The 485,109-nt window shown below is 33.2% G+C and overlaps 12 protein-coding genes, 1 long non-coding RNA gene and 1 pseudogene across 14 annotated transcripts; 6 read left to right on the forward strand and 8 right to left on the reverse strand.

Annotated features, from left to right (window-relative positions):
- Positions 1 to 8,631: 8,631 nt before the first annotated feature.
- Positions 8,632 to 72,345, forward strand: LOC124539333 (protein Wnt-5b-like). The gene is made up of 8 exons (XM_047116695.1): positions 8,632 to 8,816; positions 15,516 to 15,702; positions 55,496 to 55,752; positions 59,459 to 59,639; positions 67,009 to 67,120; positions 67,973 to 68,075; positions 71,097 to 71,254; positions 71,737 to 72,345. Exons 2-8 carry the CDS (start codon positions 15,587 to 15,589, stop codon positions 71,932 to 71,934), a joined length of 1,125 nt encoding a protein of 374 aa, XP_046972651.1. The 5' UTR covers positions 8,632 to 8,816; positions 15,516 to 15,586; the 3' UTR covers positions 71,935 to 72,345.
- LOC124539330 lies at positions 23,419 to 29,394 on the reverse strand. The gene is made up of 4 exons (XM_047116693.1): positions 29,041 to 29,394; positions 28,559 to 28,644; positions 25,673 to 25,786; positions 23,419 to 23,566 (listed from the first exon to the last, which is right to left on the reverse strand). The coding sequence occupies exons 1-4, from the start codon at positions 29,237 to 29,239 to the stop codon at positions 23,438 to 23,440; spliced, it is 528 nt and encodes a 175-aa protein (XP_046972649.1). The 5' UTR covers positions 29,240 to 29,394; the 3' UTR covers positions 23,419 to 23,437.
- LOC124539332 (probable salivary secreted peptide) lies at positions 50,937 to 51,465 on the forward strand. Its single transcript, XM_047116694.1, has one exon. The coding sequence runs from the start codon at positions 50,989 to 50,991 to the stop codon at positions 51,343 to 51,345; it is 357 nt and encodes a 118-aa protein (XP_046972650.1). The 5' UTR covers positions 50,937 to 50,988; the 3' UTR covers positions 51,346 to 51,465.
- A 6,290-nt stretch (positions 72,346 to 78,635) lies between the features above and the next one.
- Positions 78,636 to 86,903, forward strand: LOC124539396. Its single transcript, XM_047116784.1, has 6 exons — positions 78,636 to 78,817; positions 79,127 to 79,879; positions 80,066 to 80,241; positions 82,830 to 82,931; positions 84,538 to 84,657; positions 86,572 to 86,903. Exons 1-6 carry the CDS (start codon positions 78,785 to 78,787, stop codon positions 86,792 to 86,794), a joined length of 1,407 nt encoding a protein of 468 aa, XP_046972740.1. The 5' UTR covers positions 78,636 to 78,784; the 3' UTR covers positions 86,795 to 86,903.
- Positions 86,904 to 90,338: 3,435 nt separating this feature from the next.
- Positions 90,339 to 123,834, reverse strand: LOC124539447 (uncharacterized abhydrolase domain-containing protein DDB_G0269086-like). The gene is made up of 10 exons (XM_047116843.1): positions 123,548 to 123,834; positions 121,023 to 121,193; positions 97,968 to 98,141; positions 96,898 to 97,085; positions 96,122 to 96,206; positions 95,319 to 95,400; positions 94,457 to 94,578; positions 93,463 to 93,557; positions 92,537 to 92,639; positions 90,339 to 91,443 (listed from the first exon to the last, which is right to left on the reverse strand). Exons 1-10 carry the CDS (start codon positions 123,647 to 123,649, stop codon positions 90,790 to 90,792), a joined length of 1,776 nt encoding a protein of 591 aa, XP_046972799.1. The 5' UTR covers positions 123,650 to 123,834; the 3' UTR covers positions 90,339 to 90,789.
- A 405-nt stretch (positions 123,835 to 124,239) lies between these two features.
- On the forward strand, positions 124,240 to 125,515 carry LOC124539279 (adenine phosphoribosyltransferase). Its single transcript, XM_047116613.1, has 3 exons — positions 124,240 to 124,481; positions 124,587 to 124,824; positions 125,052 to 125,515. Exons 1-3 carry the CDS (start codon positions 124,393 to 124,395, stop codon positions 125,274 to 125,276), a joined length of 552 nt encoding a protein of 183 aa, XP_046972569.1. The 5' UTR covers positions 124,240 to 124,392; the 3' UTR covers positions 125,277 to 125,515.
- Positions 125,516 to 126,773: 1,258 nt separating this feature from the next.
- LOC124539390 (agglutinin-like protein 7) lies at positions 126,774 to 128,575 on the reverse strand. The gene has a single exon (XM_047116779.1). It carries the CDS (start codon positions 128,541 to 128,543, stop codon positions 126,870 to 126,872), a length of 1,674 nt encoding a protein of 557 aa, XP_046972735.1. The 5' UTR covers positions 128,544 to 128,575; the 3' UTR covers positions 126,774 to 126,869.
- Positions 128,576 to 130,789: 2,214 nt separating this feature from the next.
- LOC124539476 (trichohyalin-like) lies at positions 130,790 to 146,935 on the reverse strand. Its single transcript, XM_047116875.1, has 11 exons — positions 146,858 to 146,935; positions 145,495 to 145,646; positions 141,195 to 141,275; positions 140,581 to 140,745; positions 139,608 to 139,770; positions 138,689 to 138,869; positions 137,667 to 137,854; positions 137,059 to 137,223; positions 133,387 to 133,599; positions 132,943 to 133,034; positions 130,790 to 130,926 (listed from the first exon to the last, which is right to left on the reverse strand). The coding sequence occupies exons 1-11, from the start codon at positions 146,933 to 146,935 to the stop codon at positions 130,824 to 130,826; spliced, it is 1,581 nt and encodes a 526-aa protein (XP_046972831.1). The 3' UTR covers positions 130,790 to 130,823.
- Positions 146,936 to 149,044: 2,109 nt separating this feature from the next.
- On the reverse strand, positions 149,045 to 160,750 carry LOC124539350 (annotated as a pseudogene).
- A 2,085-nt stretch (positions 160,751 to 162,835) lies between these two features.
- Positions 162,836 to 190,476, reverse strand: LOC124539210 (calponin homology domain-containing protein DDB_G0272472-like). Its single transcript, XM_047116507.1, has 12 exons — positions 190,353 to 190,476; positions 173,644 to 173,753; positions 169,483 to 169,577; positions 168,952 to 168,979; positions 168,722 to 168,909; positions 166,956 to 167,106; positions 166,253 to 166,436; positions 165,447 to 165,625; positions 164,165 to 164,338; positions 163,347 to 163,559; positions 162,986 to 163,089; positions 162,836 to 162,839 (listed from the first exon to the last, which is right to left on the reverse strand). Exons 1-12 carry the CDS (start codon positions 190,474 to 190,476, stop codon positions 162,836 to 162,838), a joined length of 1,554 nt encoding a protein of 517 aa, XP_046972463.1.
- Positions 190,477 to 202,810: 12,334 nt separating this feature from the next.
- On the forward strand, positions 202,811 to 432,140 carry LOC124539347 (pikachurin-like). Its single transcript, XM_047116718.1, has 18 exons — positions 202,811 to 203,002; positions 307,890 to 308,034; positions 352,588 to 352,704; positions 361,906 to 362,273; positions 363,997 to 364,108; positions 379,887 to 380,088; positions 384,139 to 384,283; positions 390,725 to 390,902; positions 415,386 to 415,813; positions 419,088 to 419,165; positions 423,778 to 423,923; positions 424,755 to 424,992; positions 425,609 to 425,703; positions 426,224 to 426,604; positions 427,792 to 427,929; positions 428,913 to 428,999; positions 429,480 to 429,583; positions 430,221 to 432,140. Exons 2-18 carry the CDS (start codon positions 307,923 to 307,925, stop codon positions 430,379 to 430,381), a joined length of 3,090 nt encoding a protein of 1,029 aa, XP_046972674.1. The 5' UTR covers positions 202,811 to 203,002; positions 307,890 to 307,922; the 3' UTR covers positions 430,382 to 432,140.
- LOC124539348 lies at positions 225,360 to 240,637 on the reverse strand. Its single transcript, XR_006967022.1, has 3 exons — positions 240,627 to 240,637; positions 238,899 to 238,900; positions 225,360 to 225,450 (listed from the first exon to the last, which is right to left on the reverse strand). It is a non-coding gene; the product is annotated as an uncharacterized LOC124539348 (long non-coding RNA).
- On the reverse strand, positions 297,180 to 306,937 carry LOC124539345 (alpha-N-acetylgalactosaminidase-like). Its single transcript, XM_047116717.1, has 8 exons — positions 306,641 to 306,937; positions 306,248 to 306,422; positions 304,935 to 305,109; positions 304,281 to 304,378; positions 302,142 to 302,303; positions 300,364 to 300,558; positions 299,545 to 299,706; positions 297,180 to 297,281 (listed from the first exon to the last, which is right to left on the reverse strand). The coding sequence occupies exons 1-8, from the start codon at positions 306,796 to 306,798 to the stop codon at positions 297,195 to 297,197; spliced, it is 1,212 nt and encodes a 403-aa protein (XP_046972673.1). The 5' UTR covers positions 306,799 to 306,937; the 3' UTR covers positions 297,180 to 297,194.
- A 4,209-nt stretch (positions 432,141 to 436,349) lies between the features above and the next one.
- LOC124539328 (putative ferric-chelate reductase 1 homolog) lies at positions 436,350 to 484,788 on the forward strand. Of its 2 annotated transcripts, XM_047116689.1 has the most exons (13): positions 436,350 to 436,652; positions 467,326 to 467,430; positions 471,221 to 471,403; positions 471,908 to 472,080; positions 474,985 to 475,138; positions 475,361 to 475,835; positions 476,209 to 476,380; positions 477,107 to 477,164; positions 479,246 to 479,399; positions 479,834 to 479,926; positions 481,188 to 481,300; positions 483,297 to 483,416; positions 484,304 to 484,788. In XM_047116689.1, the coding sequence occupies exons 2-13, from the start codon at positions 467,335 to 467,337 to the stop codon at positions 484,430 to 484,432; spliced, it is 1,920 nt and encodes a 639-aa protein (XP_046972645.1). In that variant the 5' UTR covers positions 436,350 to 436,652; positions 467,326 to 467,334; the 3' UTR covers positions 484,433 to 484,788. The 2 variants fall into 2 exon arrangements, with proteins under 2 accessions (XP_046972645.1, XP_046972646.1); XM_047116690.1 differs by lacking the exon at positions 483,297 to 483,416.
- The last annotated feature ends 321 nt before the right edge of the window (positions 484,789 to 485,109 follow it).

Below are 485,109 nucleotides of genomic sequence, written 5' to 3' on the forward strand. Positions count from 1 at the left end.
CTGTACATACATCACATTAACCTGCTCACTGCTGGGCTAAGGCGTCCTCTTCCTTTGAGGAGGAGGTTTGGAACATACTTCACCACGATGTTCAAAAGCGAGTTGGAGTAATACACAACAACAAACAACAATTGACGACCTCCGTGGTCGAGTGGTGTGTACACCGGTTTTCATGGGTACGCCGCTTCGAGGTCCCGGGTTCAATTCCCGGCCGAGTCAATGTAGATTATCATTAGTTTTCTATGTTGACTTGGGTCTGGGTGTTTGTGGTGCCGGCGTTACTTCTGATTTTCCATAACACAAGTGCTTTAGCTACTTACATTGGGATCAGAGTAATGTATGTGATGTTGTCCCATATTTATTTATTTATTATAAAAAAAAAATGAAGCACATGAATATTCAGTTGTGCTTGCCTGGGTTTGAACCTGCAAGAATCAGTAAAGATGCATACGTTTTAACGTCTGGGCTATCTCGGCTCATAACAATGTATATTTACATTTATTGTTCCTTTTTTTTGTTTAGTGTTTTTATATCATAAATGATAAAATTGCGTAGCATATGCTTGATATGTGATCGTTATAATATATGTAAATGTATTATGGTAGATTAATTAGAAAGTTTTTAATAGATTATATCCAACGCCTTTAATATGTTCATATGATATAATATGTTAATAGTTTTGTTTATAAAAATGTTTTGTATATGAAAAATAAGCGACATCCTTTATTAAATATGTAAATATATAAAGGCTGTATATTATTTTTTGTATAATTGTCCCTCTAAAGAGGCTCTCCTTTCTCCTTTTGGGCTTTGAGTTTTAGTTGAATTGTTGAAAACACTTGTAGCATGTATGTATTATGTATGTATGTATGTATTTATTATGTTTTCCTTCACCACGTAATTTAAGTATATAGTACGACACAACGTAGATGTAGCATCGGCAAAATTCGTAAAACCGATTACTGCCGACTTATACAACCAATAGAAATAGCCCCCTATCGTCGTTATAGATTCTCGCGTCAGTTTAACCCAAGAAAGCAAATGCATGTAAATCGACGTGTCAAATTGACGAATATATTAGGTCATATGATATTACAAGTTATTACATTTGTGTAAAGATCATATTCACATATGTAATAAATATTGATAATTTGGGAGAGCGTACTTTATTCGGATGTGATTGGTTTTACGAAAATTGCTGATGTTACATCTAAGTTGTGTCGTATTATACTTGGAAATAAAATGAAGTGATCTTTGCTTGGAATAAATTAAACAAAAAAACTCAAAACCCTTTGTTTCCGAATCCACAATAGGCAATGCGAAAAATAAATAGTGAATTATTGTAATCAGTGTATATTATGAGTTTAAAAATGGTTATTTACTAACGAAAGTTAAAAATAATACTTAATTTATTCAAAAATCCATAAATAAAAATGCATTTTTCAAACGTTTGTCACGTGACACAAAACGCTCCTGATTGGCCGGGCTTATGATGATGTCACTTTCTTGTTAACCTTGGCTTTCTACTATATGTACCACATTAAAATACAAGAAAGTGACGTCACACACCCCATTGCAGCGACATATTGTCCAAGTAGCGTTTTTGCGCGCTATTCAAATATGAAATTTTCACTATCATATTTTTCGGTAAATATGTACTAGAAATAAGAAAAAACAACTTTTACTGGGTTACTTAACTTCTACTAAATAATATAAAATGGATTTTAAAAACCAGTTAAATAGCCTATCATCTGCATTAAAATAGAAAAATATTAAATATTAATAATCGAATTAAGAACAAGAGAAACTTTGTCTCGTCTTTTCTAGAATAATATCTATGGCTCAGTGAGGCTGTCGACATAATTCATTACGCGAGAGACAGATTTATAGTCGCAGGTTAGTAAGGAGGTTGTATTAAAAGTAGCTTGATTCCATTGGTCACGGGTGCTAAACGTAATTTTTAAGCGCGATTAATGTTCGCAATATTAATTTACTTACTTTTACTTTATGCTCTATAATCTATGTCCGAAGACGTTTATTAAAGTTCATTGAACCTTAAGCTTAAATCTTGAAAAATCATAGTAAGTATACTTTATTCAAGTGGGCTTTTACAAGCACTTTTGAATCGTCATTTAACAATTAAGTGAAGTTACCACCGGTTCGGAAAGTAGATTCTACCGAGAAGAACCGGCATGAAACTCAGTAGTTACTCTTTTTCAACATTTAAAAAAATACAGTCATGTTAGTTAATACAATTATTAAATTAATATATCCTGCCTGGAAGTCAACAGGTATTAATTCATCACCTATGTATTACATATAATCTGAGGTTTTCATTCAATTAAAAATATCGGAATTTATCTTGCATCTTCTTAAAGGACGTCTTTACATAGAGCTCTACGTTCCAAAGAGTATTAAAAGATTTTCTCAAAGATATAAAAAAAAAATTCTTTGCGTGTGTTTATGTTGCGATGTGTGTGTGCTTTTAAGTATTTGAATGAATGTTTCTTACTTACGTTCGAAAGACACAACAGGTATAAATGAAATCTGTCACACAGAACGGATTATAATCTGTAATATCAAATAAATAAATATATCTACCACCAACCAGGTATTTAAAGCTTATTTTTACTATTAAATTCCTTAAATATATTTTTTATGATAAAATATGGAAAAATGAATACCAAAAAGTCCTTAGAAATTATTTTTTCGTACAAAACAACAACTCTTAATCTAACTTACATTTTGTACGTTTAATTGCTCGGATCATTTGTTAAAACGTTAAAAGTGTTGTTATTTGAATAAATAATAATTACATATTTACAAAAAACACATTTATTGGGCACACAAAGAAATGCTTCTGTTCCACGCGCAATATCTTTTGATTTATAATATAAGTAACTAAATAGTTTTCTTTAGTACAGCATATGTGTACAACACACCAATTAAACGCGAGCGCAGCCTGGGCCGACAACTAGTGTACTATATCTTAAGATATATTCAGGAACTATGTGTATAATATATCAGAGCTATTAGGAAATCGCGTGGAACGTGGTAAATATGACTTTGTTTATATTGCTCTGTTTTCAATCGGAATTTATAAATTAAATGACTAATAATAACTTTGTTATATTAAATAAAGTTGTTATAAAAATTATAAGAACTTTATTGTAATTTTTATTATAACTTTATTATAAATTGATTTAGCTCACGAGACTGTCGACATGTGGGAGGTGGATACAGCAGTTGTTTTGTCGATAGTCGTTTCAGCGAATGGCCTATTGGCCAAGAGCCTCGACCAACACCTTAAGAGGCTCCCGTTAGACAGCTGGGTCAAGGGCCTGATGCAGAAGGCAGTACTCCTCGGCACGGCGCGTATTTTGAGGAAGTTCCTCTCTCTAGGGCCCTGACCAACGGTGGCTTGGACTCTGTTCCCGACACTGGTTGCCCTCTATATATTTTTAAATATATTTTGTATTTTATATTTAAAAATGTCTTATATATGAGTAAAAAAAATTAAAAACTTTATTAAAAATAATAAAACTCTCATAGTTGCTCTTTTCAAATAAACATATTTACAGTACTGTTCTTTACAATAAGTAGTGTCCTGTGATGGGACCCGAGCCTGATTCCAGGCGCTTTTTTAAGTACTTATTTAATGAATAAAAAGATCTACTTATCAATTTAGTCTTACTAAACTTTTTAAATTTTGTAATTTGATATTTATTATAGTTGCTTAAATCATTTTTTAAATTCTACTAAAAGTAAAAAACTGATACCTGACACTAATACTGATACTGATACTTATTTCTATTTGAAAAATTACATAGTTTGGTCTCTAAATCATCTCGCTCTCCGCGGTGAAGGAAAACGTTGAACGCGAGGAAACCTATATGTGTCAGATGTAAATGTGTCATATGTGTATACAGCACTTAACCTGCGCAGGAGTGCGTGTTGGAATGAGTATGGAATCTATCTTAAATCGAAGGAGATCGTAGTAAGGTTGTGGGTTCATTATTGTAGTTTTCTATCAGATTAAGATACAATACAATATATACATATAATATATACATACATAGAGGCGGGTTGATGGAATACACATGTGGCAGAATTCCAATGAAATTTGACACATACAGGTTTCCTCACGATGTTTTCCTTCACCGCCGAGAACGAGATGAACTATAAACACAAATTAAGCACATTTATATTCAGTGATAGTTGCCTGGGTTTGAACCCGCAATCATCGGTTAAGATGCACGCGTTCTAACCACTGGGCCATCTCAGATCAAGGCCCTTCTGTAGTCAATTTTAATATGTACAATTACCTTCTTATGGTTTTAAAGTTCTATGAACCACTTGGTGGTAGGGCTTCGTGCAAGATCGCCTGTTTCTTTACCATCCACATAATATAATCAACCGTCAAAAAGCAATACCAAGTATTGCTGTGTATTGTTTAAAGGGTGGGTAATCCATTGTAACTATAGGAAAACCCCTTTTCCTATAGGCCATCCTATAGGCCATCATAGTTCCCAAGGTCGGTGGGCCATTAATGATGTAATATATGCAGGGCCGTAGCCAGGATTTCATTTCGGGGGGGGTTCGTGCTCCAGGAAAAAAAGCAATAGGTTTTTTTTTTAAATAAGCATAAGTAGGTATATTAAAATTAGATATAATTTATACACATCTATTTAAAAGACAACCGATGGCTTATTTTATGTTATAGGGGGCAAACGAGCATGAGGCTCACCTGATGGAAAGTGATTACCATCGCCCATGCATCTGTGGGGCTTGCAGGTGCGTTACCGGCCTTTAAGGAAGGAGTACGCCCTTTTTTTAAGTTTCCGAAGTCCTATCGGTTCGGAAAAAACGTCGGCGAATGCTGGTGCAACAGAGTGGTTGTGCAACGTAGAAAATGTCTTAAAAATCGCGATGTTGTGGTTTTTTGAACATTAAGGTGGTGCAGGTGAAACTTAGAATTTTGACGAGTTGTCCGAAGGTGAAATTCCGCAGCCGGGATTAATCCATGCGTTCGAATATGCGTTCGAATATTTTCCGTGGAATATTCGAAAGTAGAAGATGCAGAGTGATCTAATATCTCTACGCAAAGCTAAAGGATGAAGCAGGTCGTAAAGGGCTTGATCATCGATAATTCGAGCCGCTCTGCGTTGGAAACGGACAAATGGAAGAAGCTGGTATTGGGGAGCACCCGCCCAGAGTTGTGAGGAATATTACTACCAATACTAGCTGTGGCGGCTATTAGAATCTTCTGAAATCGTGGAGATACGAGAAATGGTAATTTTTTAGCAGCAGCAGGGGGTCCGAAACTACTAAGTGAGCCTAAGGGACTACTAAGGGAAAGTACTTCCCCGTCATCAGATATTTTAATAGCAAAATAGCAATCATATATGGCCTAAGTTTAGCCAGCCCCAGTTAGAGATTTTGTTTAATGAAGACTCAATTGCAGACGCTTTACAGAGAAATATTAGCCCGGCCTGTGTATGAGGTGTCTACAGTACTGTCATCTGCATAACAGTGAATGTTACAGATTTGCAAAGTCACTGATATGCAGAAGAAACAGAAAGAGTGATAGAACGCAGCCTTGTGGAACACCAGCATTGACGAATTTTAAATCAGAGAATGCACCATATAACGACTTTAATGTTCCGATCTGCCAAAAAGCTGGTGATCCAATTGCATAATTCCCCGGTAAGCCCGTAGGAAGGGAGCTTCGAAAGAAGCGCTTTGTCCCATACACTATCGAAGGCCTTCGCTATGTCCAGACTGGCCGCCAATGCCTCCCACTTGCTCTCAACTGCTTCCGCCTATCTATGACTAAGGTAATCTAGAAGATCACTGGCTGAACGACCCCGATGGAAACGAAACAAGGAGGTGATGGTTATTGGCTTATAATTGGACGGGCCTGGGCGGTTGCTCTTTTTAGGGATAGGATGCACCAAAGTAGTCTTCTAGGAGTACTGCTGCTTTCATAGTCGGCAACTATTCGGTAAAGAGCGCCGACTATCTGTTTTTAATAATATATGTAGTATGAATATTCTCAATAAAATATACAAGGTTATTACTAATTTCACGTATATCCGTTAGGAGGTGATAGGGTTGACTCTTTAGACTATTGAGGAGGATTTCATATGAGGATATTTTTGTACACTTTTTCACTCTAATGAACATGTCATTATGATAGTTAGTAATCCCATCTTGATCAAGTGTAATATCTAATGGTTCAGAGTTATTTTCCAAATATGGTAAGACGCGACTCCTGAATACGCGTTAAGCTCAAATTTATAAAAAATAAATTTCCTTTCAGGGACTTCTTCGTGAGAATAGTAAGGATACAATTCTGCATTACACAGTAAAACATGCTGTGTGTGCTGTGCTCTTTTATAGAGAGTTTCTCGGATTCGATTATTAATACTTTATTTAAGCTATATTACAAAATGTCTTATTTATAACTTAGCTATTGAACTGTTTCTGTTCCTAAATTTTATTTTAAATTTGTATTATGTAAGTAAGATTTTTGTCATTGGTTGTTATTTTTAGATAGTTTTGAGGAAATTTTAAAGAGCGACCTAGTAGTAGAGTACGAATTCGTTCATGTTCGACTACGAATTTCCACCAGCGTCCTTTCTGATCATTTTATTTTGATTGATTTGAAATAATTTCCTTCTTTTTATAAATTTTTGGCAAGCTAAGAAAACGGTTATGTTTTTAAAATAATCTGCAGGCCAAGATTTATTACAATGATTTTTTTAGTTATTAAGGCATTTTTGAGGAAAAAAATCAAAAAAATATTGAAATAATTTCGTTTTCCGTTTCCGTTTTTTTTAAATTTGGACCAATACAACAACAACAGCCTGTAAATTCCCACTGCTGGGCTTAATGCCTCCTCTCCCTTTGAGGACAAGGTTTGGAACATATTCCACCACGCTGTTCCAATGCGGGTTGGTGGAATACACATGTGGCAGAATTTCTATGAAATTTGTCGCATGCAGGTTTCCTCACGATGTTTATCTTCACCACTGAGCACGAGATGAATTGTAAAGACAAAATAAGCACATGAATCAGCGGTGCTTGCCTGGGCTTGAACCCGCAATCATCGGTTAAGATGCACGCGTTCTAACCGCTGGACCAACTCGACTCTCGACCAATAATTATTGTTTAAATATTGACAAATATCCATTGTTTAATCGTTTTTGTAATACAGAAGAAAAAAATAGATTTTAATTGATACTTTTTTAAATAAATTAAAAAAAGCTAAAAACACGATAACTCACAAATACACATTATGCATATTTATAATTATTTAATTTTTAATTTTTAAATTAATTATTATAGGGGTTAAAATTATTTCAAATAGTCATTCCTATCATCTCCTAACGGATATACGTCGAATTACCAATAACCCTGTACATAGAATGTATCAGAAATTTTACAATCTGTCTTTCACATTTCAAAAGGTAATTGCACTCTGTAAAAGGTCTTCTTTATTATCTAAAATTACTAACGTGACATTATGACATCAAAAATTAGTAAGTATCTTAATAAAATGTGAATACTGGTATGATTATTATTGCCTCTAGTCTTTGCGTAAAATTATTCATTTTGTTTAGATTTATTGTTGTTTAGACAAAACGGCTTAATTTTCTGATAAATCAATAATAAATACTTACGTTTTCTTTGTTTAATTAGCCCAAAATATTTTTTTTATAATACGATAGCGGTTAGCGAAAAAATTTCGGGGGGGGTTTGAACCCCCAAAACCCCCGCCTGCCTACGGCCATGAATATATGGATAATATTTCTTACAGCGTTAATAATGATGAAATTCATAGAATGATTTTCAATTGAAGATGCTTCATAGGTCTAGTCCATCACATTTTTTTTTAAATTTTAGTCTGTCTTTTTGTTCCGGCTAATCTGTGAAACAGCTGGGCCGATTTCGACGGGACTTTGACTGATAATAAGCTGATGTAATGAGTAACTTAGGTCTCAGAAAAACTTTTTTGTTAAATTCAATCGCGCAAGTCGCGGGCAAAGCTTTTTATAAATAATATAGGCATCATTGACTTTATTATTTAAATTATTTCGCATAATCAACAAGGATTATTACCGTGAAGTGATATATTATTTGCAATCATATAAAGCGAGCACTGCTCTGTGATATAAAAGTATTTGAGAATAAATATTATTGTTTGAGCTTTACAATCATCATGTGTTTACGAATTTTACTTTTTTTATGTAATGTTTTCTTAGAAATGGCAAAGGTATTGCACTATACAGCCTTAATTTTTGATTTTGATTTTTAAGATCGGTGAAAATATTTTAAAAGCTTTTTTATAAATTAAACAAACTTCATAATTATTGTATATAACATTTAAAAGAGAAATAGAATATTTCAAACAATCTACTCTTATAAAAATCTATTTGCAAAACCATAAAAGTCACTAATAAATATATTCCGACAAGTAAATTACTCACCATAAGCTGAACGTAATCACTTCATATAAACTTCAATACAAACACAGGTACAGCTGTATGCTGGAACTAGTTTCTGGACCTATAGGATTCCAACTACCAAGTTCATTCCTTGATTGGAATCAGTTTCTTGCCGGACTCGAGAGGGGACGCACGTTCGTTGCTGTCCTAACTAAGACGAGACATAAATCGCAGTTGTTTTTTATTCATAAATAAATATCGTGTTGTTATATTTTTTATCTGTGCGTGATATTGACGTTCGAAAAGTGATACTTTCATTGTTTTAGTTTTGTATTTCGAATTCTTTCGACTTTCTCTGCTAAATGTGTACGTTTGAAACTTCATTTTGAATGCTTTATTTTTTTTTTAAACAATACAACGCCTAAGAAGTATTTATATGTTTAAATATTACGTATCGTTTCAAATAATTTATTATTAATCAATTAAACTAACGGAAACTAATCTTCAAACGCGATAGTTCTACATTAAAATCATTAAAAAATAATTAGTTTAAAGGATAAAACTAGAGTTCATTAATTAAATTATTTCACAACATTTTAATAAAAAGGGTTACTCGTATAGAAATACATTTTTATAAAGTATAATCTGTGGCTTGATGCTGTAAGGCCTAAGTACATTTTTGAATAAATGACATTAAAAAAAATTGGTGTGCCAATATAACGCAAAGCTGTCTTTAAATAAAACAAACAACATTCTTTTTCTTTTTCTTGTTTGATTACCAATAGTAAGGGTTATATTAGAAGTATTGGCACCAAGTCACAGATATATAAACATAATATAAAATATGCGTCGTAAGACATTTAATACTACAAATATAATATATGCATACCTCTATGTCATTGTGAATGAAACCAGCTTAAATGCAATCAAGACAAAAGTGCTTTAATTGATGAAACAATAGTTGTTATTTTACGACCACCGAATAGTTTTACATAAAAAAGTTTTTACTCCTAGTGAAAATATTGTGCATAAATTTGTTTAATTTTTTTTTTATTATTGGTAATTTTAAAAAAAGCTAGTGATGACAAACAGCTGGCATGATAGGTATAATATGTATATTAATTTTAATTTTAATATCAGAATAATTACACCATTGCAGTGTATATTGATTTTATTTAATTTATTTACCATGAAGTTATAAATAAGTCACGGCAAGCGATAGGCTTTTAATAAAGTCGTGTAATTACGAAACAATCTGAATATACTTACTTATTTTAAAATAATTACCATAATCATTTGAATGAGTATGTACAAATGTATTTTAAGTGGGCCCTTTCGAATTCGATTACAATAAATTAGAATTTATAGCAACGATTTATTTTATTAACTTAAAACTAAGTTTTACTGACAACTTTGTTTGCTGATGTTATTATTTACTTTTTAAAACACTAGTTTCTGGCCTCTTCTTTTTCTTCCCATCGTGTGAGGACGAAGTTTAAAAGTAGGTTGTAAGACATCCTATATGATATTGTCAGAAAGTTTTTTTTTTAATGATGATTGATTTCAGTTTTAAAGAAACAAAAAAAATTAACAAGATTAATTTCGCATTTATATTTAAAATCAGGCATAATGCAGTTTTTAATTTGACTGTAAAGTTTTAAAAATCGTTTGTGACGAAATCTAAATCAATATGGCTGAAATTATGTCTAGTGTAACCTCATTTCGCAATTGAATAGTTTGATGGGTTAAATCTAAACCTAAAGATTTATTGTCTTCGTAATAACTTAACTTTAACAAGTCAGGCTTCATGTCTTTTTTTTGTATATAATAAAACTCGTTCTGTTTTCAAAACGCAGCTTAAAATCTACTAAGTTACATATAATTGTAAATCAAACAATTTCATAAATATACTTATAATATTCCCTTGACAATTTAGTTTCATCCATAATAGTATGTACACGCCTTAATTCGAATTTCAAATTCGCTAATTTGATTTACTATTTTCATAATTATAATAGAAACTCATCACAGTACTCACACACACAAATACTATCCACAAGTGTAAATATGATTATACACTGGCACATCAAAAATAACTTACCAATCTGCCTCAAAATAATGGAGTAACTGTGTCTATTAATTAAATATTATTATATAAAATAAAGGAAGAATATATTTTATATGCAATACAAATGTTTTAAATATTTTAAAATATCCGTAACGGAAACTACATGACACGTATTTATAATTTACTTATATGACTTTTTTTGTTCTGTATTCTTGTAATGGCGTCGGTATTGCAACATACATCCAAGTCAATATTGTTAATTGCCTTTTAAAATTTTGTAATGAAAATAGTTCTTGTTTAATACCAGATTTTAGTATTTGTATTATGAAAAATTTTAAAAAATCTTATTGAATAAAATCAAACTATAATAAAATTCGTGTAGTTAAAAGTATGACGTAATATAGCTTTGAATCTCATTATAATAATAAAAGGAAATAAAACTACTATTATTCCACGAGAACGATTTGTTATTTACACTTTCCGATATATTGTGGATGCGAGGCCGAAGATCGGTCTTAGTGGCGCGCCTTGGGAGGCCTATGTCCAGCTGTAGGTTGATTCAGATGATTAAGATGATGATATATTTCGAAACAATAAAAAGTATGTGTATTTTTGTTTTTTTTGGACGAGTATATGGGCCACCTGATGGTAAATGGTCACCATTACCCATAGACAATGACACTGTAAGAAATATTAACTATTCCTTACATCGTCAATGCGCCACCAACCTTGGGAACTAAGTTGTTATGTCCCTTGTGCCTGTAGTTACACTGGCTCACTCACCCTTCAAACCGGAACACAACACTACTGAGCACTGTTGTATGGCGGTAGACGGACTTCACTATGCCCTACCACCAAGTAAATGTCGATTTAAAACAAAAAAATGTTAATTTCTTGAATATCTACTAAAGTAAAAGTTAGGTCTTCAATTTTCTTAGTTTGGTACAAGAACAAAATCAAAATAATTATATATACTTGCATTTACTTATAACATTAAATTTAAAAAAATTTTGGAACAATAACATTGCGCCCATAATATGAATATTTAATTTAAAAAAAAAAATAACGTCATCTCGTTCAAAATATTTTCACAACTCCATAATAAGTTTTTTAAAAACACATATTAAAAATATATCGTGTCAAAATCGTATCGTGAGATTAAAAAGTTTTTATTCCGCATCAGATCCACAGAGAAATTAGTAACGCTTTTGACGTTACTATTGTGTTGAAATTGAAATTATGGGGGATGACGACTTGAAATCTTTGGTCGATACAATGCAGTCGTCATCAATAGCGAGGGAACATGTAGGCTATCTTACGAATGCATAAAAACGATAACATTCAAGATTACTTTACCGGTAATTGTTGATTTATTTAAGCATAGACAACTCAAGTAATGTCAAAATTATGCTTTGTTTTGACTTTAATTGAAAGTATGTCGCGATATATGATTCTAAAGTAATTTACTATTTAGTGATGTCTAAGGGCGTTTCAATTCACCACGCCATGCAGCTGATGCACTAGCCTTTAATATACTCGTTACACGTACGAATGATGAAGTTAAGAAACATTTCAGTAAACAGACAATAATACATATTATATACGTATAACATGAGTGTTTGCTTAAATAATATTTAACAATGTACATATATTATGTTTTCTATGTACGAGACTACTTGAGAGACATTATGTTTGTAATGTAGAAAATCTCTAAGAAACATATTACGAAGGGCAGCACTATTTTTTATAAATGTCCAATTCTCCGGTCCAATAACATTTTTTTTAAAACAAATGCTGGCGTTGCTTTTTTTTTCAAAAAGTTTTTATTGCACTAATAATAAGATGTATTGATTATAATGTCGAGGAATTGTAAATTTATTACATTATTCATCAAGCGGTTTATAACACATCAGAACGCTGTTTCGAAATCTCAACATACACAACATTCCAAAAGGATAGAGTGTACGGTACATGATAGTGAAGCAACGAAAGCGAATACAGAAACAAAAGCATTTACGCATTAAAATGGGTAAAATCGTCTTTACGTTAATACGTCAAAAGTATTGTCACTTGTAATTATTATTAATTCCTGACGTATTAACAATTTATTAATTACATCTGCTCTTCGCCGAGCATAATCTTTAAAATGTCATAATCAAGGCCGGATTTAGTGAAGGGCAACCGGGGCAACTGCCCTGGGGCCTCCACATAAGTGGGGGCTACAAAAGTTTTCAGTGAGTTAACAAATACCGAGATATAGTCAAATTATAATAATCTTACTACTTAATATTTTAAAAGTTACCGATACCAGTCAAGAAATACTTACTGATTCAGATTAATAAAAGCTTAAGCTAATCCATTAATCCATGATATAATTATTAGGATCTCCACGCTCCTGTTGGTCTAGGGCCTCCACTGCTTCGTGGCCCCAGGGCCTCCAAACCTTTAAATCCGACTCTGGTCATAATATATTTTTTGTCCAATTACTTTTGAAAATAAATCCAAAAGAATATTAAGTGTATTCAGGTAAAAAGATACAAAAAGCCTAATTCCCAAGCTATCCGGCCCGTCTAAAATAATTAACGTAATAATTAAAGCACGAGCACTAATTATAGACCACCTCGAACAAAGTCTTACCTATAATTTATCTCAAAACGAAATTAATAAAAAGTTTTCATAATTAAATATCACTAGAGAAATGAAATACTTAATTATATCTTTGCTTGTAATTAGTGGGTGTTATTGTAATTTATCAATTAGGCTCATTTATATTAATTAAACATCAAAATTAAATTTTTACATAGTATAAAACAAAGTCGCTTACCACTTTCCCTATGTATGCTTAGATCTTTAAAGTTACACAACGGATTTTGATGCGACTTTTTTAATAGGTAGAGTGATTCGAGAGGAAGGTTTTGTATGTATTACGTGGATAATATAGTAAAGAAACAATGATAATTTAGATTATTCTTGATTTAGTATCGTCATTGCATCCGTGCGAATGGACGGGTCGCTAGATTATAAAAGTGATTATAAAAGTTTTAACGGAATATTCTTGCGTACAAGGATGAACTATTTTGTTTTACAACATTAAATGCTTAAATATATATATACAAATATGAACTAAAACTAGTTACTGTATAAATCTTGACCGCGTGGAATGGTGGCAAGAATGCTAGCAGCATTTCCCCGTTGAATCGCAATTCCGATCCTCTGGGCAAAAAACGAACCAGCCCTCTTGTCACCAGTGGAGGCAATGAGGCGAGGTGTTATACTTTTGATGAAGCTTTTTGCACCACTACTTTAATTTTGTTTTACGAAATCTTAGGAATTATACTTACTGTATGTCTAAATTGAACACAAACTTAACATGTCACTTATAAGTTAAGTTTACAATTAAATAAATAAAAATAAAAATTTTAACAAAAAGAAAAACCGACATCAAACAAAACACAATTTTAAAACAAATAAATATGCACTAAAAAGTAATAAAAATAATTGCGTATTTAATATATTTTTTAGATTCCTCCTAAGTAAAATGAAATGAAAAATATTAGACAACTTAAAAGTCGATTAACGATTATATAACGTATTTATAGTTATTGTTATATATGGAGCCGGTATCTCCTAACTACGCAAAAAAAATACAGACGAAATGATAACCTCCTCCTTTTTGAATTCGGTTGAAAAAATAAATACAATATATAAATTTGATCAATAATTTACTTATAACTAACCCAACAAGTAAATGAATTTGAAAATCCTTGTTTACCTAATTTATTTGTTTGTAAATAAATAACGTGCGTTTAAAAAGTTTTGTCAATTTTATCACAAGCCGATAAAGCTTAATAACTTTGATGTAACCAAAATTTAAACCTATACTACCTTCTTATACTTAAACTTATACTACTTGTAGTACTAGTATTTTCATTTCACGGTACTCAATTATGTGCCTCTCATTAACTATTAACGTCAATTATTAAATAGTGCATCGCTATTTCATAACACATTACAAGCAGACGTTCCAATCACCATAAATTATAACGAAACACCACGGTGTTACTCGGTGTTACTCACTTGTATATTAACACGAATTCTTGCCTTAAAAGAGTATCAATAAAAAAAGTATTTGCTGTTTTTAATCGAATTAAATACATCTTTACTTTTTTTTACCTGATTTTGACAAAAATAGTATTACGTTCAGTCGAGCTTACTTTATATAATCTGTCTATATATTTTTTGGATTTTTCGGTTTGCAGATAGATATTCTATATTTTTATAAGTATTTTGTGACACATATAAATAAGTATTTATTTATATGATTAATTTGCACGTACATTAATTTTTCTATTCCCTTAAAGCATAAAACTCCAGTTAAATTAAGTATTAGTCAAATGTCACTTACATAGGGCGTTATTTGAATAAGCGAAGAATATTTAAATTAAAAAAAAAAAATTTATGTATCTGGTTATGTTTTAAAAAATGTCACCAATAACTGACACTGACAGAACTTTTGGCGCGAAAACTTACGTAACGTTTTTTATTCAAATAAAAACAACAACAAATCGCTGTTTTTTTTAATGTTTTGGTTTCCGAACCGATAATCGTTGTAACCCATTAAAAGTAATTAATAACATCTGATAAATAAACTATAATTAAAAAATATATTCAATGAGATAACACTTTAGAAATTTAATTTAATAATTACATAGTTCTTTAAAGTCGTCAAAGACCTGTCGTGACGTTATTTATATATAAATTGCATGTTACTATTAAATATATATAATGATCAACAAATTATGATTCATTGACCCCATTCGTATAAAAATAAACAATATTATCCAGGTCAATGAATCTTTAAGCCTTAACGCAATTAAGATCGCTTATGGCTATCACCTTTCGACTTTTAAGGTTTGAATTTAGTTAAAATCCTTATTATTGATTTCTATGATTTAATAAAATTATTTATTTTATTTTTTTTAAAGTTATATTATCAGTTATTAATTATGTAAAGATTAAATTTGAAATAAGAATGTGAAGTTGATTTGAGTGATAAAGAGAAAACAATATGGCGTCGAATACAGTGTTTCGATTTTTGATATTGCTCACCGCTCTGGTTTGGATACTCTCTGCTGATAACCCAAAGAGGAGGAGACGGGAGCCTTGGACCAATGGGAGTTGGTTGTGAGTATACTACTATAAGTATATACTATAAGTAGTTATTAACAATTACCTTATTATATAGAAATCAGATGAAGAGCCGAGTTGGCCCAGTGGTTAGAACGCATGATTGCGGTTTCATACCTAGGTAAGCACCGTTGAATATTCTTGTGCTTAATTTGTGTTTATAATTAATCTCGTGCTCAGCAGTGAAGCAAAACATCGCGTGGAAGTCTATGTGTCTAATTTCTGTGAAACACATGAGTATTTCACCAACCCGCATTGGAACAGCTTGGTGGAATATGTTCTAAACCTTCTCCTCAGAAGGAGAAGAGGCTTTAGCCCAACAGTGGGAAATTTACATGTTGTTATATAGCAATATTGGTGGTATAATTAGTATGGTTTTATAATTGCATTGATTTGGTGGTATGGCTTTGTGTAAGGCCGTCTGGTTACATCCACTCATCATATTATACCGGCAAGTAGTGATATATGTCCCAGTTTGAAGATTGGGTGAGTCAGTGTCAAAACATCTACAAAGGTGTTAGCTCATTAGTGATGTAAGGAATGTTTAAAATTTGATACAAACATAAGTACACTTTCCATTCCGTTACTTGTACAATCCAATGGGATGGCAATCCGACTTACGTCAAACATTCTTAACAAGCTTTAAGACTGTTAATTTGATTTTGTAATATAATATAACGTGATAAATATCAGTTTTAATCTATAATATATATATATATATATATATATATATATATATATATATATATATATATATATATATATTATAAATGGGAAAGTAACTCTTGACTGTCTGTCTGTAACTCTTAACGACCGCAGATTCCAATTTGATGAAATTTAGTTTGATGCAAACTTGAACTCCAAGAAAAGCTATTTTTTTGCCTAACACATACACTAACACCAACTAACACCCTGAAACGTTAGCGAATCCGCGAGCGAAAATTAGTATAAAATATGCAACGCTAATTGTTTCTAAGTTTCAGTGTAAATGGTGTCGGAGTTTTATTCACAGCGTATAATTGGGAAGTATATTGGAAAAGTAAAATTATCCTGATAGTATCGTTGTATCCGTATTAATGAAAAATTTCAATTTAAATATTAAATGCATATTTATTACCTACACTAGCTGTGCCCGCGACCTTGTTCGTAACGCAATGAGTAAAAGGGGCTATTTTAATATTACAAACAGACACTCCAATTTTATTATAGTATAAATTATTTAATAGGTTTGTTTAATTTAGGAGTACATTTTTTTATAATAATAATAATTATAACGTTATTCGAAGCGGTCATGATTTGTGCAGCTGTTTTTATATTTTCTTATTATAGTGTTGTAAATATTTTTAGTGGCGGATCACACTGCATTAGTCCGTTGTTAGTATTTGCATTTTTGAATATGGCAACTTTGTTTAAAAAAATGTCATATACTTATATGACATTTTTATCTTTTTTACTAACATAAGCGTTAATAACATTCATTGCTTAAATATATACAAATATGAACTAAAACTATACTATACTTACTACTATACTTACTTACTATACTTTTAAAGAAGTTTTTTGCACCACTACTCCAAGGGCCAAGCGAATCGACAGCAAATGGAACAAAAAAAGTAATTTCATATAAAACACGATTATTAGTTCCTTTTTTTTGCCTCAGCTGTTTTTCAGTTTTTTTTTTTACAATTTAACATTAATTTAGGTATCTAATATATTAATAAATATGTGTAGCGTAAGAGGTAATTTGCTATGTGCTTAAAATAAGGCGCCATTATCATTAAGATACGAATTAATTGCGATCATTAAATATTATGAGGTATAGGCCACCTGGTGACAAGTCTGGTAAAGTTGGTACGAGATCTCTCCTGCCGGTTTAGTAGGTAAGTTATTTCAGCTGTTGGTTACACGTGCCATATAAAGATAACAGCCTGAAAATGTCCAACTGCTGAGCTAAGGCTCCTCTTTCTTTGAGCGAAAGTTTGAAGTTCATTCATGTTTCAATGCGCGTTAGTAGATACCCATGTGGCAGAATATTATTAAAATTAGATATCACATATCAGTGGATATGTTCGTCATGGGAACGAGATGAATTATAAACACAAATTAAACATATGAAAATTCAGTGGCTGCGTTTGAACCTGTGTTCCATCACAGCGTCGTTACCACTGGACCATCTCTTCGTTTATAAAACTATTTAAATGTCTAAGATTTTAAATTAACATGGTTATTTTTTTTTATTAATTTCGGGATATTTACCACGTTTTAATGAACAGTCTTCAGTCTCGTGAACAAGGCAGTCGTAGATAATGTCAAAATATCGAGCTCCACCAAACAAAAATAAAAAAAAAACATGGTAAATATCCAGAAATTAATAATTTTAATATTTAAATGTCATGATAACATTTAAAATTTTACTATAAAATGCCCGGATTTCGATGTTAATTCTGAACATCTGTCCGAGTCTTTTGAAAGCTTGTATCTCTTTTTACTACAATATACCGCGATTCTGGTTTATAAATTTTGATATTGCCAATAAAATTTGAATAGGCATTATAAAAAATTTTTATTTGCCGATGACAGTGTAACTCAGCTTTGCCTTAAGCTAACAATTCAAACTTAAGTTACTGAGCAGCTTAATAGCAAAATAAATATCTCTCGGCTTTCAAATATTTGCAAAAAGACTATATTATACATTCTTATATTGTCAAAGTTTAGACAAAAGAAATGTTTAAGTTTTCTTAAAGTACTTTAACCAAACAAATTATTGATTTATAAAGTCAATTGAAAATATTTAAGATCAATAAATAAAATTTGAATATGTTATCTGCTATTTATATAAAGTGTACTTAAGTAGTCAATAAAATACGTCGTTCCTAAGCATTCATTACCCATTCACTCAATATTTTCTCCTCACTAGTGTACCTCAAATGTCATATAAATTGAAGGTCAAAGTTGTTTATTTATCTTTTTTCCTGTTTCCATTGGAATAGAGTACATTTGACATACGATACGTCTTCAGTTTTAAATGTTTTTTTTTGTTTAATTTTTCTACATCTAGTAGCCCGTGCCTTTTCTTACATTTCAATTTAATACATTTTGCCGTTTTGTATTTTATATTTTTACTGAAAATCTGAGCTGAGATGGCCCAGTTGTTAGAACGCGTGCATCTTAACCAATGATTGCGGGTTCAAACCCAGACAAGCACCACTATATATATACGTATCTGCTTAATTTGTGTTAATAATCTATCTCGTGCTCGACGGTGAAGGAAAACATCACGAGAAAACCTGCATGTGTCTAATTCAGCGAAATTCTGCCACATGTGCATTCCACCAACCCGCATTGGAACAGCGTGGTTTAATATGTTCCAAACCCTCTCCTTAACGGAAGAGGAGGCCTTATCTCAGCAGTGGGTAATTTAGAGGCAGTTACTTTACTTTACTTTTACTTTACTGAAAATCAGCAGTTCTTCGCCGGACTTCAAGTTTTTCTTTGAACACGTGGCCTACACTGACTAATTTTTTATTTCAGTTCAATATGTAAAGTTCAAATTTATTAATTAACTAGTTGGAACGCTTGTCAGGGATTGGTCGTATGGTGTACACTCATGACGTATTCCATACCATATTCATTTCCATCAAAAGCGTATCACACAGAGTTACTGTCTCATTTATAATATGAGTTCGGATTAGTAAAGTTGTCTAAATATTATTAGTTGTATATTTGTTTGATTGTCACACCTTAACTACTCACCTTAATTAAACGGCTTACACGTTCAGAGCCACAGGAAAGGACATTGTATACAGAGGCGGGTGAAGCCGCGGAAACTACTAATACAATTCCATATTTTAGTTTTTTTTTTTAATTGGCATTATTTATTTGATTTAATGTATTGTATATACTCTGTGCCTTAATAAAATGAAACTAAACAATGCCAAATGAACCGTTGAGTCATATTGTTGACGTTTCGCGTTTTGTCTGTGGTATTGACATCGATCTGTATTTATCCATTTCGATGACTAAGCCGGGCCGAAGCGGCTATACTACATTACGATATCCAAGATACGAATATCCTAGGAACAGATAAGCTAGCACTATAGAACACGTGGATTATAATCTAAAAAACGCCGTTTCCAATTTAGGCACATAATTTTTTAATTAACTTTATTAAGAGGCGAGATGGCCCAGTGGGTTCAAACCCAGGCAAGCACCACTATATATATGTGCTTAATTTGTGTTTATAATTCATTTCGTGTTCGGCGGTGAGGGAAAACATCGTTAGGAAACCTGCATGTGTCTAATTTCATTTAAATTCTGCCACATGTGCATTCCACCAACCCGCATTGGAACAGCGCGGTGGAATTATGTTCCACACCCTCTGCTTAATGGAAGAGGAGGCCTTCTCCCAGCAGTGGGAAATTTACAGGCTGTTACTTTATTATAAAATACTAGTTGTCGCCTGCGGCTTCCCTCGCGTTTAAGGAGGTCATTTGTTACGTGTTACCCAAAAAGCTAACGACCTACCCCACTTATTATGTATCGTTATATTATGACCAAATTACATTACATTATACATTGTAGCCTATGTGTTACTCTTATGTATAACCTATATTACTGTAAAATTTTATCCAAATCCGTCCAGTAGTTTGTTCATGAAAGATTAACAAACATACATACATCTATACTCACAAACTTTCGCATTTATAATATTATAGTAGGATTAGTAGGACTAGTAGGATTATACCATCAGTAGTAAGTAGAAAAGTAGTATGGCATTTGGTGAGTGCCACGCTACTAAAGTAATTCAGTCGCCTCGTTATTTCAGTCAGTGCAACACTGTTTACTACATAAATAATATAAGCTTGAAACATCTCCAAGAAGTTTCTATTTAAAAAAAAAAAAACTAAAATCGAAAAACCCTTGAAACATGACCGCGAAAAGAAGTTTCTATTAAAAAAAAAAAAAAAACTAAAATCGAAATAAATATTAAAAAGCCGAACCACCGAATCTCTCAACGCTCTGCCGCTAATTAATTATAAGGCAGGTGCAAACGTTTTCGAGTAATCTCCCGAAAGTAGTATCGACCAGTAATGTCGTACTTAGGTTTTATTACACGTCTAGACTCTAGACTAGCGCTCAGGTGGCGCTATGTAATAATAAACACGAATGTATGAACTATACTAGCCAACATAACAAATTTATTAAAAAAAAAAAACAATTATACTCATTTAAAATCATTTATCACAGATTATGATCTAATTTCATATTTAAGATAACGTTGATTACCATAAGTACATATATACGATGTATATTGTTTGATTACGCAAACAGATTAAAAATATATTTTTGATAAAAACATAAGGAGGAAATGAGCATTGATTTTAATCAAATAAATTGTACAAAAGTGATGAGAATACTATTAGTTTTAGAATCATTTAAAACTTTGGGTCGAACTCACTCTGAACTCACAATTATTTCGAACAAGCATACAAACAAGACTGTATATTTATTTATTTATTTATTTATTCTTTATTGCACCCAATCTTACAACTAAAAAATAACATTTTAGTTACATAAAAGTTGCATGAGGTGCAACAGGCGGCCTTATCGCTAAGCAGCGATCTCTTCCAGGCAACCTTTGGGTAAAGGATCATGATATTAATATTAATGGGAAGGGTACAATAACTGTATAATAGACCGGGAGATGATAATGACAAAATATTTGGTCATTTGTACCAGTATGGCGGTTCTTCAGGGGTCTAGTCGTAGTTGTCGCGATCGCGTGGGCGTTAATCGAACGCGTCGGAAAAATAACGAGTGTCGAACGATTTGTTCCACAAAAATGCTTGTATTTTCAGACAGTCGAAAATAGATAGCCTGCCACAGGTATGGCATTATCAGACTTCAGACATCAGGTGCAAGCGCTACGGCCATCATTTTCCTTTTTGCCTTTACGTGACCCCTGAAGAACCGCCATACTGGTACAAATGACCAAATATTTTGTCATTATCGTCTCCCGGTCTATAAGTGTTATATTTATCAAACCTTTCGCCAATCTACTGGATATCTCATAAAACAGCAAGATCATTAGAAACTTAGGACAGGTTGAATTTTCTTTCCGAGTTAATAAAAGTTGCATTATCAGAAATATCCTGGACTTTAGAATAAATCAGTGCACTCAAGGAACATAATTTTAGTTCCTAAGGTTAGTGAGGGTTTTGGTAATGAAAGAAATGGTTAATATTTCTTAGAGCTGTTGATGAATATTGGTGACTATCTATATCTACCTTACATATTTTATTAAGAAAGATGAACTTACTACACAATATTTGGTATTGTTTTATCTGAAGTACAGATTTCTTCGCGTTGTTTTCAACGCCAAGCAATAAAACTTAGTTCAGGTGTGTTCCGATTTAAATTCTGAGTGGGCCAGTGTAAATACAGACACAAAAGACTTGATATCTTATTTGCCAAGTTCGGTAGAGCATTGGCATTACAATAATGGTAAAAATTACAAAGTTTATAATCTTAAAAATCGAATTTATTACAAGACTACTAGCAATAACAGACATTTCTTGTATGAAAGGTACTAGGTAAGTATTTTTTATCTTTCTAATTCTATGTTATCGTAAGATTAATGTCAATATTCAATTAATTATTCTTTTTAAATATAAGTCAATGTAACATTTAATTCAAAATGAATTACTGATATTTTATTGTTTATGTATAAAATAATATTTGTTTTGCTTAATTCATCGAAAAATGTCTGTTATTATATTATTAAAGCCTATAAAATACTTACTTTTGTATTATAAATATTATTAAAATTAACTTGTTTTGTTTAATATTTGATGGATTATTTATAAATATTAATTTAAATAACGATTCACTCATTCATTCATAGCGCTCATAAAACCTACTGGAGTAAAGAATGTTTTGTTCACGATTTACATTATACATTCAATTTACATTAAGCTATAGAATAGGTACAACATAAAATTAAAGAATAATGGTTAGATTTCAAATACAATGTTAAGGTATGTTGAACAATAAACAAAACCAAATGTAGACGTCGAGTCAGTCAGTCAGAGTCAGTCAGGATTTACCAATAGACTAAGTAGGCCTAGGGCGGCAGATTTAGAGTCCAAATTTGTTATTAATTTACAGAAATAAAAAAAAAACTTATAATTATATGTATACACATTACGTCCATAATCCGTATACTTGTCACTACATAACGGGAAAACCCGATGTAATGAGGACAATAGAACACAAATCATAAATGTTGCAAAAAAAGTAGGGGCGGCAAAAATTGAATAGCCTACTTGCCTACTAGCGGGAGATTTGTAAATCCGCCACTGCGTGGAGTATACCTATACCTTAAAAGTAACTCAGTAGTACTTTAACGACTTTTGAAGCTTCTGTAACGTGTGTCCTGTCAATTCAGTTTTTCAAATATTTCAGTCATAACTCATAGCAGTATGTCAAACACATAGAAACAAAGCATGTTGTTCTAGGTCTTAACCTAGGTTTAACAAGAAAATTACTACTATACTTATCTTCAAAATTTAATTGAGTTTATAATATCAACCTTACCGATAAATCTCATTCATTCGTGTCTCCATCCCACGTGATTTTGGCGAAATAACTGTGTCCTGTCGACACATCTAACAGCCATAAAACTAAGAATTTAATTGAATAGAAACAAATTAAGACGGTTTGAATATTTTTATTAACATAAATGAAACAATGAGGTGAAGTTATCCGTGTAGTTTGCTAAGTTCTTCTGCATTCCGTGCAATGAGAACTGGTACGATACACTTGTAATGTTGTTGAACACGAACTTCATGCTTATGTGACTCTGAAAAAAAAATTAAAATTCAAGTCTGGTAACACAGAAATCAAAGTCAATTGCGTCCGCCATGATGAGAAGCTAAAGGCGGCACTTCACTTGGTCCAACAATAACAGCCTGTAAATTTCCCACTGCTAGGTTAATGCCTCCTCTCCCTTTTGGAAAATATTCCCCTACGCTGTTCCATTGCGAGTTGGTAGAATGCACATGTGGCAGAAATTCTATGATATATCACATGCAGGTTTCCTCACGATATTTTCCTTCACCGCCGAGCACGAGATAAATTATGAACACAAATTATGCACATGAATCAACGGTGCTTGTTTAGGTTTGAATCCGCAATCATAGGTTAAGATGCATGCGTTCAAACCACATAACAGGGCCATCTCGGCTCACTTGGTCCATTTTGATCGAACTAAACATTTGTAATCTTATAAACGTCAAACGTGCGTTTATTTAAACATGATTTCTCTCCTTTGAGATTATTGCTTTGACATTACAAGAATATACATACTCGTAAGTTTAGATAGTCGCTCCTTCACGGATTAACCTATAAATTTTGTTGACAGTTATAGGTTAAGTTGATTTAATTAACGTAAGTGTTATCCACACTGAATACGCAAATAAATATACCAAAATATATTCTTATTTTAAATGGAATCTTCAACAATAACCGTTTCTATTATTTGACTAAAACCCGATGGAAAAATGTATTTGGCATTTGCGTTGTTTACATATTTGTGCAAACAAAGCAAATAACCCTTTAACGCTGAGCTCGATTAATTGATTATGAAACAAGTATTACAAGTGCAGTGTTTACAGATCTATAATAACATATTAATGTTAATTAAATATATATTTTATATAAATTTGTTATCTGTGTAATTATGCATCTGTCATCTCGAGTGACACATATCGCAAAAGCGCGGGAAATTAAAATATATAAAAATATACGTGTTGAAAACGGTGTGTGTGTTCGCAGTGATTTAAAAATAATATTTTTAGATCCAGAAGTAGGAAGTACTTTAAGCTCTAAAATAATTAACTTTAATTTAAAATAGCAATCAATCGAATACAACAGAAAAACATTTAGTCTACAACACAAATAACCATCAATAATCACATTACACCGTAATAATTATATTCGCCATCTCAATGTGTCAGCCACGAATCTCCCGCCTTTTTTTAAGGGAAGCTGTGTGACTTGACGCAGACGTTGCTTGTTTATTCCAACAATATATATTTAATCTGTTACCCTCGTTTTCAGTGATTATATGATGTCTAAAGACAATTAAATCAAACCAAAGGGTCATCTCGAAAATGTGCAGGTACTAGGACATCTTAAAAATATTACTAATGTTTTATTTACATTAAGCGTAGTTAGTAGAGTACTATTTATATTAATAGAAGATCAGAGATGGCCCAGTGGTTAGAACGCGTGCATCTCATATTAGACAAACCCCACTTAATATTCATGTGCTTAATTTGAGGAAACCTGCATGTTTCTAATTTAATAGAAATGTTGCCACATGTGTATTGCATCAACCCGCACTGGAAGAGTGTGGTGGATATATGTTCCAAACCCAGGGAGAAGAGGCCTTAGCCCAGCAGTGGGAAATTAACAGGCTGTTGTTGTAATACTAATCGATGTAAATTGAATAGGCTACTTGACAATGCGAAAAATAAATTATGAATTATTGTAGTCAGTGTATATTATGAGTTTAAAAATGGTTATTCACTAACAAAAGTTGAAAATAATACTTAATTTATTCAAAAATCCATAAATAAAAATGCAAATTTTCAAACGTTTGTCACGTGACACAAAACACTCCTGATTGGCCGGGCTTATGATGAAGTCACTTTCTTGTAAACTTTGCTTTTCTACGATATGTACCACAGATTAAAAAACAGCAAAGTGACGTCACCGACCCCATTGCAGCGCCATATTTTCCAAGTAGCGTTTTTGCGCTCTATTTAAATATGGAATTTTTAATATGATATTTTTCGACAAATTTGTACTAGAAGATAAAAACACAACTTTTACTGGATTCCTTAAATAATATAAAATGGATTTTAAAAACCAGTCAAATAGTCTATTATTATGAATACGTTACCTGTAACATTCCACCTTCAGTTATATAGCCTTTGCTAGACACTCCGTCGTGTCTTACAATGACTTTAAGTTTTGTCAGAATGTACCCAAAGTCCTCGGTCGCGTCGTATCTGTGCTAAAATATGACATCGAATTGTTAAGAACAATATCTTGGTGGTAGGGCTTTGTGCAAGCCCGTCTGATTAGGTACCACCCACTCATCAGTTATTTTACCGCCAAATAACAGTACTCAGTATCGTGTAACTACAGACACAAGGGACATAACATCTTAGTTCCCAAGGTTGGTGGCACATTGACGATGTAAGGAATAGTTAATAATCTTACAGCGTCATTGTCTATGGGTGATGATGACCACTTACCATCAGGTGGCCCATATGCTCATTCGCCAACCTATACCATAAAAAAAAAAGAATATATATGTCAATGTCAATAAAATATCGTAATAATAAACAAATAACATTTTATATTATTCTAGTCGTCGCCCATGGATCCGCTCGCATTTTAGCTGTGTTGATATGTGTTAGGCAAAAGAGGTAGGACTATGTCCTTCCTTGGAGATCATGTTTACTTGACACCTAATTCAATCAAATTCGGTTCATTGGTTCGTGAAAAAGCGACAGACAGACAGACAGAGAGTCGAGATGGCCCAGTGGTTAGAACGCGAGCATCTTAACCGATGATTGCGGGTTCAAACCCAGGCAAGCACCACTGATTCATGTGCTTAATTTGTCTTTATAATTCATCTCGTGCTCAGCGGTGAAGGGAAACATCGTGAGGAAACCTGCATGTGACAAATTTTATAGAAATTCTGCCACATGTGTATTCCATTGGAACAGCGTGGTGGAATATGTTCCAAAAACCTTCTCCTCAAAGGGAGAGGAGGCCTTTTGCCCAGCAGTGGGAATTTACAGGCTGTTGTTGTTGTAGACGTGGAAAGTGTAAAAGTAGTAAGTGTGGAAGTTTTGAAGACCTATGTCATTTGTCGATGGAATGTGACAAGACTCAGAAAGAGAGAAAGTTACTTTTATGTAGTTTAAATGTATATTAATTCAATCTTAGATTTTTTCAAAATATTCTGGCAGATCCTTCGTCAGAATCTGCTAGAATGCTCCTGGAGTTCTACTTAATATAAATTAATATTAAATAATGTCAAAACCAAAGGAAAAGGGTACAATCGGACTGACGTACCTATGCTGGACAAAAGTCCCAAAATAAATAAGATTAAAAAAAACATGAATATAGATTATATTACATCATAAGTAACAACTCTCACGAGATGACTTAGTGTGCGTGATTTGACTAATGTAAGAATAAAGACGACAAAAAGTACAAATTCGATTATGTTTGTTAATGCACGATAATTTAATATGGAGGCGGATTCGTGACCCCACAGATATATAAATTATTTCTTCTTTGAAAAGGCAAAGGTATTCCACTATGCAGCCTTGACATTTAATTGTAAGAATATAACTGTGTTCAGCCTTAGGCAAATCATAGATAAGTAATAATTACAGTTTCAAAAATAATTTATCTGGCATTACATCTTATATCAAAATAATCATCATCACTTGTCAGATACCTTACGTTATTTAATTCCATGTTCCAAGATTTATTTTCTGTACTTAATATATGCTGTAATCGTATAGAATTAAGACATTGTCACATCGTGGTAAAGATAGTTTTTAATAGTATCTCTGATTATCCATTGGTGACTTTGGGTACAAGTAAGGCTTTGTGCAAGTCCGTCTCTATAAGTCAGTGAACAGATATTTTACCTCTAAAAAGTTTGTATTTGTTTTTAGAAACAATTTTTAGTTTGGAGGGTGAGTGAGTAACACTTTAACATCGAGTGGTCCAAACGCCTGTCCTATTATTAATGTGTTTCCGTTAGTCTGTTTATTTTGGAAGTTTATAATCAATAATGGAAATGTGGAAAAAAATCAAAATCAAAATAAACTTTATTCAAGTGGGCTTTTACAAGCACTTTTGAATCGTCATTTAACGATTAAGTGAAGCTACCACCGGTTTGGAAAGATTCCACCGAGAAGAAACGGCAAGAAACTCAGTAGTTACTCTTTTTCAACATTAAAAAAATCATAAAACAGGCATATACAGTCTTGTATTTTACAAATTTAAATCAACTAAGGCGTGGGGCAAAGCACACAATAGTAACGGGATTTCCTGAACAATGGTTTTGATACCTGTTTAACCCACTAAAATACTCTAGAAAAATCATCAAAATTTTCATGTCAAAGAGTACTTAGCAAGTACTCAAGTTTTTGTAAAAACTTTTTATAATAAATAAAAAAAAACTGTTTTTCTGTTGCGAAATTCTCCTTTGCTCCGGATAACATGTAATTCTGTTGGTATAGCAGTTAAAATATTTTCGATCATGTCAGATTTAGTGTGTTATCGGGCTATGAGAGTGAAGAGATCTCTCTTCAGAAGAGACAGCATCTGTGTTTGCGCACACAGTGCATCATAATATTATGTTCGTGAAAGAGCGTCAAACAGACAAACAGACAGTTACTTTCACATTTATCTATAGATTCAATAAATATTTTTTACTCAATGCATATGTATTTATACACGCCACATATAGCAAAATAACATTTTTTTCAATTTTTGTCTGTCCGTCTGTTTGTTCCGGCTAATGTCTGGAACAGCTGGACCGATTTTGACGGTATTTTCACTGGTAGATAACTGATATAATAAGGAGTAACTAAGTTATACTCACAATAATATTTTTTTTGTTAAATTCAATCGCGTACAAGGCAGCGGGCACAGCTAGTAATATTAATATAGAATATAGATGTCCAACTAGGTTTGTCCTAATATTATAATTAACTAAGATTATTCAAACTCAAATTTAATTAACAATACTTACATTTTCCGAAGGATAACTCAGATTGAGAGTTACGTCTTGCGCGGGAAAAGTCCAAGCTCTCGTTCCAAATAGTAGAAAGTCGGATTCTGTAAGTTATCGAAAAGAAAATATAAAAACAAACGGCATTAAATATTTACATTTTACTTTTTTACAAATGTTTTAATGTAATTGATAATTTCCCTTTAGGCTGAAGAAAAAGCACGAATATATACGGTATGTAAATTGTCGTTATTACAATAAATTTATAACGCAATATTGTAAAGTGAATTTATTTTGCTAATATATTTAAAAGGAGACAGAGCATATTTTTATAAACAAAATTAGCAAAAGACATAATATATACATATATATTTCTATTATTTAAAAAAAAAACAACATGTAGAGTCTGGCAGGCAAATTTAGTTCTTTACCAGAGAAATAATAATAAAAAAAGTGATATCAACTCTTCCAGTCATTCGATATTAAAATAAAATTTAACTTACCTCCTTCGATTTCTGCTCGACAGTAATATTTTTGTACAGTCTTAAATAGCGAGCCACTCAATATTTCACCACCACCAATAAAATTGATTTCGTCATCTTTTATCTCCGATAAATACGAAACGTCCTCTTTCAAATCCGTCACTGGCTGACTGGACAAGCACACGCGAAAAAAATAAAAAAGAATTATTATCTTTTTCATAATAACCTCTTTTCATAATAAACCTTTTTTGATGCGTTCGTTTTGTTTTACTGTAGCAAAATAATTTAAACAGACTAAATTATTAACATTTCAGACATAACGAAATTAATGAATGCTAATAATCATATAATTAATTACAGAAACAGACCAATATCGAGTAACGATAATATTTATGCTCTTATCAGATAATAATTAAAAAGAAGTGTCACGTAATAGTGAAGATACGATTAAATTGAGCTATCGTTTGTAATTGAACACATATTGAGTAAGGAAGTCTTACGATTGACTATCATTTGTATTTTGTATCATTATCTTCTAAATAAATCTAATTTAATATCCTGTATTCGTCCTAAAACTATTCAACTGATTGTGGAACTTTGGCAATGTGTTCTGCGAATGCCAGTGGAAACATCGAACTGGATGGTTATTTAAAATCAAAATCATAATATACTTTAATCAAGCAGAGTTTAACAATTTTTGAATCATTAAAAGTCTGACAAAGTGGTAGCTTCACTCAATATAGCTAATTCAGTGAAGCTACCACCGATTCGGAATGTAGATTAGAACTATCAAGAATATCAGTAGTTACTAGTTTTTCGACGTAGAATATTTATTAAGTGGGTGGTCCTACCCAAATGTCTAAGACAATTTCTAGTCCATCAGTCGGACAAACGATGGCTAGTATACCTATCTTGATGTGGCGTGGTGAACCTATTACAGATGCATAAAAATAAATAGATGTACAGTCGGGGTAAGAAAAGGTTCGTCACCTTAAGATCTATTTTCGTATACTCAGTATGAGCGATATTCTGCTTTACCGATTGAGAATTGCGTTGTAATGATTTGATGTTTAGATTCAAAAGGTACTATGAGATTAAGACTTGATAAAGGAATTCATTGAAAACTGACGTAGGTATTCTTACTCTGACTGTTCTTCTTAAAGAGCTAAGTTTTATATAATATTTCGTTTTGTAACAATTATGTTTATTAGTAATTTAAATCAAAACACTGAACTGATAAAACAATTGATAAAAACAGACGGTAAGTGTGGTGTTTGTGGCAATTTATTATTATTATCTAGACACAAAATAATATATAGGTATTTTATATAGATAATACATATACGTTTTACAATATGGCGTTTACATATTCAAATAAAATGTATAAAGCTACATATATACTACTCAATAATAAACAGCCTTGGAAACTAAGATAGTGGTCCTTGTGTATAACCATACACCGACCGACCGACACTGATGAGTCGGCGTGTCGTTACACTGGCTCACTCATCCTTCAAACCGGGACGCAACAGCACTATTTATTGATCACGGTCTACCGTCAAGTATGCTTGCCGTTTATTATTTAACTAACTGAAACGGCTGCTTTTCCCTCGCGAAATTTATAAAACAAAAACAACCAATCCCCGTTTTACTTCTTAGGGGTATAGTGTTTGGTGTTTTGAGAAAATGTCTACCGCCCTTTAAGGAGAACCTCCTACTACTACACCTACAATTTTAATTTGTAGGTGTTATAGTTTCTAAGATTTCTTAATCTTTCTGAGAGACTAATTAATTAATGTATTTAGCGGTATTTCGCTGATGACTACCCGTGAAGTAAGTGTGATGACATTTGATATTAGTTCATTGTGGGACCTTAATAAGGCGTTTATACATTAAAGGCCATAAGCTAGCTTATATGATATATATAGCGTTCTTGGTTCAAACCGCGGTTTGGTCCAATAAATAGTTATGTTTACTATCATGGATGTATCAGTGCCGACTAATTAATTTTACATTCTACCCATTCTATACTTAATTAGACATGAGAATATATATGAATGATTTTTTTATGGTATAGATTGGCGGACGAGCATATGGGCCACCTGATGGTAAGTGGTCACCACCACCCATAGACAATGACGCTGTAAGAAATGTTAACTATTCCTTACATCGTCAATGTGCCACCAACCTTGGGAACTAAGATGTTATGTCCCTTGTGCTTATAGTTGAACTGGCTCACTCACCCTTCAAACCGGAACACAACAATACTGAGTACTGTTATTTGTCGGTAGAATAACTGATGAGTGGGTGCTGCCTACCCAGACGGGCTTGCACAAAGCCCTACCACAAAGTATGAATGTTACCTTATTACTGTAAAAAAATGATGAAGCGTGAGGAATGGAAATATCAATGTTGTTAAGCAGGTATACATTTGAACTGTGATTTCTCTCTTTCAGACATACTTGATTAGCCATTTGAGAGAAGAAGATAGAGAGTTGTTTATAATCCTTCTCTATAGATAAAGCCATAAATCTTAATTTGGATACACGCTGCTAGAAAAAAAACAATCAATAACCATTAAAAACCAAAAATAATTAAAGACTAAATAGCATGTATGTATATGTTATGTAGTATTCTTAATTATGTATATAGGAATGTGACGTCATAGAGTATTCAGCGACACTATCAGTAACTGGCATTCTAACTCTGATTTCTGATGATTGAATGCCTTGTAAATAAAATACAAATCGACACCAACAATGCATACTATGCTAATTCGAATTTTAGTGAAAATCTTTTTCTTGTGACAATTTGCTTAGAATACGTATTAAAAAAATCGTGAATAAATATACAATATTAATAAAATTACAAATTTTATATAACTGTATAAATTAGCGTAATTAGAATCGATTGTTTTCACAATTATCAGCGGAGTGTGCGCATACTCTCGAGTTCGCTTAGTATACATTTTTGGTGTCGAAATATAATTGGCGGTGCCTACCCAGAAGGGCTTGTAAGAAGAAGAAAAAGAGGAAAAAGCTTAAATATTATTCAGAAGTCATCACCTCATCATATGAACTTACTCTCATATGTTTTTCATAACACGCTAAAGAAGTATAACTTTAAAAACATTAAGCTATTCTTTCATTGGTATTTAATTTTTACCGCGTCTTATCTAAATACAAAAGAAACACAACAATTCAATTCGAATTCGGTTTTATTTATATCCTTTTCTTAACAAATTAAAGCTTTTGAACTAATCAAAAAGCCAAACCGGCTCCCACCCTTTGAAAGGGCCTCATTAGAAAAACTCTACTATTGTAATGGGCTGTTCTACGCCGCTTGAAATTAAATTATATAGAGCTGTTAATAAGACAGTTATAAATCAGAATTAATATACTGTTGGAATAGTATATAGTATGTTGGAATAGTGTATAATGTACAAGCAACATCTGCATCATGAAATATACTTTATTGTACACCAAGGAAAGTACATAAAATTTTAAAACAGAAAAAAAAAACAATGTTATAGAGTATACAATCGGCGGCCTTATCGCTAGGAGAGCGATCTCTTCCAGGCAACCGGTTGGCATAGGACATTATAACAAATAACATGTCATACAAATTATCTTTAAAAAAAAATGTTAATGATTTTTGTGGTAGATTGATTGTTATTGTAAATTAAAGATATTTGTTTTAGAGGTTAGCCTACTTTCTAGTTCTGGCTCTAAAAATACATATAATGTATTGTCTTCTTTAATTTCGTCACATTTGCACACTTTTGTCTTATTTATATTTTGTAAGTTTATTAAAAATATTACCTGTATGCTGTAGTAGTTTGATGCCCGACTTAAACCGTGATGGTGAGGGAAAAACTCGGGCTCGACTATTTCCGACAGAGTATAATTTCTGACCCTTCAAATTAGGAATAACACGACTACAATCTTAAACAAATATCATGATGTTATTATAAATATATACATATAACGTTCCTTTCTCTTGACTTTAAAATATTTAAAATAATTGCACATTAGGCAGCATGTTATCTTTAATAAAAAGAAATATAGAAACATCATTTAAGAAGTGGTGTTACCCGTTAACAAAATAGTATGTCAACAGAGCCTGTGAAGAAACGTAATACATTATAAAGGAAGACAAGAATCAGGCGGCTTGTAGATTTTAATTATTAGGCTCAGTTATTAAAATATAATTCAACTTCCATATTCTAATAATGAAGTTCTTGTTGTTTTTTGAATGAATAAAATTTTGATTAATCCGTTCATTCATTCAATATAAGGTGTAAGCTACTCTTAAGAGATCTTCACAATAAAAAAAGTAACACACCATTCAAGTGTTCTCAGCTTCTTGGGGCGATAAATAAAATACTTTAGATGCCCAATTCCGTTCCGATCCAGTAATATTTATTTTTATTATTTTATTATACTTTTTATTGTACTTATGACATTAGCTATAACGCGTCAGAATACGATTCAATATACGTCGCACGTCGTATGTAAGGATTACTTTTATCCTTATGTATTTCGATATTTTTTGGTAAATACAAGTTTTGCGAGAAACTGGACGGAACGGGAGTAAGGTAGTACTAGTAGCAGTAAATAAAGTCAAAATATTTATACAACAGTATAACATACACATACAACTCACACACACACACACTCACACACACGCGCATTAACACACACACACAAACACACACGCGCGCGCGCGCATAAACACACACACACACACACACACACATAAATGCCCACGTACACGCATACACATACATATTAATCCCACATTTGGTTCCTTTTTGGTAATTACTTCTCTTATTATTACCTTTTTATATTGTTTCTTTATTATTGTTGTACCTTAAATATCTTGTATACTTGTACCTAATTCGTGATATGGAAGAGCGCATTTTCCTGGCACCGGCTTTTCATATGCTTAAAAGGAGACTCCAACAACTTTATATTTAAGTACAAACTTCTTAAAGAAAATAAATATTTTTTTATTTTTATTTTTTTTTATGCGTGTTCGTTGCAATAAATAATTGCTAAGCAAAAATAGAGAGGGCGCTGCCCGCAGAGACTACAGTAGTCGATCCGCAAAGAATAAATTTTTAAAATTACATAAATGCGAAATAGTGATTGTTACTGTATGTAAAAGACATATCTATAAATAAATCGTGTGCTGAAACGTTATCTAAACTGAATATTCAAAGGAAGTGAAGAAAAGAAGTGATCATATATGTGACGACAAACATTATAAAAATTGAAATTAAAAGAACAAATTAAAATCGTTATAATTAGTGACCTTTCAAAACAAAAAAAAAATACGGACAAATAATAAACACTAGTGAGAGTGAACTTAACAATAAACTACATCAAACAAATAAATATTTGTTACTTAAAATTAGGAGTTGATAAAAAAATGTTAAAAAATTGAAGGTGGTCAAAAATATCCTGATTGAACTACCTTCAAAGTCACTAATACCGGTTAGATTGGTTTGAAAAATTTCATTGCTTGATGTAATGCTTATTTGGTTTAATGGTCAGGAAGATCGTAAATAGCCGGTTGAACCGAGGTCGATTCCGACCGGCTCTAATATACTGATATATTTTCTAATTTTTATTTATGATATTCAAAACAAAAATTTATTAAAAAGTATCGTTATCCTATTAAGAAAAATGCTTCAGTATAACTAAGATTAAAAATAAAACTAAAAGTTCAGTATAACTAACATAAATATAATTTGAGATCACCGGCCATTAGTAAATTGCCACTACGGACAGAGTGAAGATCTAAGATACATACATATATATTGCCGACTAACTTATCCATTTGCACGTTCCGTTCCGCACACTAATACCACCATGGAGAATGCACAACTCATACAAGACTTGTTTGAAAGAATGAAAATAGAAATGACCAACCAAACTAAAGAAATTGTATCGAAGATGGATGATAAACTTCTACCGTTAATAAGTGAAATAAAAGAACTTAGAGCTGAAAACAATAACTTAAGAGAAAAATTAGCAAATATGGAAAAAATAAAACGAAAAAATAATATTATTATTCATGGTTTAAAAGAAAACGAGGAATCGTCAGTGGAGCTTATGACATCAACCATTGAAAAAATAAAAAAGGATCTGAACATTTCACTGGAGAATAGAGACATCGACGTCATACACAGAATAGGAAAAAAGCAAGAAAAAGCAAGACCCATTCGCATATCTTTTATTAATGGCTGGAAAAAAAATGAATTAATGTTAAATAAAAGGAAATTTAAAGATGGATACATTTCCGAAGATTACCCTAAGGACGTTTTAATGAAAAGGAGGAAACTACAAGCGAAACTGGTTCAAGAAAGGAATAGAGGCAACTTTGCAGTCATAAAGTATGATAAGCTTATTGTGAAAGAAAGTGAAGGTACATCAAGCATTGAAAAGCGTAAAAGACAAGAATCGACCTCACCAAACCTACAACAGCCCAGAAAACAATTCGCAACCTCAAGAATAAAAAAAGCTAATGCGTTTGATGTAATGCGTGGAAGAAGAAACGCTCGATCATCAGTAACCCCATCATCTGAAGACACAATATAGGAACAACAAACAGGCCCTTCTCCTTCTTATCTCCCAGTACGGCTGGTCACCGCGGGAGAGTTAGACCACTACCCTCCAAAGAAGCAAAGGCCGACTATGCACCAGGTGGCAGGTGTCAGCTGTCCGAAACTTTTTTTGAGACAGCAAAAGTCAGAGGCGTTTAGCATTCTTTGGCGGAGGCTTTTACCCGAAAGGGGTCCATACATAAATCATTTACAAGCAACTGATTTATTTTAATATTTAATAACTGATTTATTAATATTGATTTAACTGGAAGAAATATAATTCATTCATTTATTTTAATTTTTGTGTTCAAAAGTTGATTGTGATAAATAATTTTATTATTATTAATTGATTTTAGTATTCAATCGTTAAATTAAATAGTTTATATATATTATTAATTTTACTATTTGATAATGATTTTATGTTCATTAATTAATTTTAATGTTCAACAGTTATTTTTTTTAATAGATGATAGATAGATACTAATCAATTGTATGAGAAATTGTGATAATGAAATATATAATTATTATTCACTCAACTATTGTCATAATGTATTTAAACTTAATTTTTACCACTAATTGAATATTTGTTAAACACTCTTTATATTTATGTATGTATGTGTATGGAATTAATAAAGCTTTATAAAAAAAAAAAAAAAAAAAATAAAAAAAAAAAATAAAAAAAAAATAAAGGATTTTTAGCCATTAGAGATAAACATGAATAAGCATTATTTTAAAAAGAAAGCGACGAAGACTGGTCAGATAAGAATGAAATAATTAACTTATTTTAAATATTTTTAATCTTAAAGCATCTTGAGTAAACGTTGAAAGACATTCTGCCACATGTGTATCTACCACGTGAGATGGATGAATCTAAACACCTAAATAGGCGTGTAGGTTTGTACGAGATCTAGAAAATGCACAGGCTATAAAGTTCATAAATACGGCGTATATAAACTTAAAGTTACTTTCATTATTTATTAAATTTTCATTGAGCTTTTCGTACACCTCACATTATCGCCAGTTACCTCTTTAAGTTTTACGTTAGTCAAGTTTCAAAAAGTCATATACTAGTTGCATTTGCAACATACAGTACACAATATATACTATTTTTTTTACATATCGTCGCTTCGTAGTCATTATGACGCTTTTACCTTTCTTCCTTTGCCTTGACGATAAATATATTAAGTACCTATTATTATTTTAATTGCAATTAATATAGTATGAATTTATTTGCTATAAAAACAAAATAGGCGTTTTTTAAATATTATATATGAAATAGTATAGAATACACATAACCTTATTAGGATTTAAAAATACTAGGTTTTTATTAGATTTATAAATTTAAAATAATAATAATCATCATATTTAACAATCAGCTTCATAAATGGAGTTAAAATATTAAATTAACATACTATTTTTAAGTTACATCTTTCAAATGTACAGTGGGGGAAAGAAAAGGTTCGTCACCCTAAGATCTATTTTCGTGTGCTCAGTACGAGCAATAATCTGACATATTGCGTCGCAATGATTTGATGTTTAGATTCAAAAGGTACTAAGAGTTTAAGACTTGATAAAGGAATTAATTTGAGAACTGACGATGGCTTTCTTACCGAAGGCTTTCTTACTCTGACTGTACTTTAAAATTATGACGACAATGAAATAAAACAAAACACAGATTTTTGATTGTCTTTAAATTTGTTTAACCTGTATAAGTACAAATAATATTATGTGTCTTAAAATACGTTGATTATATAGGTATAAAATAATAACATTATATACAGAAAAGTTATCACTTCAAATCGTAAGCAGTCCCATATCAAATATAGTCTTATCAAATAGAGCACTCTTAGTTGCGATACATATACGTATAAACAATTATTTTCTGTTATTATACATTTATTTTTATGGCATATAATTTAAACTTATTTTAAAGTTAATTTATTTAAATTTCACACCATATATTTCTATAGTAAAATTAAAACCACCAAATAACGCACTTCGTAAATGCACATTAGCGTATGTCAGTCCAACACCACCCAAATCAACTTCAGCTGACCCCCCCTCGTTAGAATTATCTATAATATTTATCGCTGTAATGATATTATCCCTGTCTTCATAATATTTCGGAAAAGCTACATCTTCCGTCCGAACAGACAAAAAAGGGAATTTAACATGTTCACTTTTGTGGATTAACTTGTCATCGATCGATCTCTCACCTTCGAAAACACTTTCAGAATTCACTTTAAAAATAAAGAGAATAAAAAATATAAAAACGTCACTTTTTCCCGCCATTATACTGTCAGATTTATTATTAGTCGTGTTTAATCTGTGCAACTTGTATTTGGCCTCTTTTTTAGTATTTGTTGTTAATTTTTATATTTTGGAAACATGACATTGTCACGTTTATATCAATAGTGTGAAAATTCGTGACTGATAAGTTTCGATAAGATGGATAGATGTTTGCCATAGATGATAATCGCACGATAGAAATATCTTTTTATCTGATAATATTAAATAATAACCTTATTACAGATAAAAATAATTGATAGCTTTCATTATAGAACATGCAAAGGTGAATGAATTAAAATCAAATGTCAGTCTAAATGTAATATTAACTAAAATGTCAAAATGCAGCTTAGAAGTAAGTAGAAGTATTTAACTTGAGTCTTTACAGGAAAACTACCGAAATTTCAAAACATTGCTAGAATGCCGCTAATATGTTTGATTATTTATTGTAAGATAAACTGTCAAAGTAAGAATGCAGAAAAAAAAATTATAGTGATCCTGGCTGATAATTAAAATATGCAGTAAAATAATACAAATCTATAAATTATAGAAAGGGCACGGACAACACGCTTAGACAGATAAGATAATCGGAAATATGTTCTCATTTTTTCTATAATATAATCTGTATGTATTTAGGCTTTAGTAACAAATATTATTGTCTTGAAGTAAAAATACTGTCTATAACTATGAGATAAAAAATGTAATAGAATCAATTTTATTTATTTAAACTTAATTAAATGTTAATATTTTCTGTAGATAAAGTTAGATATTTCTCAGAAGTAATGAAAATTTAAACAGGTTACTCTCCATTGTGATAAGAGAACATAATAGATAACAATATTACCATACTAAATGGGTTAACGCGTTAGAATCTTTTTTACAGCTGGCAACATTAATGTAATCTTAAGTACAAAGTTATCTTGAAAACAATATAGGTGTTATATTATTGGTAATGATTTTATAATAGTATTAACAGAAACATACTCATAGTTCATTTAAAATTGTTCTTTTTTAAAATTTTGTTTCTGATTGTATACATATATATGTGTAGGTAATGCGTTTTGTTATTGTTTTGATTCAAATCGTACGTCCTCATTAATAGTTCTGAGAGAATGTGTGTCAATACGGCATATTTATAAACTTAGTAGGAAGTGTAGGAACACACTTAAAACACGCACACTTACTCACAATAATTATATCTGCATTTATAAAAAAATGTAGTATGTAATTGTGTAACTGGTTACTTAATAAAAAATAACAATAAGCATATTCATAAAATAACCTATCGTCTTAAGTTTGGACGAGAATAATCGAAAATATTCGAATAAAATTTGTGGAAGGATTTAAGTCTTACATTATTTACAAATCATATATGCTCATAGGATTTAAGCCTTGATAAAATTCTAATTACGAAATTGACATTTTTATATTAAATTACAATATTTTTACTACGTATTGAGATTAATCAAGTAATTTAAATACAAGCAACGAGGAAAAGCCAGCGTATACAAAGTCAAACATTGGTTTGAGAGTGCATTACACAAATTAATTGTCCAATGATGCTTATCTCGAGGGAGTAGAGGCGATATTCGGTTAATTTGGCAAATGGCTCAGATACTGACCTCTGTCCAGGCTCCGACCTCGTTGATAAGGTAATGTGTATTAACATATTGAGCTTGGTGTACATGGCGCTAAATATATGTAGTGTTTACTATTAATATTATGTAATTGTAGACTCAGACTTCATTTTAAAAACAAACTTTTGTATCGATAGGTATTCCTACAAATTGTTTTATTTTTTTTGCTAGTTGGTTGTAGGGCTTAGTGCAAACCTTTCGGGTTAGTTAAGTAAAGTACAGCCGGGTAAATTTCCCACTGCTGGGCTAAAGGCCTCCTCTCCCTTTGAGGAGAAGGCTTGGAACATATTCCACCACGCTGTTCCAATGCGTGTTGGTGGAATACACATGTGGCAGAACTTCTATAAAATTTGTCACATGCAGGTTTCCTCATGATGTTCTCCTTCATCGCCGAGCACGAGATGAATTATAAAGACAAATTAAGCACATGAATCGGCGGTGCTTGCCTGGATTTGAACCCGCAATTATCGGCTAAGATGCACGCGTGGGCCATCTCTACTATCGTATCGCCTATTTATCAGATATTCTACTGTCAAACATATACTCAGTATTGTAGTATTCCGGTTTGAATGGTCAGTGAGCCAGTAATTAGAAACATTTTGTTCGTGTGTTTGGGATATCCTTTTCTATGTATGTTTGGTGACTTGGTTTTATTCAATATTGGCAATATGAGTGAGTGTCTTAGACATCTTTAAGTGCTTGTTATGAAATCAGGATGCGACAGATATAGAGTATATCTCTCTCATACGCAATACCGATGCTTATATCATTATTAATATAATTTTATCATAACATTGCAATTTACAAATAGTTAGGAAATTTTTTTTATGATATTTATTTTAATCGATGTCAAGTGTCTTCAGTCTATTCTTATCATTCTGTAGAAATAAAACTTGATTTCATATTGTCAGAAAGATTACAAGATTAGTTTAATTAAAATAAGTTTATGTAATACCTGAAAATATAAAATGAAAAAAATAAATAAAAATTTTAACAAAAAGAAATACCTACTTCAAACAAAAGACTATTTTAAAACTAATAAATATGCACTAAAAGTAATAAAAATAATTACGTATTCAACAAATTTTTTAGAGTCCTCTTAAGTAAAATGAAATGAAAAATATTAGACTAAGTACTTAAAAATCGATTTACGATTATATAATCTAGTTATAGTTATTGTTATATTTGGAGCCGTGCGTGTATTAATTTCTAGCTATGTCAGTTGTTAAATTTAACTACGCATGTAATACAATTATGATGTTGCGATTTGAAATTTGTATGAGTAGTTAAAATCATTAAATTTCAAGACAAAAATAGCCCCAGTAAATAATAACAAAAAATCACAAATTATTTACATAATAATTATATTGAGTATTATAATTTATAATAATAACTATTTATAATTTACTCATTTGTCGACCAGTGCTTATAATTAAAAAAAAAAAGAATTAAAACCTTTTTTGTCGCCATGTAGCCATATCACATTTCGTAAAACTACACCTTACTCATAATATGGCTTCCTCTACTCGCACACTATCTCTCTCTCTCACACGCCGATCTTGTAACACATAAACACGCTATATCATCAAATCAAGTCGTCGCGTCAAGATGTTTCTAAGAATATTCGTAATTTGTGCGTTCGTTACGATTGTGACTTCAAAAAGTGTCATAGTCGGTCAAATAAATGATTACAATGGGGTTGTGAGGAAAGTCCACGAGCAAGCAGTGACGGCTCACTCAATACCACTGATTAAACGGGAACAAGAAGTATATTTCGAATATCCAGTTGGCGATCAGAAGATAAAAGGTATAGCTATAAGGGATCTGGATAGCGGTCTGGCTGAACCTTCAATTACGAGAGGAGGCATAGGATTCTCCTTTGCGAATATCAAATTGAAGAGTGAAAGAGGATCCGGTCTGAACTACCAGATCGACATTTATGCTTAATATGTGTCGTGTTAAAAACTCTTGTGATGTGCCAATAAATTGTTGAATACTCTTTGTTTGAACTCGGTAAGGTCTGGATATGATTAATTGATATATTGTAATTATTAATAAAAAATATTTTAACATCTGATTATTTTTTATTTCTGAATGAATCATAATCATTATTAATATAAATGTGAAAGTTAGATTGTGCTTCAAAAACACTCAATCGTATACAATAATTTCTATAATTATTCAATATTTTTTCGTCGTATATATTTAACATTGAACAATTAAATAAAAATAAAAATTAATTTCTTCTATTTTTATGATATGAAAATACAGATGATTTATAATGATTATAATGATTTATATTTTTTTTCCGTGGAAAGAATGTTACCAGCCTTTGCCTGTTTTTATAATTCATATATAGAACGAAAAAATTTTTAAACATAATCTTTTTAATTTTGTTTTTTGTCTACACAAGTCAAGTATGATTTGATTTGCCGCCTACATTCGTTTATACAAGGACGTATAAATGGAGCGTTAATAACGTTGTTGGTATTGCTACGTCACGTTGAAATCATTTTCCTCATAATTACTCATTGTAAAGAGTCAAATGTTTTATATAAAACATGATATATGTATATGTTAAGTCTTTATTGTTGACATCGCGTCAATCAAGCTGCGCAGTTTGTAGCGTAAATAGGGAAGTAGTAAGTCAAATTTATATCGTTTCAAAGTTGTTTTTTAGAATAGGAGTGACTCAGATGATATATAAAATGATTATGTGGAGATCTTGACTCAAGATTTGCAATTAGGATTTGTTGATTATTTCTTAAAGCGAAATTAGGCACAAGTTCTAATTTCTACGAAGACCAGCCTTCTGCGCGGTGTTACAGTCATGACATGAGTGTATGTAAACACAGATGCACTAAATTCCCTCCCTCTGAGAATTCGGTGGACGCAAAATGCGATATGACAGGAAAGAATTCAGCTACAGGATCACGTGGTTCATATTTTAATTTACCGAGGTGGCGAAGTACAAATTTTCGGAAACATTCAAAATCCGAATTGCTAGTGAGAATTTTTGTACAGAAAAAAAGCGAATAATTATCGACCCAATCTGTGGCGCTATATCTTGTCTGTGACCAAACTTTATCTTAAACTATAAGGATTATAAAAAAATAAAAATAGAACAATGTTTATGAAAACAGCATTATTTTTTAAATATCTACCAATAAATTCCAAATGTAGGTAAGTTCCTAAGTTAACAAATAACAAGGAACTTCAAACACATATTTCGCTGAACAATTCCACGAATTCTATATGAATTTTAGTAAACAAGTAGATTCCGATGAAATGATAATTGCCGCCAGAATACAAATCAACTTTACTCCTTATCGGATATATATGACCTCAGTTCGGGATAATATCTTAAAAATCGATAACAGACAAGGCATATTATATCTTTAATGTTCTGTTTGATCAACTATTAACTAATACTTTTATAATAATAATGACATCGGAGGCATTTGCTTTATATATTGGATTTTGTGGTTGTTCCTTTATTTTATTTGCTTGATTTCATCATAATGGTCCCTAAGGAGAGAAGCTATTAGACTAACGAGGCATTCGTTTCGTTATTATACTTTCAATTTAGTGTAAATAAATGTATTACTTTTTTTAATGATATCGTTAGAAAAACACCAACTGTTTTAAATTTTACTTCCAAGTTATAAAACATAGTCTAAATTAGTTTAATCTCCAATGCGTCATTAATCTTGGAAACTATGTTGGTATGTTTCTTGCACACTGGCTCACTTACCCTTTAAACCGGAACACAATAATACTAATTATTTTTGTTTGGTCAACTAGACGGACATGCACAAAGCCTTAAAACCTTTAAAAAGAAATTGTATATGATAATAAATAAAATATTAGCGGGTTTTCAAAAACTTTAGTAAATTATAAATAAGTATATAATCTTATAGCGTTATAATATTTTACAAGGGCGCATACTAGCAGCCATTATTTATCATATGTTCTCTAAATAAAAAAAAAAATCTTCATAAATAAAACTACAGACACCCTTTTATTATCTAATTTAATTCAAAAACAAAACACTATAACAAACGTTACTATTCGAATTTATTCGTAATTACTTCAAAACATATCCTGACGTCACTTTCCATGGTTATATATAAAGTTATTAGTTTGTATCGCGTAAACTTGAACGAAGAAATTGTAGCCCCGGAAAATACTCGGACTGTCCAATTCGATTTTCACAAACCTCTGTCCAATACCCCCTCCTTTTATATACGCTTCCCCCCATTTGTCCTCCCTCAAATCCAAGACTTTGATGGCATTAATTACTTCGTTTTTCGTGCAGTTCACCGATATAGTTTCCGATCTCACCCATATCGCTGGATTTTCTTGATGCACCTTACTGTAGATTATTTTCGAAGCTGTATCCGGATATCCGAGCAGTAAATCATGGCAACTGCTTTGCACTATTAAAGATATTAAAGTAACAATCAAAATGGTAGACATATTTGATACGTGTTTCAATGCGAATGCTGGCGAAACTAATGTCGAAGATCAAAGTAACGAAGCAGAGGATTTGTTACACAAGGAATTAACAGATACTCGTGAAATTGTTATATTCTATGAATGATTTGTTGTGCTAATAGATATTCATAATTCCACGTATTTGTCAACGTAGGCCTAGATTTATATATATCTCATTTGTGAACATAGTACAGTGTGTGGGTTGTGATTATCTGGTAATAGAAAATAATTTATATTTCCAGTTAAGCTACAATAAACAAACAGACAATAATACCACATCAACTGATATAGATGTAACTCGAAGCATAAATATTATACACATCTGTAGCACCTATTAATTAAATCCTTAGTGTTATAAGGTTTGGTTTATTTTTCTGAAGAAACTGATAGTGCGTTGTGCCCCTTAGATTTTGAACACATTTTATAAATTTTAAACAGTATGACGCTGTTGCATTTTATAAAATTTAGTCGGCACTCCTGCAAATAAAACTGTAAATATTCCAATACTATTCTCAATTTTTCAAATAATCTACAATATTATAAATACCCAAGCAATGTCACGGTATACAATTAACACATTTCAATGTTTACGTTATTTGTAAGTAACATATATTATTTTTACCTGTCGTAATAATAACATCAAAAACATACACATTAGCGTACCGTCAATAACAGTATGATCTCATACTGACAAATCTTCCATGGCTATAAAAGAGATCGATTCTTCTGGAATCATCATTTGAGCATCGCTTTCGTGGCAATCATTATCGTCCATCAAAATGTTAAAAGTATCAATAATACTTCTTATAAATATAGCATCAGTGATTTCAAATGACATTCGCCTGGGAATTATAACGCCACATTCAACGAAGGTGTTAAGTGAAATAAAGGAAGCTGATCCAGCCTTATGGAAGAGAACTGACGATATTGTCGTCAAAGCACCTGAGGGTGAAGTTATAAACGCTGTATTTGTGACTGATTTAAGAGAAAATAAAGATGGAGAAGCTTATATTGAGAGTGGTGCACTTGGTGACAAAACTGTTACGATTGGTCTCAAGAGTCCATCAATATTGAGAGGATACAAGTTCGAAGTGGAAGTGTACTCTATCAATCCAAACTCAAGATACAATATTAAGGGTGGTCTAGCTCAAATTAATTCGGATACTCAATTCGCAAGAAAATTTTAAAATAAATGAATTATGTTTTATGTTCCCTCATTAATGTATTTGAAGTTTTACTTGTTCTAGTATATAATATGCGCTAAGCACTGTCCTAAAGTGGGCACATAATTGACGATTTGACTAATTTTCGTTTGGTTGATATTATTTCCCCTGTTACGAAACTAATGTCTTGAATTGAAAGTGAAAAGAAAACAACTTATTATTTTACACTAGCCGTGTGTGTGTGTAGTACAAAGTTATTGTTTAGTTCGCAATTTTTTTATTCTGTATTAGACAGATTTTGTAATATTAGGTCGTCGGTGGGTGACTCGAAGTGAAGGCGGACTAGTGGCATGCACGAGGATAGCGTGCGGTATTGGACAATATTTGGACATTGTAGCGTGTCCTTATTATTATTCTATAAATATAAAATTGAAGTAGCTTAAGGTACTCCTTATTACATAAGCTATGCAGTGAAAGTTCCGTCATCGATCTAGCTTCAGATATTAGCCGGAACAGACAAAATCTGAAAAAAAAAATTTTAGTTTATGTACCACATAAAAATTGATGAATTTTAGTAAAATGCAGTTATTTTAATATGCAGACGCTCCAATTTTATTATATACATAGAAGATATAGAAAACATTTGTTCTTAAACGCCCATGTAACAATAATAATTAAATAATGCTAAAACTTAAAATTACCTAAAAATATCTGTCATTATTAACATTAAACCTTCTGGAATTTCTATAAAGTTATTCGTTTTCGTTGTCGCTTAATTTCCACTTGTTCTATCAGTTACTCCATCTAATTTCCGAAATTACATCTTTAAAAGACGCGCTAAAGTTTATTTTGACTATGAACATTTCAATGTTAAAACATATTCGGTAAGGTCACGTGAGGTCAAAGAGATGAATCGATGAATTTAACAATTGGTATACGTAGAGGAAATGTTTGTAAGAAAAACATGTGAAGAATTATGATAAGGTATTTGTGGTAATTTACTCTTTAAATAAGGATGTATTGAAATACCTAACATCCTTCTCCATATATACTATCAATATACATATGAATCTTTGAATGATTCAATACAATAGTCTATAAATGCCTTTAAACGAGCGGAGCGAGGTCTTATACGCCTCGTATGAGTCGCCCTTGCGGTGCGGCTAAGAAAACCATAGATTTCTTCGTCGTGCGGAGGCCGTAACATCTATTTCATGTATTGTAAAAAAGTGATAACTATTAAAACCAAAAGGGAAAAACTCAGTGCTTACCCCACAAAAATAAACAATAGAATATAATTTCCGCGCGAGATCCAACAATTTCTGATTCCATGCATTGTTGGCAGATAAACTTTCAGATAAAGAATAAAAGGTTATTCTTACAAGCATTCGACGACTATTTAAAGTTTAATCAAGTAGAAAACATTTTTATTTTATGAACAAAATGTAATGCAATTATCTACGTCAAAATAGAATCCTTCATGAAGGCTTGATTAATTAATCTATCAATAAAATCAGGCATGTTATTTTTGGAACATTTACGTACTGAAGAGAGCGCTAACACTGACTGACTCACAGAAAACAATCACCTACGAGTTATATGACATTGCGTAATAGTTAAGGACATTTTTTTTTATTAAACATACTTTATATAAGTTATATTAACTTTAAGACAATTTCGATAATTTGTCTTCGTCCTTTGTCAATGTGGAAAAAGAAGATAAAGCCACTTGAAACAAAAATAAGAGCAACATAGGATGATAAATATTATCGAAGAGAAATCTGACTCTGTCGAATAGACCAATGATACGATTGCGATTCTATTTCGAACAACATTCGATTCGACACTATTCCTCACAAAAATAAAACGTTGCTTAATTGTACCTGAGGATCAACTCTACTTATTTATGTGGGTTGCGATATAAGTATTCCTCATTATATTTCGATCCAACTTTGAAAGAACCGAAACAGGATCGTTGCGTTTATAGAATAAAAAAAAAATGGCTGAATGGCAATGATTACTTTATTCGACTTCGAAAAACCATTTGTAAGCAAAATTTCATAAATTCAACAGTTTGAAACTGGCTTACTACTGAACTAAGTCCTATTTCTTATTAATGAAGGTTAAAAACTTATTAGAGGGTACTCGTGTAACAGATTTTAATCCAACAAAACCTCAAAGTCTTCAGTATCAAGCACGAGGTAAATAATAAACACAATTCACACTAATTAAATAACAATGGTTCTCTGTGAAATCTCTCTTAGGTTAAAATTCAAGTATTCCAAACTCATAGGTATATAACATTACATTTTATCTTAACAAAATGAGTTTCGTAGTCATATAATTCTATATTATTTTGATATTACCTTACAGCTTTATTCTAAGAAAACAAATGAAGTTCTAAGAATCATGTGCGGTGACGAAACCCGATGAAAGAGTCACCTTCAATAGAGATCTGTCTTTAGCGTTGACATCATTGAGGAAAAGTAGTTTATTTCGCCTTTATCACTACAATTCCATTGTTTTATATTGTTACACATATATTACACATATAATGAACAAGTACGCTCATGGTATATATACTAATATTATAAATGGGAAAGAAACTCTATCCGTTTGTTGACATTTCACAACTTAACCGCAGAATTGTTAGCTGATTTTTTGAAAATCTTTTTGAACGCTTGAACTTCAAAGTAAGACATGCTTTTCATGCTTAGCAGCTGACGATGTACCCCTACAACGTGAGAGAGGTGACAATAATAGAACCAAAACATCAGGAGATGGGCCACATGAACTTATTTTAAGTTTTTTTTTTAACCGATTGACGTGAATTTTTGTACACATATTTCATATTGTTGACAAATTATATTTTATATACTAATTCTAAATAGTTAATTATTTATAGAAATACGAAAATGACATTCAAAATACTCTAATATTTCATTTTTTCAAGGTCAAATGTAGGAAAATAAGAGTTTATGTTTTTCTTCGTTTATTGTAAAATATACTGATCGTAGAGGAAAATATTTCGAACAAAAGCTATATGCCTTGAGAGGATAGACATTTTTTGTTTAAAACCATTTCCGAATATTCCAACTAGTTTCTTAGCAAAATGCAATCATATTTAATTAATTTGATAACCAGACGCTGGATATTTTTTATATTTAAATACATACGCATTAATGATTCGAAAATTATCTCAATATAATTATTATAAATAGCTTATAAGTCATTTTTGTTTTATTCTTCACGTAAGTTTTACTTAGTATATACTAAGCCCCAATCTATACATAACACCTCGCGTCATTGCCTCCACTGGTGACAGGAGGGCTGGTTCGTTTTATGCCCAGAGGATCGGAATTGCGATTCAACGGGGAAATGATGCTAGCATTCTTACCACAATTTCACGTGGTCAAGATTTATATAGTAACTAGTTTTAGTACATATTTGTATATATTTAAGCATTTAATGTTATTAATTCTCTAGTCCAATAAATATGAGAAAATGTGAAATTAAAAAAAAAAACAAGAAACCTTCAATCCTATTCTATTTCACTGTATGTAATATAAAGTAAGACGTATATTTTAAGGGAGAAAATTAACAATTATTATAATACATTCAGCGTCATAAAGCGATAATAGTAGGTATAGTACACATACATACATAAAATATATTGTTGGACGTACAAATTACTTTTGAATCGTCACACGACACCAGCGGTTCGTAATGTAGAATCTACCAAGAGGAACTGGTACGAAACTCAGAAGCTACTTAATCTATTCTTTTTTAATTAAAATTAGAACACTTTAATAAGTATTAACATCACTCTCGACGTGCGCAATTTAAGACCCTTATGTTTGACCCTTATGTAATTACAGTACAGGCACTCTACAAACATACAGATAAACAATGTATTTTAATGACTACAGCTTAAACATTAATGTAGCTTTGCTTAATCTCATATAGTTTTTACCTAGCTAAGCTATAAAAAAATTGCGTTGGATTAATCGATAATTTTTCGGAACACGGGAATCGATCTAGCGACACCCGACTTCAAACAATCTATTATATGATACGCCTCATCTATATTAATATTGTAAAAAAATGATTACCCAGTGCTGTAGGTCTTTTTTTTTATAAGTTCACCTGATGGAAAGTGACTACTACCGCCCGTGGACATCTGCAACACCAGAGACTTGCAAGTGCATTGTTGGCCTCCCAAGTCGTAATGATGCACCCTTGCGACGTTGGGCATGTCGCTATTACGAGATACGAGGTATAAGAGGAAAGTTTTTCAAAATAATGCATTACTAAACTTTAAAAATACAGATTTATCACTGTCACGGAATTTTCTCTCAGTCAAAATCTACTCTTATTTTTCTCACCTTTCTTGTTATAACCTTCCCCTTCACTTCGCAACTGATTGAAGTTTTACTTCACTTTATTGGGTACAAAATTATTTTTTATTTATTTATATAATTACAGAGTCAGGACATCCCCGAGAGTTACTGAGTGTGATGTTATCGATATATTAAGATTCTTTGAGGAAAACCCTATTCCTTTATCAAAAGGTCAACATAATATGCATGTATAAAATAACTTTGAAGCATCAGATACTTTTGTTTCTCCCCTAGTCTTGTAACTTCCTAATTAAATTATCATATCATACACAGATAGGTTACCAATAAATAAATGTCATTGAAATGCAATTAAAAATTATGAATACTGTAAGTTCACGCTTGTCACATCATATTCTAAAAATGAAGTTATTTTTTTTAAATTATATACATTAAAACCTTTTTCGAAACGCGCTGTCCTCGATATAAGCTGTATGTATATTGTCTTAGTATTTTTTTCAGGTAGGCATTGTAAAAAAAACACTGCGCATATTTTGGTATAGACTAATTATCACTTCAAAAACACGTAACCTTGTAACAGTTTAATTGTTAATCTATATATGTTATTTACATATATGTGTATGTATGATTTTTTATTGTTATTATATGTATATTATATACTCGACTACAATTTCAAAGTACAATGTCATGGGATCTTCGACATTCTATATAGAAAATATATGACATGTTTGTATGTTTAATATGACACTGTAAGCTGTGTCATATGACATGTCTTCAGTGTGATGGATTCGAGAACTCTTTTCACGATGTTTACATTGATGAACGGTGCTATGCAAGATGTAACCAAGACATTTTACATAATTATAAAATAGCACAATTCTTCATCAAGGAAATCATTTATTTTTACTATGTTTTCTCATTTTATAATTAATTATCTTCATCGTCAGATATATATTAATTCATCTTTATCGTCAGATGAATTAGAATAAAATGATTAAAATGAATATTTAATTGAACTATTTGCACTATTACAATAGTTAAATAATAATTTCTTGTCACCTTTTTTTAAGAACAAAACATGTAATCTGTACATGTAATAAAATTGGAGTGTCAGTTTGTAATATTAAAAGAGCCCTTTTTACTCAATGCATATGTATACACGATACATATACTAAAATAACATTTCAATTTTTGTCTGTCTGTTTGTTCCGACTAATCTCTGGAACGGCTTTACCGATTTTGACGGAACCTACACGAGGCTACAATAATTTTTTTTCTTAAATTCAAACGCGTACACACTCGGCACAGCCAGTACGTCATAAAAATCTTGTTTCACTCTTGCATAACACCAACATTTTCTATATAAAACGGCATTCCTTCATTATCGCGTTAGTGCTGAACGATCGAACGAATGCAACATGCGCGCCTTAATAACATTTTTCCTTCTGTGCTTCATCGCCGCTTCATCTTGCCAGAGCCACGATCTGGCCCTTGGGCAAGCTTCATACGGTGACGTCGTCATTTACAAAGTCAATGAATACAAATACGGATTCCCCCTCGTCGTGAGGACCAGTATCATCGAGTACCCGGAAGCAGGGCAGCAGAACTTCGCCTATATTAAAGCTATATTCATCAAAGATAACTACGTCGACGGAACTGGAGGATATCCCACCATCTCTGCTGGAGGCGTGGGACAACGCTTCGTGAAAATCAAGCTGAAGAGCCAAAGAAGCCACGGATTCAACTTCACTATAACAATCTACGGAAGATACTAACAACTTATGAGGCCCTAGTACTTATCATTTTTTTTGTATTATCGCTTGCCATATCAAAGTCATGTAAATAATTATTTTTGTTGCGTTAAGTTAATTTATTCATTAAAATTATATTAATTTTAATATGTCTTTATTATTTTTTGTACGGCACATTTTTGTTTTCAAGGTCAAGGAATCGATGAGATAATTTGTGTTTAGTGTGTTACATTACTTTCTTAAATACAATTTTAATTAAAGTGCGCATCATTAAATGTGCCCTTGATACTATGAATAATATTATTTATGAATATAATTTCTAAACGTTTATCGTTATAAAGTCATACATAGTTCTTGGATTTAAAGTAAAAATAATAATCGCATACATAAAAATCACTGTCGTATATGAAATAAAGGGCAAAGGTCTTTTGAAAAAGTATAAAAACTTTCAAGGATTCTTTTTTTGTTTTTTTTTTTTTAAATCCTTTTAAATTACTCCTATAAAGACGCTTACTTTTAAAAATGTCATTACTTTTTAATTGAACTCTGATTAAACTAATTGCAATTTATTTTCTTATTAACCTAGAATCCTTATCACGCTATTTCATGCTATTATTTCCAAATGATTCATTTACTTAGAAGTCAAGATAAAGTGCTGTTTACAAGATAAACTTCAAATGTTTACGAGCACTCTCATTACTTAAACAAGTGTTATTCTTAATTGATTACATTATATTTATTTAATAGTTACTCGGCTTACTATGGACGGAATGAGGGCTTACGTAAGTTTATATTAAAGGACGAAAAAGTGTCTTGAATATGCGTATTTGAGATTTGGCGTACGCCTGCGGAAAAAAGGTAAAAAAATAAAAAAGGCCAAAAATACTGATTGTTTTTCAACCGACTTCCAAAAGGAGGAGGTTATCAATTCGTCTGTATTTTTTTTTTTTTTTTTATGTTTGTTACCTCATAACTTTTCACTGGGTGGACCGATTTTGATAATTTTTTTTTTGTTTGAAAGGTAGTGCTTCCCGTGGGGTCCCATTTTTTTTATTTTTTTTTCCGATGATGGTATCCATGTGAAAACGACATAATTCTTAAATTTGCATTATGTATATGCGCGACAAATAGGTGAATAACTGAAAATCACGTTAACCAATTTTGATAATTCTTTTTTTATTATAAAATATATACTTCAAGGGTAACTTGATGAAAGTTTGGTAAGGTTCTGAGCACAGGATCCATGACAAAGTAACGGAACGGAAGGGAACGGAACAATTCTGAGGAGCACGTTAGCGATACTCGGTCGAATCTTTTATTTATAGGTTATTTGGATATTTGAGTCACCTTCCGTAATGTGGTTATGTTTATGTAATTATCATAGTCGAATATTATAATCAACTAGCTACCCACCCCGGCTTCGCAAGGGTGCAATTCTGATACTAAATATACTACAGAATTTGTTTATATACGACATCACATCGCAAACTTCTAAAATTATCAGTGTTTCTTTACTATATTGTTCATGTATTATATACACAAACCTTCCCCTTGAATCACACTATCTTTTAAAAAAAACGGCATCAAAATCCGTTGCGTAGATTTAAAGATATAGGGACAGAGAAAGCGACTTTGTTTTATACTATGTAGTGATGGAACTCCTATACGGCTCGCAGTTAGGGGGCGATATGGGGCAGAATTTCTTACTATCTTTAATCAAATTTTGTGTACCTATGTGATGTTATGTCATATGATGTACGAAATATAGTTGGTCTTTTTCAAAGTTTTTTTTGCTGAGTTCGATTACAGCTCTTTCGAGGGATCCTTGTAGTTTACGCTGCGTGACGTATTAAATCCGCATTTTCGAAAGTCTATTTTTGCTTTATTCGCAAGTTTCCTTTGAAATTGTCCTCGAAGTAGTTTCTGACTCATATAAACGGAACGCTTAATCTATCCATATTAAAAAAAATTAGTTAGTCAACATCAGCTTCACTTAAAATCAAAAAATAAATAAAATTTTAACAAAAAGAAAAACCGACTTCAAACAAAACACTATTTTAAAACAAATGAATATGCACGAAAAAGTAATAAAAATAATTGCGTATTCAACATATTTTTTAGAGTCTTCCTAAGTTAAATGAAATGAAAAATATTAGACTACTTAAAAGTCGATTAACGATTATATCATGTAGTTATAATTATTGTTATATTTGGAGTCGGTGTCGCCCATAAAACCCTACAGTATATCTATCAAAAAACAATACGAGAATACTTTAACAAATATGTTTTTTACAAATTACCTTTTACACAATAATATACTGGATCAATCAAGGGGCTCGTATCGCTTCTTTCTTTTGATTGTTGGGACAAGGGCACCGTGGCTGACAGCGGCTCCAAATATACCTACTAAATGTACCTAATGAGCCTCGAGTTACCTTTTACAATTTGTTCCGTATAACATAATTTATAAACCATTAGCAGAGGAGACGATATCAAATTACACAGAGGGTCTGTAATTACGTTTATTTGATAAACGGACACCAAGGACTTAGTATGGACTGAGTATACTTATATAGGTTTGTAAAATTTTAGATGTTTAATGTCATAAAAAAAATTAAGTTCGAAATTAATTAATTGTAACACAGAAGCCCTTTATATATGTTCGTTATGTCTGTCGAATCTTATTTATATGTTTGGATTTGGAACCCCTCGTGAAGAGAATTTGGTAAAAATCCAGGTTCATTTTGGCACATTTCTCTCTTCAAGAGCACCTAGCCTAAATAACATTTACAATAATTTTAATCGCTGGTTTGGTTTGTTGAGGATAGAGGTACAACATTGTTAGTAATGCCTCAGTAAGAACCTGTTTCTCTTCCATCGTTGATCTAATGCTTCCTCTTAATTTGATAAGAGTTGAAACTGGTGCACACACAAGTATCATATTAATAACACACGCGTAAGATTTACAATCAACAGATTTTTACTTATGATATTTTCCTCTACCGCCGAGAATGAGATAAATTGACACAAGAAAATTCCATAATGCCAAAGTCTTTGATTACGAATCAGGTGTTTCAAAGCAAACCTACAGACGTCATAACAATTACTAAGCTATTGTTTAGTGTCCCCCAAAGTGTTAATTGGTGAGTATTCTTCATGAAACAATAATCAGTACCATAAATATTAAATTCACAAAGTTGACCTTGATAATACCTATTTTTTAATCAACTCCGAAGTTAGTTTTACGTGATAATGAGTAGCTGACCGTTATATGACCTCATATATTTTGGTGTACGACGTCTAAACTATTCAAGATAAAACGTAAGATAAGAAATTGCTAAACAACAAATATTTAAATATTAGATATTACACAGATATTTATTATGTATTATTGTGTATGGATTTAAGTACTTTGGTGGTATGACAGCCAGGTAGAGCTATCTGGGTACCAACATATATATAACCGCCAAGGAGCAATTCTATTAATAGGACATGGAGTAATTCTCTTACCATTAAACGATTATGATACGTTCCTGATTTTAGTTACAGAGTTACCTGCTTACCATCAGGTGACCCATATGTTTTAGAAGATATTCCTGACACATCTAATCGGATCGTAATAGTGTTGAAGGTCGATAATTTATATTTAAATATATGAGTCTTGAGAACGCTCAAACAATTATTCCTGACAACTTGCGATGATTAACTACAATAAAAATTGTCACCAACTTTCGTTGAATAATGTCTATTTTCCATAAACACAACAACAACAACAAACAACAACAACAGCCTGTAAATTCCCACTGCTGGGCTAAAGGCCTCCTCTCCCTTTGAGGAGAAAGTTTGGAACATATTCCACCACGCTGTTCCAATGCGGGTTGGTGGAATACACATGTGGCAGAATTTCTATGAAATTTGTCACATGCAGGTTTCCTCACGATTTTTTTTACTTCAGCGCTGAGCACGAGATGAATTATAAAGACAAATTAAGCACATGAATCAGCGGTGCTTGCCTGGGTTTGAATCCGCAATCATCGGTTAAGATGCGTACGTTCTAACCACTGGGCCATCTCGACTCACCATACCATAAAAAAAAACCTATTCCAGCCAAACTTCAGTACCTAGTTTTTTTTAATGACTTCAATTAAAACTTGTATTTTCAATTTTGTTTCAGCAACATGGGTCTTCTCGAGTTTGAAGAATGGACGAACCAAACGGATCTCTTTTCTGATAAGTCCAGGATGTGTGCGAGGTTGCGAGGCCTGACTCCTGGGCAAAGAAGGGTCTGCAGACGTCATAAAGACCATATGCCCGCTGTCGGTGACGGTGTGAAAAAAGGCATTAAGGAATGCCAGCATCAGTTCCAAAATCGAAGATGGAATTGTACAGTGACGGAAGATGATACAGTATTTGGACCTTTGACATTAATTGGTAAGACCTTTTTTATTATCAATTTTTTTTCAATCAATATTTATTCTAAGCCATTTTCAAAAATAATCTTACTAATATTATTATAAAAGTGTAAGTTTGCATGTATGGGTGATACGTACTCGAATAATTCCAGAACGTTTGAACGGCTCTGAACTAAATTTGGCACAGAAAATTCGTTTATTGACCTTTTCCTGTGTGTGTGTGTTCTTTGGATAAATCTTATAAGGATCTCTTTTTTTATGATTTATTTAGGATTTATTTATTTACAAAAAAAAAAAAAACAAAATTATTTCACCCGCACAAAGCCGGGACGGGAAGTTATACTATATATATAATTCTCATATTTCCAATTACATGCGCGTGTATGCTGTATTTATAAATTAATTTACTACTTTTATCTAATGTCTTAACAAGATATAGTGTCAATAAACATTCGCTAACGGAGGCCGAGGCAATCGTTTGTAATAAAATATAATAAAAATCTCGTAAAAACTCTTTATTATATCATAAACGAGACATTTGTTTCTCTTTCGTCTTATTCCCTTTCTGTATTAATTTCCTTTGACCTATATTATACACTATTTATGAACTTTATCGAGTAATCGAAAGAAAATGCGGAGTGCTTAGTAAGAAAATATTTAATATTTATTTTATAACATATTTACATATTATTTTATGAGTGTATGTAATTGAGAAATATTAATAATAATTTAATATAATTATTTTAGTTGTATCGACTGGACACAGTAAAGTAAAAGTTTCGTAAATACAATAAATATATTTGTATTTTTTAATTGCCTTGTTGGACTAGCCGTTTATATTGCTAACGTTTGGACGCAGACCCCAAAGTCAGGTCTATACAAAGACTTTTTCTCACAAAAAATTCTGAGTCTGCTACCCAGAGTTTGGAAGTATGAAACAGGCACACCCTCGTCACTCAAAGAACCCGTAAATAAAATACACAAGAGAGTAACGACCGAGAACAAGATCCTTTTATCATAATTTTACCCCCAAATCGTTAACAAATTAATATTCACTCTATATGTTAATAATAGGAAATATTATTATATCTACACAGACCAATTTCTTAATCTTTACGTAATTTTGCATACAAAGAGCTATTGTCACACAACCAACTTATCTTTACTAGTAATTATACCACAAAATCCGTACTAATTACACATAAATACCTACTCAAATTAGCTTATTAAATATAGCTTAAATTAATATATTTTCGTCTAAAATAGATAATAGATATTACAAATCAATTATAATATTATAAATCTTTATATATTAATTCAATTTTAAAACTTCTATACGTGTTTTATCTGAACAAAGTTTTCATCTAGAGATTTCAACTTGTAGTTGAGGGCTCTAAATCTTCACAGAGCAACGTCACGGACACCAGTCGACGCAAACTGATTTATGGTACCGTTTCCCGCTTTTATTTTAAACGTAATCTTTTATTTATCAAGAACTATTCTGGCAAAGATATTTTGTTGATTTTTTAACGGCACAGGCAAATCTTTATACATCCAAATAAATATCTCAGATTAAATTAAAAAAAGAATTGTTTTATTTACGTTGTTATACCGATGATTACGTCACGCTTAGGATTCACTACGGTTTCTGTTATCAATACAAATGATTCATATTGTGATTATATGCTTGTGATTCATATCAATACAAATTTTATATATATTATTCGAAAAAAAAAACTAAAATGGATCTTTCGTAGGTATATTATGTACTCACATGTAGCTTAAAAACAATAATCATAGATCTACCGAGAAGAAACACAAAATTATGTCAGTTAAATACTTAAATATTGTTGGAATAAACGTGCAACAACTGCGTCAAGTCACACAACTTACCTTAAAAAAAAGGGCGGGAATTTTGCGGCTGACAAAGATCGCGATTATGATTATTACTGTGTAATGTGATTATTGATGATTATTTGAGTTGTGGACTAAATGTTTTTCTTTTGTGGTAGATTGATTATTATTATTAATTAAAGATAATTGTTTTAGAGGTTAACTTACTTCCTACTTCTAGTTCTAAAAATATATATTACATTCTGCTGAAAGTCAATTGAATCCGAGAGCTATTAGCGATAAAGTTTGTGTGCTCTTTGTGAAATTAAATAGTAACAAACATCAAAAGAGTTCTTAACATTTAAACGTCTTTTTAATTCTTCCGACTCTTCATTCGTCTTTACACTTCGTAAGTAGGTCAAGATTTTTATAATTTCACATCTCTCATAAGCCTTTTAATTTCTTTCACTTTCCCTTGAACTTTATGATATTGTTTAACTACTGGAGAGTTTCAACCGCTTGAACTAGTAGAATTATACTGATTTGCATATTACTTTATTATCAACTAGTTAGCGCCCGCGGCTCGCGTTTTAGGGGTTTGGTTTACATGTGTAAGGCAAAAAGTAATCTATGTCTTTCCTTAGAGTTCAAATTTAAAGTAAAAGTAAAGTAACAGCCTGTAAATTTCCCACTGCTGAGATAAGGCCTCCTCTTCCATTAAGGAGAGGGCTTGGAACATATTCCACCACGCTGTTCCAATGCGGGTTGGTGGAATGCACATGTAGCAGAGTTTCGATGAAATTAGACACATGCAGGTTTCCTCATGATGTTTTGCTTCACCGCCGAGCACGAGATGAATTATAACAAAAATTAAGCACATATATAAAGTGGTGCTTGCCTGGGTTTGAACCCGCAATCATCGGTTAAGATGCACGCGTTCTAACCACTGGGCCATCTCAGCTCAGTTCAAATTTGCTTCATACAAAATTTGCAGTGCAGTGGTTTGGTAGTTAAAGACCGACAGACAGACAGAGTAACTTTCACATATATAATATTAGTATATGAGGTTCTTAACGTCGACATAAGTTAATTACCTTTGTAAGTAAAACATGCTCACATCTAGATATTACGACATTAGGATATTGTTCGATTACGATAATCTTGCGACAATTGATCGTCATTTTTTTCTTTTCATATCCTCGTATGGTAAGTGATAGTATGGTAAGATATTATGTTCCTTGCCAGCCTATAGTCGCACCCTTCAAACCGGAATTCAACAACAAGCATTATTTGCTTGGAGGTATAATATAATATATAATGAGTAGATAGTGTTCAGATAGTAATGAGAAGTTTTGGAGCCGTGCAACCATACATAAGCTTTTCCAGTGCAGTTTAATCACTGGAAAACCATGGTGGAATTAACTCCAAAACAAAATGCTCAAGGATATGATTTGATGACTCGCGAATTTTGCTCCCCTGTCTAGCACAATGCAATTGTATATGGTAGTCAAGTCCTATTCAAATTATTATGTAGTTAGAAATCAACATTTAGTAATTGTATCAATAGTTTTCTTTTGTTATGTGTGAATCATGATCTACCGACTACATGCTCCAATACAATAATTAGGAATACCTTACGGGGTATGCTTTATGAAAGTAAATGAACCGAGAGTAACAGTAGTGTTTGCGTACACACTCGTGCACTATAATTTATGTGGTGCGCAGTTTACTCGTCTTGGATGAGACTGACCGCCGTTGTCGAAATTCGGTTAGGACGACACGGATAAACCAAATGATTTGATGACTCGCGAATTTCGGTAGGCTTTTCCGAGGGCCGTTTCAGCTCAATATTTGTTCACCCAAATGTTAATTTTTTATTTTCATTGTTACAGCTTCTAGAGAAACTGCGTTCACACACGCTATAACCGCAGCGGGAGTATCGCTTGCTATTTCAAGGGCGTGTCGCGACGGTCGCCTGTCGTCGTGTGGCTGCAGCCGCGCCGCTCGTCCGAGGCATCTGCACAGCGACTGGGTATGGGGAGGCTGTGGTGACAACCTCGAGTACGGTTACAAGTGAGCATCATTCTATTACCAACTTTTGGCAGTAGACTGACATGGCGGCAGAAGGGACAGTTCGCCCCGGGTCTCTAATCTTCGGTGTCACAAATGCATCCGATCTAATCCTAAACAATACTTTAAAATGAGCACCTACATCGTTTCATAAATATCAAAAGACTACACTCTACAGAATACACTAGACTTTTTACACATAAACATAAATATGTATATGAAACATTACATAATAAATAAACATAAACAATTATGTGTCGACATAAATGTAAACAGAATTAAAAGCTTGTAAAACTATTTTTTAAGGCTGTGGTCTCCCCGGGCCTCCGACTTGTCTAGTCCGCCACTGACTATCGGATTAACTTTTATTATTTATTACAACAACAACAACAACAGCCTGTAAATTCCCACTGCTGAGCTAAAGGCCTCCTCTCCCTTTGAGGAGAAAGTTTGGAACATATTCCAAAACGCTGTTCCAATGCGGGTTGGTGGAATGCACATGTGGCAGAATTTCTATGAAATTTGTCACATGCAGGTTTCCTCAAGGTGTTTTCCTTCACCGCTTAGCACGAGATGAATTATAAAGACAAATTAAGTCCATGAAACAGCGGTGCTTGCCTGGGTTTGAACCCGCAATCATCGGTTAAGAAGCAGGCGTTCTAACCACTGGGCCATCTCGACTCATTTTTATTATTATTTATTATTTCTTATTTACTACTTAATTAGATTGCACCTCGATCGGTATATGTAATATAAAGCTATATATACTTTGAGTTTATTATTTTGACAAATTAATTTATACTTGTAGGTGATATTTATTTTCCAGCAATAATAGAGCACAACTTACTTTTCGTTTAAAATTAGAAAAAAAACGCAATCCCCTAGATACACTATTCTTATTTCAAATTCCTTTTAACGGCATTTATCAAAACAAAACTAAGATTTTTTGATTCCCGTCCCGCTTAACGTTATATTTTGTAAAAAAATGATTTCTCGTTTTTTTAATTTGCCATCTTTTTGAGTTAGACAATGTCATTAACGTAAAAAATATTGAAAGGATTTATCAGTCTTTATTTACTATGTAAGTTTTAAAGTTAGTAGTTATTAAACTAAGAACTAGCGCCATATCCTTCGGTTCATGTTATCCGTGTAGCTCAAACTATGTTTCAACTAGACTTCAACTAAACATTTCTAGAAAATAGTAGTAGTAGTTTTTTGTTTCTTTTTCCAGCAAACTGGTCTATTGAATGAAACTACTTTTAATTCATGTTACCCTGTTAGCAAATTATTATTTTATAGAGACTTTGTAATGTTTCGTTCGATTATGATTATTTTTTATAATCTCCTGGTCGGTAAAGAAAAGAGAGATAGATAGAGATATATATTAGACTATTTATTCATTGCATTTTTATTATTTAATTTTTTTGCCGAAAATAAATTAAAGAAAAAACGTTACCGACCTTTAATTTGTATTATTTTCTATAACAGTTCGTTGAAAATTAACTTTTGTATACACAGAAAAAAGTTAAAAAATTAAAAAAAGTACATATTTATTTACTTTTTTTATCGCTTATCACTCACTCACTCACACCTGTTGGTCACTTTTACGATTCAAACAGGTAGAGCCACTGTCTTACCTCGTACCTGTTTACTAGGAAATCAGCAATGTAGAGAAGGAAATTTACCTGTCGCCTTTACGCACACAAGCGAAACGACGACACCTATAACACACGACGAGAAAATCACAGTGCGTGAATACTGTGAAATAGGGCCCGTATAGCGGTTTTCCCGTTACAGTTTGGTGAAACAGAAAGAGAAGTGATATCACCTTCTCTTTTTAATGGAATCTATGTGTGTGTATGTATGGAGTTCTACGTAATAAAGGGTCTGTAAGCAAAACGTATATTTGTTTGTGTGTGTACCTGCACAATTTATAGCGAAAAGGTAAAAGCGTATCCTGCAAATATCTTATATCCTAGTACTCAGGTGAGACGTAAGACAGGTGAAAAATGCACCTGTTCTCTTCAGAGGTGTTATAACTAATTGGAAAGTAAAAAATAACTGATCTCCTTTTAGTACAGTCCTTATTAATTGTGTAGTAAATTCATCAGATTTTATTTATTTTTTTCTATACAACTATAAATAATACAATACAATACTACAATAAATACTAAAAATATTTAAAAAAATACGTTTATAAAAATAATAATAACTTTCAATAACTTTCATTTAATTAAATCTGAGCTGTCAGAATTACGTCACGGTTGTCAAGTCATGATTTAAGACAGGTACGATACCAGGCTGCCAGAACTCTATAGTAGCTGAAATAATGGAATACGGGGTTCAACGGAAGGTACATAGGAAGGATAAAGATAAAATTCCACAGATATATTAAAGACATAAAGATACCATATATTAATCTTAACTTTTTAAATCTATAAATATAATTAGCTACAACTGTAAACAAAATTTATACATCCATTTAAATGTAACATATTTTTATATAATAGTCGTGTTTTTACTATTTCTTTAAAAAACTAGAATATACGTATATATTGAATTGTAATCGAATATATCCCTCTACTTCCTTTAAATATACATTCTTAAATATTTAATTATTAAAAAGTTTTATTTTCTTTATTTTTAGTGCGCAGTCACGCCTAATGCGTCTATCATGATTTGTGTCCTAAGCATAAAGAATACAGCCCAAAATTATTTTCTCATTTAGTTTTGAAAAGATTTTACTGTATTAATTTATTTTTGAACTTTGTAACATTTAATTTATAAAAAAAATTAAAGAAACTTATAACTATTAATCATATCTGTCAATATTTTAAGTGTCACTAAAATATTGACAGAAAATACATTTGGCAGACTTTTCGTCAGACCAGTCAACGTGTACTTAAACTTTTCTTAAAATACTGGTCGGTATATTTACCGCTACTATATGCTTCGTTAAGTTAAATATATAATAGATGAGCATATTTAATAATTTTTATATATTTGATATAATATTTAAATATTTGATAATTTGAGCTGAGATGGCCCAGTGGTTAGAACGCGTGCATCTTAACCGATGATTGCGGGTTCAAACCCAGGCAAGCACCACTATAAATATGTGCTTAATTGTGTTTATAATTCATCTCGTGCTCGGCGGTGAAGGAAAACATCGTGAGGAAACCTGCATGTGTCTAATTTCATCGAAATTCTGCCACATTTGCATTCCACCAACCCGCATTGGAACAGCGTGGTGGAATACGTTCCAAACCCTCTCCTTAATGGAAGAGGAGGCCTTATCTCAGCAGTGGGAAATTTACAGGCTGTTACTTTACTTTACTTTACTTTACTTTATTTAATAATTTACCTAATTGGAGTCTCAAAACACCCAAGCCTCGAAACAGAGTGGATCTATATACTGTCACAGAAAATACACTAACTTAATTTATTTATTTATAACATACTAGTGACTCGTCCCGGCTTCGCCTGGGTGCTGTACGCTGATACTACAAAATGTCTGTATACACAACAATATAGCTTTTTGTCATTAGACAATACAAACATATCCTGCATTTTAAATCTGTAATGTCTTCGTGAATATTTTTTTTAAATTACATGCTGAAATTTAAATAAATATACGGGCTACATTGATCTATATTAAATGCATAAAATAGAAAAACAGGTGTTCATAATTGTTTCCACCCAATTGATATGGATATACATGATATTGTTGTAAAGATATTGTGAAAGTGAACTAATTTTGTTAAAAAAATTCCGAGCTTCATCATCAATCATTTTTCATTGATTAATAATAAATAATTTCCTCTAAGTTGTAAACATGAACAAAATAATTGATAATAATATATGCATAATAATAACAATTAATAGATATTATCCGTGTATGTACGTATATCATTTGTTTTTAGTTTATTTTAAAATGAACGGCTCGTTTTAAAAATATTCAATTCAATTCGGTCATAATGTAAATAATTAAATAATTTTTGTAATGATTATTTTAAAATTTCGAAAAACAAATGTAATCAAAGTTCGAAGTTTCGAACATCATTCAGTACGGTTTTAATCGTCGAGGAGAGAGCACGTTCGATCGTATTAAAATACTCACGAACACGCGACATTGGGAAAATTCAAGCCTCCAAATACTAGGAGTCCATAAAGTTCAAGGAGTACTAGTCAATAACTTGTTAAAGCACGTGTTAGGCGGCGTTACTAGGTAAGGTCCTCCTCCTCCCTCAGATTTGTGTGCTTTTTAAGATTTTTATCGTGGATACTTTAAAAAGCTTTTCCGATATTTCGGTTGTTTGAATTTTCCCGATGAGGATCACATGATCGTAAGGAGGTAAAGAATGATTGGAATGGGATAGAGGAATGTTTGTTCCGAGCGGAAAATGCCCTTTTTACTTCATAAAGCAGATTTTCCCGCATTCGAATATTTTTCTCACCAGGCAAGCATCGTATTGTGAGAGGTTGAAAGGAATTCGTGAAGCTATTGAAGAAATGCCGCGTAGACTTCGGAAGGTCTTTTTCATGACTATTTTGCAATATAAGTTAAAGTTTAGATTCGTTATATAATTTTATTCATTTGGTTTATTACTATTATAGACGTTAAAATTTAATTAATACACAAACAAATGTAATTAATTACGTTATTTATAAATAAAAAATAAAAATGAATTATTCAATTAATAAAACAATTATTTATTAACATACAATATATTATTATATTAGTTGATTAATTTATAAGCTTTTTTATCTAGCATTGAAAATGTTTCTATTTTACTTACTGATAGGTAATAATTTTTCTGTTTTTTATGATAATAATTGCTTGTAAATAAAATAATTAATTATATCTGTCTGACAAATGGAAATTCCGGATACAGGTTTTATAAACCCGGATAAACCGGGTTAGATCCGCGTTAAACACGCTTAAATCCGTTATCATCTACTAGGGATACATGAAGCATTGAGGGTACTTAATCCAGATCACCCCTTGTTGTGACCACCAAGTGCAATATGCTGTGTATGGGACTGTATATTTTAAGTCTAATGAAATAAAGTATGTTTTCGCTTGCATTTATTTTTTTAAACAAATTAATAATTCTAGAAACTAGCTAGAAAATTGCTTAATTTTTGAACAAAGATTTTATTCAAATTTTACATTTTACAAAAATTAAATATTTATGAAAAAAAATAAACAAAGAAAATTAAATTCTATACGAAAGGTTACAAAGTCGCAATTCGCAATTCAGTTACAAGCACCATAAATCGATACCACGTAGAGCTTCGTAGCGATGGGCGTAACGAAATGAAAATGTGAAAACCATATCCATCTCTACTTTCACGCCCTTATTTTCATATAGCTATCTCTTTTTAATTTTCCTCCCAAATACGCGCTGTACCTGAAACTACCAGGAGCAGCGTAAAGTTGGGAAAATTGTTAAAGTTGTATGAAACTTCATATACTTTTATTTGAATGATTAAAGTAATATCATAATCCCTCTTAGCATTGAAAACGTAATGTAATCATAATAGCAATAACTTATTTACATAGTATATTAAAAAAAAACAGCTTTTTATGCCATTGGAGACTGGAGGTTATTTGTCCAGTTGTGGACATCTTCAGGCTAAAATTATAGTGATGGTAATTTCTGGAAATTTTAATAATTAACTACATGGAGTCTTTTTGTGTATATAAACACAAAACATTAGCATAATATACAATACACTAGCGGAGAGTACACGCAGACAAATTTATCCCAAAATTGTTAAAATTGTTAGTATCTAAAGAAAGTTACAGTTAAACTCTTTTAAAATCAAAATGGACTCTTAAACTTTTTGGACGCTCATCATGAACAATCTTAATATTGGCCATAAAATGTCTATATATATGTGTTCTAAGACAAAATAGGGAGTATAAACTATATACTGTTATCCTACTACTATTATAAAGGCGAAAGTTTGTATGTATGGATGTATGGATGTTTGTTACTCTTTCACGTAAAAACTACTGAATGGATTTGAATGAAACTTTACCACAATATAGCTTATACATCAGAATAACATCCTACTACTATTATAAAGGCGAAAGTTTGTATGTATGGATGTATGGATGTTTGTTACTCTTTCACGTAAAAACTACTGAATGGATTTGAATGAAACTTTACCACAATATAGCTTATACATCAGAATAACATCCTACTACTATTATAAAGGCGAAAGTTTGTATGTATGGATGTATGGATGTTTGTTACTCTTTCACGTAAAAACTACTGAATGGATTTGAATGAAACTTTACCACAATATAGGTTATACATCAGAATAACACATAGGCTAAAATTTTTGAGGTTTCTAATGTGAGGTCGTAAAAAAACACATTTTTGCGCTTATATTGCAAACGCTGACTGAATCCTACAAGATAGATCAAAACAATGTACTACAGTATTGTACAACTGAAAAAGGTCTACAAAAAAGTCCGTGATGGTATATGTTTATCTCTTAGGAATAACCCACAATAACTATTTTTTATCCTTTACTTTGTACGAGAAATAATGGCTTATTTACGAAGCGATTTTAAGCGATTACTAGACTAGACGGGACGAACCTGAAGTCCACGCGAACGAAGTCGCGGGCAAAAGCTAGTACTAACATATAACCGTTATAAAACGTATCTTCTATTCCGATTGAAGTCCGGAATCAAAGGTGAGGTTATCGAGTGTCAAATATAATGCTATATATCGGTTATGTTACGAATTAAAATACCGATTATTTTACGATCCAACTTCGACTAAACCCCAAGTGGATCGTTGTGTTAGTAGAATAAGAAAACGGCTGTTCGGTAATGGGTTTTGATTCGATTGCGATGAATTGGAAACTTGTTACTATGATTACCGCTCAGTTTAAAATGTTATACTCCTGTTTGTAATTTTTTTTTTGTTACATAGTCTCTATAGAAGAGTTTAAGCATTCAAAAAAGATCCTATAATGAACACAATTTATATAGGTAGGTTTCCTTTATGTTTTCGATATTTTAAATTTGAATCGATATTTATAATGATTAAATATATAATTAATTAAAAAATAACTAAAGGTACTGGTGGCCTTCACCAAATAGACAAAACACATTTATTCTTTATTATATGCTATAACATATTGAGAATGCAATAATTTATTTTTAAGACAAAATATTTGACGACTAGGTATTTTGTGCAAATTATATGACAGTTTAAGGGTGTTATCAGTAGATGCGTTATTGTTTTACCAAATATTTCCTTTATGGTACAAAGCCAGTTTTGTATAAGATCCCGAATTAAATTACTACGCTTTTAAGTTAAATTAATATTACTTTTTTATATCTTAGATTCACCGAAGGCTTCGTTGATATACGTGAGAGGGAACGAAAAGTGAAGCGTGGCAGTCGAGAGCAGGGCCGGCAGCTCATGAATAGACACAATAACGAGGCTGGTCGGAGGGTATGTACAATATAACATCTATATTAATAAAGTAAATTATGTAATTTCAGTAGTTCGGGATGGCCAAAATAATATTATCGTTTTACAATGATGCTTCAATGCCTCTATCTTTTGCTAGAATGCCCCACGCTATAGTCCAATTATTTTATAATGACAGCTCAATAATATTTAAAATAAGAAATAGTGTTACATGCCAGTATTAAATGCTATGCCATATAAAATAATATTAATTACTGTTTTACAAATTATTGATCAATTAATTACAATAATAATTGTATATAATAAAGTAAACTCAATAGCACCTGCAATATTAATAATATGCAATAATACTGTGATATAAATTATGATATAGAATCAAATGTCATAACCGTATTGAAGGATAAGGTTACTCTCGTAACAATTAGCTTTTTTTGTAATGCTTAACTGAGAAAAACTTCTAAACTAATACATATAACTTACACTAAAAAATGCAACGCGTTTAGGAGATGATTTTAGATAACATCTCAGTTTTTTAGGGTTCCGTAGTCTACTAGGAACCCTTATAGTATCGTCATGTCTGTCCGTCTGTCTGTCCTGGATCGTTCTCCGCCGTTTCTTCACCGATTGCCACGAAAATTGGTGGAGAGATGTATACTGATGATCCAAAAATTGGTTTTTAAAATTATCGAAAAATAATTATTTTTTATGGCTACGGAACCCTTTCATGTGCGTGTCCGACACGATTGGCCGGTTTTTAACACTATTAATTTCAATTATATTAATTAATCCTCCCCAGTTTTTTTTACCAAAATTTTTAAGATTTTTACCCCAATTCGCCTGATTCCATCAATAATTTCGAATAATTGATACCAGGCTGTCATAAAGAAGTCGCAGGTTACGTGCAAATGTCACGGCGTGTCTGGCTCCTGCAGCCTCATCACTTGCTGGCAGCAACTTGCTACTTTCAGAGAGATTGGTAAGTTTATTTACAGATCGATATGTACTTAAATAATATTCGATTGAAATACTCAATTATAACTTGCACCAAACATTAAGGCTTGTTAATCGTTTTTTTTTTTTAGAATAGTTTAGTTAGTAATCATTATCTTAATACTTTTACATAAACTTTATAAAAACACACATTTTAAAACTCGTGTTTTACAACACACCGCTACACTTCGAAGTATGTCAGAAAATTGTGTATTAAATATATATAATCCTTTGAAATAAAACAATAATTCATTCGCCTATTGATACAACTACATATATATAACCTTCTTGAAATATAAATATTCTATATCTCAGTAATAACTGCCGTTAGACTGCCAATAGGTCTGGAATAAATCGTCTCCAATACATTTCACATACAAATCACTCCATTAAGAAGCCATTCACAGCAGAGACCAAGAGTAACATTCCGTAACCAAGTAAATGGTCTTCCATTGTATCCTTTATCTGATATTAGGAAGTTAATGAGAACAATTAATCCTCCTGTCGCTTCATGCTGTCTTGGTACATGGTAAATTAATTTCTTTATTGAACGCTTGAGATCCCATGGGGTATTTGGTAAAATGTACCCATTAGTTTTAAGTTTACCTTGACTTAGAAAAATATTATAATGTTTTATTTACGTTTGAATAACTTAAAAGTAAATTGAGTAAAGAACCATAACGCTATAATTTGATGGAAGTGATTTTCTGCATAGAAATAATTTGATTACATTCGTCACTGATTTACCATAGTTTTCTTATTATTTTTATTTTTTTATTATAATCCCGGAAAAATACACGAGTAAATCTAATCTCTTGTACATTGAATATATTATATACTTAATATCTGTCACGGTCTTATTTATAAATTATAAATATGTTTATCATATAAAAATATAGCTTTAATTTATAAATAACTAAGGCTAATTAGTATTCATTCAAATTTAGGTAATTATCTATTATCATATCTATGCATTTTAAGAAAAGAGAGAGAAAATGTTATATCATTGGGATGTGGATTACGTATTTAAATCTTTAAATTTTAACGACATTTTTAATAATATACTTGACAAGAACTTGACAATGTACAAATATTATTTGCAATGTTATGAATAAAAATATATTGGTTCTAGCTGTAGGTATGTTTGTATTGAGTTAATCTCGTATTTTACAAATCATATATTTTATAAATTGAGATATTGCACACGATAACGACACGGTAGCCCTCCTGCACCAACGCTAAGCTAAAGATATGAACTAAATACAACATAAATTAACATATTTACGTTCCTTACTGTATCTTTTGAAAACATAATCTTAGTAGGTATTAGTATTTTACGATACGCAGTCCTTGTGAATGGCAGCTTAACAGTATTATTTTAATAAAATTTAAAACCGAGTTATTGGTGTAACAAATCGCATATAAAAATACATGTTAGTTTTTTTTCAGAAAATCAGTTTTATAGTCACAATTTTTTTTATCGCACTTTATTAATTTTTTAATTCGAAAACTTAAAAATCTAACAATAGATTCAAGAGATACCCTTTTCTACCAAAGTTTTTTTACGCGAATTGACTATCATGATTGATTTTAAACACTTTTTAAAAGCAGTTGATGTTACGGTGAAATCTACATAAGACTGAATAAAGTACATTCGTACGTATTCTTTATTTAGGTTTGATTATTATTAATTACTTTTGTTAGACTATTAATATAAATTATTAATAATATTAACTATCATTTTAATTGTCGCCAGTAAATAAAGACATAATTATTATTATAGTAACTAAAACAAACGTAATTTAACTTAAATTGAAACACATTAAAAAGTTATAAACATCTACGCATCTTATGGGTGGGCTCATAAATAACCTCGGACGCCATCGGCAAAGTAGTAGAAACATAAAATTCTAGCCGTCATTTTATTTATTATCCCTATAAACTAATGATATTTCTAAGACTATAATCAAGGAGTATTTATTAATATATAAATGGCTTCATCGCGGTTAAATTGTACTTTGGAAACATGAAATTAATAGTTATAAATTGTAAAATAGCTTTTATAGTTTAAGCGATTTGTTATCTGTTCCGCCCATTCGCGCGCCAAATGTTTAAAATGTCACACAACTCGAGTCGTACCTACACAATTACACATCACTGTAATCATAAGTTATTACAAAATATAAAACTAATTACGAAGATTTTTTTATATAAGACTGAGGAATACTTACCGAAAAGTTTAAATACCCAAAAAAATATAAATACATTGCCCTTATAAATAATAAAACTCGATCCGAGTTTAATGTCAAATATGCGGTATGATACAGATACATAATAGTTGTATTACTGTTACTTAACGACGCGTTCATTTTGCTTGTAAGCAAAGATAATAATTTTACCAATTACTTATTGAGAATAAATGGCTGACTATCTACATTTGTCAATATATATTTCTATAATTGTGGTAATAATATTAGCAAAACCGATAATTCTCAATTTTTAATGTTTGATTACTATAAAATCATCATCTCTATTCATTAACAAAAAAAGGATTTATTTGTACAGCCCAGTTGTAATTAGTGTACTGTTAATTTTTTATTTTATTTTATTTTTATTTTATTTTATTGTAAAAAGTTACACCATCGACTTATCACTAAACACTTAAAACAAAATCTATATTTAATATGGGTAACATTCGAGGTGATACATCTTTATAGGTGTAATGTTAATCTTAAAATAAATTAATTCAATGAAATGTTTTAATCTAGAGAAATATAAATATTAATGTTAATTTTTGTTTAGTCGAATTGTTAGATGTATTTGTTTTCACTTAAAAATATTTTATAAAATATGTGTATCCTAATGTTATAAGTGCATGCCGAGACTACCTGTAATTAGTAGAACATTTTCCTTGATTTAAGTTGTTATATTGTATGTATTCAATGTGTTATTGTATCTACTGTTGGTTGTCCTAAGTAAATAAATAAGTATTTTATGTTAATCACAGGAGACTACTTAAGAGACAAATACGAAGGTGCAACCGAAGTAAAGGTGTCGAGACGTGGCAAGTTACGATTGAGCAACCCAAACTATAGCCTACCTACAGCTCAAGATCTTGTATATTTGGAGGAATCACCTAATTATTGTATACGAAACGAATCACTGGTAAATATATATATTTTTTAATTCCATTTAAATTATTAAATCTGAATTTAATTAATCAAATACATTTTTTTATAAAACTAAAATTATAGAAAAATATATATAAATTAAAGAGGCGAAATGACCCAGTGGTTAGAGCGTGTGCATTTTAACCGATAACTGCGGGTTCAAACCCAGGCAAGTGCCGCTGAATATTCATGTGGTTAATTTGGGTTTATTATTCATCTCGTGCTCGGCGGTGAAGGAAAACATCGTCAGGTTGCATGTGTCTAATTTCATAGAAATTCTGCCACGTGTGTATTCCACCAACCCGCATTGAAACAGCGTAGTGGAATATGTTCCATACCTTTTCCTCAAAGGGAAAAAAGAGGAGGCCTTAGTCGAGCAGTGGGATATTTATAGGCTGTTGTTGTTATTGTTGTTGTTTGTATATAAATTAGAAATATAGATTACGCTGTATCATTTTCTAAGTTTTTCTTCTCCAGGGTTCCCTTGGCACAACGGGTAGGGAATGCAATAGAACGTCAGCGGGTATAGACGGCTGCGGGCTCATGTGTTGCGGAAGGGGATACAACACCAAGAAGATCGTTGTTAAAGAACGTTGTCAATGTAAATTTCATTGGTGCTGCAGGGTTGACTGTAACACATGCGTTAAAACTATGGAAGTGTATACATGTAAATAAATTTAGTTGTAAAATATTTATTGCATTAATTACGTGTCTTTTAAAGTTTATATACTTGTTCGCAGATATGTTCTGAGTCAAAATAGAACAATCATAATTTTTTTTTTTCGAACAAATTTTAATAACCGTAATAATAATTGTGTACATTAATTTATTTCGTCGGATTAAAAGTAATTCTATATTAAATATTGCTTTAAGCAACCAAGTATTTATATTATGTGTGGTGTACAGGAGATTATTTGCTTTAGTTGTTTATAAGACAATACTGTTTTTTGCAAGGGATATTTACTTATTTTAATAATATAACGTATAGTAGGACACAAATTAGATGTAGCATCGGAAAATGCAATGGAATGAAAAAAAACCGATAACTGCCGATTTATTCAACCAAAAGAAATAGCTCCCTATCGCGCCATTCGTCAGAGAAAGCAAGTGCATGTAAATCCACGTTTCAAACGGACGAATAAATAAAATTAGGTCATATGATATTACAAGTTATTACTTGTGCAAAAATCATAATCGCATGAGAAATAAATATTGATAATTTGGTATAGCGTCCTCAATTCGGATGTGATCGGTTTTACGAATTTTGCCGATGCGACATCTAAAGTTGTGTCATACTATACGCGCCAAGACGAACAAAATTAATACTAATAAAAGATTATTGATAAAAGGCATAAAGTACTTATCTCATTTTAAAGTGTCAGAAACAACATTTAAATTGAATTGTATTTCTGATTTTACACGGATATTTTATTTCACAAAATGCATAAACCGCATGACAATGACAGATCGGCCGCCATTTTTAATTATTTTTTATGGACCCGGTTAACTATGTCAACAATTTTTTTTTAATTTTCTTCTGTAGTTATGTATTTAATTAATTTATCACATAATACCAACTAAATCATTATTAATTAATAAATAATTTTAGACACATTATATTTTCATAGTGTCTTTATATTATAATGATATAATATTAGAATGTTTTGTTAGTATGTATAATAGGAAATAGGTAGGTACGAAAATCATTTATTGAGAAATGTTTAACATTATTTAGACATAGTAAATATCATTATCATTAATTTTGTAGATATCATGTTAAAAATAATTTACTTCTAATTAAAAAAAATATTCTTACGATCTCCTAATGTTAATTTATTATTTTATATATTGTAACTCTCCACATTCATAATATTAGGCAGTTAGTTAGCTGATACTTACAAACAGGAATGAAACTTCTATTTGCGTCAGAAACGTTTTATTTTGTAACGTTAAAATAGAATCATGACGCAAATTGAAAAACCTTAAAAAACTTCTAAAAAGGTAGGTGTAAAAATATTTTACATTAGTCATTGATTACTTATAAAGGTACCTACAAAAAGATAAATCTTTAAAAAATATACTTTAGAAAAATAATGACGTGAAACTTATGAGGCTATAAAATTCTCAGATTAACCAAAAGGCTTGTCGAGTCCTCAGAGCATTATAGTGAAGCAATATACCTATGCGAATACAGAATCAAATATAAAAACTGATCCTGTTCGATTAAAATGTGACGACTTGATATAAAAACGTCTAATGTGCTGTCACTTTAGTTATTCATTATTGACGTACTAAGTACTAACAAATTTTTAATAACTACCCACACTACCGTAAATTTGCATCGTTTTATATTATAAGCTATGTTAAAAGAGTCTTCTATTATGCCTTTAAACATAAATTAAGTCTGCATTCTCGACCGCACCGTTCAATCTCCATCGTGTGTTCTGAGTTCTCCATCGCACGTGACATTGACAAAATAATCTGTGCTTTTTTGACACAAATAAAAGCCATAATTAAAAAAATATATAAGTACTTGTATTCGCTTCTGTTGCTTCATTATAATGATCAGAGAGCTCCAACTGCGTTTCGCTTTTAAATTTGAGATAAAATATATGTTTACGTTGTATTATAAGTTTTATTGTACCTAATAGCTACTTTTAATTCTGTTTAGTATTGCCGACTGATAAAACTATGTTATTTTACGATGAATTAAGTTACATTCATAAACACTCATTAGTGGTAAAAAATGTCATAAAAATAATGCTCAATAGCTCAACTTATGCAACTGGTAATAAAATATAAATTTATGATTTAGGTAAGTTGTTTAATTTTTTTTTACATTAATAATATAAATTAAGCCCTCAATCATACAAAAAAACCTTAAAATCTACTTTAAAGGGACCTGTTTTCGCAGATGTTGTCAACTTTATACATAGATATTAACAAAATAGAACAGAATGTATTAAAGATTGTGGTGCAAACTGGGTTGATTGTAATATAATTATTATGTTTGTACTGATTATAGTGGAATATTTCACAATGATAAAATATATCCTTAAAATAATTTTATTAATTAAGATATTGGTTCGTAAGTATAGCGCCCGCCTAATTTAATCTTAGTGCTAGTAAGAAATCTGTCGCAACAACCAACAAGGACGCAGGTGACCAATATCTTTGATGAAAATAATTTTTTTTTAAATATTTAAATAAAAACAATTTTACAATGCTTTATTATTTTAATTCAATATGCTATGACTAGTGTAATCGGGCTATTAAATACAGTGGCGCCCACGTTATCACATAAAATGAAACGACGATTATTACTCGTTTACATAAAGCTAATTAAGTTATCGAAAAAACAAATAGATAAATAAGTCACTCTTTCAACTCGGAACATTACAACAAAGTAAAATTATCTTCAAAATAACCTGTAAGAACAGTAACAGCCGCACGGCAGCACAAGCTCTGAAGGTACCCTCTCACCCTGCTCAGTCGTCTTTGACATCAGCCGGCTATAGTTTATAATGAATAAGTTCGAAATAACTCCGAAAATGTTTGATATGATGTTGTAAAATTAATAAAATGAAAATAAACCTGTGATTCAGTTATTTATTGTATTTGATTGGTTTTTGTGTTTCGTCTCAAAAGCCATATATTTTTAGAGGTCATTTCACGTGTTGACATAACGTTAACATGCACAATACTTTATTTAAAATAAAACAATACCACAGACCATCATTTATATATGTATGTATGTAATGTACGTATGTAATTTTGTAAAACGGTGACATATATACAATATAGAGTATAATTATTTTCAATTACATCACATTACATATTTTATGTCATCATCATCATCTCAGCCGTAGGACGTCGACTGCTGAACATAGGCCTCTCCCAATGATTTCCACCTAGACCGGTGAGTAGCGGCCTGCATCCAGCGATACCCAGCGAACATGACCAGATCGTCGGTCCATCTCGCGGGGGTGCGCTTGCCGGTACGTGGTCTCCACTCGAGAACGTTTTTGCCCCATCGCCCATCAGTCCTTCGAGCAATGTGCCCTGCCCTTCGCTACGTCGGTTACCTTTGTTCGTCTACGGATCTCCTCGTTTCTGATTCGATCGCGTAGAGAAATGCCGAGTATAGCCCGCTCCATAGCTCGCTGAGTGACTCTGAGCCTTCTTAAAAGGCCCACAGTCAGAGACCACGTCTCGGCACCGTAGGTTATCACCGGTAACACGCATTGTTCATAGACTTTTGTCTTAAGACGCTGAGGTATTTTGGACGTAAAGACGCTGCGTAACTTCCCGAACGCTGCTCAGCCGAGTTGGATTCACCGAGTAACCTCTTTCTCGAAGTTGGATTTTCCTAGTTGGACCGTTTGTCCTAGATACACGTATTCGTTTACCACTTCGAGAATCCAATTTCCCAAAAAGTTTCCCAATGATATTGAGGTGGGCGCTACATGGGAATTGGCCATGACTTTGGTTTTGTCCATGTTTATTTTGTGGCACACCTTTTGGGAAACACGATCGAGGTCTTGGGGCATTTTGCTGAGGTCTTCCAACGATTCTGCCATGACTACGATATCGTCGGCAAAGAGGTGAGTGATGTATTCGCCATTGATATTGATGCCAAGCTCTTCCCATTCCAGGAGTTCCAAGGCATCTTCCATCGCATTGGTGAAGAGTTTTGGAGATATTACATCTCCTTGTCTCACTCCCCTCCGCAATGGAATTGCCTCCGTGGTCTGATCCTGTACTCGAACTGACATGGTGGCGTTTCTATACAAACACTTCAGCACTTCGATATACCGATAGTCAATGTGACATCGTTGTAGAGCCTGCAGCACTGCCCACGTCTCGATTGATTCAAAGGCCTTCTCATAGTCCACAAACGCTAAGCATAGTGACAAATTGTACTCTTCGGTCTTCTGTACAATCTGCCGCAGCGTGAAAATGTGTTCTATGGTACTGTACCCTTTTCGGAAACCGGCTTGTTCGGGAGACTGGAAGTCATCGAACCTGTGCGCGAGACGATTCGTAATAACTCTCGAAAACAGCTTGTAAACATGGCTCAGGAGCGAGATATGCCTATAGTTCTTAAGAAGAGCCTTATCGCCTTTCTTAAAGAACAGGATCACCACGCTTCTTTTCCATTCCTCTGGCGTGATACCCTCAAACAGGACGGTATTAAAGAGCTTCTGAAGGACTTCGAGTACCGGTGATCCACCCGCTTTCAGAAGCTCCGATGTAATTCCGTCCTCGCCCAGCGCCTTGTTGTTTTTAAGCTGTTCAAGGGCCATCCTAATCTCGCACAGGCTGATGTCCAGGATATATTCGGTATAGTGTCGGGTGAGTTTCGCTCTAGTGTCTTCGGCTGAGCTTTTAACAGGTTTGGCGACCGAGGTGTACAGCTGTTCATAGAACATTTCGATCTCCCTCAGTAACTCTGGCTTCGTGGACGCTACACTGCCATCCTCTCTCTTAAGCTTAGTCATCTGGCTTTGCCCAATAAACAGAAGAATTTCCCTGGCGAAAACTTTGGAGCCTTTGTTCCGCTCAATCGTACCTTTAATGTAATTAGTATTAAAGATTCGAAGATCTCGCCGTAAGGACCGGCAAATCCGTCTATTGAGCTGCCTATATGACTTCGCGTCATCCGAGGACTGCAACGTCATCAAGCGCCGTTCAGTCATGAGGTTCTGAGTTTGATCGCTTAGTTTTTGAGGTCTATCTTTACGGCGTGGCCTAAAAAACTTAGACCCTACCGAGTGGACAGTTTCCACCAACCTGTTATTTATATCGTCCACTGTGTCGCATTCCTGGCCAGTAAAACGATTTGTGAGCTCGAGTTGTAAGCTTTCGGGGTTTTGGATATGGGCCGCTGTTAGTCGGACCGTAGACTTCATTAGGCGCGCCCTTTCGAGTTTGATGTTTATGTTCAATGTGCCTCTAACCATTCGGTGATCACTTCCGGTTTTCACCCTGTGAATCACGGAGACATCATTGAAAATTTGTCTTTTTGTGGCCATAATGAAGTCTATCTCATTTTTGGTACGGCCGTCGGGGCTCATCCAGGTCCATTTCCTTTGATGCGGCTTCCGGAAAAAGGAGTTCATCATATAGAGTTGCTCCTTCTCCAGGAAGTCGGCTAGCCTCTGGCCCCTCGTGTTCCGATCCCCATATCCAAAATGCCCCAAACCCAGCTCATTTCCGTTTTTCTCGCCTACTTTGACGTTAAAGTCCCCCATAACGATGGTGAAGTGCGATTTGGAAGTATGTATGGCTTTTGAGGTATCCTCATACATAACTTCTACTTCATCATCTACGTGTGTCGATGTCGGTGCGTAAACCTGTATGACCTTCAGCAAATATCTTTTAGATATTCTGAGTATCAGGAACGCAACCCTGTTTGACACACTCTCGATGGAAACGATATTATTAGTGAGGCACTTGTGGACGATGAACCCGACACCACCTTGGGACTGTCGGTCGCCCTCTCGGTAGTAGAACAAGTTTCCAGACTTGAGGGTTATCGTGTCCTCCCCCTCTCTTCGAACGTCAGATAACCCTATGATGTCCCAGTGCAACTTGTTTATTTCTTCTTCCAGCTCAGCAAGCTGCACGACGGTCCTCAGTGTGCGTGCGTTGTATGTCACCAGTGACAACCTACGTCGGTTGTCCGTGTTACCATCTGCCAGGGTCGTCTGACGGAGGAACGCCTCCCGGGGATTCTTAGCACCCTCGTCTCCAGTGCTCGGTCGGCGCCCATCAGCAACACCAGATTTGCAACTGGATACGCCGGGATCTTGGGGCCTTGGTGTTTTATGTGGATTCATTAGGAGGATAGGATCTTAACTCGCCGCGCTGATCCAATAGGTGTTGGCGGGTCGCCAGAGCCTCGTCTGTTGATCAGCAGGGTGTTCCACGAGCAGGTGAGGTTGGCTTGGGCCCAGAAGGTGTTGGTTGGGCCCCTTACACCCCTGTTGGTTGGGCCCCTTACACCCCATATTTTATGTATAAGTTTACAATTTTTGTTTTTTTTTTTATATGGTAGGCTGGTTTTTAGATGGAGGATTGTTTCCTCGCATTCGGAATTACAGACACAAGAAGGAACACACAAGGCCGTCTTTGATTTTAAAGCGGCCGAGGTAAGCGGCTAATATAACTTTACTATATACTGGTTGTACCAACAGTGTATACGAGCCTTTATTTTGAGAGTACTTTTCTATTTTATATAGCTGAATACTTTTTTATTTATCTAACAATAAAATACTTGGTATAATATTAAATATATTTTTTTATATTAGTGAAAAAATAGTAATTCTTATTATTAATTTTATATTAATCTAAAATATGGCAATTCCATAAATGAAAGATCTTGGCTCTTGCCATCTTTTTTAGGAATTATCTATTGTTGATAGTTTTTTATTTTTCGAATTGTAAAATTCTTGAAAGATTGTGTTATTAAATATACTTTGCTTTATTACTTATTTTTTCAAAACGAAAGGTTTTAACAACAATGGGTAGAAAATCTAAATTTCAACAACGTTCTGTAAGTTTTTTGCCGTTGTTTTTTGTTTGTTATTGTATTTGCTTGAAATTTTCAATAACAGTTAATTATTTATTTGAATTTTGTGAATTAAAATGCCTAACTTTCAATTAATTTGAAGTCAAATTTATATAAGATATACTTCATTAATTTAAAAAAATACATTATTTCATTCTTAAGGTTATTTAACTACGTCACTATTATTGTTCGAACTACTGTTTTGCTCAATTGTGAAAAAATACCTCAAAAATGTTATTGTCAATCAATTCATTATTATAGTTGTATAATATCACTAAAACCATTATATTACAGAAGAGCTTGGGTTCACATTCAATAATAAGCATTCAGAAAAGGGAAAATTCTAAAAAGAAAAGTAGGAAATCAAGGAGAAAAATTAAGAAACTTTTCGATGAACTTCGTAACGAGTCATCTACTTCTGTTAGCTCGTCAAACTGTACTGTGATAGAAGTTGATAATAATAATCCTGATGTTTTGAGTGAAAATACTGATACTCAGAACAGGCTAGTAAATAACAAAGGTAACCTTATCGTCATAGGTGATGCTGATGATGATCTTGTTATTAGTAATGAACCGTGTCCCTTACAATGTTCTACGCCTCTTTCACATAGTAAACACATAGTAAAAAACAATGAATCTGGATTAAATAATAATTCAATACAAAGTTTCAAAGAAGATGTAGAAAATTTAACCAAAGAAATTAATAGAGATTCCTATTTAACGATAGACCTCACTACTGACAGTGCTCAGAATACTAGTAATCAGTCGCACTTCAATACGGTAATAGATTTAGTTAATGTATCTGATATACAAGATTGTACCGTTATTAACGATAGCCTCTCCATGAGTGGTGATTCTGATGTAACAGTGCTAAATACAAAGAGAAAGAAAACAAGACTTAATAATAAACAAATGCAAAAATTTACAAATGGAATTGCAAATTTAGATTCCTCGGAAAGAGGGAAACTTTTGGAATATATTGCAAAGAAAATATTTAACAAATCTAGAGGATCCGACAGTTCGACAAACAGCCTGCATAGTATAAAGGTAAGTAATTAATTGTTATAAAACAAACCCAATATAAATGTTCTTTAGAATCCTTAGCAACATATTATTGTTATGTTATTACAAATATATGTATATAGAATGAAAATGCGTTATAAAATTACGAATTATTATTTATTAAAAACATATTAATAAACTTAATAAATATTTACTTAAATGTTTTACTAGAATGGTGTAAATCGTGCCACAGAAACAGTGGAAGATACATATATAAAAGAGGTGATCCTCGGCCAAGCCAGTTCTAGAAATAGCATAGGCAGTAATATTTATAATCCAGAGAGAGATATAAAGAATAAAACAGGCCTAAGAATGATTGTTATAGATGGAAGTAATGTGGCAATGCAGTAAGTATTTATTATCACAAGTTATTTTATCTAGGGGTAAAGTTAAATTTAAGCTGTAAATGCAACTAAATGTTTCTGCAGAATCCAGCTTCACACATGTGCAATGCTGATACTAAATATACTACAGAATTTTTCTTGTTTCATAATAAATTATTAATAAACTAGTGACCTGCTCTGGCATTGCACATTTGCAATGCTGATACAAAATATACTACAGATTTTTTCTTATTTCTTTATTATATTATATTGTTCATGTATCATATACAAAAACCTTCCAAAAGGACTTAATAGATGTGCAAGTACAAAACTAGTGTAAGATTTACAGCTTTCATTCTGTAAATAACTTTAAAAACAAATTTTGTACATGATATTTAATCAGCAACTGAGATTTAGACTCATAATCATTATAAATCAAAATAAACTTTATTTAAGTGGACTTATAAGCACTTTTAAATAATTATTTAACAATTAAGTGAAGCTACCACCGGTTCGGAAAGTGGATTCTAACGAAAAGAACCGGAAATAAACTCTGTAGTTACTATTTTACAACATTTAAAAAATACAATCATATTAGTTAAATACAATATATGTATGTAATGAATCCAGCCTGGAAGTCAACAGGTATTAATTCCAAGCTTTTTTATCATCTACGAAATCTTGTATCAAATAATATGCCTTTTTACCAAAGTATATTTTATAAACAATTTGAATTTATGAAACGGCAAAGTTAAAAATGTCTGCGGAATTTTATTCATTCATTGCTTAACACGTTCAGTGCCAGCGACAAGCCTAGCGTGTTCATGCGAATTTCTATAGCCACGCCGCGAACACGCTAGGCTTGTTCTAAGAATTTCAGTGATATCTTAAAAACTAGGCTAAATTATTCATTCAAACTAATTGTGTGCAATCTTCAAGCGATAAGCTACTGAGTTTTTAAGTGGCCCGTTAAAAATAATATTTTTTTTTTATTTTACAAAAAAATGTCTTTCGTAATGCCGGCGACACGCTAGGCTTGTTCACTTATTAAGGATAATCATAGATTGTCAAACTGTTTTTTCAACAAACCACATCTTATTTATGGCTTATTACCAATTTGTTGAAAATTGAACTAATTTTGTTATTGTTTTCAAATTTGCGGAACTTTGTTACATTTTTTTTTTGTACAAATATCTATTATTATAAAAATTTATACACCTTTGTAGTATAAATAAAAATTTTAACAAAAAGAAAAACCGACTTCAAACAAAACACTATTTTAAAACAAATTAATATGCACGAAAAAGTAATAAAAATAATTGCGTATTCAACATATTTTTTAGAGTCTTCCTAAGTTAAATGAAATGAAAAATATTAGACTACTTAAAAGTCGATTTACGATTATATAATGTAGTTATAGTTATTGAATCGAATTGATAACCTCCTCCTTTTGGAAGTCGGTTGAAAACTATATAAGCCGTAATTCTGCCATTCCTATTTAATGACAAAGTTTATACTAAATTGTCTTACTTTGTGTTATGTTGATACTGATTATGTATTACAAAGTACCTATATGTTAGTTCGATTAATCATTAACTACCACATACATACACCAAATATATAAAATTAAACACTAAATAAGGCTGATTTACCTTAAAAATGTAAACTCATGTCAACTTCAAATTCGTGTTACAAGAATTGAAGTAATGAAACAATAAAACGAGTTTAGCTTACAAGAAGCTTGATTATTTTTTAATTATTTGTTTATTAATTATTACTTATTTAATTGTTCTTTATTATTATATCAAGACATGTGCACCGAATCGATATCCTTTGAACATTTCTAGCAACTAATAAGAAAGTGAACGAAACAAGTGAGATAAAAATTGATTTTAGAAATTAATAAGTATGTATTTGAGAAAACAAAAAAAGAAGGTGGATTTTTATGGACACTTTATGAAGCGAAATTTAAACTCTGTTTTAATTTGTATTGAAAGTTCTATTTTATTTTATTTGATTATACCTTGCTACTTTCAAACTGACCCGCGTCCTTTGCAGGGATAAAACAGTAGATAACAGGTAACAGTATATATCATGAACAATTTTTTTATTGAAATACGAACTAAATCATAACGCGATAAAAAGTATATATCAAATTCGACACCAATATAAATATGATATGTGGGAATTTATTAAAAAGTTTTACAACCACTGATTACATTATGATGTTTACTTACCATAAAAGCGGTTTTTTGTCATAATTCCAGGATAAAACACTGACAACATTATTCTAAACACCTTAATTATTGCATAACACAAGAAATATTAACTAACAAAGACCGTTTTAACAAAAAAATTATCATTTTTATGTTCCTGTGCCAGTGGACACGCTACGCTTGTCCATACAATTTATCTAGCGATGCCGGGGACACGCTTAGCGTGTTCGCGGCATTATGTATGGCGGCATCGCTATGAGCATAGGAAAAATTTAGGTGGCAGTGAACGTGTTAAGATACTTATGTAAACATGACATGGTTTGAGATATCCTCAGTATATGTATTAAAATAATTATAATGAGATTATATTATTGATTTTTTTTTAAACATTTCTAGGCATACAAAGGGGAGAATCTTCTCAGTCAAAGGTCTAAAAATTTGTATAGACTACTTCCTTCGACGTGGTCATATGGTCAAAGCATTTGTGCCCCACTTTAGGTAAAATATATTATATCTTAACATAATAATAAGTTTTTAGACAAAAAAATGGTTGTTCTTATTTTCAGCGTTTGTTTATAACTGGATGGTTTAGCAGTGTATGGGTGTCTACCCACAGTGGGTATTTGTCACCTGTGCCAATAGACCTTTTCACACTTGCCCATTGTAAACCTGAATTGCATTCAATAATTTATTAGTAACAAAGTATATTTGATGCCATAACTAATCATTAGTTGACAAGCCGATCAAAATTACTACCAATTTTATGTTTTTACTAGCAGCCCACAGCTGCGCTTGCCTTTAAGATTTTTGATTGTCACATGTCAGGCAAAAAATGTAGCCTATGTCCTTTTTTGGAGTTAAGTTTGCTTCATACCAAATTTCATGAAATTCAGTCAGACAGACAGTCTTGTGATGGAACTCTTTACCAGCACACGTGTTCCCCTGCTCTTATAACCTTGGTGCCTTCAAACGAGGAGTGAAGAGGCATCTTGCGGGCAGCATGGTGAGGGTGACTGACTAGTATAGGTCATTCTTGCTGTGTGTACTAGTCTTCTTCGCGTTTGGATTCAATTTCCACTTAGGGGTTGTCCATTAATCACGTGAGGCTTGAAAGGGGGGGGGGGAGGGGTTTGATAAAAATCACGAAAATAACACAAGGATGTAGTAAGATATCTCGTGTATTTATTTTTTCGTCTAATGCGCGATTTTGAAACAAATATGGTCCTTAATTTCAGAATAAAATAAGATTATAGTTTATACCTGTATTTAAATTAAGATAATATTCAAAAAATTTTAATATTCGTTGTAGGTACTAAAAATACACGTGATGTTGAGAAGGGGGGGGGGGGGGTCATAAACCTCACTAATGGGGGAGGGGGGGTTAAAAATGCTAAAAAAAGATCACGTGATTAATGGACAACCCCTTACCAACAGGTGGAGTGGAGTCATATGCCTAACCGGAGATTATAAAAAAAAAACATTATAATATCAATATAGATATGTAGTTGGACCAGCTAAATTGTCATTTAACCAACACCAGCCATAAAAATTTACTCTAATAAATATTTACCATCCGTCTGACATTGTCAATGTACAAATTTGGGAACTATGCTGTGCTTTTTGCCTGTAGTTACACTGGCACTACAACAACAACAGCCTGTAAATACCCACTGCTGGGCTAAAGGCCTCCTCTCCCTTTGAGGCGAAGGTTTGGAACATATTCTACCACGCTGTTCCAATGTGGTTTGGTGGAATGCACATGTGGCAGAATTTCTATAAAATTTGTCACATGCAGGTTTCCTCACGATGTTTTCCTTCAGCGCTGAGCACGAGATGAATTATAAAGACAAATTAAGCACATGAAATAGCGGTGCTTGCTTTGAACCCGCAATCATCGGTTAAGATGCACGCGTTCTAACCACTGGGCCATCTCGACTCTGGCACTAATCTGAACACAATACTAAGAATGGATGTTTGGCAGTAGAATATATGATGATAAGTAGATAGTACCCACCTAGCTGGTCAGCCATAAAGCCTTACCACCAGTTAAAGATATATCATGTCATAGACAATTTTAAAATTTATACTAAAACACATTTTTCAGGTGTAAATATGGCAAGAGTACAGATGGCAAACTACTCGATCAACTGGAAAGACAAGGTTTAGTGGTGTACACACCGTCGAGGGAAATACAAGGAAGGATGGTCACTTCATATGATGACAGGTAATATTTTATATATATTTTTAGCAATCAGAACGAAAAATAATTAAAAAAAAAAAAAAACAATTGAAACAACCTATAGCTAATTTATTTAAAAATAATCTTTATTTTTAACAGTAATTCAAAATATTGAGCAATCACAAACAACCGTTGATTTCTGATGTGACAAACACATAAATAAACACAAAACCACAATAATAAATAAACGATCTTACTGCTAAGTAGTGAAAGTACCGACACCCTTACCGACCGACGACTGATGAGAAAGTGACCTGCAGTCTATCGAACGGTCGTTTTTATAAGAGTCGGATTTACGCCAACTACCCGCAATAAGTTCGGCTTATAATATATACAATGGCAAGAAAAGTTGTAAAGAAAGTAAAGTAAAGTAACAGCCTGGTAAATTTCCCACTGCTGGGCTAAATCCTCCTCTCCTATTAAAGAGAGGGTTTGGAACATACTCCACCACGCTGTTCCAATGCGGGTTGGTGGAATACACATGTGGCAGAATTTCTATGAAATTTGTCACATGCAGGTTTCCTCACGATGTTTTCCTTCACCGCTAATTACGAGATGAATTATAAAGACAAATTAAGCACATGAATCAGCGGTGCTTGCCTGGGTTTGAACCCGCAATCATCGGTTAAGATGCACGCGTTCTAACCACTGGGCCATCTCGACTCTAGAAAAGTTGAAATAATCATTACCATTCAATCAATCAATCAATCAATCAATCCATCAGCCCATTTCCGTCCACTGCTGGACATAGGCCTCTCCAATTGCACTCCACTGAGATCGTTCTTGGGCTACTCGCATCCAACTCCTGCCAGCCGTCTTGCACTCTCTCTCTCTCTCTCTCTCTCTCTCTCTCTCTCTCTCTCTCTCTCTCTCTCTCTCTCTCACTCTCACTCCACCGTGCCTGAAGACGTCCTACACTACGTTTGCCGAGACGCGGTCTCCACTCTAGAACACGTTTTCCCCAACGGTTATCGATTCTGCGACAAATATGGCCAGCCCACTGCCACTTCAGCTTACTAATCCGGTGGGCTATGTCGATGACTTTGGTTCTCTGGCGGATCGCCTCATTTCTGATGCGATCCCGAAGAGAAACACCAGGCATAGCCCTTTCCATAGCACGCTGAGCGACTTTAAACTGGTGGACTAGCCTTGCCGAATATATTATAATACTAGTCGCCCGCCGCTTCGCTCTCGTTTTAGGGTCTTGGTTGTCATGGGTCAGTAAAAAAAATGTCCTTTCTTGGAGTAAAACTTTGCCTCATACCAAATTTCATCAAATTCGGTTCAGCGGTTTGGTCGTGAAAGAATGACAGATGGACAGAGTTACTTTTACATTTATAATATTACTATAGATGTAATATATATGCTGTAAAGCTCATATTTATAATGTCCAGTCTGAAATAATTGTTCATAAACAATTCAATATACTTCAAATTTAGCCCAAGGTTGCCTCAATAGACTTTTTGGAAATATTGTTTTTAGTAATAGTCAGTAAATAAATAAATAAATAATAAATATGAGACAACATCACATACATTACTCTGATCCCAAAGTAAGTAGCTGAAGCACTTGTGTTATGGAAATCAGAAGCAACGACGGTACCACAAACACCCAGACCCAAGACAATATAGAAAACTAATGGTCATCTACATCGAATCGGCCGGGAATCGAACCCGGGACCTCAGAGTGGAGTACCCATGAAAACCGGTGTACACACCACTCGACCATGGTGGTCGTCAAATTCATTGCTTAAGATACTTATGTAAACATGAGGTTGTCTAAATAGACTTTTTGAAAATATTGTTTTTAGTAATAGTCAGTAAGTTTAGAATTTAGAGTCACACTCTCGGTAACATGCCCCAATAGATGTTTCCCATCAATGTATGTTGTCTATTTCAGGTACATTGTACAGTGCGCAGCGGAATTCGACGGAGTCATCGTTTCCGGTGATAACTACAGGGACCTTTTGACGGAGAATCCAAGATGGCGGCACGTTATTGAAAACAGACTATTACAATTCACATGGGTCGGTGACATGATTATGTTCCCTAGGGACCCTCTAGGAAGAAACGGACCCACGCTGGAAGAATTCCTAAAACACCCGTCCCAATCAGTGCTGTGAAACTTTAATATTGTGACAACAACCGAAAATTATAGTATATATTTTCAACATTGTTGTAAATTATGAATATACAAATGTGTAAATATTGTATTAATATTATGTATAACTTGTCTTTTTTTTTCAATGTTCGTAATAATAAAAAAAAATTATGAGAAAATTTGAATTTCAAAAACAAATGAATACTAAATAAAGATGTTTGTTTTTTTAATTAGAAGCTTACAAAGTGAAACAGCATGTGTAATGTTACTCATTTATATAGTTGATAAATGAAGTTATTTTTTAACTTTTTTTTATTGAACTTGAATGAATCTCTTATAATGTTTTGAAATTGTTTTGGTTACCATTTTTCTTTCCTTTTTAGATTAATATAGAATGCTTTATTATATAAAGCATTATTAATTTTAATGTTTCTTTTTTTTTTCAATTTTAAACTTCAATTATTATTTTATTTTCAAGTGTCAAATTTAAATTATTCATTGGATAACAATTATTTCATTTCTTATCGTGTAGTTCAGTTGTGATATTTTTAAAAATACATTTTATTACTAAGAATATTTTTTAACTGAACTATCACACTTAAATTATAATTTTGTTGATTTATTTGTAAAATTTATATAAATAAAAGATGATTATTTATATATTCTTTTATTTTACAATACCTATGCACAAACAAAACAATATTCATTCGAACGGCACTTTATTATTGACAATAATTTTGTATAATATCACTTAATATCAACTGACATAACATTTAAACGAAGCCAACAATGTGAATGGACAATTTGGCGTTATAAAAAGCGGTGTAAAAATACAATTACATATAAAAATAATAGTACCTATCTTAATCTCACTTCCACTTAGCAAGCTCTCGAGGACTTAGCCTACGTACAGTCTTTCAAACGCTTATAAATACTTGTGCGTAAAGTAAAATGCAACTTACATTTAAAATACGATACGAACAAAATAAATGCACTCTCATTGACATCATTAATGGAAATTTTACATAAATTCCGATCTAAGGATGTACTGAACCACTAATTCTATTCAACTATTTAGAAAAACCCTATAAAAATTACTAGGAAAGTTTATTTAAAAAATATTTGGAGAAAAATCAACTACGTGAGATGTTATAACTATTTTACTATTCGGTTAAAATTATATGTAGGCAAGACTTTACTATAATATTATGATTTATTCGGTGTAAGTTTAGCTAAATTTTGTAATAGTTGGCGTTATAAGGTTATATTGTATTTTAATATAGTTTTAAATGTGTGAGTTGAATGTTGAAGGATGTTTGAGAATCCATTAAAAATTTAAGAACATAATGTTATGTAAAAGTTATATTCAAAATTATGTAGGAAGTTCGTGTAGTTTTGGCACTACGCTGTTAAAAGGAATTATTTACGTTTGGCAATTATTATTTCGATTCAAAATAATAAAAATATGTAATTCATAATGAAATCAGTTACGAAATTGTACGCTTCAGAATTTCAAGTATTATAAAATTTTATAATTAAAATTTCTTTGTATGCATCATATATACTAAATATGCGATACATAATATCAATATAGATTAAAAATTGCAATTAAAATGTTATATAATTATAAAATAAATTATACAAGAAAGGGATCATCAAAAGACCGATTTATCTTACAAAATGGTTTGTATCACCTTCCTTGCTGTTTAATATACCAAATTGTACAAAATATAATATTCTACAGAATTAAAATAATTACTTCAGATTTAAACTGAAATAAAAATCTGCTTCCAAACATGACAATACATATTATAGCTTTGAATTATTGACATAAAAAAACTTGAATATTTTTTTACATTATTATTATAATTTAAGCTGTATTTTGTACAATTTGGTTAAATATAGACAAAATTATTTAAGAAAAAAATAATTAAACATGCCTTAACTTAATAAAGCTATAGTTCATTCCACAAGTCGAATTGCTAGTAACAAAAATATTTGCACCTCATTGGTCGAGCGGGGTCTAACACAATTATATGAGAAATAATTTGGTCAATATTATTGGTGCATACATATCCCATTAGGAACTCGTTTCGTGGAACGGACTACAGAAAAAGTGTTAACAATACAACTAATGACATCAATTATATATAACAACAACAGCCTGTAAATTCCCACAGCTGGGCTAAAGGCCTCCTCTCCCTTTGAGGAGAAGGTTTTGGAACATATTCCACCACGCTGTTCCAATGCGGGTTGGCGGAATACACATGTGGCAGAATTTCTATGAAATTTGTCACATGCAGGTTTCCTCACGATGTTTTCCTTCACCGCTGAGCACGAGATGAATTATAAAGACAAATTAAGCACATGAATCAGCGGTGCTTGCCTGGGTTTGAACCCGCAATCATCGGATAAGATGCACGCGTTCTAACCACTGGGCCAAACCGACTCCTAATTATATATAACATTATACACAAAATATATAAAACTCAATAAATTACGGAGCAACATGTGTGCAATTAATAAAATAGTAAAAAACAACGTGCATATACTTTCAAATAATTAAACAACAATAACAAATACAAAAACAATACTTAACACGTATATTGTATGCATCGTTCAGATTATAAAAATCTTAATAGTATGGATGGTTTGATTAGCTATACAATATACATAGCACTTATCTTTGGTATTGATAGATAAAAGATAAAATATAAAGTTTTAATTAAGCTTCTGGACGGACGCTTAACTCGTTAATAATTTAAATTTGGAAGATGATAAAAACTGTTTTATTATATTCGCTAAAAATTATAGTTATAATTTATAAGATTATAATTGTCATATTATATCTCAAAGAGAGGAAAAAAATTGAACAAACCTTAAATTAACATATTTCATGCGATTTTTTAATTAATGCTTCACAACAAATATCTATTAACCAGTTAATTATATCAACTTTAATTTTATTACCAAATTTCCGATAGTAAATTCAAAACGCCATTTTTTCACGTATATAACAAATTGAGTATATAGAATGATTTTCATGGATAATTTTAGACTCGACCAATTATATACTGTAATGATATGGATTTAAAGTCCAATTTAGCGTATCAATTTGTTTATGTTATTGCTATTTCGAAACTAGATATTAGACTTCAATTATTAAAGTTTGTTAGTATTTGGGTATTATTATAGATTGTCTTAGATTATTTATATATCTAGGGGCCAGGTTTATTTAAATGCTGCTTGTAGTTATTGGCCAATATTTAAATTCCATTTTACTTGGTGGTGGGGCTTTGTTCAAGCCCGTCTGGGTAGGTACCACCCACTCATCAGTTATTCTACCGCCAAATAACAGTACTCAGTACTGTTGTGTTCCGGTTTGAAGGGTGAGTGAGCCAGTGTAACTACAGGCACAAGGGACGTAACATCTTAGTTCCCAAGGTTGGTGGCGCATTGACGATGTAAGGAATAGTTAATATTTCTTACAGCGTCATTGTCTATGGGCGATGGTGACCACTTACCATCAGGTGGCCCATAAACTCGTCGACCAACATATTCCGTAAAAAAAATTAGTTTGAAACATGCTCAGTTTTAACTATATAGACGTATAAATAATCTAAGCATATATAGCATTGCAAATTACAGATTATTAATGCATAAGATAATCTACAATATCGAATATTTTAATCTTAATATCAATATTTAACAAATACACGGAAATAGGCCTAAGCTTTTTAATATAAAAATTAGGTTTTAGGCAAATGTTATTTTTCACCAAATAGTAATTTAAATTGAATTATTTAACTATATGAACACTTTCGAATCGTATTTTGAATCTACAATTCAAACAATCACAAATTAATATTAACTAAATATTATTTAAAAAAAAAAAAAAATAACAATTACACCATGCTAATAACATAAGCTAAATATATTTAACATTACGGCACCATATTACCTACATAACTAGATATTTTATCTATACAGATAATAAAACCACAGCTAATAAGCAGCTCAATTATTTTTCGACATCATTTTATCCAGTTTAAGTTGTTCTAGCTGCAGTTGACGCCTTATCGAGCCCAGCTGTGTTAAAATGCTTACATTCTTACCCTTCTCGTTCGGTAGAGATTTCAATATATTCTTCTGTACAGCGGGAACCCGCCATTTATCATCAACCATTTGCATTTTCTCACTTAAATTCGAAGAAATATCTTCGCTCACCCTTCGTTTGGGAGAGTGTCGTAGAACGGGTATCGGTAACGAATCCTTGTCGACATTTTCTATAACATTCTTTCTAATTTCCTTCGGTTGTTCATGTACAACGGCCTTTTCTACCACCACATTATTTTTTTCAATTTCAGATTTATCTAGTTTATTCGAAAGTAAACTCTCTTTCGTTGGATTAAGGTTCCTTCTCAAATAGCTCTCGACGTCGTAGTTTTGCGAAAATATCGAATTGTCTGGTATGTTGAATGAATATGGCGTTCTTTCAATTTTTTCCGGTTTATAGAAGAATGGTAGTTTCGAATGCTTTGGAGATTCGCTTTTGGAGGTGTGTGTCCGTTTGGGATGTATCGCCGCCTTCACTAAAGCTTCGTGCTCTAAATCAATCTCCTTTTGCAGACTTTCTCGTTTTCTGTCGTAATCAAGTGCTCTTTCTTTCATCTGTAATGAATAACCAATATTTATAGGCCAGTTGCGCCAAGACTTTAAGTGTAGCAGATCATACACTATCTTTACTTGGTGGTAGGGCTTTGTGCAAGCCCGTCTGGGTAGGTACCACCCCCTCATCTGTTATTCTACCGCCAAATAACAGTACTCAGTATTGTTGTGTTCCGGTTTGAAGGGTGAGCGAGCCAGTGTAACTACAGGTACAAGGAATATAACATCTTAGTTCCCAAGGTTGGTGGCACATTGACGATGTATGGAATAGTTAATATTTCTTACAGCGTCATTGTCTATGGGTGTTGGTGACCACTTACCATCAGGTGGCCCATTCGCTCGTCCGCCCACCTATACCATAAAAAAATATAATGAAATTAAATAAAAAAACCTCTTTACTGTTAAAATAACAGTAGCCATCGGCAGTGGTCACCATTTACCATCTAGTGTAATCTAATCTTAATAAAAAAGTTCAAGAGAAATGAAACACGACCGGAATCAGATACAGAGGATATACGTATTTGTATTTCAAATTAGGAAATATCTCTCAGGCAATTTCATAATATGACTTGAGATCTTTTGACGGAAAAGTTTTTTGTGTAACCCACGACCTAAAAATATCAGGGTTGGGCTAGCCGTTAGAGCGGTAAACGATCCCGTGGCGTCCATCGAAAGACGGAGAGGATACCGCTGGTTTTTTAGTGGGTAAACCCGGCGTACTTGGGCACACTCGGCGTCCAGGGCTCCCGGGAGTCCCACACCCCCCCCCACTTTCCATCACGTGGGGGAAGAGCGTAATGCGTTTTTCCAGCGAGAAAAAAAAACTGTTAGAGCAGTGCGGCCAGAGGTGAATTTAAAGGTCTGGAGGCCATGGGGCCACAAAACAGTTGAGGCGCTAGAGTATAGGGCCGCCACTTTAGGCCCTAGACCAACAGAAGCGTGAAGACCCTAATCAGTAAGCTATGATTTATATATATAATTTACCATATCTCGGTATTTGTTAACAAGCTGAAAACTGATATGGCCCCCACTCGTGTGGAGGCCCCAGGGGAGGTACGGTTACCCTAAATAGGGCCCTGAGTGCAGGTGTACTTACAGCTGCATTGATGTCGTATTGCCGCTCGATTTCCCTCTCTTGCGCGGTCTTCAACGAGCGCAGTTGTTCCTCTAATTTCCTCATCTCCGCTTGTTCTAACAATCTGAAATCATACATACATAGTATAAAACAAAGTCGCTTAATGCTGTCTGTATGGATGCTTAGAACAACAGCCTGTAAATTTTCCACTGCTGGGCTAAAGGCCTCGTCTCCCATTGAGGAGAAGGTTTGGAACATATTCCATCACGCTGTTCCAATGCGGGTTGGTGGAATACACATGTGGCAGAATTTCTATGAAATTTATATTATAAAGACAAATTAAGCACATGAATCAGCGGTGCTTGCCTGAGTTTGAACCCGCAATCATCGGTTAATCCTTAGATCTTTCAAATTGCACAACAGATTTCGATGCGGTTTTTTTTTAATAGATAGAGTGATTTGAGAGGAAGGTGTTTGTATATAATACATGGACAATATAGTAATTAAACTCTGATCATTTTAAAGGTTTCTAATGTGATGTCGTAAATAAACAAATTCTATTGTATATTTAGTATCAGTATTGCACCCGTGTAAAGCCGGGGCAGATAGTTATGAATAATTCTTATTATTACATTTTTTTTATTGTTATGGGTGGCGGACGAGCATATGGGCCACCTGATGGTAAGTGGTCACCATCACCCATAGACAATGACGCTGTAAGAAATATTAACTATTCCATACATCGTCAATGCGCCACCAACCTTGGGAACTAAGATGTTATGTCCCTTGAGCCTGTAGTTACACTGGCTCACTCACCCTTCAAACCGGAACACAACAATACCGAGTACTGTTGTTTGGCGGTAGAATAACTGATGAGTGGGTGGTACCTACCCAGACGGGCCAGCACAAAGCCCTACCACCAAGTAAATATATGAGGAATTACTAACTGTTCCCTCGTTTTCCTTTCCTCCTTTATCCGCTGTTGCTCGACGATTTGATTCCTCAGCTCCTGTTGGTAGAACTGGCGACGTTCTGCCGCCTCCTTGAAAGTGACCATATAATAAATACCATACAATCAATACAACCAGCTATGAAACAACAACAACATTGACATTGACATTTTTGTATTGTATAAATATCTTATTCAAGACATGATGGTTGCCTTAATTATTCCAATTGTGTAGTTTGATTGCATGATTCAATGTAATATGGTATTATATTTGCATACCAAATCGGTTGAATATGATAAGGACATAATTACTGTAAGATCTTATGTAACCATATTCCTGCAAATAAATTTCATTTCATTTCAAAAAAACAAAAAAACAACAACAGCCTGTAAATTCCCACTGCTGGGCTAAAGGCCTCCTCTCCCTTTGAGGAGAAGGTTTGTAGCTATAAAATTTACATTTTAACCGAGTATCGAAATATTGAACCCAAACACACATGCATACAAAATTTCGTATACGATATAGTACGACACAACTTAGATGCAGCATCGACAAATTTCGTAAAATCGATCACATCCGAGTTAAGTACGCTCTCGCAATTTATCAATATTTATTTCTCATATAATATCATATGACTTAATATATTCGTCAATTTGACATAACGATTTACTGCACTTTCTCAGGTTGAACTGACGCCTGAATCTATAGCGACGACTAGCGTCGAATGGCGCGATAGGGAGCTATTTCTATTGGTCGTGTAAATCGACAGAAATCGAATCGGTTTCATTGAATTTGCCGATGCTACATCTAAGTTATGTCGTACTATACCCAATTTACTATTACCAAGAATTAACTATATTCCTCTTAGTGTGGAAAAACCATATCGCGCCATAAGCAACGATGGTAGAAACATAGAGTTTGTTGAGTGAGATCAAGGGTATGAGTCTCGTGTTATCCGGGGCATGGTGAGTACCATGAGGGTGTGGGTTACCTGTTCCGCTCGCTCGTTCCTCATCCGTATGGCATCCGCGTCGAATATTGACGGCCGGTACGAGTGGCGCGGCTCTGAAGTTAAGCGCTCACGTGCTGTGGTTCTGATCGCCGGTAGAGAGTCTGGAACATTACAATTGCCTTATATGAAGGTATCACTAATATATATAATCATTAAAATATAGGTAACATATCTCATTATCTTTCAATGATATGGTCTATTATTAATAATTTTATATAGAGAAGAAATAAAAAAAATTATTTAATTGTATGCTAGCGTCACAGGCTTTAATAATTTCTGTATTTTCTGTGTTTATATGATAAATCCGATGATTTGGATTTTTTTTTGTTTGATATAATATACTTTCCGTTTGGTTTTTTTTTCATGACTATACATATAGTGTGGGTTGGCACAATATGAATACATATATAGTGTGGGTTGGAAGATTTCTGCACACTATGACACATCTCTATTGTAGAATATTGCATTTATGGTACTGTACATAAAAATATAAAAGAGTTTTTGTTAATTTCCATTACGAACTTTCTTATTAATTAATAGTTTTTATTATGACTTGTGCCAATACATAGTTAAATTATAATTACAAGGATTTATTACAATTGTAAGCCTTAAATAATTAAACGAATAGACACTTGACAATAGAAGTGCGATGTGTGTGTGTGTGTGTACGAGTTTGCGCGCGTGCGTTTGTGTGTGTACGAGTTCGCGAGCGCGCGCGCGCGCGTTTGTGTGTGTGTGTGTACGCGCGTGTGTGCGTGCGAGTGTACATGCGAGTGTTCGTGCGAGTGTGTGCGCGCGCGTGTGTGTACTAGTGTGTGTGTGTGTGTGTGCGTGCGCTCACCGAGCGTGTGCGGCGCGGGCCAGGGCGAGCGAGCGCTGCGCGGGGACAGCTCGCGTTCCGCCGCTGTCAGCGCGCCCGGCAGCTGCGGGGGGGGGGGGCTCTTAGTTACTCGGACAACGAGCTGCCACGTCACGCTCCCCGGACTAGGAAAAGCCTTATAGTCCGGGAGGCGTGACCCTCGTAAGACTCGACTCCATTTATTTATGTATTCAATCGAGTTTAAAAATAATTGACGTAACAATAAAAGAATAGCTGTAATTCGCAGCTTTGCTTACATAATCCGGTTCGATCGACGAGAATTAAATGTAATAAGTTAGAATTAATTATAATAAAATATTTCAAACACATTTTTAATTAAAAGTATGTCATTGCATCATTTGAATAATCGACTACTACAACAATCAAATGAAAAAAAGGAACTAAATACTCTTGGATATTAATGTTAGGAAAAAATGTAAACAAAACATCTTGTTGGATTTCAGGCAGGTTAAATTACATATATATTTAATTATATGTAACTGAAATGACTGTATTTTAATATTGAAAAAGAGTAACTACTGACTTTCTTGCCGGCCGGGAATCGAACCCGGGACCTCGGAGTGGCGTACCCATGAAAATCGGTGTACACAACACTCGACCACAGAGGTCGTCAATCTGGAGGTAGCTTCGCTTAAAATAGTTCTTAAATAACTATTCAAAAATGCTCGTAAAAAAAAGCCTTTGAATAAAGTATATTTAGATTTTGAATATAATAAGAAATTAATTTACAGTTATTTATATTAAAGTAATTAATTAAAACTCACCGCAAATATCTTTTCATCGTCGGTCTGCACCGCGACAGATAATGGCGCGCTTCTGTGATCCACTTGGACACCGGTATCGACTTTTCTGAAAATCAAACAAACTTTTCACAAACAAAATATGGAGTTCTGTTATTGTATATGGCAACATATTAAAGCAAAGTAAGAGGTTATTAATATCCTCCTTTATCTATCTTTTATTATATAGATGTATAGATGGGCCACGTAATGTTAGGTGCACACCAACGTATTTAGACATTGCCAAGACCTTCGGAAAGAAGATGTGACTTGTGCCTGTAATTTGATTAACTCATATACACTTTAGAGCCGATATGGCCCAGTGGTTAGAAGGGAATTCAGGCAAGCACCAATGAATATTCATGTGCTTAATTTGTGTTTATAATTCATCTCGTGTGTGCAAAAGAAAACATCGCGAGGAAACTTGCATGGGTCTAATTACATATAAATTCAGTCACATTTGTATTCCACCAACACGCGTTGGAACATCGTGGTTGAATATGTTCCAAACCCTTTTCTCAAAAAATTTAAAAACTGTTATTGTAGTTGTTGTTTATTCACCCTTTAAACCGAAAGGGTGAGTTTAGGTCTGATCTCCTATTGAGAGGGGTGGGGTGGCAAGGCGGTTGGTACATTCTGTAATAAAAATCCTTAACTGAAACCTTGACATTATAATGAAGCTACTCGCGATACATTAGCTTGATAGTAATCAAGTGAAGAAATGTACTATATTAATAAAGATTATATAAAGCATATCTTACGTGACATATGTATTATTAGCTCCGGATATATAAGTGTGACTGACACTCGCTCTCCGTCTCTCCGGAATGACATCTCGTTCTAACTCTAGCCGCTCTCTCTCCTTCTCTTCCCTAAGTCTCTCTTTCTCTTCTCTCTCCTTGCTCTCACGCTCAGCTTTCTCCTTTGCTTCTTGTTTTATTTTCGCTTGCTGAAAATTAAACGAGTTTTATTGTAACATTTTTTATTAAAATTAAGGAATATTTAAGTCTTAAAATAATGATACTGTAACAATTAAAATATTACAAAATTGAACTAATTTATTGTTATTATATCGTTATTATACTATACTGTACACCAAAAACAAAAAATACAGAAAAAAAAAAGATTTTTGCAAATTTACATCTAACGTAAAAAAGAGAACTGAAATAACGCATGTTACTCAATATAAGATTGTATTAACGATAAAATAAGAAAGTCCAACCAATAGAAATAGTTACCCATCGCGCCATTCGACACTGTTCGTCGCTATAGATTCTCGCGTCAGTTCAACCCGAGAAGGCAGGTACATGTAAATCGACGTATTAAATTGACGAATATATTAGGTCATATCACATATGATATTACAAGTTATTACGTTTATGTAAAGATCATATTCACATAATGAAATAGATATTGATAGTTAGGGATAGCGTACTCAATTCGGATATGATCGGTTTTACGAATTTTGCCGATGCGACATCTAAGTTGTGTCGTACTATACAGTAGTACTATACAGTACGATCACATCCGAATTGAGTACGCTATCCCAAATTATCAATATTTATTTCTCATGCGAATATGATCTTTGCACAAAAGTTATAACTTGTAATATCACATGACCTAATATATTCGTCAATTTGACGCGTCGATTTACATGCACTTGCTTTCTCTGACGCGTGAATCTATAGCGACGAATGGGGTCGAATGGCGCGATAGGGAGCTATTTCTATTGGTCGTGTAAATCGGCAGTAATCGGTTTTATTTTCATTCCATTGCATTTTCCGATGCTACATCTAAGTTGTGTCGTACTATACGTTGTTTTTATTATTACCTGATCCAGATACTCCTTGTACTGTCGCTGTCTCATCTTCCTCAGAGTGTTCCTACGCCGCTCATACTCGCCGAGGCCGAGAAGGGCGTCGCCTGACGTCCTCTCGGCGCGTATGAGCGGATTGTTCGGTGAGAACTCGCCAGCTTTTAACATCACTGGTAACCCCAAATATCGCTGAAATTATATACATTTATAAAACTTTTGCAGTACCGCATTTAACCTTACAACAACAACAGCCTGTAAATTCCCACTGCTGGGCTAAAGGCCTCCTCTCCTTTTTGAGGAGAAGGTTTTGGAACTTTTTCCACCACGCTGTTCCAATGCGGGTTGGTGGAATACACATGTGGCAGAATTTCTAGGAAATTAGGCACATGCAGGTTTCCTTCACCGCTGAGCACGAGATGAATTATAAAGACAAATTACACATGAATCAGCGGTGCTTACCTGGGTTTGAAACCGTAGTCATCGGTTAAGATGCACGCGTTCTAACCACTGGGCCATCTCGGCTCTTTAACCTTATTAGTTATATAATTTTATAATTTGCAAAGGCGAAATGGTCGTGATGCATCTTAACCGATGTTGGTTCAAACCATGATACCAATATTCACGAGTTTAAGTTTATAATAATTAATCTCGTGCCCGACTGTAATGGAAAATATCTCGAGCCTGCGAGAGCCTGCATGCAGTGGATGAGACTCTATCACGTGTGTTAACCAACACATATTAGAGCATCATTATGGAAAACTCTAAACTCCTCAAAAGAAGAGAAAACCTGAGCCCCACAGTGAGACATTTTCAAAAAACTAAAAAGATCATTTTTGCGTAACAAACACTGCACCAAAATCTTTTCTGTTTCACATCAAAGTGCATTAGATTTATCATCTAAATTAAAAATATTTAGACACTTTTCATATACGTAAAGTTTAACCCAGACCGTCCAGGTTGAAAAATTTGAACTGACAAAAACTGGAACAAATAATTTCCTGAAAATTACTACATATAATTAATATCGGGTTCAATAACCCCCCGTTCATGTAAATACGATGTTTTTTTCACATAGTAAATGTATACGATTATTCTCAGCCGTGTGATTGCGTGTTTAGGGGCCGTTACAAAACGTCACACGATCACAATGCTTAAGACGCATTCACATGAAATGCATTACAATTTCTTCTGGCACGATGGCAGGAACCACGGAAGGACGAATTAACGAGTAACTTTTCCCTCATTGCTCATCGGTTAAAACACTCCTCCTTGGCGGAGTAGGAGGGTACTTTATGTGCCTTATTTCAGAAGACAATTAGGAGTAATGCAACTGGGATAGATAGGATCGCATCTTCGATTGCCGTTGGAACCGGGCATATCCCAAGGGGTCGGGTATGTTTCGGAAAATAACTATTGCTTCAAAATAATGATGAGAACATGTGAATCTTGGCCAATATTGGTGGAATCATTCCACTCCATTTTCACATGATCAATTTATATTTATAATTAAACTCATAATGTAGAAAAAATCTGGAGGAAACTTGCACATTATGTTTGATGATGACTATATAGGGTACTTTTAAATCAACCAAACCCAACACGCGTATGAAAACTAGTTACAGATAAAAACATTATCTATTTTCAAACCCGTATAACAATTACGTTCAAGGCGAGAATGCTTCCAAAATTTTCGCTACATTATATCACCAAAAACAACTCTTACATAATTATATCCAAAAGTTGGGACATATTAATTTTTTTTCTCGCTGAAAATGCTTTCATGCCTCCCACTGTAATCGGTGGGGTTGGCAGGAATTCTGGCCGAGTGCCAGCCTACCCAGTGACAGAGAACCTCACAGCGATCCATATTACGAATGTCGAGTTATGGAATTACATGAGCCTACAATTTCTGAACGAAGGTATCAGATATTTTTAATTCAATTGAGATTCGATTTTTAAAATATTGAAACTAAAGAGTTCATACTTTTTGAAAAAAAAGGTTTTATTTGTTTTTTTATTATTATTGTTGTTATGTGATACAAATTATTTAGAATTCTTTTATATTAATGTAATGTTAAAAAGTATAATCGCACAATGTGGACAAGTCTTAATGAGAACCTCTCAATCAACTTCGCGAATAATGCAAGTAATTATCCACGTATGAAGAAAACCATTTGTTTTTTTTTAAATATAAAAAAATTGCAACAATTATGTCATTAGTTTTAGGAAATCGTTTTGACACCAATGATTGCGCACTGAGTAATTACATATAGTGCTAGTTGTTGCCTGCGGATTCGCTCGCGTTTTAGGGAATGGACGTCAGGACAAAAGTATAATTGTAATTTACTTTTGCATTTATAAAATTGGTATCGATTGATCAAATCATTTTACATGTCTATTGGTAAAGAACCAGCTTGTAAACTTCCCACAGCTGGGCTAAGACCTCCCCTCCCATTAAGGAGAGGGTTTGGAACATTCCCCAGGACCTCGGAGTGGCGTACCCGGCGTACCTGGCGTACCTGGCGTACGTACGTAAAACCGGTGTACACACTATTCGACCAAGGAGGTCGTCAAGGTCGAAAGTTACATCTTTGTCATTTTATGTGAAGCGATGCTATATTCTGTAGATTATTCTAATTATTTTTTCGGCCAATCGCTATCCAGCACTGTAACGGGTATCACCCAATGTCGATTCCGCTACCATCTTTAATACATATTTGAATAAATATTGAGCCAAGATGGCCCAGTGGTAAGAACTCGTGCATCTTAACCGATGACTTCGAGTTCAAACCCAGGCAAGCACAACTATATACAGCCTTGGCCAAAAGTATGGAGCACCCTATAAATGTTGCACGTGCATCATAAATACCGCATAAAACAAAGCCTTTTGTTTATACATTACCTGGGCGACATCTTCAAACGTCTTATGACCAATAGTTTTACTTGGTAGCTTGTAATAAAACCCCTATTTGCGATTTTACGTTTTTTGGAATAATCACTTTGGAATGATCACTTCGCTAATCACTTTCGTTGTGTACACACGCTGTGACTTAGTGCTCTCTTGCTGTTATTTTGTGTTTACATTATTTAATATTATTCCAAAATGCCTAAAAAGAATGAACTTACTCTGGAACAACGAGTGCAAATTCAAGTTTTGCATGAGCAAGGCAAATCACAAGTTCAAATATCTAAAACCGTGAAATGCTCGCGTCGAGCTGTGCAATTAGCTATTGAACGATTCGTCGCTACCGGCTCACACCTTAGCAGGCCCAAACTAGGCCGGAAACGCATCACCACTAACCGAGAAGACCGAAAGTTAGTAAGGGAATCTTTAAAAAATAGAAAAACAACTTCTTCTGAGATTGCTGCTGAACTATCAACGGAAGTTAATAAAACAATATCAGCCAGAACAACTCGCAGAAGGCTTCAGGAAGCTGGCCTTAAAGGCTGCAAAGCCAGGAAGAAGCCATGGCTCTCGGACAATAACAAAAGAGCCCGCTACGCCTAGGCCCTAAAATATCATATTTTACGAAAGAAGACTGGTCAAATATCATATGGTCCGACGAATCAAACTTTGAGGTAAGTCAGATAATATTGTATACAATATAGATAAAACAAAATAAATTAAAATATTAATTAACCGATTCTATGTTTCCTAATTTCTTAACTATCTTGTTTACGATTAATTTCAGGTATTTGGTACCCCTGGTATCACCTACGTGCGTCGTCGCGTGGTCGAAGAATTCAACCCCCAATGCGTGGTACCGACTGTAAAACACGGTGGAGGAAGCGTAATGGTCTGGGGCTGCATGATTGATTCTGAAATTGGTGAAATGTTCGTGTACGAGGGTCGGATGGACTCTACAAAGTACATCAATGTACTGGAATCAGCATTGGTACCCTCGTTTTCTACACTTTTTGGAGACACCAATATGGATGGAGTTAGATTCCAACAAGACAACGCGCCTTGTCACAAGTCAGCCCGCACAATGACTTGTTTTCGGGAAAATAATATAGAGCTTCTGGAGTGGCCTGCACAGTCACCGGATCTGAACCCCATTGAGCATTTATGGGGTATATTAAAGCGTAAGGTCCAGCGCCATACAATAACTACCAAAGAAGACTTGAAAAGGCGCTTACGTGAAGAGTGGAACAATATAAGCACCGAAGACTGTAAAAAACTAGTTACGTCGCTACCTGCAAGAATTACTGCTGTGATTAAGGCCAGGGGTGGGCCAACTAAATACTAATTTTTTGTAATAATAAACACCATATTAAACTTATAAAATTGTTTCATTTACTTCCGAATGAGCCTTCATAATAAAATTGAAATATATTGGGGGTGCTCCATACTTTTGGCCAAGGCTGTATATACGTATATGCTTAATTGTGTTTATAATTCATCTCGTGCTCGGCGGTGAAGGAAAACATCGTGATGAAACCTGCATGTGTCTAATTTCATAGAAACTACCAAATGTGCTTTCCACCAAGCCACATTGGAACAGCGTGGTGGAATATGTTCCAAGCTCTCTCCTTAATGGGAAAGGAGGCCTTAACCCAGCAGTTGGAAATTTACAGGCTGTTACTGCTAATTTACTTTTTTTTTAACAATTGTCATTCTATTTCAAATTATTGACACAGAACTTTATTAAATTACATACTTACATACATACATACATTCCTCATCAATCAATCTGTCTGTTGATGAAAGAAGCATGAAAATTAATAGATATAGTAAAGTTTAACGCGAATATATAGACGAGCAGTAGCGGCCGGAGGACTTTGTTCCATTAAATGTAGTGATCGTTAATATTAAAAGAAATATTTTCGTAAGCCGTAACGAAAGTCCATATTTACTTTGAACGGAACGTCGCAAGTTATGATAGTTCACGACAGAGGTGACCGAGTGAAATTAAACAAACAAAGTCACAGGCGACGTCTAGTCTAGACGACATACAAATAATACAAGCTATACATATAATAAAGTGCATATTGCGTTGGTCAAGGTCATTCCGCCTGATAAGAATCGGAATTTATCCACGCTCATAAAGGCTGTTGGCGTACACATCGATAAATATATTTTATCACATGTTGGCTCTTGAGGTTTTTCTTTAAACTTGAGCTCGAATTGAATAATTATAAACTTAGCATGTATTAAACACCATGTACAAACATTTAATACTTGGTGTATTTAATTTACTTGGTGGTAGAGCTTTGTGCAAGCCCGCCTGGGTAAGTACCACCCACCCATCAGATATTCTACCGGTAAACATCAGTACGCAGTATTGTTGTGTTCCGGTTTGAAGGGTGAGTGAGCCAGTGTAACTACAGGCACAAGGGACATAGCATCTAAGTTCCCAAGGCTGGTGGCGCATTAACTATGTAAGGAATAGTTAATATTTCTTACAGCGTCATTGTCTATGGGTGATGGTGACCACTTACCATCAGGTGTTCGTCCGCCAAGCTATTCCATAAAAAATCCGGTTTTAATTTCGTCTTTTAAGATACATCTGTATAGTATTCTACAAACATCGTAAACATCTCACAAGGCCTTAACAGTTCCAATAAGAATTCGAATATTACTTTATATTTAAAATAGTTAACGAGACTTGCAAAAAAGTCACCTGATACACAACTACTAGCGACCCGCCGCGGCTTTGCACGGGTGCCATGTTGATACAATATACTGCAGAATGTCTGACTTTTTTGAAGACCTTCATAATGTGAATAATACTGTTGATCTATCTCTTAAGAGTTTGAAACAACCGCAAAAAGTGTTCATTTACAACATCACTTTAAAAACCTCTAAAATTACCTGTGTTTCTCTACTATATTGTAAATCTATTATACAAATAAACCTACCTCATTTTATCTATTAAAAGCCGCATCAAAATCCGTTGCGTTATTTTAGAGATCTAAGCATACACAGGGATAGACAGCGGTAAGCGACTTTTATTACTGTGTAATGATAATGATAATGTGATAATTATGATGACTTTTTAAATATGAACAGGAATCGGCCTAGTTAGCAAAATATATATATGTTACATTTAAAACTAGAACCATTAATTCTACATCGCCCTTATTAACACACGGGGTTAAAAAACCGAAAACAACGCCCTGCCCCGTAGAACAAAGGACAGATTTCCATACAATCACCAGACGTGATCGGGGCACTGTGACCCAGATAAGAAATTCATTCTGACAATTCAGGCTCCGTATAGCGAAGTTATGGAAGAAAACTTAGCCTTATATATAATAGGTCCATTTCCATAGTTCTTAGAATGAACAAATCATATATCTAAGGCCATTTTTACACTGGGCGGTTAGATTCACGTCGTTCCTTAAACTTTCTTTAAAGGAATGAGCTCATAGATACACCAATATTATAGCTATCACATATTGATACATTGATCATGAATTAAAAAAAAACCCATACTATGGAAATTAGTATAGTACGACACAAATTAGATGTTGCATCGGAAAATGCAATGGAATGAAAATAAAACCGATTACTGCCGATTTACACGACCAATAGAAATAGCTCCCTATCGCACCATTCGACGCTATTCGTCGCTATAGATTCACGCGTCCGAGAAAGCAAGTGAATGTTAATCGACGCGTTAAATTGACGAATATATTAGGTTAATATAACAAGTTATTACGTTTGTGCAAATATCATATTCGCATGAGAAATAAATATCGTACTCAATTCGGATGTGATCGGTTTTACGAATTTTGCCGATGCGACATCTAAGTTGTGTCGTACTATACAGAGATACAAGTACGATCTTATAAGTTGTAATTCCTTTCAGACAACCCAATAAAAAAGCTTGGAATTGGGCAGGCGGTTCAGTACGTGTATACCTACAAATGTGTACAAAGCAGTATTATTTTATAAGTATTTATACGCAGATAATTGACATAAAATGTACTTTATAACTCATTGTTAGGGGCGATTTAGACCGGGTAAAATATGAGTATTATTTACTTCCCGGTTGTAAGGCCGGGTCTTATATAAAGCGTACAGGGACTCATTTAAATACACTCAAATCATCACAATCGGTATAAGAGTTTAGAACGACTTCATATAAACGTACATTACAAATATATAAATTTGTTTCTTCATTCCGAAAACTTTATTTCACTTGTAGAAAGCTACATTATTTCCGAATGATATATATATCATTTTCTTTAATAATATTTCACCAGTGTAACTACAGCCACAAGGGAAATAGCATCTTAGTTCCCAAGTTTGGTGGCGCATTGACAATTTAAGTAATAGTTAATATTTCTTACAGCGTCAATGTCTTTGGGTAATGGTGACCACTTACCCTCCAGGTGGCCCATATGCTCGTCCGTCAACCTATACAATAAAAAAAAAAACCAGCGCGAAGCCGGGGCGGGTCGCTAGTTTTCCATGAAATTATCAAGTAAAATTTCAAATGTCGTTACCTTGAGCCAATACGTTTTTATTATTTCTGATGACTCAAATGTAGGTGACATTTATGTAAGGCGGGTTGGAGGATCTAGATTGTACCGAACAATAAGCATTTATAGTAAAAACTCTTTCTGAACAACCAAGCAAACGAAAAATATAAATTGAAATGGAAAAGTTACTATAATCTGTTTGATTATCTCGCAATAACGATTTATATTTGAACACGATTGTGTTTTCATTAGCCGTTACAACATATTATGAAAACATTACAATAATATATTTGACAAAACTTACCACACTAAAAAAATATCCTTTCAATTCAATACCAACTTTAATATGACAACATATTTTTTTAACAGGCAATCATTTTCGAACTCCGAACACTGAATATAAATAACCAATTTTAAAAATAGAACACTGAAATGGGTATATAAACCGCAACCATCAGCAAGAACATCATACCACAAACTGACTCCAGCACGCTATAACGCGATACCGCGATCACGATAGGAATTGTTGCTTAATTATTTTGACATACAATATTTAGTATATCTTGTAATATTTAACGAAGACAATACTTTTATGAAAATTAAATGCGTTGGCAAAGAAAACCTGCCGAGCCTGTAATTATATTGGCAACGAGCCACGTTAGAATCTGTATGGAAAACGATTCAATCAAATAGTCTTCGAGTTTGGTCGGACATTTTTACCTGAAGCCCAGACATATCAATTTTTCAACCAACTAACTTAATTTTTGCATTTGCATGAGCTAAAATAGTTTGAGTTCGCTTTGTATAATTTTTTTTATTCTTTTTTTTTGAATTTTTTATTTTTAATTATTGAAGTCGAATGATTGTTAATATTTTGTATTTACTTGATTTTGTATTAGAACTGTCACCTATCACCCCGGACAAATCCCGGTGATTTATGGAGTGTGTGTTGTTTGTAAACTACCCCTGATCCTAATATAAGTAGCTAAAACACTTGTGTTATGGAATATCAGAAGTTACGACGGTACCACAAACACCCAGACCAAAGACAACATAAAACTTTAATGGTAATCTACATCGACTCGACCGGGGATCGAACCCGGTACATAGGAGTGGTCACGAACTATTAAAATATTAAGATTTTAAAGAGTAATAAACGAAATAATCTTGGCGTCATAAAAACAGTATCTATGCTATAATGATAAAGAGGTCAAATTTGTTTGCAAGGGTTAATCCCCGGAACTAATGATCTAATTCTAAATTTTAATTTCCTTGATAGAAAGCTGATTTATTCCTGACTGCTATAGGATATAAATTGCCGAGCCGAGATGGCCCAGTGGTTAGAACACGTGCATCTTAACCGATGATTTCGGGTTCAAACCCAGACAAGCACCACTATATGTATGTGCTTAATTTGTGTTTATTATTCATCTCGTACTCGGCGGTGAAGGAAACCATCGTGAGGAAACCTGCGTGTGTCTAATTTCATTGAAATTCTGCCACATGTGCATTCCACCAACTCGCATTGGAACAGCGTGGTGGAATATTTTCCAAGCCCTCTCCTTAATGGGAGGGAACACCACTAGCCCAGCAATGGGAAATTTACAGGCTGTTATATAATTTTACTTTTATAAGATATAAATTATACACATAATTTATGTCATGTATGTATCTATAAAATGCATGCACAGTAATCCTAACTATCACAACTTTTAACATACAAATTACAAAAAAATAACTCTTAATCGAGAATTACTAAGAGGGATATTATTTATCAGAGTAAATAAATATTGGACAAAATCACATACATTACCTTGATCCAAATATAAGTAGCTAACGCTAGCTTGTGTTGTGGAGGTTCCGACGGGACTACAAACACTTGGGTCTGGCCCAAGACAATATAGAAAATTAAGTAACTTTTCCACGGAGGTCGTCAAATGTTTCCAAATTATGGTTAATCAACCAAACTTTTTTGCAAAATATAAACTCGGATAACTGACTATAACAGGACAATTTTGACCCCTCTTTACAAATAATTGCACCCGTCTGAAGGAAGGGAAGGGCAACTACAGTAAAATATACAAAACCGGCAAAGTGCCAGTAGGACGGACGTCTCCGTACCACTATCTATTAAACAGCAAAAAAATCTTATCTGTTGTATGAGTCCCTCAAATATTTATTATTGATTTTTAGTATTAGTTTTTATAACGGCAACAGAATTACCCTTTCAGTATCCGAACTCTAACAAAGAAATTAAAAAAAAGACAAAGTTGCGAAGAAAAAAAAATAAACATCGAACAGCAGAGTTCCAAATTTGAATTGTTCCAAAGATAAGGTATAAAAAGATGAGGAAATGTTCATTGATGATTTACTATTGACTCAAAATATTCATGCGGGTTCGTAACCAACAATGTACTACAATAATTTAATTAATGACTTAGTTTAAAATAACAAAAGTGAAATGACCGAATCTTTCAATTGTCTATTGTTGAACATTTCGTTATTCAGCAACGCGTTACGTTACAAAATGCATTCATAATTAAAAATTACTTAAAGGGGTCATAATTATTGCTATTACACTGGCGAGTGTTACGTCAACTGGTATAACTGCTTCCTCATCTTGAACGCATTGCATTATGATTTATTGTTAGGAAGTTATTTATTGGATAATAAACTTACCATAGATATATTATCATTACATAGTATAAAACAAAGTCGCTTTCTCTGTCCCTTTGTCCTCTTTGTACGATTAAATCTTTAAAACTACGCGACGGATTTTGATGCGGTTTTTTAATAGATAGAGTGATTCGAGAGGAAGGTTTTTGAATATAATACATAGACAATATAGTAAAGAAACACTGATTATTTTAGAAGTTTATAATGTGACGTCGTAAATAAACAAATTCTGTAGTATATTTAGTATCAGTATTGTACCCGTGCGAAGCCGGGGCGGGTCGCTAGTAAGATAAAAAGTAAAGATCAATGGACGTATATTGAACAGAGGTTTTACTAAAACTTGAAATACAAGACTAATTTCTAATTGACATCAACGGTTAGGGGGCGTTCATTCATTACGAAGACAATTTATGTCATATTGAAGTCTTATGTTATCTTACATGGGGATGGGGGGAGTTTCGATACTTCTTACGTGAGATCAAAAAATGGGCAAAGTTAAAATTATTTGAAAAAGCATGTAAAACCGCGCGATTGCCGAGGTTCGCTCGAATGCGTGGGTTTAGAACCTTTGAAATTACAAATAACCTTTCAACAAATTGTTGATTCGGAAAATAAACCAAATTGTGCATTCATTTATTTCTTATTTTTTATTACAATAGGGGAAGTGGGGGGTAAAAGCTAGCGGAAATAGTCTTAAGTAATAAATGAATGGCTCTTATTCATCAGGGAGAACCATCAAACAGCAGTTAGACGTCTACCAAAAGTCAAAGTCAAAAACCTTTATTCAAAATGGAAGTGTTTACACTTTCTTAATGATAGTCGAAATCACACAGTTACACTTTCTTATTGATAAATCTACCACCGGTTCGGGAGCTTCTCAGACCTGAGAAGAACCGGCGAAAGAAACTCAGCGGGTCTTATTTGGCAAATTAATTTGATAAATAATTGTATATGAATAGAAACGTCAGGGACCTTCAATAAGTAAGTGTGTATGTTGAATAAAGTATTTTGAGTTTGATTTTGAGTATATTCAAAGGAAACCCCTGACGTTTATTAATATTCAGGTGGACATCACTAATTAACAAACAAAAGAAACATTACGTATAACTATTTCAGATGTAACACTTTGATAAGATCTGCCTTCTATAACATTCAGAAAAAAAACAAACGTCTAAAACTTAACGACGTGTTTTGTAATATAATTATACATTATATATTAACTTAGGGGTGGACCTAATTTAGTTAATGTAGACATTACGGGTATTGGTGTAGCCTCGCCCGCGCCGCACCTCACAGGCACACCCCTTTACGCCTAGATATTATTGATCATTTCCTATTTATTTATATAAGTGCTCTAGAAAGTTTCATAAAGAAAATAATTTCTTTATTCTGAACCCAATGATAAGCAAATATTTTTATATTTAAAATTTCATTAAACTGGTTTGTGAAGCACATTTTAAATTTTAATAAAAACTATTCCATCTATATGCTTTCGTTCTGTATGTTATTTTATTCACATTTGAGATTTTATATATTTCTATGTTAATTTATTCAAATTTACTTTTTTTATATTTAAAGTAAATTGGAGAATATTCGAAAGAAATCAAAAGCAAAATTGTAATACCTACTATCATCCAACTTTGTATGTTTAATAAAAAAAATACGATTTTTATTAATGTACCTGATAGGTTGGCAAATGTGCCACCTGATGTTAAGTGGTCACCGCTCACCACCGCCCGTAGGCATTACTACTGATAGAAATATTAACAACCCCTTACTTCACCAATGCGCTACCAACCTTGAGAACTTAGATGTTATGTCCCTTGTGCCTGTAGTTACACTAACTCACCCTTCAAACCAGACAACACAACATTACCATGTATTGCTGCTTGGCACTAGAATATCTGATAAGTAACTACTGTTATTATATAAACATTCAAAAAATCATACATCAAATTCACGTATATTCTCCATAATCACATAAAATCACGCAAGATCACACACACACACAAGTTTGTAAACACAGAAGGACGATAGCAAATCCAGACGTTAACGCGCGTGCATCGCGTCTGATACTTAAATTCTATCAATTGTACGACTCCTACGCAGATTTGCGAATCTGGTAATATCATAAACAAATGTATTTGTTTTTTTTTAATTTTCAAAGAATTTAGACTATTGATTTTATTTTTTCTAAAGTCTATCTATTGATCTAAATGGATAGAGATATATTTTTACCCAGTTAATTACAATTTTACGAAGATTCGCCATAAACATTTGAGATACCATATACTACTAGTTGTCAGTCGTGGCTTCGCTCGTGTTTTAGGAGTTGGTTGTCATGTGTTAGGCAAAAAAGTAGCCAATGTCTTTTCTAGTAGTTTATGTTTGCCTCATCCCAAATTTCACCAAATTCGGTTCAGCGTTTTGGCCGTGAAAGAGCGACAGACAAACCTTCACATTTATGATATTAATATAGATTGTTTTATTATAACTTTTTCGCTCCGACAGTATTCCAAGACATTGCGTCATTCATTCAAGATTTAATTCGCGTTTTTTGCAACGCGACCAAAATAATTATATTATTTATCACACGAGTGTACGTAGGCGCAGAACTAAATCACTACAGTGATTTTAAACATCCAATAATTTGTGTTTTATTTGTGACGTCACTACTAAGAATAAGTACTCACAATTTGTATACTAGTAGTAAGCTACGTTATGCTACTAGATTTTGGTTTAATTATGCCCAAAAAAGGTTGAATATTGTCGTACTGCTTTTAATAACATAATTCACACTAGTGAGCTCAGATTGTGAGCCGATAGGCCCAGTGGTTAGAACGCTTGCATGTTAACTTATGATTGCGGATTCAAATCTAGGCATTTGTGTTTATAATTCATCACGTGCTCGGCGATGAAGGAATTTCATAGAAATTCTGCCACATATATATTTCTCCAACCCACACTGGAACAGTTTGGTGGAATATTTTCAAACCTTCTCCTCAAACCGAGAGAAGGCAGTGGGAAATTTACAGTTTGTTGTTTTTGTTTGTTTGAGATCAGATTAATATACTGAAGCTGATGATTTTAACGTACTGTTATTAACTAATCTAATGAATGAAATAATCTGAACTGTTGTTAATAAATGAAACATATTCTTTGGTAGATTAATCTCCAGTTATTGAAACGATGATCAAAGTCAGTTAAACCAAGTTTATCTGAATCATCATTGGCTACCGATGATTTTATCAGCGACCAATAAGCGTTCAGTATTCAGGCCGACTCATTGCAAACACTGTTAGAAAGTAAAACTTATTATATAACATTATAATCTATAATTATATCAAACTTTCGTCTGTTGCAGTGTCACCAAATAATTGGTGTATTTCTATATACAATTTACGTCAAAAACTACAATTAAGACTTTCATTGAAACCACACTTCTTTATATTTAGCGCAATTTCGAATGTCATTTTATTAAATTGGTTATATGTAGAATGGCTTTTGTTAAATCGGCTATTGTTTGATTCAAAGGCGTACGACTTTAATAAACCAAATCTATTTATAACAAGACAAAGGTGCTATACAGAATATATTAGAATTTTATAAGACAATTAAATTTACAACAATTCTTTTTATATTAGAAAATGAATTTCATTAATAATTGTTGATTTTTTCACGATTATTGTATTATGAACTTAGCTTTCATTTGTTATTATTGTTTTTTACTTAATAAAACATTAAAGACTGCTCATAGATATTGGTACTGTAAGATATATTAAAAATATATTACGCTGAATTTAAGCGGACAATCAAATGGACATGATGGTAACTGATTACCAATTCATAAAAATTTTGGAGTCGAAAAAATATCTATTCTTTACAATGCTAATGTTCCACCAAATTTGAGAACTGAGCTGTTATGAGTGTCTGTAGTTACATTGACTCATTCATCCTTGAACTAGAACACTGGTTTTAGGCGTGATCTCCCATTGAAGGTGACGGGTATTATGTCTATAGTTACACTGATTCATTCAGTGTTTCCTGGCTAAAAAAAATTAGCTACTAGAATAATGTATACCCAATAAAGCTCAAAGTATTCATATCAGATCGATGATTAAAAGCAATACTTATTCAATGAGTTTTCGTATTAATTGAATAACTCCAACCTAGTCAAAGGGTATTTCACCCAATTTTGTGTGGATGTTTTTAAACTGAGTCCGTTGATTAAATTTATGTTTGTGGGATGTTTTTTTGGATGGGCGTGTACCACCTTCGTCTTTATCTACATTACAGGCGTTTGACTTCCATCTCCAACAGGTGAGATGGAAGACAAACGTCTCTTCCATATAAATATGTAAAAAAAAAACGTGTTCTATAAATTATTTCAAAAATGTTCGAGTTGTTTATTTCGACATAAGATTCAGGCAACCTTTTGTTAAAATAAAATGTTTCGTTCTTGCAACTGAGCTTAAAGTACATGTTATTGTCAATATGTTTTTTATGGCATTTTTGACAAACATGCAGGATGCTGGAAAGTGACTATTATCGCCCTTGGTTTTCCCGGAACGCTGGTAGGTTGTCTGCCTTTAAGATGTTCGGAAAAACCGCTGGCGAAAGTAATAAGACAAAGTTTGCTCGTCATTGTTTTAAAACAGGGAACGAATTTTTACGGTAGGCAGGGCCGTATTTATTTAAGCTAACAAATACTATTTAATATTTTAAAAGTTACCGATGCAAGTAAATAAATCATAGCTTACTGATTGAAATAAAAAGTAATTAATTCATGATAATATAATTATTAGGTTGTTCACGCTTCTGTTTGTCTAGAGCCCCCACCGCTTTGTGGCCCGGGGGCCTCCAGACCTTTAAATCCGGCTCTTACGGTAGGCAATTTGAGTATGGCTCTATCAAGGGCATTTCTATATTAGAATGTCTAACTAATAACTACCAGTTGACCTATTTACTAGTGGTATTATTCTATAAATAACATGAAAATGTAATTAAATATTGTAATAATAAATCATTTATGAACTTGCCCACAACCTTGGTTAGAACAATGAATGATTATAATAAAACGGAAGTAGGTATCTGTGCATCAATGCGTTGCAGCTTGACGGCTAACCTAAACGTTGTATAATCAAACTATTAAGGATATGTGAGATTCAAGAATAATTAAACTATATATTGATTCTTCTAATTATTATAATTTGACGACCTCCGTGGTCGAGTGGTGTGTACACCGGTTTTCATGGGTCCGCCACTCCGAGGTCCTGGGTTCGATTCGCGGCCGAGTCGATGTAGATTATCATTAGTTTCCTATGTTGTCTTGGGTCTGGGTGTTTGTGGTACCGTCGTTACTTCTGATTTTCCATAACATAAGTGCTTTAGCTACTTACATTGGCATCAAAGTAATGTATGTGATGTTGTCTCATATTTATTTATTTAATAACTACTCGGTAAGTAACGGTAAAGAAATCTTCTAAATTATTTGAAGATCAGTGATTTTTCTCGGCTATGACCCATCTTGAAATCGTGGTTTTATATATACATATTTTTCAATTTCATACGTAAGATAGTTTAATATCGGGTCAATAGAAAAAAGCGGTTTAGGATTTTCTGTCAAGTATTGAATTTACGATGACATAATGATACCAACACCAGTTAAGAGTATAATAGGCTATTTGACAATGCGAAAAATAAATTGTGAATTATTGTAATCAGTGTAGATTATGAGTTTAAAATGGTTATTTATTAACGAAAGTTGAAATAGTACTTAATTTATTCAAAAATCAAAAAATAAAAATGCATTTTTTCAAACGTTTGTCACGTGACACAAAACGCTCCTGATTGGCCGGGCTTATGATGAAGTCACTTTCTTGTAAACTTTGCTTTTCTACTATATGTACCACAGATTAAAATACAGCAAAGTGACGTCACCGACCCCATTGCGGCGCCATATTGTCCAAGTAGCGTTTTCGCGCGTTATTTAAATATGGAATTTTTAATATATTTTTCGGCAAATGTGCACTAGAAATAAAAAAATCAACTTTTACTGGGTTCCTTAACCTCTACTAAATAATATAAAATGGATTTTAAAAACCAGTCAAATAGCTTATTTGTATTTTCTGCTTAATAGTTTACTGGTACATTTCTTCGAAGACAACAATTTCTTCATTGTTCGGTGATAGATATTTTGGGTTGGCAAGAAACAATTCAAACACTATCATGAATTCGTATAATACGTCATTGGTTATATGGATTCTTTTTTATGGTATAGGTTGGCGGACGAGCATATGGGCCACTTGATAGTAAGTAGTCACCATCACCCGTAGACAATGACGCTGTAAGAAATATTAAGTATTCCTTACATCGTCAATGTGCCACAAACCTTGGGAACTAAGATGTTATGCCTGTAGTTACACTGGCTCACTCATCCTTCAAACCGGAACACAACAATATTGAGTACTGTTGTTTGGCGGTAGAATAACTGATGAGTGGATGGTACCTACCCAGACGGGCTTGCACAAAGCCCTACCACCAAGTGTTATTAGTGTTTATCATTAAAGGTTACAAGTATTAAAATAAAACATAACCGCATTGTTGGTACGGCTTCAAATATCGTATCACCAAGCAGCAATAAGTAGTATTGTGTTCATGTTTGAAGGGTAAGTAAGCCAGTGTAACTAAAGTCACAAGGGAGAGGCAGACCAATAGGCCGTCCTCATATGCCATGAAAAAAATAGGTTCAATGACAATGTAGAAAAAAGTCCATTGTTTTAATTGTGTTTTATTAACAGAGACGACTCCAATAATGATATCTGTATAGACACATAAATCAACAACAAACAACAACAGCCTGTAAATTCCCACTGCTGGGCTAAAGGCCTCCTCTCCCTTTGAGGAGAAGGTTTGGAACATATTCCACCACGCTGTTCCAATGCGGGTTGGTGGAATACACATGTGGCAGAATTTCTAAGAAATATGTCACATGCAGGTTTCCTCACGATGTTTTCCTTCATGAAATGTTAAAAAAATCAGCCATGGTTACCTTATAATAATTTTTTACGTGTACGGTTTAACACGGACATAACAAGGCTCTATATAAAACTTTTACCTTAAAGAACAAACACTCATCGCTTTTATTTACTCCACGTGTGTATTCTATACTATAAACCTTGCCTTTGAAACCGCTTTAAAATCTGCTTCATAGTTTAAAAGATCCAAGCGTGAAGACAGCGGGAAGCTAATTTATTATGTACTATGTAGATATATGGCATATCGGTGTGCCTGACATTGCACGGTAGCGTTCTTCAACGTGTTTCAAGTTTGTCCTTTTAGAGTTCTTCAATGTATTTCGAGTATGTCCTTTCAGAACAGCTCTGCTCTGCTCTGAGTCATTTTTATTTGTTACTGAGGGTACGTGAAGTTATCTTTATGAAATAGAGATTTATATAATTTATTCCTTAATACACGCGATTAACTAATAACCTTTAAATGTAACCAAACACCATTCTTGATGAATTATATTTATTTACAATACAACAATATTTCACTTTAAATACTTATGTATATACATTAATTATACTTCCAAAGTTCCGTTAGCAATTAAGCATTCATTTAAACGCAATTTTTTCACGAACATAGGTACCGTAATTATTTTACAACTCTAAAAATGATTTTATTTCAATTCAAGGTCTATTATGTTTATTTATTTTTTTAATATATTTATATGGAATAAGCCTTTGTCTTCCATCACACCTGATGAAAAGTGTACCATCCATCCAAAAGAACCCGTTCACTCTACTCTTAAAGGCTTATCAGGAAATAACAGGTCGTTCCAAATCTTGGCGACTCTCACCAAGAACGAGCTGTCAAACCGTTTAGTTCGACTTTTGGGTATGTCAACTATGTATGGGTGAAACTTTTGCCTGCGCCTAGTTGTCCGATAAAGGAATGGATATGGCTCAATCAGTTCGAAAAGAGCCTTCGAACACTTTCCAAAGTGTATCCTATAAAACACCGATAAGCTGGCAACTTTCTCCAACTCCTCCTGCCGTTGAAATTTAAACGTACACAGGTGTATATGTAGGACTAGCTGTGCCCGCAACCTTGTGCGCGCTTGAATTTAACAAAAAAAATATTATTGTATCCTTAGTTACTCCTTATTACATCGGTTATCTGCCAATGAAAGGCCCGTCAAAATCGGTCCAGCGATTCGCAGGAACAAACAGGCGACAAAAGTTGTAAAAAATGTTATTTTGGTATACGAGTATGTACCGTGTTTACATACATATGCATTGAGTAAAAAGGGGCTATTTTAATATTACAAACAGACACTCCAATTTTATTATATATATATATATATATATATATATATATATATATATATAGATGAATGTAAGCGTGGTATAGGGGTTGTGCAATAAATTACTGCAGTGGAACTTGTGACATGCGCCTTACTGCAATGGATACTTGAATTATACATACGTTTTCACAGATCTGTGTAAAAAACAAAAGGAACCATTTAAACTTGACCTTCTTTAAATACTAGTCGTCATAAATTACTTAGGTCGAGGTTGTTTAGTTTATTTCAGCTATGAAATGTGTAGTTTTTTTATACAATGATTTAATCTTTTACTATAGTTTCGTGTTTGCTAAATATTTTAGAATTTATGGTATTGCCACGATTTATGCGAACTCCTCAGGAACTCATGGGGTGTTTAGTTCGCGTTTGTTATGTTATTTGGTTATATTTAAACTAGGAATTTGTTTTCATGGCTTTATAAAAAAATGTACATAAATTAAAAAATATTGTGTAATTTCTCTTTCATATACACAGAGACATAATTAACAAAGCCATTTCATCGCGTAGCTATCAACCAATAATACCACAAATTTCTAAGAAATGCACGGCTAAAAATAATGCATAAACAAAACAACAACATATACTTAATTATTATAATTACAGTCTCAAGAAAATTCCATCGTTGGGCAGGGAAGAACTTTAACGTGTACATTTTACGCGTCATTTGAAAATTCTGCGGTGTTTATGCATCTAAGCCCACAAACTTACCAATATTACAATTTTATTTTTATTATACTTTAAGCATATCTAATTCTCTTCTTTACTGAAAAAAGGATTATACAACTATGCACGGGCCAAGTACATAGCTAAGTTGAGTTAGCCTAAAAAATTTCTAACTAGGCGGCATGTATTTAAAATTACAGCTGTCTGTATAAGTATGAGAGTGGAATTATTAATATTTAGTAATTTCAGACCGGCATGGAGAGTATGAAGAGAGGATAAATAACTCCAGTAGAGGATAGAATTATAGGTACCATTTTGATGTTCTTAACTTTGCATTGTTTTTTACCATCATATTATTATTTATTCATCAATCTACGTAAGGAAACATAGTTGAATGAACTCAAAAATTAGCTCACTCAATAAAAGAACGCGTTGCGAAATTGATAGACTGATATCACTGCCAATGTCAAATGAATATAACAATAACTGCGACGCCTACGGGATATTCAATTGATTCCCCGTTTAGATACAAACTGCACGAGTTTTATTATCACAATTGCTTTATCCATACTGTATGTATTATACTAGCGACCCGCCACCGCTTCGCTCGAGTGCAAAGATGATACTAAATGTACAACAGAATTAGTTTATTTACGAACTTCTAAAATTATCTGTGTTTCTTTACTATATTGTCCATTTATTATACACAAAAACCTTCCTCTCGAATCACTCTACCTATTAAAAAAACCGTATCAAAATCAATTGAGTGGTTTTAAAGATTTAAGCATACATAGTGATATAGGGACAGAGAAAGCGACTTTGTTTTATAAAAGAAAAGTAACAGCCTGTAAATTTTCCCACTGCTGGGATAAGGCCTCCTCTTCCATTAAGGAGAGGGTTTGGAACATATTCCACCACGCTGTTCTAATGCGGGTTGGTGGAATGCACATGTGGCAGAATTTCGCTGAAATTAGACACATGCAGGTTTCCTCACGATGTTTTCCTTCACCGCCGAGCACGAGATGAATTTATAAACACAAATTAAGCACATATATATAGTGGTGCCTGCCTGGGTTTGAACCCGCAATCATCGGTTAAGATGCGCGCGTTCTAACCACTGGGCCATCTCAGCTTTGTTTTATACTATGTAGTAATTTACGTACGTATATTGAACTAGTGTATGTTTTGAAGCGAAATCACTAAGTACATTCGATCAAAAAATAAATCACATTTGGAGAAAAAACTAAAATCATTCCACGAGTCGAATTCCTTTGAAACATAATACTTGTACCTCATTGGCTGATGCGCTCGGCTCGATCGATTAAATACATGTTTGACAATCTTGAGTAATAATTTGGCCAATGAACGTCACCGGAATTAACCAAAAAGCCATTGTCATTGGAAGATATTTGAGTAAGGCACAAATTTTTCTGGTAAAAAAACTGATATAAAAAGCCTTAACAGCTAACGTAATTGATTTTATATATTTTTATCAATTTCCTGAAAATTTGCAGAAGAGAAAATACAGCACGTTATGATATCTCAGATGTAACGGCTTTAGTGCCTGCTATTCTGTACTCACCTTTAAAACCGTAACGCGACCCAACGTATTTGTGTTCGCTAGTAAAGTAACCAATAAATACATACATTTACATGTAGGTCAACTCAACAATCAATCATTAAATCCATACGATTGACTATTTCAATTGATGAACAGATACTTCCAATTTCTTCACTATATACTATTAAACAAAGCCGACCGCGTTTGTATGTAATTTCGCGATATACTCCAAAACTACTGAACACCTTGGGAACTTTATTGGTGGTAGGGCTTTGAGCAAGCCCGCCTGGGTAGGTACCACCCATTTATCAGTTATTCTACCGCCAAATAACAGTACTCAGTATTGTTGTGTTCCGGTTTGAAGGTTGAGTGAGCCAGTGTAACAGGCACAAGGGACCACCAACCTTAGGAACTAAGATGTTATCATCTTAGTTCCCAAGGTTGGTGGCACATCGACGATGTAAGGAATACTTAATATTTCTTACAGCGTCATTGTCTATGGGTAATGGTGACCACTTACCATTAGGTGGCCCATATGCTCGTCCTCCAACATATACCATAAAACAAAAAAAAAACGCATTTTCAGGCGGTATTCGCTAATAGACAGAGAGTTTGATAAGAAAGGTTTAGGTTAATTTATTCAGGTTTTTGTGTCGATAAGTTAAATTGAACGACAATTGTTAAACACATCGAAAAAAAATAGAGACGACAGGGAGTTTCCATTGAAAACGCTGTTTAATTAATCCCTTCGAGATATAAAAAATAAAAGGTAAAAATATAAAATCCGTGCGAGAAACCGGGATGGACCGCTAGTTATTTCTTTCTACCTACCTATATATGAAAATAGGTAGGCAGACTAACAAATAGTAGCTGGTAGTCAAAACCACCTATAGACTATTAAACATACTCCACTGTTTTTGGAAACTAAGTTGTAAATTATGCCTGCGATTCAACTGGCTTACTCATCCTTCAAACTAGAACAATTATAAAAAGTATTGCTGCTTCGCGGTAGAATATACGGTGTGGGACGTACTACCCAGAAGATAGAATATGACGTAAGCTTGTAACTTTTACTACATTAAATTACTGCGTTCCCTTTACAGTTGTGATACAACCATTTATGGTAGTTAAGTTAACTACCCACGATTATATGCACGCAACTGAAGCTGGTGTAATTTCACTTTATTTTCTAACAATATTAGTTTTATAATAATGTGGCGTTTCGTACAGAGCAGTCATTCACCTTTGCACATTCTCCATTCTACGTGATATTGGTGATATATACTGCACTAGCGACCCGGCCCGGATGCTCACGGGTTCAATGACATGACATCACAGTTGAAACTTCTAATATTATCAGTGTTTCTTTACTAAATTGTCCACATACAAAAACCTTTCACACGAATCACTCTATCTATTAAAAAAACCGCATCAAAATCCGTTGCGTAATTTTAAAGATCTAAGCATACATAGAGACAAACAGCGATAGGAGACTTCGTTTTATACTGTGTAATGATGCCCTAGACGTGATACATTGTCATATAAATATTTATTGGCATATATTTTTTGTTGTTTTTTTGCTATATTTACATAATTTATGCATTATTATGACTACATCATGCGATTCCGATCAATGAATTGTGATTCTGCGAGTATTCACTTCGTATCTCACTATTGAAATGTTATGTGACAATCATCTTTAAGTGATACGCATGTATCCTATAAATTTTAGAATTACGAATGTCATAATATATAATATTCTGACATGTCACTCTCGTATTCTGCGGTGGTATTCGAGTTTCATGTTACAGAATAGAGGCGGCGCCAAACCAACATTACGCGTAGGCAACAACTTTGTAAGTAAATTTTGAATCAATATTTGTTATTCTTATAATTTGTAGGGTTGGAAGTCGCTTGTCACTAATTTGTCAGTAGAATCTTGTAAATTTCACTGCACACTTTTTCTTTTTTTTAACTCAAAGAGAAAATGTTCATCTGTTATCTTGAATCGCAGTTTCAAAGGTTATTTCTAGAGTTATACTTTTTCAAATATGTTATTATTAACACTGAACGGAGACCACGAGAACATAGGCCATTTTACACGTACGTGTCTTCCTTATACATATTATAACACGGGCAGAATCACGATATAAAAACTTTTTACGGACAAAGCAGAATATTTTGCACCTAACATCAGCAGACTCTAGCCATAAAAGAAAACTTATTAAAAAAAAATCGAATTTTTAATAACCGTTTGCAGAAAGGACCTTTGTTGTAACTTTACTTTTCTTAACCCTAAAGACTAAATTCTGCCAGTAAATTGAACAAGCTATTATAAAAAAAGAAAAAGAAAACATATATTTCCACTTACCCGTATATATCTTTCCAAATCGGGCGGTATGTCTCCCTCTAAGTCTTCCGATTTTTCATCCCCGAAGGCTTCACTGGCGTCTGTAGGCACATTGTTTTCAGAGAAGGCTCGTGTCCGGCTAAATCTCACATTTCTATCAGTCTTCCGTACTTTCTCTTTATTTGATACATCCTAAAAAATTATAATCAAAGGTCAACAACAACAACAACAAAAACATTAATCTAAGGTCACAATTGTACTAACAAATTGACAGGTTATCGCAATCGAATCGAATACTTAGTAATGTTGTGTTCCGGTTTGAAGGGTGAGTGAGCCAGTGTAACTACAGGCACAAGGGACGTAACATCTTAGTTCCCAAGGTTGGTGGCGCATTGGCGATGTAAGGAATGGTTATTTCTTATAGCGCCATTGTCTATGATATTCACAGTCGGAGTAGAACAATAATGATATATTATCGTTATAAGTTAGAAGAATTTCCCCCAGGTTCTGTCGTACTCTACATGTGATGTGATGATGATGATGCTGCCTTCCTAACCGATTTCGTACACGGTCGCCACCATCAAGAGTGATTAGCCAACTAGGATGCATTATAGAACATGAGAGTGTAGCGTGTGCACAATGCCTGTCACACAATCCATTTCTACACTCCCATAATCCCCTGTCACGGGAAATCCGTCACATCCGGCAGAGTTAAGGCACGGCATTAAAGGCTTTACGTACTTTCCAGGATTATAAACATTGGTGAGATTTAAACTAGTAGTAGCAGCAGCCCGGGCTACTTAGAACTTATTGACCCGTGAGAAAAACCCAATTAATTTACGAAATAATTGATATTGGATTGGTACCTGTACTGAGTTCTATGACCAAAAAGCTGGACACTAAAACTAACAAGTTAGAATCCATTATCACTAAGACTACTCCAAATTAAATCACTGAGATATATAACTATGTATTTATACATGTTGAATATAATATAATGTAATCAATAGATATATTGAAACATATACTTATTACTTATTTGTAAGTATATGAAAAGTTGTATGACAAATTAATAAGTCAAGGAGAATAATGTTTGCTATGATTATAATATCAATTAAAACAAACACATAATCCTGTGTTCATGTAAGAATTACGTAATTTGAATGTTTGATCATATAATCTACAAACAATTACTCACCACTTGGACTAAACTACAACAGTGTATAAAAAAAAATGTCTGAAATGACTATACCGTAAATAGGCAAAAGCTTTGGAATCAAGATAATTTAAAACTTCTTTTTAAATAAAAATAGCTTGAATTTAAATGAATTGACTTCTTTAAAAATATTGTAGTTGCATGTGTGAGAATTAAAAAAATATATAAAACATGTTTTCATTTAATCTGTTTTAATTCCCATTCTTCTATAAGGTGTTTGATAAAATAAAAAAATTAAAATTAAAATTAAAATATTTAAAAAGGACAGCATACTCAAAGTTAATAATTTGTTAATTGAAATTGTAATTAATAAAAAATTCACAATAAAATTAATTAAGATATGCAAATGAGTTAAATTAATGATCTAATTATATCGTTACTACCACAAAAATAATCTATACCAAATATTAAAAATAATTAAAGTAAGAAAGTTTGATGCATGAAATTATTATTCTCATTTATTAAATATACAAAAGTAAATTATATTTATATAATATCATAAACAAATATATTTATTTATGAAGTATGTTAAATTTTATGTATAAGAAAATAGTCAGATAAATATTTGTTATGATCAGAAATATATGAAGTAGGCTTTCAAAGTTGTGGAACTAATTTGTGATCAATACATGTTGACATTTCATGTGTACAGCCTTACATAAATATTTTAGAAGCGATTATTGATAGCTTGAGTGACATAAGATGTTTTTAATGTCAATTTAGTAGAAATATTATGACATTGTTTTGATATTAATACAGTGAAACATGTTTTAGAATTAATTAATATTTAAATTTTCTTTAGGATAAATGTTTTATTTTAAGTATTATCATTTAATTGATTACATTATTAATCAAGTAATATATTTTAAGTAACTAGAAATAATTAACAAAACATTCGAAATCTATCAATTAAACTATTTTCAAAACATCAAAAATAATTACACTATGTCTTACCTGGAATTACTTTAAAGTTAATTTTTTATAGTAACTTCTTATAATTATATATAAAATTTGCAATAAACAAATAACTTTTACTAAGAAAATAATAACATATTATAAGATACTTTACCTAATATTTAGTTCGTAAAAAAAATCACAATCAGTAATAACAAAAATAATAAACAAGGTACCCAATGAATTATTTACATTTTTAATTAAGAAACATTAACACGTTATCGCGTAATATGAAAACTGTTATGTCTAACGAAACAGTCTACACAGCCAAATCAATAGACGGCCACCGGCGACTGGCAGAAAATCAATAGAGTCGAGTTTTCCATTGAGAGCAAAGCAACAGGTGGTTAGCGTTCACACTATTTAAAATACTCACATTATCGTTAAGAGGCGGCGAAAGACCTAGAACGGTTTTCTCCTGCTCTATCTCACGTCGTTTAACCGTAATTAGCCTTTCTAAATCTGCCGTCGATAACATTGTTAAGCACTGTTTGAAATTTTACTTTCGCTCAACGGCGGGAAAAAGTTTTAACACCTGCCAGGATTATAACTTTTAAAAATTCCGTCACATTGACATGAAAATTCGATTTACAGCCTTGCACATTATTATCATATTCAATAATTACATTTATAATTTAAATCATTCCATTTAAACAATTAACCGCTTTTACTTAAATTCAAAGTTTCTGACATTTCATTTGACATCTTTAGGTTTGTTGACATTTATAAAGTTGCCATATGTACTATTGCGATTGCATGTTAAAAAATACAAATAAATTATCTAACAAAACTTTATTAAATATTTTATTAAAACTTATCACCATTTTTACACTAATAGCAATTAGTTTAATCCCATGTATATTTTGTTAAAATAAATGAAAGATAAATTTCGATGATGTAGCATCAACTAAAAAAAGCAAATAGCAGTACTACTATAAAAAGTTTGAAAATATTAGTGAATAATTATTATTTGCTCCAGAATTTGTAATAATTATTATTAACTTCAGAATATAGAATTTCACCATCAGCAACATTTTGCAAATGACTAAATAATGTCAATATGACAATGACAATTGTAAGCTGATAATTTTGATAAAAATTACGAATAACTTGAAAACCACGACAAGAAAACCTTATCTATGATAACTTTATATTTAAAATAATTTTAAACGTAGTCGCTGCGCTGTCTTGTTACAAATATTACATATTTTAGTTATAATTATGGATTCTGATTATGAACAAAAAGTCGCGAAACTGAAATCAAAAATTAAAAGTTATCCAGATTTCCCGAAAGAAGGTATTTTATTTTGGTAAGTATTTAATTTAAAAAACGTGTTACAATAGGAAAGCCTAATAAACGATATATAATCACAAATTAAAACTGTAAATATTAAATAATACGTTATTTATTTTAGGGACATTTTTTCTGCGATATCAGATGGTCCCACATGCAGACTTCTACAAAATTTGTTAGTAACGGTTATTCGTGCTAAATATCCAAATGTGGAAGCAGTTGTTGGATTGGAGTCAAGGGGATTTCTCTTTTCCTTTTCCGTGGCCACAGAATTGGGTATTGGATGTTTGCCAATAAGAAAAAAAGGGAAATTACCCGGGGAAGTGATTTCCTATAAATATGACTTAGAATATGGTTCAGTAAGTATATCATAATCTTAAAATGACTGTATTAAATATGATTAAAACCTTTTTTAAAAACTTAAGATACAGTGCAAAAATTAATTCTTTATATAAGAGCTTATTATATAAATCTATTATGCACTTGTAAATTGATATTATCTTTATTTCCATTCACCTTTTGCATTAAACAATTCCCATGTAAAAGAACATATTCAATTCATAAAAGCATTATTTTTTTGTTTCAGGATGTTTTACAAATTCAAAAAGATTCTATCCGTCCAGGTATCAAGTGCCTGATTATTGATGACTTAATTGCAACCGGTGGCTCTATTACAGCGGCTGCAAATCTTCTACTAAACTGTAAAGCAGATGTCGTGGGTTGTCTTGTTATTATGGAATTGGAATCTTTGAATGGTCGAAGAAACATTCCTAATGGTATACCAGTTCATTCGTTAATTAAATATGACTAGGAAATCATTTATAAGTGATTCTATAAAAAATGCAAACAATAATTAAATCTAAATGCATGTATAGTCCATTCCTACTAGTACAAAGGTAATAAAATATAGACTATGTTGACATATTACATTATAAAATTGTTGCCTATTTATAGAATTGAAAGAAAAGACAAATACAATACAATGTTTGGTGATCGATAAATACTTAGAGAGTAATATGATATTCTGAAATAAACTGAAAACTTAAAACAGAAAAAATGCCAATGTTGATTTTTTGTTACTTGCTTTTTTTATTTAGGCAGTGTTTATTGTGTCATTGGTGCCATTTCTGTTGTGTACAATTTGTTAAACTAAAACATTCTATAAGTTTGACAGTTGAATACTCTTGATATATTTTTTAATCTCATTGTTTACAAATAATATTTTTTTATATCTATAAATTAACTGGCAACATTTAATTACTAAATAGTATGAATTAGTTGTTTTATTGAGGTTCTTTTGATGTTCTTTACACTTTGTAACAGATGTAATTAAAATGCTTTTGTTATGTTAATTTTTCAGGTGTAGTATTTTTATATTATTGTATCAATATTGACATATTTTTATGCATTCTTGTTATATCTATTGACTTTTTTTTAAATAATATTTAAAATAAAATAACATACATTTAGACAGACTGTTAAAAGTATAAATGACGATGTGTAATACAATTTTGTTCTTGAAAAAGTTGACAATTTATTGAATTTGCACAAATTAGAAAAGTATAAATTTAAAAATAGAATTGACCATTATATGGAATATATGTGGCTGTGTTTTTAATATAAGTATTTTTCTAATGGAAAATGCATTTTCAATATGCATTTAATTTATCATATTAAATATAGTTATCAATATTTAGTATCTAAACATGAATCAATGTATAACACTAAGAACTTACAAAATAATAATATAAGATTCATTTTCTTAGATAATCTTTTGGATTATCGTTCAGATTTTATTTGTAGCTGATGATAGTCTTATTTATGTACACTACAATTGTGTAGATTTAAGATTATTCCGGAATCATTTTGTGTCAAATGAGTAATTTTCTCAGATGTCAATATTGGAGATTTGGAGATATAACATCTTCATAGTAGTAATTAAAGCATATATCAGGTTTTAAGTTTTTAAAAACAAAAAGTTTAATTGAAATTGCTCTAGTAGGGTTTGAATAAAAATGACAATTTACATTTTTATGTTAGTACAGTTAAGCAAAAATTCTAAATGATAACTAGAGATTGACTATGGTTTGTTTTCATTTGATGCTTATATACTTGCTTTATTAAGAATACATGATATTGACCAATTATTGCAAAATATTCGAATTACGTTCTGTGTTGCATATTACATGTTAATTGTATATTTATTTGATGCTCAATTTCAAGACATAGTTTTAATAATCTTTAAATATTTTGAATTACGTGTATATTTTTATATGATTTTTATTTATCAAAATAAAATAAAATGGTATAACATGGATTGATTTATTTCGTTACATTATAAATATAAATAAGGTATCACAAAATACTCAATACAAACATAATAAATAATATGTCTACAATATTCTTATTTAAAACTCATTACTGGTTTTGGAATAAATTCATCTTCTGAATATTCTCTCTCCTGGGAGTCATTTAATTTATCTTCAGGTACTGGTTCGTTATCATCCATAGAATTATCTGCAGATGGAAACACACTTGTGTCTTTATTATCGTCATGAGCACCTTCCGCGATGATTCTGATTGTAGGAATATTTGTGTCACTGCCTATGATGAGAACGATCGGTATTCCGAACTGCAGTCTGTGATTGCTGTCTGGTGTCAAAGTTAATTGTTCTCCGTTCAATATAATTACATTAGGAGTGAGGTTGGATGTTTTATCACTTTCATTAGGTGCTCTACATAAAGGTATTTGTTTGTTTTGGTTCGAATCTATCGTAGCGTCCAGTCCGTTTACATTGTTCTCTAAAACGTCCGTTTCGCGAGCGTTTCTTAATTGTTCGTCAATCGTCGCTTCTGTTGTACTACTTTCACTATCATTATTTATTGCTGAAGTGCTGGATTCAATATCACTCATTGTGGTTGAGGTAATAAGTTCTTGTGATTCCTCGAAATCTAAGCCACGGCCTCCTCTTGGTCTGTTATTAGAAATGTCCGTGGAATCATCGTTGACAGGTTTTTCAGTGCTTTCGTTATTTAAAGAAAATCCAGTATTATAATTAGTTTCCTCCGGAGGCACCAAGTCAGCAGTATCGTCGTTATTATTTTGTGACGATGAACTAGCTTCTGATGTAGGTAACATGTAAGATGTATCCACGTTGTCCGTATTTTCAACTAATTTCTCAGTTGTGGTTGCATCGTCATTTGATTCATTTGACTCATCATCCGTACGACGAATCGGTCTGGCCCCCTCTCGACTTTTTATATAATCTAAGATGCTTAACGATGGATAGTCAGGAATATTTTTACTATTGTCGAAAGATTCAGGTGCTACTGTAATAACTTCACTTTCGTCTAACTTCGTTGTCATCTCTGCCTCTGTGGTTACTTCTGTGCTTACATTTTCAGTAGTTGTTTGATCAGCTTCACTGCCAATGATAGATGGGTGTACATTTAAATTATCTTCAGATTGAGTTGTTTCAGGATTATTTTCATTACTGGCTTCACGTGCTGGTCTTAAAATATCACCATCCACCACCTTTCCTTCCATTAATTCAGGAATATCTTGGTTCGTCGTACTTTCAGGTAACTCAGTCGTCTTATCTACTTCGTCTGGTATTTCGGGCTCATCTTCACCACTGCCATCTTTCTCATGTGATGTCGCTTCACTTGTTTCAGTTAAATCAATTTTATCAGTCGTCAATGTTGACTCTGTGTATAGATGTTCTTCAGCGTCACTTAATTTGGTCTCTGGGACAGTATATACTTCGAGGTGAAATTCATAACCGCGCAAAACCGTTGGACTTTTAAGTTCTATGGTAACACTTTTCATTCCATCACCGCCATCCACAATTTGCACATCACCATCCTTTTCTGGCCTCATGTCCGTAACGACGACTCCGCTGATAACTTCATTGTCCGGTGCTATTATGGTAACATTTTCAATTTGCCTCCAAATCGCCGGATTTGCTTGTCTTATTTCGTCGAATATTTTTCTTCCTTCCGTACCAGACCCGATCAGTATATCGTGACTGGATACGACACTCGCGAAAGCGAATACTAGTAAGAGCTTTGTATGCATCTTCGAATGCTGTGATAGACTGACTTAAGACTTAGACCGTAAGCCTTATATAGTTCAAGATGCTTAAGGAAAACTTTGAAGAATGAAATCACAGCGTAACAAGTCGCCTTCGTAATAAGTATATTTTTATTTGCATAAATTAAGTTCTTCCTAGAGGAAAATCGTTCAAATGTACAGTCATTGAGAAACTAAAAAGTAAGGAAGCAAGTTTGAGGTTTATTGCATATAATTTATTACTATTATTCCACAGTAGTAAGGAACAATGTACTGCCGCAAGAAGTACCTAACGCTATTACAATATGTATAAATTACGAATAGTGGGTGAAAAATTAAAGAATTTTATTAACTAATGGTACGCGTTGATTTAGACCTTGATTAACAAAAAAAACTATTTGTATTTATGCATATTTTCATTTGACGTATATACCATATTTAATTTTTATTTGCTAAATATTTATTAAAAAAAAAACAATTGAAATTAGCTTAAATAGTCATTAATTCCAATTACACGGAGAATGAAATAGATTATAGTCATTGTTATTAATTTGTAGATGAAAAAGTCATCCCATTCAAACCGAATATTTTCAAAAATCTATCAACACAAATTCCAAACGCCAATTTTGGCAAATTAAGAAGTACCACTCCTTTTCAGACACTAGGTAAGTACTTATATAATTGTATAATAAATATTTGGTATAAGGTAATTTACTATATGAGTAACATTCTTTTAAATTTAAACGTAACTAACTGAACCTGCGCCTTTACCCTCGAAAAATTTTTAAAACTTTCTATACCAAATTTCGCCTAAGTATCATAGACTAGTAGTAAGCTTTTCTGCTTAAAGACTTACTGAAGTTTTTTATTTTAATACTATTCATGGGAGTAATTTGAAAAAAGATATTTTATATTTATCGAACCTAAGTTTTAGTATAAACGTTCACTGTATATTATTAATAATAACTTGCAACAGATAAAATATATTTTTATTAAAAACAGGTAGAAGTCAGTTTATAGTACCGGTGTTTTTGAATGTACCATAACTATAGCTATCTTGTATCAACTTATCGACATGTATGCCTCAAAGAAGACGTGTCACGCATAAACTTATAAAAAACGAGAGGACACAGCACGTAGTAATGTTTCCGAGAATCGTGAGCAGCGCCGAAAGATAGATAACAATGTCAAGGGCGATGATACGAGATTTCATCTTGTTTTTCTATGATACGCTGTAAGATTAGACTTAAGGTCGTAGTGTAATAAGTATGTAAATATTAGATAATAATGCCAATAATTTGTAGATAGAAAAATAGTTTCATTCAAACCGAATATTTTCAAAAATCTAACAACAAAAATTCCAAACGCCAATTTTGGCAAATTAAGAAGTATCATTCCTTTTCAGACACTAAGTACTTATATAATTTGTGTGACAAATTTTTACTTTGTAGTCCAATTGAGTAGGTATAGCCGTGCAAAATATAATGTGTGCCTAAAATTAATTACGTAATGAGCATATTTTTCATGGTATATACGTAGAAACTGAGGCACCACAGAGTCGATCGAAAATTTTGTCTTGGTTTTAGTGAATAAGGTGAACCTGTAGCTTTACTTCCAACTCCCGTTTTATCCCTTTTGGAGTGGAGTTATGTAAAAACCTCTAAGAAAATGTCTACACCCTATATAACCTACCAGCCACATTTCACGTTTATGGGTGTTTTCGTTTCTAAGATTTTGTGAATAATCAGTGAGTTTTGCGTTTACATATATATTTATGAAAGTTCCTATTAATCTTAACAAATTAATTAGTACAGTAGGACACAACTTAGCTGTAGCATCGGCAAAATTTCATATTATTCGAATTAGGTACCTCCACAATCATCAATCTTATTTGTTTGTTATGCGGAAATGATCATAACGCGAGAGTAAAATTTTACATACATAACCAAAATCATTCGCCAAATTGACGATTGAATGTTTTTTTTTTAATTACTACTACTGTAACTAGTTGCATAGAAAAGTAGCCTTCCTCGGAGTTACCCATTGCTGCATACAAAATTTCATCAAATTTTGTTCAATGGTTGACCTTGATAGAGCACAGATAAATAAGCAGACAGCATAATGTTTGCATTTATTATATTAGTCTAGATCATTTTAGTAGTAAATAACCTAAATTTACAAATAATACTAATATCAAATGAAAACTAATATAATTTAAAAGGAACTTTAATCAACAAAAATTCACTACCAAACAATTATTAATTTTTTTTACGTGAAAAAAGCATTTTATTTACAATAATCGGGCCGTGAACAGGGACATTTCTCTTTCATTTTAAGTCCTTTCGCCATTTGTTTCATGAATGGATGTACATCATCGCTGAAGAAAGGTCTGAAATGTGAAAAAAAATGTAGTAATAACTAACTGCTTAACAAATTTTCCATACTTTTTTATCTGTGAAAAATAAGCGGGAAAATATCTATTGTATAAATTAAAATAACAGACTTATTTATTAATCATAAATTCGTAACCTTAAATTAGTAACACTATAATTATGTAGTATTATTACATGGTTAATTAAATGAGAATATAATTTAATTTTTTTTTGTCTAACTGAATTCCACGTTTCTATTAGGAATTATGGTATTAGTCGCTGAAGCTTCAACCACATACTTATATTATGGTTCAGTAGACATACCAATGTGTGTTCATAAAGCAGATTTTCATTCGGCACGTAAAGGTTTTCCCTTAAGATGTAATTTTCTCACTAAAGAGAACGTGATATTTATATAATATATGGTAAATGTACAGAAGGAACTGTATGTAACACAAAAGGTACTGATGAGAAGCGATATCGATGCAATATTGCAACACCGGCTTTTGGGTTATAAGTAGTCATGTGATTTAGAGAGATTGTGCGAAGAAAACGCCTTATACAATTTTCGTACATTGAAGACCACCTTCTACCACCCATCAGAACACCAGTGTATCTAGAATTAAATTCTGATGCGATGTCAGATGGTGAAATACAAGAGCCGGGATTAATCTAAACAATAGGCTATTTGACAATGCGAAAAATAAATTGTGAGTCAGTGTATATTATGAGTTGAAAAATGGTTATTTACTAACGAAAGTTGAAAATAATACCTAATTTATTCAAAAATCCATAAAGAAAAAGACATTTTTTCAAACGTTTGTCACGTGACACAAAACGCTCCTGATTGGCTGGGCTTACGATGAAGTCACTTTCTTGTAAACTTTGCTTTTCTACTATATGTACCACAGATTAAAATACTGAAAGTGACGTCTCCGACCCCATTGCAGCGCCATATTATCCAAGTAGCGTTTTTGCGCGCTATTTAAATATGGAATTTTTAATACGATATTTTTCGGCAAATATGTACAAGAAATAAAAAAAACACAACTATAACTGGGTTCCTTAACTTCTACTAAATAATATAAAATGGATTTTAAAAACCAGTCAAATAGCCTGTTCCTCTGAATATTCTTATTAAAAAATCATCATAGAATACTCGGTTTGAACGCTTAGAGCACGGTTCCTTTTGTGTTACTATTAAGTCATATCAATATCAATCAGGCTTATTAATAATGTATTATAAACGAGAAAAACCCAGGTCTGATAAAACCAAAGTATAAAGGCCTGACTAGAAATAGCTTATAAAACCTCTTTGCCATTTCTCTTCTTTAATTTAATATATTTTTTTATAAACAAGTCTGCAATTTTCGAGGCCCGACCGTATTTTATGAAGATTTAGTAGCAAAGAGGAAAAGAAAATCTCGACTTTTTCCAAATACCTATTATGTTGCATTATTAACACATTTTTAATCTATGATTTAAATAATAATTAAATATAATCTATGGCTTATATTTGTATATGTGTTGCATTTTTTATTACGAAACGAACAAAGAGAACATTGAATAATATTAATATAAATTCTATATTGTAACGTGTAACGTGTGGAATGAGCTTAATCGTTGTGTCACGTATCACGTGTACAAAACGCGATTAGAATTAAAATTTGTTGTTTGTTTATTGTGAATGAATTAATTATACATGGCTAATACTATTTATAGTAAATATAGAATTACGTAATACCGAAGTTCAATTATTTAGCTATATATCTTAATTTTGTTTCATTTTATGTTTTTTTTTTTAATTTATTATAATAATATGGCAGCTGCAGATTCATTTCACTTTTGATTAACAAAATGTATATATTGTATAATATGTAAATTATATCACATATAATTCTTTTAAAGTTACTTATGAAAACGTTGGAAAAAAACGGTTTTACTGGATTTTAAGGCTTTTTTATGTTGGTAGCTACAATAAATAAATCTTATATTTATTCAATACTAATTCGATATAAATACCAATCTGTTACCTGCATAACATTTTATTTATTTCTTGTTGGTATTCCTCAGTCGCGATTTGGCATTTCTTTATTTGGTCCAATTCTTCTTGACGAGCCCGTTCCTGAAATAGTTATACCAATTATAGATAAAATTAGCAATTTTATGACAAGAAACAATTTTTAGACGACAAATTGAGTGAGTCTGATAATATTGTATAGCAAGCTTGCTATACAATATTTCTTTCTTTACTTATCCTGACTTTTCAACCGACTTCAAAAAGCAGGTTATCAATTGGTCTATATTTTTTTTTGTATATGTTTCTTACCTCATAACTTTTCACTGGGTGGACCAATTTTGATATTTTTTTTTTTACTTTTATTATTCGTACAAATCTACTATTGGGACTGTCATTGTGGGACTTAAAGTTAAAATATCCGATAATACGATTCTAAATGATTAAAAAGAGGACGAACCTTCAACAATTTATTATATTCAATCTGTGACAGAACTTCTTGTTGATGTTGTTTTCTGCTCTGTGCGTCAGTGAGTTGTTTATGGTCGACCAACTGTTTCAGCTGTTCAAACAGTTGTCTTTGGTACTCATTTTCTTCAGCCATCTTCTTTTTTAACACCTCTTTAGCCTCTTGTCGCTCTTTGATTTGATCCACCATTGCTTGCCGAACTTCCTGGAATTTTATATACTTATAAATTAAAGAATATTTCAAATACACACAGTATAATATCGAGTTAAAAATCTTAAATGCTATAATGATTTATTTCTGCTATTTAGCAAATGAACATAGTGTAATTTTGAAATTACAAATTATTGTTAATTTTAGACTATTAACAAATCAGTAGTCATAAACAATATTTGTTTTTTTTTTTAATGATTTTATACTGTCTTGCTCAATACTAAAAAAAGTTTCCTAACTTCATTCATCATAATTAAATTACAAAGAGGGAAATACTTATAAAGAAATTACAACAATTATCGTCTAATAACAAAGGACGGTGACTCAAAACGTAAACAACGAAAAGGAAAAATGATGCTCCATATTGTCTAATTGGTAGCCTTCCCACGTAACATTACTATCTTTGATTCATTGTCTTCGATTTTCCGGCTTCAATTCCGGGTTCATGTTCTGTTTATGATAAACCAAACACTTCAATGAAACAATAACAATAAGTATTCACTTCAAATTGTATTTATTTAATTCGACTTCGAATCTTGAAAAGGGAAAACAGTAAATCCTCCTTGCTTGTTGTACGTATTTGTAACTCGTAGAAGGCTATTATTATTCTTTTTTTATATTTCTGTATGTGCCTAGTGCGTATTTTAAAAATGATTTCGTTTGTAAATAATAGTTCCGCGACGGTTTAGTCATTTTTGATTTTGTGAGCGATATTGAATATAGTTCTACGAAGCGAAATACAAGAAGGATACTTGCCAAAACGTCTTATATATTGTAAATTGATTTATTGTATTTTATGTAGTGTTAATATAAAAATTTAAAGCAACGGCAATATCGCAATTGTACTGGTACTACTTCGTAGGAGCGGACAACACCGTCCTTACTCACGGTATCATATAAACATTTGGGATAAACAACATATGGAGTCAGGAGTTCTGTGATTCAGACTTTTAAACACCCATATTTAATTTGAACGAAGCCAAAAGAAAACATAAAAAAACAATGACAAAACATATGCTTTACGACTTATTAAGAAAGAAAGACATCGATATATTGGTTAAGCGTTTTTATATTAGAATTTCCTACATTGTTGTTGTACTTGGTGGTAGGACTTTGTGCAAGCCCTCCAGGGTAGGTACCACCCAGTGTTGGGCAAATTTTAATTGCAATTAAAATTAAAGATTAACAATTAATTAATTGTTAATTGTTACTACTACAGTTAACAATTAATCAATTGTAATTGTGGAAAATCACAACTAACAATTATTTAATTGATAACTGTATTAGTAACAATTAACAATTAATTAATTTTTAATTGTTTTGTTAATTTTAATTAAAAATAACAATTAAAAATACTGCTGTAAAATATAAAGACTTGAGCGAAAACGACGACTTGAAATGTTTTTGTTTTATACCTACGCTGAAGAAATATTTATCAATGCAACTTTATATTATATAATATAAAAATAAACACTTTTTTTCTGTGGAAAGAGACATTTAGAAAAAATAAGCTTAAAACTTAGAGTCTTTGACCACATTTTTATTCGTCTGAAGTCTAATACTTATAGCTTAATTTTTCTAAAAATTTACTAATTACATTTTGATGTATAAAGTTAATTGTTAGTTTTAATTGTTTTATAAAACAACTAAAAAAGTTAATTGCAATTATTTTAATTGTAAGTTGCAATTGACATACGTTAATCAAATTAATTTAATTGCAAGGTGCAATTAAAAGTGTAATTGCGATTAATTTAATTGTAATTAATTTAATTGCAATTACTTTTTTAGTCAATTAATAAAATAATTAACAATTGCTTGATTAATGCCCAACACTGGTACCACCCGCTCATCAGTTATTCTACCGCTAAACAACGGTTTGAAGGGTAAGTGAGCCAGTGTAACTACAGGCACAAAGGACATAACATCTTAGTTCCCAAGGTTGGTGGCACATTGACGATGTAAGGAATAGTTAATATTTCTTACAGCGTCATTGTCTATGGGTTATGATTACCATTTACCATCAGGTGGCTCATATGCTCGTCCGCCAACCTATTCCATAAAATAAAATAAATAAAAATTGTTGTATCTTGCATCACTGTCGCACTGAAGATGATTATTTATTTATATTTGACGAAATCATAAGCTATCGTTTTAATGTATTTAATGAGGATCGATTTGAATCAAGTAATTATTATGATAATGCGGGATTGTTGAACAAATATGAGGTAGGTATGCAATACACGACGCAACTGATCATAAAATAACTATTTTTAATATTTAAGATGTGGTTAAGATTCAGAGCTGGGCTACAATGGCTTAGTAGATATCCTTTCATAAAAATCCACCATTTTATGAAGTGATCGTGCACGAGGTTGATATAATTAATCTGTGAATAGTAATCAAGGTTGATTTGCCAATAGGCCAAGTAGGGCTTAGGTTTTTCAACACAAAAATATCTCCACGCATTCAAATTTAATCCTTATACATTTTCCGAAATTGCAGTGGGATTCTTTGAAAAGCGAGCAAAAGTACCAAATCCGTACTTGTTGGTAAAGTCTTCACGAAGTTAGCCTTCACCGCCGAGTGCGAGATGAATTATAATAACTGCATGTATATGTACAAGTCAATGGCACATATAGTACGACACAACTTAGATGTAGCATCGGAAAATGCAATGGAATGAAAATGAAACCGATTACTGTCGATTTACACAACCAATAGAAATAGCTCCCTATCGCGCCATTCGACGTTATTCGTCGCTATAGATTCTCGCGTCAGAGAAAGCAAGTGGATGTAAATCGAGGTGTCAAATTGACGAATATATTAGGTCATATGATATTACAAGTTATTACGTTTGTGCAAAGATCATATTCGCATGAGAAATAAATATTGATAATTTGGGATAGCGTACTCAATTCGGATGTGATCGGTTTTACGAATTTTGCCGATGCGACACCTAAGTTGTGCCGTACTATAATTCTCCGGGTTTGAACTCGCGACCTTGAACCGCGTTACTGTTCAAAACCACGTGTTCTATCCACTATACATTTCTGCTTTTATACATTTTATCGTTATAATTGTATTATTATTATTACAGAAATGAGCCATGGATTCAGATCATTCGTTAAAGGTTAGAGCTGAGATGGCCCAGTGGTTAGAACACGTGCATCTTAACCGATGATTTCGGGTTCAAACTCAGGCAAGCACCACTATATTTATGTGCTTAATTTGTGTTTATAATTCATCTCGTGCTCGGCGGTGAAGGAAAACAGCGTGAAGAAACCTGCATGTCTAATTACATCGAAATTCTGCCACATGTGCCATCCACCAACCCGCATTGGAACAGCGTAGTGGAATATGTTCCAAATCCTCTCCTTAATGGAAGCAGTGGGAAATTTACAGGCTGTTACTTTACTTTATTAAAGGTTATTGGAAATTCTCGAATTCACTTACTTTGTTAGTTTTTTGAGCCCAGGCAAGGTATTCGCAGCGTTTCTTGTCCATATACTCTTGTCTCCTCTTGACTTCTTCAGCTAGGGGGCCTTCAATTGCCTTATCTAGATCTTCATATTGTTTTTTCAGCTCTATCATCTTTTTGTTGCATTCATCCAATTCTCTCTGAAAAAATAAATAATGTTAGGATTGAAGGACCATTAAACAATTACTTATTTATGACAATGTTAAAATATAATTTACACTTTTTAATGTTTTCCTCATATATTCTGTCATTGGAATTGTCATTGTCACTAATGATTTATATAACTGTTTTATTAGAAATTCTTAATATGTATTCGGCATTAAAAGGCGACAGTTTTATAATTCTATACCTCGGATTGAGACCTTGAATGTGGTCCTGATCTCACTCACTCAGACGGAACTTACTAGGGTCTCCTCATTACCATATATCGTGTGAGCAAGTAACGGGAGTGCTTGTCTTAGCGCACCGAATAATGTCTCCGTTGGAATCGATTAACTTAGCCAAAAATCAATTAGGAGCATATTTCAATAACATTTTCCCATAGATTTATTTTCATCATCTATAATATTTTATATAACTTTACCTCTTTCGTTCTCCTGAGTTCAATCGCAGCAAATTCGTCAGCCAAGCCTTGCCCGGCGAGCGAGTCCCACGTGTCAGATATCAACTTGGCCTCAGCCCTCTGTTGGGCCAGTTTTTCATGCCTCTCTTCTATCATTTGTTTTCGTTCTAACGCTGTTTCCTTTCGTTTCTCAGCACGCTGTCTTTCAGCTGTAAATAAATATTGCTTAGTCTAATATATGTGTTTGCTATAAATATTGTATTGATGATGAATTATATTCTTTAACATAATAAGGCTTGCCTGTTAGCATGACCCACCACACACACCATTTATTCTACAGCCGATGCTTCCAATTGCTTTTTTCTGTTGTGAGTAGCGACTTAGCAAGTGAAATCGTGTATAAGTGATACCTTGTAAGTGCCACTTACAAGTTATCAGTTTGATCGTCTATCCTAATGAATAAAAATCTTTTTTGTTTTTTAATGTAATCTATAAGCCCACGATCAAATGGACCACCTAATGGTAACATAGCAAATTCGCCCATAAAGATTGAAACTCAAAGAAACAATCATTTCTTAAAATACCAATGCCCACCAACCTTGAGAACTACGATGTAACATCCCCATTAGAATATGACAGTAAGGTGTGGGTTGTATCTACCCAGACTGGTTAGAAAAATGCACTTCCACAAATCCGATTGATATAAATAAATTCAACCTAAATCTCGTAAAATTCAGGTAGTTATATTATAAAATATATAGATTGTTAAAACTAAGTGATTATACTTAAGGAAATTAAATCTAGGTCACCACAACTGTCGAGTGTATTTTTATACATATGATAGATACCTAAATAATTTAACTGATCTTGAGTTAATCTGGAGTCATCAAGAGGAAACATTTTTGCGGAAGACATTTAAACACAACCTTAAATCGACTATGACGAAGTATGATAGATAAGTTTTATTTCTTTTTCCTTAAGCAAGCCAGTCCAGGAGAAGACTTCCTGGCTGTTACTTTATTTTTTATTTAACAAAAAGCAACCTTCTTCCTCCTTCCTAATATCTTCATCCCATAAAGCCTTGAATCTTCTTGCTTCTTCTTTCAGCATCTCTTTCTCTTTCTCCCTCTGTATTCGTCTCTGTTCCAGCTGCAAATCGGTGTAATGCTTGCATTCTAGGTCTCGACGTAATCTCTCTATCGTATCTTGTTCCATACGAGCCGCCTAGCATGTAAACAGAAATTGAAATCCAATTATTTATTATTATAATAATATTGCATGTCTTATGAACGCATTCCAAATCCACCAGATACAACAGTACTCTATATTGTTGTGTTCCGGTTTAAAAGGTGAGTGAGCCAATGTAACTACAGGAACAAAGGACATAACATCTAAGTTCCCAAGGTTGGTGGCACATTGACGATATAAGGAATAGTTAATATTTTTCACAGCTTCATTGTCTATGGGTGATGGTGATCACTTACCATCAGATGGCCTATATGTTCGTCCACCAACCTATACCATAAAAAAGAAAAAAAAAAACAAAAAAAAAGTACTAGTGATACTGCAAGTCAACGCTCTATAGTGACTTCTGATGACCAACCATTTAGTGTTTTAAAAAGGGAACTAGTTCTCTTAACAAAATGTGATTTTATCGTTATGAAATAGAAACCTAATCATTATCGATTAGCGGTTCATATTCATAACTAACAAAAAAATCCAGCGAAGATTTGATCAAGTCAACTTAAAAAAGTTGAATTTTCCAAGAAATGATGACGTCACAACCTTAAAGATGCGAGAGACTACGTCGAAAAATCCTGCTTTCAATTCGCTGTTATGTACTTCAAAACTTCTAGGTACATTATTCAAGCTGTTAAGTTTACTTTATTTGAGCCCTTTTGTGAATTATTTGACAGACTGTAATTTATATATGTAATATTTCTAAATCTATAAACAATTTACCAAGGCTTCCGACTCCTTCATGGCGACTTCATGCCACATCTTGTCAAACTCCAACTCTGCCATCTTCCTCGCTTGCTTCTCTCTTATCTGGTACAGTTGGATTTCCTGCGCTTCTTTCGCACGTAATTTGTATATACACGGTAAAACGTGTACGCATTTCGACCTAATCAAAAATCAAAATCAAAATAAACTTTATTCAAGTAGGCTTTTACAAGCACTTTTGAATCGTCATTTTAAAATTAAGTGAAGCTACCACTGGTTCGGAAAGTAGATTCTACCGAGAAGAACCGGCAAGAAACTCAGTAGTTACCTACTCTTTTTTAACATTTAAAAAATACAAAGTAATGTTAATTAAATACAATTATTTTATATTAATATATCCTGCTTGGAAGTCAACATTTATTAACTCCACGCTTTTTTACCATCTATGAATGATTTATTTACTTTAAAACTTTACTTTTTTCAAAAGCATGTAATTATATTATATTTATTCTAATTCTTACATTTATTTTAACGTAAGCTATATTACAGTATATAAGCCAGACAAAAGATATTTATATAATACGATATTTTTTGAAATGTTTATTTTTGTTTTTTTTTTTGATAACCAAAGTACATATGCCAAAAGAAGGAGATCAGCAGTTGTAAGACTGCATTGTCGTGTTATCCAAACCTCGGGAGGGTAAAATTGTCAAAGTCCTGTGCTGCTGCTGAGAGTTTTATTTCTGAATATTACATTAACTTGCATTAGTTTAAAATGACTAACTAAGTAGACTAACATTAATTTTATCATATTGTAGTTTCTGACAGATTTAGACTGGAGTGGCCTTTTAGAGACTGGGCAATTCATCATCAACGCTCAGGCATCTATTAGTGTGAAAGAAGACTAACTCACCAGCAAACTCAAGTATTTTCAGTTTTATCTGAATCTCAGTGGAATTTTGTAATTTATACATATAGATACAAAACTCACAGCGGCGTATCTTTATACTTTTCTTCTTGTTCCTTTTTCCGTTTCTCCAGAAGGTATTTCAAACGGTCCATCTTTTCATTCCATATCTGTTCAGCGCCCGCTTGAGCTTGCGTCACGAACTTACGTATGTTCTCTTCCTCTTCGCGTGCGTAGAGATCTATTAATCTATATCAAATCAAATTATTCAGACTAGATTTCCTTGAATATATTTCACAACCAGGCTGCTAAGACCTCAAACTATAATCGTATTGATACTTGAAATAGTTTTACTGTGTTTAGTAGGTGTGTATGTTAGCTCAAAGCATGGAGACAATAGAAGTGAATGCTTAATCAGCAGAATGTAAGTCATTGTGTCATTCTATGCTTTGGGATCATATGTCTTGGGAAACGATTTTGTAAAAACAACATTCGACTAGAGCATAAACCTCTGTTCGGTCATGTCAATTTTAATTATAATTAAATATTTTAAAACTCAAATATTATATATTTTTAAAAAAGTCTGTCTTGCTCCCGTAAACTTGTCTAGATATTAATGGAAAGTTTATTTTTATTTGTATTTTTAATGTCAAGCTGAGAGGTGTTAAATAAAACTCGGATTGAGTTCGGACATTTACCTTTTTCGTTTTTGTTTCAGATCTTCTTGATAAGAAGCCATGCACAGATCAACTCGACGAGCAACATTGTTTATGAGCGATCTGTAAATAAAGAGGATTTGTTTCGATGTTCTGTACATTTTGATAACCCAAGCCGATGGATGGTCCGGTCGATGGTGAGATTTTACTGGTATAACGTCTAATTATAATTCAGCTGTGACACGGCAATGAAGCAAATATTAAGAGGAATCCTAAATGTGTTAGATTATGGAAAAGTTCATTGGAATGTTGCGTTGCAAAAAACTTAAACCTTAAGGAGGTTTAGGAAAGTGCCCATTCAATTGATAAGCGTAGTGATTGTTTATTTGATTATCTTAGAATTTATGATAAGATTCGACACATATTATGTAGGTTGTATCTACGCGGATGGTCATATCATTACAAGACCAACAGCACAGATTAAAGATAACAATACTTCTTGTTTTAGTGTATTTTAGTTACTATGCGGACAATTTCAGAACTGCTTTGTAAGTAATACCAATCAATAAAATGTAGTATAATTGATCATATTTAAGTCTTATTGTCTTGATGGTATTGGAAATGTTTCAACAGTGCTTCTGCTGCTGTTGCTACTGCTGTTCTAACAGTGCTAATATATGTGATGGCAGCCGCTTACTTTTAGGTGGTCCGTTTGTCCGTCCACCTACCTATACTATAGAAAAAACTAGTGCTGTTTGTTAGAGAGAGAGGAAGAATCTGTCTATCGCTGCTGTATGTATAAGAAGAAGGAAAGCCAGACATTCTGGCGAGCATGGCCGTAGGCAGGCGGGGGTTTTGGGGGTTCAAACCCCCCCCGAAATGTTTTCACTAACCGCTATCGTTTTATCAAAACAATATTTTGCGCTAATGAAACAAACAAAACGTAAGTATTAATTGGTTTCTTTAGAAAATTAAGCCATTTGGTCTTGATACGACAATAAATCTAAACAAAATGAATCATTTTACGCAAAGACTAGAGGCAATAATAATCAGTCCGTTATTCACATTTCATTATGATACTAATTTTTTATATCATAATATCATGTTAGTAATTTTAGATACTAAAGAAGATAAACCTTTTACAGAGTACCATTACACTTTGAAATGAGTAACACATATTGTAAAATTTCTGATACATTCTATATATATTTTATTGAGAATATCAATACTATTTATTATTAAAAAACTGATAGTCGCTGCTTTTTACCGAATAGTCGCCGACTACGAAAGCAGCCGAACTCCTAGAAGACTACTTTGGTGCGTCCTATCCCTAAAAAGAGTAACCGCCCAGACCTGTCCAATTATAGGCCTATAGCCATCACCTCCTTGTTTAGTATCCGTGAGGGTCGTTCAGCTGGTGATCTTCTAGATTACCTTAGTCATAGTTGGGCGGAAGCAGTTGAGAGCAAGGAGGAGGCATTGGCGGCCAGCCTGGACATAGCGAAGGCCTTCAATAGCGTATGGCACAAAGCGCTTCTTTCGAAGCTCGCTTCCTACGGCCTTCCCAGGAAATTATGCAATTGGATCACCAGCTTTTTGGCAGATCGGAACATTAAAGTCGTTATATATGGTGCATGCTCTGATTTAAAATTCGTTAATGTTGCACAAGGCTGCGTTCTATCACCCACTCCGTTTCTTCTGCTTATCAATGACTTGTTGCAAATCTGTAACATTCACTGCTATGCAGACTGTAAACACCTCATATATCAGCCGGGCTAATATTTCTCGGGAAAACGTCGGAGAAAACCGGAACAAATTTGTGTCTGTAATCGATTCTTCATTAAACAAAGTCTCGAACTGGGGCCGGCTAAACTTAGTCCATATAATGATTGCTATTTTGCTATTAAAATATTTGATGGCGGGGAAGTACTCTCCTTTAGGAGTCCTTTAGGCTCACTTAGTAGCTTCGGACACCCCGGCTAAAATTAGTCTACTTTAACCCCAAAAAGAGGTAAGTTTGCGCGTTAGCCGCTAATAAACTTACCATTTCTCGTATCTCCACGATTTCCGAAGATCCAGTAGCTGCCACAGCTAGTATCGGAATACTTGGAACGCAAAGCCAAATTGGCATCAAAAAAGCTCGGTGTGCTCAGCAAGCCAAGACAGTATTTCACGCCAGTCCATCACCTAAAACTATACAAGGCGCAAATTGAACCACACATGGAATATTGCTCACACCTCTGGGCGAGTGACTCCAGTACTAGCTCCTTCCATTTGTCCGTATCCAACGCAGAGCGGCTCGAATTATCGACGATCAAGCCCTTTTCGACCTGCTTGATCCTTTAGCGTAGAGATGTTAGATCACTCAGCATCTTCTACCGAATATTTCACGGAAAATGTTCGGAGGCATTGTTCTGTTTAATCCCAGCTGCTGAATTTCACTTTCGGTGATCTCGTCAAAATTCATAGTTTCACCCGCACCACCTTATTGTTCAAAAATCCATAACAGCACGATTTTTAAGTCATTTTCTACCTTTTTTTTCTCGCCGGAAAAACGCTTTACGCGCTTCCCTCGCGTGATGGAAATTGGGGGTTGTGGGACTCCCCAGTTTCCTGGACGCCGAGTGCGCCCATGTCCACCGGGTTTACCCACTAAAAACCAGAGTACCCTCTCCGTCTTTCGGTGGGCGCCACTGGATCGCTTACGCATGCTACCGTGACGCCCTGACTCCAACACATAGGGGGGATTCAAGGTGTACTGAGACCCCCCCTGGTCCTTGCGGCGCCTATTGAGGCGGGGGGAGAAGGTGCGCGTAGCGCTTTTACCTCCTCCCCGATCGTCTACGGCGGAGCGGGTCTGTAGCAGCATCCTCTTCCCGCTCGCGCTCCGCGGCCTCAGCGCATCTCCGACCAACACGTCTCGCTGCCGAGCATTTCGTTGACGATGCTCGTCAGCGAGAGGTCTCCGTCCATAGACGCCGCCAAGGAGTGTCTCTGGGGCCTTCACGCGGCACACTCACTCAGGGTGTGGTGCACCAGTCGACACGGCGCAGGAGGGTGACACCTCCCGCCGCGCTATTCCGTCCAGGTACTTACCGAAGCATCCGTGCCCGGTAAGTACCTGCGTCGTCCTGAAGTTGAGCGTGCCCTTCTTCCTCGCGACCCAGCGACTCAAGTGGGGACGGATCGCCTCCACTGTCGCCAGGCCCGCCGTGGGTGACCCCAGGTACTCCTACCATCGGGCGGTCAGGGCTTGCTGGGCTAGAGCCCTGATTCGCCCGACCTCCGCCGACCCTCGACGGTCGCCGCGGTTCCTCGTCTCCACACGGAACCGGTAGACCTCCGCGAAAACCTCCGCCTGGAGCTTCCAAGGCGGATCGCCCGCGAGAAGTGTCGCGGCAGTTCACGACACCGTACGGTACCCTCTGACGCCTCTCACCGCTATGACCCTCTGCGGCTTCCGCAGTACAGACGCCGGCATAGCGATCCCGGCCCCCCACATTCGGAAGAAGGCGGCCGAGAGCGGCGGCGTCGTTGATGAGCCTCGGGCCGAGATGCACAAATTGCTGCCCGAAGCTCGATCGACCGTCCAGGATGAGGTGATGATGATACTTCATTACACAACCACTCTGTTGAAACAGCTTTCGCCGACGCTTTTTCCGAACCGACACGACTTCGGAACCTTAAAAAAAAGAGTCCATGGGCGGTGGTAACCACTTTCCATCAGGTGAGCCTCGTGCTCGTTTGCCCCCTATAACATAAAATAAGTCGTCGGTTGTCTTTTAAATAAATTTTAAAATAAAATTTTAATTTTAATATGTTTATGCTTATTTTACTATTGCCGAAAAAAAGCAGCATTTTTTTTCTGGAGCACGAACCCCCCCCCGAAATAAAATCCTGGCTACGGCCCTGCTGGCGAGGTAACGCGATAAATAACACTGAAAATAAATAAATATGATAATATACACCACTTGACTACGGAGGTCGTCTGACTTATAAGGATATAGAATAATTAAACGACCAATTGGAAGAAGGGAATAAATCCAAAAAATAGGAACGGAGATAATAAAAAAAAACTTCATAACTTTTTGCTTTCAACTTATAAACTTATAGGACATCAATGATTATTAAGAAAATATCAATCCTGATTTATTCACAGACAGACCTGCTTTAAATGTATAATATTTAGCCCCACGTCTAAAGAATGTAAGAGTGTTTATTCCCTTCTTCCAATTGGTGGTTCAATTAATACATGGTGATAACGTTATATTATCAGGTGTACTTCTTGACAGATGAGGTTGTTATCTCGTATAAATACTAAATATAACTGAATATGTAATACCGTCTATCGCATCGTATGAAAAAGTCGCTGTTCTGTTTATCTTTCAACTCCTTGAGCTTATTCTCGGCACCTTTCCTTTGATCCTCCTCCTCAGCTCTTAATTTGCGAATAAATTTCACGTAGCGGAATGTCGAGTTCAATACTCGAGACGTCTGTAATTATTGAAAAAACGCTAACCACCATTGATAACCTAATTTGAAACTAAATATACATTTAGTGTGACAAAAAAGCCGAGATGGCCAAGTGGTTAGAACGCGTGCATCTTAACCGATGATTTCGGGTTCAAACCCAGGCAAGCACCACAATATATGTAATATATGTTCTTAATTTGTGTTTATAATTCATCTCGTGCTCGGCGGTGAAGGAAAACATCGTGAGGAAACCTGCATGTGACTAATCTCATTGAAATTCTGCAACATGTGCATTCCACCAACCCGCATTGGAACAGCGTGGTGGAATACGTTCCAAACCTTCTCCTAAATGGGAGAGGAGGCCATTAGCCCAGCAGTGGGAAATTTACAGGCTGTTACTACTTTTTACTTCTTATGACAAAAAATCAGATGTCACAATATTAACATCCCAATGTTATTGTGAATATTTAAAAACGAGTACTATAGACCATGCTATCTTCTTACAATGCTTAAGAATAAAAATTGCCAAATGGGCCACCTGACGGTAAGTGGTCACCACTACTTATAGACATTAGTATGATAAGAAGTATAAATAGTTTCTTATATTACCAACGCGCTAACCAATCTTGGGTACTAAGCTGTTATGTCTTTTTGCGTGTAGCTGCACTGGCTTAGTCACCCTTCATGCTATAATACAACAATACTTAGTGGTAAAAGGCCCCGGCAGGCTCAAAACTTTAAAAAATTAAAGCCATCAGTAGGTGGCCATGCGTAGTGGGTCACCTGATGGTAAGTGGTCACCACCGCACATAGACAATGGTATGGTAAGATATACAAATATTTATCATGATACGTTTCTGTGTTAAATGCATTTCAAATTACGTATACATGTTATTGTCAGTACAATAGGCAATGATGTTCTAGTAAAAAGATATGTTATTAACGCGCAAAAAGTGAAGACTAGAAAACATCCTAATTAGGACGTTTGCCTTTAATTGTTTTACGTAGTAATACGTTATAATACATCATAATTACGTAGTAATACGTTTTGCGTAATTAAAACATCTAGTTATCCCTTTTACTAATTTTTTTTATCAAGCTATCCTTTTTACTTGTAACGAAATGTAAAATAAACGGTCCCCGGCGCGGCACACTTTTTTCTGTTGTTTAGTATGAATATAACATATCTGTTTATTAGAATATCATGACAATAGGGAATAAAATGAACTCACATAGTAACAGTCTGGAACACCCCTCGGACCGGGTCCATCTTTGGGTATCTTTTGACGCTGCGGAGTTATTTCATTCATCTTTTTATGTTTTATAACTAAAATAATTTGTAATAAATTGATATCTTTAAGCAAAATTAAACTACTTAAAAGTTTGATAGAAAAACAAAATATTAAAAGTAATAATGAACTGTCAGAACTGTCAGAACATTATTACAGCTATTTGACATTTACCTTTTGTAGCGTCATTTAAAAAAAAGGAAAGTAAGTTATATTAACTTCTTGGAAGTAAATTTAAGATTTATTGTAGGGCAATAAGCTCATACGTTGTCACTTGTCGCATTATACGAGTATGCGTATCATTATACAAAAACATAACAATAATAACAAGGAATTACAAATAATTAATTAATGACGAAATTTTTTATCTACAACTTATTTCAAGCAAAAGACGAATAATCTCCATTCCTTTTTCCAAGATGGCGGGCGGGGCCCGCCATCTTGGAAAAAGGCCGCCAACCCCACAAACTTGGCTTTCAGCTTACATTGACCCCGCCCCTACAGGTTTATGAAATAAAATTGCGTCCTCAAAAAAATGTTCAGGCGATGTAACATTTCAATGAACTACTTGGCAGTTAAATGAAAGTAGAGTATAGGAAATAGTGTTTATTATAAATAAGGATACATTAATCAAGAACAGTTTTTAGTACAAAATATAGCAGAGATATTAGCTGAACGCATGGAATACGTGTATCTTAATTTTTTATTTCTTTTCCTTCGATAATTTGAATAGGTTATGGATTTATTTTAGACATGGTATTAGGTATTGAAATATGATATACGACATTCTAATAATTAGGATTATGTAATAAATAATACTATATATCTTTTAGTATGTAAGGAATACTAGGTTACAAAATGTACTTTTCAAACTAGACTCTCAGTGGCTTTTTTTACGTTTTTGTTTAAAATTTTTGGAAGTGTTTGTGCCCTATATTTGATAAACGGTGATAGCTTTTATTCTTAAACAATTCAGCAGATTCAAAATAAAAAAAACTTTCCTTGAATTTTAATCAACTTTATTACAAAACAAAAGAAATATGTGGTCGTAAAATACTTTTCAAATTACAATTTTTTTAACAGACAGCTTAAAAAATAAAAAAGTACATAACGATTTTTTTACGATGAATTTATTTCAATTGTAAGTATAAAATACTGTTAAGGTTTCATTGACGTCAAATTTTTAATACTTAAAGCCGCAAAAGTATGGACTTTAAAATTTGTTAAAAACATACAAATTAAATGTTAATAACAATAATAAACTACAATAAACGTTTAAGGCATTTATGCATTTGCTTTTTCTCATAATTTATTATTTATATCATAAACTATATTGTGTTAATGTTATAAAAAATATTCTTCAAATACTTGGAAAAAAGGTTAACAAAAACAAAAATAATACAAGTTAGTATGGCACATAATAATTAAAGATTTTTCTTCTCTTAAAATAAAAAGTAATCAACATGATGATAAAATAAAAAAAAGTATCAAAATCAACAACTTAAAACTAGAACAAATCTCACGTGTGTTGCCATAGGCATAAAATAACAAAGTTAGAAATTAAATATATTAATTAAAAATAAAGTTATTATAAAAACCAACACTTTGTAAAGATTCTGTTTTAAAAATATTATAGGGACATCCATATTTGATGTTTTTTCCACATTGTCAGTTACAAGTACATATAAATAAAAGTTGTGAGTTTAAAAATGTTAAGTCACTATTTATTGTTTAAATTATTAATTTTTTTTGATAAATATTGATGTCTCATTTTGTGATCATAGATTTGATATTAGTAAGAAAGAGACAACAATGTTTAACGAGTAACTGCTTTAATAACTTTTAAAAAATGTTCTCATGGAGTCGGTTTCTGTCGGAGTTCTGTCGGTTTTCTTTGATGACAATAGTCATATAAATTAAAATAAAAAAGTATGCGCTTTATATAATCTAATGTAATAATTAATGTTGCAAATAAGGTATTACGCTTTTAATTTATAATAAGGCCTTATTCAATGGCTATGGCTCGTACCATTTGGTAGTTAAATAGTTTCATAGCACCTTTACATTTTAGACGTTTGAACATTTGCACATGTGTGGCATTAGCATTACAAATATTTGTATACAAATGTTTTAATTAAAAATCCTTACAAATATTATCAATTGTATATCATTATATATGGGCTGCCCTATAATGACTTTACTCGGTGAGTCTGTAACTAACTCCCTGTTGAATAGTTTTAAGTTAGCGCTATTGGGTAGTAAGTCTAGCTTAGATAATTCTATTTTGAGACAGCTGGCCTCGTTTTCGTATGGCTGGTTGGGTGGCAGAGGTTGTATGTGACCACTCCACGAAAATGGTTCACCGGAGACTTTGTTGTAAATTGTTATTGAGCCGAATTTTTGTGTTCCCTCCGTTGATAATGACTGTGAAAATAAATACTTTTTTGCTATAGAATATATATAAAATATATTTTGTTTTTTTCGAAAACATATCGAAAGTTTGTGAAGTTTGTTTGTAATTTTTTTTTTATGGTATAGGTTGGCGGACGAGTATATGGGCCTCGTGATGGTAAGTGGTCATCATCACCTATACACAATGACGCTGTAAGAAATATTAACTATTCCTTACATCGTCAATGTGCCACCAGCTATGGGAAATAACATGTTATGTCCCTTGTGCCTGTAGTTACACTGCCTCACTCACCCTTCAGACCGGAACACAACAATACTGAGTACTGTTATTTGGCGCTAGAATAACTGATGAGTGGGTGGTACCTATCCAGACGGGCTTGCACAAAGCCCTACCACCAAGTTTGTTGGAAACCTGTATTTACGTAAGTACCATATGGTGCGTCCAATGAAATAATAGTGGAGATAGTGATAACATTCGTAGGGAAATTTAAATCTTGCATTATATTAATGTAGTCAAATATATTACGCCAAAACACACCACGCCAACCTCAAATAAGTAGGATTAGTTGAGAGAGAAGATATGGTCAAATGTTTAGAAGACAAAAATCTTTGTTGAAGATCATCACTGAGTCTTCACTGATTAATTTGATTTTATAACTTAACAACACGGTAATGGGATATCATGAAGAAACATGTATGTATGGAATTAAAATTTGCAAGACGTGTATCCACCACGCGAGTAGTGGTAGTAGTAGATCAATCTCCCAATGTTTTTCTCATAAATGTTGAGGTGCCTTGATGTCCACAAAAGCGCGACTTTTAAGACATTTTCTCCCTTGCATAACCAACTTTCGTCGGTGTTTTTTCGAACCGATACGACTTGGGAACCTTCAAGAAAAGAGCGTACACTTTCCTCACCGGCAATGCACTTGCAAACTCCCTGGTATTGCAGAAGCCCATAGGCAATCACTTTCCATCAGGTGAGTCTCGTCTTGTCCCCGTACTTTTTTTTATGGTATAAGTTGGACGAGCATATGGGCCACCTGATGGTCACCATCGCCCATAGACAATGACGCTGTAAGAAATATCAACTATTCCTTACATGATCAATGCGCCACCAACCTTGGGTACTAAGATGTTATGTCCCTTGTGCCTGTAGTTACAATCGTATTACATGTGTAGGGCACTCACGGCGAGGCCGGCGCTGAAGCAGTCGGGGTCGCGGTAGCGCGCGCTGAGCACGTACAGCGCGTCGCCCAGCTGTAGCACGTGCCGCGCCCCCCAGGCCCCCCCGGGCCCCCCCAGCGCCCACGGCACCGCCCACTCGCCGCCGCGCTGCCGGTGTATGGCCAGCGCGTGCTCCTGCAGCACAAACGAGACCCGCCCATTGGCCAACTGCAGCTTGCTCTAGTCGAATAGGCTATTTGACTGGTCTTTTCAAATGTCAAACGTCAAATAGCCTATTCCCCCTTTTTTAGCGAGTTACAAATTATACCTTTTTTACAGCTCCTATTATGCTTACAAATTTACTTTTTATATCGCGGGGCGCTTTTGGTGACTCATCAATAAAATAGGCTATTTGACTGGTTTTTAAAAAGTTTATGTAAGTTTAAATTACAATAATTCACAATTTATTATTCGCATTGTCAAATAGTCTATTGCTTATCTCGGATAGTGTGTTATGACAACCATCCATGATCGAGTGGCGTGTACACTGGTTTCCATGGGTACACTCTGAGGTCCCAGGTTCGATTACCGGCCGAGTCGATGCAAATCACCATTAGTTTTCTATATTGAGAGTCGAGATGGCCCAGTGGTTAGAACGCGTGCATCTTAACCGATGATTGCGGGTTCAAACCTAGGTAAGCACCGCTGATTAATGTGCTTAATTTGTCTTTATAATTCATCTCGTGCTCAGCGGTGAAGGAAAACATCGTGAGGAAACCTGCATGTGACAAATTTCATAGAAATTCTGTCACATGTGTATTCCACCAATCCGCATTGGAACAGCGTGGTGGAATGTTTTCCAAACCTTCTCCTCAAAGTTAGAGGAGATCTTTAGCCCAGCAGTGGGAATTTACAGGCTGTTGTTGTAGTTAAGTTTAAAAGTAAACGTCTAGATTTGTCATAATGATGAACCCTATTTATCATTTTTGCTACTCAGATCGGGGATAATAAAAACATGGTGAACAACGAATTTAACAGTCTCACTGCCAAATACTAAACTTAAGCCCGCTACTGAGAAAGTTTTGCCGGAAAAACTCAAGATATTTTATATTGAACCAGCTCAGGATCTGTACAAGGGATCTCAATGTATGAATGCTTAATTGATTAGGCAGGTTTTGTTTAGTGATAAATTATAAATAAGGGATGCAATAAGAACCTTTTTGATGTGATATTCGAGTAGTATCTTGGGTCCCGCCCAAGTACAGAGCACGCATTGCGCCCTTACGTCCATTTCGATTTGTTCCATATAATCCTAAAATGTAACAAACATACAAGTTAACAAGATATACTTAAATAAACGAAAGGTACTAATGATGGGAAGGCAAATTTTTCATCAGAAACACCCAAAAACTTTTTAACGAAACCTGGGAATTGAACCCAAAACCACAGGATTTGTAGTCCCATTTCTAGACACTAAACAAGCAAGGCAATCTAATTTTAAGTATTGATACTTTCAATGTTTTAATTCACAAAGCCGAGAAACCGCTTTAACGCCAAGTTAAATTAATAATAATAAAACATATAAAATACATGGAACTAAAAGAAGAAATAGCACGTATGTGGCATTTGCAGAAAGTTACAATAGTCCCAATAGTTCTGTCTACTACTGGCGTCATACCTAGACAAATGCACATATCTGTAAAAACTTTAAATCTTCCAAATTTTCTATATGTTTATATTTGCAGAAGACCTACTAAACACTTGCAGAATTGTACGCAATTTTTTTGCATCTGATGGGAAACGGGAATTGCTTTAGAGCTTTCAATTTTTAAGACGTGTCTGACCACTTGGCTTCGGTCCATGAGAATGACGTAAATACTCTAAGCCGAGTTGATAAGAATAACAAGTAAAAATAATAATAATAATATATTAATAAATTACAGAAATATGTTCAAGACTAAACATACTCACCCCATCCTGGCTTATAATTTCAAGTGCATCTTCCACCATCTCCGGGATAGAGACGGTCGTGCTTATGTCTTGAGACGTGGCCAGGGATGACGTTGACGTGCTGAAATCTATTAACATTATGTCATTTCAATAAATAAACAGACGTACAAACGCACACAAACTTGCACACGCACGCACACATACATGCGCACGCTCGAAAGAGCACGTGACGTCACGGCAATGTATTTGAAGATTTCCAATCTAAATAAACAGACGTACAAACTTGCATACGCACGCACACATACATGCGCACGTTCGTGTGCACGCAATGCACGTGACGTCATAGCAATGTATTCGAAGATTTCCAATCTAAATAAACATACGTACAAACTTGCACACGCACACACGTACATGCGGACGTTCGAAAGAGCACGCAACGTACGTGACGTCACGGCAATGTATTTGAAGATTTCCAATCTAAATAAACAGACGTACAAACTTGCACACGCACACATACATGCGCACGTTCGAAAGAGCACGCAACGTACGTGACGTCATAGCAATGTATTCGAAGATTACCAATCTAAATAAACAGACGTACAAATTTGCACACGCACGTACGCATAGATGCGCACGTTCGAAAAAGCACGCAACGTACGTGACGTCAGGGCAATGTATTTGAAGATTTCCAATCTAAATAAACAGACGTACAAACTTGCACACGCACGTACGCATAGATGCGCACGTTCGAAAAAGCACGCAACGTACGTGACGTCAGGGCAATGTATTTGAAGATTTCCAATCTAAATAAACAGACGTACAAACTTGCACACGCACGTACGCATAGATGCGCACGTTCGAAAAAGCACGCAACGTACGTGACGTCAGGGCAATGTATTTGAAGATTTCCAATCTAAATAAACAGACGTACAAACTTGCACACGCACACATACATGCGCACGTTCGAAAGAGCACGCAACGTCCATGACGTCATAGCAATGTATTTGAATTTCATTATATAAGGGACACATCACACTGCACATTGACAACAACAACAGCAGCCTGTAAATTCCCACTGCTGGGCTAAAGGCCTCCTCTCCCTTTGAGGAGGTTTGGAACATATTCCACCACGCTGTTCCAATGTGAGTTGGTGGAATACACATGTGGCAGAATTTCTTTGAAACTTGTCACATGCAGGTTTTCTCATGATGTTTTCCTTCACCGCTGAGCACGAGATGAATTATAAAGACAAATTAAGCACATGAATCAGCGGTGTTTGCCTGGGTTTGAACCCGCAATCACCGGTTAAGATGCACGCGTTCTAACCACTGGGCCATCTCGACTCTTATCTAGATTTTAGATTGGAAATCTAATAAACATACGTACAAATTTGCACACGCACGCACACATACATGCGTAATGTATTTGAATTTAATTATATAAGGGACTCTTCACACTGCACATTGACAAAATGTCCGTAAATTCGAACAGTATTGGGTTACTTCAGTGGAACACTATCATTGTAATTCCATCCTGATGATCAAGCACACTCTAGCTTTCACTTGAAAGGACCCATTAATAAAAAAGTACATAAATAATAAATATGAGACAACATCACATACATTACTCTGATCCCAATGTAAGTAGCTAAAGCACTTGTGTTATGGAAAACCAGAAGTAACGACGGTACCACAAACACAAAGACCCGAGACAACATAGAAAACTAATTATAATCTACATTGACTCGGCCGGGAATCGAACCCGGGCCCTCGAAGTGGCGTACCCATGAAAACCGGTGTACACACCACTCGACCACGGAGGTCGTCAAAATTAAGCATATAGCCAGGATTGAGTTACCTGGTATTGCCAGGATATAGTTATTGTCTCCGCAAGAAACATTACATTGATTTCATAGACTTTGGTATCACTTACCGTCGCAATGTGAATAATTCCTTCGCGTCTGTTCTGAGAAGTGCAGGAATTCGTACAACCTCGGATCTATGTCGTGTTGGTTACGATGACTATCCACCTCGAACGCTGGAAATTATTATACGAGTATTTTTTTATGGTCGACGAGACGAGCATATGGGCCACCAGATGGTAAGTGGTCACTATCACCCATAGACAATGAAGCTGTAAGAAATATTAACTATTCCTCACATCGTCAATGCGCCACCAACTTTGGGAACTAGGATGTTATGTCCCTTGTGCCTGTAGTTACACTGGCTCACTCACCCTTCAAACCGGAACACAATCATACTGAGTACTGTTATTTGGCGGTGGAATAACTGATGAGTGGGTGGTACCACCCAGACGGGTTTAGACAAAGCTCTAGCCGCAATAAATTATAAAAACAATGTTGTTTAGCAGGCTTTTCATTAAGCACTTGTGTCTTTTTCTTTTATCAAAGTATCACCTCTAACCAATGCTTATAGAACACCCTATATTATAGTTTACTTGGTGTTACGTCTTTTTACAAGTCTGTCTAAATTGGTACCACCCACTTCATCACATATTTTATCAAACAACAGCCTACCTAACCTACCATACCTAGTCTGTTGTTATAACAGTTGATAATTAGACCAGCAGAATTATTCTGTGTATTATAACGCAACTTGTATTTATAAAATTAATAATTGCTGTTGTAATGCATTGGTTCTTAAAACGTAATAATTATTATAGTCAAATATGCATTTAGGCACAAGTGTAACCAATTATTAAGAGTGGGTATAGTATATAACAAAAATAAACTAACGAAACACATTGCAAAATCTATATATGTGTGTGTATACTATTAGTTATTAATATATTAGACATAAAATTCATGAAAATATACAGTAAATAGAGGGAGTTCTTGTACAAAATATAAAACAAAAGTAGCAAGCGTTTTATTTATGGAACTATGTATAATAAACTAAAATTCTGGAATGTAAAATTTGGTGGTATGCAAGGAAAGAAAATTTAAGCACAAATACATACATTGAACTTGCCCCAATTTGAAATTTTGAAACCAAGAAAATCAAAACGAAATATTTTTATAAGCAAACATAAATTCAATGTTGTTTACACCTATAAAGATGTATCACCTCTAATGTTACCCATATTAAATATTTTATTTTTTTAAGTGTTTAGTGATAATTCGATGGTGTAACTTTTTACAGTAAATAAATAAATAAATAAGTATGAAGATATAAAATAAAATGTGTTAAAACTTACAAGAAACATAAGCTTCGTTCGACACAATCGTCGAGGGTTGCGCCACACTAAGCGTGTCAAACATGCAAGCAAAGCAAAGTGCAAATTAAGTGCATGGGAGGGTAAAGGAGGGACCAGACATGATAAATTTACACATGATCATATAATAATTTGTATTATAAATAATCTTCGGTTTGAAATAAGTGTAATGCTGTTTCAACATTGATTATTGTTCTGAGATACATGCTATTCCACACACAGGAGGATTAAAGGCAAAGCAAAAAGGTAAGTTGTGGGACACATTGTTGGAACAAAGTATAGAAACTTGTTTCCCCTTTTCACATCCCAAGGATTTTGATGTTCATGTCGTTATTCGGAACACAAACTATTTCCAAATTTCATCAAAATCGGTTCAGCTGTTCAAGCGTATAAGTGCAGTCTCTATCGCAATCGTAATGAGGATTGATTGATATATTAATGTTTTGTTTTAAAACATTTTGTTTGTTAGAAAGAGATAGCGAGCAAGAGGGGAAAGGTTACCTGGAGTGCATGATTCCTGCCAATTTATTCTACTACTACTATTCTACTAAGTTTGAGTAACTTTGTTCCAACAACTATGATATTGAAACGACGTGACATCATTGGTCCAGAATTAGAATAGTCTATTTATCTAGGATGTACATTTAGGTTTGTTTACATATTTTTACTTATCTGATTGGGACAGCCCGTAGACGGCAATATATACGGCTAACCAACCAATAAACGAACATTGTTTGATGTTCGAAAGGCTTATTGTGATCACAAAGGAATTATTCAAAACGCATTATTTTTGCGAATCCATAGTTTATATCATAGACTATTACAGAATTCAACCAATGAAATCGCGTCTATTCGCGTTTATTGAAATAAATATAAATGTATATTTATTGCTTTCACAGTTAAAACAGCTTATAAGTGTATATAAGTTAACACGAATTGTTCAAAAAACATACAAATACGTTGCGCATGCGCATAGAACGAATATGTTGCGTACGCATTGCCGGATCGTCCATATAAGTTCAGAAATCAATGTTATAATAATTAATTCTTTAATAGAAGAAATGATCTGCATTTATTAATTAAATAATAATAAAAATTAAATCTGTAATTAATACTCACGCAGTTGCAACAATAGGTGTGCTGTAGACACATTTAGTGTTGGACGTTGTTGCTATTTGCAGCAAAGGCGCGTTTGTTAATAATTGACTTTTAAAATTGTATATATGTTCCAGCATAATTGTATTTGCCGGTCCTCTATTAACGTATAATGGATGGTTTTGACCTGAAATTTGATAAGGGATAAATTGTCAGTATCTTAAATGTGTCTTTTTATATAATTTTGTAGTGGAATTTGTGTTGTAATTGCATCACGGCAAAGAATCTAAAAATATAAACTTATGGTCTAACGCATATGCTATCTCTAATATTTCTATCATTCCAATTTCAAATTGGTAATCCGATTTGGTTTCTTCTGTTGAAAATTCATAATTGCAGTTCGGAGTCTGGAAGTTCAAATTGTTTACACCATCTTACAAAGAATGTAAAGCATGTACAGTCTGGGTAAGAAAAGGTTCGTCACCTTAAGATCTATTTTCGTGTGCTCAGTATGAGCGATAATCTGCTTTACCTATTGAATGACATATTGCGTCGCAATGATTTGATGTTTAGATTCAAAAGGCATTAAGAGTTTAAGACTTGATAAAGGAATGAATTTGAAAACTGACGAAGGTTTTCTTACTCGAACTGTACATAATTTTTTGGTCATATCCAATTTGCGGTCCCATCGGATTTAGAGAGTGAGGGGATAAAGAGTGCACTCATGTTTCGCACACATTATGACAAGTGTTGCAGTAAGTATAGTACGACACAAATTAGACGTAGCATCGGAAAATGCAATGGAATGAAAATAAAACCGATTACTGCCGATTTACACGACTAATAGAAATAGCTCCCTATCGCGCCATTCGACGCTATTCGTCGCTATAGATTCACGCGTCAGAGAAAGCAAGTGCATGTAAATCGACGCGTCAAATTGACGAATATATTAGGTCATATGATATTACAAGTTATTACGTTTGTGTAAAGATCATATTCGCATGAGAAATAAATATTGATAATTAAGGATAGCATACTCAATTCGGATGTGATCGGTTTTACGAATTTTGCCGATGCGACATCTAAGTTGTGTCGTACTATAGTCCCTTAAAAATGCCACTTGTAGCCGAAATTCTTCACTAGAATATATAAAAATGAACAACAAGTATGAACATACTTCTCTCAGCTTCAGTGCTGACATGCACATACAGTGGCTGTGTCAAATCTCTCCTATAAACATCACTGAATTTACTAAAAACATCACCGATCTTTGGTAATCTTTCATTATCTTGCATTTCTCTCAGTCTTTGACATCTTATTTGCTCAGCTCTGATTTTTTTGTGATAATAAACCGAATAAATATCCATATCGTTTTCTTTTATATTATTTTCAATACAAGGCACTTGGGTGTTATACATATTTGTGTATGCTGTGTCTATACTTGATAAATTTGGATATTGTGTTTGCAAATATTCATTACTTCTATTACCATGTGTGATATGGTCTGTGTTGGCATCAATACTATTCAATATATCTTGAATATTTACTTCAGTATTTTTGTAGTTATTTTTTTGTCGTGGTATTATATCAATATTACGTTTCTGTACTAGCGCATTGATCTTTGTCAAACTACCGTCTATTTTACGTAAACATACACTCTCGGTAGTGTGAAGATTCCTTGGTATTGTTTCAGATGGTATTAGTGGATATATGCCGCTTAAAGTTCGTTGACGCTTTGCTGGTATTGGATTTTGTAATAAATCCTGAAATTTCAAAAGATAAATATAATTATTAAGCCCAAATGGCCAGCAGAAAACCCAGAAAACTGTAAAACTGTTAAAACTATAGATTAAGACCGTAACTAGCAGGTTAAAATATGAGTATAACCAGTGTTCATAATATGCTAAAGTTTATAAATCATTACATATCATTTTTATATTGCAGCTTTAACCTTTTAATAAGTAGAGAAGAAGTTGTTCAGTTGTTTTTTAAAAAGAGGTAAGTTTTAAAAAAGTCTAATTGACTCAAAGGATGGTTCATATACTATAAATATGATTGAAATATCTAATTAGTAAAATTTATAATGCATATCTATATTAATATTATAAATGTGAAGGTAACTCTGTCTATCTGTCGCTCTTTCACAACCAAATAGAACCAAATTTCATGAAATTTGGTATGAAGGAAACATGAACCTACAAGGAAGGACATAGGCTACTTTTTTGCCTAACACATGACAACCAACACCCAAAAATGAGAACATACCCGTGAGATACTACTAGTATATTATAAATATACCTACCATGCTTTGTGTTAGCATTAAATGTGTCTTTAAGGCAGTCTTCCCATTGGTCAGTACACTGGGCCTGTGTTTTTTCACGACACACTTAGCCGTGACGTTGAACTGAGGAAATCCACCATTGTTTGTTATTATTTTGATTTTTGTTTCTTTTGGATTTGTATGCGACTTAAATACATCCTGACCATTCATTAATGCATAATTAGGTTTTAATGTTTTCATATTAAAACTTCTCAATATTCTACCACATGAATTTGCTGGATTTGGTGTGGGATTTTGATTAAGATTTTGTATTAAATTCCGTTTTGGATTATAAGTGATTAGAGGTCTGCGTTGTTCTGGGCTGCATCTCACATACATTTGACTTGAACGCTTTGGTGTCATTGTTATGGGTGGAGAAAAGCAGGATCTACTTGTCGACGCTACTTCTGTCATCTACAAATTAAAATATTTTTTTAATAAAAAAAAAAATTCAGACCATGTTTGGATTACTCATGAAAATCATGATTGATTTAAAAAAAAATTACTAGCATTGATATTTTTACTATATGAAATAAATTATTTATAATATAAAATGTATTTATAAGGAAAGGTAAAAGCTGATACTATAGTTTGTTGGAAATTAAAAAAGAAGATATATCTCTAATCTTAAGTAACATCCTTATATAAAAATATTCAATATTATAATATTATTATGAATGAGAAAATTATGCCAAAGCCTAAAAAGTATTGTAAAAAAAAGATTAATTTTTAAGGAAAGAGAAGATTCATTTAATTGTATAAAATAAAAAGAGATTATTGTTTTTAATTTTAATAAAAAATGAAACTTCCTTTAAAGTTAGATTTTATTTTTTATTAATAACAATAACATTTAATTTTAAATTATATCTTTTTACTTAAGGCTGTAAATTTAATTGTCTTTGTTTTAGTGTGATATGAGTTTAAAATTAAAAAATATAAAAAATGAACCTGCATTTTTCTTCTTTTACTTTCTCTTCTGGCTTTTGATAATTGCAATCGCTCAAGTTTAACTCTATGTATAATAGTATTAACTTCTCTTTCAGTTTTGAACTTCTTAGCTTGTATCAATTCTATTAAATAGACTTTCTGTAATGAAATAGGCTTACAGACTGTTTGTACCAGAAAAAAATATCTGTAAGTTCTATTTTTGAAATTAAATTTATATTGAGAAGGTATTATAACAATACATTTTTATAAAACCGATATCTACCTTTAGTTGTTACCACATGAAGTTAAAGTTTGTTGTATAAAATATTCGTTAAAAATAATTGTATATTAGTAATACATAAATGCATAGTGTTTTAAATATATTTAAAGCTCAAGGGTTAGTAAGCTTTTAATTATAAATAAAAATATCATTTATAATTTTATACCTTAAAATTTGATGGTAATCCAATAGATTTAGCCATTTGTTGCAAGTATCGGTAAGGTTTGTCTTCTAGAACACTGAGAGAAAGTTTTTCTTCATTATCCATGCTGTTCGAATATTCCCTAAGCTTAAGCACGTGCACTCAAAAACAATGTAAAAAAAATTAAATAATGTCAATCAAAACTGTTTTTATTATTATTCTAAGTACCCTCGGACCTCGAATGATGGGAAAAAAATCAATGGATACACTTTTTAAGCTTTTCATTTTGTTCCTAATATGCATTATACTATTTTGTAACTCACAAATTTAAAAAAAAATATGTATAATAAATACAAAGCAGATTTAGTTGTTTGAGAAATGAGAATAATTCAAAATCAAATCACACAGCACTAAGCGCTGAAAGCATTAAGCGTTATGATTTTGCTTCAGTTTTAACGAATATTAAATAACTGTTAATATAAGTAATACTATTTAATTTAAAAATATTCACAATTCTATGTTAATAATTAAGTATTGATTACTTTGTAAGTCTGCTAATTAAAATTCTTAGAGAAAAACAAACACAGCAATCTGTACTCTTGTCAAGAGATGTCGTTACTAGTAACAAATCCTATTTTGCAAGAATAATACAATAGCGTTAAATATGTTAAATATACAATTTATTATTATATATTATTATATATATTAATTATTATTTATTATATATATTTAGTATTATATATATTATTATAACATGGATAGATGTATTAAATTTGTTTTTTAAAGTGCTGTAATATCGAATTGGGGCACAATCCTGTATTGATATTATGTATACAGTGTGGCAATAAATAAATAAATAAAATAAATAAATTTTGCACTAATTCGATTCTTACATTAAAATAAGGAAAAGTTAAAAACATAAATTAATAATAATGCTGAGACAGCAATATTTTCTTTTAATATGATTATAAGTAATTTTATTTTACAACCACATCACAATTAATAGTTTATTTCACAATTGATTAATTATATTTATAATCAGTATTTATTAATGAATGGTAGTACAGTAGAATTTTCTTCATGTGCCTGTATTGTTCTTGTAAATGGATGAACAGGATTTCTACTGAAACAATATATTTATTCTGTTATTTTTATAAAAGTATAAATAATAAAAATGGAAACTTTTTACATTAATTGGTTTATGTATGTATGTCTAGTAAATTTACGCTATAGAATTGGTTGCTCTCAGAACTGACCGTGTAACATGTAAAAAAATTTCAATTAGCGTCAATGGTAAGTCATCACCACCCATAGATATTGGCCATATCAATGGGTGTGATATAACCATTTCTTGTGTCACCAACCAGTTGGGAATTACAGTGGACCCTCGGTTATCCAACAAATGTTTTGCAGGGCAGTTTCGAACTATCGAAATTGTCTGATTATAGAATATCCTACTGTCTAAGACTAAGACCCCAATAGTCCGTTTTTTTTTTTACAAAAGCGTACATTGTATTCCAACAAATTCCATACAACAACAACAACAGCCGGTAGATTCCCACTGCTGGGCTAAAGGCCTCCTCTCCCTTTGAGGAGATGGTTTGGAACATATTTCACCACGCTGTTCCAATGGTTGGTGGAATAAACATGTGGCAGAATTTCTATGAAATTTGTCACATGCAGGTTTCCTCGCGATGTTTCCCTTCACCGCTGAGCACGAGATGACAATAAAATAAAGACAAATTAAACACATGAATCAGCGGTGCTTGCCTGGGTTTGAACCCGCAATCATCGGTTAAGATGCACTCGTTCTAACCACTGGGCCATCTCGACTCTTTACAAATTCCATATCCAATGATAACATTTTATATGTATTATCTCTGTATAAAGGATAGATCATGTAGTCAGATTCAAACTAAGCAATCAGAATCATAATAAAAAAAGCGTCGATCACAATAGTGGTGACGCACAGGCTGTAACCTGTTCAATCATGCATTATCTTCATAAGCGAAGATTATCAAAAAATATTCAATAATAGTAGACATGTCGGAATACAGAGGATGCCGCATTAGCCAGGGGCCGGATTACTGGGAGTCCACTGTATATGTCCCTTGCCTTGCGCATGTAGCTGCACTAGCTAAGTAAGTAATCTAAGTATTCTTGCTTGGCGGTGGATAACCTGAGTGGGTCTTACCCAGACGGGCTTGCACAAATGCTACTAACAAGGAAATTAAAAAAAAAATCGACTTGAAATGCGTGAACACAAAAAAAAAAATCGTTCAAATTGGTTTATAGTCGGCGGAGATATTGCGTATAAAAAAGTTCATGCCCAATTTTCCACCCTTAGGGGTTGTTTTTTTATTATTAAATTTAAATGGGACCACCCTTGAGGTATTACCTATACGCCGAATAAAGATTAGTTCAAATCGGTTCATAATTGGCGGAGTTATCGCGTAACAAACATAAAAAAAACATACGGGTCGAATTGAGAACCTCCTCCTTTTTTTGAAGTCGGTGGATAATTTAAAATCGTACGTAACTAACCTTACAGATGAGTGTTCGATCTTATTTTTCATTGCTTCCTTAAACATAATCGCTTTTTTTGTAAACGGACGCTGTTTTCTTTCAATTCCGTTCAATTCAAGTTCCTGTAATTTAATTTTATTTAAATACTTGATTAGCGCCCTACTTTACATTTATACACACACTTACAGGCATAAATTTTCCAGGAATAAAAAAAATACTGTACTGTAAAATATTGGCCCTTTGCCCAATATTTGTTTGCTTAAAAAAATAATCTGTCATAATTCGATCGTAAATGAAGTGATAATTACAGAATTCAAACTATACATCGAACCGCAAGGTAGAACATAAATGTAATCAAATTTGAATTTCGAATGCTTACCAATATTTTTCCGTTATCTCGTATTTGATTGGTTAAAGCATTCCGATATTCGATTTGCCGTCTCATTTCCTCATTGGCACTGTTCAAATTATTTCGTAGTTCATTGTACGCTGTCCTTTTCACTCGTTCCATGTTCTCTCTTCTCTCTTGTCTTTTTTTTTCTAATTCCCGATTCCTTTCTTCTATGTGCCTTTTGTATTCTTGAGCTGCAGTCTTTAATTAAAATATTATCTTCCTTTTAGATTGGAAGTAAATGTATATATTTCCTTTATTTGGGGTTATAATTAATATGCTTTAGAAAGGGGTTGCCGATCAACACACAACAAAAAATAGTCGATTTCCATGGAAGGAGGAGTTAATACTAATAAACAAATTTGATCTTAAATTGACATTTATTTAATTATTAATTAGGGCCTACAACAGTTGTAAATAACATAACATGTATACAATACATGCCCCATATCTGATTAAAATAAATATATACTACCAATTACAAAAGAACACATTCCGACTATGGCAACAATATCTAATTATCTTAAAAATAATTTAACAATTAGTTTACATGTTAATTTATTTTTTTTCGTATGATAGAAAGCTATTATTCCTGAGTGATAAAGGGTAGGTATACATTATATATCTCTAGAAGATCAGATAACTGACTGTAAAATTAAAATTTTGATTTTATCATTTTAATAAATTATACCCGTGCACAGCCAGTGCAGATTACTAGTATATAATATATTTAACATTGTATATAAGATCATTTTCTGCTCGTCATATTCATATAAACGTATATGGAAATCCAAGATACTCACCACTTTATTCTCCCATTTATTCTTTTCAATTTGTCTGTTAATTTCGTCTGACTCTTTCTCCCTTTGTTCTTTCCACTGTGTTGTTATTGTTTCTGCATCCCTTTCTAATTGATCTGCCATCTTTCTTTCACGGTTGTAATTTTCCACAAATACTTGCTTCTCTATTTTTAAAGCTTGCTGGAAATAAATAATCAAACCATTGCATCTGTTGCTGTTATCATTAAAATTTTATTGATTTTTTATGGTATAGGTTGGCGGAAGGGCACATGGGCCACCTGATGGTAAGTGTTCACCATCACCGATAGACAATGACGATATAAGAAATATTAACTATTCCTTACATCGTCAATGTGCCACCAACCTTGGGAACTAAGATGTTATGTCCCTTATGCCTCTACTGGCTCATTCACCCTTCAAATCGGAACACAACAATACTACTGTTATTTGGCGGTAGAATAACTGATGAGTGGGTAGTACCTACCCAGAGGGGCTTGCACAAAGCCCTACCACCAAGTAAAATTCTAAACAACAATCAACAGAAGGCATTGCATTCAGATCGGGATTTGAAATGATTACCAATAAAACAAGTATAATTTTTCTGTGAAGTAATTCAGAGTTTGAAAATTGTTAGTGTTTAAACTCTCGTGTAAGAAAAACTGAATATATGAGCTTTTTCATCGGATGTAAGGTATAAGTTAGTGCTGTTCTATCAGATTACTAGATTGAGAGATTACTTAGTACACTTATGTTAATGCATGCAGTTGAACACTACAATAATTAGTGTACATACCTAGTAGGTGTGTATTGGCAATGACGGCTGTGGCCGAAATTGGTTAGGACATGATTATTACCCAGTTTGGCACCCAATCATGATAAAGTTCCTCAATTCTTTATCGATACTTCTATACTACTTTAATATTATAAATGTAAAAGTAACTCTGTCGATCTTTCACTACCAAACCACTGAACCGAATTTGATGAAATTTGATATGAAGCAAACCTGAAGTCCAAAAACGGACATAGGCTTTTTTTCCTAACACATGACAACTAGCTCTCTAAAATGCGAGCGAAGACACGAGCGACAACTGGTTTGAAATACGGGTATCAGTATTTTCTTGTGCCATTATTTACTTCTGAAATATTAATCTTTGTATGATTTTATAAAACAAGTATTTTCGTGCGACAGGTGAAAGTTGAACCTTAATAAGGGATAAGGGAATTGAATATTTTCCTGCAAAACGTTGAAATATTGCAAGTTCTTATAATTTTGGAAAACAATTCTTACAATTTGGTCCAACTCTCTCTGTCTCTCTTTTCTCAATTCTTCCATTGCTATTAAAATCGTGTTAACATCCATCTCCCTCTCTTGTCTCTTTTTATTTCTAATTTCCATTTGCTTTAAATCATATCCTTCTATGAAGTTCTTTTTATTGAGCATCTGCTGATCCTTTTTTCTTTTGATTGCTGTCAAATAAGTATATATGTGTAGGTATGTACATTTAATCATATAAGTTGGAAGTAAAGGCATATTCGAAAAACAGTAACTACTGTTTTATACAAGTATATTTGTAAATTTGTACGAAAACACACTCATAATGTCTTAAACCTTTGTTTTCATACAAATATTAAATACTTTAGTATAACTTTGTTACGTTTACTGGCGTTAACTTTTTATAAGTTGTTTTAAAGTTGAAATATGAAAGGAAAAAAATAGATGTATTTCCGCGACATTAATTCGAATTCGAAGTACGAATAAAGTTTTGGTCCAGACTCACTTCTCGTTCACCCAAAATTACTGATTCCTTTTTAATTTTGAGTTATATAATTTAAAATCATTTTGCTATCATATGGGGCCTTTATTTTTATAAATATGTAATTGTATATGTATAAACTATGTGTATGTTTTTTATATTCTCAAATAACTTTACTAAATAACATTAAGGCCTTTACTGTCTATAGATAAAAATTAAATATATTTACTGTAGAAAATCATGACCGCGTGGATTGGGGGTAAGAATACATAGCAGCATTTCTACGTTGAATCGCAATTAATATCCCTTGGGCAGAAAATGAACAAAAATTTATATTTACCATCATAATAATCTTGTTCCATTTTCTTCTTCAGGTTTTCCAATCTTCTGTTCTCTACTTCTCTCTCAGTCTGCAACGCTTCTTGTCTCTGTCGATTAGCGCTGGTTATTTGTTTGTCGTATGCCATTCGACGTTCAAACATTTCTCGTTTACGTTTTTCCGATTTGATTCTCTCGATTTCTTCCTATAACGCCCAAAAATATAACTTGAATATTATCCATTAATGTAAAAAAATAAATAAAGCAAAGTAGTGAGTGTAGTGCTTTATTGACCAAGGATAACAATCAATTTGCTTGTTAGGCCTTGAAGGCCTAGATGGATAGCAATTCATTACTATTGCTGTAATTTCATTTAATAAATGGGAGCCAGCGTACACACGGTAAAAGGTATGTAACATTTTAGTTGCTAATTGGTATTTAAGGAACAGTTATTGTCTTACATTTTCTAAAGACGACGTAAAAACATGGTATTTTCATATTTTTTGGCCAAGATCTTTCAAATTAATTAGCAACAACCAACGATATATATAATACATATTAGTGTGAATGTCCCAAGTTTAGTTCTGATATATACGTAGAGAATACATGGTCTAACCACTTTTAGCAAACTCTATACGCTTAATTTAATAACAAAATGGGTTTAAAATGGGTTTATGGGTACGGTTTTACTCACTGAACACTCTTATTACGTGAATTTGACAAACCTTTCTTCTAAGATCGTTCATCAGAACCTCATGCCATAATTCATCAACTTCTGCTTTGTTCTTTTCTATATTTGCCTTTTCTTGCATTTGCATCTTCTGCATTTCACGTAGTTTGATCTCGTCTGATTTTGTACAGCGCATGCCGTTAGCTCTGAATAAAATTTCATTAATTAAATCAATGTTGTTACAGTCAGATCGAAAAAGATTTGTGTCAGGTTGAGCCGAATCTTCTATACTAAATTATCTCCACAAAAAAATAGCCAAAGAAAATAACAGTGGCCATATTATGGCGCAAACACGGGTGCACTCTCTATTTTCACGACTCATCAACCGATAGGGCAGCAAGACCTACACAACAGAAAAAAATTCAGGCCCAGGACCTTTATCACGGAAGTGTACACAGTCCAAATTACAAAATTCGTGTAGTTACCTAAATATTTCGGTAGAAAAATCCAAAAATTTAGCGTCGTAGAAGCTTGTATTTTTTTAGTGAAATGAGTTCCTTGAACGAATGCTTTATAATAATATGTCGAAAAGTGTTCAACGAATTTTTTAGTTTGGTACTTTAGGAGCTTTCATAAGGAGCTGTAAGAGTATTTCCCCCGTTGGCAAATATTTGCAGCAAACATTCGTTGAATGCGGTTTTTGTGAATTTCCACCCTCTATGTCCTTTAACATATCAGCTGCGGTTATTATTAATACCGCATGGGGATAAATGTCCCTCCCCATGCGGGAATGAAATAACGCACCTCGATACAAATATCCCGAATATTGTTAAATAGCTTGATAGATCATGTGTAGTTGCCTTGAAACTGCAACTATAGTCATCCTATTGTCTACACAACAACAACAGCCTGTAATTGTAATTTCCCAATACTGGGTTAAGGCCTCTTCTCCATTTGAGGAGAATGTATGGAACATATTCCAATGCGGGTTGATGGAATACACGTGGGGCAGAATTTCTATGACTAAGACACATACAGGTTAACTCACTTTCTTTACTCTCTACACCGCCGAAGACGAGATGAATTATTAACACAAATTAATCACATGAAATTTCAGCAATGCTTACCTGGATTTGAACCCGCAATCATCGGTCAAGATGCACGCGTTCAATCTGGGCCATCACGGCTCTTATCCTATTGTCTGATGTAGGAAATATATACACTGGTATATTTTTTGGAAGTCTATTATTATATTGGAATGAAAAGCTGGACCGAATGATTGAACAAATTGTTCAGCGTACATATCGTACGTTATCGACCTTCAATGTAATACAACAATTTCCATCATTGTTGTGCGACTGTGCGTTAAACACATGAATAATTTCTTGAAAAATTCGTTCCGAGGAGAATTAATATTACGTTTTATGATCATATTTGTTAATTGTTACAAAAGTGTAATATTTTTGGTTTGCACTGAAATTTAAATCGTGATTTTTTTTAATAAGTATTGAAACAACATTTTTTTCGAGGTAAAGAGATCGCACATCACATACATTACTCTGATCCCACTGCTATCCCACAGCTAAAGCAATTGTGTTATAGAAAATCATAAACTACATCACGACTACATCCGGTCGCCTCGGCTAGGAATCGAACCAGGGACATCGGAGTTGCGAACCCATGAAAACCGGTGTACACACTACTCAACTACGGAGGTCGTTTAATTTTTCAAAAGGGAAGGGCCAAAGGAATTTAAAATGACCATCATTACTTATTATGAACTACATACTCCTATCAATCTCACTCTAGAATTATACATACATTTTTTCCCTTTCTAAAGCTTTTAGACAATTTCTCTCTTTTTCCCTCTCTATTTCTTCTTCATATTTCTTTATCTTGCTGTCTCTTTCAGTACAATATTTACATTCTTGCATAGCCCGTTTAGTATATAGTTCATGATCCAATTCGTATTCTTCTTTTTGTAGGATGTTCTTTAATTTTTCTCTCCTCTGTCAAAGGTTAATTTCTTCTTGATTTAGTAACTTTCTGACCTTCTCTTCGGCCCTGTTTACTATAGCTCTGCAAATTGACAAATGACTATTAATATCTTTTATTCTTGTACTGTCGCCTGAAATACAGGTTTATACCTAGCTCAGGGACAGTAGATTCTATTTGCATATACCTTTTATCCTTATGCATTGTAATCAGATGTCAATGTCTATGCAATTGTGATGTGTTTTGAATAAATAAATTATTAAATATTTAAAAAAATATATATATTAATATGCATTTAAAATCAATCTAATCATGAAATAACAGCTTTTTACTAAACGCATATGTATATGCATAAATGGCACAAAACCAAAATAACGTTTTTTTTTATTTTTGTCTGTCTACCTGTCTGTTTGTTCCAGCTAATCTCTGGAATAGTTGAACCGATTTTGACGGGACTTTCCCTGGCAGATAGTTGATGTCATAAGGCTAATTAATAATTCGTAACTTAGGCTATAACAATTACTTTTTTGTTAGATTCAAACGCGCAAGATGTATCGGTCACAGCTTGTTATTTATTATAAACTTACTTTTGCATATGAACTTTATCGTAGTCCACAATATCGATAGTTTTCTTCATTTCGTTTACGTCAATAACCGTTTCAGTCTCGCAATGTTGCCTTACCTGAAAATATATTAAAAGATAACAATGCTTAAATAATAAAAATATTTGCAAAGGAACCAACAAAATCAATAAGAGAGTTTAAATTCAAAGTAAACAAATATTATACGGTAGTATTTATTTTATTATTACTAGTAAAATTTATTAAACTTCCTGGGAAATCTATGCAAAATAAAATAAATATTTCTTTATGTAAGTGATTGATTGGTATGGTCCGGATTTCCAGCCAGAGTTTTTATTTATTACTGGCACCTAAAAAGTTCTCTATGACAATAAAACAATTCAATAGAATCGATCTTTCTATTTTCAAATTCAAATTGATTTCCAAAACATCTTACTCGATAGTCTTAAGTATAATTGTAATGACATTTTAGAATACCCAGAATTTGATTACGAATAATTCATTGTTGGAATAGTTTTTTAAAAAACACGGTTATAGTACATATAAAACTATATATAATTACCTTCCAGAAAGGAATTGGATGTCCGAAATAAACAGCCTTCGGTTTTGAGAACATTTTGTTTACTTTGACCATTTTATAATGAAAAATGAACGATGTATTTGAACTTGTCTCTGTCGGTGACACTTGAAATATTATACTTCGGAGAAATCGATCCAACAGTCAACAGTAACTGGGGTAGTTTGATACACGCAATATTAAATCTATAAGAGCGTGTTTATCGACTTTTACCACAGGGTTCCTTCGCTTTTACTAAATATACGTTTATATATAATCATAAATGTGTTTTTGAATTTGAATTTCGATCTATTTATAATCTTGGAGCTATAGGCTCTCTTCGGGATGTTTTTAACAAAGTAGGAATACTCACTATTGCGTCACAATATATTTACAACAACATTATGTATATATAGTAACACTGAACACTTTAATAAAATCTGTGATAATTATTGTATGCGCACAAGAAGTAAGGATAAACTTTACGATATCGCAAAGTCAATAAATCCTTCTTGTGGCAAGGTATCCATTTCTATAATAAATTCCATAATTCCATAATAAAAAGCGTGGAATTAATGCTTGTTGACTTTCAGACAGAATATATTACATGCATATATAATTGTAATTAACTAACATGACTATTTTTTAGATGGTGAAAAAGAGTAATTACTGAGTTTCTTGCCGGTTCTTGAATCTACTTTTTGAACCGATGGTAGCTTGACTTAGTAATTAAATGACGATTCAACGAGCTTGTAAAAGCCTACTTGAATAAATTGCTTCATTATTTTTATCATTGCTATTTTCATTAATATTTATTTATTTATTTTCACTCATATAATATTATATTTTTAAATATAAAATACAAACATATAAAATATATTTAAAAATATAAAATACAGAGGCCAACCAGTAGCGGGAACAGGGTCCAAGCCACCGGTGGTCAGGGCCCCAGAGAGAGGAACTTCCTCACAATACGAGCCGTGCCGAGGAGTACTGCCTTCTGCATCAGGCCCTTGACCCAGCTACCCAACGAGAGCCTCTTAAGGTGTTGGTCGAGGCTCTTGGCCATTAGGCCATTCGCTGAAACAACTATCGGCACAATAACTGCTGTATCCACATCCCACATGTCGACAACCTCGTGAGCTAAGTCAAGATATTTTATTTGTTTATCTTTCTCAGCCTTCACGAGATTCTCGTCATGAGGGATGGTGATGTCAACAATTATCGTGCGGCGCTCTGACCGATCTATCACCACTATATCAGGCTTGTTGGCGACAACAGTCCTGTCAGTGATTATAGATCGGTCCCAGTACAGTGTGATATGACCATTCTCGAGAACTGGGTCGGGCACATACCTGTAGTATGGTACCTCTGATACCACAAGACCGTATCGAAGTGCAAGTTGTTGATGGATAATCTTGGCCACTTGATTATGTCTGTACAAATACTCTCCGTTAGCAAGACGAGAACAACCGGAAATAATATGTCTAAGGGATTCGCCCGGAGTGTGACACGCCCGACATATGTCCACCGTGCCATCCCTCACAATATACTTCCGGTAATTGTTCGTCATGATAACTTCGTCCATAATCGCACAGACAAAACCTTCGGTTTCACCAAATAGGTTACCGAACCGTAGCCAAGATACGGACGCCATAAAGTCCACATCGGGTCCATAAAGGGCCCGATAGAAGCGTCCGTGTAACTCCTTGCTCTTCCATACCTCCTTGCGGTTCTCAGTACTTAGTACTACAGGCTTGCGCCAGTTCTCTTTGCCTAAGGAGAGCGGAGTTAGCCCCTTGTCCATTATAACTACATCTCGGTGCATATCCAAGTCAGTGTGGAGGAAATACTCCCTGAGTTTGTATACCTCACGGTAAACGGCACGCTTTTTAAATGCCAAGACCCTACGTCTTGGCATTTAAAAAGCCACGGCCACCATATCTCCGTGGGATATACAATCTCATCACCGAAGACCGAGGATGATGCATTCGATATGCAGTCAGCAGGACGCGGACTCTCCTATCCAAGGCTAGTTCTTTTTGAGTCCACTTGAGTATGCCGAAAGAGTACATCAAGACCGGCATGACCCAACCATTGAAGGCGCGAACCTTATTGCCACCTGATAAAAGACTTTTGAGTACTTTTTTCAGGCGACCAAAGAAACGCTCCTGCAATGATTGTTTCATGTCGGTCACATTGATGCCTAACGCTTCCGACATACCCAAGTATTTGTATGACAGTGATTTAAAGTTTATGGAATCTGAAAGTTGTAATCCGTCAGATTCCATAATCTCTCCTCGTTTTACATGCATAACCGCGCATTTGTCAACTCCAAATTCCATTCTAATAGAATTACTAAAAGTTTCTGTTACCTTTAGTAACTCCACTAGTTGTGAACCTGAAGGTGCAAAGAGCTTTAAGTCATCCATGTAAAGTAGGTGGGATATTACTTTACCTCCTCTCCGCAAACGATAGCCTAGCCTTGAACCCTCCAACAGAGTACTTAGAGGGTTCAAGGCTAAACAAAACCACAATGGACTCAAACTATCGCCCTGGAATATTCCCCGCTCAATCCTTATTGGTTCGTCATCACCATGAATCGTTCGGCATCCTGGATAGCGAAGAACTGTCCGCCATTGCCTCATACATGATCTCAAGAAACTGCATAGAGTTGTATCTAATTTATACAACTCCAGCACCCTCAAGAGACATGTATGCGGCACGGAATCATAGGCCTTCTTGTAATCTATCCAGCATGTCGACAGACTCTTTCGAAAACGACGAACCTGTTGGCTAATGGTCATATCAATGAGGAGTAGCTCCTTAGTGCCTCGTGATCCACCCCTACATCCATTCTGAGAGACAGACAAAATACTATTATTCTGTATGTGACTATTAATCTTATCTCTCAGAATGGAGGTAAGGAGCTTATAGACCGTCGGTAAACAAGTAATCGGTCTATAATTTTTAGGATCCGTTGCACTACCTGACTTATGGAGCAGGTGGGTGACTCCGGTGGTAAGGAACTGTGGAAGCGACCCAGACTCTAGAGCTGACTGGAACTGAAATGCCAAGCATTCATGCGAGCTGCGCAGCCATTTTAGCCAGAAGCTATGCAGTCCGTCCGGTCCCGGAGACTTCCAGTTGGGAACAGAGCGAACTGCGGCGACTACATCTTCAGAAGCGATGGAAATTTTTCCCATCACTTCCAAAGGCTCGCACGCTTGCCTGACCTCCAGCATCCAATCACCTTCAATGTGGTCGACGGGTACCGACCAGATGTTGCGCCAAAATGTATTCGTGGCATCATCATCTGGGCGACACCCATCGCTCACATCCTGGTCGAGTCGCTCCCATGTTCTGTACACCCACCTTTGATCGCTCTGGAATTTGCGATTCAAGTAATAACGGTCCACTCGCCGCCTGTACCGACGAATGCGGCTTGCCCATGCATAAACTTTTTGTTTAAGGAAGTCAATACGCTCCACCACATGGGATGGATACTCTTGCGGACCGATACCAGTCCCCAAGAATGCCCGCCCCACGAAACGCATTACACGTGGACGCGTATTCCCTTCCTTAAAACAATATAGTTTTCCAATGAGCACTCTGGTCTCACTAATTCGCTTCTCAATCCTGCTCTGCCAGGTCGGTGCAGCAGCCTTTGGTCGTGTAGCTCGTTCGGTGTCTTCAAATGTTACACCGGCTACACGACATGCTGCAACAGCCGCACAAAACAGAATTGAGTGCGTATCCTCGAGATTTTCACTGCTCTCAAAATAATCTGCGAGCAGTGAATCCAAAGTGCACACTAGGTCCCTATTCCGTTTAGACATGGGCAAACGTGGCAATCGTGGCCTAAGCTCAGCGGGAGTGTTACGATACTCCCGAATCGCATCCCCCAGTGCGTTCCTCAATTGATCACTGTACTTACTTGTTGTAATAGCCATGTCACCACCGTCCTCATCATCATGTTCTGGGCCCTGTGGTATTGCAGGAAGTGGTTCCTCAACCACGGGCGTTGACAGGCCGGAAGTTACACCGCTATTACACGTTTCTGAGCGAATCCGATCAAGTACGGTGTCACTCAGCCTGTTGTTACGCAGAATGACTCGCACCTGATCCGACAGTCGTTGAGCCGAGACGTTGATAGCTGGTTCAAGCGCCTGAAACAGAGAGAGCATCCTAACACGGTACGCCGTGAGGTTAGTTCCCCCCTCTGTAGCCCCATAGTATGCGCGCATGACATTTTCATTAATGGATTGTGTCCATCGCATGCGCTGCACACCACCACCGGAAGCGGGGACCCTGTTCGAGACCGGTTGGCCTCTGGCTCCCAAGCCCGTCGGTGGCCGGCGTCTCCCCGCTCGACGTACAGGTGTTGGCGACGTCGGCGGGGAGAAGTACTCGTCGCTCGAGCTCGACGCAGCTGCAGACACCAGACTACTTCCTTGTGCGGATTCCTGTGCCTGCGAGGCGGAGCTGAGCGGCGGGTCCGGGGATGGATAATTGTGCGCTCGTTTTCTGGTTCTTGTCAACATTTTTCTTGGGTTTTATACATTATTTATTTTAGTTTGACAGTGTCACTTTCATTTTCGGTGGAATTATTATTATATGTATATTTGTTCATTTTTGTAGGATTTTGTTGTTGTATTTTATTATTAATGGTCTAAAAATATATGTTTACACTCTTTTAGATTATTATAGATATTTTTAAATTAATTTATTGATATAATTTTATGACAGCCCATTTTTTCTCATGTTGACGTATTAATATTATTTTTATAATAAAATATTATTAATTACATATATCTGTCTACCTTCTAATTAAAAAAAAAATACTCATTTCTAAGTAAACTTCAGGATAGTTAGATAATAAAACAAGATATTTGAATGTTATTTTAACTATTTTCTGGAAATTTAATTATACAAGCCCACTGGCGATAGAATGGTTATATTTTATTCAATGAGAAGCAAATTGGATGCTCAATAGTGAATTCTATCGTGAAATGTCAAAAGGATTTGTATCGATGCGACATATTGATACTTGTTACATTCAATGTCGTATTATAAGCTACTTATTGACAATTTATAATTCAAATCATCGTGGAGTTGAATTCATTTTTGTTCAAAGTAAAACTCAAACAACTTTATTCAACATAGAAGCATTACACTTTCTTATTGATGGTCAATTGAAACACTACCACCGGTTCGGAAAAGAAGAGAAGAACCGGCGAAAGAAACTTAGCGGGTTTTTTTTTTATTTGTTTTTTTTTTTATGGTATAGCTTGGCGGACGAGCATATGGGCCACCTGATGGTAAGTGGTCACCATCGCCCATAGACATTGACGCTGTAAGAATTATTAACTATTTCTTACATCGTCAATGTGCCACCAACCTTGGGAACTAAGATGTTATGTCCCTTGTGCCTGTAGTTACACTGGCTCACTCACCCTTCAGACCGGAACACAACAATACTGAGTACTGTTGTTTGGCGGTAGAATAACTGATGAGTGGGAGGTACCTACCCAGACGGGCTTGCACATATATTATATAAACAATTTAATATGAGATGAAATAGCCAGGAGGTGCTATCGATCGTACATGTTCTACGAAAATAGTGTTATGTATTATAATATTCTACTTATATGTATTGACGACCTCCGTGGTCGAGTGGTGTGTACATCGGTTTCCATGGGTATGTGGTTACATAGAGTTGAAGATTATCATTAGTCTTCTATGTTGTCTTGGATCTGGGTATTTGTGGTACCGTCGTTACTTTTGATTTTCCATAACACAAGTGCCTTAGCTACTTACATTGGGATCAGAGTAATGTATGTGATGTTGTCTCATATTTATTTATTTAAAAAAAAACATAGAATGAAATTGAAAAATAGTAATTCTTCGTTTAGTTCTTGTAGTATTAGCAACTGCATCATTATAGTGGCTTCGTAAGCCAAATTCTGAAATCCTGGTTGCAAAATTTAGGTCAGATCAAATATCTGTCAGAAAATTTTTAGTAGCAGCCCGGAGTTTGGTATTTAAGTATTGTTTACACGGCGGTGCCTAACAAAGTTAAAAGTAAAACCTGATCTATTTCCGTTCGTATAGGATTTGCAGTTATTTTGGAGTATGAGAGTGAAGGAATAGTATGATTGATATATGTGCACTGTACATGTTACATTTGTGTGTGTATGTGTATACATGTATGCATTGATGTGTTCATATTAAGAGTTTTGTTATTTTATGGGGATGGTGTCTAAAATAGTTTGTTTCATTTGTGTCAATTAGATTTATTTCTCGTCTTTTTTCGTCTTTTAAATATGTTTTGTATATTCAGGGTAAGAAAACCTTCGCCAGTTTTCAAATAATCCCTTAATCGAGTCTTAAACTCTTCGTACCTTTTGAATTTAATCAAATCAAACATCTAATCATTGCGACGCAATATGTCATTGTCGATCGGTAAAACAGATTATCACTCATACTGAGCACACGAAAACAGATCTTAAGGTGACGAACCTTTTCTTACAAATGATTTACATATTAATATTGTATGCGAATCAATAAAGTGAGTTTTCAGGAGCATGGAGTTTTAATTCATATTGTGTGATCAGCAGAATAGTGCAGTGTTCACAGATAAGCAGGTAAATTTCTAGATGTATCGAGTATTTCTGAAAATATTTGAATTATTAAATTAATCTATTTTTAAATAAATAAAATTATTGTAATTAATATGGCATACAGAGCAGTTTTTTTACACTCGAGTTTACCTAACTCGTTTTTATATGGAACGAAGTTGATAAGAATTACAAGAAAATAATACGTTTTATTATTTTTTATGGTAGGTAACCGGCAACAATATTATTAAAATGCCTAATTGGTTTAATAAAAAAATTGCTAAAGATTTCTTTGATAAATTTTCTCTGTACACGATGATTTCGGATTTCCCTACAATGTTATATTTTGTGTTTATTAATGTATTACTTGATATATGGAGGCTGACTGGCAAATAGGCCACCTAAGATAAAGTGTAAGGTAAATTATAGTGACTTCCCATTGTCATTGATACTGAGAAATAGAAACCATCCCTTACATCACCAATACATCATCAACTTTGGGAACATGTACTTATACATTCATTCACTCATAAAGCACACTACGTCAAATTAACAGCGGAAGTTTGTGTGTGTGAGATGAATGATATGAGAATAATGAAAAGAAAAAGTACAATCTAGATTATATTTGTTAATTAGCGACCGGCCCCGACTTCGCACGGGTACAATACTGACACAAAATATACTACAGAACTTGTTTATTTAAGACATCCAATAGAAACGTCTAAAGTTATCAGTGTTTCTTTACTATATTGTCAATGTCGGCGGCCTCCGTGGTGGAGTGGTGAGTACACCGGTTTTCATGGGTACGCCACTTCGAGGTCCCGGGTTCGATTCCCGGCCGAGTCAATGTAGATTAAGATTAAGATAACACAAGTGCTTAAGCTACTTTCATTGGGATCAGAGTAATGTATGTGATGTTGTCTCATATTTATAAATGTGTTACATACACGAAACAACCCCTTGAATTTCTTAGTCTAGTAATAAAAACCGCATCAAAATCCGTCGAGTAATTTTAAATACCTAAGTATACAGGCACAGATAGCTGGAAGCGACTTTGTTTTATACTTTTTAATTATGTACATATGATATATCTATAGTATCTACATAGTATATCCGTCTGATACAGAGCAGTATAAAGACCTGTCAGACTCATGGGACATGGGACGTTGTTGACACACTTAAAAGCGTTTTAATAAAAAGCGTTATAGTAAATGTACATGGATTTCCATAACAAAATCGCATGACGCCTCTTTTGTATTACGCGCGGCTGTACCGAGTTTAATTATGATTATAGATATATAAAAATCAGTAAAGTAACAGCCTGTCAATTTCCCACTGCTGGGATAAAGCCTCCTCTTCCATTAAGGAGAGGGTTTGGAACTTATTCCACCACGCTGTTCCAATGCGGCTTGGTGGAATGCACATGTGGCAGAATTTCGATGAAATTAGACACATGCAGGTTTCCTCACGATGTTTTCCTTGATCGCCGAGCACGAGATGAATTATAAACACAAATTAAGCACATATATATAGTGGTGCTTGCCTGGGTTTGAACCCGCAATCATCGGTTAAAATGTACGCTTTCTAACCACTGGGCCATCTCAGCTATAGATGTATATTGCTCCTGTTTCATACAGCTTGCGGTATTGTTTGAGGTTATTGCCAATGCTAGGTTGTAGCGTTACAATATGTAGCTGTCAGTAGTATTTGGTCATTAAACGGATTATCTATTGAAATGAAAAAAAAAACGATTGTATATTACCGCTTTTAACCAGACAGTCTTGTAACATAACTAGTGACCCGCCCCGGCTAAATATTCTACAGAATTTGTGTATATACGACGTCACAATAGAAACATATAAAATTATCATTGTTTCGTTATTATATTGACCGTGTATTATATACAAAAACCTTCCAAATCACTCTATCTATTAAAAAAAAACCCCATCAAAATCCGTTGCGTAATTTTAAAGATCTAAGCTTATATAGACATATAGGACAGAATAAGTAAGCGACTTTGTTTTATACGATGTCATGAAGAGTCACCCGTACTGACGACGCAGAAGCATAATATAGATTCTTTTCATGTTTTTAACTTCGAAGAACGAAAACTTTCATACAACATTTTCCTTCCCATTTCCCTTCTCTTAATGTTTAAATTTACTTATTTATGTTATGAATGCTTTGTAATGTGAATCTATGTTCCGAATTTTTGTCTAGACTCAGTGTTTTGACTCAGGTTATACGTGATACTCAGGAGCTCAGCACATAAAAAAATATTTTCGACTTGAGTATTACTACAATTGGCTGGTTATAGATTCAATACCTGCTCATAACATGGGATGGGATGATATAAAAATATTTTTATGAAATCGTAAAGTTCATCATTAATATGTATGAATAGTAAATTTCTTCAAATTATCTAAATATTTTAATAAAAGAATACCTTTTGTTTGATTGAACGTGATAAACTTAAAACTACACCAAATAAATTTCATATTATTTTAACAGATAGCCTGATTAATGAGGTAACTTGACGTGCATAAGTAAAATGTTTTAAGGTTTTGTACGAATTGTGTGAAAAATTAATGCCAAGCTGAAATTTTAATATAATTTATAATACGACATATACAATAGGGCTGGTTCGTTTTTTGCCCAGAGTATCGGAATTGCGATTCAACGGGGAAATGCTGCTAGCATTCTTGCCACCTTTCCACGCGGTCAAGATTCATACAGTAACTAGTTTTAGTTCATATGTGCATATATTTAATCATTTAATGTTATTAATTCTTATGTTAATAAATGTATCCATTAAAAAAAAATAATACGACATAATTTTTTTATGTAGATCCTACACGTGCGAACAAGGGTCGAGTAGGCTAGCTAGTGGAATATAAATGACTTTCATACCAAAATAAATGTAAATTGAATGAATGATTAATGAAAGATGACAACTTAAATAGTATAATCTGTAATTGAATAAAATTTTTCTTATTTATTCTAATATTAAAAAAATAATGAACGAATAAAAAATGGCGGGTGGCCTACTCCATTTTGATTTACCGCAAACACTTAAAGGAAATAGGTATGCTAAAAATAGCGACGTAGAATACCTAATTCTTGATACACAGAACGAAATATATTAGAAATGGCATGTACTGTATAAAAATATTTTATAAGTTACTAGATATCCTTTCACACTTCATCATCACCATCAGTCCGTACCCGTCCACTGCTGGACATAGACCTCTCCAAGTGCACGCCACTGTGGTCTTTCTCCGGCTACTCGCATCCAGCTCCTGCCTGCCGTCTTGCGTAAGTCGTCACTCCACCGTGCCCTAGGACGTCCTACACTACGTTTGCCGAGACGCGGTCTCCACTCTAGAACGTGTTTTCCCCAACGGTTGTCGGTTCTGCGACAAATATGGCCAGCCCACTGCCACTTCAGCTTACTAATCCGGTGGGCTATGTCGATGACTTTGGTTCTTTGACGGATCACCTTATTTCTGATGCGATCCCTTAGAGAAACGCCAAGCACAGCCCTTTCCATAGCACGCTGAGCACGCTTTCACACTGTACGTATAAATAGAATTTAAAACTATTAAACGCAAAAACAACAACAACAGCTTGTAAATTGCCTATTGCTGGGTTAAGGCCTTCTCTCCATTTGAGGAGAAGGTTTTCAACATATTCCATCACGTTGTTCCAATGCGGGTTGGTAGAATACATATGTGTCAGAATTTCTATGAAATTAGACACATGTAGGTTTCCTCAAGATGTTTTCCTTTACCACCGAGCACGAGATGAATTATAAAAACAAACTAAGCACATGAATATTTAGTGGTTCTTGCCTGGGTTTGAATCCGCAATCATCCGTTGAGATGCGCGCGTTCTAACCGCTGGGCCATCTCGCCTCCGTAACTTTCGTAAACAAATCAATCAATAGAAATTAATATTGAATTACTTAATTTTTTTTTGTTCTTTTTTGGGTTCTTCCCTTATTTTAAATATACGAATGAATGGTGAGGGCGATGAATTGTTTACGAACGAATAGAATACATTATTTTTTGTTTAGTAAAAATAATACGTAAAAGTATATTTTTTTTTGAAATATCGATAAACAAATACCAAAAAGTTTTTATATGAGTACTATAATTTATATTTACTTTCTAAAATTAAATTTATATTCATAAATGTCAATATAAGCCCAATCAATATTACCTAATTTAACATTATGTTGGAATGTTTACATTTTAATTGTTATTAAATTAATTTTCATTTAATATGAATCTAATCACAGAACTATTTCAACTATGTATTTACCACAGAATACATATTTGGATCTCGTGTCGCTCAATCTGTATTAGATAATTTATAAGCTGTTATATATTTCGATTATTTTATTTTACAAGCAGTCTGCATGTTATTGTTTTAAATGAGTAATTAATGATGTCAATATCTGGCCACTTTGAAACTAAATTAAAAAAAAATGTGTGTTGTACTTTTTTATGTATAACTATTTTAATTTATAATATTTAAGAAAAGGGGCAATAAAACGTATAAAATTTCGTCAGTTTACAATTTGTCAACTAAGTTAGTATTTTCGAAATCAATAGTTAATATTCCGACTAGATTTGTGTTAATTTCTAGAATCTTATTTATGCAGTTACGTTTTTATTACAAGTAAATATATAATATATTCATATTTTGTTAGTGTGTCCGATTTCATAAAAGATCGATTTCAGAACGTCATTCGTTTGGCTTTAAAAAATAATACAAGATGTTTCCCGTCTAAAACAAAAAAAAAAAAAAATTAAATTGACGGTCACTGATTTAATGTAATTATATACTTTTGACTTTTAATTTAATTTTAACCTTATTAGTATGATTATAGAGCTTATAAAATTTAACAGATAATAAAACATATTCTGTATATCGGTGTAGTTTATAGTAATATTAAATAAAGCCTGTTATTCATTAATGACATTTCTGCTTCGCTGTTCTCGGTATGCATACACAATGCCAGAATCTTGTCTTTACGTGTTTGTATTTGCGTTTACTTCAGCACATTTGCTTGCTGTGCCAAATATCAAAGCTTAGCCTACTTTTCAAATTTTCTAGGTCTGGGTATGGTATACTTTTTAAATAGTACCCGCAAATATCAAAAATGTTAAGTTTCTTAATAAGACTTTGTTTTTAAATAAAGCTCACCATTCATTACAATCCATGACAAAATCGTAATTTAAAAAAATCTTACGTTTTCGAACGACGAAAATTCTTAATTTAAAAATGCTATCATTGTTTATCACCGTCATAAATATTCGTAATACGCAATTAAATTAATAACGAGTGACAACCCTAAAAGTGGTGTGAGACAGTACCACACCCTATGTTCAACCACTATTCTCGTATTAAGTAAATTAACTAACACGAATAATAGCATACTATAAATCGGTCCATGCACTTTCTGTAATGGCCACGGGTTCGATGACCTCGCGTGCCATCAGCCATATTGTTATGGGCTATACACTATTAGATAAGATTGCGATCTGCCCTTAGCATTTCTGATGCTATTATACCGCTAATACTGTGTTTGGATTTCTTACTAAGAATTTATTTTATTTAACATTAGAAAAAGTTAAAATTTCGTTTAAATTTTTGCAATATTAATTTAGTGTAAGTGTAAAAATGATCGTTTCAGTAAGTTTCAGTTTCGTAACAGTTTTTAATTAAATAAATTTACCTAAAAATAGTATGAAACAAAGTTTCTTTCTAGAACAAAAAACGAGGAAGGTTTCTTTTGCTATTTTTATGCTTAATATTAGTCATCTCACACAACTGAGACATCTTATAAGCAAGTCACGTATAATGCAAGCTGATAATTTTGCGTGGAGGGGCGCGTCTTCGTAAGTAAATAGACCCATAGTTATCTTGGGCGTTCAGGACAGGTTTAAATTATCTCTTATATCAGAATATTCTAATGTTCTTAGAAGATCGGATTATCGGTTTTCATAATACATGGAACACCTGTACTATACTAGGTAAACGATGTTATTTTTCCTTTATTTGTGTTTTGTTTATTTTAAGTTTAGATGTACCTAGACAAGTTTACGGGAGCAAGACAGACTTTTTTAAAAATATATAATATTTGAGTTTTAAAATATTTAATTATAATTAAAATTGACACGACCGAACAGAGGTTTGTGCTCTAGTCGAATGTTGTTCACTTTTTACATTTTGTAAAAAGTGAACAACATTCGTTTCCCAAGACGTATGATCCCAAAGCATAGAATCACACAATGACTTACATTCTGCTGATTAAGCATTCGCTTCTATTGTCTTAATGCTTTGAGATAACATAACTTCCTGCGTTTTGTTTATTTTATATTTATGTTATTATTATTGTATAAGTGTTGACAACGAATACCGATGTATGGATAAATCCAGTGGGGTTTTTGTTACATCGTTGTCTGTAATAACAAAGCATGTATAATGATATTCAATAAATCGATATTAAATAAAGTGCTACGAAAAATCATTCGATGCAAAGAGCTCGGGTAAGTGTAACGATTATAGTTGAATTTGAAAGACATATTCACGATAAACAACATCATATGTCTCATATATATGGCATATATGTTATAATAAATAAAAGTATTGAAATAACAGTATCTTTTAAATACAGTTTTTGATGAGAAATAGAATTAGTACTTGACATTATCTTTATTCAAGAGTGGAGATGGCCCAGTGGTCAGAACGCATGCATCTTAACCGATGATTGCGGGTTCAAACCCAGGCAGGCACCGCTGATTCATGTGTTAAATTTGTCTTTATAATTCATCTCGTGCTCGGCGGTGAAGGAAAACATCGTGAGGAAACCTGCATGTGACAAATTTCTATGAAATTCTGCCACACGTGTTTTCCACCAACCCGCATTGGAACAGCGTGGTGGAATATGTTCCAAACCTTTTCCTCAAAGGGAGAGGGGACCTTTAGCCCAGCAGTGGGAATTTACAGGCTGTCGTTGTGTATTATCTTTATTAATATTTTTTTACTGTCCGAAGTCGCTTGTTTAAATTAATTATAAAAAATCAGTTTATTTATAATTCAAATGTTTTGATTGTTAATCTTTCTTTTTATTATAAATAGATAACTTACCCGACTTCAAAACTTCAGAACATTGCTCTTAAATGAGTTTAAGTTTCCATACTATTATCAATTAATCCATAATTTAAGTTATTTATCGAGGAATCCTTGGCATGTTTGCGGGGAGGTTGTGGAAAACGCAATAACTAAGCCTCACGAAGCAGACGGGACGAAATCACGTCAACGACCGATCGGCTTAATAAATAACGGATAACACGCTATCATTCGAAACTCACATATTCAGGATTTAAAAGTGAAATTTGGTAAGAGTGATATAATATTGTCGAACATATATTTTCTTTATAAGTACATCATCATTATATTTAATCAAAGTCGCTTACCGCTGTCTGTCCCTATGTATGCTAAGATCTGTAAAATTACGCAACGGATTTTGATGAGGTTTTTTTTTAAATTGATTCGAGACCAAGGTTTTGGTGTATAATACATGTGCAATATAGTAAAGAAACACTGATAATTTTAGAAGTGAAGTGAAGTGAAGTTAAAATTTAGTATCAGTATTGCACCCATTCGAAGCCGGGTCGCTAGTATATAATATTTTAATTAAAATTTTATTGTATCACACAATTAGGAAGATCGTATTACACCTTACATTTCGTTTACTTATCAATTTGAACCCTAATATGTAACGACACTGTACATTTATGCTGAAAAGTGTTAACAATAATACAGACGTGTTAAAACAAATATTGTTAATTAAAAAAAAAAAAACTTGTGAGTCTTCAAAAGAGAGCGTGCTCTTTTCTTAAAGGCCGGCAATGTACCCGCAAGCCCCCTGGTGTTGCAGATGTCCATGGGCGGTGGTAGTCACTTTCCATCAGGTGAGCTTCCTGCTCGTTTACTATTTATCTCATTAAAAAAAACCATAACGTAACTTGTACAATAATAGAAACTTGAATTACTGAATTGATCGGATAACTAGCTTGTAATGTTTCATATCCCGAGATCTTAGTTTCTCATCTCAGGCAGAGGCATTCCATAATAAGAAATCGAAACTCACAGCAGACTACGAGCGTGAAATATCAGAATATAAGGGACATTAAGCGAATGATTATAAACTTTATAGAATACACGTGTCAAAATGACGTAGCACTGAGTGAGATACGAAGTGAAATCTTATAGAATTGCACTTGAACTAAAAACATAAAAAATATGGATTTTTTAGTCCGAAAATTCCCAGCTGTAGTTTGGTGTTCGAAAGTCGGCAATAGTATAAGCCTGGTTTTCGGCCGGCGATATCAGAATTCGGTTTGCCGTCCGATGCGATTATTCGCATACATCTGTGCTCTGTAATATCTCGCCCATTAGTAACCCTTCGGAAATTCAAACAGGAGAATACTATTACTAACAAACATTCCCAAGATAAAATTATTCAATAGGCTGTCCGACACAGAAATAAAGAGATACTCTGTATCAACCCTCCTTTAATTAGTAATTATTCCAATTTAAAAAGAACATTTTATAATAAATGACGACTTTTTCAGTTGTTAGAGCACTAATCCTACTAATAAATCGTCTTTTTTATCGTATAGGTTGGTGGACGAGCATATGGGCCACCTGATGGAAAGTGGTCACCATCACCCCTAGCGAATGACGCCGTAAGAAATATTAACCATTCCTTAAAACGTCAATGTGCCACCAACCTTGGGAATTAAGATGTTATGTCCCTTGCCTGCCTAGTTACACTGGCTCACTCACCCTTCAAACCGGAACACAACAATACTGAGTACTGTTGTTTGGCGGTAGAATAACTGATGAGTGGGTGGTACCTACAAATACGGGCTTGCACAAAGCCCTACCACCAAGTAAATCACTTTATTATTATCGTTATTTTCAAAATCTTCTAACAAAACAATCCAGTAGGGGTAGAGTCGAAGTTGTATATATAATCGGGGATAACCGATATGATATCATTACGCGAAAAATTTAAAGAAATAGGTGTATTAACGGCTGTTTCACAATATATTTATGATAATATAATCTTTATACAAAAGAATATTAAAAATTATTCTATCAATGCTGATGTACATACTATTAATACAAGAAATAAGAATAAACTTGTAACCCCCAGTTTCCGTTTGCATACGGTAAATAGAACGTTTTTGGGCAATGGTATACGCATATATAATAAGATACCGGAAAATATAATCAATTTACCATTTTCAAAATTTAAAAATATTATTAAGACTAAATTAATAAATAAATCATACTATTCATTAAAAGAGTACTTTTTAGAAAGAAACGCCTGGAGTTAGGCTCGGATTCCATCATAGGACGCTAATTACTGTCAATAACAGCATTGTAAATGTGTTTATTTGAAAAGAGCAACTATGCGAGTTTCTTGCCGTTTCTTCTCGCTAGAAGCTGCTTTCCGAAACGGTGGTAGTATTTGATTATTGACGATTCAAAAACGCTTCATTGTGAAGTTTACTTGAATAAAATTGATTTGATTTGATTTGATTTGATTTGATAAGTGGTCTTCAATTGCGATGATGCCGAGGAGGAGGAGACGAAATTATTTGTGAGGAAAAGTCAAAGATGGATCGGAACAAAATCGGAAATATTATAAACGTTATATGTTACTAGAATTAGTAAGTAGTGTTATAAGAGCCCAGTATCTCCCAGTGGTAAGAACAACGTAAATCCCAACTATCCGGGGGCAAATACAAGTCATTTGGAGTATTTAAGATTTCTTGAATTTTGTCTTTCGTGTGCATTTAAGCAGCGTGGTTCATCAAAAATCAAAAATAAAAAAAAATCAAAATAAACTTTATTCAAGTAGGCTTTTATAAGCACTTTTGAATCGTCATTTTACAATTAAGTCAAGCTACCACCGGTTCGGAAAGTAGATTATAGAGTAGTCATGTTAATTAAATACAATTATTTCAATTAATGTATCCTGCTTGGAAGTCAACAGGTATTAACTCCACGCTTTTTTATCATCTACAAAATCTTTTATTGAATTATATGCTTTTTTTACCAATGTATTTTTTACAAACGATTTGAATTTACTAAACGGCAAAGTTAAAAATTTCTGCGGAATTTTATTATAGAAACGGATACCTTGCCCCAAGGAGGATTTATTGACTTTGCGGAGTCGGAAACTTGGCGTTATAAGCTTATCCTTACTCCTAGTGCACATACCATGATTATCACTGATTTTATCAAAGTGATCAATGTTACTGTGAATATACATAATATTGTTGTAAATATATTGCGACATCTAATCAGTTAGTTGTCTAACTTTTCTAACCGCGTATGTTGCGGAGCTGAGTCTTCCTGTTAGGGATGATAAATGAGAAGTCCACTGAAGTCTGGAATCCAATTCTATTCCTAAAAACACCGTAGTATCAGCTACTTCAAGACGGTCACGTCATCAGAGTTCAATCCACCTCGTCAAGAAAAGAGGCCTTAGCCCAACAGTGGATTACTTAATCCTGGAGGAACGAATTTTGTCTAACTGATTTTATAAATGTTTGACAGCTATCACGGCTGTAGGACGGATTATGATATTAAATTACCTACTAAATTATGACGTAATCTTTAAAATTTTTGTTTACAAAAGCATCCAATCATTCATGTTTATTTACGCACAGCGTACTCCTGTATGAAAGTATAATTAAGGACCCAATTGAGAGTCAAGGCTCTTTTGAAGATCAGTTTTGCATGTGTTTTTCTCCTTTAACACTTTTGTATGTAAATGTACCCCATAATTACTTTCTAGGGCGTTATTAACCTTGACGTCACATTATGCGTGTATCCTATTACACCCTAACTCTTCCCCTCGCTTCATTTAATTCAAACGGAAGATTTTTCTTTTTAAATTATAAAATTCGAAATTTGAATTTTTGTTTTTGTTGGAGATTGTTTTCCTTTGCCATATTATAAATATATATATATATATATATATATATATATATATAGATATTTTAAGAATGATAAGTAAATAAATTTGACTATGCCTTGTACCAATGGGAACAGCCTTGTAATCTAAGATGTTATGTCCATTGTGCTTAGTAACAGCCTGTAAATTTCCCAATGCTTTGATAAGGTCTTCTCTTCCATTAAGGAGAGGGTTTGGAACATATTCCACCACGCTGTTCCAATGCGGGTTGGTGGAATGCACATGTGGCAGAATTTCGATGAAATTAGACACATGTAGGTTTCTTCACGATGTTTTACTTCACCGCCGAGCTCGAATTGAATTATAAACACAAATTAAGCACATATACATAGTGGTGCTCGCCTGGGTTTATTAATAATATGCAATAATAATGTATAAATTATGATATAGCATCAAATGTCATAACACCGTATTGAAGGCTAGGGTTAGTCTCGTAAATAAGTTGATTTTTCGTTTCAGTACAAAATAAAGTTCGACCGTGCTTCAGGTTTAATTAAATCTGTAAATTGTCGACACAAAAGTCCTTCTACTTCCTAAGTAGGCACTTAAATAAGTTTATGTAATTCTATTCATTACATTTCTGTCACAAACGTTGCACGGAGATTTCTGTTAGCGATAAGACCGCTGCACGCTTTTAACGTTAAATTTATACTTTCCTATGACGATTTATGTATGTGTGCAATATAGTTTACAAACACACACGTCTCCGCGATATCACTACGTAATTACACTCCTTAGGCGCGAGCGAATACATTAAACATGCCTCTGATATGCGCCATTTCCTTTCCTCAGCTTGCTACTTTATGTAGTCGTATCATTACGACTTGTATGGCGTTGATTTGTTATTCTTATCATAACATTAGTGCTTTATTTATTTCACGACTACGACTTCCTCGTTAGGTTGGTGGTTAGATATAGTCACAGACCCCGAAATTCTAATTAACAGCTTAGAGTCTAGAAAATGGCAACGTTCACTACCATTCTTCGAAAAGCACGTAAATCCGTCCAACTCTATTAACTTTCCTCTCTTAAACCGCTGAACCGGGAGGCCTGGGGAATGGCATAGGCTGCCTTTTTAATTCACCCCTCGAGGGTGTAAAAGTTCACGGTTTGAGTCCTATAATATTTTTAGCGCATGGAGAAGATCGTGTATTATAAATTCGAATTTAACTCTGTATGTTTTTGAATGTTTTGCATTTTCACGGACAAACATTTGAACCGAAGCAGGCTATTATTTAGCAACTGACCAATAACTCCTAAAAAGCGAATGAAGCTAACGACAACAACTAGTATCAAATAAATATGACGGCAAGTGACTGATGCTGACAAGTTTTCAAAAACGTTTTTTTTTTGCTGTTCCATTTTGTCAGCTCAATTCATAATTTATAAAGTTTCGTTGTTTTTTTTTTTAATTCTCGCTGAGTACTTCGTGGAAGGAATGCTAAATGCTATTGTATTTTAAACTTCGAAAGAATTGTAACTTAGGTGGTGATTTGTTTCATTTTTAAATTAAACAATATATTTTCTAATTCTATGAAGTATCTGATTTTAGACAAAGAGGATTATTTACTTATCGATGATGTGACTTTGAAAATGTTGCTCCATCACATTGAGAACTGCCTTTCCCGAATACATAAATTAATAATCGATAAAAATGGAGGTTTTGTTGGACAAAGATTCAATAAAATAAATTAATAATATTTGAAAACAATTAAATAACAATAATAACAATGTAACAATTGGTGTTACTAAAACTATAATGTGAACTAAAACAATAACAAAAATAACGTAACGTTATTAGTTGTAAATTACATTTTATACATCCGTATAAAATAGAAAGAGACAGAGGAAAAGAAAAGAGGTCATCTGGAAGGTATAACGCATTATAGCCGACTTCAAAAAGGAGGAGGTTGTCAATTCGTCTGTATTTTTTTTCCTATACGTGAAGACTTCTGGTAGTTTACACTTCTATAAAATGCGTGGAATAAGTTTGTTCCAATATCTTGAATAAACATGAAACAGTATTAGATAATAATATTAAAGTGGAAAGTAACATTTAATTAGATAAGCGGTTAATTTAAATTATGCGCTATCGTCCGTGGCAATGCTGGTAACATTCTTGCTATCATTCCACGCGGTTATGATTTGTACTGAGCCTATTTTCACTTAACGATGCTGAGATTCGTTACATAGTGAGTCTGAAATTTCTGGTGTCTATATTTATCAATGTAATTCGTATGTATGGATAGATATACGGCAATAAAATTTCTATTTTTCTATTTATGATTTTCATCCGATACATATTGATTTTCGTATTATGTTACCTTAAATTATAAACACTAGTGCGTGATAATTCATTAGGTAGATTACCGGCGTGAATCCTTTTTTTTTGTATTTCGCAGGCAGGAGGGTGATACCTCCCGCCGCGCTATTCCGTGCAGGTACTTATCGAAGCATCCGTGCCCGGTAAGTACCTGTGTCATCTTGAGGATGGTGTTCTTTCCTTCGACCCAGGGACTTAAGTGAGGACGGATCGCCTCCATTGTCGCCAGACCAGCCGTGGGTGCTCCTCAAAATCCTCCTGCCATCGGGCGATCAGTGCTTGTTAGGCTTGAGCCTTGATCCGCCTGACCTCCACCGACCCCGGCGCGGTTCCTCGCCTCGACCCGGAACCGGTACACCTCCGCGAGCACATCCGCCTGGGGCTCCCAGGGCGGATCGCCCGCAAGAAGTGTCACCGCAGTCCACGACACCATATGGTACCCTCTGATGCCCTGGCGTGAATCCTAGACTGAACTATCTAGAACATAAATGGATACTCGATGTAATCAAATGTATAAGAAGACATGCGTTTTCATCAACAATCATTTAGATCCTATTTATATGAAAGTTTGATCACAATGTGGAGGGGTCACATTTAGCCCGTACCGCCCGTACTTTGTTCATTATCGCACTTATAAGATATTCTACCGCCAAAAAGCAATACATAGTATTGTTGTATTCCACTTTGAAGGGTGAGTGAGCCAGGGTAACAGGCACAAGGGACATAACATCTTAGTTTCCAAGTTTAGTTGCAGAGCCAATGTCGTTGGCGATCACTTACCAGAGAAGGCAAATTTGCCTGGTCACCTAGTTTACCTAGCCTATATCCTGAAAAATATTACACTGTCAGAAGAATTGAAAGAGACAATATAACCTAAGCTAACACCGTCCCCCAACAAACGCTTGAGTGGAGCCATGGGCCGAAACTATAATAACTAATTGTGATTTATGTTAATTGCTTTCCAAATGTGCTTTGAAATATGAACTAATTTATTTAATGCGATAATTAATTTTCGATAATTTAAGCTTATTACAATTATTGAATAGAGGTAATCGTGTCAATAGTTTTCATTTATAATAAAAAATTTCACGTGAGATTTCACGGCTCGGCGTCACGGCTGGGGTAAGACCTTTGCTCTTAAGATTATTTTACAAAACCGGTCGATGAAGCTTGATAGAACACATGTGGCAAAATCATTTATGAATATTCTCAAGGTATTTTTTTTGTCACGGAGCACGAGATGAATTATAAACACGAATTAGGAATAATGTACGGTACGGTGCTCATCTAGATTTGAAACTAAAACCTTCGATAAAAATCCACGTGTTTTTCCCACGGGTTCATCGCCTTCCAATATAAATTCAATGGATTTTCAAGTATGTAGAACACTTATTAAGCTTGTTTGCCTATTAGTCAACTATATAGACATTTGTTTGTGTTGTTAATTCGTTATTTGACTTGATCTATTCTAGCGGTTTCGCGATCTATCATACATCAACAACAACAGCCTGTAAATTCCCACTGCTGGGCTAAAGGCCTCCTCGCCCTTTGAGGAGAAGGTTTGGAACATATTCCACCACGCTGTTCCAATGCGGGTTGGTGGAATACAAATGTGGTAGAATTTCTATGAAATTTGTCACATGCAGGTTTCCTCACGATGTTTTCCGTCACCACTGAGCACGAGATGAATTATAAAGACAAATTAAGCACATGAATCAGCGGTGCTTGCCTGGATTTGAACCCGCAAACATCGATTAAGATGCACGCGTTCTTACCACTGAGCCATCTCGACTCTCTTGTATCATACGCCATTCCCTTATGTGACGCATATCTGTGGAGTATCTACCAACACTTGAACTGATCAAGCTTTAACAGTTGGAAACATCATCCATGTCCATCTATTTCTATTCAAGCTTTTAGAGGGCTAGAGGTTCTCTCCTAGAGATTACTTGCTTCATACTTTTGTTGGAGTTTGGTCATTGGAAGTGTGTGTACTTTGGAATACGTAAAGCCGTCGGTACTGCGCCTGAACTTTTTCCAATAGTGTTAGATTTGCAGGCTCATTGGATTATAAGAGTAAGGGATTAGAGAGTACATTTTTGTTTATTTAAACGCTTAAGAAGTATATTAAGTCCTGCGTTGTTGGTTGGATTCTCTAGAGATTGGCATTCGTAATCAAAATTGGTTTTGAAGACATAATGGCAATTCTGAGGCTCCAAAGTTCATGAGTTCTATGTTCTATCTGACATTTGTCACTAGAGCTCCGTCATCCGTTCAGCTGCCGATGACTTCTGTTCTCCTATGGATATCCTATTTTCTCATTAGTAAGTAACAGCCTGTAAATTTCCCACAGCTGGGCTAAGGCCTCCTCTTCGACTAAGGAGAGAGTTTGGAACATGTTCCAGCGCTGTTCCAATGCGGGTTGGTTGAATGCACATGTGGCAGAATTTCGATGAAATTAGTCACATGCAGGTTTCCTCACGATGTTTTCCTTCACCGCCGAGCATGAGATGAATTCTAAACACAAATGAAGCACATATATATAGCGGTGCTTACCTAGATTTATTAATCATCAGTTAAGATGCATGCGTTCTAACCACTGAGCCATCTCAGCTCTTTTTCTCATTAGATGATGTTACGTATGATAGCTTTTTCCGTTTTATCTGAGACAAATTGAGGTAAAAAGATACAAAAAGTATATATATTAGAAAAACGGACAAGAATAATAGATAAGTCGTGGTATTCACATGTGATTTGGTTTTAATTTGTTATTCCATTGGACACCACAAATAAATTTCACGATTAAAATAATGTTCGGTGCACCTAATTGCAAACAGTTCAGCGTGTTCTGTTAAAACACGTTGGCGAACACAAACAACAAGTAACAATGCAAATATTTAAAACGAGCTTTCGAAAATGCAGCCTTTGACAATCACTCACAAGTTAGCTTGTGACTACTCGAACGTGAAATAAAACTCATTTATAATCGACTTCAAAAAAGGAGGTTATCGATACGGTTGTATTTTTTCTAATGTTTTGCCTCGTTTTTTTAACCAAATTTTTAGTATTGAAATATAGAATCACTTCGAGATATAAGTTATTTTTTTTATTCATATTTTATTTTTACTGCCTTATCAATTGATACCTTCTAGCGTAATTAAAAATAAGAGCACGTGATGCATTGTCTCCACGGCTTGTGTTTACTTTTTGGCGCGTAGTTTGGGTACGTCGCACGGTCCTAGGTCATATGTTTTATAGATGATAAAAATCGTGGCGTTTATACCTGTGAACTTCCAAGCAGGATATATTAATTTAAATAATTGTATTCAACTAACTTGACTTTACAGCGTTGAAATGCAGTCTGCATTATGGGTAGCTTTGTGCCGGGTACGAACCAGGAGAGACTATTTTAAATTTGGCTATGTATAACGATTGTATATTATATTCAATTATTATTGTACTTGACTTTGTATTTTTTAAATGTTGAAAAATAATAACTACTAAATTTAACTTGCCGGTTCTTCTCAGTAGAATCTACTTTCCGAACCGGTGGTAGTTTCACTTAATTATAAAATGACGATTCAAAAGTGCTTGTAAAAGCCTACTTGAATAAAGTTTATTTTGATTTTGATTTTTGTACCCCACACTAAAATGGTTATACATTTTGTATGATTAAATAATGCTTTGTCTTCTCCATTTAAATTTAATATTACTGATGAAAGCAAGAGATCCGATTTCTATGTTATAATGAGCTTTATTTACACGAAATCCTGTGCTAATATAATTCAAATTCGCCCAATAAAACGTCAATTCTTGATTACAGCCAGATTCAGATTCTAGTTAGCAACGACAGGTATATGTAATGAGACTTCAAAGCCGGTTTTAACATACGCTTTGTGCTGAAGTAATCCTCTTACATGTAATATATTACTTTCCAAAAGTTTTATGATAGACCATATATTTTTTAAAACGATTAAATGTTGCCAGATTTTAAGTAGCTATATTAGCATTGTTATTTTTTTTTCCTAACTTAATAATAAAATATACATTATTATATTGGTATTATTGGAATGTAGTTGTATGTTGTTTATTGTTATACTTAAATATAAATATTATAACGTTGTAGGTTTTATCTCCTCTCTTATCTGCAATTACCTGTTTTCTTTCTAAGCTTCTATCACGAAAGGTTGTCGGTGAGAGATTGCTGCTAAAATCGCTTTTGTGCAACAATTTGTAAAATATTCATATTTTTGGTCTTTCTATAAATAGTGTTTATTAGACAGATTAGATTTATAGACACTGGAGTCCGAATTCAAATAAACAAAAACTTGCTTTACTATACATTGTTTCGTTGCCATTAGTGGTTAGTAAGTGAATAAAAAACAAAAGAAGATCACAGAACATTCGAATTTATACATTACGTTTTCTTTTTAAATATTGTAAAAAAGGTTTTATATATTGTAAAATAATGTTCATTAAAATTAAATTAATTTAGATGTTTATATAATACAGATATTATTAATAAAAATCGTAGGCGCGAACAAATAGTTATAATTTTTTTACAAGCATATCGTATTCATTATTTCTCATATTCAATTGTATGTCTATGTAATATATTTTTATCGATACTGGCGCGAAATAGATATTAACAATTCCTTACATAACCGATGTTTATCAATCTTGGCGAACAAAAGTTCTTGTGCTTTGTAATTTTACTCACCCTTCAAATAATACCAAGTATACCGTTTGCTGTAGAATAAATGATGAGTGGGTGGTACTAGTCGTGCTTGTAGAAAGCCCTACCACCACATAATGTATAAAGCAGCCGTACTTAATTTGAAACAAAAAGAAAACTCTGCTATTTGTTATAGTAAAGTTTATTTAGAAATCTACTGAATAAAAGAACAAGCACACGTTGATTATCACACACCGAGCTGATAGACAATTCGAGTAACAAATTGTCACTTTATCGCAATCAAATCGAAAAGTAGGGGAGGGTGGGGGAATTGCGGACCCAGGGTAAATACGGACTTACAAGTATCTACTCATTCTCTCATCTATGATGTATCTACTCAGTCTCTTTGATTTAAAAATACTCTGTAACAAGTGAGCTCATGGGAACTGCACTGCAGGAAGTTCTTCTAAAGGCTTGTGTTTTTTGTCTATGATTTGGACCTAGTCCGTAAATACCCTATGCTGTCCGTAATTAACCCAGGGTCAGTCCGAATTTACCCCAAGCGCTACGGCTTATTACGGACAGGAAAGGTTTCGTTTTTGCTAAAAATATTCTATTTGTTGATTGATCTCGTTAATTAAGTATAATTGTTTTTGTAGATGTATTACAAAAGATTAATAATTAATAAAGACAGACTGATTATTACTAATAGTACGAATGTTGTGCGTTATTTCCCTTCAGCATCCATCCTTCCATAATCGTCGCCGTTTAGGGTCGCTGCGGCCGCACGAGCCACTGCCCACAACCACAGAAAGTTGCCACTGGCATATTTCCTTTAGTACTCAAACATTTTATAAGGTTTCGCCACAGGGTTGTCAGTTGTCAGACGGTGAAGGCGTCAATCGGTGAGTAGACGGCGAATGCTTGTGTGGTGACCCTTACCCGTTTTTCTATTCTTGTAACACAGCGATCAAGTTGCGGCTTCGTTGGATTTGGATCGGGAACGTATCGTACCGTTATAAATAGAATAGATGTTTCCATCAATACATGATTAAATGTTTTAAAGGTCGACTGACTTTGATGTTAGGTTTTCTATAAAATCTACATTTAAAGCTGACTTTATTTAACTTTCTTTTTTTAATGCATCACATACATTATTCTGACCGCAATGTAAGTAGCTAAAGCACTTGTGTTTTGGAAAATCAGAAATAACGACAGTACCACAAACACATCCCAAGACAAGAGACTAACGAACTTTTTCTACATCGAATCGGCCGGGAAATGAACCTGGGACCTCGGAGTGGCGTAGCCATGAAAACTAGTACACACACTACTTGACAACAGAGGTCATTTATGGTGAAAAACCAAACGGTACTTGTAAAACTTTGATTTCGAATTTTAAATGTCTTCAAGAAAGTTGAAGTCGCAAGTAATTTAATGATAATTTTAGTAAATTTCAGTACGTCTGATTGACTTTTATATTGAATTTCTGAAATCGAAAACAAAGTTCAGTTACAAGAAACTCCTAAACATCTAACTAAGCAAAGGGTTCCTCTTGCAAATAGATTTTGAAGTACCGGTTTTTTAACGATGTATGTTAGAGATTTTTTGTTTTCTGTTGCGGTAACATAAAACCGATTAAAAGGGGTGACTCGCCAGATGTCGCGGTGTTTCCTTCCGCTAGGGATGTCGATATTGTCAGCAATTTGGTACTATTTGCCCGCTGTTCGATTTTTATATGTTAGAATGTACTCGTACATTGCGAACCCTCGTTGACTTAATATTTAGTTTAATATTGTAAATCTTACTATCTTGTAAATAATGATTAAATTTTTTACAAGATAGTAAGATCTTTTTTATTATATAGGTTTGCGGACGAGCATATGGCCACCTGAAAGCCCTACCACCAAGTAAAAAAACTAGTATAATCGAATAAAATATAATTTCATTTGTAAAGTCATTCATAATAAAGTACACAAACCAAGCACGGCTGGTTAGGTATGATATACACACACGGGCACTCATCATAATTATTATATTCTACCGTCAAATATCAAAATACAATTGTTGTGTTTCAGTGTGAAGGGTGAGTGAGCTAGTGTAACTAAAAGCAAAGTCACAAAAGATTCTAGTTTCCATGGTCGGTGGTGACCACTTACTATAAGGTGGGCCATTTGTCCGTCCGCCTGCGTATGTAATAAAAATATCTTGATATTTGCTAGTTTAAGATGTTATTAATAAGTCGAAATTTTCTAAAAGTATTAGTAAGATTAGATATCTTACTATTTTTGTTTATACACTTTTCATGTTGTTTTTTCTCTAATTTCGTACAATTATTACCACTTAGCTTAATATCAAATGCATCTCTGGGTATTTATTAATTTGAGGCTTTAGCCCAATTATGGGCTAAATTACATGTTGTTACTTTATTATTTTAGTTTTCATCATAACATATAAGCATTTTATATTTAATCTTTAGTTTTTTTTTATTTTTACATGGCTTTATACGGCTTATTAGTTTAATTAGTTATTTATTGAAAACTTTTGAAAATATATTTATACCGACGGTATGACAATGTGCAATACTAACTTAGAAGTTATCATCAGTAAATCGTCTCTTAGCCAGAACGCATAGAATATCTAAATCAACGCAATCGAAATATATTATGCCGTTAAAGCCATTTATGTCGCAATTCTCATACATTTGCAGAGCGAATCAAAACCTATATGATACTGTCAGATGACCTAGTATCCTCAAATTTGTCGAGATATAATATATTGTAACACAAGCATAGGAAAAAAAATCGAGTCGTAAGTTTGTTGTAACATCATTGTCTATATGTATGTTGGTTTGGAACCCTCCGCGCGAGTTCGAATCGTCATTTCATGGGTACGCCACTCCGAGGTCCCGGTTTCGATCCCCGGACGAGTCGATGTAGAAAAATTTCTTTAGTTCTCTATATTGTCTTGGGTTGTTTTTGTGGTATCGTCGTCCCGTCATGACATACGGAGCCGAAACGTGGACACTCACGACAAGGCTGGTCCACCAGTTTAAAGTCGCTCAGCGTGCTATGGAAAGGGCTATGCTTGGCGTTTCTCTGACCGATATCATCAGAAATGAGGTGACCCGTCTGGATGCGAGTAGCCGGAGAAAGACCAGAGTGGCGTGCACTTGGACAGGCCTATGTCCTATGTATGGACAAAAACGGGCTGATGGTGTGTATGTGACGTGATGTCGTTACTTAACCATAACACAAGTGCTTTAGCTACTTACGTTGCCCTATATTTTTTTATTTAGTGTCTAAACTATAGGCACGAATAAGTAGCAAGCATTTTTCAACGATTTATTGTTGTTTGAGAAATCACGCGGTTTATATATCGAGCAATAAATTCGAACAAAGAACTCTAGACTTAGGGTAATAAAGGCAACATGTTGCGGCGTGTGGGTGAGATACTAGCTTATATATCATTCCTTACTCTGGACATATAATTCATCTCACTTCATCGCTGAAGTTTGATAAGGATGCGTGATTTCATTCTTGTTATTGAGCATCGGTTTCATTATAGAATAAGCCCGTACACAGGGGCTACTTCTACTACGTCTCAAAAAAAAAATACAAAAAAAAATACTTTATTCAAGTATTTACAAGCACATTTCAATCGTCTATATAGATGTCAATCAAAAACTATCGAAACAATAATTCTGACAATATTACACTAGAAAGTACATATGTACGAAATGAGATCGTTTTGGAATGGAAAAGTCATTTTAGAGATTTTTGCAATTGTGACGATGTCGTTCTGGATGAGCGAAGTATTAATTCCACGCTTTTTTATCGTTTCAATATTGTATTGAATAAGTAATATGACACCTTAACCAAAATGAGAATAAAAAAATTAAATCATTAATTTTTAAAATTAGGACTTATTACCTGCAAGGTAAGTAACAATTTAATTGTGTTAATATAACTTCTTATGTTTATTGATGAAATAGAGTGACAACAAAGTCTATTATCTTATTGGTAGAATCAACATTTCAAATCGTACTACCACACTTTGTGTGTGGTGGTTTTTTTATGCTATAGGTTAGCGGACGAGCATATATCACCTGATGGTAAGTGGCCACAACCATAGATATCATCGCCAATGCTCCACTAACCTTGGGAACTGATATGTTATGTCCGTTGTGTCTGTTACACTGGCTTACTCAGCCTTCAAATCGGAACACAATATTAAGTAATGTTGTTAGGCTGTAGAATGTCTGATGAGTGGCTGGTACCTTCCCAGGTGGGCTTGCACAAAGCCCTACAACCAAGAATTATTTTGATGTACGTTATTATCAACATTATCTATCGAATAATTTCTTTTTATTTTTCACTGTTTGTATCTACGAAATTGTACTACATCAGAAACAATGTTTTGAAACGTTCCCTTTTAGTACACAGTAGATGTTCTATAATTATTCATTCTATGACAACGTTGTATAAAGTCGATTCTGTATTCAAAGTTGGTTTTTGTTCGAATACAAAAAGTTATAATAATATTTTTGCCTTATTTAATAGTACTTTCTCATTACTGTTATTCACTTTGACCTTGAACACACCAATGAATATTGTGCCAAACGACGGAAAAGTTTGAGAAGCAATGTCGTCTTTGTCCCCTCTGTCAAGCATGCGATTGTTTTTAAATAGGTATATACTATTAATACTCATAATTGTATAAATATAAATAAATATGAGACAACATCACATACATTACTCTGATCGCAATGTAAGTAGCTGAAGCACTTGTGTTATGGAAATCAGATGTAACGACGGTACCACAAACACCCAGACCCAAGACAACATAGAAAACTAATGGTAATCTACATCGACTCGGCCGGGAATCTGACCCGGGACCTCAGAGTGGCGTACCCATGAAAACCGGTGTACACACCACTCGACCACGGAGGTCGTCAAATAGATATAGATAGTCGGTGTATAGATATAGAGATACTGATAGAGACGTATGGAAGGAGAAGACATGCTGCGCCGACCTCAAATAAATTGGATTAAGGGTATGATCATGCTGATTAATTTTATCTCTGATTTACTGATGGCAAGGAGAGAACTAAACGACAGTTCTTTAATGTGTAGTCACTGGCTCTACACCGCTACGAGCTAGAGGCGAGATGGCCAAGTGGTTACATGACATTATAGTATGTGGCGTTGTGTGTATTAATATATATACATACATTTATGTTCAGAACTACAATATGAATCCAAAGGAATCGAATCCCAAGGTTCGCGGCTTCGCATTTAAGCGGTTGGTCATCAGGTTTTATACATAAAAAAATAGCCTATGTGTTTTACGTATAATTTCACAGAGAGCTTGCAATCTCTCAATATTCATAATAATATCACAATAATAAAATTTCTCGGTAATATATACGTATAAATCAAAAAAGGCTTAAATTTAACATATATAGTTACAAAATTTTGGTATTGTATACTTGCGACTTCACACGAGTGCAGTTTATTCATTATATAAATAATTAAAAATAAAATAAAATGACTTCAATTAGAAACAGCTAGAGAATCTACTTGACCGACGTTAATGAACTTACACTGTTCCGTTAGTTGAAGTGTACCTAACTTAAATAAAAATGATCAATACGACTTTAAGTTTTTGAAAAATTCGCGGCCTTACCGCCTGGCCACGGGAAATTCGCGGACGCGAATATTCGCGCGATGCGAACGGCGAAGCGACTTGCGAATGAAATAAACGTATAGTAATGTACATGCTTCGCCGGTCGCACCTCGCGAAATTTCGCGTCGGCGAATTTCCCGTGGCCAGACGGTAACATTCAAAAACATACACTTATGAAATTAATGACACGTGCTTGGAAGGCCTAAAATGGATCATTTTACTCAAATATAATTAAATTGTAACAATGTTACATACACGCATGTCCAACTGAGAATCTCCTTTTTTTAGAAGTCGTTTAAAAAATAATATATATAATGATAATGATATATAAATAATTTATACCCTCTAGCACTCACGCGTAATGTAGCTTTTTAACAATGAAAACACTTTTAGTATTGTATAATTAGTTCTGGAAATTAATTTTGTAATATAAGAACTAGCGCGCACTCGTAACTTTTGTCACGGTGACTGTTTCGTCACTCTTGTCGAGTCCATGAATATGTATGGAGGTGCGCGCACGATGTGATATTTTTTGATGGTAAGTGGTCACCATCACCCATATACAATAACGCTGTAAAAAATATTAACTATTCCTTACATCGTCAATGTGCAACCAACCTTGGGAACTAAGACGCTATGTCCTTTGTGCCCGTAGTTACACTGGCTCACTCCATCTTTTGTCTGCATCTGTACATATTCACGGACTTGACAAGAGTGACAAAACAGTCACCGTGACAAAAGTTAGTAGTGCGCGCTAGTTCTTTGTCTATACCAATATTATCAATTATGCATCGTTTCGTCGCATATACTCGTAAGTCTAAACCATTAATATGAATAAGCTAAATTTTAATTGTTGTTGACATTTCTGAAGGTGTGAATTATAATACTATTAAGCTAGAGATGATGATGATGAGCTGAGATGGCTCAGTGGTAGAACTCGTGCATCTTAACCGATGATTTCGGGTTCAAATCCAGGCAAGCACCACAATATATATGTGCTTAATCTGTGTTTATAATTCTCGTGCTCCGCGGTGAAGGAAAACATCGTGAGGAAACCTGCGTGCGTCTAATTTCATCGAAATTCTGTCACATGTGCATTCCACCAACCCGCATTGGAACAGCGTGGTGGAATATGTTCCAAAAACCCTCTCCTTAATGGGAGAGGAGGTCTTAATTCATCATCAAAATTTAGCAGACAGGTTCCTACGAGGTTGTAGACATCTGTTAAGAACGGATTAATCCCTAAAATATCCTAAATCCTATGATTTTTAGGTAAGGGATTTGAAATTACTTGGTGGTATGACTTTGTGCAAACCCGCCTGGGTAGGTACCACCCATTCATCAGATATTCTACCGCTAAACAATAGTACGCAGTTCCTGTTTGAAGAGTGAATGAGCCAGTGTAACTACAGGCACAAGGGACATAGCATCTTAGTTCCCAAGGTTGATGGCGCATTGACGATGTAAGGAATAGTTAATATTTCTTACAGCGTCATTGTCTATGGGTGATGGTGACCACTTACCATCAGGTGGCCCATATGCTCGTCCGCCAACGTATTCGATAAAATAAATTAGAAAATATTTAAAATGTATCGCTCTCTGGATATGGTTGATGTGTATTAAAATTGTATCTTCAGAAATCAACAACTTTTTGGGGTTGAAACTAGAAATGATGTATGTATGAAAGTTTAATTTTATCTTGTCTCTTAATTAATAGTTATACAAAGGGGTTACTACTTCATTTGTCTGTATAAGCTATAACTATGCAAGTTAAGGATATGAACCTAAAACAAACAACTCAATTAGGGAATACTAACTATTGCTATCCGGATTCTATTGAGGGCACAATTTGATCTGTCCAGCATATTGCGTCGGCCCCGCACGTCGGGACCTAAAGCCTTGGACACATGATTAAAAGAATTATAACAACATATTAACGAATATTAATAACGATTATTGATAAATAGCTCTTAGTATTTTAAGTCCAATATTCAAAGAGAGAAAATCGAATGTAAGAACAGTTTTAAAAGTCATTTGTTTGCAATGATATTTCGACTTTTAATTGAGTTCATTATATTAAACATTCTGCGTTAAATTTTCAAACATTTTGTCATCGTAATTAAATGATCATTTCCATTGTTATTGATATTATCCTATCACAGCTATTGTTTGTCCAAGAAAACAATCTTATAAACGAGTTGCAGTACAAAAGACCGCTAATGAGTCTGCCATTTTGAAATTGAATTTTTGCGACTTAAAAAGGTTTCTTCACTCCCAATTTCAGTGATCAATTTTCTACCCTAATCGTGGATGAACAATGGGGAATGACCTTAAGTTCGCTCGGGCGCATGCGCACGGCACCCCTGGCTAAGCTGTCATGGCCGCTCAGTTCTCGTATCGACGCCAAGCGGTCGCGCGCATTTTCCCACCGCTTATACCTACCGCTTCCAGTCATTAACAGTTTTACGCATTAAAAAACAAAACAGTTTGTGTATCTGTGTTATTGTGACGGTTTTTCGGAAGTGATTAGTTCTTTCAGGACATCGAACGCCTGTGTTAACCGGTTTCAGCCGGATATAACCACTTAGAACAAGCCGTAAGTAGTCCAAAGCAGTTGTTCAATCAAGACACACGTATTTTTAGGTTCGTCCTTTTTTTCAGGGGATTCTTTGAACGTTGAATTGGTTAATTTTACGTGGATTGGAAAACTATTTATTATAAATTAATTATGAATGAAATGAAAATAGCATAAAATTGTGAAAAAATAAACATCAAAATTACCTATTTTGTTTTTTAAGGAAGGTTTTTTATGAATTAAGATTAAGATTTATTAGTATTCGAATTCATTTGAAAAACATAACTTTTCATTAGTTATTAAACGAATAATCTATTTTTGTTAAAAATTTTATTATATAAAATTAAACTTGTATTAAGATTTTGAAAATAGTTGTGTTAGACATTTTATATAATTTTTGTGTAACCTTTATGACAATGACATATTATACTAACATTCTCAGCTTCATACATGTATAGCTAATTTAGATTATATATTTTTTTTTAATTTAAAATTAAAAGAATTAAAGTTGAAATTTATGATATAATTATTTTATATTTCTAGAAAGTACTATTAGGTAATTTTCTTTCACCAATAGTCACAGTAAAACAATGCTTTAACTACAAACGATTTCAAGCGCGGCAAAATATTGATTTTAGAAGGCTTATGAGCTTTTAGACTTTACTTGATACATAAATAATTATAAGTTAGCGACTTGCTTCGATCCAGACATTTTCCATTAGGATTTTTTCATGAAAATGATTATTACTACGGAATTCTTCCAAGCTACTTTTTTTTTAATATTAATATGTAATAATATAAAATAAAAGTAGTCATTCATTGTATTATTAAGGGTTTTTTAATTATGAAAAAAATATTAAACGATTTATTGTAAGTATACTAATATGATTTATACAAAATATAATTCTAAAAAAATGTTAATATAGTTGTAAAGTACATTATATAGTTGTACACTACAACCCGAATCTGTAGCCTAGTTGTAGGTAGCCTTACAATTTAAAAGACCTGGTCAATTATCTCGTAAATTAACCTCCAGTAAAGAAATTTTGACATGATCTGAACCGTACGCTGGAATGTAGAAAAGTTAGATCATTAGTATGACGTTTACAGATTCCAATCTTAACTCTTAACTTATTTACATTTTAATTAATTACAACTAGTTGAGTAAATGGTCTTGTAAAATAATATATAAAACAATAGTAGTAAGGAGGCTTTTAGTTTTTTTTTTATGATATTTCTATGAACAGACTTTTTAAGGCGTTTGATGGTATTCCTTCGGGTGTGATGTTTGGTCCAAATTAAAAAAAAAACTCTTATGTCATTCCGTAAACATAACACTAAATCATGAGGCTATGTACAAGTCATAATGACATAAGTGTCTTATTTACCCAGATTTTTGACAGACGTTCTTGACCAACTTAAAAAATATTCAATAAACATAAAAATCCCTCTAAATCCCAATTTTTCATACAAAATTTGTAAGAAAAATATCCTCTACGATTCGCGCGCCATTTATATTGATAATACGTTAGAATCCTTTACGTTTATATCAATAAAAATTTAATGACGTTTCGAATTAATTGGATGGATACGATATTATTTAAACGTATATATAACATGTATAGATAATATCTTTCTAGATGATTGGTTAATGGAGATAGAGGTCAAGACACTCTGAAAAGCACTCTAAGCTATCTTTGAACATTTGGATTAAAATTAAGATCACTGAATCTCGAGACACTTTGATGTCACAATAATGCGTAAAGTACATATTCACGGTAAAATGGAAAACGCTAATCACTATTTATTAAATTAATACTTTAGAATTCGATTGACAATCTCTGTGGTCGAATAGTTTGGTTAATGTTAATGGATACGCCATTCCGAGGTCCCGGGTTCAATTCCCAGCCGATTCGATGTAGAATAAGCGCATTGGTTTTTCTATGTTGTCTTGGGTCTGGGTGTTTGTGGTGCCGTCGTTACTTCTGATTTTCCATAACACAAGTGCTTTAGCTACTTATATTGAGATCAGAGTAAAGTATGCGCTGTTGTCTAATATTTATTATTGTGATTTACTTGTTTTAAATGGATCTAATGCTAAGTGATCAGTACTACCTATATATGTTGACATAGTCAGATTTTTTTATTATTCCTTAGATTGCCAATGCCAAACCTTGAAAACTAAAGGATTAACGCAAGGGATTTTGTCTGTAGCACAAACTGACTACCTGTTAAGTTAATAAAAACAAGTTTTCAAGGTATTGCTGCTTGTCGGTTGAATGTAGGGGGGGTACCCACCCAAAAGCCTAGCATTTAGCCTTATCGTCAAGTAATTGTTTTGAGAACTTGGACATATTTTTATTATTCGTTTTTTAAAACACATTTCCAAACTCACTAGCTCTGCCAAACAGTCTTATACCATTACTGTATCGCTAAACAATAGCTCTCTTATACTGCCTTTGCTTATAATTTTGAATAGGTTCAATGACCTTTTGAGTATTATAAATTAACCTATTTCAACAAAAGAACACTACAACACAAAGGAACCGCGGCTTAACACGAGTTGATAATTTTAATAATAACTACCTGTAAATTTCCCACAACTGGGCTAAGGTCTCTTCTCCATTTGGGGTGAAGCTTAGAAGCATATTTCAATACAGTGGATAAACAAGGTGCTGAATTTCTTTGAAATTATACAGAAGCACATGAAAATTCAGTAGTCTGGATTTGCACTCATAATCATCGGTTATGATGCACGCGTTCTAAGTACTGGGCTATCTCGGCACTTACATTAAACGAGCTGACACATAGCAAAAAATATATTCAATAAATTTCAGTCAAAAACTAAACTCGTTCAATCATTATTACAGAAAATCGTCTACATTTTGAGAGTAACAGAATACCCTTGTTTACCCTTTAACCGAGAATGGATAACCTCATTTGTCTAGTAACTTATTTCGGGCATAGACGTATGTCTTGATTGTGAAATTAAATCTGCTCATTGTAGTTACAAAAATTTTACTACTAATCTATGTTATTAATAGTATAAATGGGGAAGTAACTCTGTATGTCTGTCGCTCGTTCATGGTTAAACCGCTGAAGCAAATTTGATTAAATTTGGTACGAAACAAAATTGAGCTCCAAGAAAGTATATAGCCTCCTTTTTTCACCTAACACGTGACAACCAACACCCAAAAACACAAGCCAAGTTTTTGGCGGCTACTACTCATATATAGGAATACTTTTGAATATGTTTAAAAGACACCCATTACTTATTGTTTCTAATGGACTTTAAATAATAATAATAATTTATTTATTTAAGCATCCTTTTGAACAAAAACAAGATGTGAACGATAATAACTGCGATAGTATAAAACTGTGGTGCAGTTATGTACGCCCGCCAACAAAGCGACATTGCTCTATTAATTAAGACACTTAAATTGCACATATTTGTAACAATATATGAATACAAAAAAGTAAAGAAAAATAAAACACCAAAACACTAAAGAATTTTGAATTAAACGATTACAAGATGTAAAAAAAAATACTAAAATCACCAAATAAAGAATAAAATGAAAGTCATCAATAAATAGTAACATCGATTTAGCCAAAACAATTTTAAGAAATAAGTTATATTAATCAATCAGATAATATATTTATTTTTTCCTAATCTTGTCTGGCAAAAAACCGGCTTCCAACTTAGCGTTTATTACTTACGTGAAATAAACAAAAATCTGGCACATGTACCTCGTATCCAATCCGCACAGCTAGCGTGCAGCATTGTGGAAATCGTTCAAAGCATTCTCTTTTTAATAGGAGCGGTCTTTGGTCAGAGTATGACAGTCACAAGCTGTTATTGTTAGCCGACTTCAAAGTTCGACGATATTTTGTTTGAGTGAATTTTCAGTAACATCTTGTTGTTATTTGTCTTTTTTGAAAATTATAGTTACAACAATGTTGTCTGGCATGACTTTTTGTTTAAAATATATAAGTAATGTACCTGAGATCGAATTAAATAAAAATAATAAATTCAATGAATCATTGAACGCAATATTTACTGGTGATGTATTCCGATTTAAAGGATGAGTGAGCCAGTGTAACAACTGGTACAAGGGACATACCATCTTAGTTCCCAAGGTAAGCGTTTCATTGGGGATGTAAGGAATAATTAATATTACTTACAGCACCATGGTCTATGGGTGATAGTGATGTTATCATCAGGTACATCAAAGTATACTTTTCAGATTGCATGTAGACATTCAGTCAGTAATATTGAACACGTAGATTTTTTGGTATGGAAATGAAATAACCTTTATATGAAACTTCAGAATATTCTTCTTAAGTCAATACCTTTAAAATAGCTATACCCTTTAGCAGAATACAGGTCCTAGTTTATCTCGCTATTATCCTAGTGTCGTTGAAACTAAATTCCTCTCTGAGGCTATATTCAGTGAAGGCTACCGCAAATTTATTCATTGGAACGGACAACATCCTGCATTTTCTGCAAGCCCAGTTTTTACCACACGAACGAAAATTCTATATCGAACTTACACATTGTATATTTAACATTCGTTTTATTTACCAATTTTTATTCGAATGCCCAGTTCATTTATGTAAATTTACGATTGTATTTTGTATATGAGATATATAAAGCACAAAAACAACAACAGCCTGTAAATTCCCACTGCTGGGCTAAGGCCTCCTCTCCCTTTGAGGAGAAGGTTTGGAACATATTCCATCACGCTGTTCCAAAGCGGGTTGGTGGAATACACATGTGGCAGAATTTCTATGAAATTTGTCACATGCAGATTTCCTTACGATGTTTTCCTTCACCGCTGAGCACGAGATGAATTATAAAGACAAATTAAGCACATGAATCAGCGGTAATTGCCTGGGTTTGAAAACCAATTATCGGTTAAGATGCACGCGTTCTAACCACTGGGCCATCTCGACTCATATATAAAACATTATTAGCAAATTAATGTTGATGTTAAATGATTTGTAGTTAATGTTCATTTGTTTTATGTACGATATTGAATTCAATATAAATTATAATACGTGTATTTTCATTCGTACATATTCGTACGATGCTATATTTCATTTAATATTTAATCTGTTGATTTGCGTTTGAAAGAATTACATATAATTGTGCTAATATATAATAGGTGTATTTTTACTGATAAAAATAAAAAGGAGTAATGGAATACCTACTACGTTTTACTGAATACTTACTATCGCATTTGATGATAATAAAATAATTCAATAAAATTTTAAGTGAAATAAATACACATACATATTGTTAAGTTGCAATTTTATGCTTAGCGATTAAGTGTTTAGTAAACGCGCCACGTACACACCAGGGAGAAGAGTGGCGAAGAGGGGGTGTAACGGCGTAGGAGAGCGCCATGTCGCTTTCCGTTGCGGTATGCGAGTCGAACTTACCCCCAAGTTGCGCCATAGATGTTTCACATTGAATATTTCAAACCATTGAAGCATGATTTATTACTCATTTAAAAGGCAATGTTGGAATTATTTAGACGTGTATAAAATGGCTTTTAATAAAGTTTGATTATAATTAATATTATAAAGTCACTTGGTGATAGGGGTACGTGCAAACCCGTCTGGGTCGGTACCACCCACTCATCAGATATTCTAGCACCAAACAAGAGAACTGTGTAACTACAGGCACATGGCAATAACATCTTAGTTCCCAATATTGGTAGTGCATTGGCGATGTAAGGAATGATTAAAATTTCTTACAGCGCCATTGTCTATGGGAGGTAGTGACTACTTACCATCAGTTGGCCCATATGCCCGTACCTACACTATAAAAAAATCATCGTTTCTGATGCGCACCGCTAATATCTGGAATACTGGCCTCAATATTCTAAAACATCTACAATAAGAGATTAAGTTAGGAGAAAAACAACAGCTATAATTTCTTAAGACATGTGACTCCAAACTGCCAATGGAATATTTATATAAAACTCAATAATAAATTTGGTTAGATCGCGTGCATTTTAACCGATGATTTCGGGTTCAAATCCAGTCAAGCACTACTATATAAATGTGCTTAATTTGAGTTTATAATTCATGTCGTGCTCGGCGGTGAAGGAAAACCTTGTGAGGAATCCTGCGTGTCTCTAATTTAATTGAAATTCTGTGTCCACATGTGCATTCTACCAACCCGCATTGGAACAGCATGGTGGAATATGTTCCAAACCCTCTCCTCAATAGGAGAGGAGGCTTTAGTCCTTAGCAGTGGGAAATTTATAAGCTGTTACTTTACTTTATTTTACTCAATAATAAATGAAAATGGACACTGTACTCAATGTACTATAACGCTAGTGACATTTATCTTAAGATTAAACCTGTACATAACTTCACCGTGTGTCACACTCAGGACTTGACATTATTAAGATATGGCTGAACTTCGCTGATCGATAACGAATAGACTTAAATACTTCCTAAATTCCGTTAACTTCTCCGATTTCGCTTTACTTACCCTTTCATTTCGTGAATTGAACGTTTAATAACTTAAGGCTTTACTTAAATAAGTTATTAGTTAAATAACTCGTCTTCTTCCTCCGAGTATAAAATCAATAATGATAGAAAGAGAGGAAGTGTGTAACTAAACACCCACTTGAAGGAGCATGTTTTTAAACGACTAAAAATAAACGACGATTACTTTTTAAAAGGTTGGAGAAGTTTGCCATCTGATCGGCAATGAACAATAAATGTTAATAATCCTGGACATCACCAATGTGCCTCAAAACTTAGGGCTAAGATGTTTATTCCTTATGCCTGTAGTTACACTGGCTCACTCACCCTTCAAATTGGAATAAAACAATTCTTAATATTGTTGTTTGATGGTAGAATATAGAATGCGTGGTACTTACCCAGACGGGCTTACATGAAGCCCACCAGGTATTTTCGAGGATGGTTATACGTTTCCTCAATTTAGAGATGTATGATTATATCTATTTTTTGGACGAAACTTATTTGTAATATTCTATTACAAATTCAAGGTAACATGACACTACTCAGAATTCTAACTAATATTATATACGTGAAAGTTATTTTTTTATAAATTTAAGTTGTGTTGTCTTCATTACGTTACCTGTCAAAAATTAAGTACAGTAGTACCCGTGTGTCCCAAACACGAGGGCGTAGTCGGGAAAAAACTATAAAGACACAATTTGGTTACATAAATTCACTACCGATCACAAAATGCACAGACAGCACATCCCGATCATTGGGCTTATTTCGTATCCTCAATCAAATCAATCAGATCGATGGCGCCACTTGCCGAGTACAGACGTTAAAGCAGAGCTCCGTAAAATAAAATTCTTTATTTGTAGTTAAAGTATATAAAAGTTACAGTGCCAGTCATTAGAAACTTCCTCGAACTAGTAGTGATTGAAATTAATAGTGTTCATGGTGAAAATACCCAGTGATCAGTATAGCAGACCATTTTATGGATGATATAAAGATAATATTAATATTGCATATATTACAATTGAATAAGAAAACTACACTATCGTGCAAAAAATAGTGCTAACAATTTGCCACATGTGTTAAAATTAATTGATCAACGGTTTGGACTCAAACTACCCCAAACTGATAGACCTGAGTTCAATCCTCATCGGAAACGAAACAATATTTTTCACTATAAATATTTATTTTTAAAACGATAATTATAAATAATTTTTATGAATAAATTATCGTTTTAAAAATAAATAATTTATTTTTAAAACGATAATTTATTCATAAAAATGTCTAATTCAACGACATACGCAATATGTGCAGGTTGTAGAAACAAATTACCACAGAATCAATTTCTTACTTGCACTAATTGCAAAGCGAAGTATGATATCGAATGTGGCAATATACCTCTAAGTCAGTTTAAACTAATGGATTTACATCAAAAAAATAGCTGGAAGTGCCCTGAATGTTTAAATAAACAGCCAAAGACGGGAAATATGCATACACCAATCAGATCAATCGCACTATTCGACGATGTTAGTAAACCTTCCACCGAAACGCAGGATGTTACTTATGTTACTAAACGTAAAAAGTTTAGTAAGTCGCCTCAATACTCCACGCCTCAATACAATATCGAAAGTGTAGACCTGACAGAATGTAAGTTACGTAATATTATTCAACAAGAGTTGGCTTCCACAATTCAAAACTTAGTAACAACTCATCTTAACACTATTAATGATCAAATAAGAGGATTTTGCGCATCAATAAACTTTATAAACACTCAGTATGAAGAAATGAAAGCAAAATTTGAAGAAAAATCTAAAATAGTGGACGAATTAAAAAGGGAAAACGAAAATCTTAAATCTTCGGTTAAGGACATTACATCCAGATTAAATGTAGTTGTACAATTAGGTAAAACTATTAACAATCCTCTGAAAGTGGATGAAATACAGCATGTTACCAGAGTCGCGCAGTTTAATAAGAACAGAGAGAAACCACGATCAGTTATTGTAAAACTGCAAAGCTCAAGACATCGTGATGCCTTTCTGGCGGCTGTTACACAGTTCAACAAAAAGAATCCTAAAGAAAAATTAAACTCACATCACCTAGGAATAGGGGGAACTTCCAAACCGATATATGTTTCTGAACATTTAACCCCAGCGAATAAATCGCTTCACGCAGCAGCACGTATTAAAGCTAAAGAAATGAATTATCGCTTCACTTGGACAAGAAATGGGAAAATTTTCGTCCGTAAGGATGAATTTAGTCAAGCTAAGCTTATTAAAAATGAAGACAGTCTTAAACTAATTAATTAAACTCATTAAGTATATTAATGTTATGGTGGTTGGTTGACACAATGTTAGACATATACTATCAAAATGTAAGAGATTTGAGAACAAAAACGAACGATGTGTTTAAAAACATTCTCAATACGCATTATAAAGTTATTGTTTTTACCGAAACATGGTTGAACCCATCAATTTCGAGTAACGAATTATTTGACTCACGCTATGTAGTATACAGAAAGGATCGTTTATGTTCTCAAACCTCAAAAAAGGACGGAGGAGGTTTATTGGTCGCTGTTTCGCGGGATGTTTCGTCATGTAGGGTCACTAATTGGGAGACTGAAGATGAAAACATGTGGATTGTATTAGATATTAATAGTAATCAAATTGTTAAAAAAATCGCTTTTTGTATTGTATACTTACCACCACCTGTAAAAGTAGAAAGTGCCAAGAAGTTATTTGATCATATTGACATTGTAACAAATCAGGTTGAAGATGTAATTATAATAGGGGATTTTAATATGGGTTTTATTGAATGGAACACTGGGGCTGATTTTTCTTACATGGTTCCTTCCAATTATAATAACCCACTCGGATATTCATTAATTGATTTCTTATCTACTAACGATCTACACCAATACAATAATATTAAAAATAGTGATAACAGACTCTTGGACCTGATAATTAGTAATATGTCTAATATAACTGTCTCTAGGCCTCTTGAGTTACTAAGTAAACTGGATACATATCATCCTAATCTACTAATAAATGTTTCGTACCCTCTAATAACATACCTTCGCCCCAAACAATGTATAAAATACAATTTTGTAAATGCTGACTATGTAAAAATTGTAAATGAATTAAGAAATATAGAATGGGCCAAAAAATTTTCCAACTGTGAAAGTGTCAATGCCAAGGTTGAGATTTTTTACAGCATATTGTATGAAATTATAGAGCGACTAGTACCTAATGGGAAATTACGAAACCTAAAATATCCTACTTGGTTTAAGAATAATCTCACTAAGCTGATCAAAGAAAAGGAGAGGTTACGTCTCAGATATCGTAAATATAGCAATCCTAGAGATAAACTTGAATTTGAAATTTTGCGTAATCGCTGTCATAGGTTATTTGATAATTGTTATAATAAACACAAAAGAAATGTTGAACAAAATATTTCTAGGAATCCAACTTTGTTTTGGAATTTTAATAAAAGCAAACGAAATTTAAATCCATTATTGCCTTCATCTATGTCTTTGGAAAATAAAAGTACTAACTCGGGAATAGAAATCGCTAATCTTTTTGCTTGTCATTTTTCATCCGTTTACCCTGAAGAAACAGTAGCTATGAACAAGAGAAATCAGAATAATTTGGATAACACTAATATAACAACCATTACTAAAATAATATTTAGTGAAGCTGAGGTTGCAAAAAAAATTAAATCTCTAGATCTATCTAAAGGCGCCGGTCCTGACGGTATTCCTCCACTCTTAATTAAAAGATGCAGCTCCGCGTTAGTACTGCCGTTGACAATAATTTTTAACTCTTCCATGAAAAGTGGTATTTTCCCTGACGAGTGGAAGAAAGCTCGAATAATACCAATATACAAAAAAGGTGATCGTTCAGATATTAAGAATTACCGTCCAATCTCAATACTGTCGTGCTTCTCCAAATTGTTTGAGAGCCTTGTCTATCCCATACTTAATAATCATTTTAAAAATATTTTTACACGTTCACAGCACGGGTTTAGAAATGGGTCATCTATTGCAACAAATTTAACTATTTTTACATCAGATCTGGCTTTGGCAATAGATAAGGGTGATGAAATTGATTGTATATACACCGATTTTAGCAACGCGTTTGATAAAGTGAATCACCAAATACTCATTAACAAGCTGTATCAGTATGGCCTTGGCAGTTCCTTGATTAACTGGTTTCAATCATATTTAACGCAGAGACCACTTACAGTTTCGGTCACTGGTTTTGACTCCGAGATTTACTTTGCCAAAAGCGGGGTGCCGCAGGGCTCACATTTGGGTCCTCTTTTATTTCTCGTTTTCATCAACGACATAACCAAATATATTAAACATTGTAAATATTCTCTTTATGCAGATGATCTTAAAATTTACAAAACAGTAAAATCGAATAAGGACATAAACTTAATACAGAATGATATTAACAGTATTAACGAATGGTGTTGTTCTAATAATATGACTCTTAACGTCAGCAAATGTTTTCATATGAAATTTACCAGGAAGAAAAAACCGCTTGTCTCTAGGTACTCCATCGGCAATGTATTAATCGAGAAAATATTACAAATAAAAGACTTAGGAGTCACTATTGACAGCCGTTTAACATTCATGACGCATATTGATAATATAGTTGTTAAAGCTGCACAAAATCTTGGTTTTATCAAGCGAAACACCCATGGATTTTCTAAAGACACTAAAATACTTCTATACAATGCCTTGGTACGCAGCAATCTTGAGTACGCCAGTATCATCTGGAAACCTTTTTACACTGTTCATTCTCAGCGCATTGAGAGTATACAGCGAGCATTTACCAAACATCTTGCTTACCTTGAAAAAGATTTTTCGCATAGAAAATTATATAAGGACCGTTTGGCAAAATTTAATATGGTTTCACTACGGAGTAGGCGCGAAATTATTGATCTAAAATTTTTACATAATATTATAAACAATAAAGTAACAAATTCAGAAATTATTGAAAGACTATTTATATCTGTTCCTTCTAGAACACCCAGAAATACTCACAAAATATTCTACACTCCTTGTTTAAGAACGCATGTTGGCAATCAAGCCCCCTTGATACGAATATGCAACGAGTATAATAATATCCTTAAATCAATCCCTGGCATTGACATTTTTAACGACTCCCCCTCTATCTTCAGAAATAAGTTATTTAATTACTATAAAACGCATGATTAGTTTTAGTTTTAATTTAATTTTGATTTTATTTTTTTGTAATTTTAATTTATTTTGATTTAATTTTTAATTCAATTTTGATTTATTTAATTTTATTTTGATTTAATTTTTATTTTACTTTAATTTAATTTAATTTGTATATTTATTCTGAATTAATTAAATAATATAAATAATTTTTAAATCTACACTGTAACTGTAACTATCATTACTTATAAAATAAATATACATACTCAATGAATGTTATGTACACTTGTAATTGACGTACATATCAAACTTTAATATAACTTTTAAATTTCAATAAAAATGTTTGTAATATGTATGTTGTAAGTGTGCTTAAATAAATAAATAAATAAAAAAAAAAAATCAAAACATACCTTATTCAATTACCATATATTAAGTGAAGCTACTAACGGTTCCAAATGTAGATTCTACCGAGAAGAACCGAAAAGAAACTCAGTAATCACTCATTTTTATATCTTTACATAGTATAAAACAAAGTCGCTTTTTCTGTCCCTATGTCCCTTTGTACGCATAAATCCTTAAAACTACGCAACGTTTTTTTTAATAGATAGTGTTATTCGAGGGGAAGGTTTGTAACACGTAAACAATATAATAAAAAAACGCTGATAATTTTAGAAGTTTGCAATGTGATGTCGTAAACAAATTCTGTAGTATATTTATATCAGGACTATAAGACAAATAATAATACCTACAAAGTACCTACTTTCCATCAAATGACTATCAGTGTATACACGTGTTCTATTTCGCCATCATAACTCATGCGGATAAGCCCTAAAGCTTTGGGGAGTTTTGTTTTAACCTGAAAATACAGTTAATAATAAATGTATTACTTAAATCGCTCTATCGTTGTTGCCAGTTAAAATACAAAATGGCTGAAGCGTTAACAAACGAAATAAATGAAATGATAGCTTTGGGTGTATGTGGATTATTTTGATTTAGAACGCTGTGTTGCGTCTGTTATTGTGAATTTATATATTTATGAATAAAATATTTATACAGGTTAAACATTAAACGAAAAATATATAAATTAATACAAGACTATATCTTCCATTCGCTATTAGTATAAAGGCATATATTTTATTTACTACGAAGAATCAAAGATCGCAAACTAATTAAAATCAAATCTAAATAAATTATACTTTATTCGAGTAGGCTCTCGCCTTAGATGAAAAGTAAACTTACCAAGTTGAATTATCTGTGAATTCCACCAAGAAATTTCCAAGAAAATCATTACCAAATGACGTCATAAGTATTTCCAATCTTAAATGAACGAGTATGAAATTGAAAGTTATTTTTATCTGTAGCAGTAACTCTTGTCCATCTGTAGCAATAACCACTTCTGATAAGGCTTGCAGCGTATTCTATCAGACTATAAGAGTATGTGTTGGTCGTTTCATTAGATTTCTTGGTAGTAGGGCTCTGTGCAAGCCCTTCTGGGTAGGTAGCACCCACTCATCAGTTATTCTACCGCCAAATAACAGTACACAGTATTGTTTTATTCCGGTTTGTAGGGTGAGTGAGCCAGTGTATACAGGCACAAGGGAAAAACATATTAGTTCCCAAGTTTGGTGGCACATTGACGATGTACGCCAACCTATACCATAAAAAAAATAAAAAAAAATTCACGTGATCTTCTCTCATCTACGAGCAAGACGTGATATAGTCTAATACTAATATAATAGATATAAAGAGTTTGTTTGTATGAAAGCTTATCTCAGGATAGAGTGGTCCAATGAAAAATATTTCAGTGTTAGATAGAGAGAGCTTTCCACGATAAATGGAAAGCTTTATACTGTCGCCACGAATTTAGAGGAGTAGGTATTAACGAATGTTGCAAAACTGTTTCAAAATTAGCCTTTTGGGAGGTTGCATTTCGTGCGTTGCGTAAACGGTGATTTTCCACATAAATCGTATTTGATAGATTCTGTAATATAAGCGAGCGAATCGGATGGGCAGTTCTAACATATGAACTTTTAACTACCCTACTTGGACCTAGTAATCTTTAAAAACACCTCGTTTTATCCACTTCATCGTGGCTTTAACGTATTATTTACTTGGTGGTAGGGCTTTGTGCAACCCGCCTGGGTAGGTACCACCCACTCATCAGATATTTTACCGCTAAACAACAGTACGCAGTATTGTTGTGTTCCGGTTTGAAGGGTGAGTGAGCCAGTGTAACTACAGGTCCAAGGGACATAGTCTCTTAGTTTCCAAGGTTGGTGGCGCATTGACGATTTAAAGAACAGTTAATATTTCTTACAGCGTCATTGTCTATGGGTGATGGTGACCACTTAACATCAGGTGGCTCGTATGCTCGTCTGCCAACCTATTCCATAAAAAAAATAACTTTATGTAATGAGACTACTGCCTATTTTTTAATAAAATATAAAAATATATATATTAAATACTGATTTAATATATATGAATTCGAATAAATCTCTTTATAATAATAGATACTTTTTAATGGTAAGCAGAATCATATGGGCTAAAGTCATCATTACACAAAATACGCACGCATAATGCATATTTATCAAAAATATTCAATATTCAAAAAAATTAAATAAAATAGAGTCTTAGGATAACAATATCGCGGTCATCGTTTATATAACAAAACGCAGTAAGATAAAAAATATCGCCTACAATTGTAGAAGAATTCTTGTAGAGATACAATGACTGCAGAAGCTCTTAAAGATCTCGAAACAAAAGAATAATGTAAATAATTCCTTTCTTTTCAACGAGCTATCATTACTACTGAATAATACTGTTTAAGTATTACAATATAATATATATTTGCTTGCTTTTAAAAGGGTTGATTGTGAACTATATTCTTTTGTATTATTTCAGTCCCTCGTTCATGAGGCTATTTAATAATAATTATCCTTTTCTTAATTCAAATAGTATCAAAGCAAAAAAAAAGGTTCGGAATTTGGAAATATAGAACCTTCTTTTAAAAATGATGTATTATTATGCTTTTCTTGTGATGTAATGTAATAATAATATAGTCGATCAATAACGACTAAAAAGGGTCCATCTTGTCACGTAAAGCCTATATTAAAATTCGGGATCTACTTCTTGAAAACGTTTTCTTGAAAAGATACTTTTCGAGTATCTCTTTTATAGGGAGAAATATTTCGGGCCCTGCATTTCAGCAATGAATAGACTTCTTTTATACCAGCCTGCCCTAGATCTCATCACTTTCAATCAAATGAGCCTGAGGCTCAACTTGGGTTCATTCTTCTTGTGACACGATATTTTAAGTTAGAGATTTATTTTTACTTACATCAGACAGACAAATGGCTGAATCTCTTAGCTAGTCTCCTTAGCTTTTATAAGTTGTCAACATGGGTTTTTTGTTATAAAAAAAGGTAAATCGTTTTCTAATATTGTCAAAGTGTAGACATATGTTACCAACATTAGGATATAAATTATATATAATTTGTTATTGAGCAGTATTTATAGATACTTGTTGAAGTAATTTTTAACCAGAAACACAAATTTACAAGCATTGTGGAAAAGTACAGATGAATTAAATCATATACTAACTAGAATCTATATTTATAATAAAATTGAAGTCTCTGTTTGTAATACTAAAATAACTTAAGTAAATTCGTATGTATCTATGTCTGCATAGCACATGTACCAAAATAATATTTTTTACAATTTTTGACTGTCTGTCTGTCTTTGTTTTGTTCCGGCTAATCTATATAACAGCTGGAATGGTTTTGATGGAGATTCCACTGGCAGACAGCTGATGTAATAAGGAAAATGCACAAAAATATCTTTTTTGTTAAATTCAAATGCATGAAGTTGCGATAACTGCTAGTATTCTCTACAAACGTTATTTTAAGAAAACACACTGCAGTCGTTAAACTAAACGTTTATAAAACTTTATCATCTTATGTTAGACTTTATAGTTGGTTCATCATTATCTCTCTCGAGTTTCACGTTTCTTATCGTGTTGACTGATGTAAGTATTCTTAAACGATAACAACTTTATATACCATAACTACATAATAAGTAGATTAGAGAATCATGCAGTTAGGGTGGAGAGAGTTTAATGGTAATTAAAAAAATAAAAGTTCGTGAATGTGGACACCGCTTGCTAAAGGCTTTCCTCTACAAATATGCATAAAATTATACTAGAATTTCGAAGAAAAGAATATTCGAGCACATACTTTTTCTAAACTATATACATTTATACGCGTTGTATTGTATTGTATGTCTTATATTGTATTACACACGAAAATTTATGACAGTTAACTAACATACGCAGAACACACACACATAATCGGATGCGATGACAAATTAAAAAAAAAAAAAAACTTTAGTGCCATTACACTAACAAAAAGTTCCTAAACTATTAATCTGATTATCACGAAAACTCGATAAGATATTCTGCGTTCACCAACTAATCCTCTAGCCCAAATAAACAATATTTTTTCTTGAAATGAATGAAATAAGGGTTAAAATTACATATAAGACGTGTATAGGTAGGCTAGACCCTTATTTCACCCGAGCGAAACCACGTAATATAACTATTCGTATATCAATGTACCATGTATCAGTTAGATGTTCCAACACTGATTTATAACATATAAAGTTTATATAATTATATATATAATATGAACCCCACAGACATAAATAATGATGGATAGACATCTGGGAGACTAAATTGACTTCGTGCAGGATTTTGAGAGCACGTAGGCGTTGAATATATGATTGATTTCCGCGGTAAATTTCGCTGTCGAGAATTTTTTTTCTTTATTTATATTTAACAGTATTATATTTGATTTCAACATCGTACAACGTGTCGAATTGATATTAAGATTTAAATAAAAATACTATTCATGGAATAGTTAGTACCTTCACAAGAACTTTTGAATCTTCATGTTTTGGTATTCAATCAATCATTTATTGACATAAGTGTTAATAACATTAAATGCTTATATTAACAAATATGAACTAAAACTAGTTACTGTATAAATCTTGACCACGTGGAATGGTGGCAAGAATGCTAGCAGCATTTCCCCGTTGAATCGCAATTCCGATCCTCTGGGCAAAAAACGAACCAGCCCTCCTGTCACCAGTGGAGGCAATTAGGCGAGGTGTTATACATTTTTTTCAGAATTATTGTAATAGTATTTCAAAAGTTAAGGGGGGGGGGACGCTCTAATTTTAACTTTGTATTAGTATATCTCGAGACTGGGGAAAAATTGCCTTGAAACCATGTATGATCTACATGGTTTCAAGGCAATTTTTCTTGTATTTAAAGATACCTTTTTAACGATACCCCACACGATGGGGTAAGTCGATTATTTTTTTTCGAATTAACTTATCGTTTAATGGGAGGGGGGCTAAAAAACAATTATTTGTAGATAATTTTAAAAATCAATTTTTGGATTATTAGTATACATCTCTCTACCAATTTTCGTGGCAATCCGTGCAGAAACGGCGGAGAACGAGCCAGGACAGACAGACGGACAGACAGACGGACAGAGATGACGAAACTATAAGGGTTCCTAGTAGACAGAATGATCGTTTGTCTTAGCGTATTAAAACCAGCTATATATTCTTAATAAAAATATTATTCTGTATTTAATATTTATTGTTATAACAGACAGTTGAAGAAACACATTTGTGAAAATTTCAACTGCCTAACTATAACGGTTCCTGGTGACAGACAGGCTAATGGCGAAGTTTTAGTTATAGGGTTTCGTTTAGCCTTTTAAGTACGGAACCCTAAAAAGACTAAAATTTTCAAAAGAGGTTGATTAAAAGAAATAATTGTTAAAAACTTAAGTTCTCTTTGTGTTCTTTTTCAAAATAAAGGTCGTTTGTTTTTACTCAGTTTAATAACATTTTACAAACAAATCCAATTTGAAATACTCCACAAGCCTTAAAATTTACTTAAAAAAACCTTTTTGTCTAAATATAAAAGGTACGTTACAGAATATATACAAAGAACTAAAAGCTTCATCGAAGCCTTTGAATAATCGTTATTAAGAACTAAAGCAAGTTTAGTTTTTTTTTTTTAAAGAAAATATAAGGCGAAGACAAAACATTAGGTATACCAAAAAAAATGTAGACTAAGTTTTTATTATTAAAAAATAGATTTATTGAATGGTGTAAAAAATCAAGCAGCGAATAAAACAACTATTTTGTTATTCGCACCGAAATGAAAACTGTTAAAAGCAACTAAAGTTTTTTTATAACGTTTTAAACATCGTTGACTTTTTTAAAATTAAAATGTGACGTCACAGCCCGCTGCCGTTGCCTTTGTTCCTTCACGACACACCTTTACAAATATCAGCATACGTTTTAATTTATAAATAAAAAACTGAAAAATGCCTTGTCTCTGTACATGAAATGTATTTTATCGTAGGGTATTGTATAGAGGTAGGTTTTACCACTTTTTAATACCGCATCGTCGTAACTAGTGGCGGTATAGCTAGGAAATGTGTCTTTAGCTATTACGGCGTGTGTTCGTGTGAGTGCCACTTGTGTGTACAAGTTGTAATAGTGTGCGTGAGATGATTTGTTTAATATGATATTGATGATAAATCATTATCATCACAAATGCAAGTTTCCTTACGATATTTTTCTTCATCACAGAACACGAGATGAATTATAAAACAAATTAAGCACATAAATATTCAATGGTGCTTGCATGGATTTGAACCAGTAATCATTAGTTAAGATGCACGCCATCTTTTATTCAATAGTTTGTATTTTGGTTGACCCATTTGGTCTTAGCGTCACCTGCTTGGAGACTCGTAAGTCAATAAGACGGACGTCCTAAAGTCTCCTGGGTGAACGTTGCTCGGCTTAATATATTGTCCAAATGGTAAAGTTGCTTTACGGAACACCTGCCCTCATTATGTCGCAGTCTGAGTATCTTATGTCTGCCGGAGGAGTCCTGAAAAGGACTTATATCGGTCCCAATACAAGTGCGATTTAAACGACAATTAATGCCATCTGTTATTATATAAAAATAAATAAATAAACATTGGACAACATCACATACATTACTCTGATCACAATGGAAGTACAAAGCACTTGTGTTATGGCAAATCAGAAGTAGCGACGGTACCACTATCACCCAGACCCAACGTATGTACATATATATGGAATCAAACCCGAGACCTCGGAGTGGCTTACCCATGAAAATAAAATATGTTAGAAAATGTTAAACTTTTTATACAACTTCATTTAACATTAGATAAGGCGATTTAATCTTAAAGTAATAATTTTGTCCTTTAAATTTTTTTATACCATATAAGAATTTTACAGGCATATATAGGCATTGTTCAAATATATATAACATTAAAATTACAAGTTAATATGTACTGTTTAAGTGCAGTCAAAAAAATAGCTTAGCGAGGGCAAGACTGTCATTCTCAGGAATACATCCCAAGTATGAATATTGCATCAAAAATTTTACGTAATAAGATTTATTTAAAAATCATCAATCACCCAAAGTCGCAAAGTATTACATTAAAGTCCATTAATATCTACAAAAGCTTACCTTACCTTCAACTTAGCATTTGTCGTATATCACAAATATATGCATACGATTTGATATCTTATCGCGTGTTAATAAGGGTGATAGCGCCATGAAATGATTACCTAACATCGTCCTCGTTGCTCAGTACAATTATTAAGTTACGGAAGCCTTAAAAGGGTCGACAAATAATATGACATGACACGCTTAACTCAAAGGTTCTGTCAAATTTCCATGAAAATCGATATGGACTTACCGTTGATGTCAACTTACTCGGAAACGTTGATTCCACTCGTATCTTGTTAACGATACCTTATTTACCTTACATACATGTCTTAACGTACACAAATGTCGTGTCTGTTGAATAACAAAAGCATTTTCTGTTGTTGTATTACGAATACGCAATCTTGTAGCAATTAAGATAGTCGTAAAAGCTTTAAAATTAAACATGTTTAAATATTATATATATCTAATTTCATTACTAATAATTGAACGCCGTCGTAAAATAAATGTTAAATTACATAGAGATCTTGAATTTTAAATTAATCTGTTAAGTTATTTATAACCAATATCGCGAGCAAATCCGTGGACAACAGCGAGTTAGTAATAAAAATAAACACCGACTAAAAAAGTCTTTGTGTAAACTACGAACGATTCACGATTTTTTTGTACAATACTGATGTTTAATATGTGAACGACATATACTTAACACTCTGTAATATAATGCTGGCTAACGGTTTCAAGAAGATGTATACTTTATTACATGCTACTCTAAATGTAGGTTGCTGAATATAAACAGCAGTAGTCTATACGACAAATACATTCAATAAAATACCGCTAAGATGATTATAAATACAGCACAAAAGCACTAAACTCAACAATAAAGCACAGACAGACTATAACTGCTGTTTGCTTGGTGCAATTATGATTCAGCTTTATTAGCCAATGCATCATCCTAGCTCTAAAATCAAAAAATGAAACAAAACACTACACTCCTACTTATGAACTTATACATATTATATATCTTTAAAATATAAATTAATATAAATTAAAAAAAAAAAAAACAAAAAATAAGTTGACTCTAATTGAGTAAAGAGTCTTTATTTTTTTGAAACTATTGCTGTTATATAAGATTTTAAATTAACATGGTTATTTTTATTATTAAAGTTATTAATTTCGGGATATTTACCATGTTTTTTATTTTTGTTCTCGTGAACAAGACATTCGTAGACAATGTCGAAATATCGAGCTTCACCGAACAAAAATAAAAAACATGGTAAATATTGCTGTTATAGCTATTTATTATTATAATTAAATAGAACATTACAAATAATATTTAATTAAGTGCAAGTCATGTGTAATATTATTCAAATTAAGTAGCTTTATACTCGTAAAAGTTAAATAAACCTATTCCGAACTCCGATAAAGAAGCTCTATTTTTTATCCTGACATTTCTTTATTCCCCCTATAAAGCGATGTTTCATCAAGAGTTTGAAATGAAATATCCGTTTTTCTTGCAGATATGAAAAAAGACCCTAATAAGATTGTCATCCAGTAGATCCAAATCGCTATATAGCACAGATTATTCATCTTATTTCAGAATGTCATGTAGTGAATCTGTAAAAAATTATTTGAATAATCTATTCAAATAAAGTTTGTATTACTTCTATAACACTTAAAGGTAAACAATTTTTTTCTGTCTGTTTATTAAAAATAAGAAAAAGAGTGTCGAATGTTTAATTTAATTTTTTTTTATTCTAGTATTTATAACGCAACTAGCGATCCGCCCTGACTTCGCACGGGTGCAATACTTTTCAGAGTTTCTTTACAATATTGTCCGTGTATCATATAAAAAAACCTTTCCCTCGAATCACTCTATCAAGTAAGTAAACTGCATCAAAATCCGTTGCGTAATATTAAAGATCTGAGAATGTTTATAGATAGACAGCGGTAAGCGACTTTGTTTTATACTATGTAATGATTATTTTGCTAAATTCTATCTATCACTATTGTACTGGGTTTTTATAGAAATAGGAACATAACTCAACTTACTTGGTAGAATTACTAATTTTAATTAAAAATTTAAAATTAAAAAAAAACTTAAAATTTAAAATTAAAATTTAAAATTAAAAACTTGGTAGGTTGGTAGGTCTGAAACGCGGTAGGGCTTAATACAATTATGTATGGTTTATATTAATTAAAACATTCATTGACATTCAATTTTCATTTCATCAGATCAAAAATAAATTAAGAAAAAGCTATATGCTGCTATATGATTGAATATTGCATTCAACTTCTTTCAGCGCTTAATTTATTACGTTAATTTACATGACAGAAAGGGCTCCACTTCCAGGACTTTCAATTAAGTATTTTATATAAACAGGGTAATAAACCTAAAACTATGAAACTACGTTTACGAGATATTCTATGGGCTATGCGTATATTCGCACGGACATGGGTTTGAATGTATGGGCTTTTTAATGATCCCCAGAGTATTCTTCATTTCTCGGGATGAAATGAAATGCAACAAATAGTGTTTATTGTAAAATTTCATTTCTCAAGAGCTTATAAAATTTCATTTCTGTAATGTTGACAACCGTTTTTCGGTGATACGCGATTTTGGTACGTATATCCTTTAGTAATTATAGTCAATGTCGCTTATCATATTTAGAATATAAAGTTACTGATTTTAATTCCTATAATTTATTACTTGTAAGTAGTTGTTGTTAAGGATTTTATAAGATTATTTTTAATAGAGGCGTTTAAAGTGCCGATTTTAAATAGAGTACGACGTTTTTATAATTTTGTGAAATCTAAGACGACGCTCTTAAAAAGTTTAATAATTTCCACAGAGACCGGATGTGGCAATTTTTAGACGGATGGAGCCCTAAAATGAAAAACCTGCCGAATAGTACAAAAGCTACTAAAAGTATAGCTAACTTTATAAATAAACAAAATATTGTTTCTATATTTAAAACACGAATTTAATTGTGCTAATTTTTACGTTCTTTTGTCATTTTTTTTATTTATCTTTTTTTATTTACATTTATCTATTAAAGTTTCAAAAAACAAAAATTAAAATATGTTAATCATTTAACACCTATATTAAGTGAAGTAGTAGCTTCGGTAAGTATGCTTGCCCTTTCCGAGCAATTTGTAGTAACCAGCCTTTACAATGTTAATAACGGGCACTTTTCCATCAGTGGCGTTGGCGTATTTAAGCCGCGACTGTTCCTTCTTAAATGGTAATTTCTCATACCAAGTTTGCCAAAGTAGCCTGGATGGTATTTGTCCATGTTTATTATATGGTGTTCACCACCAGCGTTACCGCGACCTCCAGGATGCTTGCGGTGTTTACCGATACGTCCATGACCATGGCTCACATGTCCTCTCAGCTTCCTAGTCTTCTTCTTGGAGGTTGCCATATTTCCACTCTTCAACAAAAACTTTAAAAAAAAAAAAACAAAAAAGTGGAGTCGAGATGGCCCAATGGTTAGAACGCGTGCATCTTAACCGATGATTGCGGGTTCAAACCCAGGCAGGCACCGCTGATTCATGTTCTTAATTTGTCTTTATAATTCATCTCGTGCTCAGCGGTGAAGGAAAACATCGTGAGGAAACCTGCATGTGACAAATTTCATAGAAATTCTGCCACATGTGTATTCCACCAACACGCATTGGAACAGCGCGGTGGAATATGTTCCACACCTTCTCCTCAAAGGAAGGCCTTTAGCCCAGCAGTGGGAATTTACAGGCTGTTGTTGTTGTCGTTGTATGTAAGTATGTATATGTATAACCTTAAAACGTATCGTGTTTATATAACTCAATACTGTTTCTAACAGAATAATTGATATAATTATAAATATATATAATATAAGCTAATAAATTTACTGAAACAAAACGATAGCGTGATTTAAAACATTCACGACACTTTTCCAAAAGTTCATAAGAAATTTATACTTAGTTCGTACAAATATAGCTTTTATTTGTTGGTTAATACAATATATTTTTCATTGACGAATTGAAATATAAAATGGCCCCAATCACAAATCCCTTGAGAAGTTTGGAACGTCCTGTGTCACTAATAACGTAAGCCCCTGTAAAGTCTGAGCCCTTAAGTCGACTTCCTTTTTCAGGTAGTTTCAGTACTCGCGTCTCGTCCAGTGACGTTGTCAAAGGTTTTAGTTAACTGCAAAATAAAATCCAGAAACCGCTTATGTGATTTCTGTCAAATCCGAAAAAATGTGACTTTGACTTTGACAACAATCCGTAAGCTTTTTGAGTAGATAGACAAAAATTCTGTACGTGGTATACAACAACAACCGTAAATTCCCACTGCTGGGCTAAAGGCCTCCTCTCCCTTTGAGGAGAAGGTTTGCAACATATTCCACCACGCTGTTCCAATGCGGGTTGGTAGAATGCACATGTGGCAGAAATTATTATATTAATTCGATATTTTGTTAGCATTCCTAGTTTTCAATCTTCAAAAAATCGCTACGTAATATTCACGATTTTCAAGTCACGCAAAAATGCTAGCTGACGTATAAAATTGAAAAATGCAAAATGTCTATCTATCTCGTGCAAATTACCCATTTTTTAAAGAATTACGTATAGTACGACACAACTTAGATGTAGCATCGGCAAAATTCGTAAAACTGATCACATCTGAATTGAGTACGCTATCCCAAATTATCAATACTAATTTCTCATGCGAATATGATCTTTGCACAAACGTAATAACTTGTAATATCATAATTATGACCTAATATATTCATCAATTTGACACGTCGATTTACATGCACTTGCTTTCTCTGACGCGAGAAGCTATAGTGACGAATAGCGTCGAATGGCGCGATAGGGAGCTATTTCTATTAGTTGTGTAAATCGGCTGTAATCGGTTTTATTTTTATTTTATTGCATTTTCCGATGCAATCCATATGCATATTCGGATACATCTAATTTGTGTCGTACTATACAAGCTTTTCTGCCACATGCGGTCGATGGTATATTCCAATAAAAAAGAATACGTAATTTATTAGTATTAACCTCTGATTAATTACTTACTTTACTTTCTTAGATTTCAAAGTTAACTGGCGCGCAACCCATGTAGCAGTCCTCGCCGAGAAAGACCTCAGAAATAAAAAGGCATAACTGTGAATGAGGCACTTGTTTCCTTTTTTATATTTTACTATTATAGTTTTACCTTCCCACTTCATACAGTCATGAGGGATTTAGGGGAATTTAAGGGTCCACCCAATGTTTGCTCACAGTCCACGAGTGATCGTTATGCTGTTCTACATAATTGCTGAAATGACTTAATTTTCAGCTTAACGTCTACGCTGAGATCAAAATCATAAATCACCAAACAATGTATCGTCTCTATAAATATAGATTCAGGAAAACCTACGATCAAAAGGCGTGGTCTTCCAATTACCTCGAGAATGGTTCGTGAGATACAATAAATCGCAGTTAACCGATTGGTTGCAAGATATAATTATTTTATATATATGTCTAGCTATAGTACGGTTGTAGAGTATTTATATATTATACATATTATTTATACATTTTTAATATAGCTCAGGCGGGTGGGTAGTTGATAGTATTTATATAAAATATACTTGAAGATTTCCTATCAAAGTTAGAAGGAATTGTAATATCTCTTCTAAGTATAATAAGAGGCGAGATGGCCTAGCGGTTAGAACGCTTGCATCTTAACCGATGATTACGAGTTCAAATCCAGGCAAGCACCACTGAATATTCATGTGCCTAATTCGTGTTTATAATTCATCTCTTTCTCGGCTATAAAGGAAAACATTGTGAGGGGGAACCTGCATGTGTTAAATTTCATGAAAATTCTTCTACATGTGTATTCCACCAACCCGCATTGGAACTGCGTGGTGGAATATGTTCCAAACCCTCTCGCTAATGGAAGAGGAGGCCTTAGCCCAGCAGTGGGAAATTTACAGGCTGTTACTTTTTCTAAGTATTCCTTTCAGATGAACTATGATGATAATGATGAAGATAGTACTTGGTGGCTCTTGCGGTAGCTACCATTCACCCAGCAGATATCCTACCGCCAGAGAGCATTATTCAATTAAAATTCTTAATCAAATCAAATCAAAATATACTCTATTCAAGTAGGCTGTTACAAGCACTTTCGAATCGTCATTTAACAACTACATTAAGTGTAGCTACCACTCGCTCGGAATGCTGATTCTACCGAGCAGAACCGGCAAGAAATTCAGTAGTTACCCTTTTCCAAAATTTAATTACAATCATGTAATCATCCAATTCGTCAGGTATACGATGACCAAACGATAAGGGTTCAACTAAAATGGTTACATAGATAACAATCAAACAAGGTAAGTTCATTTTGTGGGCGTGGCTGGAGCAAATGTCGAGAAACGAGTCCAATATTTTATTATGCGCCGAAATAAGAACGAAGGTTAGACAAATTGTCGGCCTAACTTCTAAATAGACACATTACTCCAGTTCTCCGGTTTCCATAGTTCCACCTTTATTGCCTAAGTTTGGGTCGTTTTATCTCTGTTCGAATAATAAGGAATGAAGTAATACCGCTTTAATCTATAGCTCAATTCGTGATATTTATAAAACGAGTCTTATCTTGGTAACGAGCTTCGTTCGATTTCTATCAAAGACAAATTATACGTCTTAATTTATTCTGATGTAGCATAAATGTGCGGTAGCTCCACGAATTATTTTTACTTTGCCTTTGTTAAATTACTTGAACGATATGACTGGTTTTTAAAATACTTTTATATTATTTAGTTGAGGTTAAGGAACTCAGTAAAAGTTGTTTCTTTTTATTTCTAGTACATGTTTGCCGATATCGAATATCATATTATATAGCGCCCGAAAACGCTACTAGGTATGTAAGCAACGTTAACAGGGTAAGTGACTTCATAATAAGCCCGGCCAATCAGGAAAGTTTTGTGTCACGTGACAAACGTTTGAAAAAATGCTTTTTTATTTATGATTTTTTGAATAAATGAAGTATTATTTTCAACTTTCGTTAATATATAACCATTTTTAAACTCATATACTGATTACAATAATTGTCACTTTATTTTTCGCATTGTCAAATAGAATGACACCTCCATGGTCGAGTGGTGTGTACACCGGTTTTCATGGGTACGCCACTCCGAGGTCCCGGGTTCGATTCCGGACCGAGTCAATGTGGATTATCATTAGTTTTCTATGTTGTCTTGGGTTAATGTTTGTGGTACCGTCGTTACTTCTGATTTTCCATAGCACAAGTGCTTTGGCTGCTTACATTGGGATCAGAGTAATGTATGTGATGTCTCATTTATTATGCTATTTGCATATAAATCATATAAAATCTGTCACACTGTGAGTTCGTTTAATGGCCCTTTGTTGTTTATACACAGTATAGATTATTTAGCCAATCGCATACGATGGATATGACACGAAGATTGATTCGTATGGTCGAAAATACAGACTTGATTGAATTTAGTAGAGCTTCATAAACCCTTCAAAGATTAATAAGAAAATACGAATAAAATACATATAGTAATCACATAGTATAACCATTCTTTGGTCTATATTTGTATATTGTAACTATCAGTGTCTACAGACTTTACATCCTTGAGTGGTATGTCTGATTTTATGTATACAGAAATATCTACAATTATCCACTGTTTTATATTTTGTTTTGGATTTTTCGAAATTGGAATATATTTTTAAATACTTTTTATTTTATCGATTGATTTTATTTCTTCATTAAAGTAAATTGCTATTATTGGTTAATACTTTACAAGTTATTTATACACATTCACACCTCAATCATTTTTGAAAATCCAAAATTCATTTAATTTAGACCAAGAAATGGACACGACACTTGCGTCAGAAATGTTTCACAGTAACGTTACTTATATATACATATATAAGGTTGCGGTCAATTTTTGTCTCGTAGTAGAGTTCTCATCGATATTTTTATTTAAAACGCAAAGAATTCAAAAAGTGAGACGGCGAATATTCGAAAAGTGAGAGAAATGCCACTCGAATCGAGTGAGTCAGCTCTATTTCATGCAAATGTAATCAAAGCTTACACATTTTGTGTGAACGTATTTTCGGTTGTTAAATTCTTATATAAATGAATTTCGTGCCAAATGAAATCAAATCAACTCAAATCTTTACTCAAGTAGATACTTATAAACGTTATTGATATCTGAGTCTACCATCGTTTCTGATTTGAGTTTATATCGCAGGATCGATACGAAAGTCATTACTCTTTTATCAATTACATATATAATTCATAAGCCTTGGATAAATATTAAAGTATTTTTTCGTTGTGTTTCCTTCTAAAATCTATATTAATATTATAATGTGAAAGTAACTCTGTCTGTCTGTCTTCCACGACCAAAACGCTGAACCGAATTTAATAAAATTTGGTATGAAAAAAACTTGTACTTCAAGAATGGACATTAGCTGCTTTTTGCCTAACACATGATAACCAACAAGCGGAGCCGCAGGTGATTACTAGTACGATATATATACTAAGTATTGCTATTGACGCTAGATTATTTAATGAGTGGGTGCTACCTACCCAGATGGGGTTGAAAGATCTACCAATTTGTTCTCGGAATTACAATGATTTCATTTTTATTTATAAAACATTAAGAATGTTATTTTATTGCCTTGAGGTAGCCACAAAGCCAAAAGTTTTGTATCATATCATATCATTAATAAAGGTCATATGTGTGAATGCGTCGTCAAAAACATTTTACGATAATTTTTAGAGTTTCCTGACAAATATATTAAATATTCAAAAATATTTTGCTCAAATCGTTTAGTAATAATCACGTTTTTTGTCGTGTAAGATATATGATATTAATCAAATTGTCGGAATTACTAACTATTATCAAGGATAGAACTGTGAATAGCAAACCATGTGGAGGAAACAGTGCTGCATGTAGTATGTTAAAGTCAAAAACCTTTATTCAATTTAATACCTTATGGCTTTATATTTGGTTACTTATTTTCAAAGTTTTATGATGCATACAATTTACAATTATCGTTACCTGTGAGTCGAGATGGCCCAGTAGTTAGAACGCTTGCATCTTAACCGATGATTGCGGGTTAAAATCCAGGCAAGCACCGCTGATTCATGTGCTTAATTTGTCTTTATAATTCATCTCGTGCTCAGCGGTGAAGGAAAACATCGTGAGGAAACCTACATGTGACAAATTTCATAGAAATTCTGCCACATGTGCATTCCACCAACCCGCATTGGAACAGCGTGGTGGAATATGTTCCAAACCTTCTCCTGTAAGTGAGAGGAGGCCTTAAAATTAAATTAGGAATTTTCCCACGAACACGAATGAAGTAAATATTTATAGCCACGTTCTAATAAGACAATTATTTTTATTGCGTCCGTCGTTACGTGAAAGTCGTAACATGAATTGTCAGATCGTTGTCGAACTTTTTCAGAAACGTATTAAAACTTTTCGTAATGTCACAAGAATAAAGAAACGATTCACACAAATGATGTTTTAGTAAACAGATATGTTATTAACGCGCAAAAAGTGAAGACTAGAAAACGTCCTAATTGGGACGTTTGCCTTTAGTTGTTTTACGTAGTAATACGTTATAATACATCATAATTACGTAGTAATACGTTTTGTGTAATTAAAACATCTAGTTATCTCTTTTACTTATTGTTTTTATCAAGCTATCCTTTTTACGTTAGAGAAATGTAAAAATAAACTAAATTAAACGGTCCCCGGCGCGGCACACTTTTTTCTGTTGTTTAGTATGGATATAACATATCTGTTTATTAGAATATCATTGATTAACACAAATGTTTTTGAATATTTACTCCTTTAACAATAACAACAAACAACATACTAAAAAAGTTTAATGAACAGAAAGTGAAGGCAATTATTGAAAAAAATATTGATGACAACGTAGATCGCATATAAACTACCATAGATGTTGGTGCGAAACCAGAAATTTAAGAAAAACACGTGTCCAGAAATGATTGTTTTAATAATTTAAAACGTTTTGATTATTCAATTAATAATTTTTAGTGAATTGTGAAATGTTAAATTAGTCTGAAATATTTAAGTGTTTGTAAACAGATGTTATGTTGAGTGAATAAGTCTTCCCACCTATTTGTTTTATAAAAGACCAAGCGCCCGCCGGTAACGACAGGCTTCGATCGATCCGTTGAATCGATCGGACCGCCTCATATTATAATAAATCAGAGAGGATTATTTCCTGAGTTTAATTTCAGACCACCGAAGATGGTTACAGATCGAAACCCCGATTCTTGTGACGTCAGGTATGCTAACGTCATGTTTTTTTTAAAAAAAAACGAGCTCGGACATGCTTCTCCGTTATATATATTATCGTATATATACTATTTAAGTTAATTTGGGAGTCGAGATGGCCCAGTGGTTTAGAACGTGTTCATCTTAACCGATGATTGCGGGTTCAAACCCAGGCAAGCATCGCTGATTCATGTGCTTAATTTGTATTTATAATTCATCTCGTGCTCAGCGGTGAAGGAAAACATCGTAAGGAAACCTGCATGTGACAAATTTCATAGAAATTTTGCCACATGTAACCCGCATTGGAACAGCGTGGTGGAATATGTTCCAAACCCTCTCCTTGATGGGAGAGGAGGCCTTAGCCCAGCAGTGGGTAATTTATAGGCTGTTACTTTACTTTACTTTATACTATTTAATTTAAGAGACTTTATTTTAAATAGAGTAAAGTAACTATAAAATATCACTGCTATCTCATACTCGGCTAGAAAAGTGGGACATTTGATTAAAGGCCCTCTGAGGAGAATAATTGGAACCTTATTGTACTGTCTAAATGAAAAAGTATTAAACAAATACCTATAAATAATAATATAAATAAATAAATATGAAACAACATCACATACATTACTCTGATCCCAATGTAAGTAAGAAAGCACTTGTGTTGTGGACAATCAGAAGTAACGACGGTACCACAAACATCCAGACTCAAGACAACATAGAAAACTAATGATAATCTATATCGACTCAGCTGGGAATCGAAACCAGGACCTCAGAGCGGCGTACCCATGAAAACAGGTGTACACACCACTCGACCACGGAGGTCGTCAAATAAATAAAGTTAATAAAAACATTTTAAAAAAGCAGCTTCTTGGCAGCTGCTTTTGCATTCATTATGACATGATAAGTATGCATTTCGTGTTATTTCCAATAAATAGTATAACACATGTTAAAACACACACACACACACACACATATGTAGGAAACAGGTTTTATAGAGTTGCGGATGGGATAGGAAATCCTTATAACCTAGGGTTCTTACTAGTTTACCTAGCTTATACTGGATGGACCATTAAATATTATTCCATAGGGATCTTATCCAAGTAACTTGCACCTCAACAAATGTCGTTTAAATTTCATATCAAAGAGTGTTGAGTGTTTTTTCATTCGCCAGAACGACGTTTCTAACAAATTGACGCGATACGGTTTTGTAGTCTCATCAAGTCTTTTATTGTTTGTCTACCTTTGCTGTAGAAGTTTTAAAGCATTTTGTTTCTTTTATTGAACGAAAAATAGACTCTATTTCATTGTTAGCTATAAGTACATGATCTGAGATGGCGTAGTAGGAAGATAATGAGTTAAAGATGTGGTTTTGACCACTGAATTTGAGTTAGTAATTTGGCTTAAGGTTAAAGGAAATTATGGCGATGAAAATTGCATACTTTGGATGAAAATCTGCCACGAGTATAACTGAGACTTGAAACATACCAAACATCAGCAGAAACAGTTAAAATACAATTATTTAAACCATCCCCTTAACCTGTAATAAAGTGCGATTTTATTTAAAACGTTTTCAACCGACTTCCAAACGGAGGAGGTTATCAATTCGTCTGTATTTTTTTTTTTTTTTTTTTTTTTTTTTTTATGTTTGTTACCTCATAACTTTTTACTGGGTGGACCGATTTTGATAATTTTTTTTTTGTTTGAAAGGTAGTGCTTCCCGTGGGGTCCCATTTTTTTTTTATTTTTTTCCGATGATGGTATCCGTCTGAAAACGACGTAAGTCTTAAATTTGCATTATGTATATGCGCGACAAATAGGTGAATAACTCAAAATCACGTCAACCAATTTTGATGATTCTTTTTTTATTTTAAAGGATATACTTTAAGGGTAGTTTGGTGAAAGTTTGGTAAGGTTCTGAGCACAGGATCCATGACAAATTAAGGGAACGGGAGGGAACGGAACAATTCTGAGGAGCACGTTAGCAATACTCGGTCGAATCTTTTATTTATGGGTTACTTGGATATTTGAATCACCTTCCGGAACGTGGTTATGTTCATGTAATTGTCATAATCAAATATTATAATCAACTAGCGACTCGCCCCGACTTCTCACGGGTGCAATACTGATACTAAATATACTAAAATATTAGTTTATTTACGACATCACATTGCAAACTTCTAAAATTGTCAGTGTTTCTTTACTATATTGTTCATTTATTATATACACAAACCTTCCCCTTGAATTACACTATCTATTAAAAAAAACCGCATCAAAATCCGTTGCGTAGTTTTAAAGATATAGGGACAGAGAATGCGACTTTGTTTTATACTATGTATTGACGGAACTCCTAAACGGCTTACAGTTAGGGTGCGATTTGGGGCAGAATTTCTTTCTGTCTTTAATCAAATTTTGTGTATATGATGTACGACATAGCATACGAATAGCTCTTTTGCAAAGTTTTTTTACTGAGGTCGATTACAGCTCTTTCGAGAGTGGTACCTTGTAGTTTATGCCGCATGACGTATTAAAGCCGCATTTTCGAAATTTCTATTTTTGCTTTATTCGAAAGTTTCTTTTGAAATTGTCCCTGAAGTAGTTTCTGATTCATATAATCGGCACGCTTAATCTATCCATATTAAGAAAAAAATGTTAGTCTACATCAGCTTCACTTAAAAGCAAAAAATAAATAAAATTTTAACAAAAAGAAAAACCGACTTCAAACAAAACAGTATTTTAAAACAAATTAAAATGCACTCAAAAGTAATAAAAATAATTGCATATTTAACACATTTTTGAGAGTCCTCCTAGGTAAAATGAAATGAAAAATATTAGACTACTTAAAAGTCGATTTACGATTATATAATGTAGTTATAATTATTGCTATATTTGGAGTCGGTGTCAGCCAACCCTATACTATACCTACCAAAAAACAATACGAGAATACTTTAAGAAATGTTTCCTACAAATTACCTTTTATACGATATTATACTGGGTCAATCAAGAGGCTCGTATCGCTTCTTTCTTTTGATTGTTGAAGCGTGTGCCTGTGGCTGACACCGGCTCCAAATATAACAATAACTATAACTACGTTATATAATCGTAAATCGACTTTTAAGTAGTCTAATATTTTTCATTTCATTTTACCTAGGAGGACTCTCAAAAATGTGTTAAATATGCAATTATTTTTATTACTTTTGAGTGCATTTTAATTTGTTTTAAAATACTGTTTTGTTTGAAGTCGGTTTTTCTTTTTGTTAAAATTTTATTTATTACGATATAAAATAACCCATCCCTAGAAGTGACAATATCCAGATACTTCCTAAACCAGCCATACTGCTGGTATTTGGTGCCACTTCCATTTGTAATAGTTACACAGTTAGAATTGATCTTCTGTCTGGTTTGACAGCGACCCTACTTCAAAACATAATGTCCAAGCAATCCAATATCGCTAACTTGTCCTATTGACAGCTCACTTATTCTCAGAAGCAGCCCTTACTTAACTGTTAACGGTAGTAATTACAGAAAGGTAACAGTTAACAGATGGATTGATCAAGTGTTACCTCTTCCCTGTCATGGAATGTCTTAACTTTGAATACGTAAGTTTAATGTGTTAATCCTTAAAGAGAAAGAGAGATGACCCAGTGGCTAGAACGCGTGCATCTTAACCGATGATTGCGGGTTCAAACCCAGGCAAGCACCGCTGATTCATGAGCTTAATTTGTGTTTATAATTCATCTCGTGCTCAGCGGTGAAGGAAAACATCGTGACGAAACCTGCATGTGACAAATTTCATAGAAATTCTGCCACATGTGTATTCCACCAACCCGCACTGGAACAGCGTGGTGGAATATGTTCCTAGCCTTCTCGTCAAAAAGGAGAGGAGGCCTTTAGCCCAGCAGTGGGAATTTACAGGCTGTTGTTGTTATTGTTGTTTGTTAATCCTTACAGATAAATGTGTTTGAAATGTACGTATGTAAAGTGTAAAACCTTATATTCAATTAGTTGTAACTTAAAAAAATCTATAGCTCTCGTTGGACTTCAAGTTTCATCACACCAAATTTCATCAAAATCGCTTCATTGGTTTTGGTCGTGAAAGAGCGACAGACAGTCAGACAGACAGAGTTATAGTTACATTTATGATATTAGTATGGACTTTTTATGGTATATGTTGATGAACGGGCATACGGGTGAGTGAGCCAGTGTAACTACAGGCACAAGGGACATAAAATCTTAGTTTCCAAGGTTGGTGGCATCATTGTCTGTGGGTGTTGGTGACCATTTACCATCAGGTGGCACATATACTCGTTCGTCAACCTATACAATAAATAAAACCCTAAGAACCAGGGTTATGTCCCTTGTGTATATAGTTACACTGACTAACTCACCCTTCAAAACGGAACGCAACAAACCTGAGCACTTTTGCTTGTCAGTAGAATATCTGATGAGTCGAACTATCACGCTTCTTTATTGAATAAGAGAATTTGGTTTGATTTGATTTTATATGTTTTAGAAATGCAGTAACGTAGCACATTTTCTGATTGCAAATTAATTCCTTGAAGTCAATTTCTATATATAGTGACGTCTATTTAATCTTCATATTACGGCAATAATGGCTTTGATATTCTAATCTGGTCCACTATCCAATATAGTTGTTATTAAACTCGGCTAGGATATCTACGCAGTTATGGTATGGTGGGCAATAAAACGTAGAATGAAATATTTATACTATTGGCCCTATCACCGAGGATCGTGCTTCCTTGTTTAACACTTTTATGCATTTTATATATAACTTTTTGTCGCTCGCGGCTTCACTCGCGTTTTGAGATTTGTTATCAAATGTTAGACAAAAAAGGAGCCTATGTCCCGCTTCTTAGAGTTCAAGTTTGCTTAACACAATTTTATCAAATTTGGTTCATTGGTTTGGTCGTGAAAGAGCGATAGACATAAGCTAAATACAACAACGAAAATATTATACGATACTCTACTATGCTATATTTGAATTTAGAACTGAATTTGTAATATTTACTTGTAAAATCATGTAAGTTATGTCAGTGTAAAACTAGGACGTTCCAAGATATAATACAGACGTGCACGAGTGCCAAAACATTGTGAAAAATCTAAAAATACAACAATTTTAAAACGGAATTTATAATCTAGTTTGTATGTGTCGCGTTCCTCAGTAACGAAAAACTTATGAAACATTGCTTTAATATTAAAATCGGATAAGGTAACGCTTGTTTCACATTCATTCCAAAGCCAGAAAACATTATGTAAATTCTACGCTGTAATAATACGAATGTTATTATGAGTATCCGTGATTTGCATTTAAGACTACTAAATTTAGACAGGTATTATTTTTAGTTACTCCTTGTTTTATATTTAAAAAGATTTACTCTTTCCCGTAACTTTGTTCGTAGACTTCAAATATCCTTCTGCCCTTATTCTAATTTTACTTAGCGTCAGCGCAGCATATCTTCTTTTCCATACTACTTTGTCTAACGTCATCTTACAAGTGTCATTATTTCCAGCCCTATCGTCTCTCACACTGTCTACCCTTTGTTTATTTTGTCGTCCTCTTCCTTGCCCTTATCCCAATTTTATTTGGGGTTCCGCGCAGCATGTCTTTTTCCAAAACTCTCTTTCTGAATTCATCTCACAAGTAACATTATTTCCAGCCATATTGTCTTTCACACAACTCATCCATCATTTCTTTGGTCATCCCCATCCTCTATATCCACCCACATCCATGCTCAAGACCTTCCCCACAAAATGGTCCACACAACATGCCACGCCATGACATCATACCTTCCACATAACTTCTCAGCTATCAGTGCCACGTTCAAACTTCCTCTTATGTTCTCAATCTTTAGCTCTATCCATTCGCGTAACACCTCACGTTCCTCTCAAAATTTTCATCTCCGCTACATGCAGCTGTCTTTCATTCAACCCTTTTTCTTTTATTATTTTAAAACATCAATTTCGACTTTTATAGCATATAGTATTGCTATTATTTAGCAATAAATATATAACCACGTATTAATATATTGCACGATGTTTTAATAATGGGTTTATAAATATATGTAATAAAATTTTAATTTCCCCAAAAAATATATATTCGTCAAAAAATATTTGAATAAAAACTACTTTTTTCATAGATTTGATTTGATATATTTTCTCGATAAATTTATATTTAATATTCAGATGAATAGTATACGAAATATCCAATATAAATTCCCTTGGGAAATAAAACGAAGCTGGTTGAGCGCGACCGTCCACATGCGTCCCGAAATTTAAATACTGGCTTACAGGAAATATCAGTTTTATAACTAAGCTCTACACTTACTTCTTTTGCTGAATCCTTCCACTTGGAACAGCTATGACTGTGACGGACTATGACTGTCAGACGGTAACTTTAACAAAACATTGGCGAAATAATCTGTGCCCTCTTGGCACAAATGAAAGCCATAAAAAAAACTTTAACAATAATTTCTTATAATAATTTCTTATAATAGTATAACACCTCGCCTCATTGCCTCCACTGGTGTCAGGAGGGCTGGTTCGTTTTTTGCCCAGAGGATCGGAATTGCGATTCAACGGGGAAATGCTGCTAGCATTCTTGCCACCATTCCACGCGGTCAAGATTTATACAGTAACTAGTTTTAGTTCATATTTGTATAATAATTTCTTAAACCGATGTTCTCTAGCCGATTTCGATCACTATCGGACGCCATTTGTAATCAGTCGGTCAGACAATATTCAACTGTGTATAACATAATAGCACATTAATGCGTGTGCAAGGACAAATCTTCTCTTTATTTCCTAAGGCTCATAATTCACAATCGAAAAGAGTTCGCTGTTCAACTTAACAGGATTTCGAAGCGCGTGACTTTTGATTTCAAAAACTCCAAACTGAAAAATTTCGACGGAAAAACCCAACACATTTTGGCATGATTTCGGAATTTGTGGCTTTATGATTATGATGATGATAAAATGTAGTAAATAAACAAACGAGATAAGTTCGTCACTTCTAAACTCAACACAATTAGTTTGCATGTTTTCGCATTGTACTAATTATGAGACTTGTTACGTTTTTACTACGAATTTATGCAAAATTTTACATTATTTTCAAGATATATCGCAAGTTACGTCCTCTAATTTGTATTCCGTGTGTGGATGTAAGAGTTATTACTTGAATATGAATTTCTCGTGTATCTTAAATAGGTAATGAGGGACGGAGGGTCGAAAGTGACTTCAACCATCGAGGTAAATATTGTACTTTGGGTGCGGCCAGTTTTATTTAACTTGGCCTACGTGCATAACAGCACGCCTTCTTTTATAGCAGGTTCGTATTTAATGCTTATATACAGCATGATTATAAAACACGTGTGATCCTTATAGTTCTACTTAAAGTTGTCAATTAAAATTTTTCATTGGTAAACTACTTAGTAATTTTTTTAGATTTTTTTTTATGTTTTTCAAAAAAAGTATTTTGATTTACGGAATACTTTACTGTTATATATATATATATATATATATATATATATATATATATATATATATATATATATATATATATATATATATATATATATATATATATATATATATATATAAGGCAACGAGTAATTGGGTCAATGATGATTCATCCGCACCACCTTCATGTCCGAAAATCCACAACAGACATTTTCTACCTCGCACAACCACTTTGTGGACCTAGCTTTCACCGGCGGTTTTTCCGAACCGATACGACATGGGAACCTTCAAGAAAAGAGGGTACTCTTTCCTTAAACACCGGCAAGGCACCTGCAATTCCTCTGTTGTTGCAGATGTCCATGGGCGGTGGTAGTCACTTTCCATCAGGGGAGCCTCTTACACGTTTGCCACCATATCTTACTTCGTCAATGTGCCACCAAATTAATATGTTATGTTCCTCCCTTGTGCCTGTAGTTAGACTGGTTTATTTAAACCCTTAAACCGGAACACAACAATACTGGTACTGATGATATATACTGTTCACGGTCTTGAGGTTCTTATTTGAATAATTGTAGACTGATCAAGAAATTTTGAATTCTATAAAGTTATCTACCTTCGATTTTTAACAAACAAGAGTTTTATTAAAAAAGTCCAAGCAATGTCTTTTTGGGATAGTTATTTCTTTTAATTTCGTTTATTATTCATCGAATAATATATGTAAATTTTTTGAAAATACGCTAGTATGAACATCTCCAAAATAATGCTAGCTCGAGTCCTGTACTTAAATGGAGGTAGTATATGAAAATAAAAGGTACGCGTAACACTATGTGCACTTAACTACGAATGTATGTTTGAAATAATAATTGAATTTATTTCGTATTGTTTTCAATGTATTTGCGCAACATAAGATTTATTATAAACGCGCTAATCTTTTTTTATTTGGAAGAACGTATTACTAGGCCTCTGCGATGGGCGTTACGAAATCGAAAAACAAAGCGCTAAGCTTACTATACAAAAAAGTTTAAAGTAATAAATTATCTAAATTCGATCCTTATTATTATAAATTGAACAATCCCTTGATAAAATTACGACGGCTTACAATTTGTTTAGATTCATTACGAACAAACAGTCTTTAAAATTTAACAGTATCATACGCATAGCCGTTTATTTGTATGTGTGCTTCGTTTGTATGTGTTACATTAAAAGTTGTAATCGATGCATTGCCAACAAATCTACGGTTGATTTATTGAGTTTTCACTACTGAGTTATGTGTGCACAATTATTATTAAATAAATCTCCTTAATCTCGCTACGAGCCTTTCATACTGTACTCACAAGTTCGTACCAACCGAGGCTTGATTAAAGTAGCTTATTATACTCTATATATGTATTATATTTGTATTTATATATTGTTTCCTGCAATATGTAAGGCGTCTTCAATGTAATTCTATAAAGATGTAAAATTTGTTTGTCTACAAATGTCTAAACTACATAATGAGTTCTCTATATTTAATAATATAGAGAACTCATTATGTAGTGTTATTGAATAAGGGATATTTACAATATTTTTTGTTAGTGGAGCTCGATATTTCGACTTTAATACTACGAATATGTGTTCACGAGATCTTGTGAATAAAACATTTAATAATTTTAATAATAAAATCAACCATGTTGATTTAGAATGCTCTAGAGTGTGTATGTATGTATATACCTAATACCTATGTATATTATTATAATTATGAAATTTAATTCTATATTTAAAAATTTCGCCAAGTGAAGCCAACGCCGGTCGCTAGTATTAGGTAATTAAGTAAACCTCTTTAAAGGTTTTCTTATATGTTCGTTGATTTAAAAAAAAATGTTTTTGAAATTATTTTGTCTAAGCTGTTGTGAGTTCTTTTGATTAATTTAAATGTTATGCAATTTTCTCTCCAAGAAAGTCTCGCTCTGAGTATTTATACCAAAAAATACATCAGTAGTTTGTAAAAATAAATAATTATAAAGAAAATGAGCGGAGAACAAACAAAATACAAGCTTTCACGGCGGACGATGTTTGCTTATGAATTGTACGAACGTATAACAATGAGAGCTCCCGCGAGGTAATCTTTTCATTCCCGCTGCGGAATTAATTCCAGCCTCAAGGAGGTTGGTAATTTTTTAGCTTTGTATAAACTAACAGAACATTATAGAAATGGTATCTGGCGGGAATTATCATGGTAAATTAAAACTCTTGTTCTGTATATCACATTTTATTACCATCAAATATCAGTAATGGTGCACTTGTTCTACAAAGAAATTAATAGCTTTATTAGGTTTGTTTCGCTTAGTTTTTAAATGACGATTTAAAATTACTTGTAAAAGCCTATTTGAATAAAGTATATTTTGATGCGGTTAAGGGTATAACATAAACCCAAGAATCGGTGATTTTTGTGCTTTTTGTGATTGGTAGTAAATTTATACATCTGGTTTGTGTCTTTATATTCTTCGATTTGGGTTGAGTGTGTCCAGTCTAGCTTAATAACTTTAACACTTATTGGTTGTCACATTAAACGCTACCACCGGTTCGAAAAAGAAAGTACCCTGACCTGAGAACCGGCAAAAGAAACTCAGCTACAAGAAATGAAATCCCAAGATTGGTAATGTAATTATATCTTTATAAATATATACACATATCACAATATAATGTAAAGCTTTCATTTAAACTCAGAAACTACCGGAACGGAACGAAATGGATTCTTATACGGTTTTCACTAATGGACGAAGTGATTCATGAGAAAGGTTCAGCTGTATTATTCAATGGGGTTTTGTATAAATTTCATGAAATATTATGATAATTGTTGGAGTTGTCAGAAAAAAATATGCAAACCATTAAGGAATTCTACTAATATTATAAATGCGAAAGTTTGTGTATTTGGATGTATGCATGTTTGTTACTCGTTTACAAAAAAACTACTGTAGGTAATGTCAGTAGTTCGGGATGGCCAAAATAATAGTATCGTTTTACAATGATGCTTCAATCTTTTTATCTTTTGTTAGAATGTTAGAAGGTCACGCTATCGTCCAATTGTTTTCTAATGACAGTTCAATCATATTTAAAATACGAAATAGTGTTACATGCCAATATTAAATGCTATGCCATATAAAATAATATTAATTACAGTTTTACAATATATTTACCAATTAATTACACTAAAAATTGTATATAATAAAGTTAATTCAATAGTACCTACATTTACAATAACGATACATATCAAGTACCCGTACATATATTCTTCTAGCAAACTAGAATACTTAGAATTATTGTGTTCCGGTTTGTATGGAGAAACTGCCAGTGCTACTATAGACACAAGGGACATACCATTTTATATCCGTTGATTGATGGCGCATTGACAATAGTTCATATTTCTAACGGTATGTCAACGTCTTCGCATATAGGTGATCATTTGTCATCAAGAAGCATATTTTTTCCTGCCTATTACAAAAACATTTTTAACCATTGGATTTACGATGAAGAATTAGGAAAGGAAAATATTCTTTCATAGTTAGAGGGAAATCATAATAATTATTGTTTTATCAATATAATCTTATTTCGTTTAAATAATTCTCTGAAATTTATAGAACTTTACCTATAGCACACAAACTGCTTAATATTTTACCCCCTCAAGGAGTGAATTAAAAAAAGTAGCATATTTTCTTTCTCGAGTATAAAGTTATCATCGTGCCAAATTTCATCTAAATCGGTTTATCATTTGGTAACAAACAGTGTTATTGTCCCATTTATATTAGTATACACAGATTGCCGTTTCTTCTCGCTAGAAGCTGCTTTCCAAAATGGTGGTAGTATTTAATTATTGACTATTCAAAAACGCTTCATTGTGAAGTTTACTTGAATAAAATTGATTTGATCTGATTTTATTTTCATGTCTTTTATGATATAAGGCGGACAAAGTAAATGTCAGTCGTTTAGTTAGCGGTCAGGCGTCTTCCGTAGACGTCTGTAAGTTTGCAGAGTTGCAAAGCATTGTCAGCTTTGCAGCGAATGCCGAATGTACGAATAATATTCGACAATAGTTTTTCAAAATCTTCCTTTAAAATTTAAACTTATTGAATATAAATAATAATATTTACTTGGTGGTAGGGCTTTGTGCAAGCCCGTCTGGGTAGGTACCACCCTTTTATCAATTATTCTACCGCCAAATAACAGTACTCAGTATTGTTGTGTCCCGTTTTGAAGGGTGAATGAGCCAGTGTAACTACAGGCACAAGGGACATAACATCTTAGTTCCCAAGGTTGGTGGCACATTGACGATATAAGGAATAGTTAATATTTCTTACAGCGTCATTGTCTATGGGTGATAGTGACCACTTACCATCAGATGGCCCATGTGCTCGTCCGGCAACCTATACCATAAAAAAAATACTTTGCGTTTTTATTAAAACTATTTTCTTCTCTCTTGCTCTACGAATAAACGGTTGTATATGTCCTTATTTAAATTTCAACTTTCGACCTTATGCCTTTGTTAATTTAAAATTCTTCTACGAAAATAATATATAATAATTTTAAGTCGTTTTTGAATTAAATAGGTAGGCGATAAAACAAATACGCCGATTAATAGTAAATTCGACCACCGCCCATAGATATAAACAACCTTTGGAACTAAGATGTTAGCAATGTGTCTATAGCTGCACTTACCCTATAATCTTCAAATCCATAACCGTACAAAGTATTTATTTTCGGAGTTGGAATATGAACGGACAGAATTGCACGAAGCCCTACAACTACCGCCATATGGATACTTCTTGGTAAGTCTCTGTGTATATTACACTGATATATGAATTAAAACCCTAATTATCTCTTACTTGATCCTTAAAAACAGGATAAGTTTGGTTTTTAAAAAATAACATTTGAATTTCAAATACGGAACATCGTTGAAATATCAGTCTGAAAAGTTTCTAATGGCAGAGAAAACTTAGGACTTCAGATATAAAAGTTGGTTTTACTTCTTTCACGTAGTGTTCAGAAGACTTCATTGATTCTTTTTTTAAATACTTCTGTCTATATTCACTATGTAAAGGTTCTATTCTATATCAATAGTAAAGAATGTTAGGATTGAAGTAGATTATGTCGTTTTCAGAATTTTTCATCATGACAAACCTCTTTAATTAAAAGGTAATTGTTTTTTTTTTGTTTCACTTGTTAAACATTACATTTATGATTTAGGTATATGTATTAGATTTCAAAGTTTGTACATAAAGTGAATGAAAGGGTTTAATTTCAGCAAAAACCATGTTTTGTTTTTAATTAATTAAGAAAGATTACGATTTACAAACTATGTTTTGTCAATTGCTATTTCAAAATCGTTCGATACATTTAACTTATTAATAAGAGTTGAAGAACAATATATGATTAATAAATTGTTTTACACAACTATATAAAATATATCATTTATCAATTATAAATACATTCTATATTTAAATGGAGATGAAATATTTTTAATTTATTTTGCATTGGTTCCAAACGCAACCGGCCATTTTTTTAAAAACGGAATATTAACTATTTCGTAACAAACAGCGTTTTATTGTTGCACGTAAGTGCCTAATGAGCCTCGAAGTTTGGACAAAGTGAGCATTTGTCTATGACAGCATTGTTAAAAGTTATTAAACTAATTATTATGCACGTAGTTTTGTAAAGCAACTGAGCAAATAATTGAATTCAGTTCATTTGTAATATCATTTTTAATCTGTGGCTTTTTTGTTTGTATGTAGAATATTGAATTGTATTGAATTTTGACAGATTTGAATAACATTTTTTTTTATCAATCAGCAGTCAATATTTGACAGCTGAAATTTATTTCCAATAATTTTCACAATAAATCATATCTATTCATATGAAATCTTGGCAATTCAGGTCAAGATATTTAATACTAAATAAAGAAAGTATTGCATATTATAAATAAGCTGAAGACAAAAGCAAAATATTCTTTATTCAAAATCATAAAAGCACTTTTAAATCGTCATGTTCACTATTGAAATAAATTTAAATCTAACGATAAGAACCGGCAAGAAACGCAATAGTTACTGTTTTCCACCACATTTTAATAATAAAACATGTCAGTAAACAACTTTTATTATTTATATATCCTTCTGTGTAAGTCTATAAATACTAAGTACTTTTTATCTTTAATATAATGCCTTGTCCATTAATGTCTTTTTTTATATGATCTTTAAATTTTTAATAGGCCAAGTCAAAAATAGCCATGAAATTTTCCTTATTCTTTCAATAATATAATAATTATACTCCCGTTTTTCAGAGCCCAATTAACAGACTGTTGAATTTTAGTACCGGTCGTAGATAACTATTATTTAAAAAAACTATTATTTAAGAAAATAAATGCTGTAGTCAGTTAATTTATTTTATTACGATGAAAAAGATTTTATATCTCGTTGCACAGATAATATAAAAAACTACCATATAACACGAGGAATAAAACGCTGTGTAATAGCTTCAGTGAATAATTCTTTTGTGGAACGATCAAAGCTCGTAAAACCGCTATATCGACTTTCCATTCGAAAATATAGCATATGGAAAAATATTCGATAAACATTTTCCCAATTCGAAATGGCACATGAAGTATTTCCACGATATATTGTTTTGTACAAACATGAAGTCGGTGTGGGAATACCGCCAAATTGAGACCGAAATGAGACCTCTGTTTGTGCACGTGCGGTGCTTGTAATGTGAGATCTGGTTTAGAAATATTGTGTTGCCATTCTCAAATGTATGCATGCCCTGGATTCTGTTGCATCTCGTGATATATTGTTCTGCAATGCAATAACTATTTATGTAATTGTTTAACGCTTTGATTTGTAAGATATTTAATTAATAATGATCTTGATATGTCAGTACATGGTCCCACAGTCCTTAGACATAAGTGTAAGAAATACTATACAATTCTAATACAAATTCATTTTTCATTTATTTTCATAGTTGAAAAATAGCTAAACATATACACCAACCGTCATGAAAATTTGTACTTAAATTTCATGAAGAAGTTTTATACTATTCACTTTTATATAACTTACCGATAGACAGAGTCGAGATGGCCCAGTGGTTAGAACACGTGCATCTTAACCGATGATTGCGGGTTTAAACACAGGCAAGGACCGCTGATTCTTGTGCTTTATTTATCTTTATAATTCATCTCGTGCTCAGCGGTGAAGGATAATATCGTGAGGAAACCTGCATGTGACAAATTTCATAGAAATTCTGCCACATGTGTATTCCACCAATCCGCATTGGAACAGCGTGGTTAAATATGTTCCAAGCCCTCTCCTTAATGGAAGAGGAGGCCTTATCCCAGCAGTGGGAAATTTACAGGCTGTTACTTTACTTTACCGATATATAGCCCTGTAATACATGGAATTCTATGCCAGTTAACGTATTGTATATAAACACAAATAAAGCAACAAATGTCGTGATTAAATAGTGTATACTAATGTTACAAATGTGAATATAATTTCTTGAAATTTGTCATAAAATAAGCTTGTGCCAATGTAGTCCCTTCCTTCGTACAGCTTACCAGCTTACTCAAGGTATAGGTTACTTTCTATATTAAAAATCTGCGATACCTTTTCACTCTCGAAGCGCGGTTGAAGAAAATTTTATTTAAAAACATTGAAAAAAAAATAACTGTCAAAATTATTAAATATATTATTAGCATGGGCGTGACCTATGAAATACATTTTTTTTATTTTTTATGAGACAACATCACATACATTACTCTGATCCCAATGTAAGTAGCAAAAGCACTTGTTTTATGGAAAATCAGAAGTAACGACGGTACCACAAACACCCAGACCCAAGACAACATAGAAAACTAATGATAATCTACATCGATTCAGCCGGGAATCGAACCCAGGACCTCGGAGTGGCATACCCATGAAAAGCGGTCTATACACCACTCGACCACGGAGGTCGTCAAATCGATCGTCGTCCATACATTGGATGGATTTTTTTGTTTTCAATATCGTCTATTTAGTTTCTCCTGCGGAGTTTGTTTACAGTTTCAAACCGAGTAGTCGTTATCAACTTCCAATGCAGCCATTATAATTTAGATTCGAACTCTGATAAAAACTGGTACACCAATAGTTCAAAAAACTAATAAATATTCGTCTGAAGAGTCGTCAAAAGTACCAGGAAATTAATTTAAATGGGGACTGTTTTTATTCATCACGTTTCTATATTTTTATTTATAAGTGACGTCCTCCGGTAGTCGAGCTTTATAAGTACGAGGTCCACTCTGAGGTCCAGGGTTCAATTCCCGGCGAAAGTCGATGTAGAAAAAGTTCATTAGTTTTCTATGATGTCTTGGATCTGGTTGTTTGTGGTGCTATCGTTACATCTGATTTTCCGTAACACAAGTGCTTTAGTTACTTACATTGGAATCAGAGTAATGTATGTGATGTTGTTCTTTATTTATTTATTATTTATTTATAAGTATAATCGAATTTCAGTTTACAGTTACATTTTTCGTTTTCTCATCCATACTAATATTTGAAAAGCGAAAGTAACTCTCTCTGTCTGTCTTTCACGCCAAAACTACTGGACCGATTTGAATAAAATTTGTTACACAAATAGTATAAAGCCTGAGAAAGGACATAGGCTTCACTTGGTGGTAGGGCTTTGTGCAAACCCGCCTGGATAGGTACCACCCACTCATCAGATATTTTACCGCTAAACAACAGTACGCATTATTGTTGTGTTCCGGTTTGAAGGGTGAGTGAGCCAGTGTAACTACAGACACAAGGGACATAGCATAGTTAGTTCCCGAGGTAGGTGGCGCATTGACGATGTAAGGAATAGTTCATATTTCTTACAGCGGCATTGTCTATGGGTGATGGTGACCACTTACCATCAGTTGGCCCATATGTTCGTCCGCCAACCTATTACATAAAATAAATAAAAATATATTAAAAAATGTATCGCTCTCTGGATATGGTTGATGTGTATTAAAATTGTATTTTCAGAAATCAACAACTTTTTGGGGTTAAAACTAGAAATAATGTATCTATGAAAGTTTAATTTTATCTTGTCTCTTTATTAATAGTAATACAATGGGGTTACTACTTCATTTGTCAGTATAAGCTATAACTATGTAAGTTAAGATTGCAAGTTTGCAAGTTAGATATGAACCTAAAACAAACAACTCGTCCGCCAACCTATTCCATAAAAAAAAAGATAAAAAAAATTGAATAGAAGTGTTGTAAACAAGGTCTTACACCGGGTAACAGCTAGTACGACTTTACTTATATGTGAGATTTTTTTTGTACTTAATATCTAACTGAAACAGATACTAATCCAATTACTAAACAGTAATAAACCAGAACAAATAAATGACGCTCCACCAATCACACACACATCAATAATGTTAAGCTGCTTATATAAGAATAATATATACCTCCTAAAAACATTTCCGCAACGCACTACATCTTCTGATATAACCTTTATGTAACACAATACTCTTAGTATGGTCACGAGTTAAACAACGATATTCTTCCAGATTCATTTATTAGCACTATTTTCACATTTAATTTATCCACTATTCCGTATTTTACAACACATCCCGTATTTTATATCTAAATTTAGTCTTTAATTCTCATTATTTCCAAATTATTCACCAAACCTTGCCGCCGCATTCAATTTCTTGACATTCTCTTTCTTACCGGCCAGTATCAGACAATCGGCCAGTATTAGTCGTGAAAGATTAAAATATTACATTACAACATATTCTAAAAATATTCAATCGACATATTATTAATTAAATTGTAGTTATAGAATGTGTGAAAAAAATAACTCTAACAATACTAATAGGCATCATGAGGCAGGTTCTTTACGTTACGAATAAAAAAGGTAAATGACATTTACTTTTATAATGCTCATGGTAGTTATAAAGTTTTACAATTCAAACGTCCAAAATTATAATGCAACGTCTCCCAGCCTTTTTCAGTAACACCTGTATAATAATAGCTGCGTATTGTTTTTCAAAAAGGCACAGGGAACTGACTGATGTTCAATTTGAGCCTCGAAGACAACGAGTAATATAGTTCTTAAAACAATAGACATAGGGTTTCGAATGTAAACACTTTTTAGAATATGGCTTTGTATGAGATTTAAAGCAGGGGAGAATGAGAGGGCTTAAGCCTTGAGGAAAACTTGAAGGTGTATTATGTGTGTCTACTCGTATATGGTTGTATCCCCTATGAAGGGTGAAAGGTTGAATAATAACTTACTCGTCCTCGACTTAACATCTCGTCTCAGACTTTGAATTTCAAATAACTATTCTTATGGTCATGCATAGAATGGTTTATTTTAAAGGTATAACTTGATATATATTTCTATTGAAAACGTCATTGATTTTGACGACCTCCGTGGTCGAGTGATGTGCACACCGATTTTCATGGGTACGCCAATCCGAGGTCCCGGGTTCGATTCCCGCCCGAGTCGATGTAAATTATCATTACTTTATGTTGTCTTGGGTTTGGGGGTTGTGGTGCCGTTGTTACTTCTGATTTTTCATAGCACAAGTGCTTTAGCTACTTACATTGGGATCAGAGTAATGTATGTGATGTTGTCCAAAACTTATTTATTTGTTTATTTTTATTGAAATTTTATATCAATAATTCCGTCGAACAAAACAGTGTGGACATTATTCAAACTTTTAAAATTTGTGTTACTAAATAAAATTTAAACACTATTAGGTTGGAGGAAACTTCTGTCGTATTTTAAATAAGAAGGTAATTTTTCTAGTAAACATAAATAAAAAAACTGGCTGCTGGGTTATTATGATTTTTACCTGAAATACGGTTACAAGTTGTAACAAATAACGGGGCATACATAATTGATTAAAATTAAATATATATTGTTATAAATGAATTCGAATAGTTTTTTCAAAAAACAACAGAACCTTCTCTTCAACCTATTACAAAGAAATGAAAAGATAAAATCATAAATTTACTACTAAATAAACTTAAATAATTATTAAAGTTTCGTTGTGCTTACGTTATATATTAACTTAATGGCTTGATTAAGTGTGTAAAGAGCTTGAAAATTTCACCAACAAAATACCAATTAGAGCTGAAAACAGCGCTAAAGTAATTCGCACTTAATTTCAGCGGCTCGAAATGCAAATGGAAAAATATTAGACGAAGTTGGATTTTTCTACGGCGTTTATTAGCGAATTTATTTCGATGTATAAAATATTTGTTTAAGCCCGGAATTGAAACCGACTGAACTGTTTGTGTATAAAGAATAAGTCAGCGAAAATTAAAGCGGCTATTTCGGTCTGTTTTATACTTTTCGTTCTTTTGCAGTCTGCAAAATACGAGCTAAGGACGTTATAGTACAACACAATTTAGATGTAGCATCGGCCATTTTGTTTTAATAGAAAGAGTGATTCGAGTGAAAGGTTTTTCGTATAAAATACATGGATAATTTAGTGTATATTAGTGTGTGTACTAGCAACCCTCCCCGGCTTCGCACATGTGCAATGCTGATACTATATATACTACAGAATTTGTTTATTTAAGACATCACATAAGAAACTTCCAAAATTATCAGTGTTTCTTTACCGTATTCATCTATCTCGTCAGAAGTATCGATTTTCGCTATATGTTTGTAATCTTACGATGACATATATATGTTGGGTGGTAGACTATTTAATATAAATAACAAAACCTCACAAAGTCCGATTACCGATAAACAACCTACCAACTATAGGGTTAAGTTAAAAATTATTGTTTCAACTTAGAACGTTATGAAATTCGACCAATTACAAAGCAATTGAACAGTTATGCTCGTACGTAATTAATTGCGATTGGTTAAGATTGTTCTACAACTTCATCGAAGTTAATTTATAATTGGTGTACAATTATGTTAGGAATCTCACTCGTCTGTCAACAGATGTTTAGCATTGTTCAAGCAAGTTTTGAGCGTTTTAAAGCAGCTTTCACGTTGGGGTATAATTAAGTGATTTGAAGAAATACACGAGTTTGTATGGGTACATGTATTTCAACTTTATTTTTAAATTAGTTATTGACCGTGGCTTCGCTATTATTTTGTGGATTGGTTGTGATATGTTAGACAAAAAAGTAGCCTATGTCCTTTCTCGGATTTCAAGTTTTGCTTCATACTAAATTTCATCAAATTATATTCAGTGGTTTTACTTTCACATTTATAATATTACTTTAAATTAAAAAATTAACAAATATCGAATAAATGCTTTTCATAGTTTAACCTATTTTTTAAAATAATCGAAATACGTTAAAAAAATCAAAATCAAAAAAAGTAAAACTATTAATAAAGTATATATTTCACGTTATGTATTTCCCATGTACATGTATGTCGATATATGAGTAAATTTGACACGCGTCATGCAGCCAGTTAACACAGAGACGCCGTCGACAGAATTCATCAATGAATGTCGACGTGATGGATAAGCTGTTACCGAGATAAAGAGAATGCATTTTCATCAATATGATATTATAATTTGCATAGCATACAATCAAATTAAACGCTTTTATATAGTTTATAAAACTAGTGAAACCTCTTTGCGTTAAACCTATTTAAAAGTTATAAGCATTGGCCGCTTTTGAAATTTTGTTCTTTAATCTTAAAAAGGTTTTACTACAATACACATAACATTCTTTATTCTATATTTAAAAAATACCCTAGTTAATCTTAAGTTTAATTGTAAGATGTAAACATATGTATAAATAAACAACTATATCTATGTTAAAATATATAGTAAAATTCATTTAAATCCTTAAATTTAGTTTTGCAAATATATTGCAACCCATTGAATTTCACTAATAGTATATTTATGTTAGTTTTGAAGTTGATATACGACTTCATTTCCATCAACCTTTAAGTTGTAGGGCCTCTGACCGACCCTATTTACCAAGCTGTCATCTACCCATCTAGTAGTATTTCCTACTTGTGGGGCAGTGTTACATATAACACATTTATATTTGACTGCGTATTTTATAAAATATCAACATACTATGAAAAAAAGTAAATTGTTGTGTTTGTAATTTTCATAATCATTGAATATGCATAAAAATGTGTATCTATGCATATGTTCCATAACTGAACCTGCGATTATACCCGCGAGATTTTTATTCAAACATTCTATACAAAGCACCAACCCTTATTTTACTCCTTTGAAGGTTGTAATAAAATAAAACAAGCCTACATAATTTCCCGGAACTCAAATTATATCTATACCAAATTTCATCTGAAACGAATTAGCGGTTTAAGCATTAACAGGAAACAGAGTTGCTTTCACTATACTATACACTATACTTGTTTTAACAATAGGTACTACTCATAGATTTTTATAATATATTCTCAATGGATTTCAAAAACAGATATTCTCAATTCGACTGTATTTTGTTTTCTTTTGTTTTTTTCTACCTTGAGCTAGCAACAAAATTACCCGTTATACATCTTTCTTGTCAGTTTTTTGTTTTTAAATATAATTGTGTACAATAAAGAGGATTTATATCTACACTTCTATACCTACTAATATTATAAATATGAAAGTAATTCTATTTATTTGTCTGTTGATCTCACCGCCAACCGAATTTAATGAAATTTGGCACGAAGCAAATTTGAAAACTAAGGAAGGACGTAGGCTACTTTGTTTTGCCTAAGATATGACTTTTAAATTTATATATTTGTAAACATGGAGTGACAGTGTAAGAAAAGTTTTTTTATGTTTTTATTACAGTGCTTGCTGATTTAGCCTATAATTGTAAAGTACTTTGTAGCTACATATTCTATATTGTAAAACTTTTACTGTTAAAATTTTTTTAATATCATTGTACATTATGTTGGCTTCCTATGAAATAAATAAAAAAATAAATGACTACCAAACTCCTATAACGCGTGCCAAGGCGCGGCGAACAACTAGCCTTGTATAAAAGATTACGTTATTATCACAAATATACTTGCATAGAAATTCTCGTTAAATTCACATGACAAGATATAACAGAGCTTTGATTGGCTCGTCCAGCGACGCTATTAAACTGATGGCCAACACGCGATGATTACTTCAGCACACAGGATATCGAGGCATACGTCAAAGTCAAACAGAGACAGGCTTTGGTTCCGTATGAACGAAAATGCCATGAAGCCATTGAGTCAACGTCTATGGTTTTCATTTGATAATAAGTAACCCTAGATTGGACAGACATAGTCAAATATTTACTTGGTGGTAGGGCTTTGTGCAAGCCCGTCTGTGTAGCACCACCCACTCATCAGTTATTCTATCGTCAAACAACAGTACTCAGTATTGTTGTGTTCTGATTTGAAGGGTGAATGAGCCAGTGTAACTACAGGCACAAGGGACATAACATCTTAGTTCCCAAGGTTAGTGGCGCATTGACGATTTAAGGAATAGTTAATATTTCTTACAGCGTCATTGTCTATGGGTGATGGTAACCACTTACCATCAGGGGGCCCATATGCACGTCCGAAAAACTATACCATAAATATGTATAAGGTCAAAAAAGCTTGGAATTAATACTAACAGGTATTACTTCCAGGCAGGATATAATTACATATAGAATTGTATCTAACTAACGTGGCTGTATTTTTAAATGATAACAAAGAGTAACTACTGAGTTTCTTGCCGGTTCTTATCTAATCTACTTTCCGAACCGGTGGTAGCTTAAATTAATGTAGTTGTTAAATGACGATTTACAAGTGCTTGTAAAAAGAAAACCTACTTGAATAAAGTATATTTTGATTTGATTCAGTGTCACGTACAAAAAGACTAAGCGGAAATTACTTTGTGTAGATTATAGAATACTAGCTGTTACCCACGGCGTTGCACGCGTAGAATAGGAATATATTTACAAATTAACTTAAAACATTATGTTGCTGATTGGTATACGAAGGTCTAACCTATTTTGTTTCCAAAGTAGCCTATGTCTTAGATTATTTGTATTTGTATTTAAATGTCGTATAAATCAGTAGTTTTGGCGTGAAAGCAATATAGACAGATAAACAGAGTTACTTACACATATATAATAATAGTATGGATTTGATTAAATTCCGCACAGACGACTATAAGTTTTCAACAGCTATAGTGTAGTATAATTCATTCATTCATTCCACCTTTTCAAAAATAAACATCGTATGAAAATCTACATGAAAAGAAATACTTATAACAAAACTAGGATTTATATAGAGCTGAGATGGCCCAGTGGTTAGAACGCGTGCATCTTAACCGATGATTGCGGGTTCAAACCCAGGCGAGCACCACTATATATATGTGCTTAATTTGTGTTTATAATTCATCTCGTGCTCGGTTGTGAAGGAAAACATCGTAAGGAAACCTGCATGTGTTTAATTTCAACGATATTCTGCCACATGTGTATTCCACTAACCCGCATTGGAACAGCGTGGTGGAATATGTTCCTAACCCTCTCCTTAATGGGAGAGGAGGCCTTACTTTCAAATTCGCCGATATTCATAATAAATTCAATGAACCCAGCTAAATTATAAAAAAAATAATAATTCCACGGACGACTTCTGTATATATTAATTATAATAACACACAATTATTACATTACTATATTTCTCATCAGTATAATAATATAATAAGTAAAATACTTTGCACTATTACTTTCCTTTTACAATAAACATTTATTACATGTGAAAATCCAATTTAATATATTACGAACAGCCATTAATCAAGTTTGTTCTCGCTAGCTACAGCAGCTCTGGGCTAATCAATCGCTATTTTAATTAAATACAAAAGTTTGTTTGCCGTTTAATTGTTAATACATATCGGATGAGAGAAAACTGGTAATAGAAAACCAGAAAAGTTTTTGTTTCGTTTTAAGCAAATAAACGAAAACGTACCTAAGAGATGGCCTAGTGGTTATAACGCGTATATCTTAACCGATGATTGCGGGTTCAAAACCAGTCAAGCACCACTGAATGCAATGAATATTCATGTGCTTAATTTGCTTTTATAATTCATCTCGTGCAACGGTGAAGGAAAACATCGTGAGGAAACCTGCATGTGTCAATTTACATAATAATTCTGCCACATGTGTATTCCACAAATCCGTATTGGAAAGGTGAGGTGAAATATGTTCCAAACCTTCTCCTCAAAGGGAGAGGAGGACTTAGCCCAGCAGTGGGAAATTTACAGGCTGTTGTTGTTTGTTGTTATTATTTGATTATTTATTTTATTGATAATGTTGAACAAAGATCACCGACAAACATTTTAAGTTAATATTTCTAATAAATAGAAGACTCGATGATGGTATCAATTAATTTTATCTGTGCATAATTTTTATATAACGTAAGTTCTAATTATCATATTAAAAATAAATAAAAACAATAAATAAAACTACATTGTTAATATGAAATAAGATGATGTAACGAAGAACGATGTAAGCGGATACAGAACGGTAGTTTATTATTTAATAAAAAAAAGCATTGATTCTAGTTGATACTTGGTTTTTGTTTTATCTGTGGTAAGCTAAGCGCGGTAAAACCGAAACGTACGAACAAGATTTATTCGCGATTGCAACTAGGGATGGTATCATTTTAAACTAGTTTCTGTGTTTAGATTTAAGTTGTTTTTTTTAAATTACTTGAAATTAATAATTCGTAATAATTGAATTCTGATATATTTTATTCATAAATGTCGCTAAAATTCGTTCGTTAACATGAAATAATCAACATTTCAGAAATTTATTTCAGATATGTATTTTCCATTTTGGGCTACTTACCAGCTTCAATTCACACCAATCTATAACCTAAGGATTTTTAAAATAAGGTTTAATTACCTTCGGGCGTTAGTCTATTACATTACATTAGTATTATAAAAAACGCAAAAAAATCTATAGAATTATTTTCATTGATTCTAAAATATCTTAAGTAACTTTATTAAAATAAAACATTTAAACACATTACGGACTCTTTAAACCACTTCTAACAAAATAAAGTTTTAATACTATTTAAATATATAAAACCTTCGTACAGTTTAAATATATTTTATTCAGTGGTAACCCTAATCCCCGCACACGTCCCAACGCCCGAACTTGTGGGAATGCAACTAATGTGTATTTATAGCGCCAACTTTAACGGTACTGTGGAATATGTTCTCTTTTCGAATTTAACTTTAAATTAAAAAGAAAAATCTTTTTAAAGAACTGTATTTCATAGTGTCTTGTGTACACTTTGACGCTTACGTAATTGGAATGATTTACAGAGTAAACCAGTTTTATAAATATTAACTCGATGGTAACATTTAACATTTTAATCTTAAATGTAAATATTTCGTCAATTGATTTAAATGTGATTTTGTGGAGCATTTATATGCTCCACAAAATAGCTAACACAAATAACTGCCTTATTTGTGTAAGCTGTTATAAAATGCTATCAATAATATCATTATTTATATGGTAAATAAATCAACAAATTTGTTTTATTTACTAATAAAAATTACGAAAAAAAGTCAAAAGACGCGTTATTGATTTTTCAGTTTGAAATTATGTATCTATGTTGTCACCGGTAGTTTTAACGTAAACTAATAGTGTTTTATTTTATGTAATATAATGTATTTTAACACTTTATATAGCATTTTATATTACTTATTGGTAGGGCTTTGTGCAAGCCCGCCTGGGTAGGTACTACTCATCAGATATTCTACCTAACACAACAATATGCAGTATTGTTGTGTTCCGGTTTGAAGGGTGAGTGAGCCAGTGTAACTACAGGCACAAGGGACATAGCATCTTAGTTCCCAAGGTTGGTGGCGCATTGACGATGTAAGGAATAGTTAATATTTCTTACAGCGTCATTGTCTATGGGTGATGGTGACCACTTACTATAAGGTGTCCCATATGCTTGTCCGCCAACCTATTCCATAAAAAAAGCATGTCTATATAAACTTTAACTGAAGCAAACGTTGAACTCTTGAGCGATCCTAATTTACTTAAAAATTATACAATGTATTCTCATCTCAGTGTTATATATAGATTAATATTTAAATCATATAACTATCATGCAAATTTGAACCCCTCACATTAAAATCTATTTTTACTTAAAAACATAACAGTAATATAAAAACGATGGTAAAACGGCTATTGAAAAATACAGGGTATAAAAAAATTGAATAATATTTCATTTACCCGAGCCACCATTTATCGTTCAGAAATGGACGCTGAAAACATTTTTTGCTATGTTGTTATGAAACACAAAACCATTGAAATACCAAATAAATCAATCTAGTCGCTTCGTTTTCCAGTTCAGATAAAATATGTGCACATCACTATTGACGTTTTACTTTTTTTTTATTATTTGGATATAAATTTTTGAATAATTCTGTTGGAATAATACAAAAACTCTCCTCACAATCAAAACTTTATCTCTCCTGAAGTGGTTCACGATCCTTCCAATTCGACGATTAAAGTAAGAATGTCCATTTCTAGGCTTACTCCTAGTATTTAATGTTTACGCGCCCCTCCTCCGACTGTAGCAACATCCGGTTCCGATCTTTTTAAAAACAATTTAGTTTAGTCAAAACCGGATGTTGACAATCAACGCAAATTGGAACAACTATTTAAATCAAATTATTTATGCTGATAATACATCAAAACAATAAAATATGATCATATTGAAATAAATATGCTAACAATTCTTTAATAAAACTTTTATTTAAATATTTCTAAAATAATTCCGTTAACGTTTAGGTTCTTATTGTATCGCGCTGCTTTAATGCGGGTAGGTGAATACACAAATGGCAGAATTTCATTGAAATTTGACTTTCTTACGATGTCTACAATAGGCTATTTGACAAGGCGAAAAATAAATTGTGAGTTATTGTAATCAGTGTATATTATGACTTTAAAAATAGTTATTTACTAACGAAACTTGAATTTAATACTTAATTTATTCAAAAATCAATAAATAAAAATGCATTTTTTCAAACGTTTGCCACGTGACACAAAACGCTCCTGATTGGCCGGGCTTATGATGAAGTCACTTTGTTGTAAACCTTGCTTTTCTACTACATGTACCACAGATTAAAATACAGCAAAGTGACCCCATTGCAGCGCCATATTGTCCAAGTAGCGTTTTCGCGCGTTATTTAAATATGGAATTTTTAATATATTTTTCGGTAAATATGTACTAGAAAAAAAATCTACTTTTACTGGGATTCTTAACCTCTACTAAATAATATAAAATTGATTTAAAAACCAGTCAAATAGCCTATTATAAGCACATATTAAGCACGTGAAAATTCAGTAGTGCTTATCTGTGATGAACCTGAATTATCGGTTAAGATGAACGCGTTCTAACTACTGGGCTACCATACCTCATTTGATATGTGCGAAGTGAAAAGACTCTACTGTAAATAACAGCATTGTAAATTTGTTTATATGAAAAGAGCGACTATGCGAGTTTTTTATCGTTTCTTCTCGCTAGAAGCTGCTTTCCGAAACGGTAGTATTTAATTATTGAAGAATCAAAAACGCTTCATTGTGAAGTTTACTTGAATAAAATATATTTGATTTGTTTTGAAATATTTTTTAAGAGAATACTATTGAATATTGTAAAAATAAAATAATTTATATACGTATTTATTTGAACATTATGGATTAAATATATTTTAAATAAAATAAATACAGTCGTTCTCGTTACTTTAAAGAGAACTGATTGAAAAAACCTTTACAAAAAAATATATTTAATGTTTAAACGTTTAAATTTTAATCGTAACCTTCCAGACACAAAAATACACCAAAGTTATAAATAAACAGATACTAAATATGCTCGTTAAAAATAGAACTATGTACACATACATTACGAAATATCCGAACATCGAAAGTGCGGTTTCGGAAACACGAGACCCATTAGGGCAAGAATCTGATTTCAATAATTAAAGTCCGTTTTCCTCACATAAATATCCCTTTCAAGCGGGTATATCTAGACCAATATATCTGCATATCGTTGTCGATAAAATCACAACACTCCGTTCCTTTTCTTGCCCATGCAAAAACAACAACAACAGCCCTCCTCGCCCTTTGAGGAGATGGTTAGAAATGTATTCCACCACGTTGTTCCAATGCGGGTTGTTGGAATACACAAGTGGCAGAGTTTCGATGAAATTTCATGCAGGCTTCCTCAAGATGTTTTCTTTCGCCGCCGAGCACGAGATAAATTATAAATATAAATTAAGCACATGAATATTCAGAGGTATAAATCATCAATCATCGGTTAAGATGCACACGTTATAACCACTGGGCCATATTGGCTCTTGCACGTGCGTTTCATATAATTAAAAATTCAATTACTAAATTATGTATTTCATTTACATATAATTATAATACGATGGTATTAACAAATAAGGATTAAAAATAGTTACCGTGTAAAACATAACCGCGTGAAATGACGAAAATGCTAGCAGCATTTCTACGTTGAATCGCAATACCGATACAGTGGACAAGGATTAAACCAACACCATCACTAAGGCGAGGTGTTACAGTTTTAATGAAAGTTTTAGCGTTACTATATCAAGGGTTCAACAGAGGTACTACACCAAAGTTTCAACTGAGTTGCACTACTGAGTTTCTTGTTGGTTCTTGGTAGAATCTACTTTCCGCACTGGAGGTAGCTTCAGGTAATACAGTTGATAAATCACGATTCAAAAGGGCTTAAAAGCCTACTTGAGTAATGTAGGTTTAGTTTTATATATGATTCAATGACATGTACAAAAGGTTTCTAGGATATTACCTTGTTTTTAGAATACTAGCTGTTATCCATGGCGTTGCTCGCGTAGAATAGGAATATTTAGGATTGGTATACAAAGAGGTCTTACCTCTTTGTTTCCAAAAAAAGTAGCCAAGTAGCAAAGTTAAATCACGAATCAAAAGTTCTTGTAAAAGCCTACTTGAATAATGTATACTTTGATTTAATAAAAGTGGCATATAGAAAAAAAAATCAATCACCTAATTAACGCATATAATTATAATTAACGTTACCACTTTAAATCAGACGTTATATTCCATAGTGTTCTGATATAATAAATTTAACAGATTATCTCTCTCGTATTTAAAATAAATAACTATTAATGGAAATTTATCGTCTCCGTAATTTACTGACCCGTGATATTAAATAAATTAAAACTAAATGTATAAATTATCGATATTATTCTATAATTTTCTATCTGTAATCGGATTACCTCTTTGTGAATCGTACGGTACATTAACTAATGTTATCTATAATAACATTTAAACTATTTCAACGTAATCTTGTATTTCGTTAGTTTTAAATTTGGATGGTAACTGTTTGATATAAAAACGAAGATTTTTTTTTTACGACATAGTTGGCAAACGAGTAGGAGGCTCACCTGATGGAAAGTGACTACCACCGCCCATGGACATCTGCAACACCAGGAGGATTGTAGATGCGTTGCTGACCATTAAGGAAGAAGTACGCTCTTTTCTTGAAGGTTTCCATGACGTATTGGTTCGGAAAAACCGCCGGCGAAAACTGGCTCCACAAAGTGGTTGTGCGAGGCAGAAAATGCCTAAGAAATCGCGCTGTTGTGGATTTTTGGACATCAAGGTGGTCCGGGTCAAACTTCGAATTGACGAGATGTCCGAAGGTGAAATTCAGCAGCCGGGATTGATTCGAACAATTACTCGGAACATTCCACGTGAAAAATTCGGTAGAAGATGCAGAGTGATCCAACATCTCTACGCAAAGCCAAAGGATCAAGGAGATCGGAAAGGGCTTGATCGTCGATAACTCGAGCCGCGTTGCTCAGCAAGACGAGACAGTACATACTTCGTTTAACGAAGTTAATTTAGTCTTTCTTTATAAGTAACATAATAAACTTTCGTTCTTTCTATGTTATAGACACAAGAAAATGGACATATCGGTGGTAAATGGTCACCATCAACTATAGATATTGGTAGGCGGTACTAAGTCCAACTTTAATCACTTTTTTTTTACTTGTAAATCGCATTACGCGTTTTCCCCACTTGAAATGAACAGGCACAAGGGACATAACATCTTAAAACTAAGATTGGAAACCCAAGGTTGGTGGCACATTGACGATGTAAAGAATAGTTAATATTTCTTACAGCGTCATTGTCTATGGGTGATGGTGACCACTTACCATCAGGTGGCCCATATGCTCGTCCGCCAAACTATACCATAAAAAAAATTGGATACGTGGTACTCGCCAGTACTAAGGACTAAACTAGTAGTCGCCCGCGGCTTCGTTCGCGTTTTCGAGTGTTGATTGTCATGTGTTAGGTAAAAAAGTACCCAATGTCTTTACGTCTTGGAGTTAAAATTTGCTTGATACCATATTTCATCAAATTCTGTTCAGCGGTTAGGTCTTGAAAGAGCGACAGATAGACAAACAGATTTACCTTCACATTTATAATATGTATATAGATTGATATTAAATAAAAAGTAAATATTTAGTATATACACGTCAAACTTAAAATAGTCTCTCCTGGTTCCCACCAGACGCAAAGCTGCCCATAATGCAGGCTGCATTTCCACGCTGTACGGCAATGGACAACCTCTGCGCCAGGTAGGACCCGGAGTGACTGTCAAATCCCCTCTCTCTAAGGCGATAGCCAATCTCCCTGATTAAAGCAAGGGCATCTGACCCCCAACATCCTGACGTCTCGAACGCTAGTGGCACAAATAAAAATCTTTTACACAAGGAGGCATACTTCTCCCGCTTTTTCGCTGCCGCACTCTCAGCAGCTGCCCCAGCCGTCCGTGTTGTATGAGCCAGGTGAGACACTGCAAAGGTATTGACACAGGTAGCATCCCACAACAAACTCCTCCCCCTTTGCCATGGGACCAGTGTCAAACCATCTGGTCTCTTGCCATCGGAGCGACAGAGACCTGGTGGTTTCAGGACGCATGGAACATTCGCCGAAAGCAAGGCCCTCCGAACAATATCATTAAGAGCGTGGTGTCGGGGAAATCTCCCCGAGCATCGTCCGCAACTCAATGCGTGATGCCCATTGGCACCCACCATGGACCCGCAGATGCATCGGTGTGGTTGACAAACATCGCAGCCCAGGCGGAGAGCCACCGCCATACGCAAAGAGTCACTGTCAAGAAGAGTCCCAAAGTAGGGGGAAGGCAAAGCCTGCAACCAAGCTCCAGACTCCGCCCTCGACACCGCTCTGAGTCTGGCCAGATCCACTCCACCAGCTGCACTGACAAGTCGGTCGAGCTCAGACTTGGACCCCACATCGTCCCAAGCACGCTGCCTTTCTGCAAATCCAGGAAGGGGTACATTTGGGAAGAGCGTCTCCCACTCCGCTACTCCCTCAGCAGCAAAAGGTATGATAATCCTGCCTCCATCGGAAGATAAAATTTTAGAGACAAGACTAACAACCCCATGCGCCGATGCGAGAAAGGCAGGCAGACACACATCCCTCACTCGTCGCACACCTAGACCCCCAAACCGTACAGGCAAAGAGGCTTGACTCCACTGGGTGTCATTCAACGACACATTCAAGATGTTTTCCACTGTACACTTTAAGGAGCCGTCAAAGGAAGATATATCTTGAGGGAACAACCAGACAGGAGACGTCCTTAGAAGATAGGTAATCTGTGGTACCGCAAAACACATTCTCAACAGAGCCAAGGCTACATGCTCAGAGATCTTTGTGAGACGGTTCTGAGCAAGTAAAAGAAGACGTCTCCCGGCTTCAATAGCCTCGGGAACTGCTTCCGGAAAAATAGGTAAACCCAGAAGATAAAAGGTATCACGAGACAGCTCCTTGAGGCCAGGTAGAATGGAAGAGAAAAGAGAAAATTTATTAAAGAGGCCGGCTCCACATTGAAAAAACTCGCACTTATCTGAGTTAATCTCTAACCCTAAGTCTTTAAAGAGAGGAATCAAAGTTAGGATATCTTGCAATTAAATAAAATGGAAATAATGTATACTGGATATAATACAAATGGAATATTGTGAGTATGTTTTGTGATAGAATAATGTTTTATTTTATTTTATAACATTAAATAGAAGTTCTTTTAAACTCGCAAAACCTATCTCGTTCAACTAACAGTTGAATCAATAAGTTCTGTTTTCCATATACTCGTCACATTATCCAGAGCCCGTACCCTACGAATGACAGAGCTAATTGCGACCATTCAGAATTTACTGCAATGGACCGCGGCAGGCTTTGATTGGATATAAATTTAAACCCGACGCACTGATTGGTTTACTCGTAGCGCCCCATGTCACGTTTTGTGGTTACTGTTTTGTAAAATATATTCTTTAAAGATGAGTTCGAAATAATTAGTGCTGCTTTACGCCACTTTATTTCAATTAATTTTTGATAATAAATAATTTCGTCCTTTGAGGAATTATCATGAAAGGCTCCATTTGAAATATTAAAAATAAATAAATAATAAATATGATATGTAAGCAGCTAAAGCACTTGTGCTATGGAAAATCAGAAGTAACGACGGTACCACAAACACCCGGACCCAAAAAAACATAGAAAACGAATGGTAATCTACATCGACTCGGCGGGAATTGAACCCGGGACCTCGGAGTGGCGTACCCATTAAAACCTCAACACACCACTCGACCACGGAGGTCGTTAAACTCCATAGTTTGTAGAAAAATCTGTACATATATTTGGTGCTACATATTCAATATCCCATGATCGAAAAAGTTAGTTTCAGATATTGAATAGAATAGGAAAGCTTAGCTTTAAATTGGAGACCAAGATTTTGATCATACATCTTTTTTCGGACCAATATTGTGAATATATACTTTTGTTTTTAATTTTCATTTCATTTTCAATTTTAGTGAAGTGCCGTTTTCAACAAAATACTAAATCTTCAACAATTAAGGCTTTAGTGGGATAGAGTTACGATTGAATCTCATTTTTTATGCTGAGGCACATATTTAAAATATACAGGGTTATTGGTATTGAAATAATATCGTTTTTAATCTCGCATTTTTTAAAGAGGGCAGATAATTATTATTTAAACATTGACAAATATCCAGTATTTAATTGTTTTTAAAAAACAGAAGAAAAAAATTGATTTTAATTGATACTTTTTTTTAAATAAACATTCGAAGTGGTATTTTCGTCAAATTTTGAAAATAGCTAAAAAACGTGATAAATCAAAAATAGTTACTTTTTGCACTATACATATGGGGGTTAAAATTATTGCAAATGGTCACCCCATCACCTCCTGACGGATATACGTCGATTTACCAAAAACCCTGTATGATAACGGAAGTTAATAAATCATTATTATATAATAAATCTGTACTAATATAATAAAAGATTGACAAATTGTTTGGGTGGGTGTAGGGTCTACGAAAAAAACTAAATAATGGCCAAATTTAAAAGAAAGCTTTGTAGAAAGCTGTATTACTCCTAAGTGCTATAGGGTATAAATAATATCATTTCTTTATTAATAAATTGCACCTGTACTCAGTTGAAGCGGGTCGCTGGTATGCTATAAAGCTATGCAAGACTCCGAGTCATAAATATGATTTATAGAGTATACTTTAATCAGAAATTCCGAATATAAACAAGAAAATTCTATGCATATTATATAACTATTTCAAGGTAAACTGAACTTGCGGAATATGTTTATACATAACTAGTAACCCGCCCCGGCTTCGCACGGGTGCAATATGATATTTTAATTACGACAGCACATGAGAAACTTGTGAAATTGTCAGCGTTTCTTTAGTATATTGTCCATGTATTATATACACAAACCTTCCTCTCGAATCAATCTCTCTCTAATTTTAAACAACGCACGTTACTTTACTGCGATTGACGTAATACATTTTGTATGTAGAAATATTTGAAGATATTTTTAACGTCATTTATTAATCAAAATATACTTACATTTCAAAATGAGGATTCACTTGAAACTGAATGGTTTTAGTCTGCATTTAAATAAATACATATGTTATTGATATATTTTCTACAACTGTTATCAATTATACTTTGTCTGTCTGGAATAGTTTTATACTTTGTAAGAGGCCAGCACGGTTGTGTTCAAAATATTCATACTTTGTGTATGCCCCGACCTGACCGGGGACAGGATTTGATCGGGACTTTAATTGGCAGAAAGCTGAATTAAAATGGAGTAACTTCACACATTAATAACCTTTTTGTTAATGGGCACAGCTAGTTCCTGATAAAATGAAACTGGCACAGTAGTCTCAAATCACATTTTACAAAAGTAATGATCTGTATAAAGTCGGACGTATTTGTATGGATTCTTGACCGCGTTTCATCAAATCTATTCAGAAGCGTATCACGTTATATAAACTATTGATATCCAGTATCCACTAACGTATGAAATACATAAAAAAACGTTGAATTATTAATCAATGTTTTCTCTTTGTCTTTCTAATGTCAAATTACTGATGTCTGAAAGGGAGAAATCGGTGCGTCTTCCTTTAACATTGTATTAGTCAAATTATTCCACTTACTTCGGCTGTATGTATCCTTTTCTATACCGGTCATTTTTCAAATGGTTTGCTTAGTAATTCTGATATGACAGCATAACATTTTATTTGGTTGTCTAACAGTGTATAGAAGGTATCACCTACTCATCAGATATTCAACCAAATAACATTACTTGGTAATGTTGTGTTCTGATGAAGGGTGAGTGTGGGATTATTTAGTTCCCAATTTTGACGGCGCATTACCGATATAAGGAATGGAATATGTTTTTTCATCTCTATTGGCTATTGATGGTGACCAATTACCAAAAGGTGACGCATTGACCCTTTCACCCACTATAAACACAAACAAACTTCCATCAATATTAGTAAGAATCAATCAATCAAATCAAAATATACTTTATTCAAGTAGGGTTTTACTAGCAATTATGAATCGTCATTAAACAGAAATTGTATATTAAGTGAAGCCACCATCGGAAAGTAGATTCTACCGTGAAGAACCGACGAGCAATTCATTATACTATATTAATAAGGAAATAATAAAATAATGCAAAAAGCTTCATCAAAAGTATAACACCTCGCCTCATTGCCTCCACTGGTGACAGGAGGGCTGGTTCGTTTTTTGCCCAGAGGATCGGAATTGCGATTCAACGGGGAAATGCTGCTAGCATTCTTGCCACCATTCCACGCGGTCAAGATTTATATAGTAACTAGTTTTAGTTCATATTTGTATATATTTAAGCGTTTAATGTTATTAATTCTTATGGTAATAAAGGCTATTTTTATAAGTAATAATAAAGAAATTAGGATGATATTCAGAATGAATAAAATATGGTATTGGTATTATATCTTCTCTAACAGTCGATATCACTCGGGTAAATAAGGGTAATAATAAAAGTAAAGTATACAAGTAGGTATCTATTTACCAGAGACATCATTTTTTTCGTTATGTACACAATTAATCTATCAAAGGAACTTCGTACAATTTTTTTTTTTGATAGGTACGGTGAGAGTAAGAGTACCTTCGTAATTTTTCAAATTGATTCCTTTATCAAGTCGTAAACTCTTAGCACCTTTTGAAACTAAAGCGCTACTCTGACAACTGCTTATAAAATTAAACTTATGTACATAGTATCATAACTGGGTTCAAAATAGTGTAACATTTTGGACTACGTCTAATTTTATATCAACATGAAATCTTTTTAAAAGCGTAATTAGTCATTCCAAATTTAAATTAAATATGATATCTTCTAAAGAATTGTCAAAATATGTCTGTCAGTGTCATATATTCTCGATCGGTAAAGCAGATTATAGCTCATACTGAGCACACGAAAATAGATCTTAAGTTGACGAACCTTTTCTTACCCCGACTTTACATAGATTTTTTTTGGTATTTGATTTTCCTTAATTTTACTTCTATATAAAAACTAATATTATAATAAAAGAATAAAAGAAAGAAATTTAACACATTTGCTTATTTCACATAAAAACTCAAAAATGTTTTTTCTTTAACCATTAATCGGGCTATAGTTTAGACAGTATGCTAATATAAGTATAAATATTTTACTTAATAAGCTTACGTAATCGGATGGAAAATATTAGGTCACTAAACGTTGCCAACACTATAACCAATAAAAAACTCATTTATGAGGCCTTTGTAGGTTTCAAAATGTCAATACATAAACAACCACAGCATATATCTAATTTTTTAGATCACTCGCGGTAAACTTTTTTATCAGAATTAACTAAATAAAAGCAACTGTCGTTAATCATAATGCCAAAGAAATATTGATCCTTTTTATAAAATTATATATTAATTTAAAACATTGCAAATATTATCAGAAATTTTAATTATAATAAAATATTACGAGATTTTTAAATAAATACTAAACCCTCTTTTTTAATCTGTATTAGTTTGTTTTCTTTTAATCAGGTTTATAGATTATTTATTATGAAATAAATACAATTTACTTTTTCATGTAAGTAATAAGTACATTTATGATAAATGCAAAATAATTAATCTTGTTGAGTAGTTGTGAGATTTTTATCCTATATTATAGAACAGCTTACAAGATAGGGTTGTGTTTTAACAAAGTGAAGTTAAATATATTATAAATAAAATAAAAACCACATATTAAAAATTCAATAATAAACTTTAATCTATATTAATTAGAATGATGATAAAGTACGTGGAATTATTCGTTTATTTTCATGATAAACAATTATGGCATTATTTAGTAATTTGAATACATCATACATACATCAATATGAATATTTATTGAAACGAGACTATCGATTTTTTTTTTGTTTGTTTGACTGTTTATTATAATGTTTGTCCGAATTAGTTGAAATGGGTAAATATTGTAAAGAAATATAAAGTTTGATTAAGTATGTATAATACTATTTTAAGGTACTCTTTAGAATTTATTTGATTGAAATCGGTTGTGTCTTTCAATAGTTATAAAAGTTTTAGGTTCACCACCTCCAACTTTTGATTTTTCATATTTCCCGCTATTAAGTATTTTCTAAGCTATGTTTTAAAAAAATACGAATTCCCTTCAGAATAGTATTAATAGCATTGTTTTGTTTCTGTTATTGAGGTTTTTTTATAAAATACAAATATAACGCGAAAGAAAACCGCGAGTCACAGCTAGTTGTAAATAATTCAATGTATACAACTATTGAACATCTTGATTCTTCACCAGTACCTACATTCAGGAAGCTTAGGGTTCAATTAAAGATTCAACAAGGTTTATATACTTTGATTTATTAATAATGTTGAAAGTGGGTATTAGAAAAACCAATGGAAGATATCTGTATCAATTAAATACAAAGTAAAATATATTATCAAAGAGAATTCTATATAGACACCTACTTCTGTCATTCTACAAAAGAGCGATTTTTAAGCCAATATACAACGTGGAGCTAGTTGTCGCTGGCGGTCTTCCGAATCGGTATTATTCGGTATGTACCTTGAAAGATTCTATAGTATTTGACAGACTGCAAAAGCCGGCAACGCACCTGCGATCTCTCAAATGTCGAATAATATAATACGTTCAAGATAGTCACTTGGCCCCAAGTAAGACGTATGTCCTTTTAAATATATACTACTTAAAAATAAAATTTGAATATGATGCGTTTTGAAGGGATTGTAGAGTTATACCACTTTAATGGAGTCTGTTCGTAGCGAACCCTTTCTATCACAACTAATAGATAGATCAATGGAAATATGTAATATTTGTCTTGCTAATCCTAATTCAGAACTAGTCTGACTTATGTATAATATAAAAACAAAATATAAATAAGTGAAACTAGATAACAAACAATAATTAATGTAAAGATAAGAATATTTCTGTAATCTACCATAATAACCTAAGTGACTCTGCTCTTTACATGAGTATTTAAAAAAAAATTAAGAATTAATTTTAAAAAAAAGATACTAAATCTGTCAATTGTAATACGTATTAACAATTGATTATAAACTTTGCAAATTAACAAATGGTAAACCTGTAAAAGTGTACAAAATAAATTGTGTATTTCAATTTAAGTGGCAACCCTACACGTGGGTAACATCAGGAATTACCATGCATATTTCCGTTAATCTGTTCATACTGCGTCGTAACAACTAGGTTATCGGGTTGATCTGTTGTACTTAATCGTAAAATCGTTGAACATTAAAACTATAAATACAGCTGCAAAATTAATCATCAATAATACGAGCTGGTTTTAGTTTTATTTATTTTTTAAATTTAATCTTATCAATAAGTCTTATTAGAGTTTGAAAATTTGCCTACAATTAGTTCACCAACATTATCATGGATGAAACAACATTATATATTTAATTATTTGCCGTCGAAACGCTTGGCCCTTGGAGTAGTGGTGCAAAAAGCTTCATCAAAAGTATAACACCTCGCCTCATTGCCTCCACTGGTGACAGGAGAGCTGGTTCGTTTTTTGACCAGAGGATCGGATCAACGGGGAAATGCTGCTAGCATTCTTGCCACCATTCCACGAGGTCAAGATTTATACATTAACTAGTTTTAGTTCATATTTGTATATATATATTTAAGCATTTAATGTTGTTAATTCTTATGTTAATAAAGATGATTATTTTTCATTTATAATATATTTATTGTATTTAATTTTAATTGAAATATCTAAACGCTGACAACCCTATTTATTACAATCCTACAGAATTAAACGTTGATGTCGTGGATACAATACTCGTTAGTCCAGGAAATTGCGATACTTCACTACCTTTGTATACAAAATGCCTTCGCATTGTTAAATTTATTTACGGTTTTATAAAATATTAAGACGCAAATATGATCTAATTTATATATTTCAAGTAACATAGATCTTTTATTAAATTAATTAAAAATTGTTAGCAATTTGTTTAAGCGTTTGGGTGGGTAACACGTAGTCATCGTATGTTCTACTGCAAAGCAGTTGTTGTGATCTGGATTGAAGGCATTGGTAACATAACGTCTTAGTTCCATAGGTTGTTCCATTGTAAGGAATATTTTAAAGGCTGCCACATGGAGGGGTGATTGAGCTCGAGTGAGTAATATATTTATGTTTCAACCTCGTACAAATAAATATGAGACAACATCACATACATTACTCAGATCCCAATGTAAGTAGCTAAAGAACTTGTTTTATGGAAAATCAGAAGTAACGACGGTACCACAAACACCCAGACCCAAGACAACATAGAAAACTAATGATAATCTACATTGACTCGGCTGGGAATCTAACCCGGGGCCTCGGAGTGGTGTACCCATGGAAACCGGTGTACACACCACTCGACCACGGAGGTCGTCAATTATCATTAAGGCGTATGTAAAAACACCACAGCAATCAATGAAACTATTCTACACTTATACGATTGTATCTAAGGCTAAGGCCTCTACCTTTGAGGAGATGGTTCGGAACATATTCCACCACGTTGTTGCATTTATTATTGCACCACGAGTCGAAAGGTGAGATTTTTATATTCATAAATAAATTATTAAATACTATATAATCGTTTTTAATCGTTTTTTTTTCGGTAAATGGTCACCATCACCCTAGACAATGAAGCTGTAACAAATATTAACTATTCCTTACATCGTCCATGTGCCACCAACCTTGGGAACTAAGATGTTATATCCCTTGTACCTGTAGTAACACTGGCTCACTCGCCCTTCAAACCGGAACACAACAATACTGAGTACTATTATTTGGCGGTAGAATAACTGATGAGTGGGTGGTACCTACCCGGACGGGCTTGCACAAGGCCCTACCACCAAGTGACGTTACGTAAGGTTTGAATACTAATAGTATATAATTTTGTACAAAAAACGGGTCATAGTAACGCCTATCTAGTCTAACCTAAACTATCCGGCCACCCACGAAAATACAAACAAAAGAGTTATCATAAATTGTCCAGCCGTTTACGGAGAGTTCATCCATCAGTGTCATAGTGTCGTACTGGAGAGTGATATATGTATATGTAGTTTTTGACAGCCCTATTGCACGTGACCTTGAGGTATTCGAAGGAGTATTTTCATTAGTGCCACACAAAGAGTTCTAAAGAGGATTAATTCGTAGTACGATATTTGTGCGATTATTATTTTTCATAATAATTGCTAAATATTTAAAGAAATCTTATATGATGATAAAGTCATGTTTTAAAACTTAAATTTCTATTTTTAATGAAGTAAAATGAAAATCATTTGTCACAATAAAATATGTACTGAACCGTTTTGTCTTTCCTTATTTAATATCGATTATCTATTATTTCGGTTTCTGGAGCAAAGCAAAACACTTCTAACTATAGTTCCCGTCATTATGATGTGAATGAAGAAGAAATGGCAAGATCAACGTATATAAAAATACAATGATAAGATTACTGACAAATGTCAGTAAATTATTACTACATTTATTTATTACTATTAGCCATTAATGATGGACCTTTGTTTTTATTAATATCTCAATGTTGACAACCCTATAGATTATTTTCGTATTTACCTAGATAGGGTTTAGTTCTTTAGAAATGGAATATTGTTGTTAACGCATCTTCATATCGATGTTTAGAAACGTGCTTGGTACTCAGTAGAGATCTCTGTTTCAGCATTTTGCTTATTACAATAAACTCGTTAAAATCTTTAATATATTCATGAAATTTTTTTTAAACAAATACAATGTTGAACCTTCTTTTCCTACCTCTTGAAATGTTATAGAACACTTTAATTGAACACACGGAGAAAATTAAATAAATACAATATAGATTTGACAAATCTATATTCTAGCAACCTCTTTCAGGCAATCAACGGTGAATATGAGGTAGGTAGTGCTGTAATGATAAATAAAATAACATAAATATAATAACTAAAATTATTAAATAAATTTAAATATAGAATACACAAATTATATATCAATAAATAAATTATTATTTTGTTAGATCATCACGTGGATTACAAGCAATACACAAAGAATGTTAAACCTTTCTTGGTGGTAGGGCTTTGTGCGAGCCCGTCTGGGTAGGTACCACCCACTCATCAGTTATTCTACCGCCAAATAACAGTAGCCAGTATTGTTGTGTTCCGGTTTGAAGGGTGAGTGAGCCAGTGTAACTACAGGCACAAGGGACATAACATCTTAGTTCCCAAGGTTAGTGGCGCAGTGACGATGTAAGGAATAGTTAATATTTCTCACAGCGTCATTGTCTATGGGTGATGGTGACCACTTACCATCAGGTGGCCCATATGCTCGTCCGCCAATCTATACCATAAAAAAAAAAGAAATCTTAGTTATTAGATACTAAAATCGGCTTACGTTATTAATAGGTATATAAGATTCTGTGCGATTTGATAATAGCCGTACCACAGTAAAAACTATTTGTAATTCTGGATTAAAAGTAAAAAAGTAAAGTAATAGCCTGTAAATTTCTCACTGGTGAGATAAGGCCTCTTCTTCCATTAAGGAGAGGGTTTGGAAAATATTCCACCACGCTGTTCCAATGCGGGTTGGTGGAATGCACAATGTGGCAGAATTTCGATGAAATTAGACACATGCAGGTTACCTCACGATGTTTTCCTTCACTTCCGAGCACGAGATGAATTATAAACACAAATTAAGCACATACCTATATTATAATGGTGCTTGCCTGGGTTTGAACTCGTAATCATCGGTTAATCGCGTTGTAACCACTGGGCCATCTCAGCTCTAATACTTGATTAATAAATCTTTTTTTTCTTTTGTCCTGGTTCTGGTAACATCGTCAACATTCAGAACTCCGGGTTAAAATTTACAAGTTCGAAGTTTTGTCAGTAATAAGGCGTTTTTATTCATCTCGTGCTCAGCGAATTAAAATGTATCGAAGGCCTGCCTGTTAACACCGACAGGAAGCATCGCGGTGCCATTCGATCCAAAACCTCCCTAAGAGTTACAAATTTATCTCATTCAATTCAATTTTCTAAAGAATAATTTCCATTCGAATTTGTTCTTTGGGAAATATTATAGATCATTTCTGAAGTAACCTCATTAAAGAAGATTCTAATTCATATATAATGGCATCAACAAACATTTTTCATTATATATTTTTTTATTTTTATTGTCTCACTACATATTATAAGACAAAGTCCACCGACCGCGGCTGTCTGTATGTTTGCGATAAACTCCAAAACTGCTGAACAGATTTTCATGCGGTTTTCACGAATAGATAGAGGGGTTCTTTGAGAAGGTTTGGGTAAATAATTTATTAAGGTTTTTGTGTAAATAAGTGAAAGTAGAAAGATATATATAAATAAATGGTAAAATTATTTAAAAAAAAAACTTATGTCTCCCCATGTGAAGCCGGCACGGGTGGCTAGGTAGATACAAAACTGACAAGGTTTCTCATATTTTTATTGTTTACTTAAGAATTATAGTATATTATAGAAGCATCTTAAGTGTTTCAATGGAGCAAAAAATTTAAATTTCACCTAAATTACAAAATGCCATTTTGTTATCATCGATCACCTGAAAAACAATCTAAAAACTGTTGACTGTCATTCGTTTTTGTACTTTGTCACAATCGTAATACAGTCGATAATGGCCTGTCGTAAATACAACGGATATTAACTGTCAGGTCCCTGGCATCATATCCGGAGCCGGGACTACTTCCGGTTCCTGTTGGATGTTCAAATGATTTATGCGATTTTTGAGAGATCGCTTTGTGATCGTGATTCAAATCACTAATAATGTTTTAATGTAACTTAGCAACACTTACTATAAACATACATATTTCAACTAGATATTTTTCAAAAAATATTTTTTTCCAAATTATATTTTGAGTATTTTGAACTATTTTTTCTATCAATGTTTTTTTCATGGAATAGGTTGACGCTGTAAGAAATATTAACTATTCCTTACATCGTCAATGCGCCACCAACCTTAGGAACTTAGATGCTATGTCCCTTGTGCCTGTAGTTACACTGGCTCACTCACCCTTCAAACTGGAACACAGCAATACTGAGTACTGTTGTTTAGCGGTAGAATATCTGATGAGTGGGTGGTACCTACAGAATCAGGCTTGCACAAAGCCCTACTACCAAGTAAACTACTAACTATTCATTAAAAAATAATCTATAGATTTTGATAATATATGCGTTATATATGGCTTATGCGTTATATATGGCTATATATTTATATTCTTCAGATAGATATAGGATATTGTCAAACGGCAATACTAAGTATTGTTTAGTTGAGTTTTATTGCATTCCGACTTGAATGGTAAGTGTAACTATAGGCACAAGGGTCATAAATTTTAACTCCTAGAATTGGTGTCGCAATGGTAATAAGTAAGAAATTATTGGACTACCATTTTCCATCCGCCTTAGATTATTATAAAAATACTTATGAATGGTATGTATAAATGGTAATTTTAAATAAAATGAATTCTATAAACAAGAATCGTCCCTGATGACATCTATTAATACATAAATGTGATATTGAAACTTTTGCATTTCTAACAAACTCATTGTAAATTTTTGTAGTTGAGTTATATTATTATATTAATTTCATTGCAGTCAGAATCAGAATAATTTTGTACCTATAACTGTAATTTTCTTCGAAAACATTGTATCAAATATAATTGTGATTTCAACATTTTTCTTTTAACATTTAGGACCCTTCTGACACGACAAATCCCAGGCGATTACAAAAATATCCTTGACATATGTATGTCTCGCCCGTAACAAACTTAAGACCTTTTAGCTTTGTAAGGATCGTTATTAACACATACAAAATTCCACTTCGCTCTCGGCCCTCAAGTTATGAGAGAATAAGAATTCCATTTAAAATTCGACGTTGAAAAATGTTTATTATTCAAAAATATACATTGTTTCGTTCTAAACAATCTGAAAAGTAAAGCACTTAACGTTCCTACTCTTTCATTCCTGTATTTTTATTCGTAATTAGCATATTTATTAAGAAAGCCTTTTTAGCGGACGTTCTGAATGTTATAATGAAGTGCTGTTTCGTAATGTTTATTCGTTACTGCGTTGTTTTGAATTCGGTTCGAAATTTTACACGAAATAATAAAAACATATCGTATACTATTTGTTTGTGTACGCGTGATAAAAAAAAGCGCGAGCTTTAGTACTTGTTGATTTTCAGGAAGAATATACATATATAAATTCATTTGTTTTATTATTACCTCGTCCCGGCTTTCCACGTGTGCGATGCTGATACCAAATATACAATAGAATTTTTCTTGTTTCTTTACTATATTGTTCATGTATTGTATACAAAAACCTTCCCATCGAATCGCTCTATCTATTAAAACTCATCAAAATCCGTTGCGTAATTTTAGTGATCTAAGCATACATAGGGACAGACAACGATAAGCGTCTTTGTTTTATACTATATAATGATGATAATTGTACTATATAGAAACTGTAATCCAAAATGGTGGAAAACCTCTGTTTACCTTTTTTTCGATTTCAACCCTGGGTGCTAAGATATTATGTGGCTTGCAAGAAGCCGTACCAATTAAACAAAATAATGTATTTTGATGTTAATTATATTTCAATATAAGCTCAATATAGACCAGAATATATGATTTAAGAGGCTACAAAATTAAAAAATTAACACCAAACGCATAAATGAAATGAATTGATAATTCGAGATAATATAACTCAACAAGTTAATAAATCACTGACGAATTAAATGATAACGATGACGTCAGCATATCAAGCGTTTTTATCAATACGTCATTATGTCGATTGCTAACGAGCCAAAGTTCCATTTCACGATTTCCAAACCACAGTTTTCGAACACTGAATATTAATTAAGGCATGTAATTTTAAAAGAAACCACACGAAATACAAAACAAAGGATAAATAAAGCTTATTAAGGCATCTGCATAATACGGAGGGCAAAGGCTTCCTCTCGTGACGAGAGGGCTCGGATTAACCCTTCACACTGGCCCTCTTTAGTCTTATGGAAGTATGATTTTTTTCGACCCACACGTACAACTGAGGCAGCTGGTATTGACGAGTGATATGGCATTCAATTAAGGCTTGCGAATGTGATTTAACCTTGATTAAAAATTTTCGATTTACTATAGTGTTTGAGGTTTGGAATTATTGGATATTGGTAATTGATCGTTTTAACTATATTAGTATTAGATAGATTATATACTTTTACATTTTTTTACATTAAAAGCTTGTAAATTTCTCACTGCTGGGCTCTCCTCTCCCTTTGAGAAGAAGGTTTGGAACATATTCCACCATGCTGTTCCAATGCGGGTTGGTGGAATACACATGTGGCAGAATTTCAATGAAATTAGACACATGCAGGTTTCACCGCTGAGCACAAGATGAATTATAAACACAAATTCAGCACATGGATATTCATTGGTGCTTGCTTGGGTTTGAACCCGTAATCGTCGGTTAAGATGCATGCGTTCTAACCACTGGACCATCTCAGCTCCATATCAGATTGAGAATTTGTCTTTTTAAAATAGTTTTAAAAGGTTTGCTTTGTCTCTTATCTAAGGGGATAATGTTAATGATAAAATTGAATAATGATCTTGAACTGAACAAAATGATGATTTTACCATCGATATCAAAGATTTCGCACTATTTTTTTTGCAATAAGTAAAAGTAAATAATGGTTATCCATCCGTTAATTTACTTTCTTTCATGTAGATAAATGACGTTCATTTAAAGATAAGACTGTTTCTCCCGAAATTCCCGAGGCGTATTTTTCGTTATTTTTCACGAAAACAAGCGTACAATTTCATGAAAAGTTAAACAGAGATAAAGTGAATTAGCAGGTATTCCACGCGCTTGTAGTAATGACACTAGTTGGATCAAAAGTGCTTAATGATGCGTCGCCAGAGAGACGTTTTCTTTTCAATGATTTTATTCACTTTTCCATTTCATATTTCTACTTTTAAATTATTTTTAAAGGACGATTTAAATAATGGAATAGATTTTTTAAATTCAGCCACTAGTACTCGATTGTTATATGTTATATGTTACGTAAATGATATTTACATTATACAAGAAGAGCTTATGTGACCAAGACGCAACTTGTGATTTAATCAAGCATCATCATCAATCTTTTACGTGCTTAATATGTATGTTTATTTTATTTCGTGCTGGCCTCCTCTCCCTTTGAGGAGAAGGTTTGGAACATATTCCACCACGCTGTTCCAATGCGGGTTGATGGAATACACATGTGGCAGAATTTCTATGAAATATGTCACATGCAGGTTTCCTCACGATGTTTTCCTTCACCGCTGAGCATGAGATGAATTATAAAGACAAATTAAGCACATGAATCAGAGGTGCTTGCCTGGGTTTGAACCCGCAACCATCAGTTAAGATGCACGCGTTCTAACCACTGGGCCATCTCGACTCTTTGAATCACGCACCCTAAAAGCCGCAACTCAACAATACTAAGTACTGTTGGGCGTTACAATATCCAATGAGTTTGTGGTACCACAGATGGTCTTGCACAAAGGCTTACCACCAACTTTCTTCCTTACCTTAAAACAGTAAACGACATTTACAAGTAATTCTTACTTAAATAATATCAGTAACTCGAAAGATCTACGATTCAATTCGCATATAAGATAAATAGTTCAATTCAAGTCCACTTTATCAGACCGAATAAAATCCCAAAGTGGTGTGGAATAGTTTAGGTAGCAGATGTTGCCAGAGCGTTTAGGAACTATTTCTTAGATATCCCGACGAGTGCGCTGCATCGATTTGCAATCCAACTATTGTACAGAAAATACTGGCGAACTTTGAATGTTGAAATATATTGGAACGGGATTCTGTACCGGCATGTTTTACTTATATTTGATGGGTTTAAAGTGGCTTGTTTTATTTTAGCTATATAGAAAATTGAGCACATGTTTGAAGTTCTATTTTCAAATATTATCATATTTTATGATGATTATTATTAATTTATATTTTACTAGCTGTTGCCCGCGACTTTGCCAGCATGGAAATCGGTTATAAATAATTTAATAATAGCTAATTTCAAATATTACGTTGATTTCAGACCTCTCTGTAAATAATATTTGTAGTTCGATTTTCGTCGGCTCTTGAAAACATTGATCAAAGTCCTTTCTTAATGGATGCCTACGTCATAAGATGTTATGACGTAAGCATCTATATATATATACCTGCATGCCAAATTTCAGCCCGATCCGTCCAGTGGTTTGGCTGTGCGTTCTGAATCTAAATCTTAAAACTCTTGACATTATTAAGGCGCTAAAGTAAACTTACAAGTTAAATGCAGCCAAAGATTGCAGATAAATAATAATAATTATTATTATTTATTCCATACAAAAATAATCTTTATAAACAGTTACATGGTTGAAATAAGACAAAACTCTCAATATATTATAACACAGTCATCAAAAGAAACACAGATCAAGTACTGACTATCCTAGCCAGGCTATTTAAATAACCTGTGTTAAGGATAAAAGTTGAGATATTTAAATAAATAGTTCAAGTTTGAGCAATAGACGTTTTGTAATAAAACTGAAAAGCCACATATTGATCTAATTTCAGCGACATTGCCTCGGTTCAACTTCGAGCATTCACCTCTACTTGTAAGGGCTCGGCTGCGCTATTGTTTATGGCTTACAAACGAGAGTACTGTGTAACGTCGAAAACGGAATTAAGGCGAAAGAATTGTCTACCATAGACGAATCCTTTTTTTTGTGAACAGACATATTCGTTTTTTAAACTTCAAGGCGGGTCTTAAGCACTTGACGTATGAATGTAAAACGTATATACGACCTCATGACCGTTTTTGTCAACGTCGACTGTTCGCAAACGAGACTAGATAACGGGACAGGATATATTACTATGGAACGTGATATAAGCGTTTTTAACCGCTGATAATCACAATACAAACGATATCGTTTTCGTTTAGTCTTCAGTGTTATGTACTAACTCTTCTGACGGCCGTTAATAGTATTTTAGCAATCAGAAGTAAAAATAATTTAAAAAAAAATACAATTGAAACAACCTATAGCTAATTCATTTGAAAATAATCTTAATTTTTAACAATAATTGAAATTGTAATCAGATTTTGAGCAATCACAAGCAACCGTTAACTTCAAGATATGACAAACACATAAATAAACATAGAACCACTATTATAAATAAACGATCTTACTGCTAACTAGTGAAAGTACCGACACTCTTACCGACCGACGACTGATGACAAAGTGACCTGCAGTCTATCGAGCGGTCGTTTTTATACGAGTCGGAAGGTACGCCAACTACCCGCAATAAGTTCGGCTTATAGTATATTCTACATTACGAGCTTGTTAAGAACTGTGGCAGGGTGGCAGGAGCTGGTTGCGAGTAGCCCAAGAACGATCTCAGTAGCGTGCAATTGGAGAGGCTTATGTCCAGCAGTGGACGAAAATGGGCTGATGAATTAAGAACTGTGACAGTCCGAAGAGGATATATGGACGTTGCAATCACAGTGATAATATTTGTATGAATACTGAAAGTGATGCTTCAGCTTCTGAACATTTATACTATCTAATTTATTTTTTCAATATTGCAAACAAAACTTATGGCATACTAAAAAGCAAGGCAATAGCCGGTTAAATACTTGGAGGTGGATGAAAAATGTGGCTGACAGTAAGTGGTTACCACTCATAGACATCGGGGCCGTAGGTAACTTTAACCAATCCGTACATCATTAATACGCCACCAATATTTGTAACTAATAATCCCATGTCTACTGAGCCTTCTAACCGGAAAATAATAATACTAATGAAAGCGTTCGATTTTATGTTGAGTGCTTGCGTGATACCCAGCTAACTGGCTTACATTGGTCCTAATATAAATAAGATATAAGTATACAACTTAAAGTACTAAAGTGATTATTGTACTTCAATTAAGTTTTACATATAATTAAAATTTGTAATTGTTCTTAAATATACAGGATACTTATTAAATAATTCAGTTGATAAATAATATTTATGCAAACGACTTCGCGAAATATATATGGATTCTGCTTGACGAATTTCTCGAGGCAGGAATTCCATAATTTGACGGCTTTAACGGCAAAGGAATTGCTCCATAATTGAGTACAACTCAGAGGTAACTGCAGTTTATTATGAATCTGAGAGAGCAAATTTTGAGCACTATCAGAGACGAGAAAGCCAAACCGCTTTTATGAATGGTGCTTAAGGATAAATTTAATATATTTTTAGCATAACCAGAAGCGAGGTAACACACAAAAGAATATCATAAACAAATACTGAAAACTTTAATTATAAAACAACATCAAGTCAAATTAAAATGGCCTACGTGACCTTTATCAGGACCAACACTGATTATCACCGTCGTCCATACCATAGCACCGACGACCACCGACTTTTCGACGAGTGGTTTAAGGCGATGCATGAAAACTCCTTGCATGTGCATGAAAACTCCTTACAATATCATGATTTCGTCCTGACAGATTTCGCCAAAGATGTCTACTCTAGACAGAGACCAGCCCAGCCAACTTACACGGCCAGCTGACAAAACTATACAGTACGAATGAATGGGAATATATGGGTTTACCGGCGTTTCAATTTGTTAAGCATGTCCCTGAATATACCTAAATATATACTGTCGGTGTATTCCAATCGGAGTGGAAGCAAAGAGTAGGTTTTAACGTCTGTGAATGCCAATGATGGCAAAAACATCAGCTTAAAATTGCAACTGCAGGCGCCTAAAAGAAGGAATTCTTGCTTATTTTAATTGTAAAACAGCTACTCTTTTCGGAACGAAGTTTTACACGACAATGCAGACTTGGCAGAAATCGTCACTCAAGTAGAAAGCATTCTGCCCTTCCAGACGACCTTTCACTACCTTTTCTATTTATAATCTTTCTATAATAGAAAGAAACAGTCCATATATTATTTATGGTTTTATGATAATTTTATTTCTCGTCATATCATGACAATTTATTCAATCGTGTATGTCATTTAATACCTATCTTTTTAATTTTTTTTATCTTATCATTGTTTGCTTGCTGTTTTAATATCTGTGCATTTAGTTTTTTCTTCTGATCAAATACTTTACTGTTATTGGCACCACATAGACACTCAACTGTCTATGCTTTTACCTTTTGCCTTATTTTGTAGACGCATACCCGTAGATAGTTTTATTTATAGTATTTTAGTTATAAATGGGAGTCTAAACAAGATTACCATGTTTTCAACTTCAGCTAATATTTTTTTATAATAAGGCTGCTATAGCTCTATATTTACAATAAACAGAAACTTCAAAATCGACTTAAATATTTCAAACTCAATGTTTAACGCGATTAAGATCTTCGTCAATTGAAAAAATCGAATCGTCGAAAATTCAAAAATTCTTGAACACCAGTTTTACACTTACGCTTTACAATCCTGAATATATTTCCATATTTTAATATTTCTAAAAATAAAATTACCCCCTTCAAACCTCTTAGGGATTTTGAAAAATCTTATTATGTTTTATTTTGTATTATTTGTGAATCAATCATTATAAAATTTTATTTAGTACTTAATCACCCTCAAAAGATGTTCGTTATTATCGAAGACAAGGATACAGCTTATAAACGCTGAATATGTAACTTTAGGCGTCAACTGTACAGTCATTTGGAATATGCATTCGTCGCAGACAGGCTTTCATATCTCGTATTTGTGACCGTTATTTTCGCTGCCTTTGTCTGAGGTTTGCCTTTTGACGAACTCTAGACTGTTTTATTGAAGACTTACTCAGTAGCATGTTTTAATGATATGGACACGATTTCAGTATATTTGACATTGTACTTTGTAACAATTAAATTTTTCATCAATTGATGAAATAAGTTACATAAAGAAATGTAACAAAGTATGTACAAGAGGAGGTTTTATTGTTTAAAAAGGAATTTCTCCCAGACGGCCTTTGGGGGACTTGTGATTTGGTTTTTTTTAAATATTTTCTTAGGTCTCACAGAACTAATCTTGAATTTATATTAAAAGATTAATTAAGAGATGTCACGGGCTTAGAAAAAATGTACTGATACAATTATCGACACTCTTATTATCGACCTATAATAAAATTGAAGTGCCTGTTTGTAATATTAAAATAGCCCTTTTTTACTCAATGCCACATGCATTGAGTAAAAAAGGGCTATTTTATTTATGTATACACGGTACGTATACCAAAATACCACTTTTTTACATTTTTTGTCAGTCTGTCCGTCTGTTTGTTCCGACTAATCTCTGGAACAGCTGTACCGATTTTGACGGGACTTTCATTGATAATTGATATAATAAGGAATACGGCTTCAATAATATTTTTTTTATTAAAATCAAACGCGTACAAGGTCGTGGGCACAGCTTGTCTAATAAAATACCTAACATTGAGTAAGTGCCAAGTGTAGCTGTCAAATCGCAATATGCTGTCAAGCGGCCGGGTCCGAATTCAGCGCTCAAATTCAGGATGCGGCGTCAGCGTTCCAACGCCAAGTTTTCTTAATTATCTAATATGAACACTCTATTTAACGGATAAATATAAAAAAAAAAAAAATTAATTATTTTCTCAACTTTTATAGACACACATCTATAAAAAAAATTGGTTTTGGGTACGGATACAAAAAATTGTGTTCAATAGAACCGATTTTGGTAGGGGCTACACTCTAGGGTCTTAGATAGACAGACATTTCAAACCCGTTGGTCATTAATGTCACGTGTCTCCGTTATTTTCTTATTATCTAATAACTATAGTGAACATGACTATGATTTACCAAACAATGTATCTTCTAGAACAGCTTAGTAAAAATCTTCTATGTTACTTTTTAAAAATCCTCCTTTTTGTAATGAGCCAAACAATGGTGTTACGATATTTTCGTCATTTATTGACTCGCCCAAAATTGGTATTCAGCAGACAGTTAAACCTACCTAATAAACATAAATGTAAAATTGGTCATATTTTTAGTAAAAAAATTACAGGTGCCATCAGTTTTCATATAAAAAATAAAGTAACAGCCTGGTAAATTTCCCGCTACTGGGCTAAGGCCTCCTCTTCAATTAAGGAAATGGTTTGGAACATATTCCACGACGATGTTCCAATGCGGGTTGGTGGAATGCACATGTGGCTGAATTTTGATGAAATTAGACATACGCAGGTTTCCTCACGATGTTTTACGAGATGAATTATTAACACAAATTAAGCACACATATATATAAACGGGTTTGAACTCGAAATCATCAGTTAAGATGCACGCGTTCTAACCACTGGGCCATCTCATCTTTTCGTATATTATCAATTGAAAAAAAAACAGCCTACCTACGTTCCAAAGAAATCGCATCAAACATAATTGTCACAAATTCGACTTCTAAATGAAGAGTCAGTTTACTTAACAAGTTATTTAGACGGTAACTCTTTCACACCCTGCAATCATCATTTGGAAGTTGGGTAACGAGGTGACGTCATAACTTAATTACTACGAAATTAATAGCCTATCCATGTAATTTGCGTTTGAAATGGAACTGTTGCTGAAATTCGTAATTGGAGTGATTTATTTAAAATCTCTCTGTTATTCTTGTAAAGGTGGGTTCTCACGAACGTAAGATTGATAAATCTTTTATTAATATTTGTTAAACTTATTTCGGCAATTTGTTCAAGGTAATGTAGATCTATGTGTTACCTATATTCGATGTACCTATACCTTGTTTAGCTCGAAATGCCTCGTAAAGTATTATGAACTCAAAGTTATATCTTTGAGTTCTACGAACTCTACTATACGTAAACTAATCCTATTGCTTATAGCAAAAAGTACTTGAAGTTACCATAAAAATAGTTTCAGTATTTACCTACCAATCGGTCTAAAATCAATTTACATGAGATTTTTATACAAATATCTTCGAATTCTCAATTTCTAATCTAGTTAATGAAGGATTATTGGTAAGTCTGATATTTAAGATACAGCGTTATTTTTTGACGATCTCCGTGGTCGAGTGGTGTGTACACCGGTTTTCATGGGTACGCCGTTCTGAGGTACCGGATTCGAATCCCGGCCGAGTCAATGTAGATTATCATTAGTTTTCTATGCTGTCCGGGTGTTTGTGGTACCATCGTTACTTCTGATTTTCCATAACACAAGTGCTTTAGCTACTTACATTGGAATCAGAGTAATATATGTGATGTTGTCTCATATATATATTTCGCAAAACTTCCAAGCCAAATTATGGCTACGGAAACTAATCTCAAGAGCTAACTGCGCGGTATATCACTGTAAACACAGGTGAACCTCTACTCCCTCGCTCGTATAATCCCGTGGGACGGCAATTTGACACGAAGATTGATAGATCAGCCGCCAATACAAAAAAAACGACGACCATTTCGTATATAGTCGTTCAACATAAGACACCTCATAATTTTTTCTGTAATGCTAACAAATAAAAATAAATAAATTAATGCGAAAAGAATCAGCTACTAAGTGTGATTAGGACTTTTTGCTTTTTTTTTAATTCTTAAACTGACACATTTTTTTACTGTTCTTATGCTTCCTAATTAAGAATCTTTATTATTATTATAATACAGGGGAAGATTTAAAATAGTTATAGTTGATTTTAACACCTATACGAACAGTGCATGTTTCGACACTTGATTCAAAATATTCTATTTTTTCTTTTGTATATCCATGCCTATTTAAACAGTATAATAATAATACTAAGGAAAATACCCTACTAAGGAATATTATTTTAAACCAAAAATATGTTATATAAAATTGGAAAGTTAAGTATATATGCATCGGAATATATATATATTTCGTAATGCCTAAAAGCCCCTAAACCACAGATTAAACTTATACCAAGACATGCAGCACATTTCGACGGTTTATTTGTATATTAATTTTTTATAAGTCATTGAGCTCCGAAACTTCATAAATTTTGAATTAAATTGAAGTTATAAGCGTCAATTTCGTGTACGCTTAGACAATAAATACAGAATAGCTATAATATACACTATCGGAACAAAATGACACCGAAGCCGTACAAACTTGAGAAACAACTGTGGAAATGTCAGGGCATTGAAATCAAAGGGTCTTTGCTCTCCATTGTCAAACACAGACGCTAAACTCACATACGTTATAGTACGATACAACTCAGATGTAGTATCGGCAAAATTCGTAAAACCGATCACATCCGAATTAAGTACGCTATCCCAAATTATCTTTTCACAAACGTAATATCTATTAATATTTGACGACCTCCGTGGTCGAGTGGTGTGTACACCGGTGTTAATGGGTACGCCACTACGAGGTAACTGGTTCGATTCCTGGCCGAGTCGATATAGATAATTCATTAGTTTTCTATGTTGTCTTGGGTCTGGGTGTTTGTGGTGCCGTCGTTACTTCTGATTTCCCATAACACAAGTGCTGTAGCTACTTACATTGGGATCAGAGTAATGTATCTGATGTTGTCCAACATTTATTATTTATTTTATTTCTATCATATGACCTGATATATTCGTCGATTTACATGCATTTGCTTTCTCGTGTTGAATTGACGCGAGAATCGATGCCGACGAATAGCGTCGAATGGCGCGATAGTGTGCTATTTCTATTGGTTGTGTAACTGGGTAGTAATCGGTTTTATTAAATTTGCCGATGCTACATCTAAGTTGTGTCGTACTATAACGAGTTCTATTCGTGTTCGTAAAAAGGTTTTATATGTTATAAATTAAATATATATGACTAATGATATTTGTTTTCAATTTTCGTTCAAATATTTTTTCAAAACTACATCTTTATATAAATATATATAAATTATTTGTATAGATATAATTGTGATGAATGAGACCGTATTGAAACAATATTATTGCGTTTGATTTCCTTTATTGAGAAAGGTTAGAGGCCATATAACTTTACGCTACGACACTTAAGAGGGGTGCAATAACCATAAACGTCAATAAATAGAGGAAACTATACGAAACATACATAGGTATATTAATAAGGGATGATTCATTTAGACCTTTTTCCTACTCGATGGAGACTTTTTATAGGACTTAGGGGCGAGATGGCCCAGTAGTTAAAACGCGTTCATCTTGAACGATGATTGCGGGTTCAAAACCAAGCAAGCACTACTGAATTTTAAGTGCTTGATGGTTGTTTATAATTCATCTTGTGCTCGACAATGAAGAAAGATATCGTGAGGAAACCTGTATGCGTCTAATTTCAAAGAAATTCTGAATATGTAAATCCACCAACCCGCAGTGGAATATGCTTCAAAACCAAAACAAACAAAGAAATCGTGAGGAGGCCTTAGCCCAGCAGTGGGAAATTTACATGCTATACATGTTGCTTTTTTACGACCTGTAAGATTAATCTTTTTTTTTTATTGTTTGGGAATAATTTAATTTAAAAGATAGCTACACTATTTTGGTATATTAGGATGGTGTCAACTTTGGAAGACTCTCAGCGTCGTATCTAACAGGAAAAACGTTCTAACTGATTCAGCCGTTAAAATGAAAATTAAACCCGAGTAACACTGCAGGACACAGATTATACTATAATAACGAACTCATCATAAAATGGTTTTACATAAATACCAAAGCGTATCCAACTTCTACGTAACCTACAAAGTTATTACTATAGAATTGATATAGTATTGGAACTTATAATCTTGTTGAAACGTCGAATATCGACTTACTGTGATAATCTCTTTTAATGAATCACACAGTGTTATAAGTATTATGAAAGCCAATTTCATTTAGCACCTTGTGACATTAATTCGTCTTCTGCGGTCACATTATATGCTTAGTCATTTGATACACAGAAAAAGGTGCGTTCAAAATACACGCGTGATTTCTAATTAGTCGTTTGTAAGTTTGAAACTGTTATAAATGTACTTATTTAAATTTTATATGCTTGAAAAATAAACGAAACAAAAGCATAATATATATAATTTAATTATGATCGTTTACATGTTTTATATGTATGTATTAATTAGCGTAAGTCGATTTTTGTCCCAGTGATTATGGATCAATAGCTCCACATTAAAAATCGGTTATGATCTCATTTTGAAAAAAAAGTGCGGAAAATGTTACTGGCCAGTTAGAGTATAAGAAAAGATAATGAAAAACGTAAAAAAATGAAAGTAAATTGATATGAAATAACTCCAATTCCAACATACTTACCTGAAATAAATTTCCAACATTTTGGCCCCAAATGTAGAGAGTTACTTGCAGTTTACAATTGAAATCAAAACAAAATCTGTCATAGGTTTCGAAATTTCTAGCAAATAATTTAAAAAAAACGTTTCATTACAAATTTAAAAATGGAATAATTTATTACTAAGCGACGTACAAAAGATACGCCAGCGCATTTGTAATCATAGAACCATTTCAACTTCAAACGCAGGCGTATAAAGCCTTCATATGACGTAAAGGATGTTTTATGTTTATGCAACTATATAAAAATGATAATAAAATGTTGGATCGTCTAGACTTTTAGAACTAAAGTTGAGATAATATGATCTCGCTGACAATACGTACTGGGGAGTAAAGTATGTCTGTATGTATGTGCGTATAAATATTTTATAGATTAAATTCCTTCGGTGCATCTCTTTGTATGTAGTTTCGTTACTGTCAGAATTTTTATTATCTTTTTTACAATACACAGATTGCTGAAATGATTTGATGTATTGATGTAAAATATTTATAAGGGATTCTACATAATGAGGTTATAAGCTCTACTAGTAGTAGCTTATAACAAGGAATCAATAAATTGAAATATAGCCGTTGGTAAAAATTCCTGTCTAAATTTATAGTTTTATTGGTAAAAATAAATATAAGAGTCGAGATGGCCCAGTGGTAAGAACGTGTGCATCTTAATCGATGATTGCGGGTTTAAACCCAGGCAAGCACCGCTGATTCATGTGCTTAATTTGTCTTTATAATTCATCTCGTGCTCAGCGGTGAAGGAAAACATCGTGAGGAAACCTGCATATGACAAATTTCATAGAAATTCTGCCACATTTGTATTCCACCAACAAGCATGGGAACAGCGTGGTGGAATATGTTCCAAATCTTCTCCTCAAAGGGAGAGGAGGCCTTTAGCCTAGCAGTGGGAATTTACAGGCTGTTGTTGTTGGTAAAAATAAAAATATTAAAATACAATAACTCAGCAAGATTTGGTTATTAAATTAGGTAATATTGGATTTGTTACGAGATCCAATTACATGTTTAACAATACAAATATTATGTTAATAATAAATAATATTAGTTTAAGCGGATTAAACCTAATGAAATAATTTTCTGTCCGAGTTTGGTTACGGCGGCAAATATCTACTGAGAGTAGATAGTAGAAAACTGGGAATATTTAGTAGACTAACAGTAGTGTAGTGCAAGGCATAGGACATGAGGTATTCCAACCTTATAGGACTACCAGAGCTGTCTATAATCAGAGTGACATATAAAAGTTTTGAGGGACGGCAATCTCTCAATTTGCCAAGGACTTACGAAAACCAATAATTTTACTCGTAGATGTGCCTACGACTTTTTTACAAGTTTTATTATTGCCTTATTTACTCTTAACTATATCAGCCATTTTCCAGTGGAAGACCCGTCAAAATCGGTCTAGCCGTGCTAAAGATTATTTGGAACAAACAGACAGTCCGGCAAAAATTGTATTATAATATAATCGTGATATGCATTTAATAAAAAGCAGTTACTTTAATATTACAAACAGACACTATAATTTTATTGTATGTAGAATAAGTTAGACGCTGGATGTACATAAGATAGTATGAAATAGAGCGTGTTAATTTTTGTATGATGACGTCACGCCAGCCAGACTTAAACATCATATTTAAAAATAAGTACAGCTATTTGAACAACATTCCTTACCGATGGTAATACATGCATTGATTCGGCTTACCCCATAAGAGTTTTTACAGTTTGTAACGACAAAAATACAAACAAAAGTAGTCAATCAAGTTTGGGCACATGGCACTTGGTCAGAGGAGATATTGTATCCATATTCCAAAACTGTGATTATAATACTACAAACAAAACTATTGGATTGCTCCTCAGGAAACAATGCTGCTTTTTCGATGGCAGCAAAAGCACTTATTGGATAGTAGAACTACACAGAGATTTCGATGAACCAATGCCATTAAATCTCAACTAGTTCATTCAGCGTTATAGAAGCAGAAATATTTTTAAATACAAACATATTTATTCCTAAAGAATGATGGATAATTACAATTAATTTATGATATTTAGTATATTAGACAGGTTACCTATCTTCGCCAAAAGTGCGTGCAAAATTTTAGCACTATCAGTTGTGTAGAACTGGTTCAAAATATAGTTGCCAGATTGGACCATTGTTTCACAGGACATATATTTTCAGTGTTAAATTTCCCACTGATAGGCTCCGCTCCTTTGAAGAGTAGGTTAGGGGCATTTTCCACGCTGCTCCAATGCGGGTTGGTATTCATATGTGGCAGATGTAGATTTCATCACGATGTTTTTCTTCACCACCAGACACAAGATGAATCATAAAAACAAATTAGGCAAATAAAAATTCAATAAAGCTTGCCTGGGTTTGAATCAGCATTCATCGGTAAAGATATAGGCATTCTATCCATAGAACCATCTAGTCGTACTTTTTAAGAAAATATATAAAATATTCATTTAAATAGTTTCTAATTACTTGAAACCTAGAATGAACATTTTATACTGACAGTACTAAGACTAAACGTAAAAGGCGGTCCATTTCACCACACTTTCCTATTTAATGCCAAGAGCAGACAACGACTAGGAGTGTGGGCGGGGGGAGGCAGGGGGTTTTACGCTCACTTTACATCGATGACATCCAGATGCTTAGACTTGTATTGTTTCGTATAAAAAGTCAAGAACCTCTGCCAAGTTATTTAAAAAAAAAGAGCCATCATAACCAGCCAGGACTTATCAATAAAAGACCTCAATGGTGGAAATAAAAAAAAAGAATCCTATTCGAAATTTGAATTAAATAATAAACATTATTAGTAAGAGAATAATGAGCTTTAAGGATCGCTATTGTTATTGATAACATTGTCTATTTTCGATATTACTTAGAATATCCACTATTCTAAGAAAAGAAATATATTTTATGTTGTCTTCGTACAGTCGATATGAAATATCTTCTCGATCCTAATTGTTAATTATACTTATCCACATTCATTCTAAAACTATCCTAAGGATAAAATATCACGTACCCATATGGGCATAATAAGATTAATGTATATAAAAACCAATAACGGTCGTAACGATCTTTTTGTCCTATTTATCGACGTTATCCCCTCAAAGCCGTCGCTTGAAGCATCATTGATTTTTAGGGCAATACTTGACCCCTGCTCTCGTCTAGAGTTCTTAATAGACTTGTAAGTTAGGCACAAATGAGAACGTTCCAATAGTTCCCTGGATTCTGGCCAAAAGCAATTATATTAAATGTCCTGTCTGATCTATGTTCCGGATTTAATGACATTTTGTGTATGGAATTAAAACTACTACTTACGGTATTTGATTTAAATGTCTAGATAGACGGTCAAAGCTGAAAACGAGGTAAAAAGTGCTTGACACTTACTACACGCACACTAGTATAGTACTACACAGCTTGGAGCATCGGCAAATTTAACTACATATATCTATATATAAAAGTAAGTTTTATGCAATGTAAGCTGATAGTATTATTCTTTTATTCATTTGTGATAACTGAGTCGCCCTGTGTAGGGTTACTCTTTTAGAAGCTAATTAGTAAGTTTTGTATTTGTAAGTAGCTACATCAATTACAGCTTATCTCGTTGGTCTCGAGGCTAAGGTTACACTGCTGCATATCTTGAAGTTCAGTATTCTATTTCTGGCCTTATAACATATGTCATTGGTGTTTTCTAGGTAGTAAAATACTAAAATATAAGAACAAAATAATAGAACTGGTATTTAACATCAAAGCATATAAAAAATATTTATAAAGAAAAATATTTTATTAGATTTCTTAGTATAATATTTAATTCTTAGTATAAATATTTTGAGATCATAGGTCTTATAAACCAGTCAATTAACCAATGAGAGCATTTTAATTACATTAATACATTAAAATTTTAAAACATTAACAGAATACTGATGTCATGAATTTTGGGATTTTATGTAGGTACTGTTGGATCAAAGCTTTATCAACAATTAAATTATACACGAACATTAAATTTCGTCTGTATGAAATATTTGTAAATGAACCTTACCTTTGATATTACCTTTTTAGATAATAACAAAACATTTTTTTTATTTTGACAAGGCAGATTGGTATACTGCCTAATCAAAATGGCTACGCCTACGCAGTAACTCTTTAACGGTTAACAAAATAGAAACGACATTTTGTATAGGTATACAGACTTGTTTATTTACTATTAATTTATCTTTTAGCTATAAATAACTTTGTACATAAATCCAATTAACCTGAACGCAACCTTTATTATAATAGAAACTTAAATACAAGTAAATATCTTGAATTTATCTATTAAGGAATACATTGAACATAAGTTTAATCCTCCACAACAAGTCTACGGTCCTTGCTTCGAAATTCTATGTAACTAAGCCGGGTCTTAAGTGATCCTACGTCTAATTACGTAATCACAGGCAACGTATGCCAACACGAAACATTAATGGGGTGGCGGTAATCGCACAAAACAGTACGGAACCAACTAGAATGTTGTCTGCAAACTAGTTAGGAACAAAACACCTTCTCTCTGCATGACTTATTGCTAAACATCCTTTATTATTCATTGGTTGAAGTATTTCCACTTCAGAATTGTACAAAAGGTTTTCAGTTCTAATTGTTTACTCACTACATCATTGGAAAGATTTCAGAATCGACAGACATTTCGTTTCTTCTTGCATTAAAAATCATCATTTTTTTGTTTTACCTGGTATCTTCATTTTGTTATCATTTTTTTGATAACCGTTGGGGGAAACGTGTTCTAGAGTGGAGACCGCGTCACGACAAACGTAGTGTAGGACGTCCTCGGGCACGGTGGAGTGACGATTTACCCAAGGCGGCAGGCAGGAGCTGGATGCGAGTTGCCCAAGAACGATATCAGTGGCGTGCAATTGGAGAGGCCTATGTCCACCAGTGGACGGAAATGGGCTGATGGATTGGATTGGAATGGTATCTTCTTCTTCTACCCAGTCGTTACCTCTATACTGAGGGTCGTGACCACCATGCGTGTGGCTCTCCTGTTCACTTCGTACCACCTTCCTCCAGTCATTCCTATTCTGTGCCGTTCGTACGCAAGTCTGGGCACTGGATCCTGTAGACGCCCTTTACTGTATCTATCCACCGGGACGACGCTCTTTCTCTACCTCTCTTCCCCTCCACGGGGCCAACAATTATAAGTTTGTCCAGGCTATCCTCCTGCGTAGACCATGGCTAAAGAAACGAAGTACACGTTGAGTAGTAATGTGTCTTAATCTTTAGCTAGTTCCGAATGAATTCGTTTGTGCGGCGAGCTGTCCACTTGATAATCAGCATTTTTCGTCAGCACCACATTTTGAACGCGTTAATTCTTTCCCTTGTTCTTGTTCTGTCTCTCTTCACATTTTGGAGGCATATAAAGATATGGAAAAGATTAGAGTCCGCATCAACTTAACTTTGGTTTATTATAGGAAACTTTTGGCAAAGACTTTTGAATCGTCTTTTAAAAGACTATATTAAGTGAAGCTACCACCAGTTCGGAATGCAGATTCTACCGAGAAGATCCAGCAAGTAACTCAGTAGTTACTCTTTTTATTTTTTCTCAGAATTAGTCATTTTGCTATTTTTCAGAAGCAACGAAGACATGACGTCTTAGATCTTGTGCTAGACAGTGCGTTATTTAAAGATTTATTTAGGTGACAAATGTGGCTTAAAATCCAAATTTGATCATCTGTTTAAATGAAATACATTTAAAACTAGTTTAGAAACTGTGGGAAATGGAATTAAAACCAATTAAACAATTATCTCTAAAGGGTTACGTGTTCTCTAAATCCCCGATCCCATTTTAATACGATCGAAAATAATTATTTCGAAGCGATTTGTTATTTATTTAATAATAAAATAATTGTATAATTTATATAGAACAAAACATGAACTATGTATTGTGTCTAGCAAAGTTATTAATAACTTGAGAACTATAAAGTTCCGTTCTGAAGTTCGTTCACGACCACCCACGTGTTCTGAGCGTTTCTATCGGGAAAATCTTAAGTTTAACTCTTCTATGTAGGACTAGTCGCTACCCGCCCACTTTAATAAGGGATTATATAAACATTAAAGAAAATAAAGGTGACCAAAAAAAATTCAAACAATTAATCGCTAATATAGTAAGAAATATTAATAATATAGTAATTGAGTCGAGATGGCCCAGTGGTTAGAACACGTGCATCTTAACCGATGATTGGTTCAAACCCAGGCAAGCACCGCTAATTCATGTGCTTAATTTGTCTTTATAATTCATCTCGTGCTCAGTGGTGAAGGAAAACATCGTGAGGAAACCTACATGTGACAAATTTCATAGAAATTCTGCCACATGTGTATTCCACCAACCCGCATTGGAACAGCGTGGTGGAATATGTTCCAAACCTTCTCCTCAAAGGGAGAGGAGGCCTTTAGCCCAACAGTGGGAATTTACAGGCTGTTGTTGTTGGTGTTTTGTTATTGTAAGAAAGTTTCTGACATTAGTTTTGTTCTTAAGAAACAGTATCTTCACACATTCAGAAATGTCATCGTCTTATTACGATTACAAATATGTTTTCTTTTCACGTCTCGTTTAATCTAAGCACGTTCGAATCATAAGCTTAGTTCAGGCGTATTTATTTTGTCGCCCTTAAGTCACAGTGAGTATAAATTATGACGTTCTAAGCGTTTTGTTTGTGCTCGTATAAAACGTTAATTGTAAGGCTAAAATAAATACGCATGTGTGAGTGTATTCCTTGTACGCGTTAATACATAAACGTGACAATTACTGACGTTAGCGTTTGGTTTCTGCTTGTATTTTAATTCGCTGTTATTCGTACGTTTTGCTAGTCGTAATTAACAATGTAAATAGTATGGTTTTTAGCCGAGATAGTCGGCGATATAGAGAATATGATTAATATGAAAGTTATGGGAAACGTGTCGAGGTCTATGGGCAGTGGTGACCGCATACCATCAGCTAGCCATATGTTCGTCCGCCAACCAATAGCATAAAAAATGTGTCCTGGCTCTAATGTATTCTGATTTCGATTATAAAGTTGATATAACTAATAATGATCTAAGTATATCTAAATATAAGGGAAGACTATAAAAATGAAAGGCTAACAGAATTTTCAACCAAAGTGCATTTCGTAACACTTTTAGTTTAATAACGATAGCAGTTTGGCGTCTAACATTCGAGCCAGTGTTGGCATAATACAGATAATGTTGAAAATTTACTGAAATTTTTATGTACATTTTGTAGGCAAATATCGTTATGTGATAATCCTTCTAATTTTGTTTAAATACTACGTAGAGATGTGTTATAGTTATATCTTTGTTAAGCTATTAGTTTTTTTTTAAGTTGTCTTAACTCGTGTAGACATAATTACATAGTATAAAACAAAGTCTCTTACCGCTGTCCGTACTTGTGTGTGCTTAGATCTTTAAAATGACGACAAGATGCGTTTCTTGGTGGTAGGGCTTTGTGCAAGCCCGTCTGGATAGGTACCACCCACTCATCAGATATTCTACCGCTAAACAACAGTACGCAGTATTGTTGTGTTCCGGTTTGAAGGGTGAGTGAGCCAGTGTTACTACAGGCACAAAGGACATAGCATCTTAGTTCCCAAGGTTGGTGGTACATTGACTATGTAAGGAATAGTTAATATTTCTTACAGCGTCATTGTCTATGGGTGATAGTGACCACTTACTATCAGGTAACCCAAATGCTATACCATAAAAAAGAAAAAAAGATATTTGATGCGGCTTTTTTTTAACACATAGTGATTCGAGAAGTTTTTGTGTATAATAGATGGACACATAGTAAAAAAACAGTGATAATTTTCGATGTTTCTAATGTGGTGTCGTAAATAAACAAACGCTGTAGAATATTTAGTATTACACCCGTACGAAGCCGGGGCGCGTCGCTAGTTTCTAATATTTAAACGCGAATGTAACTCTGATTGTAACCTTTTTAAGCTAAAACCGCGTTATACGTCCTTAGGGAGTAATAATCGTGTCTTAGTACTGAAGCGATACAGACAGTGTTTTGGCAATATTCCTTGCTCCAGTAAAAATATTTTCAGTGGCCTTTTGGGATGCTTTGGTGTTCCAAGACTTACATCATCAGACTAACATCAAGCATCAACATTCCACGTGATGGAGGAAGCAGAAAAAGGGGAAAGTGAAACAAACGATTTAAACAATAAATACGTTTTATTTGATAAACAATGGTCATCACAATAACATTTTCAAGTTACGACGATTGTTTTTTGAGTCAATATAAAAATCACAGTCAACCTTTTCATTCCCATAGTTAGTAAGTACATTTCTTCGAGGTATTTTCCAATCATAACGGGAACAGTGTATACATTATTACATCTAAAAAATATACATAATTCTAAATTTAAAAATTATAAAGGCACATACGAATAGAACTGCGCTAAAATATAACTTTCATACAAACACGCTTCAATACAAACACACGCCCACATACGCTCGTTATACACACAATACATACACTAATGTAATTACGGGAGCCGAGATGACCTAGTGGTTCGAACGCATACATTTAAACCGATGATTGCGGGTTCAAACCCAGATAAGCACCACTGAATTTTAAACACATCACGAAACCATCGTGAGGAAACCTGCGTGTCTAATTTTATCGAAATTCTGCCACATGAGAAATACCGCATTGGAGTAGCGTGGTGAAATATGCTCTAATCTTCTAAAGCCTTAGCCCATCAGTGTGAAATTTACGTGCTGTACATACGAAGACAGAAAAAACAAGTACATACATTAACAATGACAGATCGAGTATCAGTAAAACTATAAACTATGTCTCTGTCTTTCATGGTTGATTTCATATACGAAAGAAAGAGATAAAGCTCATTTTAACATATCACCCATCAAATAACATTAACAGGCAAAAAAGTTGACGTTTAAATAAAAATAAACAGTTAGAAATACATACCTTCGGGCGGTACTATCACTGACAGAGTATCCTTTAATGTAATATTTCTTGCAAATACTTTCGTGAATACGTCCTAAAAAATACTATAAATGCTATAATATAAAGATATATGGATTAAAGGATCACAGATAAAAAACATTAGTATGAATTTCTTCTGTAAACCATTTTAACATGGTCCAGAGCTTAAGTAATGGCAATACTTATAAGACTATATACAATATAATAATCATGGCCAACTCAATAATCTACCCCCAACAGCAATAATTAGTATTGTAGTAACTACGTGTACAATGAATATAACACGCTGGCTTCCAACGTTGGTAGTGGTGACCACTTGTCGTGATGGCCATTTGCATATTTTAAAATATAATCTATTTTCCCACTAAATAACTCATCTACAACAGTGGGAGTTCTAAGACAGTTTCTGCCTCGCACACATTCTGCGAAAACCGCTTTCGCCGGCGGTTTTTCTGAACAGATACGACTTAAGAACCTTTAGAAAGGGCCTACACCTTTCCCTAAAGGGCGGCAACACAGCAAGCTCCCCGGTATTGCAGATGTCCATGGTCTGAAGTAATCACTTTCCATCAGGTAAGCCGCTTGCCATCTATATCATGAAATTCACTTGGTGGTAGGGCTTTGTGCAAGTCCGTCTGGGTAGGTACCACCCACTCATCAGTTATTCTACCGCCAAACAACAGTACACAGTATTGTTGTGTTCCGGTTTGAAGGGTGAGTGAGCCAGTGTAACTACAGGCACAAGGGACATAACATCTTAGTTCCCAAGGATAGTGGCGCATTGACGATGTAAGGAATAGTTAATATTTCTTATAGCGTCATTTTCTATGGGTGATGGTAACCACTTGCCATCAGGTGGCCCATATGCTCGTCCGCCAACCTATAACATAAAAAAAAGAAAACCCTCAATTGGTTTAATTCAACGATTTCATTTCGATTCGATTGCGATAAAGCGTCGATTTGTTAGTAGGATTTCCCTCCATTTGTATTGTATGTTGTAGTATAAGAAAGCAACATTATTATAATTTTGATTCAACATCATGTAACATGTTAACAGCGCATATATGTTATGCAATAAAAAACCCCAACTATCATAAGGAGTCTGAACTTGTTCTTTGCTGTTCCACGAAGGCGGAAATAAATGTCTACGAAATTCTTCCGACGCAGGCAGCTTTCCTCTCTATGTTTCCCTTCGCCTACATTTATACTGGCAATATTTCACGTTCTGTGACATTATTCATCGTGTTAAAACATGCTGATGAAAAAGAAAAGTGCTCAATCTTTTTATTTAAAACATTTACATCAATTACCGACAACGTGGTAAAAATATTATCAATGGCAACACTGTTTTGAAACTGATTTCTTGGTAGTATGGTGTGCAAATCCATTTGGGTAGGTATCGCCTATTCATCATATATTCAGTTTTCATCAAGTGAAAGTCTCGTCACATTCGGTCCAGCCGTTCAAGAGATTAGCCGGAACAAACAGACGGAATGAGAGTATCGTGTATACATATGCATTTAGTAAAAAGCGGTTATATTAATAGTACAAACACACTCCAATTTTATTACATGTTCAGATGTGTTCCAGTATGAAGGGTGAGTGAGCCAGTGTAGCTACAAGCACGACGGACTTGATCATGGAACATAACACCTTGGCGGTTGGCGGACGAGCATATAGACCACCTGATGTTAAATGGTCACCATCACCCATAGACAATGACGCTGTAAGAAATATTAACTATTCCTTACATCGTGAATGTGCCACAAACCTTGGGAACTAAGATGTTATGTCCCTTGTGCCTGTAGTTACACTGGCTCACTCACCCTTCAAACAGAAACACAACAATACTGAGTACTGTTATTTGGCGGTAGAATAACTGATAAGTGGGTAGTATCTACCCAGACGGGCTTGCACAAAGCCCTACCACCGAGTAAGTAGATTATGTAACAAGATTATTGATCATGTAAGAGATATCTCTATCACAGCCAATATAAGGCGGTGGCTACTTACCATCAGGTGGCTCATTAGATCTTTCTATAATATAAAATGAACAAACATAATATAACTATAAATTTAATAGCTAATATTACGAATTACTTACCTATATCATATATATAAATATCTTCGAATTAAAATACATAAAAAAGTAGGTTAACCTTCTTGGTTGAGATTAATTAAATATATTTTATACGGCAAAGATCTAAATTAATATCCCGAGACGGCACGGATCTGTGACGTCACTATAAATTCAACATGGCGTATTTAACCCTGACAAATCACGTCTTAAATGTAAGGAATGAATATTGTTTTATTACCATAACAGTGTAATCCGTTGAATTCAACCCGTATTGTCCCGGTGCGAACGAGACGGAATGCTCTCTTTCGTCCAAATTGACGAGAGCGAATGAGATAGAATGATATCTATCTCCTTTTCTAGGAAGGTGTGGTTTCACCCAGAGCGTTATTAAAGGTTCTAACTGAAAATATGTATATTTTTTTAGGATATTAATTACGATAAATCAAAATGAAGCATCTCGAAATTAATCAAACAAATGTTTATGAGGAGTCTTAAACAGTCAGTTAGGCCCGCGAACATCTTCCTTGGGGCCCGTGAATGTTTTGTAAAAAAGTTGACAAATATATTAAACATACAAAAAATAGCATTTCAATGCAACCTCAGACATCACACTAAAATTTGTGTTAAGTCAGTTTCCTATTTAGATCGTTTGTAGTTTTCATTTCTTTATTTTTCTATGCTCAAACATATAAACATAATGTAAGTATTATGTGTAAGAATTAAATTCTGTATCTTTTAACAATTTTCAATAGCATTTTTCTTTATCTATGGAATATGACTAATTAACACTAATTGTGCGTAGGTATATTGGGCTTCTAAGGTTTATATCATGACTGCGGCCCGCCTATACTTTATATTGCCACCTTGTGGCCCTTGCCTACCAAAAGGTTGCCGACCGCTGAGTTAGAGAATAAAAACCTGATTAGACCGCTGAGTTAGAGAAAAAGACAGATTTGTTTCATTTTGAACCATTACATATACGAATTATTGACACTACAGAGAAACAACACAACAATTAAAAAAATGTGTACACACAAAACTACACTCTATTACTTACTGCATAAGGTCTAGCCATAATTCCTAAAGGATCCTGAGCGATAGCTAGCAGGTCTAAATTAAGTAAGAGTTCCTTTTCATATGGAGTTATCTTATTCATGTCACAGGAGAGCAGTAAGGGGGAAGCCAGCATCGAATATACGGCCATATGTACACGTCTTTGGCTATCGGTTAAAGAACCCGTGCCAAAAATTAGCTGAAAGTAGATAATTGTACTATAATGTTGTCTTAGATTTTCACGATTATTACACATTGAAATGAAACTAGTTTTATCGGGTAGAGTCTACCCGTGACCACGAACGCTGTAAAGTGCTCGAAACGTCGGGATGATAAAAATAATTAATATACGCCATTTAAATCCGTTAAAACTAGTTTTATTTCAATGATTATACTATATCTAGAAGCTCTGATTAACTATATATGTCACCGTATGATTACAAAATTCGTTAGATTACAGTCTGACGTGACAGATTGTAATCTGTCGAAATATTGTGAACTGTGAAATATGATTGCAATGTATTACTTTTCGCTGTATTGTAATCTACAACAACAACAGCCTGTAAATTCCCACTGCTGGGCTAAAGGTCTCCTCTCCCTTTGAAGAGAAGGTTTGGAACATATTCCACCACGCTGTTCCAATGCGGGTTGGTGGAATACAAATGTGGCAGAATTTGTATGAAATTTGTAACATGCAGGTTTCTTCACGATGTTTTCCTTCACCGCTGAGCACGAGATGAATTATAAAGACAAATTAAGCACATGAATCAGCGGTGCTTGCCTGGGTTTGAACCCGCAATCATTGGTTAAGATGCACGCGTTCTAACCACTGGGCCATCTCGACTCTTTGTCCTTAACATTTCAAAATCTGTCTTCCATAAATAATTATACAAGTAAAAGATAAAAATAACGGCGAGCACACATAGACCAGAAAAACAAACGGTATGTGTGACCGCATATTACACGTATTACTGACTGCTGACCACAGGACTGCGTGCCACGGTAACTGTCAAACCGCGGAAACAGTGGATATCATGGTTAGGTCATTTAAGATGCACGCGTTCTAACCTCTGGGCCATCTCGACTCATGGTATTGTAATCTATCGAAGTTAAATCGTTAAATTACAATCTGACTCGCGTCAAATTGTCAACTGTCGAAAGCTCTCCTTTCTCCTGATTGGCCGGAAATAAGGGCAGGAGGATGATGATCAAGAAATTCTTATTAAATAAACTTAAGTCTTTTTAAATAATTTAAGAGCGAATAGGCATCAAGTAACTTACGAGCTTTTATCTAAATCGGCTAATATGTATGCGTCAAATCTATGAAGTATATTTGAAATCTATTTCGCACAAGCGATTGAATTGAATGTTTGCACCTTTCTGGAGCCAGTGATAAAGACCGTCTTAACCCAATGTTCAGGAACCGTGAGAAACCACGTGTTAGGGGTCCGCTCGACGATAATGGTCAAGTCTAAGAACATAGACGCCCCAAAAGGTCTCGTTTCGGGCGTCTAACAAATGTTTAAATCTTTTTTGGGAGAAGAAAATATCCAAAGAACCCTTCAATGCAGCCGGGCGCTTATCGTGTTAAGACAGAACTGCCAACGTTTACTAGATAATAATTATTTATAATAGCACATTTGAGGTGAATGCTTTGTGTTTTTTGAATTAGAAGATTCCCTTCGGATTTATCTTCCAAACATAACAATAAAACTGTAAGTATATAGTTACTAAGAATATCTAGTACGAACCGGTTATATCTAATTTACCATTACGACTCACCATATCAGGATCATTCCACTGTCCTGGACCGTGGTATTTATATAACTCATCATATTTCACTTGGTAATGTGTCATGATTGATTTGATGGCATGCCAAGACGTCACAACGTCGTGGTAATTGCGCCACATGTTGCAATGTTTCGCAACATTTTTGTAATCCGGCTGAATGAAAGAGGATAATAAGCATTTGTTATTGTAGGTACTGTAACCAATGACAAGAAAACAGAATCCTAATAAAATATATTTGACATTGATTTGCGCGATATTATTGGTCGGGAGATGGGATAATCTATGATATTCTTTATGGATTTTCGAAAATAAGGAGTTTTGAATATCGAATTAACTGTTATAGGTTCTTTGAAACGGAACATAAAGTGGAGAAAGCTGTACCACCGAATTCAGTAATTTGGTTGTACAGTGTTCTCCAACGAAGATAAGTTCTTAGCGCACCTATGGGATCTTTTGCAGACTATTATTATTATTCTAGCATTTCCTTTACCTTAGCTGTTAAATAAAAAGGTAGCAAACTTCAAACAAAAACCTTTTTAGTTTTCTTCTCGACTTATTTCTCGATATATTTAGGTACGACATAAAATAAAGCAATTTGAAGTTCGTGAAAAACACCGATACTCGTCCTTATCGGGAAGAGCGCATAATCTTTACAACCGATCTGTCGGTCTATCGTCACAGATACAAGTTTAAAATCAATTACTTAAAAATCCGTAGGATAAAGCTTCTGATGGTAAGAGATTGATTTGTTTTATATGTCAGTGGTCAGTTTTCAATTCAATTCAATTCTTGGTTTAATGGCTTTTAATTGTGCCGACAAGGCACAGATTATTTCGCCAGTATCACGTAGGATGGAGAAGATACGAAAGAGATTGATCGGAACAGTTGAGGAAACAAACTCAATTAAATTTTGAAGACTAGCATAGTCTACTACAACTATGCTAGTCTTCTTGCTTAATAAGGAAATTACTACTAATTTCCTTATTAAAACTGGTCAGTTTTCATTCCTTTTGCTAATGTGCTGTCAGTAATTATGCATATATATGGATATAGGCATAATTACTGACAGCACATTTGCAAAAGGAATGAAAACCTACCTACCTAATGAGTATATAATAAGCGAATGAATAAAAGTGAAAATTTTAGTTTAGTGATGTAAGGTTGTATTATGTTCGTATGGTGCAGATACGACCTATCGAATCTGCACCAATATGTTACAATTAGACGTATATTACGTTTTGCCAAAGTTGTAGGTATCGTAGTCACAGAACAACTGCGTTACCCACTGGTCAAGTATCTAGCTTAAGGCTATCCCGATGTCCTAATGAAAAGTTAGGGGTTACTCTTGTAATTGTTAGGAACAATCCGGAGTTTGAAATTGGCAATGTTAACAGTACCGTGTCTCGGAAAGTGAACACTGGTGGTACGAATTCTATCAGGTAATAAGATTGAGGGAGAAAGTGCTTCTGTGTTAACGCCCAAACTTTTGCACTAAATCTTGTTTTCAGTTAACGATCCTTTGTTTAGAACAGAATAATAAATCAATATTTATTGGACAACTCAGTCAGCTTACTAAAACCATTTTTGTTTTGTTTTCACGCTTTGGAAACCTTCAGAAAAGCCCCTCAGGACTGGGAAACCGAGTAATGTGGGATTCTTCTCGTCCCCAACAATCCTCGCAAGTTTGTACCACAGCGCGAAGTAATCCCGGTTTTCGTCCTGCCCAGGGCAAAATTAAAATAGGAAACGCAAGGCCTCTACCTCAATCGTCCACGGCCCCTAGGCCACGCCATATCTTTTAAGAACAGGGCGTCGATCATTTCTAATTTTTGTAAAGCATTACTAAAAAAAATACTTAACTAATATACAAAAAATAATTATAACAGAATATGCAACGCGTTTCTCATTATGAACCCTCTATTGTTACATACGCTGTTTCGTAGTTTCACTCGCATTAAATTAAGACTATTAACGCAACATCTGCGAATATCGTGTATTAGTAATATATAAATGGGTCTGCATGCCCAGTGCATTTTTTTACAAAATTCTATGATCAATTCCATTAAGGTTCCAACTTAGTAAAATGTAAATTTTATATAACCCATAAAACATTATGACTAAGGCACTTACCTTTTTATTGTGTATAAACTCTATGTAATAAGGCCAGCTACAGGAATACACCATTGGTCTACCCGTAGCGTTTAAGTGCATACCCAGCTTTATATACGCTGTAAATATTATGAGCGTTTTTATAATTCTAAGGGCCAAAGATTAGTAGTGGTTTAATGAAATCGTAAATTTTGTTAAAAGCTTGATAGTTAGGATTACGCGAAAACTTTTATTTGTTTGCTAGGTTAACTGCCTCAAGTAGTAGGTGCCGAGGTAGCGGTCTCATAAATTTATGCACTTTTGTGCCAAGAAAATCTTCCATTACATACTATATCTCTCGCGTTTTGTCAAGTTTGCAAAATTGACCGTTCGAAATTCGAACACGATAAAAAAGTAAGTTAATCTTTATAGAAAAAGGCAAAGACAATTTTTTTTTTTCTATTACACATTTTCTTTATCTCTTCACATTCGTTTGTGTTATCAATTTAAAAAAAGAATGGAAACAAAACACTAATGACTATCGTCCATGTTAGAATTTAGAAAAGTAGGTAGAAGTCATTATCGACTATTTCCACCAGTGGTCAACAGTTTAACTTTTTTTTAAACTGTATTCAATTGTTTACAAATTCATATTAGTTTGAATGGCATTTCCAAGATATCATAGATGTGATATACCAGTATTGAGGTAGTCTTCGGTAACAAAACATCCATCCACTTTCAAATAATCAACTTCCCACTCCGCAAACATCTTGGCATCAGTTTGGAAGTGCTCTCTAGAGCCTGGATAACCCATGCAGGTGACATCGGCTATGTTTGTATACATACCGAATTTAAGGCCACGCTTATGAATCTGTAAAAAAGAACAAAATAAAAGTAGCCAGCATTATTTCGTGTCAGATTTCTTCTTGTTAGAACTCTTTTACAATTCATTATTATATTTTTTTCTTTTGTATAACGGAATGTTTATAATGGAGGCAGACAGGTATTAAGCTCAGTACTGTATTTGATATCTCTGTAAAGAACAGTAGAAACAGAACTATGTATAGTATTCATTTTTCAAATTTAAATTTTTATTATATTTAAATTTTTAAAGAAACCTTTTCTGTTTTTTTTTAAATGAATTTTAAAATTTCATAGACAATATTACTATATTTAATTAAATATCCTACCCACTTGAACTATTTAAATTAAAAAAGTATTATAAAAAACCTTTGCAGCATGTCACATTTAATAATGCAGATGATAGTATGATAAAGATAATAAATTTGTTATTGTAAAAACATACAATATTCAGAATCTATCTAATTATGCTTAATGCAAGACATAAATAATTTCTTCAATTATCATAATAACCCTTATTATGTTATAAAAACACACACTCACACCAATAAAATCTTCATTTATTCATACATAAATTGTTATAGAAGAGCAGAGTCTGTTGCCCATTATTACTGGCAGTAATACTGATATAATTATAAAATATGAAAACTTAAATAAGAGAGATCAGAATTCTAGATAGGCAATATAAGTCTAATGTCAAATGTTAGTAAAAATGCTAGCAACATTTAGGAAGACATGTTCTTGTAAACCACCAAATATTTAATTATTTAAGCTGTAGGCTTATCTAGTATATTCTGGTATAATGAGCAATTGGGTAAAGGGTAAAGGTAAGTATTATGCCACTAGATGACCTGAATGATGAAGCTTCAAAATACATAATTCCACAAAGACCAATGGCAACTACGAGAAAGACAACATGCAAACATCATCCACTACAGATCATGTGTCAATACAAAATTAAAAAAAAGACTATACAATACTGCCTGGAAATAAACATATGCAGGTAGTGACAGATTTATGAAGAAAAAAAAAAGGTTTAATAATATATAAAACACTTTTGAAAAGCCACCATATACATGCATAAAGTTATATTTGTCAGGAGTATTAAATAGATACAAGGACTTTAAAGTAATTGAAACTATACAAACATAATCTGCGATATACTTCATTCCATGTGGAAACCTTTCTCTATCAGGCACGAGACGACCATGACTGTCCCGTACCTTTTGTGACCAACAGTCATCTATTATGATATATTCATAACCTGCTTCTTGATAACCATCTTCATAGAATCTATCAGCTACTGATAGAATTAACTTTTCACTGTAATAGATAGATACATATACAAATTGGTACTATTGATTTAATTTAAGTTTACATATTGTTGTATTGTAATAGTAATCTATATTAATTGTTCTATATTACTTACTAGGACCTCAATAGAACGTATTGTAAAACTAAGTCTTAGCCAAATCATTACGATGAACTGATATACCAGACTTCCTTTTGTATTCTTTTTACTAGTAAATTATTAAACTTACTCAAGACATTTCTCTTTATCTTTTTTGCAATTCACCCCGCACATATAGTAGCCCCAAGACATCCATCCCATAGGAGGCTTACGAGCTAATCCATTGTCCAAGTTTCGAACGATGTTAAAACATAGAACGCATAGAAGGAAAAATAATCGCACGACCATATTTTATTTTTTAAATATTTAATTTTATTAAGTTGAAATATTGATATAATAAACATATATTTAAATATGTTGCAAAGGTTTGTTTTGATTTTGGTATTTAAACTATTTGATTGTTTATTTAACGTCAGTTGTCAATGTCAAAAATTGTTAACTTGGCAAAATTGTGCGACTTCGATTTAGTGAAACCTTAGCAAGTTAAAAGTTGATATTGAGATTTTTATAATTTAAAATTCATACAAGTAGTAAGATACTGTTTTACGAAAAATGATGAGAGTTGTAAAAGGTTAAAAGTTTATTCACACTTCATATAAATTAACTGTAAAAACAGAGTTACGTTAAATGCTCTAAGTATTTTTAAAATAAACTCTTTTCTCTCTGCTCAACATTACGATCCAATGCCACATCAAATGCAAGACGTCACGTCCGCTCGGGCAATCGTCGAACAAAATAAAATGTTACTAAAGTCGATCCAGACGATTTAAGTAAAGGGTCGGACTAACCCTGCTTGTGTACGTTATAGCTTTCAGAGTTTTTTCACTCGTAACAGAGAAAGTCAAAATTACCGAGGAAATAATACTCGCAAGTTATATCAAGTTGGGAAAAGTGTTGCTATACCGATATTAGGTATAATAGCAGTTTTTGCAGCTACTAATTTTATAATATAACAGCTTAACAATAACATCGTTTATATCATCTCGTTGTCTATAACTGTTTAACTTAATAATAGGTAAATCAAAAATAATATTGAAATTAGTGCAATTTCAGTACCGCACATATAATGATTTGATATACTTTGAATATTAATTATTTGTCCATAGTTATTTATCTTCGTGTAGTAAAATAATTACATTGAAATTTACCATTAAGACTTCTTCATTATAAAAAAGGGTTATTATTATAATGAGAGTGAATAGTTAAACAGAGAGCGCACCTGTAGCCGCCCGTACAATTAGCATTCTATAATATCTCAGCACAGTTGGTTAGCATTAATGAAAGTGAGAATAGACGCCACGCTATAACTGAAATAATTTATGTGATCGTACATACCTATCATACAATTAAAAAAAAATATGTTGACATAAATTACATTGTTTCAGAGGGTTGCAACACCCGGAGCATGGGCGATGGCATGGCGTGAGATGGCGCGAGTCGCGTTCGCGCTTGCCGCGCTTTTCGCGGCCGCCTCTTCGCGTGCGCCAACTAAGGATCCCCTGCAGTTTGAGGCGGCATTTCAAGGTACACAACATTAAATTATTATTATCATTAATATGATCATATTCAAAGTTAATAAATATGTATGTATGTAAAACTTCTGTATATTCTTTGCAACATAGATGATTTTTTTAAGAGTACAACACCTAAATCGGTGATACCAATTTTTCCTGAATAATTTTAATTATGTCGTTGATAATAAACGCATGTGTATGCATATGTTGATTATTGAAGTCCGATAAAAAATAATTTAATTGTCTCTGGATGTACAATGATGTGCCTTGTCAGTATATAAAACCTCTTGAAAAAAAAGAGTTGTTGTTCCCGATTTTGTATCTGTATTACGAATTTTTAAAAAACGAATTTGTCTCTATATGTCATCAATCCAAACAGTAGATTTCGTAACTTATATAACAGTATATGCATAAGAGTCAATTTATGAAATACTTGGAGGGTACAACTTGCTGTAGGGCTCTTCTCTAGTTTTTATGCTCTCGTAAAAAATATAAAAATGGACTACTCCTGTTTGCTTTTAATAAATAAAGGTATTCGTCAGAGATATTGCGTTTTATATTCTTCAATTTTTATTAATAGCAACACTGAACAAATTCGTACAAATTTTATTATTTACTGGGAATGAGGTTTTTGAGGAGGTTTTTGTACAAACATCACTTTTGTGTTCTAGATCTTTTTTTTCTATTTACACTAGGTACATAGTGATCTTATCATAAGCAATAGGATTCAGGCACAAACGATTTTGTTATTTTTTTCTAATAAGTAATATTTTTAACAGTGACAACAGAAGCTTTATGAAGAAAAGCCATAGCCCTGTGGGACGTTTGAAGGCTCACTTTTATACTTTAAATAAATAAAAATGAAGTAAATAAATGCGACACATATTTTAACAAAAAAGTAATCTTATAAAACAACAAAGGACACAGCTGTCTGAAGCAAGAAACGAGAGTAACGAAAGGAGTTTGTATATACTTATTGAATAAAAAATATCCTACGGGTCGTTTACGATTCCGTAATGGGATCCATTCATTGAGCCCGCGGGCGGTCTTACAATGCGTATTGAACGAGACTAAAGAAAATCTGTCTATTATTTATCTACCTTCCCTACTTAATTTTAAAAGCGTATTTATTTTTAATTATCTGTATCGGTTTTTATTTTTGCAAGGGAATCGAAATAAATAACGAAGGTAATCGGCAAAAAAGGTTTGATTTGGATGATTAATAAAATTGTTGACATTTTTGGCAACGTCCTTCAATAATTGAAATCTTTAACGGTATGTACCATAAATTATATATTTTCTATTTTAATTCAATAAAAAAATAGGTGGAATATTGAAAAATCCTAAGGTAGGTGATATACTTTGGATCGGATGTTACTTAATATGTTTCTTAAAGAAGATTTTTAAGTTGTTAATCATTAATTTCCTGACGAGATATTTTAACTGTACATATCCATTATCAATATAACTTCTAGTCGTTATGCAAGTTTATAAAACAAAGAAAAGTATATAAGTGGTGCTAAGAGGGATATCCTTTGAACGACTATAAAAACCAACTACCGCCATCTATCGAATGTTAATGCAAGTTATATTCATTGTAAGCTTAATTGCCCCTGGCTGAATTTAGAGAGGTCATTCAGGGACTACCCAATAGACCCCGAAATAGAATCTGAAAAAACATAATTTCAATGAGTTGACGATGATTAATTATTGTTTCGAAAGTTATTGATAGAACGGAGAGGAAACGGCCATCTGCAAATACAAATACCTAAATTAATATAAGGCCGACTGACAGAGTTTCTTAAAATTAATTATCAGGTGGCATATTTGTCAGTCTACCTGACTACTTAAAAAATGTAATTTACTTCCTTTCTCATTGAGTTTTATATACATTTATAAGCATATTATAAATAAATTAAATTAATCAAGTTATACCTTTTAGTTGATAAACTTAAATTAAGTAGAACATTAATAATAATAATTATATGGCATAAATAGTTCCATGTAATTAGTAGACACGGGTATAACTCTTATTGTTAGGTATCCTTGTCTCATTTATTACCCAACCCGGACATGTGTCGTTGGACAATAGCTAATGCTATTTCATTTACACTGATGATGTAGGTATGTATTATATCTATTCTCGGTAGGTTTGTAAGCTGTCAGTTCGCCTGCCTGGGATGAATATCAACGGCAGCAACTTTTAATATGTTGTTATAACTATTTAAAAAGTATAAACCAAAGTTGTTATACCTGCTCTCCCTTAATTAATTTTTAATGTATTTTATGACTTTTACGTAATATTATTACTAAAAAAAAGGGAATTTTGGTGGGTTTTAGGTATGGCTGGCAAAATTAAATTATCAAGTAAAGCTTTATATTTTTCATTCGGGGTTACTAAAAGAGAGAAATCGTTAATGAGTATGACACTATACACACATTATAGAATGTTTTTAAAATAATTTTCATCTGTTTTGGTATACGTTAAAAATCATCATTATTGTAAATACAAAATTTGACAATAATGTTCTGCGTAAACCGAGAAAAAAATCTATGTCATCGTATATAAATCAAATAATAATAAATATAACTACAAGGAATCAATAAAAATAAACTTTATTCAAGTGGGCTTTCACAAGCACTTTTGAATCGTCATTAAACAATTAAGTGAAGCTACCACCGGTTCGGAAAGTAGATTCTACCTAGAAGAACCGGCAAGAAACTCAGTAGTTACTCTTTTTCAACATTTAAAAAAATACAGTCATGTTAGTTAATACAATTATTTAAATTAATATTAATATATATAATGTAATAGATTTTGCTCTGCTATTTATGTCCAAGTTTTCGAAGCGGCTACTTGGTAACCGAAACATTTGTAGCGAAGGTTCGTGAATACTGAATATACATAGGGCAGAATTCTACCTGATATATGCAGGTTTCCTTACGACTTTTTTTACACCAGAACGTGAATCAGTTAAAATGAATAATTCAATATATAAACACGTGAAAGATCAGTGTCGTTTTCACCAGTGGGTCGTCTGAGAATCGAAGTGATATGTATGATGTATTTTGCTTTGGGCATTGAAAAGGCTTTCATTCTTTAGACCCGTTCTGAGCTTTTTAATTTTAATTTAATTCATTGTTTTGTTATCACTCTTACGTGTTTTCTATGACCACTGCATGGTTGCTACTTCTTGTAAGTAATATTAAGTTTGCACAATTCAATGAAAAATAATATTTGGCTCTATTGTCTGTATATGATATTTTTAATGTTTATATAGTAATAATGATAGTATAAGAATCAGTAGTGGTAATTTATTAAAAAAAAAAAAAAAACACAATCTACCGACAAAACACGCTTATTTTATGTTTTATCGAAATAAAGAATTTAACCATAACTTTTATTACACTAAATGGCTGACAATAATAACTATTAGCAAAATACTAATTATCTCACGCGCCGACAGCATGACGACCGTCTAACGCGAGTTGATAAGTGGGCCCTAGTCTTGGAATCGCACACCTTATATAGCCTGTAGCAGGTAGGATAGTGTGCTAGGGATGACACTCCTTACAATAATTTATTTCCATACAAAAATAAACAGTTACATGATTGAACTAAGACAAGAGTCTCAATGTATTATAACTCGGTCATCAAAAGAAACACAGATCAAGTACTGGCTATCCTAGCTAGGCTAATTAAATAACTTGTGTTAAGGATAAACAGTCCTCTCCCTGAAAGTTGAGATTTTTAAAATACATTAGAAATATCACTTATCATATTAAATATATCATATCCTGTGTTATATGCTGTTCTTTTCTTGAAAAAATAAAATATACGTATTCATACAATTGCTTCATAATATGTTCACAATAACATTATGTATATTCACGTGAATATTTGAAAGAAATAGTGACTTACATTGTATGAACGAGAAAAAAGGTAAACTTATATAAGACCTAGTTTCAAACTTTGCAAATTAATACACATCTCCAGGGACACGATAATCTAGTTTTTATAATAAGTTTAAACAATTAGTTTTAACTTAAATCTATACTAATATTATAAATGTGAGTGAAGTAGCTATGTCTGTCTGTTTGGAGCTCTTTAACTGCCAAATCAATGACTTGATATCCAAGGAAAAACAAATGACAACCTACTACTCAAACGCGAGCAAAGCCGCGAGCGACAACTATTTATTAATGATTTTTTATCTCATGTTAATAAAACATTTATAAATAACTCACTTTACTTAAAACAAGATTAAGAAGAGCTTATGCAGGTAAATAATTTTAATAATGCTTTAATGACATAAACACTATAATTAAAATGGTAGAAAAGAGCAACAACTGAAAATGTTACTGCCTCTTCTTGGTAGGATATACTTACCACACAAGTGGTAGCTTTTCAATTCAACACTGACAGCACAACAATCCTATCGATGATTTAAAGGTGCTCTTATAAGACTACTTGAATAAAGAACATTTTGATTTTGGTAGAAATAGGTAACAACTGGGGTTTTTGCTTGAGTGTGCTTTACGAGTCTTAAATTCTTGAATAAAGAATATTTTGACTTGATTTGAATATTCAATAAGTTAGACTATTTTTTTTTAAATAAGCACGAATAAATTTTTTTTTTTTCAGACTGTGGCAAAAGTGTCTGTAATTCCAGTTTCATCCGTCGAAGTGGCAGATTGTTGAATAATCCACATTTAATTATCTCCCCCTTTAGGGAGCGGCCGATTAAACAGAACTTTTAGGGCAAACATTGAACATTTTTAATCAAGCCCTGTCGCTTCGGTCACAAACAAATTGCTACTTTAGTAATTACTCACGTAAAAACAAATTTTAAATTGATTTTTAGAAGCTTTTATTTAACGTCAGCTGTTAATGCGTGCTGGTTAAATTTTGTAACTAATTTCCAAGTTTCATACAAGTTACAAAGCTTTTGTTACCATTGAAAATAGAGATTCAAAAATAAAAATCAAATCAAAAAAAGAATATAAAATTTATATATAGTCCAAGTCCAAGTCAAGTAGATATTTCGAAAAATCGTTTCTTATATCACTATATATTATAAAACAAAGTCCCTCGGCTGCGTTTGTCTGTTTGTACGTTCGTGACAAATTCTAAAATTACTGAGCGGATTTTAATGCGGTTTTCACTAATAGAATGATTCATAAGGAAAGTTTAGATATATAACTTGTTAAGATTTTTGTGCAAATACGTTGTAATAGAAGTACAATTGTTAAACATGTCTTGAAAAAGCAAAAAAAAAAAAACTAGTAAAAATATATAAAATTTGAAAAAGAAATAATTTCGTATGTGGTAAATAAAGAAGTTTTACTTTTTAAGTATTGCAACATTTAATGTCGAGAACAGTATTAATTTGTTAATTAATTAAACGCCACGCCTTTTCATTTATTGTATGACGAACTCCACCCACATGTAACTTTCATGTCATAGTTAAAGTATTGTCATCAAATGCATAACATTTTGTAAAAAATATTCTTGAAATGCAATTAAACTAAGAACTCGAACCAAAACATATTGAAACAGAGTTCTACTTATGTCTTATGGTAAACTTAGTTTGCAACTCTGAACACACATTTACTCATTAAATAGGTAAATATAATCTGTATTGTAAACATTGTTTCTAGGCTTTGCTTTTGGGTGAATTATTTTCAATTGTTTTTTTTAATGGATCAACATACTGGCACTTTTGCCTCCTAATGAAAAGTAAGCACCAAATGCAATCATTGGTATTGTAAGCTGTGTTAACAATCCCTTACTACGCCATAGTGTTCACAGCAATACTGAGTAATGTTGTTTGAGGGTAGAATTTATGAGTGGTAATATAGTTACCACTCATTTTATAGATGATAAAAAAGAGTGGACTAATACCTGTTGACTTTCAGTCAGGATACATTACATAAATATATAATGGTATTTAATGAATATGACTGTATATTTTAAATGTTGAAAAACAGTAACAACTGAGTTTCTTGCCCGTTCTTCTCGGCAGAATCTACTTTCCGAACCGGTGGTAGCTTCATTTAATTGTTAAATAACTAGAAAGACTAACTACTAAGAAATATTTTTGTGGTCAATGTATTATTATACTTTTGTTTTATTGAAGCGACTGCTTAAAGGTAAGGATGTTATCAATTAAGTTTTATTTCATATGTTTGTACCACAGAATTCTTCCATTTCTCAAATCATTCGGTTTTCAACCTCTTTGGTTTCGTAATAAAAATTTTAAATATGTTATAATTACTTTGTAATTTATTAATATAAATAATTATGTACTGTTATCTAAAAAAACGTTTAGTCTCGAATATGTAGTAAAATAAAAGTATTTAATATTATAAGAGCATCTGGCATAGACCCTTCTCATACATTGTTGATACAGCCCTCTAGCATAAACGCTGTTTAACTTTGCGAGTGTTTAAACAAAGAACTATCTCTTTCTAACATCAGAGATTATGCCATCCAAGGAATAAGACAACATTATTTCACTAATTATCTCTGAAATATCGTTTTTTTATATCCATAAAAATATCTCTGCTTTTCTAACGCACATCATGCAAAAACCGCTGAATATTTTAATACGAAATTGTACCAATATTCAGCGTGTTACATAAAGGGGTTTAAGCTAAACATTAACATACAATATAAGTCAATGTATTACGTAGCCACTGCAAACACGTGGTCGAGTCTGCTAGTTTATAAAGCCGTAAACATAACATACTATACGTTCTAATACAAACTCATTGTAATTTCTATGTTGAATTAATTATTACTTAATATATGTTCATTAGGCTTACTAGCTAATACTACATTATATCTCTGTTAGGTCGACTGGTAAATTGGCAAGCTGATGGTAAGTGGTCGCAATTCATATCAACAATGCGCCACCTTGGAAACTATGTCCCATTTGTCTGTAGTCACAGCTTTAACTTGCTGTTTGGCATAGAATGTAATGAGTTTACTCAGACAGCCTTGTCTGCACTAATCTCTACCACCAAATAACGTACCAGATTTTTCAAATTATGTTTTCCATTTGCAATAACAGCCGATTTTTAAACAGAAGAGGTTTAATGTTCCATCTTATTACATATACAAGAACGCCACCTCATTGTTGGAAGAAGCAAATACTATTCGTATTCCTGCAACCATTCTGTGACGTGATTTGTAGACCAATTTTGTTTTTTTCCTGAATCACAGCCGATTATGTCGTTCACGTGTTATTGAGCGGTTTCTATCGCCTATATATTTTGCGCCATAAGAAATATTGCCTATTATTTACACCAGTAATAGGCCACTGACAATAAAACTGGATTAAAACCCATTAAAAGTTGTTTCAGGCACAATGGACATAATATGTATAACCATAACCTGAAATCATGTTACCTCACTCAGCTTATACTAGAATACAGCAGTACAGTTTGTTGTAGATTAATTATTGGGTATGCCTGCCTAGAATGACTTGCATGAGCAATTCGTCAAAGTAAATTAAAAAAAGTGCAGCAAATTTCTAACTTCACAGAACATCAGTGAACCACCACAAAAATCAACAAAAGTGCGATTTCCAAGGCATTTTCTGTCTCGCCACTCTTCAGATTTCGATGCGGGATTTTCCGAACCGATACAATTTGGGAACCTTCAAGAAACAAGAGTATCTTAAAGGCCGGTAACGCATCTGCAAGTCCCACGGTGTTACAGATGTCAATGGGTAGTGATAGTCACTTTCCATCATATGAGACTCCCGCCCGTTTGCCACCTGTAGCGTAATAAAAATTGCGTAAACATAATTATAATCTATATTTCTGCATTCTTATCCGATATAGAGCCGAGATGGTCCAGTGGTTAGAAAGCGTGCATGTAAATTGATGATTTCGGGTTCAAACTATATATACTTGTGTTTATAATTCATTTCGTGCTCAGCGGTGAAGGAAAACATCGTTAGGAAACCTGCATATACCTAATTTCAACGAAATTCCGTGCATTCCACCAACCCGCACTGGAACAGCGTGGTTGAATATTTTCCAAAGCCTTAGCCCAGCAGTAGGAAATTTACGGGCTGTTACTTTACTTTTACTATCCGATATAGTCGCTTGGAAAAGAGGAACTCAAGCAAGACTGAAATGAGAGGCGCAGGAACAATGGCTTTACTTGCTCTCCGAAGCATAATTTGAACACAGCTAACACCCAAATTTCAAACTGTTCTTGCGTTTTTTTGAACAACTTTTAATGAGTTTTAACCAAGACCTATGGACTCCCCATCATATAAAATAGTTACTAAACGAACACACACTAAAATAATTATAACGAAAATCTCTTTAAGCTACTATTCTTCCGAAATGTGAAATAAAACGTAGTACCAATATTAAAGGGAAATACGATGGGAGGGTATATCCGACATTGTGTGAATTTTATGTCCGACATAAAATATAAAATGTATTATCATTGCAATACGTCTGATTTTATAACGGTTGTAATAGTTTGATGTTTTACCGTTTTTATTATAAATTCATTTGACAACATTATATTCACATACATATTATTGGTATAATGATCATAAACAACATCATATAAGTTGGTTTGGTTAAGCGTTATACTGTTTTATTGTATCACGAACATAATATGCGTATACTTTAACTAACAATCTGACTAATATCTAATTATTGCCTTGGGTTGTCTTGGGTCTGGTTGTTTGTGGTGCAGGGCGCCACGGTAGCATGCGTAAGCGATCCCGTGTCGCCCGCCGAGAGACGGTGAGGGTACCGCTGTTTTTTAGTTTCGGTTAAACCCAAGTATATCGGTGATGTGAGTAATGGTAAATATCTATGAGTTGTAACTAGTTACCATCAGGTGGTACCATAATAAAAATATAAAATGATTTTTCTATGATACAGGTTGACGGGCCGCAATAATACTGGAGGTATTCTGGTATTTTTTTTAATTGTTATTAAATTTTCAATGACTTAGTAAATATTAATGTAGTAAGTACATTATACTTCACACAAAGGAAGCGGGTGACAGCTATACGTAATTTCAGTAACACTGAAATAATCTCAGTGCATTTCAGAGATTTTGATTACGTAAACAAACTCATGCATAAATCATGAAATCTGTGATATTCAGAATTTAAATTGCTAAGGCTTTAAGGCTTCGAACCTTAGCTTAACTTAGACTAGCTAATGGAAACAACATCACTTTCCGTTCTTATTTCAATGAAGACATTTGCATGACTACTAACTACTAATAACTACTAACAATACCTAATGAAATTGAAAACTAAACGATTACGTTCTAAATTTAACTAGAATCGAATATAAGTTGTTTTGATTAGTTGTTTTATTTATTTACTTATTTCAAGTAAGCTATATATATATATATATATATTTTCAAATTTAAAGTAATTTTTTTCTGTTTATTTACATAAGTTGTTAATCAAAATTAAATCCTTAAATATATATATATATATACAAATATTAACTAAAACTTTTTTTAAGCTTTTTGCACCACTACTCCAACGGCCAAGCGTTTCGGCAGCAAATAACGAATATTTTGTTATTTTTTTGGCTTCAGCTAAACTATAAATATGCTATATTAATATTATAAACGTGAAAATTACTCTGTATCTGTCTTTCTGTCGTTCTTTCACGATCAAAATAATGAACTGAATTTGATGAAATTTGGTGTGAAGCAAACTTGAGATTCAAGGAAGAACATAGGTTACCTTTTTTGCCAGACACGTGACAACAAACCCATTAAAGAACGAGCGAAGACGCGAGCGACTGCTAGTATTACATCAATTTAACATTAAATTTTGATATGAAAAAATATAAGAGAAATAATAAAATCAATTATTTAAGTTAAAACGGCACAATTTGATAACTAGATTGTCTATCTAAGAAATTAAACAAATACTAACAACATGAAATAACACAAATACAATGATACCGCTATAGTCCGATCGCAGCAGCCGGCTCAAGGAAAATGGAGGCCCGTGCCTACAACAACCATTATATAGGGTTAGCATTCCTCCATCCCTTAGGGAAGCGTCCAACCCAACAGTACAATATATCCTGTTCATTAATTTTACCACGGATACGGAAAATATAAAGATAAAGTAATAATAATATAATCAAATCGTATACTTAAGAATAAAGTCTTTTTTGGTTTATTGATAACCAGATTTAAACTGATGTTAGTATCAAAGTCAACCAAAATAAACTTTATTCAAGTAGGCTTTTACAAGCAGTTTTGAATCGTCATTTTGTAGCATACAAGTTTCTTCACGATGTTTTCCTTCTCCACTGAGTACGAGATGAATTTAATACAAATTAAGCTCATGAAAAATCAGCGGTGCTTACATGGTCATGAATCCGCAATCATCGGTTAAGATGCATGCGTTCTAACCACTGGGCCATCTCGGCTCTACTTTCAACAATCTTGCGATATTATTTCATGCAAACCTCAATAAACAATTTAAATGAAAATAGCGAAGAAAGTTAAAATTCATAAAAAATCAAATACAATTTTTGCCCTCCTAAAACACTTCGTACATATCCATATTTCCAAAATGTAATTTCCAGTACACGATGTTTACAATCGTCTAGTACCCTACATAACCAAAATAAAAGCGCATTCCCTTGCTTAATTGCAAATAAGAGAACCCTTCTGTCACCTGTAAGTTTTTGAAAGCTTTTTATTCAACTTCAACTGTTAGTACGTGCAAGAGAAGGAATTTTATAGCAGCCTCAAACAGCAATTCAGCTGAAATTTTGCTAACTTTGACTGCTGATAACGATATAATCTAGTAAACAAATCTCGTAATCGTTTTAACAAATTACGTCGTTCGCAGCCGAAGGACTTCATAAAATTATTTTAATTCACAAACTTATTTTACAAATATTAATACTAATTTAATTAGACTACTTCATGTGTTGAGGTTGTAACACATAATGCCCTCAGAACCAATTATTTAAAATAATATAAAACTTTTCTTAATTCTAAGAGACACAGTAATAATAAAGAAAGATCGGTGTGGTCCGTTGTTGGGCGGCGTGGTGTTGCGCAAGGGTTGCACGTAAAGGCCGTCGTCGGTGGTTACGACGAGCGCGATGTCCTAATGTACCTCCATAGGGTGGTCGCATATTAAACATTTGAGAAAACTGTAAATTGTTTCTAAAATACACACATCCACACACATCCACACTTGTGTTATGTAAAATCAGAAGTAACGACGGTACGACAGCCGGTACGGTTTGAAAAGTGATGGAACTTTTTTTTCATCGACTCAGCCGGGAATCGAACACGGGATCTCAGGGTGGCGTACCCATGAAAACCGTTATATTCTATACAGACTAACTTATATATGAAATTAAAGAGAATTCGTATATTTTGATTTACAATTGATTATAATAACAAAAATGTAATTGACAAAAAAAAAGTATTACGACGAAGCGAAATCTAACCAATATACTATTTGTATAGATGCTGTATTGACTAAAATTGTTTAATCATTTAAACGATTTACATATAAAAATGACGTAATTCCGTTAGTCGAATTTCACGAGTGAGATTCAATGGACTTTAAAAAAATAGCACTGCTGTACATATAAATTTTTATAAATAAAAAAAAACCGCCTTCAAAAATGAACTAAAAAGAAAAAAATAATCAGTTACATCCATATCCGATTTACGATTTTTTAATCACCTCTCAAAGTCGGTGCCGACATTGCTAATATAGGTACATAATACATACATACAAACCTAAATCTATTTATTGTATAGATGACACCATTAGACAAACCTTACTATCGATACAAATTAAATGATTTCAATATAGGAATTTATTTACTTTGTTGGCACCGACTTCAAAAGGTGATTAAAAAATCGTAAATCGGATATGGATGTAACTGATTATTTTTTTCTTTTTAGTTCATTTTTGAAGGCGGTTTTTTTTTATTTATAAAAATTTATTTACTGCTTTTCAGTGTTGTTTTGTTATTTATAATTACAATTGGTAGTGTTTGTCATTCACTATATTATACTCAGTACATTTCGGCTTTCGACTCTAAACATAACTCAACGCCGTTTCAATACGATGTGGACTGCAACTCAAATTAAGCGTTACCTAAGTTACAATAGCCTAATGCTAACTGCTTATCGCCAATTAGACAATACCATTTTTCCCGATGCAATACCGTTAATCATTGAGGAGTTCTCCTGGTAGTCCACTATCAGCTAGACTTCATCATAGGCATGTTTACTAACATCAATTGCTTGACGACTATCTTAAAGAAATAGAACTAAACCCGTAAAATAGTTACTTACTAATAGGTTCTGATTACCAGTTGTGGTCTTCATCATCAGTTCTACTTCATCAAATGTCACTTTTCGTGAGCATATGACCAAGGCACTTTGAATAAAACCGAAATCACTATAGGTGTGCCTATAAAATTTGAGGAGTTCCCTCGATTTCTCCAGGATCCCATCATCAGATCCTGATCTCCTGACAATGGGACCACCTGTAAAACATGCCCTTTCAAACAAAAAAAGAATTGTCAAAATCGGCCCAGCCATCTTCGAGTAATTCGGTAACATACATAAAAAATAAAAAAAAAAAAAAAAAAAAAGGCCCCGACGAATTGAGAACCTCCTCCTTTTTTTGAAGTCGGTTAAAAATATTTTTAATCTGTATAGTTTATAATATCACAACCTAAATTATCCTAATCATATTTTCTATAAACACATTGACTTAACGTACTTTAAGATATCACAATGTTGTAGATGTCTTATCTACAACATTGTGATATCTTAAAGTACGAATATTCAATCAAATATATACTTTCCTTAATTTCATACTTCGTGGAGTAGGGATCGTTAAAAATATTTGAGTATTAACAAAACTAATATCAATCAAATTTCTATATATCAGCAAGTATAATTTTAACAAAATAATAAACAAAAGAAGTCAAAACAGCAACTATATCATATCACTGATTAAATCTGATATAAAATAAGCTAAAATATAAACATTATTAAAAAAAAAACAATCGTATTAATTAATTGTATAAAAGTTTATTTAGTCAACTAAAATACTAGTATATTTATATAACCAATAATTTATTGCATTGTCGGTCAATAATCCACTCAGTTGACGGCCATGAAACACGATCAACCGTAAAAGCTCTTCGCTCTTGTCTTGTTAGAGCTTCGTAAAGCTTTCAAGCGTTTCGGATATTATTGGACCAACTGACCAATTTAATATGAATAGCTCTTTATGTAGACCGAGATTGGTCCGAATTTGTTTAAGGGTTGTTTCTTTTACTCGATTTGTATTACATAAACAAATAATAATAATAAAATGCAATTGTATACTTACGCCTATTTTATTCTGGGACATATAAAAAAGGGGCGTATACTTAGTGCGTTAGAAGATAAATAAATATAGTTTTCAATTGCTTATCAATAATTACTTATATAGTACATTTAATTTCTTTTTTGCATCACTGCTGTAACACTTACAAATAAATTCACAATTTATATTTGTAATAAAATAAACAATGTAAATTAAGATGAGGTGTGAAAATTCGAAATAGAGCATCCGTTATTGAAATAATTGAAGAAAACCAATAAACAAATACGAAGTTATTTAATAAAGATTTTCGTTAATAGAATAAATATTTTTATTTCAGTAAAAATATTTAGTGTACGTTACGTACTCATGGCGAGTGGCAGAGGACAGCAGCCTTGATCGGATCGAATTTATGACGCTGAGTGCTCTGAGGAATTATTCTCTCTTCTCTCTGCATCCTCATTCACAAGTCTACGCATGATGGCTCTCAATGTCACTGTCGAACTGTGACATCGATTCCATCGCGCGAAGAAATTTGTCATAGCCGAGATGGCCCAGTGGTTAGAACGCGTGCATCTTTACCGACGATTGCGAGTTCAAACCCAGTGTTTCTAATTCATCTCGTGCTTGGCGGTGAAGAAAAACATCGCGAGGAAACCTGCATGTGTCTAATTTCATAGACATTCTGCCAATTGTGTATTCCACCAACCCGCATTGGAACAGCGTGGTGGAATAGGTTCAAAGGGAGATGAGGCCCAGCAGTGGGAAATTTACAGGCTGTTGTTGTTGTGGAAGAAATTTGTCAACCCTTTTCTTTGTCGTACCGCCAAAAAATGGAATACCAGCACAAGTGTTTCCTGTCTCGTATCTGGGTACCTCTAAACGAAGCGTAAAGAGGTATCTTGAGTAGCGAGGACGGTGGCTTTGCGTTTGAACTCCGGTAGCATCACACCATCAGGTGCAGTGGAGTCATTTGCCTTCCCCGAATTTTGGAAAAACAGAGCATCCTCTGCCACATCATAACATAGTCTTACCCCCAAGCCGCCAATAAATGCTTGAAAGATACATGTATCTGTTAATCGTGGAAGATGTTTTCGACGACACACACTGCCAGCGATGATTAGCCTAAGTTGCAAAAGTCACGTTCTAGAGACGCTAGAGAAATCAACAACAGTTATAACAATACTGACATGTAATATATTATGTACTAGCAGTTGTCATGTGTTAGGCAAGAAGTAGTCTTTGTCCTTTCTTGTAGTTCAAGTTTGCTTCATACCAATTGGTTTGGTCGTGAAAGAGCGACAGGCAGACAGAGTTACTTCCACATTTATAATATTACTATAGATAATTAATTCTAACTGATTTATTTACTATTTATGTGCATTCAAATCAACAAACGATCTGTTAATAATCATTGTTTGTATTTCCGTCCATATATTTTCAAATCAAAGTGAAAAATAATTAATTTCAGTAAGCACTTATCGTTATTAAGTAAATAATAATTTACTATATTTTATTTACGATGAAAAATTTGTATCTGCTGATTTCCAGGCAATATAAATAAATATAATTGCAGACTTTATTGGGATACTCTTTAATTTAAATGGTGGAAAATCGTAACTGAGCTACTTGCTTATTCTTCTCGGTAGAATCTACTTTCCGAACCGGTAGCTTTACATTTTATTCGACACTGACACACGACGACTTTAAAGTTCCTTATAGAACTTATTTGAATAAAGAAATGTATAGTTAAAATACACATTATTTAAGTCAGTCCAATTTTCCTTACCCAGCGTTTTTACGCGGTAGTATGGTTTCATACAAGGTCATCTGGGTAAGGACATACTCTTTAGATATTTTATCACCAAACTGTACTACTTAGAATTGTTGTGTTTTGGTTTAGAGAACGAGTGAGCGAGTGTAACTACAGGCAATCGGAACATAACATCTCAATTCCCAAGGTTGGTAGCACACAATCAACGTAAGGAAAAGGTTAATATCCCAACAACATTGTCTATGGGCGATGATGACCACTTTCTATCATTTACCGCATTATGATATACCTTACTCGGACGTATACAACCTGCTTGCAGGCGTATTTGAATACCACAGATAAATAAATCAATTGATGATGACGTAAATCTGTCATGGCGATATTAAAATGGCTACCGATACTATATTTATTGATATCTTCAGTTATAAAGATTAAATAATATAGAAGGCGTTGTATTTGTAAATTATTTATATTTAAATGTCATAGAAAATACATATATAATTAACTGACAAATGTTATTTACTTCGTTTTTTGACTATACGTTTACAATTGTGTATATAATATTATAGTGTGACGTAGATATATCGCTTACAAAGACGCCTTGATATTTCTCGAGATGGCAAAGACTTTAATGCGAACGCTGTAGATCTAACTTAGACGGTTAAATTTTAAAGTTCTTAATAGCTTAGACGTAAAAGTATGACGTACACTTTCTTTTAGTGTTGTTGTAAGAATATAGTTAAAATTTATAACGTTTCCTAGTACCTATACTCGTAAGGTACCTTGGGTATCCCTTTGCTGAGCTAAGAACTCCTCTTGAACAGCACATCGGTGAAGTGTATCATGAGGAATCTTGTATAATATGGAAAAATCCAACCTTTTGAAATAGTGCTGGAAAGTTCAAACCTTCTCCTATAATAGATAAACTTTGCCGAACGATGGGATAATTTCGTAAAACATCATCGGTGTTAGGACTTTGTGCGCGATTGTATGGATACCACCTAATTAGCCATTAATATCCAACCAATCATTAATACTTATGAATGATATGTGAACTCGTGTAATTATTGACATTCGATACATAACTACTATATGCAAATATATATCTATATCCACCAATCCCATGCATCGATCGCATTTGACAAAGGATATCCTGACATCTTTCCAAATTTAATTTAATAAAAAAAAGTCTGCAAGTAATAAAAAGGCACCGATTGTCTTATTCTTGGTCACATATTTTTATCACAATAATTTGAAAAATCCTCAATACAATTATATTAATATAATAATGCAATATCATTTTTATATTATATTCAAAAACTTCAGTTGAATTCAAAGTTAGACAACGCCCGCTCAACAAATATTCTTCTCAACAAAGAAATGAACCGGAATACTAATGGCAGCCCAGACAATAAACGTCTTATTACGCCTTGAATAGTAAAATATCAGTGCAATTTGTTGGCTGACTCCGAGAGCTGAGGTCTCGAATGCTCCAAGCATCTATAACGCAAGCGTGCAACTTCAAGTATTACTAGCAGGAAGTGGGAACTAATCAAAATATGAAAGCATTATGCGACTTACAACGGCTTTAGTTTTTACATTTAAATCTGGTGAGACTTAAGATCTTTTATTCAAAATTAGTTAATTGATAAATGGTATTGATTGATACGATAAAATATCAATTTATCATTGTTTAAGATCGCTTATAGTATATGATTTATCACATTTATCTTGATTCTTACCATCATCTATGCTCCTGCTTTTATTAAGCACCATGGATTTAGTCATAATGATGGTAAGAGACCTGATGGTCTTGCATTACTTCCTTGGGAATGAAAATGGACCCTTCTTTATTCAAGCATGCTTTTATTCTTGAATCGCTATTTTAGAAAACTATATTAAGTGGAGCTACTACCGATTCGGGATGTAGATTGTACCGAGACTATCTGCAAGAAAGTCAGTCAAAATCAAAATCAAAATCAAAGTATACTTTATTCAAGTGGGCTTTTACAAGCACTTTTGAATCATCATTTAACAATTAAGTGAAGCTACCACCGGTTCGGAAAGTAGATTCTACCAAGAAGAACCGGCAAGAAACTCAGTAGTTACTCTTTTTCAACATTTTAAAAAAATACAGTCATGTTAGTTAATTTTTAAGTTAATACAATTATTAAATTAATATATCCTGCCTGGAAGTCAACAGGTATTAATTCCACACTGTTTTATCATCTACAAAATCTTGTATCGAATAATACGCCTTTTTCACCAATGTATTTTTTATAAACGATTTGAATTTACGAGACGGCAAAGTTAAAAATGTCTTATTGACTTTGCGGAGTCGGAAACTTGGCGTTATAAGCTTATCCTTACTTCTAGTGCATATACAATGATTATCACTGATTTTATCAAAGTTATCAATGTTACTGTGAATATACATGATATTGTTGTAAATATATTGCGACGCAACAGTGAGTATTCCTACTCTGTTAAAAACATCCCGAAGAGAGTCTCTAGCTCCAAGATTATAAATAAACCGAATTGCTCTCTTTTGTAAAATAAAGACAGATTCAATGTCTGCAGCGTTACCCCAAAGTAATATGCCATATGACATAATACTGTGAAAATAACCAAAATAAACTAAACGAGCGGTATCAATATCAGTTAGTTGTCTAACTTTTCTAACCGCGTATGCTGCGGAGCTGAGTCTCCCTGTTAGGGACGACAAATGGGGACTCCACTGAAGTCCGGAATCCAATTCTATTCCCAAGAACACGGTAGTATCGGCTACATCAAGCGGGCCACCGCTTAAATATATATTATAATTTTGCTTCCTAACATTGGGTAGGGTAAAAACTACACATTTTGTTTTTTGAGTATTCAAAACCAAATTATTTACATTAAACCAATTTTGTATCTGTGATAAGGCACCGTTCACATCGTCATAGTCAGTTTTTTTCCTGACAACCTTAAAAATCAGTGAAGTATCGTCAGCAAACAATACTATATCACAAATACCTTTAACAAAGAAAGGAAGGTCATTTATATATACTAGGAATAGAAAGGGACCCAAAATTGAACCTTGTGGAACACCCATTTTTAGCGTAGATCCAGTAGACTTTATTCCATTAATGAAAACTTGCTGGATTCTTTGACTTAAGTATGAAGCAATGAGATCAAGAGCCCTACCTTTAACGCCGTAATATTTGAGCTTATAGAGAAGCGTCTCGTGTTCTACACAATTAAATGCTTTAGATAAATCACAGAATACTCCAATAGCATTCTGTGATTTCTCCCAAGCTTCGTAAATATGCTTAAGAAGCGGAATTCCCGCATCAGTTGTTGATCGACCTCTTGTAAAACCAAATTGCTCACTATGAAAAATTTTATTTGTACCAAAATGGATAAGAAGTTGATCTAAAATAATTTTTTCGAAAATTTTACTTAAAGATGGGAGTATTGAAATAGGCCTGTAATTACTGGGATCGCTCCTATTTCCATTCTTAAAAAGTGGTAAGACTTTACTACATTTTAACAAGTCAGGAAATGAACCCGTGTCCAAACTCTTGTTAAAAATTACTGCTATATACGGAGCAATATCGTGTATGATGTTATTTATGAATTTTACCGAAATGCCCCACACGTCATTAGTTTTTTTAATATTGAGTGTTTTAAATACTTTTATAACATCTATTGCAGAAACTGTTTCAAAAGAAAAATCAATAACGCATTTAGAAACATGTTTATTTAATAATCAAGCTGCATCTAATGTAGATGATTTTAAATGTTATTTTATTAGGTATGTTATCAAAAAATATTTCAAATAAATTTGCAACTTCCAAATCAGAATTTGTATATTTACTGCCTGTGTTTAATTTGATTGGTATACTTTCCTTTTTAGGTTTTCCACTAACACTTCCAATAATGTCCCAAGTGGCCTTTATTCTATTATCGGAAGTCAAAATTTTGTTCTTTATGTATAAATACTTAGCATATATACATACTGTTTTAAATATTTTGGAATATTTATTGACATATCCTAGAAAGGCTTCGTTTTGATTCCACTGCTTCATACCATATAGGTCGTATAATTTATTTCTACTTTTATATATACCAATAGTAGCCCAGTCACTAAACTTCAATTTTGTATTATTATAAAATGTTTTCATTTTGAATATTTTATTAAATTCTATTAATATTAATTCAAAAAATGAATTATAAAGTTCATTTGGATCTTGTGTCGTTAGATCTAAATAAGCTCATTTACACGCCACAATATCTTTAAAACAGTTTACTTTATGAGCCGTTAGTGGCCTGTACATTATTTTTTTTGAATGAATAATTTATTTGTGTTCTAAAGAAAACTTTTGACCACAGTGATCAGAAGTTAAATTATTTATAATTGAAAATTCATATATTTCACAGTCACAAAACACATTGTCAATACACGTAGAAGTATCGTTGGTTATTAGTGTTGGTTCATTAACTCGGTGCGTTAAATTAAATGACCTAAACAATGTGACTAATCGAACACTCAGCGAAGTAGCTTTTAATAAGTCTACGTTAAAGTAGCCACATACAATTATATATTTATTACATTCGCTTATCTTTTTAAGAATATCCTCCATAGTGGTCTCAAATAATCAAAAATCTCCCGATGGGGGTCGGTATACGCATACTATAATGTACTGCGGAAATTCCACGCAGGAAACAGCAGTAGTTACTCTGTTCCAGCATTTAAAATACAATACCTGTCTGGTAACCAGTATTAGTTCCACGCTTTCTGATCATATATTACCACTGTCTTCCGACTAAGTCTACTCCAATTTGCACGGTCTTCAGCTTCATTCTACTTCACAACGTCAATTTCATGGGCACCCAGGAGACCTGGTTCCAGGTAGTTGATTGACTATTCAGAATATTGTAATATTAATTATGACAATTTAATGTATATTTAAATAAGAAAATTTCCTTTGAAATTAAATATAAAATAAATGAAAATTTAATCTAAACTAATATTATAAATGTGAAAGTAACTCTGTCTGCTTTTGATGAAATTTGGCGTGAAGCAAATTAGACTCCATGAAGGATATAGACATAGACATTTTTTTATGACATTTGTGGCAAATAAGTAGGAGGCTCACTTGATGGAAAGTGACTATCACCGCCCATGGACATCTGCAACACCAGGGGCTTGCAGGTGCGTTGCCGGCCTTTAAGAAGGTGTACGCTCTTTTCTTGAAGGTTCCCATGTCGTATCGGATAGACATGTCGAATACCTGACAACCAAACCCCCTAACGCGAGCGGAGCCGCGGGCGACAACTAGTATAAATATAAAGAAAAACATAAAATGTATTACGTAGAATCACTTGCGAGTTCTGAGAGAAACTAAAGACAATGTGTGGAGCAAAAGTTTGTGTATTGTTTGAAAAAGAAATTGTACGACACAGTGTAAAAGTTTTAAATTTTTTATCCGTTAAAGTTTTTTAAGAAAATATATGTTATAATATTACATGAAATTTATCTTTAAACTAGATAATGTGTTGTCTTATTTAAAGCTAGTTTAGGGCTTTATGCAAACCCGCCTGGGTAGGTGCCTCCCACTCATCAGATATTCTACCGCTAAACAACAGTACGCAGTATTGTTGTGTTCCGGTTTGAAAGGTGAGTGAGCCAGTGTAACTACAGGCACAAGTGACATAGCATCTTAGTTCCCAAGGGTGGTGGCGCATTGACGATGTAAGGAATGGTTAATATTTCTTACAGCGTCATTGTCTATGGGTGATGGTGACCACTTACTATCAGGTGGCCCATATGCTCACCAACCTATTCCATAAAAAAAATGTTGTTACTATGTTAGAAATCTTTACACAAATATGACAAGTATAGGTAGAAGGTAAGCAAACCTACCTATATTACGCCTGGGTAGAAAGATTAACCTCGATACTCATACCCAGCTTCTCCTTGGTAAGACCGAAAGTAACAAGTCAACAACATCAAACTTTTGGTCTAAATATGTGGTCTCCAATAAAGATCAGCACATCAAAATTATGATTCATTGTGTCTTAATGCACCTTCAATCACGGGATAACTATATATAACTGCATACTAAATCAGAATACAGCTATATAAAGTATTATATTTTCGATTAGAATCCTTTCTACTAAAAGTTACTGGACGTGTAAACCAGCTTCATCGCACACAGTGACATTAAAGTAACATGGGAATATAATTATAGAGCTAGGCATAAACAAAAATAAAAAAAAATTTCATAGAGTAAGCTTACTCTATGGCTAATTTCATCAAATTCGATTACATGGTTTGGCCGTGAAACAGACAGACAGACAAATCTAAAAACACTACACTTCGGTTGCGCATTGAGGTGTGCTGTAACTGTTCACTGTATACTCACCCAAATAAGTCGAGACAGTGCAAATTACAAAAAAAAATTCAAATAATCTTAGAAAACAATTATTATAAACTTAACAAAGATTAATATAGTTTACAGGCAACAGACTACATCAACTCCACTAAGTTACTCCGCAGCCAGTGGTTCTAAAACATACATTAGATTTATAAGTTGTTATATAATCTGTATTTGTACTCGGCTACGTGTTCCACTTCGTTTGACGTTAGAAGCTTCTTCAAAGAGATATTCACTCATTTGTATCCGTTGATCAAGGCAGACTACAATCGGAATTAAAGCTAAAATATCTGCTCCCGCTCATTCAGAAATATATACTTTCATACTACTAACAACTGACCTGTATCACACGGTTTTCAACCGACTGCAAAAAGGAGGAGGTTATCAATTCGTCTGTATTTTTTTTTTATGTTTGTTACCTCATAACTTTTCACTGGGTGGACCGATTTTGATATTTTTTTTTTCTTTGAAAGGTAGTGCTTCCCGTGGATATTAGTCTAATATTTTTCATTTCATTTTACCTAGGAGGACTCTAAAAAATATGTTAAATATGCAATTATTTATTTTCTTTTTGTTAAAATTTTTATTTATAATATATGTATATAAAACCGAATTTGAAATTAAGTATATGCTTTCTTTTTTTTTTTTAGTGGACAACATCACATACATTACTCTGATGTCAGTTTAAGCACTTGTGTTATGGATAATCAAAAGTAACGACGTTAGCATAAATACATTTTTTACATCGAATCGGCTGGGATTCGAACCCGGGATCTCGGACTGGCGTACCCATGAGAACGGTCTACACACTACTCGACCACAGATGCCGTCAAATGCTTTATTTTATTCGATCTAAATTGTTTAAACAATAAACTGGTAAAGCTAAGCTACATAATAAAACAAGCCAATATTAAACAAAAACGAGTTGCGTCAGTTGAAAGTAGCTTTATTTATAATAATATTTATTAAATAACTTACACAATAAAACAATTAACGTTTGAGAGTAAATTAATATAAATAATATTGTCATTCGAAATGCAGATTGAATTAAATATAAAATTAAACCGACTTCATAATTTATAAAAATACACTTAAAACAGGTAGTGAACTAAAAAAATATATGTCTATGAAACAACTCTACCGATTTTAATTAAACTTTCATTGTTCCTAAGGTTGAAGTGTATCTTACTTGGATTAAAAATGATCATCTCAATACAAATTTTAGTTTGCGAGAAATTTGTCGACACATATAAAAACATACATACATACATAAACTTACGTAATTAAGCACACTTTCTTGAAAGCCTTAATAACTATACTATATAAAACTCAAATATAATTAAATTCTAGCTGTCACATATATATATATCGCACTAATAACCTCCTTTTTTTAGAAGTCGGTTAAAAAAAAGCTAATAATAATATTATATGAATCCGTGCATAACAGAAATAGACAAAGGGCTTCTATTTTCTCTTACGTGAAGATTTCGGCCAGTTCACTCTATTGTAAGCGGTGTAAAATAAATTCGTTAAAAAAAAACCGGCCAAGAGCGTGTCGGACACGCACATGAAAGGGTCCCCTAGCCATAAGATAGAAATTTAGCAATCTCTATCTCTGCCCTGGCCCACTTCTATATGTAGTTTGTAGGTAGTTATTTCCATACATTACCATTTAGTTAGGGCAACTGCACGTCATAAGTTGGTCGAGTTGTATAAAAATAATTATGTATGATACAGAGTCCGCTATAGTTTTCGTTGAAAGTACTAACTTCCCCAAACGATGGGATAAGTCTATTTTTTTTTTCAAATTAACGGTTCGCTGTATTGGGTAAAAATAATTATTTTTTGATAATTTTAGAAACCAATTTTTGGATTATCAGTATACATCTCTCCACCAATTTTCGTGGCAATCGGTGCATAATTGGCGGAGGACGAGCCAGGACAGACAGACGGACAGACATGACGAAACCATAAGGGTTCCTAGTCTACGGAACACTAAAAAGCAATACCTGTCGCTTCCTCTTCCAAATTCAAAATTTAATTTTCATAAAACAAAAACAGGGTGTAATCTTTCAAACGACGTTTATTAACGGTTGTTAATTAACACTTTGAGCTAAAGTACGATAGACACAATAACTAGGTAATTGTTATGACTTCTATTGGCGTTTTCTCTCCCAGAAAATGTTAATAGGTTTGTACGCTCGCGGTGGTGGTCGAATTAAGTTAAAATTAAACCATTTATTTTGCTACATACGTACATTACAATGATTATACAGAAGAAAATAATTAAATTTAAAGAACACAGTGTAGGTAGCAAGGGGTTCATCTCAGTATAAGCTGTGCTAATGCACAGCACTGATTTTCAGATCGCCCCTGACTATTGGGTAAGCATAAAAACATGCGCGCACACGAAAATAAATAAATGAAATTATAAGAACAAAAATCTAAAACTAAAAAGCCCTTATCCTTGAGAAAAAACGTAATATATTACACAAAAAAGAAACACCACAAGAAACTTAGACATAAGATAGACAGACATTATGCATTACCCTAATCAAAATTATTACATTCGATGTTCATTTAAACTATCTATATTAATTACGTAAACTAGCGAGACGCCCCGGCTTCGCACAGGTGCAATACCAGTACTAATTACACCACATTACAACAACAACAACAACAACAACAGCCTGTAAATTCCCACTGTTGGGCTAAAGGCCTCCTCTCCCTTTGAGGAGAAGGTTTGGAACATATTCCACGCTGTTCCAATGCGAGTTGGTGGAATACACATGTGGCAGAATTTCTAGGAATTTGTCACATGTAGGTTTCCTCACGATGTTTTCCTTCACCGCTGAGCACGAGATGAATTATAAAGACAAATTAAGCACATGAATCAGCGGTGCTTGCCTGGGTTTGAACCCGCAATCATCGGTTAAGATGCACGCGTTCTAACCACTGGGCCATCTCGACTCACATCACATTACAAACCTTTAAAATTATCAGTGTTTCTTTACTTTATTGTCCGTGTATTGTATACAAAAACCTACCTCTCGAATCACTCTATGTATTAGAAAAATAGCATCAAAATCCGTCCCGTAGTTTTAAAGATTTAAGCATAAACAGGATATAGGGACAGAGAAAGCGACTTTGTCTTATACTATGTAAACTAGGAACGACTATCGATGAGTAAAATATTTTATAATATTTAAAATTATTTCAGTTATTCACGCGATTAGCTGAAACTCATTATAAATTAAATTATACATAAAAATAACCAAAATAAAACTGATGTACGGATGTAAAAAAAAATGAACAAAACAGTAACAAATTTTAAATTGATGCTTATTTGAGTTCAAATATAACTACCTATCTCTTTTGAAAGAACACAAATATTTGATCGGGCATAATATGTAAAATTTCAAGTCTACGTATACGTACGTTAGTACACGTACGTATCACGTTAGTACACGTACGTAGATAATATAGTATACGTACTGTTACATTAAAACATTATAAGAACATATTCTGAAAAAGAAATATTTAAAAAAGTATTTTGAATGTTCTCAATATTATTTATATAAATTATTCCAAATTGAGAAACAGTAACCTAAAATTAAACAAGATATGTTTTTCTTTTTTCTTTTATTTTTAATTCCTGTCTGTCTCTTAAAATAAACCCAAGCATTCAGCGCGCTTTAGATATTATATAATCTAACATGTTATGCAAATGTTAGCTTATGTTCTAAGTAAACAACTAAACCTTTAACTTGAGAGCCTCTTAACTGTTTAGTTAAAATAGTATTCCTTTAACATATAATTTATGGTCATCTTTTCATAATACTCGTACAAATAAATAAAATTTTAACAAAAAGAAAAACCGACTTCAAACAAAACACTATTTTAAAACAAATGAATATGCACGAAAAAGTAATAAAAATAATTGCGTATTCAACATATTTTTTAGAGTCTTCCTAAGTTAAATGAAATGAAAAATATTAGACTACTTAAAAGTCGATTAACGATTATATCATGTAGTTATAGTTATTGGTATATTTGGAGCCAGTGTCAGCCACGGTGCCCTTGCCCCAACAATCAAAAGAAAGAAGCGATACGAGCCCCTTGATTGATCCAGTATATTATTGTGTAAAAGGTAATTTGTAAAAAACATATTTGTTAAAGTATTCTCGTATTGTTTTTTGATAGATATACTGTAGGGTTTTATTGGCTGACACCGACTCCAAAATTAAAAAAAAAATGGGACCCCACGGGAAGCACTACCTTTCAAACAAAAAAAAAATTAACAAAATCGGTCCACCCAGTGAAAAGTTATGAGGTAACAAACATATATAAAAAAAAAAAAAAAAAGACGAATTGATAACCTCCTCCTGTTGGAAGTCGGTTGAAAATTACTTAATTTAACATAAAGAAATCAACAGAAGTATATTAATATTCATACGAACGAAATTATTAATACTTATAACGAATAATAAACAAAATTATTAATTTCTTAATAAAAAAAATACCTTCTAGAAATTACTAAGACCATTTTTTGTGAGAATTACATTATTTCACAGCCCGCCTCGGTCGTCCTGTGCAAACCTCTTTGTGTTTCATAATACATTAATTATTATACTGAAAAAGAAAATATTACAAACAAAATTTTATATAATTTAATATTTCTTAAACAATGATTAAATTATCGTGAATGCAAGACATTCAACTCGCCGGCGGCGTTTAGAACAATAAAGCTATTATCCTACCAAATTAAATTAATATTTAAGTGTTTTACTGAATACAAGTGAGATATATAGCCCTTTCTTGGTTATATTTTCAGTGATATAATATGCCATTATTCTATTTTAGGAATTTGTAAAGTAAACTGTCAGATCATCTGGACACATTTTTTTGTGTTGTGTAATTTATCAATTTCTTTGATTGTTTTGATTTGCTGTCTAACTTTTGTATTATACTACACTGAGCTTATTTCTAAGGGATAAAAAAAAGTATTACTGGGTCTTTCTAAATATCTTTAAATAACATAAAAGAGAAAAGCCGAGAGTTACGACATTTCTAGCCGGAGTAAAACAAAGAATTTTTCTTTTTAAGTTTGTTGTTAATTTAAAAGTTTTATATATACCTTTATTGTTGCTGCGTGAAACCACGGCGGCTAACTATTTCATATCTAGTGGTTTTAGAAAATACTCAAATCCGATCGTATCGGGAAAATAGTACTTATATAGACCGGCAACGGACCTGCAAGCCCTGATGCTGCAGTCCATGGGCGGTGGTAGTCATTTTCCATCAGGTGAGCCTTCAGCTCGTTTGCCACCTATCACATAAAAAAGAACAAAAAAAGGGGAAAGATTTGTTTGTTTCCGATTTTAACTTTCACTATTAGAAAGCTACTTTTATGTAGAATTAACATAGACTATATATTTTTTTTTATCAAATAGCTAGGCGTACAGGCAAAAGGCCACCTGATGGTGAGTTGTGTCATCGCCTACATAAGCGCTCATTCTAAATAGCTGCTCTATTATCGTCGAACGATTCATCACTACCTAACGTCAAGTCATTAAAGTTTATGATAAATTAATCCATAAAGTAAATTCTATTGAAATATATTCAGATTTAATAAGTTAGATTTTATAGAACTACGATACATTAAAACTATATTTATATAAATAATAACCATACGAATTAATCCTATATAGTATAATAGATGTTTTCGGCGGCTTTGCTCGCGTAGAATACGAATATACTAGCGACCTGCCCCGGCTTCGCACGGGTGCAATACTGATACTTAAGTTACTACATATATCACATTACAAACACCTAAAATTATCAGTGTTTCTTTATTATATTGTATATGTATTATATACAAAAACCTACCTTTCGAACCACTCTGTCTATTAAAAAAACTGTATCAAAATCCGTTGCGTAGTTTTAAAGATTTAAGCATACATAGAGATATAGGGACAGAGAAACAACACTTTGCGTTATACTATGTCGTGATTTATTAATTAAATTAAAATGTTACGTTGATGATTGATATACGAAGCGATCTTACCTCATAGTTTCCAAAAATTGTATGAGATGAATTATAAAGACAAATTAAGCACATGAATCGGCGTTGCTTGCCTGGGTTTGAACCCGCAATCATCGGTTAAGATGCACGCATTCTAATCACTGGGCCATCTCGACCCCATAAAAAAAAACACATTTTAAACATATTTTATCATATAATATCTTACCAATAAATATTGCATATTAGCCATTATATTATATTTACAAAAGATAAACATAATTATCATTTTCGCGGCGAAACATCTGGCTGATTAGATCGGACACTGTTTCTGAATTATTTATCTCGGACCAGCGATAGCGGAAGGCATACATCACCAAATTACCCGCAGGAAATTAACGAATGATGTTACTTTATTTATCCAGCAACGAATTGTTCTTCCTTATTTATCTTTTTACCTAATGAATAAGATAAATTGTCTGTATAATTGCTTCTTTAAAAAATACAAAGTAATTAATTAGTGCCATTTCTAAATATTTGTATATCTTTAGCACACGAAGCGAATATTGAACATTTTTATTCAACTAGTAGATGTCGCATAGGTGTCGTGTTTTAGGGACTTGAGGTCATGTGTAAAAGGTCGCTAATTTTGGTTACACAAAAGCCTATGTCCTTTATTATTCATAGAAAATCAGTTCTGTAGTTTGACGATTAAAAGATAACAGATTGAGTTACTTTCGCATTTATAATATTAGTATAGATGACGGTGAATTATTTAACGTAAAATCAATACAAATATATAAAAACACAACCCTTATTAAATTTTCACGGGTTAAATAATTGATTAAAACCTTTTTTGATACTAATAATAGAAGTACGTCTGTACACGTTCGCCGAAATCACTGAAATAAATAAAACTCGACGTAATTCGTTGCGTCAATGCCACTTACAAAGGATCATTAAGAATTATTATCAATTCAGGGAATATCGCACAAGCTCTTTGAAAAATATTGCACATTGTATGATGTTAAATAACTTTAACGATTTTACATACGTTTATTTAAATTATATATATATATATAAACATATATGTATTCAAACCTGGGCTAGAATCTTAGTTCTCAGACAATGAATATGACATATGATGAAACAACTAATATGAGTGTGACGCATTGGTGTCGTGATAAGGAGTTGGATGTCAAGTGTATAACATCGAAAATATCATGAGGGAATACTTTTTGTCCTCTTTAATGATTTGATGAACGCAAACAAGTTTATTCTAATAGCAAGACAAGTAGAGAGACTTAAACAACGTTGACCTTGAAATGACGTGACGTCATTAGTTGATATTAATCTATGTAGCTGGTAAAGGTATTGTGTAAAAATGGCGATTTATCTGTCTGCGTGTAAAAATAATGGCCATATAAGTATTTAAATAGAATTGTGATTGTGAAATAGACTGTAATATTAATATAGTAGAGTTTTAAATTAATCGCATAAAATATGTCAGTTTATGGTTAGATCATTTTTACTTCTCCTGGCATTGGAACGCGTTATAGAAATATTTGTAATTTCGAAAAAGATTCTTTATGTCGGAATTTTTACTAAGTTTTAAAAACAAATGGAATTCGAAAATTTAATTAGTAGGAACTTTAGTGAAACTCGACTGAAAAACATTTTGAAACTAAAAGTTTTACTTGTAAAGTATTAGCTTCTTTGAAGCTTATTAATTAAAATGGAGAAGTGTGCTTTTAGCAGTTCGAATGTAAACTCATTACTTGTGCTCTTTAAAGAAAAAGATAGTTCATGATAATTATTAATTACGACGTAATTCAATATTAATTAATAACGACCAATCACAGACGTTTTAGAATTATACAAGTCATAATTTATAATTTTAAATCCTCTTCAAAATCTTTCCTTATAGCCACATCCGATTCGGAATTTAAACATTTATGAACCGAAAAGGAATTTACTTAATTAACACACCAAAGGTTAAAATATGTTTTGATTTTTTTATTGGAATTTATTACACGTAAGGTGGTTTAATATTTGCCTAAAGATACCTATTAACACACTCATCATTATCATCATTACATAGTATAAATACGTAACGGATTTTAATGCGGTTTTAATAGATAGAGTGATTAAAGAGGAATGTTTTTGTATAAAAAAACATGGACAATATAGTAATGAAACAGTGATTTAGTAGTTTTTAATGTGATGTAGTAAATAAACAAATTCTGTAGTATATTTAGTATCAATTTTGCACGCGTGTTGCCGGGGCAGGTCGCTAGTATCTTCATAAATTTATTATATTAATCCTTTTTCGTTGCCTTTGAACAGTAAATCGTAGCTTCTGAATGACGCTTCGTAGACAGTTCTACCGTTAAGCAAAACTTCCTTGAATACAGTTACCGGGCTTATGTCGGACAGGTATTATAAGATTTCTATTGTCATAGAAGCGCTAGAACTCAATTCTTGCGCTTAGACAGTTCCGACGTGGCACTGACAACGAGTTTGTAGTAATCGGCGAAGTGTAGGAATCGGCAAATAGTTACCATGTAAGTGGCAAATTTGCAGCAAAAATTCGTCTTTAATTTTTTGACGACCTCCGTGGTCAAGTGGTGTGTACACCGGTTTTCATGGGTACGCCACTCCGAGGTCCTGGGTTTGATTCCCGGCCGAGTCAATGTAGATTATCATTAGTTTTCTATGTTGTCTTGGGTCTGGGTGTTTGTGGTACCGTCGTTGCTTCTGATTTTCTATAACACAAGTGTTTTAGCTACTTACATTGGGATCAGAGCAATGTATGTACCATAAAAAAAGAAAAAAAAAAGGAATCACCATTAAAACGTCATGTTGTGTTGTCAGTGTTGAATTAAATGTGAGGCTACCACTGTAAACCTACCTGTGTGGTAAGTATATTCTAATGTGATTTTTTATGCTTTAGGTCTGGCGGGTAGTCCGCCAATATATAGCATCAAAATAGTGATATTTTAGTTCAAATATACTTTGAAGAAATGATGAAAAAAAGATCCAAAAAGAGCTGAAAGAGTTAATTTTTTATTACAAAAATCGTAATTGCGATACATCATTAAAATGCTACTGATATTCTTGCTATTATTCTTTGCTACGGGTGAGATCAAAATATGTCAATTGTATAATATGATTTTCTAAATTAAATCATGTTTATTAATAAGACTCACGCTTTATAATTGAGTATAGCGCTATACTTTTAGTGGATCGTGAGCCTAATAATCGGTCTGAAGTATCTTTGTAATTAATAAGCAAAAGCATTGAAAGCGGTCCGGTGGGCAAAGGTCTACGATAAACGATTTCGTACAGCTTTGAGCAAAGTATTATAAAGCAAAGTAATATCAATATTAATTATAACTCGACTCAGTAATATTGTTAAACGTTAGAAATAAAATCTTTATTAAATTGCTGTTAATTTGATTTTAATTTAAAACCGTCGTATTTGAAGTTTATTGTGCTTCTTGGATAAATAATCGGTGTTCCTCTATTATTTATATTGTCTATGTATTCTATACAAAAACCTCTCTATCTATTAAAAGAAACCTCATCCATCCGTTGCGTAATTTTAAAAATCTAAGCATACATAGAGGCAGACAGCTGTAAGCGACTTTGTTGTATACTCTGTCACGATAATAACGATGTTTATGAGACTTGTTTTGCATGTCAAAATCGAAGAATATTATAATATCAAAATTATTTATAGTTTCATAATCCCGAGACACCAATGCTCAGAGCCATCGATCATCGGCAGACATGTTTATTGACGTGTGACGTCATCTTAGATTCAACCAATCCATAACGTTTCCGAATAAATGAATAAATAATTTATATTGATTTTACAGATTCATAAATATCACATTCAACCGAATAATTAATTATTAATAATTTTGACATTCTATTTCTAAATGAGGCGAGATGGCCCAGTAGTTAGAACGCGAGCATTTTAACCGATGATTGCGGGTTCAAACCCAGACAAGCACCGCTGAATATTCATGAGCTTTAATTGTCTTTATAATTCATCTCGTGCTCAGCGATGAAGGAAAAAATCGTGAGGAAACATGAATGTGTCAAATTTCATAGAAATTCTTCCACATGTGTATCCCACCAACCCGCATTTTAACAGCATGGTGGAATATGTTCCAAACCTTCTCCTCGAAGGTAGAGGAGGCCTTAGCCCAGCAGTGAGAAATTTACACGCTGTTGTTGTTTTTGTTGTTGTTTCTGAGTATCAATTAGCTTAATTGTAAACGTTTTTGAAGTTTATATCCCATAAATGTTATTTTAAAGGAAAAGCAAAACCAGCATAGTCACTGGTTTATTTCAAAGACCACACACAGCTTAAGCTGCGATTGAGTCAGGTAAATAGGTCGATTTGCGTTAAAAGAGCGTGAGCTTGATTCGAATACTCTCGTGTAAGAGCAAATCATTTGAATTGAAAATTCCACGTCAAACGTTCAATATTAAATTTTTAACTGGACAGTTTTAGAAAATTGCGTTTTCTTAGGAACTTAACATTTATTATAAGTTTGAATATTTCTGTTTATTTAATTGTCACAATAAAAAATATTTATACATACATATATACTATATCAAAGCCTTTCTCAAATATCATTTGTGTCTATACTAATGTAATTTATTTATTAATTAAAAAAATTACTCAATAAACTTATTACTAATCGCTTAAAATTTGATGCTTATGACTTTGATTGTTTGTTTAGTTGGACGCGTTAATCTCAAAAACTACTTTTTCAATATTAGATCATTTATATAGGACTACAGGTCATTCACACATAATAGAAGCAGAGTACCATGAGAAATCTAGTAACAAGGGGGAATAATTATAAAAATCATCTGTGACATTGCTGAGCAAAGTCAGGATGAGTAATTAGTTTGAATTAAAAATTCCAAGACAGATATTGAATGTTTATTCAGCCATTTTTGAGAAATTTCTATTTCTTAAGAAATGGTTCCTAGAGAGTAGATTGTGAGGTACATTTATTACGTATTTTAGAATGTTCGTTAAAAAATTAATGGCGCTTTTGAACAAGTTCGAAATAAGCCAGAACTTAATTAAACTTAAGTAACACCTTCGATGGAAAAGGACAGAGATATCATTCATCTTCGTCATGACAGAGCTGTCATAATGATGAAGGTCGGCTGTGTTACTTGTGTAATTAAAACTACAGTAAATTTGATTAGAATTTATACAAAAGAAAATTATGAAAGGCTCAAGAAATTATATTGAGTCACAAACCTGTTAAATTTTTATTATCAAAAATTAATGTTGTACAATCATAAAATGTACCTATTTTGTCCGCTAATATGTACATATTTTATAAATTAACATTGAATATGAACTTATGAATGCAACCTTTGCCTCTCCAAGGGAAAAAAGGAAAACAAAAAAATGTAAAATAAGTTACTTATGTCTTTTTAATAAGTACTAGCTACCTATCACGCCTTAGACTTATTGTGACGCCTTTTATTTACACCCCTATCCTAACACACAGAGACCAAAATGAATATTAAGATCCACTCAAATACATACAAAAACTAAATCAACGTATTCGTACATTCTGTCTTCTGAACGTGTGTATGTCTATAACTAAAATATGCACACAAATATATATATGTTTTAATAGAAAACCTTGGGAACTAAGATGCTATGTCCCTTGTGCCTGTAGTTACACTGGCTCACTCACCCTTCAAACCAGAACACAACAATCTGCCTATTAAAATAGTACATATCAACAATGTATACAAATGTTTACTTATAAGGAAATACAATATAAAAATGACTCCTGTACATATATGACTGCGTGAAATGGTGACACATACTAGCTCAATCAATTCTTCAATCAATCAATCAATCATTCTTCCATAAATGCTTATTGTTAAATGATTACATTTGTATTTACTATATAGGATGTGGTATGTTATTGTTAGTTGGGTGTGTAAGGCCTATTATCTAGTATAGTGAACAGGTGTGCTGGATCAAAGAGATACAATATCAGAGGCGCATTATGCATGATTATGGTGTAGGGCACAAGTCTACAGCTTTCGCGTTGTTTTTTTTTATATTATATATCTATACTATCTATTTCTCTGTCTGTCTTTCTATCTCTGTGATCTCTTTAACTAATGAACCGAATTTTATGAAATTTTGTATGAAGCAAACTTGAATTCCAAGAAAAGATATAGGCTGCTTTTTTGCCCAACATATTATAACCACTCCTAAAATGCGAGCGAAACCTAATTTATTATAATAATATAAACGTTTTTATTTTGTTATTTACTTTATGAGTAATCGTCTTTATACAACTATCTATATATTGCCCTTGATCAGACACAATTTTTTCATCAACAACAACAAACAACAACAACAGCCTGTAAATTCCCACCGCTGGGCTGAAGGCCTCCTCTCCCATTGAGGAGAAGGTTTTGGAACATATTCCACCGCGCTATTCCAATGCGGGTGGTGGAATACACATGTAGCAGAATTTCTATGAAATTTGCAGGTTTCCTCAAGATGTTTTCCTTCACCGCTGAGCACGAGATGAATAATAAAGACAAATTAAGCACATGAATCAGCGGTGCTTGCCTGGGTTTGAACTCGCAATCATCGGTTAAGATGCACGCGTTCTAACCACTGGGGCATCTCGACTCATTTTTTTTTTCATCAAATATAATTTAAAAAAAATTGTTTGCATTGTAATTATACAGAGTTCAATATTAATATAGTATGATGCTGTCTAATGCTGTATATTTAAATGATGATGAGTTATACGTACTCTTTATTTGCTCCATGTAAGCTCAAAAGACAAGAACGTATGTTTTAAATAGTGGAATCCCTTGTGAGTGTTACATCAATGTTTACGCTTACCCGCCTGTGTAACTGAAGAATAATGGCGCCCACTGAAACGAAAATTATAGAACAATTCATAAGGCAATGTAGTGTGTACTACTATTGATTTATATAACTTTATACAAGAAACACATTTTTTAAATGTTGATAAAGTAACTCCTGAGTTTCTTGTCGGTTCTTCTCGGTAGAATCTACTTTCCGAACCGGTGGTAGCTTCACTTAATTGTTAAATGACGATTCAAAAGCCTACTTGATTAAAGTTTATTTTGATTTAGATTTTTGATTCAATAAAAAATGTTACGACATTCTGGGTTCCAATCCAAAATATTGGAGTCTAGAAGTGTCTTGAATTCGATATCGTCCTTTAATAGTAAAGAAACAAAAAAATATATAACAGAAAAAGTTTTTAATTCGAGTAGCACTCCAGAAATATTTCTGGTATTACTTTAAATAGTATGCAGACTATGACCATTTACATTACATTACATATTGACCACATAATGGTAAGCTGTCATCACTACCCACATACAGTAGCACCTTGTAATACTAACCAATAAACATTCATCACACCGTCAATACTTCACTGACATTGGAAACTAAGATCTGTCTCTTGACCTCTAATTAGATTCTGTCTCATAATGACAGATGAAAGAACAAATAGGCCACCTAATAGTATTCATCACCACCCAAAGAAAATGGCACTTTATGATACAATAACAATTCCTTACCAACCTTAAGATCTGAGGTGTTATATCCCTTGTGTCCGTAGTTACACTGGCAAACCGAAACACCAGAATTCTGAGTGTGGCTGTTTACCCATCCAGGCGGGTTCACAAAAAGCAATTTGTCCAATTAATAATGTTTTAAAAAAGCATAATTAAACTTACGAGTAAAATTCTTGCAATGAAGACAAGGAACGTAAATTTCTTTTCGATTTATATTCTGTCTCGTTCAAGACAACATCAGAATTTAAAACACAATTGACATAAAATGTTAAACAGCGTAAAGAATTACTAGAATATTGATGCTGTTCGTCTTATTTTTTGTAACGAATTTTCAAAAACGAGCCTGAATTTACATAAATATAATCGAACGCTAAGAATACGGCACAGAGAACTTCGTGTAACGTATTTAAATTATCTATTTGAAAGAGAACCCGAGAAGTTTGTCCAAGTTTAAAAAATAAATTGCATAAACACTTCAACTTTCAAAGACAACGTCATACTTATAAGAACAGGAAGTCTGACCCTCATTGTAAAAGTCTAAAACAATGTACCAAAAGTAATCTATACATATAGTAAAATTGGAGTGTCTGTTTGTAATATTAAAATAGCCCTTTTTTACTCAATGCATATGTATGTATAAACGGTACATATAACAAAATAACCTATTTTTTCAATTTAGTCTATCTGTCTGTCTGTTTGTTCCGGTTAATCTATGGAACGGCTGTACCGATTTTGACAGGACTTTCACTGGCAGGTAACTGATATAATAAGGAATAACTTGATGTCTTATGACTCTCAATTGTTTCATCGATATATTTCATCTACTTAAGTTTACGTTTTCTTGATCGACTCACCAATACGTATACTATTGAACTGTATTGTTTCTTATATTTTTTAAAGAACAGGTAATCTATATGTATATATTAACATTATAAATGTGAAAGTAACTCTGTCTGTCTGCCGCTCTTTCACGACCAAACCGTTAAACTGAATTTGATGAAATTTGGTATAAAGCAAATTTGAACTCCACAAAAGTACACAGGCTATTTTGTTTTCATAACACATGACAACCAACACCCTGTAACGAGCGAAGCCGCGGGCGACTACTAGTAATACATAAACTACAAAAAACCATATCAATAAATAAAATTCGAATAAGTCGCATTTGTAACATCATCTGTAACACATCTTGTAACACATTATTCTTTCGTTATAAACGCTACCGCTTATGAATTGTCTTGCATAATGAAATCAATCCGCTCAGTGGATCAGCAACACGTGGTTCGACACTACAACGTACCGTTATGTTTACAAAGTATGATATTATACATGCGAATATTTATTGTATACATATTTAATCAACGAATATATATGTCGCAGCGAATTTGTTAAATTAGTCATTTAATAAAACGACGAAATCGTTATTAAACGGTGCCGTTCAACCAGCAATGTCGTCAATAATAATCCAATTAACTGCAACATAAATTTAAAAACGCATTCTTATTTTAAAAATTAAAAAAAAAACGAATATCTATTCAATACTTTTTTATTTAAGCAAACCTTTTTAGCTATGACTAGTCGCGACTAAAAACCTTAATTTTAAATATCGAATCAATTCTTGATGTTATCACTTTTCGTTTCTCTTTCGACCCTTTCCAATATCTTTGACACAACTTCCTAATGAAACGTTAATAACAATCTTTAATATAACTTACAAGTTCAACTTGAATTGGCTGTTACTAAGCTATGAAATTGGACAGCCAATCAGCGGCAATTTGGCCTTTCGTAACAGCTATATTATTGGCAACAAAGATTTTTATTACAGTCATCTAGAGTGAGATTTTTTTGATTTAGATTCCGTTTGAAACAATAAAGTCTATAATATTATTAGCAATTTACATTTAAAACAAAATTAAATGTTCAAGAAACAATTCAATGATTCAAGAATAAATATTTATAAACATCAGTAATTTTCAATCTCAACTCAAATTCCTTCAATTTGGAAGTATTACACTTAATTCTTGATAATCAAATTAAACGCTATCACCGGTTTGGAAAAGAAAATATCCTGACCTAAGATGAACCGACGAAGGAACCTCAGTGGGCCTAATTGACAATTTTATTATTAACATACATTGAATTTGAATAGAAAGAGTCAGGAGGCGATTATTTAATTCACAAAGTATGCTATCAATCATAAACTCACTAATTGTATCTTTGGCACACACAGCGTTCCTTCATTTTTTTTTAAATTCCGCATCAGAAGCATTTTGAACGCCGAATTCTTAATATAGTAGTCTAAAAATAAAAACAAAATAAACTTTATTCAAGTAGGCTTTTAGAATCATTTTTAAATCGTTATTTTGCAATTAAGTCGTACTAATACTTGTAAACGCTCGCCCATGTATCGCCTGATCGAAATATACAATAAATATTTCAATGATGTAGATATCTTTATGAACACCCCTGGTTGTTATAAAAGAAGCACTGTTATAACAGAAGTCAAATAAACTTATGTAAGTTCCTAATTAGTAACAACTTTTAACTAATAAGAAATTAATCCACTTTATTTATTTATTTTATTTTCTGTTTTTTTTTTGTTTTTTTTTTTTGAGCTACCAAAATTATTATTCTTCTATTTATTTACTATACTTTAATTTATTCTGTCTACTTTAAAATTTGTTATTTCTTTTAATTTTTTTTTGTTCCTCAGTTAAATAAATAAATAATTTATACATACAAATTAAGAAAAATATATAAAAATTGTATCGTCTATCTCTCAATAACTTTAGTAGTAATCTGTGGTTAACGGTGTTGGTTTCACAATTATGTATTTTTAAATCTAAGCTTAGTATTTAGACCTATTGTGACACTGTTTGTTAAACCCGAATAAATATTGATTTCTCCAGCACTCAATCTGTCGATATCAAAATTTCGTCAAAATCGATTCAACCGTTTACGTGTAAAGAGATAACAGTACTTTCGCATTTATAATATAAGGATAGATTATTATGTTTCAAAATCGTACATAATTAATTAATGATATTATACGTCATTACCTTAATAATGTATTAGACGATTCTGCTCATGCAGAATATTGACTAAGGTAAGTGTAAATGTAATCAAGCAAACACACTAATTCAATTTCACAGTATTACACACCACACATTGATTCATATTGAATTGTATTAATTAACTCGAGTTATATATTCATTTCGTATAACCAGCGATAATAAGCGGTATAATGTCTCTTCAAGGAAACAATATGGGTAATATTGTTTCTATAAAAACTCATAATCGAATATTCTTGTAATTTTCATTACATAGTAAAGCTGAGATGGCCCAGTGGTTAGAACGCGTGCATCTTAACCGATGATTTCGAGTTCAAACCCAGTGCTATATATATGTGCTTAATTTGTGTTTACAATTCATCTCGTGCTCGGCGGTGAAGGAAAACATCCTGAGGAAACCTGCATGTGTCTAATTTCATCGAAATTCTGCCTAATGTGCATTCCACCAACCCGATTTGGAACAACGTGGTGGAACATGTTCTAAACCCTTTCCTTGATGGAAGAGGAGGCCTTAGCCCAGCAGTGGGAAATATACGGGCTGTTATTTTACTATACTTTTTTTAATATAATACAAAGTCGCTAATCGCTGTCTATCCCTATGTATACTTATATATTTAAAATGACGCAATGGATTTTTATCCGATTTTTTTTAATACAAAAATAGATTGATTCGAAATAATATACATGCATAACATAGTAGAGAAACTGACAGTTTTAGACATACGAAGCCGGGGCGGGTCGCCAGTAACTAGCTTACTGAAAAATCTACTTCTACTGGCTATTACAGCGCGTTCCGTAGGAGATTTTAATGCACACAAAGAGTATATAATACGTTATCTGCTCAATATGTCATACTATTGACATGATAAGCTTGATTTCAATTTTATTCAAATCTTTCTGATTTACTGACGATATTTTAAATGCGTATGTATTGCGAATTAAAAAAAATACGTGTCCAGAAATGAATATTTTAATAATTTTAAACTGTTTTATTGTTAAATTAATGTTTTTTAGTGAATTGTGAAATGTTAAATTGGTCTGATATATTTTACTGTTTGTATACTGTTTGGTGTTATGTTGAGAAAGTAAGTCTGCCTACCTATTTTTGTTATAAAAGACCAAGCGCCCGCCGGTATCGAGAGGCTTGGTCGAGCCGTCGGAGGGATCGGATCGCCACATATTTGAATAAATCAGCAATGCTGACGTCATGTTTTTTAAAAAACGGGCTCGGACATGCTTCTCTGTTATATATAATCTTGCATTTCATCATCAGCTTGCTACAAAACCAAATTATATTATAAATTTAATACATTAAAGACTTATATTATAGTACATATAAATAACAACGAATTACGTAAAGCTTACTGTACAAAATATTATGGAGAGGAATGTTTTCAAGAATGCTGGCAACATTTTCGATGAATAGCCCATTCATTGGAGAAATGTTGCCAGCAATCAACAGTGAAAATGAACCGGCTTGTCACTAATGGAGACAATGCAATTGGGCGATATGATTTTTATAATTTTAACAGAATTTCACTTCGAGGTAAATTTGTTTAATAATTAAACATACTTTATGTATATCATTGTTATAGATGCAATAATACAAATATATTTATTTGAAACAAAACTTAACTTTCTTAAAACTATATTTTTTTGGAATATCTTGGCGAACTCGCTTATAGGCCACCTGATGGTAAGTGGTCACCACCCGTAGATAATGACGTTGTAAGAAATATTATCTATCCCTAACATCGTCAATGCGCTACCAACCTTGGGAACTAAGATGCTATGTCCCTTGTGCCCATAGTTACACTGGCTCACTCACCCTTCAAACCGGAACACAACAATACTGCGTACTAGTGTTTAGCGGTAGAATATCTGATGAGTGGGTGGTACCTACCCAGACGGGCTTGCACAAAGCCCTACCACCAAGTGATGAGAAAATGTTGTTTATATAATTACATCCCTGAAATGCCTTTTATTATTACCTAAACATTCAGTACAGAACAACCGTACGTAACAGCCTGGCAATTTCCCACTGCTGGCCTAAGGCCTCCTCTCCCTTTGAGGAGAAGGTTTCGAGCTTATTCCACCACGTTACTCCAAAACCGGTTGGCGGATACAAAAATCAAATTAAATCAAATCAAAATAAACTTTATTCAAGTAGGCTTTTACAAGCACTTTTTAATCGTCAGTTTACAATTAAGTGAAGCTACCACCAGTTCGGAAAGTAGATTCTACCGAGAAGAACCGGCAAGAAACTCAGTAGTTACTCTTTTTTAACATTTGAATAATGATGCATTTCGTTGAAATTAGTCACATGTTTCGATGTTTTCTGTCTGATTGAAATGAGATGAATTAAAAACACAAATTAAGTACAGGAATATTCATTGGTGCTTGCCTGGGTTTGAACCCGCAATCGTCGGTTAAGACGCCTGCATTCTGCAATCAAACACATATGGTTTCTTCATTTATTATATTTTATAAATATAATAACTTAGAATCCGCTTACGCGTATAACTTGCACGATCTTGTAATGTAATCATCGCGCTCAATGGATCAGTAAAGTGTCTGGTCTTCTGTGAAATGACCACATTATAGTTCGTTAATACTTTATTAGTGTGTTAATAAAACCATAATAAAACTAAAAAAATGATTCACAGCGCGAGTTATTAAACAGCAGTTGTTCGCTAAACTTACCCGTTAATATTATAAAATCGATTAATCCAAGAGCGACAAAGCTCTTAAAATAAAGAAAAAAAATAATAAAAAAATCGATTAATCTTTATTAATATTATAAATGTGAAAGTTACTCTGTCTGTCCGTTTATCTGTCGCTCTTTCACGACTAAACCGCTGAACTGAACTTCATAAAATTTTGCACGAATCAAACGTGAAATCCTAGGAAGAACATAGGCTACGTTTTTGCCTAACATAACAACAACAACAACAGCCTGTAAATTCCCACTGCTGGGCTAAAGGCCTCCTCTCCCTTTGAGGAGAAGGTTTAGAACATATTCCACCACGCTGTTCCAATGCGGGTTGGTTGAATACACATGTGGCAGAATTTCTATGAAATTTGTCACATGCAAGTTTCCTCACGATGTTTCCCTTCACGAGATGAATTATAAAGACAACTTAAGCACATGAATCAGCGGTGCTTGCCTGGGTTTGAACCCGCAATCATCGGTTAAGATGCACGCGTTCTAACCACTGGGCCATCTCGACTCAGATGACAACCAACACCCAAATACCCCACCCAAAAACCAAAACTTATAACTTAGATTAGAACTCAAGATTACTAGAAGATTGACAATATAACCACTGAGCCATCACGACTCTTTTTATCGACTCGAATTTTTATTTGTCTGTAGTGCTGTGAAGAATACATAAATAAAGCAATGTAGAACCTATCGGACTTTTAAAGTCTAGGCGGTCGGAATGTTCCCAACGCTATCGTATTACTACAATTTAAAGTCGTTATATTTTATTCCGACAGTTTCTAGAATTTTAAAGTACTATAAATAAACTAGGAGCATTTTCATTACATTAAAAATAATTACAACTCCAGTTGTTAACAGTTCGCTCTAACAGAGTAATTTACTTAATTAAGGTTGGAAGTCGCTTATACAAAGGTGCTCTTAGTATTAAAGAAATTAGGTGTTTTGTAACGAAAGTGCCGGTAATGTGGAGTGCCGCTATTGTACCGTATTGTACCAAGTTCTTTGTATAACACGAAAATTGAATAGAACAAAATGGTCAGACACAAAACGTACTATCGTACTTACTTATCATATTTCCATTAGTAAAGTAAAGTAAAGTAAAGTAACAGCCCGTAAATTTCCCACTGCTGGGCTAATCCTCTCCTAATAAGGAAAGGGTTTGGAATATATTCCACTACGCTGTTCCAATGCGTATTCACTTAATAATTGGGTCTTATATTAAAATATTTTTAACATGATATGTCATTATTATTTGTCAGCAAATTTCTCGCAAAAGTTAATGTACAGTCGGGTAAGAAAAGGTTCGTCACCTTAAGGATTATTTTCGTGTGCTCAGTGTGAGCGATAATCTGTTTTACCGATTGAGAATGACATATTGCGTCGCAATGATTTGATGTTTAGATTCAAGGTACTAAGAGTTTATGAATCGATAAAGGAATTAATTTGAAAACTGACGAGGATTATACCTAATAGTAGTATTTGCTGACTCAGGCTTTAATTTACTATTTAATCAATAGTAATTTTCATCATTTATCGAGTGATCAGAGCAAACATATAGAAGCAATCTAAACTTATGCCATCAGTCTGCCCCATTTCGCTGAGATTATATTGGAGATATAACGGGATGCAGTTAGCACACGTGTATTTTCTCGTAGGAAGTTCGCAGATAAGCATTTATTTATCAAGATATGTACTGATATTAGTAACAAGTCTAAAGAATCTTTAATATGTTTTAATTAAATTGATACAACAACAACAAAAACAACAAGAGCCTGTAAATTTCCCACTGCTGGGTCTCCTCTCCCTTTGAGGAGAAGGTTTTGGAACATATTACACCACGCTGTTCTAATACGGGTTGGTGGAATGCACATGTGGCAGAATTTCTATGAAATTAGACACATGCAGGTTTCCTAATGATATTTTCCTTCACCGCTGATCACAAGATGAGTTATAAACACAAATTAAGCACATGAATATTCAGTGATACTTGCCTGGGTTTGAACCCGCAATCATCGGTTAAGATGCATGCGTTCTCATTGGGCCATCTCTGCCCTTATAGTTGATACACGTACTGGTAAATGATCCAGACTACGATAAACGGTCACCAGTAAGCATTGATATTGGCGATATAAGAAATTTTAAAAATTCCATACATCACCAATACGCCACCAACTTTGGAACCAAGATGTTACGTCCGTTGTACCTGTAATACTGGTCAACTCACCGTTCCACCCAGAACACAATAAACCGGGTTATTTTTCTCGTAGTGTACCAATATGGTCAAAACTTATTGCCACATTTAGTCGTCCGTTTACATGATGGTAGGTCAACTAGTATTAAGGAGTATAAACCAATCCGTACCTTATATATGCTTCTCAATATACCGCCAAACATTATGTATGTTTATCTGTATTTACAATGAGTCACTCGCTTTTCGAACAACATACCAAAACAAAATGCTTGTTGTTGATGGTAAGATATTTACTGACTAGCAATGTAAATGGTTCTTATACTTAAATAAGTATTTTTCTTGTAAAATAGAGAACATTTTTACCTTTCTTAAAATACGGATCAGAGTTTTTGCTTCTAGTTTCGTTTATCCGAGGTCGTATATCTTGTGTATTTTTTTCCTGAAAATCTCTTTTTTGGCACGTGCCCTGTTCTACGCTGACCTGCCGTAAGTTTATATCATTATTTTTAGATTCTTTATAATTGACAGGATATTTTCCACCATTGTTTTTTTTTAATAATATTCTTGCAATGTTAAGAACCTTTTCTTGATTGAGTGAATTATACGTATCGAAAGATTAATATACTTCTTTATACACATAGCTGAAATTTTTGAAATTTCTAATTTTATAGTGTAGCTTTTGTGTGACTTTTACACGTACAAAGTTTTTAAATATAATATTGACTAGTTGGGTAGTTTGTAATACTTTAAAACTTGAACCTGGTAAGAAAAACATTGTATACTTTCAATATTTTGTTTTCATATGCCCTGAAGACATTCTAAGATTTTTATTCAATTTTTACATCCGATTCATATTCAGCTCATCTGCTTACACAAAATAAATAAATACCTTTGTTTTTAAACAATTAAATTTAAATTTTCATTCAAATCAAAAGATATTGATCTTATTATTGGATGTTTGCTAGATTCAAGTCATAAAGTAGTTTAGTACAAAACACTGAGGCTTCATAAGTCGGTCTTATATATAAAAAATTTAAAAATGTTGTTGCAAGAATTATATTTTGACAGACTGTTAGACGACAAATGAAATAAACTATTCATCCAGTCAACTCTTGATGTTTTTTTTTTTATCTGTGAAGTATTGCTGTTACTACTGGCCTTTACAGCGTCACCGGACTTTCGGGCGAGAACTAATGTCCCCCTGCCCTGATGTTGAGCGCGGGGTCTTGATGATTAATTTGAATGACGATTTAGTAAATATGATTTGAGACAATTATAGCGCGATTTAAAGAACTACTAGCGCCATCTATTAACAACAAAACAAATGTGTGTGAGTGAAATAAGGTTGTGTTACAGGTAGATGTGGCGAAGGCAGCCCGTGCGAGCAACTCTGCAGGGAGCTCCATGATGGTACCTACGAGTGTGGCTGCGGGCCGGGTTATGTGCTGCACGTTGACGGATACGGTTGTTTAGGTAAGGAGAAATGTAGAACAATATACGTAACAATATACATAAATTTAAGTCAAATATGGTTTCTAATTTGAGCAGTCATTAAGAATAGTTTGTTAAGCATGAGTTGGATGAAATCTTCAACGTATTTTGTGCCACTTATGCACCAATAGTTTGTTACACATGAGTTGGATGAAATCTTCAAGGTATTTTGTACCATTTATACACCAAATACGAGCGTCGATTAAACAGCTGCAAAATGATTTCCTAACCTATTCCTTGATAAAGAAAGGTTTCACCCATTAGTGAAATTCCGCAGACATTTTAACTATGCCGTTTCGTAAATTCAAATCGTTTGATTGAAAAAATACTTTGGTAAACAGGCATACTATTCGAAACAAGATTTTGTAGATGATAAAAAGCGTGGAATTAATACCTGTTGACTTCCAGACAGGATACATTACGATTACATACATATATAATTGTAACTAATATTATTGTATTTTTTAAATGTTGAAAAAGAGTAACTACTGAGTTTCTTGCCGGTTCTTCTCGGTAGAATCTTCTTTCCGAACCGGTAGTAGCTTTACTTAATTGTTAAATGACGATTCAAAAGTGCTTGTAAAAGTCTACTTGAATAAAGTTTATTTTGATTTTGATTTTGAGTGGAATATTTATAAGCTCTTACTTTATGTTTTTATTAATTAACGATTTCTTAAATAATATTTTTGTAAATTTATTATCATTATATTGCTTTAACATAACACAGGTTTTTTAGATATATTTAATAATTTGGAAAATAATGCAAAAATAATTCCAATTTAATTCGTAATTTGACCTTATAAATGATGACAGATTTTGAAGGTAGAAACAGGTATTGATCAAATGTCATCCTTCGCCATAAATCATGTACGGGTACCCAATTTATATTGGGTGTATATTTAATCAAACCTTTACAAATAAATTGATACCCAATCATATCTACGATAACTAGCGTATTTTGATATTTTATAAGATTTTCTTATAAAATTTATTTACTATTGCACCGATTTACCTATTGGTTCACGCTTAAATACAATATAAACTCAAAGTCACAATTAAGAATGTTAAAAATGAAAAAATTAAATTGTATCTAATACATGAGTTACATTACTCTCTATAGAAACAGGACAAAACATTCTCCAGTTCGAATTTCAATTTAATAATTTCCATCAATATTTAATAGAACGAAATCTACAAAAGACTAGTTGTTGAAAATAAAACGATAAATTGAATTTCCCGCGGAAAGTTGTCTTATTGAATTCTCTATAGACGTCCAACGAAAAGCTAAAAATTTCACCGAAGTTTTTGAACAGAATTTCTCGTACATAAAGACTTTGAGATCGACTGACTACACACTTGAGACATTTTACTAATAACGACTACTTCGGCTGCATTTGCATCAAAGAATATTTGAATATACGTCATCATACCAATTTGTAATTATATAATATTTGAATCGTTGAAATCATTAAAAAAAAATCCTCCATAATTTAACGAATATGAATGTTTTTACTCCCTTTGGGATCAAGAAATCTTATAGAAATTCCTCAAATGATCATAGGACTTTATGCGTCGGTGGTCATTCTGTAGACACGAACAGTTTGACACGTGTAGCAATAACATAAAACTACCTTTTCATTCTGAAAGAGCTGAGATAGCCCAGCGCTTAGAATGCGTGCATCTTAACCGATGATTTGAGGTTCAACCCCAGGCATTCACTACTACATATATGTGTGCTTAATTTGTGTTTATAATTCATCTCGTGCTCGTGCGGTGAAGGTAAACATCCTGAGGATACCTGCATGTGTCTAATTTCAACGATTTTCTGCCACATGTGCATTCCACCATCCCGCATTGGAACAGCGTGGTGGAATATGTTCCGAACCCTCTCATTTATGGGAGAGGAGGCCTTAGCCCAGTAGTGGGGAATTTATGGGCTGTTACTGTTTTCTTTACTTTTATTCAGTTTATTACACACAATTTCTCATATTTTCTTGCATCATCCCTGCTTAAATATATAATATAGTAATATTAATCTTTACATCATATAATTTATAAGAAAAACTGATTATATTTTCAAATAAAAAAAAATTTTAGTATAATTAGCCTTACTTATAATTACATACCTTACATAAAGATAATACATGGTACAGATAATTTTCAAGTGGACCGCCACTTGAAAATTATCTGTACCATGCTCCTGCGAAATCAAACGAAATCAAAATAATTAACTTTACTCAGCGTAGATAATTAATATTAGAAAAAATGCTGTAAACAAAATTAAACGTTTCAAACGAAAGAGACAGAAAATATAAAAAACAAGAATTACATTAATAAATCCGAGTAGTAGCGTGTAAACGAAGAGCATTGCCCTCTTTTCAAATCAGCATAAGCGCCGCGCTTGAGGCTTCGCGCGAGCGTTTCAAGTGCTTTTATCGCTGAATGGGATGTGACAGGCGTGCGCAGCGAATAATTCGTGCCAGGTGTTTGAGTGGACGACTTCATGAGAGCTAGTTGTTAGTGAATTGATTTGTTTAAATTAGTAACTTTTAATAATGTGATAACTTGAGTTATGTAATAATTTAATTTAGACTGTGTCTCTTTAAACATAGAACGTAGATTGGATTGTTTGAATTAAGCTAACCCAACCTGGGTGTGTGCTAGGATGCGAGTTATTTATTTTTGATAGCTTCTTGTCATTTATGTCGTGCTAGTTATCGCCCGTGGCTTTTTAGATGTCGGATATTAGGTATTAGGCATACTAAAGTAGCCCATCCTTGAAATTACAGCTGCTTCATAAGAAAATCTGGTAATCAAATAAAAGACAAATTACTTACGCTTTTTATATCGTTAAAGATTACTATAGATTTTTTTTTAACATCCTAATATTATGATTCAATTTTATTCAAAGCATCAATATAAAACTATTTTTGTGTTTTTCTAAGAAATCTGTGATAAACAGGAAAACAGTTACAAGATTGATATAAAAAGGTTATCGCATCGTCAAAAATAGCAGAGAATCTTTTATTATTTGCTATAATATTTCCAAACCACAGTTACCTTTAAATAATCTTGTGTATTTTGTTTCAGTCATCCATATTTCACATTTTATAATTATAATTAGCAATTATTTTTATTCGTTCCATTATCCTGTTTAAATATAATTTGTATAATTCCCATGATTGCTGATTTAAATGATGATGATATTTTAAAAAAACAAGGAAGCCTTTTCGATTGTAAAAAAAAAAATAACTTGAATTTAATATTAAAGGTTGGTCTAGTGGCTAGGTATAAAGTTGCAAATCCCGAGGATTAAAAGGAACTAGATCAGTTCGATAAACGGTTATTATTATTGGTTTTTTTTAAACATGTCAACACCGTCCTAGAGTCTGGAAACTGGAAGGGTGTACAACCCCGTGCCTTAGAAAGCACGTTAGTCGCGCACCTGAACTCTTTTCAATCGTGTTTGCTGTCCTTATGAGAGCGGAGAAATAGCACACTTGTAAACTGTAATATATCCTGCATAGTTGGGTGGTTTCCCTTTAGTTTCTTTTAATTTGGTCAAGTAGTTAAAACTGTCGAGATCAGGTAAAAAAACAGTATCAGTTAGAAGTTTAAAATTGGCAGTGTATAAACCCCCGCGCTTTGGAAAGCATGTGATAGATGGTCCAAACCTAATCTTCGGTCGAATTACATGTGTGTGTAAGAGTATTATGTGAATCTATGTATACACACTAAAGCACAGTAAAATCACTCGTGCAGTAAAGGTTTTCTCTAAAAAGTAACTCGAAACTCACCGCAGATCACAAGCGTAAAATGTTAGAATGCGACACGAGACGTAAACTATAATAATCGTAAAATTTGTAGGATACACGTTACGCCGTGAGTCGGCTGTGAACATTTCACGGGTGAGATATAAAGTGAGTTCTAACAGGCACACTGTAGTTGGGGATTCTCGAATCGTCCAAAAGGACGTTTTCTTGAACATTTCCGTATAAAATGATTGACTATACAAAGCAAAATTCATATGTACATACACATTAACCATATTTCTTGGTGGTAAGGCTTTGTGCAAGCCCGTCTGGGTAGGTACCACCCACCAATCAGATATTCTCCGCTAAACAACAGTACTTAGTAGTGATGTGTTCGGATTTGAAGGGTAAATGAGCCAGTGTAACTAAAGGCACATACCATCTTAGTTCCCAAGGTTGGTGGTGACCACTTACTTACCATCAGTTTGCCCATATGCTCATCCGCAAACCTATGGCATGATAAAAGTAGTAAAATAAACCATGTACCCTATAGGATTTCCAATCGGAAAACATCGTAACATTGATATAAGCAACACCAAATTGCTTTTTCCATGTTTTATCATAAAAAGTGACGACCACCTTTCATCTCCAATTTTACCCCCTTAAGGAATGAGTTTCAAAAGCGCTTTATCGACTGACCTTTCCTCATAAACGCCAGCCTAAATACCGATTTCCATATTTCAAATACTGCAAAAAGGTTTACTTCGATATAAAGTTTTATTCCTAATTTCAACCTCTTAGGTGATGAGATTTTCAAAAACACATTAGTAGCCTTTTGCTCTTAAAAATAAACCTAAATACTGTTTCCCCGTTTTCTTAATTAGAAATGAGAATTACAGAACAAACTTTTATCGCCCTACTCCCTTTGGGAGAAGTATAGTCTCACTGCTCACCTAAGTTCCATAAAGTATTTTTGTGCAAAATTTCATCCTGTTAGGCTGTGCGTTGTTTGTCGGTGATTTATTTCAAAATTTATTAAGTAGGTACATTTGATTCTTTTTTTAATATATAATTTATACTTCTATATACTAACATTATAAAAAGTAAAGTAAAGTAACAGCCTGTAAATTTCCCACTGCTGGGTTAAGGCCTCCTCTTCCATTCTCAAGCATATATATATAGTGGTGCTTGCCTGGGTTTGAATCCGCAATCATCGGTTAAGATGCACGCGTTCTAAGCACTGGGCCATCTCAGCATCATACAAACAACAATAATATAAGAAAGTAGCTGAGTCTGTCGCTCTCTAACAGCCAAACCAATGAACTGAATTTGACGAAATTTGTTAAAAAGCAAACTTGAACTCCAAGCAAAGACATAGGCTATTTTTTTTCCTAATATATAATACCTAACCCGCTAAAACTAGAGCGACGCCGCGGGTGACAGCAAGTATCTTATTAGTTCTTATAAGTTATATATATTACCATTATTTAGTAATATAAAATTGTACCATTCTTTATCAAAGTCATTATTCTTCTATACTAATATTATAAAGAAGTAAAGTTTGTATTAAAAAATGTGTTACCTGTAACTTAGCTATTGAATTGTTTCGATGCTCAATTTTGTTTTAAATTTATTTTAAGTAATTAATTTAAGTGAGTATGTAAGTTTTTTTACGTTGGATATTCACATTGGACACCAGCGTCCCTTCTGGTCATTTTATTTCGGCTGCTTTGAAATAAGTTCCTCGTTTTTATACATTTCGGAAAGCTAAGAAAACGGTTATGTTTTTAAAATAATCAACAGAACAAGTCTTATTATGTTTTCTTATTATTTTTAAGACGCTTTTATTTCGTTGTTCGTCTCGCATTTTTAAATTGGACCGATAATTATTGTTAAAACACTGACAAATAACCAATGGTTAATCGTTTTTATAAAACAGAAAAAAAGTAGATTTTAATTGATACTTTTTTAAATAAATTTTTGAAGTTGCATTTTTGACAAATTTTGAAAAAATCTAAAAAAACGTAATAACTCCAAAATGGTACGTTTTTGCACATTTATTTTAACCCCATAGGTTAAAATAATTGCCTGCATATTTAAATTATATCATTCTCTATAACCGTTCGAAGCTGGATCGGTCGCTCGTTTAAAATATTAACTTAATCGCCGTTTTTGAAAATAATGACATTAGTTTAGGCTTTAAACATATTTCCAAGGAAAACAGAAGTCACGTCGTCGCCCGGATTTATTCGAAACTATCCGAACTGTGAATTCAGTAGAAATACAAACAAACGGTATTTGAGCTACGACTGAATCTCGAATACAGTTGATTCAAATGAATGACGCTGTTTACGTGACAAATGCTTGTTTTCAGAAGTTTATAGTTTAATCGGCACTGGATATGATTTCGATAAAGTTGTGCTTGTGTGTGTGTCCGTCTCGTGTATGTAGTCACTACATAGTATAAAACAAAGTTACTTCGCTTGCTTGCTATAAGAAACTTGTTTAAATCTTTAAAACTACGCAACGGATATTGATGCGGTTTTTTTATAGTTACAATGATTCGAAAAGAAGATTTTATTTTAAAATTTATGGACAATATAGTAAGTAATATAATTATTGCAAAAATACATATGTATACAAATACATCACCAGGGGTACAGAAAAAGAGATATGGAATAATATTATATAAATACATTTGAAAAATATTTTCCTTCACAGCCGAGCACGAGATGAATTATAAACACAAATTAAGCACATATATATAGTGGTGGTTACCTGGATTTAAACCCGCAATCATCCAGCACTGGACCATCTCATGGTCATATAATTCACGTTTAATTTTGTTTAATAAGTTAAACAATTTCAAAATCAGCATTAATGAAATACGTACAATTAAAAATAAAAATATTTACTGTACTAATCATGATAGTTTGGATAGTAAGAATACTAGCAAGATTTCCTCGTTAGATCGCAATTCCGATCCTGGACGTGTCTGAACGTCTTTGTACATTGGCTCTAAGATCCGTTATCGTAGCCTTCTTATCTGTACGTAACAAATCAGTGCTAGTAATTACGCTTGGCAGACTAGTCTACTAAACGAAAGCAAGGCAAAGCATCTCTTGTTTGTGTTATCTAAGTGGTTTTCGCATTAAATAACTTTTTCTCAATTACGTTGAAAAAAATCTGATATATTGATGTGAATGTTACCGACGGTTTGATTTATTATAAAAAATATACCAGTATTCCACCAACCCGCATTGGAACAGCGTGGTGGAATATGTTCCAAGCCTTCTCCTCAAAGGGAGAGGAGGCCTTTAGCCCAGCAGTGGGAATTTACAGGCTGTTGATGATTGATGTTGATGATTTCATTCTGTACTATAAACAATTTTGAGAATATATTTTTATATTACGCCGAGATGGCCCAGTGGTTTAAGCGCGTACATCTTAACCGATTAATGCGAGTTCAAACCCAGACAAGCATCACTGAATTTTCATGTTTTTGTGTTTATAATTCAATTCGAGCTTAGTGGTGAAGGAAAACATCGTTAGGAAACATGTATCTAATTTCAAAGAAATTCTGGCACATGGGAACCCTACAACCCGCATTGGATCAGCGTGGTGGAATATGCTCTACACTTCTCGTCAAAGGGGAAGGAGGCCATAGTCCAGCTAAGGGAAATTTAAAAGCTAATAACAGCCTTTATACTTCCTATATTATTATTTACAGTATAAGGTTTAAGAGAGGTTTTTACTTGGAATTATTTCATTACTTTTTTATATGAAATACAATAAAATAATTGGAATATAAACAAATATATCTCTCGCGATAAATAACGTATTTACCCTGAAGTGGTTTCACAATCAAAACTGATACAAAAATAATATTTTTCTCAATTTTTCTATTAGCACAATAAAACTAGGTTTGCCAATTTATATCACTCACATTATTAAACTTTTACAAGTACATTTACTCGCTGTGTTTTTAATCTATTTTAAACTATTTTTTAAGTCAACATTGGATGTAGATAATATTATTCAAATTAAATTAATACATATTGAAATATAATTAAAACAAATATGCTAACAATTATTATGATGGATTATCAACAAGCTTTAATAATTCCAGGAAAGGTTTTTCATTAAACAATGCATACATAAATCTATTTTTAATTTTAATTCGTATTGGATTTAATCTCCACAAAGTCAGTAAATCCTACCTGGGGCAAGGTATACGTTTCTATAATAAAATTCCGCAGACATTTTTACTTTGCCGTTTCATAAATTCAAATCATTTGTCAGTAAATACATTGCTAAAGAATGCATATTATTCAATACAAGTAAGTGTATAATAGACACGATAAAAAAGCGTCGAGTTAATACTTGTTGACTTCCAAGCAAGATATATTACATACATATAATAATTGTATTTTTATTGTTGATAAAGATAAACTACTGACTTCCTTGTTAGTTCTTCTAAATATAACCTGTATTACGAACTGGTGGTAGCTTCACTTAATATAGTTTGTTAAAGGATGATTCAAAAGTGCATATAAAAGCTAATTTGAATAAAGTATATTTTTATTTTGATTTTGCTTTTTAGATCGTTGAATCAACGTAAAAAAACTAAATTCTATTAATAAAGGTGTATTGTAGCTTCTATCAAACTGTAGGCAAATCTTTAACCAATCAATGAAATGGAACTAAACTATGTTCTACGATTACGTATGCTAGTGTGAGTGCAATAACACATATTAAACAAAAATCTGTTTCACGCAAAACAAAAAACTTACTAAATATATATTTATATTCAACATTAAATTAACATAGTAATTAAATAGCCCCAGTGCTCTTAACTAGACAATTACTAGTTAGTCTTGCATTACGAGTACTCGAGTGAATTTATGTCTACGTGAATAATAATGTACGTGCTTTAGCGCCTAGTCATACCAGGCGCCTATGCACGTTTTACTTTATAACAACAATAATACAAAGCTTTGTGCGCATACATAAATGTAACTATAACCTCTAATACATGAGTTTTAAGTTGAACATTTATGAAACAATTGGAAAATAGAAACGAATAAATGTATTGTTAAATATATGACGAAATATTTGTATAGATTGTTACAGCTACAGCGTATGTGTGTGTAAACACACGTATGTATGAGCACTGTAAAGGGTAAATAATTTAAGAAGTTTTTTTAGTAAAGCGCCAAATCGCGGATCAATTATATCAATCTCTACAATATAGGAATTGTGCAATCTACAGCGTTTGCTCGTGTAAACGCACGTACGTATTATTACGCAAAAATAACCATTTTCTTTTCCTTATGTATACAGACAAATCCCGCTTGATAAAAGTTAAATAAAAATTTAAAAATCTATGTGAACGTTATTGTATGAATATTTATTGATACTTTTGTTTCAGAATTAAACGCAACCAAAACAACGGAGAACACTGACAAACACGAGGATGTCCTCTATCAGAAAGACGTATCTTTCTCAGCAGAACTAGAAATAGCCCCGTCCAATAGACTTAGTAAATCTAATGTAAGCGAAAAACATAACGATATACAAAGACCAGCCACACTGCCGACCCTTTTGAACAATGACAACGAGCCTAATTATACGTTTACGGGCGAACGAACCAAAGAAGTCGACGGTCTGAAGAGTCTCATCGAGGACGGTGTTAGTAAAATAGATATTAATATCATAGCCGATGACAGAATCAATGACGCCTTGCTTGAAGCTACTAAGATCAAAGTAACGACGCTTGGACCTAGTTTAGAACAAAAAGTAAGTTCTATATTACACATATTTTAGTTTTAATCTCGTGATTGAAAACTTGCAATAGTGGTAGTTTATTCCTTAGTATTTATTAATAATACAACACATGCAATATTGAAAAAGCGGACTCGGCATAAAAAGCATGCCTTAAAGAGCAAGAGCATACAAGAATATAAAAAAATATTGTTAAATAAATAAAAGCCACGTACACAGTATAAATTACAATGTACGTTGCTGCTTATATACTCAGATATATTCACAGTTTTATAGTTTGTTTTTCACTGTACACAATACGTTACACTGATTATTATGTAACATGAATTGTTATGTACCAGTGATTGAGTACGTAAAGCACTTTAACTTAACAAAGTTTTAGTGTGTAATGACTCAGTAAATTACTTTAGAACAAATGTTTAAAAACGAAAAAGTAAGAATATCATTACAATACAAATTGTAAGGAGAAACACCCTCAGTTATGCTATAAGAACAATATCAAACACAATCGACTAATAAGAAATCATCAGCTCAATGGTCGAGTGGTGTGTACACCGGTTTTCATGGGTACGCCACTCTGAGGTCCCGGGTTCGATTCCCGGCCGAGTCGATGTAGATTACCATTAGTTTTCTATGTTGTCTTGAGTCTGGGTGTTTGTGGTACCGTCGTTACTTCTGATTTCCATAACACAAGTGCTTCAGCTACTTACATTGGGATCAGAGTAATGTATGTGATGTTGTCTCATATATATTTATATTATATTATTGTATTGATAAAACACGAAATAAATCCTAAGATTCTGTTACGTAAATGCACTTTATGCCGATATTGTGAAAGAAAACAGTAACTAAAAGAATACAATAAATTCATTCTTATTACTATATCTGGATAAATAATAAAAAAAACTTAGTTGTTACTGTTCACGTTAAGGGAAATCTAAATTCTAATATTTTTTAAGCAGGAATATTTCGACCAAAATTCGATATTCTGCTAAATATTTCCGGTCACATTCCATTACATTTATTCTGATCCAATCGATAAAACAGCGTAACTAAGCATACGATTCAAATAAGAAATTACCTATGTTCGGTTCCACACCAACGAATAAATTTGAAAGCAATATCTCTGAAGTAATATATCTGATAAAAATGATTTCATAAGTGACGTCATAAATATGGTTCTGGCTTGTTCATTATTTATAACGTGATTTTTCAATACAGCAATTTGTGGAAAAAAACCGCTGAGATTATTTCGCCGGTTCCTTCCAGAATCGATTTGCTTATTTCCGAACCGGTGGTAGATTTTTGACGATTAATAAGTGTAACACTTCCATATCGAGTAAATAATTTTAAATTTAAATTTAAACTATTTTAAACTTTGTGAAATAATAGAAGATTGCAAATAAGTCTTACAAATTTTTGATTTTAATTCATCTCTTGTTTGGCGATGAAGGAATAATCGTGAGGAAATGTGACAAATGTGTGTAACAACAACACACATTAAATCAATCACACACACAAATCAATTTGTACAAAAATATGAATATATAAATATGAAAATGAAAAGCAGTTTATTTGAATAATTTCGATTCAAATATCTTAAATAGAACAGGGAACGAAAGGGATTTATTTTCCATGTTAATTTAAATAAATATATTTCATATAAGGAAGGTTTTTCGTGCCACTTCACTCCACCGAAAATTCAAATAAATTTACTTCATATGATTTTCTGTACAAGGTGCCGGGAGGTACGTCATCACCAGAAAGGACAACGGCCGTGGAGAGTTGTGACTGTGACACATGCAACGGCGCCCGCTGTTCATGTCCGCTGTCCACTAAATGCAAACCAAGTAAGTCTTAACGCATTTTTTTACTTCAAAAATCAGCTTGTCAATTCGAATTTGTCTAAACTATTATCACGTACTATAAAACAAGGTCGCTTACAGATGTTGCTATGTATGATTAGATCTTTAAAATTACGCAACGAACTTTGATGCGGTTTTTTTTAATAGATAGAGTGATTCAAGACTAAGGTATATGTAATAATAATAATAATAATAAGTAACTTTATTCACCAAGAAAAAAACATAGACAAAATTAAGGTACAAAACCATAAAAAAAAAGATTTAACAATATGATATTTAATGATTTGGTAAAAAGGTCGTAGTCTCAGCTAGGCTGCTTTTCAGTCTACGCCTTGTACATATGTTGCCAACACAAACGTTACAGTCATTGCAGTAAAAGGTAAACGAAGATATAATTACCAATTAATAAAAATGAATACAATTTACGCGCTCAATAGGCTAAAATAAAAAACATACAAGCATTATTAAAACAGAGAGGTTTGTTTGTAATACATGTATAAGTAGAGAAACGGTGAGCATTTTAGAGGTTTCTAATGTGATGCAGTAAATAGTGATACAAAAAAGTCCGCGATGTTATGTGTCTATCTGTTAGGCATACTCACAATACTTATTATTTACCTATTACTTTTTACGGGAAATAATGGTTTATTTACCAAGCAATTTTAAGCAATACAGCACTAATCTCTAACCAATATAGTTAAATCCATTGTGCATTTAATATAGACCAATATGGCCGTACAAACATTTAAATGATTATTTTCGAAGATATTACAGGTTTAAAATACAGGGATATAACGGTTACCGTGAACATTGCGTACATTTTATAGTATATTTAGTATCATCATAGCACCCGTGCGACGGCGGGGCGGAGAATTAGTCATCATTCTCCTGCCCTTATCCCAATTTTATTTGGGGTCGGCACAGCATGTCTTCTCCTTCTATACTTCTCTGTCAGACGTCATCGCACAAGTAACATTCTTTCTAGCCATATCGTCTTTCATATCCATCCACATCCATGCTCAAGGCCTTCCTCACAATATGTTCCTCATTCCTCCGCATTACATGCCCATACCATGATAGCCGCCTTCCACATAACTTATCGTTAATTATAATAATTATTATTAATATATTTTTATTTACTATATTTTCTCTTTGAAACAAAAACATCATAATCGGATGATTTTTTTGGGTTGGATTCAGTAATGCTCCACTGGTAGTACTTTTTATTTTACTTTTATGAGCTATTTCGTTTTAGAAGTATGTTTATATCTTTAGCGATAGAGCTTTTAGTTCTTTATTGGAGGACATGACATGTCTAGACGATATCATAACATATTCATATTATATTTTATAAACTACGCTTTATATTTTCTATATATACAGGGGCTCTTTTAAATGCTAGGCCCAGCATGGACACTCGGATTATAGGGGGAATATAGGGGGATTCTATTTACAAACACAATTTGTTGAATAAGATATATATAACTATTTCAATTTTACTGTCAATTTTTGCGTAGTTGTAGATAACTACTAACGTTAACGACGAAATATGAAACAGTTATAAACTAAAAATGCTATAAAGTAATTATATATGTGTAATTATGCATAATAATCATTGGAGTAGATTAAAAATACTTTATTTATTGACAGCTTTGCTTTCATTTGCTTAGCAGACTAATTTAAATTTACAATTAAATAATTATTAAAATGTTTTTCATTGGATGTAAGCAATATTGGCTGAAATATTTAGAAGTAGTTTCGAAGCACGACGTTTAGTGGTCAGATCAAAGGATTCCGGAAAGCAACATTTTACACGAAAAAGTTAGCCTGCAACTACATATTGAATTCGGTGAAGCATTTTTCCGCTTAAAATAGTATAACTGATTTGTTTAATATTTTGTAATGATTATTTAAAAAACCCCTTGGACGAAATAAACCCACTTTAAAAATAATAGCATTCGTAAAGTATAAATTCCCATTATTGAATACTTAAAGAAAACGTACCTAAATAAGGATTTTTATGTTTTAGGCATTATTCTAGTCTTATTTCCAATTTGTCTAATAATATATACATTGTTAAAATATGCTTTATACTACGTGTCTACGCGATCAACTGCATATAAGTTTTCGTAGTTCGTGAACCACAAGTGCTACGTCGTAGTCATGTAGCGTTCGTAGCATAGTTGTCTCTTTCGTAGCCAATTAAAACTTTTCTTCGGCTATCGTGTTTTGTAAGAGCCACATATTGCGTGGTAGATTTTGGGCATATATTTACGAAAATAAACCTTATTATAATGCCTTAAGACTGAGAATTCAAGAGTGAAAACCATAGAGTAAAGACATCAAACTAGCACGTAACAGTGTTTAATGATTTTAGCCTTCTGTGTCTTTAAGTAAATGGTTGTTTTGAAGACTTTACATAAATTTTCAGTAATGTATTTAGGTTTCATTTATTCAAAAATATTATATTGTTTTGCATAGATTGAGTATTACTTCCGATCCCAGACTAACTCTATACCAAATTTCATACAAAAATCACTCTTGAGTTTTAGTCGTCGTGGTAATCATAATTATAATTGTCTATAAATATGTCTTTTTTATTTCGCAACTGATCTAAAATGTTCAAAGAGAGCGAAACCTTTTTTAATGTATAATTAATAATTAATATTAAAAATAAACGATAATCCACTTGCTTTGTAGTTTGTACTTTAGTTAACATCTTTTTTAATTTCGTTTTAAGTAAATGTCAATGGCCTTTCTTTTCTTCTTTTGATGTCGCATTAAGAGGTACATCTGATACATCATTGACCTCGCTCGATTAAAACCTCACACCCCTGTGGGCTGTGTGGAGCAAAGTGTCAGATCCTTTAGCGTATAAATTACGTAAAAAATATTTTAAAATAAAAAATAAAAAAAATTGTGATCGACAGCTTAAAAAAAAATGTTTCAGATGGTACTTTGCGTTAATTCCTGTTACTTCTGATTATTATTTATAACTACTTTTGGTGAACATATGAAATTGCTGTATTAGTTATATTTTAAAATTTAAGTTATTTTAACTTTTCCTGTAACAATTACGGAGAAGAAGCAATCGCTGTAACTCAAATCAAAGCATTTCACGAATTTCCACTCCTTAACCCTATCAAAATGTACTAAAATTACAAAGGTAATTTTATTTTCGCCATGTCACAAAGAAAGCTAATCCAATTTACGACGCCTTCAAACTCTTGGCTACCAATATTTGAAATCTATTTTTAGGGTTGTCACAGACTATATAAATATTGCACAAACAAAATAATTTAATTTTATTAACAATACGATTAATGTTTGTTTCGTTGTCTCGTTGTGTGGGCTTTATTATTATAAAGGTTTCTAGTATTATATTTACTAAATATTAATAAATCACCTTTTCACTATATTTTTCTTAGCAGAACTTAAAACGATAGAGATAGATGGATTGTTAAGTTATTATTTAAAAGCACAAATGAGATAATTCAAAGAAAATGAAAATTATGAAAAATGAAAAGAAAATTATGCTTGAGTTAATTTAAATTATTGTTTTCGTATCTACAATTGTTATTATTGCCTTATACATGATTTTTTTTTTAATTTGTTTGATGAAACTTATTTTCAGATTATTCCTGATAATTGTCACTTTCACTGTGATAGCTTTAAATCTCATTTTATTGTTTTTTATACATGATACAAGAAAACGTTTTTCCCAAAATAAGTATAAAATAAAAGTTGTTACTGTGATTTTATTATGAAATTACCTCGAAAACAAGGAAACGCAGCGTTTGCGAGAGCCCTTATTTAAACTTCAAAGTTTCTCTTATAGCAATTATCATAAAATGTTACGTCTATCACTAATTCAGAATGTTTGAAATAAATTTGAATGATTTAGTCAAATTAAGCGAGGCGTTCGTTTCGAATGAAGGTATTAGTGTAATCTTCAGAGCGTATTTATTTTATGATAACTTATCGCTGTCGTAGTTTATCTTGGTATTAAAAATGGCCCTCAAAATTGTATGTAGTTAACATTCAAAATCCAAATCAAAAAATAAATATTCAAGTAGGCTTTTACAAGCACTTTTCATTCGTTATTTAACAACCATATTAAGAGAAGCTACCACCCATTTGCAAAGTAGATTCTATCGAGAAGAACCAGCAAGAAACTTAGTAGTTACTATTTTTCAATATTTAAAAAATATGACATAATTAATACTATAATAATCGTCTTTTTCTGTTTAATATCACTTGTGCCTGAAGTTAAACTGGCTTACTCGTCCTGCAAACGGAAACACTACATTTGAAGTGATAATCTACCCAGACGGTATTGCACAAAGCCCTGCAACAAAATAGTTATAATAATAAGTTATTATATAAAATACGCTGATAACAATTTTATCAATAGTAAAAAGAGTATGTAGGCATTTATATAAAAAATATTTCTCGTACGTCGTCTGATTTTTTCGATTACTCGTAATTTAGGCTTTACGTGAGATAATTTATTTTTCTACTGAGGTAAAATGGTCTCAAATTATTATTATTATGTTCTTTGAAATACCGTTCTACGGGAAATCAACGAAAGCAATTTTCATTACAGAAAGGTATTCATTGCTTTACATGGATTTTGGTTTCAATAACGAGACAACCTAATCGACTCTTCCTATCGCAGTTTTCGTTAAGTAAATTTTCTTTATAGAAATCCATTTCAAATTTTCTTTTTGTGTTTCATATTCTCGATAATTATAATTTAAAGTACCTGATACACAATGAAAATTCTTCAATTAATTCGCACCAAATTTTTACAGATATTTACATAAATGCAGTCAGAACAAATCCTTAAAAATAAGATAATATGTTTACACCGTTTCGATTGGTTTACTAATTCAAGTAATTCAAGAAATGTTTTGTTTTAATGTCGTCCTGATTTCGTTCATGGCAGCGAAAATCATAGCGAGATCTGCCAGCGCAAGACATATTTCGCATAATGTGCTGTTCCCTCACTCTCGTCCGATGGGTCGGTAAATCCAGCCGGACAGCCTTTAGGCGTATATCCAACGGCTTAACTCGCTTTCCCGGGAACGAGAGTATGTATACTCCCAACTTACAGAATCCAAGCCTTTATTGAGAATTTCTATAGAAAACACCGATAACTTTTTTTCGGCCTGACCTGGAGTTCGAATCAAAACCTCACGAAATGCAGCCTTATCTAATCACCAAACCACGCCTTGTGGTTAAATTCCGCTCCATTGTATAACTACTAGCGGCCCATCCCGACTTCGCACGGGTGGACATAAATTCTTTTTTTTTGTTATAATTTATCTTTATTTATTTAGTTGTTTTTTTTCGACATGTTCAACAATTGTTGATCTATTTAAACTTAGTTACACAAAAACCTTAATAAATTATAAACATATCTAAACCTTCCTTATGAATTTATCTGTCTTATAGTGAAAACCACATGAAAATCATATTAGTAGTTTTCTGAGTTATGCAGACAGACAGACGCGGTAGGAGGAACTTTGTTTTATAATATGTAGTAATATGAAACAAGTAATATGTTAAACAGGTAATAGTCATGCAATGTCGCCCACAAACGGCTTACAATGAAAATATGTATATCATTTCAAATCAAACTGGCCGCTTTTGATTCTCGCGCCATAATCCATAACATTGCGGTCGTACGTCGGAAGTAACCGCGGAAGCACTATTAATACAGCGTCTTCCGGTGTTTCATAGATTATTACATAATGTAAGTGAAAGTGATGTATTGCCTGCAATATATACTTATAGTGTGAATACATATATAATATATGTAATATGTAGCTCAAAACAAACAACAACAGCCTGTAAATTCCCACTGTAAGGCCAAAGGCCTCCTCTCCCTTCGAGGAGAAGGTTTGGAACATATTCCACCACGCTGTTCCAATGCGGGTTCGTGTATGTAGCTTATTATTAGTAATTAAAATACTTAATACAAGCTGCAGGCACAAGGGACATAACATCTTAGCTCCCAAGGTTGGCGGCGCATTGGCGATGAAAGGAATGTTTAATGTTTCTTACAGCGCCTTTTTCTATGGGCGGTGGTGACCACTTACTATCAGGTGGCCTATATGCTTGTCTGCCAACCAACAGCATAAAAAAGTGTTTGAGAACACAGAATAGTCTGGATTCTGATTTGCTTTGTAATTACAAATATGAAAACTAAAACAAAATAATTAATGTTTGGTAATTGCTGAATATAGTGATTATATATTTTGTCCAGCGTATCGTTTATATATTGTTTAATGTAAATTAGGCATTATTTATCAGTTCTTATGATCTAGTTTTCTATATACAATTTTGACATACGATCTTTTGACGATAAACTAACGTTGTGTTTGTTTTGTTCACAATACAAATGAACTACATATAAAAAGTGTCCATACCTGACTTATTAGACGTGACTCTAGATTATCTCCTATAAAAGTTTCCCTCCCTGAGGGGACGTTCCGAGGGAGGATTTTCGATTACCGTCCCGGTATTGAAGAATGCAGGGTCCTTGAATTATATTAAGTGATATCGAGGGGTCGTGATCTATGCTATTGATCAGGGGTGGCACAAACACGTACAAAACTTTTAATGTGATGTCCCATTTATATACTGGAAGCATCCGGCAGGCAACTTACCAGCGTATATGGCCATATTCAAAATCATTCTGGATTCAAATACGGTCATAGAAGGACTTTTAAATAGTTATATTACAATGTTGAATAAAATATAAAACTTTCTTCTTTAATATTTTCATGAGAAGAACCAGCAAGAATTCAGTAGTATTATTTGACGACCTCCGTGGTCGAGTGATGTGTATAAGTGACGTGTACTCCGAAGTCCTGGGTTCGAATGCCGGCTGAATCGATGTAGATAATCATTGGTTTTCTATGTTGTCTTGGGTCTGGGTCAAAAATCAAAATCAAAATAAACTTTATTCAAGTAGGCTTTTATAAGCACTTTTGAATCGTCATTTTACAATTAAGTGAAGCTACCACCGGTTCGGAAAGTAGATTCTACCGAGAAGAACCGGCAAGAAACTCAGTAGTTACTCTTTTTTAACATTTAAAAAATACAACGTCATGTTAATTAAATACAATTATTTCAATTAATGTATCCTGCTTGGAAGTGTCTGGTGTTTGTGGTACCGTCGTCATTTTTGATTTTGCATAACACAAGTGCTTTAGCTACTTACATTGGGATCAGAGTAATGTATGTGGTGTTGTCTCATATTAATAAATTAATAATAATTATTAATACTCGTTGTTGGTATTCTCTTGGCATTGGCCTTCACCCAGTAGTGGGAAATTTACAGGCTGTTTATGTAATAAGTACCTCCAAAGGAAGATGTAAAACATAATGCTACAAGGCTGTCATGGCAATTAACTCTATTAAAGTTTTATAGGAGATAATTTAGAGTCACATCTAACAGGTCAGGTATAGACTAGTACTGCAGAGTTTTTTACCAGCGAGCTACAGAAATGGAAAACATAAAACTGCTCCGTAAAAAATTACACAAACGTGCCAACTTTCCTGGTAATAGATCAAATATCATAGTAACAGATGTACCTTCCATTTTGCAACTACATATATCTACGTAGATAAATATTTTGAAACCACACTGGTACCTTTTTTTGCAGGACCATTCCATAAAGTGTAATGTGTCATCCTACATAGCTGCTAGCGTGCGTCAATAATAACACTTTTACATTACTTGATTTTAACAAAACTCTACTGTTTGTTATGTTTTATTTATTTTTAGAAAATACTACTATTTTATAAGTCTTAATCTTCATCAAGAGTCACTTTTTAAAGCAAGCGTATATTGATTACAGATTAATTGTTTGATACGCTTTTACTAAAGCCTAAGATATACCTACATACGTAGATAGAAGCGTGAATCTAAATACTCATAAATTATAACTTAATTATCCAGAAAGATACACGGATCATTGCTCGCAGCTTTGTCCCAGGTAATAATTTCCTACGAGTGTATATATATTATTATACCAACTATTTTGAACAAACCAGTCTAAACGAGTTTATCCCAGTTTTATCTATATAGTGTACATATCACAAGTAAGATAAACTGATGGATCAGTTGTACATTACGATCTTAAAAGGTCCCGGGTTCTTAGACTGCTATGGAACATTAACAAACTGTATCTTTTTACTAATTAAATGTTAAATTTCAACTGTTAATTAATTTATGTTTAAATTTAAGTAAACTTTTTATATTCATTTAACGTTCAATTAAAAACAAAGGTACTGTTAAATAAAAATATTAAATTTAATAAATTAATTGTTCACAAAAAAATTACAAAATTCAATTAATAAATGAACCAAGAATTTACACTAAACAAGATAAAAGAAAATTCTAATTTCGAACTAATTAAAACGAAAACATAATAAGATGTGAAAAAAAGTAATTGGAATTTAATTAAAACTGCTGTTGACACAACCCTGAGTGTGGAGGCATTGCTATTCTAAAAACTCGATGAAAAATTCTATGCGAACAATAAAATAGTTATCCAGTACTCTTCAATTAAATCTATATTCTCTGTGGATATGATGCCTTCAGCGTCTTTATCTTCTGCTTATTAACAATTCTAGCTATCCCATATACTTCACTATTTATCATTACATAACATTATATAGTATATATATATAAAGTCGCTTAACGCTGTTTGTCCCTATGTATGCTTAGATCTTTTAAATTACACAAAAGATTTTGATGCGGTTTTTTTAATAGATAGAGTGATTCGATGGGAAGGTGTTTATATACAATACGAGTATATGGACAGTATAGTAAGGAAACAAGAAAAAATCTGTCGTATATTCAATATTAGCATTGCTCGCGTGCGATACCGTGGTGGGTCGCTAGTTCTCCATAATATCATTATTATCCAGACATATGACGTCAGGATAAGCAAGTGTGACGAGGATATTCGTAATCCTCCAAACCTCAACGACCACGTTACCAAGATTAGTGATGTATTGGTGATCGAGTCGAGATGGCCCAGTGGTAAGAACGCGCGCATCTTAACCGATGATTGCGGGTTCAAACCCAGGCAAGCAACGCTGATTCATGTGCTTAATTTTCCTTTATAATTAATCTCGTGATCAGCGGTGAAGGAAAACATCGTGAGGAAACCTGCATGTGACAAATTTCATAGAAATTCTGCCACATGTGTATTCCACCAAGCCGCATTGGAACGGCGCGGTGGAATATGTTCCAAACCTTCTCCTCAAAGGGAGAGGAGGCCTTTAGCCCAGCAGTGGGAATTTACAGGTTGTTGTTGTTGGTGATCGAACAGATTTTTCGTAACAACAAATATTGGCGTGGGTGGGCTTGCAAACAGGCAGCCCATTTACTAGTCACCTGTTTCATAAAAATATATCCATTATCCTTGAAAATTAAAAACGAAATTACTTAATAAAAATCGCGTAACAAAAATTACATTATAAAATTTAATCTTTTCGACAAACGGTAATCATCTTTATTACCATAAAGTAACAGTTTAATTTAAAATTGTAATTCGGTCGCCTTATTACACGGGACGCGTTATAATTATATTCGGAATTTTTTTACAAATCTCAATATAAATGATATAAAATACTGGCTGAGCCCGCGACTTGGTGTGCGTGCCTTTATTTGTAATTCAAAAATAAAAGTAGGCTTAGTTACTCCCTATTACCTACATTACCTATCTGCGCGTCTCAGTCCCGTCAAAATTGGTTTCTGCTAAGAAATCTGGAACCATCCAACCGCTCCAGAGATTAGCCGAAACAAACAGTCAAACGGCTAGACAAAAATGGTAAAAAATATTATTTTGGTATATGTACCGTGTACATATGGAGCCCAGAAAGATGTCCTGAGCGATCATAGCCCCGCGGACAATCTCTGGGGAGACCAGCGAACTACACAAGATATAGCGTGCAAAAGTATCTGCGTAAACAGATGTGCACTCTTTTATTCTCTCACTGTCGTAATCCAATAGGGCTGCAATGTCTACATAATCGGAAAGATCAGGCAAAGGACAGCTTTGCGTGCTTTCAGTGACACTTCAGATTTCAGACTGTTACTTTTTTTTTTCAATACAAAAAAACAAAAAAGGTTTTATTTAACCTACGGATCCGCCTGATATCTGGCCAGTTGAAACTGATATACTGATGATAAATTTTTTTACTGTGGCAAAATAAAAATTGTAACTTTATATGAATTTTACCTGTAAAGCGATGAGCAGCTAATTTTACTACATAATGTCGTAATTACGAAACACTATTACTGGTGGCATATTTTATGGTTAATAGAGATAGCAAAGCGGTGGGAGGTGTTATCTTTACATATATAGATTATCAACATATATAATAACAAAGACCTTAAAATTAAACTTTACTACGTTTATATCTAACCGGTAGTAAAACCACGTGACTAAATAATCTCTAATGTTCCTTATGAGGCTAGAAAACTGTTGTCCTTACTTTATATTTTGGTTTTGCTTAAAAACTCTTTTTTTAAAGCTTAAAACTGCAATATTTGGCTCGGATCCATGTTGAATCCACTCAGCAATATCAAGTTACGTAGTTCCCACACCTTTTAAATTTAATAAAATTTTAGTTAAAAAATACATGTTCATAATTATATAGAATAATTCAAGCTTTGAATAGATTTTTCAAAGAAATTCATTTTTATTACTTTATTATTTTTTTCTGCTGCTGATTATTTTACTATTTCATCAATTCACATTGTTATTTTACACTGTTATTTTTTTTATTACAAAGAGTGCTAGAATGATCGCGCTATATATCGCTATTTATCTACTGTATTTGTGTGCAATGATACTTTTAAATAAATTCTACAAAATAATAATTATATTAAATGAATTATATATTTGCATTCGTATTACAAGAAACGCAAAACATTTATTTTCTTATTTTAGAATGTATTCATTTTTTTTACACATCATATTTTTAGCAGTCGTGAAATAATATAATGAATACAAAAGCTACAAACTTAATCTAAAATTACGAGGTTACCTCATTACAGGCAAGGAGTCCTTCACAACCATAATCTCTTAGACCGGTCTACTATCCTAGTATTTGCGGGCACGGCGCCAGTTACTTAAAATAATCACTAGTTAGCCAACTTCGCTTTTTATACTAAAAATGTACGTTGTAAAACCTTTTTAGAGGCCAATAACTGTACAGATTATTAAGAAATATTAAACAATGTCGTAAACGTAATTGTTGTGACGTTTTAATTAAATTAAAAAGTAAATTAACAGTATTATGTGCCACTTATATGCATTGACCTCGTGCGGCACCAACCTCGGGAACTAAGATGTTATATACATATCTTGTGCCTGTAGTTACACTGGCTCACTTCAAACAGGAACTCAAATTAATAAGTATTGCTATTTCTCGATTGTATATATGATTGAGTGAGCACATACTCAGGCGAGCTAGCATAAACTGTACCAACCAACCAATGTAAAGGTAAAAAAGTCTTATTTTTACACACACATGTAAAAGCTTCGCTAAATAAACATTCACGGTTGACATACAGATACTTTAGGTAGTTCTGACTTTGCAAATAGTCCCCATAATAATAAATATCTAGTTAATATAACGATCAATTAAAATTTGACAGTACAGGCCGAATTGCAGCCGAGAGAGAGATATATGTATATTTTTTATTTCGTTCCACGAGTCGTTTTCAATTACCTTGGTCTGTTATGTTAGAACTAGCGCGCACTGTTAACTTTTGACAAAAGTTACCAGTCACCGTGACAAAAGTTACCAGTGCGCGCTAGTTCTTAGTGATGCTAAAGCTATCAACGGGCAATATGCATATGTGTAGTGTAGAATACACTCACACTAATATGATATTGTTGTATTCAGTTATTTTATTGATATTTATATGAAACTTGTTGTGCGAGGTAACACTCGACTTTGATGAGCCCGTGTCCTTTCGGCGGTCAAGCTTGCTTCGTTTTACTGAATTACCAAAATCTGTTTAGTTCTTTGACCATGACAACTTCTTTCTGTGAAAACAGTCAAAACTAAGTTAGCATTTCTAATATTAGAACTAGCGCGTACTGGTAACTTTTGTCACATTTGTGTCTGCCTCTGTACGTATTCACGAACTTGACAAGAGTGACGAAACAGTTACCGTGACAAAAGTTACCAGTGCGCGCTAGTTCTTAGTAGAGATATTCTGACAAACCCGTGATATGATTATTACATCAATGATAAGTGGAAAGACTGATTTACTTTTTCTGAAAATATTAACATTATTATCAAAAAATTAAAATAGATAAATTCAAATTCGTTTATAATTTCATCTTAAACAATAATAATGATAATCGTTAGTATATATTGTTATAGTAAATATAATTATGTGTTCCTTTGTATAACTGTCCATAAAATATTTTGGCGACTTACATATACATAACAGAAGACTCCTTTAACTATTATGTACCTTGTTAATATGTAAATACCTTGTACAGATAAAACAAAGGTACGTTTAAGCTTTCATTTCTATGCAAAATTTCACTTTTCTTCACGCATATTTGGTCTCCTACACATGAGCCCTTATCAGCAAGTTTCGAGCCTTGTTCGAAGTTTAAATTACACTGAGAATGTGTAGAGAGAACAGAAAGGCAAATAAAAATGGTATCACAAATTTTGGCGTTAAACTATAACGATTTCTCATTCCTTGTACTAAAATTATTTTCATACTATCTTAATTCCAATGAGTTCTTAATATAACCGTATAATAAAACCAATTAAAACTCGAACTAATTGATACTAGTTGTAGTTGCAATTTAAAAAAATAAAAGTAGTAGGCATATACGAGATCTGTGCGCGGTACTGGACCGTATTTAGACATTGTAGTGTGCCTTTATTATTAATTTATATACAATTTTATAGTAGTTTAAGCTACATCTTATTAAATCAGCTATCTACCAGTGAGAGTCCCATCAAAATCAGTCGAGCCGTTCCAAAGATTAGCTGAAACTAACACACAGACAATTAAAATTATAAAAAATGAAATGTTCTTTACAAACATGCGTATGTATTTAAAGTAAAAAGCGTTTATTTAAACTAAACCCTAACATGACTTATGTCACATGAAATGTACGCGATATTCGTTATCCGTGGACGACTTACAAGACATGACTTGCAAGTGTCACTTCCACGAAACTCTAATTCTAGCGCGACAACGAAACAAATGAATGACTTTCGTTAAAGCGGTCGGAGCAATTTGTTTTTATCAGCTCGTAAGAATGTTCCTTTAGTGTTATATGAAGCTATACGTAGAACGTGCTTAAAGGTGACATTTTACACTTTATAATATCTATTAATTAGTTGTTTTTAGGATTATAATTAAATATTCATTTGAGTGTTGAGTGATCAAAACAGCACGCCACTCTTTTTCGCATTTAAAAGATTAATAAATAATTTGCCAAAAATGAAATGAAAAAAATATGTTCATATTCCATTTCGATAAATATAAATAAATATGTATCAAATAGTATGTCGTCTTTTAAAAAAAATTACATAATTGTATGTAAAATTATGATTTATCTATTAAGTGAAATTTTTTATTTATGCTTTTGTAAGGTTTATGAGAAAAAGGGCAAATGGTTAATGGTTACCACCGCCCATAGACAGTGGTGCCGTAAGAAATATTACGCATTCCATACATCACCAATACGCCATCAACCTTGGTAACTTAGATATTACGAACCTTATGCCTGTTGTCATATTAGCTCACTCACCGTTCTAAAGAAAACAATACTCAGTACTGCATTTTGGCGGTAGAATGTCTGAGAGGGTAACTACTCAGACGAGCTTGCACAAAGATTTACAACTAAGTAAAGGATTACTTACCACTGATTACTTTTTACAATTTAGTCACTAATAATGAGAGAGTACTACAAATACATGTAATGGCCTTTAACACACTGATTCTCACATAACAAATAACATTCCCACTTGACGAGCAAAGTTAATAAATCATTACATTAATTACGCTTGAAAAAATACGCATCATAATTATCATCAATGTACGCTTTTGTAAATCACGCTTTTCTTAACGTACATTTTGTACGAATATCCAATTAATATTAAATAAAGTAAAATCCGTTGAAATGAATTTTAAGCTTCATTCGAGTACATCCTTTTTAAATTTATATTACTACTTTTATGTCGAAGTATTTTCAAATGCGGTGTAAAGTTTTCCTGTTTAATCATCCGTGTAATTTATGTTGACTTTAAACGAACGTTTCGAAAAATATTGTATAATTTTTATTATGTTTTACAACTGCGCTTAACAATCGAAACATTGTACAAATGTTTTTATTAATTTTACAATTATGTTTTTGACAACAAATGTAAAGTAGAAATATTTTACACATTTTTTATTTTTGATTTAATCGTGACTCTTAAAAATACATCCTTTATAAAAAAATCACATATTTTAACATCACCTTTCTGAAATGTTATATTTATATTACTGTTTTATCGAAAACTATTATTGCTTTATTGAACGTTTTTTTTTTCGTATGTTATAACTAGCCGAACCAGAAGCTTGATCCACGCGAAATTTATTGAACTCTATCTTCCACCGCCTGTTTTACCCCCTTAGGGGTAGAGTTTTATACAATCTATTCTTAGCGAATGCCTACCGCCAAGAAGCAATACTTAGTAAAGTTATAATTGAGTATGAAGGTGAATCAGTTACAGACACAATAAACCTTTAGTTCCCAATGTTGGTGGTGTATTGGTGATGTAAGTAATGCGTAATATATCTTACAGTCCCTCTGTCTATAGGCATTGGTAACCACTTATCATCAGGTGGTAATTGTCATCACTATCTGCATGTCTGTTTGTACGTCTGCCATCTGCCATCCCATGTTACATCACGCAACTCAAAATACATTTAAAGTACTTATGTGTCTGTTTCTCAGCACTCTGGAACTCCCTGTTATTTCCTGCACTGTCACGAACTGCAGTTGAGCTCATTTACGCAAAAACTACTTTTAATTTTTATTTTCATTTCTAATGTGTTAATAGAACGTTACAACTACTGCTATTTATGAAATTAACTTCAAGTAGCTGTGTAGACATTTGTGTTTTTGTACAATTGGTTTAATTAATATATTATAACTATTATAAATGTGAATGTAACTCTGTCTGTCTATCTGAGTATCTAACGTTTCACTGCCACACCCAATGGTCTGTGGTATGTGGTTCAGTTAACGAGTTTAAAGAAATTTGATATGAAACAAACTTAAAATCCAAAAAAAGACATAGGCTACTTTTTTGTCTAGCACATGACAATCAACACCCTAAAACGCCAGCGAAACCGCGGGAAACTACTAGTCTATTATAATTATCATCATCATCCTCCTGCCCTTATCCCAATATTATTTGGGGTCGGCGCAGCATGTCTTCTCCTTCCATACTTCTCTGTCAGACGTCATCTCACAAGTAACGTTCTTTCTAACCATATCGTCTTTCACACAATCCATCCATCGTTTCCTTGGTCGTCTTCTACCTCTATATCCGTCCACATCCATGCTCAAGGCTTTTATCACAATATGTTCCTCTATAGTCTATTATAATAATTAACAACATTAAATGCTTAAATATATATACAAATATGAACTAAAACTAGTTACTTTATAATTAGTAACTTGATATGTTTTGTCCACAGATACAAAAGTAACGACACCTCGTTTCTCCGGAACATCCTGGCTGGCATTACGTGCTTTGCGCGGAGCGTACAAGCGTGTACGCTTACGATTGCGCGTACGACCGGAGAGAACGCGTGGCGTACTTCTTCTAACCGGCGAACATGACGATTTATCTGGAGATTACCTCGCACTTATACTGAGGAATGGTCATGTGGAATTAAGGTATGATACCAATGTTTATTTCTATGAGTCGAGTTGGCCCAGTGGTTAGAACGCGTGCATCTAAACCGATGATTGCGGGGTCAAACCCAGGCAAGCACCGCTGCTTCATGTGCTTAATTTGTCTTTATAATTCATCTCGTGCTCAGCGGTGAAGGAAAACATCGTGAGGAAACCTGCATGTGACAAATTTCATAGAAATTCTGCCATATGTGCATTCCACCAACCCGCATTGGAACAGCGTGGTGGAATATGTTCCAAACCTTCTCCTCAAAGGGAGAGGAGGCCTTTAGCCCAGCAGTGGGAATTTACAAGCTGTTGTTGTATGTTGTTGTTGATTTCTATTTATTTAAGTACTCCCGTCACAGTGGATAAAGCCCAGTGATTATTATTTGACACTTAGAAATATTAAACCGTCATTTCATCGCCAATGCGCCGCCAACCGAGATTGAATTACACTTGAAACTGGACACGACTACTTAATACTGCTAATTAACGATATTACTAGTAATGAGTATGTGATACTAATCAGAGGCCTTGCACTCATCTTTATTAATATTTGAATTTGATGAAATTTGGTATGAAGCAAAATTGGAACTCCAAAAAGGACATAGGCTACTTTTTTTGCCTAACACATGACAGCCAACATCCTTAAACGCGAGCCAATCCGCGGGTGTCTACTAGGCTTTTATATACATCCGAAAAGTGAACCTATGCTGGATATACTATAACTAGAAATAAATAGAACTGTTACTTATAACTTAAATAATTCAAGGCTACTACTAAAAAGAAGTAATCGATATGATATATTTTCCATTGACTCATAACAAATGATTACTTTTTAAATATTAGCGTACAATTAATAGTGATTGATCGCAAAATTTCAAACACATTAGCATTGTAAAAAGCTCTGGCCATTTCGTTTCAAATTACGACGTACCGACCGTAGAACAAATGTTATTATGTGAAAACAGATTCAACTGTGTAACTATATTACTAGAAATCCCTCCTGACCAAATTACTGGAACGGCCGGCAACTGCGCATGTGTGTGTGTACGTACACACGTATGTGTTGCGTAAATACATGTGCGTTCTCTGTATGTCATGATTTTTTGTTCATCACATATCATGAAACGAAGTTACCCGGCCACATCTATCTGTATGTTCGCGATAAACTCAAAAACTACTGACCGGATTTGAAAGCGGCTTTCACTAATTGACAGAGGAATTCATAAGGAATGTTTAGGTGTATAATTTATTGAGGTTTTTTTTTAAATAAGTTGAAATAGAACGACTGTTGTTAAACATGTGAGGGAAAAAAAAGATATAAATAAAAGGTAAAAATATAAAAAAACTTTTGTACACTAATGCAAAGCTGGGACTGGCCGCTAATATTTTATATAATATACTTATTTTTTATCTGTGCCTAACCAGCCTAGGCAGATCTCTGCTAGTTATCTCATGTTCTACCACGAAGCAGCAATACTTAGAATTACTGGAATACAACCCAAGTGTTAGTGAGCCTGTGTAACTACAGACACAACTTATTATTACCTAAAGCTCACATTGCTTTGGTTAGCATCAGGTTACCGATTTGTCCATCCCATACCTATTGATTAAAATAAGCGCCCATATTTAATTTTTCTCCTTCTCTTGTGTGGCGATAATCTGTCACTTGGAACAGATATCAAGTGCAGAACCGACAGCTCTACGTGCTTGCCGATGTACAAGAGTGAAACGACTATGGACTTCCTAAGCCCTTGACTGCTACTGAGAATTAAAAAAAATCACAATGTTTTACACATTAACTCTTGATGTACTGACTGCATATTTCATTTGAGAATTACCTACCTAGAGCAGAGATGGGCCAGTGGTTAGAACGCGTGCATCTTAATCGGATTGCGGGTTCAAACCCAGACAAGCACCACTATATATATATATATATATATGTGTGCTTAATTCATCTCGTGCTCGGCGGTGAAGGACAACATCGTGAGGAGACCTGCATGTGTCTAATTTCATCGAAATTTCTGCCACATGTGTATTCCACCAACCCGCATTGGAACAGCGTGGTGGAATATGTTCCAAACCTTAACCCAGCAATGGGACATTTACAGGCTGTTACTTTACTTTACTTTTTATTTTGCTACCTACAGAAAAGCTTGCAAATTTAAATTTAATTTATCTTAAAGTATCTTGTAAAAACTGTTTCCTATGTTTAACTAACCTTTTGTTGTTTTTGATTTACATTTTGTTACTTAAATGTAAATCATTTAAGAAATTCCTATTGAAATTAATTATATCATTATTAATTACTTTAACAATTCGCAAATAATTTTAATATTTGTACACCTTTTAATACAGTAATACCGACCCTGTAACATTTCAAAATAAGAGCGAGCTATGATTACAGTTCATAAGTATTTTCAAGACCATTTTTGAATAAAGAATTATTTTGATTTTATCCAGATGGAACACATGAATATATTTACATTTTAATATTTCAATAGAGGCGTATCAGACTTGTTATTCTGGTTACATAGGCTTAATTAATTTCCAAGCCCCAGTCCACATTAACACTCATTGTGAGTACTAGCTAACAATATGTACAATATTTCGCTGGAAAATTTAATATTGAAACCATCACCGCCCTTCTATTGGATAATTTCGCGTTGGTTCATTTATTAAAACGCCTTTTTATATATATTTTGTTAAAATATAACTTTATTCATGTAAGGTTTTATTAAGCAATCTTGAATCGAATATATTAAATGTAACGCTGGTTAGTTTTTTAGATTACATTTCATACTTTATTATGATTAATTAAATTTATTTTTTTTATTATGTGATTATTTAAATTTAATATTTTCATGTCTTTTTAACTCAAATAGATATTACGAATTTATTTTTTATTAGCTGTGCCCTCGATCTTGTGCGCGTTTGAATTTAACAAAAAAAGTCCCGTGAGAATCGTTCCATGGATTAGTCGGAACAAACAGACAGACAGACCGACAAAGATTGTAAAAAAATGATATTTTGGCATATGTATCGTGTATAAATGCATATGCACTGAGTAAAAAAGGGCTATTTTAGTATTACAATCGGACACTTCAATTTTATACACATGTAGAGATAATATAATGACACAATAAATCAATTTGTATTTTTAAAATGATTGTTATTTAAACTTCTCGATTATTCAATAGAGTTTTTAATTTTTTGAATTTCGAAATCTATGACAGAGTCAGTCTCGATTTGATTGTAAATGATTTATTATTTAATTGTAAATGATAGTCACTCATCTGTATTTGGCGCCAAAATTATGAAACCTTTTTTGAATTAAGGTTTTAATGATAAATACATACATAAGTTCAGCTAGAATTGGAATTTGTTTAAGGGTGCAAAGTTTGTCATAAACATTGCACCTTGTTGGTATAAAGATCTATCTATCTATTATAAAGGAATCTTAGAGAATATCTGTACAATATACAAAAGACAATATATGTTAAGTGGTCACTACTGATTGTATTTTAAGTATATTTTTATGTATAGTTAATGTATCTTAGCGGTATTATAATATTTGATAAACTAACAATGTTTAATTATATCAGAATTTTGTTAAAACCACTTTTCACAGAATCTTTCCCACGAAAAAAGTGACTCAGCTCTCCTTAAGTTCTTAGCCATTGAGCAAACTCGAATCAAAATATTTATAATCTTTATTTTTTATGGAATAGGTTGGCGGACGATCATATGGGCCACCTGATGGTAAGTGGTCACCATCACCCATAGACAATGACCCTGTAAGAAATATTAACTATTCCTTGCATCGTCAATGCGCCACTAACCGTGGGAACTAAGATGATATGTCCCTTGTGCCTGTAGTTACACTGGCTCACCCTTCAAACCGGAACACAACAATACTGCGTACTGTTGGTTAGCGGTAGAATATCTGATGAGTGGGTGGTACCTACCCAGGCGGGCTTGCACAAAGCCCTACCACCAAGTAGGTTTTTATATAAATTGGAAAGTAATTGCTATTTTTGTTAACAGATTTGATTGCGGCAGCGGCGCCGGGGTACTAAGATCTCCGGAGCCTGTGCATCTCGGTAGATGGAACACTATATCAGTGTACCGACACCGATGGGACGCGTGGCTGAAGCTAAACAATGGGAAGCGGGTTCGAGGCAGGTCTAAGGTAAGACACTAAAACGATATGCCTTTATTTAATAATGGAAATAATAAAGTCAGTCATGGGTAACTTTATTTAAAACCTGACTTCATACAATTTGAATACACGTCATAACTCATTTTAATCAAGATATGTAAATATGAAATCAAAAAATTTGTATTATTTATTTATTCATGCTTTATTGCATCAACACTTAATCCTACCTAAGGATTAACATTTATAAAGTTGCGCGCATACAACAGGCTGCATTTACATGTGCATTTGCATGTGTGTACAACTTTTATCATTTAACTATATTTTAAGACAAACAATTTTAAAAAGCAATCCTAATGAAACAAATTTATAGAGACAATATAATTAATAATAAAAAATACAACCATAAGATTAGCATTCTGCAGCATTGTACCCATGACGCTGGCAATATTACATCTCTGAACCGGCTGTCTTTCAGCCAAGTAAGCGCCAGCCTGGGCCGGCTGAAGCGACACATTTTTATTTATTTTATTCACAATTTCCTTAATACTAAATGTACCGAGTTAGTCTCAGTTTATTTTCTTCAAACTAAGCCGAGTTACTCTTGTTGCTTGGAAGAAGTATAAGTACTCAGAAGTTATTAGTTTCAGATAAAATTACAATAAATTCTGATGTTTACGATTTTTTCTATTCTGATTATTTTTCAAAGAAAGAAAATCTCCACCAAAGTTATAAATTATTTTAAATAAAAATTCTAAAAGCCTCTATTGAAGCAAGTTTCATTTAAAAATTATTTCCACAAGATTAGAATAAAAAAATAATACAAGATCCTTACAAAGAATGTTCTGTAATAGTATGTATTTTGAGATGCGTGCGTTTTAACCACTGGGCCATCTCGCCTCACAAGAAAATCACCGTGTCATGCACGAGAATGCAATTACGTCACACATCATAATCATACCATGAACAATTATTATCAACGTTTCAATTTATGCATCACCCTAAATACGCTACACCAACATTATTATTTATTTCATAAATTTCGTTAATTTTCCTTTTACTTGGAGTTCCCCACTATAATATTGCATATTATAGTGGCAATACAATTGTAGCCATTTCATCGTGAAACCATTGGATAGATTCCATATATTTGTACATATATACATATATTCGATATACCCCATAGACTATAATATGCAACACCATATTTTAATACTGCTGGGGATTGAAAGCAATATAGCCGGAATTTTAAAAATAGAATGGAACACAAATGTCATTGAGATTTTATTATTTAAGAATATAAAACCTCCTTGCAGAAAATTACGTCCATTGGTCTGACTATTACTTCTCGATAGAAAGACAAAGAACCATCACACTGGCATTTATAATATAAAAGGTTTTTTTTTTAAATTAAATTCTGTTTTCATTTTAATTTTGAAGAAAATGTGTTTTTTTTTATATTATCTATTCAACAATTTGCCTCTAATTTTCGATGAGTTAAAAATAAAACGTACCGAGTAAAACCTCTTTCATTAGTCTTACCTTGGTTTTACTGGACGCTTTAAAAGTATATCCAGGTTTAAAATTTTCGTACGAATTAAGATATTTATTAAACTTAACGAAAAAACAGTGTTTGGTTTAAAATATTTATTCTAGAAACGTGCAAATAAGTCTATTCTTTTTTCAAAGCGACCATTTTAGCTATCGGTGTTATTTTATATGATGACAATTATATTACAATTACCTAAACTTATATTATTTGTATGTTTTGTAGGTTTTTAAGAAAAATAAAACACAATCTATCACTTAACACACTCTCAATGTTATATACTATCTCGTCCTATCTCATAAAAGTCAGAAGTCAGTTGACGAACTAGTAAGGTTAAATTACTGTTTATCGAATAACTTGACGAATAACGAAATTATAGATAATATATTATATAAATAATATATTATAAGTAAATAAATCAGGATAATTATATTATTGAGAGTTGTTATTATATGCCACAACAGCTGAGTGCCTATGTTCCACTTATTTGATAAACTGTGAAAGTTGACAACACGCAAAAAAACTCGTAACATATAACACAAATTAGTTATTAAAGATAAAAAGCGTGGACTTCTTATTTATTGATTTTAGGATGGATATGTTAAAATTTAACTGTAGTTAACTTTCTTTTATTCTTTTCATTACTGTATTTTATAAATGTTGAAAATGATTAACTACTGAGTTTCTTACCGGTTCTTCTCGGTAGAATCTACTTTCCGAACCGGTGGTAGCTTCACTTAATTGTTAAACGACGATTCCAAAGTGCTTGTAAAAGCCCACTTGAATAAAGTTTATTTTGATTTATATTTTTGATTTTGAGCCGTTTGTTTTTTTTTTGTGCATCAATAACATAAATATATAAACATATACATAATATAAGTAATAAATATTGTATTTTTCTGCTTGCGTTCCATAAAACGTACATATATGTATGTATACTACCTTCTTGCGTAAAATACCTATAACTTTTGAACTGCAAGGAGCAGCGCCACATACTTTTATGACAGACGACATCTTTAACGAAAAAGTAATGAGAAAACTGTTGGTAAAACAGGTTTTTTTACAAAAAAAAAAAACATTTATTTTAAACTCACCCCTCGAAAATATTCCCGCAAACGATATTTTAAACCCCTTTTAAAATCAACCAAACAGATGTTTCTCCATAACAATTAGTGAAATCCCATTTCAGTTACCATTTTTCATCCTTCACAAAAATGTATGATGCAACAATAAACAACATTTCTTTTTTTTTTTAACAAAGTGGGGTAGGCATCACTCATTAAAAATATTCGTGTCTAAAGTATGGCTATGACATAAAAGGACTTTGTCGCAGGCTGCCCTGGGCGTGTGTCAATGCACAAGCTGTAGCGAGATTTAGCGTAATAGAATTGAATATATAAATATAAATACATTGGATATTACTAGCTGGTAAGGCCCACATCAGATTCTACAGTCAAACACCAATAATTAGTATTGTTATTAGTCTTATTGTGGGTTGAATGTTGGTCCCAATGTTGGTGGCACATTTGTAATATAATAAATGATTAATATTTCTTACCAATGTCTATGGAAAGTGGTTCCAACGTGGTCCGTTTGCTAGTGGTCTTGTAAGTCTTGGAGATAACTATAACTCAAGGGTCAGATCTGTCTTGCGCTTATTTCATTGCTCAGCTCGTAAACCGTTGCATCAATGATGTTTTAAATATTAATAATAAAGAATAAATAATGTCACGTTACTTATGAGGTAGTTTTCATCGGATGGTTAATGACAATGCATACTAAAGTACATTTTTATAAATGGCAATTAATTTTTTTTTTATTGCATCAAGGGCTTCACACTACATCGACACTGAAATGAAACACATAAAAATAATCAGTCTACGTTAAAAGTAGTTATGATTTTAAAATAATATGGTTAGTTTTGTTATTACAGTTATTTAAAACGCGGTATTTACCATAATCATATTTTTGATGTGTTGTGTCTCGTGAACAAGACTTTCGTAGATAATGTAGAAATATCTAGCTTAATCAAAGCAAAATAAAAAATATGATAAATATGCCGTTTTAAATAACCGTAATATTAACAGAAGTTTTGGAAACATCATCAAAAATATGAATCCGCTACAAGTTCGTGACTTGAATAAGAGATCCAGACAGCGGCCCGTAATTGTCGCGACACCAAGTTAATGTTGTATAATAATTGACGGAATTCCCGCTATCATCCGCCGGTAATGGCTCACGAGATTGTAATTATGGTCCGCTGAATGGAGGAATATTCTAGAATATACTGCACCAATGATAGTATGATGGCCGGCCGTAACTCATAGTATGAGATATAGAGTTCATTCTTGATAGTTTATTTTAACAGTTTTCACAACAGAAACATGTTTTAGAATTGTTGTTGCATTTTTTATTGCTAGAGGCTGTTCTCTGTAATGGTGGAGTCACCTTTAAAAATACTTTACTCTAAAGTTCACTTGAATTAAATATTTTTGATTTCCATTGATATATAAATTAATAATAAACTGAAGAATAATTTATGACGCTAAAATTTTTGCATTTACGAGTTTACACAGTGATATTAATAACAAATAACAAAATCTAAAATTGGTTTATATTTTATTATTTCCTTTTGGAAATTCGTTAAAACACTTGCATCTCAACCGACAATTGCAGGTTCAAACACAGGCAAGTACCACTGATTTCAGTGCCATTTTCATGTACTTAAGCTGTGTTTGTAAGTCATATCATACTGAGCGATGAAGGAAAACATCGTGAGGAAACCTACATGTGTCTTATTTCAATGAAATTCTACCACAATTAAATACACGAACTCACATTGGAGTGGTTTAATAAGCTCCAAGCCCTCTTCAAAAAAGGAGAGGAGACCCGGTAGAGAAATAATACAGGCTGACTGACTGATTACCGAGTATAATTTAAAAATCAAAATCAAAATAAACTTTATTCAAGTAGGCTTTTACAAGCACATTAGAATCGTCATTTTACAATTAAGTGAAGCTACCACCGGTTCGGAAAGTAGATTCTACCGAGAAGAACCGGCAAGAAACTCAGTAGTTACTCTTTTTTAACATATAAAAAATACAAAGTCATGTTAATTTAATACAATTATTTAAATTAATATATCCTGCTTGGAAGTCAACAGTTATTAACTACACGCTTTTTTATAGATTTTTTTTTATATTTAAAGAATTATAAAAAGAATATACTCTTATTTCTGTATTTACAAAGAACTGCACCATTAATGCGTCATTCGTGAATGTGATTGTTACTTAAATTACGAAGTACACGCAAGCGTCTGCCATCGATCCCGATTAAAGTTAGTTACATGTTCTATTCGTTCAACGATAAAATTTAAAAATGGAGGAATGAACGAGTGAACGAAATCGGCCTTACAAAACTATTTCGCTACATAGAACGAAGTACTTTTCTGAAAAGTATTTTATTCTTAAAAATAATATTCATTTGAATTTCGAACAGTAGTTCGAAAATTCATCAGTAATTATGAAAAGAAACATTGTAAAAAGGCTTTATAAGATTGTAATGTAATATTAAATTCTTGCGGACGACAGGTAAAAACCTGCATATTAATTTACTTTCCATATCATAAGCACATGAGCTTATCTCTGTAAAAAAACATAAATACAATAAACACATGCAAATATTACTATTTATTTTTACTATATTTACTTTTTTTTAATTTAATATACAGAGAGATTCAAGAAGCAGGTATATATGTATAAAACATGCTTAATATAGTACAATAGTATAATATAAACACTGATAATTTGAAGTTGGTAATATGGTGTCGTAAATAAAACGTTTTTTTCCCTTACTATGCAAACGCTGTCTGAACCCAACGATATAGATCAAAATAATGTACTACAGAATTATACACATTAAGAGGTCTTATAAAAAGGCCGATGATATATTTCTATCTCGTAGGGATAACCCACAATAAACATTTTGTTATCCTTTACATTTTACTAGAAAAAATGGCTTATTTACGAAGCTATTTTAAGCAGCATTAATCCTTATCCTATTAAGTAACATAACTATTACATACATTTTGCATTTAATACAAATCAATACAGCCTTTATAAGCAAGTAATTTAAATGAATATATTCAAAGTTATGACAGCGTATTGTACAGTCGGGGTAAGAAAAGGTTCATCACCTTAAGATTTATTTTCGTGTGCTCAATTTGAGCGATAATCTGCTTTATCGATTGAAAATAACATATAGCGTTGCAATGATTTGATGTTTAGATTCAAAAGGTACTAAGAGTTAAAGACTTGATAAAGGAATGAATTTGAACTGACGAAGGTTTTCCTACTCTGACTGTACGTTGCAAATTAATATTAAACAAATGACATCAGTTTCTAAAATGCCAATCAGGATTAGATTGACTAAATAGGCTTTAATTTGAATGGTCGTAGTTCGATTACGCCCGATGACGCAATATGCAACCAATAAGCGTTCAGCATTTAATCAGATTAATAAATCTGACATTCATCATTTAAAAAGTATTTACTGTTAAATACTCTCCCATTTTTTTTCTAAATTATTTTTTTTGGTTATCATAAAATAATGAGGTTTTATATGTAACTTAAATATTTAATTATTTTATAACATGTTGTTGTCATTCCAATTTTAGATAATATTGTTTTGTGTGAATGTCAATAAAAGTAATAAAGTAAAGACTCTTTGGTAAAGTCAATGAATAAATTAGATTTTTTTTATTGTATTTCAAAGTCTCTATATCATATGGATTTAAAGTAAAATACCAAGACGTCTATGACGTCACATCCTAAGCACGCTATTGTTACAGAATAATAAACATTTCGTGGTCAATACAGTAGCCTGAAAGCAACAGGATGCCTGTAACTTTTCTCTTTTTGTTTCAGGGTCTCTTCTCTCGTATGACCTTCCGCGAACCGGTCTGGGTTGGTGGAGCTGGGAACACAACTGGTCTCCAAAGCAAGCTCGGTCTGTCCGAGGGATTGCTTGGATGCGTGGACTTTCTACGCATTAATAGTGACACATACCATCTCGTGAAAGACGCAGTTTCTACATTAGATGTTTGTAAGTAGTTTATTTTATAACGCATTTATGTATTACTTTTTCGATTTTAAGATGAAAATAAGTATTTTAACATAAACATTATTAATTAAATAGTTCTTTTCAGCGGTACATTTATCGTGAATAAAATTAAATGTCATTAATTGATTGGGTTATAGTACAATAAAGGCCTACAACTAAATACTTTATTAACTTTATATACAGCTATCAGTGCCCGCGATTTGTTTACTCCTTATTACATCAGCTATCTACCATTGCAAATCCCACCAAAATCGGTCTGGCCGTTCCAAAGTTTAGCCGAAACAGACACTCCGATTAATAACATGTATATTAGATATATTAGATAATAATTTCGTTATAAATTTTCAAACATTGATCTATAAATAAAAAAAAATGTAATTTGTATAATAAGTAATAAAAATTTATTTAATATTGGGGATTTCTAGATGATATTAGAAAAAGCATTATTTTTTTGTTATGCTTAGACCAATTAATAATTTAAACAAATGTTTTATCTACTAGATTGATCTCGTGTACGAAGGAAATATTTAAAACGTCTTGAAATGTAAATTCTTTTTGTTCGTCCTTGGATACTCATGGGAGGTTTTTGTTTGATTCTATTAAACCCTTCGGGCCCTTACAGAAATGTACCCTTACAGAATTTCTTCCTAGAAAGTCTCTAAAAAGTATTAATCTTCGTCTAAAAGAAGTTTCTTTGACTTTCATTTCAAATCTTTTTTCTTTTTCTTCAGAATAAGGCGAACGTCTGACATTAATTTCGTATGTAGGTATATCCAGAAATCTGTAATGATCGGTTAATCGCTTATATTAAAAAGTATTCCACAAATAACTAAGCATAATCAACGTAGATAGTAAAACAAAAACCTTTACTCTACTAAAAAAAATAAAATATAAATAATTTATTAAATATTTAAAAAAGGCGTAAAATAAATACCTGTGGACTTCCAAGCAGGGTATATTAATTTAAATAATTGTATTTATCTAACATGAGTTTGTATTTTTTAAATGTTGAAAAAGAGTAACTACTGAGTTTCTTGCCTGTTCTTCTCGGTAGAATCTACTTTCCGAACTGGTGCGGTGGTCGCTTCACTTAATTGTTAAATGACGATTCAAAAGTGCTTGCAAAATACTCGAATAAAGTTTATTTTGATTGATTGATTAACTAACTTAACTAAAAACAAAAATTATATAAAATATAGAGTTTTCGAAAAAATATACCGGCAATAAAAATCTATCACTACACTAAAAACTTTGACAAGAAATTACAGAATTTTAAGACTAATATTCTAATACGTATAACCTTCAAAAAAAAACTTGTCAAACTTTTAACGTCAATCATTATGCTCTACGACCAAATTTATTTTTCTTTAATATTAATTACGTTAACACGTGCTGACTAACATAATGTAATATTTTCAAAGGAGTTTAATGATGTGTTTCAATGTTAACAAAGTCTACAGAGGAATATCATAAGTATGAAAGCTGTGTAATTAAAAATTGAGTTAAAAACTTATTTAAAGAGGTCTTCTTTTGACGTTTTTTTCACGCTTTCTTTTGCCTCTTTGACATGGCGTCGGGGCTTTTTGCCTTTCTATTTATTTGCTTTTCGAGTCGCAATTTCGTGTGAAAATAAAACGTATTTATCATATTTTCAAAGGCATTTCTGCTGTTTTTACATTATTGCGAGTATTTTGGAAATATCTCAAATGTCACTTCCTTAACGCGCCTATATAAATATTTAGTTTTATAAGCGTTGATGAATATCAAATATATATACGTGTGCTCATCAAGAAATTTACCGTATTAAATACGTAGCCACGAAATATTTATTTCAATGTACACTCGGTGTAAGAAAAGGTTTGCCATCTTAAGATCTATTTTCGTGTGCTCAGTTTGAGCGATAATAATCTGCTTTACCGATTGAAAATAACACATAGAGTTGCAATGATTTGATGCTTAGATTCAAAAGGTACTAAGAGTTTAAGACTTGATAAAGGAATGAATTTGAAAACAAAAATTTAATAAATTATTGTTAATATCACAAAATCTAATGGAACACAAACATTTTAAACGTGATAACATTAATGCTCTGCTTATTATTGATAGTCTGTAGTGTTCCAAATATTTCTGAATATTAATATTTTCAGTATTTCAGAAGTAAAACATAAGTAATGCGCTTAAAATTGTAAGCACTAATTTAAATGTAACGTGAATATTTTGTTTAAGTAAAACATCTATGAAGGATATATTTTTTTTATCGCAAAGGTACTCTTTTAATCTTTTTAGTCCAATTACTAGTGTACACCTGACCTTAAATATTGCAATTAATGAGTTTTTTATGTCTTATACTTTTAAATCGATTTTATATAACTTGCCTTGATTTTTTGCCTTTGTTTAGAGGTAGATTTAAGTTTAAATTACCTTGACGAATTAAAAATCCTTATTATTTTGAATTAAGATTATATATGCAAATTTCCTTTACAAGATATTTCAAGAAACATCATGCGACATATAACATACCATGCTTTTGTTATTTGCTATCGATCTGAAATTCTTGGTTCTGTTGTTGCTAACGTAGCAAACGTGATTCGAATGCTCATTAGAATTCACACGATTTTAGCTCTTATGGACATTGTAACAATATTGATAGTTCGGTAAAGATAATAATAATTTAATTATCAGTTACGTGTCGCTTACTGTGTAGATTATATTACTACGATTGAGTCGTTTTTGGAATATAATAGACTAAAAACTTCCTGAAGGAATCCCGTCTCAAACAAACAAAAAACATACAAACATTTCAGCTATATAATACTATTATAAGTACTAACCTAAGTGCCTCTTAAATGTATAACAGCTTATGAGACAACAGATCCCAGGAAGGTACGTTTAAAGGAAATTTGATCAATAACAATTGAAGTCTGTGAAACACCATCGAAAAGCACGTAATGCCTTTCGGTTCTGAATCAAATCTCTCTTCGGTCGTGCCGGGCGGCCATCCCAACAGCCTACGAGATTACAAATACGATAATAGAGAATGTGCTGTATTTACGGACACACGGCAGAACTGGAACATCTGATACAATGGCGGATATCTTGTTTCGAAATTGCTCACAGTATGTAAAAGAAAGATAACTAAGTATAAGTATTTTTATATATAAATTTAAAAGCGACCCTGATACTGAATATAGTAGGGTATGTCTAAATTATCAGTGTTTCTTTACTATTTACTTGGTGGTAGGGCTTTGTGCAAGCCCGCCTGGGTAGGTACCACTCACTCATCAGACTTTCTACCGCTAAACAACAGTACGCAGTATTATTGTGTTCTGGTTTGAAGAGTGAGTGAGCCAGTGTAACTACAGGCAAAAGGGCATCTTAGTTCTCAAGGTTAGCGGCACATTGACGATGTAAGGAATAGTAAATTTTTTTTACAGCGTTAATGTTTATGGGTGATGGTGGTGATGGTAAAAGGATCTACCCTTTTACCAGTTATTATTTTTCAGTGTATAAAAAATGAGGTGTCACTGTAAGGTATAACAGGCATTAATTAAAAAATATCTCTATTCAATTAAACTTTTTCAAGAGTCACAGCATTTCTAAATCGCTTATAACATTCAATAAAATGTACGCGCGTTTGAAATGAGCATCTATCAATCAACAAAAACGGTAGTAATTACTGTAACTATTTTTTACTAATTAAAATACGTGTTTAATATATTTGCGCACGAATTTGCAATTTCGAATTCGAAATTCAAATATATCATGCATGAAAATTAGCGAACATGTATTTATATTTATTGTTATTATATATTTACTTACAAACTGTCCATACTGCTGTTTTCTTCTTTTAAATTCCCAGGTAGCGTCAGAATCAAAATTTTTACTTCATGAAATTAAAGACAAAAAGTTCGCATTGAACTCTAAGGCAAGTTTTGCGTTGAGTCGGAGTTTGTCTTTGCTAAGTAGTCTTGATGTTATTATGGTCTCTGTTAAGGATCACCATTTTATATTGTAATCCAGAATCTTCTTAGTGATTGTCACTTGTCTTCACTAGGGGCCCCAACGCGTCTTCACTGAATAGTTTTTTGTATAACGAGATTGTGCAAACACTGCATGACGAATACTATGACCACTTTTTAACTGACTTCTAAAAAAGGAGGTTATCACTTCGACATGTATATAAGCAATGATATTCTAATAAATAGATATGTTATATCCATACTAAACAACAGAAAAAAGTGTGCCGTACCGGCGACCGTTTATTTTAGTTCATTTTTACATTTCGTTAAAAGTAAATAGGATAGCTTGATAAAAACAATAAGTAAAAGGGATAACTAGATGTTTTAATTACGCAAAACGTATTACTACGTAATTATGATGTATTATAACGTATTCCTACGTAAAACAACTAAAGGCAAACGTCCCAATTCTACAAACAAAAACATTCTCATAAATCATATGATACTTGACTAGCTATATCCGCCCGCTTCGCTGGGCATTAGTCGTAGAAAAATATTTTTTTTGTTGGTGTAATCTCGATGTAAAGTTGGTACGATGAAAATTTTAATTAAATTTCTATAGTCTAGAAAAGTTTGTATCACACCAAAAACGTCCTGTATTATCCGGTTCTATCAAATATCGATGATATAACATATACAACCTTGTCATCTGTATGTATCTCGTAAATAAATGTACCCTTTGGCTCGAAGTTTTGATTGGTTGCATCGAATGTAACTTAATGTAGCACATGTCAACAATGAATTGTTAAAACAGTTGACGATAAAAATAGTGAAATAAATGTCCAGAAATTGGGGATTTTATTTAGGTACTGGAAGAAGTGAACCAATCATATGATACACTTTAAACGTAGACGCGAAATTATTGTATTGTACAATATTTGTTACTCCAAACGATGTCATTTAAAAGCATGAATTGTAATTTCTAATATACTGAAGGAAATATTTAGACTCCTTAATAGTTCCCGTAACGTAGGTAAGAAGAGGTTCTGGTGGTTCAACCAGTTGTGGTAAATACATTTTACCAGTGGAGTAGCATATACCAGCAGTTTATTTAGTGTGACAATATGGGCATACTATATTCATTGAACCAATGATCACATCGGGATTCATCTTGTTATCATAACCTATATAGTAATTGAAGGCTGATTTATTGAGATTGGTTCTAGTTCTTGACTTAGTCTTTTTAATCATTCATCATCCAGTAATTGGGCTTTTCAGATTTATCAGTATCTCTTGATAAAGATGATTGTTCGAAGATCTGGAACTTGATAATTTCGTTGACTAACTGTTTTGGCAGCTCTTAAAGTAGAAATTCGGATTTTATTTGTTTCTAAACGTATTTCTTGTTGGTGTGTTGTTTCCGTAGCTCTTTCGGATGACGCTACGCATATATTGTTGATATTCCGATCTTTTGTTTCTTCAATGGCATGGTGGTTTCTATTTATATAAATAAGTTGTTTTTTTTTGGTTATGTGTCTTATGTTTACATTTTATACTAAAGATTCATTGTTATTGGAGTTATGAGTATACTTACCAATTATGATTATTGTTTACTTTCTTATAATCAAAACAGCTAATCACTTCTTCACATATATTTAATTTATAATAATTATCTCATTTTAAAATGACAATTATTATTGTTGTGATTATTTTATGTTTATTGGCATATGACGGAAATTAAGTTAGTTGTTATGCTGTTTGAATAGATTTTCATTTTTTTTTTTTTTTTTTTTTTTTTTTTTTTTTTTTTTTTTTTTTTATGGTATAGGTGGCAAACGAGCAGGAGGCTCACCTGATGGAAAGTGACTACCACCGCCCATGGACATCTGCAACACCAGGGGGATTGCAGGTGCGTTGCCGGCCTTTGAGAAAGGAGTAGGCTCTTTTCTTGAAGGTTCCCATGTCGTATCGGTTCGGAAAAACCGCCGGCGACAGCTGGTTCCACAGAGTGGTTGTGCGAGGCAGAAAATGTCTAAGAAATCGCGCTGTTGTGGATTTTCGGACATCAAGATGGTGCGGGTGAAACTTAGAATTTTGACGAGATGTCCGAAGGTGAAATTCAGCAGCCGGGATTAATCCGAACAATTCCTCGGAACATTCCCCGTGAAAAATTCGGTAGAAGATGCAGAGTGATCCAACATCTCTACGCAAAGCCAAAGGATCAAGGAGATCGGAAAGGGCTTGATCGTCGATAATTCGAGCCGCTCTACGTTGGATGCGGTCAAATGGAAGGAGCTGGTACTGGGGAGCACCCGCCCAGAGGTGAGAGCAGTACTCCATGTGAGGCCGAATTTGCGCCTTGTAAAGTTTTAGGCGATGGGCCGACGTGAAGTACTGTCTCGCCTTGCTGAGCACACCGAGCTTCTTTGAAGCCAATTTGGCTTTGCCTTCCAATTGACCGCGGAACTGAACGAGGCTCGAAATATCAACGCCAAGTATTCCGATACTACCTGTAGCGGCTATCGGGATGTTCTCAAATCGTGGAGATACGACAAATGGTGTTTTTTTAGCGGTTAACGCGCAAACTTGCGTCTTTTTGGGGTTGAAATGGACTAAATTTAGCCGGCCCCAGTTCGAGACTTCGTTTAACGAAGACTCGATTTCAGACACAAGTTTGTTCCGGTTTTCTTCGACGTTTTCCCGAGAAATATTAGCGCGGCCGGTGTATAAGGTGTCAACGGTACTGTCGTCTGCATAGCAATGAATGTTCCCGATTTGCAACAAATCATTGATATGCAGAAGAAACAGAGTGGGTGATAGGACGCAGCCTTGTGGAACACCAGCATTGACGAATTTTAAGTCAGAGCATGCACCGTCGACAACGACCTTGATGCTCCGATCTGCCAAAAAGCTGGTAATCCAATTGCATAATTTCCCGGGAAGCCCATAAGAAGGAAGCTTCGAAAGAAGCGCTTTGTGCCATACGCGATCGAAGGCCTTCGCTATGTCCAAGCTGGCTGCTAATGCCTCCCCCTTGCTCTCAACTGCTTCAGCCCACCTGTGAGTAAGGTAAACTAGAAGATCACCGGCTGAGCGACCCCGACGGAAACCGTACTGGCGGTCACTAATCAGCTGATTCTCCTCTAGGTACCGCAGGAGCTGGCAGTTAATAAGGGACTCCATTATCTTGGAGAGCAAGGAGGTGATGGCTATAGGCCTATAATTGGACGGATCTGAGCGGTTGCCTTTTTTAGGGATCGGATGCACCAAAGCAGTCTTTCAGGAGTTCGGGACGACGCCTAATGCGTAGGATTGCCGGAAAAGACGCGTTAAGACCGGTGCCAACTCGGGAGCACATGTCCGTAGCACGATTGGAGGGATGCCATCGGGTCCACTCGACTTGTGAATGTCCAAGGAAAGAAGTGCTTTCCGAACTGCACTTTGCCGAAATTTAACCTCCGGCATCGTCGTATCACATCGCGGGATTGATGGAGGTGACTTTCCTTGGTCATCCAGAGTCGAGTTCGACGCGAAGAGAGACCCTAAAAGATCGGCCTTCTCCTTCGCGGTATGGGCCAATGACTCACCGTCCCTGTGCAAAGACGGAAAAGAAGGCTGACAGAAATTCCCTAGGACAGCCTTAGCGAGAGACCAGAACGCACGTGTTCCTGATGGGAAGCGCACCAGTCTCTCGCCAATTCTGCCAATGTACTTCGACTTCGCCTCAGCTATCACGTTTTTGAAGGACCTGGAGGCAGAGTTATATTCCTTTCTGAATGTGCTGGTGTTTGTATCACGAGACGCCGATGCGTTAGCCCAGTCTTGGTAGCGTTCCCATTTTCGGCATGAAGCCGTCTTACAGAGGCGACCAAACCAGGGCTGGGACTTGCCACCAATGGGCACCGCAGAATATGGAATGAAAAGTTCCATACCCTGAAGCACCACATCGGCGACAGAGTCAGCAACAACGCTCGGATCATCCATCGAGAAACAAACTCGCCCCCATGGGTAAGATGCAAAGAAGGACCGCATCCCATCCCAATCTGCTGACTTGTAGTGCCACACGCGACGACAGCCCGCGAAACGAGGTCGTGAGTATCGTGTAACTGGCACTGTACTCCGGACGAGACAGTGGTCCGACGAGCCCAGAGGGGGATCGACGACAATCTTATAGCCGTCCGGATGCGAAGTCAGCAGAAGGTCCAACAGGGAAGGTGTATGATCCTCCACGTCCGGTATTCGCGTTGGCGAGGTGACCAGTTGTGTCAAATCATAAGCCAAAGCGAAGTCGAGAACAGATCTACCCGCATGATCAGTGGTGCGTGATCCAAGCCACTCTGTATGATGAGCATTGAAATCGCCCAGAATAATGATCTCTGCGGATGGAGTCTGCTGCAGCACGGAATCTGTAGCCAATTGGACGTGCTCAACCAGTCGGTCGGTTTCGGCATTACCGCTATGGGACCTATAAAGGCACGCGTAGATTCGCGGATGGTCGTCGCAGTCTACGCGCAGCCAGATAATTGATAGGTCCTGCCCTTCAAGGCTGCCGAGGCGTCGAGAGCAGATATCATTTCTGACGTAAACGCACACCCCAGCTCGTGGCACAAAAGTATGCTCCAATTTGTACCCGGGGTAAGAGAGAAAAGACGTATCGGCAGGAGAAGATATCTGGGTCTCGGTAAGAAAGAGCAAGGCCGGCTTCGCCGTCTCAAGGTGAAAGTGAACGGCATTCAAGTTGGAGTTGAGTCCCCTTATGTTGCAGAAGTCCACAGCGAGTGTGGTAGGGGTTGCCTTATGATGCCTGCTCCGCTTGCCCCGAACAGTGGCGAGCGCAAAATTGCCCCCCCCAGAATTCGGAGGGCAGCCTGGGCATCCCTGCTCAGGCGGTGTACGTCCTGAGCATGGATGCCCAGAGAGGGATTCTCCATCGCAGTCGCTGATGGTACCCTCCTGGGGTAATGTCACCAAATTCTGCACAACCATGTTTTGGGGGGAGAGGGATCGGGCCTCCGGAACTCTCACTTACCGGACGAAACGCGGTAGCATAGCTACCACTTCACGCCGATTTTAAGTGAGAGAGTGGTACTTCCCCGGGCGTGCCGGCCCATTCGACTGCAACCGAGAGGTATGCAGTGTGGCACTACCACTTTATTTTATATTTTATAATTATCAGTTGATCGGAATATAAATGTATCGTGATACACGTAAGGGCCATCTGTTGGTTATTTTCAATGATACGGATGAAATAATTACTTTCTCCATAAAACAATGGATAAACATACCAATTTTCATAATGATCGATCAAATAGTTTCTGAGTTTATCGATGACACACATGCAAACACATCCTTTTGGCTATCTATATATACTTTTGTATGTATAGATAGCCAATGATTTGCGCAAGTACATGTTTTTCCTGTATGCCAATTTTTATAATGATACAGACACACAAAAATTTCAAAAATGGTAAAAATTAAGTCAGTCAAAGAACACATGACGAATTACGACAAAAATAAGTGTACAGACAGACTCTAGAGATTTATATAATAGGATAGATTTAGTACTCACGTGCGATAGCTTTATTATTAGCGTATTTTATGTATAACTTTGGTTTTTCTATACCGATTTCATGTTTTTTTATGGAATAGTTAATATTGTTAACTTTTGTAATTTGGGATGATTGAGAGTGTTATAAACGTAGGAATAGACAAATATAATCAGAAAGCTTCGAACTACTAAGCTATTGGGAGTGAAACGTGTTATTGTGAGTCAACCATAAAAGATAGACATAGGCTGTCATGGGATATTTTTTGTATAATTTTAAGGAGAACATTTCCGTAATACATGATTTCTGTGTAGCTTTAACAATTAAGGCTAAACACGCGACGGAAGCTCAAAATATGGGGTAACTTTCCCGTTTTTCAGACATTACCCGTCAGTGATCTGCTCCTATGGACTTTAGCGTGATGAAAAGTATACTATAACCAGCTCAGGAGTATGAAAAATAATTGTACCAAGTTTTGTTAAAATCCGTCGAGTAGTTTTTGTTTCTATAACGGTTATATGGACAGACAGACAAAAATTTTACTGATTGCATTTTTGCCATCAGTATCGACCCCTGATCACCCCCTGATAGTTATTTTGTAAAAATATTTCATGTACAGAATTGACTTCCCTACAGATTTATTATAAGTATAGATGATGATCCAATTAGGCTTCCAAACACATGTGCTTAATTTCGTAAGTGTGTGTTTGTATGTTTGTCCATAAACTTCTCGAAGACTAAAAGTCGTATTGAGATGATCATTTTTAATTTAAGTTATGTAGACTTCAACTGAGGGAAAAGTGAATGTTTCAATAAAATTGTTCCAGTAGTCTCATAGATTTTTTTAGTTCTCTAGCTCTTTCTAATTTTTGAAGACGATTATATTTTATGAATTTTTATTGACAGCTACAAAAGCTGAGCTACTCGGCATGCCTTGGAAAGGCTCCTTGAATTTTCCAGCGTACTATGACACGTTTATGTGAATATCAAAAAACTTCAAGCAAGTTCCAGCATCAATTGCGTATTTTTTGGCCAAAATATACTATATAAATACTTAATATATATTATTGGCAATGAAGCCAGCGCATACAGTACGGACAAAACAAATGTAATTTTCCTAGATGACAAAATCTAATTCATTATTTCGGAGTCCTGTAGTTTGGACACATAAATCTTCTCAAACATCACGAGTATAAATAGCATTGAACATTCATAATAATTTGGTGGCACGCAATTGATCAGTGTAATGCAACCTCCTCAAAAATACAACGAGTTCATGCTTCTGTTTTAAGTAACTTTTACGAAAATGTATCTTGGAAACTATAACCGAAAACAATTTCTACTTATTTTCTTCTGAAGATAAACTGAACGTAATATGTTTCTTAACTGTCTCCAAGGAGTATTTTGCTCGACTTTGAATACTCAAGATGGGATTTAAACCGTTCCATTTGTCATACAAACAGTGAGGAGTGCGGCGTCTCAGCACAAGATCAAATTCAATACTCGATTCAGGATCAAAAGATGCTTCAAACGCTGATCGTCGCTTCGGAGCGCTAGGATTTGTGTTTGGAAATATTTTACATTTGTATCGACAATGTATTTATCTTATATACTTTCTTATATGCGTTCAAAACTTTTACTTTGTATTAGGTCTTACTGCAAACCATTGGAGTGGTTTATTGGCAATGTAATTTGGACAATTGGCATGGTTAATATTTCTTACAGTGACAATGTCTATAGGCGTTGTGACTACTTAAATCAATTGTCCCGTAGACAGTCTAACAAATTAAGGGTTTTCTATTTGTTTTGTATTATATATGTTAAAAGTTATGTATACATCTAATGAATACAAAACAGTTCAGTTGCCTCCTGACTTACAATTTGCTGAATTGAGGATTATCAACAATTACCATATAAGACCAAAAATCGCTGAGTTTCTCAGGCTGGTTCTTTTCAGATATCCTCTATTAAATGTAGTCATTTAACTACAACAACAACAACAACAACAGCTTGTAAATTCCCACTGCTGGGCTAAAGGCCTCCTCTCCCTTTGAGGAGAAGGTTTTTGGAACATATTCCACCACGCTGTTCCAATGCGGGTTGGCGGAATACACATGTGGCAAAATTTCTATGAAATTTGTCACATGCAGGTTTCCTCACGATGTTTTCCTTCACCGCTGAGCACGAGATGAATTATAAAGACAAATTAAGCACATGAATCAGCGGTGCTTGCCTGGGTTTCAACCCGGAAACATCGGTTAACATGCACGTGTTCTAACCACTGGGCCATCTCGACTCTTAACTAAGGAATGCTTTAATTTTGAATAAATAGATTTGACTTACATTTTCAAATTTGGAAGTGACTTGTCCGATATACGAAGATAAATATCATACATAGTAATATCCTCGAAGATGTAATACGTAATAAAATAACAATTTATAATACTCAACATAATAAATCCAAGTTTCGCTCGGAAAATCCCAATTTCCCGTTGAAATGGGTTCCAACAGAATAGACGGAAGCTGATGACGGATTCGGGGCGTTTATAAACGGTATGTCATTTTAGGTGACCCATATACCTTCAATGGGATATTATACCTATAACCCGGCTAAATTGCAATGGCCGTTGTTTGTAGGTTAATTGATATTGTAACGTAACTTTACCATCTACACGATAATAAAGTTATAAACAAAGTACGCACTTGCTTGAACGTGTGTATGTGAGTGTTGATAAATTCATCTTCTCAAAAGTGCTGCAAAAATCTGATTCTGATCTAATGACTATTAGTCATAAATTTATACAAATACGTACGTATGATTTAGCTTGGTGGTGTGTTTGATGTATGTGTGGGTAATACTTTTTATAATAGCCGAGATGGTCCAGTGGCAAGAACGCGTACATCTTAACCGATGATTATGAGTTGAACCCAGGCAAGCATCACTGAATTTGTATGTGTTTAATTTGTCTTTATATTTCATCTTGGGCTCACCGGTAAAGGAAAATATACTGAAGAATCCTGCATCTGTCTAATTTCGACGAAATTCTACTACACGTGAATCCACCATTATTTAGTTTGCCTTCCTGACTGTCTGTCTGTCTTAAAATAAACAAAGTTGATGAATGACGATGAAGAAAAAAATGCGTACTATACGTACACTCGTAAAAATAACGTAAAAATAATATTGAGGTATTTGCATGTGTTTTTTATGTAATTTTAGAATTTTTATTGTATAACTATTAATCTATATCTAAATTAATATTATAAATGTGAAAGTAACTCTGTCTGTCTGTAGCTCTTTCACGACGAAACTAATGTACTGAAATGTAAGAACAGAATTTGATGAAATTTGTTGTGAAGCAAACTTTGACTCCGAGAAAGGAAATAAGCTAATTTTTTGCCTAACATATTAATATCAATCAAATCAAATCAAATCAAAATATACTTTATTCAAGTAGGCTTTTATAAGCACTTTTGAATCGTCATTTTACAATTAAGTGAAGCTACCACCGGTTCGGAAAGTAGATTCTAGCGAGAAGAACCGGCAAGAAACTCAGTAGTTACTCCTTTTTAACATTTAAAAAATACAACGTCTTGTTAATTAAATACAATTATTTCAATTAATGTATCCTGCTTGGAAGTCAACAGGTATTAACTCCACGCTTTTTTATCATCTACAAAATCTTGTATCGAATAGTATGCTTTTTCTACCAATGTATTTTTAACAAACGATTTGAATTTACTAAACGGCAAAGTTAAAAATTTCTGCGGAATTTTATTATAGAAACGGATACCTTGCCCCAAGAAGGATCTATTGACTTTGCGGAGTCGGAAACTTGGCGTTATAAGTTTATCCTTACTTCTAGTGCATATACAATGATTATCACTGATTTTATCAAAGTGATCAATGTTACTGTGAATATACATGATATTGTTGTAAATATATTGCGACGCAACAGTAAGTATTCCTACTCTGTTAAAAACATCCCGAAGAGAGTCTCTAGCTCCAAGATTATAAATAAACCGAATTGCTCTCTTTTGTAAAATAAAGACAGATTCAATATCTGCAGCGTTACCCCAAAGTAATATGCCATATGACATAATACTGTGAAAATAACCAAAATAAACTAAACGAGCGGTATCAATATCAGTTAGTTGTCTAACTTTTCTAACCGCGTATGTTGCGGAGCTGAGTCTTCCTGTTAGGGATGATAAATGAGAAGTCCACTGAAGTCTGGAATCCAATTCTATTCCTAAAAACACCGTAGTATCAGCTACTTCAAGACGGTCACCATTTAAAGCTATATTATAATTTTGCTTGCTAACATTAGGTAGGGTAAAAACTACACATTTTGTTTTTTGAGCATTCAAAACTAAATTATTTACTGTAAACCAATTGTGTATCTGTGATAATGCACCGTTCACATCGTCATAGTCATTTTTTTTCCTGTCAACCTTAAAAATCAGCGAAGTATCGTCAGCAAACAACACTATATCACAAATACCCTTAACATAGAAAGGAAGATCATTTATATATACTAGGAATAGAAAGGGACCCAAAATTGAACCTTGTGGAACTCCCATTTTTAACGTAGATCCAGAAGACTTTATTCCATTAATGAAAACTTGCTGGATTCTTTGACTTAAATATGAAGCGATGAGATCAAGAGCTTTACCTTTAACACCGTAATATTTGAGCTTATAAAGAAGCGTTTCGTGTTCTACACAATCGAATGCTTTAGATAAATCACAGAATACTCCAAAAGCGTTCTGTGATTTCTCCCAAGCATCGTAAATATGTTTGAGAAGCGCAATTCCCGCATCAGTTGTCGAGCGACCTCTTCTAAAACCGAATTGCTCACCATGAAAAATAGCATTTGTACCGAAATGGACGAGAAGTTGATTTAAAATAATTTTTTCGAAAATTTTACTTAAGGATGGGAGTATTGAAATAGGCCTGTAATTACTGGGGTCGCTTCTGTTTCCAGTTTTAAAAAGTGGTAAAACTTTACTACATTTTAACAAGTTAGGAAATGAACCCGTGTCCAAACTCTTGTTAAAAATTACTGCTATATACGGAGCAATATCGTATATGATGTTATTCAAAAATTTTACCGAAATGCCCCATATGTCGTTAGTTTTTTTAATATTTATAGTTTTAAATACTTTTATGACATCTATTGCAGAAACCGTTTCAAATGAAAAATCAATAACGCATTTAGAAACACTATTATTTAATAACCTAGCTGCATTTGATGTAGATGATTTTAAATGAAATGTTATTTTATGGGGTACTTTATCAAAAAATGATTCAAATAAATTAGCAACCTCTAATTCAGAACTCGTGTATATATATGTGTATATATATGAGACAACATCACATACATTACTCTGATCCCAATGTAAGTAGCTAAAGCACTTGTGTCATGGAAAATCAGAAGAAACGACGGTACCACAAACACCCAGACCCAAGATAATATAGAAAACTAATGATAATATATATAATAACCGACAAATAGTCGTAAATAAATGTTCTTGGTAAATAAAATAGTTAATTTTAAAGACACATAGTTTTTCACCGTTATTACATTAAAATTTTACCACCGTTGATATAATTTTTACACAAGAATAATCGAGAAACGTGTACAAATAAAAATGTAACGCGTAACACTAATGCTTAGAAAAAATCAAAGATTCCCTAGAACTGAAACTGTCAATTCATATGTTGATAAATACATGATTAATTTCCTACGAGAAAATACACGTGTGCTAACTGCATCCCGTTATATCTCCAATATAATCTCAGCGAAATGGAGCAGACTGATGGCATAAGTTTAGATTGCTTCTATATGTTTGCTTTTGCACTTGATAATAGCAATCATTACATAGTAAATTATGTCTGATTAAACTTTTTATTAACATAAGAATTAATAACATTAAATTCTTAAATATATACAAATATGAACTAACACTAGTTACTATATAAATCTTGACCGCGTGAAATGGTGGCAAGGACACTAGCAGCGTTTCCCCGTTGAATGTCCTCTGGGCAAAAAACGAACCAGCCCTCCTGTCACCAGTGGAGGCAATGAGGCGAGGTGTTATACTTTTGATGAAGCTTTTTGCACCACTACTCGAGGGGCCAAGCGCTTCGACAGCAAATGGAACAAAAAGTAATTTGATGTAATATATTCTCTGATTATATAGTAATTAAAATTTTCCCAAGGTTTGTGATATATTGGTAATAATAGAAATGGTTAATATCGTGGATGGATATAGAGGTAGAGAACGACCAAAGAAGCGATGGATGGGTTGTGTGAAAGATGATATACTTAGAAAGAATGTTACTTGTGAGATGACGTCAGACAGAGAAGTATGGAAGGAGAAGACATGCTGCGCCGACCCCAAATATAACTGGGATGAGGGCAGGAGGGTGATATGATGGTTAATATTCCTTACAGCAACAATGTTTATAAACAGTAGTGACCACGTACCATTGGATGGCCTATTTCAGGTCCGCTTACCTGTATCAAAAAAAGGGAGACTTAATTAAGAAAATACTTTTAATAAGCTAAAGCACATACATTATTCTTCGCAAGACAAACGGTCGGCTTAATGAGAAAAATATATTTAACGCACAATATGAAGACGAGGAATGTCATTACTTTATCACTTTATCAAATTAATGTCTGTTTGAGATTCTGTAATAATAATAAATACATAATCATTATCATTAACACCCTGTAAATTTCCCACTGCTGGACAAAGTCCTCCTCTCCCTTTGTGGGGAAGGATTGGAGCATATTCCACCAACCTGCTCCAGTGCGGATTGGTGGATGCAAATGTGGCAGAATTTCGATGAAATTAGTCACATGAAGGTTTCCTCACGATATTTTCCTTCACCACCTGGCACTAGATGCTCAATAACATCTTTGACACTCACAATCTTTAAAAGATAATATAGACGATACAGATCCTGTGTTGGTTATGTCATATAACAGCCTTTCAGTAGATTGTTCGACCAACTCACACATACACACAACCACAAACTAGATGGTACTTTGTTTATTACCTTAATCTCGTGCATGTGTGTGTTAGTTAATTCCTCTCCTGAAACGCCCTGCAAATGTATGTGTAATGCATACGCTACTCCCAAACAACGTGTCTTTTTATAGATGTGTTTTAGTTTCAATAATAAATAAAGTAAAGTAAAGTAACAGCCCGTAAATTTCTCACTGCTGGGCTAAGGCTTCCTCTTCCATTAAGGAGTTGGTAGACGCTGTTCTAATGCGGGTTAGTGGAATACACATGTGGCAGAATTTCGATGAAATTAGACACATGCAGATTTCCTCACGATGTTTTCCTTCACCACCGAGCACGAGATGAATTATAAACACAAATAAAGCACATATATATAGTGGTGCTTGCCTGGGTTTGAACTCGCGATTATTGGTTAGGATGCACGCGTATTAACCATTGGTCCATCTCAGCTCATAAATAAATGTTCTTTAATTCAATAAGACTAACAAGGCAGGCAGCCTGTCTGAAAATAACAAGCCAATATTCAAATCTTATACATAAACACCTATTCAATGTCCCAAGCTTAAATAAAAACACTTTTTCTTCTGACCGTACGTAGTACTTAACAAGCTATAATATCGCATGAAATGAGAAATGCGCGTTATTTACGAGTTCCCTCGCCCTTTGATTTATAACCACGTTTTGCCGCGCCGTAATTGATAAACATATGTGTGTATATGTATATATATGTGTTTGCATTGCCTACGTAATGATATATAACTCTGCATTTATGTATTTTATGTACCTAACTAACATGTATTCGGAAAGTTAGTTTTATAATTTTTTTATGTCAGTAAATTAATCGTAAATAAATATTGGACAACATCACATACATTACTCTGATCTCAATGTAAGTAGCTAAAGTACTTGTGTTATGGAAAATCAGCAATAACTGCGGTACCACAGACACCCAGACCCAAGACAACCGCTGGTGGTATCACTTAGTAAATCGGCCCTGTTTGAACTCAGGATCTCAGTATCTGCTGTCTTATTGAAAAGCGTAAGCAAATATAGCAATAGCATTAAGTATATTGTTAATTATAATTAAAATTGTTATCTAATGATTGTATTTACTTATAACTGTTGTTAAGCTGTGCCCGCGACCTTGTACGCGTTTAAATACAGCAAAAATATTGTTGTAGATGACAGATGACCCGTCAAATCGTTCGAGCCGTTCCAGAGTTTACCCGGAACAAATAGACAGACAAGCAAAAATAGTAAAAAATGCTGTTTTTGTATATGTACCGCGTGCATGCATATGCATTGAATAATTAAGAACTATTTTAAAATTACAAAAGACACTCCAATTTTATTATATATTGATGATATCATAATATAAAATAAAATTCAAAAATTCCCTGGATAATATAATTAAGATTCTCAGACAAACATGAATTAAGGTAGGCTGTTGTCAAAAAAAAAAAATTGTTTTTTTTAGTAAAATAAATGCTACGTATTTATCAAGATATTACATCATTCGTTCTCATTAGCAGGTACGTGCGTGGACTGCCGACATGGTGAAATTCATTAGGATTAGACCTTGAAACGCCCCTTAATTAGTAACTTGTAACCTTTCGGGACTGTACCCATTTCATGCAAAGAAATAATATTAAGCTGTGATTATGTATATTCAGGCTAAGAAAAGGTCACCTTAAGATCTATTTTCGTGTGCTCAGTATGAGCGATAATTTGTGTTACCGATCGAGAATATTGCGTCGCATTCGTCATTTTATTTATTTCAAAATAAATTAATTTAATAATTCAAATATTTTCAGAAATTCTAGATACATCTAGTAATTTACCTGTCTATCTATCAACACTGCACTGTTCTTCTGATCACACAGTATGAATTAAAACTCCATGCTCTTAAAAACTCACTTTATTGACTCGCAAACAATATTAATATGTAAATCATTTGAAAGAAAAGGTTCGTCACCTTAAGATCTATTTTCGTGCGTTCAGTATGAGCGATAATATGTGATACTTATCGAGAATATTGCGTCGCAACGATTTGATTTTTAGATTCAAAAGGTACTAAGAGTTAAAGACATAAAGGAATGAATTTGAAAACAGACGAAGGTTTTCTTACTGTGACTGTACTTCTGAAATTTCTGTAATTAGTTGCTCCGTTTTAACACGACTTGTATTTTCTACATATTATAAAACGAAGTCCCCCGGTCGCGTCTATCTGTATGTTTGATCTCAGTCAATAACATATAATTATTTGACATTTTGTAATACTATTTACAAGACTCGCTCGTCTGAAAGACTTCGTAGAATATCCGATTGATAATGGATCAGATGGTAATACAAGTACAACAGTCGCTTACCGCTGTTTGTACCTATGTATGCTTAAATCTTTAAAATTACGTAAAGGATTTTGATACGTTTTTTTTTTAATAGATAGGGTGATTCGAGAGGAAGGTTTTTGTATCTGCATGGACAATGTAGTAGCGAAATACAGATCATTTTAGAAGTTTCTGGTGTGATGTCGTAAATAAACAAATTCTGTAGTATACTTAGTATCACAATTGTACCCTCGCTCCTCGTGAGGGTCGCTAGTATATAATCCATATATCTGATGATTCCTTCTAAATAAAAAAGGCATATTATTCGATACAAGATTTTGTAGATAATAAAAAAGATTGGAATTAATACCTGTTGACTTCCAGGCAGGATTCATTATATACATATGTATATAAATGTATTTGAGTAATATGATTGTATTTTTTAAACGTTGAAAAAGAGTAACTACTGAGTTTCTTGCCGGTTCTTCTCGGTAGAATCTACTTTCCGAAACGGTGGTAACTTAATTGCTAAATGACGATTCAAAAGTGCTTGTAAAAGCCCACTTGAATAAAGTTTATTTGATTTTGATTTTTGATTTTGAAATATTGCTAAAGGAACTTTTGAAGTCGGAAGATTCATTTTGATTACCTTCCACATTCAAATTTACAAACTTTTCCCTTTATAACACAGATTACGTCAGATATCTTGATAATTTTAGCATTCTCTTATAGTCATCTTTAGTCACTGGAACTAAAACTTGGAATCTTCGGATGATTTCTGGATCTGTCACAGTTGTGGAGCGTCCCAAACGGCCTTCACGAAACTCTGTGACCCAGTTTTTACTTTCCTCTAAAATGGAACCCTATACCCGAAAAGTTTCCAATATCTTCGCAAATCTTTACATTTTGAAAACAAACACTTAATCCGTAGTTCGCGAAACGAACACAAATATTTAAACCTTGAAAATTTTATTCACGAGATTGTCTTTTTCTTTCGAATATATAAGTAATATTTTATAAAACAATTAAACCTAAAGTTATTCATTTCGGGATATTTACCATGTTTTTTATTTTTATTCGGATGTAAGAGTTCACGAGACAAGACATTCGTAGATAATGTCGAAATATCGAGCTCCGCCGAATAAAAATAAAAAACATGGTAAATATCCCGAAATTAATAACGTTAGTAATTAAAATAACCATGTTAATTTAAAATCTAATAATTAAACCTATTTCAAAAGAGGAAACAGGTACTGAACTGAAAATAAAAAATATATATTTACGAATTTACTTGACCGATTTGAATGTAACTTACTGTTCCCTAGGTAGAATCGTATCTAACTTAAATCAAAAATGATCATTTCAAGTTAATTTTTCGAAAAATTCGTGGATAAACATACAAACATACATTGGTGGAATTAAGCACACCTGTTTGGAAGCCTTAATGGATCATACTCAAGATATAATTAAATTCTAACAATGTTACATACATACATATCAACTGATAACTTCTTTTATTTAGAAGTCGGTTAAAATCAGAAAGAAATAAATCGATATTCAACTGAAAAACGTTTTAAATATGGCTGTTATTCTCTATATAAGGTATGTATGTATCAATGATTGAAGCATTGAATATTATATCATTAAATTAATGATTACATTGCAATCAGACGTACGTATTGAAATTGATTTGAAGTAAATAATTATATATTATTAGACATGTCTCGACGACGATTTTTATAATTTTAAACTATCGAATATGATTTCATGCTTAAATTTTAAGCTGTTCAAGTTTATAACAACAACACCAGCTTGTTAATTTCCTACTGCTGCGCTAAGGCCTCCTCTCCCTTTGAGGAGAGGGTATGGAACCTATCATTACGGTGTTCCAATGCGGCTTGGTGGAATACATATGTGGCAGTATTTCTATGAAATTAGACACATACAGGTTTCCTCGCGATGTTTTCCTTCTATTTACAATACTCTCGCACAGAAACGCAGCAACGAATTCACGTTTTCACCATAATTTTACATACAGATTAATTAATAGACCGTAGAGCAACGCCCCCTGCGTTATTGTTTACTGAAAAAAGTACGAAGATGACGCAAAAAAAATGAAGATATAATTTGTTTTCATTACAAAACACAAAGATTTTCATTTCGCAAACGAAATCCTTACAAATTTATTAATTTCGACGTCGTTACTTTAACAAAAGTTAATTACATAATGGATGCGGGTTGATATTATCTGCAATAACTTTCAAGTAAACGGCTCGCCTCATGGAAGACGAGGAACCAACTCGAAAACAGTTGTTCGAGATTAACTTGTTACCGCTGAGATTAAACTTCGGTGCTTTTAAGTATACCATACCATTCATAAACAACTATCAGCTTTTGATAATTTAACTGATTAATTTTACACTTTCAAAACTGATTTTATATTAACGTGCTAACAATGTTAATACTGAACATAATTAGTAATCATATTTATTTGAAGTGGTTAATTGAAGGTGAAGGAAAACATCGTGAGGAAACCTGCATGTGCCTAATTTCATCGAAATTCTGCCACATGTGCTCTCCACCAACCAATAACAATATTTTCCAAACCCTCTCCTGTGGAAGAAGAGGTCAATGGAAGAAGAGGCCTTATCTCAGCAGTGGGAAATGAACAGGCTGTTACTTTAGTCAAAATAATAATGGAATTAAACATGCAAGATTAATAAACAAAACGAAACGATAAATAATAATAATAATGAAGAATAATAAAACTGCTCTTATCATCTTGATTGCGCAGCAAACTGAAGTTATTATGTCAAGAACTACTTATTCGAAATATAAAGAAATTTCAAAGAAGTATCTATCATTGTAGAAAATAAATTGGCTTCAAATGCAATAATAACAGAACGTACTTAATCGATATATCCTAGACATTGTAAGTAAAAGTTTGCACATTTTTCTCTCGGAGACAGCAAGCGTCGACTTAAAGATTAGCTATTGACGTGATAAATGAGATTTCTTTTGTAGTTACGAAGACTCTGAAGATTATAATATTATAAATATATGTCTAGAGACACATGTGTTAACTGTAATTATCATTGTATGATACATATGTATATACTTTTACACTTAATAGCTGCTAAATGTTAGATTTTTTAGAGGCCATTTTTATGACATAGATGGATGGGCAAATGTACAAACTGATAGTAAAAAACCACCGCCTATAGTCATCCTGTAAGAAATTCTTACAATAACTTGTATAGAACCTTGTTTGTCGAACTAAGTTATAAGTTATCATGTCCCTTACGCTTGTACACTCTCTTTCAAATCTGAACACAACTATATCGAGTTCTGTTTTTTTGCGGTAGAATATATATAAGGTAAGTACCACCTATTGCAGGCATGTATAATGTTCTACTATCAAGTGACATCCTTAATCGAATAGTAAATGTAACAAGTGCCAATAAATATCCAAGTTCTTCGCAAAGACGCTGCTTTAATCTTGGGTGGAGACTTTTCTACAACGCTCCATTTAATGCAAGAACACGATATTTTACAAAACAAAGTAACACCACTACGTAAGGATACATATCTTAACTAAAAGGCTATATCGATTCTTATATGAATACCTTCAAATAGTGATGTCCTCTCAATCAATATCGATGATTTGAAAGGAAATTAATCAACTACGCAGGACATATTATATCCAATCACACTATCCCCTCGTACTTATGATGTGATGGGACGACAAAGATGTACTATTTTTACTCGAAATGCATGCTTGGGTGTGATATTATTCTCTAATGAGCCATAAATTATTATGATTGTGTTTAATAGATCGCTCAACTTGAGATAGAATTACGTTACATAGTAATTCGACTACAACTTTTACTATTTGAACTTATTCAGTGCAAATGGATACAGTGACTCAAAATTTCTGCTCCAGCTAGGTCCAATAAAAAGTTGGTATCAAAGACTTATTTTTCCAAATATGTAAAGTTAATTTCATTGTAATTTAAAATTATGAACGTATATTACGTTTGTGAGCGATACATTGTTTTCCATATTTCCTCTCGCCTTCCTGAAATCGGTGGGATTAATTTCGTACAGAAGTTTGTAACAGGAAAAAGGGGAAGCGCGTTCTATTTCATTTTAGCGCACGAGCGCGGGCGGTGCTAGAATTGACCGTCAAATAGTACCAACTCATTTCCCGAAAGGATTTAATATAAAGGTTTCTTACAACCAGTTAGAGATATCAGATGTTACGCTCATTCTTGTAAAGATATTCTTTATTTCGATAAATGTTGCTTAATAGTGCATGCTATGATCACACAACTTGTAAACCTTATACTGTTTTATATTAAGAATATGTATTTGGTGCAGTGGCGGGTTGACCAATAGGCTAAGTAGGCTGGAGCCTAGGACGGCAGATTTAGAGGGGCGGCAAATTTAGTCCAAATTTGTTATTATCTTACAGAATTTAAAAAAAGCTTATAATTATATGTATACACATTACGTCCGTAATCCGTATACTTGTCACTACATAGTGGATTGGAAAACTAATCTAGTAACTGACTGGAATATCACCTAGTTTATAATCATACTAGGACGATAGAACACAAATCATAAATGATGCAAAAAAAGTAGGGGCGGCAAAAATTTAATAGCCTACTAGTGGCAGATTTGTAAATCCGCCACTGATTTGGTGTGTATCTTTTGTTGGAGGCTCAGAAAATAATCATTACATATTCGTGCCTGTGAAAGCAAGTGGAGCTGTTGGGCCTTTTTGTATAATATGCTTTAAAATATCTCCTGCGCATTTGGCTACTCATAGTGATTGAATCCAGTCAAAATGATCATATCATATGGTACGTTTGAGAAATTAAGCTTACTATTTCAAATTTTAAAACTCAAAATAAAAAAAAATATTAACATTATTTATTAGCTTCACTATGATTCCACAATATATACGTGGAACACAAGAGTGGAATATACTTTAAAAATTAATCATATATTTAGAATTACAAATGGTTATATTTTGCGTAAGTTGAACGATTCTAATATATTTAAACATATAAATATAAAATTCTTACAAAGAACTAACATATCCATCTCAAATAATTTGAAACATATTCGAAACAACTAAAACATGATTTGAAATAAAATATTCGCCACGAAACAGCCTCAGCACGTAAATCTAAGGCTTCCGAAGTCGTGGAGTCTCGACGAAACGCAATTTTAATGTTTTCCAGTATTGATAAAATGGAATTCTGTGACGAATACTGAATACAAAATCATTTGTGACGCGCTGCATACGTAATATTTAATATAATGCGCTTTTGTTCCTTGTCTGAGAGTAAGAGAGCTTTCGTCTCTCTGTCTCACTCTTAAGAACCATTTGTATACTATATTTAATAAATACTGCAATCATAACTTCTATATTTTTTGACTGTTTTAATATATTACAATTAAAAATTCCATTAAAAGTTCCAACGAATATTCGATTTCATATTTTCTTATGGTTACCTAGTGGTGAGATGTCACTTCTTTCTCTAAAAAAATCAAAAAATAATTTTATTTATTCCTTGTTCACAGCTGAATGTGCCCCAACGCTGGCACCGTGGAGACCAAGCAATGACGTCACCAGTGAAATACCACACAGACCAAACGACCTGAGCCACGCTATATACGACATCAATGACATAGTGCACTTCGAAGATAACGATATCGTAATGAGAGATGCAAAAGATCACAACAAACTGGACAACTCAATAGAATACAAATACAATGATGTGAAATCTCAATTTAATGATAAAAAGTATTTCATTAAGAAATTGCAATTTAATGATGACGATAAAAGCGTTGGTGTTGTTAATGATGTCAATAATGATTTGAAAAGTGATGATTTGAAGACTGTTAAAGATGATTGCGAATGTCAGCATGGGGGTGGTTGTGTCGCTCATATCTGCCTATGTCCGTTGGGATATGCTGGGGATAGATGTGAAATTACTTTAGATTTGAAGGTAAGTTCATTATTTATAGCGAAATATTTCTTCTCTTTCCATCATTATTAAATTGACATTCGAGTGAAAAAGACGCAACATTACTGAATAAATTACTCCTTGACATTATCTTTAAGAAAAAAAACCACCGAGATATTGATGATGATGATGATGTGATCTATCTTTTTTTTTGTATGCCTAAATTTTATTACCAGACAGCATATAATTAATTTTTAGTCGTTTAAGGATTTAAAATAAATATGTCAAAAGTCTAAACGAATACCCGAAAAATATTTTTCGTAATGTATCTCATCAAAGCGAAGATCCTTTTAAAGCTGATATTAATTACGCCATTTCTATCTTTCATCCTTATTTATGATTACATTTAAAAATTAAGCAAAAAACGGTTTTTCATATTTATTTACGAAATAACTACTTTATGACTTATTTTTATTTCATACATTTCTAAAATATTAAAGATTTAAGCCACTTATTAACTAAAAACTAAAATTATTGATTATCTCTCTTTTTCTCTGGTTGAACAAATAATTGCAGTAATTTATTAGGCAATTGTAATTTAAAACACTTTTAAATAAAACTTTCAAACAACTAAACTCTTACAAACACTTTTGATTTTTATCTCTACATTTATCAACCCATACAAACATTTAACAGTATTAAAATGTTATGACCGGTGTATGGGTACATCCATACATACACATGATTTCATTATATGTACACATTCATAAGTAGTTATAAATGTAATCATTATTATAGACTAAGTCAGTATCAGTAAAGCGTTCAAACAAATAAGTCGTTCTCATTACATACACGCGATACTCACAAAGTAGTGGTAGTGTTTCAATTGACCATCGATAAGAAAGTGTAATACTTCTATATTGAATAAAGCAATTTGAGTTTGAGTTGAGTTTGATCTAAATATAAAGGTGTGTAAACAAACCCATGCAACCGTATATTTATTTTCAGTCCATATCTGAATATTTCAAGTCTATGGTAACTTAGGTGAGCAAGAATGCAAAAATAATATTTAAAATCTCTAAAGTAAGATTTCCGCGTCTCGGTGTTTAAAATTCCATGTTTTTAAAAGGACACTTTGCAGCTCAGAATCTAGAGGCGGTAATGAGTGTAATACGTAAAGCGAGGACGTTTGAAGAGAATTTACGATATTTTTATTAAGATGAACGTTTTTAATTCGTTTTCTGAACCGGAAATCTAATTTAACTCGCCGAAGCTTCTACATTGTCTTTGAGTGTTATTTACGTTTAGTTACGAATCTTGTCCGTTTTATTATGTTATTTCAGAGACACAATAAATATCGACTAAATTTATTCTTCTGCATTTTTTTCCCAACACGGCGATAAATCTTCTGACTTTAATTAAGGTGTAGGGTATATATCCCCCACACAGATATGTGACTTAGAATACATCTAGGACATATATTATTATCAATATAGAATATATATTTATATATTATGAACCAGTCCTGTAATAAAACAATTTATCTCAAACTGATTTTGCTGTAAGGAAAATGCTTTGGTTTATTCGGTAATTTTTTTTTATATCTTTATGTTAACAACATGAATATATAAGGCATTTGAATAAGGAATATTTTGATTTTGATTGATTTTTATTTATGACTTACATACTGATTTCTGATTCGATTAAATTATCATATCAAGATATATCCATCTTTTCTCCTAAAATATTTACCATACAATATGTTATATTAGTTTGTTCAATTAATTTATACAAAATACCACAATACCGAAAATAAAATCAAAGAACAATGAAATGTTTACAATTTTAATAAGTTATAACAAAATACTTATATATACATATTACATTTAACATTATTCGTATTATTGTATTTAAAAGAAAACGTCTGTCTGTTTAAATTCAGCAGAATGTTTTTCTTTATTGGTTCCAACCTTACTTATTGCGTAGTCCTGAAACAAAGCTCTGTCTTAATTTTTTTTAAATCAACGAAAAAACTTAATAGTATTACTTCTATTCAATTCCATCACTCAGCTATAAGGGAGACAATAAGGCTTTATTCTTCCTTACTAAACGTTCTTTATAAAAAGAAGAAAATTTTACTCTTGAAGGTAATGGATGGTGAATTCACATGTGGTAGAATTTCGTTGAAATTAGACACATGCAAGATTCCTCGCAATGTTTTCCTTCACCAACGAGCACTAGATGATTTAACTCAAAATAATAAAAAAATAAACAAAAATTAAGTACAAGAAAATTCACTAATGCTTGTTTGGGTCTGAACCCACAAACATCGGTTAAGATATACTCAGCAGTGAACCATCTCGGCCCTCCTTAAAAATGTTTTTAAACTGAGGCCACAAGAGGTGAAATGGCCGTCAGAGATTATGGGAATAATTTGTCATTAAAATCGTCCTGTGTAGGGCGAAGTGGCCCATTATCACTACTTAAAATAACAATACCAAAGAAAAATGTCCTTAAAAAAGAAAAATAAATGTTCCTCCACTCGGAGTCCTTACAATAGTCCTTTGTAATCAAATGATTATATTTATTTTCGTAAATATTTTAAAGAAAAATTGGAAGCGTCAATAGCGCAATAGTGATGTATATGTATATAGGAATACCGTAAATTGAACAATATTTTACAAAACAAAAAAATTGTGTTTATAATTTATCTAGTACTCGGCGGTGAAGGAAAACATCGTGAAGAAACCTGCATGTGTCTAATTTCATCGAAATTCTGCCACACGTGCATTCCACCAACCCGCTTGGAACAGCGTGGTGGAGTATGTTCCAAACCCTCTCCTTAATGGAAGAGGAGGCCTTATCTCAGTCAGCAGTGGGAAATGTACAGGCTGTTACTTTTACTTTACTTTACGAAACAAATTTAAAGTGTATTTACAATTTATGATAGGGACAGATGATAGTCAGTTATCAAAATGATTGTAAATGGTTCGTACCGCTCGCTACGCTTACTACCCGGACATTGTTTCTGTAAACAAAGAAGACAGTATAGATTGTCATTTAATCTTTAACTATGGAATTTCCTTCAACTAACAAAACGTTCATGAACAAAAGTTCTTGATAAAGTAAATATTCAAAAATGGAAAAGATTCATGACTCAAATCGATTCGATTAAATTACTACAAATTAGTCTACAATCGATTATATACCTTAAGACATTTTTCTCTATATGCAATTGCGCTAGATGTAACTTGAGTTTAAGTTACATGACTCAATTTATATAATTTTGAAGACATTAACATGTGTGTCATTTCAGGTTCCCAAGTTCAACGGATCTTCATATCTGCGTCTACCTGGTCTCGGCAACGCGGCACAATCGTGGCTTGAGATAGAGGTGTGTGATATTATCTTTGTTTTGCTTTCTTTATTTTTGATTCATGACAGATGGAAAGACAAATGGGCTACCTAATGGAGAGTGCAGATCACACCACCCAACAGAACCACAGCCGATAAACATTGACGAAGTCAAAAATATTACCCATTCCTTATATCACCAATGCATCAGCAAACTTGAGAACTAGGATATTGTCCCTTGTGCCTGTAGTTACACTGATTCTTTGACTGTTCCAACCAGAACAATATAATACTAAGTATTTCTCTTTGACAGTAGAAAATGTGAGTTGATGAAAATGAACATAGAAATCGTTTGGGCACTATTGTTTTTAAAGGCCTACTTGAATAAAGTATTAAAGAATTTTGCCAATATGAGTAACAAATATGCAGGCTCCAATCATCTAGAGTCTAGATTGACTGACTATGATCTAGATTCTGAACCATACTCATTTATTTTTGTTGATATTCCTCTAAAACAATTATCAATTTCTGTGTTACTATTTAAAAATGATTGCAAATTATCAGAAAACCATTTACAAAATCATTGAAAATGAAATGTTGACAAGTTAAGGAAATTAAAGAAATCTTTATTAACAACAAGAGTGAAACCAACTATTACGAAAAGTTCCCAATGTTCTAATAAAACGCAATTAAACATTGCTTTACGCACAAACGGGCTTTGTGCAAGCCCGTCTGGGTAGGTACCAGCCACTCATCAGTTATTCTACCGCCAAACAGTACTCAGTATTGTTGTGTTCCGGTTTGAAGGGTGAGTGAGCCAGTCTAACTAAAGGCACAAGGGACATAACATCTTAGTTCGCAAGGTAGGTGGCACATTGACGATGTAAGGAATAGTTAATATTTCTTACAGCGTCATTGTGTATTGGTGATGATGACCAATTACCATCAGGTGGCCCATATGCTCGTCCGCCAACCTATACCATAAAAAAGGGAAACAACATTGCATTGTTTAAAAATTCTACCGAAGCAGTATCTTACGCATGGGTTACGTTTTAAATTAATTATTTAAATGCTAAGTATATCGATACGACCGTTTTAAAATTGAATTTATTTGAAATTCAAGACCAAATGCTACAAACAAACCAATCGTCTGCGAACTGAATAAGTTTCCAATGACATTTATCGGAAAAACGAAAACTAGCGAATTGAATAGAAACTGTATAGTTAAAGTTCTCGTTAAAGTTTCTCGTTTTATTTATTTGTTGCTATAATGAAGTTAAATTTTAAATAAAATGTAGGTTTACCATAATTAATTTAAAACGTGAGACGTTTGAATAAATTTAACATTGATGTTTATTGATTATGTACTTCGGTAGCGCTATTTAATTAGTACTGCTTTTTTAATAGTTTAATAATAATAATAATAAATATGAGACAACATCACATACATTACTCTGATCCCAATGTAAGTAGCTAAGCACTTGTGCTATGGAAAATCAGAAGTAACGACGGTACCACAAACACCCAGACCCAAGACAACATAGAAAACTAATGGTAATCTACGTCGACTCGACCGGGAATCGAACCCGGGACCTCGGAGTGGCTTACCCATGATAAGCGGTGTACACACTACTCGACCACGGAGTTCGTCAAAATAACACCACCGCCCATAGATCCAACTTAGTTTGCTTTTGTTGAGTGAGCTTTTTGGCAGAAGAATATATGATATAACAATTATAATAGTCTTTATTTGAAAAATATAAGCATTACAGTATTAACACCAAATCGCTTATATCTACACTAATTACTAAACATTTTTTTTAACATTCTCACTAATTTAAATAAAACATACTACGAGGACAAATGAAATAAATTTAGTAAAAAAAATAAAATTTATAAACAAAATAAAGCTTAAATCTATTTAGGAACTACAAAATTATTCTTTAAAATTCTGGAATATGTAAATTTGTTTGAATATAGTATAAATAGGATAAATAGGATATGGGTGGTACGCATCCAAACAGGCTTTAAATCTTAACGATCCGCTTAAACTATTAAACACAGCACATTTACTGGACGATGTGACGAGATAACTATCGAATAGGATATTCTTAGCGTACACCTTTTACCTACCCTCTCGTACCTGGCTGTCCAATACTACAGAGATGTAAACGCATACAGATATTTTGTTTCACGTTGAATTATGAGGAAGAGGAAATAAATTCAAACTTCCAGATTCAACAATCGTAGCGTATTCTGATTGGAAGATTTGACAACTAATTTATAACGAGTAGTAAGTTGTAACAGCCTGTACATTTCCCACTGCTGAGATAAGGCCTCCTCCTCTATTACGGAGAGGGTTTGGAACATATTCCACCGCGCTGTTCCAATGTGGGTTGGTGGAATGCACATGTGGCAGAATTTCTGAAATTAGACACATGCAGGTTTCCACACGATGTTTTCCTTCACCGCTGAGCGCAAGATGAATTATAAAGACAAATTAAGCACATGTATCAGCGGTGCTTGCCTGGGTTTGAACCCGCAATCATCGGTTAAGATGCACGCGTTCTAACCACTGGTCCATCTCAGCTCTATTTATAACGAAATTGATCCCAATTATAATAAGTTGACTGTCGCTAACAAAACTATCTCCTGTCAACCCAAACCTATGTGAACTCATCGTTGTTAAACTAAGAACAGGATTTAATTATTGTTCCAGATCATTTCTTTATAATCATCAACAATAAGACATCGTTATTAATTTTGACAATATTACGACTCCTAAATTATGTATAGTATGGGAGGATTAAATAAAAAGAAAAGGATTATAAAGTAAAAAAAACGATAGTATAAATAAGAAAAGGATTATAAAGTAAAAAAAAAAAAAAACGATATTATAAATACATTACATCAAATACATAACATAAAATTATTTTCTTTTCAAGAACTGGTTAATATAGTATGCGTAGTATATACAAACTAAGCATTATAAAATATCTCGATTTAGTATTACGGATTATCCCATTTTAATTCATAAAATTAATGACACCCTTAAATAGGGAGAATGCAGTTTTAGCAAACACCGCCTGCCAAAGTTTCTTCCGAACTCCAATCATTGCACTCTAGTTCGTGAAAAGTTCGATATTATGTTCACTTCCGTCTGTTGTTAATGTTCTATAAAATGATGGAGTACTAAAATAAAACCACAATAAGCTAATTATTGATTTATTATATGGCAAAAATACGAAAAGTTTTCCAAAACATTGTTTGATAATTTTATTCTTACCATCACGTAACTTAATCTTTATTTTATATTGGCCTTAATCTATATACACTTTGACGCCATTTTCTGTTATGAATAATATTCAATTTTTCACAAAAAAAAGTCTTTTTATACTATCCATTACATAGGAAAATAAATTCTGTACTGTTCAACGGATATCCATGAAAACTGGTATATATATTTTACAACGGTGAATATTTTAGCTCAACTAGTGTCATTTGATAGTTTTCAAACAAAACAGATAGATATATAGTAATCAATACTTCTATACTATACTCACTAATATTATAAATGTGAAAGTAACTCTATATTTCTGTGTGTCGCTCTTTCACTACCAAACCACTGAACCGAATTTGATGAAATCGGGTATGAAGCAAATTTGAACACCAAAGAAGGATGAGGCTACTTTGACGACCTCCCTGGTCGAGTGGTGTGTACAATGGTTTTCATGGGTGCGCCACTTCGAGGTCCTGGGTTCGATTCCCGGCCAATATAATCTACAATAGTTTTCTATGTTGTCTTGGGTCTGGGTGTTTGTGATGCCGTCGTTACTTCTGACTTTCCATAACTCAAGTGCTTTAGCTACTTACATCGGGATCAGAGTAATGTATGTGATGTTGTCTCATATTTATTTATTTATTTTATTTTTCCCACTATGACTATCAAACCCCTAAAACGCGTGCGAAGCCGAGGGCGACAACTGTTATTAATAAAATAAGAGACTTGAGTTATAGATGAGTATTCAGTTTAATACCCATTATGAGCATCATTAACCAATGCTATTAGAATTTTGAGTGTAATTTTACTGAATTTTATTTAATGTAAAGCTACAACCCTGTTCGAACTTTAGACTTTGCGGAGAAGAACAAGCATGGACGATGGTAAATCTTTTCCAACATTACATATACAATGTAATGTTTGTTAAATACAATTAAATTTATATAAATCATCCGGCCTGAAAGCCAACCAGTAGGCTAGATTGAGATGATATCTCCCCACTCACGTTTTTTAATCTATACTATACGAATATCATAAATGTAAAAATAACTCTGTCAGTCTGTCATTCAATTCAATTGTCAATTCTGATAAAATTTGGTATGAAACAAATATGAACTCCAAAGCCATAGGCTGCTTTTTTTGCCTAACACATGACTATCAAACCTCTATAGCGCGAACGAAGTCGCGGGCGTCAATTAGTCTGCGGCGTTTATGGTAAACAACCGAATACATTTCTTCAGGAAGGATTTATTGATTTTGCAGAGTTGGAAACATGGCGTTATAAGCTTATCCTTACTTCTATATGTTTCTCGATACTAGGCTTCACTTTCAAGGTCTGCCTTCATTTATAAATAAATGAATACTGTTACAGATTACACTGAAGCCTACAAATGGCGATGGGTTGTTACTCTACGATGCGGAACATCCCAGTGGCGATGGCGACTTCTTCTCGTTACACCTTCGAGATTATTTCGTGGAGTTTGCGTTTGACCTTGGATCTGGAATTGCTCTTGTGAGGTAAGTTGATGTATTTTAATTTACAAATCAAATTAATTGGTAATAATTTAGCAAACTACGTATTATACTGTATAACTATTGTTCGATTTAAGAGGCTCAATTTTATTACTTTGTTTAAATATATAATTTCAATTTTTATATAATTTAAAATATATTAATAAATTTTATGGTGAATTAACTAATTAATTACAGTGAAATGATTCAAAATAAGTGTGCATTGTTTCCTATCGTACATCTGACCTTTTAATATCAGATTCCATCGTTCGAAATTTCACAAACAAAATACATTGCTAATAAATTTGAACAGGCGCATTAACATAATTACATGGACTAAAAATCCGTCCCTTTCGATCCTTTTCATTCGTATGGTTTTGTAACAACAACAACAACAACAGCCTGTAAATTCCCACTGCTGGGCTAAAGGCCTCCTCTCCCTTTAAGGAGAAGGTTTGGAACATATTCCACCACGCTGTTCCAATGCGGATTGGTGGAATACACATGTGGCAGAATTTATATGAAATTTGTCACATGCAGGTTTCCTCACGATGTTTTCCTTCACCGCTGAGCACGAGATAAATTATAAAGACAAATTAAGCACATGAATCAGCGGTGCTTGCCTGGGCTTGAACCCGCAATCATCGGTTAAGATGCACGTGTTCTAACCACTAGGCCATCTCTGCTCTGGTTTTGTAACATTTGAATAATGTAAAATTAAGGATCTTTTAATAAATCAATGGAAATGATACCAAGTTAAAGTGATCACTTTACAATCTGAATATAGTTAATCGAAACGAAGCTAGTTGCTCAAAAGCTTGCAAATCTCGTTTCCAGATCGGCCTACCCTCTCGAACAGAACAAATGGCACCGCGTGTCCGTGAGTAGATCAGGGCGTCGCGCGTCGCTGCGCGTGCGCTCCCGAGACGCGAACGAGGACGCCACGCGCTCGGTGACGTCACGCGGAGCCGCGAGGCACCTCACGCTGAGACAGCCGATGATGTTGGGAGGAGCGCCGCATCCGCTGCCGCAGAGGCTGGCGCTGCGGACTTCGTTCAGCGGATGTGTTGGGAAAGTAAGTTAAGAAACCGTCGAGATTGTCAAATAGGAATGATTTCGACCCTCGCTCTTAAAAATGGAAACCGTAATATTTCCAAAATATGTCAGGCATTTCTCGACATACGTAGATTAGGACTATTTTATAAGAGATATTAAGGTGACAATTGTAGTCTTCTTTAAAAATGCTAAGGACCGAATGTCTCACGGGTTACAGTACTATGAATAACAAGTGAGAATAAGTTCTTACGAAAAGAAAATCACAAATATGAAATTAAATGGATCCTTTTTCTTGACCAAAATGTTATGTTTATTAATTATACATCTGTAATTGATATCTTCTCTAAATCCTGGAAGTGAAAGTAACAATAATTGAAGCAACCAATTTAACGGGAATTTAGAAAGTAAAGAAAAATTGAACTTTAAATACCTACTAATTGAAAAATATTTTTATTATTAACGTCAACTTCTTACCGTCGATTTTAATGAGATACTGTCAGTATTTGGGAGATGAACAGAGTTACTTCGCAATTAAACAAATCCATTCATTTGTCGGAGGGTGACTTCCTGTAATGAAACTAATTCTCCAAATCTATATATTTCTATAATCTATAATTTCTATCTAAACATTTCAGTTGGTGATCAATGATGAGGAACTGTCAGTGGTGTCCTCAGCATTAGGAGGCGTTAATGTCGACAACTGTGATGAACCACACAATGACACTTGCTCGTGAGTACAAAAACGATTAAATAAACTTTATTTTAGTAGGCTACAAGTTCTCTTGAGTTGCCATTACTGGTTTTTTTTTAAATATCAAGCAGCCGGTTCAGAATGTCAATTCTACCGAAAAGATCAGGAAACTTAATAGTTACTGATTCTTAGTTAAAAATTGATCTTAACATTTTACCAACCTATAATACTATTAGTATTTCTTCTGATCTTAGGAGTAGGTATAACTATGCTTATACTAATAGTTCTACAAAAGTTAATATCAAGAGTCTCCGCTCTTCAATAACACTTTAAAACATTTATTATGAAAATTACACATGATCTAAGCAAAAATAACTTTAATGGATGAAATTATGTCTTAAAAAATATAATTAAAAAGTGTGTGTATCTATTAGAAAATATGTTGTAATAAAACCTCCTTCAAGTAGCCTCCATAAACTGACGTAGTTCCATTTTTAAATAACCGAATTTACAATGATATTAAAGTATTCATCATAATTACTAGCCCTTTTTTTTCCAGGGACACGTTATGCAAAGAAACTTTGGACCACGCTCCATTTTACAGCCAAAACCTGACGAACAACATACATCACTCGATTGTCGCGAAAAAGGGCTTCAAATTGAAATATCACAAAGCGAAAACAAAAAAGCACTCCCAGCATTATCACATGGAGAAATATAAAAAGAAGAAATTCGTAGCAAACAAAAAGTATCAACACATGCAAAATGACGTCGAGAAGACTGACGTCATGACCGAAGGGCCGGTGTACGACGGTCAGACGTACATGCAAGTCAAATATTTGGACACGAATGAAATAAATTGGGGCGACACAAACACGTATCCAAGTTTCAGCGGAACCGACAGCTTTATACACATCGACGACGAGGAGACTATGAAGAGGTATTGTATATGTACATCACGCACACTCACACACTCTCAAAGTCGATAATGCGTCGAAAACAAATGATAGCAGAGTTGGTGACTAATTACACGCACACTAGTAAAGTAGTATGACATTTTGCGAATGTCGAGCGTAACTTTCACACACTAACATTGTAAAGTCGTTTCGTTTGTTTTAGAACTTTTGTACGTAGGTCACTAGGAAAGTTTTGATATTAAATAACTAAACTTTTTTATTAATTTTTATAATTAATTTCTGTCGGTTGCAATACACTTATCTATACGACGAAACCAGTCGTCAAAAATCTACTTCCACGTTTCTTCAGAGACTTTCTCACATGCCAAATCACGTCCTCGAATTACCTTCTCATCATTGATAATCCGGTAACCTTACAGCTTATCCTCGATCATTGGACATAATTCAAAAGGCGCAGGGTCAGGTCAGGGTTGTAGATAGTTTATTAACTGCAGCGACTTTTTCTAAGGACACTACTTGAACAGGCCGCCTGGTTCGAGAATCGTCAGACAAGCTTAAATTTTCTCTTTGGAATTATCTTTACTACTGATACATTGACTTATGGGATGGTGCTACCTCATTAAACACAAATTTTAATTCACTAAACTTCTGATATCTTGTCACACTTAAAAATTTACAAAAAAATTATGGATCTCGCTACACGAGACGTGCTATCATTGGCAACAGTTTGACGTTAAGGCATTTGGTAGTTCAACGATATCTCAAAACTTTCCTAGTGACCTATGTAGTAGTTGCATCTGAATATATGAATATATAATACAAGGTATTATATATTCATGATAGTTTCTCTAGTTCGAAACGTTTTTTGCAATTTCTATTGATTCTCTTCTTGATATCTCAAACGTACTGAAAGGGTTCTTGGGATATTGCCACTTTTTCTATTTTTACAATACTTTTTCTTACGATTTCACAGTTATCAATATAGTTAAAAAAGTTACAGTGCTCATATCATAAATAATAATCCACTTACAGCGAGAAGGATATTTCCAAAGATAATTTAATTTTATATTCGGGTAAGATACTTGCAAAGGCTCCCGTTACTATAAGTGTCGCTCACTGTGTGCCCGTATTTCACTCGATAATTAAATTTTGTATGGGGTAAGAGACTTGCAAAGGCCGTTCCTATAAGTGTCGCTCGCTGTGTCCTCAGGCTGCTGAGTTACACGCTGGACATCAACATCCGTTTCCGCTCGCAGGCGTCGCGCGGCCTCCTCGTGTGGAGCGGCCGCGCCGCGCCGCAAGGGGACTTCCTGTCACTCGCCGTCGAGAACTCCGTGCTCGTCTTCAGGTGAGACCACTTACCACGTAACTTCAATAATAATAATAATAAATATGAGACAACATTACATACATTACTCTGATCCCAATGTAAGTAGCTGATGCACTTGTGTTATGGAACATCAGAAGTAACGACGGTACCACAAACACCCAGACCCAAGACAACATAGAAAACTAATGGTAATCTACATTGATTCGGCCGGGAATCGAACCCGGGACCTCAGAGTGGCGTACCCATGGAAACCGGTGTACACACCACTCGACCATGGAGGTCGTCAAAAGGACTGATTTGATAAGGCGGATACATTTAGCCACACACTAACACACAATATTGTAATAAACAGATATGTTATATCCATACTAAATAACAGAAAAAAGTGTGCCGCGCCGGGAACCGTTTATTTTAGTTTATTTTTACATTTCGTTAAAAGTAAAAAGGATAGCTTGATAAAAACAATTAGTAAAAGGGATAACTAGATGTTTTAATTACGCAAAACGAATTACTACGTAATTATGATGTATTGTAACGTAATACAACGACTAAAGAAAAACGTCTCAATTAGGACGTTTTCTAGTCTTCACTTTTTGCGCGTTAATAACATATCTGTTTACTAAAACATCATTGTTTCTTTCTCATATTCGTGAGGAAGATATCGCAGTGGTATTTTTGTGGATAAAAATCCTGTACTCTGCCAAGAGATGAATAACTTTCTGTAGGTTTCCAAGAATTGAAAATGTTGGCTGTAGTTCTTAAATATTTGCCTCATTACAATATTGATATTGTTGTCTAAGCTAAAGAAGCCTGACTCTCAAAGATCTGTAACTTTACTAGAAATATCCATCGGAGACAAACTAAAGGACAAAAAAAATGGATGAAATATTCGTCAACGTAAAACGTAGATATCCCGTGGTCTGTTTAGTAATCATTGGCTTACGCAAAATTAGCGCAAAATGATGATATATATGTTTACTTATGTATATTTGAATTTTCAGATACGACTTAGGTAGCGGAGAAGTGGTGATAATAGCTAACCACACGAAAGTTGACGACGGACTTTGGCACAGGGCACGAGCCACAAGGTATATTGCATTTTAAGTTAATATTTAATCTGTGTTTTCCACATAAAAGTTCCACAAAATACAAAGTTAAATTACTACAAATTTATACTTCAAAACTTGATTTGTTAAACTATTTATTAATATTTTCAATTTAATTATTAACAGGAAATAAAGGTTCTAAACAATACGTCGAATTGCATTGTCAGCTTTGAATAAATACTTTTCTAAACATATAAATACAAAACAAAGATTTTTATATTTTTCTACTAGTAGTCGCCCGCGCCTTTGCTCTTTTTAGGGTGTTGGTTGTCATGTGTTAGGCAAAAAATGTCCTTTCCTTGGATTTAAAGTTTGCTTCATATCAAATTTCATTAAAATCATTCGGTTCAGCGGTTTGGTCGTGAAAGACTGACAATCAGATATACAGAGTTACTTTCATATTTGTAATTTTAATATTAATATAATCGTGTTATAGTTTAGATGGACTTTGTATTTGTACAGGAACCGACAAGCGGGAGTCCTCGAAGTGGATGGCTTAGGTTCCGTCGGTAAAATATCACCAGGCAAGCTTAAGCAGCTAAATACAGAGAATGGACTCTATATAGGTAATTCATTTTTATTTTCACACTTACGTTACACTGACGACTTACATTTAAAATGAAAATCGTCAATGTATGGGTTTCGTCGACGGTGTCAACAGTTGATGAATCAACTCAATTAATAAACATTTAACGAAATTACTTATGTCTGTAATAAGTCGGTGGGCAAGCATAGTAGTAATAAGAAGCTGATGTTAAATGGTCACCATCGCCCATAGAGATTTGTGCTGTAAGAAATAATAACCATTACTTATGAGGAATGTGATATGTCACAACAATACACCTTGGAAACTAAGATGTTATGTCCCTTGTGCCTGTGGCAACAATAATGTTTAATATTGTAGTTTGGGGATAAAATATCAAATTGAAGGTTGGTACCTATTCAGACGGCCTTGCACCAAGTACTTCACATAAATATAATATTTACTTTTTGATGAAGATATTTGTTACATTATTTAAAATTTTAAAATTATTAAACTACAATTATATTATGTAGAATGTGTTATACATATAACTTTTCAACTTCTCTAGATAACACTTTAATCGGGACCACTGAAACCTATTCGAAAATCATTTTTAAACCAACCGTTTGAATTTGTACTATATTTACCACACTTCTTAATGGTAATAATGTTACTTTCAGGTGGTCTACCAGCAATAGAAATGAACACGATGGGAAAATACAAGAATGGCTTAATCGGATGTGTCTCGCAAATATCACTCAGTGGAGATTTCGATATTCCACTGTCATTATCTAAATTACCTCACACAATCACGAACAACGTGGGACGCTGCACACCGTAAACTCAAAGTTTAAATGAACCTGATTCATTTATATGTAACACCAAGTATGTACATTTATTACGAAAATGATTTCATATATTATTTTGGTTCATTTAAACATGTTGGTGGTTAACGAAGTGATTTAATAACGCATTTGTTATTATTTTAGTTTTCGAACGGACGCGTCATTTTTTGTTTAAATGTAATTTTTATCGTTGACACTCCGAACTTAACATATCAATATATTAACATCGGAGGCAATAATACACAATATAAGTGTTTAAAGTCAATGTAACTACTCGAGTTATGGACACGAGATAACTCGTATTTTATACGAAAAACTTTAGTCAATTTAGAAATGAAAACTGAAAACTACTTAAATATTTCCACTCTTTCGTATCGTTTCACTTTAATTTCCTTTAACTCCTTATTCATTTCCCATGAATAATGGAACTTTTCGAAGTGCTTTACTATCTAGTAGATATGAAAAAAAAAATACTATTTGTAATGTTAAAATTAAATTCTAGTCGTACAAGTGATTTGCACGCGTTTTGAGTTACATATAATTAGGTATCATTTAATATATAGTTCGTCACGATTTGTTACGATGAGAGTGTATTTATAAATAGTCTAAGTACACATTACATAGCGTTTGTATATCGGAATTTTCATATGGACGTGGTTTTAGAGGAATGTAAGTAGCTAATAATGAAATAGCATTAAAATATATAAATTATTGAGCTTCTACATTAAGTGTTAAGTGTAATTTGCTTTGTTTTCGCGTGGATTGCTTGTCTGAATAACGAAATAAACAAACATTAGCACCAGGCCTGTCTTAACCTAGAGTGCTGGGGCAAGAAACTGTCTGAATTGGGTGGCATCGCCAATGTTGGTCAAATCTTGGACCGCAGGTCTGCCCTTAAAAAGCTTTTGGAGGCGTGGGGTGATTGGTAGTTGACTGGTCCCCAAGCATTGGTTACACTTAAGACGGGGCTGATTAGCACCAATCTAGTCATACTCATAGAACATTATATATCTAGTAGGGTCATTTCAAATGCGCTTTATATGTATTTACATAGTGTTATTTCATGTTTTATTATCTGAATTATATAACAAAAACTATTGTTTTATATAAAATTATTTATGTAAGTAAATTTATATCCAATATGATTTCCATGGAAGGATTTGTAATGAATCAATGTATGAAAGGCATTCTGACCAAAATAAACAATAAATAATAGTTTAAAACTCGAGTTATGTTTAAATTAATGAAAATTTATCAATCCTACATCCCACGAAATGGGGTTTAATTTTCACCAATAATTTTGTCAATTAGATACTTCACAGGGTTTTAAAATTATTTATATAAAAACATATCTTCGTTACGGTCTCTTTCATATTGATTTTAATAAACCATTGTTACTATCGTTGTGAGTTCTGGGAATAAATGAAATATACCTAATTAAATGAATCCGGTGCCAGAACATTTCGTTACTGTCTACATATAAAACGAAAATAAATGAATACGAAAGAAACATTGTTTAGGTATTTTATTTATACATTTTTACAGGTAATTTTATAAAATTATTTGGTAACATTTATTACAAGTGTGCAATATGATCTCAATTTTTTACCTCGGTTCTTTAGATTGTGTAAGGATTAATTTTACTTAGATCTTGTGACATACGATTAGCTTGACTAGCGTTAGTTTTGTATGTGAGACCTGTCCGATGTATTATACGCCGTTATTTGTACAAAATTATATCAGTGAAATAAAATATATGTGTGTTTCATTTTATAATCGCCTCATTCATTTTTAAAATTTACAGAAAATAATAATTTTTGAACTATAAGTTAGTTAATAAAAGTTGTTTATATCTAAAAAAAAGTAAAAAATAAATAATATAAAATTTATTTCAAGTATGAATTGATTTACATTTGATTTTTTTTTAGGGTTTCGTGATAGTATACCATTACCACCGGCGCCATAGCTAACATTATTTAAATCGCCAATGTGTTACCAACCTTGGGAACTGATATGTTTGTAATACTGTTGGTGTCAGTTGTGCTTGTAGTTAAACTGGCTCCCTTTAACAACAACAACAACAACAGCCTGTAAATTCCCACTGCTGGGCTAAAGGCCTCCTCTCCCTTTAAGGGGACTACAGGAGCTAATTGCCCTTGAGAATCACGCGCACACACTTACACTAACGACAAAAACGGCATGTCCCCGCGCGCACTACGCTTAGCGAGGCGGCGAGGTTACGCCTGAATATTCCAACAGATGGCGCCGAACCGCCGCGCGCCGCGCCGAGCGAAAGCGAAGCGAAGTCAATTCTATCAATTCTATCAATCATAGATTTCATAAAAATAGACAGGACAACAGAATTATTTTAATTTCTTTGTGTCATTTAAAAAATTATGATAAAATTAAACTGAATTAATTAAACTTAAATTATTATTATTTTATGTACAAAAAATAGTTAATTTAAACATTTTTTTCTTTAATTTTTACTGTATCAATTCAATTAGTTGTAATACTAAATATTAAATCGTACCTATTTTTAAATTTTGTAAGTTTGTTAAGCGATTTATTAAATAAAATTGGAACTGTTCGTAATTTGTACACTGACAAAAAGCGTAGAGTTTGTTCGTTTTACTAATATCGGTACACAAAGAAAAAAAATTAAGTTAAAAAAGTCAGCATCAAAAAGTTACTATAAAAATAATATCGTCAAGTCGGTTTAGTAGAATTATTGGTTAACTCGGTCAATCACAGTGGGTTTAGTCATAAATCTCATAAAAATAGTTTGGATATTAGAATTATTTGTATTGTTTTTGACTGATATTTGAAATAAAACTGATTCAATTAAATTCAAATATTTTTATTTATTTTTGGTTTAACAAAAAAACTAATAAATTTCGTTTCAATTTTTTTATTAAAATATTTTTTTTTAATTATTCGTTCGTCGTCGTTCGTTATTAAAATATCTTGGATACTTGCAATCAATATTTCACCCACTTTCACTGAAGCTACGAGCTAAAATTTTTCAATTGATACTATTTCCAATCTTTAAAAAATATTTAATTACGTATATGACACTTCTAAATATTTTAGTTCTTTGGTTCACAACAATTACATATTTCAAGATGTTCCAGTGGGTAGAACGCGCGCATCTTATTGCGGGTTCAAACCCAGGCAAGCACCACTAAATATTCATGTGATGTGCTAATTTGTATTTATTTATTTTTTTTATTATTAAATTTCATCCATACATAACTATATTTCCTATTATAAACAAAATTGATAAAATTAAACTCTAACGTAATAGAAATAGCTTCCGTGTTATTTTTTTTCGATTTTCTTAATTCTGAAAAAATAAATGCATAGTTGTTAGGAATTAAATTTTAATAATTAAAAAAAATATATATATATATTTAAATATAGTCCTTTAAAAATAATAAAATTTTAGTTCAGAGTGCGGGGATCGAACCCGCACATTCTTCTTGGACTTGCTTGGATTGACCAAATACTCCATGGTGAATGTAAGAAATCTGTCGAAAAATCTGATTCTATGCGACCTAATTGCATTGTTTTTAATAAATGTTTCCAATAATCATTATTTATAATATATATATATATATATATATATGTTTACTAATTAAATACTCTTACCTTTTCATATTATCTTTCATATGTTCGGCTTTTTAATTTATATGAACGTTTTTTAGTTTTCTTCACAGATTGTACTTTATTTCCCATGTTTACAAAATTAAACTTTATAAAAAATAACTTAACAAAAAAATAAATGGCTAACTACAACTAGACTATTTTAACTTAATATATTTATTTACATAAAAGAATAATATTCGACAATTAATTTACAATTAAAATTACACAAAAATAAAATCTACGAGATTTTATTCGCAACGATGCGGTGAAAAGAGCGACACGTCTGTATAGCAACAGGCCTCGGCCGGCAGTGTCTGTACGAGGCGCTCACGCACACCTGCTTACGTATTTTGGTCGAAAATAAGAAAATCTGATTTAAAAAAAATCTATTGATTTTACTAAATAATTAGGATAATAAATTTTTAGTATATTGTTTGTAGAATAATCTGATAAAAGACCAAAATTATTGAAGGTATATAAGTGTAGTTAAAAAACAAAAAAAGACTTTTTTAGAGGTAACTTTGCGATTTTTTTCTATCGTACCAAATTAATTACATCATGTTTTCAACACAATGTATAACTAGCATCTATCCTGAAGATTAACATATATTTTTTTCATTTGGTTTATTGCATTGGATTATATACTTTTTGGCATTTTAAAACTTGCATTTAGCTCATGTAGTCCCCTTAAGGAGAAGGTTCGGAACATATTCCACCACGCTGTTCCAATGCGGGTTGGTGGAATACACATGTGGCAGAAAATCTATGAAATTTGTCACATTTGTCTCCCTTTAAACTGGAACACAACTATACTTGGCACTCCTGCTTGGCGTTAGATTAGAACATAATGTGCGGAAGGTACCCAGAGGAAACTTGCACATATATTATTCATAACTATGGTATAAGTGTAGAATAAATTATTGTATTTAATATTACTCGTGATTATCCAACATAATGACTGTTATCTCGCTGGTTCTTCTAAGTAAAAACTATATTACAAAGCTCTAATTGTAATTCAATTATGTAAAATGATATGATTCAAAAGTGCTTCCAAGTGTCTACTTTAATGGCAATGATATTCTAATAAACAGATAGGTATGTTATACCCAAACTAAACAACAGAAAAAAGTGTGCCGCGCCGGGGACCGTTTATTTTACATTTCGTTACAAGTAAAAAGGATAGCTTGATAATAAGTAAAAGGATTACCTAGATGATTTAATTACGCAAAACGTATTACTAAATAATTAAGATTAATATTATAACGTATTACTGGCATATTTATGATGAAAACGACTAAAGGCAAACGTCCCAATGAAGACGTTTTCTAGTCTTCACTTTTTGCGCATTAATGACATATCTGTTTACTAGAACATCATTGTTTAATGGAATATGTTTTTGATTTAAACGGATAAATACCAAAGCACAATAATATTCGTCAAAATCTTGTCGTCTTACCCAATGATAAATCTTAATCACAAACAAAAATACACAAATCAAACAATATTAATTTTGTTCAACTTGATTGTGATGTAAAAACCCGCCGAATGGTCTATAATTAAATTGGTCTGATTCATTCATTCATTCCAAATTCCAGCGTAAAAACCCCTACTACATACGTACTTACAAAAACAGTATACGCGAATCTAAGCGTTCGAATGGGACAGTTACCCCCACTTTCCTCTATCTCAATGCCGTTACATGCCTCATTGCCGACCGGTCATTCCTCTGACAATGTTGCCAGGTGAAACAAATGTCATATTATAAGAAATGCAAAATTGTCGTAACGTATGCTTTAATATTATTATTATAAAGAAGAGTTGTTGAGAATATTTTGTTTTAATCTAAAACTTTTACAGTAATACTCATTTATCACTAAATATATAGAGGATTTGTTGATTATGCCAAAAGAAAAAATGTAAAAAGAAATAGGGATCGTGATAATATTTTTTTATTACGGCTTAAGCAACAAACGTTAGATATTAGAATAAATTAATTATTCAATATTTGTTTTACCGAAAACCATTTCAATTCAATTTAACACATATTTATTAAATTAATATAGCAACAAAATCAAAATAAACTTTTTTCAAGGGGGTTTACAAGCACTTTTGAATCGTCATTTAACAATTAAGTGAAGCTACCACCGGTTCGGAAAGTAGATTCTACCGAGAATAACCGGCAAGAAACTCAGTAGTTACACTTTTTCAGCATTTAAAAAATAAAATCATATTAGTTAACAACAACAAATAACAATATGTTTTAAACTGGGGTTAATAGTAATATCAGACGGGGACATAACGTAACGTATACTAGTAACACTGAAACTTACCACTGTCAGTCGCCTATAACTTTCGCGGGCGAAGGTTGTTTATTTGAACAGTTAAAACTTCGTTGAGCATTTATTTAAAAGTTTCAAACCTAATATAATAAGAACAGTTTTTACGTTCAGTTTACATAAAATAGATCGAAAACTCATTTGTGTGAACTTTGTGGTAGAAAAAGTTTTGAGTTTATAATTCAAACTTGAACATTTGTGAAACGTGTGAATTTGTTTTTATGTGAAAATTGGGGAGTGTTTAGAAATCTTACGAGTTTTGCGAGTGCTGGACCGGTTTAACGTAAGTACTTTAAAAGTGAAATATGTTGTCTTGAATAAAATTGTTGAATATGTATGCCGTTCATAAAAAATAAAAGTACTACTTGCTCTTATGCATATTGCATTAATAATAATCAAATATTTGATTGCTTGTTTTGTAGTTGATGAATATTTTATACATTTTTTTAATATGAATACTACGTGGGATTTAAGATTACCATACAGTTATAAATAACTATTAATTTAAGATATTAAGGATATAAATTTGTAGAAAATAAAAAATAATAATAAAAGTTATATAATTGCAATTTTTCAAATTAGTGCAAACTATACACATCAGTACTTTCTCGAGGGAGTTATATTTGTATCTTATGTCGTTATTCAATAAATAAAAAACGTGCATACATACCGGTAGGTAAGTTTTAAAATGAAAATAATAATTATTTTTAGTATTCTATTATATTATAGTATAGTACCTACGACTTAAACAGCAACAATTATATAATATTATGTATCTATAAATCCAACAATATTCGTAAACATGATAGCGGATAAAACGTGTTTATAATTAGACATGCTATATGTATTTAATGACGAAAATAAAGAATGACTGTAATCAATTTACATTTAAAAAAAAACACATTCTCTTTTCAAATTCTTGCTTACTACATTTTTTAATTATTTGCTCGTTTTTATGTTCCGCGTAAAACAATGCTAATAAACGTTGATATAGCAATATGTATGCGTTCACAGTATGCGTTATTACTTTTTTTCTTTTATTAGTATTAAAACGTAATATGCATTGAATAATCTCATCGTCAAAGACTAGACATTATGTAGTGTTGTTGCTACGGTTTTTGAAGAGGGCAACATTATTAAAAAAAAGAATACATTGGCGGGAATTTAAAGTTTAAACTCGCTCAGCAGAATACGCTGGAACCGGGAACATTGTGATAACTTTTGTCATTACTGTATCTCTTTATATATTCTTTGCTTAATTTGAATAAAGAATAACGTTATTTATTAATATCAAGAGTTATCTTTCAACAATTAATTATTTTTTATTTTTTTTATTTTTTATTTATTGGGTTTGCTAGCGATTTTACATTGGTCATTCTAACATAAATATACAATTAGATGATATGCATACAAAGATTATGTAAAATCATTTAAAAGCAAACACTACATGCTTATGTAACTATTAATTACTATTACTCGCTACAACAACAAAAATGAAAAAAAAAAAAACAAAACAAAACGAAAAATGAGCAGAAGAAAATATGGATACACAAATTTTGGCTTAAATATTACAGACATTTGCTTAGACTAGTAAAAAATAACGTGATTCGATTAACCAAGCAGGTACCTACTAAAATATATAACTAACTATATAACTAAAATTTTATTAATAAAACGTGCATTCATTTAAAGGTAAATTACAAAATTAATTCGAAACAATCAAACATTTCAGTAACAAAATAACTTTAGTTAATAGTAGGTAGACTCTTATAGCTCTAAACTTATTACACGAAGTTTAAATACAATCATCTATAAGTCTCGGATATAAGTAAAATGGCTTTATTATAGCTGCATTGTTTTATTTTTTGTCGGGATTTGTTACGGAGTAAACTTAAAAAAAATAACCTACATGTACAGCATTTCATGTATGCCTTGTGCGTGAATACGTGATACTTTTACTTTCCCATTTGTTATTGTGTACAGTACAGATTATATATTTATGCATGATTTTTATCACATTTGTGTTATATCAAACCTTCTTGGAGTTCTTGGATTGAGCTAATAGTTTTTTTTTTGTCAAAACATTGTCATTGCCAGCTTTAAATTTGGAATTTTGCAATTGCTTGTACCTCCTAACTTGTCTTAATATTATTACGCCTACATGCACACATACAGTACCACACAACTTAGATGTAGCATCGACAAAATTCATAAAACCGATCACATCCAAATTAAGTACACTATCCCAAATTATCAATAGTTATTTCTTGCGTGAATTAAATCTTTGCACAAACGTAATAACTTGTAATATCATATGATCTAATACATTCGTCAATTTGACACGTCGATTTCACAATAATCTCTATTATTCATCGCTATCGACGAATAATCTGTTCTATTAAATTTGCCGATGCTACATGTAAATTTTGTCGTACTATACACATCATAAATATCCGCTGTCAGAATCGTTCGGAGATAAAAACAATAATCCCAGAAACAAAAACTCTCGTATTTTAGTTTTAGATAAGATACAAATGTTAATACAATTCTTGTTACATTAAAACGCGCATATTTGCTCACCCGAAGCATTAATATACTTTTATGCCCGTAAAATAACTCAAAAATGGGAATTTATATACTAAAATATATCCTAATAAGTATATCTATCAAAATAAATAATTCTAGTAGTCCTCCAATCCAGTTGTTTATTTAAAAATGTGTTATATTACATTATTATAAATTCAAAATTGAATCTTATCCCAATCGCGATAAACGCTAAATGTTTAAAAAGATTTCGTATTCAACGGGCTGTGTCGTTGCGGAACCGTGCCATTGACACGTTCAACGATCAGGCACCGTGACAAAGTCGGCCTTCAATAAATACCTCGAGAGACAGACGCCGCTTTTATCTCTTGTATCAAAAAAATACTCTTGAGTACTATGTAACTATGGTAATAATTTGTGTGACAAACGTCTTATAAACATTTGTTGAAATAAATTGAGATAACCTATTATACAAAAGTACAACTTGCTTTTATAATAAGTGTACTTATTACATTTTTGATTTTCATAACATGTGCATTATGAAATACCATTTATTATGTTTATTATAAATTATGACGCTACTACTATTCTGACGCGTGCCAGTATTACTTTAAAAAAGTAAATAAAAAAAGAACATAATATATTACACTGATAATTTACACTAGTAACTATAAATAACAGTACATTTTTATTTGTATATAGCGTGTCATCTGTTAATCATTCCATTTTACATTTATTTATATATATAATTTTTGTTTTAGATACGTTAATTGAACCTATATATGGGCTAATGCGCCACCGTCCTTGCAAGCTAAACGTTAATCCCTTCTGCTTGCATTTACACTGACTAACCCAATTTTTAAACCAAAACATAAATACTAAGAATTGTTCCCTGTTGGAACTAACCAGAGGCTAGCGCAAAGCCCTACCACCAAGCTAATAACATCAAACTACAATCCTTAGCAGTACCTATTTAATAATCTTCATATTAGTATTCACAAAGCGAGTAAAACCGCAGGACCCAAATAGTAAAACTATACGATATATTCTCATCTATGACAGAACAATGCATCATAATGTACGCAACACATCCGAGCAGATAGGCGTTTTTATAGTAAATAATAGTAAACAGATGTGTCATTACCTTTTCATTTTAATTAATTATATTTATAACTACATAGATAGGCCCGCGACAGCGTGCTCATTTGAATTTAACCAAAAGTTATTTATTTGTTACTATTGTATCCTAAGTTACTTCTTATTACATTAGCTATCTGCTAGTGAAAGACCCTTCAAAATCGGTCCAGCCGCTTCAAATATTAGCCTGACCAAACAAAAACAAAAAAAAAATACATTTATATTTTGGCATATGTGCCATGTATACATAAATATGCATTTAGTAAAAACAGTTATTTTAAAACAACAGACAGACACTCTTTAAAAGTTTAAAAAGAAGTACAATTGCTATTACATTTGAGATCAATTCAGCATATACTGTGAAGAATGAGTGTATTGTATCTCTATTGACTTCTGATTCTGAATGGACGTATAGCGTTTCACTTGGCAGTGCATTGTCAATGAACTGCATATAGGCACTTGTGACTTTGTAAAAGCGAGTATTTTCCAGATTGTAAGTATCCTTTACTAGGTACAATTCAAAAAAAACAAAATAGGGTTGATTAAATAAAATCAGTTACGTAAATGGCCGAGTTTTCTCGATGGCCTTTTTATGGTATAGGTTGGCTTACGAGCATATGGGCCAACTGATGGTATGTGGTCACCATCACCCATAGACAATAACGCTGCAAGAAATGTTCAATATTCCTTACATCGTCAATGTGCCAACAACCTTGGGAGCTAATTTTTTATGAGCTAATTTTCGTTATGTTTTCTTTTGTCGAAAATGAAATGAATTATAATCCCAAATTATGTGAAATCAATTTATTTCATAAGTGTATTTTATGATATCTCACACTGTACTAGCTGTACACAAAGATGGTATATGTTTAAAAAAATATATTAATTAATAACATGGAAACTGAATATTATTATTATTAATATGCACGCGTTCTAACCAGTAGGCCACATCTCACTTTGTTTATAAATAAACATGTTCATAAACAATAATTTATCTTAAGGAAGGATAAATACGACGCTGCATCAACTGCGTGCAAGTTGCGCATCGGGTGCATTTATCGCTAATACATATGACCTTCTTGAACAAACTTTGGCCAAGAATAAATACAAGGTAAAATGCACATTAATTAATGCACTTAATATGCACGACAATACCGCCAAAATATCTGGGGATATACATATCCATACATACATAATAAATAAAGTAAAGATGAAAAAGAAATATTGTATCACAGACAATAATTAATCTATAACAGGTTAGTTACCAAAACTTAAGCCATACAACAACAACAGCCTGTAAATTTTCCACTGCTGGTCTAAGGCCTCCCCTTTTGAGGAGGTTTTGGAACATATTCCACCACGCTGTTTCAATGCGGGTTGGTGGAATGCACATGTGGCAGAATTCATGTCCTCACGATGTTTTCCTCCACCGACGAGCACGAGATGAACTATGAACACAAATTAAGTACATGAATATTCAGTGGTGCTGGCCTGGGCTTGAACCCAGAACCCACTCATCGGTTAAGATGGACGCGTTCTAACCGCTGGGCCATCAAGCCATAGATACATAAAATACATCCGTATATATTTACATATAAAAATATAGCAATGACTTTATAAACAAAACTAGCGGCCGCCCGCAGCTTCGCGCGCGTATTTGTATATAAAAGATAGAGTTTTTTAGATAAAGATATGGTATCGCAAACTTTTTTTTAGAAATAATTAAGATGAACCAGGTAGCCATACATTGTTTTTAATTTTAAGCAACTGTTTAGGCAGCGCACGTAAATAAAAAATGAGGTATTTTTTCCGACTTGCTAGACAAAAGTTGTGATAGCTCGGTTAATATACGTTTTATAGAAACAGTTTATAGCCTATAGCACTCAGGAATAATGTAGCTTTCTGACAGTTAAAAAAAAATTAGAATTGGATTATGAGTTTCAGAGATTACCCCTTACATACAAATTTACAAACTTACAAATTTTACCTCTTTATAATATTAGTATAGATAACACACAACGCAACTAAACCATACTAAAAAACAGTCAGTGACAAATCGACTTGAATCACAGTCACAATCATTCATATATCTAGACAGAGTGTCGCCCTACTAAAAAAACTAAAACAAATAACCCAACTTTATTATGGTAGTGTGCGTAGCCGCTTGACATTCAACAAACATCATTGTTTACTAGTGTGCGTGTTGGCCACTATCTTTTTTTTAAACGTTCTCGGAATTGACTGTATCAAAGCATACAAAAATTATACCGATTATTTTTCGAACGTTATCTACGCTGTGACAAATAAGTATTTACATAACCATCGAAAAAAGGCGACTTTTAAAATATTATAATTAATTAATCAATTAAATTACTAAGTAGCGAAAATATCAAAAAAAAACTTTTAAAGTCTAATTAATTTAATTAATTAAAAGTATATTGACTTTAGATAGTACATAAAAAAGAAAACTAACGATGTCACTGGCATGTTGACTGATTAACATGTTTAAAAAATATATATTAAGTACTCAATGTTATAACTCATTTAGGTATAACGTATGGTTTACTTTTATCTCAATGACATATAATACTTTACGAAAATAAGACGAAATAAAATTGTACAGTAGGTACATTATAAAAAATGAAATTCTTAAAAATAAAAATTCAATTATTTTTTTAAATTATATATTGTAAACTCGCAAAGGCCAGCGACGTAGTTAGAAAGACGTAGTTTAATAGCTAATAAATGTTGTATGTTTACAAAATATATTATTAGCTATTAAACTTCTATATATATATATATATATATATATATATATATATATATATATATATATATATATATATATATATATATATATATATATAACTGATGCATATAACCACGGTAGGCTATAACCAAGTCGTGGAAATATTCTAATCATACATATATGTATGAGTAGGCTGCCTAGTATGTCTTATGACTAGATATAAGGTTGAAGACCCCGAGGTCCTCAGTTCAAACCGCACGTGATAATAAGTTACTGGGTTTTTCTATACAACAATACACTCAGACAAATTCTCAGTAGTCTGGAAGTTTTGAACTGTCCTGCCTCAGCAAGTAAAGCATACCTGAGTCTGAATTCAATCAGCCATGTCGGATTTGCTGTCCCATTCTAAATCCACTCTTTGTCCATTAGAGTGAGGGAATAAACACACTTGCATAAAATATGTTGGATTACCAGTCAATATGAAGATCTTGCTTCTATCTTGAGCTGTGGAAATCAGTCTGGTGGACATATTCGTAATTATTTGTTATTATTCACTTAAATATGCGAGTTTTTAAGTAAATGGCGTTTCAATGTGTGTGAAACACATTTGCAAACCTATAAAATTTAAAAACACATAGCATAAAGTATTAAATATGTTCTTTATTATAGCGTAAATCACGACAATCTACTGTGTTAATAAAAATTTTGTAAATGAAAATATTCTATACTACTGTTATTTACTACCTTAGGTATCTTATTCAAATGTTTCACAAACGTGCAACCGAATTAGTCATGTAACTAAAATTTGCATACTTTTGATAGTATTTCGACCTGCACGTAACTTACAAAATTAAATCAATTTCGTTTTAAATGTTTCGACATTTCTGTTCACGTTTATTGTTTAAAATAATGTATTTATAGTCTTAAGAACAATTTTTAAACAAACAATTCCTGACGTCATCATGTACATAGAAGATAGAATATTTTTTAGACTAAAATAAAAAAAGAAAACTTTCATTGTTATATTTAATTATTCGAACAGTGAGAGCTGAGGTGGCCCTGTAGTTAGAATGCGTGCATCTTAACTGATAATTTCGGGTTCAAGCCCAGGCAAGCACCACTATATATATGTGTTTAATTTTTGTTTGTAATTCATCTCGGGCTCGGCGGTGAAGTAAAACATCGTGAGGAAACCTGCATGTGTCTAATTTCATCGAAATTCTGCCAAATGTGCATTCCGCCAACCCGCATTGAAACAGCGTGGTGGAATATGTTCCAAATCCTCTCCTTAATGGAAGAGGAGGCATAAGCCCAACAGTGGGCTGTCACTTTACACTACTTTTTTTTATTCGAAGAGTGGACGTAGACTTATTCTATAAAAATAAACCGAACACAAGTGTGAAATGTCAGAATCTGTTGTTCTATATTGACTATAATAAATATATAAAATTCATATGATACACGTAATAAAAATGGCGTATCGTAAAGTTGATAACATTCATATTCACATGTGAGGTACAATTTGAAATCGCGCAGAAACGAAATGCAGAGTGAAAAAAAGGCAAATTACATTCCTTAAATCGAAGATACATATTCAGTTATCATTTATTATTCACGCTACTATATCAATTACCCACACTATGAACTCATTCAATAATGTTTCGGTATATATAATATATTTACAGACAAATTTTAACAGTATATTGAACAAAGAGTATAAAAAAAGTATTAATAAATTATGTTTTAGTGAATATGTTCCAAACCTTCTCCTCAAAGAGAGAGGAGGCCTTAGCCCATTAAGCCTATGGGAAAATTACAGGCTGTTGTTGTAAATGAATATATCGTATCGTATTATAATTTCGATGGTTTGAAATTTTGTTTTCATTCGTTGTCGTAATAGAATAAAAACATTCGAACCGATTTAAATTCAAGCCGTGATTGGAGATCGGCATGTGGACATATCTTGTCCTACATTACTGAGCATAGTTAGCTAACCACATACATACATAACATCGAAGCATTTAGTTCTGTCTCAGCAAATTTTTCGAACAACTGATAATCCATTTCATTCACACAATTACAAAGACATTATATAAAGGTTCCAGAATTATTAAAAATTTGGTTCTTCTGTAGATTCTTAGATCTATGTTTTTTTAAATTATTTTATTAGTAAAGCTTAGGGTAAGTCGATATAATTCCGTGGATATGAAAAAAATATTTCAATTTTGAATCTGAATAAATAAAATTTTAACAAAAAGAAAAACCGACTTCAAACAAAACAGTATTTTAAAACAAATTAAAATGCACTAAAAAGTAATAAAAATAATTGCATATTTAACATATTTTTGAGAGTCCTCCTAGGTAAAATGAAATGCAAAATATTAGACTACTTAAAAGTCGATTTACGATTATATAACGTAGTTATAGTTATTGTTATATTTGGAGCCGGTGTCAGCCACGGGCACACGCTTCAACAATCAAAAGAAAGAAGCGATACGAGCCTCTTGATTGACCCAGTATAATATCGTATAAAAGGTAATTTGTAGGAAACATTTCTTAAAGTATTCTCGTATTGTTTTTTGATAGGTATAGTATAGGGTTGGCTGACACCGACTCCAAATATAGCAATAATTATAACTACATTATATAATCGTAAATCGACTTTTAAGTAGTCTAATATTTTTCATTTCATTTTACCTAGGAGGACTCTCAAAAATATGTTAAATATGCAATTATTTTTATTACTTTTTAGTGCATTTTAATTTGTTTTAAAATACTGGACTGGACTATTTCAAAAGAAACTTTCGAATAAAGCAAAAATAGACTTTCGAAAATGCGGCTTTAATACGTCATGCGGCATAAACTACAAGGTACCACCCTCGAATGAGCTGTAATCGACCTCAGTAAAAAAACTTTGCAAAAGACATCATATGACATCACATCATATACACAAAATTTGATTAAAGACAGAAAGAAATTCTGCCCCAAATCGCACCCTAACTGTAAGCCGTTTAGGAGTTCCGCCAGCACATAGTATAAAACAAAGTCGCTTTCTCTGTCCCTATATCTTTAAAACTACGCAACGGATTTTGATGCGGTTTTTTTTAATAGATAGTGTAATTCAAGGGGAAGGTTTGTGTATATAATAAATGAACAATATAGTAAAGAAACACTGACAATTTTAGAAGTTTGCAATGTGATGTCGTAAATAAACAAATTCTTTAGTATATTTAGTATCAGTATTGCACCCGAGAGAAGTCGGGGCGGGTCGCTAGTTGATTATAATATTCGATTATGACAATTACATGAACATAACCACGTTCCGGAAGGTGATTCAAATATCCAAGTAACCCATAAATAAAAGATTCGACCGAGTATTGCTAACGTGCTCCTCAGAATTGTTCCGTTCCCTCCCGTTCCCTTAATTTGTCATGGATCCTGTGTTTAGAACCTTACCAAACTTTCACCAAACTACCCTTAAAGTATATCCTTTATAATAAAAAAAGAATCATCAAAATTGGTTAACGTGATTTTGAGTTATTCACCTATTTGTCGCGCATATACATAATGCAAATTTAAGACTTATGTCGTTTTCATACGGATACCATCATCGGAAAAAAATAAAAAAAAAATGGGACCCCACGGGCAGCACTACCTTTCAAACAAAAAAAAATTATCAAAATCGGTCCACCCAGTAAAAAGTTATGAGGTAACAACAATAAAAAAAAAGAAAAAAAAATACAGACGAATTGATAACCTCCTCCTTTTTGAAGTCGGTTGAAAATACTTCATTTATTTATTTTACAATGTATGTTGTTCTACTCGATTTGCTAAGAAAAACAAGAGGAAAACACGTCTAGGATGGAATTTATGCCGTAACCGCATATAGCAGCGTGGTGAAATAAACAACGAACCTTCTCCATAAAAACGAAAGTATGCCTCTGTCAAGCGATGGGACATATCGAGGCATCTATTCATACACTAATGTAATAAAGCTACAGAGTGTTCTGTTTTGTTATTTAACTAACTTATCTCAGTTATCTATCAGTCCAATTATCCGATTCAAAGACTAAGTTATTTGAAAACACTATCCAACCAAGGAGGCTGGGCAGTAATCACTGGTAGTAGCTGGTTTATGCATTTATTTGGTAATTTATAATAAAATTCCGCAGACATTTTTAACTTTGCCGTTTCGTAAATTCAAATCGTTTGTAAAAAAAAATACATTGGTAGAAAAAGCATATAATGTGATACAAGATTTTATAGATGATAAAAAAGCGTGGAGTTAATACCTGTCGACTTCCAAGCAGGATATATTAATTTAAATAATTGTATTTGACTAACATGATTTTGCATTTTTAAATGTTAAAAAAAGAGTAACTTCTGAGTTTCTTGCCGGTTCTTCCCGATAGAATCTACTTTCCGAACCGGTGGTAGCTTCAAAAGTGCTTGTAAAAGCCTCCTTGAATAAAGTTCATTTTGGTTTTATTTTATTTGATTTGGTAAGCCAACATAATATTCAAATTATTTAATACTACAAAATACATCTAGTATTATATATTACCATTTACATCACTCGACAACGTCACAGGCTAACTCATCACGTAAGACAAAAATTAAAAATAGAAACAGACAAAAAATACTACTGTGATTATGCTGTTGTACTAGTTCTTGTATTATGGTAAAGCATTCCATCGCCAAACAGTAGTACGATTGTCGTGTTGTAATTTGAAGGATGAGTGAGCCAGTGTAACTACAGGGACAAGAGAAAACATCTACATTACCTTTTAGTTAGATTGATGGCGCACTGATGATGTAAGTTATGGTAAATATAAGGTAGCCTATTTACAAGTCCACCTACTTATTTGATATTCAAATCATCTCACAGTAAGTATACTTTATTCAATTAGACCGTTACAAGCGCTTCTAAAACGTCATTTAACAAACTATATCAAGTGAAAACACCAGCGGTTCCAAATGCAGATTCTTCAGATTCTCCCGAAAGAACTCATTAATGACTCTTTATAAAACCAATTTTATTTTAATTATTTGAAATGACCGACAAATGTAACATCTGAGGGTCAGTGATCCCGATAGAGATATTGCTATTATAATTTACTTTCGTTTTGATTGGACTTCGGACATATAAGTAAAGAAAACAACACTAAAATTAAAAGAACTAGCATTACTCTCTTATATACCTTATGAGAGCTGAGATGGCCCAGTGGTTAGAACACGTGCGTCATAATCGATGATTTCGGCTTCAAACCCAGGCAAGCAACACTATATATGTATATGTGCTTAATTTGTGTTTATAATTCATCTCGTGCTCGGCGGTGAAGGAAATGTGTCTTATTTCATCAAAATTCTGTCACATGTGCATTCCACCAACCCGCATTAGAACAGCGTGGTGGATTATGTCCAAACCCTCTCCTTAATGGAAGAGGAGGCCTTAGCCCAGCAGTGGGAAATTTACGGGCCGTTACTTGACTACTTTATATACCTTATAATACTTAAGCTTCTCAATCTATTACTTTAAGTAATGTGGTAGTGCTATAAAACTAAGTTATTTAAAAATCCAAACTGCGGAGAGAATGCTCGTCTTAAAAGATGTATATCCATAAACGATTTTTCTTAAATTCAATATTCAGAATAGATAAGAATAAATCGTGCATATGACGTTAATTTTATTAATTAATCAATCACCTTATTCGTTTTTAACGACATCAAATAATTTAAACATGGCGCAATGGCTAGAGCGCGCGTTTGAAACGAAAATGCGGGTCAAATCTAGCGACGTCTACCTTTTCATTTGCTTAATTTGAGTTAGTTATTCGTGTCGTACTCAACGAGTAAAAGGAAGGAAAATATCTTAAGTAGTAAGTAGAGAGTCCAATCATTATAGCATCTTGGTAAGTACTAATCCTTTTCATAAGGGTAGCCAGCCTTAACCCAAGCATGGGGACACTACAGATCAGTTACCTACAACCTTTGATATCTGTCTGTGCATGGAATATTAGGTAAAATTAATTAACTCACAGCTGTCAATAAAAGAATAATTTTTATTTATAATCTGTGGACAAAAGCGAAAACGCGCTTACGTCGTCCGGCATTGTAGTCCAGTGTTGTGTAGAGAAAGTGCAAGCAGTGTCAAATTAACGCTATTACATATAGCATATGTGAGTTATTCAAAAATCAACTTAAATGAGAAGCTATAAGATTTGTTTTCGTATAATGCCTATTTCGATATTCACATTTTTATGTCAAACGAATATGATATGTTTGACAAACGTCAGTTATTGCAAATTACACTTTAATTCTTGGTTGTTAAGGTGTAAAATTATTTATTCAGGTTTGTTTAAACAATTTTACTTAAATGTAGGAAATTATTAATTCGCTTTTGTAATCTGCTGGCGTAGATGAAGACTTAATTATTTTTTTAATTTTAATATATTTGGTAACGTTAAAATTATAGCCTTGACTATTAAATTTTTTGTATTTTCATAATTGAAATTACAAATGATTACATTCTTAATAAGAATATCGTCTGTTTACCTTTGTCGCTAATGAATAAAAAAAAGGAATTTTATTCTTAAATTAAATTGTAATTATGTCCGGTAATAAAAGCGTGCTGGTGTCGCAGAGATCAGGAAATAATTACTAGACTGCGAACGGTCACACAAATATGACTCACATCCACTTAATAACAAAAAACCAATAAAAATAAATGTAAATGTTTACTTGACCTGACAATTTCCCATCTTTTAGTCGAATGTATGTCTTATAATAATGAAAAAAGAATATGCAATGTACCTCCAACGTTAAAAGAATGTTTAAATCAAGTAGGTTATTCCGAAACCCTAAAATTTTTGGAATTAATTAATGTTTATAATGTGATATAAGAATTCTTATATAATGGTGGTCGCTAATGGCCGAAATGTTCAAAAGCGACCTAAAATAAATAAATAAAAAAAAAGAATACTGGCACACAAGAATGAAAAAAAAACAAACTTAATATAATATAAGATACACCAAATGCATGGACCACAAGTCTGTGGATTTACGATCAATAATAGAATTATTGTAGGTCCAAAACTGAGTGACGTGATCAATGAAGTGACGTCACTAAATGCAAGGGGCATCCAAGTTATCACGGCGGTAACAAATTTGTGACTCTTAGTTGCATTCTTGATGGATTTCATAATATTTTGTTATTGTGTAACTGAAACTTAGTTAATCAGGGTCCGTCGATATTTATTTTAAATGTTTTAGTGAATGGTTGATTATGACATTTATTACACTAAAAAAACATCTTCTGTACTATCATAGACATATATAAATATACTATGATAGAATACTTACTAGTAGTAAAATCGTGGGTGGTACCGTAGTAGTAATTACTAATTAGTAATTACATAGGTACCTACCAATATCAGAAAACATAAAGAAGCTGCGGATTATTTTATCTCAAAAACGCCTTATTTTTATAGCGATTAAAAATCTATTAAGTTTTTATATTATCTGTATTCAATCTAATTTACTGGTTGCTTTGAACAAGTAAAAACTTAAAAAAAAAAAAAACAAAATAGGAAGTGCATTCAATGTAACGCTTGTCATGCGATGTTGATTACGTCAAGGTGCAAAGAAACAAAGGAGACAGTATCACGCTAAAGAAATAAGTCCTTTTTCTCATATTTTTATGATAACAGATAATAAAATAGCAATACAATACGTGTAAGTAAAATAAAAAAAAATCTGAAGAGCGCACGCACTCACACACATACGCAAAGACACACACACAGAGACGTTGAACGCGTATAATAAAATCATCATTTAATATTCAAGGCGAGAACATTTCTTTGAACATTTGTGTTAACATATTATAAAAATAAAACCAATTATAATTTCTTAAAACATTTATACGATACAAATTGATTTCATAAGCAATCGATTTATAAAATTTAAAAAAAGAACGAGGAAAACTGTGCGTAATAAAACATTAAACAATATAACGGGGAATCCCAGATAGAAAAGGAAGCTTATTATAAAGTGTCACGATTGATTGAGACTGTAATGAGGAAAATCGACTAAAATAAGCCGACTAGTCATTCGCTTTGCATATTATAAACAATGTGACTATTATAAAAAGGTTCTATATCAGGGGGTCAATTCTACTAACGAAATATAAATTCATCGGAATCGAATTCGATAGTTTTTAGCTGGGTCTTAAGTCATTTTCGTATTTCACCAGCACAACGATCCGGTTGCGGTTTCGTCAAAGTTGGATCGGAATAGTAAAAAAAGTAAAGTAAGTAAATTTCCGACTGCTGGAATAAGGCCTCCTCTTCCATTGAGGAGAGGGTTTGGAACATATTCCACCACGCTGTTCCAATGCGGGTTGATGGAGTGCAGATGTGGCAGAATTTCGATGAAATTAGACACATGCACACGTTTTCTCACTATGTTTGGATCGGAATGTAATCGCCAATATATCGTTACTATTATAAAAAGATTTATTTTCGTGAAGAATAGTTTAATTTTAAATCGAATCTTAGAAATCATGGAATCAAAAACACGTATAATAAATTAGTAATCATTACAGTGGTGGATTACCAATAGGCTAAGTAGGCTAGGCTAGCCCAGGGAGGCAGATTTAGAAGGGAAAATTTGGCCCAAATTTATTTTACAGAAATCAAAAGATACTTATATGTTTATGCATTACGTCCGTAATCCGTCTCTCGTCACTACATAGCGGGTTGGAAAATTAATCTAGTACTGACAGAAATATCAGCTAGTTCATAATCATACTAATAAAGAACAAAGACGATAGAACACAAATTATAAAGTTGCAATTTAAAAAAAAAAATTAAATTCAAAAGTAAGTAGGGGTGGCAAAAATTAAATAGCCTACTAGCGGCAAATTTGTAAATCCGCCACTGAATCATTATAACATAGAACTCGTGGAATTATTCTGTGAGAACAAATTCACATTGACACCGACATTTACTTGAAATATATTTTAATAATACACGTAAGTTGACTTAAAAAAATTTACGAGTGACATACAATATGAGTTCTGAATTCTTACAAAATATTATTGCTGATATGACATCACTACAGATTATAAAAAAAAAGCCCCTTGACCGCATCTATCTGTCCGTATGTTAGCGATCAACTCTAAAACTACTGAACGTATTTTCATGCGGTTTTCACTGATATACAGAAGGATTCATGACAATTGTTAAAAATGTCGGAAAAAATCAAGGCGCGAGGGAGTTTTCATTGGAAACGCTGTCTAACCCCTGCGAATAAACCGCCTTTGTATTGCTGTTCAACACAAACGAACCCAGCAGTGTCAATAGACATCACAATTCTGTCTTGATCTCTTAGTTGGCGTTTCACTGATATTCAAAAACAATAGTAAATAATATATAAATAATAAATAATAAATACTTCTAAGTCAGCTAATGTAGGAGCAGTACTATCGGGTGATCCATTTTCTCTTAAATATTTTTGTTAACAATATAAAATAAACTCTATTTGTTACAAGTATAGAGTTTAAAATCATTCATGCTGTGTTTGTTTATTAGGTTTATTTCACACTAATGAATTCGCATCACACCAGTCATCCTCCTACACTAAAAACTGCTACCTTCGCAACTCCGTTCTCAGTATATCATAAAACCATTGACGTTGATAAAGTATCAATAGTAAGTTGTATTTGAGTAAAGCAAGGTTATCAATACCTGTCACCTTTATAGGCGTGTCATGAAAATATGTCATTTTGAGTCATTATAATAATCCATGAATTTAATTGAATCATATGCGGAAACAAGAGCGGATGTAACTCGATAACTATACAACACTATACAACTGTCAATTTTTTTATCTAACATAATTAATCCTTATTTAATATTGTAAATGTGAAAGTAAGTCTGTCTGACTGTCGCTCTTTCAAGACCAAACTAAACCGAATTTGATGAAATTTGCTATGAAGCAAACTGTCGAGCTGAGATAGCCCAGTGGTTAGAACGCGTGCATCTTAACCGATGATTGCGGGTTCAAACCCAGGCAAGCACCGCTGATTCATGTGCTTAATTTGTGTTTATAATTCATCTCGTGCTCGACGGTGAAGGAAAACATCGTGAGGAAACCTGCATGTGTCTAATTTCATCGTAATTCTGCCACATGTGCATTCCACCAACCCGCATTGGAACAGCGTGGTGGAATATGATCCAAACCCTCTCCTTAATGGAAGAGGAGGCCTTATCTCAGCAGTGGGAAATTTACAGGCTGTTACTCTACTTTACTTTTATGAAGCAAACTTGAACTCCATGATAGTATATAGGCTACTTGTTTGCCTAACACAGGACAAGCAACACGTTAAAAACCGAGGAAAGTCGGGTGACTACTAGTTCATCATATGTATTAATATCAACTAGGAATGAGGACCATGTTGTAAGGAAGGTCTTGAGTATGGATGTGGATGGATATAGAGGTAGAGGATGACGAAAGAAAGGATTAATGGATTGTGTGAAAGACGATATGGTTAGAAATAATGTTACTTGTGAGATGACGTCCGACAGAGATGTATGGAAGAAGAAATTTAATTTTAACGAACCTCCTATTATGACCATGTTAATAAATAGCGGGATAATAAAGATCTAATCACAGACACTATAAATACTATAATGGAAAAGTATTCTTAACTCTCGAAAAAGATCCGACTCTGATCCAGCGGTTTATAAACAGTTTCTAACAACGTTTTTAAGATAGCGTTATGCCTACAGATAAAAGTAAAATTTTCGAAGAACTAGCTATCCTAAAAGGTCATTGACCTCTTGCCTTGTGCCAGCTTGCACCCAATGCAGGACTATTGATTTTATTGAAATGCCTCTTAACTACTTTTTATAGTGTGTATCTGTAACGTTTGCCTAATTAAGCCATATATTGCATATCAAAATAAAATATGTAAATTATATACGAATGTACCTAATTACGAAAACGAAAATTGCCTACAACAATTATGATTATTGAGGTCGTTTATTAAGTATGCAATGTTTTAATTATTTAACGAAATTCTAACTGGGGTAAAGTTATAAATTGTTACTCCATTTTCTGAGTAACCTACGGCCAAGATAGTATCGGAAGTAAATTCAAGACTGCGCGCCACAGATTATTAAAAAAATAAAACACGCCTCAGATATTTTTTTAAGCACTCCCACATCCTCACGATGTTTGATATCTGTCCCTTTCTTTCAATGCATAAAGTTCACAAGTAAGAAAAGGACGCGAGTGTCGTACATGCTAAGTAGTATCCAGTTTGGGTTCTGACCTTGAAATACTTGTTAAAAACTCGTGACGTCATACGAAGTCCGTAGAGCCTTTGAACTACATTAATAACACCCAAGGTTTTGCGCGTATTTCAAAACAAGACTTTTGAATTATCATTGTACTTGTATCAGATCATTACCTTCTACGAGTAATATAATTTGTGGTTCCGTACTTATTTTTTAATCAATTGAAATGTATATTGATACAAAGTTCAAAAGTATTTTTAAATATTTATTTTATTCAATTGCAGTTTAAGTAAAGATTATAGAATTTTACAGAATTTTATAAAATATCAATTAATAAGATCTGTGTACTTGTAATCATAAATAGAAGCTTTAAAATATGTTATTATCCTTGTAAATAAAAAGGTGTACAAAGGTCAATGAGAAACCTCATTTGCAGTAAACAATACAAACTTGGCTGACTATAAATAATTGTAATAATACAGGTCCAGATTAAGATCAACCCTAGGGCATCAAGTTATTGTTATTTTACAAATCTTTTGCACAATATCTTTCGGTTGGATTTTTTTATAATTTATTGTTGAACAAATTAAATTAATAAAATTATTTAACGAATATGGAGCTGAGACGGCCCAGTGGTTAGAACACGTACATCTTAACCGATGATTGCGGGTTCAAACCCAGGCAAGCACCACGATATATATTTGCTTATTTTGTGTTTATAATTCATGTCATGCACCTGCATGTGTTTAATTTCATCGAAATTCTGCCACATGTGCATTCCACCAAGCCCAAAAAGCGTGGTGGAATATGTTCCAAACCCTCTCTTTAATGGAAGAGGAGGCCTTATCCCAGCATGCTGGGTAAATTTCCCACTGCTGCAGCAGTGGGAAATTTACAGGCTATTACTTTACTTTATTTAAACCCAAACTGCTGTTGTGCCTCTCTTGTACGCACCCCCCTCCTAAATCCGGCTCTGTAAAATAATCATAACATTGTATACAAAATTATAATATTCATACAAAACTTGTGTATATCGAATAGGAAGTATAATATTCTCACGCTAAAACAATAGAATCACTGAAGCAGGCTCACCATTAATTAACTTATGTTCTTAACTATCATGCATCTTAAACATGATTTTATCTCTTGATTTGACTTGAACATAAAATGCTTAATGTTAAAATCAAACATTTTTAGCTGTTTTTAAAACCTTAGATCACTCAGTGATCGGAAGTACCCCCTCATCCACTTCTATTGAAATGAAACGCATTATACTTTAAATGACATTCAAATACCACATAGGGAAAACTTATTTAATAAAAAATATATGAAGTAAAATAACAGCCTTTACTAATGGGCTAAGACCTCCTTCTCTTTGAGAAGAAACCGAATAACTTTAAAATTGATAGCATGGAGGTTTCCTCGCGATTATTTTCTACACAAGATGAATTATAAACACAAATGAATCTAAGGAAACTCCAGTGGTGCTTACCTCGGCTGGAACCGCAATCATTGCTTAAGATGCACCCATATCGACCACTGGAACATTATGGCTAATTGGAATATTTCTTATAATAATATATTAATATAGACTAAACAATAAGACTAAACTGACGTATTATTATTATAACGTGTGTTAAAGTATTACCTACGTACCTCTACGTGGAGTACCACCGTTATTAATACTAAAACCATTCCCGTTCCCTTCTTCAAAGAACTCACTCACAAATCAACATTTAATTAGAAATACGAACTTTGCATATTTCATAAAAAATTGTACTAAAATACAGATTTAGAAATTTGATTACAGACTTATTCACTAAAAAGGTTTCTTTTGACTTATTAAAACTGAGCCCCGCTTATATTTTAGTACCTATACATAATAATATGCAAGTCATATGCGTACGATCGTAAGGAACTCACATCTAAGCATTCGTTACTCGTAAGGCTATTCCCACGCAATTTCTTAAGACAAAACTCGTAACAATTAGCCCACATCATAAGAAATTTAGAAGTCACGCGACGTAACGTGACAAAGCACCAAAATGCTATTATGTATATGGCTTAACGGATTTAAATCATAGAGTAGAAATTTATCAACATGAAATTAAAAATAATTCATTTCTAATCTGCTAAATAAAAACAAATTTCATGTATAAAATTCATAATCGTGAAAAACTAGACACGTCTTATTGATTTAAAATATCTATTAAAAAAACCAGCGCTATTTAAATATTACTATTAATACTCAAACTTATTACAAACCGATAAAGCGACGTTGTTATCTATTAATTTATAAATAAAAAAATTAACAAAAAGAAAAACTGACTTCAAACAAAACACTATTTTAAAACAAATAAATATGCACACACAAGTAATAACAATAATTGCGTATTCAACATATTTTAGAGTCCTCCTAGGTAAAATGAAATAAAAAATATTAAAAAGTCGATTATTTATATTATTGTTATATTTGGAGTCACCCGACTTCGTCCATCAGAAATAAGACTTTTATTTGACTCCCGTTTACAGCGCAGTCGAGAATCAAATTTAATAGTAGGTTCAATCAAAACCCACCCATTGAAATACATGCAACAAATCAAAAACAAATGTCATCGAAATAGATCCAAGTGCTCCAACCGTACAAGAGTTTTTTTCATTCCTTGCAATAAAAAAGGCTTTGCTTAAACACTAGTATTAATAATAACATACAGCATAGCAATATTAAGTTCGATATATGAAATACTTTTGAACATACATATATATATACCTGTTGACTTCCACGCAGGATATGTTAATTTAAATAATTGTATTAACTAACATGACTTTGTATTTTTTAAATGTTGAAAAATAGTAACTACTGAGTTTCTTGCCGGTTCTTCTCGGTAGAATCTACTTTCCGAACCGGTGGAAGTTGTTAATCGATGATTCAAAAGTACTTGAATAAAGATTATTTTGATTTTTGAATAATTATAAATAATTTTGAACAGTAATAATGAATCATATTTTTTTATTTTATTATTATTATTATTTTTTTTATATTTTCCATTTACTTTTACTTTTATAATAAGAAACAATTTGTAACCTAACTGGGAAGGAACTGACTTCCAAAACACAGCGAAAGCTAGTTTGGAATTCAGGGCTGGCATTTAATAATGTAAACAAAAACTTGTGTGTGAAATAAATAAATAAATAAATCATATAATTTATAAACTTTTACTTGGTGTTATTCAAACTGATCAAGAATTCTGATAAGGAATAGCGTTCACGTCAAACCTTACCTCCTTACGAGCGCGCCCTAGATTCAACCCTCATAAATTATACATTTAAGAAACGTTTCTTTGAGTCGTAACGTTAACGCGTCCTGGTTTACTTCGACACGAACATTTTCTATAACAATTAACTTAATATATCTATATATATGTAATTTAAATTATATGAAGACAGTTGACGCCCGCGAGCCGAGCTTGAGCGTGAAGAACCGAGATGGACCAGTGATTAGAACGCGTGCATCTTAACCGATGATTGCGGGTTCAAACCCAGGCAAGCACCGCAGATTTATGTGCTTAATTTGTCTTTATAATTCATCTCGTGCTCAGCGGTGAAGGAAAACATCGTGAGGAAACCTGCATGTGTCTAATTTCATCGTAATTCTGCCACATGTGCATTCCACCCGCATTCCACCCGCATTGGAACAGCGTGGTGAAATATGTTCCAAACCTTCACATCGATGGGAAAGGACGCCTTAGCCCAGCAGTGGGAAATTTACAGGCTGTTAATTTACTTTAGATGATGTACCAGACTCGTCAATACAATATCTATAAGCCTTTCTGACACCCCAACTTAGTTCATTGAATTCACCTACTTGCTCGTTCAGGTCAATTTGATAGCACCTATCAAATTATTGAATTACATTTCAAGTTACATGTACTTGCGAATATTGAAATTGATACAATTAAAAGTAGGTTAAAATCGACTACGTAGATTTAATTACAATACTGACTTTGCTGAATACAATTGAATCTAAATATTCACTTATTATTTACACTTTGTACACAACACAATCTTTTACATACGTTTACGTGTTTTGTAGTTGGCCCTTGGGTTGTTCCTTCTGGTGGGATCAGATCTAACAGAACAAGGCGTTGCATTGCAACAGTGCCTGTAAGTTGAGGCCCCTGAGGGCAACATAATATAAAACAATAACGTCTTTATACAAATATTATTGACATTTATTATGGTTTGAGCTCAATTATTTCCTAAACTAATATATTGATTGTTTACGACAAACTAGTCGTCGCCAGCGTTTTCGCTCGTTCGTTCGCTCGGTTCAAAGGTACGCGTTCTAAGTTTCTAAGCTCTTGGCCATCACGACTCTAGTTAAATAAAACTTTTTAAAGACATATAAATAATATATTGCCTAAAGCTGTTGGCCTTGCTCTAATTGTAGCCGGATATAGTTATTAGGAAGTAATAAGGATATCCAAATATTTGAAACCGGTTACTCAATGCGATTTAATATAAGTAATCAAATTCTTTCAATATTAGACACGATAATATACTGTACATAATATTTGTTCGTTTGACTTCGTTACAAATTCCAATCATTTTTTATAAAATTTTAAGTAAATGTTTCCAAAAAAATCTTAGTGAGCATCATGAAAAGTGTAATAATAATAATCGGACCTAACGTTCCGAAGATCTCATGCTCAATCAACTACATTTCACTTGTATGTATATGTAGATAAGCTCGAGCTTGTTTCATATCAAATGTGACCAAGTTTACTTTGTGGTTCAGTCGTAAAATAGTAACAGATATAAACAGATTTACTTTTGCATTTACAATACAAACAAAGACAAATATTACTTATTATATTTATTGTATAGATCATTAAAAAGTAATATAGGTATATCTTATTGTATGTTTTGACAATGGTGACTGAATATATGTAGTTACTGAATGACGATTCAAAAGTGCTTGTAAAAGCCACTTGAATAATTAATATTTTGATTTCGATGACGAAGTTAGGCACCTTATCATAAATAGTTACTGCTACTCTTTTGCTGTAAAGAAATACATATTTACTATACCCTACATAGCTAATGGTAATACCTCACCAAACTTGGGAACCAAAAAAATCTGTTATACTTGGCAAATTCTCCCTCGAAACAGTACATAAAATACAAATAGATCTTAGCGTTATATGATATTTGAGAAATATAATTATTAAGATGGTGAACTGCGTAGGATATATTAATAATGGTGTACAGTGTGTTCCCACGCAATTACGCACTATTATATTATAAATTTATCATAGTCATAGTTTGATATTAATCATAAATTTAAAGGTATTCGTATGAAGTTTTGGTAGAAGTACACGGAAGGTATACTTGGTACTTGGCTATTGGAATACACTGTTTGTTTTTTCTTTGGAATCAAATAGAACGTAATAAATTTAAAAAATAACAATTTTTTCTTGTATCTATATAGTCTGTTGGTTATGTTGGTTATGTACGCATTATATGTTGTACCGCAAAGCATCAATACTTACAATTGTTGCGTTCCGGTTTAAAGGAGCTACAGGCACAAGGGACCTAACATCTTAGTTCCGAAGTTTGGTGGCACAGTGATATGAAGAATGATTAATTATTACTGCACCGTCCCAATGTATATAGTCAGTGCTACTACTTACCAAGTGCCACATTTGCCAACCAATATGAAATAAAAAAAAAAAACAAATCATTACCAATACAAGCTTAAAATGATTGATTAACAAATATAACAATTTACTAGGCGTAGATATATCGAATGTCATAATTTATGATTAAAAATAGCCTTGGATGAGATGGAGTAAAATTACAAAACTTATTATTCAATTAATAATAATAACGATTCAAAATCAATATTAACATTTATTAGTAATACCATATGTTTAAATATTTATAATATAACAATTTATTTATATTTAAAATGATAATATTTCTGTTTACAATTCATCGTTAACATGTGTCTTATTTCAACAAAATTCTTCCATATATATATTCAATAACCCGCAATGGATAAGCATGATGAAATAAGATCGAAACTCGAAAGAGCCAGAACTAATTTGCACTTAAAGGATGCTAATACAAACAATTTAATTTGGCAATTGGTATATGCAATATAAATTGTACCATGCACACTGTTTCTATCAAGAGGTACACATTTAACAAACTACGTTATCTTGACCTACAGACATTCCCTGCAAGGTTAGCATCAAGTCGGCCTCACCAATAATGGTCGTTATAAAAACGGGGACACTTAATCAAACTTTACGTTTTAAAACTAATTAGTGAGTAATGATACCTGTATATACGGGACCAGATTAGGCAGTGTAGGCAGACCGAACATTTAAAGAGGTTTTAATGAGATTAAAAAAAAATTAAAATATATTAATTATCTGTGCTTTTGTTGAGGAGTTACTATTTCAATTGCTTATATCATAGGACAGGCATTCTGGTACCAGTATCCCTAAACTAAGGTTTTCTAGAGGCAACATTTTAAAATTATGACACTGACTTTTTAAACTATTCTGACATTAATTAATGTTTAAATTCGCTATATCTATGTATGTAACACACATTCCACTATTTATATCTTTAATTACATTTGTATACATAATCAATAGTAACATAATAAAACGGCCTAGTATAAAACGTGTTATCGCTTTAAAAAAAATGTTCTACAGACCTCCTTAACTAATGTATAATTTATGTAACAAACGCATTATGGTAAATGAATATAACAATACATCAAACTATGTACATTTAGGCGAGTATGGCTCATACAATAATAGTATTATATAGGCTTTGTGCATACCGCCTGGGTAGGTACCACTCATCAGATATTCTACCGCTAAACAACAGTACGCAGTATTGTTGTGTTCCGGTTTGAAGGGTGAGTGAGCCAGTGTAACTACAGGCACAAGGGACATAGCATCTTAGTTCCCTCCTATAACCTATTCCATAAAACAAAAAAATATACATAAAAGCTTAAGAATTCCTCACAATATTTTGAGTATTTTGACAATTCTTGAGAAGGTTCTCGAAACTTCTATAGTTAAAGTCGCAAAATCAACACCTATCATCAATCTTATCAGATAGACTAAACCAATTGTAGAAGGAGAGATAAACTAACCATCATCATCATTACCATTTTCTAGGAAATCTTCTACGTTATGTAATACAATAGTAATTAATCAGTCATACATACATCTTCATTAATTATACAACACAATTCCACTTATCTACCATATATCAACTGTAATTGTACTTTCAAAATTCCAATAACAAATTATCCGACATTTCAAACGCCATGTTTTCAAAAATCGACAATGAATACGATAGACTGTTAACATATCAACCAATGGTGTTATAGCAATTCCAGATCTAACTCTTGTTTCTCGTGTTTCTCCCTATTGTCTATTATATGGTATAACTGTTTGTAAAATGCACATTATTGTGAATGCTGTATATGTTATGCTGTTGGTGTGTCTCATTAAATAAAAAAAAAACTCTTTCATAATTGGAACAGGCTACAAACTCAACATTCGCAGCCTATAGCCTTTTCCAATTGAAGTAGGAAAATAGATAAACAAACTAGATTTAGGTATTTCATACGATTTGCTAATTACTATATAGTGCACTTCTAAAAGCTGTAATTGATATATTTATATTTATAATACAACGCTATTGCATTTAACTAATTATTTCATTTAACAAATTTTGTCGCTTTTCAATTCTGTCACTATATTCCGATAGGTAAAATAAAAACGAAAAATGATACATTTTCTACCACTTTACTTATTAAAAGAATAGAATTATAACAAAAAATTAATAAGATAACTATGCTTACATTTTTGCTCTTTACTATCATAAGCAAATAAATTTTCGTGGACCCCCATTACCATCTTATGGATCCACATTTTTACACGCCTACGTAGACCCCCATCATGTCTCCCGTGGACCCTTGTGAAACCACCTGCACCACTTTGGGAATCACTGGTCTAGCACAAATGGCTATAGAATTCGAAGTCCTGTATTCAAGCTTAACATGGTTGTGGCCCTATAAAGATGACCTAAATGAAATCCGTGAAATACTTTATAATAATACGTAAAAACTTTAACAGAATTGAATCTCACGCTTGTTTGATTTATTAGGTGACGATATTTTTTTCTTATTATAAATACAAATAAAATAAATAGTCATTGTTAGTATTCGGCACTTACGAAGTGTGAAATTTGTGTTACCTTCATTACTTGTTACCATAAGTATGACGAAGCATTTTTATACAATAGATTCAGTAGCTTGTATTTTAGAAGACATTGACTTAAATAAACAATATTTAACAATTCAGAGCCAGTGAAGAAGTCACTTGCACTATACTACGCCCGTCATTAACTGATATTAGATTATGAATACAGATAAAATAAACACCCAACTCAAAGAAAACACAACAATATACACGTATAATACAAATAAAAAAAATGTTACATCAATTAGATCAAGACATGATTAGTTAATGTTGTGACATCTACCGCGTTATCTGCACTGATATTGATGGCTACAAATTTGGGTCTCATTTACAACGATTATCTTTATCATATACATCATAGTAAAATTACATCACACCTCGCATCGGTTCTTACAGGGAACATTTGAATCAAAATCAGAATCAAAATAAATTTTATTCAAGTAGGCTTTTAGAAGCACTTTTGAAACGTCATTTTACAATTAAGTGAAGCTACCACCGATTCGGAAAGTAGATTCTACCGAGAAGAACCCGCAAGAAACTCAGTAGTTACTCTTTTTCAACATTAAAAAAATACAAAGTCATGTTAGTTAATACAATTGTTTATATTAATATATCCTGCTTGGAAGTCAACAGGTATTAACTCCATGCTTTTTTATCATCTATAAAATTGGTAATTCTAGGAAGAGTTATATTATACAACTCTACAGTGATACTTGTTATTTATATAAAATATGAAACATGATAAATGTATTATTCAAATGGCACCTATTACTCACAACCCCTAATTTAGGTGACAAACAAACATCTCAGATCAAACATCAATTCAATCGTTATCAATTCCCGTAATCAATGTGACGTGATAGATCACTCAAAATTATCATACCGTCTAAATAGATAAATCTTTAAAATTGTTACTCAGTAATACTGAAATAAAATATGAATAAATCATTTGTGAATGTTTATGGTTAACAATACACTACTTATAGTACATTGTTTTAAGTTTTATATCCCGTTTTAATGTAAGTACATATGCAGTGTTCATCGCTGATCATATGCGAGGTAAGAAATGGCAACGATTCTTTATATCGCCAATGCATCATGAAACTGGCTCTGAACTGAAAGATAAGAATACTAAGAATTGTGATAGAATATACGGATGGGTGGTACCTACCCAGACTGACTTGAAAAAAGCCTGTCTTCAAGTAAATATCCAAAAACAAACCAATATACTAAACAATTCGCGTCATCTTCGCACAGATGCAATTTAATACCTTATCGCACTCAGGAATAATATAGCTTTCTACCAGCGAAAACAATTCTAGAACTGGACCATTAATTCCCTGACACATACAAAAAAAGAAGGAAATTTTGTATCTTTACCATAATAGTATATACCTATATCAGATTAACCATAGAAAAATTTCGTTTCTTTCCAACGTCATTGATAAAAAATTCTTAGCCTTCTCTATATACTAAAGCCGAATAATCATATTTTTGATACCTTATACAGCTAACTGTAATAAGACTTACAAAAAATCGTAATCAAGTTGAAAATAATCTATCAAATACTAATTATATCAAATCAGGTATAATAATCGTTGCATCATTCGTCCAATTAAAAATTATTACATAAAGAACGTACTTTAAAACATTAATTATCGTAAAAACACGAGTTAACAAGACTAACGAAATTATGAAACTGGTTTAAAATATATTGCATTAATTGTATAAAAAATATATATTAATCCACTTTATTTTTCTTTTTTATTTTATTTTCTGTTTATTTTTTTTTGTTTTTTTTTTTGAGCTACCAAAATTGTTATTCTTCTATTTATTTACTATACTTTAATTTATTCTGTCTACTTTAAAATTTGTTATTTCTCTTTATTTTTTTTTTGTTCCTCAGTTAAATAAATAAATAATTTATACATACAAATTAAGAAAAATATATAAAAATTGTATCGTCTATCTCTCAACTTTAGTAGTAATCTGTGGTTAACGGTGTTGGTTTCACAATTATGTATTTTTAAATCTAAGCTTAGTATTTAGACCTATTGTGACGCTGTTTGTTAAACCCGAATAAATAAATAAATAAATAAATATAAATCCATCATTATACATAGCAGAATTTTAATTCGCAACTTCACTAATGCCTGCAAGGTCAGCATACATTTAGTTCACACCCTTTCACTTCTGACGTGATCTCACTTCCGTAAACGTAATTCACGGCGACTCCGTTACTCAATTAAATCAACGGACATACCATAATATGGTGTCATTGATAAACCGCGTCTTAATAAACTTTACAAGCTACTCATTAGCTTGCGCCCATGGTTTCGCTTGTCAGATGTTCCTAGGAGTCCTAGATTATTTCATCAACAACAACAACAACAACAGCCTGTAAATTCCCATTGCTGGGCTAAAGGCCTCCTCTCGCTTTGAGGAGAAGGTTTGGAACATATTCCACCACGCTGTTCCAATGCGTGTTGGTGGAATACACATGTGGCAGAATTTCTGTGAAATTTGTCACATGCAGGTTTCCTCACGATGTTTTCCTTCACCGCTGAGCACGAGATGTATTATAAAGACAAATTAAGCACATGAATCAGCGGTGCTTGCCTGGGTTTGAACCCGCAATCATCGGTTAAGATGCACGCGTTCTAACCACTGGGCCATCACGGCTCTCGATTGTTTCATACCAAAATTCATTAAATTCGCTTCAATGGTTTGGCCGTAAAAGATCATCAGACAGCACAGATAGACGCACGCACACATTTGTAGTATTAGTAACGACTAACAAAACACCTTCCTATATATCAACTACATAAAAACTACAATGTTACCAACTCTCCAACGAAGATTCAATTAAATAAGAACGTGCTGCACTCTTGCGTAACAGCCTTAAAAGCACGACGCAAAAAACGCAGCAACTAACTTAATAAAACCAAATGATAAAAAAGAGATTTGACATTACATAGTATAAAACAAATTCGCCTACTGACGTCTGTCCCTGTGTATGCTTTTAACTTAATAAAACCAAACGATAAAAAAGAGATTTAACGTTACATAGTATAAAATAAATTCTCCTACTGTCTAAGAATACACAGGGACGTATTCTTTGTTCTTTAAAATTACAAGATAGATTATTTATTATGTACAAAAATCCAACCACGATGTTTTGCTCGCGTATATAGGAACGGCAGGTGTTTCAGAATGTATGCCCATTTTAAAAAGTATCATTGACATTTTGGTACTGACGACATGCAATTATAATTCCTGATGATCGGTTGAGTAGCTAAATCGAACTTCCTTCCAAATTTATAATACAATTAAAATTAGAATATTCCTCATTCAAGTAGGCTCATGAAAGAAATTTTGAACTGACATAATATAGTGTTGAATTAAATGTAACGCCGTGATCGAAAAGTAGGTTCTACTGAGATGTACTGACGAGCAACTAACATACGTTTCCTCCGTTACAATTACAGAATACGTCAATAAAGTAAAATAAGATTAGGGTAGCTTAAATTGCTCACCACAGTGAAATGTGGGTCCCTAAATTCTGAACTAAACATAATTTTACTATTTGCAAACTTTATACCTACAGTTCAATTCCTGTTCAAATATGACGCCATCCGTAAGAAATCTTATGTACACCCAAAGTAATGTGTATCCGTCACCCTGCAGTGGAGTAGGCCGATTAAGCCCCGTAATCTTCTCCTTAACAGGAAAACTGGCCTTTAAATCAGGAACTGGGGCATTGATGCCCTTTTACTGACTTCCTTTTGCCATATGATCGATACAGTAAAATTTGTAATTTAATTTATTTTGATTGATGTCCTACCTTCAACAAACATAAAAATATATCAAAGAATATTTTAATTATTTTATTTCCATCGACCTCACTTATGCGCATAAATAATAATTTCGTCACACCGATTTCGACCATGGCGCCATTTTTCATTGTAGACTGGACAGGAAACATTTATTTTCAAGTGTTTCGTAAACACGAGTGTTCTGGCTCATTATACAAAGCTCCCAGATACGGTATCGTAGATGCCATTTCAAACGATTTGGCATATAGAAAATGTCTTTATTAATAAATCCATCATCTTTATCAGGCCAGATCTACAACTCAAACAGCCTATTAAACTAACAGAACATTCGAATATATTAACATGCCTAATCGTGGTTAATATGATCTAAAGATATTAAATTTAGGAAAAAATGGAAGGTAGACTTTACCGAAGATACGCTATTAATTATATTTGGGATCAATTTAAATTACATTTGGGAATTTAGTCTCATGTATGGGATGTCAGTTACTCGGGTCCAAATTTTTCCGTGAATGTTCCATAAAAATATACCAACAGCTATAGAATATGTAGAACAGTGATCTTCCACTACCTACGCCGAGCAAGGCCACTGCTTGGGACCTCTGACCGGGAATCTATTTAGAGATAAAGAAAAAGAAGTAGAACTATCAGATTTTTTTCTTAGTAAACCTGCAAGAAACCTGCAGAAAATGTTATCAATGAAACAATTAGTATACATTTAAGAAATCAATGTGCATTTAAGGATAAACATCATGTAGTACTTTCCATTGTTGACTTCATACGGATTAAATAATATTTTTTTTTTTTATTAAATATTGCTTCGTTCGTTCGTATTGATAAATCCCAATTAAATAAATAAATAAATAAATAAATATGAGAAGACATCACATACATTACTCTGATCCCAATGTAAGTAGTTAAGCACTTGTGTTATGGAAATCAAAAGTAACGACGGTAACACAAACACCCAGACCCAGGACAATATAGAAAACTAATGGTAATCTACATCGACTCAGCCGGGAATCGAACCCGGGGATTGTTCAACCAATAAAATATCTTGTAACAATAATTGAAACAGGTTTTTCTTTGATTACAGTTACAAACCATGCTGCGAAGGAAAAGAAACGTTAAATTAATACTGATAACGGTATTATCACTCGTCAGTGTTTCCCATCAATATGGCTCTGGAGCTCCGCCTATGGTAAGATGACTTATTATACCGGTATGGGAAATCAATCTATGAAATCTCTTCTTTGTATGTATTTGAAACAATATATGAATACTCAAAGAAAAAATGAGAATGAAGCTTTATTAAGTCTCTCATGCATAAGACCCATTATGTTATTTTAAATTTTACGTATTGTATTTTAAGATTTTCTTGGTGGTATGGCTTTGTGCAAGCCCGCCTGGGTAGGTACCACCCACTCATCAGATAATCTACCGCTAAACAATAGTACACAGTATTGTTGTGTTCCGGTTTGAAGGGTGAGTGAGCCAGTGTAACTACAGGCACAAGGGACATAGCATCTTAGTTCCCAAGAATAGTGGCGCATTGACAATGTAAGGAATACTTAGTTAATATTTCTTACAGCGTCATTATCTATGGGTGATGGTGACTACTTACCATCAGGTGGCCCATACTTCGTCCGCCAACCTAATCCATAAAAAAAAGATGAGATGAGTCAGTATATTAAACTCAAATCGCAACACTCACCCTCAAAATAGAAAAAGACCAAGCAAAAGCTTATCCTGAGCAAATATTAAAATGTTATTAAATTGAATTAGAAATTATTAGTAAGCGATCCGCCCCGACTTCGCAAATCGCACGGTTAAAATACTGATAATATATGTATATACTACAATAGATGTATTTATCTTCGACATCACAATAGAAACTTCACAAAATGATCAGTGTTTCTTACTATATTGTTGATGTATTATATTCAAAAACCTTTGTCTCGAATCGATATATCTATTAAAAAAGTGCATCACAATTTTAAAGATCTAAGCGTACATAGGGATAGACTGCGGTAACCGACTTTGTTTTATACTATGTAATTTATTTATTTATTGGAAATAGTTACACCAACGATTATCACTAACACATTCACTTAGCAGTAGATACAGGGTATTAAATCTAGGTGAATAAATCATTACAGGTGTAAACAAGATTGAGAAAGAAGTAGAACTATCAGATTTTTTTTTTTGTAATGATAGTGACTACTACAAAAAATCGCTAGTCATTCTAAAGTTAGCGAAATACTGCTTATCTTGAAGTTTAATTGTTTAAGTAAAGTTTAGTTGCTGTTCCATGTGACTCAATTCACGTCTTGATATTGACGATGATACGCTATTTTGAAGGTATCCTTTAAATTTTATAATAATTATCATACTTTGTCAATATCATATTTATTTATAAGCCTAGATAGACCGTCATACCTAAGAATGCTTCGCTTGGCCTAAAGTTGTCCTCTAAGTAACCTTTCTGATATTAGTTCTAGTTATGAGTTATTTCTTAAATAATAGATCTAATGGATGAAATTGACATTAGTTTAAAACTATTATGTATAAACTATTTAAAAAAAAACAAATAAAATTAGAACGATTGCGACATTGCAAATACAAATTTCTATGACGTTTGAATTTAACAAAAAAAAATATTATTATAAGATACTCCTTATTATATCAGTTATCTGCTAGTGAAAGTCCCGTCAAAATCGGTCCAGCCGTTCCAGAGATTAGCCGGACCAAACAGACAGACAAATAAAAAATGTTATTTTGGAATATGTCCCGTGGACATACATATCTATTGAGTAAAAAAGGGCTATTTTAATATTACAAAAAGATACTCCAAATTTATTATCTCCTATGTATTGTAATTTAATTCCATGATTTAAAATAAGAACAAACAGTATATTATGCATCGTAGTGAAGCAATTGTGATTAATATTGATATATTCTGGTGCGAAGGGCGTTTCAAACGAAACAATTTAACTCTCACGTTTGGTATTAAATTGGCAGTCGGCACTAGAAACGTAAACTACAATGGAATTCTATTTAAAGCTAAGTTACTTTCTGTTCTATGAATCATGTGCCCTTCACCGGAACGCTTATAATAGAATTCGTTGTCATACTCTCTAACTGGTTTTATAAAATACGCACGGATGCAATACTGATACTAAATATACTACAGAATTTGTTTACTTACGACATCACATTAGAAACTTCTAAAATTATCAATGTTTCTTTTCTATAATGTCCTTGTATTATATACCAAATCTTCCTCTCGAATCACTTTATATACTAAAATAAAACCGCTTCAAAATCCGTTGCGTAAATTTCAAGCTATAAGTATACATAGGAACAGACAGCGGTAAGCTACTTTGTTTTATACAATGTAATGATGGGGCTTTGTGCAAACCCTGTCATCTTAGTAGGTACCACTTACTCATTATATATTCGAACGCCAAGTAGCAATACTTAATATTATGTAGGTCCGGTTTGAAGATTGAATGAGCCAATGTCAACAGGCATGAAGGTCATAATATGTCAGTTCCCAAGATTGGTGCATTATACTAAAGTTATTACTGCAGTCGAACTCTGGGTCTAAAACTATAATTTTGCAATGGATTCCATCACATGTAGGTATATTAGGAAATGAAAAAGCCGACCAATTAGCCAAAGCAGCCTCTTCCGATGGAATAGATGTATCAATAAGGCCTTACTACCTTATAATGATTATATTTATAAAATTAAGAAAGCGTGCTACGATTTATGGACAGAATATTTTGACCAAAGATCAAAAGAAAAAGGTATATGGTATAGAACCATCCAGCCACAACCTCCGTCTGTGCCTTGGATAGATAATAGTAACCTACAAAGAACAGATTTATCCCTTATGATGTGCATTCGTTCCGGTCACATTCCATTTGAATAAGTTCGCCTACCTTATAAAAAAAATAAATTCACCGAATTGCCATGTAATATCATAGAAGATGTTTTTCATATTTTAGTGGAGTGTGTCCGGAACAACGCGTACCGACGAAAATATTTTAGTGATAGTTTATCGTGTAATTCTGTTGGCTATTTCAATAGTGTGGCTACTCCAAATTCGATTAATGCTACAAGTACCTTGCGATTGGTTGGGATTTGCATTGAGAAAACTTAAAAAGTTCCTCAAGTCAAACCACAACTACATTCTTTCACAATGTATTTTCAGTTAATAGAATTGTAATAGGTATATGTACTCATTAAGTAAAGATTGTATTAATTACAGAGCGGCATAGTCAGAATGTAATGACTGAGCTCTTAAAATAAAGATTTAAAAAAAAAAAGATTGGTGCATTGGCAATTTAAAGAATGATTAACATTTCTTACGAGAGGTGACCATTTACCACCAGCTGACCAATGTCAATGTTATAAGTGTCAAGTTATGGTAGTATTAGGTTATAAATCATCATCATTATCATCATTCTCCTGCCTTTATCCCAATTTGATTTGCGGTCAGCGTAGCATATCTTCTTTCATATTTCCCTATTTCCCTATCTGACGTCATCTCACAAGTAACATTCTTTCCAGCCACATCGTCTTTCACCCAATCCATCCATCGTTTCTTTGGTCGTCCCAAGTTATAAATACCGAAATAATTATTTAATAACGTCAATTATTTCAATGAAAGTAATAAAGCAGATTTCGGTAATTGAACGACTAAAAACGTTCACACTTCAACTAAATTAAAATCCAAAGCTAATGAGAAATCAACGCTATTAATTAAATAACAATTAAAAGAAGATAATAACTATATCAGAATCGTTCTCTGACATGCCATTACTGTTTTTTCGACGTGAAGTGCAATGTCGTGATCGTGACGTTTTTTACGAGAGTTTATCCTTCCATCTATCGTGCAACTAAAATCCATTTTTTTCAATTCACTATTTAACACGATTAAAACTATTCTACGAATTATAAATGTGCCGTTATTTCTTTTAAAGGCCTGCGTAGACCAATTTCCTCGACACAGCGACATCCAAGCGCAGACATCGGTGCCCCCATATGCCATATTTACGTCAGCGTCACAAGTAAGGCAAGGGGATGTGCTCAATGTCACCATTGGTAGTCCATTTGGAGCCCCGGCGCCGATTGGTGGATTTATCTTGCAAGCGCGAGGAATACAAGTAAGTCTTATTTATATTTCAAGGAAGATTGTGGAAAAAAGCCTTTAAGTAAAATATTTGGTGTATACATGGAATTTTTTTTTTTTAAACAAACATCACCAGTGCCTGTGACATTATTTGATGTTCTTTGAAATTATTTTATGCAAAGATCAAAAAATTTTCAATAAAAAACATTTCGGTAATAAGATTAGGTCAAAGAAAAATACAAAATCATATAGGTATTTGCCCTTATTTTTCAAAAAAATAATATGTTAATTTTGACCAAAGGCGACCAGTATCACATCACCATTTTTCTCATATTGGCTAATCTACGATTATAAGTATGAGCAAAATGGTAGACGAGTGCTTTCATTCGGGCTTAGAAAACTATTCGTTGGTTTTTCTAATAGATATCCTGTAAGAGTTATAACATAAAATAAAGCTATATAATATGAAGTTATTATATTTTTTAACAAAAAATATCTTTCAACGGTCTTTACATGATAACTATTTTAAAATTTTCAGGATACCGAGAAGATTGTGGGGAAATTCACAAAAGTCCCAGACCCTAACCTCGCCCAAATCACAAACTGCCGTGGTAACAACGATACCGTCACGCACACCAACCCAGAGGAAAAAGCTCCTCTCAGCTTCACGTGGCAAGCGCCTGATGATTTTTTGGGAGGAATTGAATTTAGGTAAGATTGTTTATGGACTTAAAAATTCTATGTGCTATGAAATATGGTAAGTTGTTACTTCGAAACTGCAGGATATATGAAGAGGGACTGTTTTTCTCGAACCATCAATGCACTATCAACCAAAGCAGCTGAGACATTTTTTGTCTGTAATAACCCTGGCTCACTAACTCTTCAAACCGGAACACAACAATACACAATACTTCTGTTTAGGGGCAGTGCAAATTGTGGTGTAACCCAATCGGACAAAAATTCCCATGACTGGACTGTTGAAAACTTATTTGACGGAAGTCTTATTATTCTTATCCGGGTTTTAATCAACTTTATGCTTTAGTTTGTCTGCTTTTTGTAAGCCAACCGGGATTTACGAAGCTAGCGAAGCTAGCCTAATCTATCTACAGGTGGTTCGAATTTTATCGCGTTATGAGAATGAAACAGATAATGGCTACTTCAGTCAATATTTGTATGAGTACACACCTGTACACCTGTGTATATAGTTCATACTGTAGCTAACTAATCAACACTAAAACCCTGACAACGCCCAATTGCCTTGGGAATAAACGACGTTTCATAATTTTAGGCGTGACCACCTATTTTATTTACAATCCCAACTTTATTGAGAGAAGCTACATACAAACGTCCACCTAGCAACGCATCTTTAAACCTATTGTCTCCAGCTACCTGTCTCAGTCAGACGGAAATCTGCATAAGATTAGGGATTGTAAAAGAAGCGAGGTGAAGCGACGTCTCGCTTAGTCATTTAAATAATTAAGCAATTAATTAATGACTTTAATAAAACAATATTTATTTTTTTATTTCTTATCGCACGTTTAATTACATTATTGATTATTCCACAGCTGTATTGATACAGCAGAAAATGATTAATAAGTTCAGCAGTTATTTTAATTTTTGGTGCGAAAACATTTTTGGAAAAAGTTTTTTGGGCTGCCATTGATTGAATAGTTTGAAAATCATTTTAAGTTAGGTCAGTAGTATTTAATGGGCTATTGTCAATGTCTTGACCTTCGTTTATTTATAAGCCTAGATAGATCGTCATACCTAAGAATGCTTCGCTTCGCCTAAAGTTGTCCTCTAAGTAACCGCACACAAATAAAGCAATATGACGTTTGGCGAATTTCGAGGCTACCTGTCTCGCACACCAAGACAATTTGTCTTGCTCGTTTCATGTCTTATATGATATAAAAATAATATGAGGTCTTTTTCAATTGCAGTCGCAGTTATAGTACAATTATGATAATTACTTATATTTACATATATGCGTATAAGGTAAATTAAAAGCAATGACGTTATTAGGATTACTAACTACATCTTGTATTAAAATGTCATTAACATTTTTAATACAAAAAATGATACATCAAATCCCTATATAAACAAAGTATATTTAATAAATTTATAATTAAAAAAAATATATACACATTCAATACTGGATCTGAAGATCAGCAGTATTGACTGAGTCATTCGTCATAATCATTCAGTAAAGGTCAATTTCATTCATAATTATACACTGGATTCTGGACAGTACATATCAATCACCATCTTTGTTAATTCAGCTATGATTGCTCGCATTGTTTTAATGAAGGTGCTTGCTTTGTTATGACCTAGAAAACCGGTTCACTACAATAAGTTTATTATCATAGAACAGATAATATATTAGAAGTATCAGGTGATATTTTCAAATGGTAGAATTTCTTGTTAATATTATTTATTTATTTATAAGGACAACTACTTGGTGATAGGGCTTTGTGCAAGTCCGTCTGGGTAGGTACCACCCACTCATCAGTTATTCTACCGCCAAATAACAGTACTCAGTATTGTTGTGTTCCGGTTTGAAGGGTTAGTGAGCCAGTGTAACTACAGGCACAAGAGACATAACATCTTAGTTCCCAAGGTTGGTGGCACATTGACGATGTAAGAGATAGTTAATATTTCTTACAGCGTCATTGTCTATGGGTGATGATGACCACTTACCATCAGGTGGGCCATATGCTCGTCCACCAAAGTTTTTAGCTAAGTGTTGTTTCAATTAAAAGTTAACACGCATGTATAACCAATGAAATGTCATAATATAAACACTTACACGCAAACGCCCACATTTCACACACGCTCAATCACACGCACATTACAACGTAATAGGAATATGTAATAAGTTAAATCTTCGATCAATTTTCGATGTCTTTTACCAAAGATATATTATACTAGTTGTCGCCTGCGGCTTCACACGAGTTTTAGTGGGATGGTTGTCATGATTTAGGTAAAAAAGTAGCTAATATCCTTCCTTTGAGGTCAAGCTTGCTTCACAACAAATTTCATCAAATTCGGTTCATTGTTTTAGTCGTGAAAGAGCGACAGACAGACAGAGCTACTTCCACATTTATAAATTAGTATAGAAGTATATATTGAGATCTCATGAGAAGTTAAAATATACTGAATGTCAAATCCATTACCTATTAATTGTATTGTCATGTCCCTGATCCCATTTTTACGATACGTTTTGTTCTGTGTTGTTTACTATTATTAAAGGTGACTGCATATGACGACTTACAATCAGTGAAATCACAAGAACTTAATTATACCTATTGCATGGGAATTTATTAATAAATTATTATACTTTATATTGTAAACGCGAAAGTTTGTGAGGATGATTGTATAGATCTTGTTTCCCTTTCACATAAAAACTATTGAACTGATTTGGACGAAATTTGGAGGTTATACCCTGATTTATAACATAGACTGCCTAATAGCAGCCACTTGGGTCTTCAGCCAATCTATAGTGGATAATTTGCCCGCCCCCCTATGCTATAAGAAAACAAATACAAATCAACACATACTTCCTGTGTTATCAATTATTTTAACCTATATAAATAAATAGATGTTTTATTGTTTCAGAGCGACTGTAGCGCAAGGTTACGCTACCTTCTGGAAGAATGTAGAATCCCCACTAGTCGAAGTGGTCACCCCAGACACGGTGATCACTACTTCTTCCCCCAGCGTCTCAACACAGCGAACGACCCTAGGACCACCAGTAATCATGGAAACTAAGGTACACCAATCACTACACGATACCCCATTTTGCGACAGTAGGTTCAAAATCCAATTAAGGGATAAGGGAAAATGATCTGTAAATATTGACACTCCCATGTTTTTTTTAATTTCCAAAAATATATTTCGAAAATCGAACAAAAATTTTTACATAATGATCTAACGTATTTCAGAACTTCATATTATTTAACGTATTCTGACTTGATGATGTTATTGATTTCAGCCCAAAGCAACGCCAAAATCACTCGACGTTATTTATCAAGGATGCGAGGACACAAAACTATGTTTTGGAATTCCAGCTAATTGTATACCAAACGGAAACTGCAAAGTCATAGTTGCCATCTTCGTCGCCGGCGACACCTACACTTTCGAGATCCAAGGGATCGACAACCCCAAATACGTAGCTGCAGGGTTGAGCTTGGACAACAAGATGGGAGACGACAGCGCCATGGAGTGCGTCAGGAACGACAACGGAAGGATCAACCTGTTCACATCCTGGACCTACCCGAAAGTCGAACCTTACGTCCGGAGGTCGGATTCGCCGCAGGACATCGTGCAACTCCTGGAATCCTCGATGATCGATGGGAAGCTGTACTGCAAGTTCCGGAGGGACACCGTATCGATGGTCAAGGGGCAGACGTTCGACCTGGCCAACAACAAGTACAACTTGATGGTGCTGGCTGGGGACTCGATGAAGGGTGAGTGCGGTGGAGTGCGGTAGAGTGTTCACTTGGTGGTAGGGCTTTGTGCAAGCCCGTCTGGGTAGGTACCACCCACTCATCAGTTATTCTACCGCCAAACAACAGTACTCAGTATTGTTGTGTTCCGGTCTGAAGGGTGAGTGAGCCAGTGTAACTACAGGCACAAGGGACATAACATAACAGTTCCCAAGGTTGGTGGCACATTGACGATGTAAGGAATAGTTAATAATTCTTACAGCGTTAATGTCTATGGGCGATGGTGACCACTTACCATCAGGTGGCCCATATGCTCGTCCGCCAACCTATACCATAAAAAAAAAAGAGTGCGGTGGGCGTGGGTTTGGGTGTGGGCTAATGCGGCGCGTTGCAGACGCGGAGCGCGTGGGCTTCCACAACGTGGGCTATGAGGCTTCGGGCGCGGCGCTGCGGCTGTCGTCACCGGGCGCGGCTGCGGTGGCGTCGCGGGTGCTCTTGCGCTTGCACGGCTGCTGCATGCTGGCGGCCTGGCTGGGCGCCGCCTCGCTCGGCATCGTGCTCGCCAGGTACGCCCACACTCAACCAAAATACCAAATCTACATCCCAACGCTTCTAAACTAAATCACTTGGTGGTAGGACTTTGTGCTAGCCCGTCTGGGTAGGTACCACCCACTCATCAGTTATTCTTCCGCCAAATTGTTGTGTTCCGGTTTGAAGGGTGAGTCAGTGTAACTACAGGCACAAGGGACATATCTTAGTTCCCAAGGTTGGTGGCACATTGACGATGTAAGGAATGGTTAATATTTCTTACAGCGTCATTGTCTATGGGTGGTGACCACTTACCATCAGGTGTCCCATATGCTCGTCCGCCAACCTATACCATTAAAAAAATACACGGGAAAGTAATCCAAATTTTTTCCAAAAGTTGTCTTTACGATGTATTTTCTGACATATCTAAGTGAGGGTTAAGGGTTCATTCGGATCCATCTGGGTAGGTACCACCCACTCGTTACATAGCTTATACTCGTTATATAGCTTACGGTATAATTGGCGAGTGAGCCTTACGCACTGTGTGTGTGTGTGTGTGTGTGTGTGTAACTTAAAGTAAAATTTAAAGATAAGCGCCCAGTGAAGAAATTGTGGATTTACAGGATACAATAGACTTCTTACAGTTTTGTCCTCGACTTCAGTTGACTTTAGATTAATAAAAAAATAAAAAACATATTTACTAATATCATATTTATTACTTTGAAATACATCTTATAAACGTAACGTGGTTCTGTATTCTCCAGATATTTCAAGAAGACCTGGGTGGGAAAAACACTCGGAGGAAAGGATATTTGGTTTGCCGTAAGTATTTCCACAATTTCAAATAATACCTTAACAAGGGCCCCTAATTTCTTTCACCACCAAACATTTAGAGGTATACGTTGAGAGTGTCTTCTTATATATCCAAGATTTCTTATAATTATGGCAAAAAGAAGGTGATGCTAGTTTAGATTTGTTTGAGTAATGGTTGTTTATAACTCATAAACTCAAACTCAAATTGCTTTATTCAATATAGAAGTATTACACTTTATTATTGATGGTCAATTGAAACACTACCACCGGTTCGGAAAAGAAAATACCCTGACCTGAGAAGAACCGGCGAAAGAAATACAGCAGCAATATTATATAAACAATTAAAATGAAATGAAATAGCCAGGAGGCGATCGTTTCATTCCCAAGGTGTGCTGTCGATCATAAACTCATTAATTGTATAATAATCTTTTGCACAGAAGCGTTCCTTGATAATAGGCTGTTTGACTTGTTTTTAAAATCCATTTTATATTATTTAGTAGAGGTTAAGAAACCCAGCAAAAGTTAATTTTTTTATTTTTAGTACATATTTGCCAAAAAATATCATATTAAAAATTCCATATTTAAATAACTCGCGAAAACACTACTTGGACAATATGGCGCTGCAAAGGGGTCGGTGGCGTCACTTTGCTGTAATTTAATCTGTGGTACATATTTCATTATTTATATTATAATATATAGTAGAAAAGCTAGGTTTACAAGAAAGCGACTTCATTATAAGCCCGGCCAATCAGGAGCGTTTTGTGTCACGTGACAAACGTTTGAAAAAATGCATATTTATTTGTTGATTTTTGAATAAATTAAGTATTATTTTCAAGTTTCGTTAGTAAATAACCATTTTTAAACTCATAATATATAGTGATTACAATAATTCACAATTTATTTTTCGCATTGTCAAATAGCCTCTTTTTTAAACAGAGGCATTTTGAACGCTTTCTGGGATCCTGTTGTAAAACCGTATTACCCCACAAAGGCGTTACTGACTATGCAGTCGAGTAACAGGAGTAACAAGTTTGTGTTTGTTCCTAGAACCAATGCTATGAGCATCACATTTTCTCATATAATCATTAATATTTTTATATCATATATCTACAATCTATTGTGACGAGAGTAACCTTAGCCTTCAATACGGTATATATCATAATTTATATCACATTATTATTACATATTATGAATATAGCAGGGGCTATTGAATTTACTTTATTATATACAATTATTATTGTAATTAATTGACCAATAATGTGTTAAACTGTAATTAATATTATTTTATATGGCATAGCATTTAATACTGGCATGTAACACTATTTATTATTTTAAATATTATTGAGCTGTGATTAGAAAACAATTGGACGATAGCGTGGCATTCTAACAAAAGATAGAGAGATTGGAGTATCATTGCAAAACGATAATATTATTTTGGCCATCGCGAACTACTGACACTATATATATGTCGGATCGACAGCGACATCAGTACGATCGTCAGACATCATAGGGGCGTATTACTAGGGTAATCGAGCAAAGAGGAAACCGCGAATGCAGGAACACGTTTATTCTACGTTTAAAGTTCTTAATACACTAATTCAGTATCACACTGTATCACACTTGGCAACGAAGCGAATGACAGTTCCTAGGATGGAGGTACTGATCTTCACGAGAGCGGAATCGTAAGTGAGACGTCTCTGAGCGCCTCTACCGGGTAGGCTCCGTCGTAGTACGAAGTTAGTCGCGTCGTGACGTCACGACAGTGCTGCCGTCTCGCGGTATTCGTGCCGCGCTTCGTTACGCTAAGGAATTCATGACCGTCTCCGACATATTGACATATTGACGACCTCCATGGTCGAGTGGTGTGTACACCGGTTTTCATGGGTACGCCACTCTGAGGTCCCGGTTTCGATTCCCGGCCGAATCAATGTAGATTACCATTAGTTTTCTATGTTGTCTTGGGTCTGGGTGTATGTGGTACCGTCGTTACTTCTGATTTCCATAACACAAGTGCTTCAGCTACTTACATTGGGATCAGAGTAATATATGTGATGTTGTCTCATATTTATTTATTTATATATTATACCCAGTACCACAGAATACTGATGGTGCTGACATGGGTTCTGACGATGGCTGGGTTCATCCTGATCCTGATCGACGTGGGCGGGTGGCAGACCACCGGCGACAACCCGCACGCCATCACCGGCATTATCACCGTCGTGCTCTGCTTCATACAGCCTATTGGTAAGAGTATATTTAATTTAATTTTTCCTGTATTTGAAAGTGTAAGATTGGGTATGTTTTATATTTGGGTTTTAGTTTGAATCAATACATGATAGTAAATTACCCATTAAATATAAATCATTATAAGGTTTCTAAATCATTTTAAATCGATTGAACAAAATACTAGAGAGAAAGCTTCGATCTAAAACCTTGACACAATTATCGAGAAGACTACATTCTGCCTCATAAATACAGGTTTTATTAATAGGTAAAACAAGAAAATGTGGCCTTAAAAATCGGAAAAAAACTCAGCGACTCTTTGGATTTTATAAAATTTTCACACAATAGAATTACAAATTTTATAACTAAAATCCCATTATCAGATAGGTATTATTATATACATATTAAGATGTATATAATAATACCTATCTGATAATGATTGTTACTTCTTCCAGGAGCATTCTTCAGGCCTCACCCCGGCACTAAGCACCGCCCCTTATTCAACTGGTTACATTGGCTCGTTGGAAACTCCGCACACATTCTAGGAAGTAAGTTTCTTTTAATTCTCTATTCAACAGCCTTTTTCTCGAAGGGCTTAAGATATTCATCGACTATTACTTTTTTAAATTTTACTATTACTTTTTTTAAATCAACAAATTGATGTTGCTATTGGCCTGCGTAACTATTAATAAGTGCTTTAATTTTTTTTTATACTATTGGTAAGCGGACGAGCATATGGGTCATCTGATGGTTGGTCTATTATCCATTCCTTTGATCACCACTGCGCCACCAACCTTGGGAACTAAGATGTTTTGTTTCTTGTGCCTGTAATGTGCACTCACCCTTAAAACCGAAACACAACAACACACAGTATTGTTGTTTGTGGCGGTAGGTTATGTATCTTGTGCCTGTAGTTACACTGGCTCACTCACCCTTCAAACCAGAACACAACAATACCAAGTACTATTGTTTGTCGGTATAATATCTTTGTGCCTACTCAGACGGGCTTGCACAAAGTTCTAACACTAAGTGGAGATGAAATGAAATATAAGCATTTGAGAAAAGTTTTGTACGAATAATTTGACGACGTCTTTTAAGACTTAAGATCTATGATATGATATAATGGTCATCTCAATTGTGTCATAGTGTTCGCGTATTTTCAAGTAGCCTACTATACATACTATGTATACTTGGTGTTAGGGCTTTGTGCAAGCCCGTCTGGGTAGGTATCACCCACTCATCAGTTATTCTACCGCTAAATAACAGTACTCAGTATTGTTGTGTTCCGGTTTGAAGGGTTTGAGCCAGTGTAACTACAGGCACAAGGGACATAACATCTTAGTTCCCAAGGTTGGTGGCACATTGACGATGTAAGGAATAGTTAATATTTCTTACAGCGTCATTGTCTATGGGTGATGGTGACTACTTACCATCAACAACAACAACAAACAAAAATAGCCTGTAAATTCCCACTGCTGGGCTAAAGGCCTCCTCTCCCTTTGAGGAGAAGGTTTGGAACATATTCCACCACGCTCTTCCAATGCGGGTTGGTGGAATACACGTGTGGCAGAATTTCTATGAAATTTGTCACAGGCATGTTTCCTCACTATGTTTTCCTTCACCGCTGAGCACGAGATGAATTATAAAGACAAATTGAGCACATGAATCAGCGGTGCTCGCCTGGGTTTGAAACCGCAATCATCGGTTAAGATGCACGCGTTCTAACCACTGGGCCATCAAGTGGCCCATATGCTCGTCTGCCAACCTATACCATAAAAAAAAGGCCTACTAGTTTGTCTGTGTTGGCAGTCGCGACGATTTTCCTGGCGGTGTACCTCCAAAAGGCACAACTGCCCGCCTGGAGTGTTTTCGTGCTGGCAGCCTTCGTCGTGTTCCACGTCATCGCGCACGTCGTACTCTCGGTGAGCCCTAGCGGAAACGCAGTCCTAACAAACCCCTTGGTAGATTAGGGCATGGCCAGATTTTGGAGACTGGAGGCCCCGGGATGAAAAAGGCCCTAGTTAATATCCCAGACCCCCTTGGTAGATTAGGACATGGCCATAGCCATTATCTATTGGCCAGAGGTTTTGGAGACAGGAGACCCCGGGGATAAAAAAAGGCCCTAGTTAATATCATGGAAATTGATTGGAACATTTTCATTTAAATAAAACTAATTATAACGGATGAATCGCGCATATTAATTATTTGTTCGTGGTCACGGGTCTACCCGTGACCACGAATACTGCAAAGTGCTCGAAACGTCGGGATGTTTAAAAATAATAAATATACGCGATTCATCCTTTATAATTAGTTTTATTTAAATGTGTAATAATCGCGAAAATTTAAGACAACATTATGGAACATTTTCGTTTCTAGTCAGGTTTGATAATTTTCGTAACAGTAACTTTCAAAATGATACTATTATAATATTATTATAATTTGTCTATGTCTAGATATCTTAACATATAGTTATAGTAAAATTGTTAACTCGACGGAATCTATGGCGTTCTCCCCCCCTCACTGTGGAGGGGTCTAGGGTATTCCTAAATCTGGCTCGAGTTACGTCAACGTAAATGCGACCTACGACGTCATCTTAGATACAACCGTATACTAAAAACACAAAACAATAATTAAAAAAGTTGACTGAGGCTAATTACTAAAACACTTCTAAGTTGAGTCAAACTCAAATTACTCAAATTACTTTATACAATAGATGTATTACACTTTCTTATTGATGGTCAATTAAAACAGTACCGTCTTATTAAATATTCGACATATAACATACAAAACTTTTATCAAAATTAACAATATAACATTATCATTAAAAGAACGGCAATAGATGTGTTCAAACATCTTGTTACCTCAGAGATAGGATTCGAATACTGGTGCCGAGATAAGTCTGATTTATAGGTCTGGAGGCCCCCGGGCCACAAAGTAGTGGGGGCCCTAGACAAACAGAAGCGTGAACAAGCTAATAATTATATTATCATGAATTAATTACTTTTTTTTATTTCAATCAGTAAGCTATGATTTATTTACTTGTATCGGTAACTTTTAAAATATTAAATAATAACACTATTATAATTTGACTATATCTCGGTATTTGTTAACTTGCTGAAAACTGTGGCCCCCACTAATGTGGAGGCCCCAGGGCAGTTGCCCCGGTTGCCCTCCCCTAAATACGGCCCTGATCCTGTGATATCCCACACCTTAGGGCATTTGAATAGAACTTTCCAAAAATGCGATACCCATAAACATACTCTCTATTGAAACTCGTAAAATCATTGAATAATCTTTTGATTTGATCCACATACTATTATTATTTCATGATTTGATTTGATAATTGTATTAAACACTTGTAGATGGCAACACTGTGTATATCAATCACGCAAACTCACACAATTTCACGCACAAACTTCTTATCTTACTACTTTCATATGCTCGCTGAATTCGAGTTGCAAAACGTTAATTGGTTAAGAAGATATTGCAAAAAGTCGCAGGTACAATCCTGACCTCTTGGGCTCTTGTTGCCACTCCTAACACAAGTGATGATCGTGAAAGAAAATAGACAATATTAGTAATTCCTTAATTGATTTAGGGCACTGATTAAAAAAAGTAACAAATAAATAAATATTGGACAACAACACATACATTACTCTGATCCCAATGTAAGTAGCTAAAGCACTTGTGTTATGGAAAATCAGAAGTAACGACGGTACCATAAACACCCAGACCCAAGACAACATAGAAAACTAATGAACTTTTTCTACATCGATCGGAACTACGAACCTTGTAGTGGCGTACTCATGACAACTGTACACACTACTGAACCACGGAGATAGTTAACACAAATGGACTTGTATTATTTTGGACAAAATTTAAATGGGAGATTGTGTTGATTTTTGGCCTTTATTCTAGCTGACGGTATGCGTCTCAGAGGGTCGGATAAGCAACGGACGAGTGAACTCGTTCCCTATGAAGGATATGTTGGGCCACTCCCGCCAGGTCACGGCTGTGGACAGAAGTTCCGATGCACCGGTGAGAAAGAAATTATCGAATATTCTTTCTAACACGCAAACACTAAAACCTTGGTGCCTTGGAAATTCACAATAGCACTTTTTTCGTTCTTTTTGACTACTTTCATCTTCCTTTATTTCTTTCTCTTATTATTCATTGTAAATAATTTTCATAGACATATTTTTAACTAAACTTTAACGTTTCATTCATTCAAATCAAGAAAGACAGTTGGTAACAATGACTATAACAAAAATGGTACTGCTGATAGTCTCATGTTAAATTAAAACAATTATATGAGTATTAATATGAAGACCAATTTCAATTGGAACGTTTGACATAATTTTAAATTAAGAAAAAAGTTTAAAACAGTTCTTTTTACGCATAACATAAGTGTTATTAATTATTGTTTGTTATTCTGAATAAACTTAGTTAATTATGTATTTTGTAAATGCCTTAATTTTGAACAAGAAATAATATCCTAGATTGCTATCATCTATTATACAACCATCGAACGCTGAATGGCAAACAGCAAACAACGGTTTCTTACAAAGATATTTTCTTGAAAAAACTGAAACATGTGGCCGTATTTTTGAATATTCTTTCAAGAATTTACAAACAATATTACAAAACTAATCAAGTAACATTACGAAACTAATAAATTTTGCATTTCAATCGACGGACTAACGGACGGTTTCTTATAGCAGAATGCTCTTTTAACAACATCTTGTGGATTTAAGAGAAAATAATTATTTTCTACCTAGGCAAACGTAAATGCTTAAAAAATAAATGATTACAATCTCTTACTATTTGGCATTTCTAAACTACTAATGCCGCCATAATGTACTTTTTAATTAGTTTACTTTGTTCCTTAATATACATATTAAACAAAAATGTAACATTTTTTCCAGTTCTCCGTCTTCAGGAAGCATCTCCTGGGAGTATACGCTCCAATCGTCTTATTGTTTGTGGTGGCCATGATTTGCCTCGTCGCGTTGGCCCCTATCGGTGAAACCTACAATAGTTTGATGGGTGCATAAATTAATAAAAAAAACAGGGTTCGAAAATATTTATTACAAAATATCGAGGAAATAATTCCGTCCAAGAAGTATATAATGATAAATAAAATTGGATAGCAATTTTTTTTTTGTATCAGTATTTAATAAAATGAAGTTTTGTAAAGTATTTTGTTGTCGTTAGGTACTCTGATATGATAAATGTAATTTTACACCAAACCACTGCCAATTTTTTAGAGTTCTGATAGATTTTTTTGTATACAAATGTAGCATATTTTTAAGTATATATATATGTTGTTATAAATTACCTTTTTGTAGTTATAATTGCCGATTTTTTTGGTAGGCAATTTATACTAGGAAATCATCCCATAATTATTGACGAGAATAACTGCACAATTTTTACAAAATTATCTACCTCCATAAAGCTTATTGTTTCTTTTTTAAGACATGTCTATTTTTATTTAAATTGAACGTTTCCGTAAAATGTACTCTCTCGAAAATTTACCTTCAAATGAAAATAGTAAAAGTTCAACCAAAGATATCGAAATTATTTTTATTTCAAAATTATTTCTATATAACAGAACTCTAATCAAGAAAATATTCACATAAAAATTTTGTTAAAAGATAAAATTATATTTCGAACAAAAATCACAATATAAGTTACCTGTACCATATTGTTAACATAAGATTTAATGTTTTTT

Source organism: Vanessa cardui, chromosome 22 (assembly GCF_905220365.1).
Source record: "Vanessa cardui chromosome 22, ilVanCard2.1, whole genome shotgun sequence".
Classification (NCBI taxonomy): Eukaryota; Metazoa; Arthropoda; class Insecta; order Lepidoptera; family Nymphalidae; genus Vanessa; species Vanessa cardui.

Bases quoted from the DNA above. Each gene is read 5' to 3' on its own strand.
- LOC124539279 (XM_047116613.1), top strand. From the start codon at position 124,393: ATGGATTCTGATTATGAACAAAAAGTCGCGAAACTGAAATCAAAAATT. The intron at 124,482-124,586 runs GTAAGTATTTAA...TATTTATTTTAG, and splicing joins AAAGAAGGTATTTTATTTTG to GGACATTTTTTCTGCGATAT. The intron at 124,825-125,051 runs GTAAGTATATCA...TTTTTGTTTCAG, and splicing joins ATGACTTAGAATATGGTTCA to GATGTTTTACAAATTCAAAA.
- LOC124539447 (XM_047116843.1), bottom strand. From the start codon at position 123,649: ATGTTATCGACGGCAGATTTAGAAAGGCTAATTACGGTTAAACGACGT. The intron at 121,194-123,547 runs GTGAGTATTTTA...ATAATTTTTTAG, and splicing joins CGCCGCCTCTTAACGATAAT to GATGTATCAAATAAAGAGAA. The intron at 92,640-93,462 runs GTTAGTAATTCC...GTATGATTTCAG, and splicing joins GAAAGGAAAACGAGGGAACA to ATTGTTAGAACAAGCGGAGA.
- LOC124539347 (XM_047116718.1), top strand. From the start codon at position 307,923: ATGGCATGGCGTGAGATGGCGCGAGTCGCGTTCGCGCTTGCCGCGCTT. The intron at 425,704-426,223 runs GTGAGTACAAAA...TTTTTTTTCCAG, and splicing joins CCACACAATGACACTTGCTC to GGACACGTTATGCAAAGAAA. The intron at 427,930-428,912 runs GTGAGACCACTT...TTGAATTTTCAG, and splicing joins AACTCCGTGCTCGTCTTCAG to ATACGACTTAGGTAGCGGAG.
- LOC124539396 (XM_047116784.1), top strand. From the start codon at position 78,785: ATGGGTAGAAAATCTAAATTTCAACAACGTTCT. The intron at 80,242-82,829 runs GTAAGTATTTAT...AAACATTTCTAG, and splicing joins GGAAGTAATGTGGCAATGCA to GCATACAAAGGGGAGAATCT. The intron at 82,932-84,537 runs GTAAAATATATT...CACATTTTTCAG, and splicing joins GCATTTGTGCCCCACTTTAG to GTGTAAATATGGCAAGAGTA.
- LOC124539390 (XM_047116779.1), bottom strand. From the start codon at position 128,543: ATGCATACAAAGCTCTTACTAGTATTCGCTTTCGCGAGTGTCGTATCC.
- LOC124539332 (XM_047116694.1), top strand. From the start codon at position 50,989: ATGCGCGCCTTAATAACATTTTTCCTTCTGTGCTTCATCGCCGCTTCA.
- LOC124539345 (XM_047116717.1), bottom strand. From the start codon at position 306,798: ATGGTCGTGCGATTATTTTTCCTTCTATGCGTTCTATGTTTTAACATC. The intron at 300,559-302,141 runs GTGAGTCGTAAT...ATCTACTTTCAG, and splicing joins AGTGGAATGATCCTGATATG to CTAATTTTTGGCACGGGTTC. The intron at 299,707-300,363 runs GTAAGTAATAGA...ACATATTTTCAG, and splicing joins TTATGGCTAGACCTTATGCA to TTAGAACCTTTAATAACGCT.
- LOC124539210 (XM_047116507.1), bottom strand. From the start codon at position 190,476: ATGGTGTCGTGGACTGCGGTGACACTTCTTGCGGGCGATCCGCCCTGG. The intron at 168,980-169,482 runs GTAAGTTTATAA...GTCAATTTGCAG, and splicing joins GATAAAGTTCATATGCAAAA to AGCTATAGTAAACAGGGCCG. The intron at 166,437-166,955 runs GTTTGTCAAATT...TGGGCGTTATAG, and splicing joins TGAACGATCTTAGAAGAAAG to GAAGAAATCGAGAGAATCAA.
- LOC124539328 (XM_047116689.1), top strand. From the start codon at position 467,335: ATGCTGCGAAGGAAAAGAAACGTTAAATTAATACTGATAACGGTATTA. The intron at 476,381-477,106 runs GTACGCCCACAC...TGTATTCTCCAG, and splicing joins CTCGGCATCGTGCTCGCCAG to ATATTTCAAGAAGACCTGGG. The intron at 477,165-479,245 runs GTAAGTATTTCC...TATTATACCCAG, and splicing joins GAAAGGATATTTGGTTTGCC to TACCACAGAATACTGATGGT.
- LOC124539333 (XM_047116695.1), top strand. From the start codon at position 15,587: ATGGCGTCGAATACAGTGTTTCGATTTTTGATATTGCTCACCGCTCTG. The intron at 55,753-59,458 runs GTAAGACCTTTT...TCATTGTTACAG, and splicing joins TGGACCTTTGACATTAATTG to CTTCTAGAGAAACTGCGTTC. The intron at 67,121-67,972 runs GTATGTACAATA...AATTGATACCAG, and splicing joins ATAACGAGGCTGGTCGGAGG to GCTGTCATAAAGAAGTCGCA.
- LOC124539330 (XM_047116693.1), bottom strand. From the start codon at position 29,239: ATGAAAAAGATAATAATTCTTTTTTATTTTTTTCGCGTGTGCTTGTCC. The intron at 28,645-29,040 runs GTAAGTTAAATT...GATAACTTACAG, and splicing joins TCGAGCAGAAATCGAAGGAG to AATCCGACTTTCTACTATTT. The intron at 25,787-28,558 runs GTAAGTATTGTT...GTCATATTTTAG, and splicing joins TGAGTTATCCTTCGGAAAAT to CACAGATACGACGCGACCGA.
- LOC124539476 (XM_047116875.1), bottom strand. From the start codon at position 146,935: ATGAATGAAATAACTCCGCAGCGTCAAAAGATACCCAAAGATGGACCC. The intron at 145,647-146,857 runs GTGAGTTCATTT...CAATAATTACAG, and splicing joins GTGTTCCAGACTGTTACTAT to ACGTCTCGAGTATTGAACTC. The intron at 130,927-132,942 runs GTAACAGATTGG...TTCACATTTCAG, and splicing joins ATAAATAAAATGTTATGCAG to ACCTTTCTTCAGCGATGATG.